Raw genomic sequence first — 571,950 nt, forward strand, 5'->3', positions numbered from 1 at the left:
CCCCCTCCCATCCAGGTTTCTCCAACTAAGGCCCCCCCAGCTCGGCCCCTACCACTGGTGTCCGGAACTGGTATCTTCAACAGCGTTAATGCTGCTGTCTAGGACATTAAGGGCCTCTGCGTTACTATCATTCACAGCAACCCCCATAACGACCGCAGGTCCTGGAAGGTAGTGTCTGTTTCTAGAACAATTCCTACTGTCAGAACACATAGATTAGAAACAAGAAAGATATTCAGACTGTCCGAACAGAGAAATCTAATCTACATCCCAAGTAAAAAGATTACACACAGTGAAACACAGAAAAGTCTCAAACATGCTGTACATGTTATTCAGATCTCTGAATAACAAATCATTTTTAATCAATAATTTTATTTCCTCTTCTAATCTTGATTTTATGTTTTTAACTGAGACATGGCTTGACAAAAACACAGAAAATGCAGTTTTGATTGAATGTAGTCTACCTGACTTTAATTTTATGTCTGAAATAAGACAGGATCAGAGACGTGGAGGTGTATGTGCCATTTGGAAAGACAATATACTCACCCATAAATTGTCATTTGGGATTTTTCCATCATTTGAGTATATGGCCTTTAATATGGTGACAAAACAATCTTCTGTACTGTACATGACCGTTTACAAGCCACCACAGAATCATTTTATTGCTGATTTTACAGAATTGCTCTGTTGTGTGTACAGAATTTGATTGTTTGCTGATCACAGGTGATTTCAACGTCCATGTAGATGTAGCCGATGACAAACAAGCCAAAGAACTCGGTGCTGTCCTCGAAATGTTTGGTCTAACGCAGCATGTAAGCGAGCCCACTCATAACAGAGGCCACACTCTAGACCTTATCATCACAAAGGGTGTCACTATCTCACATGTGAATGTTGTTGACGTTGCTCTCTCTATCATTTCTGTCTTCTTTGACATGAATGTTACATCTAGACCAATAGTTGGGCCGGCAGTTACTCGAAGAAGATGCATAAATTACACAACAATGGTTCAGTTTGCTGAAATTATCAAATTTGAAAATGTCCCATATTGTAATGTTGATGAAATATTGAACGCTTATACATCAAGTGTTTTAAATGTATTGGAAACCATTGCTCCAGTTAAAATTAAATTGGTTAAAAATAAAGAAAAAGCGCCATGGAGAAATGAAGATTCGGTCAGGGCACAGAAAAGGGAGTGTCGGAAAGTCGAGCGAAAATGGCGAAAGTCAAATCTTCAGGTTCATTATGAAATTTACAAAGGTATGCTTTGTGTGTTCAACTTGACTTTACGTCAAACAAGGTAAAGGTATTTGTCGAAAATCATTTCAAACTGCAGTAACAATTCCCGTGTCCTTTTTGCCACAGTTAACAGATTAACAAACCCTCCAATCTCTCTGCCCTTGGAACTGGTTTCTACTTCCAAGTGCAATGAGTTTACAAAATTCTTTAATGACAAAATTCAGACCATTAAAAATGCGATCATTTCAACAACTCAGATGGTACCACTGCAGCCTTTGAAACACCTAGAGCTGGCACATTTTACACTTGTAACTGGCAAAACTGTTGATGATGTTATCTCTGGTCTGAGTTCATGTACATCTTGCCTAGATGAGCTGCCCACTAGATTTCTGAAGTCTGTGCTTAGCACTTTGCTACCACAGATCACTCATCTAGTGAACACCTCACTGCAGACTGGAACATTTCCAGAGGCCCTGAAAACTGCTGTCATTAAGCCTCTTCTAAAAAAGGGTAGTCTTAATGCAGCAGTCTTGAACAACTACAGACCCATATCAAATCTGCTATTCTTAGGGAAAGTCCTGGAGAAAGTGGTTCACCAACAGCTCACTGACTTTCTCGTTTCTAATAAGGTTTTTGACACTTTCCAGTCGGGTTTTAGGCCACATCACAGCACAGAGACAGCTTTGATCAAAGTGACAAATGATATCCGTTTAAACACAGATGCAAGCAAAGTCTCAGTCCTGGTTCTGCTGGACTTGAGTACTGCCTTTGACACAGTGGACCATGGGACTCTACTACAAAGGTTAGAAAATTGGGTGGGAATCACTGCCACTGCATTAAACTGGTTCAAGTCCTATCTTGAAGACAGGACATACTTTGTTGAAATTGGAAACTGTCTCGAACAAAGTGGCACTGACCTGTGGGGTTCCCCAGGGGTCTATCCTGGGACCCCTCTTATTCAATCTGTACATGCTTCCATTGGGTCAGCTGATACGCAGCAATAATGTATCCTACCATAACTATGCAGACGACACTCAGATCTATGTGTCATTGACAGCAGGTGAACTGGGGCCTGTAGATTCACTTTCTCACTGCATCGAACAGATCAGTTTCTGGATGCAAAACAACTTCCTCCAGTTAAACTCAGATAAAACTGAAACAATTGTCTTTGGCCCACAGAAACAACAAGAAAGTGTCATCAGTCACCTCGAGTCTCTCTCTAAAGCCTAAAGATCAGGTTTGAAACCTTGGAGTAATCATGGACTCAGACCGGACTTTAAACAGTCACATCAAATCAATAACATCAGCCGCTTTTTACCATCTAAAAAACATTGCCAAGATCAAAAATATAGTGTCCAAACCAGACTTAGAGAAACTGATCCATGCTTTTATCTCCAGCAGATTGGATTATTGTAACGGTCTACTCACTGGCCTCTCTAAACGAGCTGTCAAACAGTTAAAGAACATCCAAAATACTGCAGCTCGAGTCCTGACAAGAACCAGGAAATATGACCACATTAGTCCAGTGCTCAGATCTCTGCACTGGCTTCCAGTCGCTCAGAGAATAGACTTTAAAACAACTCTGCTTGTGTACAAGTCTCTTCATGGTTTAGCACCAAAGTACATCTCTGACATGTTAGAGCCATATGAACCATCGCGGGCTCTGAGATCCTCTGGGACTGGTCTCCTACTGGTCCCCAGAGTCAGGACTAAACACGGAGAAGCAATGTTTCAGTTTTATGCAGCTAAAATCTGGAATAAACTCCCTAAAATGGTGAGAGAGGCTTCATCTGTGACAATGATCAAATCCAAGCTGATAACTGTTCTTTTCAGCTGGCGTATGACAACTGAGAGTCATCTATTTGCCCTCTTCTCCTTAAATGTAGTTTTAAAATGATATTTATGCTTTTATGATTTTGTGTGTCTTGTGATTTTATCTGTATCTTGTAATTTTTATGAAGCTGTGAAGCACTTTGAATTGCCTTGTGTACAAAATGTGCTCTATAAATAAATTTGCCTTGCCTTGTAATTATTTGTGTTTTTCTGAGTAATTTATTTTGTCTGTTTTTCTGAATAATTTCTTTTTTGCTGAGTAATTTATTTTTTGGTTTGTTTTGAGTAATTCATTTTTTTGGTTTGCTTTTCTGAGTCATTTATTTTTAGATTTGTTTTTTTTTTTTGTTTGTTTGTTTTTTTTGTTTTTTTTTACTATTTCTTGAGTCACCACGTAGCCGGGCTAAATGCCTTTCAAATGCATCATCCTGTATCCATGGAGCATACCATATCTGTCCAACTGATCCTGGAGAAAAACTGCAAAGTCTTCAGGTGCCTGCGTAGAGTCAACAAACTAATGATAATACCATCTATATGACTTAAAGACAGGACAAAGTAAAACTTGATTATACTGAACAATGTCGTGTTACCAAATCGAGCTCTCAATGAATGAATGCGTCTTCAAATGCTCTCTAAACTCAGGAAAAAAATTCAGAAAATCAGAAAAAAATTACTCTGGAAAAACCAACCATAAAAATAAATTACTCTGAAAAACCCAGAAAAAAACAAATAATTATTCCAAAAAAACTGACAAAAAATGAATTATTCATAAAACAGAAATAATTATTCAGAAAAACAGACAAAAATAAATTACTCCGAAAAACAATCCAAAAAATAAATTCATCAAGTGAATGCAATACACTTCCGTATGCAAGTGTTGAAATTAATGTTAATGGATTCCATCACAGACCATAGTGTTATAGTATACTTATGCACAGTTGTTTGTCAGAAATTTCAAACATAATTTTGTGTGTGTGTGTGTGTGTGAATAACAGCAAAACATTTAAATATTTCAATACTTAATTTATTGCTGTCATCTGGCTGGGTTTGGGTTGGCACCCCCAACACCTTCACTTCCCATGGCCTACAGGTATGGTCAGATTAGCTACATCCGGCAGGGGTAAAGTGATGACTGCCATTCATTTTCAGTTTGAGTGGACTTTTGCAGTGGCAAGAAAACGGTCACCCTGCTGCCAGCTAGGCACATCCAAAATAAATTGAAATTTATTTTATGCAAATAGTGAGCGACACAACATGGCAGCTGCCCATCTGAGTGACTAGGCGCTGGTTGTTTGAGCAAACAAATTTATCCAAGATCGTGGAAAACACTCCAAAACAGCTGCATATTGTATAAATCTAATATGTTTCTCATATATTTAAAGGGTGGTGAGAAATAAACACTTCTAAATCTAAAAATGCTGTTTTTATAAGCAGGTAACACCTCTGAAGTGACTTAGAAGACATCTTATGAAGACGTAGTGTGCACGCCCCGGGAACAGCCATCAGGTGACAAAACCAACTGCTCGTAAATGGACTGCATTTATATAGCACTTTTCCATCTGCATCAGACGCTCAAAGCGCTTTACAATTACGCCTCACATTCACCCTGATGTCAGGGTGCTGCCATACAAGGTCCTCGCTACACACCGGGAGCAATAGGGGATTAAAGACCTTGCCCAAGGGCCCTTAGTGATTTTCCAGTCAGGTGGGGATTTTCAGGTCTCTGGTCTCGTCTCCGTTGTTTGTAAGTGACTGTAGCATCAGTATTTCACCCTTTCCCTTCCTAATTCCATTTGATTCAGAAACTTTAGATTTGATAACGACCACCACCCCAAGAAAAGTGCTGCTACAATTCTGTTTAATAAAATTTATCAGAGGAGAAAAAAAAAGTCAAATTTTCTCTTGAGTTTCACCCTGTAATGTGCAGGTCTGTGATTCAGACCCAGGGAACCGTGAGCATGTGGAAAGTCGTGCACACAGCAGTGAAGCAAAAAAAAAAAAAACAAAAAAAAAACACTGCAATTTATAATACTTAATTCCTGTTATAAAGAGCAGATTTAGTCTCCATCTAGACGTACACCAGGAAGTAATGAAATGACATGGATTACTGTTCTCCCTTTTATGTTTTACATGAATTACCTGATGCGCTTGTATCATGAAGACATCAGCCTGGCTCCTGTCTCATGAAGAGCTGGCTCTCACATCATGAACACTTCAGCCGGCATGGTGTGTCCAGCATGTAGCGATCTGCTGGTGGCCGCGTTGCAAATGTTATATGTGTTTTAATTATTACAATGTGGGGAAATCCCGCAGTTACACATGCGTCACAGTGGCATCCAGAGTTGCGGTGCACTGATGCGGCGGTCAGTTGAAGTGATATGTGTTGTCTGTGTTTGGAATGAAAAAGAGCATTTTATCAACTACTTTAACTATTTACTTACATTTCAACTGTTTGTGGCTGGCCTGCGTGTGCGTGTCTTCGGGAGTATAGTAAAACTGACATGCACAGTTCCCCATGGCACACTGCGAGAATTCACAATGTGAAGACAAACAAAACTTATGAAGACAAACAAAATCTCTGAATCAAAATTAACTTCAAATTCTTTCTCCAACACCTACACAAAAAACTTTAAGTATTAAAAAAAGGCAAAATGATCAAAGGCATTTTAAATGTGATTCAGAAAGCATGTGGAACGTGTCAGTTGATAAAATGTCTGCATTGTTTGTTAGTAGGGGAAACCGGGACACAGTGAATCACTGGGCACAGTGAATCAAATCAAATCAAATCAATTTTATTTATATAGCGCCAAATCACAACAAACAGTTGTCCCAAGGCACTTTATATTGTAAGGCAAGGCCATACAATAATTACGGAAAAACCCCAACTGTCAAAACGACCCCCTGTGAGCAAGCACTTGGCAACAGTGGGGAGGAAAAACTCCCTTTTAACAGGAAGAAACCTCCAGCAGAACCAGGCTCAGGGAGGGGCAGTCTTCTGCTGGGACTGGTTGGGGCTGAGGGAGAGAACCAGGAAAAAGACATGCTGTGGAGGGGAGCAGAGATCAATCACTAATGATTAAATGCAGAGTGGTGCATACAGAGCAAAAAGAAAAAGAAACACTCAGTGCATCATGGGAACCCCCCAGCAGTCTAAGTCTATAGCAGCATAACTAAGGGATGGTTCAGGGTCACCTGATCCAGCCCTAACTATAAGCTTTAGCAAAAAGGAAAGTTTTAAGCCTAATCTTAAAAGTAGAGAGGGTGTCTGTCTCCCTGATCTGAATTGGGAGCTGGTTCCACAGGAGAGGAGCCTGAAAGCTGAAGGCTCTGCCTCCCATTCTACTCTTACAAACCCTAGGAACTACAAGGAAGGCTGCAGTCTGAGAGCGAAGCGCTCTATTGGGGTGATATGGTACTATGAGGTCCCTAAGATAAGATGGGACCTGATTATTCAAAACCTTATAAGTAAGAAGAAGAATTTTAAATTCTATTCTAGAATTAACAAGAAGCCAATGAAGAGAGGCCAATATGGGTGAGATATGCTCTCTCCTTCTAGTCCCTGTCAGTACTCTAGCTGCAGCATTTTGAATTAACCGAACGCTTTTCAGGGAACTTTTAGGACAACCTGATAATAATGAATTACAATAGTCCAGCCTAGAGGAAATAAATGCATGAATTAGTTTTTCAGCATCACTCTGAGACAAGACCTTTCTAATTTTAGAGATATTGCACAAATGCAAAAAAGCAGTCCGACATATTTGTTTAATATGCGCATTGAATGACATATCCTGATGAAAATGACTCCAAGATTTCTCACAGTATTACTAGAGGTCAGGGTAATGCCATCCAGAGTAAGGATCTGGTTAGACACCATGTTTCTAAGATTTGTGGGGCCAAGTACAATAACTTCAGTTTTATCTGAGTTTAAAAGCAGGAAATTAGAGGTCATCCATGTCTTTATGTCTGTAAGACAATCCTGCAGTTTAGCTAACTGGTGTGTGTCCTCTGGCTTCATGGATAGATAAAGCTGGGTATCATCTGCATAACAATGAAAATTTAAGCAATGCCGTCTAATAATACTGCCTAAGGGAAACATGTATAAAGTGAATAAAATTGGTCCTAGCACAGAACCTTGTGGAACTCCATAATTAACCTTAGTCTGTGAAGAAGATTCCCCATTTACATGAACAAATTGTAATCTATTAGATAAATATGATTCAAACCACCGCAGCGCAGTGCCTTTAATACCTATGGCATGCTCTAATCTCTGTAATAAAATTTTATGGTCAACAGTATCAAAAGCAGCACTGAGGTCTAACAGAACAAGCACAGAGATGAGTCCACTGTCTAAGGCCATAAGAAGATCATTTGTAACCTTCACTAATGCTGTTTCTGTACTATGATGAATTCTAAAACCTGACTGAAACTCTTCAAATAGACCATTCCTCTGCAGATGATCAGTTAGCTGTTTTACAACTACCCTTTCAAGAATTTTTGAGAGAAAAGGAAGGTTGGAGATTGGCCTATAATTAGCTAAGATAGCTGGGTCAAGTGATGGCTTTTTAAGTAATGGTTTAATTACTGCCACCTTAAAAGCCTGTGGTACATAGCCAACTAATAAAGATAGATTGATCATATTAAGATCAAAGCATTAATTAATGGTAGGGCTTCCTTGAGCAGCCTGGTAGGAATGGGGTCTAATAGACATGTTGATGGTTTGGAGGAAGTAACTAATGAAAATAACTCAGACAGAACAATCGGAGAGAAAGAGTCTAACCAAATACCGGCATCACTGAAAGCAGCCAAACAACGATACGTCTTTGGGATGGTTATGAGTAATTTTTTCTCTAATAAATTTTATTAGCAAAGAAAGTCATGAAGTCATTACTAGTTAAAGTTAAAGGAATACTCGGCTCAATAGAGCACTGACTTTGTCGGCCTGGCTACAGTGCTGAAAAGAAACCTGGGGTTGTTCTTATTTTCTTCAATTAGTGATGAGTAGTAAGATGTCCTAGCTTTACGGAGGGCTTTTTTATAGAGCAACAGACTCTTTTTCCAGGCTAAGTGAAGATCTTCTAAATTAGTGAGACGCCATTTCCTCTCCAACTTACGGGTTATCTGCCTTAAGCTGCGAGTTTGTGAGTTATACCACGGAGTCAGGCACTTCTGATTTAAAGCTCTCTTTTTCAGAGGAGCTACAGCATCCAAAGTTGTCTTCAATGAGGATGTAAAACTATTGACGAGATACTCTATCTCACTTACAGAGTTTAGGTAGCTACTCTGCACTGTGTTGGTATATGGCTTTAGAGAACATAAAGAAGGAATCATATCAGTATCTATCAGAATCATATATCAGAATCATATCATATCAGAATCAGTAGCTATAACTACAAAACTACATATATATTTGCAGCAATTATGCCATATTTGTATGTATAAAGACATCCCCTGTAGAAATTAGTGTTTTGGTTTTGGATACATTAAGGGTAAAACTAAGTGGCAAGTGAAGTCAGTTTTTTCCTATCAAAAGTAAATTTTGTGGATGTCAGTGTCTTTGTATTTATTTCTCACACCAGAGTAAAAGTTGCCCAAAAAAATTGGTATTAGTTAGAAGACTACCCAGTCCAACTGATGAGCATGTGTTATGTCTTCTCCAGACTATCAGCTATTTGATAACATGACTCATGTCTGTCACATGCACCTGGGGCACAGGGAATCGGGGCACAGTGAATCATTCTAAAAAATGATGTACTAAGCCCCAGTATAAAGTAGGTGACAAATATTACTCGTTGAAGCTTATACATTTATTTTTCCATGAATTATTTCTAGAATTTGTGTATATAAGCAACTGTTTTCACGTTTGAACAGAAATGATGACAGTTGTATTTATAATAGTTTCTAAAGGACTTATATCACTATATGAGACACTCACATATTATATAGCTGGTTTGCTGGATAACTGTATATGCATCAGCATATATTTATTAATTTTAAAGAAATCTTTATGTGTTTTTCATTATATTCTAAGTTGATTCACTGTGCCCCGTGAATTAGTGTCCGGGGCACAGTGAATCAAGAATTTTAAAATCAATTTTAGACACCTGTGAATTACACTTGGGGAAACATAAATAACACAGCCTTATAAACAATATCTTGCTGTATTAAATCCACAATAGAATGACCGAAACCTATGCATAATGTGTTTATGCTGCCACAAAACAACATTTCTGATCCCCGGCTTCCCCTATGTCTTTGTTTTTAGCATACAGATGGAGCCAAATGCATGCGTCAGTAAATAAAAATAAAGGCCAATGCTACAATACTCTTGTCCGTATGAGCATAAAAATAAAAAAACAAAAAACAAATGTGACCTTTTGACCTCTTAAAATAGGTCAAAGTTAGCCATCTTTGAACCTGTCCATGGTCTGTGTCCCAAGAATGTTCCCTGTGAATTTGAAGACCCTGGCAGTAATAGGACTGGATTTATGCTGAGCACAGGCAGACGGACGGACAGATGGACAGATGAATACAAGGCCTTCACAATACCCAATGGCAATATTTGATGGCCTCTGGTAAAAATCAGTGCATCCCTATTGGTGTTGGAACCTTTGTAGTTTCTCATCACTGCCGGGCTGAATAAAGCTGGACTTAAACAATATGTGCAGATTTATCCAAATTCCAAACTCTGCCAGTTTGCCACGTCACATGTCATGAATTATTCCCTTGGAATTTTGTAGGAGGCAGAAAAGACTTTTTAGTCCCTTGTCATTCTTTTGCCTACAGTGACGTCACATACCCAGAATTCCGTGTGCAACACAAGCACTCCATATTGAAAATGGTGGCATCAACTAGAGTCGTCATAGAGACGCTTTGCGCTGTGGAATATTCAATCATGATGTTAAAATTTATGTGCTGCTGCTGCAGTGCTGAGGAGATGAGTGCTGCTACATTATTTATGTCGTCACTAGAACTTGAATGTTTGTGATCTGGTTCTGTTTTGGGTTTGCTACCTGCTTCTGCTGAGAACTTGTTGACTTCAGTGTGGACTTGTGTCTCAATAGTACTGGTTTTCTGCTCATCCAGTGCAACTACATACTCTCTGGTGTTGTGTTAGTGGTTTATAGCAGTTGTCCATCCAGACAAGCACTAAATTGTACTTACAGTAGTCTGACACTATGATTAAATCTCAGGATGTCCAGATGAAGGTTTCTTTTTTAAACAGTCCGTCAGGTCTGCTGCTGAGTTTAACACAGAGCCGTAATGCACGGTTTAAATGTGCATGACCTCACCAGTTCACTTTATTGATTTATTTGGAAGATGTTTTTGATTGTGGGCGGAAACTGGAGTACTCGCAGGAAACCCCATGCAGATACGGGGAGAACTTGTGAACTGCACATAGAAAGGCCCAGATAGGAAGCGATCCCAGGACCTTCTTGCTGTGAGGCAGTTATTAACTAATTCACTTTAAATAGGATGCAAGTCTATTTTATGGCGCTTTACACAAGTATGGTCTAACCTTACCAACCCCTAGAGCAAGCTAGAAAAGTATCCGACCTTATTATTTTTTTCAAAAACCATACGGATTTGAATCAAGTGTGATTGCGTCAGACAAGCTTGAACCCTCGTGCGCATGCGTGAGTTTTTCCACGCCTGTCGGTTGCGTCATTCGCCTGTGAGCAGGCTTTGAGTGTGGAGTGGTCCAGCCCCCTCGTCGGATTTTCATTGTCAGGAAATGGCGGAATGATTTGGGCTTTTTTTCCATCACAATTTTTTCAGAAAATGTTAGAGACTGGCAGCTGGAAACCATTAGAAAAATTTATCTGGCTTTCGGTGAAAATGTTACGGGTTTGGTAGAGAATAAGGAGTGTTACTGTCGCTTTAAGGATGCGCCCCAGTGGCTGTGGGGCACGCCGCGCTCTGAAGCCGCCATCGACAGGCTGAACAACTATTTCATTTATAAACGGACCATCGTATGCCATTTCTCTGGTTATCACAAGAGCTGGACATCAACCATTTTCCGGCAGATTTCACTTTTAACAAGAGATTTTGTCATGGAAAGCCGAGTGGAGGCTTCGCGCGTCACGATGGATTCGCTACTGGAGCGAGACAAAACCACCTCCGTTTTGGTCTCACAGGATGGCTTTGAGAAGGTGTTCAGACAGCTGTCGGTGGTTTTTCCATCGAGTGATTATCCGAGAAATTGTGGATGTGCCTGGACATGCCAGAACATGTCCCGTGAGGCTTCATCACGGCGTTGCTTTGCGCCATGCGGCACCGTCGCGACACGCGAAGCCTCCGCTCCTCTTTCCATGACAAAAACTCCTGTAACAGTGGAATGTGCCGTTCATTTCCAAACTGGACACTGTGTTTTATCCGGGATGTCATCTGACTAGCACAGGAATTGTGAAAAGACATGGACATCAGCACTTTTTCGGCACATTGAGACAGACGTGTGGAGGAATTCCGAGCGTCGCGGCGGTGCCGCATGGCGCACAGCAACTCCGTGATGAAGCCTCATGGGACATGTTCTGGCATCTCCAGGCACATCCACAATTTCTCGGATAATCACTCGATGGAACAACCACCGACAGCTGTCTGAACGCCATCTCAAAGCCGTCCTGTGAGACCAAAACGGAGGTGGTTTTGTCTCGCTCCAGTAGCGAATCCATCGTGAGGCGCGAAGCCTCCGCTCAGCTTTCCATGACAAAATCTCTTGTTAAAAGTGAAATCTGCCGGAAAATGGTTGATGTCCAGCTCTTGTGATAACCAGAGAAATGGCACACGATGGTCACGGATCCAGACAGCCACCCGTTTAGAAATGAAATGAAATGGTCGTTCAGCCTGTTGATGGCGGCTTCGGAGCGCGGTGCACCCCACAGCCGCTGGGGGCTGTCCTTAAAGCGACAATAACACTCCTTATTCTCTACCAAGCCCGTAACATTTTCACCGAAAGCCAGATAAATTTTTCTAATGGTTTCCAGCTGCCAGTCTCTAACAGTTTCTGAAAAATTTCTGATGGAAAAAAAGCCCAAATCATTCCGCCATTTCCTGACAATGAAAATCCGACGAGGGGGCTGGACCACTCCTCACTCAAAGCCTGCTCACAGGCGAATGACGCAACCGACAGGCGTTGAAAAACTCACGCATGCGCACGAGTGTTCAAGCTTGTCTGATGCAATCACACGTGATTCAAATCCATATGGTTTTTGAAAAGAATAATAAGGTCGGATACTTTTCTAATAGACCTCGTAGGTGATGTAAACAATGCTAGTCCAGCAGGAGCTTGAACCAGCACAATAATGATGATGATGTGCCACCATGGAGTAACCTGGATGTTGGGGCATCCCTATATCTCAGACTAGTGAAGTAACTTTGTTGAGTTTCTATGTCTAATGTCTTCACATATTTTGAAACACTGGGCATCTCGCACGTGGTATTGCTGTCATGAATATTGACATCATGCCTCTTACATCAGTGGTCTCTGATCACTCACTTATTAGGTTTACAGTTTCGCTGCCGTGTTTAGTGGAACAACAACCTTATATATCACTACGGCGATGGATCAACTCCTCAACTAAGACTGAACTTGAAGCTAGACTGCCTGATGTCTTAGCTTCACATTTGGCAAATACCCAGTCAGTAGACAGTTGTGTGGATAGTTTAAACTCAGTGCTCAAAACTACACTTGACATGATTGTGCCACCTGTGTTAAAACTGTGCTCCCCCAAATCATAGTCACCTTGGTTCAGTGATTACCTGCATGACCTCAAGCATAAGGCTAGAGGTCTAGAATGGAAATGGCGTAGTTCAAAATTAGAAGTATTCCACCTTGCATGGCGTGATGCTATCTTAGACTATAAGCATGCATTATTGGCTACAAAGTGGACCTATTACTCTGATTTGATCAACAAAAACAAGCATAACTCAAAGTTCTTGTTTGACACGTGGCAACACTTATTCATGGACAACCACCTGTAGTTCGGTCTCCTTTTCCAGCACAAGATTTCCTGGATTACTTTGAGAAGAAAATAGAAGACATTAGGTTAAACATATCCCAGCATGCCTTAACCCAGCCACTACACCCTGCTATTGAGGTGGGCACCATTACTGAGGTATTACCTCGATTTACAGAATTTGATAGTATCTCACTAGGCATGCTGACGAAACTCGTAATGTCATCAAAAAGCACAACCTTTTTATTTGACCCTATACCAACAAATCTGTTTAAGGACCTGTGGTCCACTCTTGGACCAACTGTGCTGGAAATTATTAATCTTTCTTTAACTTCTGGATCTGTTCCTAAATGTTTCAAATCTGCAGTGATTAAACCATTACTTAAGAAACCAAATCTTGACCCTAGTGTATTGAAAAACTATCATCTGATATCAAATCTATCATTTTGCTCTAAAATTCTAGAAAAAGTGGTGTCATGGCAGCTTGTGGACTATCTTACTGAGAATAATCTCTTTGAACCACTGCAGTCTGCTTTTAGAAAATATCATTCCACAGAGACAGCTCTCTCTAAAGTGTGAATGATCTTCTGCTTACAATGGATTCGGACAACACTACGGTTTTGGTGCTGTTAGATTTCAGTGCTGCATTTGATACCGTGGATCATCATATTCTGCTTGATAGGCTGGAAAATCATTTTAGGATTGCTGGGAGTGCCCTTGCATGGCTGACGTCATACTTGACCAGTCATTCTCATTGTGTTTTGTACAGTAACACTACCTCTAATCTTAGTGATATGAAACTTGGGGTTCCACAGGGGTCCATCTTAAGCCCCCTGCTTTTCTCCCTTTATATAGCACCCATTGGGCACATATTACAGTGTTTTGGGATTACCTTTCACTGCTATGCTGATGATACTCAGTTATACATGCCGATAACTGCTGGTAATCTTGTTCACCTAAAATCCTTAGAAGACTGACTTGCATCAGTGAGAAGTTGGATGTCTAGAAACGTCCTACTTTTAAACTCTGATAAGACTGAAATGGTGGTTCTTGGTCTCGTGAGACATCTGCATCAATTTGACCAGTGTATCATACATCACACTGACAAAGTGAGGAACCTTGGGGTAATTTTTGATCCTACATTGTCCTTTGACCTCCACTTTAGAAATATTATGAGGACTGCTTTCTTCCACCTGCAAAATATAGCGAAGACTCGTCCCATCCTGTCTATGGCTGCTGCTGAGACCCTGATTTGTGCGTTTATCTCTTCTAGATTGGACTACTGCAATGTTCTATTTTCTGGTTTACCGCAGTCTACCATTAGGGCTTTCCAATTGGTTCACAATGCTGCAGCCAGACTTTTGACACAAAGCAGAAAGTTCGACCACATTACACCCATTTTGGCATCCCTCACTGGCTTCCTGTCCCAGTGAGATCAGATTTAAGGTTCTGATACTAGTCTATAAAATTGTTCGTGGACTGGCACCTTCCTACTTAGCTGACCTAATTAACCTTACGTACCAGCCCAGGCTTTGCATTCTCAGGGTGCAGTACTACTTCGTGTCCCTAGGTTGAATAAGAAGTCTGTAGGTCACAGAGCTTTCTCTTATCGTGCCCCAGTTCTGTGGAATGATCTCCCTGTGTCAATAAAACAGTCAGATTCTGTAGAGACTTTCAAGTCCAGACTTAAGACGCACTTACGTATTTTCCCTTTTGTATGGCTAGTATACTGGCATAGTTTTGTTTTATGCTTTTTACTCTTTTAATTCATTTTATTTGTAAATGGAGCATGCCGCAGCTTCAACTTTACCTACATTCTGGGTCTTTTAGTGAAGCTTAGGGCTAGTGGCCAGTGATCACCTTAGCATTTCTTCTGTTTTTCTTGTTGATTAATGCTGGCAAATTATACAGTATTTCTTGTCTTTCTAATGCCTGATTCTGTTTTTTTCTCTCTGTTTAAGGTGCAGCTCCATCCAGAGATGTGAGTTGTATTTGTGCTGGTGACCCTCATGTAATGTGTACCAGCGCATTTCCTCTATATTCAATTTGTGAATTTTCTGTAATTTATTTCTGTAGCATGGCCCAAGCAGAGGGTCACCCCTTTGAGTCTGGTCTGCTTGAGGTTTCTTCCTCAGAGGGATTTTTTTTCCTTACCACTGTTGCTCTGGGGGTTAGTAAGGTTAGACCTTACTTGTGTGAAGCACCTTGAGGCAACTCTGTTTTGATTTGGCGCTATATAAATGAAAATAAATTGAAATTGAAATTGAATTGACATCATTTTGCCCGTTACTACAAGAATTTTGACTGCATTGTTGCACTTCAAATGCTACAATAACAGCAATAGAATGCCTGTGGTCAACCACATGACATCACTTTTGGGATACCTGAAGTCCCCTAAAATAACAGACAGTCGTGAGACCAGCAGTGTTGTACAGTTTGGAGGCACTGACACTGAGCAAAAGACAGGAAGAGGTGGAAGTGGCACTTTTCTCTGGAAGTGACTGAGATTAGCAATGAGCTTTTCAGAAGGACAGCACAGATACGTTGGTTAGAGGCAAAGTGAGAGGTGTGAGCTTGAGATAGCTTGGGCATTTATACAGTGGAGAGGGAGTCAAGGTATATAGAGAGAAGGATGCTGAGGATGGAGCCACTGGGCAGGAGGGGAAGAGGGAGGGCAAAGAGGAGGTTTATGGATGTGCTGAGGGAGAACATGCAGGTGTCTGGTGGGACAGAGGAAGATACAGAGGACAGGGTGAGATGGAAACGATTGACTGCTGTGCCGACCCCTAACGGGAGCAGCTGAGAAAGAGATGGATTTTTTAAAGGACCCTGTGATCAGAACTGCGCCTTATATATCTCCAAACCCAGCAAACACGACGTATTAGTGCAGCAGTGAAGAGAATATTTAGACAAAATCCTGCAAATGGTGATACAAGCATCAATTTGGCACATATACTCCTTAGACGTTAATCTTTAAAAAAAAAACTGAGTAGACACTTGAATTTGCAATAGGCGGCCAGGTAGGGGTCAATTGAAGAATTACACGGGTCAAAACTAAAAATGCACCAATCAAATTGAAAACAACACTACATTATTTGTCTGATCATAATGATTCCAAAAAGGTATAGTTTGGACTATCTATGACTGAATGTTCAGGAGTTTTGGGGTAAAAACAACAAAAATGGTGACAAAGGTTAGTTTCAGTTTGTACAGGGGTCAAAAGTTAAAGTTCCTTCAGTTTTGGTAAAATAAATAAATATGCAAATTATTAGTTGTGTTAACAGGGTTTTAAAAAGGAATAATTTGGACCATGTATCATGCTTAGTTATCATGTTACAGGGTAACATATGTCACATGTCATAGAATCCAATGGATGTTGACCTTGTTTAACCTTTACTTTGGGGACCAAACATTCAACACAATCAAAACTATTTCATTTATTAATCCTATTAGCTCAACCAATTTGCATCATTTTTTGACAGCACCATTTTTGACATCTGTGTAGCAACACAGTCAAGGTGCAGAGTAATCCATCAAATGTTGAATATTTTGCCACCATCAACGCGATATTTTAGGTCTGAAATCTCACACGATTAACCAATCAGATTTGCGGAACAAATGTAATTGGATTAGAATAACCTTTCTATGACCATTTGATGACCAAAAAGGCTTCACCTGCATTATAATAAGTCCCTTTGGCTCCTCCCTTGTATTTCACTCGGGGTCATTGCAGCAGATCTTGGACGGAGAGTATATTATGAGAAATCATAATGTAGTCAGGTGGGCAGGGGTGGTGGCCAAGTGGTTAGTTTGGCTTCAGCGCAGAAGGTCCCCGGTTCAAACCCCACATTTCCCCATGTAATATGGAGTTGCATCAGGAAGGCCAACCGGCATAAGACTTGTGCCAAATCAACATGCAGGTCCACCTTGGATCTGCTGCGACATCTCCGAGTGGAAAAACAAGGGAGCAGCCAAAGGAACTTACTATAATGTAATCAGGTACAAGCCTTTATGGTCATATAAAGGTTATTTTTTGGTTATGAGAAGGTTGCACAATGGCCACAATACAATGCCACTTGATGACATTGCTAAAATGTAGCTGGGAGTCTACACAATGACATCATGACAACGTCACCATAAAAAGTAATTTTGACAAAAAAAAAGTGATGTCACCACAATGTCATAGTAATGTTTGCTGGGCAAGTAGGAGAAAGGTAAGAATTTCTGTGACCTGTTATGTCACATGTATCCCAAACCACTTCAGCAGTTCGTTTGAGGCATTGGTTTGGTGACTGTTAATATTTGTTTTAGGTGCTGCCCACTTGTCACCCAAAATGCATTTTAAAATGAAGAATAAATGGCACCCAAGAATGATCAGAATAAAATGTGTACTCAGAGCTTTCTTTTTCTACAAGATGATCAGGGCAGGGGACCCTGCGTGCCTGGATGGAACTTACCCTGCGGCTATGTTCTCGATGCCTGGGAGACTTGGCGTGTTGCATGCTTTGCGCCTTTCTCTGTGGAGGACGTTGAGGATTTATTCATATTTGGATTCATAGTAGGAGGGCTGGTACTTATTGGCTTATGTGCTGCCCTGACCTACCGGAAGACTGGCAAGACGGCTACTGCCAAAACCACGACCCTTTGCTTGTCCGTCATGATTAATGAGTTTGGCAAGGCAATGCATTCTCAGACTGCGTTAACTCTTGAACTCAGACGCAAATTGGATAACATCTCGGCGCAAATGTCTGCCTTGCAGGAGAAGGTGAAGATTTCAGAGGCCGGGAATTTTTCATAATTGGGCTTTGGTTTGTTCATGTGAAGCTGGAAAAGTGTTTTTCACTGCTCAACCACAAACACGGCAGGCTTATCAGCCTTTCAAGGATAAATGCCCATTGTTTTCCTACACAAGAATTTCTACGGCCTTGGAATGATTGGCTGCCTCCTTATCTCTCTTACTCCAGTACACAAGGACAGACAGACTCACACATGGACAAAGACTGAAGCATGCTCCACTTTCCCTCTACCTCCCTTCCTGCTCCCCATCACACACCCCATCCCGGCCACCGCTCACGCCACCCCTTTCCCCTCCGGGGGGCTGCGCGGTTTAGCTACGGCAGGTCCCCGTTCCCCCCAAGCTATCGGTGGCGCAAATCCAGTTGCAGCGGCTACCAAACACTCACATTGCCTCAATTTGGAAAATGGACTGTTTCAAGTTTAGTGCACATAAACAGTGTCAAATGTATATGTGTTGTCTTAATTCTGATGTGTGCCATTATTACAGTAAACAAGTAATAATTGTGGATTAATTGCTGTTTGTCTGTGGAAATGTGAGTGTGGATGTAATCTCGTTGTTGTTGCACTTGTAATGACAATGATAATAAAGCTCATCCATCCATCCAGCAATTTCCACTCAGCTGTGGACTGGCACCCTGTCAACAAACTGGATTAATGGTGCAATCCTTTGAGACGTTTCTTTTTTAAGCCCGAGGACCTAATTTACTAGGATACTATATAGTACATGCTAAATTGCCTGGGAAGCCCAAACATTTGTGCAAAGGGGTTGAGGCAGTGTTGCGAGTGGTTCAACAAGACTAATTCACCTATTTAAAGTTCATGTTGGACTTGTTGATGTCAAAGCACCAGGATGAACACCAAAATTTAAGTCCCTTTTCTGTTTGTAAATTAGTAAAATATCAAATGACAAGGATCTATTTTAGCCATCATATATAACAATTGTTTTTTTTTCCACTTTGTTGAATGATACATTCCATCCTTCACCTGATGAAATATTTGAATCATTGAACTTGAATTTCTACCATTGAACTCATAAACATTCATTATTTGTTTTATATGACGGTTATATAAACATTCATTATTATTATCATGTGTTGAGTGTACAAACCTCGTGTTCTCTCCCACAATTTTGTCCACAGGTGGACAAACCACAAATTGCATTTTCATGAAGGCAAAAGCACTAAAAGGACAATATTTTGTGCATTTGAAAAAAGTGTGCAGTTAGTAGATCAGTGTTTTTTTGTGAGTGCTTTACATACACACACACACGCTTTTACACAAGGAAACCTTCAGTAAATCAGACCCCTTTATGGGGTACATTGGGTCTTGGCTTTGGTTTGCACTCTGAGTACTTTGATAGTCACACCTGGAGCTGAATAGACACAATATTCACTGGAGTTCACTCGTTGGCACATGAGGCAGCATTTTACAATTTGGCATCCTGTGAGGTATGAATGTGCTGATATAATTTGTTATGGTGGTGCGTTACCATGGAAAACTCCCCTGGGTGGTCTGAATCTCTGTGTAAATGTAATGAGTGAACAAAACACACACTAAGTACAATTAACACAACAAATTTATTGTCATTTAGTGGGGAAAAAACACACAAAACTCTGAAAACATAGAGAAATGTACAGCTTTAAATTACACAGGCTCTTATAAACAAAATAAAGTCTCTGTCTGTATGTACATCAGCAGTAACGACAGGTGACTCGTCAGCATATCTCCAACAAAATAAAACCTTTTTTTTTTTTTTATCTGAGTACAAAAAGCCAGCGTTTCTCCTGAGACCCTGCCGGTGAGCTGTCCATCGTTTAACAGTTTGGGATGGTGGATTGACCCCAGTGCTACGACTTTTACTACATGGTCCTGCTGGCTGACACTGTTGACTGAGTGATGACAGAACACACACAGAAATTCAACCCCGTACCCGACAGTGTCCGACTGTCGCGTCGTTCAATGAGTTACTGACGTGTCTGTAACTCGCTGCCTCGTAACACTGTCCTGCTCTGAACTGTACATACAGAATCCAAAATATGTTCGGAAATTAATGCAAATGAGTCTGTTTTGTACAAACAGATTTTATAAAAATGATTTCACTTTGTGAAATAAAAATACAGATATAAAATGTTCATGTGACACAGTTACTGGCACCCTGTGATTAATTTACTGTAAATCTTCATCTTCCGAGACAGTTTTCTATTGGCAAGTCAGGGGGCAAACTGTGGCTGAAATGTCACATCTCCTTTTAAAGAAAATGTTTCCCTCTTCCAAAGCTCGTACGATGTACGATTCCTCCAATCAAACCAAAGAATCCTGTAACTCCTTCATTGTTGCCATGTGTGTCTTGGTGGCTTCCCTTACTAATCTCCTTCAGGCATAGTCACGTTCTCTTTGAGAAGGTCTACTGCAGACAGTTTATATTTTGTAACTACTGAAATAAATGAATTCCAAGACATATTCAGTGACTTGGAAGAGTTCACGTACCTTTCATCTGGAAAGTGTTTACCGCACTTCACTGTTTCCACATTTTGTTACGTTACAGCCTTATTCCAAAATGGATGAAATGATTTTTTTTCCCCTCAAAATTCTACACACAATACCCCATAATGACAATGTGAAAAAAGTTCCTTTTGAGATTTTTTACAAATTTATATAAAAAAAAAAAAAAGAAATCACGTGTACGTAAGTATTCACAGCCTTTGCCATGAAGCTCAAAATTCAATCAATCAATCAATCAATCAATTTTTTTATATAGCGCCAAATCACAACAAACAGTTGCCCCAAGGCGCTTTATATTGTAAGGCAAGGCCATACAATAATTATGTAAAACCCCAACGGTCAAAACGACCCCTGTGAGCAAGCACTTGGCTACAGTGGGAAGGAAAAACTCCCTTTTAACAGGAAGAAACCTCCAGCAGAACCAGGCTCAGGGAGGGGCAGTCTTCTGCTGGGACTGGTTGGGGCTGAGGGAGAGAACCAAGAAAAAGACATGCTGTGGAGGGGAGCAGAGATCAATCACTAATGATTAAATGCAGAGTGGTGCATACAGAGCAAAAAGAGAAAGAAACAGTGCATCATGGGAACCCCCCAGCAGTCTACGTCTATAGCAGCATAACTAAGGGATGGTTCAGGGTCACCTGATCCAGCCCTAACTATAAGCTTTAGCAAAAGGAAAGTTTTAAGCCTAATCTTAAAAGTAGAGAGGGTGTCTGTCTCCCTGATCTGAATTGGGAGCTGGTTCCACAGGAGAGGAGCCTGAAAGCTGAAGGCTCTGCCTCCCATTCTACTCTTACAAACCCTAATGCCTCCTGTTTCTACTGATCATCCTTGAGATGTTTCTGCAGCTTCATTGGGGTCCACCTGGGGTAAATTAAGTTGATTGGACATGATTTAGAAAGGCACATACTTGTCGATACATAAGGTCCCATAGTTGTCAGTGCCTGTCAGAGCACAAACAAAGCATGAAGTCAAAGGAATTGTCTGTAGACCTCTGAGACAGGATTGAGCACAGTAGCCTCATCATCCATAGCTGGAAGAAGTTTGGATCCACCAGGACTCTTTCTAGAGCTGGCCGCCTGTCTAAACTGAGCAATCGGGGAGAAGGGCCTTAGTCAGGGAGGTGACCAAGAACCTGATGGTCACTCTGTCAGAGCTCCGGCATTTCTCTGTAGACGGACAACCTCTCAGAAGGACAACCATCTCTGCAACAATCCACCAATCAGGCCTGTATGGTGGAGTGGCCAGACAGAAGCCACTCCTTAGTAAAAGGCACATGGCAGCCCACCTGGAGTTTGCCAAAAGGCACCTGAAGGACTCTTAGACCATGATAAACAAAATTTGCTTGTCAGATGAGACAAAGATTGAACTCTTTGGCATCATGTTTGTTTGTATGTCACGTAAAGAAAACTGGCTGTGGAAGTGACAATTTAGAGTGCCATATTTTCAAGAGTTCAACTTTTTCTGAATGTGTAACTCACTTTTTAACACAATGTTTCCCAAGGAGTGACTTTAATAACAGACAGGAACTCAGTAACACATGTGCACACCACAGCATGTGACATAAGGACTTTTAAACTCCAAAATAAGCATACGGACAAATAAACATGTTGGACAACATACTGGATGTTATTTGACACAGATGAATATGAATTTCTGGCCCACAGCGTTGGAAACAACACAATAAAAACATGAGTACACTTGATTATTATTTTTTTTTTTTCATCAGCTCTTTAATTTGGGACTTTTGTGCATTGTTGCAAATGGTGTGCATTGTGTACTTTCGTTATTGGAGTTTATTTTGCTTTTTGTATTGATTCCTGGGAAACCTTGGTATAAACAGTTATTATTATTATTACTATTATTATTATTACTGATATTAATAATAATGAGCCAATTATTTTTTGGTATCTAAGTTGTACCAGTGTATAAGTCGGAAAAAAACTACAATAAAAAATTGTGTTACTCGTACTCCAGAAAATATGTAAATTCATTACAGAGTGCTGTTAACTGTGTCGTGTTCATTTTTTGTTTGTATTTTTAAATGCAATAATACAAAAGCAGTTGTAGTTGCTGTTCAGTAACTTTGGTAATTTTTTATAATATGTTCTGATGACACAAAACTGATTCATTTGTATTTTTCCCCTGAACATATTTTAAATTCTGTATTGAAAATGTAAGCTCAGAACATTACCACACAGAGGCCAGATCGAAGCCTCACAGCTGAAGCCCTGTTGGTGTTTAAAAATAGCGCTAAAAATGGAATGTGTCCATTGACTGATTGACGGGAAGTCACACTGAATATTTCCACCCTGGTTCATGGTTTGTAATGAAGTGTCCTCTTAAGTTTCAAATTGGGAAAGTAATCTGGCCTGATACTATTTTTTTAATCACTCAGCAGAGATGACCAGATGATTTTCTTACAGCAATAGCCCGTAAACATCATGTGACTTTTTCAAGCACAGGAGGCGGGGCTTCCGACACCCCACGTGGACAACTGATCCCCCAAACCCACTGAGGCCCACAGAAGATCTGTATCTCTACAGCACAGCAAATTAAAAAATAATATAAAAATAAATCATACAGTTTCACATTCAGTCGTGAACAGTCTCCAGTGCAGCACCAGAAATGTTTCAAAGAAAGTGTGTACAAAGAAAACCTCATCTCCTTGAATACAATTCTCATTAAAAAAAAAAAAATATTTTGTGCAGTGCTGCAGGATTCAGGAGAGAAAACTAAAGTCAGAATACACAGATAGAAGGTGCTCAACACAACAATCAAACACTCCAAGAAGCAAACACAGAGGTATTAAAAAAACACAAAGGAAAAAATACAGGGGAAGGCTGAGGACAACCCACCACGAGCTGCAGACAAGTCCAGCACAGACTGATGTGGGACCTGGAGGAAGAGGAGGTTCTGTCATCAGCTCCACCACATTCCTGCTCACAGTACGGAGCATTTAGAAATGTCATGGAAGCTCTGTCCCATAATACTGTATTTCTAATTGTACATCATTTTTGTATTGTTACTTTCTTTACATTCATATTCCTGATGGAAATTTCAAGGGCTCCATTACTGAACCATGAATGCAGAGTCAGATTGAAAATTAGGCCTGGAATCTATGTGGACACACTGGTGTGTGTGTGTGTGTGTGTGTGTGTGTGTGTGTGTGTGTGTGTGTGTGTGTGTGTGTGTGTGTGTGTGTGTGGTATTTAAATGTGTGGTATTTAAATCAAACATCATTAAATGTGAACCCGACACTGTTAGCACAGAATCTCCAACTCACATTACTATTAAGAACCTGATACTGGACAATAACTCGCTGCAGTTCCATATTTGAACATTAACGTTGTTTTGTAGCTCGCTATTATAGCTTAGCGTCAGCGTTCAAAGCTAACAGTAAGAACAACAGACTGAGCTTTGAGAGTAATTACATCCAAATCGAGTGAACAGTACCACCTAAAGAACAAGTTTTTTTTAAATGACATATTAAAACTTTAACAATTAAGCTTCTGAGTGCTCTCGTCTCCTTTGACAACTGCATCATTTACAAGAATTTTTTAATATACACTCAACAAAAATATAAACGCAACACTTTTGGTTTTGTTCCCATTTTGTATGAGATGAACTCAAAGATCTAAAACTTTTTCCACATACACAATATCACCATTTCCCTCAAATATTGTTCACAAACCAGTCTAAATCTGTGATAGTGAGCACTTCTCCTTTGCTGAGATAATCCATCCCACCTCACAGGTGTGCCATATCAAGATGCTGATTAGACACCATGATTAGTGCACAGGTGTGCCTTAGGCTGCCCACAATAAAAGGCCACTCTGAAAGGTGCAGTTTTGTTTTATTGGGGGGGGATACCAGTCAGTATCTGGTGTGACCACCATTTGCCTTATGCAGTGCAACACATCTCCTTCGCATAGACTTGATCAGGTTGTCAATTGTGGCCTGTGGAATGTTGGTCCACTCCTCTTCAATGGCTGTGCGAAGTTGCTGGATATTGGCAGGAACTGGTACACGCTGTCGTATACACCGGTCCAGAGCATCCCAAACATGCTCAATGGGTGACATGTCCGGTGAGTATGCCGGCCATGCAAGAACTGGGACATTTTCAGCTTCCAAGAATTGTGTACAGATCCTTGCAACATGGGGCCATGGTTTATCCTGCTGCAACATGAGGTGATGTTCTTGGATGTGGCACAACAATGGGCCTCAGGATCTCGTCACAGTATCTCTGTGCATTCAAAATGCCATCAATAAAATGCACCTGTGTTCTTCGTCCGTAACAGACGCCTGCCCATACCATAACCCCACCGCCACCATGGGTCACTCGATCCACAACATTGACATCAGAAAACCGCTCACCCACACGACGCCACACACGCTGTCTGCCATCTGCCCTGAACAGTGTGAACCGGGATTCATCCGTGAAGAGAACACCTCTCCAACGTGTCAAACGCCAGCAAATGTGAGCATTTGCCCACTCAAGTCGGTTACGATGACGAACTGGAGTCAGGTCGAGACCCCGATGAGGACGACGAGCATGCAGATGAGCTTCCCTGAGACGGTTTCTGACAGTTTGTGCAGAAATTCTTTGGTTATGCAAACCGACTGTTTCAGCAGCTGTCCGAGTGGCTGGTCTCAGACGATCTTGGAGGTGAACATGCTGGATGTGGAGGTCCTGGGCTGGTGTGGTTACACGTGGTCTGCGGTTGTGAGGCTGGTTGGATGTACTGCCAAATTCTCTGAAACGCCTTTGGAGACGGCTTATGGTAGAGAAATGAACATTCAACGCACGAGCAACAGCTCTGGTTGACATTCCTGCTGTCAGCATGCCAACTGCACGCTCCCTCAAATCTTGCGACATCTGTGGCATTGTGCTGTGTGATAAAACTGCACCTTTCAGAGTGGCCTTTTATTGTGGACAGTCTAAGGCACACCTGTGCACTAATCATGGTGTCTAATCAGCATCTTGATATGGCACACCTGTGAGGTGGGATGGATTATCTCAGCAAAGGAGAAGTGTTCACTATCACAGATTTAGACTGGTTTGTGAACAATATTTGAGGGAAATGGTGATATTGTGTATGTGGAATGAAAATAAATTGAAACTAGTTTGGATGCACTTTGGAAGAAGAAGAAGAAGATCATATTTAACGTGGGTAACCAACTAAAGCATGAAGCTTGGAAACAACTCCTCCCCGGCATTGCTGTTGAGAGTGCCAGTTGGAATCTGGAAGCAAACCCAGATCGCTGGCGTCCCAGTCCAACGTGCAAACCATTATGCCACCACCTCACTTTCCCATTCAATTGAATAGTTTGTTAGATTGTCCATCTTGTGTGAGTACAACTATTAGGATGAACAGTGCTGACAGAAATGTATTAACATCATCACCAACATATGCTGTTAGTAATCAATAAACGTGTTAATAACTGCGATTTAATTTAAAGTCTGGAAAAAAAAACTTGGTTTGAGTTCATTTCAGGCTCTAGTAAATGTATTTGTCTGATGTGGCACAGTTGTCAAAGATGAACAGAGCACAAACAATGTGTTTACATGTCTCAAATAATCAAATTGTCCTTTAAAATGGATCTTAAAATGACCGGCAGACTGGGTTTGTCATGGTGTAATATCTAGCCTTTGACAGCAGGGGGCAGCAGTGATCCACTCTTGACATTGCTGCTTTAATCAGATTAAATTTATTGTGTAATGGATAAAAATAATAGTTCTTCTAAATTTCATCTCACAGGCCAGGATGAAACTTTGGGTCAAAGTCAATATCACAAAAAAAGTAGTTGTTTTAATCTGAGCACTGATTTTAAAAGTTTTGAATTCACTGGATTATGAAGTTCATTTAATTGTGAAGAGTCCAACATGTCAGGTTCCACTCGCTCGTAAAAAACAAACAAAACAAAACACTTTTTATGATTAAATCATTTGTTGCACAATAGCAACAATTTTCCTTTTAAAGTTTTACATTTTTAGATTTATGTGTACGTGACATCAAAATGAACTTATATGGTCATAAATTTTTAATAGACCAAAACTATCTGGAAACTTGGATGATTTTCCGTCCATTACATTTGCAGCTGTTACTCATCAGTCATTGTTGGACTGAAAATCAAAACAGAGCCATTGGGCAGGGCCATGACAGTTTGGTAGATTATAAAAGCAAACAGCAAGATTTTGAGCTCACAAACAGCAAAAGACCAACAACACCAAAAAACAATATTTGCATCAGCTGAAAGAACAAGTTCTTTGATGAGAAACAAAATTGGGCCAGACCAAGAACAACCTGCAAGAGGCAGGAGTGTGTGCACGTATGTATACGTGTGTGTAAAGAGCCAAAGTAATCATTCAAGTGAAGACTTTAGCACAGCAAAGACAGAAGGGTAAACCATCATCAATACCACTAGCAATAGGTTATACAAAAGTCCTCAAAAAAGAAGCAAAACTTCAGAGTTCTGGAGCAACTAGTGATGTCTGATGAAACTTGTACCAGAATGATGGGAAGATAAAAGAGAAGAAGAGATGATCCTCACATGTTGGAATGTTTATGAATGATATGACACGAGAGGCAGGATGGATTCTAAAGTGTTTAGGGATGTTATATCTGCTAACAATCTTAAAAAAAAACCCAATTCATCCATGTTGACCTGTGTTCAAATCCCACTCATGCTACCTATCTGTATCCTTGGACAATGCGCTTAATCTGCATTGTCTCAGTCCAGTCAGCTGTAAACGGGTGCCTGCCTTGCCTTGCCTGGGTAAGTAACCTACACTGGACTGGTGTCCTCTCAAAGTATAGTCATAGACATACCTCATGCTATGGATAAGCACAGGCACCAACGCCCCTCAAGGCCTACATATATAGGACTTGGTTTAATGACCTGAAACGTACTGTAGACGAAAACCAAGACTTTTTTCCATGGTTTACAGACATGGAATGTTCTCCAATGACCAAGTCAAACATATGACCCAAATCCAACCAAAGAACAAGCAAGAAGTGAAGATTGCTGGAGTGACAGCCCAGCACTGCCTTTCTGGCAATGACGGCCTGCCAATGATGGTTGTAGTGATGGCCCAACAGTGATGGCCCGGCAATGACGGCTTGGCAGTGACAGGTCAGACCACAATGGCCCAGTAGTGACGGCTATAGTGACAGTCAGACAAGAATGCCCCATCAGGAATGGCCTGACAGTGATGGCTGTAGTGATGGCCTGGCAATGATGGCCCAACAGTGATGGCTCGGCAATGACGGCCCAGACCACTATGACCCAGCTGTTATGGCTATAGTGACAGCCAGACAACAATGACCCGTCAGTGATGGCCTTGCAATGACAGCCCAACAGTGATGGCCAAGCAGTGATGGTCTGGCAGTAACAGCCCAGACAACAATGGCCTAGCAGTGATAGGCCAGACCACAATGACCCAGTCGTTATGGCTTTGGTGACAGCCAGAGAACAAGGCCCCCGTCAGTGATGGCCTGGCAGTGATGGTCTTGCAATGATGGCCCAACAGTGATGGCCCGGCAGTGACAGCTACAGTGACACCCCAGATAACAATGGCCTAGCAGTGACGGCCCGGCAGGAACCAAACTAGCATCTGCTGATGTTTGTGGGTGACTCTAATGGCATTCAAAACAGCCAAGGTTTTATTTGAATTTATACATTTGCTGTTGTCTAAGCACAAATCATTCGTCATGTTTTACCAGATTTTAATGCACGTATCCTCAAATAACAGCTGACTCTGCGCTTTCAGGTCACATTCACTGGTAAAATATAAGTTTTGTTCATTTCCAGAAAAAAATTCATAAATGTGACTGGCAATGAAATCATTGTATTGAAGAACTTCAGTGGAACTGGTGTCTTTGTAGCTTTTTGAATTTTCTTGTTCAGTCAGTCCTATGCTTCTCCCTGGTTCGTTACCTCACCTCCTCTGTCCTCTGTCCCTCATACTTTTTTTTCAATCTCACCCCTCCGTCAGTCTGTCAGGACCACCAGCTCCCCCTCACTTCTCTCTCCTCTGTCACTTTCCTCCCCTTCACTGTATGGGAGCCGTTCCCTCTCGCGTTCCCTCTCTCTCTCTCTGGGATGGGACGTTGGTGTGGCGTGGCCCTCGGATCGCCGTGGTGGCGGTGTCACCTGCGGTAGGTAATGCTCCAGTAATGCAGAGTGAAATGGCATGCTGGGAACCGACACTGATCCTCCACCGCCTGGATATTGCCCATCGCTGTGCGCGTAGTGAATCTGGGTTTCGGATTGGCTGCAAAAACAGGAAGTGAGATCATGAATCACCTTCGTAATGTTATGTCTGTTGACAGATGCGATTGCTGATGTCAGCCTTTGACTAAACAAGAACAGGAAAATACAGGTTTACTGATCCATTAGTATTTTTGATTCTTATTTACAACATGCATCACTTTATCTTGATTTCTGACCATAAATAAATAAATAAATAAAACTTAAGCTTTGTATAAAATACAAAACACATGCTGAAATTAAACCTTGTGCACTCTGATCAAACATGACTTCTGTCTGTGACTTTTTTACACCAATCAATCACACATATGTTTCAGAATAGTATCACCTTTAGATCTTCTCTCTCTAGCCCTGCTGGTTGTGGAGATATAGCAGAAAATATGTTTTGTGCACCAAGTTTTTCTTGATCTTGACCTTTGGCCGATCCTCTCCAAAAGTTAGTCATCTCAAAATATCTGAAATATCCCACCCAGCTCTTTTTTAATTATCATGTTCACAGACACACACACACACGCAGGGACACAGGACCAGTTCTATCCCCCTGCTTTGCAACTTGAGTGAACTAACAGTATTCCGCTAACAGACACAAATATAAGCTCATCTGCGAGGCGAGGAAATACTTTAAGCTGTGACTCCGCCCTCTTAACAGCTGACTGAATGACAAACAGCTGCATCACTTCTGTTGGTATCTCGAGACTGAAAAGAGCTTTTGGAGCTGCTGACAGTATTTCACATTTGGAGGCATTGAGCCACTGCTCTCGAGTCCACAAAACTCAGACAAAATATTGTTAAATCCCATTTCATTTCCTCACTATCATGTTTTATAAAGCTCAGGAATGGATGGATGACATGTGTTGGCACATTGGATTTACTAACACTTGTGGATAGTAGAGAAGCTTAAATCTTCGACTGGACTGGGTTGCTTGACGTGAGGACATTTCGCTTCAAATCGCAGAAGCTTCCTCAGCTAAAATTCTTGCTCTGGTAGTCTGACTTCCATCTTGACTCTTGTAGAGAAGAAGAAAACAGAATCCAACAAAAGCTGGAGTTTTTAACCTAACCAGACCCCTCCTACCGAGAGGCCGACTGCTACAGGCTAGTGACTTAACAATAGCTCTAATTAGCACCTATGGTGCTCTAGTTAGCACCCTCCAAATGACAGGGCAGCTGTCCCTCCTAATGATGGGACGGAAGTCTCTCCTGATGGCATGAATGACTCATTATCATGAACAAAAGACTGAGACTGCTTTGACCTGAGTACCCCATTGTAAACAGGGGACAAAGCTTGTCTGAGACCCCCTCCCCGGGTAAGGCTGGGTTTCAACTGTTTTACAAAAGAATGCTTCCTTGACACCTCTCTCAAACCATTTCTTCTCTCTGGCTAAGATTTTAACTTCCTTGTCCTCAAATGTGTGGTTAAGTTAAAGTTAAAGTTTAGTTAAGTTGTTTAGTTTAGTTAAGTTTAGTTAAGTTAAAGTTAAGTTAAAATCTTAGCCAGAGAGAAGAAATGGTTTGAGAGAGGTGTCAAGGAAGCATTCTTTGTAAAACAGTTGAAACCCAGCCTTAACTGGGGAGGGGGTCTCAGACACGCTTTGTCCCCTATGTACAATGGGGTACTCAGGTCAAAGCAGTTTCAGTCTTTTGTTCATGGTAATGAGTCATTCACATCATCAGGAGAGTTGTCAAGGGAGCCACCAGGAGAGACTTCCGTCCCATCATTAGGAGGGACAGCTGTCCTGTCATTAGGAGTGTGCTAACTGGAACACAATAGGTGCTAATTAGAGCTATTGTTTAGTCACTAGCCTGTAGCAGTCGGTCTCTCGGTAGGAGGGGTCTGGTTAGGTTAAAAACTCCAGCTTTTGTTGGCTTCTGTTTTATTCTTCTCTATAAGAGTCAAGACGGAAGTCAGACTACCAGAGCAAGAATTTTAGCTGAGGAAGCTTCTGTGATTTGAAGCGAAATGTCCTCACATCAAGCAACCCAGTCCAGTCAAAGATTCAAGCTTCTCTACTATGGAAACCACCTGGACAACTGAGAGCCTACACAGAAACACTTGTGGATCCAGATCAAGGATCATTTTGGGGCTAAAACCAGCATGTCTGTCAGTGTGCAGTCTGACAGCCAGTGATTGGTCAACTGGCACTGTATTCCTCCCATGCTCATGTTAGTTTGTCACACTGGTTCTTTCTCAAATGGAGGCAAAACATCAGCAAATTGATAAATAGATCACAATTGCGAGGATGGGAGCGCAATCATTTTGCCAGGTCCTCGAAAAACACAATTCAATATGAAAGACATCAGAGGGCTTTAATTTTTGGAAGTGGCTCCTGCCACAGTACTGTGTCAGTAGGAGCTCCACATTCCACATTGCTCTATCCGCAACCCAGTCTCACGGCATGTTGTGATTCAGCAGCACAAAATATACTTTAATCTATTGGTTCATCATATTGTCATGAAAAGTGCAAAATTCTCATCATGGGAGCACAACTTTATTCTAATTCATTCCGTGATGGGGGCATGTAATTAAAAGTGCAGCGGGGGGTCGGGTGGTTATGATTAGGGTTAGAGCAAGGAGTAGGGTTAGGTTATGGTTAAGGTTAGGGTTGGGGTAGGAGTAGGGTTAGTAATAGTGAGTTAAAAAACATGTCCTGAAAATTGGAATCATTTCGTGACGGGGGGCATGAGGACGAGAAAAAAAATGTGAGACTGGGCTGCTATCCGGACTGTGCCTTATCAAGGTTTGGGTTAGCTTTATTCAGTGCTGCCCTGTAGGAATGTTGTCTTTCAGGGGTGGGAGCGATTTCCAGGGTGAGGGGGAAGATATCCTTGGATATCTTCATCAATTTTTTAGGGGAGACCGTTCGGTCTGCAACACCGGACAACTTTTTGCATTCAGTCAGTTAAGAAATCAGGGGTCTTGTCTCTTCACCAGTAAGACACAGCTGCTTGTACCTCTGCATGATAAGTGTAATGTGTCCTTTCAGATGATCTTTCAGCTTGAGAAAAAGGAATAAGTGGGTGTGAGATCTGGACTGTAGAGCAGGTGTACTAAGCTCTCGTAAAATTTGAGCCACTGCAATGCATCCTCTGTTTTTGTCAACTCATGCGGACGAGCATTGCCAAGCTGAAGAATTGTATCTTTTCCAGGTTGAACCCGCTTCAATTCTGGGCGTGCCTGAAACTGCAGGCACAAATAATTGACAGTGACAACATGCAGATGAGTTTTACTTGTATCATGCTCGCGAGGTTCAAGATAGTCAATAAGCAAAGGATTTTTTCTCATACACGTTTCACTTCAATATCTTGCTTGTTATTGAAGTAGTCACATCGGAGGCAGAACCTTTCAGCCGGCTTTTGTATAATATGTATGTCGCGGATATGAACGAGCGAAGCTCTTCAGCATGTCACCATGTCATTTCTGGTTTTTGGCTTTTTACGGCTTTTTATGACAATCTTGTCCAGTTTGTGGCTTCTTCTCCACTGGGCAGTTTTTTTTTTTTTTTTTGTGCAATTTCCAGATTGTTTTATGCCATTTCTAATTTTTGCCTTTGTGTTTTGTGCCATTTACAGTTTGTGCCTTTGTTTACCATAAGAGTGAGCTTCGCGCCGCTCTGCGACGCTTTGCTCGTATTATATGTGAATAATGCAGTATGCACTTCATGACAAAGTATGCTACAGGTCGCATTCCACGTGTTTAAGCATGCTTGCCTCTTCAGTTACAACTGCATGTATTTCTGTAAGAATGACCATTTATCATATAAGCTTAGAAACAGCCACTTGTGAGATGACTTTGGTTCTAAGGGCATAAACATGTTAAATGTATGTACACATGCATTTCTGTTGGATTACATATTGTTTTGTGATTTCAATGTAGTAGTCATGTGTCCCCATAGTGGTTTTTGGTATTACCTGTGTACGTAAGTCGCCCGCTGCTCTTGCCGACGGTTCTTCATCATGGCCTTGTACTCGCCTACCCTGAGCCTCCGTCCCTCTACGATGCAGGTGCGTTTGGGCCGGGGTTTGTATTTGTAGTCGGGGTAGCGCTCCAGGTGCTGCCTGCTCAGCCTTGCCTGCTCTTCGTAATAAGGCTGTTTCTCCTGGTTAGACATCGCCTTCCACCTGAAACCTGCAAACAGAACAACACAGGTGACAAAGAGTTCATTTTCCGAAATCTACAAACACATGAAAGTCAGATTTTGTAAAAAAAAAAATTGTTTATTTATGTTGGTTAGACCATGTGTGACTGATGCCCATAAAGATGCAGATTATCTTTAAAAGTCAAAACAAAACAAAAACAAAGGTACAAAATTCAACAATCCATCATCTACAGTACTATGGAAGATATTTCTCTGTAAAACAAGGCTGATGTATTGAAGTACTGTTCTGAAACACAATTTAGTATTTTAATAATTTATACATTCAGGTCAACAAATATTTTGACATGGACAAGGTTACCCTTGCTGCAGCTACAGACTGACGTTGGTCGCAAAACAGCATTTTTTGGCAATCTTCCACATTTTGAGGCACTGATAGTTGCACATACTAGTGTAAGCTTCATATAGAGCTGCAACAATTAATCAACAGCTATTTTAATAATTAATTAATTGTGTTGAGTCAGTTAGTTAAAAAAGAATTTCTGTAATTTAAATTTTAAAGTGAATATTTGGTAAGGCTTTACTTGACGGTATTGTCATAATAGTGACATGACACTGTCATAACTGTTACATGACACAGTCATGAACGTGTCAAAAATATTATGTTAATGTCATAAACATCTACAACTGCTGTGTGCTCAGTGTCATTCGGTTTTTGTCATGACAACTTGACATTAATCAAAGTTGCATGGCCAGAAAATGTCTTTTTCATGACAACTTGATATGAAATTTTTTGGAATGTCCTTATTATGACAACTTTTCATTAACAAAAGATGCATCTATTTCTGTGTTTATGGCAAGTTGACATAATGATTATTCAGTCGCACTTTATAATAACTAGAACTTATTTAGCCTTAATTAAGCAAAAATAAATATGAAGTGAATTAGTAACAAATCATTAAATAAGGATGACTCATACTTGTCATAATTGACTAATACATTTAATTCATGCTTTACTTCTAATGAATAGGTCCATGCTTTATGTGTTTACTCATTGTTTTTTCATACTTAAGAAACCATGAACAAATTATTTGTAAGTGCATGTATGCATGCACTATTACACCATGAATTAGACATGTATGAATGATTAGGAAGTGTCTGAATAAATGATTTACTAATTGTGCAATGATGAATAATTTATGCAGTTGCTAATAGCTAGTTACGTCTTTTTTAATGAACTTTTCTAAAGCGAAAACTATTTATGGTTTTTTACACATTTGTTAATGTATGTATCCTTCTTATGGACCTGGTGCCCTGTGTCCTTAATAAAGTCTTGAATGAATAAAATAATGAATTAATTTTCTCAATAGCAACTTCGTGAGTCACTTGATGAGTTTTAAGAACTTTCTTTTTGTTATCTCACCAATTCCGCATGATTGCTCCCTGTCCTGCTTTTGTTACGTCATCAAAAGAGGACGGTATACCTAACCACATGCAACAGCTGCATGTGATAAAAAATGTCTGTTAAAGTTTAAAATATGCCAAAATCTGTCCGAAATTGTGTGCAGACCCATGCCAGGAACAATGCATCCAGTGCCAGTGAGGAGATTGAAACAGCGGAAAATACAGCGAGCAGTGAAACAATCAGTAAGTTTTGTTTAGTCGAGAATTGCTAACAAGCTAATTAGCATTGGGAACTGCAACCCCGGCATCACTCGCGAGGTTCAAACCCAGAGGAAAGCACACAACCCCAATGTCACTCGCGAGGCTCAGCCCGCGGCACATTTACATACAAAAGTATTTTTCACACAGTTATGGAAAAATATATGTACATCTATGATTTGCTGTGATTTTTTTATCCTGTCTGTTATACCTTTAGATTCAAAACTACTTTTATCTTTAAGTATTTCTGCACTGTTTAAATAAATAAAATAAATAATAAAAATGGATGAGATTTACATTGTGCTTTATAATGTCTCAATGTTTTCTCAAAGCGCTTATATTTTTGCTTCTAATGGTATTCAGTGTGATTTTCTAGTTTTCTTGTATTTTAATAAATGGACTTCTGCCTCAGGTGTTTCAATGGCCCCAAACTGTGATGTTGTTTGAAAAAAGAAGAGCATATGAAATAAAAATGCTGGAGATAAAGGTAGAATGGCAAAATCAATGAGCTGACTGAGGAACGAGACTTTCTGAAGGAGCATCAGATAAATCTGTTTCACTATATTAAAATATAAAGTATGTGTTGTCCCTGTGTGTATTTCTCTATTTGCTCTAACATTACAATTATACAACAAAGTGAATCTGTTCTACTGTTTTTATCTACTATTTTTATCTTTTACATTTGTTTTTACAGTTCTTAAAAAGGACACCTGCTCTAAAAAAGATCCAAAGACTGTTGGGTAGTAGAGAAGCTTGAATCTTTGACTGGACTGGGTTGCTTCATGCGAGGACATTTCGCTTCAAATCGCAGAAGCTTCCTCAGCTAAAATTCTTGCTCTGGTGGGCTGACTTCTGTCTTGACTCTTGTAGAGAAGAATAATCAAGAAGTCACAAAAGCTGGAGTTTTAAACCTAACCAGACCCCTCCTACTGAGAGGCAGACTGCTATAGGCTAGTGACTAAACAATAGCTCTAATTAGCACCTATTGTGCACTAGTTAGCACCCTCCTAATGACAGGGCAGCTGTCCCTCCTAATGATGGGACAGACCCTCTCCTGATGGCTCCCCTGACGACTCTGCTGATGACGTGAATGACTCATTACCATGAACAAAAGACTGAAACTGCTTTGACCTGAGTACCCCATTGTAAACAGGGGATAAAGCGTGTCTCAGACCCCCTCCCCAGTTAAGGCTGGGTTTCAAACGTTTCACAAAGAATGCCTCCTTGACCGCTCTCTCAAACCATTTCATCTCTCTGGCTAATATTTTAACTTCCTTGTCCTCAAACGTGTGGTTAGTGTTTTTAACGTAGAGATGAACTGCAGACTGAGGTCCACTGGTGCCCTCTCTGCGGTGCTGGTATAGCCTTTTGTGTAAAGGTTGCTTAGTCTTACCTATATAGTGTTCGTTACAGTTTTCCTGACATCTGATAGAATACACTACATTGCTCTGTTTGTAACTAGGGATCCTGTCCTTAGGGTGAACTAATTTCTGTCTCAAGGTGTTAACCGGTTTAAAGTAAACTGGGATTTTGTGCTGTCTGAAGATCCTCTGTACTTTTTCCCCTACTCCTGCTAAATAAGGGAGCAACACTCCTCTTCTTCTTGTCTCCGTCTCCTGTCTATCTGGTCTCTTTGTTCTCTGGGACTTCTGCACTTTGTCCAGGGACCATCGTGGGTACTCACATACTGTGAGGGCTTTCCGGACAAGTTGTTATTCTTTAGCCCTTCCCTCTGCAGTTGTGGGCACCTGTAGGGCTCTGTGTTGAAGCGTCCTGATCACCCCGAGCTTGTGTTCAAGGGGGTGGTTTGAGCCAAAGAGCAGATATTGGTCAGTGTGAGTTGGTTTTCTGTAAACCCCTGTCTGGAGCTGCCTGTTCTCTCCAATCGTAACATCACAGTCCAAGAAGGCTAAATGGTTGTTTCTGGCATCCTCACGTGTGAACTTGATATTGGCGTCCACCGAGTTGATGTGTTCTGTAAAGTCCTCAACTTCCTGTTGCTTGATTTTAACCCATGTGTCATCAACATATCTGAACCAGTGACTGGGAGAGATGCCCGTGAAAGATGTCAAGGCTGTCTTCTCACAACGAAGTCACATCAAATGACACGACTGTTTCATCTGCCTCCAGCTGCAGGGCCTTGATCTTGTTCACAAAATCTTGTGTGTTCTCCACATGGTGGTCTGAGTTACCCACTAGAGGAGCCAAAATCCACTTGAGGTGATTGGCCAAATTGTACGTGATGGAATCTGTGCTACATACAATAGGCCTGAGTGGCACGTCCTGTTTGTGGATTTTGGGCAGTCCATAGATGCATGGAGTGGCATCCCCAGGGTACAGTCTGTAGTATGTCTGCCTGTCGATGAGTCCCTCTTTCTCCAGGTTTTGGAGGTAGCTAATGATTTTCTTCTTATAGCCGCTCGTGGGGTCTCTCTTCAGACGTTCGTATGTATTTGAGTCACTGAGCAAGTTGTTGATCTTGGCCTCGTAGTCCGATGTGTTCAGGACCACCGTGCATCTGCCTTTATCCGCTGGCAGGATAAGGATGCTTTGGTCCTTTTGCAGTGCTGACAAAGCTTTCCGTTCTTCTCCTGTGATGTTGGACGGACTCTTAGTCGGAGGTCCCCAGCTTCTTACTCTGACAAACTGTTATGTTTAATGGCTGACTCTACTGCAGTGACGTAATCTACTGTCGGTATATGTTTAGGGGTCACTGAGAAATTTAGTCCTTTAGCGAGCACATCCTTTTTCTGTCTGTGTAAGAACCCTGTTGGAGAGATTCTTTACCCAATTTTCCCTGTTGTCACTAATTTGTCAGTTGTATCTTTAAAAATACTCCCACTGAAAGTACGCCTTTTCTGCACTAAAAGGTTGTGAAACTTCCTGATTTGCCGCTCCTTACTTTTAAATGCTCAGCCATTTGAATTTTAACTATGAACTTTGTGATCTTATTATGGGCCTCTTCCTCCACTAAAGTTTCTAACATTTTGTGCAGACTATCAAGATTATTTTGGAGGTCTAATATTTTAAAATGAAGCCTTCTAATTCTAAGACCCAAAATCCTCCTAAGGTAACTGTGCTGGATCTTTTCTGCTGTGTGACCTGCTTCTAGTGCCTTTTGCTTCATGTATTTGGGAATAACATTGTTTTGTTTGCATCTCAGGTTAAATGTTAAGTGGTTTCTAAAGTTAGCTATCTTTTTAGGAGGGTGCTAACTAAAGCACAATAGGTGCTAATTAGAGCTATTGTTTAGTCACTAGCCTATAGCAGTCTGCCTCTCGGTAGGAGGGGTCTGGTTAGGTTTAAAACTCCAGCTTTTGTGACTTCTTGATCATTCTTCTCTACAAGAGTCAAGACAGAAGTCAGACCACCAGAGCAAGAATTTTAGCTGAGGAAGCTTCTGCGATTTGAAGCGAAACGCTCTCGCGTCAAGCAACCCAGTCCAGTCGAAGATTCAAGCTTCTCTACTATGAAACCACCTGGACAACTGAGAGCCTACACAGAAACAAAGACTGTTGGGGTTCGGTGTCTTTTATGTCACGTCACTTTTCGTGTCTGTCTCCAGTGTGTCCTGTGTGAATGCATGTTGGTTGGCCCTGTGTGTATGTTTGCACACCTGCCGTTCTGCTGCCTGAGTTTGTCATCTGTAATGGGTGTGTGGGTGTGGATGTGCGAGTGTGTATCTGTGTCCCATGGCCTGTGTGGGTGTGCACTTTGCATGGGCACAATTTGGTGGGGGATAGGTGGACATGTCCCCCCCCCCACTTTTTCAAACGGGGGGGACAGAATATGGTATTTCCCCCCACCTTCTGCCATATATGTGTGTACTTGAAACATGCTATGTCACTCTTATGTGCAAAACTATGTCAGAATAGTATCTTTGTTTCTGCAAGTTTGTATTTTTAGCAGCATTGACTTGTTTACAACACCTGTTTCTTGTTTGTCACATTTGGAATTTTCTGGGACTGCATTTGCCCAGATTTGAAACCAAAAATAGCTGCCTCTAGGGACTAGTGTCTACACATAAGTATCAATGGACCATATGATAATTTACTAAATTCTGAAAGTTAGAAAAGGAAATCAGAAAAGCTATCTGGGACCTCAGAAAGCCCATCTGCAATTATTGCTTGATCTCCAAAATCAGTCTATGCAAGTGAAATTATGTTCAGTATGAGCGTTGTCATTAGTGCCACTTCGAAAATTAAATTCATGATAAGTAACTTATCCTAAACTTATGAACTGTTGTTTTTTCAAACTTATGCAAAAACAAATCTTGAGAAAAAAAAAATACAGCATGCGATTGTTAATAGTTATTAAGAGTCTGTTCTTTCATATTTATGAATACATTTACCACATTGCAGTTGTTTTTTTTAATGAAAACCTCAACTATCATTCTTTTTGTGTTCTACACATGTAGTGATACCTTATTACACAGGATGTTAATAAAATCAATGCTGGCTATTCTCAGAATAAAGTTACTTATATCCACAGTTTTCAAATTGCATAAGTCAAATGGTGTGCACTTTATTGGTTTTCCTCAAACATTAAAATTACTGTTCTGGATGCTCAGAATGCATCTGAGCTTATCTAGAAACCGTTGGCTTCTGGGGGCCTAAAGCGGCCCCCAGACCCCCAGCCTATGGGCTTCTGCCCTGCGGGCCTCGCACTTTGTCCCCCCAATTTGTAGTTCAAAATTACACCCTTGGCGCTCTGCGTCTGGTGTGTGTGGGCACACCCTCCCCTTGGTCTGTGTGTGTGTTGCGTGTTCCCCCCTTTTGTGGTTGAATCCAGTGTGTGTTAGTGTGCGTGCGTGTGTGTGTGTGTGCGTGCGTGTGTGTGTGTGTGTGTGTGTGTATGTATGGGTGTTCTTCCATTGTCTGTGTCACCTATCCTGTCTGTGAGTCCCTGTCTTGTTCTCTGGCCTCTCTGCCGTGCACGGTTGTCATGATCACATCTGTCAGCCATGCGCAGCATCTGACACTTCTGCCATGTCCTAGTGTCCCAGCCCTCGTGATCATGACTAGATTTTCCCCATTTTGCTTTGTGTCTATTTATTTGTGCCATGCCAAGTGGTTAATGCGCTTGGTTTCAGTTCAGAAGCCTCCGGGTTCAAATCCCACCCCTGCCACATTTCTCCATGTAATGTGGAGTTGCGTCAGGAAGGGCATCTGGCGTAAAACTTGTGCCAATTCAACATGCAGATCCAACTTGGATTTGCTGTGGCGACCCCGAGTGCAAACAAGGGAGCAGCCGAAGGGACTTACTTACTGATGATTGTATTTCTGTTTGGGTATCTGTTTTTGCAATTGTGATGTTTTCTGTTATATTAGTAGTTCTGGTTTGTCTTGTTTGGTTTTTATACATGGGTTTATTTCCACTTTTGTGAGTTTTATGTTGGTTTTGTTCCTTCCTCTGTTGTATTATCTTATCGTTACTTTATTTCCTATTTACCCTTAGATGCCGCTTTTAGTTTTCAGTCACCTTGTGTTCATTCGGTTCTCATCTGTATGTTTTTCCTTCCCCTAATGTGTTGCATCTGTTTATTCATTAGTTTGTTTTTAATTCAAGCCACTCCCATTTGTCTTTCCTTTGTTGGTCGATTACATTTGCCTTTGCCTCCTGTCATGTCTGTCATCACCTGATAATTACGTTTCATAAGTGTTACTCCCCGCTGTTGTTTTTGACAATTGCTTTTTTGTTACCTCACTGTTTGTTTGTTTCACCCAGTCATTTGTGGTATGTTTGGTATGTTGTGACGTGGGATTGCATACTCACCTCTGTCATTTTACTGGAATACTAAACACCTTGGAAAGAACATGCACGCACACGCAAGACGTTTGTGGCTGGAACGGCCGTGTGCACACCTACGTTCCAGCCACAAACGGCTCTTTGTACTATTGCTTCTGTATGACAATGTTGCTTTTCGTCTACACATGGAGGAGTCATGTTCAGCTCGTTGGATCCATTCACATATCGTCAATGTTTTAATTTACAGTTTATTAATTTAGAATTTCTTAATTTAATTTAAAATGAGGGATGAGTGAGTACACCACTATCTGTATCCGTATCTGTTCTGTTTGTCATGACAAAAACAACTTCTGGTCATGTCAGTTTGATTAATGTCAAGTTGTCATAATCAAGACAACCCAAAAATGTCTAATTGTGATTACAAAAACTGAATGACACTTAAGCCTCTGGGGTTCAAAGGCATTTTTTGGACACTTCACTCGCCTGGCATAAATGTTTTATTATTGCTGTTAACAAGCTCTCCCTGCATCCCACAGTCAAGTTTTATGTCTCTTTTTTTTCAGGACAACCTGTGCTTTCAGAATATATATGTTTTTGTTGTGTTTTATAAGTGTAATAAAAGTTTACAATCAAAAATAGGCAAGGAAAAAAAGCGAAAAATAATTTTCCACACACATTTATTCAAAACACACAGCAAACTATAATAAACAACTGTTTAGACACTTTATAAAGGTAATTTGAGGTCTTGTGTGAAAAGCTGTACAACAAAAAGGTTCAAGCAATAAACACAAATGCACATTTTGAACAATATATATAAAATGGTCTATGTGTTTTGTTGTCCATTGATATGGTAAACAGTGCTTTACGCAGAGAAAGCAACAGAGTTATCCAGTAAGATTCAGATGCAAACTAGTGGAGCAATCCTGATAGTTACACACTCTTTGTTTGAGCACATAAGACTGTCATCAGAGGCTCTCCGTCTGCTCCTGCTTTCACTGATCGATGTGCGTAATGGCGCAGGGTGCACTGAGTATGTACTAATAGTATGTACTCATTGGAGCACCCAGGGGGCTACTCAAATGGGCCAACTAGTAACATATCACTCCTGAAAATAATCTTTGGCTTTTCACGTGAGGTAAATCTGCCCTATGATTGGATTTTGGAAAACCATGTGACGGTGAACCAATTCCGATTGGACACTCACATTGCGCACATCATCACACAGCTTCTATGAGGAGTACAAAGATGGCCAATGGCGGTTTGAAAGTCCGCGGAGTTAACTTTTCAGTAAAAAAAAAAAGTAAGTTTCTACCTCATATCATTCAAAAGTTATTTATAATTTAGTAAAGCTTGGTCTTAGCCATCTTATACGATGGCGTAGGCCCCAGAGGGTTAATGACAGCAGTTGTAAATGTTTATGACACATTCATGACTGTCATGTAACCGCTATAACAGTGTCATGTCACTATTATGACAATACCTTCAAGTAAAGTGTTACCAAATATTTTCTGGTTTATGTTACTAGGTCTTGTGTTTAACTTTTTTTTACTGCTCTCTGGCAGTAAACTGAGTATCTTTAAGCTGCGTATAAAAGAAGACACTTGAAGGCATCGTCCTGGGCTCCCTGTAAACAATGATAGACATTTTTCACTATTTAATGGCCCTAACAAGTAATAAAGGAAATAACTGATTGATTAATCAAACATGAAAATACTTATTTCTTTCAGCCCAAGCTTTGTGAGGTTGAAGAAGCATAGTGACAAAATATCACTGAAATATGACTGAAATATCACCCCCCACCAAAACACACAAAAAACCCCAAATAACCTGAAAACAGAAAGACAGTGACACACATACTTAGCAAAAATAGGCCACCAGATATTACTACAAACTATTGATAGAATCTATAGTTTCATATTAAAGTTTTGCAAGGTATTTGCTAGTCATGATTAAGACAACCCTTGCACACTTCTGCTTCATCAGCAAACAATTCTACTTTGTCCCAACATGACTTTATAGTAATGATGACATATAACAGCATTCTGTAGACGCCCAAAAAAGGTGCTGCAACACTGAAGATCACCTGTTCATGTTGTTCTGAACCATTTCTCCTCATTGATAGTCAATGTGGAAGAGTGGTCAGACGTTTGACTGATGTGTGAGAGAGCCTTGGTTCACTCCTGTGTGGGGACATATATAGTTTTTTCATAACTTTCAACATGTATGAGGACTATTTGAGTAACACCCAAATCTACTAAATATTTCCTGTAAAATATTGGTTCCACAATGTTGTAGCAACATTGCTGGGAGTCTACAAAATTATGGTGTGGTAATACGACTTTCTAACATTACTAAAAAGTGTGACTGTGACAGTGTAGAATTGTTTCCTTGAAGCACTGCTTTATAAAAAGGAAAAAAAAATGCAACATTGTGGAAACCTCTATAAACTCTACGAAATTACATGAAAATACTAGTGTGTTATCATAATGTTTTATCATTATCTTCTAATTATTTCTTGCAGATACACAGGAAGTCTTGCAAAGGATTTATTAGCAGGACAGGAAGTCGACTCAGAGTAAAAACACTCAGCCAGCTTAAAACCATGAGGGTGGAAATTTTCGTGGTACTAAAATACTATCAGGAAGTGACAACGTGCAACAGGATGCTTGTGGTCCAGAATTACAGCTCATTTTGATGGGGTTCTTTTTTTTATGTGATACTTTGCACTGAGTAGGTTGTGGCTGGGTTGAGGGGGTAGAGCGATATCTGGAAATTCTAGTTTCTCTTCCTACCAATCTGTTAATTTGTGAACTGTCCACAAAAGAACTTTCAATCAACACTGAATGTTTCAAAAGAGAGGGAAAGGTCACTCCTACTTACTCATGCAAATAAACCTACTTGTAGGAAGGTGTTCCTGATCTGGCCAACTGATGGAAAAAGGGGGTTTACTTAGACAATTTTTGTGTGGTCTTTCTCTTAAAGAATGCATCACAGAGTTGTTCTGGCCACACAGATTGGTTTTTGAAGTGCCCCTGAAAAGTATTCACAGCACTTCACTTTTTCCACATTTGGTTATGTTGCAGCCTTCTTCCAAAATGGATGAAATTAATTTTTCCCCAAAAAAATTCTACACACAATAATAATGGCAAAATGACAAAGGTTTTGTGTGTGTGTGTGTGTGTTTTTAACTTTTGCAAATTTATTAAAGATAAAAAAAAAACAAGAAATCACGTGTACATGAGTATTCACATTATTCCACACTATTCCTCTACTTTTCATGTCCAGGTTTGTGATGGGCAGCAGCAGGACTGGTACATCATCTCCTGTGGAAATGATCTCACCAGAGACCCAAAGCCCACCCATAGATTATTTCACCCGTCCCATGTGCCAGCCTGTCAATGACATGACATTTTCACCGCCTATGCGTGAGTGAGTGTGCGATAAATAAACACACTTGAATCCTAAATCCTTTCTCCAGCATCCTTCTTAACAGCAAGCGAGAAACATACTGTGTCGTCATCGTTTATTTTATTCAAGGCTCCAGAACATAAAGGGATGCTGTTTAGTTTAGGACTGCTATTAAGGGCTTGCATGTTTATATGTACTTCAACGGGGGCGAGTTAGCGCAGTATCTGAAATTTCAATTCAATTTATTTTCATTTATATAGCGCCAAATCACAACAGAGTTTCCTCAAGGCGCTTCACATAAGTAAGGTCTAACCTTACTAACCCCCAGAGCAGCAGTGGTAAGGAAAAACTCCCCCTGAGAGAGAAACCTGAAGCAGACCAGAATCAAAATGGGTGACCCTCTGCTTGGGCCATGCTACAGACATAAATTACAGAACAATTCACAAAAGGAATACACAGGAAATGCTGTTGGTGCACAGGACAAGAGGGTCTCCAGCACAAATACTACACCCATCTCTCTCTGTACACGGATTGTAGTGGTGGGCCAGTCTGAACCAAAAAGTCCAGCACCCAATTTTGTCTCAGTCCAGCCCTGGGTGGAGGAAATAACACGTGCTTTTGAAATGATTGTGTGTGGTTGAGGGGGTTAGACGTGAAGACATCCTGAAACCCTCACTCACCCAGGATCTTGCTGATGGAGGAGTTGTGCATTTCTGGGTTGGCCTGCAGGATCCTCCTACGCTCATCTTTGGCCCACACCATGAAGGCGTTCATGGGTCTCTTGATGTGGCTGGATGAGGGAGCAGACCGGGTCTCCGTGTAGCCACCTGGGGCAGGAACGGAGATGGCACCTACAGGAGAGAGAGCACGACAGAGAGAGCTGTAGTCAGAGGACACCTGCTGGACATGAATCACAATAGCCCACTTCTGTGTTTTTGCTTTCCACAGACGTTTATGTTCATATAAAACATCCTCTTTGATTTTCACTGCAATATTGTTCTTGCTCAAAGGTGTGTGCAGTGTGCTTCCAAAGCAGCAAGTTCCTGCTTCTGTGCCCATTTCACACGTAATGTGGAGTTGCATCAGGAAGGCAATCCTGTTTAAAAACCTGAGCCAAATCAGCTTTTAGCAGACTCGTCGCCACATCTGCCAAAAGAACTTACTAGTAGAAACAAAACCAAGCTTAGGGTGCTTCGGATCATTGTCCTGCTGAAAGTTGAACAGGCCTGAAGCTGTATAACTGGGGATACAAAATGCACATGCACTATGCACAATTTCTCCACTCACAGCCAATCAATCAATCAATCAATCAATCAATCAATCAATCAATCAATCAATCAATCAATCAATCAACCAATCAATCAATCAATCAATCAATCAATCAATCAATCAACCAATCAATCAATCAATCAATCAATCAATCAATCAATCAATTTATTTATATAGCACCAAATCACAACAAACAGTTGCCCCAAGGCGCTTTATATTGTAAGGCAAGGCCATACAATAATTACGTAAAAACCCCAACGGTCAAAACAACCCCCTGTGAGCAAGCACTTGGCGACAGTGGGAAGGAAAAACTCCCTTTTAACAGGAAGAAACCTCCAGCAGAACCAGGCTCAGGGAGGGGCAGTCTTCTGCTGGGACTGGTTGGGGCTGAGTGAGAGAACCAGGAAAAAGACATGCTGTGGAGGGGAGCAGAGATCAATCACTAATGATTAAATGCAGAGTGGTGCATACAGAGCAAAAAGAGAAAGAAAGAAAGACACACTCATTGCATCATGGGAACCCCCCAGCAGTCTAAGTCTATAGCAGCATAACTAAGGGATGGTTCAGGGTCACCTGATCCAGCCCTAACTATAAGCTTTAGCAAAAAGGAAAGTTTTAAGCCTAATCTTAAAAGTAGAGAGGGTGTCTGTCTCCCTGATCCGAATTGCGAGCTGGTTCCACAGGAGAGGAGCCTGAAAGCTGAAGGCTCTTCCTCCCATTCTACTCTTACAAACCCTAAGAACTACAAGTAAGCCTGCAGTCTGAGAGCGAAGCGCTCTATTGGGTGATATGGTACTATGAGGTCCCTAAGATAAGATGGGACCTGATTATTCAAACCTTATAAGTAAGAAGAAGAATTTAAATTCTATTCTAGAATTAACAGGAAGCCAATGAAGAGAGGCCAATATGGGTGAGATATGCTCTCTCCTTCTAGTCCCCGTTAGTACTCTAGCTAGCAGCATTTTGAATTAACTGAAGGCTTTTCAGGGAACTTTTTAGGACAACCTGATAATAATGAATTACAATAGTCCAGCCTAGAGGAAATAAATGCATGAATTAGTTTTTCAGCATCACTCTGAGACAAGACCTTTCTAATTTTAGAGATATTGCGTAAATGCAAAAAGCAGTCCTACATATTTGCTTAATATGCACTTTGAATGACATATCCTGATCAAAAATGACTCCAGGATTTCTCACAGTATTACTAGAGGTCAGGGTAATGCCATCCAGAGTAAGGATCTGGTTAGACACCATGTTTCTAAGATTTGTGGGGCCAAGTACAATAACTTCAGTTTTATCTGAGTTTAAAAGCAGGAAATTAGAGGTCATCCATGTCTTTATGTCTGTAAGACAATCCTGCAGTTTAGCTAATTGGTGTGTGTCCTCTGGCTTCATGGATAGATAAAGCTGGGTATCATCTGCGTAACAATGAAAATTTAAGCAATGCCGTCTAATAATACTGCCTAAGGGAAGCATGTATAAAGTGAATAAAATTGGTCCTAGCACAGAACCTTGTGGAACTCCATAATTAACCTTAGTCTGTGAAGAAGATTCCCCATTTACATGAACAAATTGTAATCTATTAGATATACTCAACAAAAATATAAACGCAACACTTTTGGATTTGTTCCCATTTTGTATGAGATGAACTCAAAGATCTAAAACTTTTTCCACATACACAATATCACCATTTCCCTCAAATATTGTTCACAAACCAGTCTAAATCTGTGATAGTGAGCACTTCTCCTTTGCTGAAATAATCCATCCCACCTCACAGGTGTGCCATATCAAGATGCTGATTAGAAACCATGATTAGTGCACAGGTGTGCCTTAGACTGTCCACAATAAAAGGCCACTCTGAAAGGTGCAGTTTTATCACACAGCACAATTCCACAGATGTCGCAAGATTTGAGGGAGCGTGCAATTGGCATGCTGACAGCAGGAAAGAGCTGTTGCTCGTGTATTGAATGTTCATTTCTCTACCATAAGCCGTCTCCAAAGGCGTTTCAGAGAATTTGGCAGTACATCCAACCAGCCTCACAACCGCAGACCACGTGTAACCACACCAGCCCAGGACCTCCACATCCAGCATGTTCACCTCCAAGATCGTCTGAGACCAGCCACTCGGACAGCTGCTGAAACAATCGGTTTGCATAACCAAAGAATTTCTGCACAAACTGTCAGAAACCTTCTCAGGGAAGCTCATCTGCATGCTCGTCATCCTCATCGGGGTCTCGACCTGACTCCAGTTCGTCGTCGTAACCGACTTGAGTGGACAAATGCTCACATTCGCTGGCATTTGGCACGTTGGAGAGATGTTCTCTTCACGGATGAATCCCGGTTCACACTGTCCAGGTCAGATGGCAGACAGCGTGTGTGGCGTCGTGTGGGTGAGCGGTTTTCTGATGTCAATGTTGTGGATCAAGTGGCCCATGGTGGCGGTGGGGTTATGGTATGGGCAGGCATCGGTTATGGACGAAGAACACAGGTGCATTTTATTGATGGCATTTTGAATGCACAGAGATACCGTGACGAGATCCTGAGGCCCATTGTTGTGCCATACATTCAAGAACATCACCTCATGTTGCAGCAAGATAATGCACGGCCCCATGTTGCAAGGATCTGTACACAATTCTTGGAAGCTGAAAATGTCCCAGTTCTTGCATGGCCGGCATACTCACTGGACATGTCACCCATTGAGCATGTTTGGGATGCTCTGGACCGGCGTATACGACAGCGTGTACCAGTTCCTGCCAATATCCAGCAACTTCGCACAGCCATTGAAGAGGAGTGGACCAACATTCCACAGGCCACAATTGACAACCTGATCAACTCTATGCAAAGGAGATGTGTTGCACTGCATGAGGCAAATGGTGGTCACACCAGATACTGACTGGTATCTCCCCCCAAAAAAACAAAACTGCACCTTTCAGAGTGGCCTTTTATTGTGGGCAGTCTAAGGCACACCTGTGCACTAATCATGGTGTCTAATCAGCATCTTGATATGGCACACCTGTGAGGTGGGATGGATTATCTCAGCAAAGGAGAAGTGCTCACTATCACAGATTTAGTCTGGTTTGTGAACAATATTTGAGGGAAATGGTGATATTGTGTATGTGGAAAAAGTTTTAGATCTTTGAGTTCATCTCATACAAAATGGGAGCAAAACCAAAAGTGTTGCGTTTATATTTTTGTTGAGATATGATTGAAACCACCGCAGCGCAGTGCCTTTAATAGTGCCTTTTAATTACTGCCACCTTACAAGCCTGTGGTACATAGCCAACTAATAAAGATAGATTGATCATTTTAAGATTGAAGCATTAATTAATGGTAGGGCTTCCTTGAGCAGCCTGGTAGGAATGGGGTCTAATAGACATGTTGATGGTTTGGAGGAAGTAACTAATGAAAATAACTCAGACAGAACAATCGGAGAGAAAGAGTCTAACCAAATACCGGCATCACTGAAAGCAGCCAAAGATAACGATACGTCTTTGGGATGGTTATGAGTAATTTTTTCTCTAATAGTTAAAATTTTATTAGCAAAGAAAGTCATGAAGTCATTACTAGTTAAAGTTAAAGGAATACTCGGCTCAATAGAGCTCTGACTCTTTGTTAGCCTGGCTACAGTGCTGAAAAGAAACCTGGGGTTGTTCTTATTTTCTTCAATTAGTGATGAGTAGTAAGATGTCCTAGCTTTACGGAGGGCTTTTTTATAGAGCAACAGACTCTTTTTCCAGGCTAAGTGAAGATCTTCTAAATTAGTGAGATGCCATTTCCTCTCCAACTTAAGGGTTATCTGCTTTAAGCTGCGAGTTTGTGAGTTATACCACGGAGTCAGGCACTTCTGATTTAAAGCTCTCTTTTTCAGAGGAGCTACAGCATCCAAAGTTGTCTTCAATGAGGATGTAAAACTATTGACGAGATACTCTATCTCACTTACAGAGTTTAGGTAGCTACTCTGCACTGTGTTGGTATATGGCATTAGAGAAAATAAAGAAGGAATCATATCCTTAAACCTAGTTACAGTGCTTTCTGAAAGACTTCTAGTGTAATGAAACTTATTCCCCATTGCTGGGTAGTCCATCAGAGTAAATATAAATGTTATTAAGAAATGATCAGACAGAAGGGAGTTTTCAGGGAATACTGTTAAGTCTTCAATTTCCATACCATAAGTCAGAAGAAGATCTAAGATATGATTAAAGTGGTGGGTGGACTCATTTACATTTTGAGCAAAACCAACTGAGTCTAATAATAGATTAAATGCAGTGTTGAGGCTGTCATTCTCAGCATCTGTGTGGATGTTAAAATTGCCCACTGTAATTATCTTATCTGAGCTAAGCACTAAGTCAGACAAAAGGTCTGAAAATTCACAGAGAAACTCACAGTAATGACCAGGTGGACGATAGATAATAACAAATAAAACTTGTTTTTGGGACTTCCAATTTGGATGGACAAAACTAAGAGTCAAGTTTTCAAATGAATTAAAGCTCTGTCTGGGTTTTTGATTAATTAATAATCTGGAATGGAAGATTGCTGCTAATCCTCTGCCTCGGCCCGTGCTACTGCTTTCTGGCAGTTAGTGTGACTCGGGGGTGTTGACTCATTTAAACTAACATATTCATCCTGCTGTAACCAGGTTTCTGTAAGGCAGAATAAATCAATATATTGATCAATTAGTATATCATTTACTAACAGGGACTTAGAAGAGAGAGACCTAATGTTTAATAGGCCACATTTAAATGTTTTAGTCTGTGGTGCAGTTGAAGGTGCTATATTATTTTTTCTTTTTGAATTTTTATGCTTAAATAGATTTTTACTGGTTATTGGTGGTCTGGGAGCAGACACCGTCTCTACGAGGATGGTGTAATGAGCGGATGGCAGGGGGAGAGAAGCTGCAGAGAGGTGTGTAAGACTACAACTCTGCTTCCTGGTCCCAACCCTGGATAGTCACGGTTTGGAGGATTTAAGAAAATTGGCCAGATTTCTAGAAATGAGAGCTGCTCCATCCAAAGTGGGATGGATGCTGTCTCTCCTAACAAGACCAGGTTTTCCCCAGAAGCTTTGCCAATTATCTATGAAGCCCACGTCATTTTTTGGACACCACTCAGACAGCCAGCAATTCAAGGAGAACATGCGGCTAAACATGTCACTCCCGGTCCGATTGGGGAGGGGCCCAGAGAAAACTACAGAGTCCGACATTGTTTTTGCAAAGTTACACACCGATTCATTGTTAATTTTAGTGACCTCCGATTGGCGTAACCGGGTGTCATTAGTGCCGACGTGAATTACAATCTTACCAAATTTACGCTTAGCCTTAGCCAGCAGTTTCAAATTTCCTTCAATGTCGCCTGCTCTGGCCCCCGGAAGACAATTGACTATGTTGCTGGTGTCGCTAACTTCACATTTCTCAAAACAGAGTCGCCAATAACCAGAGTTTGTTCCTCGGCGGGTGTGTCGCAGAGTGGGGAAAAACGGTTAGAAATGTGAACGGGTTGGCAGTGTACACGGGGCTTCTGTTTAGGGCTACGCTTCCTCCTCACAGTCACCCAGTCGGCCTGCTTTCCCGGCTGCTCAGGATCTGCTGGAAGGGAACTAACGGTGGCTAAGCTACCTTGGTCCACACCGACTACAGGGGCCTGGCTAGCTGTAGAATTTTCCACGGTGCGGAGCCGAGTCTCCAATTCGCCCAGCCTGGCCTCCAAAGCTACGAATAAGCTACACTTATTACAAGTACCATTACTGCTAAAGGAGGCCGAGGAATAACTAAAGATTTCACACCCAGAGCAGAAAAGTGCAGGTGAGACAGGAGAAGTCGCCATGCTAAATCGGCTAAGAGCTAGTAGCTGCGCTAAGCTAGCGGATTCCTAAAAACACACAAAGTGAATAATGTGTAAATAATTTAGAGGTGATTCAGCAGAGGGAGTGCTTTAGTTAAGGCACGTGAAGATTACACTGTGAAACAAATCGTTATCTAGTTAACTAGATCAATCTAACTGCGCAGATTTAACAGATACAGCAAAACACCGCTGTGCTCCGGAACAGGAAGTGATACAATACTTCAGTGAGAGCCAACCACCAGTAGAGGCAAGCAAGAATTTGTGTTCCTCAAACTTTATCATCCATCCATGCAATTCATTAACCAGTACATGCCCATGGTGCTGCTTGTCTTACTGTGTTGTTGTGAAACTTGGTCGCTAACCCTTGACCTAAGACAATGGCTGCATATCATTGGTACTAGATCTCTTCAGAGGATCCTTGGTACCGCTAGAATGACTCTGTATCAAATTTGTGAGCTTCAGCTTCGACATTTGGTGCATTTCTCTGTGCATGGTCCAGCACAAAGATGCCTGAGTATTGTGGACCCCAGCAGCTGGAGAAGGAGAAGGCAACAGCTGGTCCAGTCTGACTATGGTGAGCTCTGACTGTGGTGCACTCTATCTATGGTGCACTCTGACTATGGTGCACTCTGTCTATGGTGCGCTCTATCTATGATGCTCTCTGTCTATGGTGTACCCTATTTATGGTGCGCTCTGACTATGGTGCTCTCTGTCTATGGCGCGTTTTATCTATGGTGCTCTCTGTCTATGGTGCACTCTGACTATGGTGCTCTCTGTCTATTGTGCATTCTATCTATGGTGCTCTCTGTCTATGGTGCATTCTATCTATGGTGCTCTCTGTCTATGGTGCACTCTGACTGTTGTGCTCTCTGTCTATGGTGCGTTCAATCTATGGTGCTCTCTGTCTTTGGTGCACTCTGACTATGGTGTGTTCTATCTATGGTGCTCTCTGTCTATGGCGCATTCTATCTATGGTGCTCTCTGTCTATGGTGCACTCTGACTATGGTGCACTCTGACTATGGTGCTCTCTGTCTATGGTGCGCTCTATCTATGGTGTGCTCTGACTATGCAGCGCTCTGTCTATGGTGCGCTCTATCTATGGTGTGCTCTGACTATGCAGCGCTCTGTCTATGGTGCGCTCTATCTATGGTGTGCTCTGAATATGGTGCTCTTTGTCTATGGTGCGTTCTATCTATGGTGCTCTCTGTCTATGGTGCACTCTGACTATGGTGCTCTCTGTCTATGGTGCACTCTATCCATGGTGCGCTCTATCTATGGTGCTCTCTGTCTATGGTGCTCTCTGACTATGGTGCACTCTGTCTATGGTGGTCTCTGTCTATGGTGCTCTCTGTCTATGGTGCGCTCTATCTATGGTGCTCTTTGTCTATGGTGCTCTTTGTCTATGGTGCTCTCTGACTATGGTGCTATCTGACTATGGTGCACTCTGTCTATGGTGCTCTCTATCTATGGTGCGCTCTATCTATGGTGATCTCTGTCTATGGTGCATTCTATCTATGGTGCTCTTTGTCTATGGTGCATTCTATCTATGGTGCTCTCTGACTATGGTGCATTCTATCTATGGTGCTCTTTGTCTATGGTGCACTCTGTCTATGGTGGTCTCTGTCTATGGTGCATTCTATCTATGGTGCTCTTTGCCTATGGTGCATTCTATCTATGGTGCTCTCTGACTATGGTGCATTGTATCTATGGTGCTCTCTGTCTATGGTGCGTTCTATCTATGGTGCTCTCTGTCTATGGTGCATTCTATCTATGGTGCTCTTTGTCTATGGGCATTCTATCTATGGTGCTCTCTGACTATGGTGCGCTCTATCTATGGTGCCCTCTGTCTATGGTGCGCTCTATCTATGGTGCTCTCTGTCTATGGTGCACTCTGACTATGGTGCTCTGTCTATGGTGCACTCTATCCATGGTGCGCTCTATCTATGGTGCTCTCTGTCTATGGTGCTCTTTGACTATGGTGCACTCTGTCTATGGTGGTCTCTGTCTATGGTGCTGTCTGTCTATGGTGCGCTCTATCTATGGTGCTCTTTGTCTATGGTGCTCTCTCACTATGGTGCACTCTGTCTATGGTGGTCTCTGTCTATGGTGCTCTCTGTCTATGGTGCGCTCTATCTATGGTGCTCTTTGTCTATGGTGCTCTCTGTCTATGGTGCTCTCTGACTATGGTGCACTCTGTCTATGGTGCTCTCTATCTATGGTGCTCTCAGTCTATGGTGCGTTCTATCTATGGTGCTCTTTGTCTATGGTGCGTTCTATCTATGGTGCTCTCTGTCTATGGTGCTCTTTGACTATGGTGCACTCTGTCTATGGTGGTCTCTGTCTATGGTGCTCTCTGTCTGTGGTGCGCTCTATCTATGGTGCGCTCTGACTATGGTGCATTCTATCTATGGTGCTCTCTGTCTATGGTGCTCTTTGACTATGGTGCACTCTGTCTATGGTGGTCTCTGTCTATGGTGCTCTCTGTCTGTGGTGCGCTCTATCTATGGTGCGCTCTGACTATGGTGCATTCTATCTATGGTGCTCTCTGTCTATGGTGCGTTCTATCTATGGTGCTCTTTGTCTATGGTGCACTCTGACTATGGTGCTCTCTGTCTATGATGCGCTCTATCTATGGTGTGCTCTGACTATGCAGCGCTCTGTCTATGGTGCGCTCTATCTATGGTGTGCTCTGACTATGCAGCGCTCTGTCTATGGTGCGCTCTATCTATGGTGTGCTCTGAATATGGTGCTCTTTGTCTATGGTTCGTTCTATCTATGGTGCTCTCTGTCTATGGTGCACTCTGACTATGGTGCTCTCTGTCTATGGTGCACTCTATCCATGGTGCGCTCTATCTATGGTGCTCTCTGTCTATGGTGCTCTCTGTCTATGGTGCTCTCTGTCTATGGTGCGCTCTATCTATGGTGCTCTTTGTCTATGGTGCTCTCTGTCTATGGTGCTCTCTGACTATGGTGCACTCTGTCTATGGTGCGCTCTATCTATGGTGCGCTCTGACTATGGTGCGTTCTATCTATGGTGCTCTCTGTCTATGGTGCATTCTATCTATGGTGCTCTTTGCCTATGGTGCATTCTATCTATGGTGCTCTCTGACTATGGTGCATTGTATCTATGGTGCTCTCTGTCTATGGTGTGCTCTATCTATGGTGCTGTCTGTCTATGGTGCATTCTATCTATGGTGCTCTTTGTCTATGGTGCATTCTATCTATGGTGCTCTCTGACTATGGTGCACTCTGACTATGGTGCGTTCTATCTATGGTGCTCTCTGTCTATGGTGCATTCTATCTATGGTGCTCTTTGTCTATGGGCATTCTATCTATGGTGTCTCTGACTATGGTGCGCTCTATCTATGGTGTCCTCTGTCTATGGTGCGCTCTATCTATGGTGCTCTCTGTCTATGGTGCACTCTGACTATGGTGCTCTCTGTCTATGGTGCACTCTATCCATGGTGCGCTCTATCTATGGTGCTCTCTGTCTATGGTGCTCTCTGACTATGGTGCACTCTGTCTATGGTGGTCTCTGTCTATGGTGCTGTCTGTCTATGGTGCGCTCTATCTATGGTGCTCTTTGTCTATGGTGCTCTCTCACTATGGTGCACTCTGTCTATGGTGGTCTCTGTCTATGGTGCACTCTGTCTATGGTGCTCTCTATCTATGGTGCTCTCTGTCTATGGTGCATTCTATCTATGGTGCTCTTTGTCTATGGTGCGTTCTATCTATGGTGCTCTCTGTCTATGGTGCTCTTTGACTATGGTGCACTCTGTCTATGGTGGTCTCTGTCTATGGTGCTCTCTGTCTGTGGTGCGCTCTATCTATGGTGCGCTCTGACTATGGTGCATTCTATCTATGGTGCACTCTGTCTATGGTGCGTTCTATCTATGGTGCTCTTTGTCTATGGTGCACTCTGTCTATGGTGGTCTCTATGGTGCTCTCTGTCTATGGTGCATTCTATCTATGGTGCTCTTTGTCTATGGTGCATTCTATCTATGGTGCTCTCTGACTATGGTGCATTCTGTCTATGGTGCTCTCTGTCTATGGTGCGCTCTATCTATGGTGCTGTCTGTCTATGGTGCATTCTATCTATGGTGCTCTTTGTCTATGGTGCATTCTATCTATGGTGCTCTCTGACTATGGTGCGCTCTGACTATGGTGCATTCTATCTATGGTGCTCTCTGTCTATGGTGCATTCTATCTATGGTGCTCTTTGTCTATGGTGCATTCTATCTATGGCGCTCTTTGTCTATGGGCATTCTATCTATGGTGCTCTTTGTCTATGGGCATTCTATCTATGGTGCTCTCTGTCTATGGTGCATTCTATCTATGGTGCTCTTTGTCTATGGTGCATTCTATCTATGGCGCTCTTTGTCTATGGGCATTCTATCTATGGTGCTCTTTGTCTATGGGCATTCTATCTATGGTGCTCTCTGACTATGGTGCGCTCTATCTATGGTGCTCTCTGACTATGGTGCGTTCTATCTATGGTGCTCTCTGTCTCTGGTGCATTCTATCTATGGTGCTCTTTGTCTATGGTGCATTCTATCTATGGTGCTCTCTGACTATGGTGCGCTCTATCTATGGTGCTCTCTGACTATGGTGCGCTCTATCTATGGTGCTCTCTGTCTATGGTGCATTCTATCTATGGTGCTCTTTGTCTATGGTGCATTCTATCTATGGTGCTCTCTGACTATAGTGTGCTCAGCCTGTGATGCTTGTTGTGGCTGTGGGCTCCCTGTGTGGCTGTGGTTTTGGGTAGTTTGGCGCTGATGCAGTGCCTCACATTCATTCATTTTATCACAAATTTGAATGTATCACTCTGCTCAGAGGTCATACCTTCTCTCTCTCTCTCTCTCTCTCTCTCTCTTTCTCTCTTACACACACACACACACACACACACATACACGCAGTCTCGTACATGGTGTCATATTTACTCTGTGCACAACATTCTCAGCATACAACTGCTGTAATCTTTACTGCCTCCTCCAGGGGGCGTGCGTTGTTGCTTTTGTTGTGGCTTCTCTTTGCATTTTTGCTGCTGTTGTGGACATGATCTTTGTTGCTGTTTTGTAACTTACACTGTTATTGTCTCACTGTATGCATTTTACCTCTGACTGGTACGAGGCAGCTGTGACTTATACTATAGTGATGTACACGGACAAGGGGGTTTAAAGAAACTAAACCCCAAATATATGCAACTGTAAAATGGAGAGAAAAAAAACAATGTTTACACAATTTCATTCAGCATTTTTTAACATTTCCATCACTTTCTCAGGGAATAGTGAATGGACCTTAAGCTTTTTGAAAAGAAAGAAAGAAAAGAAGAACAAACCATGATACATGTAAGTTTTTAATGTCTGTAAATGTAGTATTTTGTGGATGTGGAAAATGATACTGATGGGTTATGAGTTTCAGTCAGGCGGCTACGTTCATGGGTTTAGAGGTCATGGGCTTGGGTTAATATGGTGTGCATGCACAGCTGCATGTGCGTGCACATGCATGTGTGTGTGTATTCGCAGCAGTTGAGTTCATTAATTTATATGTTAGTCATACAAATTAACTTTTGCCACAGCTTCAGCAAGAATCGTGACTTTGCTTTTGGAATTTTTTCAAACTCAGTTGCTGCTGCTGTTTACGAACATTGACTTTTTTTGGGGGGGAGTGTTCTTCACATTCAATGATTCACCTTCTCCATTCATTCCCTCCCACACAGGTCTTGTGCCATCAGCCTTTGTTCCAATTCTTATTGTTGACTAAACAGTGGCTGCATTGTGATGCATCGATGAGTGTGGAGGTGGTCGTGGAAACAAACTTTGTGTCAAATGTCAAATTGATATTCTGAGGCTTTTGAAAGTGCACAAAACATTAATGGGGCGTAGGTGGGGGGCATTTTATCATCAGTACTGTTTAATGTGACACATCCCAGCAAGGATGATGGAGCTGTTATTTGCTTGAAGTGAATCCGTTTAATTTGACACCAACCCTCAGAGTCACTGCTGAGATGGTCCTCAGTGGACGGCAGGTTATGTCTGTCCTCAGCCCGCTCAGCATCACAAATCCTCTCATTGTGAAGATAGTCCTTGGACTCCTGCAAACATACAAAAGACAAAGTCTCTCACACACAAAAAGTGACAGTAAAATGAGTAGGGATGTCCCGATCCAATCACATGATCAGAAATTGGGCCCGATCACATGGTTTCAGACTTGACTGAAATCGGACGTTGCATCCCGATCAGGAATCCGATATAGATTTTATCCTCATTATTTTGATCAGCGCTATTTCAAGCTCATTATTGCAGATTAATGGGCCTTTCATGATGAGCATGAAAGACTAGATGAGTCTGGCCCCTTAGCCACCTCTACAGAAAAGTCTCACCAGACTGAGGCTTTACAACACTGAGTGGATGAGCTCAATAGGTGTGTACAGCACACAGCGTGTCATCAGGGGCAAGACAGGCAAGACACACAGACTGGACTTTGAGATCATGTGCACTACCCAGAAGCCCCTGCTTTCAGGGTAGACATCCAAGAGACTTGACCTGATAGGTTTCACCATTCCCAAAGAGCTGAACAAAGTGGAGCACTACATGACAGGTGAGCAAACCAGAGACTGTCTCATTAACAACTATGTGTTCACCAGCCTAGTCAAGTCACTGCCAGGTGATCTCACTTCAACTTAAATAACAATGTTGCGCCCATCCAGTGCACACCAAGGAATGTCCCGGTGGCACTCAAGGTGGCTGTGAAAGTGAAAACGATGGACAATAAACCACAGTCACTCAGTCCACAGGCTGGATTAGCAATCTGGTTATTGTGAAAAAGCCGGACAAATTGTAAGTAAGTAAGTAAGTAAACTTTATTTATATAGCGCTTTTTGCAGACAGGGGTCACAAAGCGCTTTACAAGGTAAAACAATAAAAATATACAGTAAAAATACACACTCAGTACTAAAAAATTATTGGCCATGAAAAGCCTGTTTAAAAAGTAGAGTCTTTAGTTGCTTTTTGAACATCTCAACAGAGTCCAGGGATCGCAGGGACAGAGGGAGTTCGTTCCAGAGACGAGGCGCTACGGCTTCAAAAGATCGGTCTCCTCAAGTTTTAAAGCAGGTTTGAGGAACCATCAACAGGTTCTGACCTGAAGATCTGAGGCTGCGAGCTGAGGTGTAGGGCTGAATCAAGTCAGCAATGTAATCAGTAGCCTGACTATGTAGTGCTCTGAAAGTCAAGACCAAGATTTTAAAATTAATTCTGGAGGCAACAGGGAGCCAGTGGAGGGATTCCAAGATAGGCGTGATGTGGGCTCTCCTGTTGGTGCGGGTCAGAAGCCTCGCAGCAGAGTTCTGGACATACTGCAACCGATTTACCTCCTTCTTACCCAGGCAAGTGAACAGGCTGTTGCAATAGTCCAACCGCGTGGAGACAAAGGCATGGATGAAATTGAGGCTTTGCATCCACACTAAGCCCCTTAACCGAGCCCTGAAAAGGTCCCATTGCCTCATGCCCACTTTAGATGACGTGCTGTTCAAGCTGCCAAAGGCAAGTGTCTTTATTCTGGTGGATGTGCATCACACATTCATGCAGTGTCACCTGAATGAGCAGAGCAGCCTGATGACAAAGTTCTGGATGCTGTGGGGTGGAAAACAACGGCTGAAGCTCCCTTTTGGCATGTCAGTTGCACCAGAGCTGTACCAGAGGAAACAACATGAGCTGCTGGCTGGTTTGAAAGGGATTGAGCCCGTAGCTGATGACATCCTCGTAGTCGGCTGTATGGACATGAAGGAGAAGGCTGTATGTGACCATGACGCAAACATCATTGCTCTGATGGACAGATGGTTCAACGGCCACATACTGTCGACGGAGAGCCTTAAAGCTGACCCCGAGAAGGTCAGGCAGTCCTGGACATGCCAAACCCCACAGATGCAACAGGCGTTCATCGGTGTGTCAGCTTTGTTAAGTATTTATTGAGATTCATGTCCCGCTTGCCAGAGGTGTGTGAACCACTATGAAGGTTGCTGGACAAGCAGGTGCGATGGCACTAGTTGACCAAACATGATACTGCTGTGAAGGGAATCAAGATGCTGGTCACGGCGGTGCCAGTACTACGTTATTATGAGGTCAGCCAGCCAGTCACCATACAGACCAACTCCAGTCAGGACTTTCTGCTCTTGACAGATCACTATTCTGAGTTCGGGGAGATTGAATTATTCCCAGACCTGTCAGTAGAAGTGACCATCCAAAAGGTGCAAGGTGCAGTTGCCACGGTACGGCAGCATCCCTGACTGGGTCATTTCAGACTGTGGAGGCCTGTTTGACTGTGGAGAGTTTTGGGCGTTTGCAAGGGAGTGGGGCTTCGACCATGTCATGTCCTCCCTGTTGATACCCAAAAGGGAATGGCAAAGCAGAGTCTTCAGTGAAGATTGTGAAGTTCCTATGCAGAAAAGCAGACCGTGCCGATGAGAACCCCTGGAAAGCTTTCTACACTGGAGGAACATGCCCACTGAAGGCATGTGCCGCAGCCCAGCACAACGGCTGATGTCATGGAGGCTGAGAACTCTGCTTCCTGTGGCTGACCAGCTGCTGGAGCCCCAGGTCATCACCAGGGTTACAGACAAGCTGAGAGCAAAGCATCAGGCAGAAAAGCTGACTTATGACAGATCCACGAGGGATCTGCCAGAGTTGAACATCGGCCAGTACATCAGGATGAAACCACTTCCATGTGACAGAACGGGCTGATGGAGGAGAGATGTATGCTACCAGCAGGTGGGTCTGTCGTGCAATCGAGCCAACATGGAGGGAACCACATATCAGCACAACAGGGTTGATCTCCGTCCAGCAGAGGTTGCTCTCACAGCTGTTAGCCCACACAGAATGGCCACCTGAGTAACCTGTGAGCAGGGGTGCAACTGAAGGAGACCATGTGAGCAGGGATAGAGTGGAGGAAGTCATCAGCAGCCCTGCGACGGCTCCGAGGTTGTCAGTCCCGAGGTTACCGTTGTCTTCCCAATGGGTGGTGAACACACCATGTCATGCCACTTCTCCCGGAGCAGGAGAACAGACTTGACCTTTAGGTCATACACTGAGCTGAGACTGACACACATTCAGGACAGTGGACTTTATGTAACAAAGAACAAAAAAAGCGTGATGTCCACGATGAATGTTCTTATTCAGTTGTTTTGTGGATTCTCTGATATCACTATTTTGTTGTTAATTGTTTTGCAAAGATTCTGGTCAACATTGATCAGTAGTGGGCACAGTTCAGCTAATGTGATAACCAATAATTATCAAACTAATGTTTTTGCTAGCAGATTAGTTTTTCAGATAAGTTTTAAAACCATCATCAGACCAATTATTTTCCGATAAATTTAGTTCCGATAACTTTCAACCCGATAACATTTTTTTTCTGATAAACTGCCACAAGTTTAATGGTCAAAAACATTTGTAAACCCTAAAATCAAACATTTAATCCCTGTCATGTGGAGATCAGTGTTTTTTGGCATCATTATGCGCAACACATGATTGGACAGTCAACGCAGGGAGCATTTGTGGGAAGTGTAGTTCAGCTTCACTTTGGATGTTACAGTGTTATCACCTGCTCGACACAAAAACAAAACGGACTAATTTTAACATTATTTTATTTTATTTCTTTGTGGCACAGGATAATTTAATCGCCAAGACTCGATGGAAGAGAGGAGCTCTCATGGCACAGCTGTGTACAGGGACTTTACTTCACTGTTTAGACACCGTTTGGATACGGATTATTTCTTCAGATGAATCCCACTGAAAGTAACAGGGAAGAATTTATATTTACTATGTGTCTTTTACTCTGCCAATTAATGCATTAATGGATGTATTTTGGTTGTTTAAGCCGCGGGGTTCAAAGTGTGTGAAAAAAGCAGCAGCTTTTAGTTCATAAATGACAGTGTATCTAATACCGAGATAAACTGTGACTTCTAATACTGTGTTTTATTGCTTTTGAAAGATGGTGACAGTGTTTGGGGTTTTATTTTTTTATTCCTTTATTTTTCATGTGTTGTTTGTGTTTGTGATCCTTGCATTTACCCAGCAGCCCCTGCGGCGCTTAAAGTGAAACTGTTTTATCAGAAGCCGACAGTGTAATCTAATGTGTCCGCATCAAAATCAATACTAATAGTTATTAGTTATCGGTTATCTGTAATAAAGATTAGCATCATAAAAGATAACTTTTCATTTATCTCGCATGTATTAATGGTTATTGAAGTGAACTTTTTGGTTAGCTATGCCCACCACTGGCACTGACTTACTGTCTCTTCTTGATACACGTTTTCCATTGCCTATTTTGAGATGGAGATATGAGCACGTATGTTCTAATGTTCTAATATTATCCATTTTATTGTTTGGTATCATACTCTGCTAAAGGAAGGGGGATATTGTAGGGTAACGTTATGTAGCCAACAGCTCCCCCTGGGGCACGCATGTTTATGTGTAACTCGTGTCAGTTCTGTTATGTGTGCACAGTTGTTATCTATGCACCTACACTTGGCACATCATCCACAATGTATTACATTTATTTGAACTCAAATGTTACTCCAAAATAAATCCATCAGCAGACATTTGATGAGGCAGGATGGTGGCGGTCAGGACGCGCCAGAAAAAAATATTAAGGGGGCGATGAGTTTATCACAGGGGGCGGGGTCGTTCCCCCCCCCCCCCCCAAAAAAAAGTGCACACCGGAGGGCATGTGCTTCTGCGCGTGCGTAATGAATTGGGTACGCTCCTGGAAAGCTCATGTATTTAGGCTACACCGTTGTAAGAGACTGACTAAGAGTAAAGAGTGATGACAGTATTTTTTTTATTATTTGAACGTATAGACCCTCGGTCAAGTGATCTCCTGCATACCACAAAACCAAACCAACAACTGATCTGAGAAACGACACGAGACAGTAGATTAACCCCACATACAGCCCTCCATCACAAGTGCAAACACAGCGCAATTGGGCATGTGCGCCACTCCATGGCACAGAGCCCAACTACGCATACAGTCACAAAGTTCTGAAAAACTGGAGCAATCTGAATTCGGTTGGATGAATATGGGGTGTGTGTGGAGACAATTCACCTCGTTTACAACGTGACAGAACTTAACGATGCGCTGTTACGCACAATAGCGCGCAACAACACGGAACACTATTCTTGACCGTGCGTAATGGTTCCTGATAATTCTCCAGCAACACATGCCATTAATCGTAACATGTAACAGGTTGCAGCAGTTCCTGAGGACACCTGATGCCTCTGCCCCAAATCATCACATTCGTGATCAGCGGCCAAGAATGTGTACTTTGTGGCATTCGTGACTTGTCGTCGTTATGTGTAAACGCAGCATTAACACCCTCCCCAAGTGAGTCGTGCTGCATGATCTGCCTTTTGCTTGGTGGACTTGATGAATCCCAGGAACTCCAGCTCTGTCACTGCTCGAATATATCGAGCATGCCTTAATTCGTCCACCTTGTCATAATCGCTGGACTCAGGATCCTTGCCCTCTGCCGCGCTGACAAGCACAACCCTCAACCTATCAAAACGCTTGAACACAGACACATGCCATATCCGTTTGTTTTAAAATTAATTACTTTAGTTAATTAATTTGGTTTATTTGTTAAATACGTGATATTATTGAATAACTAATTATTTTGCTATATTTTCCAGTATTTCTTTTTCTTTCTTTTTATTTTATTTTTTGATAACTCTCACATCCGAGGGGGCGGGGCTGATGACGTGAGGGGGCGTCGCACCGGGTCTGGTGGCGGTGTTACTGTGTAAAAAATGTCAGGTGTCTCATTCAGTCCCAAGGCCTCTTCAGAGAAAGAAACCAGAACGGAAGGCACAAACCAAAACCAGACTAAAATGAGGCTGAATTATAATAACATGTTCCATTGTTATTTTAAGGCACATAAAAGAGGTTTCTACAAGTATTCGTGTTGCAAAAATCCTTCAGTGAATATTTTTAACTCTCCTGCTTCCTTAAAAATGGAGAAGTCCAATCATTCCTTTTGCCCACCTACTAATTTGACATGCTTCTTTGCAAATAATGTTGGCCCTTTTAGGAGGATTGTGAAACAGTACAATAATGATAAAATCACAGTGTGTTGAATGAAACATCTCCAGAGATAACCAGCAAAAAACTCTTTGTGTGTGTGTACATGAACTGGATTATTAGTCCATGTCAACGCAAAGCCAAGTCACACTTTCAAGACAAAAGAACATGGATTGAGTTGAATAAATCATTCCCTTTTACTGATTTTTTTTTTTTTTTTGGTTAAATCGACAAAACCGAACAAAACCAAGCTTAGGGTGCTTCGGATCATTGTCCTGCTGAAGTTGAACAGGCCTGAAGCTGTATAACTGGGGATACAAAATGCACATGCACTATGGCACAATTTCTCCACTCACAGCCAAAGACGGCTATAACTTCTTGTGGGTTGTCTGGGTGTCTTGGTGGCGTTTCCTCACTTTTCTCCTTCTTGCACAGTGACTCAGTTTTTGAAAACTGTCTACTCCATGCAAATTTACCATAGAGTGCCATACTGTTTGTATTTCTTTATAATTGATGTAAATAAAGTCCAAGACATATCATTGACTTGGCAATATTCATGTAGCCATTTCCTGACTTGTCTGAAGATGAACTGGCAATAAAACTGATTATTTACAGGTATTATACCAAAGCGTTCCATTACTTATGCAACCTATTATCTTGGCTTTTATATTTTATTAATTTATATCAAGTTTAAAGAGATTTGCTTTGAGTTTGAGTTTAAGGAATATGATTTAAGAATTTCTTTTTGTATTTCTTTGTATTTGAAATGGCATAAACAAATTAAAATGTGTGAAATACTAAGGTGGCAAATACTTTCGGAGGGCACTGTATATACAGTGCATCCGGAAAGTATTTCACAGCGCTTCACTTTTTCCATATTTTCTGTCACAACCTTATTCCCAAATGGAGTAACTTAATTATTTTCCCTCAAATTCTACTCACAACTCCCCATAATGACAACAGAAAAAGATATATTTTTTTATAATTTTTGCAAATTTATTAAAAATTAAAATCACATGTACATAAGTATTCATATCCTTTGCTCAATACTTTGTTGATGTACCTTTGGCAGCAATTACAGCGTCAAGTCTTCTTGAATATGATGCCACAAGTTTGATGTATCGATGCTGCATGGTATTATACATCTCGGAACAGTTAAGTCAGGCTTGGTTTGCATTTCCACCGCAGGCAGAACCCTTAGTTTTGCAGGTGGAACACTTAAATATTGATGCGCATGGCATCAAGCGTGCACATGGTGTCGCGTACTGTCTCCGCTCCACACGGAGGCAAAATTGAGTAATTTTTACGTTATTTTATTTAATTTTTTCTTTGCGGATCATGGATAATTTCATCGCATGCAGAAAGAATCGACTGATGCCTGTGGTAACTGAGATGTTAATGATTGAGGCGCTGTGATTCTTTCAACTTGCAGCGCAAAGAGAGAGGCACGGTGGGGGAGAGGCTCCGCTGACAGCAGAGACTTGAGCCAGCATTCATGACCACAGACACCCAACCAATGGATTATACCTGCAGCACACTGTGCCAGTCCCAAATAGGCCCAGCCACACCAGTCGCTGCAAATCATCGATCTGATGGACGACCTCCGCTGAAGAAACCATGATCTGACGAAGCAACTGTGGCAAAAAGCGGCGATGTCACAGAGGGACTTTTCTTCAGCGGCGACAAGGAATTAAACTACTTTCAGCCTTTTTCGAAAATCAGGCATTATGTGGATATGTTTTCGTTAGACTATGGTGATGAATCCCACTGAAACGAACAGGTAAGCCGTTATATTTACTCTGTGTGTGATGATTTAATATTTGAAACAGTGTGCTTGCATGAGGACCGCAGCTTTCAGCCACTCAATAGACAGTTTTAATGGATGTATTTCGACTTATGAGTAACTTACAAGAAAAGTGTCAACAATCACATAACTTACCTGCAACTTATGTCCCACATGAGCAGGACATATGAGTCATATGCTGGCATGCACTGAAAATTTTCAGCATGCTCAAAATTTTTCAAGGTGCTCAGAATATTAAGACATATGTCTTACATATATGTTACAGTGCGTGCGTGAACATGCTCTTAACTTACACAAAACTTACTGATAACATATTAGACGTACGGTCGGCATATGCTGGCTAAATCGCCAAGGTGTGACAGGGCCTTAAGTTTTATGTGTCCTTACAGGTTGCTGTTAATTTTATGGTGACAGTTGGACTTCAGCGCTCACCACTTTCCCGGTGCTGTCTCGGTCTCGCTCCCTGTCCCTCTCTCGGTCTTGCCCTCCGGTACTGTGGCTCCTCAGAAGCTGCTGTGCATCATGGATGGCCTGGGTTACCACATCGCCATCTCCAAGGAAACCTGCAGAGAGGTGAAGAACAAATTAGTTCAATGTGAAGCAGACATTAAAGACAAGATGATTAAGAAGAAAAGAACATGAGAGAAAGGAAGGGTAGTACTTATCTAAAGGCGATACACTGCATCCGGCAAGGCATTCACAGCGCTTCATTTTTTTTCCACATTTTGTTAGGTTACAGCCTTATTGCAAAATGGAGTAAATTAATTTTTTCCCTCAAAACTGAACACACAACACCCCATAATGACAACATAAAAATATATATTATTTTTAATATTTGCAAATTTATTATGAATAAAAATAAAAACAAGAACTCACATATAAATAAGTATTCACATCCTTTGCTCAGTACTTTGTTGATGCACCTTTGGCAGCAATTACAGCCTCAAGTCTTCTTGAATATGATGCCACAAGCTGGTGCACCTATCTTTGGGAAACCTGGACAATTTTTATAGTTTCCAGTTCACATAACCTGCATGTCTTTAGATGTGGGAGGAAGCCAGAGTACCCGGAGGGAATCCACGCAAACACAGGGAGACCATGCAAACTCCACACACAAAGGCCACAGGTGGGAATTGATCCCATGATCTTCATGCTGTGAGGCAACAGTGCTCACCACAAAGCCACCGTGCTGTGTACTTACCTCTTAACTGCTTCCTGCTAAATTGTGTTAGAAACACACAAGGAAAGCAGGAAATGTTGTGTGGGCTGCTGAAGAGGAGGTACTGCTGGCCCATCACCAGAGGGCGCCCTGCCTGAAGTGCGGGCTTCGGGCACGAGGGGGCGCTGCCACCTCCCAGGAGCAGCCAGGAGTGACAGCTGTCACACATCAAGCATCAATCACCACATCCCATAAAAGCCGGGCAGAAACTCCACCTCCCTGCCGAGAAATCGTCTACCTGTCAGGTAAACTGCTCAGCCTGCAAAAACATTACAGTAGTAACGTCTTTACTTCTGTGTGTAATCCCTAACTTTGCAGACGAACCTTTTGTACGCTAAGGAGTAGTCGTTGTGTTTGGGGAGTTGGCGTACTCTGCTTCTCGGTTGTGGACTGATAGTGTGACATCAGGATCTGCATTTATTTTGGGAGTATTGTGATTAAGAGGTGGAGGTGTTTCCCACCCTTGTTTGCTAGGTGTTCACGCACCCACCATTACCTGTCCGTTCTTCCTGCCAGCAGTACCAGATCTGACAGTCGGAGGCAGTGGCCACCGGGGGACTCAGCGCTTTGTGGCTCCGGTGTGCTCCAGATCCGCTGGCAGTGGAAAGCGTGTGGGATCCGGCTCTTCTCTGGACAGGCGTCTTCTATCCTCGAGCCTGCCCACATGTCACCTTGTATTATTGACTGCTATTCTAAATTGTGTTTGTCTGTTTTTCTGTTGTGCACATTCACAACATTAAATTGTTGTATTTTGGCTTATTCCATTGTCCGTTCATTTACGCCCCCTGTTGTGGGTCCGTGTCCCTACACTTTCCCAACAGGATTTCTCGGCAGCGTCATGGATCCCGAGGGGCGTCAACCATCGAGTGAACCACCAATGGAAACGCAGGGTGCACAGACGCCGGCAGGAGGCGTATTAGGTGAGCTGCAGTAAATCTTAACTGCCTTCACTGCTCGGTTGGACTTGGTGACCGAGCAGAATGTTATACTCAATCGGAGGATGGAGGCTCTCACCGCCCAGGTGGAAGCGTGCACACAGGGCGCTGCTGCAGCACCTCCTCCTGCTGTTCAAGTGCCAAATACAGACATTCCAGTGGTGATTCAACGAACCCCCCCCCCCTTCTCCTGAAGCATACATAAGCCCTCCGGAAGCGTACGGAGGTTGTGTCGAGACGTGCGCTGACTTCTTGATGCAGTGTTCACTCGTCTTTGCACAGCGTCCCGTCATGTACGCGTCAGATGCCAGCCGGGTGGCTTACGTTATAAATTTGCTTAGAGGAGAGGCACGCGCCTGGGCTACGGCGCTCTGGGAGCAAAATTCACGGCTCCTAACCACATATACTGGGTTTGTGAGGGAGTTTAAACAGGTGTTTGATCATCCCAATAGAGGCGAGACCGCTTCGACCGTGCTGCTGTCAATGAGACAGGGACGTCAGAGTGCAGCCGAGTATGCAGTCGACTTCCGCATCACAGCTGCGAGGTCCGGCTGGAATACTTTTGCACTCCACGCCGCCTTCATAAACGGACTGTCTCCGGTCCTGAAGGAGCATCTGCTGGCTAAGGATGAGCCATGGGATTTTGACGGGCTTATCAACCTGGTCATACGGTTAGACAACCGATTAGAGGAACACCGTCGGGAGCGGGTGAGGGCGTGGCCGGGCACGAGCCATCCCTCTTCCTTCCGGGTCCGAAAGGGTGCCGCCGCCCCCATGCTCCACAGCCGGACAGCTCCCCCTGCTGACAAGCTATGGACACGAGCAGGGCTAAAGAAAAATCAAATGACAGACAACGGAGGCTGGCTCGCAGAGAATGTTTTTTCTGTGGCTCGAGTGAGCACATACAAAAGAACTGCCCCAAGCGGTTAAACTACAATGCCCGCACCTAGAGACTGGGCTAAGGGTGGGCCATAACATTCACGCGGGGAGATCCCGTAGATCCGCACGCATCCCAGTGACGATCCTGAGTGGGGATCTTACCCTTCACGCCCCAGCACTGGTGGACACAGGGTCAGAAGGGAATCTGCTGGATAGCAGATGGGCTAGGGAGGTGGGGCTGCCTCTAGTGGCTCTACCTTCACCATTGAAGGTACGGGCACTAGATGGCACCCTTCTCCTGTTAATCACACACCAGACACAACCCGTGACTCTGGTTGTGTCTGGGAATCACAGGGAGGAGATTGTGTTCTATGTAACACCTTCTACCTCCCGAGTGATTTTGGGATTTCCATGGATGGTTAAGCACAATCCCCGGATAGATTGGCTGTCTGGGGTAGTGACGCAGTGGAGCGAAACCTGCCACCGGGAATGCTTAGGATCCTCGGTTCCACCTGGTGTTACAGCTAACGAGGAGGTTAAAGTTCCCCCCAATCTGTCGGCGGTGCCTGAGGAGTACCATGATCTTGCTGACGTCTTCAGCAAAGATCTGCAACTCAGTCTTCCCCCACACCGTCCGTACGATTGTGCTATTGATTTGATCCCGGGCGCTGAGTACCCTTCCAGCAGGTTGTACAATCTCTCACGTCCTGAGCGCGAATCAATGGAGACCTACATCCGTGACTCTTTAGCTGCTGGGTTGATCCGGAACTCCACCTCCCCGATGGGTGCAGGTTTCTTTTTTGTGGGCAAGAAGGACGGCGGACGCCGTCCATGCATTGACTACAGAGGGCTGAACGAAATCATGGTTCGCAATTGATACCGCTGCCTCTGTTAGATTCAGTGTTCATGCCCTTGCATGCAGCCCAAATTTTCACCAAGTTGGATCTTAGGAATGCGTATCACCTGGTTCGGATCCGGAAGGGAGACGAGTGGAAGACGGCGTTTTAACACCTGTTAGGTCACTTTGAGTACCTGGTCATGCCGTTTGGTCTCACCAATGCGCCCGCGACGTTCCAGTCCTTGGTTAATGACGTCTTGGGGGACTTCCTGCATCGTTCATCTTCATATACCTTGACGATATCCTCATCTTCTCCCCAGATCCTGAGACTCATGTGTGACATGTACGTCAGGTCCTTCAGCGGTTGTTGGAGAACCGGTTGTTTGTGAAGGGCGAGAAGTGCGAGTTCCACCGTACTTCTTTGTCCTTCCTGGGGTTCATAATCTCCTCCAACTCCATCGCCCCTGATCCAGCCAAGGTTGCGGCGGTGAGAGATTGGCCCAAACCGACGAGCCGTAGGAAACTGCAGCAGTTCGTCAGCTTCGCAAATTTCTACCAGAGGTTCATCAAGGGTTACAGCCAGGTAGTTAGCCCCCTGATGGCCCTTACCGCCACTAAAGTCCCCGTCACCTGGTCGGATCGGTGCAATGCCGCGTTTAGGGATTGGAATGCCGGTTCTCGACTGCACCAGTTCTGGTGCAGCCCGATCCCAATCGCCAGATTATCGTTGAAGTGGATGCTCTGACTCAGGGATAGGAGCCGTGCTGTCCCAGAGCAGGGAGTCCGATAAGGTCCTCCACCTTGTGCCTATTTTCCCATAGGTTGACCCCGGCAGAGCAGAACTATGACGTCGGCAATCGGGAACTCCTAGCGGTGAAAGAGGCTCTTGAGGAGTGGAGACACCTGTTGGAGGGAGCTGCGGTACCATTTACGGTTTTCACGGACCATCAGAACCTGGAGTACATCTGGACCGCCAAGCGTCTGAACCCCAGGCAAGCCCGCTGGTCACTGTTCTTCGGGCGTTTTGACTTCCAGATCACCTACCACCCCGGGACCAAGAACCAGCAATCTGACGCCCTGTTCTGGGTCCACAAGAGGAAGTCAAAACCGAGCTGTCAGATCCACCGGATCCCATCATCCCCGAGTCCACTATCATGGCCACCCTCACCTGGGATGTGGAGAAGACCGTCCGGGAGGCCCTGGCACAGAACCTGGACCCGGGGACTGGCCCAAAGAACAGATTTTACATCTAACCAGAAGCCAGAGCTGCAGTCCTGGATTTCTGTCACGGTTCCAAGCTCTCCTGTCATCCAGGGGTGCGAAGAACCGTGGCAGTGGTCCGGCAGCGCTTCTGGTGGGCATCCATGGATGCCGACATCCGGGAATATGTCCAGGCCTGTACCACCTGTGCCAGGGGCAAGGCAGACCATCAAAAACACAAGGACTCCTCCCCTTGCCTGTGCTTCATCGCCCCTGGTCCCACATTGGCCTGGACTTCGTCACGGGCCTCCCACCATCCCAGGGCATGACCACCATCCTCACGATAGTGGACCGGTTCTCCAAGGCGGCCCACTTCGTGGCCCTCCTGAAGCTCCTGACAACCCAGGAGACTGCAGACCTCCTGGTCCACCATGTCGTACGTCTGCATGGGATTCCATCTGACATTGTCTCAGACCGTGGTCCCCAGTTCTCCTCGCAAGTCTGGAGGAGTTTCTGTAGGGAACTGGGGGCCACCGTAAGCCTCTTGTCCGGGTACCATCCCCAGACAAAAGGACAGGCAGAGCAGGCAAACCAGGATTTGGAGCAGGCCCTCCACTGCGTGACCTCCCCGCACCTGACGGCCTGGAGCAACCATCTGGCCTGGATCGAGTACGCTCACAACAGCCAAGTTTCATCTGCCACCAGCCTCTCCCCGTTTGAAGTATGCTTGGGGTACCAGCCCCCATTGTTTCCGCTTGTGGAGGGAGAGGTCGGGGTGCCCTCGGTCCAGGCCCATCTGAGGAGGTGCCGTCGGGTGTGGCGCACTGCCCGCTCTGCCCTACTTAAAGCCCGGACGAGGGCCAAGGCCCATGCAGACCGCCGGCGTTCCCCGGCCCCTGCATACCAGCCCAGGCAGGAGGTTGACTGTCAACAAAGGACATCCCATTACAAGTGGAATCCCAGAAACTGAAAGACCTTACATTGGCCCATTCTCAATCCTCAAGGTCCTCAGCCCGGCGCAGTGAAGCTGAAGATGCCAGCTTCACTGCGGATTCACCCAGTCTTCCATGTCTCCCGCCATCAACGCCGTACCACACTTCTTCCCTCTACCACACCCGGACGGTTGCCGCCTCCTGTCCGGATCATCGATGGGAGCCTGCTTGGACTCTCACACTTAGAATCATGGAAGGGTCTGAATTTGTGCTCCCCTCCACAGCTGTCTTTTTCCTGGTTCTCTCCCTCAGCCCCTCCCTGAGCCTGTCTGCTGGAGGTTTCTTCCTGTTAAAAGGGAGTTTTTCCTTCCCCACTGTAGCCAAGTGCTTGCTCACAGGGGGGTCGTTTTGACCGTTGGGGTTTTACATAATTATTGTATGGCCTTGCTTACAATATAAAGTGCCTTGGGGCAACTGTTGTTGTGATTTGGCGCTATATAAAAAAATTTTGATTGATTGATTGATTGATTGAAATTTTCATCTTAGGTGCAGTCCACTTGAGAGACATAATCTAAAAAAAAAAAACCCGACGTCACAAGTGGTGATTTTTAAAAATAATTTATTTGTATGTACTGCTGCAAATAAGTATTTGATCCCCTACCAACCAGCAAGAATTCTGGCTCACACAAACCTGTTCATTTTTCTTTAAGAAGCCCTCTTATTCTGCACTCTTTACCTGTATTAATTGCACCTGTTTGAACTTGTTACCTGTGTGTTACCTAAGATGAAAATTTCAGACCCCTCCATGATTTCTAAGTGGGAGAACTTGCAAAATTGCAGGGTGTTCAAATACTTATTTTCCTCACTGTAAATAGCTTAACACTATTAGGAAACAGCAAAACTTAATATTTTTAGCATACAGCTCTTTTACAAGACTGGACAAGAGCTCACTGTGACTGCTGTCATTTATTTATAGCCTACAATCACCTTGTTGTTGTGCTGATTCCAGTGCAGTGTTACTTTTTCTTTTTTTTTTGTTACAAAAAACAACCACTCTTCAATTAGTCCTGCTGCTAAGGAGCTGGCCTGTTATTATGTAGCTCTGGGTTCAAATCCCACTCATGCTGCCTGTCTGAGTCCTTGGACAAGACACCTAATCTGCATTGACCCAGTCTACCCAACTTTAAATGGGTGTCACTCTTGGCTGGGGGAAGCAACCTGCATCTGACTGGCACCCCATCTGATTGGCGTCATGGAGTCTCATTGGCTTCACGCTACGAAATCTGAAGATAACCACGGGGCCGATGGACCCTGAGGCCATTCAGTGCCTGTTACTTCATATCAAATAGTTCAAACACAACATTCAGTAACAACAGTTGTTACTTACATATCACACAAAAAAGCAAAGGTATTCATAATGTATTCATGAACAACATAAAAGCAACACTTTAATTTTCACCCCCATTTTTCATGATTTGAAGTAAAACTTTACAGACTTATTCTATGCACACAAAAAGTTTATTTCCTGTTGTGAAAGTGACGTGACACGGACCCACAACAGGGGGCGTTAATGAACGGACAATGGATAAGCCAAAAAGTAACAATTTAATGTTTGTGAATCGCACAACAACGTACAGACAATAACAATATGGTGGACTGTCAATCATACACCAGGTGACGTGTGGGCAGGCTCGACGATAGAAGACGCCTGGAGAGAGAAGAGCTGGATCCCCACACAGCTTCCACCACCAACGGAGCTGAAGAACACCGGAGCCGCCAAGCCCTGCGCCCCAGCAGGCCGCTGTCTTCAGCAGTCAGACCCGGTACTGCTGGCAGAGAACAGAGACAGTCCAGATGAGTGTGAGTTCGCACACTCAGTAATCCCACAGTCTGTATTAAGTAAAGGAGGGAAAACCTCCACCTCCAATCACACACTCGTGCAGCTCCTGTCTAACCACTTATCTGGTTTGGGGTGTGAGGCGAAGCCGTCGCAGTCCACACCAAACGCCAATACCACAGATAAGGACACCGTCACAGGAAAACGGCTGCAAATGAGATCAGACTATTAGTCACAGTTAAGCTTAGCAGAGAAATTACCTGAATGGTAGTTGATTTCTCGGCGAGGAGGTGGAGTTGCAGTCCGGTCTTTGTAGTGGTGGTGATGGGTGACAGCTTGTGTTGATTGATGACAGCTGTCACCTCCAGCAAAGCCGACGCCCTCTCATGCTTGAAGCCCGCACTTCAAGCAGGGCGCCATCTTGTGGCGGTGGGCCAGCAGTACCTCCTCTTCAGCGGCCCACACAACATTTCCATTACATTTTGTTCACAGTTTTTTTCAAAAATCTGTGTTTGTGAGCACTTCATCATTGCCAAGATATTTCACCCACCTGGCTAATGTGGAACACTAAAATGCTTATTAAACAACACAGACTGCACAGATGTGCTTTAGACTGGTCACAATAAAATCTGGATGGCACATAGGGGCCCAGGCCCAGCGCCAGAAAAAAAAATATTAAGGGGGTGATGAGTTTTACACAGGGGGTGAGGCCCTGCCCCCCCCCCCCCCCCAAAAAAAAGCGCGCACCGGAGGGGATGTGCCTCTGCGCGTGCGTAATGAATGGGTGTGCTCCTGGAAAGCTCGTGTATTAGGCTACACCATTGTAAGAGACTGACTGAGTAAGAGTAAAGAGTGATGACATATTTTTTTAATTATTATTGAAAGTATAGACCCTCGGTCAAGTGATCTCCTGCATACCACAAAACCAAACCTACAACTGATCTGAGAAGAAACGACACGAGACAGTAGATAACCCCACATACAGCCCTCCATCACAAGCACAAACACAGCGCAATTGGGCATGACAGTCACACAACAGGTCAAAGATAAACCTTTCATGTACATATATGTACAACAATACATAACTTTAATATCTGTCATTGCGGGTGACGGGCCGTGAATGGAGGGACTAAGAAAATGCATGCCGCATGACGAAAGCATGTTATTTGCATTATTATCACTTTTTACTGAGATACACAACACGCAACTCGTACATAAAAAGTTGGCTCACTTAACTTTTGGTCGTGTCGGCTAGCTGGCGCGCGCTCCTCTCCAATTTAGCCAGTGCGTCCTCATCAAGCTGGCTGCTTTAGCTGCTGTTCATTGTCGTACTATCCATGAGAAAATCATCCAGAATATATATATTGGGACCAAAACACACTTCTCGCATTTTCATCTTTTCCTCTGCGGACAGTTTTTTTTTTTCCCCCCTCTGCGGACAGTTCTTGGGCTGCGCGCTGTGATGTCATTTGTTTACACATAGCGGGCGGGTATAGCCTGGTACCGTCGACATAAATCTACGATACCGGCCCAGCAACACCCCGGTAAAGTGATAATAATATTGAATAACTATTATTTTGCTATATTTTCCAGTATTTCTTTTTATTTCTTTTTTCTTTTTATTTTTTTGATAACTCTCACATCCGAGGGGGCGTCGCCCCCAAACGCCCCCTCATGGTGCTGGGTCCGTAGGGGCCACAGTGTTTCAAAATTATTTTCAAGAAATGTTAATAATGTTTTAGTCATTTTGGGAAAAGATTAACATTGGTTCAGCTCAGTTAGGTTGCTAATGCTTGCAGCTTGAATGACGTTATGGCATTCAAAGTAAAGCTCTGCACTGTAAAACAGCTACTTCGACATTAGTTTTAATGATGGCTCCAGGATATTATGGGTTATCAGCAATAGCTTTACCCATTACATTTACTGCCTGCAGCAGAAATACAGAAAACAGCAAAAGTACCTGCAGCAAACTTGCTCCCTTTTGTTTTCCAGCTTCAAACGGAACTTTCTAAAAAATTTCAAGGTGTGGTGCCCCAAAGCATTGTACCTGCAGGCTGTCAGGCTTATGCAGTGGTATGGGAAACCTTGGAACCTTGCTGCTATTATTGCAGAAAATGGGCATCACTCGATTTTTGAAGTTTTTGGAACTGAACTGACGATACCCCACAGCAGTGTAAAAGTCAGCGTGACTCACTTATGGCAGATCGTGGTGAGCTATGGGACAGCTCTCTTGGGACATCTCTGGATCTGTAGGTCCCCTGCCTTGCCGTGATCCCATCTCCAGGTTCTGCGACTGGGTGTTTTTCCCACTCCAGGCCCTTTTGGCTTAGAGGTCAGGTTCAAGGGCTGACTCGGTTTCCTGAACACAATTAGAGCAGATGAGCATGGGTGGAGCCAGTCACACACACATTGAAGTGTAACCACAAAGGCCAAGGGTGTGTATGTATTCCAGTATGCAGCTGACATGTTGAAGCACATCTGTCACACCTTTGGAACATTTCTGTTCTTTTGTCTTCACATCCACCTCATCATCTTACTGCTTTTGCTTTGTTAACTTATGCGGTCTATCTCAGCTTGAAAACCAGCAGGGCAATCACGTGCATGCTCCCTACACCCACACACACGCGCGCACACAAGCACCCGTAAATGCTTGAACAGTGGGTGTAGTGAATTTGAAAAGCCTTTTAATCTCATAAATACTAGTTACACACAATATCTTTTTGCATCTTTTCAAATGCATGTGGACACGCAAATAAATCTGCTACTATTATATAACATGTATAATTTCTATAATGATGAATCATGTATTTCATCAACTTCAGTGAGGTATTTTTTTTTAAAGTAGCATTTAAACAGACTTCTGTAGAATTTGTACAAAGGTGGAGACATGCGCCCCTTAGAAATGAATGGATGCTGGGGGCACGTTGTACCTGTCGGAAGGAACCGCTGCTCCTCTTGACAGGGGTGGGCTGAGGGTTTGGCAGCAACTGCATGGGATAGTCTACAGCTGTGGAAAAAAAAAAAAAATGCAGTTTAAAAAATATTTTCACTGCTGTAGTTATATACCACAGTCACACAAACATTTTGTGGTGAATTTCAGCGTACCTTTACCGCATTCACCCCAGAAGCCTGTATAGTCATCAGTAATCTCTGGGTACTTTTAAATAAGTGATGTTTGACATCTCAATTTGTGCCAACGTATTACACGCATAGTAAGAAAAACTAGCTCATAAGCCAACTATCTTAAACTGAAAACACAATGGCACACCAATCGAACTTACTTAGCTATTTTGCATGTAGATCAAAGCAGGTTTGGGAACATGCACAGGCGCCACAAAGGGTTGGGCAAGACAAACTTAAAATTATGCAAAACTATTTCATAGCACTGTTCGCAACAATATAAGCGATGATAGACAGGCAAACAATACACATTTGCATGTGAAACAGGAAATGACACACTCACTGGTCCACATAAAGAATTTGTATCAGTTGGAGATGCATGCTTCCATTGTTAAAGTCCAAAATAAGAGGAACCAAAAGAAGAAGAAAAAAAAATACAATGTGCCCTGAAATGACCTGACCTCCAATGTGCACATAAAGGTGTGCACACCCATAAAGCCCCAGAATAGAGGGGAAAAACTAAAAAATAAAGGTCTCAAAATGCTATTGAGTGCAGGCGACATAAAATGCATTCTTGTTCTGGTCTGGTTTGGTTTGTCACGCAACACATTCCCACAGTTTAATTACTTTGTGCACATGACATGAATCATTAAATAAGATTGACAGCACATACAGCCAAGACATTCATTCTTACATCTGCATGCACTTCCACCTTGATCTTTGGTTGAAAACTGGGTGATATCGATCTGACTTTCAAGTCCAGACTTAAGGACGCACTTATTTTCCCTTTCATATGGCTAGCATACAAGCATAGTATAGTTCTACGCTTTTTACTCTTTTAATTCATTTTATTAGGAAACAGAGCGTGCCGTGGCCTCAACTTTACCTAAATTCTGGGTCTTTTAGTGAAGCTTAGTGCTAGTGACCGGCGATCACCTTAGTATTTCCTGTTTTTCTTGTTGTTTAATGCTGGCAAATTATACTGTACAGTGGGGCCAAAAAGTATTTAGTCAGTCCCCTGATTGTAGCTGGTATTTGGCCCATTCCTCCATGCAGATCTCCTCTAGAGCAGTGATGTTTTGGGGCTGTCACTGTTCAACATGGACTTTCAACTCCCTCAACAAATTTCTATGGGGTTGAGGTCTGCAGACTGGCTTGGCCACTCCAGGACCTTGAAATGCTTTTTACGGAGCCACTCCTTTGTTCCCTGAGCGGTGTGTTTGGGATCATTGTCATGCTGGAAGACCCAGCCACGTTGCATCTTCAGTACTCTCACTGATGGAAGGAGGTTTTGGCTTAAATCTCACAATACATGGCCCCATTCATTCTTCCCTTAACGCGGATCAGTCGTCCTTTCCCCTTCGCAGAAAAACAGACCAAAAGCATGATGTTTCCACCCCCATGCTTCCACAGTAGGTATGGTGTTCTTGGAATGCAACTCAGCATTCTTCTTCCTCCAAACATGACAAGTTGAGTTTTTACTAAAAGTTCCATTTTGGTTTCATCTGACCACATGATATTCTCCCAATCCTCTTCTGGATCATCCATATGCTCTCTGGCAAACTTAGACGGGCCTGGACATGTACTGGCTTAAGCAGGGGGACACGCCTGGCACTGCAGGATTTGAGTCCTTCTCTGCGTAGTGTGTAGCCTTTGTTACTTTGGTCCAGCTCTCTGCAGGTCATTCATTAGGTCCCTCCGTGTAGTTCTGGGATTTTGTTCACTGTTCTAATGATCATTTTGACCCCCAGGATGACATCTTGCGTGGAGCCCCTGATCGAGGGAGATTATCAATGGTCTTGTATGTCTTCCATTTTCTTACAATTGCTCCCACAGTTGATTTATTCACACCAACCTGCTTGACTATTGTAGATTCACTCTTCCAAGCCTGGTGCCATCTGCAATTTTCTTCCTGGTGTCCTTCGACAGCTCTTTGGTCTTGGCCATGGTTGAGTTGGAGTCTGACTGTTTGAGGCTGTGGACAGGTGTCTTTTATACAGATAACGAGTTCAAACAGGTGTCATTAATACATGTAACAGGTGGAGGACAAATGAGCGTCTTAAAGAAGGAGTTACAAGTCTGTGAGATCCAGAAATCTTGTTGTGGGTGACCAAATACTTATTTTCCACCATAATTTACAAATAAATTCTTTAAAAATCCTACAATGTGATTTCCTGGATTTTTTTTTTTCTCATTTTGTCTCTCATAGTTGAAGTGTAACTATGATGAAAATTACAGACCTCTCTCATCTTTCTAAGTAGGAGAACTTACACAAACTAAATACTTTTTGGCCCCACTGTATTCTTGTCTTTCTGATGTCTGATTCTGTTTTTTCTCTCTGTTTAAGGTGCAGCTCTATCCAGAGATGGGTGTGGTATTTGTACTGGCGACCCACCTGTCCTGTGCACCAACAGCTTTTCCTGTCTATTCATTTGTGAATTGTTCTGTAATTTATGCCTGTAGCATGGCTCAAGCCGAGGGTCACCCCTTTGAGGTCTGGTCTGCTTGAGGCTTCTTCCTCAGAGGGAGTTTTTCGTTACCACTGCTGCTCTGGGGGTTAGTAAGATTAGACCTTACTTGTGTGAAGCACCTTGAGGCAACTCTTTTGTGATTTGGCGCTATATAAATGAAAATAAATTGAAATCGAAAATTGACCGTCTTCTAAACCATCGAAAATGCAGCTACATTATTAACGTGTCACAAAAAGCACATTTCTTTCATCACATGGGTGATTTGTTTGGTTGCAGCTTTAAACAGAGGTGATACAGATGTTTGTGGTGAAATTTCTGCAAATTCATTTTTCACTGGTCGGAGAAATCTGGTTTTCAAAAGATGTCTTTTCAATGCATATAATGTTTCACATAAAATACCACAAATACAGAACTGTGTCAGCTGCATGCTGTCAAAAAGAAACCTCCAGAACTCTGCAATGTGAAAAGATTCAAGGATTATTTTCAAATAAGAATTTGCATTTATTGTTATGATGCTCATGATCGGACACTTGGTTTTTCTGGAATTTGTGTTTTTGCTCAGTGCTTAGTGGCTGTAGGATCATAGTTAGGAACACTGTAACAAAGACATCTGTAACCTGTGGCGGTTGTCAATAGGGGGCGCTGGGATGCTGTCCTCTCTGAAAATTGACAGAGCAACATCTCAAAAACAATCTCTCTAAACATTGCAAAAATTGCCATTGTATTACATTAAAAAAGTGAGAATAAGCATGTACTTTTACCATAAAATAATAGTCTGTCAGCACCTATCATTTAATAAAAGGGGTTTCACAATGTATGGATAAATAACTACAATGTTTTGAATACATCATTTATTGACGGAGGGGCACCGGTGTCGCAGACCGAACGGTCCGCCCCTAAAAATCGGTCCGCCTTTTTCAGTCTCTTCACCCAAAGCAATCAAATGGATTAATGGGATTATTAACCATCAGATGTTAAAGGTAAAGCCTCTTAAATCATTCTAAAGCCAGTTTTAAGCAGAAGCGAGGCGAAATTCCATGACGCTTTGAAATGTCCGACGCGCAGTGAATGCATCAGCTAGCAGCTTGTGTAGCAGTGGCGCTTTGATCGCTTCCGCTGCTTTTTATGATGAAATAATGCTGAATTTATGTGGAAATGATTGTTGTACAAAAGCTTCAGATATCTTTCACAAGGTGTTAATCCGTGAACCGCGTCATCAGGAGGGACCGATTTTTAAGGGGACCTTTCGGTCAGCGACACCGGTCTAAAAGGAGTCAATGCCAAGCCTTGAACTTTTTTCCACCATGTGACCTGATGCTTCTCTCTGATTGACCGTCTCAATTTTCCCTGTGGGCCACACAGAACTGTACCTTGGACACTCCCATTTCTTTATTGACAGCGAATTGTACCGATTTAGTGTTCTTTTCCTCATGTGACTGGACAATTAGCGTTGTCTGTCATTTATGCCTCTATGCCAAGCTACAAAAGAAAACCCTTGATTTGGTTGATGTTAATGGCTGTATCCAGCAGTTCCAACATCCAACTGATCAGGTTATTATTATTACTGATTTTCTTATTATTATTATTATGATTCACTTTCTACCTTTATTGTGAATCCTCTTTATTTTTTTGTTATTTTTGTAAATATTTTGTCATCTGCAGAAATTCTCTCCATTCGATGGTTGAGCTAAGCAGTGAGGAGAGCAGCAGCTCCCATCCAGCAAAGAGATGTCGGGTACTGAGTCCAGAGAACCATCAGAGGATGACAGAAGAGGTGAGATTGTATTCAAGAAAGAAATCAGTACAGTCAGGTCGACAGTCCTCCATTTTTTGTTGTGAGAATAGGTCGGTGTGAGCAGTCTGCCCTCTTGTGGTGCATGCTTGTGAATTAATGTTTTTTGTTTTTCTTTGTTTTTGTTTTGTTTGTACTTTTTTACTGTAAGTATATACAAGAAATGGATTGCATAGTTTTACCTTTAGGTTTAAAGCATCATTTTAATTATGGATGAGATGTCAGGATCTGCCCCAGCCTGGGGTTCATGTCTGGGTTTTCCCCTTATTTGGTCTAGGCTTCCACTGAGGGTTTTACAGTTTTACTTTTCATATTATTATATGTTGTCATGTAAGTCTTGGTTTGTTCTGTTTGTTTCTGTACTTTGTGTAATTCTTTTGTTACCGGTTTTATTCTGTGTATCATTTATTTATGGTTTAGTCATTCAATGCATTACCTAGTCCCTGATTTTGATTTGTTCATCATTTATTTCCTATTCTGTCAATAGTTTGGGCTTGGTTGTTGGTTGTTGGTCATGTTTAGTGTATTCACTTCCTGTGTCACGTCCTCTCTGTTTAGTTATTATCACTGGTTTTCCACTCCTCGACTCACCACCTTAGTTTTAGTTTGGCCCTCTCTGTTTTGTTCGTATTTATTATGGTTAGTCAAGCTCGTCACATTTTGCACCGTTGGTTTTTCTGTCATTTAATTATCTTGCCCCAGTTCACTTACTTTTGCCTTACTGCACTCTCTTGCACTTACCTTTGTCTTCCCTGGTCACGCCCCCTTCCAGCACTCTCTGCACACCTGTTCCTCATTTCACACTCTGATTATTCCACTAGTATTTAAGCCCTCACAGTCTCACAGTCCCGCACCAGATTGTTGCATTATGCACTTTCCACCCTCACGCCTTTGTCCTGTTTAGCCTTGTAGTATTTCTGACCTTGCCTGTATAATCGACCTCCGCCTCGTCTAATCCCTGAACGCTGCTCGTTTTTGACTTTGCCTCTGCCTCAGCCCTGTGAACACCTGTCGCTGTGTATTTGGAACTGTACTTGTTTTTTAGACTCTGCCTCAGCTTGCTACCTGCCTGTACCTCCAGTACGTTGACTGATTTCCTGTGTACCAAACCTATAGCCTGCTTACCAGATAAAGCTATTTTTCTTAATCCAACACCTGTGTCTGTGATTCTGCATTTGCCTCCTACAACCTTCAGGGTCAAGCCACCACAAACCATGACATGAGATTAGATTTGTGCTTAGAATCTAGATTTTTTTTATTCTTCTTTTATTCTGTTTTTTATTCTGCGAGACCATATTAGAACACACAAGGGAACGATTCTCCTACGCAAACCATCTAATCAGTGTCACTTTGCTGCAGGGAGACAGGTTCAAACAGTACCACACCATGTTTCCTGAAGATGCCCTTAGCAGCACCTTGAAGGCCAACCCAATGCTCAGCTGAAGCAAGCTGAAGACAGAGTTCAGTCTTATCTACAGCAAGGAGGTGTTCAAGGCCTGCTGTGGTGCTGTGGACCTTTTCCATTTGTTCATGGAAAATAATCTTGGAGAGGTCTTTTCAGATCCTCATCACCACACCCATGAAAACTGCAGAAGCTGAGAGGTCCTTCTTCACCTTGAAAAGAATCAAACTTTTCTCAAAAACACCCATGAACCAGGACAGGCTGAATGCACGGCCACGCTGTCAATGGAAAAGAAACTGGTGATGGAGATGACGGACTTTAATCAGAGGGTCACGGAGAAATTTGCAGTCCAGAAAGAAAGGAGGACAAAATTTCTGTTCAATTAGTGTCTCTGAATGGGGTTGGGCAGCAATAAAATAGGTTGTATTGTGAATTTAATTTGTTTTTGTGTCAATCCCATATGCAGGGGTGCCAAAAGGGAAGAATAAGAAGGATTCTCCGGGCTCATGATTGACAGGGACCCAGAGAGGCCCCTAATACAATTATAATACTGACAAAATAATATGGGGGGTTAGCCCAGTAAGATTTCTTTTCATGTGGCCCAAAATCCCTGCTGGTGCCCCTGCCCATATGAAGTGCTTGTTTATTTTGTTTTCTTCAAAGGTGCACCCCCCCCTTAAAATTAAAAATTAATTAAACTTTTTAGCACCAGCCACCACTACCTGTAACGTGTTGCATTGATGTCAGTTATACTATAGAGGTTTTGAAGAAAACAAACTGTCTTATGAATTTTGTATGTGGCTTTGCCAAAAACAAGTAACACTTCTTATTTTTTTATATATTATTTTATTTTATATATTTTATTTTATGAAAAGATTTACCGGTAAGATTCAAGGAAACTCTCCCAATTGAGTCACTTTAAAGACATTATCATGTTGTATTTAAATTGTTGCTGTAAATAACTTTATTATATTTATTTATATCCTGTACCGTGTATTTATTTATTTTAGTCCTTTTGTAAACTTTATGAGTATATACGCCATATTTGATGGTGGTGTGAGTGTCTCTCAACAGCCCAGAATGATGTTTCAAAGTGTAACTTAAATGCTGCTAGTTTTAACAAAAAATGTTATTGTCATTAATTTAGACTTCAAAAAGGGAGGATTTTAATGTTGAATAGACATTTACAAAATGGTTATGGGTGAAAATATGTTGAAAACTGGTTTGAAAGTTATGTTTGCATTTTCAACAGGGTTTCATTACCAGCTTTTAATGATAAATGTGGATGTGCCTTGCTAGTTAGGCTTCAATAAATTATAATTTGCTATAATGGTACAGGTTGAAAAATACAAGTGGTGTCGCAGACCAAATGGTCCGCCCCTAAAACAGGATGTGCCAAATTTTGAGCCCACAGTGAAACAGGAAATGTTGAACACTTCCTGGCACGGGTGGAGCTAAGAGCGGAGGCCAGGGTTGCACCACACTCTCACAAGTGCCACTAGCTTAGCTTATGGCAAGCTAAAAGTGGAAGCTCTCGTTCTGGACCCGTGGCTGACGTGCTTGATGAATTCCTGCGCAAAAAGTAGTTCCCAAATAATGTGATATATTCCTGTGAGAATGAGTATATCTCACGTAAATCAATTCTAAAATTTACCAGAAATAAAATTATAAAAATAACTGAAGTTTTAAGAGTGGCCGTAATAAATATTTAAGAAACTTAAAGTTTATGAGCACCTTCACCTGTTATTGCTCAAGCACGTTGTAAACACTGACATGATGGAGTTTGATGCAGAAGAGTTCAGAAAGATATGATTGGAATTTTTTGATTACCATTTACAGTTGGCGATGAAAGACTTGGGTGTTAACTTTGTGTTAAAGTCAGAACAAGAAGCTACACTGAAAGAGATTTATCTGGGACAAAGTAAAGCGCTTTGAGCGTCTGATGCAGATGGAAAAGCGCTATATAAATGCAGTCCATTTACAAAGAGACACATTCTGTATGTTGTTGCTCCAACGAGAGCGGCACGCTGAGCAGGGTGGTGAAAGTAGTCCAGCGAGCTCAATCTGTGGGTGCGAGCTATCCCACAATGCCAAAATAGCAGAGATGTGGGTCCAATGAGAGTGGCACTCTGAGCAGGGTGGGGTTGCACTGGACTCCCCTGAAATCTGATTGGACATACACTCAACAAAAATATAAATGCAACCTTTTGGTTTTGCTCCCATTTTGTATGAGATGAACTCAAAGATCTAAAACTTTTCCACATACACAATATCACCATTTCCCTCAAATATTGTTCACAAACCAGTCTAAATCTGTGATAGTGAGCACTTCTCCCTTTGCTGAGATAATCCATCCCACCTCACAGGTGTGCCATATCAAGATGCTGATTAGACACCATGATTAGTGCACAGGTGTGCCTTAGACCTGCCCACAATAAAAGGCCACTCTGAAAGGTGCAGTTTTATCACACAGCACAATGCCACAGATGTCGCAAGATTTGAGGGAGCGTGCAGTTGGCATGCCGACAGCAGAATGTCAACCAGAGCTGTTGCTCGTGTATTTAATGTTCATTTCTCTACCATAAGCCATCTCCAAAGGCGTTTCAGAGAATTTGGCAGTACATCCAACCAGCCTCACAACCGCAGACCACGTGTAACCACACCAGCCCAGGACCTCCACATCCAGCATGTTCACCTCCAAGATCGTCTGAGACCAGCCACTCGGACAGCTGCTGAAACAATCGGTTTGCATAACCAAAGGATTTCTGCACAAACTGTCAGAAACCGTCTCAGGGAAGCTCATCTGCATGCTCGTCGTCCTCATCGGGGTCTCGACCTGACTCCAGTTCGTCGTCGTAACCGACTTGAGTGGGCAAATGCTCACATTCGCTGGTGTTTGGCATGTTGGCGAGGTGTTCTCTTCCCGGATGAATCCCGGTTCACACTGTTCAGGGCAGATGGCAGACAGCGTGTGTGGCGTCGTGTGGGTGAGCGGTTTTCTGATGTCAATGTTGTGGATCGAGTGGCCCATGGTGGTGGTGGGGTTATGGTATGGCAGGCGTCTGTTATGGACGAAGAACACAGGTGCACTTTATTGATGGCATTTTGAATGCACAGAGATACCGTGACGAGATCCTGAGGCCCATTGTTGTGCCATACATCCAAGAACATCACCTCATGTTGCAGTAGGATAATGCACGGCCCCATGTTGCAAGGATCTGTACACAATTCTTGGAAGCTGAAAATGTCCCAGTTCTTGCATGGCCGGCATACTCACCGGACATGTCACCCATTGAGCATGTTTGGGATGCTCTGGACCGGCGTATATAACAGCATGTACCAGTTCCTGCCAATATCCAGCAACATTCCACAGGCCACAATTGACAACCTGATCAACTCTATGCGAAGGAGATGTGTTGCACTGCATGAGGCAAATGGTGGTCACACCAGATACTGACTGGTATCCCCCCCCCCCCCCCAATAAAACAAAACTGCACCTTTCAGAGTGGCCTTTTATTGTGGACAGTCTAAGGCACACCTGTGCACTTGCGTTTATATTTTTGTTGAGTGTAGATGACTGACATGTCACAGCACCGCACGTTTGGTTGAAAAGAGCTGCATTTTGAAATTGTGACATATATTGACTGCTAGGTCTCTCCTGTACAGTAGTTTGCGCTGTGTACCACCACAGAAGCTCTAATCCACCATAGTAGAAGAAGAAAAATGTTTGACTAAGAGTTTAAACAGAAAACATCGCCTGAATTACTCCAAATGACACCAAAGTTATATTGGTGAGTAAATGGCCGTATTTTATGCCAGAATTTAGGTCCAGGTTGTTAAAAGCATTTCTCCTTTAATTCAGGTTGCCTTATATATACACGTGTTTCAGTGATTTACAGCAAGCAGGAAGCTGTTGATTCATGAGATATAACGTGAAGACGCTCAGGGTGAAAGAAATACAGGTAATTTACTCCTCTGTTCTGTATAAAACCTGTGTAACCTCTTCATATTATTCTCTGAAGGACTTATTTTTAAATAACCTCTTAATTTTGCAGTCTGAGTGACACACCAGTGACACAACTTTAGATAAATAAATCTAAAGTTATCTTCCTTAAACTCAAACTGAAAGTAAATCTCTACAACTTGATATAAATTAATTACAAATATAAAATCCTGCTTCCCGATGAAGTGGTGTAGAGGAGATTTTCTTAAAAAGATGACCTGATAGTTCAGCTACAATTTGCCAGAAGGTACATCTGAGATGAAAGCCTAGACTTGAAGTTTTGGTGAAAGAAAACGTATTTCTTCATAATTGATGTAAATAAAGTCAAAGACATATTCACTGACTTGGAAATGTTCATGTTTCCATCCCCTGAGTTGTCTGAAGAAAACTGGCAATAAAACTGATTATTATTTACAGGTTTTTATCAAGTTTTAGAGATTTGCTTTCAGGTTGAGTTTGAGGAAGATAATTTTCAAAATTTTTATTCTTTATGTTTTTTTGTATTTCTTGTATTTAAATGTATAAACAAAGTCAAATGTGTGAATACCAAGTGTTCCAATACTTTTAGAGGGCACTGTATCCTAACCTTATGATGTGTGCAAATGAGTGCAGTATTATTACTGTTTTGTTTAAGAATGTTAATTTTCACTGTTGCTGCACTTTGTGTGAAATCATAGTCATATTGTATATCATATTGATATGACAATATTGAGATATGATAATTTGGCCATATTGTACAGCCCTACTGTCAACTAACTGAATGTTTGAATATTAATTTAGATCTACATTTTAAAAAATGCATAAGCAGCAGGGGGTTAAGAGGGCTGTAACTGGGGGGGGTCTTTCAGAAGCTGAAAGGTTTTAGCCATGCTAATGCTGCCCTGAAGCATTTACTCTAAATAAATAAATAAAACTAAAAAAAGTCAGAAGGACCTAAATGATACGGTGAGATGCTGAAGAGCTTCACTCGTTCATATCTGTGACATATGCATATTAGCAGGATGCAAGATGCAAGCTGGGACAGCGTACACTAAGAGGCACAACCAAGTGCCGGGAATTGTGTACAGGAACATCTGTGCCTGCCGCATATAGATTAGAAGTCCCCAAGTCACGATGGGAGATGCCACTAAAGGTATTTGAGAATGACAGGTTAAGGTCCTGTGGGTCTTCAAATTCTAGACAGACAAGAGGTTTTCAGTCAATCAACCAGATAGTGGTGACTGGACAAGAGAAAGAAAACTGCAGTTGTGATTGATGTGGCATCCCAGTTGACAGCAACATCAGAAAGAAGGAGCACGAGAAAATCTACAAGTACCAAGGACTGGAGGAGCAACTGTGGAAGGTAAAGCCCAGAGTGGTCCAAGTGGTATTAGGAGCACTAAGAACTGTAACCCCCAAATTTGAAGAGTGGCTCCAGCAGATTCCAGGCACAGAGGTCTCGGTCCAGAAGATCACCATGCTAGGAACAGCTAAGATATTGCGCCGAACCCTCAACTCCCAGGCCTCTGGCAGGGGACCCAAGCTCGAGAAACACAACATACTACTCCCCCCGGAGGGGTGACAGAGATTTTATGTTTTTTTACATCTTAAGCTGTGTTTACACATAACGACGGCAAGTCACGAATGCCACGAAGTAAACATTCTTTGCCGCTGATCACGAATGTGATGATTTGAGGCAGAGGCGTCAGGTGTCCTCAGGAACTGCTGCAACCTGTTACGATTAATGCAAATGTTGCTGGAGAATTATCAGGAACCATTACGCACGGTCAAGAATAATGTTCCGTGTTGTTGCGCGCTGTAACATCGCATCGTTAAGTTCTGTCACATTGTGAATGAGGCGAATTGTCTCCATACACACACCCATATTCATCCAACCGTCAGTTGCTGAACAATTTGGATTGCTCCAGTTTGCTCCTCAAAATCCACAACAGAAGTACTTGGTGACTGCATGCTTAGTTGGGCTCTGTGCCATGGAGTGGTGCAGAAAGGAGGAGGAGACTGAGAGAGCCAGATGTGTGGCTTCACGTGGCTCTCGTCTCATGCGTTTTCCCAAACATCAGGCACGGCAGCAGCAGGTGGAATGCCTGCAAGAACTCGCTGAGGAGCATTGGAACGAAACTTTTAGCTGACTTGGCATCACTGTCCTTCTTCAGCATACTGCAGCAATGAAACTGAATGTGGTGGCAGAAGGGCTTAATTGTGCACATGTCAGAGAAGAATGCTGTCACGCTCTATTAAGGATCATCACTAATCAAGACGGAATCAACATGCTCAGTTGCGACCTCCATGACATGAAGCGAAATGAGGGTGGTGCATGACATTCGTGGAAGATTTTGTGACAGTCAAAAACATGCTCCACGAAAATCACAAATATCACGCACCAACATGCACTATTAAGAAACCTATTTAGATGCATTAAGTCACATTAAAATGTCAGGAATGTGCCAAGAATGATGCAAATATGACATTCATAACATGTCTTGCTTATGTGTAAACACACCATTAAACAGTTGAAGAAGAAATAGCTTCATATTTCTGATCACAGCTGAGTGCTTCCACACAACTTGTTTTTTAATCTGTCAACACACTAAAATACACACTTGCTGAAATAAAGCAAAGAAAGGCTAACCTTAAATTCCACCTACAATGCTTTAAAGGTTGGCCTTCTGTCTTTTAGATTTGAAAAGAGAGAAAAGATAAGGTCACCCACAAGCAGCTTTTAAAACTTGTCAAAGACAGATTGCACAAAAGCTTTTCTAAAGCGTTGTGCCCTCCAGCTTGCCATACTTTCACATGAACTCTTAACAATGCCTTTCCATTCCCAGTGTCGTAGATCTTCATTTAAAGTGGACGAATATAGTTAGGTTTCTCTTCAAAAAGACTCAAAAGGGAAGAGGTTCTCTCAACATGGCAGCGTGACAACTTTTCGCAAACTCAAAACTAAGACATCACCACCAATCCTGAAGAGTTTACAATCATACAGCTGTACAATTTTTAAATCAAATTTAAAAAAATAAATATACTACATACTATTATTTTGTGATGATTTGTTCTTAAACTCCGTTTTTGCATCAGCATAATCTGGACAATAAGTAAATGATCATTACTGCATGTAATGCACTTTAATATAAAGTTTGATTAAAAAAAAAAAGAAGAAGAATTAAGAATAACCTACATCATGATTTTATCTTTGATTATATAATCAATTCCAAGAGTGTTTCCTAGTCAGAGAAATCTTGAATATAACAGAATATAATAACAGAAGATGACACTGGTAAATAAAATGAAAGAAATTTAAGTTAACAAATAAAGGTATTTTTTGCACTTTTGCTTCAGTAACTTAAACAATGCAATGATAGTGAGCAGTCCTCTTTGTTGGAAGCATATTTTCTGTACTTCTCTGCACAATAAATGGGTTAAAAATTCTTGTTGTCAGACATGAATCATTCTTATATTTTAAATATTCTGCTATATTTTTATTAAAAAAAAAAACAAAACAATAACAAACTGCAGAACAGTCTACAGACTCCGGTGTGGATTATGCTTCAATAATGTAGTTTGCGTATCTGCTAAATATTTATAGTTGATGAACTGATCACTGCTAAATTTCATGGAAAATAACACAAATTTAAAATGGCCATTGCTGTTGCTTTTCATGGTTCAAATGAGACATTTTCTCAGAGTGCTCAATATTGTTCTAATACGTGGAATAACCACACAAATAATTTACAAAGATATTTCAATTTTAGCTTGTTATTTGTGAACTCTGACATGCAATTATGCCGCAATATACAATAACAAGATTTCTTAATGTTAATGACTTTTGAAGTTTTTACAAAGTAAAATATAACAATGCTAAAATACCCTCAGCTGTATGAGCATTATGTTCTTTATAATTTGCAGTTTAATTATTAATATCCCTTGTCTTACATACAATTTGTACATGTTCAGTAACAATGCAGAAAACCTCTCTCTCTCTCTCATATACATATATATATATATATGTGTGTGTGTGTGTTAAAATAGGTGTGTTATCAGGTTACAAAAAACAGCATTTCAGTTTTGGATGTGTTTATTTGTCGCTAGCTTTTACATAATAAATGAACATGAGCTATTGAAAAGAGCAGAAGTTAGCTTTGAGTTAGTGGAAGTTAGCGTGCACGCCAACTTCCAAATGTCTTGGAAATCACTTCAGAGGTGTTTTTAGGTTCCAAAAACAGCATTTTCAGTTTTAGAAGTGTGTATTTCTCACTATATTTTACATAATATATGACAAATAAGTTATATTTACACACATTAGTAAAGGAGTTTTGAGCTAGCTACCAGCCTGTGACGTCACGGTGCAGCTCTACTCTGATTGGCTGTCACCCCTGCCACTCAAAAGCAAAACTCACAGATTGGACTAGAATGTGACATTTTAACCTCGTAAAATACCTCTTAAAATAGGTCAATGTTAGCCATGTTTGAACTTGTCCAAGATCTATGTCCCAAGAATGTTCCCTGTGAATTTCAATACCCTGCAGTAAATAGGACTGGACTTATGCTGAGCACAGACAAGCCAGGCAGATGGACCAGACGGATGGACGGACAGACGGACACAACACCTTTGCAATACCTGATGGCCACATTTCATGGCCTCGGGTAAAAAAAAAATCTGCCCAAAATGGATAGTTGTCTCATGCAGGCAGGTAGGTCTCATTAGGGGAGGTGATGGTCTAGTGGTTAAGGTGTTGGGCTTGAGTCCAGAAGATCATGGGTTCAAATCCCCCCCTGACTGGAAAAATCACTAAGGGCTCTTGGGCAAGGTCTTTAATTCCCCTGTGTAGTGAGCGCCTTGTATGGCAGCACCCTGACATCGGGGTCAATGTGAGGCATAATTGTAAAGTGCTTGAGTGTCTGATGCAGATGGAAAAGCGCTATATAAATGCAGTCCATTTACCATGTAACAATTTTATAAAGTACAGCCCTACTGGAGTAAAACAGATGGATACAGTTTGCAATCAGTTGTAATACAAGACATGACTGTACAAATATGTTCTTTTTATTGTGAACTTATTAATACCATAGTACATTTGTTAGGACCCCTTCACACATAACACGATTGAAGCCGACTAGCGCACAAAGGAGGAACTGTATGCCATTTGTGAAAAATCAGAGCTGCCCGCCAACGCCTCATACACCTGTCGCTACAGTTATTCACGCACATCAGTGGCTGAAAAGATAGAGAGTGCCCTGTGACAGCCCATTCGATCCCGCTCGCGCCAGGGTGTCGGCCAAATTCAAGGTGACACACACAAACATCCAACACCACTCACTTGACACTTAGAAATATGTGGCCATTCACGCTTGTCAGCACAAAAACAGTCAGCAGATGACCACTTTTGAGCTGGATGTGAAATCTGTCTAAGTGCCCCCACGAGTGTGGCGTTGCAAAAAGCAAAAAAATCCAAAAGGTACCTGTCAGCTGATCACAGCACACCGACAGCTGGAAATGACAGGTCAGTGCACACAATGTTTCACATTATAAACACAGAGACTGCCAGGACAGGTATACTGTATAAATAATTATGACAATGCCTACATACGCAATTACATAACAAATAACTAAAATGAATGACATCATAACACAGAAACAGACTGACACGCTGGTCTGGGCGCTGAACGGACGGGGGTGTGTGGCTGGCTGCAAACAACAGTTGTTGTTGAGATCTCTGCTCCTGGGATGTCCAGCTGGGGAATGTGGACCATGTTTTAAAGGACATGACTTACAACTTTCCTCCGTGAGGTGCGTGTCTTTGCCCGCTGTCATCACGTGGAAATACATAAAACATCTTTCCCTTTGCGCTAGGCTACAGTGGCCGCACACAGCGCACTTTGGCAGGCTGCGGGCCAGCCAGACACGCGTGTCCATACATTGTCTAATTTCTCTTTTTTAAAACATATGTTTATCTCCTTGTTGATTTTAAGTATTTCACTCTCCTGCAATGAGACAGCGATTGTAGCGCAGTGGTAAAATTTACTGTCAGTAAATTGCAGGTTCGAATTCCGCTGGGAGGCATGTATATTTAAATTTTTTCCACAGCAGCTGTGCGACGTGGTTACACACGCTCCAGCTTTTCGCACTGTGTTTTCATTTACGCTCGTGCACGAAACCATTGCAGCAGGATTGTTCGCGCTTGCCCGACTGTGTGACCCTCCCGACGTCGGCTCATTGTTTTTGTGCTCTTTCGGGCTGTTTTGCTGTGATTCGCACTGATTCCTGCTTATTCGTGCTATGTGTGAAGGGACCCTAACAGTGGCTCAGTTAGCGAGCTAGCATCTGAGTTAGCATGTAGCTTGAAAACAAACTTGTGAGTCTTTGTGAGGAAATGCATTTTGATCATGTTTGTTCATTATATAATGTTATATGTTAGCTATTTACATATAAGTACTCCTGTGACAATTCAGTAACTGATGCAGGACCTAATATCATCAAAGGTACTTGTACCGTCCATTGTACAAGCGCCTTGGGGCAACTGTTTGTTGTGATTTGGCGCTATATAAAAAAATTGATTGATTGATTGATTGATTGATTGATTGTGTTGAACAGTGGAAAATCCATTTTGGCAATCTAGTACATGGGCGCAATTTGGTGGGGGATAGGGGGGGGCATGTCCCCCTCCACCTTTTCAACCAGGGGGGACAGAATATGGTATGTCCCCCCCATCTTCTGACATATGTGTGTACTTGAAACATGCTATGCCAGTCTTATGTGCAAACCATGTCAGTCTTATGTGCAAAACCATGTCAGAATAGTATCTTTGTTTCTGCAAGTTTGAATTTTAGCAGCATTGACTTGTTTATGACACCTGTTTCTTGTTTGTCACATTCTGAATTTTCTGGGACTGCATTTGCCCAGATTTGAAACCAAAAATAGTTGCCTCTAGGGACTAGTGTCTACACATAAGTATCAATGGACCATATGCTAATTTACTAAATTCTGAAAGTTAGAAAAGGAAATCAGGAAAAGCTATCTGGGACCTCAGAAAGCCCATCTGCAATTATTGCTTGATCTCCAAATCAGTCTATGCAAGGGAATTATGTTCAGTAAGAGTGTTGTCATTAGTGCCACTTCAAAAATTAAATTCATGATAAGTATCCATCCATCCATCCATCCATCCATCCATCCATCCATCCATCCTCCATCCATCCATCCATCCATCCATCCATCCATCCATCCATCCATCCATCCATCCATCCATCCATTTTCTTCCGCTTTATCTGGAGTTGGGTCCGTGGGGGCAGCAGCTCAAGCAAAGCCGCCCAGATCTCCCAATCCACACACACCTCCCCCAGCTCCTCCGGGGAACCCCAAGGTGTTCCCAAGCCAGCCGAGAGATGTAGTCCCTCCAGCGTGTCCTGGGTCTTCCCCGGGGCCTCCTCCCAATGGGACGTGCCCGGAACACCTATCCAGCAAGGCGTCCAGGGGGCATCCGGAAAAGATGCCCGAGCCACCTCAACTGACTCCTTTCGACAGGGGCTCGACTCCAAGCTCCTCCCGAGTGACCGAGCTCCTCACCCTATCTCTAAGGCAGCGTCCAGCCACCCTGCGGAGGAAACTCATCTCGGCCGCTTGTACTCGCGATCTCATTCTTTCGGTCATGAGCCAAATCTCATGACCATAGGTGAGGATCGGAACGTAGATCGATCGGTAAATCGAGAGCCTGTTCTTTCATATTTATGAATACATTTTACCACATTGCAGTTGTTTTTTAATGAAACTCAACCTATCATTATTTTTTGAGTTCTACACATGTGGTGATACCTTATTTACACCAGGATGTTAATAAAATCAATGCTGGCTATTTTCAGAATAAAGTACTTACAGTATATCCACAGTTTCAAATTGCATAATCAAATGGTGTCCACTTTATGGTCTTCTCAAAACATTAAAATTACTGTTCTGGATGCTCAGAATGCATCTGAGCTTATCTAGACACCAATGGCTTCTGGCTGCCTAAAGCGGCCCCCAGACCCCCGGCCTATGGGCTTCGGCCCTATGGGCCTCGCACTTTGCCCCCCCCCGTCGTGTAGTGTGACCACGACATAAAAGTTCTACCTGGAGAACGTTCAAACACAAGATAAACCCTGTATTGAGAATGGATTTTATGTGACAGCAGGAGAAACCTTTTTCCAAAACTGAACCATTTCTACTGGTTTGAGGACTGACCTGGCTTGCATGGGATTGGCTGCAGTGGCAAGGTCATCTGGGGGTCAGAGGTGACCGAGAGGGGCTGGGTGCTTGGGTGGAAAGCTGGAATCATCACAAATGGCATGTTCACCTGCTGGGACAGGAAAGGACAAATCCTGCTTACATAACAGAATGGGTGTTATTACTGTAAAATCCAGACTTCCACCATTAAGAACATTGAGAAAAAAAAACAACAAAAAAAAAACAGCTCATCACACTTTAAGTTATAGTACACTACCAGCCAAAGGTTTGGACCCACTTTCTCATTCTGTATTTCAATTAGCTTGCTTTTATAAGTTTTTGAAGTAATCAAAGACTCAATGGTGGACTACCTAAAATAAGAACATCTGCTTTGAGATGCACTTATATTATATTATATTTATATTACTTATATTACTTATATTTTGTGCCAGGCTTCCACAACTTCCATTTCCTGCTTTGTCAAGCTAAAAGTGGACGCTTATTTGGCCAAACTTCTAGCCAGTTTCTGGGTATTCTGTGTTAGTATGCGCCCGCGGCCGACGTGCTTGATGAATTCTCCTGCGCGAAAAGTAGTTCCCAGATAATTGTGATTATATTCCTGTGAGATAATGAGTATATCTCATCTAAATCAATTCTAAAATTTACCAGTGATAAATTAGAAAGAGAACTGAAGTTTTAAGAGTGGCCGTAATAGATATTTAAGAAACTTAAAGTTTATGAGCAACTTCACCTGTTATTGCTCAAGCACATTGTACACTGACACAGTGGAGTTTGATGTGGAAGAGTTCAGAAAGATATGATTGGAATGGTTTGATTACCATTTACAGTTGACGATAAGGACTTGGGTGTTAACTTCGTGTTAAAGTCAGAAGAAGAAGCTGCACTGAAAGAAATCAATCTGGGAAGAGACACATCTGTATGTTGTTGCTCAAACGAGAGCTGAGCAGGTGGTGAAAGTAGCTCAACCTGTGGGCGAGTTATCCCACAATGCCAAAATAGCAGAGATGTTTGTCCAATGAGAGCGGTACTCTGAGCAGGGTGCGGCTCACCTTAAAGTGCATATCTTTGGTAAAATGAAATGGCAAATGAGCTAAGGATCAGCTGATATCTCAGCTTTGAGATATCAGCAGTAAACATTGAGAATTTTAGTATGATTTCAACTGCTGCCTGAAAAACTCAGAGTTGGAATGTCACTTGAATCTTGACTGATGTGATGTAGCATTGGTTCCCCTTGTGATTTTAGCAAGTGTTCAAAGTGGACAGAAAGAAAGGAATAATTTACATTTGGAATTAGATATGTGTGCACTTGGGTTACATTGGAATGGCAAACAGGCGTGCTGTGGGATGTGCATTCTGTGATTCATGCGGAGACGGATGGACACTTTACCTGACAATCCGATGTTTACATCCATTATTGAAGAGCTAGCAAAACTAGCCTGTTTAGCTTCTCGGTAGTGTGGAAAAAACAGCTAAGACCTGGCGAAAACCTTTTTCCAAAGCAATGGAAATTTTGAATCATGTGGGATTTAAGGTGTTGAAAATGCTTTTTTATGCAGGACTATGCTAGTTTAACTACAGAGGGGACATTTTTGTGATGTATTGCTGAGAGCGATTGACTGTGTGGAGCCTGGGAATTACACTGTTTACAGCCAGCACCTAGAAGCTAACAGAACTAGCCTGTTGTTAGCTCCTTTCACTGTGGAACAAGCTCAGTGGGTGACCAGAAGACATCAAATGAATTCTGCCACAGACACCGGACATGTGAAGGATTACATTTGGCAAGAAAAAAAAAGAAAATTCTGCCTCAAGAAATGCAGTTGTATTGGGAAAATTTAATTCATTAGTGGCATTACGTTAGCAGTTTTATGGTCACCGCCCCCTCATTTAATAATTCTAAGTGTACTACTTTTGATAATTGAATTGGTAACATTAACTTCATTGGCTGTAATTGATTTTGTAGGACATATAACAAATGCAACTGAAACAAGCAATATACTGTTTTGTTTTTTTCGTTTTTTTCAATTTACAGAAAGCATTCAATACTATAGATCATACTTAATTTTTGTATAAATTATTGAAGTGTGGTATCAGGGGACTGGCACATGATTGGATAGCAGGTTATTTGCACAACTGGTATCAGTGTATTCATACTGATGGGATAAATTCTGAATTTTTGAAGAGCACTTGTGTGTGCCCCAGGGCTCAATCCTTGGGCCTTTGTTGTTTCTTTTACTGTATATATTAATGACATGTGTTTGGTTTCTAAGTTTGTGAGTTGCATTAATACATTTTTTTGTAGTGTTTAGTAGGTAGTGTAGGCATTGATGCATGTTTTATAGTGGAGATCATTTGGGACAGATCTTTTTTGTTTAACAAATATGGTGTGATTTCATGACGAATGAGGCATATGTCAGAGCCATCAAAGCTGGATCCCGGTGTCGCCGAGTTACGGTCCCCACTACACAATCGGTCCACACCTGCCTTCCCGCACATGCGTCATTTCAGACCACAGCACAGTCATTTCTGAGGCATCAGTAGCAGTGCACCAATTATACACTTTGTTTCTGCTTAAAACTGCCGCTCCAGTCATCCTCTATCTCAGCGACAGATATCTGAAGCTTTTTTTACACAATCATGTTCTCATAAATTTATCAATTATTTTAGAATAAAAGACGTGGAAGCGACAGAGCGTGACAGCAAGCTGCGAGGCCAACGTCCTTTCAGTGCGTCAGTAGCAACTCACCGAATCCCACCTTGTTTCTGTTTAAAATGGCCTCGTTCTCTGCTTCATTCAAACTGAATGTAAGAGGGTGTTACTTTTCATCTGATAGGTTAATTAATCACCGTAGATTCCTTTGATCACTCTTGGGTTTTGAGAGCCTCATCATCAGACATGCTGCTGTGTGTCCCAAATGACGCTATGCGCAATGGAAGGGCAGGATGGATCACATTTTTAGGAGGGATTGTTCTGCCTTCAACATCAGGCTTCTAGAATCCTGAATCTGGATCAAAACGGTTATGAATCCACCTTGCGTTTTTCAGATGCATCCTGCCCTGTTTTATTTTTATCAGCTATATCATTGCCCGTACAAGTTAAAGACTTGTAAGAAATGATTTAGAATCTGGTACAGAGTAGAGAAGCTTGAATCTTCGATTGGACTGGGTTGCTGATGCGAGGACGTTTTGCTTCAAATCGCAGAAGCTTCCTCAGGTAAAATTCTTGCTCTGGAAGTCTGACTTCTGTCTGACTCTTGTAGAGACGAATAAAACAAAGCCAATAAAAGCTGGAGTTTTAAAACCTAACCAGACCCCTCCTACTGAGAGGCAGACTGCTATAGGCTAGTGACTAAATAATAGCTCTAATTAGCAACTATTGTGCTCTAGTTAGCACCTAATGACATGACAGCTGTCCCTCTAATAAGGGATGGATGCCTTTCTGATGGCTCCCTTGATGACGTGAATGACTCATTACCATGAACAAAGACTGAAACTCCTTTGACCTGAGTACCCCATTGTAAACAGGGGATAAAGCGGGTCTCAGACCCCCTCCCCGGTTAAGGCTGGGTTTCAAGTGTTTTACAAAGAATGCCATCCTTAGCCCCCTCTCTCAACCATTTCTTCTCTCTGGCTAATATTTTAACTTCCTTGTCCCCCAAACGTGTGGTTAGTGTCTTTAAGGTGGAGATGAACTGCAGACTGAGGGTCCACTGGCGCCCTCTCTGCAGTGCTGGTATAACTTTTGTGTAAAGGTTGCTTCGTTTTCACCTATGCCAAAGCAACCCTTCCAGTCGAAGATTCAAGCTTCTCTACTAGGGAACCACCTGGACAACTGGAGAGCCTACACATAAATCTGGTACAGAAATTAAAAACAAATATGTTGGCTGAACAAAGACATGGCACCTACAATAATTAGTGGAGCCTTGAAAATTAAGGTCAACTATTGAACTCAACAGCAGTAGAATTTTACAGGTAATCAGCAATTTAAATTGTAAGTCCTGAAACACAATGACTGCATTGTGTGTTGATTTTCATTGAGGCATCCACATTAACAGAACACACTTTGCACACACCTGCACGAGGGAAGTCTCCCAGATGCATCCCTGATACAGTGGGGTAAAAAAGTATTTAGTCAGCCCCTGATTGTACAAGTTCTCCTACTTAGAAAGATGAGAGACATCTGTAATTTTCATCATGGGTACACTTCAACTGTGAGAGACAAAATGAGGAAAAAAAAAAATCCAGGAGATCACAATGTAAGATTTTTAAAGAATTTATTTGTAAATTATGGTGGAAAATAAGTATTTGGTCACCCACAACAAGCAAGATTGCTGACTCTCACAGACCTGTAACTTCTTCTTTAAGAAACTCTTCTGGCCTCCACCTGTTACCTGTATTAATGGCACCTGTTGGAACTCGTTATCTGTATAAAAGACACCTGTGCACAGCCTCAAACAGTCAGACTCCAAACTCAACCATGGCCAAGACCAAAGAGCTGTTGAAGGACACCAGGAAGAAAATTGTAGATGTGCACCAGGATGGGAAGAGTGAATCTACAATAGCCAAACGGGTTGGTGTGAATAAATCAACTGTGGTAACAATTGTTAGAAAATGGAAGACATACAAGACCATTGATAATCTCCCTCGATCAGGGGCTCCACTCAAGATGTCATCCTGTGGGGTCAAAATGATCATGAGAATGGTGAACAAAAATCCCAGAACTACATGGAGGGACAAAATAAATGAACTGCAGAGAGCTGGGACCAAAGTAACAAAGGCTACACACTACGCAGTGAGGGACTCAAATCCTGCAGTGCCAGGCGTGTCCCCCTGCTTCAGCCAGTACATGTCTAGGCCTGTCTGAAGTTTGCCAGAGAGCATATGGATGATCCAGAAAAGGACTGGGAGAATATCATGTGGTCATATGAAACCAAAATGGAACTTTTTAGTAAAAGCTCAACTCGTCGTGTTTGGAGGAAGAAGAATGCTGAGTTGCATCCCAAGAACACCATACCTACTGTAAAGCATGGGGGGGAAACATCATGCTTTGGGTCTGTTTTTTTCTGCAAAGGGGACAGGATGACTGATCCGTGTTAAGGGAAGAATGAACGTGGCCATGTATTGTGAGATTTTAAGCCAAAACCTCCTTCCATCAGTGAGAGCATTGAAGATGCAACGTGGCTGGGTCTTCCAGCATGACAATGATCCCAACACACCGTTCAGGCAACAAAGGAGTGGCTCCGTAAAAAGCATTTCAAGGTCCAGGAGTGGCCAAGCCAGTCTCCAGACCTCAACCCCATAGAAAATTTGTTGAGGGAGTTGAAAGTCCGTGTTGCCCAGCGACAGCCCCAAAACATCACTGCTCGAGAGGAGATCTGCATGGAGGAATGGGCCAAAATACCAGCTACAGTGTGTGCAAACCTGGTGAAGACTTAGAGGAAATGTTTTACCTCTGTCATTGTCAACAAAGATTATGTTACAAAGTACTGAGTTGAACTTTTGTTATGACCAAATACTTATTTTCCACAATAATTTACACATAAATTCTTTAAAACCATCAATGTGATTTCCTGGATTTTTTTTTCCTCATTTTGTCTCTCACACTTGAACTGTACCTATGTTGAAAATTACAGACCTCTCTCATCTTTCTAAGTAGGGGAACTTGCACAATCTAGAGACTGACTAAATACTTTTCTACCCCACTGTATGTGTCTTGCATCACACCCCTCTAGAGAATAGAACTAGTGCCCATTTTCCACATGTGAGTGATACACAGCTAAAACAGAACAGAAAAATGATGGTCGACAGTTGTTTTGAGATCATAAATAATTCCTAAACCTTTTACTGGAGTTTCTATGACTGCGAAAGAAGTCACAGACATGAAAAAAATATAAATAGTTTTTTAAGTGATTGCAAAAAGGTGACTGCTATCTGGTTACAAAAAGTCACTTTCTGCTCTTCACTTTCCAAACATTCCTCAGCTACACTTACTTGGAGCTCTGTGACCCAAGAATCTGGATTATAAAAGTAATCACAAAGGAAAAGGCTGATGGTTGAGGTCGGTAGGTGTTTTATATTTTTAAGTGTTATGGCCAGTGGTGCAGCAGTTTTTTCCAGAGTGGAAAGTTCCCGGTTCAAGGCCACCCCTGCCCAATTCGCCATGCACGTGGAGTTATGTCAAGAGGGCTCTGGCATAGAATCTGTGCCAAATCAACATACAGATCCACCTCAGATCGGCAGTGGCAAACCCAAGTCAACAGGGAGAAGGCCAAAGGGACTTATGTATTTTTAAGTTTGTATATTATAACACATTGAACAGAAAAGTGCTGATGGTTGATGGCTGGAATCAGCGACATGAACAGTAAGACAAGAAAAAACAAACAAACCCTTGCAAGCACACACTCACAAACAATCAAAGTGATGAACAGTTACATTTAAATCCCAGCTAGAGACAGCTCATGTGGGCAGGCAGATGGAATGTCCTGTGTCTTCAAGAGGATGCGAGTTTCCCTCCACTGTCAACAGAGCTTCTCGAAAGGCTCCACAAAGGTGTTTTGCAGGCAGGAAGCACTACTTTTTGAAAATGGTTCCCAGAGTGGAAAAATCTGAAAACGCTGCATTTGTATTTTAATGTGTACAAGCAATATGCAACTTTTGTGAAACGATGATGCCATAGCCCACCTGAGCATATTGGCATCTACCGCTCATAATGGATGATATGTTGATGTTAACAGGGTAATATTAAATACTTTTTTATGTGTGGGTTAGCAGAATGGGATTTATTTTATTCGCTAGCAGGATACCAAAGAGACAAAGAATGGGGGGTGGTGAATGGTGGTGTGAATAAAGGGGCCATTGTCACATAAATGAAATAACTGCAAAAAAGACTTGACTTGTTGGTGGCGGGACAAGTGGCAGCACACTCTAGCTCAGACTCAGAAAGGCCCCGGAGGAGACTGCTCGTCTGCTGGGCTCCAGTCCGCAATAGGGCTGAAATGATTACTCGAATAACTTGAATAATGTGATTACAAAAATGTTCGAAGCAAATTCTTTACCTTAAGGTTTCATTTAATTCTTGTCACTAAAGTAAATGCTGTTAGTATAAACACCATGGCCTGTATGTGGTGCTGTAATGCTCCCCCCAAAAATGGAGAAGACGACGTGGGGCATGCGCATAACTGGTGTAAGGAGCTAATCAACTTTCCAGAATGGCAAACTGAGTAAAATAAAGCCTTTTCAGTCCGCGTTGATTACCTGAAAAAGATTTATTGCGTTTTAACCCTCTGGGGTCCGAGGGCATTTTTGGACAGTTCACTCGCCTGGCATAAATGTTTTATTATTGCTATTATCAGCTCTCCCTGCATCCCACAATCAAGTTTTATGTCTCTTTTTTTTCCAGGACAACCTGTGCTTTCAGAATATGTATGTTTTGTTGTGTTTTACGAGGTCTATTAGAAAAGTATCCGACCTTATTATTTTTTTCAAAAACCATATGGATTTGAATCAAGTGTGATTGCGTCAGACAAGCTTGAACCCTCGTGCACATGCGTGAGTTTTTCCACGCCTGTCGGTTGCGTCATTCGCCTGTGAGCAGGCTTTGAGTGAGGAGTGGTCCAGCCCCCGGCGGATTTTCATTGTCAGGAAATGGCGGAATGATTTGGGCTTTTTTTCCATCAGAATTTTTTCAGAAACTGTTAGAGACTGGCAGCTGGAAACCATTATAAAAATTTATCTGGCTTTCGGTGAAAATGTTACGGGCTTGGTAGACAATAAGGAGTTTTACTGTCGCTTTAAGGACGGCCCCCAGCGGCTGTCGGGTGCGCCACACTCCGAAGCCGCTATCGACAGGCTGAGCGACCATTTTATTTCTAAACGGATGGCTGTATGGATCCGTGACCATCATGTGCCATTTCTCTGGTTATCACAAGAGCTGGACATCAACCATTTTCCGGCAGATTTCACTTTTAACAAGAGATTTGTCATGGAAAGCCAAGCGGAGGCTTTGCGCGTCACGATGGATTCGCTACTGGAGCGAGACAAAACCACCTCCGTTTTGGTCTCACAGGACGGCTTTGAGATGGCGTTCAGACAGCTGTCGGTGGTTTTTCCATCGAGTGATTATCCGAGAAATTGTGGATGTGCCTGGACATGCCAGAACATGTCCCGTGAGGTTTCATCACGGCTGATCACAGTGCGTAATGGCACAGGGCGCACTGAGTATGTACTAATGTATGTACTCATTGGAGCACCCAGGGGGCTATTCAAACGGGCCAACCTCGTAACACATCACTCCTGAAAACGATCTTTGGCTTTTCACGTCACGTAAATCTGCCCTACGATTGGCTTTTGGAAAACCATGTGACGGTGAACCAATTCCGATTGGACACTCACATTCCGCACATCATCACACAGCTTCTATGAGGAGTACAAAGATGGCCGATGGCTGGCTCGAAAGTTAACTTTTCAGCAAAAAAACAAAAAAAAAGTAAGTTTCTATCTCATATCATTCAAAGGTTATTTATAATTTAGTAAAGCTTGGTCTTAGCCATCGTACGACGGCGTCGGCCCCAGAGGGTTAAAGAGAAGCTACGTTCGTGTTTTAAAAAAAAAAAACACACTGTGCTGTGTTTTGGTCCCTGGCTGCTCTCCATCTTACAGATGAAGTGAATGGACACACATTTTAATTGAATCAAGTTAACTATTCAAAACAAAATAAAAAAACCTTTATTCGAATTTGATCAGAGTTGTCATCAACAGGGTGAACAGCAGATTTATCAATGGGGCTTTTGCGGAAAGGCTGCATTCTACAGCTTACTTTTGTGTGTGTGTGTGTTCACATTTATATGCAGCCTGTCCTCTGACTGAGGAATTCGCCACCCGCCTGCACTTACAGTCCAGGAAAGCTCTGAAAATTATAATGACATGAAAATATAATTACCCGATAAAACAAAGAGGGAACAGCCTAAATAATTTGAAAATCTTTATGATGGCACAGCACCATTGTGCCACCGCTTAGGGCCCCGTGACACTTGGTACGAATGAGCACGAGCCAAGTTACAATTCATGCCACATCTGGGAATAAGAATTGCGGAGGACAGCCTTCTGAATACCCAGACTGCACTCTGACCTGCCCCAACTGATTCGTCCACACATGTGGCGGGTGCATGTGTGGTGGCTGCGTGTGCGCTGGACACATGTATAAACCCAGGATCTATCTGAATCCCAGACATGTAAGAGGCTGTGGTGAGGAACTGACCTGAATCTGCTGCTGGAGCATGTTGATCTTGTGCTGCTGCTGGATCAGCTGCTGCTGCTGCTTGGCAATCTGAGACACAAGACATGTTGTAAGTACACAACAGGCACAAATACGTCAGCACAGAGGAGTGACCACAATCAGAGAATTCTCAGAGAAACTGAATCATGAAAGAGTTTAAGGTCATTGTAACTGGATTTTCTTAAAAAGAAGCCATGACAGTTTACCAGAAGGCAAAAGTGATTTGAGTGTACTTTTGATCTGTTTTAAGATGTTGGAATACTTTTAATGTCTGTAAATGTAGTATTTTGTGGATGTGGAAAATGATACTGATGGGTTATGAGTTTCAGTCAGGCGGCTACGTTCATGGGTTTAGAGGTCATGGGCTTGGGTTAATATGGTGTGCATGCACAGCTGCATGTGCGTGCACATGCATGTGTGTGTATTCGCAGCAGTTGAGTTCATTAATTTATATGTTAGTCATACAAATTAACTTTTGCCACAGCTTCAGCAAGAATCGTGACTTTGCTTTTGGAATTTTTTCAAACTCAGTTGCTGCTGCTGCTGTTTACGAACATTGACTTTTTTTGGGGGGGAGTGTTCTTCACATTCAATGATTCACCTTCTCCATTCATTCCCTCCCACACAGGTCTTGTGCCATCAGCCTTTGTTCCAATTCTTATTGTTGACTAAACAGTGGCTGCATTGTGATGCATCGATGAGTGTGGAGGTGGTCGTGGAACAAACTTTGTGTCAAATGTCAAATTGATATTCTGAGGCTTTTGAAAGTGCACAAAACATTAATGGGGCGTAGGGGGGGCATTTTATCATCAGTACTGTTTAATGTGACACATCCCAGCAAGGATGATGGAGCTGTTATTTGCTTGAAGTGAATCCGTTTAATTTGACACCAACCCTCAGAGTCACTGCTGAGATGGTCCTCAGTGGACGGCAGGTTATGTCTGTCCTCAGCCCGCTCAGCATCACAAATCCTCTCATTGTGAAGATAGTCCTTGGACTCCTGCAAACATACAAAAGACAAAGTCTCTCACACAAAAAGTGACAGTAAAATGAGTAGGGATGTCCCGATCCAATCACATGATCAGAAATTGGGCCCGATCACATGGTTTCAGACTTGACTGAAATCGGACGTTGCATCCCGATCAGGAATCCGATATAGATTTTATCCTCATTATTTTGATCAGCGCTATTTCAAGCTCATTATTGCAGATTAATGGGCCTTTCATGATGAGCATGAAAGACTAGATGAGTCTGGCCCCTTAGCCACCTCTACAGAAAAGTCTCACCAGACTGAGGCTTTACAACACTGAGTGGATGAGCTCAATAGGTGTGTACAGCACACAGCGTGTCATCAGGGGCAAGACAGGCAAGACACACAGACTGGACTTTGAGATCATGTGCACTACCAGAAGCCCCTGCTTTCAGGGTAGACATCCAAGAGACTTGACCTGATAGGTTTCACCATGCCCAAAGAGCTGAACAAAGTGGAGCACTACATGACAGGTGAGCAAACCAGAGACTGTCTCATTAACAACTATGTGTTCACCAGCCTAGTCAAGTCACTGCCAGGTGATCTCACTTCAACTTAAATAACAATGTTGCGCCCATCCAGTGCACACCAAGGAATGTCCCGGTGGCACTCAAGGTGGCTGTGAAAGTGAAAACGATGGACAATAACCACAGTCACTCAGTCCACAGGCTGGATTAGCAATCTGGTTATTGTGAAAAAGCCGGACAAATTGTAAGTAAGTAAGTAAGTAAACTTTATTTATATAGCGCTTTTTGCAGACAGGGGTCACAAAGCGCTATACAAGGTAAAACAATAAAAATATACAGTAAAATACACACTCAGTACTAAAAAATTATTGGCCATGAAAAGCCTGTTTAAAAAGTAGAGTCTTTAGTTGCTTTTTGAACATCTCAACAGAGTCCAGGGATCGCAGGGACAGAGGGAGTTCGTTCCAGAGACGAGGCCGCTACGGCTTCAAAAGATCGGTCTCCTCAAGTTTTAAAGCAGGTTTGAGGAACCATCAACAGGTTCTGACCTGAAGATCTGAGGCTGCGAGCTGAGGTGTAGGGCTGAATCAAGTCAGCAATGTAATCAGTAGCCTGACTATGTAGTGCTCTGAAAGTCAAGACCAAGATTTTAAAATTAATTCTGGAGGCAACAGGGAGCCAGTGGAGGGATTCCAAGATAGGCGTGATGTGGGCTCTCCTGTTGGTGCGGGTCAGAAGCCTCGCAGCAGAGTTCTGGACATACTGCAACCGATTTACCTCCTTCTTACCCAGGCAAGTGAACAGGCTGTTGCAATAGTCCAACCGCGTGGAGACAAAGGCATGGATGAAATTGAGGCTTTGCATCCACACTAAGCCCCTTAACCGAGCCCTGAAAAGGTCCCATTGCCTCATGCCCACTTTAGATGACGTGCTGTTCAAGCTGCCAAAGGCAAGTGTCTTTATTCTGGTGGATGTGCATCACACATTCATGCAGTGTCACCTGAATGAGCAGAGCAGCCTGATGACAAAGTTCTGGATGCTGTGGGGTGGAAAACAACGGCTGAAGCTCCCTTTTGGCATGTCAGTTGCACCAGAGCTGTACCAGAGGAAACAACATGAGCTGCTGGCTGGTTTGAAAGGGATTGAGCCCGTAGCTGATGACATCCTCGTAGTCGGCTGTATGGACATGAAGGAGAAGGCTGTATGTGACCATGACGCAACATCATTGCTCTGATGGACAGATGGTTCACGGCCACATACTGTCGACGGAGAGCCTTAAAGCTGACCCCGAGAAGGTCAGGCAGTCCTGGACATGCCAAACCCCACAGATGCAACAGGCGTTCATCGGTGTGTCAGCTTTGTTAAGTATTTATTGAGATTCATGTCCCGCTTGCCAGAGGTGTGTGAACCACTATGAAGGTTGCTGGACAAGCAGGTGCGATGGCACTAGTTGACCAAACATGATACTGCTGTGAAGGGAATCAAGATGCTGGTCACGGCGGTGCCAGTACTACGTTATTATGAGGTCAGCCAGCCAGTCACCATACAGACCAACTCCAGTCAGGACTTTCTGCTCTTGACAGATCACTATTCTGAGTTCGGGGAGATTGAATTATTCCCAGACCTGTCAGTAGAAGTGACCATCCAAAAGGTGCAAGGTGCAGTTGCCACGGTACGGCAGCATCCCTGACTGGGTCATTTCAGACTGTGGAGGCCTGTTTGACTGTGGAGAGTTTTGGGCGTTTGCAAGGGAGTGGGGCTTCGACCATGTCATGTCCTCCCTGTTGATACCCAAAAGGGAATGGCAAAGCAGAGTCTTCAGTGAAGATTGTGAAGTTCCTATGCAGAAAAGCAGACCGTGCCGATGAGAACCCCTGGAAAGCGTTTCTACACTGGAGGAACATGCCCACTGAAGGCATGTGCCGCAGCCCAGCACAACGGCTGATGTCATGGAGGCTGAGAACTCTGCTTCCTGTGGCTGACCAGCTGCTGGAGCCCCAGTCATCACCAGGGTTACAGACAAGCTGAGAGCAAGCATCAGGCAGAAAAGCTGACTTATGACAGATCCACGAGGGATCTGCCAGAGTTGAACATCGGCCAGTACATCAGGATGAAACCACTTCCATGTGACAGAACGGGCTGATGGAGGAGAGAGTGTATGCTACCAGCAGGTGGGTCTGTCGTGCAATCGAGCCAACATGGAGGGAACCACATATCAGCACAACAGGGGTTGATCTCCGTCCAGCAGAGGTTGCTCTCACAGCTGTTAGCCCACACAGAATGGCCACCTGAGTAACCTGTGAGCAGGGGTGCAACTGAAGGAAGACAATGTGAGCAGGGATAGAGTGGAGGGAAGTCATCAGCAGCCCTGCGACGGCCTCCGAGGTTGTCAGTCCCGAGGTTACCGTTGTCTTCCCAATGGGTGGTGAACCACACCCATGTCATGCCACTTCTCCCGGAGCAGGAGAACAGACTGACCTTTAGGTCATACACTGAGCTGAGACTGACACACATCAGGACAGTGGACTTTATGTAACAAAGAACAAAAAAAGCGTGATGTCCACGATGAATGTTCTTATTCAGTTGTTTTGTGGATTCTCTGATATCACTATTTTGTTGTTAATTGTTTTGCAAGATTCTGGTCAACATTGATCAGTAGTGGGCACAGTTCAGCTAATGTGATAACCAATAATTATCAAACTAATGTTTTTGCTAGCAGATTAGTTTTTCAGATAAGTTTTAAAACATCATCAGACCAATTATTTTCCGATAATTTAGTTCCGATAACTTTCAACCCGATAACATTTTTTTTCTGATAAACTGCCACAAGTTTAATGGTCAAAAACATTTGTAAACCCTAAAATCAAACATTTTAATCCCTGTCATGTGGAGATCAGTGTTTTTTGGCATCATTATGCGCAACACATGATTGGACAGTCAACGCAGGGAGCATTTGTGGGAAGTGTAGTTCAGCTTCACTTTGGATGTTACAGTGTTATCACCTGCTCGACACAAAAACAAAACGGACTAATTTTAACATTATTTTATTTTATTTCTTTGTGGCACAGGATAATTTAATCGCCAAGACTCGATGGAAGAGAGGAGCTCTCATGGCACAGCTGTGTACAGGGACTTACTTCACTGTTTAGACACCGTTTGGATACGGATTATTTCTTCAGATGAATCCCACTGAAAGTAACAGGGAAGAATTTATATTTACTATGTGTCTTTTACTCTGCCAATTAATGCATTAATGGATGTATTTTGGTTGTTTAAGCCGCGGGGTTCAAAGTGTGTGAAAAAAGCAGCAGCTTTTAGTTCATAAATGACAGTGTATCTAATACCGAGATAAACTGTGACTTCTAATACTGTGTTTTATTGCTTTTGAAAGATGGTGACAGTGTTTGGGGTTTTATTTTTTTATTCCTTTATTTTTCATGTGTTGTTTGTGTTTGTGATCCTTGCATTTACCCAGCAGCCCCTGCGGCGCTTAAAGTGAAACTGTTTTATCAGAAGCCGACAGTGTAATCTAATGTGTCCGCATCAAAATCAATACTAATAGTTATTAGTTATCGGTTATCTGTAATAAAGATTAGCATCATAAAAGATAACTTTTCATTTATCTCGCATGTATTAATGGTTATTGAAGTGAACTTTTTGGTTAGCTATGCCCACCACTGGCACTGACTTACTGTCTCTTCTTGATACACGTTTTCCATTGCACTATTTTGAGATGGAGATATGAGCACGTATGTTCTAATGTTCTAATATTATCCATTTTATTGTTTGGTATCATACTCTGCTAAAGGAAGGGGGATATTGTAGGGTAACGTTATGTAGCCAACAGCTCCCCCTGGGGGCACGCATGTTTATGTGTAACTCGTGTCAGTTCTGTTATGTGTGCACAGTTGTTATCTATGCACCTACACTTGGCACATCATCCACAATGTATTACATTTATTTGAACTCAAATGTTACTCCAAAATAAATCCATCAGCAGACATTTGATGAGGCAGGATGGTGGCGGTCAGGCCCGGCGCCAGAAAAAAAATATTAAGGGGGCGATGAGTTTATCACAGGGGGGGGGGTCGTTCCCCCCCCCCCCCCCAAAAAAAAGTGCACACCGGAGGGCATGTGCTTCTGCGCGTGCGTAATGAATTGGGTACGCTCCTGGAAAGCTCATGTATTTAGGCTACACCGTTGTAAGAGACTGACTAAGAGTAAAGAGTGATGACAGTATTTTTTTATTATTTGAACGTATAGACCCTCGGTCAAGTGATCTCCTGCATACCACAAACCAACCAACAACTGATCTGAGAAACGACACGAGACAGTAGATTAACCCCACATACAGCCCTCCATCACAAGTGCAAACACAGCGCAATTGGGCATGTGCGCCACTCCATGGCACAGAGCCCAACTACGCATACAGTCACAAAGTTCTGAAAAACTGGAGCAATCTGAATTCGGTTGGATGAATATGGGTGTGTGTGTGGAGACAATTCACCTCGTTTACAACGTGACAGAACTTAACGATGCGCTGTTACGCACAATAGCGCGCAACAACACGGAACACTATTCTTGACCGTGCGTAATGGTTCCTGATAATTCTCCAGCAACACATGCCATTAATCGTAACATGTAACAGGTTGCAGCAGTTCCTGAGGACACCTGATGCCTCTGCCCCAAATCATCACATTCGTGATCAGCGGCCAAGAATGTGTACTTTGTGGCATTCGTGACTTGTCGTCGTTATGTGTAAACGCAGCATTAACACCCTCCCCAAGTGAGTCGTGCTGCATGATCTGCCTTTTGCTTGGTGGACTTGATGAATCCAGGAACTCCAGCTCTGTCACTGCTCGAATATATCGAGCATGCCTTAATTCGTCCACCTTGTCATAATCGCTGGACTCAGGATCCTGCCCTCTGCCGCGCTGAACAAGCACAACCCTCAACCTATCAAAACGCTTGACACAGACACATGCCATATCCGTTTGTTTTAAAATTAATTACTTAGTTAATTAATTTGGTTTATTTGTTAAATACGTGATATTATTGAATAACTAATATTTTGCTATATTTTCCAGTATTTCTTTTCTTTCTTTTTTATTTTTATTTTTTGATAACTCTCACATCCGAGGGGGCGGGGCTGATGACGTGAGGGGGCGTCGCACCGGGTCTGGTGGCGGTGTTACTGTGTAAAAAATGTCAGGTGTCTCATTCAGTCCCAAGGCCTCTTCAGAGAAAGAAACCAGAACGGAAGGCACAAACCAAAACCAGACTAAAATGAGGCTGAATTATAAATAACATGTTCCATTGTTATTTTAAGGCACATAAAAGAGGTTTTCTACAAGTATTCGTTGTTGCAAAAATCCTTCAGTGAATATTTTTAACTCTCCTGCTTCCTTAAAAATGGAGAAGTCCAATCATTCCTTTTGCCCACCTACTAATTTGACATGCTTCTTTGCAAATAATGTTGGCCCTTTTAGGAGGATTGTGAAACAGTACAAATAATGATAAAATCACAGTGTGTTGAATGAAACATCTCCAGAGATAACCAGCAAAAACTCTTTGTGTGTGTGTACATGAACTGGATTATTAAGTCCATGTCAACGCAAAGCCAAGTCACACTTTCAAGACAAAAGAACATGGATTGAGTTGAATAAATCATTTCCCTTTTAACTGATTTTTTTTTTTTTTTTTGGTTAAATCGACAAAACCGAAACAAAACCAAGCTTAGGGTGCTTCGGATCATTGTCCTGCTGAAAGTTGAACAGGCCTGAAGCTGTATAACTGGGGATACAAAATGCACATGCACTATGCACAATTTCTCCACTCACAGCCAAAGACGGCTATAACTTCTTGTGGGTTGTCTGGGTGTCTTGGTGGCGTTCCTCACTTTTCTCCTTCTTGCACAGTGACTCAGTTTTTGAAAACTGTCTACTCCATGCAAATTTACCATAGAGTGCCATACTGTTTGTATTTCTTTATAATTGATGTAAATAAAGTCCAAGACATATTCATTGACTTGGCAATATTCATGTAGCCATTTCCTGACTTGTCTGAAGATGAACTGGCAATAAAACTGATTATTTACAGGTATTATACCAAAGCGTTCCATTACTTATGCAACCTATTATCTTGGCTTTTATATTTTTAATTAATTTATATCAAGTTAAAGAGATTTGCTTTGAGTTTGAGTTTAAGGAATATGATTTAAGAATTTCTTTTTGTATTTCTTTGTATTTGAAATGGCATAAACAAATTAAAATGTGTGAAATACTAAGGTGGCAAATACTTTCGGAGGGCACTGTATATACAGTGCATCCGGAAAGTATTCACAGCGCTTCACTTTTTCCATATTTTCTGTCACAACCTTATTCCAAAATGGAGTAAATTATTTTTCCCTCAAAATTCTACTCACAACTCCCCATAATGACAACAGAAAAAGATATATTTTTTTATAATTTTTGCAAATTTATTAAAAATTAAAATCACATGTACATAAGTATTCATATCCTTTGCTCAATACTTTGTTGATGTACCTTTGGCAGCAATTACAGCGTCAAGTCTTCTTGAATATGATGCCACAAGTTTGATGTATCGATGCTGCATGGTATTATACATCTCGGAACAGTAAGTCAGGCTTGGTTTGCATTTCCACCGCAGGCAGACCCTTAGTTTTGCAGGTGGAACACTTAAATATTGATGCGCATGGCATCAAGCGTGCACATGGTGTCGCGTACTGTCTCCGCTCCACACGGAGGCAAAATTGAGTAATTTTTACGTTATTTTATTTAATTTTTTCTTTGCGGATCATGGGATAATTTCATCGCATGCAGAAAGAATCGACTGATGCCTGTGGTAACTGAGATGTTAATGATTGAGGCGCTGTGATTCTTTCAACTTGCAGCGCAAAGAGAGAGGCACGGTGGGGGGAGAGGCTCCGCTGACAGCAGAGACTTGAGCCAGCATTCATGACCACAGACACCCAACCATGGATTATACCTGCAGCACACTGTGCCAGTCCCAAATAGGCCCAGCCACACCAGTCGCTGCAAATCATCGATCTGATGGACGACCTCCGCTGCAGAAACCATGATCTGACGAAGCAACTGTGGCAAAAAGCGGCGATGTCACAGAGGACTTTTCTTCAGCGCGACAAGGAATTAAACTACTTTCAGCCTTTTTCGAAAATCAGGCATTAGGTGGATATGTTTTCGTTAGACTATGGTGAGGAATCCCACTGAAACGAACAGGTAAGCCGTTATATTTACTCTGTGTGTGATGATTTAATATTTGAAACAGTGTGCTTGCATGAGGACCGCAGCTTTCAGCCACTCAATAGACAGTTTTAATGGATGTATTCGACTTATGAGTAACTTACAGAAAAGTGTCAACAATCACATAACTTACCTGCAACTATGTCCCACATGAGCAGGACATATGAGTCATATGCTGGCATGCACTGAAAATTTTCAGCATGCTCAAAATTTTTCAAGGTGCTCAGAATATTAAGACATATGTCTTACATATATGTTACAGTGCGTGCGTGAACATGCTCTTAACTACACAAAACTTACTGATAACATATTAGACGTACGGTCGGCATATGCTGGCTAAATCGCCAAGGTGTGACAGGGCCTTAAGTTTTATGTGTCCTTACAGGTTGCTGTTAATTTTATGGTGACAGTTGGACTTCAGGCGCTCACCACTTCCCGGTGCTGTCTCGGTCTCGCTCCCTGTCCCTCTCTCGGTCTTGCCCTCCGGTACTGTGGCTCCTCAGAAGCTGCTGTGCATCATGGATGGCCTGGGTTACCACATCGCCATCTCCAAGGAAACCTGCAGAGAGGTGAAGAACAAATTAGTTCAATGTGAAGCAGACATTAAAGACAAGATGATTAAGAAGAAAGAACATGAGAGAAAGGAAGGTAGTACTTATCTAAAGGCGATACACTGCATCCGGCAAGCATTCACAGCGCTTCATTTTTTTTTCCACATTTTGTTAGGTTACAGCCTTATTGCAAAATGGAGTAAATTTAATTTTTTCCCTCAAAACTGAACACACAACACCCCATAATGACAACATAAAAATATATATTATTTTTAATATTTGCAAATTTATTATGAATAAAAATAAAAACAAGAACTCACATATAAATAAGTATTCACATCCTTTGCTCAGTACTTTGTTGATGCACCTTTGGCAGCAATTACAGCCTCAAGTCTTCTTGAATATGATGCCACAAGCTGGTGCACCTATCTTGGGAAACCTGGACAATTTTTATAGTTTCCAGTTCACATAACCTGCATGTCTTTAGATGTGGGAGGAAGCCAGAGTACCCGGAGGGAATCCACGCAAACACAGGGAGACCATGCAAACTCCACACACAAAGGCCACAGGTGGGAATTGATCCCATGATCTTCATGCTGTGAGGCAACAGTGCTCACCACAAAGCCACGTGCTGTGTACTTACCTCTTAACTGCTTCCTGCTAAATTGTGTTAGAAACACACAAGGAAAGCAGGAAATGTTGTGTGGGCTGCTGAAGAGGAGGTACTGCTGGCCCATCACCAGAGGGCGCCCTGCCTGAAGTGCGGGCTTCGGGCACGAGGGGGCGCTGCCACCTCCCAGGAGCAGCCAGGAGTGACAGCTGTCACACATCAAGCATCAATCACCACATCCCATAAAAGCCGGGCAGAAACTCCACCTCCCTGCCGAGAAATCGTCTACCTGTCAGGTAAACTGCTCAGCCTGCAAAAACATTACAGTAGTAACGTCTTTACTTCTGTGTGTAATCCCTAACTTTGCAGACGAACCTTTTGTACGCTAAGGAGTAGTCGTTGTGTTGGGGAGTTGGCGTACTCTGCTTCTCGGTTGTGGACTGATAGTGTGACATCAGGATCTGCATTTATTTTGGGAGTATTGTGATTAAGAGGTGGAGGTGTTTCCCACCCTGTTTGCTAGGTGTTCACGCACCCACCATTACCTGTCGTTTCTTCCTGCCAGCAGTACCAGATCTGACAGTCGGAGGCAGTGGCCACCGGGGGACTCAGCGCTTTGTGGCTCCGGTGTGCTCCAGATCCGCTGGCAGTGGAAAGCGTGTGGGATCCGGCTCTTCTCTGGACAGGCGTCTTCTATCCTCGAGCCTGCCCACATGTCACCCTTGTATTATTGACTGCTATTCTAAATTGTGTTTGTCTGTTTTTCTGTTGTGCACATTCACAACATTAAATTGTTGTATTTTGGCTTATTCCATTGTCCGTTCATTTACGCCCCCTGTTGTGGGTCCGTGTCCCTACACTTTCCCAACAGATTTCTCGGCAGCGTCATGGATCCCGAGGGGCGTCAACCATCGAGTGAACCACCAATGGAAACGCAGGGTGCACAGACGCCGGCAGGAGGCGTATTAGGTGAGCTGCAGTAAATCTTAACTGCCTTCACTGCTCGGTTGGACTTGGTGACCGAGGCAGAATGTTATACTCAATCGGAGGATGGAGGCTCTCACCGCCCAGGTGGAAGCGTGCACACAGGGCGCTGCTGCAGCACCTCCTCCTGCTGTTCAAGTGCCAAAAACAGACATTCCAGTGGTGATTCAAACGAACCCCCCCCCCCTTCTCCTGAAGCATACATAAGCCCTCCGAAGCGTACGGAGGTTGTGTCGAGACGTGCGCTGACTTCTTGATGCAGTGTTCACTCGTCTTTGCACAGCGTCCCGTCATGTACGCGTCAGATGCCAGCCGGGTGGCTTACGTTATAAATTTGCTTAGAGGAGAGGCACGCGCCTGGGCTACGGCGCTCTGGGAGCAAAATTCACGGCTCCTAACCACATATACTGGGTTTGTGAGGGAGTTTAAACAGGTGTTTGATCATCCCAATAGAGGCGAGACCGCTTCGACCGTGCTGCTGTCAATGAGACAGGGACGTCAGAGTGCAGCCGAGTATGCAGTCGACTTCCGCATCACAGCTGCGAGGTCCGGCTGGAATACTTTTGCACTCCACGCCGCCTTCATAAACGGACTGTCTCCGGTCCTGAAGGAGCATCTGCTGGCTAAGGATGAGCCATGGGATTTTGACGGGCTTATCAACCTGGTCATACGGTTAGACAACCGATTAGAGGAACACCGTCGGGAGCGGGGTGAAGGGCGTGGCCGGGCACGAGCCATCCCTCTTCCTTCCGGGTCCGAAAGGGTGCCGCCGCCCCCATGCTCCACAGCCGGACAGCTCCCCCTGCTGACAAAGCTATGGACACGAGCAGGGCTAAAGAAAAATCAAATGACAGACAACGGAGGCTGGCTCGCAGAGAATGTTTTTTCTGTGGCTCGAGTGAGCACATACAAAAGAACTGCCCCAAGCGGTTAAACTACAATGCCCGCACCTAGAGACTGGGCTAAGGGTGGGCCATAACATTCACGCGGGGAGATCCCGTAGATCCGCACGCATCCCAGTGACGATCCTGAGTGGGGATCTTACCCTTCACGCCCCAGCACTGGTGGACACAGGGTCAGAAGGGAATCTGCTGGATAGCAGATGGGCTAGGGAGGTGGGGCTGCCTCTAGTGGCTCTACCTTCACCATTGAAGGTACGGGCACTAGATGGCACCCTTCTCCTGTTAATCACACACCAGACACAACCCGTGACTCTGGTTGTGTCTGGGAATCACAGGAGGAGATTGTGTTCTATGTAACCACCTTCTACCTCCCGAGTGATTTTGGGATTTCCATGGATGGTTAAGCACAATCCCCGGATAGATTGGCTGTCTGGGGTAGTGACGCAGTGGAGCGAAACCTGCCACCGGGAATGCTTAGGATCCTCGGTTCCACCTGGTGTTACAGCTAACGAGGAGGTTAAAGTTCCCCCCAATCTGTCGGCGGTGCCTGAGGAGTACCATGATCTTGCTGACGTCTTCAGCAAAGATCTGCAACTCAGTCTTCCCCCACACCGTCCGTACGATTGTGCTATTGATTTGATCCCGGGCGCTGAGTACCCTTCCAGCAGGTTGTACAATCTCTCACGTCCTGAGCGCGAATCAATGGAGACCTACATCCGTGACTCTTTAGCTGCTGGGTTGATCCGGAACTCCACCTCCCCGATGGGTGCAGGTTTCTTTTTTGTGGGCAAGAAGGACGGCGGACGCCGTCCATGCATTGACTACAGAGGGCTGAACGAAATCATGGTTCGCAATTGATACCCGCTGCCTCTGTTAGATTCAGTGTTCATGCCCTTGCATGCAGCCCAAATTTTCACCAAGTTGGATCTTAGGAATGCGTATCACCTGGTTCGGATCCGGAAGGGAGACGAGTGGAAGACGGCGTTTAACACCCTGTTAGGTCACTTTGAGTACCTGGTCATGCCGTTTGGTCTCACCAATGCGCCCGCGACGTTCCAGTCCTTGGTTAATGACGTCTTGGGGGACTTCCTGCATCGGTTCATCTTCATATACCTTGACGATATCCTCATCTTCTCCCCAGATCCTGAGACTCATGTGTGACATGTACGTCAGGTCCTTCAGCGGTTGTTGGAGAACCGGTTGTTTGTGAAGGGCGAGAAGTGCGAGTTCCACCGTACTTCTTTGTCCTTCCTGGGGTTCATAATCTCCTCCAACTCCATCGCCCCTGATCCAGCCAAGGTTGCGGCGGTGAGAGATTGGCCCAAACCGACGAGCCGTAGGAAACTGCAGCAGTTCGTCAGCTTCGCAAATTTCTACCAGAGGTTCATCAAGGGTTACAGCCAGGTAGTTAGCCCCCTGATGGCCCTTACCGCCACTAAAGTCCCCGTCACCTGGTCGGATCGGTGCAATGCCGCGTTTAGGGATTGGAATGCCGGTTCTCGACTGCACCAGTTCTGGTGCAGCCCGATCCCAATCGCCAGATTATCGTTGAAGTGGATGCCTCTGACTCAGGGATAGGAGCCGTGCTGTCCCAGAGCAGGGAGTCCGATAAGGTCCTCCACCCTTGTGCCTATTTTTCCCATAGGTTGACCCCGGCAGAGCAGAACTATGACGTCGGCAATCGGGAACTCCTAGCGGTGAAAGAGGCTCTTGAGGAGTGGAGACACCTGTTGGAGGGAGCTGCGGTACCATTTACGGTTTTCACGGACCATCAGAACCTGGAGTACATCTGGACCGCCAAGCGTCTGAACCCCAGGCAAGCCCGCTGGTCACTGTTCTTCGGGCGTTTTGACTTCCAGATCACCTACCACCCCGGGACCAAGAACCAGCAATCTGACGCCCTGTTCTGGGTCCACAAAGAGGAAGTCAAAACCGAGCTGTCAGATCCACCGGATCCCATCATCCCCGAGTCCACTATCATGGCCACCCTCACCTGGGATGTGGAGAAGACCGTCCGGGAGGCCCTGGCACAGAACCTGGACCCGGGGACTGGCCCAAAGAACAGATTTTACATCTAACCAGAAGCCAGAGCTGCAGTCCTGGATTTCTGTCACGGTTCCAAGCTCTCCTGTCATCCAGGGGTGCGAAGAACCGTGGCAGTGGTCCGGCAGCGCTTCTGGTGGGCATCCATGGATGCCGACATCCGGGAATATGTCCAGGCCTGTACCACCTGTGCCAGGGGCAAGGCAGACCATCAAAAAACACAAGGACTCCTCCATCCGTTGCCTGTGCTTCATCGCCCCTGGTCCCACATTGGCCTGGACTTCGTCACGGGCCTCCCACCATCCCAGGGCATGACCACCATCCTCACGATAGTGGACCGGTTCTCCAAGGCGGCCCACTTCGTGGCCCTCCTGAAGCTCCTGACAACCCAGGAGACTGCAGACCTCCTGGTCCACCATGTCGTACGTCTGCATGGGATTCCATCTGACATTGTCTCAGACCGTGGTCCCCAGTTCTCCTCGCAAGTCTGGAGGAGTTTCTGTAGGGAACTGGGGGCCACCGTAAGCCTCTTGTCCGGGTACCATCCCCAGACAAAAGGACAGGCAGAGCAGGCAAACCAGGATTTGGAGCAGGCCCTCCACTGCGTGACCTCCCCGCACCTGACGGCCTGGAGCAACCATCTGGCCTGGATCGAGTACGCTCACAACAGCCAAGTTTCATCTGCCACCAGCCTCTCCCCGTTTGAAGTATGCTTGGGGTACCAGCCCCCATTGTTTCCGCTTGTGGAGGGAGAGGTCGGGGTGCCCTCGGTCCAGGCCCATCTGAGGAGGTGCCGTCGGGTGTGGCGCACTGCCCGCTCTGCCCTACTTAAAGCCCGGACGAGGGCCAAGGCCCATGCAGACCGCCGGCGTTCCCCGGCCCCTGCATACCAGCCCAGGCAGGAGGTTTGACTGTCAACAAAGGACATCCCATTACAAGTGGAATCCCAGAAACTGAAAGACCATTACATTGGCCCATTCTCAATCCTCAAGGTCCTCAGCCCGGCCGCAGTGAAGCTGAAGATGCCAGCTTCACTGCGGATTCACCCAGTCTTCCATGTCTCCCGCATCAAGCCGTACCACACTTCTTCCCTCTACACACCCGGACCGGTGCCGCCTCCTGTCCGGATCATCGATGGGGAGCCTGCTTGGACTCTCACACTTAGAAATCATGGAAGGGTCTGAAATTTGTGCTCCCCTCCACAGCATGTCTTTTTCCTGGTTCTCTCCCTCAGCCCCTCCCTGAGCCTGGTTCTGCTGGAGGTTTCTTCCTGTTAAAAGGGAGTTTTTCCTTCCCACTGTAGCCAAGTGCTTGCTCACAGGGGGTCGTTTTGACCGTTGGGGTTTTACATAATTATTGTATGGCCTTGCCTTACAATATAAAGTGCCTTGGGGCAACTGTTTGTTGTGATTTGGCGCTATATAAAAAAATTTTGATTGATTGATTGATTGATTGAAATTTTCATCTTAGGTGCATGTCCACTGTGAGAGACATAATCTAAAAAAAAAAAACCCGGACGTCACAATGTGTGATTTTTTAAAAATAATTTATTTGTATGTTACTGCTGCAAATAAGTATTTGATCCCCTACCAACCAGCAAGAATTCTGGCTCACACAAACCTGTTCATTTTTCTTTAAGAAGCCCTCTTATTCTGCACTCTTTACCTGTATTAATTGCACCTGTTTGAACTTGTACCTGTGTGTTACCTAAGATGAAAATTTCAGACCCCTCCATGATTTCTAAGTGGGAGAACTTGCAAAATTGCAGGGTGTTCAAATACTTATTTTCCTCACTGTAATAGCTTAACACTATTAGGAAACAGCAAAACTTAATATTTTTAGCATACAGCTCTTTTACAAGACTGGACAAGAGCTCACTGTGACTGCTGTCATTTATTTATAGCCTACAATCACCTTGTTGTTGTGCTGATTCCAGTGCAGTGTTACTTTTTCTTTTTTTTTGTTACAAAAAACAACCACTCTTCAATTAGTCCTGCTGCTAAGGAGCTGGCCTGTTATTATGTAGCTCTGGGTTCAAATCCCACTCATGCTGCCTGTCTGAGTCCTTGGACAAGACACCTAATCTGCATTGACCCAGTCTACCCAACTTTAAATGGGTGTCACTCTTGGCTGGGGGAAGCAACCTGCATCTGACTGGCACCCCATCTGATTGGCGTCATGGAGTCTCATTGGCTTCACGCTACGAAATCTGAAGATAACCACGGGGCCGATGGACCCTGAGGCCATTCAGTGCCTGTTACTTCATATCAAATAGTTCAAACACAACATTTCAGTAACAACAGTTGTTTACTTACATATCACCACAAAAAAGCAAAGGTATTCATAATGTATTCATGAACAACATAAAGCAACCACTTTAATTTTCACCCCCCATTTTTTCATGATTGAAGTAAAACTTTACAGACTTATTCTATGCACACAAAAAGTTTATTTCCTGTTGTGAAAGTGACGTGACACGGACCCACAACAGGGGTGGCGTAATGAACGGACAATGGATAAGCCAAAAGTAACAATTTAATGTTGTGAATCGCACAACAACGTACAGACAATAACAATATGGTGGACTGTCAATCATACACCAGGTGACGTGTGGGCAGGCTCGACGATAGAAGACGCCTGGAGAGGAAGAGCTGGATCCCCACACAGCTTCCACCACCAACGGAGCTGAAGAACACCGGAGCCGCCAAGCCCTGCGCCCCAGCAGGCCGCTGTCTTCAGCAGTCAGACCCGGTACTGCTGGCAGAGAACAGAGACAGTCCAGAGTGAGTGTGAGTTCGCACAACTCATAATCCCACAGTCTGTATTAGTAAAGGAGGGAAAACCTCCACCTCCAATCACACACTCGTGCAGCTCCTGTCTAACCACTTATCTGGTTGGGGTGTGAGGCGAAAGCCGTCGCAGTCCACACCAAACGCCAATACCACAGATAAGGACACCGTCACAGGAAAACGGCTGCAATGAGATCAGACTATTAGTCACAGTTAAGCTTAGCAGAGAAATTACCTGAATGGTAGTTGATTTCTCGGCGAGGAGGTGGAGTTGCAGTCCGGTCTTTGTAGTGGTGGTGATGGGTGACAGCTTGTGTTGATTGATGACAGCTGTCACCTCCAGCAAAGCCGACGCCCTCTCATGCTTGAAGCCCGCACTTCAAGCAGGGCGCCATCTTGTGGCGGTGGGCCAGCAGTACCTCCTCTTCAGCGGCCCACACAACATTTCCATTACATTTTGTTCACAGTTTTTTTCAAAAATCTGTGTTTGTGAGCACTTCATCATTGCCAAGATATTTCACCCACCTGGCTAATGTGGAACACTAAAATGCTTATTAAACAACACAGACTGCACAGATGTGCTTTAGACTGGTCACAATAAAATCTGGATGGCACATAGGGGCCCAGGCCCAGCGCCAGAAAAAAAATATTAAGGGGGTGATGAGTTTATCACAGGGGGTGAGGTCCTGCCCCCCCCCCCCCCCCAAAAAAAAGCGCGCACCGGAGGGGATGTGCCTCTGCGCGTGCGTAATGAATTGGGTGTGCTCCTGGAAAGCTCGTGTATTTAGGCTACACCATTGTAAGAGACTGACTGAGTAAGAGTAAAGAGTGATGACAGTATTTTTTTAATTATTATTTGAAAGTATAGACCCTCGGTCAAGTGATCTCCTGCATACCACAAAACCAAACCTACAACTGATCTGAGAAACGACACGAGACAGTAGATTAACCCCACATACAGCCCTCCATCACAAGCACAAACACAGCGCAATTGGGCATGACAGTCACACAACAGGTCAAAGATAAACCTTTCATGTACATATATTTACAACAATACATAACTTTAATATCTGTCATTGCGGGTGACTGGCCGTGAATGGAGGGACTAAGAAAATGCATGCCGCATGACGAAAGCATGTTATTTGCATTATTATCACTTTTTACTGAGATACACAACACGCAACGCGTACATAAAAAGTTGGCTCACTTAACTTTTGTCGTGTCGGCTAGCTGGCGCGCGCTCCTCTCCAATTTAGCCAGTGCGTCCTCATCAAGCTGGCTGCTTTAGCTGCTGTTCATTGTCGTACTATCCATGAGAAAATCATCCAGAATATATATATTGGGACCAAAACACACTTCTCGCATTTTCATCTTTTCCTCTGCGGACAGTTTTTTTTTTTCCCCCCTCTGCGGACAGTTCTTGGGCTGCGCGCTGTGACGTCATTTGTTTACACATAGCGGGCGGGTATAGCCTGGTACCGTCGACATAAATCTACGATACCGGCCCAGCAACACCCCGGTAAAGTGATAATAATATTGAATAACTATTATTTTGCTATATTTTCCAGTATTTCTTTTTATTTCTTTTTTCTTTTTATTTTTTTGATAACTCTCACATCCGAGGGGGCGTCGCCCCCAAACGCCCCCTCATGGTGCTGGGTCCGTAGGGGCCACAGTGTTTCAAAATTATTTTTCAAGAAATATGTTAATAATGTTTTAGTCATTTTGGGAAAAGATTAACATTGGTTCAGCTCAGTTAGGTTGCTAATGCTTGCAGCTTGAATGACGTTATGGCATTCAAAGTAAAGCTCTGCACTGTAAAACAGCTACTTCGACATTAGTTTTAATGATGGCTCCAGGATATTATGGGTTATCAGCAATAGCTTTACCCATTACATTTACTGCCTGCAGCAGAAATACAGAAAACAGCAAAAGTACCTGCAGCAACTTGCTCCCTTTTGTTTTCCAGCTTCAAACGGAACTTTCTAAAAAATTTCAGGTGTGGTGCCCCAAAGCATTGTACCTGCAGGCTGTCAGGCTTATGCAGTGGTAGGGGAAACCTTGGAACCTTGCTGCTATTATTGCAGAAAAATGGGCATCACTCGATTTTTGAAGGTTTTGGAACTGAACTGACGATACCCCACAGCAGTGTAAAAGTCAGCGTGACTCACTTATGGCAGATCGTGGTGAGCTATGGGACAGCTCTCTTGGGACATCTCTGGATCTGTAGGTCCCCTGCCTTGCCAGTGATCCCATCTCCAGGTTCTGCGGACTGGGTGTTTTTCCCAACTCCAGGCCCTTTGGCTTAGAGGTCAGGTTCAAGGGCTGACTGGTTTCCTGAACACAATTAGAGCAGATGAGCATGGGTGGAGCCAGTCACACACACATTGAAGTGTAACCACAAAGGCCAAGGGTGTGTATGTATTCCAGTTATGCAGCTGACATGTTGAAGCACATCTGTCACACCTTTGGAACATTTCTGTTCTTTTGTCTTCACATCCACCTCATCATCTTACTGCTTTTGCTTTGTTAACTTATGCGGTCTATCTCAGCTTGAAAACCAGCAGGGCAATCACGTGCATGCTCCCTAACACCCACACACACGCGCGCACACAAGCACCCGTAAATGCTTTGAACAGTGGGTGTAGTGAATTTGAAAAGCCTTTTAATCTCATAAATACTAGTTACACACAATATCTTTTTGCATCTTTTCAAATGCATGTGGACACGCAAATAAATCTGCTACTATTATATAACATGTATAATTTCTATAATGATGAATCATGTATTTCATCAACTTCAGTGAGGTATTTTTTTTTTAAAGTAGCATTTAAACAGACTTCTGTAGAATTTGTACAAAGGTGGAGACATGCGCCCCTTAGAAATGAATGGATGCTGGGGCACGTTGTACCTGTCGGAAGGAACCGCTGCTCCTCTTGACAGGGTGGGCTGAGGGTTGGCAGCAACTGCATGGGATAGTCTACAGCTGTGGAAAAAAAAAAAAAATGCAGTTTAAAAAATATTTTCACTGCTGTAGTTATATACCACAGTCACACAAACATTTTGTGGTGAATTTCAGCGTACCTTTACCGCATTCACCCCAGAAGCCTGTATAGTCATCAGTAATCTCTGGGTACTTTTAATAAGTGATGTTTGACATCTCAATTTGTGCCAACGTATTACACGCATAGTAAGAAAAACTAGCTCATAAGCCAACTATCTTAAACTGAAAACACAATGGCACACCAATCGAACTTACTTAGCTATTTTGCATGTAGATCAAAGCAGGTTTGGGAACATGCACAGGCGCCACAAAGGGTTGGGCAAGACAAACTTAAAATTATGCAAAAACTATTTCATAGCACTGTTCGCAACAATATAAGCGATGATAGACAGGCAAACAATACACATTTGCATGTGAAACAGGAAATGACACACTCACTGGTCCACATAAAGAATTTGTATCAGTTGGAGATGCATGCTTCCATTGTTAAGTCCAAAATAAGAGGAACCAAAAGAAGAAGAAAAAAAAATACAATGTGCCCTGAAATGACCTGACCTCCAATGTGCACATAAAGGTGTGCACACCCATAAAGCCCCAGAATAGTGGGGAAAAACTAAAAAATAAAGGTCTCAAAATGCTATTGAGTGCAGGCGACATAAAATGCATTCTTGTTCTGGTCTGGTTTGGTTTGTCACGCAACACATTCCCACAGTTTAATTACTTTGTGCACATGACATGAATCATTAAATAAGATTGACAGCACATACAGCCAAGACATTCATTCTTACATCTGCATGCACTTCCACCTTGATCTTTGGTTGAAAACTGGGTGATATCGATCTGACTTTCAAGTCCAGACTTAAGACGCACTTATTTTCCCTTTCATATGGCTAGCATACAAGCATAGTATAGTTCTACGCTTTTTACTCTTTTAATTCATTTTATTAGGAAACAGAGCGTGCCGTGGCCTCAACTTTACCTAAATTCTGGGTCTTTAGTGAAGCTTAGTGCTAGTGACCGGCGATCACCTTAGTATTTCCTGTTTTTCTTGTTGTTTAATGCTGGCAAATTATACTGTACAGTGGGGCCAAAAAGTATTTAGTCAGTCCCCTGATTGTAGCTGGTATTTTGGCCCATTCCTCCATGCAGATCTCCTCTAGAGCAGTGATGTTTTGGGGCTGTCACTGTTCAACATGGACTTTCAACTCCCTCAACAAATTTTCTATGGGGTTGAGGTCTGCAGACTGGCTTGGCCACTCCAGGACCTTGAAATGCTTTTTACGGAGCCACTCCTTTGTTCCCTGAGCGGTGTGTTTGGGATCATTGTCATGCTGGAAGACCCAGCCACGTTGCATCTTCAGTACTCTCACTGATGGAAGGAGGTTTTGGCTTAAAATCTCACAATACATGGCCCCATTCATTCTTCCCTTAACGCGGATCAGTCGTCCTTTCCCCTTCGCAGAAAAACAGACCAAAAGCATGATGTTTCCACCCCCATGCTTCACAGTAGGTATGGTGTTCTTGGAATGCAACTCAGCATTCTTCTTCCTCCAAACATGACAAGTTGAGTTTTTACTAAAAGTTCCATTTTGGTTTCATCTGACCACATGATATTCTCCCAATCCTCTTCTGGATCATCCATATGCTCTCTGGCAAACTTCAGACGGGCCTGGACATGTACTGGCTTAAGCAGGGGGACACGCCTGGCACTGCAGGATTTGAGTCCTTCTCTGCGTAGTGTGTAGCCTTTGTTACTTTGGTCCCAGCTCTCTGCAGGTCATTCATTAGGTCCCTCCGTGTAGTTCTGGGATTTTTGTTCACTGTTCTAATGATCATTTTGACCCCCAGGATGACATCTTGCGTGGAGCCCCTGATCGAGGGAGATTATCAATGGTCTTGTATGTCTTCCATTTTCTTACAATTGCTCCCACAGTTGATTTATTCACACCAACCTGCTTGACTATTGTAGATTCACTCTTCCAAGCCTGGTGCACATCTGCAATTTTCTTCCTGGTGTCCTTCGACAGCTCTTTGGTCTTGGCCATGGTTGAGTTTGGAGTCTGACTGTTTGAGGCTGTGGACAGGTGTCTTTTATACAGATAACGAGTTCAAACAGGTGTCATTAATACATGTAACAGGTGGAGGACAAATGAGCGTCTTAAAGAAGGAGTTACAAGTCTGTGAGATCCAGAAATCTTGTTTGTGGGTGACCAAATACTTATTTTCCACCATAATTTACAAATAAATTCTTTAAAAATCCTACAATGTGATTTCCTGGATTTTTTTTTTCTCATTTTGTCTCTCATAGTTGAAGTGTAACTATGATGAAAATTACAGACCTCTCTCATCTTTCTAAGTAGGAGAACTTACACAAACTAAATACTTTTTTGGCCCCACTGTATTTCTTGTCTTTCTGATGTCTGATTCTGTTTTTTCTCTCTGTTTAAGGTGCAGCTCTATCCAGAGATGGGTGTGGTATTTGTACTGGCGACCCACCTGTCCTGTGCACCAACAGCTTTTCCTGTATATTCATTTTGTGAATTGTTCTGTAATTTATGCCTGTAGCATGGCTCAAGCCGAGGGTCACCCCTTTGAGTCTGGTCTGCTTGAGGCTTCTTCCTCAGAGGGAGTTTTTCGTTACCACTGCTGCTCTGGGGGTTAGTAAGATTAGACCTTACTTGTGTGAAGCACCTTGAGGCAACTCTTTTGTGATTTGGCGCTATATAAATGAAAATAAATTGAAATCGAAAATTGACCGTCTTCTAAACCATCGAAAATGCAGCTACATTATTAACGTGTCACAAAAAGCACATTTCTTTCATCACATGGGTGATTTGTTGGTTGCAGCTTTAAACAGAGGTGATACAGATGTTTGTGGTGAAATTTCTGCAAATTCATTTTTCACTGGTCGGAGAAATCTGGTTTTCAAAAGATGTCTTTTCAATGCATATAATGTTTCACATAAAATACCACAAATACAGAACTGTGTCAGCTGCATGCTGTCAAAAAGAAACCTCCAGAACTCTGCAATGTGAAAAGATTCAAGGATTATTTTCAAATAAGAATTTGCATTTATTGTTATGATGCTCATGATCGGACACTTGGTTTTTCTGGAATTTGTGTTTTTGCTCAGTGCTTAGTGGCTGTAGGATCATAGTTAGGAACACTGTAACAAAGACATCTGTAACCTGTGGCGGTTGTCAATAGGGGGCGCTGGGATGCTGTCCTCTCTGAAAATTGACAGAGCAACATCTCAAAAACAATCTCTCTAAACATTGCAAAAATTGCCATTGTATTACATTAAAAAGTGAGAATAAGCATGTACTTTTACCATAAAATAATAGTCTGTCAGCACCTATCATTTAATAAAAGGGGTTTCACAATGTATGGATAAATAACTACAATGTTTTGAATACATCATTTATTGACGGAGGGGCACCGGTGTCGCAGACCGAACGGTCCGCCCCTAAAAATCGGTCCGCCTTTTTCAGTCTCTTCACACCAAAGCAATCAAATGATTATGGGATTATTAACCATCAGATGTTAAAGGTAAAGCCTCTTAAATCATTCTAAAGCCAGTTTTAAGCAGAAGCGAGGCGAAATTCCATGACGCTTTGAAATGTCCGACGCGCAGTGAATGCATCAGCTAGCAGCTTGTGTAGCAGTGGCGCTTTGATCGCTTCCGCTGCTTTTTATGATGAAATAATGCTGAATTTATGTGGAAATGATTGTTGTACAAAAGCTTCAGATATCTTTCACAAGGTGTTAATCCGTGAACCGCGTCATCAGGAGGGACCGATTTTAAGGGGACCTTTCGGTCAGCGACACCGGTCTAAAAGGAGTCAATGCCAAGCCTTGAACTTTTTTCCACCATGTGACCTGATGCTTCTCTCTGATTGACCGTCTCAATTTTCCCTGTGGGCCACACAGAACTGTACCTTGGACACTCCCATTTCTTTATTGACAGCGAATTGTACCGATTTAGTGTTTCTTTTCCTCATGTGACTGGACAATTAGCGTTGTCTGTCATTTATGCCTCTATGCCAAGCTACAAAAGAAAACCCTTGATTTGGTTGATGTTAATGGCTGTATCCAGCAGTTCCAACATCCAACTGATCAGGTTATTATTATTACTGATTTTCTTATTATTATTATTATGATTCACTTTCTACCTTTATTGTGAATCCTCTTTATTTTTTTGTTATTTTTGTAAATATTTTGTCATCTGCAGAAATTCTCTCCATTCGATGGTTGAGCTAAGCAGTGAGGAGAGCAGCAGCTCCCATCCAGCAAAGAGATGTCGGGTACTGAGTCCAGAGAACCATCAGAGGATGACAGAAGAGGTGAGATTGTATTCAAGAAAGAAATCAGTACAGTCAGGTCGACAGTCTCCATTTTTGTTGTGAGAATAGGTCGGTGTGAGCAGTCTGCCCTCTTGTGGTGCATGCTTGTGAATTAATGTTTTTTGTTTTTCTTTGTTTTTGTTTTGTTTGTACTTTTTTACTGTAAGTATATACAAGAAATGGATTGCATAGTTTTACCTTTAGGTTTAAAGCATCATTTTAATTATGGATGAGATGTCAGGATCTGCCCCAGCCTGGGGTTCATGTCTGGGTTTTCCCCTTATTTGGTCTAGGCTTCCACTGAGGGTTTTACAGTTTTACTTTTCATATTATTATATGTTGTCATGTAAGTCTTGGTTTGTTCTGTTTGTTTCTGTACTTTGTGTAATTCTTTTGTTACCGGTTTTATTCTGTGTATCATTTATTTATGGTTTAGTCATTCAATGCATTACCTAGTCCCTGATTTTGATTTGTTCATCATTTATTTCCTATTCTGTCAATAGTTTGGTCGTTGGTTGTTTGGTCATGTTTAGTGTATTCACTTTCCTGTGTCACGTCCTCTCTGTTTAGTTATTATCACTGGTTTTCCACTCCTCGACTCACCACCTTAGTTTTAGTTTGGCCCTCTCTGTTTTGTTCGTATTTATTATGGTTAGTCAAGCTCGTCACATTTTGCACCGTTGGTTTTTCTGTCATTTAATTATCTTGCCCCAGTTCACTTTACTTTTGCCTTACTGCACTCTCTTGCACTTACCTTTGTCTTCCCTGGTCACGCCCCCTTCCAGCACTCTCTGCACACCTGTTCCTCATTTCACACTCTGATTATTCCACTAGTATTTAAGCCCTCACAGTCTCACAGTCCCGCACCAGATTGTTGCATTATGCACTTTCCACCCTCACGCCTTTGTCCTGTTTAGCCTTGTAGTATTTCTGACCTTGCCTGTATAATCGACCTCCGCCTCGTCTAATCCCTGAACGCTGCTCGTTTTTGACTTTGCCTCTGCCTCAGCCCTGTGAACACCTGTCGCTGTGTATTTGGAACTGTACTTGTTTTTTAGACTCTGCCTCAGCTTGCTACCTGCCTGTACCTCCAGTACGTTGACTGATTTCCTGTGTACCAAACCTATAGCCTGCTTACCAGATAAAGCTATTTTTCTTAATCCAACACCTGTGTCTGTGATTCTGCATTTGCCTCCTACAACCTTCAGGGTCAAGCCACCACAAACCATGACATGAGATTAGATTTGTGCTTAGAATCTAGATTTTTTTTATTCTTCTTTTATTCTGTTTTTTATTCTGCGAGACCATATTAGAACACACAAGGGAACGATTCTCCTACGCAAACCATCTAATCAGTGTCACTTTGCTGCAGGGAGACAGGTTCAAACAGTACCACACCATGTTTCCTGAAGATGCCCTTAGCAGCACCTTGAAGGCCAACCCAATGCTCAGCTGAAGCAAGCTGAAGACAGAGTTCAGTCTTATCTACAGCAAGGAGGTGTTCAAGGCCTGCTGTGGTGCTGTGGACCTTTTCCATTTGTTCATGGAAAATAATCTTGGAGAGGTCTTTTCAGATCCTCATCACCACACCCATGAAAACTGCAGAAGCTGAGAGGTCCTTCTTCACCTTGAAAAGAATCAAAACTTTTCTCAAAAACACCATGAACCAGGACAGGCTGAATGCACTGGCCACGCTGTCAATGGAAAAGAAACTGGTGATGGAGATGACGGACTTTAATCAGAGGGTCACGGAGAAATTTGCAGTCCAGAAAGAAAGGAGGACAAAATTTCTGTTCAATTAGTGTCTCTGAATGGGGTTGGGCAGCAATAAAATAGGTTGTATTGTGAATTTAATTTGTTTTTGTGTCAATCCCATATGCAGGGGTGCCAAAAAGGGAAGAATAAGAAGGATTCTCCGGGCTCATGATTGACAGGGACCCAGAGAGGCCCCTAATACAATTATAATACTGACAAAATAATATGGGGGGTTAGCCCAGTAAGATTTCTTTTCATGTGGCCCAAAATCCCTGCTGGTGCCCCTGCCCATATGAAGTGCTTGTTTATTTTGTTTTCTTCAAAGGTGCACCCCCCCCCTTAAAATTAAAAATTAATTAAACTTTTTAGCACCAGCCACCACTACCTGTAACGTGTTGCATTGATGTCAGTTATACTATAGAGGTTTTGAAGAAAACAAACTGTCTTATGAATTTTGTATGTGGCTTTGCCAAAAACAAGTAACACTTCTTATTTTTTTATATATTATTTTATTTTATATATTTTATTTTATGAAAAGATTTACCGGTAAGATTCAAGGAAACTCTCCCAATTGAGTCACTTTAAAGACATTATTCATGTTGTATTTAAATTGTTGCTTAAATAACTTTATTATATTTATTTTATATCCTGTACCGTGTTATTTATTTATTTTTAGTCCTTTTGTAAACTTTATGAGTATATACGCCATATTTGATGGTGGTGTGAGTGTCTCTCAACAGCCAGAATGATGTTTCAAAGTGTAACTTAAATGCTGCTAGTTTTAACAAAAAATGTTATTGTCATTAATTTAGACTTCAAAAAGGGAGGATTTTAATGTTGAATAGACATTTACAAAATGGTTATGGTGAAAATATGTTGAAAACTGGTTTGAAAGTTTATGTTTGCATTTTCAACAGGGGTTTCATTACCAGCTTTTAAATGATAAATGTGGATGTGCCTTGCTAGTTAGGCTTCAAAATTATAATTTGCTATAATGTACAGGTTGAAAAATACAAGTGGTGTCGCAGACCAAATGGTCCGCCCCTAAAAACAGGATGTGCCAAATTTTGAGCCCACAGTGAAACAGGAAATGTTGAACACTTCCTGGCACGGGTGGAGCTAAGAGCGGAGGCCAGGGTTGCACCACACTCTCACAAGTGCCACTAGCTTAGCTTATGGCAAGCTAAAAGTGGAAGCTCTCGTTCTGGACCCGTGGCTGACGTGCTTGATGAATTCCTGCGCAAAAAGTAGTTCCCAAATAATTGTGATATATTCCTGTGAGAAATGAGTATATCTCACGTAAATCAATTCTAAAATTTACCAGAAATAAAATTATAAAAATAACTGAAGTTTTAAGAGTGGCCGTAATAAATATTTAAGAAACTTAAAGTTTATGAGCACCTTCACCTGTTATTGCTCAAGCACGTTGTAAACACTGACATGATGGAGTTTGATGCAGAAGAGTTCAGAAAGATATGATTGGAATTTTTTGATTACCATTTACAGTTGGCGATGAAAGACTTGGGTGTTAACTTTGTGTTAAAGTCAGAACAAGAAGCTACACTGAAAGAGATTTATCTGGGACAAAGTAAAGCGCTTTGAGCGTCTGATGCAGATGGAAAAGCGCTATATAAATGCAGTCCATTTACAAAGAGACACATTCTGTATGTTGTTGCTCCAACGAGAGCGGCACGCTGAGCAGGGTGGTGAAAGTAGTCCAGCGAGCTCAATCTGTGGGTGCGAGCTATCCCACAATGCCAAAATAGCAGAGATGTGGGTCCAATGAGAGCGGCACTCTGAGCAGGGTGGGGTTGCACTGGACTCCCCTGAAATCTGATTGGACATACACTCAACAAAAATATAAATGCAACACTTTTGGTTTTGCTCCCATTTTGTATGAGATGAACTCAAAGATCTAAAACTTTTTCCACATACACAATATCACCATTTCCCTCAAATATTGTTCACAAACCAGTCTAAATCTGTGATAGTGAGCACTTCTCCTTTGCTGAGATAATCCATCCCACCTCACAGGTGTGCCATATCAAGATGCTGATTAGACACCATGATTAGTGCACAGGTGTGCCTTAGACTGCCCACAATAAAAGGCCACTCTGAAAGGTGCAGTTTTATCACACAGCACAATGCCACAGATGTCGCAAGATTTGAGGGAGCGTGCAGTTGGCATGCCGACAGCAGGAATGTCAACCAGAGCTGTTGCTCGTGTATTTAATGTTCATTTCTCTACCATAAGCCATCTCCAAAGGCGTTTCAGAGAATTTGGCAGTACATCCAACCAGCCTCACAACCGCAGACCACGTGTAACCACACCAGCCCAGGACCTCCACATCCAGCATGTTCACCTCCAAGATCGTCTGAGACCAGCCACTCGGACAGCTGCTGAAACAATCGGTTTGCATAACCAAAGGATTTCTGCACAAACTGTCAGAAACCGTCTCAGGGAAGCTCATCTGCATGCTCGTCGTCCTCATCGGGGTCTCGACCTGACTCCAGTTCGTCGTCGTAACCGACTTGAGTGGGCAAATGCTCACATTCGCTGGTGTTTGGCATGTTGGCGAGGTGTTCTCTTCACGGATGAATCCCGGTTCACACTGTTCAGGGCAGATGGCAGACAGCGTGTGTGGCGTCGTGTGGGTGAGCGGTTTTCTGATGTCAATGTTGTGGATCGAGTGGCCCATGGTGGTGGTGGGGTTATGGTATGGGCAGGCGTCTGTTATGGACGAAGAACACAGGTGCACTTTATTGATGGCATTTTGAATGCACAGAGATACCGTGACGAGATCCTGAGGCCCATTGTTGTGCCATACATCCAAGAACATCACCTCATGTTGCAGTAGGATAATGCACGGCCCCATGTTGCAAGGATCTGTACACAATTCTTGGAAGCTGAAAATGTCCCAGTTCTTGCATGGCCGGCATACTCACCGGACATGTCACCCATTGAGCATGTTTGGGATGCTCTGGACCGGCGTATATAACAGCATGTACCAGTTCCTGCCAATATCCAGCAACATTCCACAGGCCACAATTGACAACCTGATCAACTCTATGCGAAGGAGATGTGTTGCACTGCATGAGGCAAATGGTGGTCACACCAGATACTGACTGGTATCCCCCCCCCCCCCCAATAAAACAAAACTGCACCTTTCAGAGTGGCCTTTTATTGTGGACAGTCTAAGGCACACCTGTGCACTTGCGTTTATATTTTTGTTGAGTGTAGATGACTGACATGTCACAGCACCGCACGTTTGGTTGAAAAGAGCTGCATTTTGAAATTGTGACATATATTGACTGCTAGGTCTCTCCTGTACAGTAGTTTGCGCTGTGTACCACCACAAGAAGCTCTAATCCACCATAGTAGAAGAAGAAAAATGTTTGACTAAGAGTTTAAACAGAAAACATCGCCTGAATTACTCCAAATGACACCAAAGTTATATTGGTGAGTAAATGGCCGTATTTTATGCCAGAATTTAGGTCCAGGTTGTTAAAAGCATTTCTCCTTTAATTCAGGTTGCCTTATATATACACGTGTTTCAGTGATTTACAGCAAGCAGGAAGCTGTTGATTCATGAGATATAACGTGAAGACGCTCAGGGTGAAAGAAATACAGGTAATTTACTCCTCTGTTCTGTATAAAACCTGTGTAACCTCTTCATATTATTCTCTGAAGGACTTATTTTTAAATAACCTCTTAATTTTGCAGTCTGAGTGACACACCAGTGACACAACTTTAGATAAATAAATCTAAAGTTATCTTCCTTAAACTCAAACTGAAAGTAAATCTCTACAACTTGATATAAATTAATTACAAATATAAAATCCTGCTTCCCGATGAAGTGGTGTAGAGGAGATTTTCTTAAAAAGATGACCTGATAGTTCAGCTACAATTTGCCAGAAGGTACATCTGAGATGAAAGCCTAGACTTGAAGTTTTGGTGAAAGAAAACGTATTTCTTCATAATTGATGTAAATAAAGTCAAAGACATATTCACTGACTTGGAAATGTTCATGTTTCCATCCCCTGAGTTGTCTGAAGAAAACTGGCAATAAAACTGATTATTATTTACAGGTTTTATCAAGTTTTAGAGATTTGCTTTCAGGTTGAGTTTGAGGAAGATAATTTTCAAAATTTTTATTCTTTATGTTTTTTGTATTTCTTGTATTTAAAATGGTATAAACAAAGTCAAATGTGTGAAATACCAAGTGTTCCAATACTTTTAGAGGGCACTGTATCCTAACCTTATGATGTGTGCAAAATGAGTGCAGTATTATTACTGTTTTGTTTAAGAATGTTTAATTTTCACTGTTGCTGCACTTTGTGTGAAATCATAGTCATATTGTATATCATATTGATATGACAATATTGAGATATGATAATTTGGCCATATTGTACAGCCCTACTGTCAACTAACTGAAATGTTTGAATATTAATTTAGATCTACATTTTAAAAAATGCATAAAGCAGCAGGGGGTTAAGAGGGCTGTAACTGGGGGGGGTCTTTCAGAAGCTGAAAGGTTTTAGCCATGCTAATGCTGCCCTGAAGCATTTACTCTAAATAAATAAATAAAAACTAAAAAAAGTCAGAAGGACCTAAATGATACGGTGAGATGCTGAAGAGCTTCACTCGTTCATATCTGTGACATATGCATATTAGCAGGATGCAAGATGCAAGCTGGGACAGCGTACACTAAGAGGCACAACCAAGTGCCGGGAATTGTGTACAGGAACATCTGTGCCTGCCGCATATAGATTAGAAGTCCCCAAGTCACGATGGGAGATGCCACTAAAGGTATTTGAGAATGACAGGGTTAAGGTCCTGTGGGTCTTCAAATTCTAGACAGACAAGAGGTTTTCAGTCAATCAACCAGATAGTGGTGACTGACAAGAGAAAGAAAACTGCAGTTGTGATTGATGTGGCAATCCCAGTTGACAGCAACATCAGAAAGAAGGAGCACGAGAAAATCTACAAGTACCAAGGACTGGAGGAGCAACTGTGGAAGGTAAAGCCCAGAGTGGTCCAAGTGGTATTAGGAGCACTAAGAACTGTAACCCCCAAATTTGAAGAGTGGCTCCAGCAGATTCCAGGCACAGAGGTCTCGGTCCAGAAGATCACCATGCTAGGAACAGCTAAGATATTGCGCCGAACCCTCAAACTCCCAGGCCTCTGGCAGGGGACCCAAGCTCGAGAAACACACATACTACTCCCCCCGGAGGGGTGACAGAGATTTTATGTTTTTTTACATCTTAAGCTGTGTTTACACATAACGACGGCAAGTCACGAATGCCACGAAGTAAACATTCTTTGCCGCTGATCACGAATGTGATGATTTGAGGCAGAGGCGTCAGGTGTCCTCAGGAACTGCTGCAACCTGTTACGATTAATGCAAATGTTGCTGGAGAATTATCAGGAACCATTACGCACGGTCAAGAATAATGTTCCGTGTTGTTGCGCGCTGTAACATCGCATCGTTAAGTTCTGTCACATTGTGAATGAGGCGAATTGTCTCCATACACACACCCATATTCATCCAACCGTCAGTTGCTGAACAATTTGGATTGCTCCAGTTTGCTCCTCAAAATCCACAACAGAAGTACTTGGTGACTGCATGCTTAGTTGGGCTCTGTGCCATGGAGTGGTGCAGAAAGGAGGAGGAGACTGAGAGAGCCAGATGTGTGGCTTCACGTGGCTCTCGTCTCATGCGTTTTCCCAAACATCAGGCACGGCAGCAGCAGGTGGAATGCCTGCAAGAACTCGCTGAGGAGCATTGGAACGAAACTTTTAGCTGACTTGGCATCACTGTCCTTCTTCAGCATACTGCAGCAATGAAACTGAATGTGGTGCAGAAGGGCTTAATTGTGCACATGTCAGAGAAGAATGCTGTCACGCTCTATTAAGGATCATCACTAATCAAGACGGATCAACATGCTCAGTTGCGACCTCCATGACATGAAGCGAAATGAGGGTGGTGCATGACATTCGTGGAAGATTTTGTGACAGTCAAAAACATGCTCCACGAAAATCACAAATATCACGCACCAACATGCACTATTAAGAAACCTATTTAGATGCATTAAGTCACATTAAAAATGTCAGGAATGTGCCAAGAATGATGCAAATATGACATTCATAACATGTCTTGCTTATGTGTAAACACACCATTAAACAGTTGAAGAAGAAATAGCTTCATATTTCTGATCACAGCTGAGTGCTTCCACACAACTTGTTTTTTAATCTGTCAACACACTAAAATACACACTTGCTGAAATAAAGCAAAAGAAAGGCTAACCTTAAATTCCACCTACAATGCTTTAAAGGTTGGCCTTCTGTCTTTTAGATTTGAAAAGAGAGAAAAAGATAAGGTCACCCACAAGCAGCTTTTAAAACTTGTCAAAGACAGATTGCACAAAAGCTTTTCTAAAGCGTTGTGCCCTCCAGCTTGCCATACTTTTCACATGAACTCTTAACAATGCCTTTCCATTCCCAGTGTCGTAGATCTTCATTTAAAGTGGACGAATATAGTTAGGTTTCTCTTCAAAAAGACTCAAAAGGGAAGAGGTTCTCTCAAACATGGCAGCGTGACAACTTTTCGCAAACTCAAAACTAAGACATCACCACCAATCCTGAAGAGTTTACAATCATACAGCTGTACAATTTTTAAATCAAATTTAAAAAATAAATATACTACAATACTAATTATTTTGTGATGATTTGTTCTTAAACTCCGTTTTTGCATCAGCATAATCTGACAATAAGTAAATGATCATTACTGCATGTAATGCACTTTAATATAAAGTTTGATTTAAAAAAAAAAAGAAGAAGAATTAAGAATAACCTACATCATGATTTTATCTTTGATTATATAATCAATTCCAAGAGTGTTCCTAGTCAGAGAAATCTTGAATATAACAGAATATAATAACAGAAGATGACACTGGTAAATAAAATGAAAGAAATTTAAGTTAACAAATAAAGGTATTTTTTGCACTTTTGCTTCAGTAACTTAAACAATGCAATGATAGTGAGCAGTCCTCTTTGTTGGAAGCATATTTTCTGTACTTCTCTGCACAATAAATGGGTTAAAAATTCTTGTTGTCAGACATGAATCAATTCTTATATTTTAAATATTCTGCTATATTTTTATTAAAAAAAAAACAAAACAATAACAAACTGCAGAACAGTCTACAGACTCCGGTGTGGATTATGCTTCAATAATGTAGTTTGCGTATCTGCTAAATATTTATAGTTGATGAACTGATCACTGCTAAATTTCATGGAAAATAACACAAATTTAAAATGGCCATTGCTGTTGCTTTTCATGGTTCAAATGAGACATTTTCTCAGAGTGCTCAATATTGTTCTAATACGTGGAATAACCACACAAATAATTTACAAAGATATTTCAATTTTAGCTTGTTATTTGTGAACTCTGACATGCAATTATGCCGCAATATACAATAACAAGATTTCTTAATGTTAATGACTTTTGAAGTTTTTACAAAGTAAAATATAACAATGCTAAAATACCCTCAGCTGTATGAGCATTATGTTCTTTATAATTTGCAGTTTAATTATTAATATCCCTTGTCTTACATACAATTTGTACATGTTCAGTAACAATGCAGAAAACCTCTCTCTCTCTCTCATATACATATATATATATATATATGTGTGTGTGTGTGTTAAAATAGGTGTGTTATCAGGTTACAAAAAACAGCATTTTCAGTTTTGGATGTGTTTATTTGTCGCTAGCTTTTACATAATAAATGAACATGAGCTATTGAAAAGAGCAGAAGTTAGCTTTGAGTTAGTGGAAGTTAGCGTGCACGCCAACTTCCAAATGTCTTGGAAATCACTTCAGAGGTGTTTTTAGGTTCCAAAAACAGCATTTTCAGTTTTAGAAGTGTGTATTTCTCACTATATTTTACATAATATATGACAAATAAGTTATATTTACACACATTAGTAAAGGAGTTTTGAGCTAGCTACCAGCCTGTGACGTCACGGTGCAGCTCTACTCTGATTGGCTGTCACCCCTGCCACTCAAAAGCAAAACTCAACAGATTGGACTAGAATGTGACATTTTAACCTCTTAAAATACCTCTTAAAATAGGTCAATGTTAGCCATGTTTGAACTTGTCCAAGATCTATGTCCCAAGAATGTTCCCTGTGAATTTCAATACCCTGGCAGTAATAGGACTGGACTTATGCTGAGCACAGACAGCCAGGCAGATGGACAGACGGATGGACGGACAGACGGACACAACACCTTTGCAATACCTGATGGCCACATTTCATGGCCTCGGGTAAAAAAAAAATCTGCCCAAAATGGATAGTTGTCTCATGCAGGCAGGTAGGTCTCATTAGGGGAGGTGATGGTCTAGTGGTTAAGGTGTTGGGCTTGAGTCCAGAAGATCATGGGTTCAAATCCCCCCCTGACTGGAAAATCACTAAGGGCTCTTGGGCAAGGTCTTTAATCCCCTGTGTAGTGAGCGCCTTGTATGGCAGCACCCTGACATCGGGGTCAATGTGAGGCATAATTGTAAAGTGCTTTGAGTGTCTGATGCAGATGGAAAAGCGCTATATAAATGCAGTCCATTTACCATGTAACAATTTTATAAAGTACAGCCCTACTGGAGTAAAACAGATGGATACAGTTTGCAATCAGTTGTAATACAAGACATGACTGTACAAATATGTTCTTTTTATTGTGAACTTATTAATACCATAGTACATTTGTTAGGACCCCTTCACACATAACACGATTGAAGCCGACTAGCGCACAAAGGAGGAACTGTATGCCATTTGTGAAAAATCAGAGCTGCCGCCAACGCCTCATACACCTGTCGCTACAGTTATTCACGCACATCAGTGGCTGAAAGATAGAGAGTGCCCTGTGAGAGCCCATTCGATCCCGCTCGCGCCAGGTGTCGGCCAAATTCAAGGTGACACACACAAACATCCAACACCACTCACTTGACACTTAGAAAATATGTGGCCATTCACGCTGTCAGCACAAAAACAGTCAGCAGATGACCACTTTTGAGCTGGATGTGAAATCTGTCTAAGTGCCCCCACGAGTGTGGCGTTGCAAAAAGCAAAAAAATCCAAAAGGTACCTGTCAGCTGATCACAGCACACCGACAGCTGGAAATGACAGGTCAGTGCACACAATGTTTCACATTATAAACACAGAGACTGCCAGGACAGGTATACTGTATAAATAATTATGACAATGCCTACATACGCAATTACATAACAAATAACTAAAATGAATGACATCATAACACAGAAACAGACTGACACGCTGGTCTGGGCGCTGAACGGACGGGGGTGTGTGGCTGGCTGCAAACAACAGTTGTTGTTGAGATCTCTGCTCCTGGATGTCCCAGCTGGGGAATGTGGACCATGTTTTAAAGGACATGAACTTACAACTTTCCTCCGTGAGGTGCGTGTCTTTGCCCGCTGTCATCACGTGGAAATACATAAAACATCTTTCCCCTTTGCGCTAGGCTACAGTGGCCGCACACAGCGCACTTTGGCAGGCTGCGGGCCAGCCAGACACGCGTGTCCATACATTGTCTAATTTCTCTTTTTTAAAACATATGTTTATCTCCTTGTTGATTTTAAGTATTTCACTCTCCTGCAATGAGACAGCGATTGTAGCGCAGTGGTAAAATTTACTGTCAGTAAATTGCAGGTTCGAATTCCGCGGGAGGCATGTATATTTAAATTTTTTTCCACAGCAGCTGTGCGACGTGGTTACACACGCTCCAGCTTTTCGCACTGTGTTTCATTTACGCTCGTGCACGAAACCATTGCAGCAGGATTGTTCGCGCTTGCCCGACTGTGTGACCCTCCCGACGTCGGCTCATTGTTTTTGTGCTCTTTCGGGCTGTTTTGCTGTGATTCGCACTGATTCCTGCTTATTCGTGCTATGTGTGAAGGGACCCTAACAGTGGCTCAGTTAGCGAGCTAGCATCTGGAGTTAGCATGTAGCTTGAAAACAAACTTGTGAGTCTTTGTGAGGAAATGCATTTTGATCATGTTTGTTCATTATATAATGTTATATGTTAGCTATTTACATATAAGTACTCCTGTGACAATTCAGTAACTGATGCAGGACCTAATATCATCAAAGGTACTTGTACCGTCCATTGTACAAGCGCCTTGGGGCAACTGTTTGTTGTGATTTGGCGCTATATAAAAAAATTGATTGATTGATTGATTGATTGATTGATTGTGTTGAACAGTGGAAAATCCATTTTGGCAATCTAGTACATGGGCGCAATTTGGTGGGGGATAGGGGGGGCATGTCCCCCCTCCACCTTTTCAACCAGGGGGGACAGAATATGGTATGTCCCCCCCATCTTCTGACATATGTGTGTACTTGAAACATGCTATGCCAGTCTTATGTGCAAACCATGTCAGTCTTATGTGCAAAACCATGTCAGAATAGTATCTTTGTTTCTGCAAGTTTGAATTTTAGCAGCATTGACTTGTTTATGACACCTGTTTCTTGTTTGTCACATTCTGAATTTTCTGGGACTGCATTTGCCCAGATTTGAAACCAAAAATAGTTGCCTCTAGGGACTAGTGTCTACACATAAGTATCAATGGACCATATGCTAATTTACTAAATTCTGAAAGTTAGAAAAGGAAATCAGAAAAGCTATCTGGGACCTCAGAAAGCCCATCTGCAATTATTGCTTGATCTCCAAAATCAGTCTATGCAAGGGAAATTATGTTCAGTAAGAGTGTTGTCATTAGTGCCACTTCAAAAATTAAATTCATGATAAGTATCCATCCATCCATCCATCCATCCATCCATCCATCCATCCATCCATCCATCCATCCATCCATCCATCCATCCATCCATCCATCCATCCATCCATCCATCCATCCATCCATCCATTTTCTTCCGCTTTATCTGGAGTTGGGTCGTGGGGGCAGCAGCTCAAGCAAAGCCGCCCAGATCTCCCAATCCACACACACCTCCCCCAGCTCCTCCGGGGGAACCCCAAGGTGTTCCCAAGCCAGCCGAGAGATGTAGTCCCTCCAGCGTGTCCTGGGTCTTCCCCGGGGCCTCCTCCCAATGGGACGTGCCCGGAACACCTATCCAGCAAGGCGTCCAGGGGGCATCCGGAAAAGATGCCCGAGCCACCTCAACTGACTCCTTTCGACAGGGGCTCGACTCCAAGCTCCTCCCGAGTGACCGAGCTCCTCACCCTATCTCTAAGGCAGCGTCCAGCCACCCTGCGGAGGAAACTCATCTCGGCCGCTTGTACTCGCGATCTCATTCTTTCGGTCATGAGCCAAATCTCATGACCATAGGTGAGGATCGGAACGTAGATCGATCGGTAAATCGAGAGCCTGTTCTTTCATATTTATGAATACATTTTACCACATTGCAGTTGTTTTTTAATGAAAACTCAACCTATCATTATTTTTTGAGTTCTACACATGTGGTGATACCTTATTTACACCAGGATGTTAATAAAATCAATGCTGGCTATTTTCAGAATAAAGTACTTACAGTATATCCACAGTTTCAAATTGCATAAATCAAATGGTGTCCACTTTATGGTCTTCTCAAAACATTAAAATTACTGTTCTGGATGCTCAGAATGCATCTGAGCTTATCTAGACACCAATGGCTTCTGGCTGCCTAAAGCGGCCCCCAGACCCCCGGCCTATGGGCTTCGGCCCTATGGGCCTCGCACTTTGCCCCCCCCCGTCGTGTAGTGTGACCACGACATAAAAGTTCTACCTGGAGAACGTTCAAACACAAGATAAACCCTGTATTGAGAATGGATTTTTATGTGACAGCAGGAGAAACCTTTTTCCAAAACTGAACCATTTCTACTGGTTTGAGGACTGACCTGGCTTGCATGGGATTGGCTGCAGTGGCAAGGTCATCTGGGGGTCAGAGGTGACCGAGAGGGGCTGGGTGCTTGGGTGGAAAGCTGGAATCATCACAAATGGCATGTTCACCTGCTGGGACAGGAAAGGACAAATCCTGCTTACATAACAGAATGGGTGTTATTACTGTAAAATCCAGACTTCCACCATTAAGAACATTGAGAAAAAAAAACAACAAAAAAAAAACAGCTCATCACACTTTAAGTTATAGTACACTACCAGCCAAAGGTTTGGACCCACTTTCTCATTCAGTTGAATGAGAAAGTGGGTCCAAAATTTTGACTGACACTGTATTTCAATTAGCTTGCTTTTATAAGTTTTTGAAGTAATCAAAGACTCAATGGTGGACTACCTAAAATAAGAACATCTGCTTTGAGATGCACTTATATTATATTATATTTATATTACTTATATTACTTATATTTTGTGCCAGGCTTCCACAACTTCCATTTCCTGCTTTGTCAAGCTAAAAGTGGACGCTTATTTTGGCCAAACTTCTAGCCAGTTTCTGGGTATTCTGTGTTAGTATGCGCCCGCGGCCGACGTGCTTGATGAATTCCTGCGCGAAAAGTAGTTCCCAGATAATTGTGATTATATTCCTGTGAGATAATGAGTATATCTCATCTAAATCAATTCTAAAATTTACCAGTGATAAAATTAGAAAGAGAACTGAAGTTTTAAGAGTGGCCGTAATAGATATTTAAGAAACTTAAAGTTTATGAGCAACTTCACCTGTTATTGCTCAAGCACATTGTACACTGACACAGTGGAGTTTGATGTGGAAGAGTTCAGAAAGATATGATTGGAATGGTTTGATTACCATTTACAGTTGACGATAAAGGACTTGGGTGTTAACTTCGTGTTAAAGTCAGAAGAAGAAGCTGCACTGAAAGAAATCAATCTGGGAAGAGACACATTCTGTATGTTGTTGCTCAAACGAGAGCTGAGCAGGTGGTGAAAGTAGCTCAACCTGTGGGCGAGTTATCCCACAATGCCAAAATAGCAGAGATGTTTGTCCAATGAGAGCGGTACTCTGAGCAGGGTGCGGCTCACCTTAAAGTGCATATCTTTGGTAAAAATGAAATGGCAAATGAGCTAAGGATCAGCTGATATCTCAGCTTTGAGATATCAGCAGTAAACATTGAGAATTTAGTATGATTTCAACTGCTGCCTGAAAAACTCAGAGTTGGAATGTCACTGGAATCTTGACTGATGTGATGTAGCATTGGGTTCCCCTTGTGATTTTAGCAAGTGTTCAAAGTGGACAGAAAGAAAGGAATAATTTACATTTGGAATTAGATATGTGTGCACTTGGGTTACATTGGAATGGCAAACAGGCGTGCTGTGGGATGTGCATTCTGTGATTCATGCGGAGACGGATGGACACTTTACCTGAACAATCCGATGTTTACATCCATTATTGAAGAGCTAGCAAAACTAGCCTGTTTAGCTTCTCGGTAGTGTGGAAAAACAGCTAAGACCTGGAGAAACCTTTTTCCAAAGCAATGGAAATTTTGAATCATGTGGGATTTAAGGTGTTGAAAATGCTTTTTTATGCAGGACTATGCTAGTTTTAACTACAGAGGGGACATTTTGTGATTTATGCTGAGAGCGATTGACTGTGGAGCCTGGGAATTACACTGTTTACAGCCAGCACCTAGAAGCTAACAGAACTAGCCTGTTTAGCTCCTTTCACTGTGGAACAAGCTCAGTGGGTGACCAGAAGACATCAAATGAATGTCTGCCACAGACACCGGACATGTGAAGGATTACATTTGGCAAGAAAAAAAGAAAAATTCTGCTCAAGAAATGCAGTTGTATTGGGAAATTTAATCTCATTAGTGGCATTACGTTAGCAGTTTTATGGTCACCGCCCCCTCATTTAATAATTCTAATTGTACTACTTTTGAATAATTGAATTGTACTACTTCATTGGCTGTAATTGATTTTGTAGGACATATAACAAATGCAACTGAAAACAAGCAATATACTGTTTTGTTTTTTTCGTTTTTTTCAATTTACAGAAAGCATTCAATACTATAGATCATACTTAATTTTTGTATAAATTATTGAAGTGTGGTATCAGGGGACTGGCACATGATTGGATAGCAGGTTATTTGCACAACTGGTATCAGTGTATTCATACTGATGGGATAAATTCTGAATTTTTGAAGAGCACTTGTGGTGTGCCCCAGGGCTCAATCCTTGGGCCTTTGTTGTTTCTTTTACTGTATATATTAATGACATGTGTTTGGTTTCTAAGTTTGTGAGTTGCATTAATACATTTTTTTGTAGTGTTTAGTAGGTAGTGTAGGCATTGATGCATGTTTTATAGTGGAGATCATTTGGGACAGATCTTTTTTGTTTAACAAATATGGTGTGATTTCATGACGAATGAGGCATATGTCAGAGCCATCAAAGCTGGATCCCGGTGTCGCCGAGTTAACGGTCCCCACTAAAAATCGGTCCACCCTGCCTTCACCGCACATGCGTCATTTCAGACCACAGCACAGTCATTTCTGAGCATCAGTAGCAGTGCACCAATTATCACTTTGTTTCTGCTTAAAACTGCACTCCAGTCATCCTCTATCTCAGCGACAGATATCTGAAGCTTTTTTACAACAATCATTTCCTCATAAATTTATCATTATTTTAGAATAAAAGACGGGGGAAGCGATCAGAGCGTGACAGCAGCTGCGCCAACGTCCTTTCAGTGCGTCAGTAGCAACTCACCGATTACCACCTTGTTTCTGTTTAAAATGGCCTCGTTTCTGCTTCAAACTGATGTAAGAGGTGTTACTTTTTCATCTGATAGTTAATAATCACATTAATTCCTTTGATCACTTTGGGTTTGAGAGTCATTCTCAGACATGCTGCTGTGGTCCCAAATGACGCATGCGCAATGAAGGCAGGATGGATCAATTTTTAGGAGGGATTGTTCTGCCTTCAACATCAGCTTCTAGAATCCTGAATCTGGATCAAAACTGTTATGAATCCACCTTGCGTTTTTCAGATGCAGCCTGCCCTGTTTTATTTTTATCAGCTATATCATTGCCCGTACAAGTTAAAGACTTGTAAGAAATGATTTAGAATCTGGTACAGAGTAGAGAAGCTTGAATCTTCGATTGGACTGGGTTGCTTGATGCGAGGACGTTTTGCTTCAAATCGCAGAAGCTTCCTCAGGTAAAATTCTTGCTCTGGAAGTCTGACTTCTGTCTGACTCTTGTAGAGACGAATAAAACAGAAGCCAATAAAAGCTGGAGTTTTAAACCTAACCAGACCCCTCCTACTGAGAGGCAGACTGCTATAGGCTAGTGACTAAATAATAGCTCTAATTAGCAACTATTGTGCTCTAGTTAGCACACCTAATGACATGACAGCTGTCCCTCTAATAATGGGATGGATGCCTTTCTGATGGCTCCCTTGATGACGTGAATGACTCATTACCATGAACAAAAGACTGAAACTCCTTTGACCTGAGTACCCCATTGTAAACAGGGGATAAAGCGTGTCTCAGACCCCCTCCCCGGTTAAGGCTGGGTTTCAAGTGTTTTACAAAGAATGCCTCCTTGACCCCTCTCTCAAACCATTTCTTCTCTCTGGCTAATATTTTAACTTCCTTGTCCCCAAACGTGTGGTTAGTGTCTTTAAGGTGGAGATGAACTGCAGACTGAGGTCCACTGGCGCCCTCTCTGCAGTGCTGGTATAACCTTTTGTGTAAAGGTTGCTTCGTTTCACCTATGCCAAAGCAACCCAGTCCAGTCGAAGATTCAAGCTTCTCTACTATGGAAACCACCTGGACAACTGAGAGCCTACACATAAATCTGGTACAGAATTAAAAACAAATAATGTTGGCTGAACAAAGACATGCACCTACAATAATTATGGAGCCTTGAAAATTAAGGTCAACTATTGAACTCAACAGCAGTAGAATTTTACAGGTAATCAGCAATTTAAATTGTAAGTCCTGAAACACAATGACTGCATTGTGTGTTGATTTTCATTGAGGCATCCACATTAACAGAACACACTTTGCACACCACCTGCACGAGGGAAGTCTCCCAGATGCATCCCTGATACAGTGGGGTAAAAAAGTATTTAGTCAGCCCCTGATTGTACAAGTTCTCCTACTTAGAAAGATGAGAGACATCTGTAATTTTCATCATGGGTACACTTCAACTGTGAGAGACAAAATGAGGAAAAAAAAAAATCCAGGAGATCACAATGTAAGATTTTTAAAGAATTTATTTGTAAATTATGGTGGAAAATAAGTATTTGGTCACCCACAAACAAGCAAGATTGCTGACTCTCACAGACCTGTAACTTCTTCTTTAAGAAACTCTTCTGGCCTCCACCTGTTACCTGTATTAATGGCACCTGTTGGAACTCGTTATCTGTATAAAAGACACCTGTGCACAGCCTCAAACAGTCAGACTCCAAACTCAACCATGGCCAAGACCAAAGAGCTGTTGAAGGACACCAGGAAGAAAATTGTAGATGTGCACCAGGATGGGAAGAGTGAATCTACAATAGCCAAACGGGTTGGTGTGAATAAATCAACTGTGGTAACAATTGTTAGAAAATGGAAGACATACAAGACCATTGATAATCTCCCTCGATCAGGGGCTCCACTCAAGATGTCATCCTGTGGGGTCAAAATGATCATGAGAATGGTGAACAAAAATCCCAGAACTACATGGAGGGACAAAATAAATGAACTGCAGAGAGCTGGGACCAAAGTAACAAAGGCTACACACTACGCAGTGAGGGACTCAAATCCTGCAGTGCCAGGCGTGTCCCCCTGCTTCAGCCAGTACATGTCTAGGCCTGTCTGAAGTTTGCCAGAGAGCAGCATATGGATGATCCAGAAAAGGACTGGGAGAATATCATGTGGTCATATGAAACCAAAATGGAACTTTTTAGTAAAAGCTCAACTCGTCGTGTTTGGAGGAAGAAGAATGCTGAGTTGCATCCCAAGAACACCATACCTACTGTAAAGCATGGGGGTGGAAACATCATGCTTTGGGTCTGTTTTTTTCTGCAAAGGGGACAGGATGACTGATCCGTGTTAAGGGAAGAATGAACGTGGCCATGTATTGTGAGATTTTAAGCCAAAACCTCCTTCCATCAGTGAGAGCATTGAAGATGCAACGTGGCTGGGTCTTCCAGCATGACAATGATCCCAAACACACCGTTCAGGCAACAAAGGAGTGGCTCCGTAAAAAGCATTTCAAGGTCCAGGAGTGGCCAAGCCAGTCTCCAGACCTCAACCCCATAGAAAATTTGTTGAGGGAGTTGAAAGTCCGTGTTGCCCAGCGACAGCCCCAAAACATCACTGCTCGAGAGGAGATCTGCATGGAGGAATGGGCCAAAATACCAGCTACAGTGTGTGCAAACCTGGTGAAGACTTAGAGGAAATGTTTTACCTCTGTCATTGTCAACAAAGATTATGTTACAAAGTACTGAGTTGAACTTTTGTTATTGACCAAATACTTATTTTCCACAATAATTTACACATAAATTCTTTAAAAATCCATCAATGTGATTTCCTGGATTTTTTTTTCCTCATTTTGTCTCTCACACTTGAACTGTACCTATGTTGAAAATTACAGACCTCTCTCATCTTTCTAAGTAGGGGAACTTGCACAATCAGAGACTGACTAAATACTTTTCTACCCCACTGTATGTGTCTTGCATCACACCCCTCTAGAGAATAGAACTAGTGCCCATTTTCCACATGTGAGTGATACACAGCTAAAACAGACAGAAAAATGATTGGTCGACAGTTGTTTTGAGATCATAAATAATTCTAACCTTTTACTGGAGTTTCTATGACTGCGAAAGAAGTCACAGACATGAAAAAAATATAAATAGTTTTTTAAGTGATTGCAAAAAGGTGACTGCTATCTGGTTACAAAAAGTCACTTTCTGCTCTTCACTTTTCCAAACATTCCTCAGCTACACTTACTTGGAGCTCTGTGACCCACAGAATCTGGATTATAAAAGTAATCACAAAGGAAAAGCTGATGGTGAGTCGGTAGGTGTTTATATTTTTAAGTTTATGGCCAGTGGTGCAGCAGTTGTTTCCAGAGTGGAAAGTTCCCGGTTCAAGGCCACCCCTGCCCATTCGCCATGCAACGTGGAGTTATGTCAAGAAGGGCATCTGGCATAGAATCTGTGCCAAATCAACATACAGATCCACCTCAGATCTGCAGTGGCAAACCCAAGTCAAACAAGGGAGAAGCCAAAGGGACTTAATGTATTTTTAAGTTTGTATATTATAACACATTGAACAGAAAAGTGCTGATGGTTGATGGCTGGATCAGCGACATGAACCAGTAAGACAAGAAAAACAAACAAACCCTTGCAAGCACACACTCACAAACAATCAAAGTGATGAACAGTTACATTTAAATCCCAGCTAGAGACAGCTCATGTGGGCAGGCAGATGGAATGTCCTGTGTCTTCAAGAGGATGCGAGTTTCCCTCCACTGTCAACAGAGCTTCTCGAAAGGCTCCACAAAGGTGTTTTTGCAGGCAGGAAGCACTACTTTTTGAAAATGGTTCCCAGAGTGGAAAAATCTGAAAACGCTGCATTTGTATTTTAATGTGTACAAGCAATATGCAACTTTTGTGAAACGATGATGCCATAGCCCACCTGAGCATATTGGCATCTACCGCTCATAATGGATGATATGTTGATGTTAACAGGGTAATATTAAATACTTTTTTATGTGTGGGTTAGCAGAATGGGATTTATTTTATTCGCTAGCAGGATACCAAAGAGACAAAGAATGGGGGGTGGTGAATGGTGGTGTGAATAAAGGGGCCATTGTCACATAAATGAAATAACTGCAAAAAAGACTTGACTTGTTGGTGGCGGGACAAGTGGCAGCACACTCTAGCTCAGACTCAGAAAGGCCCCCGGAGGAGACTGCTCGTCTGCTGGGCTCCAGTCCGCAATAGGGCTGAAATGATTACTCGAATAACTTGAATAATGTGATTACAAAAATGTTCGAAGCAAATTCTTTACCTTAAGGTTTCATTTAATTCTTGTCACTAAAGTAAATGCTGTTAGTATAAACACCATGGCCTGTATGTGGTGCTGTAATGCTCCCCCCCAAAAATGGAGAAGACGACGTGGGGCATGCGCATAACTGGTGTAAGGAGCTAATCAACTTTCCAGAATGGCAAACTGAGTAAAATAAAGCCTTTTCAGTCCGCGTTGATTACCTGAAAAAGATTTATTGCGTTTTTAACCCTCTGGGGTCCGAGGGCATTTTTTGGACAGTTCACTCGCCTGGCATAAATGTTTTATTATTGCTATTATCAGCTCTCCCTGCATCCCACAATCAAGTTTTATGTCTCTTTTTTTTTCCAGGACAACCTGTGCTTTCAGAATATGTATGTTTTTGTTGTGTTTTACGAGGTCTATTAGAAAAGTATCCGACCTTATTATTTTTTTCAAAAACCATATGGATTTGAATCAAGTGTGATTGCGTCAGACAAGCTTGAACCCTCGTGCACATGCGTGAGTTTTTCCACGCCTGTCGGTTGCGTCATTCGCCTGTGAGCAGGCTTTGAGTGAGGAGTGGTCCAGCCCCCTCGGCGGATTTTCATTGTCAGGAAATGGCGGAATGATTTGGGCTTTTTTTCCATCAGAATTTTTTCAGAAACTGTTAGAGACTGGCAGCTGGAAACCATTATAAAAATTTATCTGGCTTTCGGTGAAAATGTTACGGGCTTGGTAGAGAATAAAGAGTGTTACTGTTGCTTTAAGGACGGCCCCCAGCGGCTGTGGGGCGCGCCACACTCCGAAGCCGCCATCGACAGGCTGAATGACCATTTCATTTCTAAACGGATGGCTGTCTGGATCCGTGACCATCATGTGCCATTTCTCTGGTTATCACAAGAGCTGGACATCAATGATTTTCTGGCAGATTTCACTTTTAACAAGAGATTTTGTCATGGAAAGCCAAGCGGAGGCTTTGCGCGTCACGATGGATTCGCTACTGGAGCGAGACAAAACCACCTCCGTTTTGGTCTCACAGGACGGCTTTGAGATGGCGTTCAGACAGCTGTCGGTGGTTTTTCCATCGAGTGATTATCCGAGAAATTGTGGATGTGCCTGGACATGCCAGAACATGTCCCGTGAGGTTTCATCACGGCTGATCACAGTGCGTAATGGCACAGGGCGCACTGAGTATGTACTAATAGTATGTACTCATTGGAGCACCCAGGGGGCTATTCAAACGGGCCAACCTCGTAACACATCACTCCTGAAAACGATCTTTGGCTTTTCACGTCACGTAAATCTGCCCTACGATTGGCTTTTGGAAAACCATGTGACGGTGAACCAATTCCGATTGGACACTCACATTCCGCACATCATCACACAGCTTCTATGAGGAGTACAAAGATGGCCGATGGCTGGCTCGAAAGTTAACTTTTCAGCAAAAAAACAAAAAAAAAAGTAAGTTTCTATCTCATATCATTCAAAGGTTATTTATAATTTAGTAAAGCTTGGTCTTAGCCATCGTATACGACGGCGTCGGCCCCAGAGGGTTAAAGAGAAGCAGTACGTTCGTGTTTTAAAAAAAAAAAACACACTGTGCTGTGTTTTGGTCCCCTGGCTGCTCTCCATCTTACAGATGAAGTGAATGGACACACATTTTAATTGAATCAAGTTAACTATTCAAAACAAAATAAAAAAATGCCTTTATTCGAATTTGATCAGAGTTGTCATCAACAGGGTGAACAGCAGATTTATCAATGGGGCTTTTGCGGAAAGGCTGCATTCTACAGCTTACTTTTGTGTGTGTGTGTGTGTTCACATTTATATGCAGCCTGTCCTCTGACTGAGGAATTCGCCACCCGCCTGCACTTACAGTCCAGGAAAGCTCTGAAAATTATAATGACATGAAAATATAATTACCCGATAAAACAAAGAGGGAACAGCCTAAATAATTTGAAAATCTTTATGATGGCACAGCACCATTGTGCCACCGCTTAGGGCCCCGTGACACTTGGTACGAATGAGCACGAGCCAAGTTACAATTCATGCCACATCTGGGAATAAGAATTGCGGAGGACAGCCTTCTGAATACCCAGACTGCACTCTGACCTGCCCCAACTGATTCGTCCACACATGTGGCGGGTGCATGTGTGGTGGCTGCGTGTGCGCTGGACACATGTATAAACCCAGGATCTATCTGAATCCCAGACATGTAAGAGGCTGTGGTGAGGAACTGACCTGAATCTGCTGCTGGAGCATGTTGATCTTGTGCTGCTGCTGGATCAGCTGCTGCTGCTGCTTGGCAATCTGAGACACAAGACATGTTGTAAGTACACAACAGGCACAAATACGTCAGCACAGAGGAGGTGACCACAATCAGAGAATTCTCAGAGAAACTGAATCATGAAAGAGTTTAAGGTCATTGTAACTGGATTTTCTTAAAAAGAAGCCATGACAGTTTACCAGAAGGCAAAAGTGATTTGAGTGTACTTTTGATCTGTTTTAAGATGTTGGAATACTTTTTCTGTTTAATTCCACTGCAGAGCTGCGACTGGTGATGCAACAAGCAAAGGTTGTACTAAGCAGTTTCTCCAATCACAGTCACATAAGTACAGTAGTTTGGGTGTCTTAGTGGCTTCCCTCTCTACTCTCCATCTTGCACCTTCAATCAGTTTTTGAGAACTACCAGCTCCATGAAACGCTCTCTGTACGCGTGATCCGTTGGTGCCATTAAAATTTCTTGGTCTGTCCTGTTCTCTTGTCCTGTTCACACCAGATAGCTGTACTGGTAAGTCCAAAAGTGTTGTTAAAAAAGTACAAAACGTTGTGATTCTTAATGTACATACAGTTGTGCTCATAGGTTTACATACCCTGGCAGAATTTGAGATTTTTTGGCAATTTGTCAGAGAATATGAATGCAGTTTTTTCATTCATGGTTAGAGGTTGTATGAAGCAACTCTGTTTACTCTTTTTAAATCATAATGACAACAGAAACTGCCCAAATGACCCTGATCAGAAGTTTACTTACCCCAGTTCGTAATATCATATATTGTCCCCTTTAACATCTGTGACAGCTTGAAGTCTTTTGTGGTAGTTGTGGATGAGGCTCTACATTTTCTCTGATAGTAAAGCTGCCCATTCTTCTTGGCAAAAAGCCTCCGCTTCCTGTAAATTCCTGGGCTGTGTTGCATGAATTGCACGTTTGAGATCTCGCCAGAGTGGCTCAATGATAGTGAGCTCAGGAGACTGAAATGGCCACTCCAGAACCTTCACTTTATTCTTCTGTGGTGAATGACAAGTAGACTTGGCATTGTGGTGTGTTTCGTTGTCATGTTGAAACGTCCAAGTACGTCCCATGCGCAGCTTCCAGGCTGATGAGTGCAACTTTTCCTCCAGTAATTTCTTTTAACATGCTGCATTCATCCTGCCATCAATTTTGACCAAGGTTCCTGTGCCGTTGTAGCTTACACATCCCAAAAACATCAGCAATCTATCTCCATCCTTCACAGAAGGCATGGTGTACCTTTCGTTCTTAGGCCTTGTTGACTCCTCTCCAAATGTAATGTTTGTGGTTGTGGCCAAAAGGTTCAATTTTGGTCTCATCACTCCAAATTACTTTGTTCTCTGTGCTGTTTGGCATATTGTAAGTGGGATACTTTGTGGCATTTGCATAGTAATGGTTTTTTTGTGGTGACTCAACCATGCAGGCCATTCAAGTGCTTCCTTATTGTGCATATTCAAACAACCACACCACTATTTTCAGAGAGTCCTCTATTTCAGCTGAAGTTATTTGTGGGTTTTTCTTTGCATCTCAAACAATTTTCCTGACAGTTGTTACTGAAATTTTTGTTGGTCTATCTGACCGTAGTTTGTCTCCATCTGAATCCCTCATTTTCCACTTCTTAATTACAGTTTGAACACTGCTGATTGGCATTCTCAGTCCCTTGGATATCTTTTTATTTCCCTTATCTGTTTTATACAGTTCACTTTCCTTTTCCCACAGATTCTTTGACAGTTATTTTCCTTTCCCTAAAGCCCCTTTCACACTGGGCTTGCGTAGAGTTGCATTGTGCTGCATATCTAGTATGCAGGAATGGCTGTGTAAGTTGTGTGCAGGGAGAGAGAAGAAAAAAAACATGTGCGCAGGGGGAAGAAGCTTGGCTCCATGATGCTATGTTTAAAGACTGTCTGGACATGCAGATGGATTTAATACATTGAAAAAAGTCAGAATACATTATTTCCAAGAGTTAATGGACTTTGTTTAACGTGATAAATTGTGAAAAAAACTTAAGAAGGTGAACGCACCATGGAAATGCAGCCAGCGATCTCGCGCAATCCATCCATGAGGAGTGGATGGTGGACATGTCCTCTCACTAGTCATCCACCCGTGAGCAAGAGTTAATGGACTTTATTTAACATGCCTCAATCGTGAGAAAACTTGAGATGAAGGCGGAGCTGCAGCTGGCGGACGCACACAGTCTGTCTGTGAGGAGTAAGTGGATGTGGACATGTCCTCTCGCTGATGATCAGTCCATGAGCAGGAGTTAATGGACTTTATTTAATGTGCAACAATCTTGAGAGAACATGGAGGTGAAAGAAAGCTGCAGAGCTGCAGCTGGCAATGGCGCGTGTGATACATCCATGAGGAGTGGACGTGCACATGTCCTCTTGCTGGCGATTGGTTCATGAGGAGTTATACTGGACATGGACATGTCCTCTTGCTGGCGATCAGTCTGTGAGCAGGAGTTAATGGACTTTATTTAATGTGCCACAATCGTGAGAGAACTTGAGGAGATGACGGAGGAGCTGCAGCCGGCGGTCGAGCGCTCGATCCATCCGTGAGGAGTAGATGGTGGACATGGACATGTCCTCTCGCTGGCGATATGTCCATGAAGAGTTAGTGAATGTGGAAGCTTGCCAGCCCACTTCTTGTTCTTCTGTGGTTTTGACGCTTCACTGCCATCAAAGTCCAGCGGGATGACTAATATATCAATGCAGGTATGTACTACTGATAAAAAAAAAGAAAAAAAAAGGATTTTTCACCATGGTGTAGGATTGTGTACAACTGCGGAGGCTTGGTGTACAGTAGCACAGTGCTGTGTACATTTACATACAGTAGCGCAGTCTTGTGATTTACATACAGTAGCAGAAACCAGAAACGTCAGTGCAGCACTAGATGAAAGATGCAATGGTCTGTCAGGAGCCCAGAAACTCACTGACCTTTTATACACACACACACACACACTGATTACAAGCAAACAGATCACGGGTTAGGATGGTTACCTTTTGTAGAACATTCAAACCTGTTTGTGTCAACTGGTGTGCATGTGATCAGGCCAAAATCACAGGGTCATTTGTGTAGTTTTTGTTGCCATTACGATTTAGAAAAAAATAAACACAGTTGTTTGACAATAAATGGCTTCACACAACCATTAACCATGAGTGAAAGAAAAGGTTTTGTGTAATCATTCATATTCTCTGAAAAATGGTCAAAAAATCTAAAATTCTGCTGGGGTATGTCAACTTACGAGCACAACTGTAATTTTCTGATTCAGGCACTGTGCTGCACCTGAATAAAAGTAAGTCCCTTTAGCTGCTCCCTTGATTTTCCACTCAGGGTTACCACAGTAGAACCAAGGTGGGCCTACATGTTGATTTGGCACAAGTTTTATGCTGGATGACCTTCTTGACACAACGCCACATTACATGTAGAAATGTGGCAGGGGTGGGGTTTGAATTGGGAACCTTCCACACTGAAACCAAGCCCACTGGGCCACATTAGGCCCAGCCTCTTTTTGTATGGATATGCTTTATCAAGTTGTCTGGACTTAAAATTTGAAGAAAGTGGGTGCACCATCATCCTGAGTGACATGGGCAAAGACAAAAAGAAGTAATTGGAATTTGATACTGGGTTTCTTTTCATCTTCATGAAGTTTATTCCAGCCTTCACCTCAAATTGACTTTAAAGTTCATCAATGCTAATCATGATTCAGAGTCTCAATAAAATGTACTTTGTGCTCTGTGCAGAAAAGCACAAAGGCCCTTTCCAGACACGGCAAAGAAAGACTGATGGATTTTAACCAAAACTACAAATTAAACAAATAAAGGAACTGAATTAAACTTTAACAATTTGTTGTTGATTATTTTAATATTTTCTCAATCTCATTAACACATTTATTCATGAGATTTTATAAAAAAATATCTTTAAAAACATCACCACCATTCATTTCACAGGATGAACCCTGAAGAAAAAAAAGATTTTTGTTTGTTTGTTTTTAAGTCACTTTGTGGCTCCTTCAAATTCTGACTGACACCTACTTTTTTTCATCTTGGGAGTCGGGTGGCCTATAGTCAAAAATTAACAAATCATGGCCTGCTATTTGTCCTTCATCAATGTAATTTTTTTCTAAGTGGTGAAATTAGTGGGTGATTCTCTAGAAAATTACTTAGTTTGTGATGTAGGTGAACCACCAATCTGGCATGACCTCAAGTGATGTAAGTTGACTCAGTTCAAGGATATCACGACATCTGTAAGGCGGCCGTGACCTGGATATATAATTGCTGTTGCAAGAAATACAATTGAATCTGACAATGGTAAACTTAATAACTGTTGCTGTAAATAATATTGATACTCACTGGACATATGCCAAAATATTTAAAAAGAAATCACATGAAATAAAGAGAGATTCAATGCGGAAAATAGCACTCGCACCAACACCCTGGACCAAAGAAAACTAACAATGCTCATCATCTCCTGACTTGTCCAAAACAAACTGGCTGTAAAATTGATAATTTGCAGAAAAAAATAATACTAATACAACTCCAAATCAGAAAATGTTGGGGTGAAGTGTAAAATGCTAATCAAACAAACAAAAAATGGAGTGACCCTTACATTTACTTTAACTTCTTTTCCATTGCAGAGTATGTGTCATGCCGCGAGGCAACACAGTTCAGGAAGTGGGTGGATACAAAATGCAGACTCTCAGACAAGGTGGAGGAGTAAAAAGGGACTTTAACTTTGAAGCAGGCAGAGGTTCGATACACAGGTAGACAGGCAGTGATGCAGCGGTACAGTCAGGTGCAAGGCAAATAGCGTGGTCAAAAACAAGCAGGGTTCAGTAACACGGAGAGACAATGAAACAAGAGATGAGGCAAAAGCGAGATCAGAAAAAACAAAGCGAGGTCAATACACGGCAAGGCAAAAAAATAAGACTATGGCAAAAGGCTGGAATGAGGATACAAAGATCACAATGAACTGACAAAACTGACCAAACATGAGGCTTAAATATTTGGCAGATAAACAAGGACAAATGTCCTTGTTTAAAAAAGTAATTATATTTACTAGTTACTTCTCCCAAAATGTAACAGAGTTACAGCATTATCAAAGTAATTACACTCAACAAAAATATAAACGCAACACTTTTGGTTTTGCTCCCATTTTGTATGAGATGAACTCAAAGATCTAAAACTTTTTCCACATACACAATATCACCATTTCCCTCAAATATTGTTCACAAACCAGTCTAAATCTGTGATAGTGAGCACTGCTCCTTTGCTGAGATAATCCATCCCACCTCACAGGTGTGCCATATCAAGATGCTGATTAGACACCATGATTAGTGCACAGGTGTGCCTTAGACTGTCCACAATAAAAGGCCACTCTGAAAGGTGCAGTTTTGTTTTATTGGCGGGGGATACCAGTCAGTGTCTGGTGTGACCACCATTTGCCTCATGCAGTGCAACACATCTCCTTCGCATAGACTTGATCAGGTTGTCAATTGTGGCCTGTGGAATGTTGGTCCACTCCTGTTCAATGGCTGTGCGAAGTTGCTGGATATTGGCAGGAACTGGTACACGCTGTCGTATACGCCGGTGTAGAGCATCCCAAACATGCTCAATGGGTGACATGTCTGGTGAGTATGCCGGCCATGCAAGAACTGGGACATTTTCAGCTTCCAAGAATTGTGTACAGATCCTTGCAACATGGGGCCGTGCATTATCCTGCTGCAACATGAGGTGATGTTCTTGGATGTATGGCACAACAATGGGCCTCAGGATCTCGTCACGGTATCTCTGTGCATTCAAAATGCCATCAATAAAATGCACCTGTGTTCTTCATCCATAACAGACACCTGCCCATACCATAACCCCACCGCCACCATGGGCCACTCGATCCACAACATTGACATCAGAAAACAGCTCACCCACACGATGCCACGCACGCTGTCTGCCATCTGCCCTGGACAATGTGAACCAGGATACATCCGTGAAGAGAACACCTCTCCAACGTGCCAAACACCAGCGAATGTGAGCATTTGCCCACTCAAGTCGGTTATGACGACGAACTGGAGTCAGGTCGAGACCCCAATGAGGACGACGAGCATGCAGATGAGCTTCCCTGAGACGGTTTCTGACAGTTTGTGCAGAAATTCTTTGGTTATGCAAACCTATTGTTTCAGCAGCTGTCCGAGTGGCTGGTCTCAGACGATCTTGGAGGTGAACATGCTGGATGTGGAGGTCCTGGGCTGGTGTGGTTACATGTGGTCTGCGGTTGTGAGGCTGGTTGGATGTACTGCCAAATTCTCTGAAACGCCTTTGGAGATGGCTTATGGTAGAGAAATGAACATTCAATACATGAGCAACAGCTCTGGTTGACATTCCTGCTGTCAGCATGCCAATTGCACGCTCCCTCAAATCTTGCGACATCTGTGGCATTGTGCTGTGTGATAAAACTGCACCTTTCAGAGTGGCCTTTTATTGTGGGCAGTCTAAGGCACACCTGTGCACTAATCATGGTATCTAATCAGCATCTTGATATGGCACACCTGTGAGGTGGGATGGATTATTTCAGCAAAGGAGAAGTGCTCACTATCATAGATTTAGACTGGTTTGTGAACAATATTTGAGAGAAATGGTGATATTGTGTATGTGGAAAAAGTTTTAGATCTTTGAGTTCATCTCATACAAAATGGGAGCAAAACCTAAAGTGTTGCGTTTATATTTTTGTTGAGTGTATTTCTGAGGGAAAGTAACTGTTGGATTACTTATGTAATATGTCAATGAATTTGGACCCCCCCCATGAACTTTAATTTCACATACAGTCGTATGTTCAATTATTTAAGCAAAAACTTAATATTAAATATGATTAGTGAATTAAATGGACACTAAATAGAATGAATTATTAACAGAAAACAATGTACACACACACACACCCACACATATTCTTCTCTCTCTCTTTCTCTGTCTCTGTCTCTCACACACATTCTCTCTCTCTCTCTCTCACACACACTGGGCCTCATGTATCAACGTTGCGTACGGCGATATTTGAGCGTATATGGGGTGTACGCCAAAACGGCTGCGCTACTTTGCATTTATCAATGTGGTCGTTGTCGTACGCTGCGCTGAAAATATACACCAGGTCGAGAGGTGGTGTAAATTATACGCCAAAATGAACCAGCACTGGAATCCACATAAAAATGAAACTGATCGACCTGATAAACCGTGCCATTATACAAATCAATGCATATGTTACATAAATAACACTACATAATAATCAATACAAATCCCGCTTTTGCGGGATTGTTGGTCTCGAGCACGATCCGTGGCCACAGCGCTGACTGCAAAGAAAGCGCTGCTCGCCTTTTTCTCCAGAGTTCGAGCCTTGAGCCAGAGCAGCGCTGAGCTTAACTTTATGTGGTGTGATCGTTTTAGACAATGGAATTGATAATTACAACTGTAGTGTTCTCATTCCCTTCGCCCGTGCTGCAATCAGGTTGTCGTCTCCTTTTGTTTATCACAATAAAATAAATAAATGAAATACATTTTAAAAATAAAGGAATCTGAAAAATTAGGTGTGTCTTATTAATTGAGCGAGCAAATATCAAGATATGTCAAGAATTTTTGACATGTGAAAAGAGAATACAGTGGTCCCTCGCTATAATGTGGTTCACCTTTCGCGGCCTCGTCGTTTCGTGGAGTTTTTAGTCCAATTTTGCATGCCTTTTTTTTTACAGTGTTCTGTGTTCTGCGTGTCTGTTTATAAGAATCTTCTCGCCCAGAAGAAAAAAGAGCACCAACAACTACTCATAACTGTGTTTGTCACTCGGAAACAGACACCTGCAGCCAGGTGTGAGTGGAAAAAGGCGCGGCGTCAGGATGAAGAGGCGCGATCTGTGAAATACTGGTCTGTCACTATTAATAATTTCTTATGTGTCCAACCTCGTACGTTGATCGTTAAAATTAAATTTGTTCGTTCTAAAAGCCATCATAATTATTTATAGGAAAACGTTCTATTTTTATTTCTCAAACAAATGTTTGGGCCTGAAAACAGTTTGATCTTATTTTTCTACTAAGGTTTGAACTTTGAGAGTGTTTACACACGAGAGAAAAGTGAGAAAATGTTCATGCCTGATTGAGAAAGTGTATAAAGTGGTTTTACAGGGGTTTTACAGCTTTAAAATGTCTATAATAATTATAAAAAATAACGCTGACTACGTCGCGGACTTTGCGTATTACGAGCTATTTTTAGAACGTAACTCCCACGATAAACGAGGGACCACTGTAACACTTTTTTGATTATACAACAAAACAATTAATATGACGGCTGCTTTTGACGCTCTATTGGCACGCGTCGTGATTGGTGGAGTTCTTTTTCTTTGCCGTCTTCCTGGCTTCCATGTCGTAAAATGAGGGTGTGTCTGAAGCGTAGTCTGAATATTTATGGGCGTGTTTATTATAATTACGATTGTTTTCACCCGCCGCATTTATCAAGGTCACGTCAGGCGTACGCCGGAAATGGGCAGGTGCGCACTGCTTGATACATGTCACGGCATGTCACGACATGGTGTACTTCAAATTTACACCGTAAATTTATGCCACAAGTGCGCAACGTTGATACATGAGGCCCATTCTCTGTCTCTCACACACACATATTCTGTCTCTCTTTTCATACAATCACTCAACCCCCCAGATCCCCACTCATCTTAGAACTCCCCCAACTCATTCAGTCACACACACACACACACACACACACACACACACACACACACACACACACACACACACACACACACACACACACACACACACACACCACCTCTCGCCCTCTGTTTTTTGCAAGATGGTGTGAACAGTGTCGTATGTACATAATGTTCTTTTTTCAATTGTGGAATTTTTCCATATTTTGAAAGAGTCTAAATTTGGTGATATTTTCTGTTCTGTTAAGGTCGGTGTCATTGTGAACCCCAGAATCTGTTTGGCAGAAGATAATGTCAGTGCAGTACAGTTTGGCGTACTATGTGTGTAATTGGTGTCAAATGGTGAAATGTTCTTTGCTGAAGAACTTGAGTGTTTTTATTGTATTTGATACTGTTCCTTTCCAAAGTATAAATGAGGCCTAATATAGCTGTAAATGGTTAACTTTATCTGTGAAACTGCTGATTTTGAGAAGGACATTAATTAAATGATTATTGTGGAATTGTAGTAATTTTCCGACTGTTCATTTGAATGCCTGTACTGGACTAAACAGGGAAATCTACTGGATCTACAGCAGAGAGAAAACTGACCCACCTTTCGTCAAAAAAGTGACAGCTGCCAATCAAAATCGGCCACGTCACTAAGCCCCGCCCCCTCTATGACGTCATAGCCAATCAGAATTAATGACGTCACTATGTCCCGCCCCTAAGCCCCTCCCCTAGTCCCGCCTCCAAGCCCCGCCCCTTATGACGTAACAGCCAATCATAATCGATGACGTCATTATGCCCCGCCCCTAAGCCCCGCCCCTAGTCCCACCTCCTAGCCCCCGCCCCTTATGACGTCACATCCAATCAGAGTCGATGACGTCAGTATGTCCCGCCCCTAAGCCCCCGCCCCCGGCTCCTCCCCTAGTTCCGCCCCTGGCTCCTCCCCTAGCCCCACCCCCAAGCTCCTCCCCTAACCCCGGCCAAGCACCGCCTCCAAGCCATACCTCCCCTCCCACCCAGGGTCTAATATTTTAATGTCACTTTATTTCATGAATTAAAGAACGATTAAAAATACCTAGATCTTTTTAATGTATTAAAGAATTAACTAATTCTGAAATAATTAAACATAAATCAGTGTCTATTATTTAATGCCCCTTTAATATTTTTAATTCTTAAATTATTACGTTTCCTTTTCTGTTTTTTAATTCGTAAATTAAAGAAGGGGGTACAAATAGCCGTCTCTCGGCTGTAAGTCTTTGCAGCAAGACGGTCAAATACCCACGCATAGAGCCGCTCGCGGAAACATGACCCCACGGCTGTAAAACCTGTTGCAGAGCTGTGTCTGTGTGTGTGCGTGTGTGTGTGTGTGTGTGTGTGTGTGTGTGTGTGTGTGTGTGTGTGTGTGTGTGTGTGTGTGTGTGTGTGTGTGGCGGGACACCCGCTGAGCGGAGATGCTGCCCCGAGGTGATGAACCCGAAGAACAATAAACAATGCTCCTTATCACTCACGCCAGATGATGTTTTCTTTTAAGATATTAGCCGATCGATCATGGGGCGCGGGACACCCGCTGAGCGGAGATGCTGCCCCGAGCCCGAACAATAAACAATGCTCCTTATCACTTACGTCCCTGGGAACGAGTCAGCGAGCATTTCCACTACGACCGGTGAAGAGTGAAGATGCCTGGACCCCCAGCTATGGGTATAAAATAGAATAAATTTGCGGAAAAAATCCTGGAAAACCATGTTGTTTAATTAAGTTTTCTTGTCTTCGAGCAGAGTGCGAAAACCGCATCAGCTTTCAGGGTAAGTGATTTAAGTAATCTGTTTTGATAGAAATGAGTGTTTTTAAATGATGCACGCCGTCTGAAACTGTTTTTTTTATTTTTTTTTAGACAAAACCACGCAGACGGTCCAGAGCGCGTTCGGACCCGTCCTCGGTAATATATTTGAAATAGTACAGAATATCCGCTTGCGAGGGTGATGCTTTGTATTCATTTATTTATGTTAATTCTAGAAATCAAGTCAGAGCCCCCTGAAGAAGTTCGAAGGCTGGAAGCCCCGACTTCACCACGCAGATGTAAGTACAGCGATCGAGATTAAATCACGATTAAAACTCTGGAATAACCCGATTTTTTCTGTCACAGCCCATGGAGAAGCGGGTCAGTGGGAGAGACCCGTAAAACGATCCGCGGATGTACACGGTAAGGAGTCGGAGTTTATGTATTTATTTATTTTAAATATTTAATAACTAACGATTTTCTCTTTTTTCAGCACGCGGTGGAGGGAGACCGTCTATTTTCCACAGAGACGCAAGGCTCGAAGATATTCTGAGCTGGGATTAACCTCATCTCGCAACTTTCTTGAAAATGTGTAGTCTGTTTTTATTTTTTTATTTTTTCTCTTATTCCGATGGAACGGGAGAATTCATTTTGAAGAGGTATATTAACTGAATTTCTTGAGGTAGATTCTTCCTGCTACAGATTTTAAAAGATGGAAGGAGAGAATTCACATCGGGAAAATAACTTCGGACGTGTATTGGATTTAAACGCTTCAATAATCGACTCAGCAGGGAGCGCTCCTGGAGCAGATGGTCCATTACCCGAGGCGTTAAATTCGCCGCCTCAAAATAACATCGAGTCCGGAGAGAGACTTTTAAGCCGTGTTCGTTTAACACCGTTAAATGAGGCTCTTAACAATTTAGCGGCTGAACGAGAATCGGAAGAAATTAACCCCTACATCATTTCTGCGATTAACGCTATAAATTCGACGGTCCAGTCTGATACTGAAGAGCCCCCTGACCCCCCGCACACCTCACCTCCAGACGAGTCCGGTCCCGCGGCGTTGAACCAGGTACGTCTGACTCCGTTAAATAACGCCGTAAACCTCCTCGCGTGTGAAGTTAATCCTCACGTCCAATCCGCGGTGGATGAATTAAATCAAACGCCTAACGACGCTCGCGCTTTTTCACCTTTAAGAAGTCCCTCCCCGCGCAATGCGCACGGAGAAGAGATTTTAAACAGAGCTCGTTTAACCCCGATAAACGCGGCGATCTCTGTTTTGATGGAAGACGGAGATGATGCACGACCGGGACCCAGCCGGCACTCTCCCATGACAGGTGGTGGGGCTGCTAACGTCATCAGGAGACCTGCTTTTAACAATATCGAAATCAGGCTGCCTCTCAATTTCCAGCGCGCCGACGAAATTCCCGACTACGCGGAATTTTACCGTAACGTCGTTGGGGCTCTTCATAACTCGGTCGAAAAGGCTTTAACACACGCCAGGGCCGGGGACTTTATCCAAATGGAGATTCGTGGGGACTCAGTCTACAACGAGGCCGCTTTGATCAGCTCATATAACGACGCTGGCGATGTGACGGGCTTCCAAAATCTGTTAGAACGATTGATACAATCAAATTCCAACGTTTTAGCCGACGAGTCTCTGGAATTAGTGGTTCAAGTCATCCGCAACCAGAACGGCGCAGGGAAGCGCAGAATAGATGACCTCCTCCATCACGAGGTTCTGAGGAAAAAATCCAAATGCCTTAATATCGTGTATAATCCTGACAACAGTTTATGTTTCGCGATAAACCTCGTTCAGTTATTGAATCCTCATCTGAGTACGCACGAGGCGGAGCAGCGCGGACTGGCGTTACAAAATAGCGTCGGATTAACGGCTGCTACGCCGGTATCTTTAGAGCAGGTGGGAAAATTTGAAAACGCTCTGGGTTGTAAAATTGTGGTGTTTTTCAGAGCCGAAGGGGAGAGAAAGCTGACAAAATTCCAGACAGGAATACCGGCGCAGCAGAAAACTCTTTTCGTTTTTCTGTTTAATAATCATTTTTACGGAATCATCGATTTAAAGAGATTTTTGGGAGTGAAATATGTATGTAAGTTTTGCTTTGAGGGGTACAATAACCACGCCTCCCATAATTGTCCGTCATATTGTAAAATTTGTGAATCCACGCAGTGTTATGAGAAAAATAACCCTGTATTCTGCAGCGAATGTAACAAGGAGTGTCGCTCTCCCACCTGTTACAGCCTGCATAAACAGCCGAAGTATCGTCCTTCCGCCGGTAAGTTCGTTAATGTGTGTGATAACAGAAAAAAATGCTCTCGATGTAAACGTGAGTATTACATAGCGTTTTCTAAAAACAGCGCTCCGCACGTGTGTAAGCAGAAGAGGTGTCATATATGCGGCGAGGCTCTCCAGGAGCCGAGCGAGGGTCACCTCTGCTATATGACCCCGCTCAAAGCTGAAGAGACGCATTCAGAGAAATATGTTTTTTATGATTTTGAAACGTATGTCGATAATAACGGGGAACACGTACCGTTTTACGTCAGCGCTGTAACAAAGACGGGTGATTTTTGGAGCGCATGGGGGACAGACTGCGTAGCCCGCTTCTTTAAACATTTTAGAACGAGAAAATTCAAAGAATACGTGTTCATCGCTCACAACTCAAAAGGTTTTGACGGCTATTTGCTTCTAAAGTATTTAGTCCAGCAGGGCGTAACCCCCGCTGTGATTATGACCGGGAGTAAACTATTACTCATGACAGACGCCGCCTTTAAACAGAAATATATAGATTCGTTATCTTTCCTTACAATGCGCTTATCTCAGATGCCTAAAGCCCTGGGGATCCGGCTGAAAGACGAAATCATCCGCAAAGGTTACTTTCCGCACCTGTTCAGTTCAGAAAAAAATCTGAACTATGTCGGTCCGTACCCTGACTCAGCGGCTTACGGGGTCGCAAATATGTCAGAGGGAGAAAGAGAGGAATTTAACGCGTGGTACGTGCGGAAAAAAAAACGCAATTTTCGATTTTAAAGCCGAGGCCGTTATGTATTGTGATAACGACACAAAAATCTTGGCTGCAGCCTGCTCCAAATTTATGTCTGAATTCATCGCTGAAACACTCGTGGATCCTTTTACCTGCGTTACAATCGCCTCGGCGTGTATGAAAGTCTTCCAAACTAACTTTCTTGCTCCAAAAACGCTGGCGATCCCCTCCGCCGACAATTATAGAACGAGGCATAAAAAATATTCGGACGTGGCCGTGCAATGGTTAGAATGGGTTGCTGAGACGCAAAACATTATCATCGATCATGCTCTAAACAGGGGCGAGAAAAAAATAGGAGGTTATTATGTTGATGGGTATGCTCAGATTGACGGCCGGATAAAAGTGTGGGAGTTTCTCGGATGTTTTTACCACGGGTGTGCAAGGTGTTTTACACAGCATGAAATAAACCCTCTCACAAACACCTCATTTGGAGAGCTCCACGCAGCGTGTCAGAAAAAAATAGCCTTTCTGCGGGCTATGCCGGGCGTCACCCTCAACGTAATTTGGGAGCATCAATGGCTTGAAATGAGGCTGAGGGATGAGAGCGTTCGGTGTTTCCTCGCCCGCAGGGGGTTACCGCCGCCCCTCGAACCTCGCGACGCTTTATACGGCGGTCGGACTTGCGCGGCCCGTCTGAGGTACACGGCTGAGCAAGATGAGACGGTCTATTACGTCGACGTGACCTCGCTGTATCCTTACGTTAACGTAAATTTCACATATCCCACGGGGCATCCGGAAATTATAGAGAGAAATTTCAGAGACCCCAGGACTTATTTCGGGCTCATCAAAGCCATCGTGTACCCGCCCCAGGGGCTAAAATTCCCCGTCCTCCCACACAGAACTCCTCACGGTAAACTGGTGTTTACTCTGTGTCGCACCTGCGCTGATGAAAATAATCAAGCTGCAGCGTGCACACACAGTCAGCAGCAGAGAGCTCTGTCTGGGACTTGGACGACCCCGGAATTCCACAAAGCTCTGGATACAGGCTATGCTGTAGCTAAGATTTTTGAAGTCTGGCATTTTGAGGAAAAAAGTGATAAAATCTTTGAGGGGTACATAAACACCTTCTTAAAACACAAGCAGGAAGCCTCTGGTTTCCCTCCCGAATTTGATAAAGACTCCGAGAGCAGAGAAAAATACATCACGGACTACTGGCTGAATCAGAAGATTCGTTTAGACCCAGAAAAAATCAGTCACAATCCGGCAAAACGTCAGATGGCTAAGATCTGCCTCAACTCCTTCTGGGGGAAATTCGCCCAGAGGGCAAATCTGACGCAGACCGCGCTCGTTAAAAATGCTGACGATCTGTTCAGGTATCTGTTTTCTGAAGAGTACGAGGTCACATATCTAACATTCCTCAGCAGTCAGGCGGCTATGGTTCAATGGAGGTACGGCCCGCGGCACGTCAGCCGACCGGGTAAAACCGTCAATATTTTCATCGCGGCGTTTACAACGGCGTACGCGCGTTTGACCTTGTACGGTTTTATGGAGGCTGTGGCAAATCCTGACAGGATTCTGTATTATGATACCGATAGCCTGATTTACGTTTGTAGGCGGGGTGAAACCCCGCTGCCTACCGGTAATTATCTGGGGCAGCTCACCGACGAGTTGAACGGCGACGTCATCACAGAGTTTGCAGCGGCGGGACCTAAAAGTTACGCATATAAAACCGCACGAGGTAAAACGGTCATGCGTGTGAAGGGGATCACTCAAACCCACGAAAGCTGTCAGAAAATAAACTTTGACAGCGTCAAAGATCTGGTCGAGGGTTATATAAAAGATCCCGCCCTCGCTGCATCTATCATAACGCCGCAGCAGGGAATTAAACGTCATAAAAGCAGTTTCAGTTTGACAAACGTGTCATTTCAAAAATCCTTCAGGGTGGTGTATGACAAGCGGCGTCTTTTAAAGGACGGGGAAACCGAACCGTTCGGATTTTGAAACATGTCTCACTCTGGAAATACGGTGGAGATTGACCCCAGACTTCAGCTCCCATTCTCCTGTCTCATCGTTGGACCGAGTGGTTCGGGAAAGACTGTGTTTGTGAAAACATTGCTGGAAAATTGTAGCCACGCTATGAGACATGTGCCTGACAACATTGTATGGCTGTATACGTCTGAACAACCTCTGTATTCTGAACTGAAGAATAAAAATATTAAATTTGTAAGAGGACTCCCTGACTCATTTCTGGACGACAGCCTTTTCCCTGAAGGTCAGAGCCATCTGGTTATTTTGGACGATCTCATCTTTCAAGCAACGGATCATCCTGAAGTTGTAAGAATTTTCACCCAGTACAGACATCACCGGAATATGAGCGTCATCATGATCACACAGAACGTGTTTCATAAAGGGAAATACAGTCGAACCATCAGTTTGAATTGTAATTATATGGTGCTGTTTAAAAATCCCAGAGACAAGTTACAGATGAACATTCTGGCTCAGCAAATGTTTCCCGGCAGAAAACAATTTTTTTTGGAGGCACTTGATGATGCTACGAGCGTACCTTACGGGTATTTATTACTGGATTGCACGCAGGAGTGTCCAGATCAGTTCAGACTGAGATCGGGATTACTCCCGCACGAGTGGCCCACAGTTTATTTACAGAAAGATAAACGGATATGAGCTCTCTTTTAAAAAGGAACGCCCCCGCTCTTAAAGCGCTAATCAGAGCCGGGGCGAGGGAGCGTCACCACAGCCTGAAGACCTGCAGGGCGGAGCTTCTGAAAACTTTATCCGAGATCGCTTTGAATATATTAAAGGGGAATATCGCCTTGAGCGACTCTCAATTCCGGGCCTTGAAAAAACGAAAAAGAGTTTTACGTCTTCTGGCCGACAGAAAAACCAGTTATAAAAAGAAGCGGGGAGCGCTGATTCAGACGGGCGGCTTTCTCCTGCCTCTGCTCGCCGCGGCCCTGCCCGTTATAACGAGTCTAATAGTACCCAGAGGATAATGGCGTTCAAAGCGGCGCAAAAGATGTTTTTACTCACTCCACAGCAGATGCTTCAACTCAGTCATTCCGTTCCGCCGAGCGGAAATAACATCAGACAAACGGCGGAAAATGATTTAGACTCGCGAATGCGAGGTATACTGGAAGAACGTACTCACTCTCCTTATGAAAAAATTAAAAAGTATGAGGCTCTGCTGCAGCGCTATTTAACCCTGATCAAGCAGGGGGAACTCGAATCACGCGTTTCACCCCCGCAAGAGACTCGCGTCGCTAAGCAACCTGAGGAGGAGGGGGTGGAGGAGGAGGAGGAGGAGGATGAGACTGTCACAGAGGTCCTGAAGAATATCCCCTCCAGAGAGCGTAGAAACGCTGAATATATTATGAGGAAATTATCGAAGGGTGATACGCGCTGGAGTCCGTCGGGGGAATTTATTTACAAGGGGAAAGTCGTGAGGGGGTCTCACGCCATAGATCTTATGAAACATCTCGGATCCTCGTTCAAGAAATCGAGCCCTCCTACAGGCTGGGTGAAGTTCCTCAATATTTTACAGGAGCGGAACATCCCGGTGGCGTGCGTATCAAACCCGCAAGCCCGCGAGCAGCTTCAGAAGCTTAAAAAAGGCCGGAGCAGCTCGCCGGATGAATCCCTTCTTTTAACCGATTCGCCGGCCAGGAAGAAACTTAAGAAAAAAAAAGACTTCCAACGCTGGGAAGGTTTCTCACCATAAAAGGAGGGTATCGAATTAAAAACTGACTGGATATTATGATCAAGATTCTTTAAAATACATCGCAGTCAGTCACGTTTTTGTATATTGTTACTAATAAAACACAGACTGAAACTCATCTCCGGCCTTCATCACTTTTATTCGGTATACGGTTTAAAAAACAACTTTCAACACTTCTCTACTTAATAACAACGATGCAAAAACATTAAAGGTATGATCGGGGGTGCATTTTCTACACATTCGGAACATTTTTCACAAAAAACACATAAAAAAAATCAAAGGTCAAAGGTCAAAGCTTCTTTCTACGTTTAAAAACGGGGGTTTACATCATGCAAACGCGATAAAACTTTAAAGGTATGATCGGAAGGCCGCTCTCACACATCCACCCCGTTTTCAGGCGAAAAAAAACATAAAAAAAATTTAGGATCAAAGATTAACACTTCTTTCTGTACTTAATAACAATGTTTTAAAGCGTGCAAACGCGATAAAACTTTAAAGGTATGTTCGGAAGGCCGCTCTCACACATCCACCCCGTTTTCAGGCGAAAAAAAACACATAAAAAAAATCAAAGGTCAAAGGTCAAAGCTTCTTTCTACGTTTAAAAACGGGGGTTTACATTATGCAAACGCGTTAAAACTTTAAAGGTATGTTCGGAAGGCCGCTCTCACACATCCACCCCGTTTTCAGGCGAAAAAAAACACATAAAAAAAATCAAAGGTCAAAGGTCAAAGCTTCTTTCTACGTTTAAAAACGGGGGTTTACATTATGCAAACGCGTTAAAACTTTAAAGGTATGTTCGGAAGGCCGCTCTCACACATCCACCCCGTTTTCAGGCGAAAAAAAAACACATACAAAAAATCAAAGGTCAAAGGTCAAGCTTCTTTCTACGTTTAAAAACGGAGGCTTACATTATGCAAACGCGTTAAAACTTAAAGGTATGATCGGAAGGCCGCTCTCACACATCCACCCCGTTTTCAGGCAAAAAAAAACACATACAAAAAATCAAAGGTCAAAGGTCAAAGCTTCTTTCTACGTTTAAAAACGGAGGTTTACATTATGCAAACGCGTTAAAACTTTAAAGGTATGATCGGAAGGCCGCTCTCACACATCCACCCCGTTTTCAGGCGAAAAAAAACACATACAAAAAATCAAAGGTCAAAGGTCAAAGCTCTTTCTACGTTTAAAAACGGGGGTTTACATTATGCAAACGCGTTAAAACTTTAAAGGTATGATCGGAAGGCCGCTCTCACACATCCACCCCGTTTTCAGGCGAAAAAAACACATACAAAAATCAAAGGTCAAAGGTCAAGGCTTCTTTCTACATTTAAAAAACGGGGGTTTAAATTTTCCAAACGCAATAAAACTTTAAAGGTATGATCGGGAGAGCGTTCTAAGACGGGGGTTACATTTTCACACGGAAAAACATAAAAAAATAGGAACGCCGGTTAACACAAGCCGTGACAATATTTAAACTCATGCAGAGGCCCTGCTAGCTGGTTACAGGAGGTATTGCAGCTTTTCTTAAGACAATAACGATATCTTTTCACAAAATCAGAAACCAAATCATCGTTCGCGATAGTATTTTCGGAGTATAAAGACACCACGTCCCGGTACGACTTCCCACTGGCTCTGTTATACAGATAATACACGCAGTGTTGTCCGCATACGTCGGATAACTCGTGCTGAAGCTGCTTGTTGTGATACAGAATGTTTTTAACATCTGGGAGATTCTCCAGATATTGCAGGATGCTTTTAGGGTAGTAATCAAAGTCAGGGCTGAGGCCGAACGAGTCAAAAAATGTGGCTCGACCATTTTTTTCAACGGTGAGCGCTAACCAGTGTTCTCCCGGTAAATGTCTAGGGTGGGTGTTTACAATGAAATATACGGGAGGGCCCGGCTTGATCCGGAATAACTCGTCAGACGCAAAAACACCGGCAAACAGGTCTCCTATTAAGCCCCTCATAACTGCGTCCAATTCCAGGGTGTTCATCAGTAAAAATCCACAAGGACCTGTCGCTTGGAATTAATCTCCAGGAGAGAATCATAACACGCGTACACTATCAGCGTGGTGGTATGCGGAGTCGCGACTCTGAATCTCATTTCAAGTCGCAGGGTGCCTGTGGAGACGGGGCTCAGAGCGCCGCTGTCCTCCTCCGGGTTTAAATTGAAGACGTACAGCGCGTAGCCGCGCGCAAAATCCTCCCGGTCTATACAGAGAGGCTGGTCTTTGAGGTGTCGTCCGGTCGCGGTGTAGAGATTGTAAAACTCCCTGACAGAGAGTTCGTTGTTAAATTCAGGCTGGAAAGCTTTAGCCGGCAGCTGTCTCCCGTTTTGACTGAGTGCGAGGTACTCCAGGTCATAGTGTGCAAATTCAAACGGGGACAGATCTCTTCTCCCACTGAATGCATTGTGATTCACCATACCCAGAACCACATATTTGGGCATGGTTCCTAAAAACAGGTTCTCCTGGTTGCATATCCTGGAATGGCTGGGGATCACGTAAGTCTTAACGTTGATTCGTGATAACGGGTACACGGCGTTCCCTTTCATGAGAGCCGCGGAGTGACCCAATCTCACTGCAGGGGATACGGTGACTTTCTTAACGAATAGGGATGCGCCCAGAATTTTCAGCTTGAAAGTGGAGGCCGCCAGCCCCATCAGGCAGAAAGCATCGCTGGCTCGAATTAATTTAACTCTTAGATCAATGTTATTCAGAAGAAGCCTCTCGCAGAAAAATATGTCCGCGTGCAGCGGACCCTGAACTTGAAATTCACGCGATTCGGCGCTAAAGCGCGCTCTGCTCACGAGGCCTTTATTCGGGCCCGCGTCATCCACAGCGGTCGAATTGTGCTGACCCGGGGTGTCCTTGTAAAACAAACCGCCCGTGAACTGCGATTTCAATGAAGCGGGGGAAAAGTTCAGCAGCGTCTCAATCATTGCCCTGTACGGGTGCGTCGCGCTGGACTGGGAAATCAGCCGGTCACCCAGAGTCACGTCGACTTGTGAGAAAATCGTATTGAGAGGATAATTTATGACGCCCACGCGGGCGTCATTAGCCAGGTCAGTCCCGTCGGCGTTTGTAATTTTCATTCGCAGATAAAGCAGCGTATTATTGAGGTCTAAATACCTCTCACCGTCTCCGGGGATAAAAAACTCGATAGGGCCCATGTCCGTCAGGGCTGATAACGGGCTGACTTCAACGTATTGGCTTTGCTCGATGGACAGCTGGGTCCCGGGGACGGCGAATAAATCCAATTCGCTCATGGTGCATTCGGGGGAATTATTTCGCAAAAGAGACATTGTTTAAGAGAAAATATCCCCGGACAACCTCCTCTTCTTATGCTTCCTTCGAACTGTTCTGCTTTTTCCGGGGGTCTTTCGCTTTTTAACTGTTTTGACCCGTTTCCCCGGGGGGCGTTTCCGGGGCCTTCTTGAGAGCACCATGATCCCGGACCCCCGCTGCTGCTCGGGCTCCTGACTCCGTCCGGCCCTCTCAACAACGCGGCTCACTACGTCGGAAGCGATGCTTCGGGCTGCGTTTTTCAGGTGAGGTTTGGCGATCGTGTATCCTTGTTTAATCAGCGGCGACACAAATTTGAACAGTTTCGAAAATATGTTCCCGAGCCCGCGCCCGTACATAACAGGAGCGCCGTGGAAGCCGTGAAGGCCGTTCCCGACTTGATTTTCATAGTAAGGCACAAATCTATAAATGTCGGCTTTGTGCGCTGCCCCAGCCATTTTTTTTTTATCCCGCCGGTTTAAAATGTAATGTCACAACCACTTTACCGTATCTGAAATCCACCGTTTGATCTTGATCGCTTTTGATTTCGATGCGTATTGTCTCAATATGTCTTTTGGAGACCGGGATGTAATAAGCGGGGTTGAATTTCTTTGTAATTATTTCCCCGAAACGACCTCCAATTTCGAACGCTCGGAGGAGAGGAGCAAAAGCGTCACCCACCGCCTGAGGCTGTACAACGTCTGTATAACAGAACAGGTGATACATCCCTGCTTTTATATCGGGGTAGCGGGACAGCTCGTGACCCCGGGTCCGCATCTCAGCCATTGATTAGGGTGCATCCCCAGCATGTACGCCGTCGGGGCTTCAAAATATACCTGGCTGGTACCGTCTCCTTCCCACAGAAACTTTTTCTGGATATCGTCATATTTTAAAGTCAGATTCGGATCTATAGTCTTCAAACGAGGGTTTATCAGCCCTGCAATAACCTCAAAGTTATCATAATATCCCGTGTCAAAATATCGCGAGTGAACGGCGAGTTTGTTCTTGCCCGTAATTTTCATCACCTGGAACGTACAGGAAGGCTTTTCCGGGATATTTAACCAGGTGTGCGGATAACAAATTTCCGTCAGCGCCACATCCCAGTCACCCTCTAGATCCAGGTGTCGAGCCAAGTCCACCTGGTAGCATGAAATTGTGTTGTCCGGGAATACTTTTAGGCTGGCGTTTGAAGGCAGAGTCATATAAAATCCGTGTTTCAGATCCCGATCCATTTCTCATATGTCGGTTGAAGATGGAAGTTCTCATATTTATACGGCCATCAGCTGGTCCACGGGAACCCAGGAGTTAAATTTCTCGGGCCAATTTTTCCATCTGACAAATACAAATTTCTTTCCCTTGGTAAAACGTTCACGAATAATTTCTTGAACCTGATACGGTCTGTCTTTTGCTATTTTAACCTTCTGCAATTCCGGTTCATAGAATGAGCCTTCAATGATCTCACCGTCATAATCTTTCAATTTATAAACGGGCGGCGTACGTTGTATACATTCTGACACCGTGAACATTTCATCCGTAAAACTTTGTTCATATTTTTTATCAAAAACTCCCCTGAGCTTGGAGACCCTGACTATATCTCCGACCTTATATTTACACTTCACAGGGCTCCTGCGTAGGGTGGATGCCCCATACAAATTTTGAAACACTTGATCGACATTTCGATCATTAACCTCATTCGGCCTCATCTTAATGCTTTTATGATAACTCTCGTTATAAGCCGTGAGTAAAGACGGTAGGACGTCGATGTATCTTCTCGTGTTTTTAGCAGTAAAATATCTCCACATTCTCGTCTTTAGCGTGCGATTAAACCTCTCGACAACCGAGGCTTTCAGATCACTTGCGGTGGCAAAATGTAGAATCCGGTGTTTTTTCATTAAATCCTTGAACGATTTGTTAAAAAACTCTTTCCCGGCATCAGTCTGCATCTTCAGAGGCACCCCGCTCTGCTTTAAGAGTGAGGCAAAGGCCTGTGAGACTTCGCGCCCTTGCTTTGACTTCAGAGGTCTGGCATACGCTTTTTTTGAGAAGATATCGATAACGGTCAGCAGGTACTTGTACCCGTCGTTAAAATCTGATAACCCCTGCATGTCGCATAAATCCGCCTGAAATTGGTTAAGCGGGTTTGTGACAAATACTCTATTTCTTGGAAAATGCGTCCTGGCAGGTTTGTGTAATGTGTATGCATCTTCCCCCGACAGGAAATCTCTGATATGCTTCATACGAATTTTAGAGCTGTGTTGATCATGCAGAGCCCTGCGTAAACGCTCCGGCCCTCCAAAACTCCCCGGATTTACCGGACTATAATATACATCCTTCATTAAACCCTCATCACCCATCTTTTAAGACGGATCTCTTCAGAATGATGAACCGGATAGTCCTTTTGCATTTTTATATGTTTTAGCGACCATAAATATTAGTCTTTTGTTTTAAATTGAACTCTGATTCAGCACCGCGGAGAGCGCTCACAGAGCAGCCTCGAGCTTTTAATAAGACCGTGTTAAAACCCCTCATTAATTCATACGAGCACCTTTTTTCCACCAAACCTCGTTTGTATGACTCTGTCTTGCAATATGAAGCGCCTTGAGGCAACTGTTTTGTTGTGGTTTTGGCACTATATAAATTTGATTTGTAAAACATTTCACCCTTTTTCAACAATATTATAGGAAAGAACACAGGCCGTATAAGGTTTAGAATATATGCTTTATTACATTCATTAAAGTCACGCACAGAGAAAAAAGCAATTGTTCATGTTTATTAAACACAACATGTGTGAAGGAAAAAAGTATACGTTTTAAATAGGAGCTCTTGGAAACGTTAAATTGAACTCTGATTCAGCACCGCGGAGAGCGCTCACAGAGCAGCCTCGAGCTTTTAATGAGACCGTGTTAAAACCCCTCATTAATTCATACGAGCACCTTTTTTCCACCAAAACCTCGTTTGTATGACTCTGTCTTGCAATATGAAAAACATTTCACCCTTTTTCAACAATATTATAGGAAAGAACACAGGCCGTATAAGGTTTAGAATATGTGCTTTATTACATTCATTAAAGTCACACACAGAGAAAAAAGCAATTGTTCATGTTTATTAAACACAGCATACGTGAAGGAAAAAAGCATACGTTCACGTACAAAACTGGAAAACTCTCAGTAATACATCTCCCCCGCATTTACGGTTTATTTCAGTATTCAGCTGTAAAAGTGTAGGAACAATCTCCCCTCTGGACACCCCCATCTGTTTCACCCGGCACGCTATCACATCCACAAACAGAGTGTATAATGTAAGCAGATGCATCGTATTACACCGTGTAAAATCGTCAGTGGTCAAAACAGAGATTTTCAGTAATACGTTGTACAGAGATTTTTCAGATGAATGGAGAGCCGCGCTGTAGATATGATCTGTCCAGACTCCGGGCCCGGGGCGACGTCTGATAACGTCGAAAACCCTCTCCATAGCGCATAAAGGCGGGGCGTCTGGGATCTCCAGCCTGCGAATGACTACCCGCTCCAGCTTATACGAGAGTCCACGTATAATATAAACTTCCCGCAAACTTTGAAAGAGAATCATCACACAATTACCCATGACTGTAAAACAATATAATGATATTTAAAAAAAAAAAAAAAAAAAAAAAAAAAAAAAAAAAAACAACAGGTTTTTCTTCAGTCGTCTGGGTTATAGACGGCTACCATCCCCTCCAGGTCGAGATCTGCGTCTTCACCGAAACATGTGTACAGTTCGTTGATCTTTGCTTCAAAAGTATCAGTGTATTTCAGCTCAGTGAGGATGTTTTCTACCACCCCCTGAACCCTCGCAGCCGATGGGTTGAGGAAGCGCTGGGCTAGGAGCTTTACCACAGCCGGGATGAAGGTCGGTCTCCAGAGTCTCACCATTAATCTCTCAAAATGTCCGGTAAAGAAATATTCATTTAACGGGTCCAGGCACTCGTGCTGGCGCTGGCTGGGGTGATCGATCTCACACCCGTAACAGAGTTTTTGTCTGTAACTTTTGATCACAGCCAAAAGTAAGTGTGCCACGCCGACTTTCACCGTTTTCAGGAATTCCTCTGACAGGAACCCGTCAGGCCAGTCAGATGCGAAAGATGTGGCGTATTTCTCAGCCGGCTCGAGGTCTTGTACCTCCCGCGGACTCGCGGCCTCCGTGACAGCGGGAAGAGACCCCACGCCTCCCGGGCTGGAAAGCGCGTGAGAAGGATGGATCTCGCCCCAGACCGCCTCGAGCTGAACTCCCCACGGGCTCTCGTACCCACCGCGGGTCCGTGAAGCCTGGCTCAGGGAGGGCCGGTCTCTTCCACAGTCGAGCGCGCAGTCACAAGCGATGTCGTCGGCCGCTGCAATGGGAGAGGTTGAGGAGCTCATGCTGGTTCGTCGTCCGATGCTTGAATGAGATGTGGTCCCCTGGTTTTTATAGAAATCCCCGTGCATGCGGGGAGGAGCTACGTCAGAGTTTTTTTATTTTTTTTATTTTTTTTTATTTTATTTTTTATTTTATTTTTTTATTTATTTTTTTTAAGTAAAAAGAGGGGCCAAGTTTTTTCGGACTTCGATAACGTCCCTCCAGGCCAGGCACCTTGTAAAGAGGCCCGTAATCCTGTCGTTGCAGGTGTTGAACATCTCATGCCAGCTCTCAGCCGCAGCTGTGACGCTTCTGACGTGGCCGCTGGCACTAACCCGCTCCAACTTAATTTCACCCTCAGAGACAGTGTCAGGAGGTCCACGCTGGAATATCACCCTATAGCGAGGCCCCTGGGCGCTGAGCCAGGTGAGTTGGAAGCGTGTTTTCTTCTTTTCCGGCGTCCGATCTCCTGGAGGTTCAGGGTTGACCGTGTCGCGAATCATCGAGCCCGCCGCCGCGGAGAAGACACCCCAATCGGCGGAAGTAAGCGCCACCCGTGGGGTTCCTCGAGTGGCAGTCTCACCCTCGGTCAGAGTGAAGAAACTTACTTGGGCATAATACGGGTCGAACGTGTAAGTTAAACGTTCGTGCCCCTCCAGGCTGTACGTCAGATCTTCCTCCGGTATCGGCTGGCTCAGACGGCTGACGTACATTCTCGCTTTTTTTGGGGCAAGCGAGCCTTCTGTTGTCATGGTGATGTTAACCGGGGTCTCGCAGATGTAGCGGAGGATCGGAGTTCGTCTCGCCATGGTGAATGCTGTATGTCACTCTATCGTCGAAAGGGGATTTTTAAACCCTTCTTCGTCCGCGGGGCGTAATTCCTTACCTTTTGCTCTAAAAACACCGTTTGGCGTAAGTGATAAGGAGCATTGTTTATTGTTCGGGCTCGGGGCAGCATCTCCGCTCAGCGGGTGTCCCGCGCCCCATGATCGATCGGCTAATATCTTAAAAGAAAACATCATCTGGCGTGAGTGATAAGGAGCATTGTTTATTGTTCTTCGGGTTCATCACCTCGGGGCAGCATCTCCGCTCAGCGGGTGTCCCGCCACACACACACACACACACACACACACACACACACACGCACACACACACACACACACACACACACACACACGCACACACACAGACACAGCTCTGCAACAGGTTTTACAGCCGTGGGGTCATGTTTCCGCGAGCGGCTCTATGCGTGGGTATTTGACCGTCTTGCTGCAAAGACTTACAGCCGAGAGAGACGGGTATTTGTTCCCCTTCTTTAATTTACGAATTAAAAAACAGAAAAGGAAACGTAATAATTTAAGAATTAAAGATATTAAAGGGTCATTAAATAATAGACAGTGATTTATGTTTAATTATTTCAGAATTAGTTAATTCTTTAATACATTAAAAAGATCTAGGTATTTTTAATCGTTCTTTAATTCATGAAATAAAATGACATTAAAATATTAGACCCTGGGTGGGAGGGGAGGTATGGCTTGGAGGCGGTGCTTGGCCGGGGTTAGGGGAGGAGCTTGGGGGTGGGGCTAGGGGAGGAGCCAGGGGCGGAACTAGGGGAGGAGCTGGGGGCGGGGCTTAGGGGCGGGGCATACTGACGTCATCGACTCTGATTGGATGTGACGTCATAAGGGGCGGGGGCTCGGAGGCGGGATCAGGGGCGGGGCTTAGGGGCGGGGCATAATGACGTCATCGATTATGATTGGCTGTGACGTCATAAGGGGCGGGGCTTGGAGGCGGGACTAGGGGAGGGGCTTAGGGGCGGGACATAGTGACGTCATCGATTCTGATTGGCTATGACGTCATAGAGGGGGCGGGGCTTAGTGACGTGGCCGATTTTGATTGGCAGCTGTCACTTTTTTGACGAAAGGTGGGTCAGTTTTCTCTCTTACAGCAGCTGCCACCAAGATTTTTTTTACACCAGCCGCCACTGATGTGGTTGTCCCGTCCCTCTCTCCCTTCTCACCAAAGAAAAGAAAAAAAACACTTTGCAGCCAAGCTGCTGCTGAGAGAGACGAAAACAACTTCAATGATCTTAATTATAGGAACGTGCTGCATTGTATCGTCAGAAACAACAACAGTGTTGTAACAATGGAAACGATCATTAGTTAGATTACCCTTTACTGAAAAAAATAACGCTGTTTGTAATGCCGTTATTCCCGTCAGTGCTGAAAACTGTCTGCAGGGTCCTTTTCATCTTTGTGAAGTACATGTCTTTGTATGTGGGAGGAAGCCGGAGCACCTGGAGGAAACCCACGCAAATACGGGGAGAATATGCAAACTCCACACAGAAAGGCCAAAGGTGGGAATTGATCCCATGACCTTCTTGCTCTGAGGCAACCGTGCTAACCACTAAGCCACCTAGCTTTCACTTACGTGGCGAGGTGGGGAGGCGAGTCCTGAGCATCAAGCGCTTGGCCCCACGGGGCGTGACCCACTCCGGGGACAGTGGCAGGTGTGGAGTTTGACTGGGGTGGTCCACCTGTCAAACGGTTATGCAGGTGTCCTAAGACAAGCTCACACTGAAAAAAGTGAAACACGGTGCACTTCATTCAAAGTACTTATTTACATTGGTCTAATGGGAAATTGTGGTTTCCAGTTTAAATCTGCTGGAATCACTTTAGAAAATCATAAATATACATTGTGAGAAACTAAAAAAATTAGCTGTAACAAATGACATCAATTTTTTTAAGTTGATCCAAAGTAGCATTTTTTTCAGTGCAGGGAGGAGATAAACCTCCCGTGAAGCAGAAGGGAAAAAGCTTGATCTTGATTTTCAGTATGAATATAGACCAGAAACGTTACCACAGGGATAACCAGCTTGTGGTGGCCAAATTTTCATAGTGACATCGCTTGTTGATCCTTCAATGATGGTTCTTCCTATCATTGTGAAGCAGAATTCACCAATTGTTGGATTGTTCAGCCACTAATAGGGAACGTGAGCTGGGTTTAGACCATCGTGAGACAGGTTAAGGCCCCCTGACACGAGCATGTCTTTGATTCACGCAGTAGCACGCTCGTCATCGTGATGATCCCACCCGCTGTGTTCCCAGCTGGACGCCATTCTTTGTTTTACCGGCTGCCACGTGCTCTGCGCTGGACACCATGTATATAAAATAATTATTTTGTGTTGGATTAATCATTTTCTCTGCAAATTGGCCAATGAAAATGGCTGTAATCGCTTCCTGAATCACAGGGGACCGCTCCAGCTTCAGCCGTTCACGCGCACCTAACAAGCTGCAGAAAGCATTTGGAGCCGTCTATAAAGGTAATTATTTGTCATGTTTACATTGTCATGGCTTGATAAAACAGTTGTGTGTTCTTTCCTTCTTGTGTGCAGTTGTTAAAGTATGTTTATAACAGATTTAACTTCTTGTTATAATCGTTCAGATGAGCTGCGCTCTGATGTGATCCGCTGACGCAACCACTCGCTGTTCACTTCTTCTTTACTCCACTCGACGAGCTGCACATTGTGTCAGCGATTAGATCGCGCCACATAGCATGATATTTATGCGTGAAAGATTTTTTGAACATTTCAAAATTCTCTGTGCGCAATAGCATGCACCGGCACCCTTCTGACATCCTGTCTGCACCCATTAAAGGCAAGTTTACTCTCCAGAATGACATAGGTCATGCTAGTGCGTGAGTCAAAGACATGCTTGTGTCAGGGGGCCTTTAGTTTTGCCCTACTGACAACATGCTGTTTCAATAGTAATCCTGCTCAGTACAAGAAGAACTGCAGGGGGCGTTAGGTGTGAAAACCCTAACTGCAAAGTTTATAACTTCATCAAATATCTGATATTATTTAAGCGAGTTATTGCAAATAAAACCAGTGACTTGTTTTTACAAGATGGTACTACTTTTACAAGTTTTTGTTGTATAGGTTAAGCCAAAAACAAGTCAAATTTATAAGGAACATATCAGTGAGAATACCATTGTCAGGGCAGCACGGTGGCTTAGTGGTTAGCACTGTTGCCTCACAGCAAGAAGGTAATGGGATTGATTCCCACCTGTGGCCTTTCTGTGTGGAGTTTGCGTGGGTTCCCTTCGTGTGCTCCGGCTTCCTGCCACATCCAAAAGACATGCAGGTTAAGTGATTTGGGAACTTTAAATTTGTACGTAGGTGTGTGTGTGTGTGTGTGTGTGTGTGTGTCTCACATATTGTCTGTCAATATGTGGCCCTGCGACACACCAGGATAGGCTTCAGCACCCCCGTGATCCTTAATTGGAGTACGTGGGTATAGAAAATGGATGGAAAAACATTGTTATTCTCCTTTTAATGAAAACCTTTTAAAGCAGATTTAGATGCACATTTTTTGTAAACTCTGATGTTCAGATGTTGACCGCACTTTCATGAGAATGTTTTATTGTTGTTTGATTAAATCTGTTTTTCCTTTTCTTTTATCTGTTGGTCCGGGTTACTGGCCGTGAAGAACCAGAATAGACTAAAGTGCATTGCAAAAGTGTGGCGTAAAATAGCCGGTACTGCCTTGAAGGACCTTCTGAATCAACACAAGGTCAGATGTATGAAACAGGTAAGTGAATTCTGGCTGATTCCAGTCCTCTCTTGTATGGTGAGTTCTTGTTGCTTGCATTTCAGATATGTCTTATCAGGAGGCAGGACAATAAGACACAACAACTTATGTCCTTGCTGCCACTGTCTTTTTAAAAGTGAATGTGGAATGTATTTGTTGATCATCCATTTTCATTGTGTTGTCAATTGTTCTTGTGATTGCTGCCTGTACTGTTGACTATGAAATAAACTGCTCCTCCTGGATAATAAACAAATTGATAATAAAACATTTGAATAAACTCTTTCCTAACCAAGGACCCTCTCTCCCTAAATTTTTGCCCACATTTCAGGAAAAAGGTGATTAAAGTTTGGCGGTGGGCCTCAGATTTCTTCCTCTTATCTCACATTCTAATCCAGTTACATTTTTTCCACAAATCTGACTGGTTAATCATGTGAGATTTCAGACCATAAAATACTGCATAAACGGTGGCAAAATATTAAAACTGTTTCACATTTAACGTGTTACTGCATGTGCTGTTCACACGCTTTGCTACGCAGATGTCAATAATGGTGCTATCAGCTGAGAGTGACAGGTTGCCAACTGCCATTAAACAACAAGAAGAAGAAGAAAACTGGAAATGGATTAATTTAACATATCATACGAAAGTAGTGATGTGGATTCTTCTCACAGAATTTCCAGTTTGGCATGAAGACGCTGTTGTTACGGTAAGCTTTGACAAGCCAACCACACCCTTTGTATGCGTAACATTTTTACCGAACTATATCATTATGCGGATTAAGATGTAGCCATATCCATACAAATGTTGGAATTGGATTAGAATGGAAATCACCCCCTTGTGTCTGATGATTTGCGGACGTTACTTTATTACAGATGCTGGATTATGGTAAAATTCAATTTGCGACCGTAAAATCCAGCAATGACGTCCACAAATCATCAAACACAACATTGTTATTCCCTAATTATCTGTTGGTGGAGGTAACAATGTCTTGCCATTACTACCTGAAAGGACCTATGTGCTTCAGAGCTCACAGTTTAGACCAGGAGTCACCAACCCGGGTCCTGGGGATCACCTGCCCTGCAGGTTTTCAGATGCTACCTGCCAAACCCGCTGCTAATTTGCTATGGCAGGTGTGCACAGCCAATTAAGAGTGAGAAAACACCAGACTTGACTCACACAAAACAAGCAGTGTAGAAGATCTCCAGGAGCAGGTTTGGTGGCTCCTGGATTACAACATAGACAACAACAAATACACAGATGACACTTCTAGTTTGTACTTTCGTTCTTGTATTCGGAGTGTGGAATGTTACAGTACAAACATACTCATAGTTAACTGCCTGACAATGTGCACAAAGTGTATCAATTTTAAGCCTGTGTGTGCACTTTCATAAGTTTGGTACTTGAGCATCAACCAGAGTAACTGTGGAGGCGCTGTAACCACGAGAGCAGCAGAAAGGAACAAAAGACATTGTGGCTTTGAATGGACTTACAGGGATTTACACAAGAATATAAATTGACTTTTTATTAATGTAGACTTTCTTTTATTGGAAAAAAAGACATTGTAGCTTTGAATGGATTTACAGGAATTTACACAAGAATATAAGTGACTTTTTATTCATGTTGACTTTCTTAAATTGAAAAAAAAGGCATTGTGGCTTTGAATGGATTTACATAAGAATATGTGACTTTTTTATTAATGAAGACTTTCTTTCATTGGGAAAAAAGACATTGTGGCTTTGAGTGGATTTACAGGGATTTACACAAGAATTTAAGTTGACATTTTATTAATGTAGAATTTCTTTAATTGGAAAAAAAGACTGTGGGTTTGAGTGGATTTACACAAGACTATAAGTTGACTTTTTTTATTAATGAAGACTTTCTTTCATTGGAAAAAAAAAACATTGTGGCTTTGAATGGATTTACAGGGATTTACACAAGAATTTAAGTTGACATTTTATTAATGTAGACTTTCTTTCATTGGAAAAAAGACGGTGGCTTTGAGTGGATTTACACAAGAATATAAGTGACTTTTTATTCATGTTGACTTTCTTAAATTGAAAAAAAAAAAAGGCATTGTGGCTTTGGATGGATTTACATAAGAATATAAATGACTTTTTTATTAATGAAGACTTTTATTGGAAAAAAAGACACTGTGGCGTTGAGTGGATTTACAGAGATTTACACAAGAATTTGATATTTTATTAATGTAGACTTTCTTTCACTGGAAAAAAGACTGTGGCTTTGAGTGGATTTACACAAGAATATAAGTGACTTTTTATTCATGTTGACTTTCTTATATTGAAAAAAGGCATTGTGGCTTTGAATGTATTATGGAATATTATATATTATGGAATATAAGTGACTTTTTTATTAATGAAGACTTTCATTGGAAAAAAGACGTGGCTTTGAGTGGATTTACAGGGATTTACACAAGAATTTAAGTTGACATTTTATTAATGTAGTCTTTCTTTCATTGGAAAAAAGACGGTGGCTTTGAGTGGATTTACACAAGAATATGTGACTTTTTATTTATGTTGACTTTCTTAAATTGAAAAAAAAGGCATTGTGGCTTTTAATGGATTTACATAAGAATATAAGTGACTTTTTTATTAATGAAGACTTTCTTTCATTGGAAAAAAAGGCATTGTGACTTTGAATGGATTTACAGGGATTTACACAAGAATTTAAGTTGACATTTTATTAATGTAGACTTTCTTTCATTGGAAAAAAGACTGGCTTTGAGTGGATTTACACAAGAATATAAGTGACTTTTTATTCATGTTGACTTTCTTAAATTGAAAAAAAAAGGCATTGTGGCTTTGAATGGATTTACCTAAGAATATAAGTGACTTTTTTTTATTAATGAAGACTTTCACTGGAAAAGACATTGTGGCTTTGAGTGGATTTACAGGGATTTACACAAGAATTTAAGTTGACATTTTATTAATGTAGACTTTCTTTCATTGGAAAAAAGACATTGTGGCTTTGAATGGATTTACACAAGAATATAAGTGACTTTTTTTTTTTTACAATAAAGTATGTTATTGATATTTGACCAAGATTTTCAAAATGTTCTCCAAGCTTTAGCTGTGGTTTTTGAAATGCTTTAACAGTCTTTTCAGTCTTCATGAATTTCATGTAGTTTAATTGTCCTGAGTTAATGCATAATTTGATTTACAATTAAAAGGGAAATTATTCCAGGTTCTACTTCCATGTCATATTCTGTTATTTCAACATTATCATTGACAGTTTAAATGAAAGGTTGAATCTATGATCATTTAAACATGTACTTCTTTTGAGATTTTTTTATTCCAGGAAATGCTGAAAATGTATGATTAGATACAAAATTAATTTGGTGTCTGGGGCCCCGCAGACCCTGGCTACTAGGGGACAGCGCTTCCCCCCAGACCCCCTGTAAATTTTTCTCGGATTTCTCAAATTACATTTCACAGCCCTGTGATTACTGCCACTTAAAAAAAATAAGATTTTGAGTCACTGTGACTTTTTATCCTCACAATTCTGACTTTTTTCTTGTTGTTCTGACTTTATTTCTCTTTTTACATTTGCCAAGGATGTAATAAAATCATCAGCATTTATTTATTTGTCTTGTCTGTCTTTTAGCAGGATTACGTCAAAACTACTGCACAGATTTTTATTAAATTTTCACCACAGAGAAATATTATACCAAGGAAGACTCCATTAAATCTTGGAGGTGATCCAGAACCGGATCCAGATTCTGAATCAAATTTTACATTATACAGGCTTTGGAGGATTACTGTTAACAGGATTACGTCAAAACTAATACACCGATTTTGATGAAATTTTCAACACATATACATATTAGGCCACAGAAGACTCCATTATATTTTGGAGGTGATCCGGATTTAGATCCAGATTCTGGATAAAGATTTCCCTTCATATAGGCTTTGAAGGATTACTTCATGATTACTTCATCCCTGATGACTTCAGGGATTCTGACCAAATTTGCACCACAGATAGATATTAGGGCATCCACCAATCCAGATCTGGATTGGTGGATGTCAAAAATATCTGATTGCTCTTGTTTCAAATTACTACAATAACTACAATAAAGACCAAGACACTTGCGATGCAAATATTTTACTTTTAAAGTACAATTGTATTTGTGCCCTTAGTGTGGTCAATAAAGGTCAACATAGAAAGTAAAAGTGGGGAATCAAAGACAAACATAGATATCTGGAGGTTATAAAGATCCGCCAGAGCTTGATGAGCTTCATGTAATTATGGCCGATATACATAGAAGGTCTGCATGTTTGAGTAATGACAGGGTTCCTTCTGAAAGCTACCTGTTCCTGTTGCTGTCGAGCCAGCTCCATCTGCTGCTGCTGCTTCTCCAGCAGCAGCGCTGCCATGTTCCTCTGTTCAGAATGTGCTCCCAGGAGCTGCTCCCTCAGACCGCTCAGCTGGTTGATCATCATCAACAACTGCAGCTCCTTCTCTGCCAGAGATGCTGGGGTACCTGACGGGAGGCAGGAAACTACACTCAGCATATCATCATGACTTCAAATGTAACTCATGGCAAATGTTTTACGAGATCACAGCTGGAACTTAGAATAGGGCAGCGCAGTTAGGGAATACCCCCTTGTGTCTGATGATTTGTGGAAGTTCATGCTGTTAAATTTGCGACCGGATAACATTCTAATCCAATTCCATCATTTTCACGGTTTATTTTTGTGTAGGTAATTTGGTCGGCGAGGCTTACCATCGAGGCAGCGTCGCTCCAACAGCGGTCAAGGTGCGGAGTAATCCATCAAACGTGAAAATCCATCAAATCCATAAAATGCGAAACAGTAATTCTGTATCAGAATCCACATAGATACTTTCGTATGGTAGCTTAAATTCACCAATTTCGGTGGTGGCGACGTCGTCAGTACGTGACTTTCTCTTGCTTTCAGCTAACAGCGCTAACAGCTAGCAGTGCACGCGGCCTGTGTTCTGTCGAATTGTGTGTCTCGTCGCATAAATCGGCAGTTCCACATCCCAATAATACTGCGCATGCCTGCGCATTTGCGCAGAGGACAGGAATGATAATTGACAGGAATGAGATCTCATCAGAACATCGGTCAGGGCGCGGAGTAATACATCCAAATGTGAAACGGTTGAATATTTTGCCACCGTTACACCAATATTATACGGTGTGAAATCTCACACGATTAACCAATCAGATTTGCGGAAAAAATGTAATTGGATTAGAATCACGCTTGATTGCGGGATTTGACAACTTCTGGGGGACAGCATGCAATTTGGTCAATACAAACACAGCATCACTTCACACTGTTTTATTTTTATTTGCAGCTGCAATCACCAAAGCAATTGCAAATCGCCAGTGGAGAAAGGAAGATGAGGCAAATGGGAGAGATTATCATATCTGAACCTTTTAGCACCCGCCCTCAAACGAGACTGCACTCCCAAATTGACAATTCTTGTACATATTTATTAGTTCTACAATAAATAGTGAACAGATAAATTTGAAATGTGTGTGTGTGTGTGTGTTTCGTAGACAAGAAGCACTTTCATGTCCTTTAGTGATATTATTTTATTTATTTAGGTTTTTTTGACAATTCCATTTTTACCCGAGGACTGAAATTGGCCATCGGGAATTGCGAAGACTTTGTATCTGTCAGTCTATCTGTGTTCACCTTAAGTCCAGTCCTGTTACTGCCAGAGTCTTCAAATTCACAAGGAGAATTCTTGGGACACAGACCTTGGACAAGTTCAAAGATGGCTAACCTTGACCTATTCTAAGGGGTCAAAAGGTCACACTCTTTCATTGATTACGTGCTCATATGGCTGAAGGTATTTTAGCATTGCGTTATATTTCATTCTTAAATTAACAATGAACCCATCTTAGGAACTTTTTTACCATCAGTCCATTATGATTTTTTTTCTTCTAATTTTTCAATATTGGTATAAGCTTTACCATGACTGTTAAACCATTGAACCATACACTGACTTCTAAACTTCAACAATGAAAATAAATAAATAAATAAATCATGTTTAGGTTAAATAACTGAATTTTGTATGGATGATATGCTAATTATCACTCATAGGCAATATGTCAACCTACTTGCTGTCTGTAATTTCCACCACACAGCCCTCTGTGGCGGAAATAATGTACACTCACTGGTCACTTTATTAAGTAATAGCCAGTGGTGGGCACAGATAACCAAAAAATTAACTTCGATAACAGATAATCAGATAACTGAAAAGTTATCTTCGATAAAGATAAAACAATAAAGCACCCAAAAATGTATCGGAAGTTACAGATAACCGATAACAGATAAATTCCAATATTATCTCTGGCACATTTACAACTACTAGTAAAACAAATTTAATAGCTTCTAATAATACTAAAAATAACAACAGACCCAAACAATAAGACCACACTTTTTTCTTTCAACAGTCTGCCCCTGCTGGAAGCTCTTGTTTACTACAGCGCTCCGAACACAAAGACACCCCAAGACCCAAACAATAAGACCACACTTTTTTCTTTCAACAGTCTGCTGGAAGCTCTTGTTTATTACAGCCCTCCCAACACAGAGGCACCCTGAGAGCAGCCATAAAGCCAGCTCTCTATCAGTGACAAACCTCTGGTCATGCAGAGGCCTTGAAAAATAAAGTCATATTGAGTTATGGTGTTGATTTATAAATCAACACCATAACTCAAATCAATAACTCCATTAATGTCAATTCTGTCATTTGTACAAAGTTAAAATATAACATATATCTTTTAATGTTGAATAATGCACTAATTCTGACATTTTGTAACAAAGAGACAGATCGCAAAGGATTCTGGGTAAACGTGCCTCTGCTAAACACTGATTGGTTCAGTCATTCATTATGTAAACCAACACGTTAATGTGACATCTGTCGTGTGTTGGTGTTTAAATGTGCTTTTGTAAAATATTCCATTTTTTTATTTGTAAAAACAGGCATTTTTACGGAGCCCTGGAAGTGTCATCGCAAACTTTTTTGCATGTGGAGAGAATATGCGCATGTTTGCGCACATTCTCTCTTTACAACATTCATTTGATGTTGTAAAACGTGCTTTACGGCATGCCTTACAATGTGCCTTACTATTGTAATTCATTATTATCAGGTTGTCCTAAAAGTTCCCTGAAAAGCCTTCAGTTAATTCAAAATGCTGCAGCTAGAGTGCTAACAGGGACTAGAAGGAGAGAGCATATCTCACCCATATTGGCCTCTCTTCATTGGCTTCCTGTTAATTCTAGAATAGAATTTAAAATTCTTCTTCTTACTTATAAGGTTTTGAATAATCAGGTCCCATCTTATCTTAGGGACCTCATAGTACCATATCACCCCAATAGAGCGTTACGCTCTCAGACTGCAGGCTTACTTGTAGTTCCTAGGGTTTGTAAGAGTAGAATGGGAGGCAGAGCCTTCAGCTTTCAGGCTCCTCTCCTGTGGAACCAGCTCCCAATTCAGATCAGGGAGACAGACACCCTCTCTACTTTTAAGATTAGGCTTAAAATTTTCCTTTTTGCTAAAGCTTATAGTTAGGGCTGGATCAGGTGACCCTGAACCATCCCTTAGTTATGCTGCTATAGACTTAGACTGCCGGGGGGGGGGGGGGTTCCCATGATGCACTGAGTATTTCTTTCTCTTTTTGCTCTGTATGCACCACTCTGCATTTAATCATTAGTGATTGATCTCTGCTCCCCTCCACAGCATGTATTTTTCCTGGTTCTCTCCCTCAGCCCCAACCAGTCCCAACAGAAGACTGCCCCTCCCTGAGCCTGGTTCTGCTGGAGGTTTCTTCCTGTTAAAAGGGAGTTTTTCCTTCCCACTGTTGCCAAGTGCTTGCTCACAGGGGGTCGTTTTGACTGTTGGGGTTTTTCTGTAATTATTGTATGGCCTTGCCTTACAATATAAGGTGCCTTGGGGCAACTGTTTGTTGTGATTTGGTGCTATATAAATAAAATTGATTTGATTTGATTTGATTTACAGTGTGCGAGATGATTTTTCATGCAGGAATTTTTTGAACCAAGTTTCAGGTTAATCGTGCGTCCTGCATCGTGTAGTGTTCATGGAGTATCAAGCTTTGGTCAACATCTGACGACCACCTCTTGATCGCCGATCGTATGGTCGAATGAGAATCAAACCTGTTTGATATATTATTGTGGTCGGCCGTCGTGAGGTTATCCTGCTGCTGAAAGCTACAAGCAGCATCCAACCGTTCGCACTGTGCCTGTGCAAACACTGCAGAGCTGTCTTGTAATAATGTTATTATTATTATTATTATTTTATTTTGCAGTTGTTTTGTTTTTAAACTTAATTTGTAAAAAAAAAAAAAAAAAAGCCATTTTCAAAGCAAAAAAGTTGATTTGATAATCATCTGACATAACCGGGGTCAAAATAATTAGAACACTGCCATCTACTGGTTCCCAGACACTGCCATGAACACTACTGGCCAGTAGATGCTAGATGGCAGTAGAGGCTTTCAAAACAAATACTACATAATCCCTGTCTGCTGACATTTAAAATGCGTGGAATTTAACAAACGCAATTAAAAAAATCAACATCTATAAACACAGAGAATATATTCAAGAGAGTTTTAGGCACTAGAGTTTAATGTTGTTGTCCGTGGAGCAGAGTGTCTGAAATGCATTTGTCCTGTCGTGACGTACTGAGATTACATCATCCTACCCAAAATGCACTGCGGGGCAGAGCATGTGCTCACAAAACCTTAAAAATTAGCACATTATATATACATTATATAAAATATAACATAAAATACAACATTATATATACAACATACAACATATATCTGATATTTTTACTTTATGAAACTTCAGACATGACAGTAATTTTAAATAACTTGTCCAAAATTAGTTTGGTTAAAATTTGAACCATCAGTTAAAAATGTATGCCTCTGGATGACTTAGGTCATATTGCGGGCATATTGGTATGGTGTTACAGGAAATGTTTTGTTTTTTTTCTTTTTCCTTTTGGGGCTGTTTTTTCTTTGTTTGCAGAGCATTGACATGCTTTTTATACAAGCAGTTCTCTTCTGTTTGCAAAGGTTATAACTATGCATCTGTTACAAAACTTTTAACAGGTGGGTGCTGAACTAATTTTAAAAATACTTGTCGCTGTTCAGCTTTGTTTATTTTGTTTATCGGTTTAAAAGTTATCGGATAAAAATTAATCGGAAGATAATTGGTCTGATAATGGATTTTAAAGTTATCTAAAAAGATAATCCGATACTGAAAACATTATCTTCGATAATTATCTGTTATTGGATTATCGGAGGTGTGCCCACCACTGGTAATAGCTAATCAGCAAATCGCATGGCAGCAACTCAATGCATTTAGGCATCTAGACGTGGTGAAGATGACTTGCTAAAGTTCAAACCGAGCATCAGAATGGGGAAGAAAGGGGATTTAAGTGACTTTGAACGTGACACGGTTGTTGGTGTCAAACTGGCTTGTCTGAATATTTCAGAAACTGCTGATCTACTGGCATTTTACAGAGAATTGGTTTACAGAGAATGGTCTGAAAAGAGAAGATATCCAGTGAGTGGCAGTTGTGTGGACAAAAATGCCACATCCCAAAGTTTAGGTGTACAGCACATTTGAGATTTACAGGAGGGGCTTAATGGTCAGTGGTGTGCTGTCATCGATATGACGGAGATGTTTACTCAGGCATCATACAAGATATTGATAGTTACAAGTAAAACAATGAGCCGCATAGGTTAACAATCAATTGTATTAGCCACCGATTTAGAATAACTGCAAAAATGTATCAATGGGTTAAACAAGTTATGAAAATAGTAATACTAAAAATGTATTATTACAGAGTGACATGCTTTAAAAAAACTACACCAAATAAACAGCCACATATTTAGATGTGATGGAGATGACATTTTTTGATTATGGGTGAGAAAAATTGTCAAAAAAAAAAATCAAATCTTGTATTGGCAGCGCAACTTTTCTTTGACATTAATACTAGCTAAATTAAAATAAATCTTTGAGATTGTGAGAAGCCTGCTTTGGGGTTTTTTTTTTCTTTTTTTTTTCTACAAGTTCACAAAGACAAAAGTGCTGTACTTGAAGAAAACCCTATGCACATACAGTACACACAACCAGTCAGATGTTTGGACACACATTCCCATTCAACTGAAAGGGAACATGTGTCCAAACTTTTTTCCAAACCCCAATTCTCAAAACTGATTGAAGCTGTATCTTAGTTGGCTGAAGCCCCATTTGCATGGTGAGGTGGCAAAATCTTTTTTATGGACTGTGTGCTCCCGTGTCAGCAAAAATGTCTGCAATTTTGGCCTTCTCTAAAAGAATCATTAGAAATAATGAAAGGTTATATTAAACCATGCAAAAAGACATGTCAGTAAATATTCTGTCAGATCATGTGGAAAAGGGCAGCACGGCAGCTCAGTGGTTAGCACTGTTGCCTCACACCAACAAGGTCATGGGTGTGCATCCAACCTGGTCCTTTCTGTGTGGAGTTCACATGTTGTCCCTGCATAGGTGTCAACCTGACTCCAGAAAGAGCAAAGAGGGTGTAGATTTCTTTATGACAACCAACTCCACCAGGTGAATTCATTGATGAACTCATTCATCAGCAGTGATGCCGGTGGTCAGATTAGAGTAACGCGTTACTCTAATCTGACCACTTTTTTTAGTAACGAGTAATCTAACGCGTTAATCTTTCCAAATCAGTAATCAGATTAAAGTTACTTCTCCATGTCACTGTGCGTTACTATTATTTTTCATTGTGGGTCGATAGCAGCATTAAACTTGGTCCGTGGGCAGGAGGTCGGGGTTCGACTGAACTGCCCACTTTAAGCGAGCTGTGAGCTTTTCATCCACGGTTTTTTGCAGCTGCTCGACTCGTCCTCACCTCTTAAAGCGCGGTGATCAGCACACCTGCACTGAGCTTTACAAAGACATTTTTATACTTTTTTCCTCCTTTATTTAGAATTCTGAGCTGAGCCGCTCTGTATCGTCTCGTTAAAAACAGCTGATCCTCGTCAATAACTAACACTATTTTCCACTCAAATGCACCTAAACTCTCTTTCTGAGGACCACATGATGTGAAAACGCAATAAAACTTTCTTACCTGAAAATCTGGTCATGTTTTCTGCATAAATAAATGTTATCCATTCTTTGTGCTCAAACGCCAAAGCAGGGGCGAATCCAGATGGAATGGGGGCGTGGGGCAAGGATGTGCCCCCCTCCCCCACAACACCCCTAGATTAAAGGTCCAGTTTTGAAGCCGTTTTTTACTACAACTACTAATATTGCTTAAAATAATAATAATTTCGACAAGTAAAATGTTTAGACAGAATTTAAATGTTAGAAAAATGTTAGAATTTAATAGTTACATTTATAAACAATGTAGGTTTGAAATTGCAAGTTTTACTGTTACAGTGCTGTCAACAGTTAAATATGAGGTCAAGAAAGAGGTCTTTATTTTACTTTTTATAAAACAAGTATTTATTTTCATTGAAGTCAAGAAAGGGTGACTATAAAGTGAGTTTTGGCAAAACAGGTATCATTGTCATGTTGACGTGGGTTGTTGTCGGCAGCTGGGGAAAGTAACTAAAAAAGTAACTAGTAATCTAACTTAGTTACTTTTACAGTTGAGTAATCAGTAAAGTAACTAAGTTACTTTTTCAAGGAGTAATCAGTAATCAGTAATTGGATTACTTTTTCAAAGTAACTGTGGCAACACTGTTCATCAGTGAAATCACCTGGTGGAGTTGGTGGTTACAAAGAAACCTGCAACCTTGTTGCCCTTGCTGGAGTCAGGTTAACACCCAAGTCCCTGTCTTTGCATAGGTTCCCTCCTGATACTCCAACTTCCAAAGACTTCCACATGATTGCCTCAAAAGAACAAGTGGAGTTGACATACATTACTAATTCAATTAGATTTTAAACTTAACATTTGTTCTGTAATCAGATGATGTTAACTAGCAATTTGGTATTATCACAACTTCAGTAATCCTTTGTTACAGTGCATTCGCAAATTATTCACAACACTTCACTTTTTCCACTTTTTGTTATGTTACAGCCTTATTCCAAAAGGGATGAAATTAATTTTTTTCCTAAAGATTCTACACACAATACCCCATAATGACAATATGAAAAAAGGTTTTGAGAATTGTGCACACTCACAGAAATATTTAACCCTAACTTTTAAGATTTATGTAATTTTATTACATGACAAATTCCCATTTACTTTTTTTTTTACATAATTTTAATACAAACCTACCAAATAAACCTTACATGATGCATATTAATTACTGTAATAAATCCTATTCATTTGAAATGCACAATCCTCAGCTTTATGTATTTAGTATTAATAAAATATAATTACTCTAAATCAATAATGACAGTATTTATTTAAAATACATAAAGTATATTGTTTGAATTGCATAGTAATTATGTTACCTATGCCATTTATCTTGTATAGGTAACATAATTATTATGCAATTATTATAATCATTATTATTGATTTAGAGTAATTATATTTTATTAATACTAAATACATAAAGCTGAGGATTATGCATTTCAAATAAATAGGATTTATTACAGTAATGAATATGCATCATGTAAGGTTTATTTGGTAGGTTTGTATTAAAATTATCTAAAAAAGTAAATGGGAATTTGTCATGTAATAAAATTACATAAATCTTAAAGGTTAGGGTTAAATGTTTCTGTGAGTGTAGATTTATTAAGAACTAAGAAATCACATGTACATAAGTATCCACAGCCTTTGCCATGAAGCTCAAAATTCAGCTCAGGTGCATCCTGTTTCCACTGATCACCTTTGAAATGTTTCTACAGCTTAATTGGAGTCCACCTGGGGTAAATTCAGTTGATTGTACATGATTTGGAAAGACACACACCTGTCTGCATATAAGGTCCCACAGATGCCAGTAGGAAATATCTGTAGACTTCTGAGACAGGATTGTCCAGAGGCACAAATCTGGGGAAGCATACAGAAACATTTGTGCTGTTTTGAAGGTCCCAATGTGCAATGCGGCCTCCATAAATAAATGGAAGAAGTTCAGATCCACCAGGACTCTTCCGAGAGCTGGCCACCCATCTAAACTGAGTGATCGGGGAGAAGGGCCTTAGTCAGGGAGGTGACCAAGAACCTGATGGTCATTCTGTCAGAGTTTCAGTATTCCTCTGTGATTAGAGGAGAATCTTCTAGAAGGACAACCATCTCTGCAGCAATTCACCAATCAGTCCTGTAGAGTGGCCAGATGGAAGCCACTCTTTAGTAAAAGGCACATGACAGCCTGCCTGGAGTTTGACAAAGGTACCTGAAGGACTCTCAGACAATGAGAAACAAAATTCTCTGGTCTGATGAGACAAGGAGTGCAGTCTATGGTATGAAAGCCATGGCGTCATGTTTGGAGGAAACCAGGCAACATCCCTACAGTGAAGCATGGTGGTGGCAGCATCATGCTCTGGGGATGTTTTTCAGCAGCAGGAACTGGGAGACTAGTCAGGATTGAGGAACAGGTGAATTCAGCAATGTACACAGGATGAAATTGATTCCATGACTTTCTCGATGTGAGGCAACAGTGCTAGCAAGTAAGCCACTGTGCTGCCCGTAATGATAAATAATGTCTACTTAATCTGTTGTTTAGAAAATTTGATGATGGTAGGGTGGTCCTTATTTTGTAAAGTTTTGAAATGTAATACTCTGACCCCCTGAATAGGTTCCAATTGATGAGAAAGCATGTTGCATAAAATTTTGTTTGTATAAATTCATTTTTAGAGGTACCTCAAAAGCATTGAAAGTTGCTGTTTTGATGCTCTATAACAAACATTCACCTGTGGAGGCCACCTATAATTTCTAAGTGAGCACCAGGAGGATTCATCAGGACGTTTGATATGTTGTTTAGGATGGGTTGGGGCACCATTAAGCTTTAGTTTGTACAGCGTCATATAGCAGAACATGAAGAAGCAACATGCGACACCATGAGTAGTTGGGTTCAGAACTACTTGTGGATTTGTTTTCGGCACCAGGTGTTGGCACTTGCTGTGAAGACACACAAGTGCCTTGATTCCTGTTTCAGAAATGCTTCTTTTCCTGCACTTCCTCTCAGTAGCCATGATCAGCACATGTTTTTGGGCTTCAACATCTGGATAGGTACATGGGTGGTTAAATATTCATGAGGTGTTTTACATTGACCATTTGTGGTTGAGGATATAAGGCAGACCAGCGTGTGCACAGTTCATTGTAGTGTGTAATTTCTGAAGACAATTTTGGTTGCTGTGCTCATGAATGGTTTACAAATCTACATGAACACTTTTAGTATGAATCCAAGGCAATGTCTTATAAAAAAGGACCAGATTTGTGGTTTGCCCACATGAGTGGAAGTTAAATGTTGAACAAGAGAAAACTTATATAGCGCTTTTCCATCTGCAAAAGATGCTCAAAGCGCTTTACAGTAATGCCTCACATTCACCCCCAATGTCAGGGTGCTGCCATATAAGGTACTCTCTACACACTGAGAGCAACTTGGGGATTAAGGACTTTGCCCAAGGCCCCAAGTGATTTTCCGGTCAGGCTGGGGTTTGAACCGAGGATCCTCTGGTCTCAAGCCCAGCACTTAACCACTAGACCATCACCTCCCCAAGTGTGTCTTTCTTCAATAAAAAAAACAGTGACGAACACTACAAAACTCACAACCGAAACCCATTGAACAGTACAACAGAAGCGTGTCAAAACAGCAGTAAAAATGATGTGTTTGATAGTGTCCGAAAACTGACCTTTCAGTTGTCCTGCTCCCACTGTGCTTTTATCTAGAAGTTTGTCCTTCCAGTCAGAATTCAGCAACTTCTCAATCGTCGGCATTACTGTTAACAGGAAACAGCATAAAGAAATTAACGATATTACACTCAAAGGTGAAAAACTATACATATTATGTCAAATAAAATTCGCCTTTTCAGCCTCTCTTGTACTTTCCTAATGGCAGTGATGGAAAAAGGCCGATGTGCAGAGGTTGTTTTGTACATCAGAGAGACGTTTGGAGTGTTTTAGTGGATCAATACTTGGACAGGCAACAATCCAAGGTCAGGTAGTAGATAAGGAGTACAAAAAATGAAGGTGAGTCGTGTAGGCTGCTGAAAGACTGGAGTGCAACGAAAGTCTCAGGAGCGCCTCTGAGAGCAGCCTTTTAGTCCGCGTGTGAGGAACTGAACTAAATCAGACAAAAAAGTCCCTCCAGTCTATTCAAAAACCAAAACAACGGTGTTGTCTCGCTACACAAGCCCTCACTGTTCTGCATTGATTTTCAGCATGTTGTATTGTTTAATGCTGAATAGTTGCAGAATGTAGTGCACTTAAACACAACAGATATGGACACATCACAGTGTTGTCAGTGAGAAAAGTGCATAGGCGTGAATGAGAAAAACAAAGGCTGAGGCTACCATAGTGAGAAATAAAACAGAGGTGTAGAGAGTGTAATGATACAAGTGTTTCGTACAGAGCATCCAGAACATATTCACTGTGCTTCACTTTTCTACATTTTGATATGTTACAGCCTAATTCCAAAATGGAATAAATTAATTTTTTTTAACTCGAAATTTGACTCAACACGCCATAATGACAACATGAAAAAAGCTTTTCTGAATTTTTTGCAAATTTATTAAAAATAATAATAGAAAAAAATAAGAAATCACATGGAAAACCCCAATTCCAGTGAAGTTGGGACGTTGTGTAAAATGTAAATAAAAAGCGAATACAATGATTTGCAAATCCTCTTCAACCTATATTCAATTGAATACACCACAAAGACAAGATATTTAATGTTCAAACTGATAAACTTTATTGTTTTTGTGCAAATATTTGCTCATTTTGAAATGGATGCCTGCAACACATTTCAAAAAAGCTGGGACAGTGGTATGTTTACCACTGTGTTACATCAGCTTTCCTTCTAACAACACTCAATAAGCATTTGGGAACTGAGGACACTAATTGTGAGTGTCATGATTGGGTATAAAAGAAGCATCCCCAAAAGTCTCAGCCATTCACAAGGAAAGATGGGGTGAAAATCACCACTTTGTGAATGACTGCATGAAAAAATAGTCCAACAGTTTAACAACAATTAAGGGATTCCATCATCTACAGTCCATAATATAATCAGAAGATTCAGAGAATCTGGAGAACTTTCTACATGTAAGTGGCAAGGCCGAAAACCAACATTGAATACCCATGACATTCGATCCCTCAGGCGGCACTGCATTAAAAAACAAGATCATTGTGTAAAGGATCTTACCGCATGGGCTCAGGAACACTTCAGAAAACCACTCAGTTAACACAGTTCATCGCGACATCTACAAGTGCAAGTTAAAACTCTACCATGCAAAGCGAAAGCCATACATCAACAACATCCAGAAACTCCGCCGCCTTCACTGGGCCCGAGCTCATTTGAAATGGACAAATGCAAAGTGGAAACATGTGCTGTGGTCTGATGAGTCCACATTTCAAATTGTTTTTGGAAATAATGGACGTCGTGTCCTCCGGATAAAAGAGGGAAAAGACCATACAGATTGTTCCCAGTGCAAAGTTCAAAAGCCAGCATCTGTGATGTATGGGGGTGTGTTAGTGCCCATGGCATGGCATGCTGCCATCCAAGCAACGTCTTTTTCAGGGATGTCCCTGCTTATTTCAGCAAGACAATGCCAAGCCACATTCTGCACGTGTTACAACAGTGTGGCTTCATAGTAAACGAATGCAGGTACTAGACTGGCCTGCCTGCAGTGCAGACCTGTCACCCATTGAAAATGTGTGGCACATTATGAAGCGCAAAATACAACAATGGAGACCCCGGACTGTTGAACAACTGAAGTCGTACATCCTGCAAGAATGGGAAAGAATTCCACCTACAAAGCTTCAACAATTAGTGTCCTCAGTTCCCAAATGCTTATTGAGTGTTGTTAGAAGGAAAGGTGATGTAACACAGTCGTAAACATACCACTGTCCCAGCTTTTGTTGCAGGCATCCATTTCAAAATGAGTAAATATTTGCACAAAAACAAAAAATAATTTATTAGTTTGAACATTAAATATCTTGTCTTTGTGGTGTATTCAATTGAATATAGGTTGAAAAGGATTTGCAAATCACTGTATTCTCTTTTTATTTACATTTTACACAACGTCCCAACTTCATTGGAATTGGGGTTGTGTATGAAAAATGTCAAAACATTTTGTGAGTACAACTTTTTTTGTACATGTAAACACTGTAACATTTGTACATACAAATTCATTTAGAAGTTTTTTTTATGCAGCAATGAAAAATAGAAGAGTTTCGACAGGCATGGTTGTGCTGTACCTTCCTTGAAGTTGGATTGTCTGTTAGATCGGTCATGCATTCTGGATTCCTTCACACCCACAGGGCTTTTCCTGTGAGGCACCTCCTTCCCTGGAGAGCTTTCCTACAGAATACAAGAGAAAACAAAAGGATAGTGATAATACAGTTTTACTTTGACATAATCTGTCACACGTTCTATACTTCACACATAGGTCTAGCCTCAATCTTACGATATCATTACCAAAGGTGAGCAGGAGAGCGGGGGAGTTAGTTGCCGAGTCTCGAGAAGCTGATGTCCTGACCAGTCATGCAAGGGAGATAGTTTAGCAGACTCAGCATTGATGGTGACTCTTCCCACTCCACCAAACTCCTCCTCTTCCACTTTAACACCAGCACTTGCCATGCTGATGTCACCACTGGAGAGGAGAAACAGCGCAGGAGAGCCGGGCTCAACCATTCTGTTAACACAAAGACACATATCATCAATTAGTGTGTGGCTTGGCTCAGGCACCATGTTATAACACAGCTACATGGGGTGTGCAGTCAGCGCATTCTGAGTACCTGTCAAGAGCCAGGATAAATTAAGAGTAGAAAGTGGTAGGGTTTTAACCTTAAAGTTTGTAAAATCTCCGCCACATATAGTGTGCAGCCCCCAACCCCAGATAAATGAGGAGGGTTGAGTCAGGAAGGGCATTCAGTGTAAAACAAACCAAAAATAAAGATGCACACTACAAATCAAATTTCCATACTGGATCAGTCAAGGCCAGGGTTAGCAACCACCACCACTGGTGCCGTTGTCCAACAGGGTGTTGGTGGAAATTGGGCTACTGCTGGGTGACGAAGAGGAGAAGAACAAGTCCAGAGACAGCGGGAGAAGAGGACAACTAGAAGTGTGGAATTGAAGGTCAGAACTTTGAATGTTGACAGTATGACTGGTAAAGGGAGAGAGCTGGCTGATGTGATGGCGAGGAGAAAGGTAGACATAGTGTGTGCAAGAGACCAAGTGGAAGGGAAGCAAGAGCAGGAGCATAGGTAGTGGGTTCAAGCTGTTGTATCATGGTGACAATAGGAAGAGAAATGGTGTTGGGGTCATTTTCAAGGAAGAGTATGTTAATAGTGTGTTGGAGGTTCATGGAGTGTCTGACAGGGTGATGAGTGTGAAGTTGTAAATTGAAGGGGTGATGATGAATATCATCAGTGCATATGTCCCACAGGTAGGTTGCGAAACAAAGCATAAAAAATGGTGATAGGAGCAGACTTCAATGGGCATGTTAGCAAAGGGAACAGAGGTGATGAGGAAGTCATGGGTAGATATGGTATCAAGGACAGGAATGTATATGGAAGGACAGGTGGTCGCTGATTTGCAGTATTTTAAATTGAAGTGCTGCTATAAGTTGCTCTTTGTTTTTACTAATTAATTCATATATTTATTTGCACATTTGGGAGGCCCTCAGACTTATACTCCAGTGCAACTTTTATGTAAAAAAAAAAGGGCATGTAATAGTCAAACAAACAAAAAAAAAATCACAGTTTGGTAAATTTTCAGTACAGTGGAAACAAGCAACATGACATTAACAATATTTAGTGTACGTTCTTCAGGCTTGTGTGTGACTGAATTGTCTTTTCAAATTGTTACGAAATGTTTGTTCTTGAATTCTTGTGAAATATATATTTAAAAAATAAATGCAATTTAATACTCCAGTGCGACTTATAGTCCAGAAAATACAGCAATTGCACATAGGTATTTTCACAGAAAATGCATCCAAAAAACTGCCAAAATGGGAAATGGTTTCCTTCCTAACTGGCTGGCTTATAAAGTGTAGACCTGGCAAATGGCTATCTTATGAAGTGCAGCCAGCCTGAAAATCAAAGAAAAGAAGCAACGCCCTGGGCCAGAACCACAAGAAATGTTGCTTTGGCTTGAAATTTTTACCCCAGTGGAGCATGATCAAACACGGTTAAAGCCGTAGTCACTAGGAATACCCCATTTAAACATGTTTGAAAGGGTTAAGAGTATGAATACCCCACAGATTGTGTCTAACTGTAATTAGGATGGATTAAATGCAGAGGACAAATTTTGTTGTATGTATATACAATGACAAATAAAGGAAATTCTTAATTTTTATTAAGTTGCCGTGTACTGTTAACAATGTCAAGAATTGGAATGAAATTTTCGAACAGTTAAAAAATTGGATCTTGATTTCAAACCTGGTGCCGATGATGGCCATAACTACTGTATATACCAAGTGTGTCCAAGATGGGCAAAGATGGATCAAGACGTTACTATGATGCTTCAAAATGTACCCCAATTTATTATTTGGGATTAAACAGGAAGGAACGGTGCTCTGTGGAATAGCCCTGATATGTATTAAAACCTGTTGTCAAATAGCACTCCAGACCCTGCCCTCCAGTGTTGTGGTCTGACAGGAGAAATGATAGACATGCTATTAAATCACTGATTAGAGTGCACACTTCTGCTAGTTGGATGTAGCTCTCTGAAAAAAGAGACCTGTTAGTATGGATGCATTACTAAAAGTAAGTCCTTTTGGCTGCTCCCTTGTTTTCACAAGCAGATCACAAGCCACAGCAGATCCAATTTCTACACACAATACCCCATAATGACAACGTGAAAATGTTTTGGATTTTTTTACATGTTTGCAAATTATTAAAAAAAAAACAAACAAACAAAAGAAGAAATCCCACGTACATAAATATTCACAGCCTTTGCCATGAAGCTCAAAATCGAGCTCAGGCGCATCCCGTTTTCACTGATGATCCTTGAAATGTTTCTGCAGCTTAATTGGAGTCCACCTGGTTTAAATTCAGTTGATTGGACATGATTTGGAAAGAGTTACACCTGTCTGCATATAAGGTCCCACAGCTGACAGTGCATGTCAGCGCACAAACCAAGCTTGAAGTCAAAGGAATTGTCTGTAGACCTCTGAGACAAGGTTTTCTGGAGGCATAAATCTGGGCAAGGTACAGCCACATTTCTGCTGCTTTGAAGGTCCCAATGGACACAGTGGCTTTAATCATCCATAAATATAAGACATTCAGATCCACCAGGACTCTTCCTAGACCTGGCCGCCGTCAAAACTGAGCAATCAGGAGAGAAGGGCCTTAGTCAGGGAGGTGACCAAGAACCCCAGGAATCCGAAGCCACTCCTTTGTAAAAGACACATGGCAGCCCACCTGGACTTTGTCAAAAGACACCTGAAGTACTCTCAGATCATGAGAAACAAGATTCTCTGGTCTGATGAGACAATGATCGAACCTTTGGTGTGAATGCCAGGTGTCATATTTGGAGAAAAGCAGACACCATCCCTACAGTGAAGCATGGTGGTGGCAGCATCATGCTGTGGGGATGTTTCTCAGTGGCAGGAACTGGGAGTCTAGTCAGAATTGTGGGAAAGATGAATTCAGCAATGTACAGAGACATCCTGGATGAAAACCTGCTCTAGAGTGGTCTTGATCTCAGACTGGGGTGACAGTTCATCTTTTAGCAGGACAATGACCCTAAGCACACAGCCAAGATATCAAAGGAGTGGCTTCAGGACAACTCTATGAATGTCCTTGCATGTTCCAGCCACAGCCCAGACCTGAATCTGATTGAACAAGAGGAATGGGTAAAATTGCCCAAAATTAGGTGTGCCAGCCTTGTGGCATCATATTCTAGAAGACTCGAGGCTGTAAAAAAAAAAAAAAAAAAAAAAAAAAAATGAATGTACTCCAGTTTGGAAGAAGGCAAAATGCAGAAAAAGTGAAGTCCTGTGAATACTTTCCAGATACAATGTATTTAGTCACAGTCTTGAGTAAAATGTAATTTAGTTTCAGTCATAATTTAGTCATCTGAATTGTTTTAGTGTAATCAAACGTTTGGGCACCCCTGGTAATTTTCATGATTTTCCTTTATAAATCATTGGTTGTCTGAATCAGAAATTTCAGTTAAATATATCATATAGCAGATGAACACACTGATATTTTAGAGGTGAAATGAAGTTTATAGGATTTACAGAAAGTGCAATAATTATTTAAACAAAATTGGGCAGGTGCATATATTTGGGTACACTTGTCATTTTATTGATTTGAATACACGTAGCACTACTTATTGGAACACAAAATTGATTTGGTAAGTTCATTGACCCTTGACTTCCTTTCACAGGTGAATCCAATTGATCTAAGCTATCTCAGAGATTTCAGCTGTCAGTTTCCACTGTGAGGAACGTAGTGAAGAAATGGAAGACTGCAGGCACAGTATGAGTTAAGGCCCGAAGTGATAGGCCAAGAAATATCTCAGATAAGTTGGTGAAGGATGGTGAGAACAGTCATAGTCAACCCACAGACCTGGTCCAAAGACCTACAACATGATCTTGCTGCAGATAGTGTCTCTGTACATCAGCCAACTATACAGCGCACTTTGCACAGGAAGATGCTGTAATGCAGAGGAAGCCTTTTCTGCGTACATGCCACAAACAGAGTCGCTTGAGGTATGCTAAAGCACATTTGGACAAGCCAGCTTCATTTTGGAATAAGGTGTTATGGACTGATGAAACTAAAATTGAGTTATTTGGACATAACAAGGGGCAGTATGCATGGCTGAAAAAGAACACAGCATTTCCAAGAAAAACACTTGCTACCTACAGGAAAATTTGGAGGTGGTTCCATCATGCTGTGTGGCTGTGTGGCCAGTGCAGGTACTGGGAATCTTGTTAAAGTTGAGGGTCACATGGATTCCAGTTAATATAAGCAGATTCTTGAGACGGGTCCGTGCGTCGGGACGCAGCCGGCGCGGCGGCACAGGAAAAACACCTCCGTGTTCATAACCATTTGTAAAATCCAGGCGGCTTTTGATGGCTTTCAGTGGAGTGAGTATATGAGAAATTGTTTAACAGCTGGACATGTTCTAACTTGTCCTTAAGGCTTCCAAGGCGGAAGGCGGAGTGTTGCAGCGGCTGTGAGCCGAGGCTGCAATCCGTCCGCACGTCTTTCATTAAAAAAATCTCCTTTAACAGTGGAATATCCAGATAAAATGCTGAAACCGACTTCTTCTGAAACTTCTCTGTTCTCTCACGACGTCCTGGATCAATAGAGCCTGAAATGTGGAGGTTTTCAGCTTGAAACAGGCTGACGACGGCGCCTGAGAGCGCTGCGTGATGTCTCGCACCGTGGGAAGTCCTTAAAGCGACAGTATCACCTCAAAATCTCTCATCAGCCGTTAAAATTTTCACCGAAAACCAGCTTAATTTTTCGAACCGTGTCCACTTCGATGTGTCTCACAGGTTTAGAAAAAATTTTGATCAAACAAAGCGCCAGTCTCTCAGCAACTTCTCAGACAAAGGAATTCCGACGAGGGGCTGGACGACTGAATGAAATCCATATAGTTTTTGAAAAAAATAAAAAGGACCTATACTTTATTGACAGACCACGTATGTACACACACACAGCCAAAAGGATCATTTCCTTCTCTACTGCAGCAGCGACAGCAATGGGAAGAAATATGACTCCTTCATCCTCATTGGTTGGCTGGCTCGTGAATTTTCCATCAATTAGAAGTCACTAACCCCACTAACCCCCCCCATTTTATAAATGTGGAGCAAGCGCTTCAGTCATTTTTTGAACTGGAGGAAGAAGGAGCACGCAGCGCGTTGTCAGAGTCTGAAACAGACAGTGAGGATTCTGGTGCTGAAAGAGATGATCCTTCTTTTGTTCTGGAGGACCAACCAAAGAAGGTGGATCCACCAATGTGCGCATGGAGATCTGAACACAGAGTCGGAGTGTGCGCTTCTGTTTCCAGATCCAGATCTCTGCTCAGACGCGCAGCAGAGACACGCCCCAGCGCTGACTGCTGGAACACGTGGAGGACGCAGACACCGCTCCAGTAGTAAGCAGATTTCAGCTTCGGAGAACAACAGGAGTCCAGGTTGATACACTTTCCACCCAAAGTCCACCTTTTTCTTTTGTTTTTTGCAACTGACACAATTAGAACAATTTGCACCAGCACCAATAAAATTGCTGCAAAAACAAGGCATTAGGGAAAAAATACAACTGGACAGACTTTGAAATGGAAGATCTGTACAAATTTTTCATGTCATTGGTGTCACTGCCAAGTTTCCAGGACTACTGGAAACAAAATAATATTTTGTTTGTGCCCTTTCCAGTGAAAGTAATGTCCAGAGGCAGATTTAGATTGTTAGATTGTTATTCTGGAACATCCACCTAAGTGATCCAGATGAGGATGTAGAAAATGATAGAAAAAAGGGAACACCAGGTCATGATAAACTGTTTGGAGTCAGGCCTCTTTATGATGACATCCTCAGTGCCTGCCAGGCTGGCAGTGGATGAAAGGATGGTGGCGATGAAGGCAAAAACTGAAATGACTCAATATTTGAAGGACAAGCCAGCAAAATGGGGCATTAAACTTTTTGTGTTAGCTGTTTCAAATAATGGCTACACACTCAAGTTCACCATTTACACTGGCAAGACTGTGACCACAAGTGAGCACAGACTGTCATGCGATGTGGTCATGAACCTGATCCAGCCATCCTCGCTTGGTACAGGGTACCACATTTACTATACATAGACAATTTCTACACGAGTCCCAAACTGTTCATGGACCCGGCTAACATGACGCATGGGGCATGTGGCACATACAGGGAGAACAGACAAGGATGCCCCAGAGGGAGGGCAAATGCTCTCACAAAAAAATATGAAAGAGGATCTATAAGATGCATAAGAGAGGGGCCTGTGGTGTTTATAAAGTGGATGTACACATGGGGGTATCTGTGTGCTCCACCATCTATCATGTGTTTTCAAGTGAGACAGTGTGGAGTAGGGTGAAGGATGGGAAGGGATTGATGCTGGATGGTAAAAGACATTCCCTGTCCAGCCCAGTCTCACATTTTTTTTCATGCTACCGTCACAAAATTAAATTTTAAATGTTAAATGTTAAATTCTCGTGACATTGGCTTATAAGAAAAACATGGGTGGAGTCAACCTATCTGACCAGCTCTTCCAGTACTACTCCACCTATCGGAAAACTGTGCGCTGGTACAAGACAGTGTTTGCTGCACTTCCTTGACATTGCAACCACAAATGCAGTCATCTTGCTTTGTGAGATCAGCAGCGTCAAACAAGTGCAGCCCATGACACACAAGGACTTTATGGTGGAGCTGGTGTGGCAACTGTGTGGCACAGACAAAACAGGTGTCCCACAGAACAAGCACCAGAACTACGTTCCTGTGCCAATTGTGACAGGCACAGATCCTCGCCAAAAAGCCACAAAAGGCAGATTGAGGCGCCAAAGGTGCCTTCAAGTTGAAAACAACAGGAGTGACACACCATGGAAATGTCAAGTCTGTGGTGTGCCCCCCTGTGCTGTTTTGGACAGGAATTGTTTTTTTTTTTTGTTTTGTTTTTTTTGAGTGGCACAAATAATTTGTGTTGCATCTTATTTTGACATCTGATTGTTTTGTAAATTGTTTAGCATTAGCATTTCCTGCACTATATGTTTTTGAAATGTACAATTTATGTTTACATTCTAAATCTTATTGTGATATCTGACTGTTTTGTAAATAATTGTACAAAAAAAAAGACCTGAAGCATTTCCTGCTACATTTGTACACGTTTTTGAAATGTACAATTTATTAAAATTAAATTAAATTTTTTAAGTTATGAAAATGGTTCGTTAAACAAGTTTGTGGTTTTCACAATCAAAAAAACTAATATTTTCCACTTGGATTTTATGTTTTTGTATGATTTTAGGTTCACTGTGTTAAAACAGCAGGTCAGACTGAATGAGAAATTGTAAAGTCACAAAGGTGAGGTTGTGCTGAAAAAATGACACCAAACAAGGTCATGTAAACTCTTTTTAAAGGTAAATTATAAAGGTAAAACCACAAGTAGTCAAAAACAGCCACTTATACCCTGGACTCCAGAGGGTTAAGTGAGCTGTCCATGCTCGGAGACCAACAAACCTGAGAAGTTTTGTAAAGAAGAATGGTCCAAAATACCTTTAACCAGAATCCAGACTCTCATTGGAAGCTATAGGAAGCATTTAGAGGCTGTTATTTCTGCAAAAGGAGGATCTACTAAATACTGATGTATTTTTTCTGTTGGGGTGCCCAAATTGATGCACCTGTCTAATTTTGTTTAAAGAATTATTGCACACTTTCTGTAAATCCTATAAACTTCATTTCACTTCTCAAATATCAGCATGTTTGTCTGCTATATGATATATTTAACTGAAATTTCTGATCCAGACAACCAATGATTTATAAAGGGGAGATCATAGAAATTATCAGGGGTGCCCAAACTTTTGCATACAGCTGTACAACTGCATCATCCCTGTGGCCAGTAATGCCAGTATAGTCAGAGCACTGCAGCTGCACATTTCTCCAAAAACAGCATCAGTGCAGCTGCAAGAGGAGATTTGACAGTGTGCACATTCTACGTCTTCACTATGCATGCAACACCAACGGCTCTAAAATGGAATTTGGACTCTATTTAAGTTGCACTTTTTCACCTGTCACAGACATTACAAGCGCTTTACAAACATGCTTTACATGTTTTTACATATTTGCATGTTCAGCAGGAGAAAAGTTGAAAGGTTTATTGTCAAATTTTATGTAAACGTATGTCCACAATTGTACATGGTCACAAACCTAATCACCTTTTAGATCCACAGATGTGTTTGTTTTGAGGTCTGTGGTATGAAAACTATAACCACCGCTTTTCTTTACAGCAGTTGTGTTCCCATCATACAAAGTCACGGTACGACTCACGGTGAGCAAGCGCGGTACACACGAATAGCACAAGCCTCCTGTGTGTTCACGCGCGTGTGTGTTTGCGTGCACGTGCATGCATGTGTGTGTTTGCGTGCGTGCTCCTGCGTGTGTGTGATTTCCCAGCTTTGCAGCAGGAGGAAAGAAAAACAGCAGAAAGGAGAACAAAACAAACAGAACACACAAGGGCAAAAAGTGCACATATATATAAAGAGGAAGAGGAAAAAAAGCCATTGTTGGTGCCGGGAAACAAAGGAAGCCCGGACAATGGGGGAGAGGCTGACAAAAGCCACCGACTGCAGGAAACGGCCCGGATAACAATGCCAGCGGAATGTGCCGACCAACTCGGAAACACAGCAAAAAAAAAAAAAAAGAGAGCATTACCATTCTGTGGAAAGCATAATGATCCTCCGTTAAAAACTTCACTCAACTCTCACAGCATGCATAGTTTCCATACAAAGCCACCTGTCTGCCAAGGTCAAATGTTTCAAAGGTCACTAATGAAAGTACACGTTGAAGATGCACTAAATCCCAAAATGAAAACCTGCAAAACATGAATGCATCACATCTACGTACACAAAGAAATTGATGCGTTCATGCTGGCACATGTAAGACTGGTGGTCATGGAGTTATTGCAAGGAGGGGGAGCTAAATTTTTACATATGCATTTGCTACATTGCTTTTTATGGTACACCAAAGCCCCTTTCACACCAGGCTTGCGTAGAGATGCATTGTGCTGCATCTCTACTGTAGTATGCTGTGCAAGTTGCACACAAAGGGGAGAAGCTTGGCTCCATGATGCGGATTTTACAGACTGCCTGGACACGTGTCTGATGTTTAATATACTTGATGCATGTCGCTTTTAATAATTCCACTGCAAAGGTGATTTGTTTTATTTGAAAAGAAGTTGTAGTTTTGTACAAATTGTGATGTGTAACATAAGAAGAGGAAGCAAAAGGCTTGCGTGTTGGAGGGGGAGCTCAAACATATTCTGATCTACAAAAGGAGGGCCCTGCAGAAAACCTCGGGAACCACTGAGTTTGACCAACAAGCCAAGTTGTCGGTAGGTGTAAGGATCCTCTCTGTTTGGTGTGTGTGTGTGTGTGTGTGTGTGTGTGTGTGTATGTGTGAGAACCTGTCGGCATCCACCCTCTGAACCTGTTCTTTCTTGTCCCTCGTGTGAAAGGTTTCTTTGAGTCTTCTGTCTACGGGTTTGGCTCCATTGTCTCCCCACATTTCACTGGTGGTGCTATTACCAGCTTCAGGCCTGCCAGCACAGCCAAGTCTATTTTGTGTCGTAATTATTGACATTAACACAACAAGATGTCCAATAGGGGGACGTGGAAAGAAATAGTGTATTTTATATGTTGTGACTGTGTTCTTTTTTGTTTTTTCATTAATTTTGAAGAAGGTGAGAATAATTTAAAAATATAAAATATAAAAATATAAATATAAAATTGCATCAAAATATATAAAGTTGCATCAAACAGGTAAAACACAGTAAATATCTTCCTCACCTTCACATTAAAAAAATGAATTCCATATTTTATGAAAAATATGGCTTTTTTTTGTTAATGCTGTATGTAACCTTTTAATAGCTAAACAGGAAGAAAGCTCATTAATCCAAAGGTTCACAGATGGGCAACAACACGTTTCCAATACGTATCAAAAAAGCATTTCGCAAATAATAGACTGCAGTTAGCCAATTTGATTTCAAGTGTTCTAAGGCATAGTGTTTCTAGGGATACAGACCAAGGATACCAAGATCTCAGGATGCAAAGGTATTCCTTTTGTCGATAGAAATGATCTCAATTGTGCATTTGCAGAATTCCTGAATATATTTGCACATTGGAACACAATTAAATAGACTTAATTTCTTTATTCTTCCTTTTATTCAAGTGTCTAGAATATTAAACTTAAAAGCCAATTATACTCGTTCAATTTCCATCTACTGCAAATAGAAAGTGTTTGTACCTGATCAGCAGTTCTGCTTTTTCCTCAATCCTGTTCTGTAATGTTTGCCTCAAAATCTTCTACCCAGCCCATTTTTTTGTTTGAAGATTCGATCATTGAAGGTTTAGCGATTTTTCGTTTAGCGTAGGGGTCAGCTGTGACCAGATCTTTAATACAACTTTCATCTATCATGTATCCACTATGAAGGTGCCACTATGTGCCTCTCTGTACCCCGCATGTGCCCCGTAGCAGCCTCTAGTGAGCCACGACCGACTTGTCATTACAGCCTCGAATGGCTCGCCTCAGCCACACTAAGCCACGTAGTGCCATGACAGCGCCATGATAATGCCATGTTGGTGCATGTTTAGGCATGAGTTTGGTCCAGACCTCCAGCCCTCCCACACCTGGTCCCTTTAAAGTGTGGGTTTTCAATTCACAGATTCACAGCAGCATTTAAAGATGTCCCTTCTTTTTTTTTTTTTTTAAATGCAGTCCAAAAATAGACACTCCATCACAGTTCCGCAGTTGTATGCTGTGCGCCAGGCTGCAGTCCACCTGTAATGCACCAGACCAGCTAGACCCGAACCACGGGTTCCTGCAGAGCCGCCTCTGTGCTCCTCGCTGGCTCCGCGGCTCTCTGGCTTTTTTTTTTTTTTTTTTGCAGCTTTAATCACACAAAACTTTATGTTTGTCTGTTTATTTCTGCAAAATCGCTCTTTTGTGCACGCGCTGCTGTTGTCCTTTCATGGACAGCCGCCTCTCTGCTCTTCTGGCTTCCGTTCCATCCGTGGCTTGCTGGCTTTATTTTTTCCCTGGCTTTAAGCACAATCATTTTTACAACGTGAATCCACTTTAACTTTGTGTTCGTCCGTTTATTTCTGCAAAAGTGCTCTTTTGCACACGCTCTGCTGTTGTCCTTTCATGGACAGCTGCCTCTCTGCTCTTTCTAGTGGCTTCCTTTCCATCCGTGGCTTGCTGGCTTTATTTTTTCCCTGGCTTTAAACACAATCATTTTTACAACGTGATTCCACTTTTGACTTTGCGTTCGTCCGTTTATTTCTGCAAAAGCACTCTTTTGTGCGCAGTGCCGTTCTGCATACAGAATGAGGTGGCCGTTTTATTATATACACCTGTGGATCATTTTATATATATATATATATATATATATATATATTTATTTCTTTAGGGGGTGGTGGCCAAGTGGTTAATGTACTTGGTTTCAGTGCAGAAGGTTCCGGGTTCAAATCCCACCCCTGCCACATTTCTCCATGTAATGTGGAGTTGCGTCAGGAAGGGCATCCGGCGTAAAACCTGTGCCAATTCAACATGCAGATCCACCTTGGGTTTGCTGTGGCGACCCCGAGTACAAAACAAGGGAGCAGCCGAAGAGACTTACTATATATATATATATATATATATATATATATATATATATATATATATATATATATATATATATATATATATATATATTTCTTTATTTCTTCCACAGCTTACAAGTCACCATGATACAACTTTTAACTTTGTGTTATGTCTTCAAAATCGGTCTTTTGCGCGCTCTCCAACTGTGTTGCCGCACAGCTCCTGCTCTTAGCTGCTCCACTGGAGTTATAAATCTTCCATGGCTTTAAACACACATCCACTTTCACGCAGTCACCCAAATTTTAACCAAATTTTAAGTGTTCGGCCAATATTGACTGAAATATCACTCTTTTGTGAGCTGGCATTCTGCCTAAATACTTGTTTGAAGCGTGATGATGAGTCACTGCCTCAGTGCGCACACACAGTGGAGCTCATGTGATCCATTAATTCCAGAAGTGATTAGAGGTATTTTTGGCATCCAAGGTTTGACAGAAAATGATTAATCCACTACAAAATAATTATTTTATATAGAGTCCAGCGCACAGAGCAGTGTGCGCAAAGGAGGAGAGCCGCTCCAAAAATAGCCTCTCAGGTCCTTCCTCAGTGCACACACACAGTGGAGCTCATGTGATCCATTAACAAGATATTAAATCAACATACTTTTACATACAACAGGCATCAACATACAGACATACTTTTACAGCAAAGAACTGTTTTATCAAGCTATAAAAAACATTAAAAATAATTACCTTAAGCTGTTCAAAATACATCCCACATGGAGCAGGAAAGACAGGAAAAAAGTGTCCAGATGAAACAGTCCTCTGTGATGCCAGAAGTGATTAGAAGTGTTTTCAACATCCAAGGCAGAAAATGATTAATCCACTATAAAATATAGTTTTTGTTGTACAGCCTTTCACACAAGACCTCAAATTACCTTTATAAAGTCTCAGAACAGTTGTTTATTATAGTTTGCTGTGTGTTTTGAATAGATGTGTGGAAAATTATTTTTTGCTTTATTTTTTCCTTGCCTATTTTTGATTGTAAACCTTTATTACACTTATAAAAGACAACAAAAACATCTATATTCTGAAAGCACAGGTTGTCCTCAAAAAAAAAAAAAAAAGAGACATAAAACTTGATTGTGGGATGCAGGGAGAGCTGTTAACAGCAATAATAAAACATTTATGCCAGGCGAGTGAACTGTCCAAAAAATGCCCTCGGACCCCAGAGAGTTAAACAAAAGGGTTAGTTGTTTCCTGTTTAAGAGAGTCAGAGGACAGGTATTTGTCCAAAGGCAGTCCTCTAGCACTTTGTTCTTCTATTTGGGCCCGTCTGTGATGTTGTTGTTAATGTTTTTTTGTTGTTGTTCTTGTTTGTTTTTTTTCTCTTTCTAGATTATCGTTGAATATAAAAAAGTCTAATTTTATGTTATTTGCTGGCAATACAAAATGTAATCATGGTCTAATTAAAATTTGCATCGATAATGAAATAATATCAAGGGTCTCATCTACATGTTTTTTGGGTGTGTGGATAGATGAGAAACTGTCTTGGAAAGAACATATTGATCATGTTTGTAAAAAAAAAAACAAGTCAATATGAATTATAAGTAAAGACACAGTAAGACATTTGTAGTACATCACAAATGTCTTTTAACATTATATTATAGTTTAGTTTATCCATATTTAAGTTATTGTAATATTGTATGGGGAAGTACCTTTGCAACGTATATAAACAAAATATTTCTTTTACAGAAAAAATCTGTTCGAATAACTACTCGTTTGTAACCTTGTGCTCCAAGTGCACCTCTGTTTTTTAAATTGCAGCTCTTAAATATCTTCCATATAAATATTTTCCATTTTTTTTCATTTTTCCATTTTTCATTTGTTTTCAGAGCTCTCTCTATGTTATTAAGTGGCCTTCCTTCATCAAATATTATTTTGTGCATAACCATCAAATTCATATTTATCCGACCAGGCAGGTTGCACATTTGCATTTATCTTTGCATAGAGCGACTTGTTATCAGCATCACATCAGATATCATGGTAAATCTCGGAATGATACGGTACATCTTGTGAATCCATCCACCACTTTACATAGATATAAAAGTGGACTAAAAGCAAAGATCCTGCAGGAGTATTTACAGTGACTTGTTTATAATCTGGATAAAACTGTGTAATTCTGTTGTCTACTGTTGCTGTGTTTGTTTTGTTCAGGAGTGGGTTTTCGATCAGCCTTTTTGGCTTCCACCACTCCCTTGCACATTACTCATATCGGCTTTCTCTCTCTCTCTCTCTCTCTCTCTCTCTCTCTTTGTTTTATGTTTAAACATTATTTTTGTATGAGTTTTATTTTTGTGCTAAATAAACAAATCAAATCAATCAAAACAAACAAAACACAGCACATGGTTCACCTCTAACTAATACAAAAAAAAAAATAAAAAAAAAAAACTGGCGCAATTTGCCCGAAATGTCACTTTTTTTTTTTCATTAGTAAAGCTTTTTGCATGGAAGTGTTATGGCGGTGCAGATCTTTTGGTTTTGGTATATGCTTCTTGATCCAGCACACCTTTTATGTGTTTTGGATGTGCGTGTCTTCTCTGCATCACCTCAAACTAATGAAAAAACTTCCATTTGCTTACTTTTATATTAAAATTGTCGTATTTCAGGTGGACAGCACCGCGGCCTCACAGCCAGAAGGTTAAATTCTGACCTGATCTTTTCTTCGCACCCGCCAGGTGCTTCAGCTTCCTTCCACTTCCAAAGACATGCAGGTTATATGAATCTGAAGCTTGTCTGTCTATATGTCAGCCCTGTGACTGACTGGAGGCCTGTCCAGGGTATACCCAGGGTATACTCTCGCATGATTGCGATCCTTAACTGAAATAGGTTATTTTAGTAAATGGATGCATTTTATGGACGTTTCAGCTGCAGCTTGTCTTTGTAACCAATGGACATTTAAAGGGAACTCCAGGATTTTTCAATCTGGCTTATTTTTTATTTACTTATTTATTTATTTTTGGGCAGGTAGCATGGAGAGGACTCCTACAGAGGTACATTTATCTTGGTAAATGTAAAGAAATGTTTTAAATGATGGTTTGCACCAATCAGGCATAACATTGCAACCACCTGCTTAGCACAGTGTAGGTCTTCATTTTTCTAGAAAAACAGCCCTGACCACTCAAGACATGGACTCCACTCTGTGTGCTATGGTATCTGGCACCAAGACATGAGCAGAAGATTATTCTGTTGGCTTGGACCGCATGGACCAGCCGTCACTCACCACATGCATTACTAGGCTTTGACCGCCCATATGGCCCTGTAACTATTTTACCTTCCTTGGATCAATTTTAGTAGGTATTGATCACTACAGATCGGGGCCATCCAACAACAGCTGCAGTTTTGGAGATACTCTGGCCCAGTCATCCAACCAACACAATCTGGCCTTTGTCAAAGTCACTCAAAACTTTATGTGTCCCCATTTTTCCTGCTTCATACACATCAGTTTCGAGGACAAAATGTATATATCCCACATACTGATAGGTGCCACCATAATGACTATTAATGTTATTCATTTCACCTGTTAGTGGTCACAATATTATGGCTGATCAGTGTATGCAAATATTGACTTACCTTAGCCTTCTTCCCATTTGGTGACAGTACTCTCCACTAGGTCTTCTGCTAAGTTCTTTTGCTTACTTCAGAAATAAGCCTCTCATCGACATTGGACTTGAAAGGACTTGTTGGAGAGTATAAGATACAGTGCCCTCCAAAAGTATCGGAACATTTGGTATTTCACATGTTTTAATTTGTTTATGCCATTTCAAATATAAAAAAATACAACAAAAAAACCCTAAAAAAAATGTAATTTCTAAAATTATCTTCCTTAAACTCTAATTGAAATCACTGGGCAGCATGGTGGCTTAGTGGTTAGCATTGTTGCCTCACAGCAAGAAGGTCCCCTGTGGATTGATTCCCACCTGTGGCCTTTCTGTATGGAGTTTGCATGTTCTCCCCATGTTTGTGTTGGTTTCCTCTTGGTTCTCTGGTTTCCTCCTACATTTAAAGACATGCAGGTTAGGTGAATTGGAAACTTTATAACTGTCCAGGTCTCCTTTGCAAAAGAGATCTCAATCTCAATGCGACTAACCTGGATGAATAAAGATTAAATTAAAAGGTAATTCCGTGTGGAGTAGATAGTTTTCCAAAACTGAGTGTGCAAGAAGAAGAGTGAGGAAAGCCACAGGTCTTCCTTTTAACATGCAAAATTTCTCCAGTCAGCCACAGAAGCCTATAACTTCTTCTGGACCGTCTGGGTGTCTTTGTTGTGGGTGCGTCTGTCAGTTGTGTTTGCACATATGTTGGATTTTGCCCGTGTTCCATTTTGTGGGTATGCTCCCTTTTACTGTCTCCCATGTGGGTCCCTGGAGTGTTTGGTTCCGGTCTGCATCTTATGTCTGTATATTTTGTATGTCCTACTCATTCATCAGTCGTGTGGGCTGCCTTTGTGTGTCTGCACCAGTGATTCTTGTCTGGTATGTGTGGGTAAGTGCGACCCTGGGTCTTGTCTGAGTATGGTGTATGTCTCCCTAGTTTGGCTCTGAGTCCTTTGTGTCACTCAGTCGTGTCTATGCTGTGTGTGTGTGTGTGGGGGGGGTTTGCTATCCATGGTGTTTGCTCCCCTACGTGTGTGTCAATCTGTGTGATCTCCCTCTGCCTGTGTGTCCTTGCATCCCCTAGTGTCAAGTTCATCATGTCTTTGTTTTTGCTCCTGTCGTGTCCTTTTGTCTTCCCTGTCCACAGTGCACCTTGTCCTCATTATTCATGCTTATCAGTGGCTTTATGTTTTTCTTAGATTGGTCATGTTTGTCTCTCGTTTTCACTCCCTTCCATTTTGAATTCCGTGTTTACTGTCTGCTTATATTCTTTGATTTAGGTTTCGGGTTTTGCTCAGTTAATTTTAATCCATGGGTGAGTTGGTTACAATTTATAGTGTTGTCTTTTAGTTCCACATTTGTTTTTGCATTTGTTATGTACTTTATGTTTTGATTTTATGCTTCTTGTTTAGGTTTTATTTCCACATTCTGTCTGATGTTTTTGTCTCCTCATGTTTCTGTGGTTTAGTTCCTTTTTGTTCATCACATCTGTTATTTATTAGTTCAGTTTGTTATAAGCCACACCTTGTTTGCTGTTTGGGTGCCAGTCGATTGCATCAATTATGCATTAATTATGATAGTAAGTCGTCTCTTCCATGTTCTCCGTTAGAAAGTATTTTATTGTGTCATTATATGCCACTGTCTTCCTGCTTTTAGTTAGTCTATTTGCTTCTGGAACCTCCCTGTTGTTGACCACCCTGTCTCCTGGTTCATACCCTTTTTGTCTCTTCACCCCATCACGGGTATGTTGGATTATGTGTCACTCTTGATTATTAAAGCACTGTCATTTTTGCATCTACACGTCTGTGTGCTGGCTGCCTGCTTTTAGGGTTAAATTTGACTCTGCTCCTGCACTAATCGTAACAGAATCGACTGGCTACAATGAACCCTGCAGGAAGCCTCCTCAACATGGTGGCACCTAAAACTTTTTGTGAGAAACTCAGACTCTTTAACACTTATCACTGCAGTTATACTTCCAAGAAAAGAGATACATTTTTTAATCAGGCATGGGACGTAGCTGAAGCTGTGGGTTGTGGACTGGTTCCTGGAGGACACTGTATGTCAGTGCCTGTAAACATACATGTTTACCTCTGCAGGCAAGCATACTCTCCGTGTTACCAGACACTGCAAATGACATTTTCACTTACTGAGTGGCAATAAGAAGAGGGTTATGGTGACCACTCATAGCTTGCCCCATAGGTTTAGATTGTACAGCTGTTCAGGCTGGTTAAACTAGACTGGTTATCATCATGTTTTCCCAAAGTGAAAAGGTGAATTCCAAAATGTCTATAATAGAGCCCATTAATGAAACGTGCTTGTCCAATAGTTTGGGCAAACAGGCTGGACAAGCTATTGGACAAGGAAACAGGCTGATGTCACATGAAAACAACCCCAATGGAAAAACATCTGAAAGTGTTTTCGACACTTTGCAAATTCAAAAACCTTCAAAAAATATGGCCTATTGGCAAATTACTGCATGTTGCTTTAAGAAAAGAACAAGGTTCTATTCACATGAATTTTCTAGACTGGGTTACACCAAACGCAGTGTCACAGGTGAGCTGGAGGCTATCCCAGCGGTCATTAGGTGAGAGGTAGGGCACACCCTGGACAGGATGCCAATCTACTGCAGGTCCATGAATACACAGACAAACATATTCACACCTATGGTCAATTTAGAGTCACCAATTCATCTAACCTGCGTGACGTCTGAAGTGGGAGGAAGCCAGAACACCGGATGGAAGCCCACACCAACACGGGAAGAACATGCAAACTCCACAAAGACCATGAGGGAAGTGATCTTAGAACCTTCTTGCTGTGAAGCAACAATGCTAAGGCCCCCTTCACACATAACACAAAGGATGAAGAAACCAGATGAAATTCCGTGAACCAAAAACAAAATGGGGAACCACAAAACATTCCACCTGCTGTCGGGAGGGACACACGGTCAGACAGGCATGCCTGACACACCAGCGACAAAACTGTCACTGGTGCGACACTGCACAAACACAGTAAGAGCAGCTGGAACGTGTTGCACCACATAAAAAACACCACAATTGATTGAATCCCTCTGATCGAGCGGACAATAGACGTACAGTCATGACATGACATGAATGAAGCAGTGCACTCTTATTATGTACACATTTGCTGGCCTAGCGTGTCCAGCTGGCCCCGCATGCGTGTCGGGCCAGACGTGCATATTCTGTGAGCAGCGTGCTGCAGGACAGACACTGCATCATGTGGAACATAACTCACATGGGTGATGTGACATTCAGATCGCCTGCTACATGTTCACATGATATGACGGCCCATTACACCTGGGACAGCCTGTCAATGTGCACGCTGTGCGCTCACACACTGCAGCCCATCGCAAAAGTGATATATGTTTTATGTATTTCCATGTGAGGACAGCAAGCACACACACATGCATCATGGTGGACAGGTGCAAGGTCATGTCCTTCAAAGCACAGTACGTGTTCTGCAGCTGTGACATCCAGGACCAGAGATCTGAACAGCTGCTGCTGCTGGCAGCCACGCCCCCTGTCTGTACAGCACACAGACCAAAGTGTTGCTCTCTGTTTCTTTGTTATGTGCTCATTGTTTTTTAGTTATTTGTTATGTAATTGTGTGTGTAGTTACTGTAGTACTTATTTATATACCTGTCCTGGCTGTGGTCTCTGTGTTTTTAATGTGACACGTCATGTGCTTTGAGCCATCATTTGCAGCTGTCAGTGAGTCTCTGGCCAGCGATCAGCTGAGAGGCGGCTTGCTGTGCTGTGTGTGCTCAGACATGGCTGGCCAGTCCCCATCTACACATACAGCATTCAGCATTTCATGCAAGTGTGTCCCGCTCCACCCCCACAACACATGTGGGATGCGGGGAAGCACACTGGCACAAATGAGACACACGGCATGTGTTGCGGGGGGAGTGGAGGGGGCACAACACACACGCAACACACACCACATGTATTGAGGGGGGAGCCAACACTCTGGCATGCCACATGTGTGTTGCTTGGCAACACCACAGTCGTGGTGGCACATAGAAAAATTTCAGCCAGCTTGAGAGTGGTCGCCTGCTCGCTATTTTTGTGCTGACTGTGCGAATGGCACCACATTTCCCAAGTGCAAATGTCCGTGTGTGGTACCTGGGATTTGGCCGACACCTGCCGAGAGAGGGATCAAATGGGCACTCACAGGGCACACTCTGTCTTTCGGCTGCTGGTGTACGTGAATGGTTGTGGAGACAGGTGTATGAGGCATTAGAGGCGGCTCCGATTTTTCACGAATGGCATGCAATTCCTCCTTTGTGTGCTAGTCGGCTTCAATCGTGCTACGTGTGAAGGGGCCCTAACCACTAATCCACCGTACCACCCTTATTCAACTTCATTACTTTAAGTTTGGGTTCTCAACATTTTCATTGTTTTTTGTCACATGTGAAAATGTACACTCAACAAAAATATAAACGCAACACTTTTGGTTTTGCTCCCATTTTGTATGAGATGAACTCAAAGATCTAAAACTTTTTCCACATACACAATATCACCATTTCCCTCAAATATTGTTCACAAACCAGTCTAAATCTGTGATAGTGAGCATTTCTCCTTTGCTGAGATAATCCATCCCACCTCACAGGTGTGCCATATCAAGATGCTGATTAGACACCATGATTAGTGCACAGGTGTGCCTTAGACTGTCCACAATAAAAGGCCACTCTGAAAGGTGCAGTTTTGTTTTATGTGGGGGGGGGGGGGGGGATACCAGTCAGTATCTGGTGTGACCACCATTTGCCTCATGCAGTGCAACACATCTCCTTCGCATAGAGTTGATCAGGTTGTCAATTGTGGCCTGTGGAATGTTGGTCCACTCCTCTTCAATGGCTGTGCGAACTTGCTGGATATTGGCAGGAACTGGTACACGCTGTCGTATACGCCGGTCCAGAGCATCCCAAACACGCTCAATGGGTGACATGTCTGGTGAGTATGCCGGCCATGCAAGAACTGGGACATTTTCAGCTTCCAGGAATTGTGTACAGATCCGTGCAACATGGGGCCGTGCATTATCCTGCTGCAACATGAGGTGATGTTCTTGGATGTGGCACAACAATGGGCCTCAGGATCTCGTCACGGTGATCTCTGTGCATTCAGAATGCCATCAATAAAATGCACCTGTGTTCTTCGTCCATGTCAGACGCCTGCCCATACCATAACCCCACCTCCACCATGGGCCACTCGATCCACAACACTGACATCAGAAAACCGCTCACCCACACGACGCCACACACGCTGTCTGCCATCTGCCCTGAAAAGTGTGAACCGGGATTCATCCGTGAAGAGAACACCTCTCCAACGTGCCAAACGCCAGCGAATGTGAGCATTTGCCCACTCAAGTCGGTTACGACGACGAACTGGAGTCAGGTCGAGACCCCGATGAGGAGGTCGAGCATACAGATGAGCTTCCCTGAGAAGGTTTCTGACAGTTTGTGCAGAAATTCCTTGGTTATGCAAACCGATTGTTTCAGCAGCTGTCTGAGTGGCTGGTCTCAGACGATCTTGGAGGTGAACATGCTGGATGTGGAGGTCCTGGGCTGGTGTGGTTACACGTGGTCTGCGGTTGTGAGGCTGGTTGGATGTACTGCCAAATTCTCTGAAACGCCTTTGGAGACGGCTTTGGTAGAGAAATGAACATTCAATACACGAGCAACAGCTCTGGTTGACATTCCTGCTGTCAGCATGCCAATTGCACGCTCCCTCAAATCTTGCGACATCTGTGGCATTGTGCTGTGTGATAAAACTGCACCTTTCAGAGTGGCCTTTTATTGTGGGCAGTCTAAGGCACACCTGTGCACTAATCATGGTGTCTAATCAGCATCTTGATATGGCACACCTGTGAGGTGGGATGGATTATCTCAGCAAAGGAGAAGTGCTCACTATCACAGATTTAGACTGGTTTGTGAACAATATTTGAGGGAAATGGTGATATTGTGTATGTGGAAAAAGTTTTAGATCTTTGAGTTCATCTCATACAAAATGGGAGCAAAACCAAAAGTGTTGCGTTTATATTTTTGTTGAGTGTATATGGACATGAAATGTTTTGCAACAATTTTCCCAACAAAAAGTGCTGGCAATGTTTAGTCTTGTATATTTAAAAAATTTTTTTAACCATAATTAGCGTCATTATTCTGCTGGTTAGACAGAGTGCCATCTTTCGCAATATAACATTTCACAATAAAGCTCCTTACTGTGCAGCCCTTATTGTGTTTGATTTTATTGTGAAAAAATCCATGAAAAAATGTTGAAAATGCTGTTTGCTTTTTCACATGTTGCAGGGAAATAGAACGTGGCTGATTTCTTTTTGTTTTTTTTTCTTCTAATGCACTCACCAATGCATTTTTCATTACGAGGTACACAGCGGTACATTGAGGATCAGAAAGGTACCTGTGACAGGGTGACTGACCGCCCCAACCTGGGAAACAAGGACTGACTCTCTGCACCTGTCGCGGTGCTGCCTCATGTGTAAAAACACGTGTTCAATCAACCATCCATGAGAGAGAAGCACCGAGGTGTGCTCGGAAACACCATCAACACACCTCAAAGATGTGCACCAGGAGCAACACACATGCCGACACAAACAATGACGCATCCTTCTGACAGAAAAAGAAGGGCCTGGTCTGGGATGGTGAACAGACCAAAGAGTCCAGCATGTCAGGGTGAGTGTTGAAATGAACAAAGGCTTCAGTCTGGAAGAGAGGAAAAACCAGAGAGACAAAGAAATAATGAGATGAAAAGAGAAAATTAACGTGATGTGTCTTGTGTGCAGTATGTTGTTCCTGTCGGTTATACACATGGAGGGCGGCATCTCAACTTTCTGTGAGCAGGATGAAGTCATGATGATCTTTTTATTACTTTGATCATGGTTAGGGGCAGTTTCTTGTGGCAGTCATAACAGGATGACATGCATTTCTGGAAAGTGAAGATTCCTGCACAGCAAAATGGTCCAGACTAATTCTACGTTTGTCTCCGACGGTGCCATCTTCACTTCCATCACTGACATAAACTAGTTCTTACAAGAGGGTTTGAATGTAAATAAATAAATATATGAATAAATGGGCGAACCCTTTTCACCCTGTGTGTTGGCGAAGTGGTGATAGCAGGGTATTGTTTCCACTGGGGCGTGCATGAGTGGCTGTGGACAAGATGAGTCAGAAATACCAAGACGGATTTCCTGCAAACTTGGTGTGAGTACTACTTGGATTGATATCCTTAGGTGATTAGATTTTAAAGTAGTCTGATCAGAGGTTAAGGAAAACATGGTTGAAAAACACCTTTTTGTATATCTCAACCACCAAGAAGCCTAGATGGATGATCAAAAATACATATTGATCAGCAAAATATTTGTGATTGATTGGGAGGAATGACTTCATAATGAAGTCACACATATTAAAATAAAATATGTATATTTACTTGTACATTTATATTGATGTGTGTAGAGTGCACAGGGTGTGCATCAGCCCTCTTATGGCTTTGATTTAAAGCGCTTTTTATTCTATTAAACTTTGAATACTGAGAAAAGGTGTAGCTCTCGTTTTATCAGATGTGCAACTTTGCTATGTTAAATAAAATTTGTTATTTTAAATTAATTTTGGGTGTTGATCTGCAGCAACATCTGAAACGCCTCCATTCTGCCAAATGTACAATAGGGCAGTGATGTGAATCTTCCACGTGTTTCCAGAAATCTAGGTATTTTACACCCGTGGCAAACATTTCTGGATTATTCTTATTTTCCTGGTCAGTATTTGTATTTGTAAAATCGATTGGAAACATCTCCCATGAGGTGCCATAGTGGATATGAAGTCTCACTTTGTCACATCGTCATCCCAAACATCCAAGACCAAACATGTCAAACATCCATGACTGACTAATAAATATAATGTGGAGTCCCGTTTATAGGGAGCCCCGGCTGCTGCTCGTACAGGGAACAGCCAATGAGAGACGTCCTTACAGATCTAAGGGCCCTGTCCCACTGGTGTTTAGGAAGATTTGCGTATGGATTGCACACAAAATTGGCCCATATTCGCCAAACATCCGCAATATCCGTGTAACATGCCTGTATGAGTCGGCCGTCATCCGAACACGCCCGTGATCATCCACAGAGGGACGCATGTCCGCAGCCAGGATTTTCAAGCTGTTCAAAAATCTGAATGCGGATGACATCCGCCTTACATACTCCATACATACTCAATTCATACACAATACATACTCACTCTATGTGCTGTATATCTGCCATTAACCGCTGATATCCGCAACTGACAGGGATTTGTGGCTTGGCGGCGGACCGGGACAGTGTGTAAAACAGATATATATCGTGCCCATCACGTCCACATCACAAACTAAAATAAGTTGTAGCGAATGCATACAAATTGGCCATGAATAAAGCGTTTTTATTACATCTGCTTTGCAGCTGATTTGCGGACAATGTGTGAATGCATAACAAACACGTCATGTAAACCCAAAGTACTATATGTGGCAGAAAGCGACATACCTGCCAGTCAGTGTTGGTCCGGCTGTGTAAATCCACAAAGACGTAATAGCTGCTGCAATCCAGGACTTTTATTTAACACCAACTGTTATGTGTCGGACGCAGCCCGGAGAACCGACCAGCGTTTGAATGACCCAGTATAAAATAAGCAGAGCACGGTACAAAGGATAACAGAGTTTAATAAACATAACAGTGATGTGATAAATATAACAAAAGAGTGCGCGGTCTGGCGTGGTGGATTACGGTGTGCTCCCAGCAGCACTAACGGTCCGGAGCCAGAACCAGTTCGGACCCAAGGACCCCGCTGACACCCCCCAGGTGGCCGCGACAAACCGAGTCTGTGAATGAAGAAATCATCATGTGAGTCCACACTCCACACACAGAGAGACCGCTCAAAGGTGTACAAACAGCAAACACTTCCTGGCTTAATTACTAATCAGCTTCCCACCCTGCAGGCATGGAACACCCTGTTCACAAACTCACTGCAGTGGAAGCTGATTAAAATGACTAACATAACAGCTCAATATAATAAGGTGTGAGGGACACCACATTTACTGACTGTACAAATGTTAGTCACCAAACGTAACGTACCTCAGGAAGTGTGCTGATGAGCATGAGACCTCACCCTCTCCTCTTTCACAGACCATGCATCAAACCTGGACGTTCTCTGCATCCACTGATGATGAGATGGCTCTCGAGACGACGATCTCACCCGTCTGGTCACAAGGTCGAGTCTCTGGCAAATACACACTGTGTACTCCAGACTTAAATGCCACCATGTTCCAATCCGTGTAGATGCACCACAGCTGTGAGTCCTGACGAGCCGCACCTGATCAGCCTCAGGTGATCAGGGTGAGGTCCTGGTAACTCAGCCACACAGCCACTCAGTCCCAAATGCGCACCACCTGGAAGGAAAACCAAAAGACAGAAACAGAAGACAAACAAAAGCCAGCCAGGCACGCCAGCCACAACACCAACAAAAGGAAGAGTTGCTGTGTAGCCACAACTCACGCTGACCTGTTTTCTGTGACACTCTCAAAAAAAGAAAAAACACCTTCTCACACCCCGAGCGGCTTCCCCCCTCCCGCTCCCCAAACTCATGAACAGTTAACCCTCGCATGACAACACTGTGATCAACTTGTCCAAGTCCAGCAAATGCTCCAGAGGCTGTATTGTTGGTGTGAATAGTGATGCTGATGGCCCGAGTGCGCTTCTTTTATGACCGCAATGCAGATGCTGTGCACGCACAATATGTGCGCGATGCATTCATAATACACTCATAATACTGCCGTGAAAATCTCAATGTCTCGGATCAGTTTCCTCACTACATGCATTATATAACCGTGATTGTTCATCATATATTCGCTATATATTATTAATATATCCATAATTCATACTGGGACATTTGTCATTTTTGGCCATTTTTGTTGCAGATGACAATGAACGCCCACAATTTGTATACTCAATTCATGCGCAATTAATCCTCTCCCCAGTGGGACAGGGCCCTTACTGTGATTGCAGCAAGATTTTTAAAGTAACTGCATCATGCAGAAACTACAAATCGATGCAAACGTTCTGCAGCAGGGAGACAACTTAATGTGCGACAGTTCCATCAGGAATAAATTCAAGTGGGCTTGGTTCAAGGAGAAGAATCAAAATGGCAGGTTTTTAAAAAAATATATCGTTTATATGGGAAAAACTAACTGTAATTTGGTAATATTTATTGACCTTAAACCAGTAAATGTGAATTAAACTGCATTGCTACAGCGACTGTTCATGTGAGGCAGATGAGCCATTTATAACAATGCATCACATTTACACACGCACAAACACACACACATTCCTGTACAAGCACCAAAATGAGGTCCTGGAAAATGCCCACTGGGAGTGAGGACCAACCTTTCTGCTATACTTAGAAATAAACTGATACTGCATTTAAACTCTAGATGTTTCTCTAAGTCAAGTTATCACCTCATATTTTGAAGAATCACTTTGAGAGGGGCATATTAAGAGCCTCTGGAAGCCTTTTCATAATCTTCTGAGGACCGGCCTAAATGTCCTCACTTTACAAAATGGTCCCCACTAAACACGTCCTCTACTAGCGATAATCCTCACAAAGATACATACACAGACACACAAACATACACAGATACACACAGAGACATACACAAAAACAGACAAACACATACATACATACATACATACACACACACACACACACAAACATACACTTACAAAAATACACAGATACAGACATACACAAAAACAGGCAGACACATACACACTTACACATACAGGCACATACACAGATAGCAGTACAAACACACACACACCCCAGTGTTAGCGTGCTGCCACACAAGACGCTCAACAGTGCACCTGGAGCTATTTGGGAATTAATGACTTTCCTCAAGGGTGCCTTAGTGACTATCCTGTGTGATTAGGAGTTGAACCCCTCTGGAACTGTAATTGAATCCAGTTGTTTTTTTTTTTCTTTGATTGTTTGTTTCATACTACATAAATAACAGTATTCTCCATTTGTTGATATCCAAGTTAGTTGTAAGACTGACCATTAGAATAAAGTAAAGTGTCATCTATCAAAGGACTTAATCCAGCAGTGGGTACCAGGCTAATCCTCTCCGTCTGTTATTTCCAGGTGCAGTATTTACTTTAGTGGAACGGAATGAGGGTGGGATAAAGTCACTGAGGTGGGAAGGGCCGTGTCCGTAGTGATGAGGGGTTTGAGTGTGGGGCAGAGAGAGGCTTGGCTGGCAGCAATGACACACAAGAGCTTTGTCCCACGCTGGAAGTTATTCCTGGTTCCTGGTCCACGTTCCACACAGGCTAGACTGTAGAGCTGCCACAGGTGGCTTTCACACTCCTCTGCACACACTACAGTGCATGTGTCACCCAGGACAAAAGTATGCACAGAATTTTAGCGACCCGCAGAGCTACTGACAGCCAAGAATGTGTCAAGGTGTGCGTGCGTCTTTTGTAATAACACAGGAGCTGGGATTTTGTCAAACAATGCCTTTGTCTTAGAGGAAACAAAGCAAGCTGGTTAAAGTTCGGAGCTTCTGTCTGCATTTGTCTCATCTGGTTAAGCGCACTGTTGTGTTATCTGAGATGGACTGTGCCCATGTGGAACATGACCTTGTGAATGTTACTCGTGTATGTGGGTGGGTGTGTAGTGTGATTTGAATAGCATGGCCTTCTTACAAGATGATATGCCAGAGGCTGGTTTTCTAACAGACCTACAGCAATGTTCAGCTTTTACACAAACTTACACCACACCACTGTGTGCATGTCTATATGTGTTTTTGTGTATGTTTGTGTGTATATGTCTGTTTTTGTGTATGTCTGTGTGTATTTGTGTATGTTTGTGTGTGTGTGTCTGTCTGTGTGTATTTGTGTATGTTTGTGTGTGTGTTTCTGTCTGTATGTGTCTGTGTGTATCTGTATGTTTGTGTATGTGTGCGTGTCTGTATGTGTTTGTGTGTATATGTCTGTTTTTGTGTAAGTGCTGTGTGTATCTGTGTATGTTTGTGTGTGTATCTGTGTGTAAGTGTGTATGTGTCTTTCTGTTTTTGTGTGAGGTTGTGTAGTGCTCTCGTCTGATTTTCATTGCAAGGAAAATGGCGGAACGACTGGAGCAGCGCCACATCAAATTTTGCCAGAAACTGGGCGACAGCCAGGTGGAAACCATTCAGAAGATTCAGACAGCTTTCGGTGGCTTTTCAGTCGTGTGACTATCCGAGAAATTGCAGAAGAGGTGGGCATCATTTTTCGGAGTCCAGCATGTCCTGTGAGACTTCAGCACGAAGGTGCTTTTGCTTAGCCATCAGCAGCTTCAGCACGAATTTCACCACCACCCTTTTCATTGCCAAATCTTCTGTCACAGTGGAATGTGCCGAAAAAGTGCTGATGTCCATCTCTTCCACAATTTCTCGGATAGTCACACGACGGTCCCGCATCACCACAGTGTTCACTTTGGAAATGATCTGGTCATTTCAGCATGCTGATGGCCGACCGAAGCGTGGCTCGCTCTCCACCGTTGTGCGGCCGTCTTTAAACCGGTTGTACCGCTCCTTAATCTGTGTGATGCCCATAGGATCATCACCGAAAGCCGTCTGAATCTTCCGAATGGTTTCCACCTGGCTGTCGCCCAGTTTCTGGCAAAATTTGATGCGGCGCTGCTCCAGTCGTTCTGCCATTTTCCTTGCAAAGAAAAAATGACGAGAGACTACACCCATCCTCACACAAAGGCTGCTTACCAGCAAATGACGCAATCAGCAGACGTGAAAAAACTCACGCATGCGCACGAAGGTTCAAGGTTTGCTCATGCAAGCACAAGTGATTCAAATCCATCAGGTTTTTGCAAAAAAAAAGCTCTGATACTTTTCTAACAGACCTCGTATATATATATATATATATATATATATATATATATATATATATATATATATATATATATATATATATATATAGGTTTTTTTCCACACAATTCTCCTTTATTGACTGAGCTTGTGTGTGGCAGGGAAAAATATCAACTTGACATAAGTGAAGAGTTAATGGTCGTGTCCTCAGACACTAAACACTAAACACACTAAACACTGAACTCCCTTGTTCCTCTGTTTGTGGCTTTGACAACATGTGCAGTTTTCTGGCATATTCCACCTGTTCCTTGACAAGACTAATTGAGTGTTTATGAGTGCTGCCCAGTAAGTTGCCCGGAATTAAAATGGCAACCACTCCTCCTTGCCGGGACACGGCTCAGTATCAGTGGGGATTTAGTTCTTATTAACCTCTTTGGTGTCTCTATTTGTGCGTGTGTCTGTGTCTATTTGTGTATGTTTGTGTGTGTGTGTGTGTGTGTGTGTTCCTGTCATGCCTTTGTCAGTGTCACACTCCTACACTGACCAGGTTTTACTTCCTTCCACTGACTGACAGAGGAATGCACTGCAAGTTGTGCACGTTCCTCTGCAGGATATCAGTACATCTTTGTGTCACAATGTGGGTCCTTGGAACGCTCTCTGTCTAACCATGATGAACAATACCATGCAGGCAGCATGGTGGAGTAGTGGTTAGCACTGCTGCCTCTCAGGAAAAAGGTCATGGGTTCAATTCCCACCTGTGGCCTTTCTGTGTGGAGTTTGTATGTTTTCCCACTGTTTGTGTGGGTTTTCTCAGAGTGCTCCGGTTTCCTCCACTTTTAAATTGTAGGTGACACGATATGCAATGTTTGTTGTTTTTTTTTTTTTTGAGTATTTAAGGCTAAAATTAAACAACAGTTTGAAATCCGGTTGTTAAGTGTGATGTAACGCATCATGTGATTTTCAACGTCCGGGTCCAAACTAAAAAGGCACGCTGTCATTAACATTGAGAACTGCATTGAGACGCTCTGATCAGGCTGCACTTAAACCGTTGCACAAGGACAACAGCATTAACATCGCAACATAAAACTCTTTGTATATTGTGCCTAAAACTCTCCTGGATATATTAACTTGGTTTTTAGACATTGTTATAGCGTTTGTTTTATGTAAAAATGCCAGAAGCTCAGTTCGTTTCTCCGTTATTTTCTATGGGAGTTGCTGTGAGCTGCGATTGCTTCCTATTCATGTTGTTCGGGGGAAAGTGAAGTTTGCACTTTAACGTCCTGTTTATTGTCCTTTACAACACTGTTTGTCCTCTTTGTTCCAGAGTAATATATATAAGATGTCTGAAATTCAGTTTGCGTTTATTAAATTTCACGCAAGTTAAACCTAGCCTAACCTAACCTATTTGGAATATTTGTTTTAGCAAGTTTTCAGACAAAAATATGTTTCCAAACAAAAATATGGACCGAGCGAGGGCTAGTATTTAAAAAACTTGTATGTTGAGGTTCCACTACAATTGCCGACATTGTTTTGTTTGGACCCAGAAACAGATTTATCACGTGATGCGTTATGTCAGAGCTTAACAACAGGATTAATGCTTTCCTGGAGTGTGGTTACTGAAGAGATAAATATTCGGATTTTGAACTGTGCACCACTAAAAACCGGGAATGTCCGGGCAAGTCACAACATTGGAGAAGAAGGAGGAATTGATCACAGCGAGAAAACAATTTACTTACCAACCCCATTTGTTTGGTTAGAGATCGGACGTATTTCTGTGTTTAATTGCTTCATTTCTAGAGTTATGCTGGCTGGATGAGTTTGCTGCAAGTTTTGTATGAAAAAAACTGTTGCAGGTAGGGTCCGCTGGTTTCAGTTTCCTAAGGATCACATTTGTCAGAATGAGTGAACTGTGGACCGGCTGCACTTTTTTCCATACTCTTTGAACACTGCAACTTAAACAAAGAGGCAGAAAATTTATGGATTTTTATAAGCTACTGACAGCCCCGTTTCCACTGAGTGGTTTGGGTCGGTGCTGCACGGTATTATACGTGTCAGAACGGTTAAGTCTGATTCAGCAGAATCCTTTTGATTGGATTCAAAAGGAGACACGAGTGCACGTGCAGTGTCGTGCATCGTCTCCACTCCACACGGAGGCAAAACTGAGTATTTTCACATTATTTCATTTTATTTTATTGTTTTGTGGATCATGGGATAACTTCATCGCTTGCAGACTGAGACGTTATGAGCAGACAAGATGCTGCGAGTCTTTCAACTTGCGGTGCAAAGCGGCCTGGCAGAGGAAGAGGAGGCTCCGTTCACAGCAGAAACTCAGCTGCAGATGCAATTAATGGATTACACCTGTGCCTGTAAGCTGGTGCAAACTGTCGGTGTGACAAAGGGACTTTTTTCAGCCAGGACAAGGAATTAAATTATTTTCAAATGTCGTTTTCCAAAATCAGGCTTTATGTGGATCCATTTTCATCAGTCTGTGAAGATGATCTCCCTGAAACAGATAGTATATTATATTTACTTCTTGTGTGAATGGTTTTAATATTTAATAATACCATGTTTATCACCCTGCTAATGTACAGTGCACTAACTGTATTCTTGAAGGAAACAAGTTAACTGATATTTTCAGTCCCTCATGTCATTTTTCAGATTTGAAATGTATGTACCTCTTTCTAAGGGAAAAAAAAAAAAACATAAATAAGAAATGCACTGTTCCTCATCACTTTATTTCTGATGTCAAAGATAGTAAAACAAACTTTAAATTTTTTATCAGTTGATTACGACCACAGAGCTGGGGGGTGGGGGGATTAAAAAAAACAGTTTATCATCTCCACCCGCATTCAGAAATCGCTTGCGTTACATATTTATTTTTTTAGAATCACCATTCTGTGTTCTGAACTCTGCCAATATCGTCACTGTTGTCAGACTGAAGGTTGTCCTCCAGGGTTTAGTCTCTCTCACTGTCATCAAAATACGAGGGCTGTCAATAAAGTAACGGTCCTTTTTATTTTTTTCAAAAACTATATGGATTTCATTCATATGTTTTTACGTCAGACATGCTTGAACCCTCGTGCGCATGCGTGAGTTTTTCCACACCTGTCGGTGACGTCATTCGTCTGTGAGCACTCCTTGTGGGAGGAGTCGTCCAGCCCCTCATCGGAATTCCTTTGTCTGAGAAGTTGCTGAGAGACTGGCGCGTTGTTTGATCAAAATTTTTTTTCATCGAAGTGGACACGGTTCGAAAAATTAAGCTGGTTTTCAGTGAAAATTTTAACGGCTGATGAGAGATTTTGAGGTGATTCTGTCGCTTTAAGGACTTCCCACGGTGCGAGACGTCGCTCAGCGCTCTCAGCCGCCGTCATCAGCCTGTTCAAGCTGAAAACCTCCACATTTCAGGCTCTATTGATCCAGGACGTCGTGAGAGAACAGAGAAGTTTCAGAAGAAGTCGGTTTCAGCATTTTATCCGGATATTCCACTGTTAAAGGAGATTTTTTTAATGAAAGACGTGCGGACGGGTCCGCGCGTCGGGACGCAGCCGACGCGGTGCGGCGGCACAGGAAAAACACCTCCGTGTTGATAACCATTTGTAAAATCCAGGTGGCTTTTGATGGCTTTCAGTGGAGTGAGTATATGAGAAATTGTTTAACAGCAGGACATGTTCCAACTTGTCCTTAAGGCTTCCAACGGAGGTGTTTTTCCTGTGGCGGAGCGTCGCACGTCTTTCATTCACAGGTTTAGAAAAAATTTTGATCAAACAACGCGCCAGTCTCTCAGCAACTTCTCAGACAAAGGAATTCCGACGAGGGGCTGGACGACTCCTCCCACAAGGAGTGCTCACAGGCGAATGACGTCACCGACAGGCGTGGAAAAACTCACGCATGTGCACGAGGGTTCAAGCATGTCTGACGTAAAAACATATGAATGAAATCCATATAGTTTTGAAAAAAATAAAAAGGACCGTTACTTTATTGACAGCCCTCGTAAGCCTCAAATCCATAAGGCTGTGTCGCCCACAACTTCTTCAGAAACACCTTCAGACTGGACTTTAAAAAAAAAGAAGGTACACACTAGAAAAAAAATCATCTGAAAACAGCTCGACCTCCATCGGTTTTGCAACTGAGTTGGGCTTGAATCAGCAGGTCCCGTTCTCACGATAACATAGCAACATATGGCCACAGCTGAGGGCTGAAATAGAGAGCAGGCTTCAGACAGCTGTTGTTTATCCTTCACCCATGCACTTATCAACTTTTATTGTTCAGGATTTTTTAAAATATCAACATTTCATCATTTTTAGTGATTATTTATGCACATTTTTTGGTGTCAACTACACTTTAAAGACATGCAGGTTAGTTGGATAGGAAACTTTATAATTGTCCAGCAAGAAAGGTCTCGATCTCAATAAGACTAATCTGGTTAAATAAAGGTTAAATTAAATACAGATAAGAGGAAGATCTACCTAACAATTTCAACTTAGACAACACAGTGATGAGTGATAACCAACATTTAAGTACCACCTTCTTCTAACCACCTTCTTTTGATATGTGGTTCATAGCCACACACACACACACACACACACACACACACACACACACACACACACAACACACACACACACACACACACACACACACACACACACACACACACACACACACACACACACACATACACATTCACAGTCGTTTCATCAAATAGTGGATGGAACAATTTTATATATGTAAGTTGGAAATCAGGCATAAATAAAGTGTTGACAAGATATTCTGGTTTGGTAGAGCTCAGTTATTCAGAGAATAAACCTTGTTGCATTGTGATAAAATGTATCCTTTCACTGTGGGTATAGCAGCAGATCAGTTTCTGGGCTTCTACATTTTCATCATTATCACATATGAAACTCAACAGCCAAGAGCAATATGAAAGCCAACAGCCAACAGCCATATGAAACTGCAAGAGACCTTTTGTAAAACTAGTATCTAACTACTATACTATTATCTGTATAACAGAGCAACATGTTAACATATGCATGGAGGACATAAAGCATAAGGGGGATTGTTTATCTTCCCACACTAATTACTTTTTCCCAGGAATCAAAACATCATAAAAGTCCTTTTAAACAGACATTTGTTTTCACACAGGATTAACATAACCCGAGGCAAAAGTCTGCGTATCGTTTTACAGAAGGTAAACTGAAGAACTGGTGTGGATGAAGCAAAATACTGAGCATTTCTCATGACAATTACTTCACCTCCCACCTCCCAGTACAAAACCCTGTCCCGGTAAAATACATTATGCAATAAAGGATTTCTCATCACAATGTTTTTATGGAGGCGGATGATAAGGAAATATTTGGACATTTTTGCTTGCTGACCATGATTCATGTTCATCAATAAGGTGTGAAACCAGACTTGTTTTTTACCCAAGTGTTGAATGAACTGAAGATTGTATTATCCAAGTAGTAATAATAATATTAGCAGCAACTCTTGGTGGTCAAGCCAGATCTGCACCAGTGGGGTGGCACTGGCCACATCCCAGAGCACTCACATTAGTTAAACAAACTAGGCTTTGGGGACATCACACACTTGGGTACAGTCCAGAGTGCATAATGTGAGTACATGCTTAGATTCCTCATGGACAGGCCAACAGTCAATCACAGGTTAGTCCTCAGCTAAGGCCCAAACACATTTTCACCTGGGTGGACTGGGACAATATAGAGAGTCGGACAGGTAGCAGGACTAGGAATCAAATGCAGGCCTACTGATTCCATTCAGCAATCTGCTCTACTATATGTCATAATGCAGTGGTTCCCAAACATTTTCTGAATACTACCCCCCCTGTTGGGAAAGTGTAGTGACACGGACCCACAACAGGGGGCGTAAATGAACAGACAATGAAAGAGTCGAATATGAACACTTTACTGTTGTGAATGAGCACAACCACAATACAGAGGAATGTGAAATTTTGCAAACAGTCAATCACAAGGGTGACGTGTGGGCAGGCTCGAGGATAGAAGACGTCTGTCCTGAGAAGAACCAGAACCACACGATTTCCTCCGCCACCGAACCCGGAGAATACTGGAGCCGCCAAGTCCCGAGTCCCCAGGTGGCCACCGTCTCCGAATGTCGGATCTGGTACTGCTGGCAAGAAGCAGAAACAACAAGATGTGGGTGTGAGCACACCCAGTAACAGCAATGGTGGAGATTCCACCTCCACCTCTCATCCACACTCGTGCAGCTCCTGTCACACAGCACTTATCTGGTGGGGTGTAAAGCGAAGCTGTCGCCGGTCACGCCAATCTCCAGATAGTGCACTCCACTGGAAAAAACAGCTGCAAAAACTGAGTTTACTAGACACAGTTATTTATACGGCTGAGATCGTTACCTTCACAGGTCGATGATATCTCGGCAACGAGGTGGAGATGACGTCCGGGTTTTATGGAGTAGCATGATGAAGTGTTGATGGGTGACAGCTGTCATGAGATGATGAGTGACAGCTGTCACCCCCAGCTGTGTCCGTGGCGGCAGCGCCCTCTCGTGCCTGAAGCCCGCACTCCAGGCAGGGCGCCATCTGGTGGTGGTGGGCTAGCAGTACCTCCTCTTCAGGCAGCCCACACAACACCCCCGCCCCAACACACACACACACACACACACACACACACACACACACACACACACACACACACACACACGATGATATAACTATAAAATATTTGTTATTTCACATGTAAATATTACATGTATTGTATTTAAATAAATACCATATTAGAAATAATACATATATGTTGCAGACATGAGTGAGTGAAGCTCCTCAGCATCTCACCATGTCATTTAGGTCCTTCACACTTTTTTGCGCAAATGCTTCAGGTGAGCATTAGCATGGCTAAAACATTTCAGCTTCTGGGGGCCTCCAGCCCCCCAGATCCCCGCCTTTCTAAGCATTTTTCTTTTTTGGCTTTCAGCTTCTGGGGGGGCTCCACCCCCTAGACCCCACCTAATTACAGCCCTCTTAACCCCCTGCTACTTTAAACATTGTTTTAATGTAGATGTAAATTAATATTCAAACTTTTCAGCTGGTTGACAGTAGGGCTGCACAATATGGCCAAATTATCGTATTTCAATACTGTCATATCAGTATGATATACAATATGACTATGATTTCACACAAAGTGCAGCAACAGTGAAAATTAAACAGTCTTAAGATGCAGAAACCGGAAGAAAAGCCGCAAACCAAACACGAAATGGAGAACCACAAAACATTCCACCTGCAATCGGGAGGGGCGCACGGTCGGACAGACGTGCACGATACCGCGGCGATGGTTTCTTGCATGCTCATGCATGTGCACAAACACAGTGTGAACAGCTGGAACATGTTGCACCACATTGCACTGCTGCTGTGGAGAAAAAAATGACAACCACACACCATAAAAAACACCGCAATGTCCAGTATTTAATCCCTCTTATTGAGCGGACAATACAAGTATGATCCCTCTGTGCCTCTGTGACCCATGGTCATAAACGTACAGTCATGAAATGACATGAATGAAGCAGTGCACTCTTATTATTATGTCTTATTATGTCCAGCCAGGTATATAACTACAGTAACTACATACACAATTACATAACAAATAACTAAAATAATGAATTACAGAGCAAAGAAAAGGAGAGTGACACTTTGTTCTGAGAGCTGAACAGACAGATGGGTATGTCCGCACGAGCCGCTTCTGTTGAGATCTCTGGACCTGGATGTCACAGCTGGGGAATATGTACCGTGTTTTGAAGGACATGACCTTACAACGGTCCACTGTGAGGCACGTGTCTGTGCCTGCTGTCCTCACGTGGAAATACATAAAAACATATATCGCCTTTGTGCCAGCCTGCAGTAGCCAGGTTCCTTGACAAGCTTTCAGCTTTGCTCTCTGAGTGACATCACTCAGAGAGCAAAATTAAGAGGTGATTTAAAAATAAGTCCTTTAGAGGGCAAAATGAAGACGTTACATAGGTTTTATACAGAACAGAGTAGGAGTAAATTTTTACCTGTATTTCTTTCAGCCTGAGCAGCTTCACATTATATCTCATGAATCAACAGCTGCCTGCTCGTTTAAAATCACCGGAGAAACATGTATGCATAAGGCAACCTGAATTAAAAGAAACATGCTGCTTTTGACAACCTGGACTTCATTTCTGTCATACCACTATCACCAAAGTAAATTTGGTGTCATTTGGAGTACATAATGCAGATGTTCAATTTCAAATCTGAGTCAAACATTTTTCTTCTTCTACTAAGGTGGATTAGAACTTTTTGTGGTTCACAGCACCAACTACTGTACGGGAGGGACCTAGCAGTCAATATGTGTCACTGATTTTGTCTTTTGTCTACCAGACATGTGGTGCCATGACATCTCAATCATCTGTATCCAATTAGATTTCAGGGGAGTCCAGTGCAACCTTGGCCTCTGCTCTAACTCTGGCCCATGCCAGGAAGTGTTCAACATTTAGCATTTCCTGTTTCACTGTGGACTCAAAATTTGGCACTTCCTGTTTCAGTCTCAACTTACCACCGAATTCTCACAAGATCCCATGAGATCTCGGCTTGTGGGATCCAGGAAGTGTTCAATGTTTGACTTTTCCTGTTTCACTGAGGACTCAAAATTTGGCACTTCCTGTTTCGGTCTCAACTTGCCAACAAATTCCTGTGAGATCCCACGAGATCTCGGCTCGTGGGATCCAGGAAGTGTTTGACATTTGACATTTCCTGTTTCACTGTGGACTCAAAATTTGGCACTTCCTGTTTGGGACTCCATGTACCATGAGTGAGCTTCATACTGCTGCACGTCGCTTCGCTCATGTAAAAAATAAAAATATTATATTTTTTATTAAAATAAATACATATTTTCCATGGGTGCAGGAGGAGTTTGTAGCAACCATGGAGAAGGACTTTTGGTCAACACCAAGGTGCTTCTGGAAGACCATGAGCCAGCTCAAGAGAGGAAAACGGGGAACTATCCAAGCTGTGTACAGTAAGGATGGGACTCTGTTTACTTCAAATGAGGAGGTAAACCAGCACTGGAAGGAACACTTTGAGGAACTCCTGCATCAGACCGGAGCACCTTCTGTAGTAAAGGCATAGCTGGAAGCTGAAGGGGTATCATCAGTTTGTGAGGGTGTCTCTTCTGAAGGCCATTCAATCTCTGTACTCACAAAGTGAGAGCTGTGTTCAGATTAAGTGAGTAAGTCGCAGTAAGTCAGACTCATGTCCAGTGGTTTCTGGCCTCCACCAGGGCTGCGCCTTGTCACCAATCTTGTTTGTGATATTCGTGTACAAGATATCGAGACATAGTTGGGGAAAGGAGGGTCTTCCGTTTGGTGGGCTGAGGGTCTTATCACTGTTTTTTGCAGATGATGTGGTCCTGTTGGCTTCATCAGCCTGTGACCTCCAGCATTCATTGGGTCAGTTCACAGCTGAGTGTGAAGCGGCTGGGATGAGGATCAGCACCTCTAAATCGGAGGACATGGATCTCACCAGGAAACTCATGGATTGCCTACTCCAGGTAGGGAATGCGGTCTTTCCCCAAGTGAAGGAGTTTAAGTACCTTGGAGTCTTGTTCACAAGTGAGCGGACAATGGGGCGTGAGATTGTCTGGAGAATCGGTGCAGCAGAGGCAGTGTTGCATTCGCTTTACCGCACTGTTGCGACGAAACTGGAGCTGAACCAAAAGACGAAGCTCTCAATCTACCTTTCAATCCTTGTTTCTACTGAGAACACCTTGTTATCACCCAGTCAGAGGTGGTCAATGTGGCTAAGGAAAGAGAAGTTTGGGGTCCACTGCTGGAGCTGTTAACCCCATGACCCTGTCTCAGATAAGAGGTTGAAGATGTATGTAAATATTTTCACTGTCTATTTTCCTTAATGTATCATAAAAAGCAATACAGCTGGAACAGATACAAAAATGCCACAGTTAACAAAGTGTAACTGCTGTTGTAATGTAGGTAATTACTGAACTTTTTAGAGAATCAATCAATCAATCAATCAATTTTTTTATATAGCGCCAAATCACAACAAACAGTTGCCCCAAGGCGCTTTATATTGTAAGGCAAGGCCATACAATAATTATGTAAAACCCCAACGGTCAAAACGACCCCCTGTGAGCAAGCACTTGGCTACAGTGGGAAGGAAAAACTCCCTTTTAACAGGAAGAAACCTCCAGCAGAACCAGGCTCAGGGAGGGGCAGTCTTCTGCTGGGACTGGTTGGGGCTGAGGGAGAGAACCAGGAAAAAGACATGCTGTGGAGGGGAGCAGAGATCGATCACTAATGATTAAATGCAGAGTGGTGCATACAGAGCAAAAAGAGAAAGAAACAGTGCATCATGGTAACCCCCCAGCAGTCTACGTCTATAGCAGCATAACTAAGGGATGGTTCAGGGTCACCTGATCCAGCCCTAACTATAAGCTTTAGCAAAAAGGAAAGTTTTAAGCCTAATCTTAAAAGTAGAGAGGGTGTCTGTCTCCCTGATCTGAATTGGGAGCTGGTTCCACAGGAGAGGAGCCTGAAAGCTGAAGGCTCTGCCTCCCATTCTACTCTTACAAACCCTAGGAACTACAAATAAGCCTGCAGTCTGAGAGCGAAGCGCTCTATTGGGGTGATATGGTACTACGAGGTCCCTAAGATAAGATGGGACCTGATTATTCAAAACCTTATAAGTAAGAAGAAGAATTTTAAATTCTATTCTAGAATTAACAGGAAGCCAATGAAGAGAGGCCAATATGGGTGAGATATGCTCTCTCCTTCTAGTCCCCGTCAGTACTCTAGCTGCAGCATTTTGAATTAACTGAAGGCTTTTTAGGGAACTTTTAGGACAACCTGATAATAATGAATTACAATAGTCCAGCCTAGAGGAAATAAATGCATGAATTAGTTTTCAGCATCACTCTGAGACAAGACCTTTCTGATTTTAGAGATATTGCGTAAATGCAAAAAAGCAGTCCTACATATTTGTTTAATATGCGCTTTGAATGACATATCCTGATCAAAAATGACTCCAAGATTTCTCACAGTATTACTAGAGGTCAGGGTAATGCCATCCACAGTAAGGATCTGGTTAGACACCATGTTTCTAAGATTTTGTGGGGCCAAGTACAATAACTTCAGTTTTATCTGAGTTTAAAAGCAGGAAATTAGAGGTCATCCATGTCTTTATGTCTGTAAGACAATCCTGCAGTTTAGCTAATTGGTGTGTGTCCTCTGGCTTCATGGATAGATAAAGCTGGGTATCATCTGCATAACAATGAAAATTTAAGCAATACCGTCTAATAATACTGCCTAAGGGAAGCATGTATAAAGTGAATAAAATTGGTCCTAGCACAGAACCTTGTGGAACTCCATAATTAACTTTAGTCTGTGAAGAAGATTCCCCATTTACATGAACAAATTGTAATCTATTAGACAAATATGATTCAAACCACCGCAGCGCAGTGCCTTTAATACCTATGGCATGCTCTAATCTCTGTAATAAAATTTTATGGTCAACAGTATCAAAAGCAGCACTGAGGTCTAACAGAACAAGCACAGAGATGAGTCCACTGTCCGAGGCCATAAGAAGATCATTTGTAACCTTCACTAATGCTGTTTCTGTACTATGATGAATTCTAAAACCTGACTGAAACTCTTCAAATAGACCATTCCTCTGCAGATGATCAGTTAGCTGTTTTACAACTACCCTTTCAAGAATTTTTGAGAGAAAAGGAAGGTTGGAGATTGGCCTATAATTAGCTAAGATAGCTGGGTCAAGTGATGGCTTTTTAAGTAATGGTTTAATTACTGCCACCTTAAAAGCCTGTGGTACATAGCCAACTAACAAAGATAGATTGATCATATTTAAGATCGAAGCATTAAATAATGGTAGGGCTTCCTTGAGCAGCCTGGTAGGAATGGGGTCTAATAAACATGTTGATGGTTTGGATGAAGTAACTAATGAAAATAACTCAGACAGAACAATCGGAGAGAAAGAGTCTAACCAAATACAGGCATCACTGAAAGCAGCCAAAGATAACGATACGTCTTTGGGATGGTTATGAGTAATTTTTTCTCTAATAGTTAAAATTTTGTTAGCAAAGAAAGTCATGAAGTCATTACTAGTTAAAGTTAATGGAATACTCAGCTCAATAGAGCTCTGACTCTTTGTCAGCCTGGCTACAGTGCTGAAAAGAAACCTGGGGTTGTTCTTATTTTCTTCAATTAGTGATGAGTAGAAAGATGTCCTAGCTTTACGGAGGGCTTTTTTATAGAGCAACAGACTCTTTTTCCAGGCTAAGTGAAGATCTTCTAAATTAGTGAGACGCCATTTCCTCTCCAACTTACGGGTTATCTGCTTTAAGCTACGAGTTTGTGAGTTATACCACGGAGTCAGGCACTTCTGATTTAAAGCTCTCTTTTTTAGAGGAGCTACAGCATCCAAAGTTGTCTTCAATGAGGATGTAAAACTATTGACGAGATACTCTATCTCACTTACAGAGTTTAGGTAGCTACTCTGCACTGTGTTGGTATATGGCATTAGAGAACATAAAGAAGGAATCATATCCTTAAACCTAGTTACAGCGCTTTCTGAAAAACTTCTAGTGTAATGAAACTTATTCCCCACTGCTGGGTAGTCCATCAGAGTAAATGTAAATGTTATTAAGAAATGATCAGACAGAAGGGAGTTTTCAGGGAATACTGTTAAGTCTTCTTTTTCCATACCATAAGTCAGAACAAGATCTAAGATATGATTAAAGTGGTGGGTGGACTCATTTACTTTTTGAGCAAAGCCAATAGAGTCTAATAATAGATTAAATGCAGTGTTGAGGCTGTCATTCTCAGCATCTGTGTGGATGTTAAAATCGCCCACTATAATTATCTTATCTGAGCTAAGCACTAAGTCAGACAAAAGGTCTGAAAATTCACAGAGAAACTCACAGTAACGACCAGGTGGACGATAGATAATAACAAATAAAACTGGTTTTTGGGACTTCCAATTTGGATGGACAAGACTAAGAGTCAAGCTTTCAAATGAATTAAAGCTCTGTCTGGGTTTTTGATTAATTAATAAGCTGGAATGGAAGATTGCTGCTAATCCTCCGCCCCGGCCCGTGCTACGAGCATTCTGACAGTTAGTGTGACTCGGGGGTGTTGACTCATTTAAACTAACATATTCATCCTGCTGTAACCAGGTTTCTGTTAGGCAGAATAAATCAATATGTTGATCAATTATTATATCATTTACCAACAGGGACTTAGAAGAGAGAGACCTAATGTTTAATAGACCACATTTAACTGTTTTAGTCTGTGGTGCAGTTGAAGGTGCTATATTATTTTTTCTTTTTGAATTTTTATGCTTAAATAGATTTTTGCTGGTTATTGGTAGTCTGGGAGCAGGCACCATCTCTACGGGGATGGGGTAATGAGGGGATGGCAGGGGGAGAGAAGCTGCAGAGAGGTGTGTAAGACTACAACTCTGCTTCCTGGTCCCAACCCTGGATAGTCACGGTTTGTAGGATTTAAGAAAATTGGCCAGATTTCTAGAAATGAGAGCTGCTCCATCCAAAGTGGGATGGATGCCGTCTCTCCTAACAAGACCAGGTTTTCCCCAGAAGCTTTGCCAATTATCTATGAAGCCCACCTCATTTTTTGGACACCACTCAGACAGCCAGCAATTCAAGGAGAACATGCGGCTAAACATGTCACTCCCGGTCTGATTGGGGAGGGGCCCAGAGAAAACTACAGAGTCCGACATTGTTTTTGCAAAGTTACACACCGATTTAATGTTAATTTTAGTGACCTCCGATTGGCGTAACCGGGTGTCATTACTGCCGACGTGAATTACAATCTTACCAAATTTACGCTTAGCCTTAGCCAGCAGTTTCAAATTTCCTTCAATGTCGCCTGCTCTGGCCCCTGGAAGACAATTGACTATGGTTGCTGGTGTCGCTAACTTCACATTTCGCAAAACAGAGTCGCCAATAACCAGAGTTTGATCCTCGGCGGGTGTGTCGTCGAGTGGGGAAAAACGGTTAGAGATGTGAACGGGTTGGCGGTGTACACAGGGCTTCTCTTTAGGGCTACGCTTCCTCCTCACAGTCACCCAGTCAGCCTGCTTTCCCGGCTGCTCGGGATCTGCCAGGGGGTAACTAACGGCGGCTAAGCTACCTTGGTCCGCACCGACTACAGGGGCCTGGCTAGCTGTAGAATTTTCCACGGTGCGGAGCCGAGTCTCCAATTCGCCCAGCCTGGCCTCCAAAGCTACGAATAAGCTACACTTACTACAAGTACCGTTACTGCTAAAGGAGGCCGAGGAATAACTAAACATTTCACACCCAGAGCAGAAAAGTGTGGGAGAGACAGGAGAAGCCGCCATGCTAAATCGGCTAAGAGCTAGTAGCTACGCTAAGCTAGCGGATTCCTAAAAACACGCAAAGTGAATAATGTGTAAATAATTTAGAGGTGATTCAGCAGAAGGAGTGCTTTAGTTAAGGCACGTGAAGATTACACTGGGAAACAAATCGTTATCTAGATAACTAGATCAATCTCACTGCGCAGATTAAACAGCTAACAGATACAGAAAAACACCGCTGTGCTCCGGAACAGGAAGTGATACAATACCGCAGTGAGAGCCAACCATCAGTAGAGGCAAGCAAGGAGTGATACCAACAATGAGCATAAATGTCACACAACACTGAAACTACTGTTATGGGAGTGAAAAAGAGGGTTTTGTGGTGCTTTCACAGGTGCCCATTGTGGACGTAAAGGCTCTGGAGTTACACTTCGTCACTGCAAGCTAAACCCTGCTGTCCTTGCAGAATGATGGAGGGAACGGGTTTTCTGCACTCAGATTAAAATCAGTTCCCTTCCTTTGAGCACCAACCAGTGAAACCTTACACTTCCCACGACACAACAAACACTTCACACAAAACCTTCAGTTACACAACAAGTTGCAACATGTAAAAGTTAGCAATTCTGTCCGGGGGGGCTGGCAAAGCAAACCTTCTCTGTTGTTCTCGCTTTCTTCCTTTTGTTTCCTCATTCATTCTCTCAGTGCTTTTCTTTTTCTCATCCCCTCCCTCCCTGCAGGAAGCAAACAGTTTGTTTGCTTTATATCATCCTTGTCATCTTCCAGCTCGCCTGAGGGAGAATAAGAGGGAGTGCACAAAAAGGTGCACGTGCCAGGAGCTCGGCTTCAGCAGGATAACGTGTGAGGCATCTTAAGAGCTTTAGCCCGTGATCATCAAAGAAAGACACAGAGAACTTGATAGCTGCCATAGGGCAGAATGCCACGACACATCTCGCACCCATCAGAACAGCTCTCACGTGCATAGGTTTCTGCGAAAGCCGGTCCCACCACAGCAAGATGTGTGACCTGACCACAGCGGTGCGCCGGCTCCGCTCTGACAGTTACGTTTGAAAGCAACCGCACGATCGTGTTAAGACAAGTGTGAACCGATGTGTCAACAATGTTTTGGGAAACGTTTCCCAGTTAGCGGAGTTTGCTGAGGGATAAAAAAAATCGAGCGTTGATGTGGCAGCTGTTGTCGATTTGTGCGAAGCCGCTGCTCAAAACAAAATATTTTCAGGGTTGGGAAAGTAAAACATTTCTTTTTTCTTTCCTTGTCTGTACTTACCTGTTACTAAGCGAACATGAGGAGATCCAACATCGCCACTGTACAGGAAGCGAGCTGCTGACACATGTCATGTTGACTGGCTGTCCTCGTCCCTAACGTCTGTCTTTTCTACCCACTGCTATGCTGGAACCCCCCCCATACACCCACCTCTCGTACAAAGAGTCTCTTCAAATCCAACCATCCTCTCTTCATTTGCATAATTAGGTTTTTTTTTTTTTTTGAACAGGTAATTCAAACTCACCAACAGGTGTGATAGCAGACTGATAAGACTATTAGCTTTGGATGCTTTCTGACCAAGTCTGTTTTATGTTCAATTATTTCCTGAGTGAAAATGAGGAAAGTGAGGGCAGAATAATGACAGCACTGTGAAGCAAAGATTAGCAACACACGCACACAACAAGTCAAACGGAATCACAGCCCGCCGTTAGTGCCGGTCAAGAAAGTGTCAAAAAGTGTTGGTCATCAAGGTAGACATGATTATGTAGTACTTTTGCAAGATTTTGAAGCTATTTTGATCATGATATCTTTTTAAAAGTTTTTTTTTTTAAATACTCCTTGAGCATCATGACAGGATAACTCATACTAATCATTCCTGTAGGGGTCCACTGATGAGCGACCTGTTGCAGCACTCGAACCGCGAATACTATTAGTACGCCATGGCACAACACCAGAAAATGTGGTTAGAAATTAAGTTTTGTGAATGAACAAAAAAGTTATGAAGTAAAAGAATAATTCTAAAAATATAAAATTGCATGTAAAGGTGTAATTAGCTCACAGTGAGCAGGGAAAAAAAACTCCATCAGACTATTGTTAAGTACCTCACATGCTTAACCTGTTTTGCCCAACTGGCAACAATTGTTGCCGAAGTGTATCAATCTCATTTTCTACTCACAATAAAAAAATCTCAAAGGTACTAATGCAACTTTTTCTACAACTCCTAAAAAAAATCTGGGCATAAACGGAATACAGCTGTAGGGCTTTTCATGTTTCACAAAACTGACAAAACTTTGTTTCGATAAAATCCACGGCTTATAATTTATTTATGTTTGTAAAGTTGCAAAATTACTGCTCATTTCTAGCATGGGTGCCTCACAGCAAGAAGGTTGTGGGGTCGTGTCCCGCCCTTTCTGTGTGGAGTTTTCATGTTGTTCCTGTGTCTGCGTAGGTTTCTTCCGGGCACTCTGGTTTCCTCCCACAATCAAAAACATGCTTATTTAGGGTGTGCTCCTTTCTCTGCCCCTGACCAAGACACAGTCTCTACATCTGGAGGTGGTCCCCGGACGCCACAGAGGACACATTTCATTGTATGTATGTATGTATATATGTACAATGACAATAAAGGCTCATACAGAATATATTCTTGTCTTTCTTATGCCATCTATAGGACAAAGCACACATGCACATGCATGAGGTTTTGAGATCACTTGTGACCTGACCCACACTTGTTTGATGTACGTTACACGGCGTGCATGCTATCATCTGTAAAATGTCTTGTAAATCACTTCAGAAAGGTTATCTGGTAACAAAAACAGCATTTTTAGATTTAGAGTGTTTCTTTCTCACCAACTTTAACAAAATATCTGAGAAAATATTAGAATTATACAGAAATATTTTTTTCATTATGTTTACCACCATCTTGGGTTATTTTGTTCCTGCAAGCAGCAAGCTGATGTCAGCCTGCCTTACTTTTCTCTGATTGGCTGTCACCATGTGCTTTCCAGCATCCCCCGTGCAGATCTGGAGAAGCCCCCACATGATCAATAATGTCGCTACCAAATGTAGGACATGGCATCTGATCACTTGAAATTCTCCCCTTCAGGGTGAGAAATTCAAACAAAATTTTCCAGACAGTGAAAAGATTGATCACATTGGCAGTGTCATAATGTGAATCCCTTATTTAAATGCTAAGGATAGTGGTGCCAAAGAAAACTTTTTTTGTGACTTAAATCTTTTAAAAAACCAAGGCCGTCCAGCTTTAAAATTTTGATTATTTTTCAGGTAATAGTTGTGTGTCACTACTCATTGGCATCTAAATCCAAACTTGAATACATTTGAATATAAATTAAATCCCAGTCATTCTGCTAAAAATGTGTTTACAGAACTGTCTACATTTCAATTTAACCTGAATATCAACATTACTTAACAGTTTTTAACAACCCTTCATGGACAAAATTCTGAAGTAAATACAAAATAATTACAACATATCAGAAATGTTATGGACAGTATCATTCATGTTAAAATTAGCCATTTTTGAACAGAAATCCAGTGGTGCAGATTAATTTTTCACTCAGAATTGTTTTTTTTTTTTAATTACTCACTTATTACATGCTTCACTGTCAGTTTATTTTTCTACATCAGTGAAGATTTCCAGATGGCATTTTCATGCAATGGTAATGTTGCAATTTAAGTGTTTAGCAAAACTGTAATGTACTATAGTGTGTATATATATATATATATATATATACACACACACACCGATTCTTCATTGTTATTGTAACTTGTACAACAAAAGATAAGGTGCAAGCCTTTCAGTGTAAATATAAACTTGTGTAAACCACGCACAGACTTGAAAGGTCTGGAGAAAGAAAGAAAAATAAACATAAAATTTAACTGAAAGAAACAGGTATGTCCAGAGTGCACATTAAAAAATAAAAATTCTAAGAACATAGTAGCAAAAAAAGATTGCATATAAAAAAAAGAGAAAAGTATGTACAAAACTGTGGAATATTTCAAAGGCAATGGATATTGCACATAAACAAATATTGCACTCACTGCACACACTCAAGTGTGGCAGTTGAATCATACACACTTGGAATTGTGTGCGCCACCAGTGGGATCATCAGTTGATCACCACCCATCGCTGGGAACATCAGCCCATTATGATCAATATTCACCAGACCTTTGAAATAGCATTGCAATGAGTGGAGAGAACATAACCAGCACTGCTGTCATCTTCATGAACAACCTCTCCAAATACTCCCCACAACTTGCTTTTCTTTGAGATGTGTTATTTTAAACGGAGTGGCTATACGCCCAACCATTGGGTCAGTAAAGTAAATTCGTGAGCATATACACCCAACCACAACCGACCAATGAGCACGCTTGTAAGCTCACTTCCGGTTTCAACGCGGGAGGGAAAAAAGGCGGATATTTTCTCGCCGGCTGCAGGAGGGTTTGCACCCCGCGGAGGTGCTGTGATCTACAGCAGTTCTGTTTGGCTCATCACACCCAGGGAACAGTGTCAAACTAACACCATCTTACAGCCAACAAGCAGCATTTTTTTCAAAAACTGTTTAATCGTTGTTAACAGGCTTCCATTCAAAATGCTTATGAAGTTTGTCTGTTTTCATCCATTGCTGTTTCTGCAGTAATTAAAGACGGTGCCATTAAATGTGTCAAACATACACTGCAATAGAGCCTTAAAAAGTGGTGTAAAAACCATAGTTTAGATGCACAAAATGTGTCAAATACACGATCACGGTTGGGCGAATAAGATAAGACGTTATATTTATCTGCCCAACGGTTGTGCGTGTAACATTCAATGTATGACTTATCTGCCCAACGGTTGGGCGAATAATTTAAGACATTATATTTATCTGCCCAACGGTTGGGCGAATAATTTAAGACATTATATTTATCTGCCCAAGGGTTGGGCGTATAGCCTTTGCCTATTTTAAAGTAAGATAAGACACGCCTAATTTGTCTGATTTCTTTATTTTAAAATTTCTTTATTTATTTTATTGTGACAAACGAATGGAGACGACAAAACCTGATTGCAGTACGGGCGAATTAAGGGGATGACAACACTACAGTTGTAATGATCATGTTCATTGTCTAAAACGATCACACCACATAAAGTTAAGCTCAGCGCTGCTCTGGCTCCAGGCTCGACGTCTGGAGAAAAAGGCGAGCAGCGCTTTCTTTGCAGTCAGCGCTGTGGCCACGGATCGTGCTCCATAACAATCCCGCAAAAGCCGAATCTGTATTGATTATTATGTAGTATAATCAGGAAAGTGTTATTTATGTAACATATGCATTGATTTGTATAATGGCACTGTTTATCATGTTGATCATATTCATTTTTATGTGGATTCCAGCGCTGGTTCATTTTGGTGTAAAATTTACACCACCTCTCGACCTGGTGTATATTTTCAGCGCAAAATGCCAAGTAGCGCAGCCGTTTTGGCATACACCCCATATACGCTCAAATATCGCCGTACACAATGTTGATACATGAGGCCCAATCACACTATCTAGGTTTGGTTGCCAAACAATAGTGAAGCTCAGAGTTCTAACATGTGCACTAGTAACGCAACTTATTTGCTGTGCAAAAATGCATTAATATCATTTTTAAATTCACACCAGAATGTCTACATATGTCCACTCTTTTCAGTATTCAATTAACACTTCAAGAGTGTATTTTTAAACTGTCAGTGCTAAATTGACACTGGCACAGTTAATTTAACACTGACAATGTTCACCTTGATGCTGGAAAAATGTTCATTTATCATTGAGAAGAGTGGACATATATTGACACATCCTAGTGTTAATTTAACACTGCAGACTTTACTGTGTGTTTGAGCAAGTGATATTAAAGAACTTTCCACATTCACTAAATGGACCACTCATAAAATCTACAAGTGGTCCAAACCTGTCCATACAATTAAATATTTCATCACTTTGAAGCGGTTCTAATTAGAAAATCTGACATAAATTACACAGCATAATTACATTGCTGTTATCTTGTTTAATGCTACAATTTGTAATGTATTGTAATTTGAGATTCATTCATATATCCATGCTAAGAAAAACGTGGCACTTGGCTGTTGCTCCTTTACCGTACGTAAAATAAGCCATGTCCATGTCTTCCCAAGTAACTGCTAGTTTGACACAGTCATTTGAGCAGTACCCAGTAATTCTTCAGAGACACTATGTGCCTTAACCAGCATCCAGTCACTATGTTAGCTCATATTAGTACCATGAGACTGCAAGAACTAGGATCCTGAACATTTAGTCTTCTTTGGCAGGACCAGCAGGTTCTCAACTTCTTCAATTTACTCTTGTAAATTCATGTACTTAGGTCAGTGGTTATTTTATCCATGACAATATTATCAACACATTTCCTGCTTATTTATTTTTGCTTCAGCAAATTTTAATGTTCAACAACTAAAAAGAAAGCTAAACTTCACTAAAACTGGCTTTTTAAATTGCAAATACCAAGATAGGTCTCATAAATCAATCACTAAAAAAATATTTTATATATATATATATAAATCTGCCTACATCATGCTATTCAAAAACAAAAAAGTGATCTTTCATGAACACAAGTGAGGGAAGCCACCAAGACACCAAGAATGAGTTACTATGATTGGAAAGACTGTGTTTCAGACAAATTTTACCTGTTGCTTCACCCATCACAGGTTATGGCTGAACTTTAAAGAGGGAAGCCATCATATTGTTTTATATTTGAATTTAATTTAGACAATATTGTACACGTTTTCACTTTCATATTACAGATAAGTATTTTATATTTGAAAATAAAGGAGATGAAAATCTCCAACTTTGAATGGTGTGAAACAATGAATACATGAAGAGTCCATTTTCAAAACCATTTTCAAAATTTTGTTTTGAGAAAAACATGATTTATTTTATTTTATTTATTTTTTTTTTTTTGTCATTTTGAGGAAATAAATTATTAAAATTAAAATAAATTATGGTAAAGAAATGCACTTTTTTAACACAAACATTTAAAATCTTGTTGAAATTTGTTGTGACTTTAATGGCTGAAAATCGCTTCTTTGGTCAAAATGCTACATGTGAGTCCACATTTTCAAAACGGTAGGGATATAGACATCGTACATATCTAATTTTGGAACCAAACTGAAATTCATGTCCAAAAATCAACAGGTTGTATTTCATGTTGCAATAAAAATAAATGGCACATTTAACACTGTCAATGGTGATAAGCATTTTTTTTTTCAAAAAGGCATTCAACTCATTTTGGAAATAGAAATTATATATAAAATCTTTGTAAATAAGTAAATACATTTGTACATCTTGTACTTTACATTTAAGAATAAAATAGCACACTTTATTGATCACTTGATGTCTGATTTTGATGTTTAAAGCTATACTGCCTCTGGGTATTTTACGATTTAAGTCATGAAAAGAATTGTCTTTGGCCTTATTATAGTTTTATTCCTTAGCATTTAAATAAGGGATTCATACTATGATATTGCGAATATGAGCAAAATTCACTCTGTCTGGCACCAATTTAGAATTTCTCCCCCTGAAGAGGAGAAATTCAAGTGATCAGATGGCATGATCTATATTTGGTAGCAATGCCATACATCACATGGGGGCTTCCCCATGTGATGCTGGGAAGGACATGGCAACTGGCAATTGGAGTAAAGAAAGGCAGCCTGCCGTCAGTTGGCTACTCACTCAAACAAAATGAACCCAGATGGTAGGAATGCTCTGAACAGCTTATTTCTGTATATAAATCTAGTATGTTTCTCATATATTTTGTAAACATTTGTGAGAAATAAACACTTCTAAATCTAAAAATGCTGAAGTTATTTACAAAACATCTTATGGATGTTAGCGTGCACACCCTGGGAACATGCATCAAGCAAGTGGGTAAGGTCACAGGTAATCTCTAAACCTCAAGCATGCACACAGGCACTTTCTCCTGCAGTTCACCCGCACGATGGCATTAGAAGAAAAATAAAACATTTGCTATATAATTCCGCCCAGATAAATATGTTCCCTTCATTAAAATAAGATGTAATTTTGTCACAATTTACAAAAACAAAACTAACATTACAATGGTGGGCAGTGATGTCGGTAACGCGTTACTTAGTAACGCATTACTTAGTAACGCGTTACTCTAATCTGACCACTTTTTTTAGTAACGAGTAATCTAACGCGTTAATCTTTCCAAATCAGTAATCAGATTAAAGTTACTTCTCCATGTCACTGTGCGTTACTATTATTTTTCATTGTGGGTTGACAGCAGCATTAAACTTGGTCCGTGGGCAGGAGGTCGGGGTTTGACTGGACTGCCCACTTTCAGCGAGCTGTGAGCTTTTCATCCACGGTTTTTTGCAGCTGCTCGACTCGTCCTCACTTCTTAAAGCGCGGTGATCAGCACACCTGCACTGAGCTTTACAAAGACACTTTAATACTTTTTTCCTTCCTTTATTTAGAATTCTGAGCTGAGCCGCTCCGTATCGTCTCGTTAAAAGCAGCTGATACTCCGCGACGCGTCAACAACTAACACTATTTTCCACTATTTGCCCCCCTCCCCCACAACACCCCTAGATTAAAGGTCCAGTTTTGAAGCCGTTTTTTACTACAACTACTAATATTGCTTATAATAATAATAATTTCGACAAGTAAAATGTTTAGAGAGAATTTAAATGTTAGAAAAAAGTTTGAATTTAATAGTTACATTTATAAACAATGTAGGTTTGAAATTGCAAGTTTTACTGTTACAGTGCTGTCAACAGTTAAATATGAGGTCAAGAAAGAGGTCTTTATTTTACTTTTTATAAAACAAGTATTTATTTTCATTGAAGTCAAGAAAGGGTGACTATAAAGTGAGTTTTGGCAAAACAGGTATCACTGCCATGTTGACGTGGGTTGTTGTCGGCAGCTGGGGAAAGTAACTAAAAAAGTAACTAGTAATCTAACTTAGTTACTTTTACAATTGAGTAATCAGTAAAGTAACTAAGTTACTTTTCAAGGAGTAATCAGTAATCAGTAATTGGATTACTTTTTCAAAGTAACTGTGGCAACACTGATGGTGGGATTTCATAAGAGACAAAATTTTGAAGGTTTGTGCTTTAAAGAAAAGTTTTAAAAGGCATTTCAGTGAAATTTCTCTGCTTTCCAACAGGAAATGTAAACTGAACACTTGAGATTATGGTGATAGATGAAAGAATTGTATGTTTTGGATCTTTTACTGAAGGCGTCTACATGGAAACACGCAATTGTCGACCAAAGCTTGGTGACGTTGTTGTCAGGGCCTCATTACAAAATGAGCTCTGAGGGCCACAGACACAAAAGACCCTCTCTCTTTTCCTTCCCCTCTCTTCCTCTGTTCTCTTGGCCTTTTGATGTCAAGGGTACTGAACCATGGTGCACAGTCCAAAGAATAAGCTCATCAAGAATATGAGCTCGCGTTCCTCATTTTTTCGGTCTTGCGGTGAGTGTGTGTTGGATGTGTGTGCGCTGCATGAGCACAGACAACTACAAGTCCTGATAAGGTGCTGTTGTTCTGCGCGCGGTTCATCGCACAAAGAGCAGCATTGGGAAAACCAGCACTGCGATCGAGTGATAGACAATTCACAAAGAGCACATTTTTCACTCTTGGAGTTCAGGGGCTGCCCCACAGAGGCCCCACCCACTCCACACAGAGCTCCCACACATTGCTGTCCTCGAGTAATAACAATTACATTTTACAATTCACAAGAATGACTGATGTGTTTCTGAAAAGATTCCTAAAGGACAGATTCTGAAGGAGAGGTATCATTTTGTCTTAGGAATGGACTCCAAGGACAATTTGGCACTGTGTTCCCATGATGCTCCACAACTACAGAAGGATACAAAATGTCTAGAGGAGGGGTTTCATACAGTTACAATAACTGAGATCTTGTATCCACTGTAACATATGTCAATATTTTTTTGAAAATAATCTCACGAGGCAATAGACGTTTAGCAAATTATTTACTTTCAGTTATATAGGACCTGATTACTGTGAGCTTATACTGTCATATTGAAAATAAAAAGGATACCACTGGTCATCTCCCTAAGGAGGTCTTCCAACCACATCAACCCGTTTTGTTCTGAACAAGTCCTTTTATCATCTGTTAAATATGTTCCTTGTCAACTGATGTCCGATGAGTCTGTTGGAAAGTTTTGTGCATGTTCATATCTTTGAGCAGACATTATATGGAGCACTTTCTCATTTACCTTTTTGTCCTGTACTTGTTTGCTACTTCTACAACACCCATGCGTTCATATCCTGTGGTTGACCAATGCTTCAGACTGGGCTTCTGATTGGTCTAAGCTCTGGAACAGGGTATGAATTCAGTACAAGGAGAGAGGACAGTTCCTGACACAACATGCAGCGAGGCTGTTCATTTAGGCGAGGTCAGACTGAATTGAAGAAAAAGAATGCAGCTGTGTGCGTTTTTATCTGGACTTCAGAGCACACCCAGTGGATTCTCTTGGACAGAAGGCACCACAAGGAAAGAAAGTTGTTTACTGTCCTTACCACTGCAGCTGCACTGAACACTGGCACAGTGAGAAGACACTGTCAGCGCATAAACATAGTGAGGAAGTAAGACTTCATGATCCCCAAGCGAACCGGATTCTAACCACATTTGCTTTCAGACCTCGGCAAATCCCGCTCAAATCCAGCTCCCCAGGAAAACAGTTCTGCAGAATGCAGCTCTCTGCCAGTAGAAATGTGACGTCACTGTTGTGAAAGTGTAGTGACACGGACCCACAACAGGGGGCATAAATGAATGGACAATGAATGAGCTGAAAATAGAACACTTTACTGTTGTGAATGTGCACAATGAAATACAGACGATTACAGAATTTGTATGTAGTCAATCTACAAAGGTGACATGTGGGCGGGCTTGAGGATAGAAGACGTCCGTCCAGAGAGGAGCCGGAACCCACATGATTTCCACCGCCACTGAACCCAGAGAATACAGGAGCCGCCAAGTCCCGAGTCCCCAGGTGGTCACCGTCTCCGGCTGTCGGATCTGGTACTGCTGGCAGGAAGCAGAAACAATCAAGAGTGGGTGTGTGCACACCCAGTAACACAGTCAGATCCGTTAGATTTCTCCTTTTAAAGTGGGAAAGAACACCTCCACCTTTATTGACAGTTCAACTCCGGTTGTCTCTGTAGTGCGGTGTGACAAGCGAACGCCCTTCACTTCGTCACCACTCCGTACTCCGACAGAACAACAACAGTGAGCAGACTCCTGAAACAGTATCACAGAATAGAGAAAATAATGTGCGCACGGCACGATCACGGCTAAGGTATATCTCGGCAGCGAGGAGGAGATGTCATCCGGCTTTATGGAGTGGTTGATAGATGACAGCTGTCCTGAAGAGGCAGCAGCACCCTCTCGTGCCTGAAGCCCACACTTCAGGCAGGGCGCCCTCTGGTGGAGGCCAGCAGTACCTCCTCTTCAGCGGCCCACACAATCAATTCAATTTCAATTTTTTTTTTTATATAGAGCCAAATCACAACAAACAGTTGCCCCGAGGCGCTTTATATTGTAAGGCAAGGCCATACAATAATTATGTAAAACCCCAACGGTCAAAACGACCCCCTGTGAGCAAGCACTTGGCTACAGTGGGAAGGAAAAACTCCCTTTTAACAGGAAGAAACCTCCAGCAGAACCAGGCTCAGGGAGGGGCAGTCTTCTGCTGGGACTGGTTGGGGCTGAGGGAGAGAACCAGGAAAAAGACATGCTGTGGAGGGGAGCAGAGATCGATCACTAATGATTAAATGCAGAGTGGTGCATACAGAGCAAAAAGAGAAAGAAACAGTGCATCATGGGAACCCCCCAGCAGTCTACGTCTATAGCAGCATAACTAAGGGATGGTTCAGGGTCACCTGATCCAGCCCTAACTATAAGCTTTAGCAAAAAGGAAAGTTTTAAGCCTAATCTTAAAAGTAGAGAGGGTGTCTGTCTCCCTGATCTGAATTGGGAGCTGGTTCCACAGGAGAGGAGCCTGAAAGCTGAAGGCTCTGCCTCCCATTCTACTCTTACAAACCCTAGGAACTACAAGTAAGCCTGCAGTCTGAGAGCGAAGCGCTCTAATGGGGGTGATATGGTACTACGAGGTCCCTAAGATAAGATGGGACCTGATTATTCAAAACCTTATAAGTAAGAAGAAGAATTTTAAATTCTATTCTAGAATTAACAGGAAGCCAATGAAGAGAGGCCAATATGGGTGAGATATGCTCTCTCCTTCTAGTCCCCGTCAGTACTCTAGCTGCAGCATTTTGAATTAACTGAAGGCTTTTTAGGGAACTTTTAGGACAACCTGATAATAATGAATTACAATAGTCCAGCCTAGAGGAAATAAATGCATGAATTAGTTTTTCAGCATCACTCTGAGACAAGACCTTTCTGATTTTAGAGATATTGCGTAAATGCAAAAAAGCAGTCCTACATATTTGTTTAATATGCACTTTGAATGACATATCCTGATCAAAAATGACTCCAAGATTTTTCACAGTATTACTAGAGGTCAGGGTAATGCCATCCAGAGTAAGGATCAGGTTAGACACCATGTTTCTAAGATTTGTGGGGCCAAGTACAATAACTTCAGTTTTATCTGAGTTTAAAAGCAGGAAATTAGAGGTCATCCATGTCTTTATGTCTGTAAGACAATCCTGCAGTTTAGCTAATTGGTGTGTGTCCTCTGGCTTCATGGATAGATAAAGCTGGGTATCATCTGCGTAACAATGAAAATTTAAGCAATACCGTCTAATAATACTGCCTAAGGGAAGCATGTATAAAGTGAATAAAACTGGTCCTAGCACAGAACCTTGTGGAACTCCATAATTAACTTTAGTCTGTGAAGACGATTCCCCATTTACATGAACAAATTGTAATCTATTAGACAAATATGATTCAAACCACCGCAGCGCAGTGCCTTTAATACCTATGGCATGCTCTAATCTCTGTAATAAAATTTTATGGTCAACAGTATCAAAAGCAGCACTGAGGTCTAACAGAACAAGCACAGAGATGAGTCCACTGTCCGAGGCCATAAGAAGATAATTTGTAACCTTCACTAATGCTGTTTCTGTACTATGATGAATTCTAAAACCTGACTGAAACTCTTCAAATAGACCATTCCTCTGCAGATGATCAGTTAGCTGTTTTACAACTACCCTTTCAAGAATTTTGAGAGAAAAGGAAGTTGGAGATTGGGCTATAATTAGCTAAGATAGCTGGGTCAAGTGATGGCTTTTTAAGTAATGGTTTAATTACTGCCACCTTAAAAGCCTGTGGTACTAGCCAACTAACAAAGATAGATTGATCATATTTAAGATCGAAGCATGAAATAATGGTAGGGCTTCCTTGAACAGCCTGGTAGGAATGGGGTCTAATAACATGTTGATGGTTTGGATGAAGTAACTAATGAAAATAACTCAGACAGAACAATCGGAGAGAAAGAGTCTAACCAAATACCCCGGCATCACTGAAAGCAGCCAAAGATAACGATACGTCTTTGGGATGGTTATGAGTAATTTTTTCTCTAATAGTTAAAATTTTGTTAGTAAAGAAAGTCATGAAGTCATTACTAGTTAAAGTTAATGGAATACTCAGCTCAATAGAGCTCTGACTCTTTGTCAGCCTGGCTACAGTGCTGAAAAGAAACCTGGGGTTGTTCTTATTTCTTCAATTAGTGATGAGTAGAAAGATGTCCTAGCTTTACGGAGGGCTTTTTTATAGAGCAACAGACTCTTTTTCCAGGCTAAGTGAAGATCTTCTAAATTAGTGAGACGCCATTTCCTCTCCAACTTACGGGTTATCTGCTTTAAGCTACGAGTTTGTGAGTTATACCACGGAGTCAGGCACTTCTGATTTAAAGCTCTCTTTTTTAGAGGAGCTACAGCATCCAAAGTTGTCTTCAATGAGTCTTGTCGGGGTGTCGAGAGTAGAAGTCGGCAGGAGGGTCGGGTCCAGGATGAAGCTCCTTTTCACCCAGGAGTGTTCCTCAGGTCCATACCCCTCCCAGTCCACCAAATACTGGAAGCCCCGGCCCTTCCGACGGACGTCCAGGAGCCGGCGGACCGTCCAAGCCAGCTCCCCGTCGATGATCCGGGCAGGAGGCGGCGCCGCTCCGGGAGCACAGAGGGGTGAGGTGTGGTGTGGCTTGATTCTGGAAACATGAAAAACCGGGTGGGCCCGCAGTGAAGCTCCAGCTCCCAGCCAGACTGAGGACTTTGAGGATCTTGAATGGACCGATGTATCTGTCCTGTAGTTTGGGTGAGTCCACTTGGAGGGGGATGTCCTTCGTAGAAAGCCACACCTCCTGCCCGGGCTGGTATGCAGGGGCTGGGGAGCGCCGGCGGTCTGCATGGGCCTTAGCCCTCGTCCGGGCTTTCAGCAAGGCAGAACAGGTGGCGCGCCATACCCGACGGCATCTGCGCAGATGGGCCTGGACCGAGGGCACACCGACCTCTCCCTCTACCACGGGAAACAATGGGGGCTGGTACCCCAGACACACCTCAAACGGGGAGAGGCCAGTGGCAGAGGACACCTGGCTGTTATGCGCATACTCAATCCAGGCCAGATGGGTAACCCAGGCTGTCGGGTGCGCGGATGTTACACAACAAAGGGCTTGTTCTAGTTCCTGGTTAGCCCGCTCTGCCTGTCCATTCGTCTGTGGGTGATACCCGGACGAGAGGCTCACAGTGGCCACCAGTTCTCTGCAGAAACTCCTCCAGACTTGAGAGGAGAACTGGGGACCATGATCCGAGACAATGGTATCCCATGCAGACGGACGACGTGGTGGACCAGGAGGTCTGCGGTCTCCTGGGCGGTTGGGAGCTTCGGGAGGGCCATGAAGTGGGCCGCCTTGGAGAATCGGTCCACTATCGGGAGGCCCGTGACAAAATCCAGGCCGATGTGGGACCAGGGGCGACGAGGCACCGGAAGCGGTTGAAGAAGGCCTTGACTCTTGGTATGGTCCGCCTTGCCCCTGGCACAGGTGGTACAGGCCTGGATATATTCCCGGACGTCGGCTTCCATAGACGCCCACCAGAAGCGCTGCCGGACCACTGCCATGGTCCTTCACACCCCTGGATGACAGGAGAGCTTGGAATCGTGACAGAAGTCCAGGACAGCAGCTCTGGCCTCTGGTGGGATGTACAATCAGTTCTTTGGACCAGTTCCTGGGTCCGGGCTCCGTGCCAGGGCCTCCCGGATGGTCTTCTCCACGTCCCAGGTGAGGGTGGCCATGATAGTGGACTCAGGTATGATGGGCTCCGGTGAATCCGACAGCCCTGTTTTGACTTCGTCTTCGTATACCCGGGACAAGGTATCCGATCTCTGGTTCTTGGTCCTGGGGCGATAGGTGATCCGGAAGTCAAAACGCCCGAAGAACAATGACCAGCGGGCTTGCCTGGGGTTCAGCTGCTTGGCGGTCCTGATATACTCCAGGTTCTGATGGTCTGTGAAAACTACGAACGGCTTCGAAGCTCCCTCCAACAGGTGTCTCCACTCCTCAAGAGCCTCTTTCACTGCAAGTAGTTCCCGATTGCCCATGTCATAGTTCTGTCCAGCTGCGGTCAACCTGCGAGAAAAGTAGGCACAAGGGTGAAGAACCTTGTCGGACTCCCCACTCTGGGATAACACGGCTCCTATCCCTGAGTCAGAGGCGTCCACTTCAACCACAAACTGGCGGCAAGGATCGGGCTGCACCAGAACTGGTGCAGTTGAAATGTCGGTTTTCGACTGCACCAGTTCTAAACGTGGCTTCGCACCGATCTGACCAGGTGAAGGGGTCTTTAGGGGAGGTCAGGGTTGTCAGGGGGCTAACTACCTGACTGTAGCCCTTAATGAACCTCCTGTAGAAATTTGCAAAGCTGAGGAACTGTTGCAGCTTCCTACGGTTTGTGGGTTGGGGCCAATCTCTCACCGCCGCAACCTTGGCCGGATCAGGGATGACGGAGTTGGAGGAGATGATGAACCCCAGGAAGGACAAAGAAGTGCGGTGGAACTCACACTTCTTGCCCTTCACAAACAGCCGGTTCTCCAACAACCGCTGCAGGACCTGACGTACATGCTGGCCATGAGTCTCAGGATCCGGGGAAAAGATGAGTATATCGTCCAGATATACGAAGAAGAATCGGTGCAGGAAGTCCCGCAAGACATCATTAACCAAAGCTTGAAACGTCGCGGAAGCATTCGTGAGGCCGAACGGCATGACCAGGTACTCAAAGTGACCTAGCCGGGTGTTAAATGCCGTCTTCCACTCGTCTCCTTTCCGGATCTGAACCAGGTGATACGCATTCCTAAGATCTAATTTGGTGAAAATTTGGGTTCCATGCAGGGGCGTGAACACTGAATCCACCAGGGGCAAAGGGTATTGATTGCGACCTGTGATCTCGTTCAGCCCTCTGTAGTCAATGCATGGACGGAGTCCGCCGTCTTTCTTGCCCACAAAAAAGAAACCTGCACCCATCGGGGAGGTGGAGTTCCGGATCAGCCTGGCAGCTAATGAGTCCCGGATGTAGGTCTCCATTGATTCGCGCTCAGGACGTGAGAGGTTGTACAGCCTGCTGGACGGGTACTCAATGCCCAGGATCAAATCAATGGCACAATCGTACAGACGGTGCGGGGGAAGGGTGAGTGCCAGATCTTTGCTGAAGACGTCAGCAAGATCATGGTACTCAACCGGCACCGCCGTCAGATTGGGAGGGACTTTAACCTCCTCACTAGCAATTAAACCAGGGGGAACCGAGGATCCTAAACACTCCCGGTGGCAGGTTTCGCTCCACTGAGCCACAACCCCAGACGGCTAATCAATCCGGGGATTGTGTTTTACCATCCACGGGAAGCCCAAAATCATGCGGGAGGTAGAAAGAGTAACAAAAAACTCAATCTCCTCCCGATGATTCCCAGACACCACCAGAATTACTGGTTGAGTCTTGTGTGTGATTAAAGGGAGAAGGGTGCCATCTAGTGCCCGCACCTTCAATGGTGAAGGAAGCACCACCAGAGGGAGCCCTACCTCCCTTGCCCATCTGCTGTCCAGCAGATTCCCTTTTGACCCTGTGTCCACCAGTGCTGGGGCTTGAAAGGTTAAATCCCCGCTCAGGATCGTAACTGGGAGATGTGTAGAAATACGTGAATGTCTTGGCCCACCCTTAACCCAGTTTCTAAGGGTGGGTGTTCATGTTTAACCGCTTGGGGCAGTCTCTCTGCTGATGCTCACTTGAGCCGCAGATAAAGCACTCCCCACGGGCCAGTCTCCTCTGTCTGTTAGATGATCTTAATTTGGCCCTGCTCGTGTCCATAGCATCGTCAGCAGGGGGAGCTGTTGCCACACGGAGCGCCGAGGCTGTGGAGCGTGGGGAGGGCGGAAACTTTTTGGACCCGGAAGGGAGAGGGGCGGCGCATGCCCGGCCATGTCCTTCGTCTCGCTCCCGACGGCGTTCTTCTAATCGATTGTCTAATCGTATGACTAGATCGATAAGTCCATCCAAATCCTGCGGTTCCTCCTTGGCCACCAGGTGCTCCTTCAGGACCGACGACAGTCCGTTTATGAAGGCGGCACGGAGCGCAGTCGTATTCCAGCTGGACCTCGCAGCCGCGATGCGGAAGTTGACTGCATATTCAGCTGCACTCCGACGCCCCTGTCTCATAGACAGCAGCATGGTTGACGCGGTCTCGCCTCTGTTAGGGTGATCAAAAACCGTTCTTAACTCCCTCACAAACCCAGTATAAGTGGTAAGGAGCCGTGAATTCTGCTCCCAAAGCGCCATAGCCCAAGCGCGTGCCTCACCTCGAAGCAAATTAATCACATAAGCCACCCTACTGGAGTCTGACGCGTACATCACGGGATGCTGTGCAAAGACGAGTGAACACTGCATTAAAAAGTCAGTGCACGTCTCCACACAACCTCCGTACAGCTCTGGGGGACTTATGTATACTTCAGGGGATGGTGGGGGGGGGTCGTTGAATGACCATTGGAACGTCTATATTCGGCACCGGGTCAACAGGAGGAGGAGCTGCAGCAGCGCCCTGAGTGTGCGCTTCCACCTGCACGGTGAGAGCCTCCATCCTGCGGTTGAGGATGATATTCTGCTCAGTCATCAGATCCAACCGAGCAGTAAAGGCGGTGAGGATTTGCTGCAACTCACTAATCATGCCTCCTGCAGACGCCTGTGCAACCTGCTCTTCCATTGGTTGTCCAACAGATGGTTGAAGCCCCTCGGGATCCATGACGTTGGCCGAGATATCCTGTTGTGAAAGTGTAGTGACATGGACCCACAACAGGGGGCGTAAATGAATGGACAATGAATGAGCCAAAAATCGAACACTTTACTGTTCTGAATGTGCACAACGAAATACAGACGATTACAGAATTTGTATGTAGTCAGTCTACAAAGGTGACGTGTGGGCAGGCTCGAGGATAAAAGACGTCCGTCCAGAGAGGAGCCGGAACCCACACGATTTCCACCGCCACCGAACCCGGAGAATACTGGAGCTGCCAAGTCCCGAGTCCCCAGGTGGTCACCGTCTCCGGCTGTCAGATCTGGTACTGCTGGCAGGAAGCAGAAACAATCAAGAGTGGGTGTGTGCACATCCAGTAACACAGTCAGATCCGTTAGATTTCTCCTTTTAAAATGGGAAAGAACACCTCCACCTTTATTGACAGTTCAACTCCGGTTGTCTCTGTAGTGCGGTGTGACAAGTGAACGCTCTTCACTTTGTCACCACTCCGTACTCCGACAGAACAACAGTGAGCAGACTCCTGAAACAATATCACAGAATAGATAAAATAATGTGCAGGTATTACCTTCTTCGCTTGAAGATATCTCGGCAGCGAGGTGGAGATGTCACCCGGCTTTATGGAGTGGTTGATAGATGACAGCTGTTGGAGATGATGATTGACAGCTGTCCTGAAGAGGCAGCAGCACCCTCTCGTGCCTGAAGCCCGCACTTCAGGCAGGGCGCCCTCTGGTGGAGGCCAGCAGTACCTCCTCTTCAGCGGCCCACACAACAGTCATCTGTCCATCAGAGCCCCAAATCCATGGAGACCAATGGGTTAAGCAATAATTGCCACTGGACAAATTATTTAAATTTGTTACTAAACAGTTTACTCAGTCTGTCATAGTGTGACAATACCTTAATGCACACCATAATTTTCACAGAACATTGGTTATCTTTGCTATGCACAATTTGTTATTGCTTTTTGGCACTTGTTTTCCAACTGATAACTAGAAGATAGACATAAGATAAGATAATAAGATAGAAAACATAATGACATAATAGAAAGCATAATGCAAAATGTAGACCAAATGGGATTTGCAATATTAAATTCAAATGTCAATAAAATCCACAATTTGGATCAGATCTGGATTAAACTTTGTCAAGCGATAGTGAGTAATAGTGTGCACCTCACTTTCCAATATGAGAGTGATTGGGGCACATTTGATTACGATATAATGTAAACCATCCATTAAAAGGGGTTTTCAATGTTAATTTTAAATATAAGGACCCCTTCACACATAACATGAAAGACGCAGAAACCGGAAGAAATCTGCGAACCAAAAACAAAATGGGGACCCACGAAACATTCCACCTGCTGTTGGGAGGGAAGCACAGTCGGACAGCCGTGCACGATACACGATGCACACACTGTCTTTCAGCCGCCGGTGTGCGTGAATAATTGTAGCGACAGGTGTACGAGGCATCGGCGGGAGCTCCGATTTTTCACAAATGGCATGCAATTCCTCCTTTGTGCACTAGTCGGCTTCAATTGTGTTATGTGTGAAGGGGCTCTCACTTGAGTCTCATGATTGCCACAAATTGCTCTCTGAAAATTAATGATGACAACATACACACAATGCAATGCAACTTAATACACCTTAACTGAAGTGACATGAAATGTACAATGGCATTGCTCTATGGCTCTCGATTACCCGTGCTTAGAACAGGTACTCCACTAGTTCAATAATAAAATCCTCTGTATTTGAGTCATCAAACATGCACAGATAACTGATTTGTTTCAGCCCACATGCAAATATTTATAAATCAGGATTTAAATTAAATTTGTTGCAAGCTAGTCTTTAACATAATGAAATATGCAAACAATGTTAAATAAGGAAAGCTTTCTGTAGTGTTTTAGGCAAATCATCTAACAGTAGAGTTTATATTTACCATCTGTTGGGCAAAGTACTACTGGGATTATTTTATTGTATTTATTTTTTTTTCCACCAAACATTTATCAAAAAGGGTTACATTTCTTTACATAGATATATATGACTTTCATCTTCATGTTTACTTTGCACATTTTGTACAGTTTTGCTCATAACATTGATCCACACACTTTACAAATATACTGACAGTCAGGTTCATAATTAGACAGTAAGATTTTTAGTCATTTTCCCCTCTGTACAGCACCAGAAACAAGATCAACTGAAACACTCAAAATGTGCTTGTAGTGTAGACTTTCAGCTTTAATTTAAACAGAAATGATTTGCAAAAAAACATTTAGGAATTACACCTATTTTAAAATAATCCCTCCATTTTCAGAGCCTGTAAGTAATTGACACATTAAATACAGTATGGCAATTAGCAGTTTTCTTTATATGAACCTGAACATTTCCAAAAGTATTTCCATGATACGCAGGCTTTCTCTTGGCCAACCCTTTGGGTACTCAATGCTGTGACACATGCATGCTGGATCATGACTAGCAACACACAACATAGAGCCAAAATGCCATGGCTGATTTTCCTTCACAATGCAAGTGATATTCATCATACTCAATTTAAGTAACCACTCATATGACAAAAAAAAAAAAAAAAAAAAAAAAAAATCCAGCAGTACCCAAGGATCCTCCAAAGACACCAAAGACATCCAGTCATCACCTTGGGGTCACTGGTTAGCATCCAAGTCTCGCAGCCATTCAGTAAGACAATGAGCACCAGTACCCTGAAGATTTTCCAGACACCTCTGTCCAGCGATTTCAGGACTCCATAAGCTCTTCTTAGGTATTCCATGATCTCAATGGCTGAGGAACCAGAGACATGAATTTTACTGCTGAGAAAAATTAATCTCTGCAAGACTCTTCACCACATACAGACATGCTCCTGGTGACCCAGCTCAGGAAGTCAATGAAAACCTGGATCTTTAGCCTGTGTCACACTCTAACTGATAGAAAAAAAAATGGATTAGTTATGTATTAAATTATTTTAATCTGGTGGAAAAATTGCATAATCTATCAGTGTCCTGTGGATTTGGGGTGCTGATAGGCATTTGATGTCATATTTCCACTGGCAACACAGAGAGATGCATTCAACAGAACAATATTCCCAGTTCAAGACAAATGCACGTTGGGGGAAGCCAGATTTGAGTGGGTCTGAAAGCAAATATTGATAGAATCCAGCTTGCTCTGGGATCCTGATGTCATATTTCCTCAATATGTTTGTGTGCTGACAGTGTCTTCTCATCGTGCCAGTGTTCAGTGCAACTGCAAAGGTGAGGACATCAAACAACAATGTGGCATCATCTCACCAAGAGAATCTGCTGGGCACTCTGAGGTCCAGATAAAAAGATTAAAAATCACTCAGCCATGCTGTCTTTTTCTTCAAGTATGACACGGAACATCTGCACTACATGTTGACGTGTCAAGTCATCTCTCCACTCACACAGAATTCACAACCCACACCAGACCTTTGCCCAGTCAGAAGCCCAGTCTGAAGCATCGAACAACCACAGGATATAAATGCATGTGTATCATAAAAGTAAAAAAAAAAAAACAAAAAATAAAAAAAACAAGTTGAGCACAAAATGGTAACAACATGCAAGGCCCTGGGACAGCTCCCCAGCTGATGTCCACTCAAAGTTTTTAGCATGTCCAAAACCTTTTGATGGACTCAGCGAACATCAGCTGAGAAGGTACTAACTTTGTGGATGGGAAAAGGGGTTTTGTAGGATACAAATGACAGTCAACTGATATCTAACATTTGTACCAGCTCTTCATACATGTCTTGATCCATGACAAATGCAAACCCAGATACTCCAGTTCCTCACTCAGCTTTTCAAGTACTGCAATTAAAGTTTCCACTGAATCCATAAGGCTCACAGCATATCCATAAAATCAAGGCCAGCAAATCATACCTGGTCAACAAACGTACTTGAGGCACTGTTTTCCACAAGCATACATTTTATTCCAGGCTCTATTGTAGATTATCGGCCCTCCATTTCATTGACTAACCAAAGATGGAGGGCTGATAATTGACCAAAGTGTCCTCCTGTCTCACATTATTGCATAAATAGAACAGATATGTGCTGCCACACATACAAATGTCTTTTTACAGTCTTTAAATGTGATTAAAATGTCATATTGAACAAATGCAGCTCATCCGTCCAGTTGTGGCACACTGGCTCTCCAGCTGTCCACTTACTCTCTCGGAGGCTTTCTAAATAAGACGCATAAAGAGGCTGATGACACAACGGTGCTCTTCACAAAGAGAGAAAAAAAGAAGAGAGCAGAACAGGACTGTGGTTTTAGTCATGGCTCTTTTATTCTTCTGCTTTTCACAAGCACAGGTTAAAAAGCAGCCATTTTTCTCTTCATGGCTCCCTCCCTCTCATCCCTCTTTCTCTCTCCTTGCGCTCACTGAAACAGGTCGCCTATTGTGTCGGCTACCGAAAGGCTACTGTGGCATTTATCAGAGAGGAGGAGACGGGGAGGAGGATGGCGGGGGGGGGGGGGGGGAGACAAAACACACTCCCAATAAAGAGATAGGACAAGAGAATGGGAAGAAAGGATGTGTATGAAGGCCACTTTTTTTTCTGTTGCTGCACAAAGCACTCCTTTAGGCCAGCTCAGACAAAAGGGGCCGGCTCTTACAATGTGCTCGCTCCTTTAGCCTGGCACACTTTATATCCTCACTCCATTCATTGCTGCTGGAGAGCACCCACGTGTGTGCTTTATGGAGTTTGTAATGCTGGTGGAGAGTATGTGTGTGTGTATGGGGAGGGTGGGGGGCTGTCTATGTTTGCTGAGGGTCTTATAGACCAAGGGGCCATGGTTCTGAGGTGTTACTATGGAAACGCCTTTGAGCAGTAAGGAGCACAACAGGTGATTCTAGCGAGGGCCTGTTGGTCCCGCGTTGAGTAGCTGCAGGAGGTCTTTGCTCTGAGAACATATAACTGCAGCAACTACAAACACCTCTATGCCACAGATCTTAACCAGCTCCAATAAGCTGCCCGTCATGTCCAAAGCTCCAAGTTTGCTGCTGTAATGACACACTGCCTGGTTTGCACACCAACAAGTATTTCATCTTGGCGTGGCAAAGTGTTCTGACTGAGCTCTTAAAAAAACCCACGGGAGTGAAACAATGTCAAGGGCTTTGATGTTCAATTATTTTGATAATCGAGTAATTGTTTGGTAATTATCAAGTACAATGATTCCAAATTTTGCACTAATTGTGTATGTAATTATGTGATGGTTTGTCTTGTTCACTTTTGAGACAAAAAAATACTTTTGAGAAAAACTGTTTTACACCAACACCATAGTCCAAAACCATAGATGAGCTGAAGGCCACATTTTGATGGCAGATGCAAAACATTACACAAAGAATGAGAGTCTATTTTTGGTGTGTCTGGGCATACTTTGCAATTTAAGTTGCAGGAAATACCGGTGTGAATCTGCACACAGTGCATCATGTTCATGAGCCATGAGTGTGTTTTTAACATAATATCAACAACTCAGAGTGGAACCTGTCCGTCCTGCTAAACTGGACACTGCCAGGTACACATAGCTGTGGTATCTAAGAAGGAAGATGTGACTGAAAAGGTTTCTCAGTAATGATCAGATCAGTACCAGTCAGAAGGCACAGAGAACAACAGCCACCAAAGCTCCCTGAGGTGAAGCAGTGAAGTAGCAAGGTGAAAGTTTTATTTTATTTTTTTAATATATAATTCATGTTGAATGCTTTTTCACATAATGGCTGTTTTTCATTTCTGTTTCAACATGTATTTTACTCATATGTTACCTGTCTCTTGCTGAGAGAGAGAGAGAGAGAGAGAGAGAGAGAGAGAGAGAGAGAGAGAGAGAGAGAGCAAGAGAGAGTAAAATATGATTTTTTTTTTCTCCTTTCTCTTCCATTTTTCCCCACTACATTGGGCATAATACTCTGTCATAGTAAAATAACATAGCAGGTAACTGGTGATGATATGTACAGGCAGAGTGTATGTGCAATGTGAAGGGTATACAGCTCTAGATCTGATGTGCAAAATGATTTCTGGTGAAAATATCAATGTAAAAGCTCTGCACCTGACTGTGCCTCATTTTTAGACCAACCAATTCATATGTAGCAGCTGCACTCTGCGTTGTGTTGTTATTACTCTGCCCATTCGCTCCCCCCCGGGACACGGCTTCACGATCTCCGGCATGGGAGTCGGACTCTCTAACCAGAAGGCTAAAACCCAGGGCTCTGCTCTTGTGACAACAGAATCCTTTTGAGCTGTTGGGAGTGAGGTTTACTAACTAGATCTGCACAGTGACACCTGCTGGCCTCCGTTACACTCACCCCCCTAAACTCACTCCCATCCGGGTCACGACTCCATTGTAGCGGCTGCACTCTGCGTTGTGTGGTTATTACTCCGCCCATTCGCTCCCCTCGGGACGTGAACTCATGATCTCCGGCATGGGAGTCGGACTCTCTAACCAGAAGGCTAAAACCCAGGGGTCTGGCCTTGTGACCAGAGAATCCTTTTGAGCTGTTGGGAGTGAGGTTTACTAACTACATCTGCACAGCGATACCTGCTGGCCTCCATTACACATACAAGCCCTGTAGAGGCACTGAGGCATACTGGTACAGGTGCTTATCCATGGATATTAGGCGTTAGAGAAAAATCAATACTCACAATATTGCAATAATTTTTGCCTCAAGTGGAGGAGTTTAAGTATCTCGGGGTCTTGTTCACGAGTGAGGGACGGATGGAGCGTGAGATCAATAGACGGATCGGTGCAGCTTCTGCAGTGATGCGGTCGCTCTATCGGACTGTCGTGGTGAAGAGAGAGCTGAGTAGGGGGGCAAAGCTCTTGATTTACTGATCGATCTACGTTCCGATCCTCACCTATGGTCATGAGATTTGGCTCATGACCGAAAGAACGAGATCGCGAGTACAAGAGGCCGAGATGAGTTTCCTCCGCAGGGTGGCTGGGCGCTCCCTTAGAGATAGGGTGAGGAGATCAGTCACTCGGGAGGAGCTCGGAGTCGAGCCGCTGCTCCTCCATGTCGAAAGGAGTCAGTTGAGGTGGCTCAGGCATCTTTTCCGGATGCCCCCTGGACGCCTCGCTGGAGAGGTGTTCCGGGCACGCCCCATTGGGAGGAGGCCCCGGGGAAGAACCAGGACACGCTGGAGGGACGACATCTCTCGGCTGGCTTGGGAACGCCTTGGGGTTTCCCTGGAGGAGCTGGGGGAGGTGTGTGTAGATCGGGAGGTCTGGGCGGCTTTGCTTGAGCTGCTGCCCCCGCGACCTGACTCCGGATAAAGCGGAAGAAAATGGATGGATGGAAGGATGGATGGATGGATGGACATGAAAATAATCTGTTAAATTTCAGAAGTGAAATAAATCAAACTGAATTTCTTATAGACAAGGTGGAAAGAATGTTGTGCTTCTTTTATTCAGTAGAGGGCAGATTGTATTTCTTGTAGACCTAATCGGAGTATTACCTGACATCACCTCTGATTCAAGAAGGCACAAGTAAAAATAAGGATGAACACAGTAAGAGATCAGTCTTGAGAAGAGTATTATTCAACTTTTTTCCTGTACGATCCAGTGTTACAAAAAGCAAATTAAAAAGTTAGTAAAAATGTTTGTGCATTTCAAACTGCAGTACTTATGGAATCAGCAACCAAGTATGGTGATAGCATTGTTTTTTTGAGATAAGTGAATCATTCCAGTCTTACCAGATATCGCAGCATAAAGCAAATGAGAGTTTACGACTCCCCCTGAACAGGACACCAGTCATTTATCAGTGGAAAAATACATAGCTTCAAAGTGGAGTGGAGCAGAGAAAGACTTTCATGCAAGAAAACACATCAGATCTACGCTCGAGTTTCCCATGTGCCTTCTGGCAACCTGTAGCTGAAATTTCACATTTTCCTCACAAGACAGTTCATTGTTGTCTCACTGCACCAAAAATGTATCACTGGTGATGCAACAGACAAATGTCACATTCTGTAATTTCTCCAATCACAGCCACAGAAACCTGTACAATCAGTTCCATAAGTATTTGGACAGCGACACAACTTTTGCAGTGCGTTCCATCATGGTTTCTGCCGGCAGAGTCGTCATCTACACCACAAGAAGCTGTTATATCTAATGTAAAAATATTTGGTGTTATTTTGTCCTGTGTGTGTGTGTGTGTGTGTGTGTGTGTGTGTGTGTGTGTGTGTGTGTGTGTGTGTGTGTGTGTGTGTGTGTGTGTGTGTGTGTGTGTGTGTGCAGCAGCCTCATTGTGAACTGCAAACTGCATGCCTGTGTTACAAGTCCAACTTCCAGCAACTTTTGTCTTATTTTGTCTGTGTAATTTAGCGATCTATAGTTATAGAAATTTAGAACATGTATATTTAATACAACATTTTGCACGGGTGGTGGCCAAGTGATTAGTGCACTTGGTCTCAGTGCTAAAGGTTCCAAATTCAAATCCAACCACTGCCACATTTCTCCATGTAACGTGGAGATGCGTCTTGTGCCAAATCAACATGCAGGTCCACCGTGGAAGTCAAGAGTTAAAACCTATTTTTATTCTCTTTCTTATGTGTAGTTTTTATATTATGTTTTATTCTTTTACTTCTGTTTTTAATTAGGTATCTGAATTTTTTATTTTTATTTATTTATTTAAATTTTTTTATGTTGAACTGGTCTGTGTGAGGCACACAGCTTTTGTTGTAATTTTGCGCTTTATAAGTTGATTAAATTGAAATTGAACATTTTATTGAGTCAAAGTAAATAAATATGAAATTGGTTACTGGATCCTTAAACTCTGGACACAATAAACTCTACATGGTGGATCCTTGATCTTTGGACATAAACAGAAATAAAATCTGTTAGTTTTTGTCAAAAGCTTTTCCTTTCAGACATTGGCATGAATGTCTTTCCATATCTGAGCTGAGCTCTTACAGCTTGCTGCACTGCACGTCAGGTTCATAAAGAATGCAGGACGTCTTATTTTGAGAGGAAAAAACATTTTAGTCAATTGTAGTTTATTGTCTGTATTGCAACGTTTGTAAGAGGTGTCATTTTATTTAAAGCGGCAATTCGTTTTGAAGTTATTAATTCCAAGCGGACTCTGTCTCAGCAGAGAGCCGCGCAGCGTTTGGAGCTGTGCCAACGGAACGGAGGACGATTCTCGTTTGTTGAATGCAACAAGACAAGAGTCCCAGTTAGTGACTTTAATACACACAAAAGTGACTCATGATCATTAAAGAAGCGAACTTACCGCTTCTGAAGAGCAGCGAATGAAAGCCCCACGAGCCACTGAATCGAAGCAATGCTTCATTGATACACGCTTCAAACTGGAGTCGCGCTGCATTGAAAATAAGCATAACGGTCCAAAATTATAGCGTAACGGGCCATAACGCAAGGTATATATATATATATATATATATATATATATATATATATATATATATATATATATATATATATATATATATATATAGAGCAAGAAACTGTCTGTGTGTGGGTATGTGGCTCGCATATCTCTCTGATTGTTTGTCAGATTGACCTCAGCTTTTGGATGTGGCTTGCGTAAGGCACAATGATGTGCATCCTTTATTATGAAAATTTTGGGGATTAATTTTCAAACCTTTATTCTGAAAACATTGTAACACTGTACTTCTAAGATGGCGCAGCTTGCTGAGGTTACTGGTAGCAAAGTTAAACAACATCAGATACTTTATGTTGCTCAAACCGGTTCACAATAAAATGTTTAATGCCAGCATCCCAGCAAATACTTTTACTGTGAAAGGCATGCTGTCAGTGTTCAACTTGACACCACTGAGGAGATGTAATCTAAAATCCATTTTTTTATATATATATATAACACCAACAAATTTCCCACTATTTGTACAATGTTTCAGTAAGTACATAAGCTGAATAACATCTTATATTTGATGTGACTTCAAGATTAAATACACTGTGTTCAGGAGGTGGGATACTGATTTGCTGTTTCAAATATCCTAAATGTTACATTTAATTTTGTCTGACTCTCTTTCAATAACCTGTTTAATATGAATCCTTTGATCTTCATATAATTGATAATAAAACTGATTTTTTAAAAACAATATGAAATACTATATTCAAATAATAATATAATATAAGTACACCTCTTTGTACATCCCGCCTTCAAACACAGCCTCATATGACCATCCATGAGAAATCTACTTAAGCTCCCAATTTTCTATAAGAATACAAACTTCCTACGGTCGCTACACTACATGGGCGGTGCCAGGGAGTTCTAGGGGGTGCTAGAGCTGCCCCTGGATTTGTCATAGCACCCCCATATCACCCCAACAAAATAATTACTCATTTATTATTTTAATTTAATTTCATCCCATGTTTTTTAGGCTTTGTCTACATGTCATTTTCAAAATGTGTTCCATTTAAGAAATATCTCCGTTCTCACAGATCCTGTGAAACTGCATGAAAATGCTGTAGTACACATGCCAGGCCTGTATGTAGTGCTGTAACATTTCTACAAAGAATGGAGAAGAAGAAGTGGGGCTAAACAATTTAGCAATGAAAGCTAAAACTTTAGAAACTGGCTCATGGATTAAATAAAGTCTTTTAATCTGACCTGTTGCCGGAATTCATCATCACAGATAAAAACTGCTCACCACATGACACCCTTGTTTTCGAAGATGATGTCTGGAGATGCAGCCCAGTCTTTTTTTTTTTCATCCTCCCATCATGAAATGATTCAAATTTTCATGATTGTTTTTTTTAACTCACTATTACTAACCCTACTCCTACCCCCAACCCTAACCTTAACCATAACATAACCCTACTCCTTCCCCTAACCCTAACCATAACCACCCCGATCCCCCGCTGCACTTTTAATTACTTGCAGCCATCACGGAATTAATTATAATGAATTCATACTCCCCCAATGAAATTTTTGCACTTTTCGTGACAATATGATAAACCAATAGATTAATGTATATTTCAGTCCGTGAGACTGAGTTGGGAGATGCGTTATTTCGTTATGATGGAAGTTACTTGTTTAGGGGTTTTTTAAAGCTTTATTTAAAGCATTTTAAAAGAAGCCCCTCAGCGTCTGTCTGCTCTGGGTAAGTTTCTCAGACTGAGCTGGAGGACGCCAGCACTTTATCCCACCACCAAGAAGTAGAAAAAAATAATAATATGCTAAATTAGAGTGTTAAATTACACTGTTAACATGTTACAGAGGCAGGGCGATGACGCCATCCTTTCAGTTTTCCACAGTAAGACACTTCTGGCATTTTCAGATTTATGTGATTAGATAAATTTCCACTCATAAAAGAAAATAAACATTCATCAACAGAACTAATTGTTTTACACAAAATGAGTGTAATGTGACGTTCAGTGACATCACTTTCAACAATGTCATGATAATAATAATACATTTTATTTATAATGCACCTTTCATTAATAAAAATATCAAACTGCTACAGGAAAAAAAACAAAAAAAAAACAAGGATAAATAAGAGAATAAAAACAAAATATTAAGATTAAAAACAGTCACCAGAATAGAATAAAACCTAAAGAAAATAATAAAATAGAATAATAAAATAGAATAAAAAGACTAAGATGCAACAGATTCAAATTTTTGACACCTGTGAGAGGTCTGTCTAACCAGGTATGTCTTAAGGCTTTTTTAAAAAGCTTCCACACTTTGTGGAGCCCTCTGATGGTCAGGGAGGGAGTTCCAAATATGAGGGGCAGCTAAACAGAAGGCCCTGTCTCTCATGGTGTGACGTTTGGTGTGAGGAGGATGGAGAAGATTCGTATTGTATGAAAGGAGGAAATGGGAGGATGTGTGGGGAGTGAGGAGGTCTTTGAGGTATGTGGGGACATTGCCATGGATGCATTGGTGCATGATGAAAGCAATGCTAAATGGATTCTGTAGGTGATGGGCAACCAGTGAAGGTTATGGAGAATAGGTGTAATGTATTCCTGTTTACATACTCTAATCAGAATTCTAGCTGCACTGTTTTGAATGTATTGGAGCCGTTGAAGGATCCCAAAGAGCAGAGAGTTAGTCAAGCCTAGAGGCATGGATGAGTTTTTCAGAATCAATGATGATGTCGTACTGCACTGAGTGTAGTTTCAAGTTGCTGAAATGGTTCAGTTTTTGCTGCCGAAATATCCATGAATGGAATTGGAAAGAAGTTAAGTCTGTGTTACTTAAAGAACTACCTGAGGAACAGCAGCAGGCACAGACAAACCGGTGACCCGGTATCACTCCTGGCAATTAACCCTCAGAGAACATGACCTCTGGACAGCAATCAAATCATTGATGCTTTTGCTCTTAACCACAATAACATGCACATTGTACTGTTATGAAGTTATGGTAGGTGAAAGATTTTCTCCTCTGCCTGCTGTTAGCATTTTTTCCCTGAGGCTGTAGACTACGTGTGTAGGTCTGTGAATATTTGTATTGAACAGTAGCCTAGGTTTGTGTGTGTGATTTTGGTCATTCTGTATGTCATTAGTGACTGTCACAGATCAGAATGTGGTTATGTGGATGCATGCCCATGAATGAATGAGTGACAGAGGTGTAGCAGAGAGCCGTCGTGACACACAAGCCCATAGCACCCTCATAAAAATGCCAAGCTCCCCCACAGCACCTGCAGGAAAAATTTCTGGAGCCGCCACTGCTGCACTAGTATTTACAAAAGACTTACGGATGAGAATTAATGTCTGAACAATGTTTTACAAATAATGAACAACACATTAAGTAACAGCTTACAAACACTTAACAAATGTGTATAGTTACTATAAAGTGCTACCAACTGGAGTCTTTAACGGAACTGAAATAATGGGAGACACAGACAGAAGCACATTTAAAGAGGCTCATTAACAGATAAGTCACTAACGGGGACAGTGGACAGGTTGCAGTCAAACGACGAGCAGGGACACAATGATCTACTGTTGCTTTAGAGTTCACTGATTTTGAAAAAAAAAAAATGCAAATCCTCACTGCTGCAAAACAAACAAATGCTCTCTAGTTATTTGCAAATGACCGCAGACGCACGTGTGCACACAAACACATACACAAAGTTATTTTTAAAATGTTTAAATGCCAACAGAGCCGTTGTGTTCGAGCGCAGGGGAAAGTCATGTAAATCAACCAGGAAACTCGTTCGTATATTATTTCAACACAGCGGTTGTGGGTGATCTCAAATACACAGAAATAAACAAATCAGCTGAAAAACAGATGACAACGAGCCCATTTTAGCTGTATCTCCAGACACAGCATACAAAAAGATTTGTTTGACAGGCAACAGTGATGCAAACACATGAGGAAAAGATTCTGACTTTTTGGTGTAAAAATGAGTCTCACTTTATGGTTGTGACACGAACCACTGAGCCGAAGCAGCGGTGGCAAGTCCTTCCTGTCCGGGATCCTTTGGTGCTTTGGGATTACTTACATTGTGATTTGGTGATACATGAATAATTAAAACTCAGTTACAACTCCAAAGCAGAAAAATTTGGGACAATATGGAAAATTTAACAAATGGTATTTCATATTTTGTGTGGTCAACTGCGTTTTGTTTTTGTTTGTTTGTTTGTTTGTTTGTTTTTTAAATACACTCATTCCTGCATTTAAGGAAAGTTTGGATGGGACAATTTTTTGTAAACAAAAGGATTAAATGATCACTTTTACAGTCAGTTTTCCTAATACAAGTCAGGGGATGGATAAATGAGCATTTCCAAGTCATATGTTTTGGACTTCATTTACATCAATTATGTAAGAAATACAAACAGTATGGGTACTGTATGGGAAATCTGTGTCAACGAGGCAGTTCTCAAAAACCGAGTGACCATTCAAGAAGGAGACTACTGATGGACAGTGTTGCCCGTAATACGTTAATTAGTAATGCTTTACTCTTATCTGGCCGCTTTTTTTTTCAGTAATGACTAATTCAATGTGTTAATCTTTCCAAGTCAGTAATCAGATTAAAGTTACTTCTCCAAGACACTGTGTGTTACTATTATTTTTGTATTGTGGGTCAACTGCAGAATTAAAACTGGCGTGGGCAGGGGGAGGTCGGTGTTCGACTGAACCATCCACTTTTTTTTATCCAAAAGCACCTAATCTCTCTTTCTGCGGACGACATGACATAAAAACGCTAATAAGACTTTATTACGTGTTAATCTGGTTATGTTTTCTACATAAATACAAGTTAACCAATCCTTCTCAGACAGCAAGCCAGGGGTGAATCCAGACAGAAAGGGGGCGTGGGGGGGAGCACAATGCCCCTAGATTAAAGGCCCGATTTTGAAGACATTTGTTCATACAACTACTCCTACTACTTATAATAATAATAATAATAATAATAATAATAATACTAATAATAATAATAATTTCAACAATTAAAATGTTTAGAAAGAATTTAAATGTTAGAAAAGAATTTAATAGATAAATTTATAAACAATGTAGGATAGAAATGGTAAGTTTTACTGTTACAGTGCTGTCAACATTTAAATATGAGGTCAAGAAAGACTGTCTTTGTTTTATTTTTTTATAAAACAAGTATTTATGTACATTGAAGTCAAAAAAGGGTGAATATAAAGTGAGGACGGGCAAAACGGGTTATCGTTTTCATGTTGAGGTGGCAGGGGGGTTGTTGTCGGCAGCTGCTGAAAGTAACTAATAAAGTAACTAGTAATCTAACTTAGTTACTTTTAAAACTGAGTAATCAGTAAAGTAACTAAGTTACTTTTTCAAGGAGTAATCAGTAATCAGTAATTGGATTACTTTTCAAAGTAACTGTAGCAACACTGGTGATGGAAGCCACCATGTGGATATGTGTGGATTTGTGGATGTGAGTGGAATAAGTGGGAATAGCGCAACATTTGTCTGCAGCATCCTCATTCACAGCTTCATGCTGGAGTGGAGAAGGATCATAAAGCAGGAAAACATATCAAATCTAGGATCAAGTTTCCCATGTACCTTTGGGCAAATGGCTGTTGCAATTTTGCATGTTCTTTGTAACAAAATCCTCCTTTGCACAAAGTCACCAGGAAGCTGTATAACCGGTGATGCAACAGACAAAAGATGCATTATGCGGAGTTTCTCTAACCACAACCACAGAAGCCGATCTTCATACGTAGTTGTTTGGGTGTCAGTGACTTCTGCCACTTAGCCTTTTTTGCATGGTTACTCAGTTTTTGTAACTTTATTCAGTAACTTGGAAATGTTCATGTGTCCATCCCAACTTACGTAAAGACAGCTGTCTGTAAAAGTGATGATTTAATCCTTATATTTAAAAAAGTTGCCCACGTCCTAGCTTTTTTTGGAAAGTGTTTCAGGCCTTATATACAGAAATGGATGGATATAAAATGTATATTTTTTGAGTGATTGACTGATTGATTGCTAGAGGGGCAACACGTTTGATTAGTGGTTAGCACTGTTGCCTCACAGCAAGAAGGTCATGGGATTGATTCCCACCTGTGGCCTTTCTGTGTGGCATTTGCGTGTTCTCCCCGTGTTTGTGTGGGTTCCCTCTGGGTACTCTGGCTTCCTCCCACATCCAAAGACATGGAGGTTCAGTGGATTGAAAACTTTGAAGTGTGCGTGTGGGTGTGAATGTGTTTGTTTTTCAAGATGTGGCCCTTTGTCACACTGGCATCCTGCCCAGGGTGTACCACGCCTTACGCCCTATGACTGCTGGGATAGGCTCCACCCTCTGTCCCCCTCCCTGACCTTTAATTGGAGTAAGAGGTTGAAGATGAGTGAGTGAGTGATTGACAGAGTGATTTGAAATTTATTTCAAACATGTAAAAAAAAATAAATAAATAAATAAATAAAATAAACTTGCACAAACCAGTGGACATAAAAAATAATAATATTCACAGGCAATGAAACACATAAAACAGAAGAAGTCATCAGACATTATCTTCGTTTATATATTCCAAAAAAAGTGAGAAGAATTTATTTACTCACACTTCTTCACCATTTTCCTTATATATATATATATATATATATATATATATATATATATATATATATATATATATACACACATATACACACATATATATATATATATATATATATATATATATATACACACATATACACATATATATATATATATATATATATATATATATATATATATATATATACACGAGGTCTGTTAGAAAAGTATCCGACCTTATTATTTAAAAAAAAAAACATATGGATTTGAATCACGTGTGATTACATCAGCCAAGCTTGAACCCTCGTGGGCATGCGAGAGTTTTTTCATGCCTGTCGGTGACGTCATTCGCCTGTGAGCACGCCTTGTGGAAGGAGTGGTCCTGCCCCATTGTCGGAATTCCTTTCTCTGAGAATTTGCTGAGAGACTGGTGCTGTGCTTGATCAAAATTTTTTCAAAAACTGTGAGGCACATCCGAGTGGACACCATTCGAGAAATTCAGCTGGTTTTCGGTGAAAATTTTAACGGCTGATGAGAGATTTTGGATTGTTTCTATCGCTGTAAGGACTTCCCACGGAGCGGGATGTCGCCCAGCGCTCCGAGGCGACGTCGTCATCCTGTTTCAAGCTGAAAACCTCCAAATTTAAGCCTCTGTTGACCTAGGACATCGTGAGAGAACAGAGAACTTTCAGAAGAGGTCGGGATCAGCAGTTTATCCGGACATTCCACTGTTAAAGGAGATTTTTTTAATGAAAGACGTGCGGACGGATTGGTGCGTCGGCTTGCAGCCGGCGTGGCACGCCCGCCACAGGAAAAACACCTCCGTTGGAAGCCTTAAGGACAAGTTGGAACATGCCCTGCTGTTAAACAATTTCTCAGATACTCACTCAACTGAAAGCCACCAAAAGCCACCTGGATTTTACAAATGGTTATCAACACGGAGGTGTTTTTCCTGTGGCGGGCACGCCGCGCCAGCTGTGAGCCAACGCGCCAATCCGTCCGCACGTCTTTCATTAAAAAAAATCTCCTTTAACAGTGGAATGTCCGGATAAACTGCTGATTCTGACCTCTTCTGAAAGTTCTCTGTTCTCTCACGACATCCTGGGTCAACAGAGGCTTAAATTTGGAGGTTTTCAGCTTGAAACAGGATGACGACGTCGCCTTGGAGCGCTGCGCGAGTCCTTACAGCGATAGAAACAATCCAAAATCTCTCATCAGCCGTTAAAATTTTCACAGAAAACCAGCTGAATTTCTCAAATGGTGTCCACTCGGATGTGCCTCACAGTTTCTGAAAAAATTTTGATCAAGCACAGCGCCAGTCTCTCAGCAACTTCTCAGACAATGAAAATCCGACGAGGGGGCTGGACCACTCCTTCCACAAGGCATGCTCACAGGCAATTGACGTCACCAACAGGCGTGAAAAAACTCACGCATGCGCACGAGGGTTCAAGCTTGGCTGATGTAATCACACATGATTCAAATCCATATAGTTTTTTTAAAAAATAAAACTTGTCGGTTTCTTTTCTAATAGACCTCGTATATATAAGAGTTGATGTTTTAATCTTTGCAAACCCAAAAATATATATTCTGATCTGATATAATTAAATAATCATAATTAAATAATCATCAAGCAAAATTACAAATATATCTTCAACAAAATACAAATTTATTACTTCCATATGGATCGATCTTCATTTTATTAGTCATTTCTTCCATATATAATAACTATAATAATACATATAAAAATTACTATTTTTATGCATTTCCATATTGTTCTGATCTGGGGTTGTAAAATAACTGTCTAGGAAAAATTGTCTAGGAATAGTGTGAAAAGTTATTTGAGCATTTTTTTTTTTTTTTTTTTTTTTTTTTTGCATACTTATAGTATTGTAGTGAGGTCATTACTATACCTACTGCAGTTTGATGTTGCACATCAAACTTTGAACTTTTGTCACCAGCAGCCGCTGGCCTGTACTTGCATTTATTTCACAGATCCAACACAAAAGCAACACATACTTCTCAACAAAAGATTTCCTCTCGGCCCTATATTTATTGAAACACACCTTAGTCCTGTAGGAGCTTGTATTTTTGACATTACTGACAGTCCTGCATGTGCACAGAAAAAAGTCTCCAGAGCTGCATAAAGGTACTTTTTTGCTGTTTGTAAGGATTAAAAATCGATCAAAAGTAGCATGAGAAATGCAAAACAACGTTCAAGGATGTTCTTTCTTGATTTACAGCCATTGATAAATAGACGGCCATCACATGAAAGGAAAAGGCTTTCTGCTACATTATTATGAGCTTATTATGATTGCATTCAGGAATGAGTGAGTGCACACTCAGAGCACAACTGCTCAAGAATAATGCACTCTGCACTCTGCATCTCACACAAAAAAAACATCTTCAGCTTTATGAACAAAAACCTAAACAACTTTGTTGATTTTCACAGAAAACTTGTCAAAGATTTAAAATATTCGTCTCTGGAGAAAAACCGAGAAGATATGTAACCTTGCAAACAAATCGGCACAACTGAAAGTACATGGAGAAACAAGTTTCCTCAAAGAGAGTGTGAATGTTACCTTGAAGGTGTGCGTAGATGCTTGCAGAGAATGTATGGCTGTTGCTCTGTTCTCTCTGTTCTACTTAGTTCTGACCGTTTTTGACAGTAGGTCTTCACTAGGAGAACACTTACACTTCATTGCCCGCCCAACATGAGTAACTTGTACTTCCTCTAAAGATCTTACAGTGATTTTTCTTCTGTTACCAAAGCAGCAGGTGGAAAGACTCTAAAAAAAAAGTCCCACAGAGAATGATGAGACTGAAAGATGAAGTAAATCAAAGGATAGTTCCACGACCAGAAATTTGATCAGACTTGCCACCAAGTCTTTGACACGGTTCAAAAAACAAAAACAAAAACCCAAAACAATTCACATACTGCTAGCAACACAAACAAAACTACAGACTTCATAATGTTTCAGAACAGGAACCTTGATATGAAATAATGTTATCTATGCAAGCACAAATATTTAAACCTGCAATAAATGAATGGAAAAATAATGTTATTAAATGGATAACATTATTTTTTTCTGTTCATTTATTGCAAGTTTAAATATTTGTGCTTGCAATAACCACTGCCTCACAGCGAGAGGGTCCTGTGTTTGAATCCAACCTGGTTCTTTTTTGTGTGGCTTTCCCCATGTTAGTGTGGGTTCCCTGTGGATGTTCCAGCTTCTTCCAACTTCCAAAAACATGTAGGTTCCAAGGCGATTTGGAAATTTTAAAATGACTGCAGGTGAGAGTGTGAATGTCTTTCTCTGTCCACATATGTGCCGGCCCTGGGACAGACTGGCAGCTTGTCCAGGGTGTTTCAAACCTCTTGGCCAATGCCCGGTAGGATCGGTTCTAGCCCACCATGACCCTAAATTGGAATAGGCGAGTTCAGAAAATGAATGATTGAAAGAATAACTTGGTGGTGAGTTGAGTTACTGTTTTTATGTGAACATTATCTGCATCATTGAATTTTTGACTAGTGCAACAAAATCTGAAAGCGCCTGGTGATTAAAGTAAAATGATGTGTGGTCTCCCTATTTCTAACCAGAGGAAGTAAATATTGTGCTATGTACTACATAATTGTTGATCTTAGACATCAACTTCTTCAGTGTTTGATGGACAGGGTAACATGTAAATCATCATCTACTTGTTAAAAGCCAAGTGGCCGCTGTGTACGCATGTGCGTGTGTTTAACTTTGATCACGGAGAAACTGGGGAGAGCTGACATTTGCTGTATGGTATGCTTATGTATACTGGATGAAGGATGAATGCCACAAAAATGGAGGTTGATAAGACTAATATTTTGCAGAAATTAAGGATATTAGGTAAACAACAGTGAAAATTGGATGTTAAAATCCCCATTAATCAGTCCCTGGTAACCAGACAAACTCTGAACAAAGGAAATATCTCAATCTTGCCAGCTGTAAAACATGACATCAACTAAATGTGCCAAATAATAAATACAATTATTCACAAAACCTTCTTATTTTAATTTTCTACACTTTCAGTTTAAATTATAAAAACTTTATTATTATTATTTATTCATTATTTATTACCACCCTTAAAAATGTCAGCTACCTATTTTATAAACACTACTCAAACCTGAAGCTGTGGATCCCCATTGGCAACTTGGTGGTAATGTTAGAACAGTGTAACCAGAATAGCCTATAGCTTGTTTACTAGGCCATATGTTCAATGACAGACTATAGAGTAAAATATAACAACAGACAGTTTTATAATGTGCAAAAGATACATATTGTTGTGTCATACAGCCTTAGCTACAGTATTTCATTTTATTCAAACCAATTCAAGAATGATCATTTTAAAGGGGAAACAGGAAAAAAAACAACAACAAAAAAAACCTTAAAATACCAATCCTGCTCAGAACAAGCCAACATTCTGGTTGAAAGTATGGTTGTAGCTGTTTCTAACAAATTCATAGCTGCTGCAACAATAATTCACTGATTTGCCAAAAATAAATTATTCTGGAATATGTGAAATATCTATTTAAAAAAAATTGTTCATAAATTGTTCAAAAGCAACCCATGCCTAATTCTGATCAGTATTTGAGATTTTTATGTTTTTTTTGTCATGTTTTAAATAAATTAACTATAAATAAATAAATATAAACCACTCTAAATTCCAAATTTAGTCTGTTTAACAAAGGATAATCTGATTTTGCATGGTTTGAATGAATGAATGAATGAATGAATGAAATTATTCGGCACACAGACTCAACAATAACAAAAAAGTCAGAAATAAGACAATTTAACTGTGAACGTGTGCGACCAAAAGGGTGTGTGTATATGTGTGTATATATTTGTGTATATATATATATATATATATATATATATATATATATATATATATATATATATATATATCAAAAATCTATAAACCTAGTTCATCAGATAATAAAAAGCAGTTATATTGTTCTTATAGATCCTTTTAAAGCAGACTAAGGTACCAGATAATTTGATGACATCAGGACAATTATTCCAAATGTTAACAGAAATGCAATGACTTTTTACAGTAATTCAAATCTTTGACTTCTCAAACACTAACATTCCTCTCAAATTGTAACTGGACTCCCTCAAACTATAAACCACCTTTTAAAGGGTTGTATATAGTTTAAAGTGATTAAAAGTATGTTTAAATAGATTCGAAATGGTAATGGACTGTTTGGAATAGATACTTTTAGACTACTAAAGAGATAGTTTAAAGACATTAAACTAATAGAAACTGGCTGTAAGATTTAAACAGACTAGATTTTCACTTTTTTTTTTCACTGGCTGTAAAAAGCAATTGAGTATCTTGAAGTAATTGAGAAAGAAGGTGTGAATATCAATCCTTTGGCTGAAAAATTGTAAAAGGCAGATGACTCAGATTTTTTTTATTTTATTTTATAAAATAACCAATCAATAATCACTAGTTGAGGTTAAAATAAAGAAGAAAGGACAGCTGACATTTCTTCTGAACTGTTGCAAAAGTGCAAAACAGTGCCCATAGTGGCTTTGGTTCTGCTTTCTTACTGAGCAGAAATGTGAACTGTTTCAACACACAAACCATATCAGACTGAAAAACAGAATTTATGGGACCTGTTTTGTGTTTGAACGATTAATTTCTGTACTTACTTGCAGTAAGTGCAGACTCAAAGAATTCTACCCTAACAGGATGAGAGAACAGAGTACATCATCCAAAAGAGGATGCTGTAATACCGATATGATCCTTGTACGTCTCAGGAACACAAAGAACAACTCACATAAACTCACTTGATCCCTTTTTTCAATGTCACAGGACCATTTTCAAAGCGGACGTGACTTTGTTGAAAACTAATTCAAACTGAATAAGCAAAATTCATTTTGACATTAACTGGATCTAGATGCAAATGTCTGTCTGTTCAAAATCAATAGAGCTTTTTGGAATCAACTCCACTTACCATGTTTAGAGGATGAGAACAACCCCAAGAAAACCATCCCAACCGTGAAGCATGGAGGTGGAAACATCATACTCTGGGGGTGCTCTTGTGCAAAGGGGACAGGACAACTGCACCGTATTGAAGGGAGGATGGATGGGGTCATGTATTGCGAGATTTTGGCAAACAGCCTCCTTCCCTAAGAGACTTGAAGATGGGTCATGGCTGGGTCTTCCAGCATGACAATGACCCCCAAACACACAGCCAGGGCAACAAGGAGGGGCTCCGTAAGAAGCATTTCAAGGTCCTGGAGTGGCCTGGCCAGTCTCCAGACCTGAACTCAATAGAAAATCTTTGGAGGGAGCTGAAACTCCAAACCTGAAAGATATAGAGAAGATCTCTATGGAGGAGTGGACCAAAATCCCTGCTGCAGTGTGTGCAAACCTGGTGAAAAACTACAGGAAACGTTTGACCTCTGTAATTGCAAACAAAGGCTACTGTACCAAATATTAACATTGATTTTCACAGGGGTTCAAATACTTATTTGCAGCAGTAACATACAAATAAATTATTAAAAAAAATCATACATTGTGATTTCTGGGTTTTTTTTAGATTATGTATCTCACAGTGGACATGCACCTAAGATGAAAATTTCAGACCCCTCCATGATTTCTAAGTGGGAGAACTTGCAATATATATATATATATATATATATATATATATATATATATATATATATATATATATAGGGGGCATTATGGTTAGGGGAAGGGAGACACCTTAGTAAACTGCTTCACTAAAATGTGACTCATTTCATGACGGGGGCATGAAACAAGAGGGACACTGGGCTGACATATGCAGATATCCAGCCACGCATGCACACACGCAGACACACACACACAAACATACACACTGTAATTGTCCATTGTGAACTTCTGCTTCAAGAGGATTCAGAAAACAATGTCCAGAGGATATAAGAATTTAGGAGCAGAGAGAGGAAAAATTTTTGTCTGCTGTGAAGACGTCCGATATACAGAAATTAAGAGGTGTTTAAATTGTATTTGGTCACATATATTTAGAAATGCAGAACTAATCAGAAACCTGTGAATGGCGAGAGCTTCTAAAGATTTGTGGTCTTGATCTTGATTTGTTCTCACACGTCTACAGAGGTAAGAAGGTTGATGCGTGTACCTGCCCGTGTCCCTGAGTGCGTGTCACTTTGCCCGGGATCTCATGTATAATAGTTGCAAAAAAAACAGGACCTCAAAGAGGTGAACGCTGCTTCCCACGACAATGTTATGATCTGTAGAAAATAACCTGAATACCAGGACTGCCCCGGGTCAAATCGGGGCTCAAGTGAGAATTTTTTTTTTCTTTTTTTTTTTTTATGAGCTCCCCAAATGCCAGTTCACGTAATAAATATCTGATTATTAACAGACTGAACAACATCTAAAGCAATTTAGGGCTGTTACTAATGAGGCAATTAATAAAGAAAAGAAACACACACACACAGAATTCAGAAACCAGCGTATCAAATTCAGAAATTGCATGCAGGTTTAATGGGAAGAATGAAAGAATATAAATACTGATGCGTTAAAAAGTGAAAAATGCTGACAGTCTTTGGATATGTAGTCTATGACAGCAAATGTGAAATGTGATCTGAAATTATTCACTTTTTGTGCATTCATGTTTTGTGTTGAAGAACTGACTACAGAGATTCACAGTTAGCTGCCGTGTATTCATCTTGACAAATTGGAGGAATTTCTTTATTACCGCACGTGAATGCGGCAACAGGGAACCTTTTCAGATAACACGTGCTGTGTGGCCAATTATATTAAAACACACACACACAGATTAAGTGAACAATGTAATTATTATAATCCCAAATTTGATTGTATTTGGATTGGTACATGGTAGATGGCCCAATCTGATTACAGCAAATGGAATCAGGCCTATATTGGAATTTTTTTTTTTTTGAGTCATTGGTATACAAATAATGAATGTTTATGAGTCCAATGGTATGAATATTTCATGAGGTGAAATATTCATACCATTAAAAGAATGAAAAACATTAATTAGTTGTTTTATATAATGACTAAAACAGATCCTTGCCATTTGATATTTTATTAATTTATAAAGAGGAGAAAAGGGACTTAAATTTTAGGGTTCCACTGTTGTTAAAGTCCAACACGAACTTTAAATTGGAGTCCAGAATTTCGACGATGTATTCCGTGATGCTGTGGACTGACTTTGTGTACTTAAAAAAACAAACAAACTAACAAACAAACAAGCAAACAAACAAAAAACAGACTTTGTGTAGTTCCTCAGTCCAGTAAAAAATCACATCAGAAATTTGTCCAGCTTTTCATCCTAACAGCTCTTCATGCCTCCAGATGGCTTACTGCATAGTGGATTTGTTTTGTGTGTGTGTGTGTGTGTGTGTGTGTGTGTGTGTGTGTGTGTGTGTGTGTGTGTGTGTGTGTGTGTGTGTGTGTGTGTGTGTGTGTGTGTCTGTGTGTGTGTGTGGATTAGAATCAGCAGCATCAATGAGCTCCTTCAAACAATCACCTGCCAGCAAAACAAACTCCGCTAAGTTTAGCTAAGCACCGCCCCCGGTAGTGTGAGCATGCACGGTGGTTGGACATGCAATAGCACATTTCATATAGCACCAACATTGCACGCTAAAAAAACAACAATTGCACGGTCAATGAAACACAACAGCAAATGGTATGCGTAATCCATGTCATGTGACATACAAGCCACCAATCAAATGACAAGAATCCACTCAGCTGTTATATAATACAGAATATTTTTCAACACAGGTCACACAGATCAGTGTGCATTCCAGCTTGCTCTGTTTCATACGCATGTCCCACAGAGCTGTAGGCACAGTTCTATCAGTGCTTGCTTCTCGTTCATCACTTGTGCCCCATCTGAAAATCACGTTTACACTCTGCTTCACTTAAACAATGCAGCACATCTCCTTCTGACAGATGTCACATCTGATCTTAACAGTCAATCAGGTAGTGCTGACCAAACTATCTAGATGAGTTTAAAAGAGTCTCACCATCTTGTCTGTTTTTCTTCTGCTAACAGGCACTGCAAGGCCCTAACCAGAAGGGTGTGTGTATATGTATACACAGTGCATCAGAACATATTCACAGTGCTTCACTTTTTCCACATTTTGTTATGTTACAGGCTTATTCCAAAATGGAATAAATTATTTTTTTTCCCCCTCAAAATTCTAGTCAAAACACCCCACAATGACAATCAATCACTTTAACAAGTTAGGAATTGCAACCACCTTTACACACAGTCCTTCTATTTCTAGTGGGCATCAGTCATTCGACAAATTAAATGTAAGGATCAATAGAAATAACAAATAATCTTTTTTTTGCAGCCAGGTTTCTTCAGGCAAATCAAGAGATGATACATGAACATCTCCAAGTTACTGAAGATGTCCTGGATATCACTGATGGCAATCATTAAGCAATACAACCTGAATATATGTCTATCACAAATCTGCAGTCAGCAGGTTTGAAAAAACTGAGTGATCATGCGAGAAAGAGCCTCATGAGGAAAGACACCAAGACACCTGTAACAACACTGAAAGAGATATAGGCTTCATTGACAGTGAGCGAACAAAATGTGCATAGTTTTGTCTGTTGCATCACCAGTTATCCAGTTTCATGGTAGAGTGGAACTGAAAAGGATTTTCATAAAAGAAAACAAATCAAATCAATGCTCAAGTCTCTTGTCTTCTGTCTGGTTACTGTAACTGAAATTTTCTGCTTTTGTTTAAATAAATTGTAGTCCAACATTCAAATAATTACAAAAGAGAAAATGTTATTATCCATATAAAATGAAAAATAATTATAATACTACTACTACTACTACTACTACTACTACTACTACTAATACTACTAATACTAATAATAATAATAATAATATAAATGTCAAGAAAAAGCAAAGACAAGGACAACTACAAGTGTACTCAGAGACCGCAATCCTATTCCAGTGGACTATAAATGGTCATTATTTTCGATAGTAAGCAACAGCAGAGTGCATTCAAAATTCAAAATTTGTCTCCATCAACATTGGAAGTATTTATGTGCAGACCTGAGTGGAAATTTACTGCAAGTGAAAAAGAAATGATAACATGAGTGCAAATATCAGGAGTGCTTGGATTCAAGCCGCACGTGGACTGTATCTACTACAGACCATGCCACCATCCATGAAGTGTGAGTCTTTAAAGTGTTATAATGTCATAATATCAGAGATGGATATCAGAGAATCAGTATAGTAAAGCTAAAGTCCAAAATATATCCATTCATTCATTTTCTGCCACATGTCCATATATCCCCTGACTTGTTGGAATAGTGCAGTGGATAAGAGAATATTTAGAGGGGAATCCTGCAAATGGTGATAAAAGCATCAAATTTGGCACAAATGCTCCTCAGACAATCCTCTTTTGAAAAAATTGATTGGCCACTTGAATTTTCAATCGGTGGTCAGGTAGGGGTCAATTGAAGAATTACACAGAGGTCAAAATTAAAAGATGCTCCAATCATATTGAAAAATATTCCACATTATTTGCCTGATCAAAAAGATTCCAAAAAGGTATAGTTTGGACTATCTGTGACTGAATTCTATGGAGTTATGGGATAAAAACAGCAAGAATGGTGACAAAGGTCAGTTTCATTTTGTACAGGGGTCAAAAGTTAAAGTTGCTCCAATTTTGGTAAAAAGTGATGCAAATTACTAGTTGAGTTAACATGGTTTTAAAAAGGAATAGTTTGGACCATGTATCATCCTTACTTATCACGTTATGGGGTAACATATGTCACATGTCATAGAATCCAATAGACGTAGACCTTGTTTGACCTTTACTTTGGAGACCAAACATTCAACACTGTCAACACTATTCCATTTATTAATCCTATTAGCTCAACCAATAATTTGCATCACTTTTTACCAAAACCGGAGGAACTTTAACTTTTGACCCCTGTACAAAATTACACTGACCACCATTCTTGTTGTTTTATCCCGTAACTCCATAGAATTCAGTCACAGATAGTCCAAACTATACCTTTTTGGAATCTTTATGATCAGGCAAATAATGTGGAATATTTTTCAATATGATTGGAGCATCTTTTAATTTTTACCTCTGTGTAATTCTTCAATTGATCCCTACCTGACCACCGATTGAAAAGTCAAGTGGCCAATTGTTTTGTTCAAAAGAGGATTGTCTAAGGAGTATTTCTGTCAAATTTGATGCTTTTATCACCATTTGCATGATTGTTTCACTTATCTGCTGCACTAAAAGAAAACTTGCTGTAATTGTCCAACCCAGTCTCACGGCAAGTCTTGATTCAGCAGCGCGAAATATACATTAATCTATTGGTTTGTCATATTGTCACAAAAAGTGAATCATTTGAATCATTTTGTGACAGGAGAACGAAAAAAAAATGTGATACTGGGCTGAATAGTCACAATTTACTGTAAATTCTTCAAAATGTTCAAATAATACACATTCACTTTTTATTGACTATATCTGTGATTTCACATTATGTATGAGAGCATTTTGTTTTGTTGTTGTTGCTCAGTAACTCTGGCCTTTTTTCAAACATTTTGATTATATAAAAATGAGCTTGTTTACATTTATTTCTGAAAATGACTTAACGTGTATTTAAAACATAGGGGTGCCAATAATTCTGACCAGTACTCCAACTCCAACAAATATCTGTGCAGTAGTTAACTGCAGTATCCACAACATGTGTCTCGTAAACAGAGTATGTACAGTACACTGTACTACACACACACACACACACACACACACACACACACACACACACACACACACACACACACACACACACACGTCCCAAATGTCAAAGTGTGTTTAAGGTGTCTTAGTGTTCAGTTATAACGCACACAGGCCAACCAGTGAGAACCAAATACATTCTGTGGTCATGCTATAAGACAGACAGCAGAAAGAGAAAGAGACAGAGAGAAAGAGAAAGAAAGGAAGAGATCACCCAGCTCGCATTTCATCCTACATGAACTCATTCACCAAGGAAGACAATGCTCCAAAAGAGAGAAGGCAGGGCAAGGGGGAGGGGGTTGGTAGACATATAGACCGAACCACACCTTGAGATTATGCTTGAGATTTTTGCAAATTTCTTTAAAAAAATAAAAATAACAACGTAAGAAATCACATGTACATAAGTATTCAAAGCCTTTGGCATGAATCTCAAAATTGAACTCAGCTGTATCCTGTTTCCACTGAGCATCCTTAAGATGTTTCTGCAGCTCAATGGGGTAAACTCAGTTGGTTGGACATGATTTGGAAACACACACACACACCTGTCTACGTATAAGGTTCCACAAATAACAGTGAATGTCAGAGCACAAACCAAGCACGAAGTCAAAGGAATTGTCTGTAGACCTCTGAGACAGGATTGTCTCGAGGCACAAATCTGGGGAAGGGTATAGAAACATTTTTGCTGCTTTAAAGGTCCCATTGAGCACTTTGTCAGAGCTCCAGCATTCCTCTGTGGAGAGAGGAGAACCTTCCAGAAGGACAACCATCTCTGCAGCAATCCACCAATCGGGCCTGTATGGTAGAGTGGCCAGACAGAAGCCACTCCTTAGTAAAAGGAACATGGCAGCCCACCTGGAGTTTGCCAAAAGGCACCTGAAGGACTCTCAGACCATGAGAAACAAAATTCTCTGGTCTGATGAGACAAAGATTGAACTCTTTGGCGTGAATGCCAGAGGTCATGTTTGGTGGAAATCTGGCACCATCCCTACAGTGAAGCATGATGGTGGCAGCATCATGCTGTGGGGATGTTTTTCAGCAGCAGGAACTAGGAGACTAGTCAGGATTGAGGGAAAGATGAACGCAGCAATGTACAGAGACATCCTGGATGAAAACCTGCTCCAGAGCGCTTCTGACCTCAGATTGGGGTGATGATTCATCTTTCAGCAGGACAGTGACCCTAAACAAACAGTCAAGATATCAAAGGAGCAGCTTCAGGACAACTCTCTGAATGTCCTTGAGTGGACCAGCCAGAGCCCAGACCTGAATCTGATTGAACATTGAGATCTGAAAATGGCTGTGCACCGACGCTCCCCATCCAACCTGATCGAGCTTGAGAGGTGATGCAAAGAGGAATGGGCATATCTGTCCAAAGACAGGTGCGCCATGTGTGGTATCAAATTCAAGAAGATTTCAATTGCTGCCAAATATGCATCAACAAAGTATTGAGCAAAGGATTTGAATACTTATGTACATATGATTTCTTCATTTTTATTTTTAATAAATTTGCACAAATTAAAAAAAAAACTTTTTCATGTTGTCATTATGGGGTGTTGTGAGTAGCATTTTGATGGAAAAAAAAAAATATTTACTCCATTTTGGAATAAGGCTGCAGCATAACAAAATGTGGGAAAAGTGAAGTGCTGGGAATAATGTCTGGATGCACATTATGTGTTAGTGTTAACTCATTCATCTTTCCTATTCTTATTTTGGAGATTGTACACATCAATTGCACACACACACACACACCTGTATCTAAAGCGTACCATCCACGTGCACGAGCTTTCGCAACATTTGTTAATTGAGGTTGTGCACAATTACCATACGCCAGTGCAGACAGTGGAGCAGACTTTCAAGTGTCTGCTCACCTTTATTGTTCACCACTGTGGGTGGTGCCACAGACAGCACCAGAATGTGCAGCATGGCACAAGCCCAGAAGAAGAAGGCAGGAGTTTCCCACCTTTTGAGCATAGCATCAGCTGAAATCTCTCTGAAGAAGATCATGTGTGTTTAAAGAAAACTGTGCATGAGTTCAGTATCAGCCTGTAAGAGAAAAAAATTCACACCAATGGACATCTGACAAATAACACAGACGACGGCTGCTGACGCTTCAGAGTTGAAAAGTTACAAATGTGATGCAACTCTCCCCTTTTGTAAACATTAAATATGCAAAATTTAAAGTTATTGGTGGTTCAGCAGGCTGTCTTATGAAATATAGTAGAGAAGCTTGAATCGACTGGACTGGTTGCTTGATGCAAGGATGTTTTGCTTCAAATCGCAGAAGCTTCCTCAGCTAAAATTCTTTCTCTGGTAGTCTGACTTCTGTCTTGACTCTTGTAGAGGCATTTTATGTGAAACAGTTGAAACCCAGCCTTAACCGGGGAGGGGGTCTGAGACACGCTTTGTCCCCTGTTTACAATGGGGTACTCAGATCAAAGCAGTTTCAGTCTTTTGTTCATGGTAATGAGTCATTCATGTCATCAGGAGAGTCGTCAAGTGAGCCTTCAGGAGAGGCGCTCGTCCCATCATTAGGAGGGACAGCTGCCCTGTCATTAGGAGGGTGCTAACTAGAGCACAATAGGTGCTAATTAGAGCTATTGTTTAGTCACTTGCCTATAGCAGTCTGCCTCTCGGTAGGAGGGGTCTGGTTAGGTTTAAAACTCCAGCTTTTGTGGCTTCTGTTTATTCTTCTCTACAAGAGTCAAAACAGAAGTCAGACTACCAGAGCAAGAATTTTTTTCTGAGGAAGCTTCTGCGATTTGAAGCGAAACATCCTCGCATCAAGCAACCCAGTCCAGTCAAAGATTCAAGCTTCTCTACTATGGAAACCACCTGGACAACTGAGAGCCTACACAGAAACTTATGAAATATACTACAATCTCATTTTCCTGGTAGGAAGGAAGGAAGAAAGGAAGGAAGGAAGGAAGAGCGGTCACTGCTGTAGAGGGCATGGAGATGAGAGAGAAAAACAAATGAGGAAAGAAAACAGATTGACAAAACGAAAGGTCAAGGACTCCCCGCTGACAGACAGCTTTGTATTCAGCCTCCGAAAAGATGAACAAATGTACACACAAACACAAAAATCTACAACTTCACAGCTCAATATGGCCCCCGCTGTGACACAATGCCACAAGCTTTATCAGGATACACACTTTGTCTTTGATTATGAAGTACACGAGGCAGCTGGTCCAGGAGCCGCAGTCTATGAACACACTGACAGTGTTGTGAACTGATTCTCTCCTTTGACAACCCACACTGTAAGACCAGCCTGTCCACAGAACATGGGACAAAGGGTCCCTGAATATTTTCTTCAACCACTCATCTGCCTTAAACGATGAGGTCAGGTGATGTTTGGGTGCATGTGCCAGTGCTGCGTACAGTAAAACATTTTAATGCCATCTCATTTTGCGCCAGATCACCATTTGGGATCCACATGGAGATTTGCTGCAACCCCAGCTGTACCAGTAGAATGGCACGTGAACAGCCTTGAACCAGTGGTAATCTGTTTGGGAGGCAGTTGCAATAACTGCATGCACCACTGTGCACAAACGTACCGGCAGCACTGATGAAATATTAAAAGTGGAGTTTGATTTAACATTTGCATTGGTTTATATAATGTAATCAGTGCTGTGTGTGTTTGTGTCTGTCTGTGAACAAGATAACTAAAAAAGAAACTGCTGGACAAATTTTCACCAAACTTGGGCAGAAATCCCAAGATGATTCCCTTTAGGTAGACAAAGGTCAAAGTCAACAAAAACTTGGTGTGAAAAACATATATTATAATAGCCAAGTGGTCTCTGTGTGTGCATGTGTGCGTGTGCCTGTATATGGCTTAGATCATGCAAAAACCGGGTAGAGTTGACATTTGCTGTTTCGCATGCTTATTTTTGGGGGGTCAAGGATGAACGCTGCGAAAACAGAAAGCTGATAGGACAAATATATTTGGAGAAATTAGTAATTTTAGCTAACCAATAAACAATGAACATTGTGCTGCAATGCACCATCAGAGTTTGGGGTTTAAAATGTTCTTATTGTGGTTCATGTTAGTTTATCAATGTTGTTAGTGTTATTGATTTATTCTGATTTTGTAGTTCATTTGGTTTAGTCGCGTTAGTTAAGTTATGTTGCCGTTACCATGAGTGAGTTCAGTCTCATGTTGCATGAAACCATAAGTGAAATGTGTATTGAGTTAGATCTCCACCCTGTTTCTGTCTAATATTAGAAGCACCTGCATGCAGTAAAGAAAACAGCTGTGCGTGCGTGCGTGCGTGCGTGCATGCAAGCAAGCAACTTCGATCAGAGACAAGGACAGCAGAGCTGACATTTGCCGTTTGGTGTGCTATTTTGGGTCAAGGATGAATGCCACCAAAACGGAACACTGATAGAACTAATAATTTTGGAGAAACTACGAATATTAGCCAACATGGCTAATTACATTTTGGACTCACATGCCATTCCAGCAGGGAGCAGTAAATCATCTTTATATTAAAAGTGTGAGTGCGTGATTTTATTTAGTATGTAAGTACAATGTACTTACATTGTAAGTATAATATAATTGTAAATACATTAAAAATACATGGACAACACAAGAAAGTGAAAACACTTATTTCCATTGTGGTCCATTTAAAAATCAAATGACAATATAGAAGTAATAATAAAATAAAATAATAATAATAATAATAATAACAATAATAATAATAGTGTGTATATGATAACAACAACCTAAACCATTTATAAATACATTAAGACAGCAAAGTAACATTAAAATTACATAATTAACAGGAAATAAAAGGGTTGCGTTCCTCTTCTAAAAATTGTTGAGGTCTAAAGTTGTAAAAACATTCTGGACTCTCACACCATTCCAACTCATTGCTTAATATATTACCACCCTTGAAAAATATCAGCTACCCAATCTAAATCCCGTGGATCCCCATGGGCAACGTGTTAGTTTTCTGTTTTATCACTGCAATTAACAGAAATCATCTGAAGTTTATATTGATCTGCAAAATATTTGTGTAAGTGGTGTCATGATGAAGTCATAAAAGGAAGTCATGGATGTATATGTGACACGTCTTTTTCAGTGAAATTAGATGTATGTGTTCAGTACCAGAAGGCATCATTAAATGTGCACTCACATTTTTCCTGCAATCTGGCTGCAATTCACCATCTCCACAATGTTCGTGCACATGGGTCAGAATTTCCCTCCAGATATGCACGTTCTGCCATCAGCAGAACCGCCACTCCATAAACACAGAACACGCACCTCCATCATGCAATAGGGGCCTCGTTTCATGTGCTTATGCCATACAATTATGTCCACCACAGTGCCACCACTGAGGCCCCTCAGCCATCATTCATCATACCTGCATCTGACTATATGTACACACGTGTCACATGGAACAGCCAGCTCTGTGTGTATTTTTACACTAGTTGGCTTTTCACCATGCGTCTGTGCCGTGTCGCTCTTAATCTCTTATTCACACTTGTGTTAGATAATTCCACATTCTTGTGTCTCCTATGTTGTTACATAGTGTACATCCAGTTTGGGCTGTTTTGTGTGCGTGCGTGTGCGTACGTGTTTTTCTTTTTAAATTGCCTCATCAGATACAGCCCTATATTGCTTTAGATGTTGCTCTGTTAATAATCATAAATTTATTATGTGAAATGGCAATTGGGGAGTTCATAACAAAATTTCTCACTTGGGCCCTGATTTGACCAGGTCAGGCCTGGTATTCATTTTATTTTCTATAGATCAGAACGTTGTCATGGGAAGCAGCGTACACCTCTTTCAGGTCCTGTTTTTTTGGAACTATTATACATGAGACCCCGGGCAAAGTGACACGCACTTGGGGACACGGGCAGATACACGGATTGACCTTCTTACGTCTGTGGAAGTGTGATAGCAAATCAAGTTCAGGACCACAGCTCTTTCAAAGCTGTCGTCCTTCACAGGTTTCTGATTTGTTCTGCGTTTCTGAATCTATGTGATCAGTTTCTGTAAGAGGAATTCTCCAAGTAAATCATCTTCTCAGACAGTTGTGAAACTTTGTGGCATGCTGAGTGTACTGTGACGTCTGTAAATCAGCTGTTGAACACAGACGGAGGTACTGAAAGCTTTGTGCGTATTTTGAGGAGAACCATGCTGATATGCTCTATGGTCATCTGCATCTGCTAATACACCTGACATCTTCATCCTCATCATCACCTCCACCTCAACCAGCAGCAGCAGCAGGAGGAGTGTGTGTGTGTGTGTGTGTGTGTGGGGGGGGGGGGGGGGGGGGGGGGGTGTCTGACACATCCACAGCAAAACAGAGTTCATGATCCACAACACGGGGAACGCACAACTTGTTGTAAAGTTGCTTTGGTGACATCAAGACAGATTCACACGTCACCTCCCACACTCACGCAACAGAAGTACTTTGCAACATGTGTCACAGCTTATTATTTTACGTGATGGTACACGTGAGTGCGATCAGAGCCACTCACCGGTCCGGTGCGTCCTGGAGGTCCAGCAGGCAGACAAACAAAACTTCCGTCCTCCTCCTCCTCCTCCTCCCCGCGCGCACACGCAGTCTGCTGTTTTTAGGACAGCTACGGACCCCTGTTCCGCTCCTTCAGCGACAGACGGCGGGACAAAGCGGCGCAATGTGCGGCGCGTAATGTTTTGGAGAGAGCGCAGCGCTCCTCCGGCTCCCGGTGACTTTGTGCCACTCCAACGCTTACAGCGCGCTGCGCCCTCGTGCTTCACCTCCCACTTAAAGGGACAGGAACATATTTCCAGAGAGAGAGAGAGAGAGAGAGAGAGAGAGAGAGAGAGAGAGAGAGAGAGAGAGAGAGAGAGAGAGAGAGAGAGAGAGAGAGAGTCGGATTTCACAGCCCTCATCATATCACAGTTACAGTATGACTGCTGAGGACTCAGTCATTTTCCACATCCACTACATCTGCAGTTAAAAACTATACAAAATAATGCACTTTTTAAATAAAAAAGTGCTCAGAGGCCATATACCTGCTGGAATTACTTGATTTAAATATGTAGGACAATTGCACCTTATGTGAAGGTGCCCGAATAACATACATTTCAGTATACACTCCACGAAAAAAAAAAAAAAATCTAGGGAGAAGAGAAACATTTTGACTCAGTTTAATTTGTTGCATGCATTTCATAAAAGTTTCATCATTAAATTACACAAGGTGTGTGCCCAGTTTCACAGGATAGAATATGTCATCTAAACATTTTCTCATTTGAATAGTTGACAAAAAATGATATATAAAAGCACAATAAACATTACACTTCATCAACAGCTACACATTTTATTCATTTTCTATGCCCATCATTGGACGAGAGGAAGGGTACACCCTTGACAAATTCACCAATTCACCTAACCTGCGTGTCTTAGGTGGCACAGTGGCTTAGTGGGTAGCACTGTTGCTGTCTCACAGCAAGAAGGTCGCGGGATTGTTTCCCACCTTCCTACACAAACAGAGAGAGACCATGCAAACTCCACGCAGAAAGGACTCGGTGGGAAGCGACCACAGGACCTTCTTTCTGTGAGGCAACAGTGCTAACCACACTAAAAAAAAGGAACTGCTGTCTCATTGAGAAAAACTGAAGTAACAATTTGCATAGATTTTTTTTAAGTTATTTCAACTTAGCCATTACTGAGTTGATGCCACAAGACGTTGAAGTAACTTTAAAAACAAATTGTTACATCACATTTTCTCGTTGAAACAGCGGTTCTTTTTTAGAGTGCACCCTGCTGCCCACATTTTAAATATCTTACACCAAATTTATAAGCATTCATTCATTTTCTGAACCCTCTTAATTCAATTAAGGGTCACGGGGTGGGGGGGCAACTGACATCTGCTTTAGTGGTCATTGGGTGACAGGTGGGGAACATATCCAGACAACAGACAGCCTTGGGTTGTCACGATATTACAATTTCAAACTCAATACCCATAACCAGGAAAACACTTTATTCTCGATGGTAGAGAAGCTTGAATCTTCGACTGGACTGGGTTGCTTGACGCGAGGATGTTTCGCTTCAAATCGCAGAAGCTTCCTCAGCTAAAATTCTTGCTCTGGTGGGCTGACTTCTGTCTTGACTCTTGTAGAGAAGAATAATCAAGAAGTCACAAAAACTGGAGTTTTAAACCTAACCAGACCCCTCCTACCGAGAGGCAGAGTGCTATAGGCTAGTGACTAAACAATAGCTCTAATTAACACCTACTGTGCTCTAGTTAGCACCCTCCTAATGACAGGGCAGCTGTCCCTCCTAATGATAGGACGGACCATCTCATGATGGCTCCCTTGACGACTCTGCTGATGACGTGAATGACTCATTACCATGAACAAAAGACTGAAACTGCTTTGACCTGAGTACCCCGTTGTAAACAGGGGACAAAGCATGTCTCAGACCCCCTCCCCGGTTAAGAATGCCTCCTTGACCCCTCTCTTAAACCATTTCTTCTCTCTGGCTAATATTTTAACTTCCTTGTCCTCAGACGTGTGGTTAGTGTCTTTAAGGTGGAGATGAACTGCAGACTGAGGTCCACTGGTGCCCTCTCTGCGGTGCTGGTATAGCCTTTTGTGTAAAGGTTGCTTAGTCTCACCTATGTAGTGTTTGTTACAGTTTTCCTGACATCTGATAGAATACACTACATTGCTCTGTTTGTAACTAGGGATCCTGTCCTTAGGGTGAACTAATTTCTGTCTCAAGGTGTTAACTGGTTTAAAGTAAACTGGGATTTTGTTTTATTCTCAATGCCATAAAATTACTAAAAATTTAGGGGTTTTTCCTCAAGATTAGATGCAAACAGTAATATCAGTGATGACACTGTTTTAAGGTGTGTGATGTAGTGCAAAACAAAAATAGAACACAACAACACAACTATAATGTATATTAAAAAAACGTTGTAGTATATTTGATATAGGTATTAAAAAACAAAACAAATGAAAAAGACCACATTTTTAGGTTGTCTGAAGTCTTGGAAAAAAAAAACATCTTATTAACAACTTACTTCTTGTGAAAACAACAAAACTTGAATATGTTATTGTGTGCATCCATATTGTTTTCAGAGTTCATCAAGTCAACATCGGTTTTGGAACTAAGTTGGGTTTTGCGAGCTGTCTTGAAAGCACGAGTATGACATAAATATGAAGTTGTTAGCAGACTTGGGAGTGACAGCTTGGACACCATATGACACTTAAGTGAGACACAGCGCAGTGTCATTTTCTGTAACACCACTCTGTGACTTTTTTCTTTGGCCAGCTTTCATTTTTATTACCGACAGTAATGCTCAAATTCAAATTTATTAATTTATATAGCGCCAATTCATGACAAAATCGTCTCAAGGCGCTTCACAACATAAAAACAGTTAAAAATTTAAAACACAATAAAAACAACCATAAGAAAAAAAACAGCAGTAAAAAAGTACAAGATTAAAAACACATCATAAGACTAATGATAAAACAGGGAAAATAAATGAGTCTTTAAACGTGATTTAAAGGTCTCCACAGTGTCCGACTGCCGAATGTGTGCCGACAGATCGTTCCACAGAGCTGGGGCACGATAGGAGAAAGCTCTGTGACCGGCAGACTTCTTATTCACCCTGGGAACACACAGAAGTCCTGCACCCTGAGAACGCAGGGCCCGAGCTGGTACATAGGGGCTTATCAAGTCAGCCAGATAGGGAGGTGCAAGTCCATGAACAATTTTATAAACTAAAATCAATACTTTAAAATGCTGCATCTAACTCTACTGTGTGGCCAAGTAATGGGCTATAGGTGATACAAGCACTAGTTCTTCATCCTCTTCAAACCAAAAGGAGAGCAGTCAGACCGTGTGTGTGTGTGTGTGTGTGTGTGTGTGTGTGTGTGTGCATGCGTGCTTGGAATTTATTTGTAATTAAATCAGAGTGGAGGAGCTGTGTGTCTGTCTGTCTGTGAAGTTATTAGTTAAGTGGTGTCAGCACTGTTGCAAATGAGTAATGTGAGACAAATTTTTAGTGTTGAAGTTATTTTATGTGTACATCCATCCGCTGTACTCACTTACTTCAATTAAGGGATTGGAGCGTATCCCAGTAGTCGTAGGGTGTGAAGTGTTGTACACCCTGGACTAGATGCCAGTCTATCACAGGGCCACATATATAGACAGGCAAACTCATTCACACTCACGTGCACACGGGTCAGTTTTAAAGTTCCAATTCACCTAACCTGCACGTCTTTGAAAGTGGGAGGAAGCCGAAGCAGCCAGAGAGAACCCATGTGAACACGGGGGAATGTGAAAACGCGAATATGCAAAGTCCACACAGAATGGCCACAGGTGGGAATCGATCCCATGACCTTCTTGCTGTGAGGCACCGTGTCACCCTATTTTACTTTAAGACAAACACATTCACACTCACATCTATGGTCAGTATCAAAGTTTCCAATTCACCTAACCTGCATGACTATGGAAGTGGAAAGAGGTGGGCGCACCCAGAGGGAACCCACACAAACATGGTGAGAACATGCAGTCTCCACACAGGAAGTACCAGGTCAGATATGAACTTCTGACCTTGTCACAGGTCATAACCTAAGCCACTGTACTGCCCATATATACTCTCTCTCTCTCTCTCTCTCTCTCTCTCTCTCTCTCTCGCTCTCTCTCTCTCTGTATATATATATATATATATATATATATATATATATATATATATATATATATATATATATATATATATATATATATAAAACACAATAAATACAACACCTTTGTGTTTGCTCCCATTTATCATGCATTGAATTAAAAGATCTAAAATAGCATTTAGTGTGATGCAAATAGCATTAATAGAAACTGTACTGACAATTTAGTATTTATGAAAAATTGACTCGAACCTCAAATTGGGGTCCATGTGGACCCATAAGTAAAATTATTACAGAGCCCACAGTTTTTAATCAAACTAGATCAAAATAAGCAAATTTGAAGATAAATGACAGTTGCATAAAATTTCTGCTGAATAAGTATAACAACTGAGAACTATATAAAAAATATAACCCTGGCATTCACATGGACATTGGGTAAGTTTATTATTACAAGCAAAGTGGCAAACAAGTGGTGCAAGCTCACTCATGGTAAATGGAGTCCCAAACAGTAAGTACCAAATTTTGAGTCCACAGTGAAACAGGAAATGTCAAATGTTGAACACTTCCTGGATCGACACTTTCTGGATTCAAAATGGAGGAGATCTCGTGGGATCTCGCGGGAATTCAGTGCACAGTCGACACTGAAACAGGAATTGCTAAATGTTGAGTCAACACTGAATTCGGAAACACTAAAGTCAAAGGCAGAGTGCACCTTGACAGCAGATGAGGTCAGTCAGTGACAATTTAGTGTGTAAATTACATAAAGGGTCTTAGCCATGCTAATGCTCCCCACAACCATTTACTGCAAAAAGTCTGAAGGACCAAAATGAGATGGAGAGGACTTTTCAGGCATGTAAAATAAAGAAAAATGCTTACAATGGGGGGTGGGGTGGGGTGTAAGAGGGCTGTAGTTTGGGGCTGGAAGTGGAAGTGCAGGAAGGTGTGCAAAATTACACCGTCATATGCAGGTGATGTAATCTGAATTGAAGTGGACACTTTAAGGTGGTGGAATGGGAAAGCGTAACAAGACAACAGCTAATGGTGGTTTGTAACATTACTATGGAGCTGAAGAAGAAGAGGAAGAAAAAGAAACAGCAGCAACGGAAGGCCAAACAGATATTTAGGAAGTAGGTGAAACAGGTGCTGGATGATTGGACAACTGCTGAAGAACTGAGGGAGACAACGATTAAGATACTTGTCTTGACATCTGGACAGAGGGAACAAAACAAGTAATGATGAGGTGCAGTAAAATATACTGAATGTCAAAGCTCACTGTAATTTTGTGAATTCTGAAGCACCAACTCAGTCCTGTCTGTCTGTCTGTCTATCTGTCTGCCTGTCTATCTATTTATCTATCTATGCAATTCATTTACATTAATTCATCAGAAAAAAGACAATCTACACACTCAAATCTGTGTAAAAATCTAATTTAATAGTGCAAGGTTTTGGTAAAGTGAACTGGTTCTTAATACCAAAATTAAATGGCAGAACTGGAATAAGTTGAGAGGCCACTGCTGCCAAATTTTGAGTGGCTCCACCCCTAACTGATGAAATTTCACTCAGAAAATGTAATGAAACTTGAGAGCCCTGAGCATAAAATTTATTGGCCACCGTACAAAGTAATGGGAAAGAGTCCTGGAAGTTTGGCTGAGAAAAGGTGAACATTTGTGAACAAGAATATGGTTTTACGCTGAGAAAGTGCGCTACAGACGAACTGTTTACATTGAAAGTACTGATGGAGAAGAACAGAAAAGGACCGATGGTGTTGCATTGTTTCTTTCTGGTTTAACCGAAAGCCTATGATCAGGTGCCAAGAAAAGAGTTGTAGACTTGTGTAAGAAAGTATGAAGTGGCAGATAAATATGTAAGGGTGGTGAAGGATATGAATATTGTACTGAAAAAAGATCCAGCTTAACTGAATTATTTCAACTGGTGACACCTAAATGAATTGTTCTTTGAAATTAAGTTAATAAGTTCGATTAACACATGTGTTAATCTAATTTCTTAATTTAATTCAAAGAGCTTAATTCATTCGGGTGGTACCAATTGACACAATTTGATTAAGTTGGTTTAAGTATTTTGTTTTTTCAGTGTGGCAGCCTTTGTTGATTTGGCAAAGCATTTGCTTCAGTTGACTGGGCTGCTCTCTGGGACATCCCATGAATTAGTGAGTTTCCCATGAAGTTGATTGACATTGGTGGTAGCCTATACAGAGGTAGTGTGAGTGCTGTGTAGAGTAGGGGCACAAGCTCAGTGAATGATGGCGTTCATCAGTGGCTTAGGTGCCTTTGCTTGCAAGGAAAAGTTTGCTGACCTTGGCTTCATGGACAATGCTGTGATCTTAGCAGCCTCAATAGATACTCTTATTCCAGCTCTAAAGAAGCTGAATCAGGAATTGAGGTGTCTGGGTTTGCAATTACTTTGAATCAAAACTGAGATCCAGCCTTTCCTGGACTTCCTGGACTCAACCATCAGAAGCATATCTGTATGCGGTAAAGTGTTGTTATCTTTGCAGTGGAATCAAGGCCCAAGTCTTTAGGGTCCTAATGGTTCCTGTCTTCCTACATTGTTTTGAGAATTGTATACTAACCAGTGACTGAAGGCGATGACTGGATGTCTTTGGTAGTTTGTCTCTTCAGTAGAACCTTGGGCACCACTGGAATTTGTGTCAAAGGAATGGTCAGTTAGGGAGATGCATATGAGTAGTTTCACTTTCATTATGAAGGAACATCTGCTAGAACATTTTGGTCATATGGCACCTTTTTCTGGCCAGGATCCAGCATGCATGTGTTTCAGTATGAGACACAGGCACAGGGTGTTAGGATCCATGAAGGACAAACCAGAAACAGTCCAAAAAAACAGGCAGATGGTCAATACACAAGTGACATGCCAGGCAGAAATTCCAAAAATTGCAGGTGAAACTTAGTAAATGCAACTCAACTAAATGCTATAGGGCAGCAATTTTCAGCAACAGGAAAAACACATACAGAGAAAAATGCTAGCGAAAACTTAGAGGTAGCAAGACCTCCTGGCACTAGAATGAAGAAACACAAGTTTAAATAAAGCAGGAAGTAGTGAAGGAAATAGGAGTGCACATGAACAGAAAGAAAGCCAGCAGCAACACACAAACACGGGGAAAATAGTCAAACTCCACACAGAAAGGACCAGATCTGAATCAAACCTTCGACCTTTCAACTGTGAGGCAACAGTGTGAACCACCAAACCACTGTGCCACCCATGTACATAGTGTTTGTGTATATTTCAATATTTTTTGTACATTTTGCAGACAATGAATTATGGCTTTCTGTACCAAGAAAAAAAAATCCCTTTGAGACAATGAACTGCCTTTATGTATTGATAAGCAGGAACAGATTCAAAAGATCTTTTTTAATTTTTAGCTTTGCTGAATCAAACATTTCCACAGTTATTTTAGCAATCACATATCAAAGACAATTCATCTAATGTGATCATTAACAGAATATCATTCATCCATCCATCTATCAATGGTCTGGTAGCCCAGAGGTTCCACTTTTCAGCCACATCCTTGAGCACCTCCTGGGAGACCATGAGGTGTTCCAAGGCCAAACAGAATATATTATCCCTCCGATGTGTTCTGGGTCTCTATGACAACAATTATCCCAAAGCTCAAACCACATCATCCTTGTCCTTACTATGCAAAGATGCAGCAGTTCTACTCTGTGCGACTCATCAGCATTGTCTCAATCCACCCAGTTGTTACTGGGTACCAGACCTGGCTGGGGAAGTAACCTGCAATTAACTAATAACCCATTCAGGGGTATATGTAAGCACCAGCAACAATGGACCTCAGGGTCCATTGTTACCAGAATTACTACGTACTTATTAATTATGTTAAGAAGTCATTGATTTTTCTGATATAGACTTTCCTCTGTTCTTGACATGTCAGTTCATTAGACATCATGTACTGGAAACATGTCACTGTAGTAATCTGCAGATGAACGTTCTCTTCCATCACATTAGAGATATTCAAAAATCCACTACAGTTTAAAATACCCATTGGACCTCAGGTAGATTAAAGACAATTCATGCATTTATCAAGCGAACCATCTGGGGACCAAAATGACTTAAATAACCCTTCAGAGAATCCATAAAATAAATAAATTAAATAAGTAAACAAAAAATTATTTAATAAAAAAAAAAAAAAGCTTTGATGGGCTTAGATGAAACCCACCCAGAAGAAGAAAAATTCCAGTTTCTTGACTGGACAGACTAGAACAGAAACAAACTTGTTTACAGCCTAGTACAAAAAACCTCTTCAGTGACAAGCGCACTGTGCAAGAGTCATCAATCGAGAAGATTTCCCAGGTGGACGTGAAATGGGAACTTGATGACCCCCAAAACTTGAAGAGATCCGAAAGGCCACCACGCAACTGAATCCAGGGAAGTCTCCTGGAATAGATGGCATCCCAGCAGAGGTGTACCAAAATGGAGGTGAGGCAGTCCTCGACAAGCTTCAAATCCTCTTCTCCAGTTGCTGGGAAAAGGAAATGGTTCCGCTTACCCCTACCATAGCGCATGAAAATACTCCCGAGAGTCAGTGCGGATTTAAGGGCCAACAGGGGAACCACCGACATGATCTTCGTCCTGAGACAGATCCAGGAGAAGTGCAGAGAACAGAACATGGCCCTTTATGTAGCCTTCATAGACCTAACCAAGGCTTTTGACATGGTCAGTCGTGAGGGTTTGTGGAAGATTCTTGCATGCCTTGGCTCCCCTCCAAAGCTCCTCACCATTATCCGCCAGCTGCATGAAGGCCAGATGGGACAAGTGAAGTACAACGGGAGTCTGGCAGCTTCCCCATCTCAAATGGTGTCAAACAAGGTTGCATCCTCGCGCCCACTCTGTTCTCCATCTTCTTCAGCATGATGCTTCGTGAGGCCAAAGAAGACTTGACAGATGGCATCTATATCTCAGAACCGACGGAAGTCTGTTTAACTTGTGGCACCTTCTGTCCCACACTAAGATCACAGAACAGCTAATCATGGAGCTGCTCTTCGCAGATGACTGCGCCCTCGTCACCCATACAGAGCAAGCCTTGCAGCACATTGTCAACTGTTTTGCTGAAGCAGCAAGAGCCTTCGGCCTCACCATCAGCCTGAGAAAGACAGAAGTGCTATATCAACCGGTCCCCCATACAGCATATACCCCACCCCAAATCAACATCGAGGGTACCAGCCTGAATGCAGTAGAGCACTTCATGTATCTCAGTAGTGTTATCTCAAACAACGCATCTGTTGCCAAGGACCTAGACAGTCGCCTTGCCAAGGCCAGCAGTTCTTTTGGTAGACTCTCAAAGAAAGTCTGGCAGAATCATGCACTGCGCCTTTCCACAAAAGTGCAGGTCTACAGAGCCATTGTGGTCCCTACCCTCCTGTATGGAGCTGAAACCTGGGTTCTGTATCGTCAGTAGATCAGATTACTGGAACGCTTTCATCAGTGTTGTCTCTGAAACATCTTCGGGATCAAGTGGCAGGACTACATCTCAAATGAGGACATCCTTACCAGAGCCAAATTGCCCAGCATGGAGTCTATTAAACTCAAACAACAGCTTCGTTGGGCAGGTCACGTAGCCAGGATGGATGATACACGCATGCCGAAATTAATTCTCTTTGGCAAGCTCAAGGAAGGGAGACGAAACCAAGGGGCCCCCAAAAAGCGCTATAAGGACCAGCTGAAGAAACAGCTCTCCCTTGCTGGCATTCAGCATCAGTCATGGCAGCATCTAGCTACAGATAGACTCAGCTGGCGTTCCAACATCAAATCCGCCAGCCTGAAGTTTGAGGCAGAAAGAAGTGAGGCCTCACACCAGAAGCGTCAAAGACAGAAAGAGCAGGCAGCAGCACAAGCCCAGCCTACTCAAGTGTTCATTTGCCCCAAGTGTAACAGGTATTGTGCATCCCGCATCGGACTTTTCAGCCACCAGAGGGCTTGTAGAAAATAAACTTAAAAAAAAAAAAAAAGGCCTTCCCACTATCCTCGCAAGCGAGGAAACTGCCAACAACAACAACAAAAACCAGTTTTGGTCTCTATAGATAGTTTCCCTTCCATGACAACTGTATGAAGGCTGAATTTTTTCTAATTTCTTAGTTTAAGATGTTTTAAGCCATAAATTTATGCATAATTAGGGGTGTGGTCCCTTTGAGTGACAGCTCCAACTCTCATAGCAGGCCACTTGATGCAGCTGCTAGCTGTTCTGCAGGCTGTGTCTGTCATTTTGAGCATTTTCTGACAAACACCGAAAATAATATGGCTTTCTGTGTGGTGAAATGTCCTAATGGATCATCTAAGACGTCCCTGCTGCAGTACTTGCATTGAGTGAAATTACTGTGACATTTAATGTTGAGAGCTAACAGTGTCAGAACTTTTAGCAGCTGTTTGTTGCTTCATCTGTTAGATCCTGTTAATGCGCAATTACTGAGAAAATAAGCAGGCCATAACTTTTAACATCCACGTGAAATGAAACCATGAGGACTACCACTGTGTAGTCCCCAAAATTATGATTTCATAAACACGCGAACTGAGGTTAGCTTGTTAGCTTAGCTAGCTCGAAGTCAAAGGTAGGGCAACTGATTCACCTACGGTCCTCCTCTTTATCCATTCGTGGGTCTGTCACAACGTTGATAAAAGCAGGGCTGCATACACGGCATCATGGATGGGCCTTAGGGTGCCTTGTCTGCCCTCAGAGCCAGTTGGGACCACCCAGGATGGACGAGCCTATCAGTCACCTGCCAACCACAAAAAAAAAAAAAAAAAATTGCAGGGTACCATATGGAAACACATTGCATTCAATTGATTTAAAAAAAAAGAGACAACTTATCTCGTAATCACGAGATCTTTTCTCATGAGATCAAGAAAGGTGCCACATTGACCACGGCTTCACTCAGAACCACATACTGCTCATCCATGAAGAAAAGATCTTTATGCAATTCCATTGCTTTCAATCCCTCAGTAAAGACAAACGTGAGAATTCCCGAGTCATAATTAAAATATTATCGGACTAAAAATGTGATCGGACACAAAGTGTGGATTTTTCTCTTCCCAGGGTGCTGGCCGGGCCCATGCCAGTCTGGGTGCCTGTGCCCCTCACTGGAGGAATTTAATTAATGCAGGAACAGCTCAGAGAAAAATCCACACTTTGTGTCTGATCACAGTGCACCCTCATCGTTTACAATTCATCCAATTTTCGGGAATTCTCACCCTTGTCTTTAATGAGGGACTGGAAGCAATGGAATTGCATAAAGATGTTTTCTTCATGGATGTGCAGTGTGTCATTCTGAGTGAAGCAGTAGTCAATGTGGCACCTTCCTGATTTAATAATTATGACCTGAGGCAGAAAGTGCCAATTAAATACAAATTTATACTTCTGGCCTAAAAAATAAAAAAAAATGTGTCCCCCTCAGAGCAATCCAAGGCTCCTCTGCAAATCTGTGTCTGGTGCCGGGACTGCAGGGCTGTCAACATGGTGACACCCAGATATGGGCTTCATATAGACAGTTCCGGGCCTCTATAGACACCTTATAGTATTTATACTCGTATTTATACTGTGACCGGATGGAGATTCGAACACCGGAAGGCTCGAACTGAAGACCAAAACTCTACCAGGTCAGCCAAAGGGGAATTCCCCGCTAGCCAAGCTAGTAGCTAGTAGGAACATCTTTTCAATCCAGACGTCACCTTGCTACATATTTCCCCACCATTTTTGACTTTGTCCTGAAGTCACGGGAGCATTTAAGCATGTTCTGTGGCTACCCACATCCTGCTGACAACGCCAGTTTGTGACCGGAGGATCTATCTTTGTGGCCGGGACGGCGGTGGGATTCGAACACCAGACTGCTCAAACTGAAGACCAAAACTCTACCAGGTCAGCCAAAGGGGAATTCCTCCGATAGTCAATCTAGCAGGAACATCTTTTCAATCCGGACTATACCTCGCTACAATACAGTCCAGGTACACGACTCACAAAAACGTAAAGATCATCAAATGTTCAACATTCAAACTGGAACAAAGAAGCATTTATCAAATCAGCCTATATGTTCATCAGTGAGGGCAACGTGAAACACTGACAAGACACAAGAGGAAAACCAGTGAACTGAAAGAAAGAAAGAAAGAGAGAAAGAAAGAAAGAAAGAAAGAAAGAAAGAAAGAAAGAAAGAAAGAAAGAAAGAAAGGCAAGGAGGTCATGGGAGTACACATGGGGAGGATAGGATAAAAGGAGGCGCGGCTCTGTGGGGACAGAGATGGAGAGATAGATAAAGAAAGGGAGGCAGAGAAAGAGGTAGAGAGAGGTTAGCCGATGTGCCGTTTCAGAACCCTCCTGTTCGTGGCTTTGTGCCACGGCCCAGCAGGAAGTGGGAGCTGGGCAGACAACAATTAACAAAAGAGCTGTGAAGAATACAATTAGCCATCAATGGCCAACCACAGGCCTTTGTGCCTGTCACCATGGCGACGGCACAACACCACTATTCCGAGATTACAAAGCCCTTTTCTACACTTCTCCTTTTTTCTCTCCATCTCTTTTACCCTTTCCCCTTTTTTCCACTTTAGCCTTTTCTTCTGCTTTCAATCTGGAGTCCTTTCTTCCTGGTCAGGTCATGTTTTCAGACGGCGCTCACGCAGAGAGCCACGTATGTGCCGCTGTGTGGCAGAACACTTGCTTTCTTTCTTTAGAAGTTGTCGATTTATGCGATGATGAATTTCTCGGGAGGACTGACAGAGGTTTTTGGAGATGTGGCGTCGCTCCTCAAACCTCCGCGATCACGTTATGGAGATGTTACACAGCTCTACTACCTTTATGTTAAAGCTACAGTTTGGCTTCACCTGTTGCTGTGAATGCAAACTCTGTCCACCAGCAGAAAACATGCACCTGCACCATGTCTGCAAAAGGATATGTTTTTTTCTTTGTGTGTCGTCCTCTGACAGGAGTGAATTGCCCCCTATTACTGTTTGCTTGTTTAGGGCCGTGATGGATGGTCCAAATATTTACGATGACTTAAAGTGTGACAGTATTCTGAATCTGCTTAAAATCTTCCCATTGATCTCTTTAGTTCCTTTAACATTGTAGGCATTCTCACCTTATGAGCCAAAGCCAAGATGGAAATAAGGGGGAGGTGATGGTCTAGTGGTAAGGTGTTGGGCTTGAGTCCAGAAGATCATGGGTTCAAATCCCCACCTGACTGGAAAATCACTAAGGGCCCTTGGGCAAGGCCTTTAATCCCCTATTGCTCCCGGTGTGTAGTGAGCGCCTTGTATGGCAGCACCCTGACATCGGGGTGAATGTGAGGCATTATTGTAAAGCGCTTTGAGTGTCTGATACAGATGGAAAAGCGCTATATAAATGCAAAATGGATGAAAATCTATTATTTCTTTATCAAAGTTATACACACAATACCCCATAATGACAATGTGGAAAAAAAAATGTATGAGCTTTTTGCAAACTAATTAAAAATAAAAACACTAAACAATTACATGAATTTAAGTATTTGAGCTCAGGTGCATCCTGTTTCCACTGGTCATCCTTGAGATGTTTTTATAGCTTAACTGGAGCCCACCTGGGGTAAATTCAGTTGGACATGATTTGTAAGGGCACACACCTGTCTACATATAAGGCCCCATAGCTGACAGTGCATGTCAGAGCACAAACCAAGCATGAAGTCAAAGGAATTGTCTGTAGACCTCCAAAACAGGATTGTCTTGAGGCACAAATCTAGGGAAGGGTACTGAAAAATTTCTGCTGCTTTGAAGGTCCCAATGAGTACAGTGGCCTCCATCATCTGTAAATGAATGAACGTCAGATCCACCAGGACTCTTCCTAGAGCTGGCCGCCCATCTAAACTGTGCAATCGGGGAAGAAGGGCCTTAGTAAGGGAGGTGACCAAGAACCCGATGGACACTCTGTCAGAGCTCCAGCATTTCTCTGTGGAGAGAACAGAACCTTCCAGAAGGATTGTCATCTCTACAGCAATCCACCAATCAAGCCTGTATGGTACACTCTAAAAAAGGAACTACTGTCTCAATGAGAAAAACTGAATTAACAATTTGCATAGATTCTTTAAACTTATTTCAACTCAGTTATTTCAACTTTCGGCTGAGTTAATGTCACAAGACTTCTCTAGTTAAGTTGAAATAAATAATAATAATAATAAAAAAATCTGTGCAAATTGTTACATCATTTTTTCTTGTTGAGACAGCGGTTCGTTTTTTCGAGTATAGAGTGGCCTGACAGAAGCCACTCCTTAGTAAAAGGCACATGGCAGCCTGGAGTTTGTCAAAAGGCACCTGAAGGAGTCTCAGACCATGAAAAACAAAATTCTCTGGTCTGATGAGACAAAGATTGAACTCTGGTGTGAATGCCAGGCGTTATGTTTAAAGGAAGCCAGGAACTGCTCATCACCTAGCCAACACCATCTCGACAGTGAAGCATGGTGGTGGCAGCATCATGCTATGAGGATGTTTTTCAACGGCAAGGACTGGGAGACTAGTCAGGATTGAGGGAAAGACGAATGCAGCAATGTACAGAGACATCCTGGATGAAAATCTGCTCTAGAGCACTCTTGATCTCAAACTGGGGTGATGGTTCATCTTTCAGCAGGACAATGACCCCAAACACAGCCAAAATATCAAAGGAGTGACTTCAGGACAACTCTGTGAATGTCCTTGAGTGGGCCAGCCAGAGCCCAGACCTGAATCCGATTGAATATCTCTGGAGAGATCTAAAAATGACGGTGCACCGATGCTCCCCATCCAACCTGATGGTGCTTGAGGGGTTCTGCAAAGAGAAATGTGCAAAACTGCCCAAAAATAGGTGCACCAAGCTTGTGGAATCATATTCAAGAAGACAAGGCTGGAAATACTGCCAAAGGTGGCATCAATAAAGTATTGAGCAAAGGGTGTGAATACTTATTTCTTTATTTCTTAGTTTTTATTTTTAATATTAAAATTAAAATTAATGTTGTTATTATGGGGTGTTCTGAATTGAATTAATGTTGGAATAAGTCTGCAACATAAAAAAATGTAGAAAAAGTGAAGTATCATTGAGTGAGCTATGTAAAAGGACCTAGGTCTAGAAAATTTGTGTTTCCCCAACAACCTATATTTGAATATTTGACACTTGACTGGATAAACTCGTCAAATCTGAAGTTTTGTCCAACATGTAAATACAGCACTGATCCAGGTCTAGTCCAGCAGCATTTGTTCAAAAATATTCAGTTAATTCAGGAAATGTTGCAGAACATACTATAGAAGAAGAGCCTCTTTGTTGTCATTGTACATACATACATACATACATACATACAGTGGTATGTAAAAGTTTGGGCACCCCTGATGATTTCCATGATTTTCCTTTATAGTAAATCATTAGTTGTTTGGATCAGCAATTTCAGTTAAATATATCATATAGCAGAAAAACACATAGACGTGAAACGAAGTTTATAGGATTTACAGAAAGTGTGCAATACTTCTTTAAACGAAATTAGGCAGGTGCATAAATTTGGGCACCCCAACAGAAAAAATACATCAATATTTAGTACATCCTGCTTTTGCAGAAATAACAGCCTCTAAATGCTAAATGCATTATTAAATGAATAATACGAGGGTAGGCTGAAAAGTTCTAAGGCTCCCCATGAAAGAGTAATGCATTAACTGCATTATAGTGAGCCTTAGAGCTTTTCAGCCTATCCTCGTAGTAATCGAGTGGCTTCAGTATTATGATATGATATTATGATATGATGTCTCTTTACCTAGTCTGAAAGCAGTTATGAAGTTATTTACAACATGTTAGTTAAGAGTTATAATTTTAATTACTTAGTCTTTGAGCCCAATCAAAAACAAACTAAATAAAGTTTTCATCAAGATTTAGCTATATTTGTAAACTATTGTGTTGTTATATTCTGTACGTGCTCCTATAGGATGGCACAACATGCATTCAAAAGCCACATGTGTCATACTGCATGAAATGACAAGAGCACAACAGCTGTTTCAGGTCCAAATTTAGTCCAAAGAATGCACCAGAATGCACCACAGGGGACTTATATTCTCAAAATTTCTTGGGGGGGGGCCATCTCCCCCCAGACCACCCCTTAGTTTTCCACACACCTACGGTGTTCACCTTATCTGAGATTTTTTCTTGGCCTGCCACTTCAGGCCTTAACTAGTACTGTGCCTGTGGACTTTCATTTCGTCACTATGTTCCTCATAGTGGAAACTGACAGCTGAAATCTCTTAGATAGGTTTTTGTATCCTTCCCCTAAACCATGATGTTGAACAATCTTTGTTTTCAGGTCATTTGAGAGTTGGTTAGAGGCTCCCATGTTACCACTCATTAGAAGAGATGCAATGATGAGAAACATTTGCAAATGGCCAACTTAAATACCCTTTCTCATGACTGGATTTACCTGTGTAAGGAGGTCAAGGGTCAATCAAATCAAATCAAATCAATTTTATTTATATAGCACCAAATCACAACAAACAGGTGCCACAAGGCGCTTTATATTGTAAGGCAAAAGCCATACAATAATTACAGAAAAACCCCAACGGTCAAAACGACCCCCTATGAGCAAGCACTTGGTGACAGTGGGAAGGAAAAACTCCCTTTTAACAGGAAGAAACCTCCAGCAGAACCAGGCTCAGGGAGGGGCAGTCTTCTGCTGGGACTGGTTGGGGCTGAGAGGAGAGAATCAGGAAAAAGACATGCTGTGGAGGAGAGCAGAGATCAATCACTAATGATTAAATGCAGAGTGGTGCATACAGAGCAAAAAGAGGTGAATAAAAAGAACCACTCAGTGCATCATGGGAAACCCCCAGCAGTCTAAGTCTATAGCAGCATAACTAAGCCATGGTTCAGGGTCACCTGATCCAGCCCTAAGAAATAAGCTTTAGCAAAAAGGAAAGTCTTAAGCTTAATCTTAAAAGTAGAGACGGTGTCTGTCTCCCTAATCTGAATTGGGAGCTGGTTCCACTGGAGAGGAGCCTGAAAGCTGAAGGCTCTGCCTCCCATTCTACTCTTACAAACCCTAGGAACTACAAGTAAGCCTGCAGTCTGAGAGCGAAGCGCTCTATTGAGGTGATATGGTACTATGAGGTCCCTAAGATAAGTTGGGACCTGATTATTCAAAACCTTATAAGTAAGAAGAAGAGTTTTAAATTCTATTCTGGAATTAACAGGGAGCCAATGAAGAGAGGCCAATATGGGTGAAATATGCTCTCTCCTTCTAGTCCCTGTCAGTACTCTAGCTGCAGCATTTTGAATTAACTGAAGGCTTTTCAGGGAACCTTTAGGACAACCTGATAATAATGAATTACAATAGTCCAGCCTAGAAGAAATAAATGCATGAATTAGCTTTTCAGCATCACTTTGACACAAGACCTTTCTAATTTTAGAGATATTGCGCAAATGCAAAAAAGCAGTCCTACATATTTGCTTAATATGCGCATTGAAGGACATATCCTGATCAAAATGACTCCAAGATTTGTCACAGTATTACTGGAGGTCAGGGTAATGCCATCCAGAGTAAGGATCTGGTTAGACACCATGTTTCTAAGATTTGTGGGGCCAAGTACAATAACTTCAGTTTTATCTGAATTTTAAAGCAGGAAATTAGAGGTGGTCCATGTCTTCATGTCTGAAAGACATTCCTGCAGTTTAACTAATTGGTGTGTGTCCTCTGGGTTCATGGATAGATAAAGCTGGGTATCATCTGCGTAACAATGAAAATTTAAGCAATGCTTTCTAATAATACTGCCTAAGGGAAGCATGTATAAAGTGAATAAAATTGGTCCTAGCACAGAACCTTGTGGAACTCCATAATTAACCTTAGTCCATGAAGAAGAGTCCCCATTTACATGAACAAATTGTAATCTATTAGATGAATATGATTCAAACCACTGTAGCGCAGTGCCTTTAATACCTATGGCATGCTCTAATCTCTGTAATAAAATTTTATGGTCAACAGTATCAAAAGCTGCACTGAGGTCTAACAGGATGAGCACAGAGTCCACTGTCTGAAGCCAAAAGAAGATCATTTGTAACCTTCACTAATGCTGTTTCTGTACTACTGTATGATGAATTCTGAAACCTGACTGAAACTCTTCAAAATAGAACATCCTCTGCAGATGATCAGTTAGCTGTTTTACAACTACCCTTTCAAGAATTTTTGAGAGAAAAGGAAGGTTGGAGATTGGCCTATAATTAGCTAAGATAGCTGGGTCAAGTGATAGCTTTTTAAGTAATGGTTTAATTACTGCCACCTTAAAGCCTGTGGTACATAGCCAACTAATAAAGATAGATTGATCATATTTAAGATCGAAGCATTAATTAATGGTAGGGCTTCCTTGAGCAGCCTGGTAGGAATGGGGTCTAATAGACATGTTGGTGGTTTGGAGGAAGTGACTAATGAAAATAACTCAGACAGAACAATCGGAGAGAAAGAGTCTAACCAAATACCAGCATTACTGAAAGCAGCCGAACATGAAGATATGTCTTTGGGATGGTTATGAATAATTTTTTCTCTAATAGTTAAAATTTTATTTGCAAAGAAAGTCATGAAGTCTTACTAGTTAAAGTTAAAGGAATACTCGGCTCAATAGAGCTCTGACTCTTTGGTCAGCCTGGCTACAGTGCTGAAAAGAAACCTGGGGTTGTTCTTATTTTCTTCAATTAGTGATGAGTAGTAAGTGTTGTGTGGGCCGCTGAAGAGGAGGTACTGCTGGCCCACCACCACAAGATGGCGCCCTGCTTGAAGTGCGGGCTTCAAGCACGATGAGGGCGTCGGAGCGACGGGAGTGACAGCTGTCACTCATCATCCATACCAGCTGTCACTCATCCACTACACATCATCACCACCATAAAGGCCGGACTGCAACTCCACCTCCCCGCTGAGAAAACAGCTACCAATCAGGTAATTTCTCTGCTAAGCTTAACTGTGACTAATAGTCTGATCTCATTTGCAGCCGTTTTCCTGTGACGTGTTCCGTATCTGTTGAATTGGCGTTTGGTGTGGACTGTGACGGCTTCACCTCACACCCCAAACCAGATAAGTGGTTTCACAGGAGCTGTACGAGTGTGTGATTGGAGGTGGAGGTTCTCCCTCCTAACTAAACACTGACTGTGGGATTACTGAGTGTGCCAACTCACACTCATCAGTACTGTCTCTGTTCTCTGCCAGCAGTACCGGGTCTGACTGCTGAAGACAGTGGCCACCTGGGGCGCAGGGATTGGCGGCTCCGGTGTTCTTCAGATCCGTTGGTGGTGGAAGCTGTGTGGGATCCGGCTCTTCTCTCGCCAGACGTCTTCTATCGTCGAGCGCTGCCACATGTCCACCTTGTGTAAAATTGACATTCCACCATATTGTTATTGTCTGTACTTCGTTGTGCGATTCACAACATTAAATTGTTACTTTTTGGCTTATCCATTGTCCGTTCATTAACGCCCCCTGTTGTGGGTCCGTGTCACGACACTGTCACAACAGTAAGATGTTCTAGCTTTACGGAGGGCTTTTTTATAGAGCAACAGACTCTTTTCCAGGCTAAATGAAGATCTTCTAAATTAGTGAGATGCCATTTCCTCTCCAACTTAAGGGTTATCTGCTTTAAGCTGTGAGATTGTGGGTTAAACCATGGAGTCAGGCACTTCTGATTTAAGGCTCTCTTTTTCAGAGGAGCTACAGCATCCAAAGTTGTGCTCAATGACAATGTAAAGCTATTGACGAGATAATCTATCTCACAGAGTTTAGGTAGCTACTCTGCACTGTGTTGGTATATGGCATTGAAGAACATAACAAAGAAGGAATCATATCCTTAAACCTAGTTACAGCGCTTTCCGAAAGACTTCTACTGTAATGAAACTTATTCCCCACTGCTGGGTAGTCCATTAAAGTAAATGTAAATGTTATTAAGAAATGATCAGACAAAAAGGGGTTTTCAGGGAATACTGTTAAGTCTTCAATTTCTAGTGGGGAAAAATGGTTAGAAATGTGAATGGATTGGTGGTGTACATGGGGCTTCTGTTTAGAACTACGCTTCTTCCTCACAGTCACCCAGCCAGCCTGCTTTCCCGGCTACTCGGGATCTGCTTGGGGACAGCTAACGGCGGCGAAGCTACCTTGGTCTGCACCGACTACAGGGGCCTGGCTAGCTGTAGAATTTTCCACGGTGCGGAGCCAAGTCTCCAATTCGCCTAGCCTGGCCTCCAAAGCTACGAACAAGCTACACTTATTACAAGTACCGTTACTGCTAAAGAAGGCAGAGGAATAACGAAACATTTCACACCCAGTGCAGAAAAGTGCGGGAGAGACAGGAGAAGCTGCCACGCTAAACCGGCTAAGAGCTAATAGCTGCACTAAGCTAGCAGATTCCTAAAAACATACAAAGTGAATAATGTGAAAATAATTTAGAGGTGATTCAGCAGAGAGAGTGCTTTAGTTAAGGCACGTGAAGATTACACTGTGAAATAAATTGTTATAAAGTTATCTAGATCAATCTAACTACACAGATTAAACAGCTAACAGATACAGCAAAACACCGCTGTGCTCCGGAACAGGAAGTGATACAATACCGCAGTGAGAGTCAACCACCAGTAGAGGTCAATGAGCTTACCAATCCAATTTTGTGTTCCAATAATTAGTACTAAATGTATTCAAATCAGTAAAATGGCAAGGATGCCCAAATTTATGCAACTGCCCAATTTTGTTTAAATAATTATTGCACACTTTCTGTAAATACTAGAAACTTCATTTCACTTCTCAAATATCAGTGTGTTCATCTGCAATGATATATTTAACTGAAATTTCTAAGCCAGACAACCAATGATTTATAAAGGAAAATCGTGAAAATTATCAGTGGTGCCCAAACTTTTGCATACAACTGTACATACAATAAAATTTGTCCTCTGTATTTAGCCCATCCTGATTACAGTTAGGCACAATCCAATCAGTAGGAGCAGTGGGCAGCCACAGTCCTGAAAAGTTCAGGATAGGTCCAGAAAAATATGTTGAATCCCCTACCAAAAGCCCCTGAAAATCCAGACGGGTTTTGGCTTTTTCTAAATCTAAGATGGCTCATAAAATGGCCACATGCAGGGTTGGTTTGTTTGGTTTGTTTTACATACATATCTTTGCTTCAGAAAAGGACAGGAATTTGATTTAAGTGTTTAAAAATATGTAATAGGGCATGATAAACACTTAACTATGATTTATGTAGTAGCCAAAAACAGTCAGTTGTTGTGTCTCTGCATGCCTTTTATATAACATTTAAAAAAAAATCTTTGTCTTATTAACCTGTTTTTTAACTCCTTTAATTACAGAAATCATTTTGAAAAAAAAAAAAAAATTCAAACCACATTCATTAAAGAAATTGTATTTTTATTTCAAGGTTTGCTGTACGGCTTCATGAACAAGATGAATTCTTAACCCAGAAGGCAGAGGCCTCCACTACAGATATACTGTGACAAATAATTACAAACAAACACTTTAAAACATTCATAAAACTCAAAAAAAATGTAAAGTTACATAAACCCACACAAATGACTACTTTTGGAAGAGTTTTACATTGATATACTTTATGTATAATAAAGTGTTAAAGGGAGGGATGTATACTCAACAAAAATATAAATGCAACACTTTTGGTTTTGCTCCCATTTTGTATGAGATGAACTCAAAGATCTAAAACTTTTTCCACATACACAATATCACCATTTCCCTCAAATATTGTTCACAAACCAGTCTAAATCTGTGATAGTGAGCACTTCTCCTTTGCTGAGATAATCCATCCCACCTCACAGGTGTGCCATATCAAGATGCTGATTAGACACCATGATTAGTGCACAGGTGTGCCTTAGACTGTCCACAATACAAGGCCACTCTGAAAGGGGCAGTTTTGTTTTATTGGGGGGGGGGATACCAGTCAGTATCTGGTGTGACCACCATTTGCCTCATGCAGTGCAACACATCTCCTTCGCATAGAGTTGATTAGGTTGTCAATTGTGGCCTGTGGAATGTTGGTCCACTTCTCTTCAATGGCTGTGCGAAGTTCCGACGACGAACTGGAGTCAGGTCGAGACCCAGATGAGGACGACGAGCATGCAGATGACCTTCCCTGAGACGGTTTCTGACAGTTTGTGCAGAAATTCTTTGGTTATGCACACCGACTGTTTCAGCAGCTGTCCGAGTGGCTGGTCTCAGACGATCTTGGAGGTGAACATGCTGGATGTGGAGGTCCTGGGCTGGTGTGGTTACATGTGGTCTGCAGTTGTGAGGCTGGTTGGATGTACTGCCAAATTCTCTGAAACACCTTTGGAGACGGCTTATGGTAGAGAAATGAACATTCAATACACGAGCAACAGCTCTGGTTGACATTCCTGCTGTCAGCATGCCGATTTCACGCTCCCTCAAATCTTGCGACATCTGTGGCATTGTGCTGTGTGATAAAACTGCACCTTTCAGAGTGGCCTTTTATTGTGGACAGTCTAAGGCACACCTGTGCACTAATCATGGTGTCTAATCAGCATCTTGGTATGGCACACCTGTGAGGTAGGATGGATTATCTCAGCAAAGGAGAAGTGCTCACTATCACAGATTTAGACTGGTTTGTGAACAATATTTGAGGGAAATGGTGATATTGTGTATGTGGAAAAAGTTTTAGATCTTTGAGTTCATCTCATACAAAATGGGAGCAAAAACAAAAGTGTTGCGTTTATATTTTTGTTGAGTGCCTGGTGCATGCTGGGTAAGCTCTTCCAGTGCCTGACCCTGACCCATGATGGTGGTTTACAAACTTGATAGATGGACCATTTGTAAATCTTTACGACCCCTTGTTTTCCTGGTTACTTTGACAGTGTGGAGTTGGGTTTGTCTTTAGTTGAACCAGCGCCACACTTCCCACTCCTGCTTCCATTTTCTGACATGTTATTGTTTTCCTCCATTGTTCAGATGCTTTGTTGGGAATAATTGTTCGTACTGCTGGCTTTTACAGCAGGTGACACAAACAACAAGACAATGCACCAGCTTAAAAAAAATGGAAACTTCTATTATTACATTCATTGAAAGCATATGAAAGTGTCTAAATAGAAAATGCTGTAAAATATAATAAACAAAATGAAAGGCTTTGGAGGGGAGATGTATACACTGTGTGCACGGAATACTGCATATATCCAAGACATATCTTTTAAGTACTATAGCTGTAGTAATATTAGACTTATACCACAAAATGACAAGTGATAAGATAACCGACATGTTTGATTTAGATTCCCTTTATTTTGTTTGTGGGGATATCTGGGAAAATGTCATTCAGAGAATTATGACATCAATTCATGACTTTTGTGACACTATCATACTGTCACCCGTACAGTTTTATTACTGATTGAAATAAAATTCATATTCTGTCTTTAACCATTTTGATTGTGGGATATCCCGCACAATGTTTTTTTATTTATTTATCTCTTTTCCAGTCTATATTTTTGAAAACCTTTACCTTTGACTGATCTGCTCCAATAGTTAATCTGGAGACACTCACCCAAGTGACATTCTAATGCCATTCGGTGAACATATGCTCAGTTATTTTGTGCACAATCAGAAAGGAGCATCTATAATACCATGCTGGCTAGTGCACAGGTTAAAAGTACGACTGTTTGGCTTAGCTTGCAAAGGTCAAGGAAACATCAGAGTAAATGCCTTCCAAGCATCTCATGTACAGAATGTCCATGTACACTCTGGAAATGATCTGATAATCCAGGAGATTTGGGAGGTGTGACTGACAGACATACTCCATGGGGTGAGTTAAAAACTACACCCTGACTGATATATTGGTTGTCCGATAATATCAGCCATCATCATATACCTATAAATGATACGCCAATATGATTGGGTAAAACACTAAAGAATAAATAGCAATACACCCTTTTCACGGACGGGTAATATTTTTCATACCACCCGAGTAATCAGCCAATTTGGACAGTGGAGCGGCACCACGATGAAGAGGTGTGGTCAGAGGAACTGTGAAATACTGGTGAGTCATTATTTAATAATTTCTTGTGTCCAACCTCGTAGGTTGATCGTTAAAATTAAATTTGTTAGTTCTTAAAAGCCACCAGGAAAATGTTCTATTTTTTTTCTACTAAGGTTTGAACTTTGAGTGTTTACACAAGAGAGAAAAGTCAGAACATGTTAATGCCTGTTTGAGAAAAGTGTATAAAGTGTGTAGTGAGGGGTTTTACAGCCTTAAAACATCTATAATAATTGTAAAAAATAATGCTGACTACTTCACGGATTTCGCCTATCGTGGGTTATTTTTAGAACGTAACTCCCGCAATAAACGAGGGACCACTGTATATGGCAGGATGATGTGCGTTGGTTGGCTGTTGCTATATTCATGCTTATAATAATGTTTAGGTTAAACTGTAAAGCATCAAGCCGAAATTACATTTCTTTCCTATGAGGATTTGATAATGAAATGTTATGTATACGAGGTCTGTCCGTAAAGAATCGTACCTTTTTATTTTTTTCAAAAACTATATGGATTTCATTCATATGTTTTTACGTCAGACATGCTTGAACCCTCGTGCACATGCGTGAGTTTTTCCACGCCTGTCGGTGACGTCATTCGCCTGTGAGCAACGCCTTGTGGAAGGAGTGGTCCCGCCCCCATCGTCGGATTTTCATGTCTGGAAATGGCGGAATGAAAAAAGGACTTTTTTTCCATCTGAATTTTTCAGAAGCTGTTAGAGACTGGCACCTGGAAACCATTCGAAAAATTTATCTGGCTTTCAGTGAAAATTTTACGGGCTTCACAGAGATAAGGACTTTAACTACAGGTTTAAGGACCCCTTTAAAGGACGGTCGGTGCGCCGCGCTGCGAGCTGCGACGATGCGGCACAAACCACTGGATCATTTCTAAGCTGATGGCTCTGTGGATACGAGACCGTCGTGTGCTCTTTCTCTGGTTATCACAAGACCTGGACATCAGCCATTTTCCGGCAGACTTCACTTTTAACAAGAGATTTTGTCATGGAAAGCCGCGCGGAGGCTTCGCGCATCACGACCGATTCGCTGATGAAGCGAGACAAAGGAACACCTCCGTTTCGGCGTGTTAGAGGACAAGTTGGGACATGTCCAGCTCTCCACAAGTTCTTTTATACTCACTCGACTGGTAAGCACTGAAAGCCGAGATAGACATGTCCCAAGCGAGGGGCCGTGGTTCTTGATGCTGCCGCCTTGCCAATTTTCCGGTAGATCAGGGCAGCACTTAAGCAAACAGTACCAGCCCTGCTACCATGAGTCCAAAAATGAATAAATCCTTGACGTCCTCAATGGAGAAAGGCGCCAAGCATGCCACACGCCAGGAACTCCAGGAGTCGAGAACATAGCCCGCAGGATACATTCCATCTGGGCAGGTAGGATCCCCTGGTCCTGACCTTCTTGTAGAAAAAATGGTGTCAATAGCATTCAGAGACCAGCTGATCAATTCCATGGTTAATCCAATAGTAGTCCAATAGATCCAGAATGCAATATAATTTGAGGAATTCATAGTCTGGTGAAGTAGGGACTTGAAGTTTAAAGGCAGAGAGATAAGGGAGAGTGGAGGAGATGTGACCACCCTCATCGGAGTCCCAAGCTGGTAGAATGCACACCTATGAACAATTTAAAGTTTCCAATCCACCTAACCTGCATGTCTGTGGATGTTGGAGGAAGCCAGAGTGCCCGGAGGGAACCCAAGCAGACATGGGGAGAAGATGCAAGCCCCACACAGAAAGGCCACAGGCAGAAAGCAATCCTCTGACCTTGTTGCTGTGAGGCAACAGTGCTAACCACTAAGCCACTGTGCTGCCCGTGATGAAGCCAGTTTTACATTAATTTGTTGTGGTTGACTGCAGTCTCTCCCATTGAAAAAGAAGGCTGGACAGCCTCCAGTCCACTGCTCACTGATGACGCTGTGCACAGAAGAACAAGAGACACTTTTCAGTGTGTCACACATTAACTTTGATCAATTTGCGATTATATTCTCAAATATGAACAGACAACAGTAAGTGGACTGCATTTATATAGCGCTTTTCCATCTGCATCAGACGTTCAAAGCACTTTACAATTATGCCTCACATTCACCATACAAGGTACTGCCATACAAGGCGCTCATGACACACTGGGAGCAATAGGGGATTAAAGGCTTTGCCCAAGGGCCCTTAGTGATTTTCCAGTCAGGCGGGGATTTGAACCCATGATCTTCTGGACTCAAGCCCAACACCTTAACCACTAGACCATCACCTCCCCAGTTCTCATGTCTGTTCATATATGAATTCCAGAGGTGGGACGAAGTCACCAGCAAGTCATTCTCAAGTCATGAATCGGCAAGTCTCAAGTCAAGTCCCAAGTCAAGTCTCAAGTCATAATGACAACCAATTGTTTGCAAGCTGACTTGAGACTTGACTTCAGACTTGACTTGAGACTTGCCGATTCATGACTTGAGAATGACTTGACAGTGACTTTGTCCCACCTCTGTTGAATTCAGATGCTCCCGTCACACAAAGCAACTGTAAAATTTCCAAAGTAATTACTGAAGAAATGTAGAATTATGTGCATCAGCCTCACACATCCTGGTACATGTAAAGTTGTGTGCACTCACAGAAGAAAGCACAAATGAATCTGTGATTATTTATGTTTTGACGAAATGAAGACTATAGATCCAAAATGCACAAATTAAATTTTCTCAAATGGGGAAATATGAAATTAACAATGTGAATTCACAGCAAAATGTATTAGAACAGTGACTGCCCACGTTTTTAAGGGGTTCACTTTGGAAGGAAAAATCCTACACATTTTCTCTATTGACATGTTAGAAAATCCTTATATAAAACATTTTAAGCCTTGAAGTAAGCCAATCAACTAAGAAATAAATCATGACCTTAAAATGATTTGATTTGGATAAAAATAAATAAAGGAAAATAACAAAAAAGGCAAAGCTCCATGACTGGGTACAAAATGATGTTTAAGCATGAAGGAACTAGTCATGCCATAATGCATTGTGAATCCCAGAATCTGGAGTGAATGACTGATCCTTTTACAATATCATAGTGTTTATATTGTTAATTATATATATTAATAGTTTTGTGTATATTTGTAGATTATACTGTGTGTGTGTGTGTATAGTAAAAAATATCGACATGGCATAGTGTTTCGTCCTGCATTGGCCTGCATCCTGTCCACGATGTGCCCTGCCTCATGCCCTATTACTGCTGGAATAAGCGAAGTGCACATCTCGGGCCGCGCGTTGCATTATGGGTACGCTAAATTTTTCGGCTATCAATCCACATGCTATGACGGCGGAAAGCAGCGAGGAGTGCTATGATTTGGATCATTTCAACCGCTGGAAAGTTGACAATTTCAAGTGTTTTTGTAAGCTCAGCGGATTGCCTGTTACATCCAGGACTACGTATGGCAGTGGACAGAAATGGAAAGAAGAGCTGGCTGCCCTTGCGTATGCTGCATCGTTACAGAAACTACCGTTAGTGCTGACAAAGGAGGAAGAGTGCGCTGCTGTCGAAAATGACCGGTCCTTGTTGATAGTTGGAGACAAACAAATTTCTGACCCCTTGAAGGCAGCTGACGGATGGTTAGACAAAGTTCAGAGTCTGAAACTGTGGCTATTGCAGAATATTTGCTAAGCAGGGATGAGAAATCGCTACTCCCCAGCTTCTTAATGACTACATGGAAGGTGGGTCTCGCATATAACCTCTTTGGTGTCACGTTTGTTTTGATAAGTTGACAGACATACAATGATATGTGCATGCATCCAGTTTGTTTATAGAACATGTTAATATTACAATATTATGCACCACGTCATTCATGGCGCGACATTACGGTCATAAGCCGATGCACGAAAATGGCATCATCAGCCACATTATAATTCGGCACAGTTTCAGGATATTGACAAAATAACTGTGTGCAAGAAACTTACAATTTTAGTCCATCTTTTATGTCTGTGGGGAAATTGTGTAGAATGAATGGAGGTTTACAACCACATTTCTTCTTTCCATCTTTGTGTGGACTCGGCGGAGCCTTGCAATCGTGTGTTTTCAGCCAACTTTCAAGCCTATAAATTCTGTTTGAGCATTTGAAAACAGCACAATGCACACCTGTCATTATTGTATGCGTCGCTTAAGGCTTAAAGCCTTTGAAACAATCCCTGTAAAAGCCTTAGCTTGTACCTTCCGCTAATGCTACTGTATACGAAATTCAGTGGGAGCAGTGTGAGTTTGATAGTTGGAATTTTTGCCCCCGTTTGACCCACGCATGCGCAGATGCATTGCACACTTCGCTTATAGGCTCCAGCCCCCCATGACCCTTAACTGGAGTAAGTGGGTTGTAGAAAATGGATGGATGGATGTTTCATTTTCAACTTACTTCAGTTTATTTAGTTTATATAGCACCAAATCACAACAAAGCTGCCTCAAGGTACTTCACACAAGTAAGGTCTAATCTTACCAACCTCTAGAGCAAGCACACAGGTGACACTGGTAAGGAAAAGCTCCCTCTGATGATTTGAGGAAGAAACCTCAAGCAGACCAGACTCAAAGGGGCAACACGCTGCTTGGGCCATTCTACCAAAAAGGTTTACAATACAGAACACAACACAACAACAATTGACAACAGTCCATGGAGGCATCCAGTCCATCATTGGGGGGGAGGGGAGTCATCCAGCCACTAGTTGGATCTGTTCCTACAGCAGATTCTGTCTCGCGCCAGCCACAGAAATCATCCAATCCAGCACATGAATCCAGCTGCATCTCGGACAGAGAGAAAAAGAAAACAGAATCAGTCTGCCAGAAAAAAAAAAAAAAAAAACTACACTTAAGGTATAATTCATCAGCATAAAGCAACAGGAAAGCAGAAGAAATACTAAGGTCACTAGCCCTAAGCTTACCCAGACGTTAGATAAAGTTGAGGCCGAGACCCGCTCTGTTTACTAATAAAATCAATTTAAAAGGGTAGGAAGCATAGTACCATACTGTGCCAGTATGCTAGCCATACAAAAGGGAAAATAAGTGTGTCTTAAGTCTGGACTTGAAAGTCTCTACAGAATCTAACTGTTTTACTGAGGCAGGGAGATCATTCTAGTGAACAGGGGCACGATAAGAGAAAGCTTGGTGACCCATAGACTTTTTATTCACCCTAGGGACACAAACTAGCCCTGCACTCTGAGAGCGCGGGCCTGTACATAGTGTTGTGTGGGCCGCTGAAGAGGAGGTACTGCTGGCCCACTACCAAAGGGCACCCTGCCTGAAGTGCGGGCTTCAGGCACGAGAGGGCGCTGCTGCCTCACAAGAACAGCCGGGGTGACAGCTGTCACTCATCAACTATGACAGATGTCACCAATCACCAGGTCATCACCCACACACACTGGTTCATTTTTTGTGGGTGTTTTTTGAGTTGGTTTTTGTGTGGGATTTTCTACACTATTAGTGTTCTGGGGTCGTGACCTTGCAGTCTGTCTGGAGCATTGAAAGGACCCAGTTAACTTTGTTAGTCTGTTTGTCTTTCTTTTTATTTCTTTTGGTTTCACCTCCCAGGGTTTGATGGGACGGTCCTCTGGGGGGTGATGGGGGAGGGGGAGTTGGGTTGTTTTTTTTTTCTTTTTTCTTTTTTTGTTTTTGTTGTGCCCTCTCTTCTCCTCTGGCTCCAGCCGTGTGAGCTGTAGGTTGTCGGCGTTGCTGGAGTGGTGCAGTTTGGTTATGCTGGGCATTTCCCAGGTAACCTCTGCACCCGGGAGGGGAGGGGGGGGTTTGTGTTTTTTTTTTGTTGATTCCCTGTTCCACCTCTGGCTTCAGCGTGCCTTTGAGCTGTATGCCATCGGCGTAGCTGAGGTTTGGGGCAGTGGAATATACCCGCAGCTGGTGGCTGGTTTGGAAGTCGGAGGGGTGGCGCCGTTTTGTGCCGTCTGCCATTACCGCTGTTCCACTCCTCCCGGTTGACTTCTGGGGTATAGTCGTGGTTGACACTGGACGTACTTCCAGTTTCCACTGCGCCGAGGGGGTGGGGTTGGGGTTGTTTTGTTTGTATGGTTTTTTTTCTTTTGTTTTCCCCCCCAGTTTCCGCCCTCAGGGTGTGACTGTGGTGTCCTCTGGGGGGCAAGGGCTGTGGGTCCATCTAGCCATGGACGGCCGGGGCTGGGTCAGTTAGTCATGAGGGGGGGCGTCTCCTGGGGTTTGATGGAACGGTCCTCTGGGAGGCGCTGGGAGTCCCCGTGGGTGACTTTGGATCCCAGAGGGACCTCGGCTGTGGTTATTACTCCTGGAGCTGGCGGGATGTCCTCTGGGGGGTGTTGGTCCCTACATGTCGTCCGGGGGGGTGTTAGCGTTTTTTGTTTGCAAGTTTAAGTTTGGGTTGTGTTTTTCTTTTCTCCTCTTCCCGGGGTTTGATGGGATGGTCCTCTGGGGAGGGGGGGGGTGGTTTGGTTGTTTGTGTTTGTCTTTTTTGTTTTATGACTAATCAGACTTTAAACAAGGTTGGACAAAGGCTGACCGCACAGGTTCAAGAACTCCTGGCCACACCTGTGCAAATTGAATGACAGAAACAAAGGCAAAGATGCAGTCAGAGGAGATGACGTCAACAGTTCGGTTAAATGAAGATTCAGTTGGAAGATGAATGCAGATACTGTTTCCAGCCATGGTCCCTGGAGGGGGGTGTTTTTCCTGGGCCAGGTTTGTGTGGTCGCCGGGAGGCTTCCCGTGAGGGTGGGGTGCTGTTGTATGGCTGGGGGTGCCTGGCTGCCTTTTGTTTCTGTCTTCTGTTCGGTCTTTTGTTTTTCCTTCCAGGTGGCTTGCGTTCAGGACTGAGTGGCTGTGTGGCTGAGCTATCAGGACCTCACCCTGATCACCTGAGGCTGGTCATGTGCAGCTCGTCAGGACTCACAGCTGTGGTGCATCTACATGGATTGGGGCATGGTTGCATTTAAGTCTGGAGTACACAGTGTGTATTTGCCAGAGACTCGACCTTGTGACCAGACGGGTGAGATCGTCGTCTACAGAGCCATCTCATCATCATGGATGCAGAGACCGTACCAGGTTTGACGCCATGGTCTGTGAAAGAGGAGGGGGTGAGGTCTCACGCTTGTCAGCACACTTCCTGAGGTACTTTAGGTTTTGTGACTAACATGAGTACAGTCAGTAGATGTGGTGTCCCTCACACCTTGTTATATTGAGCTGTTATATTAGTCGTTTAGTCAGCTTCCACTGCAGTGGAGAATTGAACTGGGTGTTCCATGCCTGCAGGGTGGGAAGCTGATTAGTGATTAAGCCAGGAAGTGTTTGCTGTTTGTGTACACCTTTGAGTGGTCTCTCTGTGTGTGGAGTGGTGGACTCACATGATGGTGTCTTCTTTCACAGACTCGGTTGGTCGCGGCCACCTGGGGGGTGTCGGCGGGGTCCTTGGGTCCGAATTGTTCTGGCTCCGGACCGTTTGTGCTGCTGGGAGCACACCGCTATTCCACCACGCCAGACCTCGCACTTATTTGTTTGTAATTCTGCACATCACTGTTATGTTATTAAATTCAGTTATCCTTTGTACCGTGCTCTGCTTATTTTATACTGGGTCTTACTTCAAACGCTGGTTGGTCCTCCGCCTGCGTCCGACACATAACAAGAAAGACCTAATTTCATGAATTTCCATTTTATATTTTTTGTTATGTTGGGGTATGTGGAAGTCTTACTGTAATAAAATAATCTGTCCATGTAGACCTTCTTTCAGTGATACCTGCCTAGTGTTATACAACCCCTGGCAAAAATTATGGAATCACCGGCCTCGGAGGATGTTCATTCAGTTGTTTAATTTAGTAGAAAAAAAGCAGATCACAGACATGACACAAAACTAAAGTCATTTCAAGTGTCAACTTTCTGGCTTTAAGAAACACTATAAGAAATCAAGAAAAAAAGATTGTGGCAGTCAGTAACGGTTACTTTTTCAGACCAAGCAGAGGAAAAAAAATATGGAATCACTCAATTCTGAGGAAAAAATTATAGAATCACCCTGTAAATTTTCATCCCCAAAACTAACACCTGCATCATATCAGATCTGCTCGTTAGTCTGCATCTAAAAAGGAGTGAACACACCTTGGAGAGCTGTTGCACCAAGTGGACTGACATGAATCATGGCTCCAACACAAGAGATGTCAATTGAAACAAAGGAGAGGATTATCAAACTCTTAAAAGAGAGTAAATCATCACGCAATGTTGCAAAAGATGTTGGTTGTTCACAGTCAGCTGTGTCTAAACTCTGGACCAAATACAAACAACATGGGAAGGTTGTTAAAGGCAAACATACTGGTAGACCAAGGAAGACATCAAAGCGTCAAGACAGAAAACTTAAAGCAATATGTCTCAAAAATCAAAAAATGTACAACAAAACAAATGAGGAACAAATGGGAGGAAACTGGAGTCAACGTCTGTGACCGAACTGTAAGAAACCGCCTAAAGGAAATGGGATTTACATACAGAAAAGCTAAACGAAAGGCATCATTAACACCTAAACAGAAAAAAACAAGGTTACAATGGGCTAAGGAAAAGCAATTGTGGACTGTGGATGACTGGATGAAAGTCATATTCAGTGATGAATCTCGAATCTGCATTGGGCAAGGTGATGATGCTGGAACTTTTGTTTGGTGCCTTTCCAATGAGATTTATAAAGATGACTGCCTGAAGACAACATGTAAATTTCCATAGTCATTGATGATATGGGGCTGCATGTCAGGTAAAGGCACTGGGGAGATGGCTGTCATTACATCATCAATAAGTTTATGCTGATATTTTGGACAATTGAAAGGATGTTTGGGGATGATGAAATCATTTTTCAAGATGATAATGCATCTTGCCATAGAGCAAAAACTGCAAAAACATTCCTTGCAAAAAGACACATAGGGTCAATGTCAATGAGCAGATCTGATTTGATGCAGGTGTTAATTTGGGGGATGAAAATTTACAGGGTGATTCCATAATTTTTTCCTCAGAATTGAGTGATTCCATATTTTTTTCCTCTGCTTGGTCTAAAAAAGTAACCGTTACTGACTGCCACAATCTTTTTTTCTTAATTTCTTATAGTGTTTCTTAAAGCCAGAAAGTTGCCATTTGAAATGACTTTAGTTTTGAGTCATGTCTGTGATCTGCTTTTTTTTCTACAAAATTATACAACTGAATGAACATCCTCTGAGGCCGGTGATTCCATAATTTTTGCCAGGGGTTGTAGTATATGTACTTACTATAAATGACATAGCATTGGACAGATTTCACTGAACTTCAAGTGTCTTTCCTTAACCTGCAATGAGCTCTAAAATATACTGAAACTTCATGCATGTGTAAATTATTTAAAGAGATTAAAACCTATCAAAACAACATTTGTGGTATAAAACAGTGACTTTATTAATAATTATATGTAAAATGTATGCTTACAAATTATTGCCCCATAATAAATTCCTAAATCACACCATGTGAGTTGCACTCCAACTACTTATGTCAGCAGGAAAACTCCACAGGCACATACAGCAAAGTCATTAAAAAGCACACATCCTGAGCACCAGCTGTACCGCAGTCTATGAAATTCACCAAAATAAAAAATAAAAATAAAATTGATGCTGGATGATTTCTGCATGAAGGCAAAATATATGGTCATTTTTGAATGGTTTATCTATTAAAGAGTACAAACTGAAGGAAATCAATTGTAAAGCCTGAAAGAAGATTCTGTAGGATGTATTTTAGCCATAGCGTCAAGTAAGAGGGGAAAGTGCTTTTTTCATGAAAGACACTGGATTCATCAAGAGGATTTAGTTGTTATGTGGGCCGCTGAAGAGGAGGTACTGCTGGCCCACCACCACCAGAGGGCGCCCTGCTTGGAGTGCGGGCTCCAAGCACGAGAGGGCGCCAGACCCAGAAGAAGTGACAGCTGTCATTCATCCCCTGCACCAGCTGTCACTCGTTCATCATCATCATCACCACCATAAAAGCCGGACTGCAACTCCACCTCCTCGCCGAGAAATCGCAACTACTGAAAAGGTAATTTCTCTGCTGACTGACACTTTGTGTGTAATAACCTGAACTTCTGTTGCAGCCGTTTTCCTGGAGTGTTGCCTTGTCTTGGGAATTGGCGTTTGGTGTGACAGCGACGGCTACGCCTCACACCCCAACTCAGATAAGTGGTTAACCAGGAGCTGCACGAGTGTGTGATTGGAGGTGGAGGTGCTCCCTCCTAACTGTGTATAGACTGTGGATTACTGAGTGTGCAGACTCACACTCATTCATCTTATCTCTGCTTTCTGCCAGCAGTACCAGGGTCGACAGCCGAAGACAGAGGCCACCTGGGGACTCGGGACTTGGCGACTCCGGTGTTCTTCAGACCGTTGGTGGTGGAAGCCGTGTGGGGCGCGGCTTCTCTCTCGTCGGGGGTCTTCTATCTTCGAGCCTGCCCACACGTCACCTGGTGTCAATTGACTGTGCAAATTCTGTGAATTTAGTTGTGTATTATCACAACATTAAATTGTTACTTTTTGGCTTATTCATTGTCCGTTCATTTGCGCCCCCTGTTGTGGGTCCGTGCTACGACACCTTCCCAACATTAGTCTTGCTACAGTAGTGTTCAGAATAATAGTAGTGCTATCAATTCAATCAATCAATTTTTTTTTATATAGCGCCAAATCACAACAAACAGTTGCCCCAAGGCGCTTTATATTGTAAGGCAAGGCCATACAATAATTATGTAAAACCCCAACGGTCAAAACGACCCCCTGTGAGCAAGCACTTGGCTACAGCGGGAAGTGTGACTATAAAGATTAATCCAGGTTTTGAGTATATTTCTTATTGTTACATGGGAAACAAGGTACCAGTAGATTCAGTATTCTCACAAATCCAACAAGACCAAGCATTCATGATATGCACACTCTTAAGGCTATGAAATTGGGCTATTAGTAAAAAAAGTACAAAAGGGGGTGTTCACAATAATAGTAGTGTGGCATTCAGTCAGTGAGTTTGTCAATTTTGTGGAACAAACAGGTGTGAATCAGGTGTCCCCTATGTAAGGATGAAGCCAGTACCAGACACTGTTCTGAAGAACAGCGTAGTTTGATTAAAAAGTTGATTGGAGAGGGAAACGCAGGTGCAAAAAATTATAGGCTGTTCATCTACAATGATCTCCAATGCTTTAAAATGAAAAAAAGAAAAAAAAAACAGAGACGTGTGGAAGAAAATGGAAAACAACCATCAAAATGGATAGAAGAATAACCTGAATGGCAAAGGCTCACCCACTGATCAGCTCCAGGATGCTCAAAGACAGTCTGGAGTTACCTGTAAATGCTGTGACAGTTCAAAGACGCCTGTGTGAAGCTCATTTATTTGCAAGAATCGCCCGCAAAATCCCTCTGTTAAATAAAAGACATGTGCAGAAGAGGTTACAGTTTGCCAAAGAACACATCAACTGGCCTAAAGAGAAACGGAGGAATATTTTGTGGACTGATGAGAGTAAAATTGTTCTTTTTGGGTCCAAGGGCTGCAGACAGTTTGTGAGATGACCCCCAAACTCTGAATTCAAGCCACAGTTCACAGTGAAGACAGTGAAGCATGGTGGTGCAAGCATCATGATATGGGCATGTTTCTCCTACTATGGTGTTGGGCCTATATATCGCATACCAGGTATCATGGATCAGTTTGGATATGTCAAAATACTTGAAGAGGTCATGTTGCCTTATGCTGAAGAGGACATGCCCTTGAAATGGGTGTTTCAACAAAACAATGACCCCAAGCACACTAGTAAACGGGCAAAATCTTGGTTCCAAACCAACAAAATTAATGCCTCACAGATGTGAAGAAATCATGAAAAACTGTGGTTATACAACTAAATACTAGTTTAGTGATTCACAGGATTGCTAAAAACGTAGTTTGAACATAATAGTTTTGAGTTTGTAGCATCAACAGCAGATGCTACTATTATTGTGTACACCCCATTTTCTACTTTTTTTGTACTAATAGCCAAATTTCATAGCCTTAAGAGTGTGCATATCATGAATGCTTGGTCTTGTTGGATTTGTGAGAATCTACTGAATCTACTGGTACCTTGTTTCCCATGTAACAATAAAAAATATACTCAAAACCTGGATTAATCTTTTTAGTCACATAGCACTACTATTATTCTGAATACTACTGTATAACGGACTGATGCAGCAGGTGGCAGCAATGCAACAATAAGTATGCCGGCTACCGTCATATGCCACAAAAGAAGAAGAAGGGTTCATTTGTTTTGTTCCACATGGTCACATTATGAGAAAAAGCATGTTTCGTGTCAAAATAAAGCCATAAAATACATGTTTTTTAAATAAGTTAGCGGTTTTATATGATGAAATAAATGGAACGTGGAAACAATTTTTGATGAAAATCCATATACAAACACTGGTTTTGAAGCCCTGAATTTAAGTTCAGTACGTGCACATTATAAATAATTGTGCCACACTTAAAACTTTCAGTGAGTGTAAACACATTTTAATTGCATGAATAGAGTTATTGGACACGCACCTGAGCACTGAATGTTCGATCACTGACCGGTGTCAGGGGCTCACTGCACCTCTTCTGCACTCTTCTGGAGCCTGACAGATTAGTCCATTTAATATTAAATTTGGTGATATGTTTCTTCGTCTTGCAGTGTTCTTCCAGTGTTTGTTGATGAAATCCAAACATAACGTGCAGAGAGCTTTACCGGGAACCTCAACCTTGCGGACAAATTAACCAAGTCTTGCCTTTGTCCCATCCACATCCACCTCCCAGTCCAAACATGTCCACTTGAGCCTATGTTTTACACCACCATTGATGTCTTTAACATGGTCTTCATCCTCTCTCTCAGTAATTTTGGCCACATTAATTTGTTAGCTCGACAGCTAAAACTTGCCAAAATTCAACCACGTCTGGGTACTTTCAGTGACTTCAGATTTAGAGATTCTGATTGGCTGAAAGTTCGCTGTTGAAGAAAAAGTAACCAATGACATTGCAAGTTTTAGCTTGCAGTTTCGGCAGCGCTTTTATGGTTCACATGCATACAAGGAAAGATTTAACTTGCACCGGTGCTGCACCACCCCTCCACATTTTTATCAATGGATTTACACTGATCTCAGAAACGGCCCAGAAACCCAGAAAAACTGAAATCCGCAGAAAATTCTCATCCCTGGGTCAAACTTTCTGATTCCTGTCAAAAGTCTGGCAGTAGCATTTTGAACCAATCAGAAACCCGTAATGCTGGACCGTGGTAAACCAGAAAATTGACATGCACTCGAGGTGATGTGGCACAGAAGGTTGTGGGACCCAAATGCAAAAACTCACAGACAGTGGAGTTGAAACTGAAAGGCTTTATCGGACAAAACAAGCTGGGATTCAATACACAGTTAGGCGAAGGTGTCGTCAAAAAGGCAGGCTCTGATCTTATACACAGGCAGATAAAGTACATGGGCAGTAGTAAAATGAGGTCACAAAACAGAGCTGGTTTGGTACATGGCAAAACAAGGCAGAGCTATGAAAAAGGCTGGTATGAGGACTGTGAAAATCAATGAACTGGCGAGGCTTGAGTGAAAACAGAAGGCTTAAATCACCAGGGTGGAAATGAGGAAAGTGAGAAGAGGTGTGTCGGAAGAATTGGGAAGGGGTCGTGGCAAACAGAAGAAACAGGAAAGTTCAGGTGGGCGTGACTAAGTGCAAAAATACTGAACAGCAAAAACCAAAAGATCATCCAGATGAAGAAAAAACAGAAAAGACAAAATACAGAGACAAGTGCAGTGAGACAGAGACGAAAGAAAACAGAGAGAGAAAAAAACAACTGAACATCATAACATGCTAATGGAAATAAATGACCCAAAATCTAATAAATGTTAAGGTGGACAGACCAGCCAGAAAATAAAAGACTAAGACAAAACTAAAACGGAACTGACCATGGCTAAAGGATGAAATCTAACAAGAACAAAATGTTAAAACAACCTATAGACTAAATAGAAAACAAACCCAGACTACAGAATAATGGCAAAAATGACTGAACATTAAATAAGTGATAAACTGAAAACAAAACCACAGACAAAAGTAAACTTCACAGAAAAAGCCCAACTAAAGCATAACGCAAGAAATGATATAAACAGAACCAAACTAAGATTGAAGTGACTATGGTAACAATAAATGAAAACAATATGGCAAAACAGCTACTAAGACAAAACTACACAGTAAATGAATGATGAACAGAAAACAAAACCAATGAAAACATGAACATGGCGAGTATACAAATACAAGTGTACAGAACAAGAAAGCAGAGATCAATGAAAAACTCATGACAGGAAGCCCATCAAGGGCAGGATCATGACAAAAATAGAACATTGCAGTAGTCCAATCTAGAAGAGACAAATGCATGGACCGGGGATGGATGGATGGATGTTACAGTGCTTTGTTCATGACTGCAATCTTCATTTACCTCACAGCAGGCAACATCTTATCATCTAATTCATCACACACTCACAAACACATTCTGGTCACTGCCAAGTCACACAGCACATCCTTGGAATAATATGATAGTTCAGTGAGCAGTAAATTACAGCCAGCCATGTTAAATGATGTCAAAACTAAAAAAAAAAAAAAAAATGGGGAAAAAAGTTCTGTAAAGTCCTGTGGAACTGAATTCAAACTTGGCACCGCAAAAACATTTCCATATGCACTAAATGTGCTGTTCTGCAGAGTGAACCACTGAGCTGCTTCATTCAGTGGCCGTTCTCATGTCTTATTAACTGAGTGCACCAGCTGCGATTTGCGCCATTTAAAAAAAATATGTACCTGGCAACAGCCACATCCACCAAACAGAGACATTGCCATTTCAGTTTAGGAAGGTGAGTAGTGTAGTTCTGTTTTTGTTAAAATAAGGTTTATATCGTACAGAGTTGTGGCTTCAACAGGAGCACATATACCATTGTTACACAATTTTATAACTCTTACTGAGTCTAATTTTGGGTGGTTACAACTATTTAGCCAATAATCTACATCCCTATGGATAAAAAATGGGATTTTTATTTCTGTAACCGCACTGCTGAGTTCCATAGCATATTGCTTCTAAACTCTTTCAATAAAACACAATGCTAAAATACCCTCGGTCATATGAGTGTGTAATCAATGAAAGAGTTTGTAGAAGGAATGTGACCCTTTGACTCCTTAGAATAGGTCAAGGTTGCCCATCTTTGAACTTGGTAAAGGTTTGAAGACCCTGGCAGTAACAGAACTGAATTTATGCTGAGCATAGACAGACAGATGGACAGACAGATGGACGCAAAGTCTTCGCAATACCTGATGACCATATTTTGGCCTCAGGTAAAAATCAAATGTGAATGAATGAATGAATGAATGAATTTATTTGGCACACAGTTTGACAATAAAAAACAAAATAACTTTACAAAGATCCCGTGTGGCCGAAAGGGGAGGGCAGAAGCAAAGCTTATAAATACCCAACCCTTATACTAAAAATAAGAATTATATACACACATTTATACAAGTATGCAACCATAAACACAATTTTTCAGAATAGCTAACCAGACACAATCCACAAACCCAGAAGCAATAACAAAACCAATAAGTCTTCAACTATAACAAAAATTTCTATAATCTTGTAATACCTCCTAAAGTCCACAAAGTACCAAGTATTTTAATGTTGTCAGGGACAGTTGTTCAGCTAACCACTTTAACAGAGGACACAGTGACTCTTTGCTGTAGTTCGGATCTTCAATTTCTCCAAAAACAAAATTCCTCTCAAGTTGTAATTGGGGTCCCTCAGTTTAAACAGATCCTGGACATGTTGTGGCAGCAGTTTATTTTTAACTTTATACATAATTTGTATTGTGATGTAATCAACCAAGTCCCAGCATTTTAGAATATGTAAACAAGCAAACAATGGATTTGTTGGCTCGCAATATGATTTCTTACAATAATTCTTTTAGCTTTCTTTTGTAACAAAAATATTGATTCTAGTTTTAGTTTTATGTGTATTTCCCATACCCTCAATGCAGTAGGTCATGTATGGAACGAGCAATGAATGAATGAAATCTCACGATTTATGTAAAATTGCAAGGGCTTTTGACATTTTAGATTTAACAAAAATTAATATGCGTTTTCCAGCACAGTTTTATCATCAATAACAAGCACCAAGAATCCATGTATCAGTTACAGTTTCAATTTCAACTATCATTTAATGATAAATTTCTGCAGGAATTCTGGACTTGTTTCCAAATATGATACGCTTTGTTTACCACAGTGCAGTGATAATTGTTTGAATCAAACCATTGTTTTAAACTTCTGCAGCTGCTTCTCCGTCATGTCCCAAGATCTGTCCCAAGTGATCTATCCTGTGAAATGACACATACAACACTGTAAATGGGACACAGACCTGAGCGCATAACTGTACCTAGTACTACTGTCATTTAATTTGAGTGGGTTTTCATTTTTTTGTTTTGTTTTGTTTTAGTGTCTAGATCATATCTGTGCTAATTCTTATTTTATGTTAGCTATTAGTATTTGTGTTTTTTGTTTGGAAGTTCTGAGAAATATGGTTAAGTTTTTACCTATCATGTGTCCAAGTTCCACACACAGGGAGATCTCCCCCTGTTGGTAAGAGCCAGTAACATTAGAAATGTGAGACTAAACCACACCCATGTTAACACCCACAGGGTTAAAAGTGTTATATGACTCATTTTAGGGGCCTTCACATGATGGACACTGTCTGTGAGGGTCCCAGGCCTGGTTTCTAACATGACCTTTAATAAACTCAAAATGAGGAATACAATGCTTTGGTTTTTGGTAAGGGGCAGAACTTTACATAAAAGAACCAAGTACAAATAACATTAGTGAGGGTGGCACAGTGCCTTAGTGGTTAGCTCTGACAGCAAGAAGGTTCACTTTCAATTCAATTCAATATATTTCATTTACAACCCCTGGCAAAAATTATGGAATCACCGGCCTCGGTGTTAATTTTGTAGAAAAAAAAAGCAGATCACAAGACATGACACAAACACTAAAGTCATTTCAAATGGCAACTTTCTGGCTTTAAGAAACACTATAAGAAATCAAGAAAAAAAGATTGTGGCAGTCAGTAACGGTTACTTTTTTAGACCAAGCAGAGGAAAAAAAATATGGAATCACTCAATTCTAAGGAAAAAATTATGGAATCACCCTGTAAATTTTCATCCCCAAAACTAACACCTGCCATCATATCAGATCTGCTCGTTAGTCTGCATCTAAAAAGGAGTGATCACACCTTGGAGATCTGTTGCACCAAGGTGGACTGACATGAATCATGGCTCCAACACGAGAGATGTCAATTGAAACAAAGGAGAGGATTATCAAACTCTTAAAAGAGAGTAAATCATTCACGCAATGTTGCAAAAGATGTTGGTTGTTCACAGTTAGCTGTGTCTAAAACTCTGGACCAAATACAAACAACATGGGAAGGTTGTTAAAGGCAAACATACTGGTAGACCAAGGAAGACATCAAAGCGTCAAGACAGAAAACTTAAAGCAATAAGTCTCAAAATCGAAAATGCACAACAAAACAAATGAGGAACGAATGGGGAGGAAACTGGAGTCAACGTCTGTGACCGAACTGTAAGAAACTGCCTAAAGGAAATTTACTACAGAAAAGCTAAACAAAAGCCATCATTAACACCTAAACAGAAAAAAAAACAAGGTTACAATGGGCTAAGGAAAAGCAATCGCGGACTGTGGATGACTGGATGAAAGTCATATTCAATGATGAATCTCGAATCTGCATTGGGCAAGGTGATGATGCTGGAACTTTTGTTTGGTGCCGTTCCAATGAGATTTATAAAGATGACTGCCTGAAGAGAACATGTAAATTTCCACAGTCATTGATGATATCGGGCTGCATGTCAGGTAAAGGCACTGGGGAGATGGCTGTCATTACATCATCAATAAATGCACAAGTTTACGTTGATATTTTGGGACAATTGAAAGGATGTTTGGGGATGATTAAATCATTTTTCAAGATGATAATGCATCTTGCCATAGAGCAAAACTGTTGAAAAACATTCCTTGCAAAAAGACACATAGGGTCATGTCAACGAGCAGATCTGATTTGATGCAGGTGTTAGTTTGGAGGATGAAAATTTACAGGGTGATTCCATAATTTATTCCTCAGAATTGAGTGATTCCATATTTTTTTCCTCTGCTTGGTCTAAAAAAGTAACCGTTACTGACTGTCACAATCTTTTTTTCTTGATTTCTTATAGTGTTTCTTAAAGCCAGAAAGTTGCCATTTGAAATGACTTTAGTTTTGTGTCATGTCTGTGATCTGCTTTTTCTCTACAAAATTAAACAACTGAATGAACATCATCCGAGGCCAGTGATTCCATAATTTTTGCCAGGGGTTGTATATAGCACCAATTCACAACAAAGCTGCCTCAAGGCACTTCACACAAGTAAGGTCTAACCTTCCCAACCCCTAGAGCAAGCAAGGAAAAACTCCCTCTGATGTTTTGAGGAAGAAACCTCAAGCAGACCAGACCGCTGTGTGCTGCACCTCAGCTGGAGAACATGCAGTGCCCATGTGTGTCGGGTGCTCATGCCCTCATGAGGACCGGCCAGCATCTAAGCACGCACCACTGTGTGAAGCAGGTCCGCTGATAGAGGTGGACATGTCCCCCTGCAATGTGCAGCTGTTCAAATATCTGTGCTCACAAGTCACAGCTCGGGAGCAACTGTACCGGCTTGTAGGATATGAAGTTGCATAACTACAGTGTGAAGTGTGGACATCAGGTGGGCGTGACTAAGTGCAAAAATACTAAACAGCAAAAACCAAAAGGTAATCCTGATGAAGAAAAAACAGAAATGACAAAATGCAGAGACAAGTGCAATGAGACAGACACGAAAGAAAACAGAGAGGAAAAACCAACTAAACATCATGACATGCTAACAGAAAGAAATGACCCCAAAAACTAGTAAATGATAAAGTGAACAGACCAGCCAGAAAATAAAAGACTAAGACAAAACTAGAACGGAACTGACCGTGGCTAAAGTATAAAAACTAACAAGAACAAAATGGCAAACAAACCTACAGACTACAGAATAACAGATAATGCCTAAAATGACCAAACAGAAAACTAAGTCATAAACTGAAAACAAAACCAGAGACAAAAGTAAACTTCACAGAAAAGGCCAGACTAAAACATAACACAAGAAATGAAATAAACAGAACCACTAAGACTGAAGTAACTAAGGTAACAATTAATGAAAACAATATGGCAAAACAACTACTAAGACAAAACTACACAATACATGAATGATTAACAGAAAACAAAACCAATGAAAACATGAACATGGCAGGAATACAAATACAGATGTACAGAACAAGAAAGCAAAGATCAATGAAAAAGTCATAACAGGAAGCCCATCAAGGGCAGGATCATGACAGAATCCCTCTTATCAAGTGGACAAGACAAATATGATCTGTCTGTTCCTCTGTAGATGACCCATGATCACAGACATACAGTCATGAAATGGTGAAGCAGTCCGCTCTTCTAATATCCACATCTACTGGTCCGCTGCATCCAGCCGGCCGCGCACGTATTCTGCCCCACACGCGTGTCTTGTGGATGCCACGCTGCTGGACTGACATTGTGTCATGTGGAACAGAGCTCACATGGGTGGTGTGACAGTCAGATCGCCCGCACCGTGTTCTGATCTGACGGTCCATTTCACCTGGGAGCAGCCTGTCATTGTCCACGCCATGTGCACGCTCACTTGCTGTAGCCCATCGCCACAATGATGTATGTTTTTATTTATGTCACAGTGGGCAGTTGTTAGTTCATGTCTGTCCAAACGCAGTATGTGTTGTCCAGCTGGACATCCAGATGCACAGATCCCCACAGCCACTTCTGTCAGTGGTCACGCCTCCTGTCAGTTCAGCACAGACACCAATGTGTCAGTGTGTGTTTCAAAGCCACGCTCGTGAGGAACTGAGACAAATTTCACATCCACCTTGACAGTGATTGTCTGCAGACTGTTTTCGTGTTAATAGTACAAGGGTGATTCTTTAACTACGGGTACTATTGGCCTTGTAAATGTAATTTCCACCACACCATTGCCTTACAATATAAAGCGCCTTGGGGCAACTGTTTGTTGTGATTTGGCGCTATATACATGTGCTCTGATGTCACTGTTTATCTCCATAGAAACTACCCAAACAATCTCATACAAACTGTTTAAAGGGACATTACAGTGTTGTGGTGGAAATTACGGCAATAGTGTGGGACAACTACATTTTGTTTAAAAAAATCACAACAGTTGTATGACACTGAATACCCCAATTAAGTTTTGATTATTTTACTGATATTTTATTCAGAGATATTTTAAAACATTAGAAAAAAACGTTTCTTTACCATTTATTTTTATCATTGAAGATCAAAAGTCTGGGTGTGGGACAAGCACAAAACGGCAATATTTGCATATAATGATGCTGAAAAAAGGTGAAAAAGTCATCATAGACTACTAGAACACATTTCTTAACACACTTTCATTGTAAAGATAACTATAAAAGTGTGAAATTTCCCCCTTTTTCTGTTTTTCATACAATATGATCAAAGGACATAATAAGTGCCCGTAGTCTAAGAATCACCCACAAATGGCCACACAAGTTCCAAACGAGCGGTGTTAGATGTTCGTGTGTGTCAGCTGGAATTTGGCCGAGACCTGCCGCGAGAGGGTTCAATGGGTTCACACAGTGCACACTTTGTCTTTCAGCCGCTGGTGTGCGCAAATACTGTAGTTGTTGCAACAGATGTAAGAGGCAGCTATGATTTTAAATGTTTTGCACACGATTCCTGCTTCATGCGCACTTTATTTGCAAATCTACCAAATTTGCACTATGTGTGAAGGGGCCCTAAGAAATTCATCCATTCATTCACTCTCTATTTACTCCAATTAAGGGTCACAGGTTTGGTGTGTGTGTGGGGGGGCTGCAGCTGCAGCCTATCCCAGCAGTCATAGGATGTGAGGCACAGTACAAATTTTGTATTTTGCATCACCACTCTTAGCTTTGTAGTGGAATAGAACGGAAAAGGATTTTCTTTCACCAAAAAAGATTAAATCTAGGCTTGCATCTCAGATGTACTTTCTGGCAATTTGGAGCTAAACTTTCAGGTCTTCTTATTATTAAAATCCCCCTCTATACCACTTCATCATGAAGCTGTATAACTGGTGATACAAAATGCAAAGCTTGCATTGTGCACAATTTCTCCAGTCAGACACAGAAGCCTAAAACCTCTGGGTGTTTTGGTGGCTTTCCTCACTCTTCTCCTTCTTGCACAGTCACTCAGTTTTTGAAAACTGTCTGCTTCATGCAGATTTACCACAGAGTCTTATACTGTTTGTATTTCTTCATAAATTAAGTAAATAAAGTCCAAGACATATTCAGTGGCAGCTTCACCATCAGAGAGCCTCGTCCACAACCACAAAAGACTCCAAGCTGTCATTGATGTTAAATGGGGCAATACACAGTATTAAGAGCAGGGGTATGTAAACTTTGGATCAGAGTAGTTTCTGTTGTCATTATGATTTAAAAAGAATAAACAGTTGTTTGACAACTACTAACCATGAGTGAAAAAAAAAAGTTTTTTTTTGTGTTCTTGAAAAATGGCAAAAAACAAACAAAAAACATCAGGGTATGTAAACCAAGATAACGATTAGAGGACAAACTGGGACACTATCACAGAGAAATCACCAGCAAAAAGTGATTGTCTTTCTCAGACTCCGATGGTATCATCAAAACTCAACCCATGCAGGCAAACATGTCCAGAGAATAATGCAGAAAGGCACAATGAGACACAAATTCCAGTTATACACCAGGAATCTCAACTCATCAAGGTCATCTAAAAAAATCAGTAAACATTGAGATAAAAAAAAAACAGGTCACACTATGAAAGTACAAGGAAGAAAGCACACGAGAACAATGCACATGAGGAAATAAAGACAATCTTGCACACTGAAACAATACAGGTGATAGCAAATACAAGGGGAAACACATGAGGAAGAGCAGAGGCAATCAGCAGAACAAGGAGCAGGTGTGAGAGGGAAAGAGGAACAGAAACTCAGGGCATTTTCACACAATGTTGTTCAGTCTGAACCTTTGGACTTTTCATTTTGGGCCGAACCAAACTAGCAGGTGTGAAATCAGCCTCAGACCACAGTCCAGAACAAAGGACCAAAATTTGGTCCAACCAAAAGGGGTGATCATGATCATGTCAGATGGAGCCACGGTTCATTGTGTTTTCAGTGTTAAAGCATGTTTTGGAAGGCTCCAACACTCGGACCAATTACAGGAAAACAGTAACAAGAAGAAAAAAACTGAATAATTTAATTAACTGTGTTTTGCATAGCATTATACTAAAATAGGACGCTCTGGCTCTGATGGTTGCTTAATTTTTTTTTTTTTTTGAGATGTTATAGCTTAATTTCTCTCTATAACAACACACACATTATTTATGTTTACCTGATTAAACTGGATGACCCTGTGCACTTACAGTGGGTATCACTAGTCAATAAAATGTCAAAAAAGCTGACTATTCTAAATAAACAAAGAATTATGAAAATATTGATATATTTCATTTTATTTTAGGTGCCATGTGATGTGAGAAATTAGGTCATCAACATGGGGAAATTAGCCTGCTGATAAACACTCAGAAACATCAAGCCGTGAGGAACATAAACTTTGATGAGGTTATGTATGGTATGCCCCCTCCAGGCCTTCTATTGGAATGAATGGGAAAAACTATTTTTTTTTACTGTGTGAAATCAATGTTATTGTGGACTTTGACGGTGAAAATGTCAAAATGGTTGAAATCTGTGTTTTACAAGGATGCACTTCAATAACTAGTGTTGCTTATTAGAACCCAAATTCCAATGAAATTGGGACGTTGTGTGAAATGTAAATAAAAACAGAATACAATGATTTGCAAATCTCTTCAACCTATATTCAATTGGATATACCATAAAGACAAGATATTTAATGTTCAAACTGATAAACTTTATTGTTTTTGTGCAAATATTTGCACAAATTGAAATGGATGCCTGCAACACATTTCAGAAAAAGCTGAGACAGGGGCAAAAAAAGACTGGGAAAGTTGATGAATGTTCAAAGAACACCTGTTTGGAACATTCCACAGGTGAACAGGTCAACTGGAAACAGGTGAGTGTCATGATTGGGTGTAAAAGGAGCATCCCCCAAAAGGCTCAGCCATTCACAAGCAAAGATGGGGTGAGGATCACCACTTTGTGAACAACTGCGTGAAAAAATAGTCCAACCGTATAAGAACAATGTTTCTCAAGGTGCAATTGCAAGGAATTTAGGGATTCCATCATCTACAATCCATAATATAATCAGAAGATTTAGAGAATCTGAAGAACCTTCTACATGTAAGCGGCAAGGCCAAAAACCAACATTGAATGCCCGTGACCTTCCATCCCTCTGGTGGCACTGCATTAAAAACCAATATCATTGTGTAAAGGATCTTACCGCGTGGGCTCAGAAACACTTCAGAAAACCACCATCAGTTAACACAGTTCGTCGCTACATCTACAAGTGCAAGTTAAAACTCTACTATACAAAGAGAAAGCCATACATCAACAACATCCAGAAACACCACCACCTTCTCTGGGCCTGAGCTCATTTGAAATGGACAGAAGCAAAGTGTAAAAGTGTGCTGTGGTCTGATGAGTCCACATTTTAAATTGTTTTTGGAAATCATTGACATCATGTCCTCCAGACAAAAGAGGAAAAAGACCATCCAGATTGTTACCAGCGCAAAGTTCAAAAGCAGGCATCTGTGACAGTATGGGGGTGTGTTACTGCCCATGGCATGGGCAACTTACACATCTGTGATGGCACCATCCAGGTTTTGGAGCAACACATGCTGCCATCCAAGCAACGTCTTTTTCAGGGACATCCCTGCTTATTTCAGCAAGACAATGCCAAACCACATTCTGCACGTTACAACAGCATGGCTTCATAGTAAAAGAGTGCGGGTACTAGACTAACCTGCCTGTAGTCCAGACCTATGTGGCGCATTATGAAGTGCAAAATACGACAACGGAGAACCCAGACTGTTGAACAACTGAAGTCGTACATCAAGCAAGAATGGGAAAGAAATCAACCTACAAAGCTTCAACAATTAGTGTCCTCAGTTCCCAAAAACTTATTGAGTGTTGTTAGAAGGAAAGGTGATGTAACACAATGGTAAACATACCACTGTCCCAGTTTTTTGGAAATGTGTTGCAGGCATCCATTTCAAAATGAGCAAATATTTGCACAAAAACAAAAATGTCTATCTGTTTGAACATGAAATATCTTGTCTTTGTGGTGTATTCAATTGAATATAGGTTGAAGAGGATTTGCAAATCATTGCATTCTGTTTTTATTTACATTTTGCACAACATCCCAACTTCATTGGAATTGGGGTTGTAGATAATATTTAATAAATAAATTATATTTAATATAGTTTTAATATGGCTTTAATTTGGTTTTCAAATCAAATTCTTGACTAAAAAAAAATCACTTAGATTGACTGTGTGTACTGTGGAGTAAGTCATGAAGTGGACACAGGTGAACTGACCAGGCAGCGAATAATCCACACCTGAGCATATGTCACTTTTATGGCTCAAAGTAGCTCTGAATCTGTTTGCATTTTCAGACACTGTATGGCTCATTTTATTTTTATCAGGTACATCAGGAGTCACACAAGAGTTGGAACTAATGATTCATAATCTAGCATATACTTTTTAAAAGATAGGGTTATGTGTTGATTGGAGTGAGATATGCCCTTTAAACAGTCCATGTCTTGCTGCAGGTCGGTTAGCTTCTTGTTTCAACTTTGAGGGCAAGTGCTTCTAGTAAAAATGCCATAACAATAATAGTGTAGTTACAATGAAAGAAATCTGTTCATTTTTGTACATTCAACTGGAACTGTCCACCAAACTGCCAAGAAGCTAATGTCAGACCCAAGCCTGTCTACGAAGCAATTAGTGTCAAGTATAAGACACGCAGACTCCGCTGAGCATGTCAGGACATAAGTAAGACACGAAAAGCTCTTTACTGTGAACACCAGGGCTGGACTGGGGCAAAAATTCAGCCCTGGACTTTGTGGTCCAGACTGGCCCACCATTACAAACCACGTACAGATACTGGGCCAACATCACCCCCCCCCCAGTTGAAGTACATATAAACATTCAAGCCCTTAATAACACTACTATCCGGTTGTTAAGCGCTGATGTAACGCATCACATGAAAATCTGTTTTCGGGTCCAAAGACCTCCAAGTTTACAATTAAAGTTACGTCTGTTTGATCCTTTTAAGGATCTACAGTTTAAGTTTAGTTTGTGTTTACATGGTGCGCAAACCTCCATCCCTCCCTTCTCCGCCTCCACCTCCATTAACCGCATTTGTCTGGTTCTATGGTCAGAATACTTACTTTTCTTTTCTTTTACTTTACATATTTTATTATGCACAGGTAAAATATACATGTCTGTTTGTTAATAAAAAATTATTTATTACAATAAACAGGACGTTAAAGTGCAAACTTCACTTTCTCCCCGAACGACATGAACAGGAAGCGATCGCAGCTCGCAGCAAATCCCACTGAAAATAACGAAGAAACAACCTCAGCGTCTGACATTTCTGCCTAAAACAAATGCAGCAACAACGTCTAAAAACCCCGTTAATATATCCAGGAGAGTTTTAGGCACAATATACAAAGAGTGTGCAACGGTGTAAGTGCAGCCTGATCAGATCATCTCAGTGCAGTTCTCAATGTTAATGACAGCGCGCCTTTTTTGTTTGGAGCCGGAAGTTGAAAATCACATGATGTGTTACATCACACTTAACAACCGGATACTGAACAACATCCCTTTATGTTCTGGAGCCTTGAATAAAATAAATGATGGCGACACAGTATGTTGCTCACTTGCTCTTAAGAAGGATGCTGGAGAAAGAATTTAAGATTCAAGAGTGTTTATTTATCAATCACTCACTCACTCACTCATAGGCGGTGAAACTGTCATGTCATTAACAGGCTGGCACATGGGACGGGTGAAATAATCTATGGGTGGACTTTAGGTCTCTGCTGAGACCATTTCCACAGGAGATGATGTACTGGTCCTGCTGCTGCCCATCACAAACCTGGACATGAAAATTAGTGTGGAATACATTTGTGCAAGATCACATGCAAAAAAATGAACTTGGATGCAATAAGAACTCTGGCTTGTTGCCATATGGAAAACAATAGTATAATGATCTTTCAGCTCAACATAATATACAGCCAATAAAGCATGACAAAAGAGGAAATACTTATAATTTGTGTACTACATCATGAGTAATATGTATTGTATGTAGCTGTTTTATTGTAACAGTAGATAATCAGTGTTTTATTGGTTTTAACTGTATAATCTGAAACCGCTGAAAGGACAGTAAACCATAAATTCTGTGTGAAAAAATATGTAAAGCATAAATATTTGTTATGTTGTTAGATCAACGTCCTTCATGAACAAAGTGGGCTCTGTGTCAGGCAAGGGCTGAGGTGGGGCACAAACAGGGTTGGACACAAATGCAAGACTCATACTGCAGGCTTAGGAGTAAAAAGACTTTATCTGAGAAAACGAGCAAAGGTTCGATACACTGGTGGTCAATCAGCCAAGCAAACAAAAGTGGAAGGAGTTGGCAGGGTGATCGTCCAAAAACAAGCAGGTTTCTCTAACATGGCAAGGCAGGATACGGAAGTTGAGACTAGTGCGATGTCAAAAACAAGGCGAGGTCAATACACAGGTAGAGAAAAGAACAATACTCGTTCAACAAACTGGCAGTGAGGTGGCAAACACAAAGGACTAAAATAGAACCAGTGGTAATTAAGGAGCAATACACAGGTGCTGGAGAACAACCTGGAAGGGGGTGTGGCAAACAGAAGGGACAGGACACACGGACACCAAACCCTGAACACCAGATAAGAGAGTGCAGTAAGACAAAAGCAAAGTGAATTGGGCCCAACTTGTTGGGAAAGTGTAGTGATACGGACCCACAACAGGGGGCGTAAATGAACGGACAATGGATGAACCAAAAGATAACAATTTACTGTTATGAATGTGCACAACGGAATACAGACAATCACAGATTTAGAATCCAGTCAATATTTCAAAGGTGACGTGTGGGCAGGCTCGAGGATAGAAGACGTCTGTCCATCCAGAGAAGAGCCGGGTCCCACATGATTTCCACTGCCGACAGATCCGGAGCACACAGCCGCCAAGTCCTGAATCCCCAGGTGGCCACCGTCTCCAGCTGTCAGACCTGGTACTGCTGGCAGGAAGCAGAAACAGTTTATGGTGGGTGAGTGCGCACCCAGCAAAACAGTCAGCAACCAGCTCAGTTCCTTTTTGTGAGAAAATCTCCACCTTCAATACAGGAACAATAAACGTGCAGCACCTGAGTGACTACTTATCCAATTGGGTGTGAGGAGCGAAGAGCGTCGCCTCCTCCACAATCCACCAACCCAGCTTCCAGCTGTGGATAGTCAACAGGTACGCCTGCAGAATATTCAGAGACAAATGTGTGCGTTCGGCACCAAAAACGGCTGAGGGCTTTACCTGACGGGTAGAACGATATCTTGGCAGGGAGGTGTAGTTGCTGCCCGGCTTTTATTGTAGATGGTGAAGTGGTGGTGATGAGTGACAGCTGGTGATGAGGTGGTGATGAGTGACAGCTGGTGATGAGGTGGTGATGAGTGACAGCTGTCACTCCCGGCTGCTCCTGCGAAGCGGCTGCGCCCTCTCGTGCCTGAAGCCCGCACTTCAGGTAGGGCGCCCTCTGGTGGTGGGCCAGCAGTACCTCCTCTTCAGCGGCCCACACAACACAACTCAAAGGTGAACCTAAAACCACTGTGATCTAAACAAACCACTAAAACGCAACTACAAATAAAATAAAGACCTAACATGAAAAACAAAGAATTAACCAGAGAACAAATGTAAGTACTGAAAAGAAATCAACAACAGAAATAAAAGCTCAGATAAACTAGATTGGAACTAACACATGGCCCAAGTAAGATAAACAGATAATTCAACATATGATGAAATCAAAACAAACATGTGATCCAACTAATGAATACACAAAGGGAAAAAGCAAAGGCTGGACACAAACATGACTCATGACTAAAGCATGATGAAAAGAAAATACATGATAAACAGAAAACAATACCAGTAACCTCAATGTATCAAACAGAAAATTAAAGACAGAGGATCGAAGACCGATACATACATGAGTCAGATCATAACAAGAGCCCAGAATGGGCTGAAACATGACAGTCTGGGCACAAAGAAAGGTACATGTTGACACTTTAAACACTTTAACTCTGGAGACCTGATTTGGGGGATGTCACTGTAGGTAGAAATGATCAAAAATTGTGAAAATAGCTGAGCTACATACTCAAATCACATCACATTGCAACATGTGAGTTGTAAACTTGTAGATCATCTGCAGTTATGTGTAGCATCCTTTGATGAAAGTATAAAATAGTGGTTAAGTTGTTATTAGTAAAAGCAACTAATCAATTAATCAGGATATAAATATGGTATTGTTTCCAATACTTTAGACAAGTGGATTTGGTTGTAACACACCACACTATGCAGTTTGCTATGAAGTGAGTTCATTATATAGTATGTTTGATTTTAATATTTATGGAAACATAAATTTCTTAGATCAATCAATCAATCAATCAATCAATTTTTTTTATATAGCGCCAAATCACAACAAACAGTTGCCCCAAGGCGCTTTATATTGTAAGGCAAGGCCATACAATAATTATGTAAAACCCCAACGGTCAAAACGACCCCCTGTGAGCAAGCACTTGGCTACAGTGGGAAGGAAAAACTCCCTTTTAACAGGAAGAAACCTCCAGCAGAACCAGGCTCAGGGAGGGGCAGTCTTCTGCTGGGACTGGTTGGGGCTGAGGGAGAGAACCAGGAAAAAGACATGCTGTGGAGGGGAGCAGAGATCGATCACTAATGATTAAATGCAGAGTGGTGCATACAGAGCAAAAAGAAAAAGAAACAGTGCATCATGGGAACCCCCCAGCAGTCTACGTCTATAGCAGCATAACTAAGGGATGGTTCAGGGTCACCTGATCCAGCCCTAACTATAAGCTTTAGCAAAAAGGAAAGTTTTAAGCCTAATCTTAAAAGTAGAGAGGGTGTCTGTCTCCCTGATCTGAATTGGGAGCTGGTTCCACAGGAGAGGAGCCTGAAAGCTGAAGGCTCTGCCTCCCATTCTACTCTTACAAACCCTAGGAACTACAAGTAAGCCTGCAGTCTGAGAGCGAAGCGCTCTATTGGGGTAATATGGTACTACGAGGTCCCTAAGATAAGATGGGACCTGATTATTCAAAACCTTATAAGTAAGAAGAAGAATTTTAAATTCTATTCTAGAATTAACAGGAAGCCAATGAAGAGAGGCCAATATGGGTGAGATATGCTCTCTCCTTCTAGTCCCCGTCAGTACTCTAGCTGCAGCATTTTGAATTAACTGAAGGCTTTTTAGGGAACTTTTAGGACAACCTGATAATAATGAATTACAATAGTCCAGCCTAGAGGAAATAAATGCATGAATTAGTTTTTCAGCATCACTCTGAGACAAGACCTTTCTGATTTTAGAGATATTGCGTAAATGCAAAAAAGCAGTCCTACATATTTGTTTAATATGCACTTTGAATGACATATCCTGATCAAAAATGACTCCAAGATTTCTCACAGTATTACTAGAGGTCAGGGTAATGCCATCCAGAGTAAGGATCTGGTTAGACACCATGTTTCTAAGATTTGTGGGGCCAAGTACAATAACTTCAGTTTTATCTGAGTTTAAAAGCAGGAAATTAGAGGTCATCCATGTCTTTATGTCTGTAAGACAATCCTGCAGTTTAGCTAATTGGTGTGTGTCCTCTGGCTTCATGGATAGATAAAGCTGGGTATCATCTGCGTAACAATGAAAATTTAAGCAATACCGTCTAATAATACTGCCTAAGGGAAGCATGTATAAAGTGAATAAAATTGGTCCTAGCACAGAACCTTGTGGAACTCCATAATTAACTTTAGTCTGTGAAGAAGATTCCCCATTTACATGAACAAATTGTAATCTATTAGACAAATATGATTCAAACCACCGCAGCGCAGTGCCTTTAATACCTATGGCATGCTCTAATCTCTGTAATAAAATTTTATGGTCAACAGTATCAAAAGCAGCACTGAGATCTAACAGAACAAGCACAGAGATGAGTCCACTGTCCGAGGCCATAAGAAGATCATTTGTAACCTTCACTAATGCTGTTTCTGTACTATGATGAATTCTAAAACCTGACTGAAACTCTTCAAATAGACCATTCCTCTGCAGATGATCAGTTAGCTGTTTTACAACTACCCTTTCAAGAATTTTTGAGAGAAAAGGAAGGTTGGAGATTGGCCTATAATTAGCTAAGATAGCTGGGTCAAGTGATGGCTTTTTAAGTAATGGTTTAATTACTGCCACCTTAAAAGCCTGTGGTACATAGCCAACTAACAAAGATAGATTGATCATATTTAAGATCGAAGCATTAAATAATGGTAGGGCTTCCTTGAGCAGCCTGGTAGGAATGGGGTCTAATAAACATGTTGATGGTTTGGATGAAGTAACTAATGAGAATAACTCAGACAGAACAATCGGAGAGAAAGAGTCTAACCAAATACCGGCATCACTGAAAGCAGCCAAAGATAACGATACGTCTTTGGGATGGTTATGAGTAATTTTTTCTCTAATAGTTAAAATTTTGTTAGCAAAGAAAGTCATGAAGTCATTACTAGTTAAAGTTAATGGAATACTCAGCTCAATAGAGCTCTGACTCTTTGTCAGCCTGGCTACAGTGCTGAAAAGAAACCTGGGGTTGTTCTTATTTTCTTCAATTAGTGATGAGTAGAAAGATGTCCTAGCTTTACGAAGGGCTTTTTTATAGAGCAACAGACTCTTTTTCCAGGCTAAGTGAAGATCTTCTAAATTAGTGAGACGCCATTTCCTCTCCAACTTACGGGTTATCTGCTTTAAGCTACGAGTTTGTGAGTTATACCACGGAGTCAGACACTTCTGATTTAAAGCTCTCTTTTTCAGAGGAGCTACAGCATCCAAAGTTGTCTTCAATGAGGATGTAAAACTATTGACGAGATACTCTATCTCCCTTACAGAGTTTAGGTAGCTACTCTGCACTGTGTTGGTATATGGCATTAGAGAACATAAAGAAGGAATCATATCCTTAAACCTAGTTACAGCGCTTTCTGAAAGACTTCTAGTGTAATGAAACTTATTCCCCACTGCTGGGTAGTCCATCAGAGTAAATGTAAATGTTATTAAGAAATGATCAGACAGAAGGGAGTTATCAGGGAATACTGTTAAGTCTTCTATTTCCATACCATAAGTCAGAACAAGATCTAAGATATGATTAAAGTGGTGGGTGGACTCATTTACTTTTTGAGCAAAGCCAATAGAGTCTAATAATAGATTAAATGCAGCGTTGAGGCTGTCATTCTCAGCATCCGTGTGGATGTTAAAATCGCCCACTATAATTATCTTATCTGAGCTAAGCACTAAGTCAGACAAAAGGTCTGAAAATTCACAGAGAAACTCACAGTAACGACCAGGTGGACGATAGATAATAACAAATAAAACTGGTTTTTGGGACTTCCAATTTGGATGGACAAGACTAAGAGACAAGCTTTCAAATGAATTAAAGCTCTGTCTGGGTTTTGGATTAATTAATAAGCTGGAATGGAAGATTGCTGCTAATCCTCCACCCCGGCCCGTGCTACGAGCATTCTGACAGTTAGTGTGACTCGGGGGTGTTGACTCATTTAAACTAACATATTCATCCTGCTGTAACCAGGTTTCTGTTAGGCAGAATAAATCAATATGTTGATCAATTATTATATCATTTACCAACAGGGACTTAGAAGAGAGAGACCTAATGTTTAATAGACCACATTTAACTGTTTTAGTCTGTGGTGCAGTTGAAGGTGCTATATTATTTTTTCTTTTTGAATTTTTATGCTTAAATAGATTTTTGCTGGTTATTGGTAGTCTGGGAGCAGGCACCGTCTCTACGGGGATGGGGTAATGAGGGGATGGCAGGGGGAGAGAAGCTGCAGAGAGGTGTGTAAGACTACAACTCTGCTTCCTGGTCCCAACCCTGGATAGTCACGGTTTGGAGGATTTAAGAAAATTGGCCAGATTTCTAGAAATGAGAGCTGCTCCATCCAAAGTGGGATGGCTGCCGTCTCTCCTAACAAGACCAGGTTTTCCCCAGAAGCTTTGCCAATTATCTATGAAGCCCACCTCATTTTTTGGACACCACTCAGACAGCCAGCAATTCAAGGAGAACATGCGGCTAAACATGTCACTCCCGGTCTGATTGGGGAGGGGCCCAGAGAAAACTACAGAGTCCGACATTGTTTTTGCAAAGTTACACACCGATTCAATGTTAATTTTAGTGACCTCCGATTGGCGTAACCGGGTGTCATTACTGCCGACGTGAATTACAATCTTACCAAATTTACGCTTAGCCTTAGCCAGCAGTTTCAAATTTCCTTCAATGTCGCCTGCTCTGGCCCCCGGAAGACAATTGACTATGGTTGCTGGTGTCGCTAACTTCACATTTCTCAAAACAGAGTCGCCAATAACCAGAGTTTGATCCTCGGCGGGTGTATCGTCGAGTGGGGAAAAACGGTTAAAGATGTGAACGGGTTGGCGGTGTACACGGGGCTTCTGTTTAGGGCTACGCTTCCTCCTCACAGTCACCCAGTCGGCCTGCTTTCCCGGCTGCTCGGGATCTGCCAGGGGGGAACTAACGGCGGCTAAGCTACCTTGGTCCGCACCGACTACAGGGGCCTTGCTAGCTGTAGAATTTTCCACGGTGCGGAGCCGAGTCTCCAATTCGCCCAGCCTGGCCTCCAAAGCTACGAATAAGCTACACTTATTACAAGTACCATTACTGCTAAAGGAGGCCGAGGAATAACTAAACATTTCACACCCAGAGCAGAAAAGTGCGGGAGAGACAGGAGAAGCCGCCATGCTAAATCGGCTAAGAGCTAGTAGCTACGCTAAGCTAGCGGATTCCTAAAAACACGCAAAGCGAATAATGTGTAAATAATTTAGAGGTGATTCAGCAGAAGGAGTGCTTTAGTTAAGGCACGTAAAGATTACACTGGGAAACAAATCGTAATCTAGATAACTAGATCAATCTAACTGCGCAGATCAAACAGCTAACAGATACAGAAAAACACCGCTGTGCTCCGGAACAAGAAGTGATACAATACCGCAGTGAGAGCCGACCACCAGTAGAGTCAAGTAAAAAAGTAAAAAAAAAAAAATAAAAAGGTAAAAAAGTAAAAAAGTCTTGAAAAAGACTATTAGTTCAAAGTCCAAAGCAGCAGGTAGCAGTCTCTGTGTAAACAGTCCCAACAGAGAGCCAAAATTAACAGATACAGCAAAACACCGCTGTGCTCCGGAACAGGAAGTGATACAATACCGCAGTGAGAGCCAACCATCTGTAGGTGCAACTGGAAAAGGGGTTTTCATTTATATGAAAGGCTAAACATTTCTACAAATGACTGTTTATCCAAACCATGCTGGCACCAAACACACTTGCTATCATCGCCACCACCACCAATCTGCTCCTGGTCCTCAAGTATGCCCCCCATGGCAGTGGCAGCCTCACTGTCACTGTCTGTCAGAATCATCTGACACCACCAGCTGCTGCTGCTGCTGAGAGAGGGACCCGCCACAGGCACCCTTGCCAAGCAGGTGTTGCTGCTGATGCTCTGAAGCATCATCATCTCACTCATCAGCAACCAGAGGAGCCTCTTCATCCACAGACTGCTCCTTCCCAAGTACAGGACCAACAGACTGAAAAACTCCTTTGTCCCTCAGGCCATCAGACTGTACAACTCCTCACGCAGGGGGAGGAGGAGTAACAGGAAGACAGAGGACAGGAAGGAGAGGAACAGTAGTAGCCAGAAAGCCAGTAGCAAGCAGTATTTCTGCTATTTATATTTGTGTATCACACACACACACACACACACACACACACACACACACACACACACACACACACACACACACACACACACACACACACACACACACACACACACACACACACACACACACACACACACACATATCGTCAACCGCTTAGTCCAGTTAACAGTCGTGGGGAGCTGGAGCCAATCCCAGCAGTCATAGAGTGTGAGGTGGGGTACAGTCAGGACAAGACGCCAGTCTGTCACATATATTTGTGTATTTACATTTATATTTGTAAATTGTAAGTGGAACTCTGGGCCTCTGTAGCCTATCATAGGGCCAGAATTGGGACAGGAATTTTTTTGACAGACATGCCACTGGGCCAATGCTGTGTCACAGGCTGCTGCTGAGCTCTGTGGGCCAGGAGAGTTACCAGTAAAAAACAACAAAACAAAAAAATCAGGCAGCCTTTGGCCCATTTATTGATCAGCCCACTGGGAAAAGTCCCAGTACTCTCAATGGCCAGTCCACCTCTGGAGAACACAGCATTGCATTGTGAAACCAAACTTACTGGACCAAACATACACAATCATAAACCTTGGTACGGACCTTGTTCTAGACTTTCAGGTGTGGCTATGCCCTATAAGAAACTTGGCTGAAAACTAGCATAGCAAAATGGAGCAGAAAACACAGTGTAATGGACTAAAACCATTGCAAGGACAGGTGATCTACAGGGTCATGGTTGGGGACACCTGGAGAAATTAACCCTCTGGGGTCCAAGGGCATTTTTTGGACAGTTCACTTGCCTGGTATAAACGTTTCATTATTGCTGTTAACAGCTCTCCCTGCATCCCACAATCAAGTTTTATGTCTCTGTTTTTTTTCAGGACAACCTGTACTTTCAGAATATATATACTATAGTTGTGTTTTATAAGTGTAATAAAGGTTTACAATCAGAAATAAGAAAGGAAAAAGTAAAGCAATAAACACAAATGCACATTTTGAACAATATATACAAAATGGTCTATGTATTTTGTTTGTCTTCATCTCAAAGCAATTTCTGTCTGCTATTACACAAAGGTCACATCACAAACTTCTACTTCTACTGTGTTTTGGAGTGGTCTGTCCTGCTCTGAAAGCAGCTTTCACACTTTGGCCCACTTTGGCTCCTTACACTCTGAGGAGCACCCCCTCTCCCCTTGCTCCATTGATATGGTAAACAGTGCTTTATGCCGGAGCGAGAGAGTTTGCCACAGGCTTATCCAGTAACATTCACTGGTAATGAGGAGTGAAGCATCTCTGAAACTCACACACTCTGTGTTTGAGCATGTGAGATTGCGTAGAGGCACTCCGTCTGCTCATTTTCACTGATCGCTGTGCATAATGGCGCAGGGCGCATTGGAGCCAACAACCAGATGGCTAGTCAAACGGGCCAAGTAGTAATATATCACTGCCAGAAATGATCTTTGGTTTATCACATGAGGTAAATCTGCCCTACGATTGGATTTTGGAAAACCATGTGACGGTGAACCAATTCCAATTGGACACTCGCATTGCGCACATCATCACACAGCTTCTATGAGTACAAAGACGGTGGACAGTGGCTCGAACGTCCGTGGAGTTAACTTTTCAGCAAAAAAAAAAAAAGTAAGTTTCTATCTCATATCATTAAAAGGTACGAGAAAGTCAAAGCTCTGGAGACCGTCAGGGTTTTGAGGGTGCAGCTGTTTCACATGAAGAATCTTCTCAAGACCTGTCGCTTGGCTAAAGAGTTGTTGGAGTGTTAATAATAATAATTTAGTAAAGCTTGGTTTCAGCCGTCGTATATGATGGCGTCGGCCCCAGAGGGTTAAATCACAAAAGGTTTGTGAAGTGACAGGGTGTCCACTTTGGAATGTCAGTACCTCCTGTCTGATTGACTGAGATCAGCATTCATGGACTTTGCACACTTTGTTCCCTGGGACTAGTCTACATTTTATTGTTGTGTATACATGAATACTTGAATTTATTTTGCTTTTTTCATTTGTCTTCATTCTCTACATATTTTCCCATGTTCATGTTGGGTCAACGTGATCCCGGTTGACCAACTTTGGGCTTCAGTGTCTTGTTCAGGAACACTGCAACACTCAGGCACAACCAGGGATCACAGCCACCACTTTGTAAATCACATTCCAGAGAGGACAATCTTGTTAATAATGCATGTAATGTAGTCTTTTGTAGACCCTGAGGGCCCATTGGCAGCAGTGGACATCCCTAGATACTGCACAGTAAAGTACATGTGGTACCACTACACCCTCTGGAACATATCACAGGTTCATCACAGGATGTTTCCCCAGCCAAGGAGCAGAACTGCTGAGTGGATTAGGCCAATGTAGATTGAGTGTCTTGTCCAGACAGAGACATGGAGCCTGAACCACATACTGGACCTGGAATCAAACCCTGGTCTATGCTCTATATTGGCTGTCCAACTCCTATCCCACAGTACCACATGCTCGAAACATTTTGCAGCAGTTGTGGTTGGGGCTGGAATACAAAATTATCTCTTCTAGTCATTTTTTTAATATAAATTTATGAAACTAAAAGAAATGAAAGACATCAGTGGGCTGAATCGTACCCTGCACACGCTACACACCACAACAAATGTAGAAGTAATGAAGAAATGTCTGTAATGGTGCTTTTGACTGTGTGTAACTTCATCATATGACTTCTGTGTGACTTTATTATGAAGTCGCTCATACCAATCAATCACAAATATTTTGCTGATCAATATTTGCTTTGGATCATCCATCGAGGCGTCTTGGATGTTGGGATATACAAACTAGAGCGTCAGTACCACAGAGCTCATCCAGTTTTATTGTTCAAACTATTTCCCCGCACTATGCAGTTGAAGAAAGTAATGACATACTGTCGTTAAAACTCTTTAGTACGTGTTCAAAGAGTCATTTTAGCATTTATAGTATTGTGTAAATACACTTTTGAATGAAACCTGGGGCCTGTACCACGAAGCGGGGTTACTGGCTTATCAGGGTAACTTCGGGAGTAAGTTGATGACGTGTGGAGTAACCTCCCGGTTAACCCGTACTACGAAAGGTGGATAGGTTTTGATCGAGGTATGCTGCCATGGCAATTTATGCTGTGTGCCAAACCTGCTCCGAGCAGGTTATGTTCTCGGTGAGCTTGAGGTTTTCGCTTAACCACTCCCTTTATAAGTACCATCCATCCATCTTCAATTACTCCGAAGACAATGCCGGCCTAACCTGGATGATCCGTTTGATATTGGGGCATAAATTGTGAGGGGCTCTCTTCGCAGGGCGAGGGTTTTTAACCCCTTAACACCCGAATTTATATAGCTGTATATAAAAAAATGTTTTGTGTGTGTTTTTGCCTTTAAGTAGATGGTAAATAATGTTGAGATTATTAATTTCACTTTTGCACAAAAACTAGATAGTAACATTGGGTATTCTGGTAATGACTTTATGTTATAATGTTATAATAATAATGATGGTATGTTGCAAATTTGCAACAACAGGCATACAGGTCAATTTGGTAAGTTGCATATTTGAGTCAGAGATTGTAGCATATATGAGACGATGGGCGTTAAGGGGTTAAAGACCGCCAGAATCCGCTGACATACCCGGACAATATTCTCTACGAAAGATATAGATTCTCAGCCGAGGGAATTCGTTATCTTTGTCAGCTGATCGGGCCAGAAGTCTGTAACATCACCCATCGTACACTGTAAAAAAAGACTGTTGTTTTTACAGGAAAACACTGGCAGCTGTGGTTACCAGGGAATTCCTGTAAAAAATACAGCAGTTAAATGTACAAAAAAAGAGAGCTCTTGTTTGTAGATTTAACAGTTCTTTTAATGTGAGTCAGCCATGGTTCATTCACTGTAAATCCATATACATATTATGTCTGTAATGTTATCTACTGTGCTGCTGTATTTTTACAGGAATTCCCTGGTAACCACAGCTGCTAGCGTTTTCCTGTACAAAAAAGTAATTTTTTACAGTGTAGCAATGCCCCGACGATCGAGCAGATAATGTGCCTTGTGCCTATTTTGCCAGTGGACAATTTATGTATTCCATCGGTGATGCTGAACATCTGAGCAAGAACACTGTATGTCGTATGATTCGCAAGGTAGTACTTGCTCTATCTAAACTGTTGGATGCATTTGTCGTTTTCCCTGGCCATTTATCCGCAATGCAAATCAAAGAAGGGTTTTATGCAATCGCGGGTAATTACTAATATCAAAATAGCTCTAATGCATGTGCATTAATTAGGCAAAGTGGGGCTTATCAAGCTATGAATATAAACCTACCGTTCTGAAGGATGTTTTTATATTTCATCTTCACCTGCTGCCAGGTGCGTTTGGCACTGCTATTGCATCTGAAATATTGACAGGATTAGGAATAGCAATCATACAGTCAAGGTAGCCTATTTAGGAAACATTAAATTAACCTAACATTTATTAGTAGGCCTATGCCCACTTCTGAATCGTGTTGCATCTGGGCGTAATTAATGAAAGAAGGTCATTTTTTTACACATATTAGACATTCCACAGGTTAATCATCTGTAACAGATTTGGGGAACAATTGAATTGTACGTACACATTTACCCGATCAGCAATACATTGCCAACAAGCCTGTCTTGCTTTATTGGCAGACGATGTGTTCGATTTCCCCCTTAACATTAATTTAAATTCCTCGTAGCTCCGCATAAAAATCATGCATTCTTCTTCGGTAAAGTAAGGTGACCGCGCCATCATTGAAAAATGGTGACGTGTGCTGCAACCTGCCCCTTTTATGTGAACGCGCACAAACTCCAATTAGGTTAACACAGATTCAACAAATCAACATCTTATTCAGCGTCGTAGTACCGATTAACACCACTTGAGAAAACCAGGTTTTGTCAACCGCGGTTTAAGAGGTTGACCCTGGGTTACATCTGAGTAAGTTAACCCCGCTTCATAGTACAGGCCCCTGGAGTACCAGGTGAAATGTTTACAACAGTGTGTAAACTGTCTTAGGTGATAGTAATTTACACACTAGTGGAAATATGTGGTTCTCTTCCAAAATCATTTTCACAATGTGCAGATTTTCTTGAACAGTGTGTTATTTTGGTGATTTTTTTATTTTCTTTTGTGTGTGTGTGTGTGTGTGTGTGTGTGTGTGTGTGTGTGTGTGTGTGTGTGTGTGTGTGTGTGTGTGTGTGTGTGTGTGTGTGTGTGTGTGTGTGTGTGTGTGAACATGCCCTATTCTGGATGAATTTCCATTTTTTCATCACCACAAGTCCCATTATTTTCCCCATAATTTCAAAATTCTGACAGGAAGAACTGCGAACAGTGCTTCAATGAATTGCACAAACCTATCAATTAAACTGTGTCACAAACTGAAGGAGAAGAAGCAGTTTGGGTGACTTTAACTGTTTTCACCATAAAGCATTTGTATTTTCACCAAAATTTCAAAATTCTGTGAGAAAGATTCTGAACAGCACTTAGATGAAGCAAATAAACCATTGGAATCAAAATCCATCAAGAACTGAAGGAGAATAAGAATAAGATCAACTTTATTTAACCCGACGGAAATTATTTTACCAGAGTACTGAAACAGTGACAGTAAACAGTGAATAATGTTTTTTTTTTTCTTTTTTAAAAATACATTTGCACAAGATGTTTGACAATATTGTACATAACTGAGTAACTGAATAACTCTGTTCATTATGTATTCATCCTGCAGAGGGGGGAGGAATTATACAGTCTGATTGCTACAAGTAGGAAAGACCTCCTGTGATGTTTTGCGGTGCACCTCAGTGGTCTCAGTCTGTGGCTGAAGGTGCTCTGACAGGACATCAGTGTGGCATGCAGGGGGTGGGAGGTGTTGTCCTGGATGCTGAGTAGTTTCCTCAACATCCTCCTTTCTGACATCTCCACCACAGACTCTAGCTCAACCCCAGGACAGGGCCAGCTCTCTGATGAGCTTGTTGAGTCAACTGCCTTCAGCCTGCCGAATAAGCATTTTCTCTGACTTGTGGACGGACAACAGCTGGACAGGTAACATTGACATTGACATTCTCTGTGATGTTTGTCCAGATGAGCTAAAACAGCTGGGTGGATGAATGACACACTGACCTTCCAGTGTGGTTGTCTGCTCAGGGACCATTGTTGTACTCAGATGGCTCCACACTCACAACAAGCCAAAATGTGGCAGCCACTACCTGCCTTCTGTGATGTTGTTTGAAGGGGGTGTGGCCCAGTGTGCTGTCTGTGAGACACAGTCAGTTTTCTGATGCAGACAACATAAACATAACTGTGTAAGTGAATGTTCTCTTGTTGGTGTCATACTGATGAGAGACAGACTAAGACACACTGAGCCAAGATGGAGACAGAACTGATAAAGCCATCTGACTGGTAAGGCTGGAAAGACTGATGGAGACAGAAGGAAGTAACACAAAAACCCTCGACTGAGTCAGTTTTCATACTGTTTGGAGACGGAACAAGCGCTGGTGTGCAGAAGTGCTTCGGGGGTACCAGTTCACACGTCCTTACAGGAATGGCCATAGTTGACAGGGGAGGTGATGGTCTAGTGGTTAAGATGTTGGGCTTGAGTCCAGAAGATCATGGGTTCAAATCCCCACCTGACTGGATATTCACTATGGGCCCTTGGGCAAGGCCTTTAATCCCCCTCTGCTCCCAGTGTGTAGTGAGCACCTTGTATGGCAGCGCCCTGACATCGGGGTGAATGTCAGGCATAATTGTAAAGCGCTTTGAGTGTCTGATGCAGATGGAAAAGCTCTATATCAGGGGTGGCCAAGTTTGGTCCTCGAGAGCCACCTTCCTGACACTCTTAGTTGTCTCCCTGCTCCAACACACCTGAATCCAATGAAAGGCTCATTAGCCTTTCATTGGCTGTTTTCTTTTCTTTGCTCTCCAGGTGGTATGCAAACTGTTTTTTTTTTCTGTGGAGAAGGTGCTGGTGGAAGAGTCCTTCACCCTCATCAGAACTATTGGCTGCACCTGTGGAGGATGTTCACGTGCAGGCCTAACAACTTGCAGCACCTGTGGATGATGCTCACGTGCAGACTTAAAGACTTTCAGCTGAAGCAGATAATGAGATGGCGTTCTGCATTTAAGCAATGAGTGATTTGAGCAGAATTGCCGGGAACCCGACCTTGTGACGTTTGGTTGTGAGACGCTGAGGACCGCGCCAGGGTTTGACACATCATGCCTGTGAAGGAGGATGGGTGAGGGACACATGCTGTCAGCACACATCAGAGGTGATTATCGTCTGAATAATCATTAATAGTAATTTGGAGTTTTGTTATGCAGTATATTTGAACATTGATGAGAATTGTGCAGTTTGCTTCTCACTGCTGTGGCGTACGGATTGATGATCCTCCACCTGTTGTGAGAAGCTGCTCATTTACATAAGGCTTAAATTCAGACCTGAATGTGTTGCTGATAGTGTGTGCCTCTGAAGGATATTTGTTGTAGCTCTGTTGACTTACCTCACCTTTTCCGTCCTTCACAGAGTCAGTTTGTCGTATTCACCTGGGGGGTGTTCGGCGGTGAATCTGAGTCCAGAAGTGCCGGGCTTTGATCCATTTGGGTGCTGGAGAGCGTGCCGTCCTTCACCTTGCCAAGACAGCTGACTATTTATGTTGTACACGGATTATTGCACATGAGGTGGAATAAATTTGTTTCTTGGAACCGCTTTCTGGTTATTTAGCGCTGGGCCATTGTCAGATGCTGGTTCAGTTCTCTGACCCGCATCAGCACATAACAGTAGTTCCCGGACAGTACTAAATGGACCCAGCGGCAGAAGCGGTTCCATTTGTGGAAAGAGTTCAAGAACACTTGGAGAAGATATGGGAGCAATTGCAGCATCTCGCAAGCCAAATTGAACAGGCAGATGCCCGCGTTGCGGAGCTCGCAGCGCAGGCCGTTCCGCTTCCTGCTGCTCCAGCTGCGGCGCCATCGATGCCGGTGCAGATGACTCCGTCACCCAGAGAGTCGGCTTCCGAACCAATTATTTGTCATCCGGAACCTTATGTGGGAAACGTTGAAGCCTGTGCTCCATTTTTGATGCAATGTTCTCTGGTTTTTGCTTAGCGACCGGCTTCCTTCTCTTCTGATGGTAGCCGTGTCTCATATGTGACAAATTTGCTTCGAGGTGACGCCTTAGCTTGGGTCACTGCGTTGTGGAGCAATAACTCTCCATTGTTAGGATCCTTTAAGGATTTCTCCCGGGAGTTCCGATTGGTTTTTGACCATCTGGTGAAAATAAATACTGTTGCCCAATGGTTGCTGAATCTCAGGCAGGGGAGGTGGAGTGCGGTGGATTATTCCATTGATTTCCGAATTTTTTCTGCTCAGTCCGGTTGGAATGCCGCAGCTTTGAGAGGAGTGTTTGTGGATGGTTTGAACGATTTATTAAAAGACGAGCTAGCAGTCCGTGACGAACCAAAAGATTTAGGTGAGCTAATATCTTTGGTCATTCATCTAGATGATCGGATAAAGGAGCGTGGACGCGAGAGAGGGCAGACATCTGAGCGGGTCTTTCCGTCTCGGGGCTTTCCCCGACACAGATCAGGGCCGCCTCTTCTTTGCCCCACTGAGACTCCTCCGACGGGACCTCTGGCTCCTCTTGCGGATGAGCCCATGCAGCTCGGACGAGCTGAAACAGCCATATTGCCCCTGTCACATAAGCGTCAAGAAAGATAACGATGACGTATCTCCAGGTGTTTTTGGACAGGCATAATATATATATATATATTAAAAAAAAGGGGGGGCAGACCTGTGGTTATTTAGTTATTTGGTCTGTTTTTGTTTTCATGTAGGGGTTATAAAGTGTTTAGGGAATTAGAGGCTGTTCTGGTTGGGTGAACGACTGGCAGTTCGGAGCTCGGCTGGACTCAGGTAATCGTATGTCTTCATTATTTTTGTTTGTGGATTGGGTCGGTTTTTTTTTGTTGTTTTTTATTTCCCTGTTTCCCTAACCCCAACCTCACGTACTCTAAGACCGTTTGTCTTTTGGGTTGTGGGGTGGTGCAGGTTGGTTACGCTGAGCGCTTCTCAGAAAACCTCTGCGCCTAGGGGGGGTTGTCATGGGCGTTTTTTTGGGTTTGGTTGTTACCCGGTTCCACTCCAGCCCCGGTGGGCCTTTGACCGTTCGTCATTGGCGTTACCGGGGTGTAGTGCAGCGGGAACGTACCTCAGTCGGAGTGGTGGGCCGATCTGTGCCGTTCGCCATTTCGGTAGTTCCACCCCTCCCGATAGGCTGGTGGTATGGTCGGTTTAGGGGCACCGGACGTATTTCCGGTTTTCCGCTGCGCTTAGGGGATGGGACTGGGTTAGTTTTTCCTGTTTCCTTCCCCGGCTTGGTAGTTTTGTGCCATTTGCCGAAATTGTACTAACGATAGGCTCTGGGAGTAATCTGGGGTCTTTCGGGGTGCTGGGGAGGGTAACAGGGTTTCCGGTTGTTTTCTTTGCCCCCGGGGTGGTTTAGTGGAGTCCGCCGGGGGTTGGATTTTTGTGTTTTTTATGTTTCCTTCCAGGTTCCACCTCTAGGGTTGATGGGACGGTCCTCTGGGGGGGAATTGATTGTGGGGCCGACTAGCCAAGTGTGGCCTGGTCTGGGGTTCCTGGGTTGTGGGGAGGGTGCCTCGTGGGGTTGATGGTATGGTCCTCTGGGGGGCGCTGTTGCTCCATGTATACCTGGGGACCTCTGTGGGATTCCGGCTTTGGTTATTACTCCTGGAACTGGCGGTAAAGGTCGTCAGGGGGGTGTTGAGCTCTGCACTTTGTCTGGAGGGGTTGTTTGTTATTTTTCTTTGTGAAATTGTGTTTGTATTGTGTTGTCGGGGCTATGTTGGGTTATTGGATTTGGGAGTTTTTCTTTTCTTCCCGGGGTTGGATGGGACGGTCCCCTGGGGAGGGTTTGGGTGTGTTTTGTATTTTTCTTGTATGTTAGGTTGTACTTGGGACTCTTTTGGGGTTTTTGTTGATGCCAGCCGGTCTTCCAGCCACGGTGCCCTGTCCTGCTGTCTGCTGTGGACTTTGGGGGCGTTACACCGTCTGCTTCCTGTCGTGGACCCCGGAGGGAGGTGCTGTTCTCGGGCCTGGTCTGTTCGGTCACCAGGAGGCTTTCCATTGATGGGGGGGGGTACTGTTGTGTGTTGGGGGGTTTGGCTGGACATTTGGGTGCTGTTTTCTTTTCTTTGCTCTCCAGGTGGTATGCAAACTGTTTTTTTTTCTGTGGAGAAGGTGCTGGCAGAAGAGTCCTTCACCCTCATCAGAACTATTGGCTGCACCTGTGGAGGATGTTCATGTGCAGGCCTAACAACTTGCAGCACCTGTGGATGATGCTCACGTGCAGACTTAAAGACTTTCAGCTGAAGTAGATAATGAGATGGTGTTCTGCATTTAAGCCATGAGTGATTTGAGCAGAATTGCCGGGAACCCGACCTTGTGACGTTTGGTTGTGAGACGCTGAGGACCGCGCCAGGGTTTGACACATCATGCCTGTGAAGGAGGACGGGTGAGGGACACATGCTGTCAGCACACATCAGAGGTGATTATCGTCTGAATAATCATTAATAGTAATTTGGCATTTTGTTACGCAGTATATTTGAACATTGATGAGAATTGTGCAGTTTGCTTCTCACTGCTGTGGCGTACGGATTGATGATCCTCCACCTGTTGTGAGAAGCTGCTCATTTACATAAGGCTTAAATTCAGACAAGAATGTGTTGCTGATAGTGTGTGCCTCTGAAGGATATTTGTTGTAGCTCTGTTGACTTACCTCACCTTTTCCGTCCTTCACAGAGTCAGTTTGTCGTATCCACCTGCGGGGTGTTCGGTGGTGAATCTGAGTCCAGAAGTGCCGGGCTTTGATCCATTTGGACGCTGGAGAGCGCGCCGTCCTTCACCTTGCCAAGACAGCTGACTATTTATGTTGTACACGAATTATTGCACTTGAGGGGGAATAAATTTGTTTCTTGGAACCGCTTTCTGGTTATTTAGCACTGGGCCATTGTCAGATGCTGGTTCGGTTCTCTGACCCGCATCAGCACATAACAAAGGGCCTTTAATTCCCTAGTTGCTCCAGGTGTGTAGTGAGTACCTTGTATGGCTATTCATTGATTTAGTTTGAGTCATTTATTTTTCCTTATTTTCATAATCTATTACTTTTAAGTTCAGTTAAATGGACTGCATTTATATTTCCATCTGCATCAGATGCTCAAAGCACTTTACAAATAATGCCTCACATTCACCCCGCTGTGAGGGTGCTGCCGTAAAAGGTACTCACTACACACCGGAAGCAACTAGGGGATGATTTTCCGGTCAGGCTGGGATTTCAACCAGGGATCCTCTGGTCTCAAACCCAGCACTTTAACCACTTTAACAGTTTTCAGCCTCTTAGCATAACTTAGCATCTTATACCTCTTGGGAACATCATATATTTAAAAATAAAGCATTCAACCGAGTTGTCAAATAAATATTTAAATATTACAAGGCATATTAACATGATAAATGGTTGGTATTTCTTGAATCTTACGCTCACCCTTTTCCAGCACATTGGCGCCATAACATGCATACACACATACATCTTCAACCGCTTATCTTGGATCGGATCACGGGGGCAACAGTTCCAGCAGGGGATCCCAAACTTCTCTTTCCCAGATCACATTAGCCACCTCTGACTGGGAGATTTGATTGCCAAGACAATCAAATCTTTTTTTCATCTAAGAAATCATGAGCATACGTTTTGCACGCTTTCTGCTCTTCTGTTCCATCAGTTAAGCGAAATACATGTATGTTGACAGCATTTGTTCATAGAACATGGCAAATGTAGAGGCAACATCATTTTTTGCCACCTTGTGCATCAAATGCACAGAGGCCAGTTCCAACATTGCACTTATGAGATATATCTCACACAGTATCAAGTCTGGTAACACCAGAAAATGAAAATGAAACTTGGACTTCTTCACCATCACCATAAAGGCCGGACTGCAACTCCACCTCCTCACCGAGAAATCAGCTACCTTGGAGGTAATTCTCTGCTAAACTGAATAAACTGACTAATAGTCTGAACTTCTTTGCAGCCATTTTCCTGTGGGTGTTGCCTTATCTGTGGGATTGGCGTTTGGTGTGATCAGCGACGGCTTCGCTTCACACCCCAACCAGATAAGTGGTTAGACAGGAGCTGCACGAGTGTGTGACTGGAGGTGGAGGTGCTCCCTCGCAAAAGAACACAGACTGTGGGATTACTGAGTGTGCGTACTCACATTCACCTGTACTGTTTCTGTTCTCTGCCAGCAGTGCCAGGTCTGACAGCTGGAGACGGTGACCACCTGGGGACCCAGGACTTGGCGGCTCCGGTGTTCTTCAGATCCGTTGGCGGTGAGGGCCGTGTGGGATCCGGCTCGGTTCTGGACGGGTGTCTCCTATCCTCAAGCCTGCCCACACGTCACCCAACGTAATTGACTGTAGTTCCAAACTGGTTGTTGTCTGTATTCCGTTGTGCACAATTTACAACATTAAATTGTTACTGTTTGGCTTATCCATTGCCCGTTCTTTTACGCCCCCTGTTGTGGGCCCGTGTTCCTACACTTTCACAACAGGATTTCTCGGCCAGCGTCATGGATCCCGAGGGGCGTCAACCATCGCTTGAACAGCCAATGGAAGAGCGAGGTGCACAGGCGCCAGCAGGAGGCGTGTTAGGTGAGCTGCAGCACATCTTAACCGCTTTTACTGCTCGGTTGGACTTAGTTACCGAGCAGAGCGTTGTTCTCAATCGAAGGATGGAGGCTCTCACTGCCCATGTGGAAGCGCATGCTCAGGGCGCTGCTGCAGCACCTCCTCCTGCTGACCGAATGCCAGAAACAGACATTCCACTGGTCGTTCAACAAAACCCCCCCACCTTCCCCTGAAGCATACATAAGCCCTCCGGAGCCGTACGGAGGCTGTGTGGAGACGTGCGCGGACTTCTTGATGCAGTGCTCGCTCGTCTTTTCACAGCGTCCCGTCATGTACGCGTCAGACGCTAGCCGGGTGGCTTACGTTATCAATTTGCTTCGAGGAGAGGCACGCGCCTGGGCTACGGCGCTCTGGGAGCAGAATTCACGGCTCCTAATGATTTACACTGAGTTTGTGAGGGAGTTCCGACAGGTGTTCGACCACCCTCATAGAGGCGAGACCGCTTCAAGCGTGCTGCTGTCAATAAGACAAGGGTGTCGGAGCGCAGCGAAGTATGCAGTCGACTTCCGCATCGCGGCAGCGCGAGCCGGCTGGAATGCTGTTGCGCTCCATGCCGCCTTTGTAAACGGACTGTCTCTGGTCCTTAAGGAGCACCTGGTGGCGAAGGACGAGCCGCGGGATTTAGACGGGCTTATCGACCTGGTTATACGGTTAGACAACCAATTAATAGAACACCGACGGGAGTGAGACGAAGGGCGTGGTCAGGCACAAGCCGTCCCTCTTCCTCCCGGGTCCGAAAGGGAGCCGTCTTCCCCACGCTCCACAGCCAGGGCACTCAACGTGACGACAGCTCCCCCTGCTGATGTTGCTATGGAAATGAGCAGGGCCAAAAGGCGATCAGATCAGAGACAAAGGAGGCTGATCCGTGGGGAGTGTTTTCTCTGCAGCTCAACCGAGCACACACAGAGAGAATGCCCAAACGGTCAAAACAGCAGCACTCATCCTTAGAGACTGGGCTAAGGGTGGGTCACAATACCCACGTGGGGAGACCCCGAAAATCTGCACGTATCCCAGTCACGATCCTGAGTGGGGATCTAACCTTTCACGCCCCAGCACTGGTGGACACGGGGTCGGAGGGGAATCTGCTGGATAGCAGATGGGCAAAGGAGGTTGGGCTCCCTCTAGTGGCCATACCGTCACCATTGTCGGTGCAGGCACTAGATGGCACCCTTCTTCCATTAATCACACACCAGACACAGCCAGTGACATTGGTTGCATCTGGAAATCACAGGGAGGAGATTGTGTTTATGTAACACCTTCTACCTCCAGAGTGATTTTGGGTTTTCCATGGGTGTTAAAACACAATCCCCGGATTGATTGGCCGTCTGGGGTTGTGGTTCAGTGGAGCGAAACCTGCCACCAGGAGTGTTTAGGATCCTCGGTTCCACCCGGTGTGACAGCTAAGGAGGAGGTTTTAGTTCCCCCCAATCTGGCGGCAGTGCAAGCCAAGTACCATGACCTTGCTGACGGTCTTCAGCAAAGATTCTGGCACTCACGCTGCCCCCGCACTGTCCATACGATTGTGCCATTGATTTGATACCAGGCGCTGAGTACCCGTCCAGCAGGCTGTACAACCTCTCACGTCCGGAACGCGAATCAATGGAGACCTACATACGGGACTTGTAGCTGCCGGGTTGATCCAGAACTCCACCTCCCCGATGGGTGCTGGTTTATTTTTTGTGGGCAAGAAGGACGGCGGACTCCGTCCATGCATTGATTACAGAGGGCTGAACGAGATCACGGTTCGCAACCGATACCCATTACCTCTGTTGGATTCAGTGTTCACGCCCTTGCATGGAGCCCAAATTTTCACAAAATTGGATCTAGGAATGCTTATCACCTGGTTCGGATCCGGGAGGGAGACGAGTGGGAAGACGGCATTTAACACCCCGTTAGGTCACTTTGAGTACCTGGTCATGCTGTTCGGCCTCACCAATGCGGCCCGCACGTTCAAGCATTGGTTAATGATGTCTTGCGGGACTCCTGCATCGGTTTGTCTTCGGATACTCAGGGATACCGCCGTCACCCGGACAAGCCTGGTCGGGCGCCAGGAGGCGCCCGTTGAGGGGGGGGATGTGTGGGCCGCCAGAAGAGGAGGTACTGCTGGCCCTCCACCAGAGGGCGCCCTGCCTGAAGTGCAGGCTTCAGGCACGAGAGGGCGCTGCCGCCACGGACACAGCCGGGGGTGACAGCTGTCACTCATTATCTCATGACAGCTGTCACCCATCTACACTTCATCGTACTACTGCATAAAACCCGGACGTCATCTCCACCTCATTGCCGAGATATCATCTACCTGTGAAGGTAATATTCTCTGCTGTATCTGAACTTAACACTGACTTTATAGTCTGAACTTCTTTGCAGCTGTTTTCCTGTGGGTGTTGCCTTATCTGTGGGATTGGCGTTTTGGTGTGATCAGCGACGGCTTCGCTTCACACCCTAACCAGATAAGTGGTTAACAGGAGCTGCACGAGTGTTGGATTAGAGGTGGAGGTGACCTTCTGACTGTTTTGTTACTGGGTGTGCACACACCCACATCTCACTGTTTGTGCTCCTCGCCAGCAGTACCAGATCCGACAGTCGGGGACAGTGATCACCTGGGAATTCGGGACTTGGCGGCTCCAGTATTCACCAGGTTTGGTGGCGGCGGAAATCGTGTGGTTCCGGCTCTTCTCAGGACAGACGTCTTCTATCCTCGAGCCTGCCCACACGTCACCTTTGTGTATTGACTGTTATCAGATTCTGAGATTGTCTGTATATTCGTTGTGCACATCACAACATTAAATTGTTACCTTTTGGCTCATCTATTGACCGTTCATTTGCGCCCCTGTTGTGGGTCCGTGTCACTACACTTTCCCAACATGTATTCCGTGTGCACAATTTACAACATTAATTGTTACCTTTTGGCTCATCCATTGCCCGTTCTTTTACGCCCCCTGTTGTGGGTCCGTGTTCCTACACTTTCACAACAGAAAGTACCACAAGATACTTCTTGTTTAAACAACCATCACCTTGGAGTCAATGTACTATTTTAGGATAAACATTTGAAGACACTTCCTCATTCTTCACTATAGTGAAGGACAAGATAAGTGTACTTTACTGTGCCACTTGAAATTGAATTTAATTGAATTTATTTATTTATCCGGCACACAGCTGAGCAACAACAAAGGCAATATCAAAACATAAAAAATTGTTTGTTTGTTGTTTTATTTTTTTCATATTTGCACAGTGGCTATACACAGGGCAAAGCCCTGGTGGTGAAATTGGGAACTACAGTTATAAACACACCACAAACCAGAGTGTTGACTCATGGGACAACAAATTTACACACTCACTATACTCATCAACATAGTCTGATATTAATAAACCTGGTTTCAACTGAAAGTTTGATCACAGGTATGTAAATTTCCACGGACCCGCTGTCTTTTTTACCCAATGGCCACTGTGCTGCTTCCTGTGTTCAGCAAGTTTTGTCAAGACATCAGCGGTATGTGTTCACCCCTCTGAGCCTGATCTGCTTGAGGTTTCTTCCTCAAGAACACCAGTGGGAGTTTTTTCTTACCACTGTCACCTATGCGCTTGCTCAGGGGGGCTGATAAGGTTAGACCTTACCCACGTGAAGCACAATGGGCACTGAAACGCATCCATTAATGTGGATGTCTCAATCTAAATGTGTTTCAGGCAGCAGATTTGCCTGCAAAAATAGACCACACCCTCTCCCCGACACCGTGACACAATACGGATTGACCTGAAGTGCAATTAAATGATCAAAAACAGGCTCACATCAAATGACAGCCTCTTTTTTTTGAGGGGGGGGGGGTGCTTGTACCACCTCATCTCCAAGTTGCTGCCCTGGGTAGGACACCATACCACCCGTATCAACATTTGCCCCTGAAAGCACTCAAATGCAATTGCATGAAGTGCTCTGCACTGTGCATCACTGTGTGCTACTTTGTGTTGGGAAGATTGGTGCCTCAGTGAAGTACAACTTCATGTTACCACACAGAAGGTTAAAGTTTAGGTGACACTATATGTAATGTTTGTTTGAGTATTTAAGACTAAAATTAAGCAACCGTTTGAAATAATCCTTTCCTGGTGCATGGTTGTAAAGAGATAAATGTTTGGATTTTGAATTGCGCGGCCACTAAAACCAGGAACTTCCTGGCGAGTCCCGACAGTGGAGAAGAAGGAGGACATGATATCAGCACGAGAACCATTACCTTAATAGCCCATTAATTTATGGATTCATTTATGGATTATGGCTACTGACAGCCCCGTTTCTACTGAGTGGTTCGGGTCGATGCTGCACGTTGTTTTCGGTGTCAGAACGGTTAATTCATGTGTGAGACGTTATGAGCAGATGAGGGGCTGTGAGTCTTTCAACTTGCAGTGCAAAGCAGCCCGCAGTAGAAGAAGAGGAGGCTCATTAACAGCAAAGACCGATCCATCAATCGCATTTTAACAGATTACAGCCGGCACTGTAACCTGGCACCAAACTCCCGTGTGACAAGGCGACTTTTCATCAACCAGGATATAAGGATTTCAATTTCAATTTTTCAATTTGTTTTCATTTATATAGCGCCAAATCACAGCAGACTTGCTCAAAGCGCTTCACACAAGTAAGGTCTAACCTTACTAACCCCCAGAGCAACAGTGGTAAGGAAAAACTCCCTCTGAGGAAGAAACCTCAAGCAGACCAGACTCAAAGGGGTGACCCTCTGCTTTTGGATGTTGTTTTGTAAAGGTGGATACGTTTTCATCAGACTAAAGATGATCTCACTGAAACAGACAGGTAAGACTATATTATTTACTCCTTGTGTGAATGGTGTTACTATTTAATAATAACGTATTATGCTAACGTACAGTACACTAATGATATTCAAGAAGGAAACAATATTTATTTTAAAAAATAGCTGATATTTTCAGTCCCTCAGATTTGAAATGTACGTACGTACCTGTTTCTAAGAAAAAAAAATTAAAATCCACAATTCCTCAACACTTCTTCTCCTTAGCTTTTTTTTCAGTTGATTACGACCAAAGAACTGGGGAAAAAAAAAAACACTTTATCACCTCCACCTGCATGCCATAATCGCCTCCATTATTTTTTTACTTTTTATAATCACCATTTTGTGTTCTGAATTCTGTCAATATCGTCACTGTTGTCAGACTGAAGGTTTTCCTCCAAGTTTTCGTCTGTCTCTTTCATCTAAATAAGGTTCAAAACCATAAATTCTGTGTCCCCACAGCTTCTTCAAAAAGACCTTCAGACTGGTCACACTAGAAAAAAATTTGTCTGAAAACAGCTCGACCTCCACTGTGTTTACAATGGATTTGGGCTTGAATCAGCAGGTCCCATTCTGGTGATGATGTAGCAACAATATGACCACGGCTGAGGGCTGAAATAGAGTGCAGGCTTCAGACAGCTGCTGTTTATCTTATCTAACCTGTGCACTTATCATCGACTTTTATTATTCGGGATTTTTTAATATATCAACATTTCATAATTTTTAATGATTATTTGTGCACATTTTTTGGTGTCACCTACACTTTAAATGCTGTTGTCTCTGTGACATCAAATCAGAGTTAAAAGAACAAAAAATGATTAAGTCTGGGAAAGGAACAACTGGCAACCTGTCAGTGAGGCAACATGCCTCTTGCACAAAGTAAGTATAGATAGTTGATGGGTGGATGGATGAAAAAGGAATAAAGCATTGTAAAAAAAAAAAAAAACATGTAATAGTTCAGTGGTCAACCTTCTCGCACTATGCAATCCAAAGACTTAATTTAGGTCAAAAGGTAGTCATTTGTCCACACAATCCAGATGGAATCCAGATGGTTTTTGTTTACCCCCTAAGTATGGCGCCAGCTGTACAATCCTGTAGCTTTATTCTCCCTGCTGCCTTTCAGGTCGTGTACCTTTGTTTGCGCTGATGAAGCCGGCCAAACCACGCTGAGCACTGCCAGCCTGCTTTGTTTGTTCTGTTTGTAGACCGGCTTGGCTACGCCACATCACCTTCAGCTGCTGCTAAGTGTAGCTGCTTACCCTCATATCACCATGCTCTGCATCCGTCCTCAGGTTCTTTTTGGACTTGAGATGCCCCAGAGTTTCCATAGCATGGTGCCAGGTTGTTCAGATGATGAAACTTTAATGATTCCATTGAGAAAACTGAGCTGCTGCAAAAACAATTAATCGGATACAGCAGAGAAAATAGAACACAGAGCAGAGCAAAACAAAAGGGTTATACATGCATTTATATAATATCTATCTATCTATCTATCTATCTATCTATCTATCTATCTATCTATCTATCTATCTATCTATCTATCTATCTATCTATCTATCTATCTATCTATCTATCTATCTATCTTCTCATGCTCTTCCTTCTTGTCTTGAAGTCTGACAGGATGTTCATTCTGGCATTCCGCCTTCAGTGGTGCATCCCAATTGAATCTTGGGACTTCCAGCCCATGCTTGGCACAGATGTTCCTGGATACTATCCCACCCACTTGGTTTGTACTGTCAGTGTTTGTGGTCCCAGTTTGTATTTTACACTCTGCTACGTGTGTCTCGGGGGTGTCTGCACAGTCTGCACACTGGATTATCTCAGGTGTGGTACAATCTGGTTTTGTCATTTATACTGTATGAGTTTCAGCCAAGTGGTTAATGTGCTTGGTTTCAGTTCAGAAGGTTCCGGGTTCAAATCCCACCCCTGCCACATTTCTCCATGTAATGTGGAGTTGCGTCAGGAAGGGCATCCGGCGTAAAACCTATGCCAATTCAACATGCAGATCCACCTTGGATTTGCTGTGGCAACCCCAAGTGCAAACAAGGGAGCAGCCGAAGGGACTTACTTTTACTGTATGAGTTTCAGCAACATTCACAAAAATGAAAATTGAGTTACAGTCAGAAAGTATATACCTCCATTATCGCCCATAGTGTCTTTTAATGTAATCTTCAAAACAAACTCCACTCTGTAGTCCACAGTAGTTGACCACTGCTGTCTGAAAATACATTTCTGCATAGTAGATATGGATCATTGTCTGGATATGGACTAAGTGATATACACAACCACAATTCCAATGAAGTTGGGATGTTGTGTGAAATGTAAATAAAAACAGAATACAATGATTTGCAAATCCTCTTCAACCTATATCCAATTGAATGCACTACAAAGACAAGATATTTAATGTTCAAACTGATAGACTTTTTTATTTTGGTGGAAATACTTGCTCATTTTGAAATGGATGCCTGCAACACGTTTCAAAAAAGTTGGGACAGGGCAACAAAAGACTGGGAAAGTTGATGAATGCTCAAAGAACACCTAAATGTAAACAGGTGAGTGTCATGATTGGGTATAAAAGGAGCATCCCCAAAAGGCTCAGACATTCACAAGAAAAGATGTGGTGAGGATCACCACTTTGTGAACAACTGCGTGAAAAAATAGTCCAACAGTTTAAGAACAATGTTTCTCAGTGTTCAGTTGCAAGGAATTTAGGGATTCCATCATCTACAGTCCATAATATAATCAGAAGATTCAGAGAATGTGGAGAACTTTCTACACGTAAGTGGCAAGGCCAAATACCAACATTGAATGCCGGTGACCTTCGATCCCTCAGGCGGCACTGCATTAAAAACCGACATCATTATGTAAAGGATCTTACCGCGTGGGCTCAGGAACACTTTGGAAAACCTTTGTCAGTTAACACAGTTTATTGCTACATCTACAAGTGCAAGTTAAAACTCTAAAAGTGTGCTGTGGTCTGATGAGTCCATGTTTCAAATTGATTTGGAAATCATGGGCATTGTGTCCTTCGGACAAAAGAGGAAAAAGACCATCCAGATTGCTACCAGCGCAAAGTTCAAAAGCCAGTATCTGTGATTGTAATGGGGTGTGTTAGTGCACATGGCATAAACAACTTACACATCTGTGATGGCACCATCAGTGCTAAAAGGTGCATCCAGGTTTTGGAGCAACACATGCTGCCATCCAAGCAACATCTTTTTCAGGGACATCCCTGCTTATCTCAGCAAGACAATGCCAAGCCACATTCTGCACGTGTTACAACAGTGTGGCTTCGTAGTAAAAGAGTGTGGGTACTAGACTGGCCTGCCTGCAGTCCAGACCTGTCACCCATTGAAAATGTGTGGCGCATTATGAAGTGCAAAATACAACAAGGGAGACCCCGGTCTGTTGAACAACTGAAGTCGTACATCAAGGAAGAATGGGAAAGAATTGCACCAACAAAGCTTCAACAGTTAGTTTCCTCAGTTCCCAAAGACTTTGTGAGTGTTAGAAGGAAAGGTGATGTAACACAGTGGTAAACATACCACTGTCCCAGCTTTTTGAAATGTGATGCAGGCATCCATTTCAAAATGAGCAAATATTTGCACAAAAACAAAAAAGTCTATCAGTTTGAACATTAAATATCTTGTCTTTGTGGTGTATTCAATTGAATATAGATTGAAGAGGATTTGCAAATCATTGTATTCTGTTTTATTTACATTTTACACAACGTCCCAACTTCATTGGAACTGGGGTTGTATGAACAGACGATTGGGCAGCGCAGTCTTGTTTTTCTACATCCGGGGACAGCCCCTATCTGTCCTCATCAGAAACACATGACTTTCTGTGGGTTTTGGGGCAAATTACACGCAAACAAAGTAAGAATACAAAGAAAATGTGATGATGCTGTGGAAAATGGAGATGTGTTGTACTTTGTTTATGACCTGGAGCTCAAACCTCTCGAGGCAATGGTGCAGGTGACAGAACACAGCTACTCTGGTTAGCTGTGTAGGCTAACACCGACACAACCTCTCCCATGTGCCTTGTCTTCCCTTCTTCACTGGGAACCCCCCCCCCCCCCCCCCCAAAAAAAACTGCACTTTTCACGACTGCTTCGGTGAATGCAGCACAAAACAAAACAGTACACCATTTCCCCATTAGAATTGATGCTGTTTTTGGGATGAGACCAATCCCCGGGCAGAGTGTGGGAGTGTCAGCACAAGCCTTCAGTTTCAGCGGAAACCATCTTAAACCAGCACGTCTTCAAACGTCACAACTGCTTGGTGATGGTGAGTATGCTTTTAAGTTTAGTGAGCCGAGCTGAATGGTTTGTGCTGAAACTCCTACACTCCACCCGCGGATTCTCTGCTGTGTTTGTGCCGGCTGTCCCCAGATGTGGTCAAATCACAAGTCACAATCACTACGTTTACATGCAGCCAATAACCCTTTCATAACCGGAATATTAGCAATAACCTGGTTGCGCACGGCCATGTAAACACCCGCAAAAACCCGAATATGCTCATATTCCGGTTTTTAAAAACCCGAATATGACCCCTGGGTTCTCCTTTTCTAACCCAATATCAGGTCATATAAACGCGCATCGGAATATCCCCATAGAAAAGAACATTATTTTGTGTTCTGCGCATGTCCTATCCGCAAGGAATCTTGATCTTTTGAGTACGGCAACTACTTGTATGCGGTGCGTGCAACCCTGGACACCACAGAAGCAGAGGTAAACAAGCATGGGGAAATCCAGACGCGGCAGCACAGCACCCCTTTTGGATCAACGAGGAAAACTTCATTAGTATCGTGAAAGACATGAATATAATGTCTTTATTGACGGTAGAAAGTACCGAGATAGCGACATTTACAAGAAGGTGGCTGAAAAGTTACGCAAAGTAGGATTTGCACAAACACCAGACCAAATCAAGCACAGGTGAACGCATCGCAGTTTAGATGGGGATATTCCAAATGATACCAATGACCATGTATACAGGAGTAACTCTGTCTGCTTAAGCATGTAAATGGGTTATTCCTAATGATTCAGAAACCGGAATATTGACCTTATCCCGAATATTAACGGCATGTAAACGTAGCCTATGATACAGTACTTTTGCACCTCAACACTCATCATGAAACTCTTTTGGTTTCTCCACCTGTCAGCTACTTATTATCGATCAATTATTGTTACTTTGAATTGTAATTATTTGTATGTGTATTCTGTTTTAATTGTCTTTCTGTCATAATTAATTTATTTTGGCATGTTGTGTGGTCTTAGTCTGTTTCTATGTTACTGGGACTACGGATGGAAATTAGCATCTTGCTATAATCTGGCATATTTACATGTAACAGTGTTCATTAATATGCATTGTTCCATTTCAAGTAAACATATATATATATATATATACAAATCCCCTGATATCTCATCACACAGGGGTTCAAATGAGACTGCGCTGTCCTGTTACTTGATCCCCTACACTCACTTTTATTCCTGAATTTGGAGCCTGATAGATGAACTTTGATCATAATATTTGAACGAAATTAACCCTCAAGCAACCAAACTGTTTTAGCGACTGATATGACAGAGTGGGGTTATTTATGACCCCATTGACTTTATATTGGAATACTAATATATAAATGGTTGTTTTTGGGTTCTTCATATTTATTAAACTCGATTTGTCCATCATACTTTGCATCCTCACTATGTGCATCAAGAATCAGTCTGAATCAGTTGGCAAAATACCATCTGAAGCTCTAATGTTGAAAATCTCATAGAGTTTGGATTATACTACGGTAGGAAAGTCTTTTCCAATGAAAATTAGAAAAATGGTGCACAAAAATATATGCCCAGGGTCATAAATGACCCCACTCAGTTGCTTGAGAGTTAAAGGATAGCTGGTAGATCAAATCCCTTGATCTGAATCATTTACTTCATGTCATAATGCTTAACGTACACCCTGATTGGTGGTTTATGATCTTGATCATTTCCAACCCCAATCAGAAAATGTTGGGATGGTATGGAAAATGCAAAACACACACACACACACACACACACCAATATATATATATATATATATATATATATATATATATATATATTATATATATATATATATATATATATATATATATAATATTTTGTGTGGTCAACTTCATTTCATTTGTTCATATACATTATTCCTACATTTCAGGCCTGCAAACACATTCAAAAAATTATGGGCTAGTAATAAGGTAAAATAATAGAAAAGCAATAATAAGACTAATTAAAAAAATAATAGTGTGATTTAAAAATATGATAAAAGTAAGTCACTTCAGTTTCCCCCTTTTTATAGACTTCACCACAGCAGATGCCACATGGATATGCATTTTGATTTTGGCACAGGTTTTACACCAATTTTCAAAACTTCTCAATTTGTGAACTAGTCATGAACATTGCGCAACATATTAGAAAACACTGTGTGTCAATGCGTGTCATTGAGCACACGGCATCTGAACGATTATGATGAGACGTTATATCTATAATAAACATAATTTTACAGATGCATTATCTAAACTCATAAGAAGGAAAGAAAATGTAACTGTTTTACCAATCCATTACAATATATTTATTATAAATAATTACCTTTGAGACAAGATTCTAAATGCGTTCTCCACCACAAAACGAGCATGAGACAACCTGTAGGTGAAGATCATTTCTCTGTGATTCTGGGAGTGATGAGAAAATGGCTTCATCAGCCAAGTTCTGAGTGCAAATGCGTCATTGGCTACGAAATGATTATTTTGTATAGTGTGGCATCAAGCAGGACAAAGCATGGCATCCAGTGGGACAAAGTGGGAGTCATTGGCACGATGAATTACACGGCAGTGCGGGGATCAAATTTGTGCATGTCAAGGTGCCTTTATTCCACAATGGATGAAGGTCATTTTTCCCTTAAAATTCTACTCATGACACCCCACAATGACATCATGAAAAAGTGTTTTTTGTTGATTTGGAGCTTCAAAGCAGCAGAAATGTTTCTGTACCTTTCCCCAGATTTGTGCTTCAAGACAATCCTGTCTCATAAGTCTACATCAGTGGTTTCCAGAGACTGTTCATCAGTGAAATCAGTGAAATCATCACAGACAATCAGTGATGTCAATATCAGTGAAATCAGTGAAATCATCACCTGCTGGAGTCAGTTGCTGCAAAGAAAACCTGCACCTTCTTAGCCCTTTCTGGAATGTCTCTGGACACCACTGATCTACATCCAATTCTTTTGACTTCATGCTTGCTTTGTGCTCTGACAAACACTGTCAACTGTGGGACCTTATATGTAGACAGGTGTGTGTCTTTCCAAATCACATCCATTCAACTGAATTTACCCCAGGTGGACTCCAATTAAGCTGTAGAAACATGTCAAGGATTATCAGTGGAAACAGGATGCACCTGAGCACAATTTTAAGTTTCATGGCAAAGGCTGTGAATACTTACGTATGAGTGATTTTATTTTATTATATTTTATTTTTTATAAATTTGCAAAAATCTAAAAAAAAATTACATTGTCATTATGGGGTATTGTGTGTAGAATTTTGAGGAAAAAATGAATTTCATCCATTTTGGAATAAGGCTGTAATATAACAAAATGTGGAAAAAGTGAAGCGCTGTGAATGCTTTCTGGATGCACTGTAAAGTGCTTTGAGTTTCTGATACAGATGAAAAAAGCAATATATAAATGCAGTCCTTTTACCATTTATCTTTTCCAGGAATGCCCATGCATTTTTCATCAAGAAAATGCAAAGCAACATTCTGCACATTTTATGCATGTTTCTGGAAGAAGAAGAAGAAGAAGAAGAAGTTGTTGTTCATACTGGGCTGGCCTGCCTGCAGTTCTGACCTGTTCTCAGTAGAAAATTTGTGAATTTGTGAATTTTAAATTTTTAATTTGAATTTTTAAATGAAAAATGCAGCAACAGTGACCCTATGCTGTTGTATACCTTAAGACAAGATTGCAGGAACAATGGAACAAAACAACACCTAAAATGCTGCTCTGTTTGGTGTCCTCAATGCCAAAAGTCTGTAAGAGAACGTCAACATTTTTGCGGTAAATGTTTCATCACACCAACTTTTTTTGGAATGTGTTGCAGGCCTGAAATTCAGAAATGGATATGTATTCACAATTGAAATGAACATCACAATAAATAAATATCTAGTATTCACACTGGATTGGAGCCCACAGTATTTCATCAAACTGGATCACAATAAGTGAAATTTAAGATAACTGTATAGGTGACAATTACATAAAATTTCAGCTGAATTAGTCGAATCAATCATATTTCAATAAATATACCCCTGGGGGTTGGTGTTATTTGGTAGTCAAATTATTTCATTTGTTGTTTTTACTTTACCCCTATTCTACCATTCTGCAAACTGTTACCTTAATTTTTTTAGTATTTTTAACATTTCACTTAAGTCAGTAATTCTCATGCTACAATTACAGTTTTACAAAAAAGTGTCAATTTCTAGCTTTTAATTTCAATTTATAATTTTTAAATTGTGAGCAATTTTGTGACATCTTATAAGTCATCAACTTACTAAAATATGAATATGTCATAAAATAAAATTCATACTGAAAATACTCCTCAGTTTAAACTAAACAAGTTAACCACTTGAGAGTGTACCCATTTCTACATATCCAATGCCTTTCCCACTGATGGCGCTGCAAATTGGAAAATATAAAAATAAGTGTACATCACAGAAAAGCATAAACGTGCAAAACACTACACTGTGTTGAATATAATAATAACAGAGTTTATACAAGTGTTTAATAGTTTGTTTATGATGAAAATTCACTGTAGGTGTTACTGTGGTAAATCACTAACAACAGAGAATAAAGAGGCCAAACACACACTGTGCCTACTTTTTATGCATTCGCTAATAGTGCCTGTGGCTACAGTGGCAGTTGCTGGAGGGTTGTTGTGCGCACACAGCCCAACCTAATCTATATGCAACATGTCGTAACAACCCCAACCTCAGCTGCAGTCAATTACCCACACTGGCTTCCTGTGCCCCAGTTTGACCATCTTTTCTGAGCCTATGGTACAGATTGGAATCAGGTCAGCGGGCTGCTATCTGCTCTCTGCCATTCGATCAATATCTGTTCAGTCTGAGGGCCGTGGAGTGCACACTCCTCACAAACATGCACACGTGAAACAACTTAAAGCTAGCACCTCCACATTTCAGATCGAACAAATATTTAAACACAGAAATGACTAAGACACATACCCCAGAATAAAAGGTGACACTGTGCACGTCGCCGAATGGTTTCAACCTGAACAACTTCATAAAGTTGTTTGAAGATGTATTTCACTTCAGCACATTGCTGCTTTGATAATTCCATTTTTGTTCATTATGAACACTCTGAATGTCATTGTCCTCCAATAATGGTGAAATATGCAAATGTTTGTAACTTAATAACAGAGGAAGCATATCATGGTGTAATAAAAATACAAGCACTGCATTAAAAAATAACTGATGTAAAAATACAATAAGTCAAATGTACATTTATTAGTATGTATGTTCAATTTATTTAATATTAAGTATCTTCCAATACTGAGTCCTGATCCAGTACTTGTATTTTCCTCTATATTCCACTCACACAGAGCAGAATGCAAACACATTGACATCAATCCATTGTACATTTAATCAAATGTACAATACATTTAATCCATGCTGCTTCTTATTTTTAGTTATTATTATTATTATTATTTTGATAAGTGCAGAATTGTACTAGTAAAACTAGGATACTCAGAGTAATTGTGACTGTTTAGTTGTTAAAAATGCATTCATTATGTCCCCCAAGAATGTAATGAAATCATCGTCATTTATTTATTTGTCTGTCTGTCTGTCTGTCTGTCTGTTAGCAGGATGACATCAAAACTACTGCATGGATTCTCACCAGATTTGCACCACAGATAGATATTAGGCTATGGAAGACTCCACTGAATTTTGGAGATGACCTGAATCCGGTGTCGCAGACCGAAAGGTCCCCCCTAAAAATCGGTCCGCCCCGTCTTCACTGTGCATGCGTCGTCAAGCACATTCACGGATTATCAACTCGTTTCTGCTTCGAACTGCACTCCAGTCATCATCTGTCTCAGCGACAGACATCTGAAGCTTTTGTACAACAATCATTTCCACATAAATTCAGCATTATTTCATCATAAAAGATGGAGGAAGCAATCAGAGTGCCGTGGCTACACGAGCTGCTAGCTGTTACGTTCACTGATTGTCAGTTATTTCAATGTATCACCAAATATTTCCTTGTTTCTGCTTAAAACTGACTTCAGAATGATTTAAGAGGTTTTACCTTGTCATCTGATGGTTTAGTGGAGGACTATTCCGTCTGCAACACCGGATTGGCAGACATCAGAAATCTCTGATTGCTCTTGTTATTATTATTGCTGTTGTTGTTGCTGTGTGTTAAACATCTTTAAAATGTCTTCAAAAATAGACCTTTGCTCTCTCTGGCTCTCTCTCTCTGTCCATCAGAAACAGTTAGTTTCTATTCAAATTAATGTGACATTGGAGCTGTGACAGCTCTGAGCATTACTGGCCTCCTGCTCTGAATTTGTCAGACAGGGAGACTGATGTGCACTGTTGATTTGTGTGAATAAAATAGGCTTGTTGGATATTTATAGTGTATTAAATTGCTTTTTAAAGATGTATAGTGGCTCTGTGGTGAAGTAATCTGCTTGGAGCACTGACAATGCACTTATAAAGCGAAGCAGAGGGAATGCGTGTGTGCACTTATCTGATGACTTGTTGTTAATTAAACCAATACCAGTCATTCAAAAAACGTCAATAGTGATAAAGTCAGTACATCCGTATTGATTTGGTATGATGCCTTATTCATTAGCTTATATGCTGTATGTTGTTGGTGTTTTGGCTGCCCTTGTTTCATACAGGGGTAGTCACAGCAGATCACGTACAGGTTTACAACAGGAATTGGCAGAGGTTTTACTCTGGATGCACTTTTTGGCACTACTCCACTTCTACAGTACCTAGGACCTACCAGGACCTACTCTATAGCTTGTGAGATCTGAGGGGGACAGGTGTAGAGCAGAATGGCTGCTGCACTTATACCAGATGTATGGTGTGAAATTTGAACCAAGTCATCATTCAGTATGGATTTTTTTTTTTAAATAAGCAATGAATTTTAAAATGACTGAAATAGCAAACATGGAGGAGCATCATTTGCATAGTGAGGGACCATGTGGCTTGTTTCTCTGGGCATGATCCAGCACACAGGGGCCTCAGTGTTCAGGACCCCAGTGGCTGGAGAAGGACAAGTGGATGCTCACATTTCATCTGGCTGTGGCAGGTGGCTACTTTTGAGAATTAAGGACAGACCCATTGGCTGGTTGTGTGGTTGCTATGCAGGATCCAGAGGCCATTCTGTGGTGTCGTGCATCTGGTAATGCAAGGGATCACTGTCATAGAGAAGGATTATCCTAAAAAGATGATGTGAAATTTCAGCTACAGTTTGTCATTAGGTAAATGGAATAATCAAGTCAACATTTCAAGTCAAGATTGTACTAAGATTCCAGCAATGCATTCAAGGTTTGACACACATTAGTGGAAATACCCTGGATTTGGTCCTCGTTCGTGGTATTGCTGTCACAAGTACTGGCATCATGCCTCTTGCATCAGTGGTTTCAAATCACTCAGTTATTAAGTTTACAGCCTCTTTGCCTTGCTCACTGAAACAAGAAACTTATCATCATGGTGACACATCAACTCCTCAAGTACAATTACACTTGGAGACAGAATTTCAGAAAATGACCATTCAGTAGATAGTCGTATGGACACCTTAAACTCAGTGTGCATGGCCACATTGGACATGATTACTCCACCTACATTAAAACCATGCCCCCCCCCCCCCCCCCAAAAAAAAACACACTTGCCTCGGTTCAATGATTACTTAGGTGGCCTCAAGCATAGGTCGAGAGGCCACTTCACATGGTGTGATGCTATTCTAGACTATAAGCATGCACTATTGGCTGGAAAATGCACTTATAACTCTGATTTGATTAACACAAACAAGCATAATTCAAAGTTACTGTTTAACAAGGTGGCAACACTTATTCACAGACAACCTTCCATAAATTGCTCTCCATTTACAGTTAAATATTTCTTAGATTAATTTGAGAAGAAAATAGATGATATTTGGTAAAATACGAGAGCTGTCAATAAAGTATAGGTCCTTTTTATTTTTTTCAAAAACTATATGGATTTCATTCATATGTTTTTACGTCAGACATGCTTGAACCCTCGTGCGCATGCGTGAGTTTTTTCACGCCTGTTGGTGACGTCATTCGCCTGTGAGCACTCCTTGTGGGAGGAGTCGTCCAGGCCCTCGTCGGAATTCCTTTGTCTGAGAAGTTGCTGAGAGACTGGCGCTTTGTTTGATCAAAATTTTCTCTAAACCTGTGAGGCACATCGAAGTGGACACGGTTTGAAAAATTAAGCTGGTTTTCAGTGAAAATTTTAACGGCTGATGAGAGATTTTGAGGTGATACTGTCGCTTTAAGGACTTCCCACAGCACCGTCGTCAGCCTGTTTCAAGCTGAAAACCTCCACATTTCAGGCTCTATTGATCCAGGACGTCGTGAGAGAACAGAGAAGTTTCAGAAGAAGTCGGTTTCAGCATTTTATCCGGATATTCCACTGTTAAAGGAGATTTTTTTTAATGAAAGACGTGCGGACGGATTGCAGAGTTGGCTCACAGCCGCCACGATGCTCCGCCACAGGAAAAACACCTCCGTTGGAAGCCTTAAGGACAAGTTGGAACATGCCCAGCTGTTAAACAATTTCTCATATACTCACTCCACTGAAAGCCATCAAAAGCCGCCTGGATTTTACAAATGGTTATCAACACGGAGGTGTTTTTCCTGTGCCGCCGCACCGCGCCGGCTGCATCCCGACGCGCGGACGGGTCTTTCATTAAAAAAATCTCCTTTAACAGTGGAATATCCGGATAAAATGCTGAAACTGACTTCTTCTGAAACTTCTCTGTTCTCTCACGACATCCTGGATCAATAGAGCCTGAAATGTGGAGGTTTTCAGCTTGAAACAGACTGACGACGGCGCCTGGGAGCGCTGCGCGACGTCTCGCACCGTGGGAAGTCCTTAAAGCGACAGTATCACCTCAAAATCTCTCATCAGCCGTTAAAATTTTCACTGAAAACCAGCTTAATTTTTCGAACCGTGTCCACTTCGATGTGTCTCACAGGTTTAGAAAAAATTTTGATCAAACAAAGCGCCAGTCTCTCAGCAACTTCTCAGACAAAGGAATTCTGACGAGGGGCTGGAAGACTCCTCCCACAAGGAGTGCTCACAGGTGAATGAGGTCACCAACAGGCGTGGAAAAACTCACGCATGCGCACGAGGGTTCAAGCATGTCTGACGTAAAAACATATGAATGAAATCCATATAGTTTTTGAAAAAATGAAAAGGACCTATACTTTATTGACAGACCTCGTATATCCCAGCATGCCTTATTGTGGCAACTACACCCTGTTTTTGAAGTGGGTGCCATTACTGATACATCATGTAGATTAAGCCGAATTTGATATTATTTTACTGGGTGTGCTGACAAAACTTGTAACGTCTGCTAAAAACACAACCTGTCTGTTGGACATACTGTGGAAATTATTAATGTGTCACTAACCTCAGGATCTGTTCCTAAATGTTTCACATCTGCAGTGATTAAATCATTACTTGAGAAATCTAATCTTGAACCTAGCCTACTGAAAAATTATAGGCCAATATCAAGCCTATCATTTTGTTCAAAGATTCTTGAAAAAGTGGTTTCACAGCAGTGTGTGGTCCACCTGACTGAGAATAATCTCTTTGAGACACTGCAGTCTGCATTTAGAACACATCATTCCACAGAGACAGCTCTCACTAAAGTGGTGAAATCATCTTCTGCTTGCAATGGATTCAGATACCACTACAGTTCTGTTACTGTTAGATATTAGCGCTGTGTTTGACATGGTGACATGGTCGTATTCTACTTGACAGGCTGGAGAATAATTTTGGGATTACTGGGAATGTCCTTGCATGGTTAACATCTTACCTAACCAGTCACTCTCATTGTGTTCTATCCAACAACATTAACTCTAACCTTGGTAGCATGAGATATGGAGTTCCACAGGGGTCTGTCTTGTTTTTCTCCCTTTATATATCACCTCTCGGGCATATACTGTGGGGTTATGGGATTTCTTTTCACTGCTATGCTGATGACACTCAGCTGCTGGTAATCTCCTACTGCTGGTAACTGCTGGTAATCTCCTACACATAACGTCCAGCAATTTTTTACTTTTAAACTCGGACAAGACCAAAATGATGGTCCTTGGTCCAGCAAGACATCGTCAACAGTTTGACCAGCTAACGCTTAACCTAGGCTTGTGTGTCATCCATCACACTGACAAAGTGAGGAACCTTGGGGTGAGTTTTGATCCCACACTGTTCTTTGACCTACACATTAGAGATATCAAGAGGGGGATATCAAGAGAACCTTCGTGCGCATGCGTGAATTTTTTCACGCCTGTCGATCGCATCATTTTCTGGTAAGCAGCCTTTGTGTGAGGTGTGTGTCGTGCGCTCGGCGTTTTTTCATTCCAAGGAAAAAGACGGAACGACTGAAGCAGCACCGCATCAAATTTTGCCAGAAACTGGGCGACAGCCAGATGGAAACCATTCGGATTATTCAGACGGCTTTCGGTGATGATCCTATGGACATCATACAGATTAAGGAGCGGTACAACCGTTTTAAAGACATCCGCACAACGGTGGAGAGCGAGCCACGCTCCAGTCGGCCGTCAACATGCCGAAATGACCAGATCATTTCCAAAGTGAACGCTGTGGTGATGCGGGACCGTCGTGTGACTGTCCGAGAAATTGCAGAAGAGGTGGACATCAGCACTTTTTCGTAACATTCCACTGTGACAGAAGATTTGGCGGTGAAAATTATGCCAATGGCTTCGGCATGAAGCTGCAAACGGCGGAGCAAAAGTGCCTTTGTGTTGAAGTCTCACAGGACATGTTGTGACATGCCCACCTCTTCCACAATTTCTCAGATAGTCACACGACTGAAAAGTCACCGAAAGTCGTCTGAATCATCCGAATGGTTTCCACCTGGCTGTCGCACAGTTTCTGGCAAAATTTGATGCGGCGCTGCTCCAGTTGTTCCGTCTTTTTCCTTGGAATGAAAAAACGCAGAGCGCACAACACACACCTCACACAAAGGCTGCTTACCAGAAAATTATGTAATCGACAGGCGTGAAAAAGTTCACGCATGCGCACGAAGGTTCAAGTTTAGCTCATGCAAGCACACGTGATTCAAATCCATTAGGTTTTTGAAAAAAATAAAAAGGTCCGATACTTTTCTACCTTTTCTACCTTTCTACCTTTTCTACCTCGTATATATATACAGTGAGGAAAATAAGTATTTCAACACGCTGCGGTTTTGCAAGTTCTCCCACTTAGAAGTCATGGAGGGGTCTGAAATTTTCATCTTAGGTGCATGTCTACTGTGAGAGACATAATCTAAAAAAAAAAAAAATCCGGAAATCACAATGTATGATTTTTTAATAATTTATTTGTATGTTACTACTGCAAATAAGTATTTGAACCCCTACCAACCAGCAAAAATTCTGGCTCACACAGACCTGTTAATTATTCTTTAAGAAGCCCTCTTATTCTGCACTCGTTGCCTGTACTAATTGCACCTGTTTGAACTTGTTACCTGTATAAAAGACACCTGTTCACACACTTAATCAATCACACTCCAACCTGTCCACCATAGCTGAGACCAAAGAGCTGTCTAAAGACACCAGGGACAAAACTGTAGACCTGCACAAGGCTGGGATGGACTACAGGGCAACAGGCAATCAGCTTGGTGAGAAGACAACAACTGTTATGATTATTTATTAGAAAGTGGAAAACACAAGATGAGTGTCAATCTCCCATGGTCTGGGATACCATGCAAGAGCTCACTTTGTGGGGTAAGGATGATTCTGAGAAAGCTCAGAACTAGACAGGAGGACCTGGTCAATGACCTGAAGAGAGCTGGGACCACAGTCGCAAAGATTACATTAGTAACACATGATGCTGTCATGGTTTAAAATCCTGCAGGGCAGCAAGGTCACCCTGCTCAAGCCAGCACATGTCCAGGCCCGTTTGAAGTTCACCAGTGACCATCTGGATGAGCCAGAGGAGGCATGGGAGAAGGTCATGTGGTCAGATGAGACCAGAATAGAGCTTTTTGGAATCAACTCCACTTATTATGTTTAGAGGATGAGAACAACCCCAAGAAAACCATCCCAACCGTGAAGCATGGGGGTGGAAACATCATACTCTGTGGGTGCTCTTCTGTAAAGGGGACAGGACGACTGCACCGTATTGAAGGAAGGATGGATGGGGTCAAGTATTGTGACATTTTGGCAAACAACCTCCTTCCCTCAGTAAGAACATTGAAGATGGGTCATGGCTGGGTCTTCCAGCATGACAATGACCCCAAACACACAGCCAGGGCAAGTAAGGAGGGGCTCTGTAAGAAGCATTTCAAGGTCCTGGGGTGGCCTGGCCAGTCTCCAGACCTCAACTCAATAGAAAATCTTTGGAGGGAGCTGAAACTCCAAACCTGAAAGATTTAGAGAAGATCTGTATGGAGGAGTGGACCAAAATCCCTGCTGCAGTGTGTGCAAACCTGGTGAAAAACTACAGGAAACATTTGACCTCTGTAATTGCAAACAAAGGCTACTGTACCAAATATTAACATTGATTTTCACAGGTGTTCAAATATTTATTTGCAGCAGTAACATACAAACAAATTATTTAAAAAAATCATACATTGTGATTTCCGGATTTGTTTTTTGTTTTTAGATTTTGTCTCTCACAGTGGACATGCACCTAAAATGAAAATTTCAGACACCCCCCCCCCCCCATTATTTCTAAGTGGTACTTGCAAAACCGCAGGGTGTTCAAATACTTATTTTCCTCACTGTGTGTGTATATATATATATATATATATATATATATATATATATATATATATATATATATATATATATATATATATATATATATATATATATATATATATATATATTCTTACCTTCTTACTTAAATTTAATTTTTTTTGTGTGTGTGTGTGTTTTGTTGCTAATTGTAGATGTTGTAAAGTACTTTATATTTGTTTGCACAGTAGTGTTCAGAATAATAGTAGTGGTATGTGACTAAAATGATTAGTCCAGGTTTTGAGTATATTTCTTATTGTTACATGGGAAACAAGGTACCAGTAGATTCAGTCGATTCTCACAAATCCAAAAGACCAAGCATTCATGATATGCACACTCTTAAGGCTATGAAATTGGGCTATTAGTAAAAAAAAAAAAGTAGAAAAGGGGGTGTTCAAAATAATAGTAGCATCTGCTGTTGACGCTACAAACTCAAAACTCTTATGTTCAAACTGCTTTTTGTAGCAATCCTGTGAATCACTAAACTAGTATTTAGTTGTATAACCACAGTTTTTCATGATTTCTTCACATCTGTGAGGCATTAATTGTGTTGGTTTGGAACCAAGATTTTGCTCATTTACTAGTGCGCTTGGGGTCATTGTCTTGTTGAAACACCCATTTCAAGGGCATTTCCTCTTCAGCATAAGGCAACATGACCTCTCCAAGTATTTTGACATATCCAAACTGATCCATGATACCTGGTATGCAATATATAGGCCCAACACCATAGTAGGAGAAACATGCCCACATCATGATGCTTGCACCACCATGCTTCACTGTCTTCACTGTGAACTGTGGCTTGAATTCAGAGTTTGGGGATTGTCTCACAAACTGCCTGCACCCCTTGGACCCTTGGACTTTTTGGGGAGTCTTGCAAATAAATTAGCTTCACACAGGCATCTTCTAACTGTCACAGCACTTACAGGTAACTCCAGACTGTCTTTGATCATCCTGGAGCTGATCAATGGGTGAGCCTTTGCCATTCGGGCTAATCTTCTATCCATTTTGATGGTTATTTTCCATATTCTTCCATGCGTCTCTGGTTTTTTGTCCATTTTAAAGCATTGGAGATCATTGTAGATGAACAGCCTATAATTTTTTGCACCTGCGTATAAGTTTTCCCCTCTCCAATTAACTTTTTAATCAAACTACGCTGTTCTTCTGAACAATGTCTTGGACGTCCCATTTTCCTCAGGCTTTCAAAGAGAAAAGCATGTTCAACACGTGATGGCTTCATCCTTAAATAGGGGACACCTGATTCACACCTGTTTGTTCCACAAAATTGACAAACTCACTGAATGAATGCCACACTATTATTATTGTGAACACCCCCTTTTCTACTTTTTTTTACTAATAGCCCAATTTCATAGCCTTAAGAGTGTGCATATCATGAATGTTTGGTCTTGTTGGATTTCTGAGAATCTACTGAATCTACTGGTACCTTGTTTCCCATGTAACAATAAGAAATATACTCAAAACCTGGATTAATCTTTTTAGTCACATTACTATTATTCTGAACACTACTGTACATGCTATATGAACTAACTTGTTATGATGATGATGAAATTGGTGCTGTTCAGGTGGATCTCAAGGATACTGTTGTGTAATTTACTCTGTATGTGTGTAAACATTAAAAATATATTGCAGTGTATATAATTGATTTGGTGCAGATCTGCATGTGGAAGGAGAAAGGTCACGTTGGCGGAGGTAGACCCTCTCTGAGTGCCCGTTAGTATGAAGAATAAACTGAATAGGCCGGCTTTTGCAAAGAAACAAGGTAAAAAATGGGGAAACATTGTTCATGGCAAGAAAACATTCAGTTTTGGTTGCTGATATAAAATCGATGACTCTTTTTTAAGCCCACTTTTATTCCATCGCAGATCCATCAAGCCAGCATCATCATTCACAGAACAGTGTACAACAAAACAACTACACAATCACGTTTCAACTTTTATTTCAGTATAATTTCTCTCATAACATACTGCTGTGTTTTAAAAGTGTGTTGACACATTAGTCTGTCATACGACTTGAAAACAAAACATTTTAAAGACCACGCTGAAGAAAGATGTCACTGAACACAGAACAGTTTGATGATTTAAGTGCAGTGAGGTCAAACTCCTGCAACAATCACCTGATGGTTATAAAAGCTCAATATGAAGTTCACCTTGGCACAACGTTAAATTTCTGACAGCCTGTTAAGGCTTTTGTACAGGTACTGAGTTTATTCTTTTGGACTACTTTTCTTATTGACATGGTTCAACTGTATCATTTTTGAGACTTATTTAGCATTTTTAGCTGTTTTGTTGTTGTTTTGTTCTTTGGAAATCTGCTAAAGCATGAAAGGATGCAATCTATGGAAATTTCTGGATTCATATAAATGAGGAAAGCTTTTGCAATTTTTTTCAGGAAATGAAATTTTAAATGCATGTATGTATAAAATGCATAAAATGCGCCAATAAAAAAGTATTCAGCTCTGTTTTTACCTTTTTGTTGCATATAAATGAATCAGACTTAATAACATGAAAAAAAATCATTTGTTGTTTCCCAGAAAAATGTTTATTCTGGATTGTAATATGTTTTGTGTCATGATGTGAACACCTGCAGTATTTTGATTTTACATTCAAAAGTGTTGTTGATCATGTCAGGTCAGGGAGCATTCACTTGTGCCGCACATCACCACATCCGTCATACGCCTCGGGTTCTTTTTGGCAATCACCCAAGCAGATAACTGATCCTTCCCCACATCTAAAAAACAAAAACAAAAGAAACGAAAATAAATAAATAAATAAAAAGAAAGTAGTTGAACAATGTACAGTATAGTTGCATCACTTTTGTGATATTCAATCAAAGTTTATTTTTGTATTTGTTTCTTTTATAATACTTTCAGAACACTACTTTCCCAAAGAAAGCTAATTACCACCTTCAAGGGGGAGCGTAAGAAGCTTAAAGCACAATAAGAGTTTAACCTCGCATTTCTCAAGAGTTAAAATTTGTCATCCAAAAGACAAATTATCATCTACAACTTTTTCAAGTTACAGTGATGGTCAGATGTTTTATTTATTTCAGCCTTTGAAACTCTTGAGTGACCAACATCAAATTTATTCTTTGCAAACATAATTTTTGATTGTACCTCTTAAAGAAGACATTCTGATTGGTTCAGAGGGAAAAAAGCACAAATTAATATGACATATCAACGACTTGGCTGTTGAAGTGTAGTGGAACTGTATGGTTTTGATTTATGACTTTTATAGGCTACAACGGTGCCCGACGTTTTCTGAACATTTGAGCCATTACAAGCTCAAGTCATTACATCTGAATGCTGTAATGACATTAAATCTGGAAAAATAAAAGAATTAAAAAAAAAAAAATCAGGCTTCTGTGTGTAAATTTGTTTTTTTTTTGGTTTTTTTTAATGATGTCCTTTAAACTAATCTTTACAACATGACACAAATGAAATCAAAATACAAAGCCAAAATGATGGATTGCGTAAGTAATGGCAGCCTGTAGTATAACACAACTAAATCATCACTTTTATAGCCAGTTTTCTTTTTTAGCCAGCAGGCGGAAGCAGCTCTCCGCCAACACTGTCTATAGTGCGGGTGGGGAGCTGTTGACCCTGACTGGGGATGTTGTTGGGCGGTGGAAGGAATACTTCGAGGATCTCCTCAATCCCGTCGTCACGTCTTCCGAAGAGGAAGCAGAGACTGGGGACTCAGAGGCGGACTTGTCCATCACCCAGGCCGAAGTCATTGAGGTGGTCAGAAAGCTCCTTGGTGGCAAGGCTCCTGGGGTGGACGAAATCCATCCTGAGTACCTTAACTCTCTGGATGTTGTGGGACTGTCCTGGTTGACTCATCTCTGCAACATCATGTGGCAGTCGGGGACAGTACCCCTGGATTGGCAGACCGGGGTGGTGGTCCCTCTGTTTAAGAAGGGGGACCGGAGGGTGTGTTTCAACTACAGGGGGATCACACTCCTCAGCCTCCCCGGTAAGGTCTATTCCAGGGTGCTGGAGAGGAGAATTCGACCGATAGTCGAACCTTGGATTCAGAAGGAGCAGTGTGGTTTTCATCCTGGTCGTGGCACACTGGACCAGCTCTACACCCTCCATCGGGTGCTTGAGGGTTCATGGGAGTTCGCCCAACCAGTCCACATGTGCTTTGTGGATCTGGAGAAGGCATTTGACCATGTCCCTTGAGGCGCCCTGTGGGGGGTGCTCCGGGAGTATGGGGTCCGGGGTCCTTTGCTAAGGGCTATCCGGTCCCAGTACAACCACAGCAGGAGCTTGGGTCGCAATGTGCTTTGCCCTATTTAATATTTCAAGATTTGTTTGATACATTCTTTTGAATATGTTGAATATGAGCTTTCTATCACTGATGATCACACCTAACAACTTGTTCTCTTTGACACATACTATGTTTACCCCCTGTATGTTTAACCGTATTCGTTCATCTTTTTTATGGTTTCAAAATAACATTATTTTAGTTTTAGACCAATTTAATGATAATTTGTTCATATCGAACCAACTCTTCAACTTTATTATTTCAGATCCAAAATCACATAATAATTGTTGCTAATTATCTCCTGAACAAAATAAGTTTGTGTCATCTGCAAAGAGAACTGTTTTAAACATATCCAAGACTTTACATAAATCATTCATATACAATATAAATAATTTTGGTGCCAACAGAGAACCCTAAGGAACCCCACAAACGATGTCCAGATATGAAGAACGGCAGTCCCCAAGTTTAACAAACTGTTTCCGGTTTTGTAAATAGCTTTTAATCCAATTCACAGCCACTCATCTGATCCCATAAAGCTCCATCTTTTGAAATAATATGTTATGACTGACTGTCAAAAGCCTTTTTTAAATCAGTAAATAATCCTATTACTATGTTTCTTTGGTCCACATGTTTATTAATCTCTTCTACTGCTTCGAACAAAGCCAGTGCTGTAGACCTTTTTGCTCTAAACTCATATTGACTATCATTAAGCAAGCTGTGTCATTCAATAAACTTATCCAATCTGTTATTGTAAAGTTTTTCCAATATCTTTGAAAATTGTGACAATAAAGACACAGGCCTATAGTTAGTATAAAGATGCTTGTCACCAGATTTCAATAAAGGTATCACTTTTGCTACTTTTATACCATTTGGGACAACTTCAGTTTCAAATGATTTATTAAATATATATATTAATGGTTTAGCAATTTCTGTAATTATTTGCTTTACTAAGGACATATGTACATTATTATGATCAGTTGACTTTTTGCTTTTACATGTACTGACTACCTTAAAAATTTCCCTCTCATCAACTGGGCCAAGAAACATTGTATATTGATTTCTGTCAATTAATTTATGATTTTCCCATGGGCTGTGTGGAATGTTAGCTGCCAAATCTGGCCCAACATTAGCAAAAAATTATTGAAAGTGGTCAGAACTTGGTTGATATTATATTCATCCTTGTTGTTATAAGTAAAGTATTTGGGGTAGTTCTTTGCCTTTGGTTTATTTGCTGTAATGCTATTCAGTATTTTCCATGTTTCCTTTATGTTATTTTTATTATCGTTTAGTATTTTTGCAAAGTATGATTTTTTTGCAGTTCCGCATAATGGTTGTTAAATTATTTTATAGTCCTTATATTTAATCTCAGTCTCTCTTGATTTGTTTCTAATAAACTCTCTATATAGCATACGAGGTCTCTTAGATAATAAACCGACCCTTTTATTTTTTTTTTTAACTATATGGATTTGAATGACATGCGATTACACCAATCATGCTTGAACCCTCGTGCGCATGCGTGAGTTTTTTCACGGTGACGTCATTTCCCTGTGGGCAGGCCTTGAGTGAGATGTGGTCCCGCCCTCTCGGCTGAATTCCTTTGTTTCACACGCTGCTCGACACGGCGCGCGTTGCTTTATCAAAATTTTTTCTGGACCTGTGAGGAATATCCGAGTGGACACTATTCGAGAAATTAAGCTGGTTTTCTGTGAAAAGTTTAACGGCTGATGAGAGATTATGGGGTGTTTCTGTCGGTGTAAGGACTTCCCACGGAGCGAGATGTCCTGCAGCGCTTCCAGGCGATGTCGTTGGCCTGTTTCGAGCTGAAAACATCCTAATTTAAGGCTTAATTCACCCAGGACATCGTGAGAGAACAGAGAAGATTCAGAAGAGGCCGGCATGAGGAATTTATGCGGACATTCCACTGTTTAAGGACATTTTTTTAATGAAAGACGTACGCGCAAATTCGCCGAGTCGTTTCCGTGACGACTCGGCAAATCTGTGTGCGCCGCGACAGGAAAAACACCTCCGTGTTGAAAACCATTTGTAGAATTCAGGCGGCTTTTAATGGCTTTCAACAAGTGAGTAACTGAGAAATTGTTTAACAGCTTGGGCATGTTCCAACTTGCCCGTTAACATTTCCAACGGAGGTGTTTTTCCTGCCGCGACCCCCCGCGGTCGGGTCCAGCCCGACATGCGACTCTGCCCGCACGTTCTTTCATTACAAAATGACCGTTAACAATGGAATGTCCGAATAAACTCCTCATGCCGACTTCTTCTGAAAGTTCTCTGTTCTCTGACGACTTACTGCGTCAACAGAGCCTGAAATGTGGAAGTTTTCAACTTGAAACGGCGAGACGCTGCCGCCTCGAAGCGCAGATCGCCGTCAGGCGCCGTGGACCGTCCTTAAAGCGACACTACCAGACCAAAATCTCTCATCAGCCGTTAAAATTTTTACCGAAAACCAGCTGAATTTATTGAATGGTGTCCACTCAGTTGTGCCTTACAGTTTTGAAAAAAAGTTTATCAAACAAAGCAGCAGTCTCTGAGCCATTCCTAAACAATGAAAAAAATCGATGAGCGGGTGGACGACTCCTCACTCAAAGACTGCCCACAGGCGAATGACGTAACTGACAGGCGTGAAAAAACTCTTGCATGCCCACGAGGGTTCAAGCATGTCTGATGTAATCACACGTGATTCAAATCCATATGGTTTTTGAAAAAATAATAAGGTCGGATACTTTTCTAATAGACCTCGTATTTTTCTTCTTGCAAGCCTTTTGCAGCCCTTCTGTTATCCATGTACACTCCTTATATTTATTATTTACAGTGTACTGTATAATTGGACAGTTTTTGTTGTATATGTCAAGGAATATATTTTGAAATTCGGCATATGCTAAATTAGCATCATGCTCTGCACGAATAGAATTCCAATCCTGCAGACGTAAATCATTTTTTAAGGCTGTAATATCTTCTTCCATTTGCAGCTGTGTATGATATTTTATTTTCTCATCATATTTCTTATTTAATTTTAGATCAGTTACTATAAAAATTGGTAGGTGGTCACTAATATCATTGATCAATAATCCACTTGATGTTTTGGTTTCAATATAATTAGTAAATATATTATCAATGAGAGTAGCTGACTGAGAAGTTATTCTTGAAGGCCTAGTAATTTTTGGATATAAATTTAAGCTGTACATGGTATTAATGAAGTCCTCTGACACTTTATGTTGATATGGATTTAAATAATCTTTTATACTCCCAAACTTTTTGTCCAAACTTGACTTGGGACTTGTTGATTCATCACTTGAAAATTACTTGATGGTCCCATCCTGTCTATGGCTGATGCTGAGACTTTGATACATGCATTTATCTCTGCTAGATTACATGCTTTATTTTCTGGTTTGCCGCAGTCCAATACTAGGGGTCTTCAGGTGGTTCAAAATGCTGCTGCCAGACTTTTGACACGAAGCAGAAGGTTTGATCATATTATCCCCATTTTGGCATCCCTTCCCTGGCTACCTGTCTCTGCGAGGCCAGATTTTAAGGGTTTTGCTATTGGCCTATAGAGTGGTTCATGCACTGGCACCAGCCTGTCTGACTGATTTAGTTAAACCTTCTGTACCGGCCCAAGCTTTGTGCTCACAGGATGCAGGACTGTTCTGTGTCCCAAGCAGAGGTGTAAAATCCAGCTTCAGAAAGTAAAGGTCTAGCCACATATTTATTCCATCTTCCCAACAAAACAGCTGATTGTAATTACTTCAGCTCTTCAGGTAGGTGGATGAGCTAATTATTGAGATCACCTGTTTTAGGTGCACAGGTAGAAGCAACACATGGGAGGGTTTTTACTTTCTGAAGCTGGATTTGACACCTCGGGTTCCAAGGGTGAGGAAAAGGTCTGCAGGACAGAGAGCCTTTTTGTACCGTGCTCCTGTTTTGTGGAATGCTCTCCCGGGATAAAGCCCAGGTTACTCATAGACGGTTTTGTCGGCGGGTAGTACGTAGACCCAAGTTCGCGGTAGTTCCGGCTGTTTTCGCGGTGGAAAGGGGCGGAGCATTTTGTCGGCGTTTTGAGCGCCGTACTAGCCGCAAATACGCGGATAAAACACCACTAAATCCACCGAATAAAGCGGCATTTTGACGCAGTAGCATCCAGCACACGTCAGGCAACTGGGGTTAATACCCAGTTCTATCCTTTACAATCGCAGGTTAAGACGCGCATGAGAATGGCGGTGTTCTGCTGCCGCCAATAATGCCCTGTGTACCGCTGGATTTATACAGGCAAATCCTGCGTTACTCCAGGAACTTTTGCATATAGGCACCGCCCACAGAGTACAATAGGCTGAAGCAGCTGTCACTGCAGGGGGAGGGAGCTCATCCTCAGACTTTTCTTTTCCTCTCCTTTTTCCCTCCTCAACGTGTTGCTCGTCTTCACCACAGGGCTACACTCTGCTTCTGAACCAGATCTCTTGGTAAGTCCTTGCCGCTGCCAATTTTCTTTTAGGAGGCATACTGGAGCTTCTCTGCAAAAATATCTGGAGCTGGCCCACAAAACGGCAGCGCTAACGGACAGTACGCCGTTCTAAACGCCACCTCCCGGTTAACGGCGTTCCAAACGGCCAATAGGCGGCGGTCAGTATAAAAACGCTAGCGCGCTGCATGCAGGCCTCTCACTCGTGGCCAGCTCCAGATATTTTTGCAACACGTTGAGGAGGGGAAAAGGAGAGGAAAAGAAAAGGCTGAGGATGAGCTCCCTCCCCCTGCAGTGACAGCTGCTTCAGCCTATTATACTCTGGGGGTGGTGCCTATATGCAAAAGTTCCTGGAGTAACGCAGGATTTGCCTGGATAAATCCAGCGGTACACAGGGCATTATCAGCGGCAGCAGAACACCGCTGTTCTCTTAACCTGCGATTGTAAAGGATAGAACTGGGTATTAACCCCCGTTGCCTGATGTGTGCCGGATGCTACGGCGTCAAAACGCCGCTTTATTTGGCGGATTTAGCGGCGTTTTATCCGCGTATTTGCGGCTAGTATGGCGCTCAAAACGCCGGTGAAATGCTCCGCCCCTTTCCACTGCGAAAACAGCCAGAACTACCGCGAACTTCGGTCTACGTACTACCCGCCGACTAAACCGTTTATGTGTAACCTGGGCTTAAGACGGCCAAAAACTCTTCCGTGATGCTTCCGGGAGCTCTTACCGTCTATGTGTAAAAAGGGCTTTAAGACTTTCAGATTCTGTGGAGATTTTTTCAGAAAAGACTAAAGACACATCTTTTACCCAGTCTTATGGCTAGCATCCTTTTTTAATTCTTTTAAGTTCTTTTACTTTTTATTGTGTTTTATTGTGAACTTTTAATTGTGTTTGATGTTTTAATTTTATTTTACATTAATTTTTTTATTATACTGTTTTTGAGCTGTTTTTATCTGATGCATTGAGGTGACGTTGTCACAAATGTGGCTTGATATAAATTGAAATGGACTTCGTCCCACCTCTGCTGTTTGGTATACTTATGTATTTTGGACCAAGGATGAACACTGAAAAGGGAAAGTTGATTGGACTAATATTTTTGGAGAAATTAGCCTTAATAGTGTACAACAGTGAACGATGGATGTTGTGTTGCATTGTACCATGGGACTTCGGGGTTTAGGTGTTTTAAAATGTTGCTATTGTGGTTCATGTTAGTGTTGTTAGTGTTATGGATTTATTATATTCTTGTACTTCAATTGGTATAGGCAGTTTTGCTAAGTGTCATGTTGCCATTACCATGTGTGAAAATTGTACTGCATTTGATGTCTTTCACCACCTTCTTTGTGTGCATAAAAATAGAAGCACCTGACTGTGGCAGATTGTCGAAAAGACATATGGCTCTGTATGCGTGCATGCAATTTCAACCATGAACAAACTGGAGAGGGCTGACATTTGCCATTTGATATGCTTGTGTATTTTGGGTTAAGGATGAATGGCACCAAAACGGAATGTTGATAGGACTAATATTTTTTATAGAAACTAAAGCTATTAACTAACAACACAGAACAATGGACGCTGCTAACTACATTCTGGACTCACACGCCATTCCAGCAGGGGTGGTAAATCATCTTTACATTAAAGAAGTACGTGCTTGTGTGATTTTATTTAGTACATTCAAAGTAAGTGCATAATATAATTGTAAATATGTTAAAAATACATGGATGACACAAAAAAGTGAAAACATTTATTTCCATTGTGGTTCATTGAAAAAAAAAAAAAGACAAAATAGAAGTAATAATAAAATAATAATGATAATACTGATGATGATGATCATGATAATAATAATAGTACTGTGTATATGATAACAAGAACCTAAAACAATTTGTAAATACATTGAGACAGTAAATTAAAATTAAAAAATGATGTAATTAACAGTAAATAAAAGGGTTGAGTTCTTCTAAAAATTTTTGAGGTCTAAGGTTCTAAAAAGATTCTGGACTCACACGCCATTCCAATTCATTATAGACACTTTGCATAATTTATTACCACTATTACTACCCTTGGTAATAAAAACACAACCCAATCTAGAGCCTGTGGCTTTTATATTGTTTTTTTTTCATTTATGTCATCTTGTAGAGATTAGTTTCCACTGTGAGTTTAAAGGGAATCATTTTAGAAATTATATATACATACACACAGGAGCCTGATTTTTTTATTTTTATTTTATTTTATGTCATTTCAAAATAAAGTTCTGCATAGCTCAAGCATTCACATACTTTTTCTTGCCACTGTATATTGCTCAAGGGCTCACAAACTTTCAGGCACCACTATATGTGTTTAACACAACTGAAAACACCCAATAAATCTTTTTAAATGTTCTGAAACAGCAACATGTGAATATACTTCCACTAAATATTTTAATTAAAAAAGTGCAAGTTAAATATAGAACCAGCACCAAGAAAAGATCTCAGCCTGTAAACTGTGAGCTGAAAAAGGTCAAGTTTTATTTCAGAACCACTGAACTTCAGTCGTGCAGCCCATGACTCCACCCTTAAAGCAGCCAGCACAGCAAAAAGCACCCCTGCCGTGACTGACATGAGTGAGAGATAAACACCAACAGTGGAAAAAAAAACCTCATGATTATTCTGCTTAGGTGACACCGTATCACAGCGATAGCACAGATCTGCTTATGTGTGCATTTAAACAGCACAAGGTTTCTCACCAAAATGCAAAATGCAAAAAAAAAACACCCAAACAACACACCAACACCCCGACCGCACAGGGCTGGCTGAATGAGGCTTGTCGAAACAACCGTTTTTGTGAGTATGTCAACATGTTGCAGATGCGCCCACACGATAAGCAAAGTTCGCATTATTTCTGAGAAGCGAGGACACCGCAACGCCCTCTTTTCCGACCCACGATCCACTGAAAACAGCTGCAACCGGAAACGAGTCAAACTGAAGGCGAGCGCCACTTTTCGCAAACACTGCCCTAGAGATACAAAGACCGCAATGACCTGATTGAAGCGATAGCAAAGTGCACAATGTTCCACAGACACTTCTCCAGAGGAGGGAGCGTGCACCAATCAGCATCAGTCCACAGCAGATCGAATGTCAACATGGCGCTTCAGATACTCAGGCCAACCTTCACGTGGCCGAACCCTCCCTTGTACCCCTGTCCTTCCGACTCTCTGCAGGTCTGGACCGTGCAGCTGGCGTCACTTTGCCTCGTACTGATGGAGAGCAAATAAGAAGCAACATAAAAGGTCTGCTCACTGTCCAAGGTATCCATGCACAAACACATGCACAGCCGCGTACAAGATAACAGGGCCTCTGCGGGGGCGAGGGTGGAAGGGGGTGGTGTAGAAGGGGATTCAGAGAGTTGAGGATCGGGGAGGGTAGGGGGGGGAGTACGGCACTGCCCCACACAAAGGCAGTCCTGAAATAGCCCCCTCACACAATGAAACCTGCCACTCTGTCTATGAGATAATGTCTAATTGAAAACACTGCAGCCATTGTGCTCCTGTCACCAGCTCTATTGTCCACAAAGCCCTCCTGCACCACCACCCCCCACCTCTCTTTTTCCATTGACGCGGCACGATTGTTCCTTGCCATTGTGGCAGCCCTACTCTCTCTCTCTCTCTCTCTTTCTCTGTCTCTCTACCCCCACCCCTTGTATTGTTATAATTTCATTACTTATTTGTTTTTTTGTTCTCCTCCTCCTTTCACTCCCCTGCAGAACCTTTTGGTCACCATATTTCAACACTTCATTGGGATCTGATGCCAATATGTGTGTGAGAGGGAGCAGGTGTCACTTTCATGACAAGACAGAAACAAGAAGCAAGATAAAATAGTTCTGTGAGATTAAATAAAGGCCTTACCGGCATCACACAGGAGGACATCGGTTTTATCCATGCACAGTTTTTGATTTAGGTGATATGAAACATGGTGTCTCGATTCGGTGTTCTTTTGAACTGGGTTTTACTCCACACAGACTGAGACTTACCTGACTGTTTGTGCACAAAGGCTACAGCAGAGGCATTGTTGGTGCTGTCGTGAAAAGTCATTCTGACAATCACTCGCAAATACAAAGACAAAAATCCATTACGTTTTTCAAGGTGGGTGTCAGCTACTCATCAAAGGTGACTTGCTGGAACAGTGGCTTAGCACTCTTGCCTTACAGCAATCTCAGCAGTGACATTCAGGTCTCTGGATGCTCGACCTGTGAGGTCAAGAGGCATCTAGAAAAAGCTTATGGATTCTTCAGGTCACTGGGCCGAGATGTGTGGAGATGAAGGTATCTGTGTTCAGGAGGAAGGTTTGATAATTTTATGTTCCAGGTCCCAGTAGGTTAGTTTTGTTGAAAATGCATCTACAAGGGGGAAAAATGTGCCAAAGTCATTGATGCCACTGCACACTTGACTGTCTGTGTTGTCCTGTTGAGAGATAAAAGTGGGTTTAAATATATTCATATTAATATTAGCACAAATTAAGAAGTTGTACAATGCAATAATTCCCAACAATATGTGACTGTATCACTGGGGCAAATGTGAACTATAATCAAAGTGTGTGTGAGAACCTTCCATAAATTAGAAAAGCGGGGAAAATAGGAACATAGGCTTGAAAAATTCACAAATATGTGGCATATGTATAAGTTAGTTTAAAAAAAAATTCAAGTGCTCTTTTTTCCAGAGTATAAGTCACACCTGCCAATAAATTCCCCTTAAAGAGGATAAAACATATATATACTCAACAAAAATATAAACACAACACTTTTGGTTTTGCTCCCATTTTGTATGAGATGAACTCAAAGATCTAAAACTTTTTCCACATACACAATATCACCATTTCCCTCAAATATTGTTCACAAACCAGTCTAAATCTGTGATAGTGAGCACTTCTCCTTTGATGAGATAATACATCCCACCTCACAGGTGTGCCATATCAAGATGCTGATTAGACACCATGATTAGTGCACAGGTGTGCCTTAGACTGCCCACAATAAAAGGCCACTCTGAACGGTGCAGTTTTGTTTTATTGGGGGGGGATACCAGTCAGTATCTGGTGTGACCACCATTTGCCTCATGTAGTGCAACACATCTCCTTCGCATAGAGTTGATCAGGTTGTCAATTGTGGCCTGTGGAATGTTGGTCCACTCCTCTTCAATGGCTGTGCGAAGTTGCTGGATATTGGCAGGAACTGGTACATGCTGTCGTATACGCCGGTCCAGAGCATCCCAAACATGCTCAATGGGTGACATGTCCGGTGAGTATGCCGGCCATGCAAGAACTGGGACATTTTCAGCTTCCAAGAATTGTGTACAGATCCTTGCAACATGGGGCCGTGCATTATCCTGCTGCAACACGAGATGATGTTCTTGGATGTATGGCACAACAATGGGCCTCAGGATCTCGTCACGGTATCTCTGTGCATTCAGAATGCCATCAATAAAATGCACCTGTGTTCTTCGTCCATGTCAGACGCCTGCCCATACCATAACCCCACCTCCACCATGGGCCACTCGATCCACAACATTGACATCAGAAAACCCCTCACCCACATGACGCCACACACGCTGTCTGCCATCTGCCCTGGACAGTGTGAACCGGGATTCATCCGTGAAGAGAACACCTCTCCAACGTGCCAAATGCCAGTGAATGTGAGCATTTGCCCACTCAAGTCGGTTACGACGACGAACTGGAGTCAGGTCGAGACCCCGATGAGGATGACGAGCATGCAGCTGAGCTTCCCTGAGACGGTTTCTGACAGTTTGTGCAGAAATTCTTTGGTTATGCAAACCGATTGTTTCAGCAGCTGTCCGAGTGGCTGGTCTCAGACGATCTTGGAGGTGAACATGTCCAATCGTATCGTACACAGACACACCCACACACACACCTATGGGAAATTTTTTAAAGATTCCAATTCACCTAACCCGCATGTCTTTGGATGTGGGAGGAAACCGGAGCACCCAGAGGAAACCCACTCAAACATGGGGAGAACATGCAAACTCCACACAGAAAGGCCACGGGAATTGAACCCACAACCTTCTCGCTGTGATTTACAGATCAGTTGAGGTAAAATGTAATTTATTTACCAATATATAGGGTGTCTCAAAAAATGTACACAAACGACTCTGACATATGAATACCAGGAAATGGATTTACTGGGAAATAATGGTGTTTTTTCTCATTTCAGGAACCCTAAAGTTTATTCTGCAAGACATTAAAGTCCAGGAAAAATGCTGCAGTTGACCCTTATTCAGAGAACAAAAATTGTTGAGTTCTGTGCAATGCATCCTGAGGGCTGAGTTGCATCTCTTTCCATACAAAATTCAGTCTCAGCACGAACTAACTCCCCAGCAAATGGCAAGGAGACTTGAATTTTCTAGGTGGTTTTCCGGAAAACTGGAGATGGATGATTTGTTTCTTAGGAAACTTCAGACAAGAAGGTTACATTGATCATATGGTGTAAAAGATAAAGGGTTAAAACATCAAAAAGGAAAGACTGAACTAAAAACTGTGCATTGGGGAGATAAATTATATGCTTTGGCCACATGGCCATGCAGAAAATGTCTGATAATATTGATTGATTTTTCTGTGCTGTCAAAATACTTTTGGGTACATTTTTTTTTTGTAGGCTAACACTTATCAACACGACCGCTCACATTTGCCTCATCTTCCCTTTTCCACTGGGAACCAAAAAAAATCTGCACTTTTTGCAACGGCTTTGGTGGGGAGGTGATGGTCTAGCGGTTAAGCGTTGGGCTTGAGACCAAAGGATCCTCGGTTCAAACTCCAGCCTGACCATAAGGGTCCTTGGGCAAGGTCCTTAATCCCAGAGTTCCTCCCGGTGTGTAGTGAGCGCCTTGCATGACAACACCCTGACATCGGTGTGTGAGTGTGTTTGTGTGAATGGGTGAATGTGAGGCATCACTGTAAAGCGCTTTGAGCATCTGATGCAGATGGAAAAGTGCTATATAAATGCAGTCCATTTACCATTTTGGTGATTGCAGCAAAAAACAAAACAGTGTACCATTTTTCCGTTAGAAGTGATGCTCTTTGTGGGATGAGACGAATCCCCACGCGGAGTGTGGGAGTGCCAGCACAAACCATTTGGAGGATGGGGATTTCAGTGGAAACGGAGACAAGAAGAAGAGGAGTGTCTCTCCCTTATTTAGCAGGAGTAGGGGAAAAACTACAGAGGATCTTCAGACAGCACAAAATCCCAATTTACTTTAAACCGGTTAACACCTTGAGACAGAATTTAGTTCACCCTAAGGACAGGATCCCTAGTTACAAACAAAGCAATGTAGTGTATTCTATCAGATGTCAGGAAAACTGTAACGAACACTACATAGGTGAGACTAAGCAACCTTTACACAAAAGGCTATACCAGCACCACAGAGAGGGCGCCAGTAGACCTCAGTCTGCAGTTCATCTCCACCTTAAAGACACTAACCACACGTTTGAGGACAAGGAAGTTAAACTATTAGCCAGAGAGAAGAAACGGTTTGAGAGAGGGGTCAAGGAGGCATTCTTTGTGAAACGTTTGAAACCCAGCCTTAACCGGGGAGGGGGTCTGAGACACGCTTTATCCCCTGTTTACAATGGGGTACTCAGGTCAAAGCAGTTTCAGTCTTTTGTTCATGGTAATGAGTCATTCACATCATCAGCAGAGTCGTCAAGGGAGCCATCAGGAGAGAGACAGCTGCCCTGTCATTAGGAGGGTGCTAACTAGAGCACAATATGTGCTAATTACAGCTATTGTTTAGTCACCAGCCTATAGCAGTCTGCCTCTCGGTAGGATTGGTCTGGTTAGGTTTAAAACTCTAGCTTTTGTGACTTCTTGATTATTCTTCTCTACAAGAGTCAGACCACCAGAGCAAGAATTTTAGCTGAGGAAGCTTCTGCGATTTGAAGTGAAACAGTCGAAGATTCAAGCTTCTCTACTATGGAAACCACCTGGACAACTGAGAGCCTACACAGAAACATTGCGACCAACTGTGGGCATGAGGCCCTGGCACTGGTACGTAAGCTGGAAAAGACTGCTAAAAAGATAGCTAACTTTAGAAACCACTTAAGATTTAACCTGAGATGCAAACAAAACAATGTTATTCCCAAATGCATGAAGCAAAGGGCACTAGAAGCAGGTCACACAGCAGAAAAGATTCAGCACAGTTGCCTTAGGAGGATTTTGGGTCTTAGAATTAGAAGGCTTCATTTTAAAATATTAGACCTCCAAAATAATCTTGATAGTCTGCACAAAATGTTAGAAACTTTAGTGGAGGAAGAGGCCCATAATAAGATCACAAAGTTCATAGTTAAAATTCAAATGGCTGAGCATTTAAAAAGTAAGGAGTGGCAAATCAGGAAGTTTCACAACCTTTTAGTGCAGAAAAGTCGTACTTTCAGTGGGAGTATTTTTAACGATACACCCAGACAAATTAGTGACAACAGGGAAAATTGGGTAAAGAATCTCTCCAACAGGGTTCTTACACAGACAGAAAAGGATGTGCTCGCTAAAGGACTAAATTTCTCAGTGACCCCTAAACATATACCGACAGTAGATTACGTCACTGCAGTAGAGTCAGCCATCAAACATAACAGTTTGGCAGAGTCAGAAGCTGGGGACCTCCGACTAAGAGTCACAGCAGTGCTGAACAGTGCTAAGCCTCCTCCGTCCAACATCACAGGAGAAGAACGGAAAGCTTTGTCAGCACTGCAAAAGGACCAAAGCATCCTTATCCTGCCAGCGGATAAAGGCAGATGCACGGTGGTCCTGAACACATCTGACTACGAGGCCAAGATCAATAACTTGCTCAGTGACTCCAATACATATGAACGTCTGAAGAGAGACCCCATGAGTGGCTATAAGAAGAAAATCATTAGCTACCTCCAAACCTGGAGAAAGAGGGACTCATCGACAGGCAGACATACTACAGACTGTACCCTGGCGACGCCACTCCGCGCATCTATGGACTGCACAAAATCCACAAATCCACAATCTTTTGACCATAAAATACTTTTTGCCTTTACACAGAAAGAGAAAAGAACAGCAGGAGACTGTATTTTGGATAAGTACTCACATTCCTGCACTACAGTGTTTTCCTGACGAGAGGTGGAGGTGGTTTTTCCACCATACGTGTTGCTGGGTGCAGGCACACCCACATCTGACTGTTTCTGTTCCTCGCCAGCAGTACCGGATCCGACAAGCGGAGGCAGTGGCCACCTGGGAGTTCGGGACTTGGCGGCTCCAGTATTCCTGGGGTTCGGTGGCGGAGGAAATCGTGTGGTTCCGGTTCTGCTTTGGACAGACGTCTCCTATCTTCGAGCCTGCCCACATGACACCTTTGTGATTCGGCTTTATTGTCTGTTATTGTAATCGGTTGTGTTTGTTGTGCTTATTTCACAACAGTAAAAGTGTTATTTGACTTCCTCCATTGTCCGTTCATTTGCGCCCCCTGTTGTGGGTCCGTGTTCCTACACTTTCCCAACAGGATATCTCGGCCAACGTCATGGATCCCGAGGGGCGTCAACTGGCTGTTGAACGGCCAATGGAAGAACAGGGCGCACAGGCGTCTGCAGGAGGAATGATCGGTGAGTTGCAGCGAATCCTCACCGCTTTCACGGCTCGGTTGGATCTAATGACCGAGCAGAACGTCCTCCTTATCCGCAGGGTGGAGGCTCTCGCCGCGCAGGTGGAAGCGCGCCCTCAGGGCGCTGCTGCGGCTCTCCCTCCTGTCGACCCTGTGCGTAACAGTGACGTTCCACAGGTCGTTCACGACACCTCCCACCTTCCCTGGAAGCATACATAAGCCCTCCAGAGCCGTACGGAGGTTGTGTGGAGACGTGCGCGGACTTCCTTATGCAGTGTTCGCTCGTCTTCGCACAACGTCCTGTCATGTACGCGACTGATGCCAGCAAGATAGCTTATGTAATAAATCTGCTTCGCGGTGAGGCACGCACTTGGGCTACAGCGCTCTGGGAGCAGAATTCACGGCTCCTTCAGACATATGATGGGTTTGTGAGGGAGTTCAGAACAGTGTTCGATCACCCAAATAGAGGAGAGACCGCTTCAGCCGTGCTGCTGTCAATGAGACAGGGGCGCCGGAGCGCAGCTGCCTATGCAGTCGACTTCCGCATCGCGGCTGCGAGGTCCGGCTGGAATAGCACTGCCCTCCGCCCCGCCTTCGTAAACTGACTTTCGTTGGTCCTAAAGGAGCACCTGGTGGCTAAGGACGAACCGCAGGATATAGATGGGCTTATTGATCTCGTTATACGATTAGACAATCGGTTAGAAGAACGCCGTCGGGAACGAGACGAAGGGCGTGGCCGGGCACACGCCGTCCCTCTCCCTTCTGGCTCCGACCGAGCTCCGCCCTCGCAACGCTCCACGGCCCCTACGCTCCGTGTGGTTACAGCTCCCCCTGCTGATGAAGCTATGGACACGAGCAGGGCCACATTTAGACCCCCGGATAGACAGAGGAGGCTGGTCCGTGGAGTGTGCTTTGTTTGTGGCTCGATAGAGCATCAGGTGAGGGACTGCCCCGAGCGGTTAAACACCAACGCCCGCCCCTAGAAACTGGGCTAGGGCTGGGCCAAGACATTCACGTGGGACACACCCATATTGCCACACGACTCCCAGTTACAATCCTTTATGAGGATTTAACCCTTCAGGCCCCAGCACTGGTGGACACGGGCTCTGAGGGGAATTTGCTAGACAGCAAATGGGCCAGGGAGGCAGGGCTCCCTCTGGTGGCACTTACTTCACCTGTGCAAGTACGGGCACTAGATGGCTCCCTACTCCCTTTAATCACACATAAGACACCTCCAGTAACTCTGGTGGTGTCAGGGAACCACCGGGAGGAGATCGAGTTTTTTGTGACTCCTGCCACCTCCCGCGTGATTCTCGGGTTCCCCTGGATGTTAAAACACAATCCCCGGATCGATTGGCCGTCCGGGGTAGTGGTTCAGTGGAGCGAGACCTGCCATCGGGTATGTTTAGGTTCCTTGGTTCCTCCCGGTTCCCAGGCTAAGGAGGAGGTCAGAGTCCCGCCCAATCTCGGGACGGTGCCGGTGGAGTACCATGACCTTGTGGACGTGTTCAGCAAGGATCTGGCGCACACCCTTCCCCCGCACCGCCCGTACGATTGTGCCATTGATTTGGTTCCAGGCGTTGAGTTTCCGTCCAGCAAGCTGTACAACCTCTCATGACCTGAGCGCAAATCAATGGAGACCTACATCCGGGACTCTTTAGCTGCCGGGTTGATCCGGAATTCCACTTCCCCGATGGGTGCAGGTTTCTTTTTTGTGGGAAAAAAGGATGGCGGACTACGTCCATGCATTGATTACAGGGGGCTGAACGAAATCACGGTTCGTAACCGATACCCATTGCCCTTGTTGGATTCAGTGTTCACGCCCCTGCATGGAGCCCAAATGTTCACTAAGCTAGATCTTAGGAATGCGTATCACCTGGTTCGGATCCGGAAGGGAGACGAGTGGAAGACGGCATTTAACACCCCCTTAGGTCACTTTGAGTACCTGGTCATGCCGTTCGGTCTTACAAACGCCCCCGCGACGTTCCAAGCATTGGTTAATGATGTCTTGCGGGATTTCCTGCACCGATTCGTCTTCGTATATCTGACGACATACTCATCTTTTCTCCGGATCCTGAGACCCATGTCCGGCATGTACGTCAGGTCCTGCAGCGGTTGTTGGAGAACCGGCTGTTTGTGAAGGGCGAGAAGTGCGAGTTCCACCGCACTTCTTTGTCCTTCCTGGGGTTTATCATCTCCCCTAACTCCGTCGCTCCTGATCCGGCCAAGGTCGCGGCGGTGAGAGACTGGCCCCAACCCACCAGCCGTAGGAAGCTGCAACAGTTCCTCGGCTTTGCTAATTTCTATAGGAGGTTCATTAAGGGCTACAGTCAGGTAGTTAGCCCCCTGACAGCCCTGACCTCACCAAAAGTCCCCTTCACCTTGTCGGATCGTTGCGATGCCGCGTTCAAGGAGTTGAAACGGCGCTTCTCGTCTGCACCCGTTCTGGTGCAGCCCGATCCTAGTCGCCAGTTAGTGGTTGAAGTGGACGCCTCGGACTCAGGGATAGGAGCTGTGCTTTCCCAGAGCGGGAAGACCGATAAGGTCCTTCACCCGTGTGCCTATTTTTCCCGCAGGTTGACCCCGGCCGAACGGAACTATGACGTCGGCAATCGAGAACTCCTTGCGGTGAAAGAGGCTCTTGAAGAGTGGAGACATCTGTTGGAGGGAACGTCCGTGCCATTCACAGTTTTCACTGACCACCGGAACCTGGAGTATATCAGGACCGCCAAGCGGCTGAACCCCAGGCAAGCCCGCTGGTCACTGTTCTTCGGACGTTTTGACTTCCGGATCACCTACCGTCCCGGGACCAAAAACCAGAGATCGGATGCCTTGTCCCGGGTACATGAAGATGAAGTCAAGGCGGAGTTGTCGGATCCACCGGAACCCATCATCCCGGAGTCCACTATCGTGGCCACCCTCACCTGGGACATAGAGTGAACCATCCGGGAGGCCCTGGCACGAAGCCCGGACCCCGGAACTGGGCTGAAGAACAGACTCTACGTCCCACCAGAGGCTAGGGCTGCAGTCCTGGACTTCTGTCACGGCTCTAAGCTCTCCTGTCATCCAGGGGTGTGAAGAACCATGGCAGTTGTCCGGCAGTGCTTCTGGTGGGCATCCCTAGAGGCCGACGTCCGGGATTATATCCAGGCCTGCACCACCTGTGCCAGGGGCAAGGCTGATCATCGCAGGGCTTCGGGACTGCTCCAGCCGCTGCCCGTGCCTCATCGCCCATGGTCCCACATCGGCCTGGATTTTGTCACGGGCCTCCCGCTGTCCCAGGGCAACACCACCATCCTCACGATAGTGGACCGATTCTCCAAGGCGGCCCACTTCGTGGCCCTCCCGAAGCTCCCGACGGCCCAGGAGACAGCGGACCTCCTGGTCCACCACGTCGTCCGGCTGCATGGGATTCCCACAGACATTGTCTCCGATCGCGGTCCCCAGTTCTCCTCGCAAGTCTGGAGGAGCTTCTGCCGGGAACTGGGGGCCACGGTGAGTCTCTCATCCGGGTATCATTCCCAGACCAACGGGCAAGCAGAACGGGCCAATCAGGAGGTGGAACAGGCCCTGCGTTGCGTGACGGCCGCGCACCTGGCGGCCTGGAGTACCCATTTGGCCTGGATCGAGTATGCCCATAACCGCCAGGTGTCGTCAGCCACCAGCCTCTCCCCTTTCGAGGTGTGTCTGGGGTACCAGCCTCCTTTGTTTCCGGTGGTTGAGGGAGAGGTCGGTGTGCCCTCGGTCCAGGCCCACCTGCGGAAGTGCCGTCGGGTGTGGCGTGCCGCCCGTTCTGCTTTGCTGAGGGCCCGGATGAGGACGAAGGCCCATGCAGACCGTCGGCGGACCCCGGCCCCTACGTATCGGCCAGGGCAGGAAGTGTGGTTGTCTACTAAGGACATTCCCCTCCAAGTGGTCTCCCCTAAATTGCAGGAACGGTATATCGGTCCGTTTAAGATCCTCAAGGTCATCAGTCCAGCCGCAGTGAGGCTTCAGCTTCCGGCCTCACTGCGGATCCATCCCGTTTTCCATGTGTCCCGGATTAAGCCACATCACACCTCACCCCTCTGTACTCCGGGTCCGGCACCACCTCCTGCCCGGATCATCGATGGTGAGCCGGCTTGGACTGTGCGCCGGCTTTTGGATGTCCGAAGGATGGGCCGGGGCTTCCAGTATTTGGTGGACTGGGAGGGGTACGGCCCCGAAGAACGCTCCTGGGTGAAGGGGAGCTTCATCCTGGACCCGGCCCTCCTGGCTGATTTCTACCGCCGCCACCCGGACAAGCCTGGTCGGGGCGCCAGGAGGCGCCCGTTGAGGGGGGGGTCCTGTTGTGTGGGCCGCTGAAGAGGAGGTACTGCTGGCCCACCACCACCAGAGGGCACCCTGCCTGGAGTGCGGGCTCCAGGCACCAGAGGGCGCTGCCATCTCACAGGAGCAGCCGGGGTGACAGCTGTCACCTACGACAGCTGTTACCAATCATCTGATCCGCAGCGGTATATCTGCCGAGATATCGCTCTACCAAGGAGGTAACGTATCCAGCCAAACAGATTATCTTTTGACCATAAAATACTTTTTGCCTTACACAGAAAGAGAAAAGAACAGCAGGAGACTGTATTTTGGATAAGTACTCACATTCCTGCACTACAGTGTTTTCCTGACGAGAGGTGGAGGGGGTTTTTCCACCATACGTGTTGCTGGGTGCAGGCGCACCCACATCTGACTGTTTCTGTTCCTCGCCAGCAGTACCGGATCCGACAAGCAGAGGCAGTGGCCACCTGGGAGTTCGGGACTTGGCGGCTCCAGTATTCCCGGGGTTCGGTGGCGGAGGAAATCGTGTGGTTCCGGTTCTGCTTTGGACAGACGTCTCCTATCTTTGACCCTGCCTACATGACACCTTTGTGATTTGGCTTTATTGTCTGTTATTGTAATCAGTTGTGTTTGTTGTGCTTATTTCACAACAGTAAAAGTGTTATTTGACTTCCTCCATTGTCCGTTCATTTGCGCCCCCTGTTGTGGGTCCGTGTTCCTACACTTTCCCAACAACATGCAGGGCAGGTGTTAACCCCCAAAACGTGAATCAGCTGCAAATCGTGAATTATCCGCAAACCATTAATTGCAAAACGTGAATACTGAAAAAATATCTCCCAAAATGTGAACTCGGGTCTCACAAAATGTGAACGTGGGTCTCGCAAAACGTGAATATCATTATTAATAAATATATATTTTTTTCATTTTAAGTAGTTTATGAATTTCAGTTTACGGATCAATTATTGCAGGAAATATTGATCACAAACCCTATGACACCAAAAATGATTTTTGTTTTTTTTTGGGTTTTTTGGTGGGGGTGGGGTCACCACAGCTGGTGAGGTGCAGAGGTGATCCGAGCAGCTGTCACTTCTGTTCTCAAGCGCCCGGCCCCGCTGGATGTGTCCCACTCTATGGACAGTGTGATCAGTTGAGGAGTTTGACTGGGACGGTCCACCTGTCAAAGTGCAGTAAACGGCTCAATAATCTTAAGAGAAATATTGTAGAAAAACAAACAACACTAGTTTCCAACCTCAGGAAGGTAGACAACGAGCTACAACCTTATTTTTATCTATATAAGCCGTCCTCTGAGCTGAAAAAATAACAGAGAGTAACGGAAGTATAGGCACCATCTATGAAGTACAAACACAAGACACCAGAAAAATATTCAATAAATTCAGGTGTGGTGTCACCAAATTCACTGCACACATCAGTGGTGTCCTCCTGGTTATACTACAGCACTCAGTTTGGAAAAATGAAAAATTTAATTTTGGTGAATTAGTGAATTTTATTGCTCATTTTATGACTTATTTTAATGATACAAAATCACTAATATTCAGTTTTTCACATTTTTCTGAACTGAGTGCTGCAGTATAATCAGCAGGACCCCACTGATGTGTGCTGTGGATTTTGTATGACTACACCTTTTATGGCCCCTTCACACATAGTGCGAAGTTTGGATGGCGTTTGGACAAAAACAGCGAAAGAGCGCGAAACAGTTCGAAATTAGCACACAAACATCACGCTGATGGGCAGGCATGCACCAATTTGGTGCGAGAGTTTGTGCACGCGCCAGTGTCTTTCAAGCAGGAACAGTGCCAGGTGCAGCACATGGCGCCGCTTATGTGGTATAAATAAAAATCCGCCGGTACCTGTGGAACTACATCATGCCGCTTATGTGGTAAAAATAAAAAAATTAAAAACCAGCCGGTACCTGTGGAACCACATTGCGCCGCTTATGTGGGAATAATAAAAAATAAAAACCAGCCGGTACATGTGGAACCACATCACGCTGCTTATGTGGAATAATTTTTTTTTTTAAAAAGAGAAAAAATACACCACCCAACTGGATGCGAACTCACGCCTTTCAAAAGCTCTGATTTCCAGTCAACAACTTTACCACTGAGCTACAGCGCTGTTCTTTGAAAGCTGCGGGAATCTGCCTCATATCAGGAAGGACGTGGAAATATTACAAAAAAAAAATTTAATCACAGACCATATAAAAACACAGCATTTATTTAACTGAGTGCTGTAGTATAACTAGCAAGAAACCATTGATTTGTGCAGTGAATTTGGTGACACCACACCTAAATTTATTGAATATTTTTCAGGTGACTTGTTTTACACTTTGTAGACAGTCCCTAAGCTTCCGTTTCTCCGCTGCATGCTCATTCAGATTATTGTTATTTTTCCAGTTGAGAGGATGGTTCATATGGATAAAAATAAAGTTGTAGCTCGTTGTCTACCTTCCTGAGGTTAGAAACTCGTGATTGTTTTTTTTACAACATTTCTCTTAAGATTATTGAGCCGTTTACCGGAGGGGGTTTCTGTGAGTTTGACAGGTGGACCGTCCCAGTCAAAATCCTCACCTGATCACAATGTCCCCAGAGCGGGACACATCCAGCAGGGCCGGGCGGTTGAGAAAAGAATCGAGAGCTGCTCATGGATCTCCTCCCCACCAGCTGTGGTGATCCCACCAAAAAAAAAAAAAATCATTTTTGCTGTCATAGGGTTGGTTTGCTATCAAGAGTACCCGCAATAATTGATCCGTAAACTATTATTCACATTTTGCAAGACCCGCATTCACATTTTGTGAGACCCACATTCACGTTTTGGGAAATATTTTTTCAGTGTTCACGTTTTGCAATTAATGGTTTGTGGATAATTCACAATTTGCAGCTGATTCACGTTTTGGGGGGTGAACAGCAGGTGCCCTCCAGGAACAAGGCTGGTGACCCCTGATTTACACAGATTCTGCCTATGCTTTTGGTGTTGTGCATGATTGTAGCACCCTCAACCCTTTTGAATGCCATTTTGCTTGCTGCTTTTACCCTCATGTCTGCTTCTGCTCTTGCATCTTGTGTCATTCCAGGGGATGAGTGCTGTTGTGCAAAAATTTTGGTTTGCAAAAGGCTTTGTGGCCTATGCAACTGATTTTTCAAAAGGTGTTTAATCTGTGCACAAAACAACTTAGTCAAAACTATTCCATTGACCTCTGCAGGCACCCCCCCCACCCACCCACCCCAGGCCCTTTTCAACACCTTATGATGGATTTCATTGAAAAGACCCCTACAGGAGGAGAGAAATACTGCCTTGTGATAGTGGACATGTAAGCAGTGGCCTGGAGCGTGGAGACCCAGAGTGGGATGCTACTGAAACTGGAAGCCACAGTCCAAAGGAACCAGAGCCACGAAGCGAGGATGAGGTGTTGATGGTGAGCAGAGCCAGGTGGCCACCATGGAGATGACGAGGTGCAGGATCACTGTTGAGGAGTAGAAGGTACAGGTGAGTGGTGGAAACTCCCAAGAGAAAAAACAGGCGTAGGAACCCACAAACATTCAAAAAACACTCAGTAAGCTGTATAGGAATGCACTAAGCACAAAGGCTGGAAAGAGTAGGAACGCACAAAACTCTATTTACACAAACAGAGGAGTCAGATACCATGGAGTGAAAACTGAGCTTCTGGCGCAGATGGAACTGTTGAATCGGGGTTTAAATACAGCTGGTGATGTTGAGCATCAGGTGCAGTGATAAGCTCCGTGGCCCTTCTTCTTTGTCTTTCGGCTGTTCCCGTTAGAGGTCGCCACAGCAGATCAATCGTTTCCATCTCACCCTGTCCTCTGTATCTTCCTCTGTCACACCAACCACCTGCATGTCCTCTCTCAGCACATCCATGAACCTCCTCTTTGGTCTCCCTCTTCTCCTCCTGCCTGGTGGCTCCATCCTCAGCATCCTTCTCCCTATATACCCTGGGTCCCTCCTCTGCACATGTCCAAACCATCTCAATCTCGCCTCTCTGACTTTGTCTCCAAACCGTCCCACCTGAGCTGTCCCTCTGATATTTCATTCCTAATCTTGTCCATTCTTGTCACTCCCAACGAGAATCTCAACATCTTCAGCTCTGCCACCTCCAGCTCTGCCTCCTGTCTTTTTGTTAGTGCCACTGTCCTCTAAACCATACAACATAGCTGGTCCTCACTACTGTTTTGTAAACTTTCCCTTCACTCTTGCTGATATTCTTCGGTCACAAATCACTCCTGCCACCTTTCTCCACCCACTCCACCCTGCCTGCACTCTCTTCTTCCACCTCTCTACCACACTCTCCATTACTTTGAACAGTGACCCCAATGATTTGAAACTCAGCTCCTGTCACAACTCTACTCCTTGGTAAATGCACTATTCCACTGGGCTCCCTCTCATTCACACACATGTACTCAGTCTTGCTTCTACTGACTTTCATTCCCCTTCTCTCCAAAGCATATCTCCACTTCTCCAGACTAGACTCAACTTCCTCTCTACTCTCACCTCAGATCACAATGTCATCTGCAAACATCTTAGTCCATGGGGACTCCTGTCTGATCTCATCTGTCAACCTGTCCATCACCACTGCAAACAAGAAAGGACTCAGAGCTGGTCCTTGGTGTAATCCCACCTCCACCTTGAATGAGTCTGTCATTCCGACTGCGCATCTCACCGCTGTCACACTATTCTTGTACATGTCCTGCACTACCCTAACATACTTCTCTGCCACTCCAGACTTCCTCATACAATGCCAAACTCTTCTCTTGGCACCCTATCATAAGCTTTTTCTAAGTCCACAAACACACAATGTAACACTTTCTGTCCTTCTCTGTACTTTTCCAACAGTATTCTCAGAGCAAACATTGCATCTGTAGTGCTCTTTCTCAGCATGAAACAATATTGCTGCTCACAGATCTTCACCTGTTTTCTAAGCCTAGCTTCTACTACTCTTTCCCATAACTTCATGCTGTGGCTGATCAGCTTTATGCCTCTGTAGTTACTGCAGCTCTGCACATCACCCTTGTTCTTGAAAATAGGAACCAGCACACTTCGTCTCCACTCCTCAGGCATCCTCTCACTTTCCAAGATTTTATTAAACAATCTGGTTAGAAACTCTACTGCCATCTCTCCTAGACATTTCCATGCCTCCATTGGAATGTCATTTGGACCAACTGCCTTTCAACTCTTCATCCTCTTCATAGCAGCCCACTCTTCCTTGCTAAACTCTTTTACTTCCTGATTTACTTCCTGATTTATCATCCAGCCTTTTCTCTCGCTCATTTTCTTTATTCATCAACTCTTCAAAATATTCCCTCCACCTTCTCAGCACACACTCCTCACTTGTCAGCACATTACCATGTGCATCTTTTACCACCCTAACCTGCTGCACATCCTTTCCAGCTCTGTCCCTTTGTCTGGCCAATCGGTACAAGTCCTTTTCTCCTTCCTTACTATTCAACTTCTTGTACAGCTCGCAATATGTTCCTTTGCTTTTGCCACTTCTCTTCTTGCCTTACGCCGCATCTCCTTGTACTCCTTTCTACTTTCTTCATCTCTCCGACTATCCCAAAACGTTTTCGCCAACCTCTTTCTCCTTATGCTTTCCTGGACCTCTTCATTCCACCACCAAGTCTCCTTGTCTTCCTTCCCAGTACTGCCCTAGCTGTCTCCCTCACCACATCTGCAGTACTTTTCCAGTTGTCCAAAACTGCTTCCCCTCCAACTAGTGCTTCTCTCACCTGCTCGCTAAATTTCACACAACAGTCTTCCTCCTTCAGCTTCCACCATCCGATCCTTTGTTGAGCTCTCACTCTCTTCTTCTTTACCTCTAAAGTCATCCTACAAACAACCATCCTATGCTGTCTAGTGACACTCTCTCCTGCTACCACCTTACAGTCTGTGATTTCTTTTAGCTTGCATCTCCTATAAAGAATGTAGTCCACCTGTGTGCACCTTCCTCCACTTATATGTTACCCTGTGCTCCTCCCTTTCTTAAAGTAGGTATTCACCACAGCCATTTCCATCCTTTTTGCAAAATCAACTACCATCTGTCCTTCCCCATTCCTATCCTTGATACCATATCTACCCATTACTTCCTCATCACCTCTGTTCCCTTCACCAACATGCCCATTGAAGTCTGCTCCTATCACCACTCTTTCATGCTTGGGCACACTCTCCACCACCTCATCTAACACACTCCAGAAATCTTCTTTCACCTTCATCTCACAACCTACCTGTGGGGCATATGCACTGATGATATCATCATCACCCCTTCAATTTCGAACTTCACACTCATCACCCTGTCAGACACTTGCTTAACCTCCAACACACTTTTAACATACTCTTCCTTTAAAATGACCCCAACACCATTTCTCTTCCTGCCCTCACCATGGTACAACAACTTGTACCCACCGCCGATGCTCCTGCTCTTACTTCTCTTCCACTTGGTCTCTTGCACACAACATGTCTACCTTTCTCCTCTCCATCATATCAGCCAGCTCTCTCCCTTTACCAGTCATACTACCAACATTCAAAGTCCCCACTCTCATTTCCACCCTTCTAGTTTTCTTCTTCTCCCGTGTTCATGGCAACGTTTTCCTCCTCTTCTTTGTCGTCTTCACCCAGCAGTAGCCCAATTTCCACCGGCACCCTGTTGGGCAATAGCACCGGTGGTGGACGTTGTTAACCCGGGCCGCGACCGATCCGGTATGGGAATTCGATTCTGAGTCTGCATAGTTGGGTTGGCTTGTTTTACCCCGGATGCCCTTCCTGACGCAACCCTCCTCATTTATCCGGGCTTGGGACCGGCACTCAGAATGTACTGGCTGCACACCCCATGTGGCTGAGTTGATAAGCTCCGTGGCCCGCCACCTGGAAACAAACAGAGGAAGAAAGGACCAGGCAGGGACCAAGGCAGCACACAACACAAACAATAAGTGAAACAGCATCCAATGCATAAAACTGTTGCAAAACAAATGAAAGGCACTGAACAAATACAACTGTATAAGTATGAATCATGTATTAGAAAGCTGAACTATATCCTGAATAAAAATTAAAATACAGTGTGTCGTAATGCTTCAAGAAGAGAGCATTTTTAATCAAAGTTTCTGAAAGACAAACTGCAGCAGATCACAGGTAGTGAAAGTGTAGCTGTTGAGGTGATGGTCTAGTGGTTAAAGTGTTGGGCTTGAGACAAGAGGCTCCTCGGTTCAAATCCCAGCCTGACCGAAAATCACTAAGGGCCCTTGGGCAAAGTCCTTAATCCTCTAGTTGCTCCCGGTGTGTAGTGGGCGCCTTGCATGGCAGCAGCCTCACCTCTGGGTGGATGTGAGGCATGGATGTGTAAAGCGTTTTGAGCATCTGATGCAGACGGAAAAACGCTATATAAATGCAGTCCATTTACCATTTATTTACCATTTAGCTGCAATCCAGAGGAGTTTTCCTGCTGCTTCGATGAGCAGACACGAGGCATTTGATCCTAACACAAACAACCTGTTTGGAAGCACACACTGCTGCAGTCGTTTGACCATTGTGAGTGAGACAGGTGAGACTGAACGACAACAGAAGGAAAAGTAAATGAATCATTGTTCTTGTAAGTCACCTGAAAGTATGCAAACTGCTTTGGTGTCTGTTACGTCACACAGACAAAGGACAATGCCAGTGAAAGTCATCAGAGGGCTGATGCAAACCTGATACACTCTACGTACACACTGCAATATGAGTATATATATATATATATATATATATGCGTGTGTGTGTGTGTGTGTGTGTCTGTAAGGGTGTTTACTGACTTGCACATATTTGCCCTGCAGGTCAGGATAATGTCTCCTCTCTCTTTTGACCTCTGGTTTCTGGTTGAAGCTGTTGGTGAAGGAGGCACTGCCTGCTGAACACTGCTGCCATTAGTTCCTGTCCGAGGCCAGTGTTTCCAGATCAGCAGGTTTGATACTGCACTCCTTCAGGTTTACTTTCAATTGGTCGGAAGTGTTTTTGTTGTCCTCCAACAGTTCTTTTACCGTTGGACATTCTCCATACTGCCGCAGTAGACGATTGGGGGGCATACAGTGGTGTGTCCAGCCCACCTGAGCTGTGTAGTAGTATGGTCTCAAGGGGCTCAATGCTGGCCCAGTGATGGATCTCGCATATGAGGGACTTTGGTGCCGACACTTGATGATGATCATGATAATAATAATAGTACTGTGTATATGATAACAAGAACCTAAAACAATTTGTAAATACATTGAGACAGTAAATTAAAATTAAAAAATGATGTAATTAACAGTAAATAAAAGGGTTGAGTTCTTCTAAAAATTTTTGAGGTCTAAGGTTCTAAAAAGATTCTGGACTCACACGCCATTCCAATTCATTATAGACACTTTGCATAATTTATTACCACTATTACTACCCTTGGTAATAAAAACACAACCCAATCTAGAGCCTGTGGCTTTTATATTGTTTTTTTTTCATTTATGTCATCTTGTAGAGATTAGTTTCCACTGTGAGTTTAAAGGGAATCATTTTAGAAATTATATAACATACACACAGGAGCCTGATTTTTTTTTTTATTTTATTTTATGTCATTTCAAAATAAAGTTCTGCATAGCTCAAGCATTCACATACTTTTTCTTGCCACTGTATATTGCTCAAGGGCTCACAAACTTTCAGGCACCACTATATGTGTTTAACACAACTGAAAACACCCAATAAATCTTTTTAAATGTTCTGAAACAGCAACATGTGAATATACTTCCACTAAATATTTTAATTAAAAAAGTGCAAGTTAAATATAGAACCAGCACCAAGAAAAGATCTCAGCCTGTAAACTGTGAGCTGAAAAAGGTCAAGTTTTATTTCAGAACCACTGAACTTCAGTCGTGCAGCCCATGACTCCACCCTTAAAGCAGCCAGCACAGCAAAAAGCACCCCTGCCGTGACTGACATGAGTGAGAGATAAACACCAACAGTGGAAAAAAAAACCTCATGATTATTCTGCTTAGGTGACACCGTATCACAGCGATAGCACAGATCTGCTTATGTGTGCATTTAAACAGCACAAGGTTTCTCACCAAAATGCAAAATGCAAAAAAAAACACCCAAACAACACACCAACACCCCGACCGCACAGGGCTGGCTGAATGAGGCTTGTCGAAACAACCGTTTTTGTGAGTATGTCAACATGTTGCAGATGCGCCCACACGATAAGCAAAGTTCGCATTATTTCTGAGAAGCGAGGACACCGCAACGCCCTCTTTTCCGACCCACGATCCACTGAAAACAGCTGCAACCGGAAACGAGTCAAACTGAAGGCGAGCGCCACTTTTCGCAAACACTGCCCTAGAGATACAAAGACCGCAATGACCTGATTGAAGCGATAGCAAAGTGCACAATGTTCCACAGACACTTCTCCAGAGGAGGGAGCGTGCACCAATCAGCATCAGTCCACAGCAGATCGAATGTCAACATGGCGCTTCAGATACTCAGGCCAACCTTCACGTGGCCGAACCCTCCCTTGTACCCCTGTCCTTCCGACTCTCTGCAGGTCTGGACCGTGCAGCTGGCGTCACTTTGCCTCGTACTGATGGAGAGCAAATAAGAAGCAACATAAAAGGTCTGCTCACTGTCCAAGGTATCCATGCACAAACACATGCACAGCCGCGTACAAGATAACAGGGCCTCTGCGGGGGCGAGGGTGGAAGGGGGTGGTGTAGAAGGGGATTCAGAGAGTTGAGGATCGGGGAGGGTAGGGGGGGGAGTACGGCACTGCCCCACACAAAGGCAGTCCTGAAATAGCCCCCTCACACAATGAAACCTGCCACTCTGTCTATGAGATAATGTCTAATTGAAAACACTGCAGCCATTGTGCTCCTGTCACCAGCTCTATTGTCCACAAAGCCCTCCTGCACCACCACCCCCCACCTCTCTTTTTCCATTGACGCGGCACGATTGTTCCTTGCCATTGTGGCAGCCCTACTCTCTCTCTCTCTCTCTTTCTCTGTCTCTCTACCCCCACCCCTTGTATTGTTATAATTTCATTACTTATTTGTTTTTTTGTTCTCCTCCTCCTTTCACTCCCTGCAGAACCTTTTGGTCACCATATTTCAACACTTCATTGGGATCTGATGCCAATATGTGTGAGAGGGAGCAGGTGTCACTTTCATGACAAGACAGAAACAAGAAGCAAGATAAAATAGTTCTGTGAGATTAAATAAAGGCCTTACCGGCATCACACAGGAGGACATCGGTTTTATCCATGCACAGTTTTTGATTTAGGTGATATGAAACATGGTGTCTCGATTCGGTGTTCTTTTGAACTGGGTTTTACTCCACACAGACTGAGACTTACCTGACTGTTTGTGCACAAAGGCTACAGCAGAGGCATTGTTGGTGCTGTCGTGAAAAGTCATTCTGACAATCACTCGCAAATACAAAGACAAAAATCCATTACGTTTTTCAAGGTGGGTGTCAGCTACTCATCAAAGGTGACTTGCTGGAACAGTGGCTTAGCACTCTTGCCTTACAGCAATCTCAGCAGTGACATTCAGGTCTCTGGATGCTCGACCTGTGAGGTCAAGAGGCATCTAGAAAAAGCTTATGGATTCTTCAGGTCACTGGGCCGAGATGTGTGGAGATGAAGGTATCTGTGTTCAGGAGGAAGGTTTGATAATTTTATGTTCCAGGTCCCAGTAGGTTAGTTTTGTTGAAAATGCATCTACAAGGGGGAAAAATGTGCCAAAGTCATTGATGCCACTGCACACTTGACTGTCTGTGTTGTCCTGTTGAGAGATAAAAGTGGGTTTAAATATATTCATATTAATATTAGCACAAATTAAGAAGTTGTACAATGCAATAATTCCCAACAATATGTGACTGTATCACTGGGGCAAATGTGAACTATAATCAAAGTGTGTGTGAGAACCTTCCATAAATTAGAAAAGCGGGGAAAATAGGAACATAGGCTTGAAAAATTCACAAATATGTGGCATATGTAAGTTAGTTTAAAAAAAAATTCAAGTGCTCTTTTTTCCAGAGTATAAGTCACACCTGCCAATAAATTCCCCTTAAAGAGGATAAAACATATATATACTCAACAAAAATATAAACACAACACTTTTGGTTTTGCGCCCATTTTGTATGAGATGAACTCAAAGATCTAAAACTTTTCCACATACACAATATCACCATTTCCCTCAAATATTGTTCACAAACCAGTCTAAATCTGTGATAGTGAGCACTTCTCCTTTGATGAGATAATACATCCCACCTCACAGGTGTGCCATATCAAGATGCTGATTAGACACCATGATTAGTGCACAGGTGTGCCTTAGACTGCCCACAATAAAAGGCCACTCTGAACGGTGCAGTTTTGTTTTATTGGGGGGGGATACCAGTCAGTATCTGGTGTGACCACCATTTGCCTCATGTAGTGCAACACATCTCCTTCGCATAGAGTTGATCAGGTTGTCAATTGTGGCCTGTGGAATGTTGGTCCACTCCTCTTCAATGGCTGTGCGAAGTTGCTGGATATTGGCAGGAACTGGTACATGCTGTCGTATACGCCGGTCCAGAGCATCCCAAACATGCTCAATGGGTGACATGTCCGGTGAGTATGCCGGCCATGCAAGAACTGGGACATTTTCAGCTTCCAAGAATTGTGTACAGATCCTTGCAACATGGGGCCGTGCATTATCCTGCTGCAACACGAGATGATGTTCTTGGATGTATGGCACAACAATGGGCCTCAGGATCTCGTCACGGTATCTCTGTGCATTCAGAATGCCATCAATAAAATGCACCTGTGTTCTTCGTCCATGTCAGACGCCTGCCCATACCATAACCCCACCTCCACCATGGGCCACTCGATCCACAACATTGACATCAGAAAACCCCTCACCCACATGACGCCACACACGCTGTCTGCCATCTGCCCTGGACAGTGTGAACCGGGATTCATCCGTGAAGAGAACACCTCTCCAACGTGCCAAATGCCAGTGAATGTGAGCATTTGCCCACTCAAGTCGGTTACGACGACGAACTGGAGTCAGGTCGAGACCCCGATGAGGATGACGAGCATGCAGCTGAGCTTCCCTGAGACGGTTTCTGACAGTTTGTGCAGAAATTCTTTGGTTATGCAAACCGATTGTTTCAGCAGCTGTCCGAGTGGCTGGTCTCAGACGATCTTGGAGGTGAACATGTCCAATCGTATCGTACACAGACACACCCACACACACCTATGGGAAATTTTTTAAAGATTCCAATTCACCTAACCCGCAGTCTTTGGATGGGGAGGAAACCGGAACCCAGAGGAACCCACTCAAACATGGGGAGAACATGCAAACTCCACACAGAAAGGCCACGGGAATTGAACCCACAACCTTCTCGCTGTGATTTACAGATCAGTTGAGGTAAAATGTAATTTATTTACCAATATATAGGGTGTCTCAAAAAATGTACACAAACGACTCTGACATATGAATACCAGGAAATGGATTTACTGGGAAATAATGGTGTTTTTTCTCATTTCAGGAACCCTAAAGTTTATTCTGCAAGACATTAAAGTCCAGGAAAAATGCTGCAGTTGACCCTTATTCAGAGAACAAAAATTGTTGAGTTCTGTGCAATGCATCCTGAGGGCTGAGTTGCATCTCTTTCCATACAAAATTCAGTCTCAGCACGAACTAACTCCCCAGCAAATGGCAAGGAGACTTGAATTTTCTAGGTGGTTTTCCGGAAAACTGGAGATGGATGATTGTTTCTTAGGAAACTTCAGACAAGAAGGTTACATTGATCATATGGTGTAAAAGATAAAGGGTTAAAACATCAAAAAGGAAAGACTGAACTAAAAACTGTGCATTGGGGAGATAAATTACATGCTTTGGCCACATGGCCATGCAGAAAATGTCTGATAATATTGATTGATTTTTCTGTGCTGTCAAAATACTTTTGGGTACATTTTTTTTTTGTAGGCTAACACTTATCAACACGACCGCTCACATTTGCCTCATCTTCCCTTTTCCACTGGGAACCAAAAAAAATCTGCACTTTTTGCAACGGCTTTGGTGGGGAGGTGATGGTCTAGCGGTTAAGCGTTGGGCTTGAGACCAAAGGATCCTCGGTTCAAACTCCAGCCTGACCATAAGGGTCCTTGGGCAAGGTCCTTAATCCCAGAGTTCCTCCCGGTGTGTAGTGAGCGCCTTGCATGACAACACCCTGACATCGGTGTGTGAGTGTGTTTGTGTGAATGGGTGAATGTGAGGCATCACTGTAAAGCGCTTTGAGCATCTGATGCAGATGGAAAAGTGCTATATAAATGCAGTCCATTTACCATTTTGGTGATTGCAGCAAAAAAAAAACAGTGTACCATTTTTCCGTTAGAAGTGATGCTCTTTGTGGGATGAGACGAATCCCCACGCGGAGTGTGGGAGTGCCAGCACAAACCATTTGGAGGATGGGGATTTCAGTGGAAACGGAGACAAGAAGAAGAGGAGTGTCTCTCCCTTATTTAGCAGGAGTAGGGGAAAAACTACAGAGGATCTTCAGACAGCACAAAATCCCAATTTACTTTAAACCGGTTAACACCTTGAGACAGAATTAGTTCACCCTAAGGACAGGATCCCTAGTTACAAACAAGCAATGTAGTGTATTCTATCAGATGTCAGGAAAACTGTAACGAACACTACATAGGTGAGACTAAGCAACCTTTACACAAAAGGCTATACCAGCACCACAGAGAGGGCGCCAGTGGACCTCAGTCTGCAGTTCATCTCCACCTTAAAGACACTAACCACACGTTTGAGGACAAGGAAGTTAAACTATTAGCCAGAGAGAAGAAATGGTTTGAGAGAGGGGTCAAGGAGGCATTCTTTGTGAAACGTTTGAAACCCAGCCTTAACCGGGGAGGGGGTCTGAGACGCTTTATCCCCTGTTTACAATGGGGTACCTCAGGTCAAAGCAGTTTCAGTCTTTTGTTCATGGCATGAGGCATTCACATCATCAGCAGAGTCGTCAAGGGAGCCATCAGGAGAGAGGACAGCTGGCCCTGTCATTTAGGAGGGTGCTAACTAGAGCACAATATGTGCTAATTACAGCTATTGTTTAGTCACCAGCCTATCGCAGTCTGCCTCTCGGTAGGATTGGTCTGGTTAGGTTTAAACTCTAGCTTTTGTGACTTCTTGATTATTCTTCTCTACAAGAGTCAGACCACCAGAGCAAGAATTTTAGCTGAGGAAGCTTCTGCGATTTGAAGTGAAACAGTCGAAGATTCAAGCTTCTCTACTATGGAAACCACCTGGACAACTGAGAGCCTACACAGAAACATTGCGACCAACTGTGGGCATGAGGCCCTGGCACTGGTACGTAAGCTGGAAAAGGACTGCTAAAAAGATAGCTAACTTTAGAAACCACTTAAGATTTAACCTGAGATGCAAACAAAAACAATGTTATTCCCAAATGCATGAAGCAAAGGGCACTAGAAGCAGGTCACACAGCAGAAAAGATTCAGCACAGTTGCTTAGGAGGATTTTGGGTCTTAGAATTAGAAGGCTTCATTTTAAAATATTAGACCTCCAAAATAATCTTGATAGTCTGACACAAAATGTTAGAAACTTTAGTGGAGGAAGAGGCCCATAATAAGATCACAAAGTTCATAGTTAAAATTCAAATGGCTGAGCATTTAAAAAGTAAGGAGTGGCAAATCAGGAAGTTTCACAACCTTTTAGTGCAGAAAAGTCGTACTTTCAGTGGGAGTATTTTTAACGATACACCCAGACAAATTAGTGACAACAGGGAAAATTGGGTAAAGAATCTCTCCAACAGGGTTCTTACACAGACAGAAAAGGATGTGCTCGCTAAAGGACTAAATTTCTCAGTGACCCCTAAACATATACCGACAGTAGATTACGTCACTGCAGTAGAGTCAGCCATCAAACATAACCAGTTTGGCAGAGTCAGAAGCTGGGGACCTCCGACTAAGAGTCACAGCAGTGCTGAACAGTGCTAAGCCTCCTCCGTCCAACATCACAGGAGAAGAACGGAAGCTTTGTCAGCACTGCAAAGGACCAAAGCATCCTATCCTGCCAGCGGATAAAAGGCAGATGCACGGTGGTCCTGAACACATCTGACTACGAGGCCAAGATCAATAACTGCTCAGTGACTCCAATACATATGAACGTCTGAAGAGAGACCCCATGAGTGGCTATAAGAAGAAAATCATTAGCTACCTCCAAACCTGAGAAAGAGGGACTCATCGACAGGCAGACATACTACAGACTGTACCCTGGCGACGCCACTCCGCTGCATCTATGGACTGCACAAAATCCACAAATCCACAATCTTTTGACCATAAAATACTTTTTGCCTTTACACAGAAAGAGAAAAGAACAGCAGGAGACTGTATTTTGGATAAGTACTCACATTCCTGCACTACAGTGTTTTCCTGACGAGAGGTGGAGGTGGTTTTTCCACCATACGTGTTGCTGGGTGCAGGCACACCACACATCTGACTGTTTCCTGTTCCTCGCCAGCAGTACCGGATCCGACAAGCGGAGGCAGTGGCCACCTGGGAGTTCGGGACTTGGCGGCTCCAGTATTCCTGGGGTTCGGTGGCGGAGGAAATCGTGTGGTTCGGTCTGCTTTGGACAGACGTCTCCTATCTTCGAGCCTGCCCACATGACACCTTTGTGATTCGGCTTATTGTCTGTTATTGTAATCGGTTGTGTTTGTTGTGCTTATTTCACAACAGTAAAAGTGTTATTTGACTTCCTCCATTGTCCGTTCATTTGCGCCCCCTGTTGTGGGTCCGTGTTCCTACACTTTCCCAACAGGATATCTCGGCCAACGTCATGGATCCCGAGGGGCGTCAACTGGCTGTTGAACGGCCAATGGAAGAACAGGGCGCACAGGCGTCTGCAGGAGGAATGATCGGTGAGTTGCAGCGAATCCTCACCGCTTTCACGGCTCGGTTGGATCTAATGACCGAGCAGAACGTCCTCCTTATCCGCAGGGTGGAGGCTCTCGCCGCGCAGGTGGAAGCGCGCCCTCAGGGCGCTGCTGCGGCTCTCCCTCCTGTCGACCCTGTGCGTAACAGTGACGTTCCACAGGTCGTTCACGACACCTCCCACCTTCCCTGGAAGCATACATAAGCCCTCCAGAGCCGTACGGAGGTTGTGTGGAGACGTGCGCGGACTTCCTTATGCAGTGTTCGCTCGTCTTCGCACAACGTCCTGTCATGTACGCGACTGATGCCAGCAAGATAGCTTATGTAATAAATCTGCTTCGCGGTGAGGCACGCACTTGGGCTACAGCGCTCTGGGAGCAGAATTCACGGCTCCTTCAGACATATGATGGGTTTGTGAGGGAGTTCAGAACAGTGTTCGATCACCCAAATAGAGGAGAGACCGCTTCAGCCGTGCTGCTGTCAATGAGACAGGGGCGCCGGAGCGCAGCTGCCTATGCAGTCGACTTCCGCATCGGGCTGCGAGGTCCGGCTGGAATAGCACTGCCCTCCGCCCCGCCTTCGTAAACTGACTTTCGTTGGTCCTAAAGGAGCACCTGGTGGCTAAGGACGAACCGCAGGATATAGATGGGCTTATTGATCTCGTTATACGATTAGACAATCGGTTAGAAGAACGCCGTCGGGAACGAGACGAAGGGCGTGGCCGGGCACACGCCGTCCCTCTCCCTTCTGGCTCCGACCGAGCTCCGCCCTCGCAACGCTCCACGGCCCCTACGCTCCATGTGGTTACAGCTCCCCCTGCTGATGAAGCTATGGACACGAGCAGGGCCACATTTAGACCCCCGGATAGACAGAGGAGGCTGGTCCGTGGAGTGTGCTTTGTTTGTGGCTCGATAGAGCATCAGGTGAGGGACTGCCCCGAGCGGTTAAACACCAACGCCCGCCCCTAGAAACTGGGCTAGGGCTGGGCCAAGACATTCACGTGGGACACACCCATATTGCCACACGACTCCCAGTTACAATCCTTTATGAGGATTTAACCCTTCAGGCCCCAGCACTGGTGGACACGGGCTCTGAGGGGAATTTGCTAGACAGCAAATGGGCCAGGGAGGCAGGGCTCCCTCTGGTGGCACTTACTTCACCTGTGCAAGTACGGGCACTAGATGGCTCCCTACTCCCTTTAATCACACATAAGACACCTCCAGTAACTCTGGTGGTGTCAGGGAACCACCGGGAGGAGATCGAGTTTTTGTGACTCCTGCCACCTCCCGCGTGATTCTCGGGTTCCCCTGGATGTTAAAACACAATCCCCGGATCGATTGGCCGTCCGGGGTAGTGGTTCAGTGGAGCGAGACCTGCCATCGGGTATGTTTAGGTTCCTTGGTTCCTCCCGGTTCCCAGGCTAAGGAGGAGGTCAGAGTCCCGCCCAATCTCGGGACGGTGCCGGTGGAGTACCATGACCTTGTGGACGTGTTCAGCAAGGATCTGGCGCACACCCTTCCCCCGCACCGCCCGTACGATTGTGCCATTGATTTGGTTCCAGGCGTTGAGTTTCCGTCCAGCAAGCTGTACAACCTCTCATGACCTGAGCGCAAATCAATGGAGACCTACATCCGGGACTCTTTAGCTGCCGGGTTGATCCGGAATTCCACTTCCCCGATGGGTGCAGGTTCTTTTTTTTGGGAAAAAAGGATGGCGGGACGTCCATGCATTGATTACAGGGGGCTGAACGAAATCACGGTTCGTAACCGATACCCATTGCCCTTGTTGGATTCAGTGTTCACGCCCCTGCATGGAGCCCAAATGTTCACTAAGCTAGATCTTAGGAATGCGTATCACCTGGTTCGGATCCGGAAGGGAGACGAGTGGAAGACGGCATTTAACACCCCCTTAGGTCACTTTGAGTACCTGGTCATGCCGTTCGGTCTTACAAACGCCCCCGCGACGTTCCAAGCATTGGTTATGATGTCTTGCGGGATTTCCTGCACGATTCGTCTTCGATATCTGACGACATACTCATCTTTTCTCGCGGATCCTGGGACCCATGTCCGGCAATGTACGTCAGGTCCTGCAGCGGTTGTTGGAGAACCGGCTGTTGTGAAGGGCGAGAAGTGCGAGTTCCACCGCACTTCTTTGTCCTTCCTGGGGTTTATCATCTCCCCTAACTCCGTCGCTCCTGATCCGGCCAAGGTCGCGCGTTGAGAGACTGGCCCCACCCACCAGCCGTAGGAAGCTGCAACAGTTCTCTCGGCTTTGCTAATTTCTATAGGAGGTTCATTAAGGGCTACAGTCAGGTAGTTAGCCCCCTGACAGCCCGGGACCTCACCAAAAGTCCCCTTCACCTTGTCGGATCGTTGCGATTGCCGCGTTCAGGAGTTGAAACGGCGCTTCTCGTCTGCACCCGTTCTGGTGCAAGCCCGATCCAGTCGCCAGTTAGTGGTTGAAGTGGACGCCTCGGACTCAGGTATAGAGCTGTGCTGTCCCCAGAGCGGGAAAGACCGATAAGGTCCTTCAACTCTCGTGCCTATTTTTCCCGCAGGTTGGACCCCGGCCGACACGGAACTATGACGTCGGCAATCGAGAACTCCTTTGCGGTTGAAAGAGGCTCTTGAAGAGTGGAGACCATCTGTTGGAGGGAACGTCCGTGCCATTACACAGTTTTCACTGACCACCGGAACTGGAGTATATCAGGACCGCCAAGCGGCTGAAACCCAGGCAAGCCCGCTGGTCACTGTTCTTCGGACGTTTTGACTTCCGGATCACCTACCGATCCCGGGACCAAAAACCAGAGATCGGATGCCTTGTCCCGGGTACATGAAGATGAAGTCAAGGCGGAGTTGTCGATCCACCGGAACCCATCATCCCGGAGTCCACTATCGTGGCCACCCTCACCTGGGACATAGACTGTGAACCATCCGGGAGGCCCTGGCACGAAGCCCGGACCCGGAACTGGGCTGAAGAACAGACTCTACGTCCCACCAGAGGGCTAGGGCTGCAGTCCTGGACTTCTGTCACGGCTCTAAGCTCTCCTGTCATCCAGGGGTGCGAAGAACCATGGCAGTTGTCCGGCAGTGCTTCTGGTGGGCGTCCCTAGAGGGCCGACCGTCCGGGATTATATCCAGGCCTGCACCCACCTGTGCCAGGGCAAGGCTGATCATCGCAGGGCTCGGGGACTGCTCCAGCCGCTGCCCGTGCCTCATCGCCCATGGTCCCACATCGGCCTGGATTTTGTCAGGGCCTCCCGCCGTCCCAGGGCAACACCACCATCCGCACGATAGTGGACCGATTCTCCAAGGCGGCCCACTTCGTGGACCCTTCCCGAAGCTCCCGACGGCCCAGGAGGACAGCGGACCTCCTGGTCCACCCACGTCGTCTCGGCTGCATGGGATTCCCACAGACATTTGTCTCCGATCGCGGTCCCCAGTTCTCCTCGCAAGTCTGGAGGAGCTTCTGCCGGGAACTGGGGGCCACGGTGAGTCTCTCATCCGGGTATCATTCCCAGACCAACGGGCAAGCAGAACGGGCCAATCAGGAGGTGGAACAGGCCCTGCTTTGCGTGCCGGCCGCGCACCTGGCGGCCTGGAGTACCCATTTGGCCTGGATCGAGGTATGCCCATAACCGCCAGGTGTCGTCAGCCACCAGCCTCTCCCCTTTCGAGGTGTGTCTGGGTACCAGCCTCCTTTGTTTCCGGTGGTTGAGGGAGAGGTCGGTGTGCCCTCGTCCAGGCCCACCTGCGGAAGTGCCGTCGGGTGTGGCGTGCCGCCCGTTCTGCTTTGCTGAGGGCCCGGATGAGGACGAAGGCCCATGCAGACCGTCGGCGGACCCCGGCCCCTACGTATCGGCCAGGGCAGGAAGTGTTGGTTGTCTACTAAGGACATTCCCCTCCAAGTGGTCTCCCCTAAATTGCAGGAACGGTATATCGGTCCGTTTAAGATCCTCAAGGTCATCAGTCCAGCCGCAGTGAGGCTTCAGCTTCCGGCCTCACTGCGGATCCATCCCGTTTTCCATGTGTCCCGTATTAAGCCACATCACACCTCACCCCTCTGTACCTCCGGGTCCGGCACCACCTCCTGCCCGGATCATCGATGGTGAGCCGGCTTTGGACTGTGCGCCGGCCTTTTGGATGTCCGAAGGATGGGCCGGGGCTTCCAGTATTTGGTGGACTGGGAGGGGTATGGCCCCGAAAGAACGCTCCTGGGTGAAGGGGAGCTCATCCTGGACCCGGCCCCTCCTGGCTGATTTCTACGCCGCCACCCGGACAAGCTGGTCGGGCGCCAGGAGGCGCCCGTTGAGGGGGGGGTCCTGTTGTGTGGGCCGCCTGAAGAGGAGGTACTGCTGGCCCACCACCACCAGAGGGCACCCTGCCTGGAGTGCGGGCTCCAGGCACCAGAGGGCGCTGCCATCTCACAGGAGCAGCCGGGGTGACAGCTGTCACCTACGACAGCTGTTACCAATCATCTGATCCGGAGCGGTATATCTGCCGAGATATCGCTCTACCAAGGAGGTACGTATCAGCCAAACAGATTATCTTTTGACAATAAAATACTTTTTGCCTTTACACAGAAAGATAAAGGAACAGCAGGAGACTGTATTTTGGATAAGTACTCACATCCTGCACTACAGTGTTTTCTGACGAGAGGTGGAGGGGGTTTTTCCACCATACGTGTTGCTGGGTGCAGGCGCACCCACATCTGATGTTTCTGTTCCTCCGCCAGCAGTACCGGATCCGACAAGCAGAGGCAGTGGACACCTGGGAGTTCGGGACTTGGCGGCTCCAGTATTCCCGGGGTTCGGGTGGCGGAGGAAATCGTGTGGTTCCGGTTCTGCTTTGGACGACGTCCTCTATCTTTGACCCTGCCTACATGACACCTTTGTGATTTGGCTTTATTGTCTGTTATTGTAATCAGTTGTTGTTTGTTGTGCTTATTTCACAACAGTAAAATGTTATTTGACTCCTCCATTGTCCGTTCATTGCGCCCCCTGTTGTGGGTCCGGTTCCTACACTTTCCCAACAACATGCAGGGCAGGGTGTTAACCCCCAAAACGTGAATCAGCTGCAAATCGTGAATTATCCGCAAACCATTAATTGCAAAACGTGAATAATGAAAAAATATCTCCCAAAATGTGAACTCGGGTCTCACAAAATGTGAACGTGGGTCTCGCAAAACGTGAATATCATTATTAATAATATATATTTTTTTCATTTTAAGTAGTTTATGAATTTCAGTTTACGGATCAATTATTGCAGGAAATATTGATCACAAACCCTATGACACCAAAAATGATTTTTGTTTTTTTTTGGGGTTTTTGGTGGGGGTGGGGTCACCACAGCTGGTGAGGTGCAGAGGTGATCCGAGCAGCTGTCACTTCTGTTCTCAAGCGCCCGGCCCCGCTGGATGTGTCCCACTCTATGGACAGTGTGATCAGTTGAGGAGTTTGACTGGGACGGTCCACCTGTCAAAGTGCAGTAAACGGCCTCAATAATCTTAAGAGAAATATTGTAGAAAAACAAACAACACTAGTTTCCAACCTCAGGAAGGTAGACAACGAGCTACAACCTTATTTTTATCTATATAAGCCGTCCTCTGAGCTGAAAAAATAACAGAGAGTAACGGAAGTATAGGCACCATCTATGAAGTACAAACACAAGACACCAGAAAAATATTCAATAAATTCAGGTGTGGTGTCACCAAATTCACTGCACACATCAGTGGTGTCCCTCCGGTTATACTACAGCACTCAGTTTGGAAAAATGAAAAATTTAATTTTGGTGAATTAGTGAATTTTATTGCTCATTTTATGACTTATTTTAATGCATTACAAAATCACTAATATTCAGTTTTTCACATTTTCTGAACTGAGTGCTGCAGTATAATCAGCAGGACCCCACTGATGTGTGCTGTGGATTTTGTATGACTACACCTTTTATGGCCCCTTCACACATAGTGCGAAGTTTGGATGGCGTTTGGACAAAAACAGCGAAAAGAGCGCGAAACAGTTCGAAATTAGCACACAAACATCACGCTGATGGGCAGGCATGCACCAATTTGGTGCGAGAGTTTGTGCACGCCGCCAGTGTCTTTCAAGCAGGAACAGTGCCAGGTGCAGCACATGGCGCCGCTTATGTGGTATAAATAAAATCCGCCGGTACCTGTGGAACTACATCATGCCGCTTATGTGGTAAAATAAAAAAATTAAAACCAGCCCGGGTACCTGTGGAACCACATTGCGCCGCTTATGTGGGAATAATAAAAAATAAAAACCAGCCCGGTACATGTGGAACCACATCACGCGCTTATGTGGATAATTTTTTTTTTTTAAAAAGAGAAAAAATACACCACCCACTGGATGCGAACTCACAGCCTTTCAAAAGCTCTGATTTCCAGTCAACAACTTTACCACTGAGGCTACAGCGCTGTTCTTTTGAAAGCTGCGGAATCTCCTCATATCAGGAAGGACGTGGAAATATTACAAAAAAAATTTAATCACACACCATATAAAACACAGCATTTATTTAACTGAGTGCTGTAGTATAACTAGCAAGAAACCATTGATTTGTGCAGTGAATTTGGTGACACCACACCTAAATTTATTGAATATTTTTCAGGTGACTTGTTTTACACTTGTAGACAGTCCCTAAGCTTCCGTTTCTCCGCTGCATGCTCATTCAGATTATTGTTATTTTTCCAGTTGAGAGGATGGTTCATATGGATAAAAATAAAGTTGTAGCTCGTTGTCTACCTTCCTGAGGTTAGAAACTCGTGATTGTTTTTTTTACAACATTTCTCTTAAGATATTGAGCCGTTTACCGGAGGGGGTTTCTGTTGAGTTTGACAGGTGGACGTCCCAGTCAAAATCCTCACCTGATCACAATGTCCCCAGAGCGGGACACATCCAGCAGGGCCGGGCGGTTGAGAACAGAATCGAGAGCTGCTCATGGATCTCCTCCCCACCAGCTGTGGTGATCCCACCAAAAAAAAAAAAATCATTTTTGCTGTCATAGGGTTGGTTGCTATCAAGAGTACCCGCAATAATTGATCCGTAAACTATTATTCACATTTTGCAAGACCCGCATTCACATTTTGTGAGACCCACATTCACGTTTTGGGAAATATTTTTTCAGTGTTCACGTTTTGCAATTAATGGTTTGTGGATAATTCACAATTTGCAGCTGATTCACGTTTTGGGGGTGAACAGCAGGTGCCCTCCAGGAACAAGGCTGGTGACCCCTGATTTACACAGATTCTGCCTATGCTTTTGGTGTTGTGCATGATTGTAGCACCCTCAACCCTTTTGAATGCCATTTTGCTTGCTGCTTTTACCCTCATGTCTGCTTCTGCTCTTGCATCTTGTGTCATTCCAGGGGATGAGTGCTGTTGTGCAAAAATTTTGGTTTGCAAAAGGCTTTGTGGCCATGCAACTGATTTTTCAAAAGGTGTTAATCTGTGCACAAAACAACTTAGTCAAAACTATTCCATTGACCTCTGCAGGCACCCCCCCCACCCACCCACCCCAGGCCCTTTTCAACACCTTATGATGGATTTCATTGAAAAGACCCCTACAGGAGGAGAGAAATACTGCCTTGTGATAGTGGACATGTAAGCAGTGGCCTGGAGCGTGGAGACCCAGAGTGGGATGCTACTGAAACTGGAAGCCACAGTCCAAAGGAACCAGAGCCACGAAGCGAGGATGAGGTGTTGATGGTGAGCAGAGCCAGGTGGCCACCATGGAGATGACGAGGTGCAGGATCACTGTTGAGGAGTAGAAGGTACAGGTGAGTGGTGGAAACTCCCAAGAGAAAAAACAGGCGTAGGAACCCACAAACATTCAAAAAACACTCAGTAAGCTGTATAGGAATGCACTAAGCACAAAGCTGGAAAGAGTAGGAACGCACAAAACTCTATTTACACAAACAGAGGAGTCAGATACCATGGAGTGAAAACTGAGCTTCTGGCGGCAGATGGAACTGTTGAATCGGGGTTTAAATACAGCTGGTGATGTTGAGCATCAGGTGCAGTGATAAGCTCCGTGGCCCTTCTTCTTTGTCTTTCGGCTGTTCCCGTTAGAGGTCGCCACAGCAGATCAATCGTTTCCATCTCACCCTGTCCTCTGTATCTTCCTCTGTCACACCAACCACCTGCATGTCCTCTCTCAGCACATCCATGAACCTCCTCTTTGGTCTCCCTCTTCTCCTCCTGCCTGGAGGCTCCATCCTCAGCATCCTTCTCCCTATATACCCTGGGTCCCTCCTCTGCACATGTCCAAACCATCTCAATCTCGCCTCTCTGACTTTGTCTCCAAACCGTCCCACCTGAGCTGTCCCTCTGATATGTTCATTCCTAATCTTGTCCATTCTTGTCACTCCCAACGAGAATCTCAACATCTTCAGCTCTGCCACCTCCAGCTCTGCCTCCTGTCTTTTTGTTAGTGCCACTGTCTCTAAACCATACAACATAGCTGGTCTCACTACTGTTTTGTAAACTTTCCCCTTCACTCTTGCTGATATTCTTCGGTCACAAATCACTCCTGCCACCTTTCTCCACCCACTCCACCCTGCCTGCACTCTCTTCTTCACCTCTCTACCACACTCTCCATTACTTTGAACAGTTGACCCCAAATATTTAAACTCATCTACTTTCACAACTTCTACTCCTTGTAACTGCACTATTCCACTGGGCTCCCTCTCATTCACACACATGTACTCAGTCTTGCTTCTACTGACTTTCATTCCCCTTCTCTCCAAAGCATATCTCCACTTCTCCAGACTAGACTCAACTTCCTCTCTACTCTCACCTCAGATCACAATGTCATCTGCAAACATCTTAGTCCATGGGGACTCCTGTCTGATCTCATCTGTCAACCTGTCCATCACCACTGCAAACAAGAAAGGACTCAGAGCTGGTCCTTGGTGTAATCCCACCTCCACCTTGAATGAGTCTGTCATTCCGACTGCGCATCTCACCGCTGTCACACTATTCTTGTACATGTCCTGCACTACCCTAACATACTTCTCTGCCACTCCAGACTTCCTCATACAATGCCACAACTCTTCTCTTGGCACCCTATCATAAGCTTTTTCTAAGTCCACAAACACACAATGTAACACTTTCTGTCCTTCTCTGTACTTTTCCAACAGTATTCTCAGAGCAAACATTGCATCTGTAGTGCTCTTTCTCAGCATGAAACATATTGCTGCTCACAGATCTTCACCTGTTTTCTAAGCCTAGCTTCTACTACTCTTTCCCATAACTTCATGCTGTGGCTGATCAGCTTTATGCCTCTGTAGTTACTGCAGCTCTGCACATCACCCTTGTTCTTGAAAATAGGAACCAGCACACTTCGTCTCCACTCCTCAGGCATCCTCTCACTTTCCAAGATTTTATTAAACAATCTGGTTAGAAACTCTACTGCCATCTCTCCTAGACATTTCCATGCCTCCATTGGAAAGTCATTTGGACCAACTGCCTTTCAACTCTTCATCCTCTTCATAGCAGCCCTCACTTCTTCCTTGCTAAACTCTTTTACTTCCTGATTTACTTCCTGATTTATCATCCAGCCTTTTCTCTCGCTCATTTTCTTTATTCATCAACTCTTCAAAATATTCCCTCCACCTTCTCAGCACACACTCCTCACTTGTCAGCACATTACCATGTGCATCTTTTACCACCCTAACCTGCTGCACATCCTTTCCAGCTCTGTCCCTTTGTCTGGCCAATCGGTACAAGTCCTTTTCTCCTTCCTTACTATTCAACTTCTTGTACAGCTCGCAATATGCCTTTTCCTTTGCTTTTGCCACTTCTCTTCTTGCCTTACGCCGCATCTCCTTGTACTCCTTTCTACTTTCTTCATCTCTCCGACTATCCCAAAACGTTTTCGCCAACCTCTTTCTCCTTATGCTTTCCTGGACCTCTTCATTCCACCACCAAGTCTCCTTGTCTTCCTTCCCAGTACTGCCCTAGCTGTCTCCCTCACCACATCTGCAGTACTTTTCCAGTTGTCCAAAACTGCTTCCCCTCCAACTAGTGCTTCTCTCACCTGCTCGCTAAATTTCACACAACAGTCTTCCTCCTTCAGCTTCCACCATCCGATCCTTTGTTGAGCTCTCACTCTCTTCTTCTTCTTTACCTCTAAAGTCATCCTACAAACAACCATCCTATGCTGTCTAGTGACACTCTCTCCTGCTACCACCTTACAGTCTGTGATTTCTTTTAGCTTGCATCTCCTATAAAGAATGTAGTCCACCTGTGTGCACCTTCCTCCACTCTTATATGTTACCCTGTGCTCCTCCCTTTTCTTAAAGTAGGTATTCACCACAGCCATTTCCATCCTTTTTGCAAAATCAACTACCATCTGTCCTTCCCCATTCCTATCCTTGATACCATATCTACCCATTACTTCCTCATCACCTCTGTTCCCTTCACCAACATGCCCATTGAAGTCTGCTCCTATCACCACTCTTTCATGCTTGGGCACACTCTCCACCACCTCATCTAACACACTCCAGAAATCTTCTTTCACCTTCATCTCACAACCTACCTGTGGGGCATATGCACTGATGATATTCATCATCACCCCTTCAATTTCGAACTTCACACTCATCACCCTGTCAGACACTTGCTTAACCTCCAACACACTTTTAACATACTCTTCCTTTAAAATGACCCCAACACCATTTCTCTTCCTGCCCTCACCATGGTACAACAACTTGTACCCACCGCCGATGCTCCTGCTCTTACTTCTCTTCCACTTGGTCTCTTGCACACACAACATGTCTACCTTTCTCCTCTCCATCATATCAGCCAGCTCTCTCCCTTTACCAGTCATACTACCAACATTCAAAGTCCCCACTCTCATTTCCACCCTTCTAGTTTTCTTCTTCTCCCGCTGTTCATGGCAACGTTTTCCTCCTCTTCTTTGTCGTCTTCACCCAGCAGTAGCCCAATTTCCACCGGCACCCTGTTGGGCAATAGCACCGGTGGTGGACGTTGTTAACCCGGGCCGCGACCGATCCGGTATGGGAATTCGATTCTGAGTCTGCATAGTTGGGTTGGCTTGTTTTACCCCGGATGCCCTTCCTGACGCAACCCTCCTCATTTATCCGGGCTTGGGACCGGCACTCAGAATGTACTGGCTGCACACCCCATGTGGCTGAGTTGATAAGCTCCGTGGCCCGCCACCTGGAAACAAACAGAGGAAGAAAGGACCAGGCAGGGACCAAGGCAGCACACAACACAAACAATAAGTGAAACAGCATCCAATGCATAAAACTGTTGCAAAAACAAATGAAAGGCACTGAACAAATACAACTGTATAAGTATGAATCATGTATTAGAAAGCTGAACTATATCCTGAATAAAAATTAAAATACAGTGTGTCGTAATGCTTCAAGAAGAGAGCATTTTTAATCAAAGTTTCTGAAAGACAAACTGCAGCAGATCACAGGTAGTGAAAGTGTAGCTGTTGAGGTGATGGTCTAGTGGTTAAAGTGTTGGGCTTGAGACAAGAGGCTCCTCGGTTCAAATCCCAGCCTGACCGAAAATCACTAAGGGCCCTTGGGCAAAGTCCTTAATCCTCTAGTTGCTCCCGGTGTGTAGTGGGCGCCTTGCATGGCAGCAGCCTCACCTCTGGGTGGATGTGAGGCATGGATGTGTAAAGCGTTTTGAGCATCTGATGCAGACGGAAAAACGCTATATAAATGCAGTCCATTTACCATTTATTTACCATTTAGCTGCAATCCAGAGGAGTTTTCCTGCTGCTTTGCTTCGATGAGCAGACACGAGGCATTTGATCCTAACACAAACAACCTGTTTGGAAGCACACACTGCTGCAGTCGTTTGACCATTGTGAGTGAGACAGGTGAGACTGAACGACAACAGAAGGAAAAGTAAATGAATCATTGTTCTTGTAACTCACCTGAAAGTATGCAAACTGCTTTGGTGTCTGTTACGTCACACAGACAAAGGACAATGCCAGTGAAAGTCATCAGAGGGCTGATGCAAACCTGATACACTCTACGTACACACTGCAATATGAGTATATATATATATATATATATATATATATGCGTGTGTGTGTGTGTGTGTGTGTGTGTGTCTGTAAGGGTGTTTACTGACTTGCACATATTTGCCCTGCAGCTGGTCAGGATAATGTCTCCTCTCTCTTTTGACCTCTGGTTTCTGGTTGAAGCTGTTGGTGAAGGAGGCACTGCCTGCTGAACACTGCTGCCTCCATTAGTTCCTGTCCGAGGCCAGTGTTTCCAGATCAGCAGGTTTGATACTGCACTCCTTCAGGTTTACTTTCAATTGGTCTTGGAAGTGTTTTTGTTGTCCTCCAACAGTTCTTTTACCGTTGGACAATTCTCCATACAGTACCTGCCGCAGTAGACGATTGGGGGGCATACAGTTGGTGTGTCCAGCCCACCTGAGCTGTGTAGTAGTATGGTCTCAAGGGGCTCAATGCTGGCCCAGTGATGGATCTCCATATGAGGGACTTTGTGCCGACACTTGAGGCCCAATATGCACTGGAGGCAACGGGTATGAAAGTGCTCCAGAGTCCGAATGTGTCGTCTGTATGCTGTCCAAGTTTCACTGGCATACAGCAAGATTGAGTGGCAAACAGTCCTATAGATAGCAACCTTGGTCTTGACAGTCAGGTTCCTATTCAGGAAGACTCTGCTTGCAAGTTTACCGTAGGAAGCAGATGCTAGTCCTATTCACCGTTGAACCTCATCAGTTATGTCACAGTTTGCACACAAAGCTGAGCCGAGGTAGGTGAAGGAGGGCATGTTCTTTAATGTGGTGTTCTTGATCAGGAAGTTTGTTGGGGCTGCTTGGGACTCACTTTGGCTCATGACTTTAGTCTTCCCCGTGTTAATACTGAGCCCAGCCCGTGTGTAGGTGTTGTCCAAAATGTTGAGATTCCTCTGCAGTCCCTCAGCAGTGCAGCTGGCAACAGCAGCATCGGCTGCATACTGCAGTTCAAGGATAACCTCTTATTGACTATGTATTATTTAATCATGTGGGTTCCATGTGACTTCATTATGAAGTCATTCCTAGCAATCAATGACAAATATTTGGCTGATCTATGTATCCAGTGCATCCGGAAAGTATTCACGGTGCTTCACTTTTTCCATATTATGTCACATTAGTATTATTCCAAAATGGATGTTATGGTTGAAACCCAAACAGAATTGTGGACCCAAAATGAGGGAGGCTGAATGGACAAAATGAACAGGATTTATTATACAGACAATGTGCAAATGTGCAACAGAATTTGGAACTGCTGTGGAAGCCTGGAACATGGTGACCCAGACTGGGCTAGAACTGGGGATGATGACTGGAGAGAACCAGCTTGGCTGATGAATGCAGACTCCAGAACTGGTGAGCGAGGATACAGCAGTGATGAGGATGACGGGAGCCAGGTGGCAGGATCACTGAGGAACGAGGAACACACACAGGTGAGTACGAGTACCAGACTGCTCACTAAACAACAGGTGCAGCGTAGGAAAGCGGACTGTAGCACCAAGGCAAAAGACTAAGTAAGAACGCACTAAGCACAGAGGGAAAAAGGACTGTGTAGGAACGCACAAAAAAACATAAACTATATCTCAAAAAAAGCTGCTTGCCTGTTGTCCTGTAGCCCATCCCAGCCTTGTGCAGGTCTACAATTTTGTCCCTGGTGTCTTTAAACAGCTCTTTGGTCTTGGCCATGGTGGATAGGTTGGAGTGTGATTGATTGATTGTGTGTGGACAGGTGTCTTTTATACGATTATGACCGTAGGACCTTTGTGGCCGGGACGGCGGTGGGATCGAACCCGGACAGCTCGCACTAAAGACCTACCCTCTACCAGATCAGCCAAAGGGGAATTCCCCATTAGCCAAACTAGCGGGAACGTCTTTTCAATCAGGACTCGGGATCTTCATCCCGCTACATATCTCCCCACCATTTTTGACTTCGTCCCAAAGTCACAGGTGCATTTAAGCATGTTCTGTGACTACCCACATCCTGTTCGTGACGCCAGATTGTGACCGTAGGACCTTTGTGGCCGGGACGGTGGTGGGATCGAACCAAGCTTGCGGGAACGTCTTTTCAATCAGGACCTGGGACCTTTATCCCGCTACACAGGTAACAAGTTCAACCAAGTGCCATTAATACAGGTAAAGAGTGCAGAATAGGAGGGGTTCTTAAAGAAACACTAACAGGTCTGTGAGAGCCAGAATTCTTGCTGCTTGCTAGGCGATCAAATACTTATTTCATGCAATAAAAAGAAAATTAATTATTTAAAAATCATACAATATGTTTATCTGAATTTTTTCCCCTTTTTTTTTAGATTCTGTCTCTCACAGTTGAAGTGTACCTACAATAAACATTACAGACCTCTACATTCTTTGTGGTTGGGAAAACTTGCAAAATAGACAGTGGATCAAATACTTATTTGTCTCACTGTATATGCATGTGACACATGCAAACCTCTGCTTTGGCCTTCCTCTTCTCTGCTTGCCTGATGGCTCCATCCTACTGCCAATGCAGCCTGCGTTCCTCCGCAGCACATATCCAAGCCATGTTAGTCTCATCTCTCTCACTTTGACTTCACAGCAATGAGAATTAAGATGCATTTTTGGTGATTGCAGATTGTGTTTGATCACTTGAAAGTAAAACACATTGAGGACAGCTTTTGATCTGATCAGTCAAACCACTTCCAGAGGTGATCAGGCAGGAGTTCTAACCACAATCAACAGCAGTGCAAATGGAAATGCATTTGTAATCTACATACAACTACTGTATGTGGAGAGGGCAGTAGTCAGTGCACTTTTTTAAGGTCTCGTAGCTAAGGTTTTACACATCAATATAGTACTTAACAATTATTTTCTGGGTAATATTTACTGGCTTCAGTGCAGAGAATGTAACACTTCCTCCTTTTTATGTTTACATTCTTGGCCAGCGCCGCCGTTCGGCATAAGCAGACTACGCAGCCTGCGTGGGGCACCAACCATGTTGCACTAGTTTGCAGGGCCTCCAATTGACTGAAAAATGTGTTGAAATTATTACATTATTACATTTCAAAATCAATATGAATTATTTATGAATAGGCCCATCGTTTTTGTCTTTAAACATTATGTAGGCCCCTACCCCATTACTTAATTGGGGCAAATTAACAGTTTTTTTGCCTAATATAAAGCCCCCATCCACCCCCGCCCCGGTTCCCTGAAATGGTACAGCCCTGTTTGTGTCTTTTTCTGTTCACTGTGTCTCCTAACCAGGGTTGCCAGATGTGACGATTTCCAGTCCAATAAATGCTCAAAAATGCATGGAGGCACTAAATCCTGCGCAATTTGAACTGATTTTTAAAATGTGTGTGGCAATTCTATACAAAAAACTCGTCCAGTGCCATATTTTTACTCTAAACAAACCAGTTGGATGGGAAAACACCCAATCTGGCAACCCTGCGCCTAACTGAAGTAGCACTGCTAGCCCGCATTCGATTCTGACACGAGACAAGTTGCCACTATGCCACAATTAAACAATGAAGCGACAGCAGGAGTCTGGAGCTGAAAAACGGAGGAAAAAGAAACAAAAAGATGATGCCCATGCATCCCTTGCTGGTAAGTGCGTGTTAAAGGTTAAAATTGTTTTGATTACTTAATGTTCAGTGGTGCTGCTTAAGCTAGGTTGCATTGGCTTTGCTGATTTGATGTAGCTTTACACGCTAAACTAATCTGGATATTACAAGGCAATTTTGTGAGGCACTACAGAACTTCTGTGTGTGTGGGGGGGGGGGGGGGTTTCCTCTTGTATGGGGGTGGGGGGGCCTCCCTAACCAGTTATGCTTAGGGCCTCCAAAACCTTAGCAACGGCCCTGCTCTTGGCCTATCTGTACAAACATGTATAGTCCATGAGAGCTTTGCGTATCCACCTTTAATGCATGTGAACCCTGCTCTGTGAAATCATTGCCTCTCTCCATGTTCATAAACAGCAGCACTTACTAAATTGCTCCAAAGACCTCACTGAGAGGCAAAATATACAGTTGTACTCAAACGTTTACATACCCTGGCAGAATTTTAGATTTTTTTTTTTTTGAGCTATTTTTCAGAGAATATGAATGATAACACGAAAACCTTTTTTCACTCATAGTTAGTGGTTTTGTGAACTAAGTAAGTAAAGTGCCTTTATTGTTATTGTACATACAGATGTACATACAGACGTACAGTGAATTTTATCCTCTGCATTTAACTCATCCTAATTGCAGTTCGACACAATCCAACCACTAGGAGCAGTGGGCAGCCACACTCCGGCCCCCAGGGACCAACTCCAGATGTAGATGCTGCGTTGGTCACATGGGCGGCGCCAAAGGGGCGCTAGAGGGTGCTAAAGCTCCCCCTGGATTTGTCATAGCACCCCCAAGAAAATAATTTCTGATTTATTATTTATTATTATTTATTATAATTTTATCCCATGTTTTAAAGGAATTGTCCACACTGAAACTAAACTTCTGCTATACAATCTTTTTCTTAGTCATTTTCAAAAAGTGTTCCAATCAAGAAATATCTCCATTCTTGCAGATCCAGTGAAACCATGTGAAAATGCTGTAGTACATATGCCAGGCCTGTATGTGGTGCTGTAACGCTTCTACGACAAATGGGGAAGAAGACGAGGAGCTAACAACAAAAGCTATAAACTTTAGAAGCTGGTACACGGAGTAAATAAAGTCTTTTAACCTGATCTGTTGCAATGATTCATCATCACAGATGAAAACCGTTCTCCACATGACACCCTTGTTTTGGAATGGCCTGAAATGCATCCAGATGTAGATGCTGCCTTGGTCAGGGGCAGAGAAAGGAGCAGACCCTAAATAAGCATGTTTTTGACAGCCTAGTCTCACTTTTTTTTCATGCTCCTGTGACGAAATGAGTAAAATTTTCGTGACAGGGTTTTTTTAACTCACTAAGCCTACTCCTACCCCCAACCCTAACCTTAACCGTAACCTAACCCTACTCCTTCCCCCCACCCTAACCATAACCCCCCCGCTTCACTTTTAATTTTGTGCAGCCATCACGGAATGAATTAGAATAAATTTGTGCTGCCATGATGAAAATGAGGCGCTTTTCGTCACAATAGCACGAACCAGTAGATTAATGTATATTTTGTGCTGCTGAACAACTTGCCATGAAACTGGGCTGTTTTTTGACTGTGGGAGGAAACCGGAGTGCCCAGAGGAGACCCACGCAGACACGAGGAGAAAATGCAAACTCCACACAGAAAGGGTGGGAAGCAAACCTGGGACCTTCTTGCTGTGAGGCATCAGTGCTAAGCACTAAGTCACCGTGCCACCTGAGTCCAAAAAAATCCATTTACTGTCAAACAACTGTGTTTACTCTTTTTAAATCATGATGACAACAGAGACTAACCAAATGACCCTGATCAAACATTTACATATCTTGGTGATTTAGGCCTGATAACATGCACACAAGTTGACACAAATGGGTTTGAATGGCTTCAAAAGGTATCCGTCCTAAACTGTGATCTGTTTGCTTATAATCAGTGTGTGTGTGCATAAAAGGTCAGTGAGTTTCTGGGCTCCTGACAGACCCTTGCATCTTTCATCCAGTGCTGCACTGACATTTCTAGTTTCTGAGTCATAGGGAAAGCAAAAGAATTATCAAAGAAAAGGTAACTGAACTGTACAAAACAGGAAAGGGGTGTAAAAAGGTATTAAAGTGAATGAGAATGCTAATCAGCAGTGTCCATGTCATGGTCTGCTTTTTTCTGCTTCTTTCCTTTTTTAACCTTGTGTAGTTTTGTGAGTTTTTCACCCAGTTGGCGCACTCAGAGCCGAATCACACCTGCTGCGCATCACCGCTCATCATCGCAACACACCTACCGTGCATGAGAGGCTGATGAACAGCGGGTTATTTAATCCCCGGCTCCAGGGATTCTTGTGGATTTTCATGAAACCCCAGTGGTTTTCCTGTCCATGCCATGAAGCCAGATTGTCTGCATAAGAGTCCATGGCCTTTACCTTGTCTTTCCTGTCACTCCCTTGCGCTTTGATGATGAAGCTTCCCACAGCTAATAACCTGGACAGCTCTCTAATTCCCGTATTAGAGCGTATTGTCTTTCTTGGTGTTCCAGATGCTATCCTGCGTGTTGCAGGCATCCATTTCAAAATGAGCAAATATTTGCACAAAACAATGAAGTTTATCAGTTTGAACATTAAATATCTTGTCTTCACGGTATATTCAATTGAATATAGGTTGAAGAGGATTTGAAATCAAATCGTATTCTGCTTTTATTTAATGTTACACAATGTCCCAACTTCATTGGAATTGGGGTTGTAAATATCTTTTCGGTCACAATCCTGTTCTGTTCCTTGCTCCTAGTGTGTAAGTCCATCGCTAAGTACCGGTCCGGTCCCGTCCGGACCTCTAACCTCAAGAGAAGAATCCGGCCAGAAATATAGACTTAGTGGGAGTGGGTTCTGTTCAGCAGGCTCTCATCCTTCAAGGTAAATTCTTGAAAAAAATACAGCAATCCATGAATTCCTTTGAAGTCCAGGTTTATTGCACTGACACTCGTTTTACTCAGTTAGCAGCGCAATTCACTCACTCCTACACTCGCATCTCTCAGTTAGCTGAATAACTCCCTGATTCCTCCGCCACACCGGCTTCTGTGTCTCCATCTGCCATGAAAGTAGTTCCCTCGTCGCCGTCAGTTATTCCAGTTCCCGAGCCAAATATCTGAAATTCAGAACCTTTTATTGGTTGTGTAGAGACGTGTGCAGGTTTTTCCTTTTCTTTTTCTTTTTTTTTTTTGTGGAAGGGTCCCATGAATGGTAAGATTCTGCCATATAGCTCAGCATTCTCATTTTTCAACTCCAGCATGAGCACATAGACGGGATGATCATCAACATTACTGAAAAGGGCATTGTTTTATTTTCTATTGATTTTGCAAGCTTAGACAGCACGTCATAAAAAAAACTGTCTTACTGGGTGGGTTGGGGTAGGTCATATGGTATATTGCAGGACTCTTATCTGGTTTTGACATGTTGACATGAAACCCTGAAAATCCAGGTGAAGTCTGGTCTTCTGGCTTGGGTTCTTGGGCCCTGGCTAATGCATGGATTACACCACAGGTTCTTTGCACAAATATGTCAGGAGTAGGGTTGTGATCATGAGGTGGCTTCCTGATAGGGGGTTCTCCATGCTTCACTGTCTTGTAAGGGTCGACTTTTTGCATTTCACATACAAGCCCTTTGAGTGATGGTGCCAAGTTGGCATTGGCAGCTGGTCAATCTCCATGATTTTGAGCAGGATTTCCTTGACCAAATTCCTCAGGCTGCACAAACATGACATTAGTGCAATGTGACTGGCCAGCACCAGTCAATGTCTCACTCTTGAAGTCACCATTGTCTACTATAGCTATGACAGACTTACCCTCAGCTAGTTCAAAGGGGCAATCTGATGAGCGCTATAAAGTTAATTGACCACCCAAAAATCTTGTAACAGAAGTACAGCATTGTAACTGATGCCCAGGCCATCCTTGTGCATTATGTTGACAATTTCTCAACTCTTGGTCATTCCATATCAGGTGACAAAGAGATCTGTCTCAAATGCAGTGCATTTTCCAGTAATGTAGTCTGTGAGGATAGATGCAATCGACCAGACAGATGGGTTGTCTTCAATTCCAGACTTGCTTGGGTGTTTTAGCCATATGATCAGCTTCAGCAGGAGCTCAGTCAGGTCTTCCATTCTTTCCAACTAGTGAATATATGGGTGCCAAGGAATAAGGTTTGCCTTTTGACTTCCTCTCTGAGTCATGCTACAACATTCATCACCAACTGATTACTGGGAACACCCAATTAAGCTATGACAGCCTCAATGTATGTACCTGCAGCTGTTGAATCATACACTAGTTCACTCACATTCTTCTGAATACATTCATGAAATCCAATGCCTTTTTCAAATTTCTTGACAAGAATTTCCTTTAAGTAGCTGGCTGTCATGTCTGTGATTGGAAATAATGCACTTGCAGTCCTGAAGTAGCCCTTGCAGTGCTCAAATTTAATGGTCTCTGAAGATAACCTGCTGAACATGACAAAAGAAGAGAGCCTGTGCCTCACGAAGGTTTACACACTGCAGATGCTTTCATCTGAAAGACCTTCAGCGCTCATTCATGCACCAGCATTGGCCATGGTAGCAGATTTCCAACCCAAAAGTTGTTTCACTGTCTGAGATGGGCGCAATCAGTACAGTAGTGTTCAGAATAATAGTAGTGCTATGTGACTAAAAAGATTAATCCAGGTTTTGAGTATATTTCTTATTGTTACATGGGAAACAAGGTACCAGTAGATTCAGTAGATTCTCACAAATCCAACAAGACCAAGCATTCATGATATGCACACTCTTAAGGCTATGAAATTGGGCTATTAGTAAAAAAAAAAAGTAGAGAAGGGGGTGTTCACAATAATAGTAGTGTGGCATTCAGTCAGTGAGTTTGTCAATTTGTGGAACAAACAGGTGTGAATCAGGTGTCCCCTATTTAAGGATGAAGCCAGCACCTGTTGAACATGCTTTTCTCTTTGAAAGCCTGAGGAAAAATGGGACGTTCAAGACATTGTTCAGAAGAACAGCGTAGTTTGATTAAAAAGTTGATTGGAGAGGAGAAAACTTATACGCAGGTGCAAAACATTATAGGCTGTTCATCTACAATGATCTCCAATGCTTTGAAATGGACAAAAAAACAGAGACGTGTGGAAGAAAACGGAAAACAACCATCAAAATGGATAGAAGAATAACCAGAATGGCAAAGGCTCACCCACCTGTAAGTGCTGTGACAGTTAGAAGACACCTGTGTGAAGTGAATTTATTTCCAAGAATCCTCTGCAAAGTCCCTCTGTTAAATAAAAGACGTGCAGAAGAGGTTACAATTTGCCAAAGAACACATCAACTGGCCTAAAGAGAAATGGAGGAATATTTTGTGGACTGATGAGAGTAAAATTGTTCTTTTTGGGTCCAAGGAGCGCAGACAGTTTGTGAGACGACCCCCAAACTCTGAATTCAAGCCACAGTTCACAGTGAAGACAGTGAAGCATGGTGGTGCAAGCATCTCTGGTTGACAGAAGCAACATCTGTTTGGCATGGTCACTTCCCTTGTATTCCCCTTTTACACACCATGAACATAGTGTCTTATCGTGAAGAACACCTGTCCTGGAACGGAGCTTTTTAGGTGATCGTATATCTGAGGAAGGACCCTCTTGATCTGATGCTTCCTCTGGTTCAAGACACTCTTCAGATTTGTGTTTTTTCAGCTTGTGAGAGGCTTTGCTTACTGGATGAAGTTGTGTAGCAAGAACTGTGCATGTGGAGCCCATGTGGTCCTTTATTCCAATCTATATGTTCATGTCCATGTTGAAATTTGTCAGGAGAACACTGGCGGTTGTGCTTGGGCTGTGCTGCAAATACTCAGGCTGTATCCTATCATCATAACCTTCTTGGATTTTATGTCATCTACTCATCTGTTCTGTGATGGTTGTGCTACGACTGACCAACGTAACCAAAAAAGGTAGCAGGGACTCGCCTCTTCTCCGCAGAAGATTCACAGTGTGGGCCTGTTGGTCCTTTTGCTGTTGTTGTCTGGGGACATACAGCTCAATCGAGGGCCAGTAATCACTCAGACCGCATCGTGGGATATCGGTGCTGGACTCCCCTCGACTACAGTGGCGGCATTGTCCGGGGAGGTGAGTTTTTGCAAGGTTTTTGCCTTCGGCGGGCTAGCTAGCACAATGATGCCGCTAAAGGGGAAACACCAGCCTCCAGACTTTGCTATGTACGCTGTCAGGTGTTGTTAAAAAACAAATCCCAGTTAAGAGAGTTCAAACTGTCAATCACGCAAAGGTCGTCTGGGATCCTAGGCAGAAACCAAGAGGACTTCTCAGTGGTAACTTAAACATCAGAAGTACAGTATCATCTTAAAAACTGAACAGCTGACTCATTTACTAGCAAACTCTAACTTGGACTTTTTGTGCATATCTGAAACATGGTTACAACATTCTACTCCTGTCAATGTATTTACAGTGAGTGGATTCCAATGTTTCAGGCGAGACAGGACTGTGGGAAAAGGGGGTGGGGTATTTATGTATGTGAAAGATTCTATTAAGTGCGAACGCATGTTTTTCAAGCTGACAATTTCCTTGGAATATGTCGCACTAAAAGTTGTCTTGTCTCAGCAAATGTAATTTATTATTATAGGCTTTTATAGACCTCCAGCTGCTAGTGACATAATTTATGAAGAACTCACTGAAATCCTGAAAGAATGTGAACACAACAAAGAAGGCTTTTGACACAGTTATCCATACAGCTCTTATATACAAACTCTCCACCTTCAATGTTTCAGCTAATACACTTGCAAGGATATCATCATACCTGTCCAATAGGAGGCAGTGTGAAAATTAAAGATGCACGTTCCAGCTACTTGAAGTGCACAATGGGTGTACCACAAGGATCTGTGTTAGGCCCACTATTTTTTAGTCTTTACATTAATGACCTTGCACAGTTTTGTCATGACGTAGAGATGCAACTCTACAATGATGACACTGTTTTATATACCCATGCAAAGTCAGCTCAACAAGCAGCTGACAAATTAACCAATGCTTTGGTTGGAGTGACTGAGTGGTTAGACCGCTCCTGTCTCACTTTAAATGTAAGCAAGCTAAAGGTACGTTTTTCTCCAAAATGAAGCTGAGCATCCCAGATGTAAAAGTCTGCATTGGGGTGAACAGATTGAGATTGTCACTGAATTCAAATATCTTGGTGTGTTACCGGATCCAAATTTCAGCTATAAGAAACATATTTTAAAAAAATGACAAAAACTATTAAATATAACCTGGCTCTATTTAGACAAATTAGATCCTGTTTCTCCACAGAGGCTGCAAAGATATTTTTGCATGCTTTAATTTTTTTTCACATATCTCATATTGTATCGCTTGCTGGGTAGGCACTTAGAATCCCTGTACAAACAGGCTCTGAAAATTTTTGACAAAAAGTCACTGACGTATCACCAGCATAACATACTGCTTAAATACAGTCCATTAACTTTTGAAAATTTTAGGATATTTTCAAATCTATGTACTGTTTCCAAAATCTTAAAAGGCTTGGCTCCCGCCTGTTTGAGCAAGTTTGTCTATTATCATGGCTTTGTAAGGTCCATGAGAATAGTTTCCATGCATGACTGCATTCTACCCTCTCACTACTCAGCATTTGGGCAGACAGCCTTTTCTATTAAAGCGATCACACAATGGAACCCTATTCCAGACAACATAAAAACTGTGATTCGTTTGGATAGTTTAAAGCTAATATCAAAAAACATTTAAAACTCTCACAACAATGCACCCACTAATATGTTAGTGCTCATCTTTCTTTTTCTTTTTTAAGATGAGGAGTGTGTGTGAGTGGGTGTAGTGTTGTGTGCGATGCATGCTGCTACACCCTATGATTATGTAGTGTGTGTGTGTGTGTGTGTGTGTGTGTGTGTGTGTGTGTGTGTGTGTGTGTGTGTGTGTGTGTGTGTGTGTGCTTGTGAGGAGCATTTTATGTGCGATATACAGTGTTGCTATATGTTTTTATCTGCAGAGTGATATTTAATGCTTTGTGTGTGTGTTGTATTTATTTGTGATGTTTGGTGTTTTTATATGTATTATATTTATCTGTGTCGAGGGACAGCAGATGCAAAATAGCCTAAGGGCCCTGTCCCACTGGCGTTTAGGAGGATTTGCGCATGAAATGAGGAGACAAAAGCTGAGCGTCCGCAACAAAGGTGTGCGGAAATGACAAATGTCCCGGGGTGGATCAGCGAATACATGAGGAAGAAAAGCGGACATTACAGGGAACAGAAGCGAAGGCGACCGCGGAGGCGCCCCCATGAGGGGCACAGTGGCCGTGATGCACTCGCTCCATCCGTGCCCACTCTGTCTGCATGCGCGACATACCATTTGCGACTGTGATGTGGCCGTGCTGGGCACGTGTCATATCTGTTTTGCACGCTGTCCCGGTCCGCCGCCAAGCCGCGCCAACCCATCGGTTGCGGATATCAGCGGATGACAGGGGATATGCGGTGCGTTGGTTGTGTATGTCCTGCGTATGTCTTCAGTATGTGTTCAGGCAGTGATGCAGATCTCATCCGCAGCCAGAATTTTTGAGCCGCTCAAAAATCCTGGCTGCGGACATGCGTGCCTCTGCGGATGATCACGGACGTGTTCGGATGGCGGCAGACTCATACAGGAATGTTACACAGTTATCGCGGTTGTTTGGCGGATGTGGGCCACTTTTGTGCGCATTCCATCCGCAAATCCTCCAAAACGCCAGTGGGACAGGGCCCTAAGGTGCAATGCATCAAATGGTGACATTCATGTTTTAATTGCACATGGTCCATTTTAAATAAATGAAACTGAAATTGAAACTTCCCTGGTTTAATATTATCTGGACTTGTATTTGTATTACATTGCTCACCACATAGAATGCACACATGCTCACTCTTGCCTTGTAACTCTTTACCATCATTTCCTTTACCTTTCTCCATTATTACAGTCACCTTTAAATTCAGTAATATTCAGTATGTTGGCATGGATATATCTGAAAAAAAAGAATATAAAATTTAACATATGAATTTTGCCCTTTTAGGCTCATTTCCTTGAATTTGGGAGCATTATTGTCTTTGTTTTGTTTTTTGTTTTTTGTTTTTTTCATTTGTGTACCTGTGTTCTGTCACTTTCATTCTGTTCTTTAGATCATGGTTTTTTTTTTATCAGCTGATTTTCATTCTGAATAAATTCTGAAAAGTATTATCAAATATACATTTCATACAAATTATCTTTGCCATTTTACCTCAAACTTCTGCTGATATCCTACTTGAATGTGCAAGTCACTTCTTGATGGCCATCTTGCATTTAAAGGTCAGGATGACCTGGAAACACTAAACTAACCACTTCAGTGAATTTTTCATGCCAGAATTTGAGGGAAATGATTCTTCATTTCTGGCTTATCTGGTGCCAGAGATACTTGTACTTCTGTTTTGCAAGGTAGCGGTGAAGGCCATTTTGTGGCGATTACTAATATCTGTATTTTTTTAGGTTAATATTTCAGAACAAAAAGATAAGTTATATTGATGGAGACCAGAGAAAACTAGCATTTGGAAGCTTTTCAATTGCTTCTTTTAAAACTAAATGGGTCAACGACACATCACATTGAAATATGAATATCTGGTCCAATTCTAAATACTTCTAAATTCTACATTTTATACCTGTTATCCCAGAAATGGCAAAGCCACCTTGATCAATTCACCAATATATCTTTTAGCCACACTGCAAGCAAGAGTATTATGTTTTGGTCTTGAACTAGATGTTGAATTGTTGACATCAGAGGTTGGAATTTGTCACCATCAAGTCACTTTCAAGTCATCAATCAGCATGTCCAAAGTCAAGTCTCAAGTCAGTTTGCAAACAGTTGGTGGTCATTATGCCTTGAAACTTGACTTGGGACTTTGCTGATTGATGACTTGAGAGTGAATTGATGGTGACTTATTCCCACCTCTGGTTGACATGGTGAAAATTTGTTGATATGTCACATATTATGGCCAATAATCTGGCTTTAACCACATACATTTCATACTGAACAGGATCTGTTTCCTTCCTTCCTGGTATCTTGTGCAACACTGAGCAACTGCAATTCTGCTGCTTCTCTGAAAAACATGCATGACCATTCCAGTAAAGTAATCAATGGACACAAGTATGAAACTGTTAGCTGACCAGGAAGTCACGACTTGGAAACCAGATGACACAGTGCAACCTCATCATATCTAACAGCACTGTGTTTTTATTTTGTTTTTCTTCTCATGGCTAGCTTTCACTTTTATTACGAACAGTAATATTGTGTGTGTGTGTGTTAACTGGAGGATGTGAAGACAGCCACTGTTGGTATTAATGCTATTGAAAATGAGTGTCTAATTAGACAGTGATTTTTAGTATTGATTAGTATCTGGGTTTTTTTTTTTTTTTTTTTTGACAACCCAGTGGGAGGGAGACAAATTGTAATTCCAGGTCTAAATGGGGCTGTTGTCTTTCTAAACCATCCTGGCTGCATTGCCTTTCTGCTGACATGCTGATGTCTAATTTTGTCCTTTGTCATCACCCCCAAGAAAACTCAAAGCATCTTCAGCTCTGCCACCTCCAACTTGTGTCTTTTTCAACCCAGTCTCATGGATTGTCGTGATTCATCAGCAGGAAATATACATTAATCTATTGGTTTGTCATATTGTCACAAAAAGTGCAACATTTTTGTCATGGGAGCACAATTGTGAGTGCAAAAGTGCAGTGGGGGTGGGGGCGGTGGTTATGGTTAGGGGAAGGAGGAGGGTTAGGTTATGGTTAAGGTTAGGGTTGGGGGTAGGAGTACAGTTAGCAATAGTGAGTTAACACCCTCACCCCCCGGGTCACAAAAATTTGAATCATTTCATGATGGGAGCACGAAAAAAAAAAACTGTGAGACTGTGCATGTCTTTTTCTTTCACTGTTGCAGATACCATTTGCAATGGAAGATCCATGGTCATGGGGGGAGCATATAAAGACCTATGCTATCAAACTAGTGAAGTTGGTACTAAAAATATGCACCAGCATATAGAAAATGGCACCTAAATTTCAAAATTTCTGGGGTTCATGATTCATGTACTCCATCTTACTCTTACAAATGGCCCAGTCACACGGCATACAATGATTCCTGAAGGAAGGGAAAAAGTAAAATAAGTCACAACTCGTCAAGAAAAGGTGGACAAATGAGCTTTTGACTTGTCCCATCACCGAATAGCCTGCGAATCAAGACCGCAAAAGAAATGAAAAACGGAACCAAAGCTAATGTTGATCTCGACACTTTAAACAAAATGCGCCTGGAGCCACTGCTGAGCAGTGTGTGTCTGCATTCTGCTCTGCATTCCAGGATTTGCTGCTGGGACAGAGCTCTGCAGCGCCTGAGTCCTGGAGAAGCTGCAAAGAGAAGCACGCAAGCTGACCCACTGTGGAGATCTGTGTGCACGTTGGTGGATCCACCTGCTCTGGCTGCTCCAATTAAAAAAAAAAAAAAAACTGAAGCGCTTGCTCAACATTCATGACACCTTTTTACAAAACAAAAACAAACAAAAATACACCCCCACACTAACCACACATGCTAATATAATTGAATATATAATCAGAGCAGTAAACTGATCAGTCTGTGTGAATGCCACGCATTGACTCCCCATGTGTAGTTATTTCCACCAGCTGCAGCTGATCCACAACGTGAATTCTGCCTTCCAGAACACCTCTTACATAATCATTGAATCATGTACCTGTTGCCACATGTACATAAGGACTGGATTGTCATTCCTACACTCATATTGTTATATTTAATAAAAATAATGAGCGCACGCAGGAGGCAATTGCTTCTGCTGCTGCTGCATTCAAGTACCGTTGTAAATTACATGACCTTTTTGTTGTTTAAAATTCATCAGTTGCTTGTGGCAGGAGTGTGGTTTCCATTTTATTTTTGGTAAACTAACACAAAAGATTAATTCTGGCCTATATTAGGTGCAGAGCCCAGTGAAGCTGACCCCCACCCAGATAAAAAAAAACAGGCTGAGTTTGCCCTGTAAATGCAGCAGCAGCAGTGTTCACAAACTGGCTTCTCTGCTGTATGAAAACATTCAGCTGGTTGAACAAAGTCAAAACTAAAAGCTAACATTACAAAAACTAAGCAAACAATAAGAAACCATCAAGAACGACAGCAAAATGAAATACGGATGACTTGAGCTTTTCCGTGGCATTCATTCAAATTTTTCGACAGTTTAAAAATCCTGATGAAGTGTCAGCTGCAGGAACGAAGCTGTCCGAAGGTTAAACAATGCCAACAAAAGTCAACAAAAGTCCAGATTTCTTGTTTCGTTTGGGCTCGTTGGCATTCGTTAAGTGCTGTGTGACCGTGCCTTAACATTCATTCCCCTTCTCTACAATGCATACCTTCACCTCCCCATGCTTGGCTCAGTCTACTCACTGCTCTTACTACAGATCAGAATGTCATCTGCAAACATCATACTCCATGGAGGCTGCTGCCATAGAGACGACTACAACCTGTCTATCACTATTCTCTGACACATCTCTGATCTCTGTATCAAGAGCCATAATGTTGTTTTCTGTTATAATTTAATCCATCAGGAATGATGCACTCTGGCCATTCCCTTTTGAGCACTTTGTCAAGGGTCTGTTTGCTGATGACCCCATTCTGGATTGCATATATGTTCTTGTCTCTGCTCTTCTGGGGCCTGTTAACCCTCAAAATGTGAATCAGCTGCAAATTGTGAATTATCTGCAACCGTTATGTAACCGTAATGCACACGTGAATCCTGAAACAAAAAAAAACTCACAAAACGTGAATGCAGGTCTCACAAAATGTGAATATAATTTCTTATATATATATATATATATATATATATATAGCAGGGGTAGGCAACCTGTTCCAGAAAGAGCCATGAGGGTGCAGGTTTTCTTTGCAGCCACTGACTCCACCAGGTGATTTTACTGATTATCACTTTGAGCAGATGGAATCAGTTAATCAGTGAACTCACCTGGTGGAGTCAGTGGCTGCAAGAAAACCTGCACCCTCATGGCTCTTTCTGGAACAGGTTGCCTACCCCTGATATATAGGGTAGGCTGAAAAGTTCTAAGGCTCCCCATGAAGGAGTAATGCATTAACTGCATTATAGTGAGCCTTAGAACTTTTTCAGCCTACCCTCGTATATATAGCGTGTGTCCGACTCCGGGGATAGTGACGGGGCGGAGTTTGACTGGGGCAGTACAACTGTCAAACAGTAATGGAGGTGTCAAACTCAGGGAGGACAGAAACTCCTGTGAGGACTCTGGTGAAGTTAGAAAGATATTCACAGATTCAAAGCTCATGGTTCAATAATCTTACGAGAAATGTAGAAAAACAAACAACACTAGTTTCTAACCTCAGAAAGGTAGACAACAAGCTACACTTTATTTTTATCCATATGAGCTGACCTCTGAACTTAGATTTGCAGTTGATTCACATTTTGGGGTTTAACAGGCCTCATGTACAAAAGGCTTCATATGCACAAAAACAAAAATGACTGGAAATGTGCAATGCTCCGTGCAAAAATCACGGCTGGCATATGCACTTTTCTACAGTTATTGTTCCTCTGGTGAGGTAGGGGTGATACTGGGAAACTGTTAATAGTGTGAAAACAAGAAGTCAGAGTGATGTGCACATCAGTGACACATGAACAATTAACACACTCACGTGTTTGCAATTATATGGGGGGCTATGATTGAAAGCATGCGCAAAGTGATGCATAACATATGCATATTTAAATCAGAGTGAGGACAGGGAGGAGTTTGGTACTTCTGCATGTGCGCTCAGTTCCATGTTCAGTGGAATGTAGTGGAAACTGGGGCACAGTGGATCCGAAATGTTTTGTGGCAGCACAAACACATTATGCATAGGTTTAGGTCATTCTATTGTGGATTTAATACAGCATGTTATTGTTTAGAAGTCTGTTATTTATTTTTCCCCAAGTGAAATTTACAGGTGTTTAAAATCTATTTAAAATTTTTATTCACTGTGCCCCAGACACTAATTCACAGGCCACAGTGAATCAACTTAGAATATAATGAAAAAACACATGATTATAAAGATTTCTTCAAAATTATTAAATATTTGCTGATGCATATGCAAACTATAATCCAGCAAACCAGCTATGTAATGTGTGAGGTGTTTGTATAGTGACATAAGTCCCTTAGAATTATTATGAATAAAACTGTTATCATTTCTGTTCATACATGTAAACAGTTGTTATATGCACAAATTATAGAAATAATTCATGGAAATAAAAGTATAACCTTCAACAAGTCATATTTGTTATCCACGTGATACTGGGGCTTAGTAAATCACTTTCTAGACTGATTCACGGTGTCCTGGGTGCATGTGACACACATGACTCGTGTTATCAAATAGATGATAGTCTGGAGAAGCTGGAGAAGACATAACACATGCTCATCAGTTGGACAGGGTAGTCTTTTAACTAATAACAATTTTTTGGGCCACCTTTCCTCTGTTGTGAGACTAATACAAAACACTGACATCCACAAAAATTTACTTTGATAGGAAAAAACTGACTTCACTTGTCACTTAGTTTTACAACCCCAGTTCCAATGAAGTTGGGACATTGTGTGAAATGTAAATAAAAACAGAATACAATGATTTTCAAATCTTCTTCAACCTATATTCAATTGAATACACCACAAAGACAAGATATATAATGTTCAAATGGATAAACTTTATTGTTGTTGTCCAAATTTTTGCTCATTTAGAAATGGATGCCTGCAACACATTTCAAAAAAGGTGGGACAGTGGTATGTTTACCACTGTGTTACATCACCTTCCTTCAACAACACTTAATAAGCATTTGGGAACAGAGGACACTAATTGTGAGTGTCATGATTCGGTATAAAAGGAGCATCCCCAAAAGGTTCAGCCATGTGTGAAAACATACTCCAACAGTTTAAGAACAATGTTTCTCAACATTCAGTTGCATGGAATTTAGGGATTCAATCATCTACAGTCCATAATGTAATCAGAAGATTCAGTGAATCTGAAGAACTTTCAACACAGAAGCGGCAAGGCCAAAAACCAGCATTGAATGCCTGTGACCTTTGATCCCTCAGACAGCAATGCATTAAAAACCGACATCATTGTGTAAAGGATCTTACCATGTGGGCTCAGGAACACTTCAGAAAACCATTGTCAGTTAACACAGTTCGTCGCTACATCTACAAGTGCAAGTTAAAACTCTACCATGCAAAGCAAAAGCCATAACTTCAACAACATCCAGAAAACACCGCTTGTCTTCTCTGGGTCTGAACTCATTTGAAAGGGACAGACGCAAAGTGGAAAAGTGTGCTGTGGTCTGATGAGTCCACATTTCAAATTGTTGTTAGAAATCATGGATATCGGTCCTCTGGACAAAAGAGAAAAAAGACCATCCAGATTGAAAGTTCAACAGCCAGCATCTGTGATGGTATGGGGGTGTGATAGTGCCCATGGCATGGGCAACTTAACATCTGTGATGGCACCATCAATGCTGAAAGGTACATCCAGGTTTTGGAGCATCACATACTGCCATCCAAGCAACGTCTTTTTTCAGGGGCGTCCCTTCTTATTTCATCAAGACAATGCCAGCCACATTCTGCACTGTTACAACAGCGTGGCTTCGTAGTAAAGAGTGTGGGTACTAGACTGGCCTGCCTGCAGTCCAGACCTGTTGCCCATTGAAAATGTGTGGCTCATTTTGAAGCGCTAAATACAATACAGCAACCTACAAAGCTTTAACAATTAGTGCCCTTAGTTCCCAAACACTTATTGAGTGTTTGTTAGAAGGAAAGGTGATGTAACACAGTGGTAAACATACCACTGTCCCAGCTTTTTTGAAACATGTGCAGGCCTCCATTTCAAAATGAGCAAATATTTGCAATAAGTAATAGAGTTTATCAGTTTGAACATTAAATATCTTGTCTTTGTGGTATATTCAATTGAATATAGGTTGAAGAGGATTTGCAAATCATTGAATTCGTTTTTATTTACATTTGACACAATGTCCCCAACTTCCATTGGAATTGGGGTTGTAAGTTCCCCCATGAGTATGACTTTGAAAACATACACTGACACGTTGGTGTGTGCGCTGACCTGACAGGATGGTGTCGCCGCTGACAGAAGTAGCTGTGGGGATCTGTGGATCTGGACATCCCAGCTGGACAACATGTACTGTGGTTGGACAGACATAAACTAACAACTGCCCACTGTGACATAAATAAAACATATATTGCTGTGTCGACTATTTATAAGGGGGGGTGTCTTAATGCATAAAAATATGGCATAACTGCTGCAAATATATATGTACTTTTACAGATAGCAGTGTTGTGAAAGTGTAGTGACACGGACCCACAACAGGGGGCATTAATGAACGGACAATGGATAGGCCAAAAGTAACAATTTAATGTTGTGAATTGCACAACGAAATACAGACAATCACAGAATTTGTATGCAATCAATATACAAAGGTGACGTGTGGGCAGGCTCGAGGATAGAAGACGTCTGTCCAGAGAAGAGCCGGATCCCACACGGCTTCCACCGCCAGCGGATCTGAAGAACACCGGCGCCGCCAAGTCCGAGTCCCAGGTGGCCACCGTCTCCAGCTGTCAGACCAGGTACTGCTGGCAGAAACAGAAACAGTTAATGGTGGGTGTGAGAAGACACACCCAGTTAATCGACCCTTGATCAGTTCCTCCGGGAGGGAGAACCTCCACCTCCAGAAACAGAGTCACCCGTGCAACTCCTGTCAGTCACTTCCCTGGAAGAAGTGAGAGGCAAAGATGTCGCGCTCACAATTTCCACCAATCCAGCTTCTGACTGTAGCCACAGGAAAAAGGCTGCACACAGAACAACGTTTAGTCACAGGAATTTACCGCAGAGAAAGTTACCTCGAGTGGTAGATGATTTCTCGGCGAGGAGGTGGAGTTGCAGTCCGGCCTTTATAGTGATGGTGATGAATGACAGCTGGTGCTGATAAGTGACAGCTGTCATTCCCAGCGGCTCCGACGCCCTCTCGTGCTTGGAGCCCGCACTCCAAGCAGGGCGCCATCTGGTGGTGGTGGGCCAGCAGTACCTCCTCTTCAGCGGCCCACACAACGAGTACAGTATATCTCGTATAGCTACTGATTCACTGTGTCCCTTGATTCACAATGCCCGAGTTTCCCCTACAACAGGAACATGCTTGAATCACTGCAAATGCACACTTTAACACAACTGAATGTTTTTGTACTTCCGCTACTTCCTGGGATTTGGCGTATGACATGTTTCAGTAGGAAATCCACGCTGGTCTTTATTCATGAGGCCCCTGGAGCCCAGCTAACAAATTTATACTGTCATAAATTTGCTATCGTGTTAGGATACTGTTTTGAGAATAAGAGCTTAAGATGCTGCAATGTACCTTTGTATAGCTTACAGAGGTTTCCACAAGATTCTATTTTCATGTAATACAACATTCCCAGTAAACAGTTACCCTGCATGGCCATTTAAAAAAAGAATTATACATTGTACATTGTGTAAAATCTTTTTCATATACTACACCATGTTATATTACACTGTGTACACAGTTGATTCACATGAAAAAAGGTGTAAATTCACAAAACATTTGAAGAATTTGAAAAAAAAAAATCTCATTTCATATTTTCAGGAATAAAGCCAAATTATATCTCATACACAGTGGGCTAGAAAGCATACAGTTGTATATAAAAGATTGGCCACCCCTGATGATTTCCATGATTTTCCTTTATAAATCATTGGTTGTTTGGATCAGCAATTTCAGTTAAATATATCATATAGCAGACAAACACAGTGATATTTGAGAAGTGAAGTGAAGTTTATAGGATTTACAGGAAGTGTGCAATAATTCTTTAAATAAAATTAGGCAGGTGCATAAATTTGGGCACCCCAACAGAAAAATACATCAATATTTAGTAGATCCTCCTTTTTCAGAATAACAGGCTCTAAACACTTCCTATAGCTTCCAATGAGAGTCTGGATTCTGGTTGAAGGTATTTTGGACCATTATTCTTTACAAAACATCTCAGGTTTGGTAGTTTCTGAGCAAGGACAGCCCACTTAAAATCACATCACAGATTTTCAATAATATTCAGGTCTCGGGACTGCGATGGCCATTCCAGAACAATGTACTTATTCCTTTGCATGAATGCCTTAGTAGATTTTGAGCAGTGTTTATGTTCGTTGTCTTTTGAAAGATCCAGCCCCGGCGCAACTTTGACTTGTCACTGATTCATGAACATTGTTCTCAAGAAGCTGCTGGTATGGTAGATTCCCAGTACCTGCACTGGCCACACAGCCACACAGCATAATGGAACCACCTCCAAATTTTACTGTAGGTAGCAAGCATTTTTCTTGGAATGCTGTGTTCTTTTTCAGCCATACATACCACCCCTTGTTATGTCCAAATAACTCAATTTTAGTCTAATCAGTCCACAGCACCTTATTCCAAAATTAAACTGGCTTGTCCAAATGTGCTTTAACATACCTCAAGTGACTCTGTTTGTGGCATGTGCAGAAAAGGCTTCCTCTACATTACAGCATCATACAGCATCTCTGTGCAAAGTGTGCTGTGTTGTTGAACGATACACAGAGACACTATCTGCAGGAAGATCATGTTGTAGGTCTTTGGAACAGGTCTGTGGACTATGACTGTTCACACATCTTTCCCTTCAGCTTATCTGAGATTTTTCTTGGTCTGCCACTTCGGCCCTTCACTAGTACTGTGCCTACGATCTTCCATTTCCTCACTATGTTCCTCACAGTGGAAACTGACAACTGAAATCTCTGAGATAGCTTTTTATATCCTTCCCCTAAACCATGATGTTGAACAGTCTTTGGTTTCATGTCATTTGAGAGTTGTTTAGAGGCACCCATGTTGCCACTCATTAGAAGAGATGCAAAGAGGGGAAACATTTGCAAATGGCCACCTTAAATACCATTTCTCATGATTGGATTCACCTGTGTAAGGAGATCAAGGGTCAATGAGCTTACCAAACCAATTTTGTGTTCCAATAATTTGTGCTAAATGTATTCAAATCAATAAAATGACAAAGGTGCCCAAGTTTATGCACCAGCCTAATTTTGTTAATAATTATTGCACACTTTGTGTAAATACTAGAAACTTCATTCCATTTTCAAATATCAGTGTGTTCGCTGGCTATGTGATATATTTAACTGAAATTTCTGATCCAGACAACCAATGATTTATAAAGGAAAATCATGAAAATTATCAGGGGTGCCCAAACTTTTGCATACAACTATGTGTCACATTCAGAATAGTGAAATTGGTCTGAACATTTTGATAAGCAGCACATTGCTATTATACTATATACGTACATGGAACTTAAAATATGAATTTCTGAATGTATAGTAAAATGGCCAAGTCCCTGGACTCCAGAGAGTAAAAGGAATCATTTAGTTCTTTAATATCCTCACATTTTTCAATAAATAATAAATAGTACATATCAAGATTTTCTACCAAAAAAATGAGTTGTCCACTTGGCTTGTGCTACTGTGTGTTCTTGGTCACATGCCTTTGCAACCTTTGCAATCTATGACTTCCTGCAAATTAGTCAACTCTGGCTCTTGTCTGACTAATTCACCTTCACATGTGAGAGAGAAATGTTCTCTATTGAGATCAGCTAAGAGCCCCAGAATCTAAAAGACTCTGGCCGGCTGAATCTTCATTTTATATTTGACTGTCCACTCTTGGAGTATACTGCTTGCTGCTTGTAGTTGTGACCAGTGAAAGATGACTATCCTGATTATTTAATTCCGTATTTACCACATCCTTATTGACTGATCACACTTGTCAGAGTTAATGAGCTGTGGGCGGAGCAGGTGGAGCAGTGAAAAAGAAACATGCAGGGCAGGCATCTTCCAGTAGATTTGGGCAGCCCTGGTATAACTTAATTGCAACATGTCTGACTTTTTGCACAGCAGTTAGAAGATTGTAAATGAGAGTCTATGTTTGAAGTTGTAGCTCATCTTGGTCTTGCTCTGCCCATAAACACTGGGGCGCTAGGTCTTTTTCTCACCATCCAGCTGGAGGATGACTGTTCACACTGCTATTTTTTCACATAAGTTGACAAGCATATTTGCCATGGCTTGAGGTGAACTCTTAGCTTACAGACCTTCAAGTCTATAGGGAATTATGTCATTCTTAATTGTGCAAACATCTTGAAAATCCTTTAACAGCTAAACATCAAAGGCCAAAAAGGGTCTTTAGCTCTGAGTACAGAACCCTATTAGGACCAGGGCCTCATGTACAAAGACTTGCATGGATTTCCTACTAAAACATGGCATATGCCAAAACGCCGTAACTGGCATAAGCACAAAACAATTGAGATGTATCAAAGTGTGCATACACATGGATCCAAGCAGGTTCCTTTTGTACATCCCACTGAACATGGAATTGAGTGCCCATGCAGAAATACCAAACTCCTTCCTATCCACGTCCTATTTAAATATGCAAATGTTTTTAAATAGGCCATGGGACCTGGGGATTCCCCTCTCTGTCCGCAATGATCCCGGTAAGAAAAGGAATTTCAGTGAATGTGAGCTACAGATGAAGTGGAGTAAATGAAGTAAATGAAGTGGTGATATGCAGGGATATATTATTTGGAACCCTGTCATCCAGAATAAGCATGAAGTGGAAGCAGTGTGCACACACTGAGCATGACATCACAGCTATATGCATGCATTTATTGAGAAATACTGAACACAGTGAGATGATCGGGGACTTAAGAAGCTCTAGTTTCAACATCAAGAAACAACTAGGACTGCAAGAGGTCATATACGGGCCCTCATTCCACGCAACCGCCTACCCAGGCCAGTGGGTGCCCTTGTGAGCACATGTGAGCATGTGCATGCAGGGGCAACCACTCATCACATAGTTAAAATTTTAAACAAATCACACAGTGCATCAAGGAGTTATGACATGATTGTTCATCCACTAGGGGGCACTCAGTGTACAAACAGGGGGCCGGGTGTGTTCAGGGGCCAACCATCATACATGTGAAGTTTCAAGTCAATCAGACAAAGCATGAAGGAGTTATCATGACTTGATGTTCCATGGCAAAGGGTCAAAATGGCGGCACCATAGCGGCCACACCCTTCAACATAGAGAAAAGCTTACGATAACTTTTGGTCAGTATCAACTTTGGATGTTGTCAAAGAAATTTGAAGTGCACTGGGCAAAATCCCTAGGAGGAGTTCATTCAAATACAACGTGAGGAAATGATGGCAAAATGACAAGAAAATTAAAAATGGCCGACTTCCTGTTTGGAGTAGACAAATGGTGCATGAGACTTTTTTGTACGTCTATGCAAGTCAGACGTGTACCAATTTTCATCTCCCTAGTACAAAAAAACCCCTATGGGGAGGGGTTTTTGAAAGTTCAAGGGGGCGCTATTGAGGCATTTTGCCCTGCCCACGGGCAACGCCCCTATGAATTGTAAGAGGTTGTCATGCTTGACCTGTGTATCAATTTTCATGATGATATGACAAAATTAAAGCTGTCAAAAGGAAGAACATAATTTCATGGCGAAAGGGTGATATTCGGTACACCACCACACAGAAGCCGTTACTCGTAAGTTCATAGTGATCATGGCTTATGTTCACCAAGTTGTTCAGCATGTTTTAGAAGTGGAAGGAAGTTGATGGTGTTAAGTATGTGACATCAGGACCTGTTTAAGTATAATGTTCCATGGCGAAGGGTCAAAATGGCAGCGCCATACCGGCCACACCCTTTGACATAAAGAAAAGCTTTCGTTAACTTTTGGTCAGTATCGTCTGTGGGTGATGTGGAAGAAATTTGAAGTGCATTGAACAAAATCTCTAGGAGGAGTTCGTTCAAATACAACATGTGGAAATCACGCCAAAATGAGAAGAAAATTCAAAATGGCCAACTTCCTGTTTAGAGTAGATCCATGGTGCAAGAGACTTTTTTGTACGTCTATGCAAGTCACACATGTGTACCAATTTTCATCTCCCTACTCCAAAAAAACCCTATGGGGAGGGGTTTTGAAAGTTTCAAGGGGGCGCTATTGAGGCATTTGCCCCGCCCATGGGCGATGCCCCTATGAATTGTAAGGGTTGTCGTGCTCGACCTGTGTATCATTTCATGATAATGTGACAAAATTAACGGAGGAAAAAGAAACAAAAGATGATGCCCATGCATCCCTTGCTGGTAAGTGCGTGTTAAAGGTTAAAATTGTTTTGATTACTTAATGTTCAGTGGTGCTGCTTAAGCTAGGTTGCATTGGCTTTGCTGATTTGATGTAGCTTTACACGCTAACTAATCTGGATATTACAAGGCAATTTGTGAGGCACTACAGAACTTCTGTGTGTGTGGGGGGGGGGGTTTCCTCTTGTATGGGGGTGGGGGGGCCTCCCTAACCAGTTATGCTTAGGGCCTCCAAAACCTTAGCAACGGCCCTGCTCTTGGCCTATCTGTACAAACATGTATAGTCCATGAGAGCTTTGCGTATCCACCTTTAATGCATGTGAACCCTGCTCTGTGAAATCATTGCCTCTCTCCATGTTCATAAACAGCAGCACTTACTAAATTGCTCCAAAGACCTCACTGAGAGGCAAAATATACAGTTGTACTCAAACGTTTACATACCCTGGCAGAATTTTAGATTTTTTTTTTTTGAGCTATTTTTCAGAGAATATGAATGATAACACGAAAACCTTTTTTCACTCATAGTTAGTGGTTTTGTGAACTAAGTAAGTAAAGTGCCTTTATTGTTATTGTACATACAGATGTACATACAGACGTACAGTGAATTTTATCCTCTGCATTTAACTCATCCTAATTGCAGTTCGACACAATCCAACCACTAGGAGCAGTGGGCAGCCACACTCCGGCCCCCAGGGACCAACTCCAGATGTAGATGCTGCGTTGGTCACATGGGCGGCGCCAAAGGGGCGCTAGAGGGTGCTAAAGCTCCCCCTGGATTTGTCATAGCACCCCCAAGAAAATAATTTCTGATTTATTATTTATTATTATTTATTATAATTTTATCCCATGTTTTAAAGGAATTGTCCACACTGAAACTAAACTTCTGCTATATAATCTTTTTCTTAGTCATTTTCAAAAAGTGTTCCAATCAAGAAATATCTCCATTCTTGCAGATCCAGTGAAACCATGTGAAAATGCTGTAGTACATATGCCAGGCCTGTATGTGGTGCTGTAACGCTTCTACGACAAATGGGGAAGAAGACGAGGAGCTAACAACAAAAGCTATAAACTTTAGAAGCTGGTACACGGAGTAAATAAAGTCTTTTAACCTGATCTGTTGCAATGATTCATCATCACAGATGAAAACCGTTCTCCACATGACACCCTTGTTTTGGAATGGCCTGAAATGCATCCAGATGTAGATGCTGCCTTGGTCAGGGGCAGAGAAAGGAGCAGACCCTAAATAAGCATGTTTTTGACAGCCTAGTCTCACTTTTTTTTCATGCTCCTGTGACGAAATGAGTAAAATTTTCGTGACAGGGTTTTTTTAACTCACTAAGCCTACTCCTACCCCCAACCCTAACCTTAACCGTAACCTAACCCTACTCCTTCCCCCCACCCTAACCATAACCCCCCCGCTTCACTTTTAATTTTGTGCAGCCATCACGGAATGAATTAGAATAAATTTGTGCTGCCATGATGAAAATGAGGCGCTTTTCGTCACAATAGCACGAACCAGTAGATTAATGTATATTTTGTGCTGCTGAACAACTTGCCATGAAACTGGGCTGTTTTTTGACTGTGGGAGGAAACCGGAGTGCCCAGAGGAGACCCACGCAGACACGAGGAGAAAATGCAAACTCCACACAGAAAGGGTGGGAAGCAAACCTGGGACCTTCTTGCTGTGAGGCATCAGTGCTAAGCACTAAGTCACCGTGCCACCTGAGTCCAAAAAAATCCATTTACTGTCAAACAACTGTGTTTACTCTTTTTAAATCATGATGACAACGAGACTAACCAAATGACCCTGATCAAACATTTACATATCTTGGTGATTTAGGCCTGATAACATGCACACAAGTTGACACAAATGGGTTTGAATGGCTTCAAAAGGTATCCGTCCTAAACTGTGATCTGTTTGCTTATAATCAGTGTGTGTGTGCATAAAAGGTCAGTGAGTTTCTGGGCTCCTGACAGACCCTTGCATCTTTCATCCAGTGCTGCACTGACATTTCTAGTTTCTGAGTCATAGGGAAAGCAAAAGAATTATCAAAGAAAAGGTAACTGAACTGTACAAAACAGGAAAGGGGTGTAAAAAGGTATTAAAGTGAATGAGAATGCTAATCAGCAGTGTCCATGTCATGGTCTGCTTTTTTCTGCTTCTTTCCTTTTTTAACCTTGTGTAGTTTTGTGAGTTTTTCACCCAGTTGGCGCACTCAGAGCCGAATCACACCTGCTGCGCATCACCGCTCATCATCGCAACACACCTACCGTGCATGAGAGGCTGATGAACAGCGGGTTATTTAATCCCCCTCCAGGGATTCTTGTGGATTTTCATGAAACCCCAGTGGTTTTCCTGTCCATGCCATGAAGCCAGATTGTCTGCATAAGAGTCCATGGCCTTTACCTTGTCTTTCCTGTCACTCCCTTGCGCTTTGATGATGAAGCTTCCCACAGCTAATAACCTGGACAGCTCTCTAATTCCCGTATAGAGCGTATTGTCTTTCTTGGTGTTCCAGATGCTATCCTGCGTGTTGCAGGCATCCATTTCAAAATGAGCAAATATTTGCACAAAACAATGAAGTTTATCAGTTTGAACATTAAATATCTTGTCTTCACGGTATATTCAATTGAATATAGGTTGAAGAGGATTTGAAATCAAATCGTATTCTGCTTTATTTAATGTTACACAATGTCCCAACTTCATTGGAATTGGGGTTGTAAATATCTTTTCGGTCACAATCCTGTTCTGTTCCTTGCTCCTAGTGTGTAAGTCCATCGCTAAGTACCGGTCCGGTCCCGTCCGGACCTCTAACCTCAAGAGAAGAATCCGGCCAGAAATATAGACTTAGTGGGAGTGGGTTCTGTTCAGCAGGCTCTCATCCTTCAAGGTAAATTCTTGAAAAAAATACAGCAATCCATGAATTCCTTTGAAGTCCAGGTTTATTGCACTGACACTCGTTTTACTCAGTTAGCAGCGCAATTCACTCACTCCTACACTCGCATCTCTCAGTTAGCTGAATAACTCCCTGATTCCTCCGCCACACCGGCTTCTGTGTCTCCATCTGCCATGAAAGTAGTTCCCTCGTCGCCGTCAGTTATTCCAGTTCCCGAGCCAAATATCTGAAATTCAGAACCTTTTATTGGTTGTGTAGAGACGTGTGCAGGTTTTTCCTTTTCTTTTTCTTTTTTTTTTTGTGGAAGGGTCCCATGAATGGTAAGATTCTGCCATATAGCTCAGCATTCTCATTTTTCAACTCCAGCATGAGCACATAGACGGGATGATCATCAACATTACTGAAAAGGGCATTGTTTTATTTTCTATTGATTTTGCAAGCTTAGACAGCACGTCATAAAAAAAACTGTCTTACTGGGTGGGTTGGGGTAGGTCATATGGTATATTGCAGGACTCTTATCTGGTTTTGACATGTTGACATGAAACCTGAAAATCCAGGTGAAGTCTGGTCTTCTGGCTTGGGTTCTTGGGCCCTGGCTAATGCATGGATTACACCACAGGTTCTTTGCACAAATATGTCAGGAGTAGGGTTGTGATCATGAGGTGGCTTCCTGATAGGGGGTTCTCCATGCTTCACTGTCTTGTAAGGGTCGACTTTTTGCATTTCACATACAAGCCTTTGAGTGATGGTGCCAAGTTGGCATTGGCAGCTGGTCATCTCCATGATTTTGAGCAGGATTTCCTTGACCAAATTCCTCAGGCTGCACAAACATGACATTAGTGCAATGTGACTGGCCAGCACCAGTCAATGTCTCACTCTTGAAGTCACCATTGTCTACTATAGCTATGACAGACTTACCCTCAGCTAGTTCAAAGGGGCAATCTGATGAGCGCTATAAAGTTAATTGACCACCCAAAAATCTGTAACAGAAGTAAGCCATTGTAACTGATGCCCAGGCCATCCTTGTGCATTATGTTGACAATTTCTCAACTCTTGGTCATTCCATATCAGGTGACAAAGAGATCTGTCTCAAATGCAGTGCATTTTCCAGTAATGTAGTCTGTGAGGATAGATGCAATCGACCAGACAGATGGGTTGTCTTCAATTCCAGACTTGCTTGGGTGTTTTAGCCATATGATCAGCTTCAGCAGGAGCTCAGTCAGGTCTTCCATTCTTTCCAATAGTGAATTATATGGGTGCCAAGGAATAAGGTTTGCCTTTTTGACTTCCTCTCTGAGTCATGCTACAACATTCATCACCAACTGATTACTGGGAACACCCAATTAAGCTATGACAGCCTCAATGTATGTACCTGCAGCTGTTGAATCATACACTAGTTCACTCACATTCTTCTGAATACATTCATGAAATCCAATGCCTTTTTCAAATTTCTTGACAAGAATTTCCTTTAAGTAGCTGGCTGTCATGTCTGTGATTGGAAATAATGCACTTGCAGTCCTGAAGTAGCCCTTGCAGTGCTCAAATTTAATGGTCTCTGAAGATAACCTGCTGAACATGACAAAAGAAGAGAGCCTGTGCCTCACGAAGGTTTACACACTGCAGATGCTTTCATCTGAAAGACCTTCAGCGCTCATTCATGCACCAGCATTGGCCATGGTAGCAGATTTCCAACCCAAAGTTGTTTCACTGTCTGAGATGGGCGCAATCAGTACAGTAGTGTTCAGAATAATAGTAGTGCTATGTGACTAAAAAGATTAATCCAGGTTTTGAGTATATTTCTTATTGTTACATGGGAAACAAGGTACCAGTAGATTCAGTAGATTCTCACAAATCCAACAAGACCAAGCATTCATGATATGCACACTCTTAAGGCTATGAAATTGGGCTATTAGTAAAAAAAAAAGTAGAGAAGGGGGTGTTCACAATAATAGTAGTGTGGCATTCAGTCAGTGAGTTTGTCAATTTGTGGAACAAACAGGTGTGAATCAGGTGTCCCCTATTTAAGGATGAAGCCAGCACCTGTTGAACATGCTTTTCTCTTTGAAAGCCTGAGGAAAATGGGACGTTCAAGACATTGTTCAGAAGAACAGCGTAGTTTGATTAAAAAGTTGATTGGAGAGGAGAAAACTTATACGCAGGTGCAAAACATTATAGGCTGTTCATCTACAATGATCTCCAATGCTTTGAAATGGACAAAAAAACAGAGACGTGTGGAAGAAAACGGAAAACAACCATCAAAATGGATAGAAGAATAACCAGAATGGCAAAGGCTCACCCACCTGTAAGTGCTGTGACAGTTAGAAGACACCTGTGTGAAGTGAATTTATTTCCAAGAATCCTCTGCAAAGTCCCTCTGTTAAATAAAAGACGTGCAGAAGAGGTTACAATTTGCCAAAGAACACATCAACTGGCCTAAAGAGAATGGAGGAATATTTTGTGGACTGATGAGAGTAAAATTGTTCTTTTTGGGTCCAAGGAGCGCAGACAGTTTGTGAGACGACCCCCAAACTCTGAATTCAAGCCACAGTTCACAGTGAAGACAGTGAAGCATGGTGGTGCAAGCATCTCTGGTTGACAGAAGCAACATCTGTTTGGCATGGTCACTTCCCTTGTATTCCCCTTTTACACACCATGAACATAGTGTCTTATCGTGAAGAACACCTGTCCTGGAACGGAGCTTTTTAGGTGATCGTATATCTGAGGAAGGACCCTCTTGATCTGATGCTTCCTCTGGTTCAAGACACTCTTCAGATTTGTGTTTTTCAGCTTGTGAGAGGCTTTGCTTACTGGATGAAGTTGTGTAGCAAGAACTGTGCATGTGGAGCCCATGTGGTCCTTTATTCCAATCTATATGTTCATGTCCATGTTGAAATTTGTCAGGAGAACACTGGCGGTTGTGCTTGGGCTGTGCTGCAAATACTCAGGCTGTATCCTATCATCATAACCTTCTTGGATTTTATGTCATCTACTCATCTGTTCTGTGATGGTTGTGCTACGACTGACCAACGTAACCAAAAAAGGTAGCAGGGACTCGCCTCTTCTCCGCAGAAGATTCACAGTGTGGGCCTGTTGGTCCTTTTGCTGTTGTTGTCTGGGGACATACAGCTCAATCGAGGGCCAGTAATCACTCAGACCGCATCGTGGGATATCGGTGCTGGACTCCCCTCGACTACAGTGGCGGCATTGTCCGGGGAGGTGAGTTTTTGCAAGGTTTTTGCCTTCGGCGGGCTAGCTAGCACAATGATGCCGCTAAAGGGAAACACCAGCCTCCAGACTTTGCTATGTACGCTGTCAGGTGTTGTTAAAAAACAAATCCCAGTTAAGAGAGTTCAAACTGTCAATCACGCAAAGGTCGTCTGGGATCCTAGGCAGAAACCAAGAGGACTTCTCAGTGGTAACTTAAACATCAGAAGTACAGTATCATCTTAAAAACTGAACAGCTGACTCATTTACTAGCAAACTCTAACTTGGACTTTTTGTGCATATCTGAACATGGTTACAACATTCTACTCCTGTCAATGTATTACAGTGAGTGGATTCCAATGTTTCAGGCGAGACAGGACTGTGGGAAAAGGGGGTGGGGTATTTATGTATGTTGAAAGATTCTATTAAGTGCGAACGCATGTTTTTCAAGCTGACAATTTCCTTGGAATATGTCGCACTAAAGTTGTCTTGTCTCAGCAAATGTAATTATTATTATAGGCTTTTATAGACCTCCAGCTGCTAGTGACATAATTTATGAAGAACTCACTGAAATCCTGAAAGAATGTGAACACAACAAAGAAGGCTTTTGACACAGTTATCCATTACAGCTCTTATATACAAACTCTCCACCTTCAATGTTTCAGCTAATACACTTGCAAGGATATCATCATACCTGTCCAATAGGAGGCAGTGTGAAAATTAAAGATGCACGTTCCAGCTACTTGAAGTGCACAATGGGTGTACCACAAGGATCTGTGTTAGGCCCACTATTTTTTTAGTCTTTACATTAATGACCTTGCACAGTTTTGTCATGACGTAGAGATGCAACTCTACAATGATGACACTGTTTTATATACCCATGCAAAGTCAGCTCAACAAGCAGCTGACAAATTAACCAATGCTTTGGTTGGAGTGACTGAGTGGTTAGACCGCTCCTGTCTCACTTTAAATGTAAGCAAGCTAAAGGTACGTTTTTCTCCAAAATGAAGCTGAGCATCCCAGATGTAAAAGTCTGCATTGGGGTGAACAGATTGAGATTGTCACTGAATTCAAATATCTTGGTGTGTTACCGGATCCAAATTTCAGCTATAAGAAACATATTTTAAAAAATGACAAAAACTATTAAATATAACCTGGCTCTATTTAGACAAATTAGATCCTGTTTCTCCACAGAGGCTGCAAAGATATTTTTGCATGCTTTAATTTTTTTTCACATATCTCATATTGTATCGCTTGCTGGGTAGGCACTTAGAATCCCTGTACAAACAGGCTCTGAAAATTTTTGACAAAAAGTCACTGACGTATCACCAGCAATAACATACTGCTTAAATACAGTCCATTAACTTTTGAAAATTTAGGATATTTTCAAATCTATGTACTGTTTCCAAAATCTTAAAAGGCTTGGCTCCCGCCTGTTTGAGCAAGTTTGTCTATTATCATGGCTTTGTAAGGTCCATGAGAATAGTTTCCATGCATGACTGCATTCTACCCTCTCACTACTCAGCATTTGGGCAGACAGCCTTTTCTATTAAAGCGATCACACAATGGAACCCTATTCCAGACAACATAAAAACTGTGATTCATTTGGATAGTTTAAAGCTAATATCAAAAAAACATTTAAAACTCTCACAACAATGCACCCACTAATATGTTAGTGCTCATCTTTCTTTTTCTTTTTAAGATGAGGAGTGTGTGTGACTGGGTGTAGTGTTGTCACCCTATGATTATGTAGTGTGTGTGTGTGTGTGTGTGTGTGTGTGTGTGTGTGTGTGTGTGTGTGTGTGTGTGGTGTGTGTGTGTGTGTGCTTGTGAGGAGCATTTTATGTGCGATATACAGTGTTGCTATATGTTTTTATCTGCAGAGTGATATTTAATGCTTTGTGTGTGTGTTGTATTTATTTGTGATGTTTGGTGTTTTTATATGTATTATATTTATCTGTGTCGAGGGACAGCAGATGCAAAATAGCCTAAGGGCCCTGTCCCACTGGCGTTTAGGAGGATTTGCGCATGAAATGAGGAGACAAAAGCTGAGCGTCCGCAACAAAGGTGTGCGGAAATGACAAATGTCCCGGGGTGGATCAGCGAATACATGAGGAAGAAAAGCGGACATTACAGGGAACAGAAGCGAAGGCGACCGCGGAGGCGCCCCATGAGGGGCACAGTGGCCGTGATGCACTCGCTCCATCCGTGCCCACTCTGTCTGCATGCGCGACATACCATTGCGACTGTGATGTGGCCGTGCTGGGCACGTGTCATATCTGTTTTGCACGCTGTCCCGGTCCGCCGCCAAGCCGCGCCAACCCATCGGTTGCGGATATCAGCGGATGACAGGGGATATGCGGTGCGTTGGTTGTGTATGTCCTGCGTATGTCTTCAGTATGTGTTCAGGCAGTGATGCAGATCTCATCCGCAGCCAGGATTTTTGAGCGGCTCAAAAATCCTGGCTGCGGACATGCGTGCCTCTGCGGATGATCACGGACGTGTTCGGATGGCGGCAGACTCATACAGGAATGTTACACAGTTATCGCGGTTGTTTGGCGGATGTGGGCCACTTTTGTGCGCATTCCATCCGCAAATCCTCCAAAACGCCAGTGGGACAGGGCCCTAAGGTGCAATGCATCAAATGGTGACATTCATGTTTTAATTGCACATGGTCCATTTTAAATAAATGAAACTGAAATTGAAACTTCCCTGGTTTAATATTATCTGGACTTGTATTTGTATTACATTGCTCACCACATAGAATGCACACATGCTCACTCTTGCCTTGTAACTCTTTACCATCATTTCCTTTACCTTTCTCCATTATTACAGTCACCTTTAAATTCAGTAATATTCAGTATGTTGGCATGGATATATCTGAAAAAAAGAATATAAAATTTAACATATGAATTTTGCCCTTTTAGGCTCATTTCCTTGAATTTGGGAGCATTATTGTCTTTGTTTTGTTTTTGTTTTTGTTTTTTTCATTTGTGTACCTGTGTTCTGTCACTTTCATTCTGTTCTTTAGATCATGGTTTTTTTTTTATCAGCTGATTTTCATTCTGAATAAATTCTGAAAAGTATTATCAATATACATTTCATACAAATTATCTTTGCCATTTTACCTCAAACTTCTGCTGATATCCTACTTGAATGTGCAAGTCACTTCTTGATGGCCATCTTGCATTTAAAGGTCAGGATGACCTGGAAACACTAAACTAACCACTTCAGTGAATTTTTCATGCCAGAATTTGAGGGAAATGATTCTTCATTTCTGGCTTATCTGGTGCCAGAGATACTTGTACTTCTGTTTTGCAAGGTAGCGGTGAAGGCCATTTTGTGGCGATTACTAATATCTGTATTTTTTTAGGTTAATATTTCAGAACAAAAAGATAAGTTATATTGATGGAGACCAGAGGAAAACTAGCATTTGGAAGCTTTTCAATTGCTTCTTTTAAAACTAAATGGGTCAACGACACATCACATTGAAATATGAATATCTGGTCCAATTCTAAATACTTCTAAATTCTACATTTTATACCTGTTATCCCAGAAATGGCAAAGCCACCTTGATCAATTCACCAATATATCTTTTAGCCACACTGCAAGCAAGAGTATTATGTTTGGTCTTGAACTAGATGTTGAATTGTTGACATCAGAGGTTGGAATTGTCACCATCAAGTCACTTTCAAGTCATCAATCAGCATGTCCAAAGTCAAGTCTCAAGTCAGTTTGCAAACAGTTGGTGGTCATTATGCCTTGAAACTTGACTTGGGACTTTGCTGATTGATGACTTGAGAGTGAATTGATGGTGACTTATTCCCACCTCTGGTTGACATGGTGAAAATTGTTGATATGTCACATATTATGGCCAATAATCTGGCTTTAACCACATACATTTCATACTGAACAGGATCTGTTTCCTTCCTTCCTGGTATCTTGTGCAACACTGAGCAACTGCAATTCTGCTGCTTCTCTGAAAACATGCATGACCATTCCAGTAAAGTAATCAATGGACACAAGTATGAAACTGTTAGCTGACCAGGAAGTCACGACTTGGAAACCAGATGACACAGTGCAACCTCATCATATCTAACAGCACTGGTTTTTATTTTGTTTTTCTTCTCATGGCTAGCTTTCACTTTTATTACGAACAGTAATATTGTGTGTGTGTGTGTTAACTGGAGGATGTGAAGACAGCCACTGTTGGTATTAATGCTATTGAAAATGAGTGTCTAATTAGACAGTGATTTTTAGTATTGATTAGTATCTGGGTTTTTTTTTTTTTTTTTTTTTGACAACCCAGTGGGAGGGAGACAAATTGTAATTCCAGGTCTAAATGGGGCTGTTGTCTTTCTAAACCATCCTGGCTGCATTGCCTTTCTGCTGACATGCTGATGTCTAATTTTGTCCTTTGTCATCACCCCCAAGAAAACTCAAAGCATCTTCAGCTCTGCCACCTCCAACTTGTGTCTTTTTCAACCAGTCTCATGGATTGTCGTGATTCATCAGCAGGAAATATACATTAATTCTATTGGTTTGTCATATTGTCACAAAAAGTGCAACATTTTGTCATGGGAGCACAATTGTGAGTGCAAAAGTGCAGGGGGGGTGGGGGCGGTGGTTATGGTTAGGGGAAGGAGGAGGGTTAGGTTATGGTTAAGGTTAGGGTTGGGGGTAGGAGTACAGTTAGCAATAGTGAGTTAACACCCTCACCCCCCGGGTCACAAAAATTTGAATCATTTCATGATGGGAGCACGAAAAAAAAAAACTGTGAGACTGTGCATGTCTTTTTCTTTCACTGTTGCAGATACCATTTGCAATGGAAGATCCATGGTCATGGGGGGAGCATATAAAGACCTATGCTATCAAACTAGTGAAGTTGGTACTAAAAATATGCACCAGCATATAGAAAATGGCACCTAAATTTCAAAATTTCTGGGGTTCATGATTCATGTACTCCATCTTACTCTTACAAATGGCCCAGTCACACGGCATACAATGATTCCTGAAGGAAGGGAAAAAGTAAAATAAGTCACAACTCGTCAAGAAAAGGTGGACAAATGAGCTTTTGACTTGTCCCATCACCGAATAGCCTGCGAATCAAGACCGCAAAAGAAATGAAAAACGGAACCAAAGCTAATGTTGATCTCGACACTTTAAACAAAATGCGCCTGGAGCCACTGCTGAAGCAGTGTGTGTCTGCATTCTGCTCTGCATTCCAGGATTTGCTGCTGGGACAGAGCTCTGCAGCGCCTGAGTCCTGGAGAAGCTGCAAAGAGAAGCACGCAAGCTGACCCACTGTGGAGATCTGTGTGCACGTTGGTGGATCCACCTGCTCTGGCTGCTCCAATTAAAAAAAAAAAAAAACTGAAGCGCTTGCTCAACATTCATGACACCTTTTTACAAAACAAAAACAAACAAAAATACACCCCCACACTAACCACACATGCTAATATAATTGAATATATAATCAGAGCAGTAAACTGATCAGTCTGTGTGAATGCCACGCATTGACTCCCCATGTGTAGTTATTTCCACCAGCTGCAGCTGATCCACAACGTGAATTCTGCCTTCCAGAACACCTCTTACATAATCATTTGAATCATGTACCTGTTGCCACATGTACATAAGGACTGGATTGTCATTCCTACACTCATATTGTTATATTTAATAAAAATAATGAGCGCACGCAGGAGGCAATTGCTTCTGCTGCTGCTGCATTCAAGTACCGTTGTAAATTACATGACCTTTTTGTTGTTTAAAATTCATCAGTTGCTTGTGGCAGGAGTGTGGTTTCCATTTTATTTTTGGTAAACTAACACAAAGATTAATTCTGGCCTATATTAGGTGCAGAGCCCAGTGAAGCTGACCCCCACCCAGATAAAAAAAAACAGGCTGAGTTTGCCCTGTAAATGCAGCAGCAGCAGTGTTCACAAACTGGCTTCTCTGCTGTATGAAAACATTCAGCTGGTTGAACAAAGTCAAAACTAAAAGCTAACATTACAAAAACTAAGCAAACAATAAGAAACCATCAAGAACGACAGCAAAATGAAATACGGATGACTTGAGCTTTTCCGTGGCATTCATTCAAATTTTTCGACAGTTTAAAAATCCTGATGAAGTGTCAGCTGCAGGAACGAAGCTGTCCGAAGGTTAAACAATGCCAACAAAAGTCAACAAAAGTCCAGATTTCTTGTTTCGTTTGGGCTCGTTGGCATTCGTTAAGTGCTGTGTGACCGTGCCTTAACATTCATTCCCCTTCTCTACAATGCATACCTTCACCTCCCCATGCTTGGCTCAGTCTACTCACTGCTCTTACTACAGATCAGAATGTCATCTGCAAACATCATACTCCATGGAGGCTGCTGCCATAGAGACGACTACAACCTGTCTATCACTATTCTCTGACACATCTCTGATCTCTGTATCAAGAGCCATAATGTTGTTTTCTGTTATAATTTAATCCATCAGGAATGATGCACTCTGGCCATTCCCTTTTGAGCACTTTGTCAAGGGTCTGTTTGCTGATGACCCCATTCTGGATTGCATATATGTTCTTGTCTCTGCTCTTCTGGGGCCTGTTAACCCTCAAAATGTGAATCAGCTGCAAATTGTGAATTATCTGCAAACCGTTATGTAACCGTAAATGCACAACGTGAATCCTGAAACAAAAAAAAACTCACAAAACGTGAATGCAGGTCTCACAAAATGTGAATATAATTTCTTATATATATATATATATATATATATATATATAGCAGGGGTAGGCAACCTGTTCCAGAAAGAGCCATGAGGGTGCAGGTTTTCTTTGCAGCCACTGACTCCACCAGGTGATTTTACTGATTATCACTTTGAGCAGATGGAATCAGTTAATCAGTGAACTCACCTGGTGGAGTCAGTGGCTGCAAAGAAAACCTGCACCCTCATGGCTCTTTCTGGAACAGGTTGCCTACCCCTGATATATAGGGTAGGCTGAAAAGTTCTAAGGCTCCCCATGAAGGAGTAATGCATTAACTGCATTATAGTGAGCCTTAGAACTTTTCAGCCTACCCTCGTATATATATAGCGTGTGTCCGACTCCGGGGATAGTGACGGGTGCGGAGTTTGACTGGGGCAGTACAACTGTCAAACAGTAATGGAGGTGTCAAACTCAGGGAGGACAGAAACTCCTGTGGAGACTCTGGTGAAGTTAGAAAGATATTCACAGATTCAAAGCTCATGGTTCAATAATCTTACGAGAAATGTAGAAAAACAAACAACACTAGTTTCTAACCTCAGAAAGGTAGACAACAAGCTACACTTTATTTTTATCCATATGAGCTGACCTCTGAACTTAGATTTGCAGTTGATTCACATTTTGGGGTTTAACAGGCCTCATGTACAAAAGGCTTCATATGCACAAAAACAAAAATGACTGGAAATGTGCAATGCTCCGTGCAAAAATCACGGCTGGCATATGCACTTTTCTACAGTTATTGTTCCTCTGGTGAGGTAGGGGTGATACTGGAAACTGTTAATAGTGTGAAAACAAGAAGTCAGAGTGATGTGCACATCAGTGACACATGAACAATTAACACACTCACGTGTTTGCAATTATATGGGGGGCTATGATTGAAAGCATGCGCAAAGTGATGCATAACATATGCATATTTAAATCAGAGTGAGGACAGGGAGGAGTTTGGTACTTCTGCATGTGCGCTCAGTTCCATGTTCAGTGGAATGTAGTGGAAACTGGGGCACAGTGGATCCGAAATGTTTTGTGGCAGCACAAACACATTATGCATAGGTTTAGGTCATTCTATTGTGGATTTAATACAGCATGTTATTGTTTAGAAGTCTGTTATTTATTTTTCCCCAAGTGAAATTTACAGGTGTTTAAAATCTATTTAAAATTTTTATTCACTGTGCCCAGACACTATTCACAGGCCACAGTGAATCAACTTAGAATATAATGAAAAAACACATGATTATAAAGATTTCTTCAAAATTATTAAATATTTGCTGATGCATATGCAAACTATAATCCAGCAAACCAGCTATGTAATGTGTGAGTGTGTTGTATAGTGACATAAGTCCCTTAGAAATTATTATGAATAAAACTGTTATCATTTCTGTTCATACATGTAAACAGTTGTTTATATGCACAAATTATAGAAATAATTCATGGAAAATAAAAGTATAACCTTCAACAAGTCATATTTGTTATCCACGTGATACTGGGGCTTAGTAAATCACTTTCTAGACTGATTCACTGTGTCCTGGGTGCATGTGACACACATGACTCGTGTTATCAAATAGATGATAGTCTGGAGAAGCTGGAGAAGACATAACACATGCTCATCAGTTGGACAGGGTAGTCTTTTAACTAATAACAATTTTTTGGGCCACCTTTCCTCTGTTGTGAGACATAAATACAAAAACACTGACATCCACAAAATTTACTTTTGATAGGAAAAAACTGACTTCACTTGTCACTTAGTTTTACAACCCCAGTTCCAATGAAGTTGGGACATTGTGTGAAATGTAAATAAAAACAGAATACAATGATTTTCAAATCTTCTTCAACCTATATTCAATTGAATACACCACAAAGACAAGATATATAATGTTCAAATGGATAAACTTTATTGTTGTTGTCCAAATTTTTGCTCATTTAGAAATGGATGCCTGCAACACATTTCAAAAAAGGTGGGACAGTGGTATGTTTACCACTGTGTTACATCACCTTTCCTTCAACAACACTTAATAAGCATTTGGGAACAGAGGACACTAATTGTGAGTGTCATGATTCGGTATAAAAGGAGCATCCCCAAAAGGTTCAGCCATGTGTGAAAACATACTCCAACAGTTTAAGAACAATGTTTCTCAACATTCAGTTGCATGGAATTTAGGGATTCAATCATCTACAGTCCATAATGTAATCAGAAGATTCAGTGAATCTGAAGAACTTTCAACACAGAAGCGGCAAGGCCAAAAACCAGCATTGAATGCCTGTGACCTTTGATCCCTCAGACAGCAATGCATTAAAAACCGACATCATTGTGTAAAGGATCTTACCATGTGGGCTCAGGAACACTTCAGAAAACCATTGTCAGTTAACACAGTTCGTCGCTACATCTACAAGTGCAAGTTAAAACTCTACCATGCAAAGCAAAAGCCATACATCAACAACATCCAGAAACACCGCTGTCTTCTCTGGGTCTGAACTCATTTGAAATGGACAGACGCAAAGTGGAAAAGTGTGCTGTGGTCTGATGAGTCCACATTTCAAATTGTTGTTAGAAATCATGGATATCGTGTCCTCTGGACAAAAGAGAAAAAAGACCATCCAGATTGAAAGTTCAACAGCCAGCATCTGTGATGGTATGGGGGTGTGATAGTGCCCATGGCATGGGCAACTTACACATCTGTGATGGCACCATCAATGCTGAAAGGTACATCCAGGTTTTGGAGCATCACATACTGCCATCCAAGCAACGTCTTTTTCAGGGGCGTCCCTTCTTATTTCATCAAGACAATGCCAAGCCACATTCTGCACATGTTACAACAGCGTGGCTTCGTAGTAAAAGAGTGTGGGTACTAGACTGGCCTGCCTGCAGTCCAGACCTGTTGCCCATTGAAAATGTGTGGCTCATTTTGAAGCGCTAAATACAATACAGCAACCTACAAAGCTTTAACAATTAGTGCCCTTAGTTCCCAAACACTTATTGAGTGTTGTTAGAAGGAAAGGTGATGTAACACAGTGGTAAACATACCACTGTCCCAGCTTTTTTGAAACATGTTGCAGGCCTCCATTTCAAAATGAGCAAATATTTGCAATAAGTAATAGAGTTTATCAGTTTGAACATTAAATATCTTGTCTTTGTGGTATATTCAATTGAATATAGGTTGAAGAGGATTTGCAAATCATTGAATTCTGTTTTTATTTACATTTGACACAATGTCCCAACTTCATTGGAATTGGGGTTGTAAGTTCCCCATGAGTATGACTTTGAAAACATACACTGACACGTTGGTGTGTGCGCTGACCTGACAGGAGGTGTCGCCGCTGACAGAAGTAGCTGTGGGGATCTGTGGATCTGGACATCCCAGCTGGACAACATGTACTGTGGTTGGACAGACATAAACTAACAACTGCCCACTGTGACATAAATAAAACATATATTGCTGTGTCGACTAATTTATAAGGGGGGGTGTCTTAATGCATAAAAATATGGCATAACTGCTGCAAATATATATGTACTTTTACAGATAGCAGTGTTGTGAAAGTGTAGTGACACGGACCCACAACAGGGGGCATTAATGAACGGACAATGGATAGGCCAAAAAGTAACAATTTAATGTTGTGAATTGCACAACGAAATACAGACAATCACAGAATTTGTATGCAATCAATATACAAAGGTGACGTGTGGGCAGGCTCGAGGATAGAAGACGTCTGTCCAGAGAAGAGCCGGATCCCACACGGCTTCCACCGCCAGCGGATCTGAAGAACACCGGCGCCGCCAAGTCCCGAGTCCCAGGTGGCCACCGTCTCCAGCTGTCAGACCAGGTACTGCTGGCAGAAACAGAAACAGTTAATGGTGGGTGTGAGAAGACACACCCAGTAATCGACCCTTGATCAGTTCCTCCGGGAGGGAGAACCTCCACCTCCAGAAACAGAGTCACCCGTGCAACTCCTGTCAGTCACTTCCCTGGAAGAAGTGAGAGGCAAAGATGTCGCGCTCACAATTTCCACCAATCCAGCTTCTGACTGTAGCCACAGGAAAAAGGCTGCACACAGAACAACGTTTAGTCACAGGAATTTACCGCAGAGAAAGTTACCTCGAGTGGTAGATGATTTCTCGGCGAGGAGGTGGAGTTGCAGTCCGGCCTTTATAGTGATGGTGATGAATGACAGCTGGTGCTGATAAGTGACAGCTGTCATTCCCAGCGGCTCCGACGCCCTCTCGTGCTTGGAGCCCGCACTCCAAGCAGGGCGCCATCTGGTGGTGGTGGGCCAGCAGTACCTCCTCTTCAGCGGCCCACACAACGAGTACAGTATATCTCGTATAGCTACTGATTCACTGTGTCCCTTGATTCACAATGCCCGAGTTTCCCCTACAACAGGAACATGCTTGAATCACTGCAAATGCACACTTTAACACAACTGAATGTTTTTGTACTTCCGCTACTTCCTGGGATTTGGCGTATGACATGTTTCAGTAGGAAATCCACGCTGGTCTTTATTCATGAGGCCCCTGGAGCCCAGCTAACAAATTTATACTGTCATAAATTTGCTATCGTGTTAGGATACTGTTTTGAGAATAAGAGCTTAAGATGCTGCAATGTACCTTTGTATAGCTTACAGAGGTTTCCACAAGATTCTATTTTCATGTAATACAACATTCCCAGTAAACAGTTACCCTGCATGGCCATTTAAAAAAAGAATTATACATTGTACATTGTGTAAAATCTTTTTCATATACTACACCATGTTATATTACACTGTGTACACAGTTGATTCACATGAAAAAAGGTGTAAATTCACAAAACATTTGAAGAATTTGAAAAAAAAAAAAATCTCATTTCATATTTTCAGGAATAAAGCCAAATTATATCTCATACACAGTGGGCTAGAAAGCATACAGTTGTATATAAAAGATTGGCCACCCCTGATGATTTCCATGATTTTCCTTTATAAATCATTGGTTGTTTGGATCAGCAATTTCAGTTAAATATATCATATAGCAGACAAACACAGTGATATTTGAGAAGTGAAGTGAAGTTTATAGGATTTACAGGAAGTGTGCAATAATTCTTTAAATAAAATTAGGCAGGTGCATAAATTTGGGCACCCCAACAGAAAAATACATCAATATTTAGTAGATCCTCCTTTTTCAGAAATAACAGGCTCTAAACACTTCCTATAGCTTCCAATGAGAGTCTGGATTCTGGTTGAAGGTATTTTGGACCATTATTCTTTACAAAACATCTCAGGTTTGGTAGTTTCTGAGCAAGGACAGCCCACTTAAAATCACATCACAGATTTTCAATAATATTCAGGTCTCGGGACTGCGATGGCCATTCCAGAACAATGTACTTATTCCTTTGCATGAATGCCTTAGTAGATTTTGAGCAGTGTTTATGTTCGTTGTCTTTTTGAAAGATCCAGCCCCGGCGCAACTTTGACTTGTCACTGATTCATGAACATTGTTCTCAAGAAGCTGCTGGTATGGTAGATTCCCAGTACCTGCACTGGCCACACAGCCACACAGCATAATGGAACCACCTCCAAATTTTACTGTAGGTAGCAAGCATTTTTCTTGGAATGCTGTGTTCTTTTTCAGCCATACATACCACCCCTTGTTATGTCCAAATAACTCAATTTTAGTCTAATCAGTCCACAGCACCTTATTCCAAAATTAAACTGGCTTGTCCAAATGTGCTTTAACATACCTCAAGTGACTCTGTTTGTGGCATGTATGCAGAAAAGGCTTCCTCTACATTACAGCATCATACAGCATCTCTGTGCAAAGTGTGCTGTGTTGTTGAACGATACACAGAGACACTATCTGCAGGAAGATCATGTTGTAGGTCTTTGGAACAGGTCTGTAGGTTGACTATGACTGTTCACACATCTTTCCCTTCAGCTTATCTGAGATTTTTCTTGGTCTGCCACTTCGGCCCTTCACTAGTACTGTGCCTACGATCTTCCATTTCCTCACTATGTTCCTCACAGTGGAAACTGACAACTGAAATCTCTGAGATAGCTTTTTATATCCTTCCCCTAAACCATGATGTTGAACAGTCTTTGGTTTCATGTCATTTGAGAGTTGTTTAGAGGCACCCATGTTGCCACTCATTAGAAGAGATGCAAAGAGGGGAAACATTTGCAAATGGCCACCTTAAATACCATTTCTCATGATTGGATTCACCTGTGTAAGGAGATCAAGGGTCAATGAGCTTACCAAACCAATTTTGTGTTCCAATAATTTGTGCTAAATGTATTCAAATCAATAAAATGACAAAGGTGCCCAAGTTTATGCACCAGCCTAATTTTGTTAATAATTATTGCACACTTTGTGTAAATACTAGAAACTTCATTCCATTTTCAAATATCAGTGTGTTCGCTGGCTATGTGATATATTTAACTGAAATTTCTGATCCAGACAACCAATGATTTATAAAGGAAAATCATGAAAATTATCAGGGGTGCCCAAACTTTTGCATACAACTATGTGTCACATTCAGAATAGTGAAATTGGTCTGAACATTTTGATAAGCAGCACATTGCTATTATACTATATACGTACATGGAACTTAAAATATGAATTTCTGAATGTATAGTAAAATGGCCAAGTCCCTGGACTCCAGAGAGTAAAAGGAATCATTTAGTTCTTTAATATCCTCACATTTTTCAATAAATAATAAATAGTACATATCAAGATTTTCTACCAAAAAAATGAGTTGTCCACTTGGCTTGTGCTACTGTGTGTTCTTGGTCACATGCCTTTGCAACCTTTGCAATCTATGACTTCCTGCAAATTAGTCAACTCTGGCTCTTGTCTGACTAATTCACCTTCACATGTGAGAGAGAAATGTTCTCTATTGAGATCAGCTAAGAGCCCCAGAATCTAAAAGACTCTGGCCGGCTGAATCTTCATTTTATATTTGACTGTCCACTCTTGGAGTATACTGCTTGCTGCTTGTAGTTGTGACCAGTGAAGATGACTATCCTGATTATTTAATTCCGGTATTTACCACATCCTTATTGACTGATCACACTTGTCAGAGTTAATGAGCTGTGGGCGGAGCAGGTGGAGCAGTGAAAAAGAAACATGCAGGGCAGGCATCTTCCAGTAGATTTGGGCAGCCCTGGTATAACTTAATTGCAACATGTCTGACTTTTTGCACAGCAGTTAGAAGATTGTAAATGAGAGCGTCTATGTTTGAAGTTGTAGCTCATCTTGGTCTTGCTCTGCCCATAAACACTGGGGCGCTAGGTCTTTTTCTCACCATCCAGCTGGAGGATGACTGTTCACACTGCTATTTTTCACATAAGTTGACAAGCATATTTGCCATGGCTTGAGGTGAACTCTTAGCTTACAGACCTTCAAGTCTATAGGGAATTATGTCATTCTTAATTGTGCAAACATCTTGAAAATCCTTTAACAGCTAAACATCAAAGGCCAAAAAGGGTCTTTAGCTCTGAGTACAGAACCCTATTAGGACCAGGGCCTCATGTACAAAGACTTGCATGGATTTCCTACTAAAACATGGCATATGCCAAAACGCCGTAACTGGCATAAGCACAAAACAATTGAGATGTATCAAAGTGTGCATACACATGGATCCAAGCAGGTTCCTTTTGTACATCCCACTGAACATGGAATTGAGTGCCCATGCAGAAATACCAAACTCCTTCCTATCCACGTCCTATTTAAATATGCAAATGTTTTTAAATAGGCCATGGGACCTGGGGATTCCCCTCTCTGTCCGCAATGATCCCGGTAAGAAAAGGAATTTCAGTGAATGTGAGCTACAGATGAAGTGGAGTAAATGAAGTAAATGAAGTGGTGATATGCAGGGATATATTATTTGGAACCCTGTCATCCAGAATAAGCATGAAGTGGAAGCAGTGTGCACACACTGAGCATGACATCACAGCTATATGCATGCATTTATTGAGAAATACTGAACACAGTGAGATGATCGGGGACTTAAGAAGCTCTAGTTTCAACATCAAGAAACAACTAGGACTGCAAGAGGTCATATACGGGCCCTCATTCCACGCAACCGCCTACCCAGGCCAGTGGGTGCCCTTGTGAGCACATGTGAGCATGTGCATGCAGGGGCAACCACTCATCACATAGTTAAAATTTTAAACAAATCACACAGTGCATCAAGGAGTTATGACATGTTGATTGTTCATCCACTAGGGGGCACTCAGTGTACAAACAGGGGGGCCGGGTGTGTTCAGGGGCCAACCATCATCATACATGTGAAGTTTCAAGTCAATCAGACAAAGCATGAAGGAGTTATCATGACTTGATGTTCCATGGCAAAGGGTCAAAATGGCGGCACCATAGCGGCCACACCCTTCAACATAGAGAAAAGCTTACGATAACTTTTGGTCAGTATCAACTTTGGATGTTGTCAAAGAAATTTGAAGTGCACTGGGCAAAATCCCTAGGAGGAGTTCATTCAAATACAACGTGAGGAAATGATGGCAAAATGACAAGAAAATTAAAAATGGCCGACTTCCTGTTTGGAGTAGACAAATGGTGCATGAGACTTTTTTGTACGTCTATGCAAGTCAGACGTGTACCAATTTTCATCTCCCTAGTACAAAAAAAACCCCTATGGGGAGGGGTTTTTGAAAGTTCAAGGGGGCGCTATTGAGGCATTTTGCCCTGCCCACGGGCAACGCCCCTATGAATTGTAAGAGGTTGTCATGCTTGACCTGTGTATCAATTTTCATGATGATATGACAAAATTAAAGCTGTCAAAAGGAAGAACATAATTTCATGGCGAAAGGGTGATATTCGGTACACCACCACACAGAAGCCGTTACTCGTAAGTTCATAGTGATCATGGCTTATGTTCACCAAGTTGTTCAGCATGTTTTAGAAGTGGAAGGAAGTTGATGGTGTTAAGTATGTGACATCAGGACCTGTTTAAGTATAATGTTCCATGGCGAAGGGTCAAAATGGCAGCGCCATACCGGCCACACCCTTTGACATAAAGAAAAGCTTTCGTTAACTTTTGGTCAGTATCGTCTGTGGGTGATGTGGAAGAAATTTGAAGTGCATTGAACAAAATCTCTAGGAGGAGTTCGTTCAAATACAACATGTGGAAATCACGCCAAAATGAGAAGAAAATTCAAAATGGCCAACTTCCTGTTTAGAGTAGATCCATGGTGCAAGAGACTTTTTTGTACGTCTATGCAAGTCACACATGTGTACCAATTTTCATCTCCCTACTCCAAAAAAACCCCTATGGGGAGGGGTTTTTGAAAGTTTCAAGGGGGCGCTATTGAGGCATTTTGCCCCGCCCATGGGCGATGCCCCTATGAATTGTAAGAGGTTGTCGTGCTCGACCTGTGTATCAATTTTCATGATAATGTGACAAAATTAAAGCTGTCAAAAGTAAGAACGTAATTTCATGGCGAATGGGCAATATTCAGCACGCCGCCACACGGACGCCGTTACTCGTAACTTCACGGCGTTCATCACCTACATTCACCAATTTGTTCTGCATGTTTTAGAAGTGGAATGAAGTTGATTGGATTAAGCATGTGACATCAGGACCTCTTAAAGTAAAAATAGGACATTTCCCGCCACCACTGGGGGCGCTATGGCGCAGGTGGGGACTTAAGATATGTAGACGTTCAGGGCGGAGCCATCATCATGTTCAGCAAGATTGAAGGATCTATGATGAAGTATGTGGGCGTGACAGCCGTTCGAAGTGAAATGGCGTGCTCCGAAAAGCTCGCCAAAGTTTGACGACCCCTAGCAGCCACGCCTTTTGACTTAATTAGAATCTTTTGATAACTTTTGATCACCATTGTGTTGTGATGATTTTGACCAAATTTGAAGACAATCGAATGAAATCCCTAGGACGGGTTCGTTCAAATGTAAGTAGTGGAAATGGCCAAAAATGGCAAAAATTTGCTCAAAATCGAAATTTAAAATCAAAATGGCCGACGTCCTGTCGATATTTCACCATGACAGTAAGAGACTTTCGTGCATCCTGGCATGGTAAATATGTGTACCGAATTTCGTGAGGCTACGATGTAAAAAGCCCAATGAGGAGGGGTTTTTGAAAATTTCTAGGGGGCGCTATTTCACGATTTTTCTGCAACCATGTGCGACGCCCCCAAAATATCGAATTTCGGATCCGGCCGGACAACTTTGGAAAGTTTGGTGAGTTTTTGAGCATGGGAAGAGGCCGAGATTTCGATTTCAAAAGTGAGAATAATAATAATAATAACTAGGACTGCAAGCAGTCATATACGGGCCCTCGTTCAGCGCGACTGCCTACCCAGGCCAGTGGGTGCCCTTGTGACCACATGTGGGCATGTGCATGCAGGTGTAACCACTCATCACACAGTTAAAATTTTAAACAAATCACACAATGCATCAAGGAGTTATGACATGTTGATTGTTCATCCACTAGGGGGCGCTCAGTGTACAAAAAGAGGGGCTGGTTGTGTTCAGGAGCCAACCGTCATCATACATGTGAACTTTCAAGTCAATCAGGCAAAGCATGAAGGAGTTATCATGACTTGATGTTCTATGGCAAAGGGTCAAAATGGCGGCGCCATAGCGGCCACACCCTTCAACATAGAGAAAAGCTTTCAATAACTTTTGTTCAGTATCATCTTTGGATGCTGTCAAAGAAATTTGAAGTGCATTGGACAAAATTATCGAATTTCGGATCCGGCCGGATGACTTTGGAAAGTTTGATGAGTTTTTGAGCATGGGAAGAGGCCGAAATTTCGATTTCAAGAGTGAGAATAATAATAATAATAATAAATAACAATAATAATAATAAACAGCGCAATTACAATAGGGTCCTCGTAGGACGTTGCCTACTCGGGTGCTAATAAATAATAATAATAATAATAATAATAATAGTAATAATAAACAGCACAATTACAATAGGGTCCTCGTAAGACGTTGCCTACTCGGGCCCTAATAATAATAACAACAACAAAAAAAGCATTCAAAACAATTATGCAAATGAGTAAATACTCCTCATGCACATGCCAGATGAGCACGTATTGTGGAATGACACATGGGGGTCTGGGGGGGGTTATGGTTAAGGAGACAGTTCTGTTATGGTTATGATTAGGAGAAGGGGTTAGGGTTAGAAATCGTAAAATATAAAAACCGCATCATGGAAATGTCACTCATTTCGTGACGGGATCAAGAAAAAAGCATGAGACTGGGCTGCCCAACCACGCTGTTCGCCAGGATGAATGAGTCGTGCGTTTTATCAGGCCACCTTGCCATGATATTAGTTAGATGCATTTGCGCATCACGCATGATTTGAACATTGATCGAATGAAAATGTTTCCTATTCAAAAACAAATTCATCATGTGATGATGCCTTTATAGTAAAAATGTGTGCAGTCAATAGCTCTGACTACATTAGGGAAACCAGCTCTCGCTGCAAAATGCCCTTTAATGTTGGAATGTGATGTACCTGGATGACATGCGGATGATTGCGTTCCAAACAGCTGGCATGGCTTGGCTCAAGGTTGACTGGCACACATTTGACTGATCGGCCAGCTCCCGCTGGAATTCCCCTGTTGCCAGGAAGCCCAACGTGGTCAGTACCTGTGTGGGCACAGACAGCCCCTGGCTCCTCACCGTATTGCACTCTGGGCCGGCCGCAGTTCTGCATGCAACTCCAGTAATGGCCCCCTGACACGAACATGTCTTTGATTCACGCATTAGCACGCAAGTAGCCGTGATGATCCCACCCGCTGTGATCCCAGCTGTACACCATTCTTTGTTCTACTGGCTGCCACGCGCTCTGCGCTGGATGTTGTGTATATAAAATAATTATTTCATGTCAGATTAATAATTTTCTCTGCAAACCCTTGAAAACGGCTGTAATCACTTCCTGAATCACAGAGCACCACTCCAACTCTTGCTGTTTGCGTGTGTGCACATGCGCACCTAACAAGCTGCAGAAAGCATTTTGAGCCTTCTGAAAAGGTAATTATTTGTAATGTTCATATTGTCATGGCTTGGTAAAACAGCTGTTAAAGTATATTAAAACAGATTTAACTTCTTGTTATAATCGCTCAGACGAGCTGTGCAATGATGCAATCCACTGACATCACCACTCGCTCTGTTCACTTCTTTTTTACTTCACTTGATGAGATGCACATAGTGTTGGCATTTCTGTGTAGTTGTCCAGGTGGTTTCCATAGTAGAGAAGCTTGAATCTTCGACTGGACTGGGTTGCTTGACGTGAGGACGTTTCGCTTCAAATCACAGAAGCTTCCTCAGCTAAAATTCTTGCTCTGGTGGTCTTACTTCTGTCTTGCCTCTTGTAGAGAAGAATAATCAAGAAGTCACAAAAGCTGGAGTTTTAAACCTAACCAGACCCCTCCTACTGAGAGGCAGGCTGCTATAGGCTGGTGACTAAACAATAGCTCTAATTAGCACCTATTGTGCTCTAGTTAGCACCCTCCTAATGACAGGGCAGCTGTCCCTCTCCTGATGGCTCCCTTGACGACTCTGCTGATGACGTGAATGACTCATTACCATGAACAAAAGACTGAAACTGCTTTGACCTGAGTACCCCATTGTAAACAGGGGATAAACCCCTCTCTCAAACCATTTCTTCTCTCTGGCTAATATTTTAACTTCCTTGTCCTCAAACGTGTGGTTAGTGTCTTTAAGGTGGAGATGAACTGCAGACTGAGGTCCACTGGCGCCCTCTCTGCAGTGCTGGTATAGCCTTTTGTGTTAAGGTTGCTTAGTCTCACCTATGTAGTGTTCGTTACAATTTTCCTGGCATCTGATAGAATACACTACATTGCTACCCCCTTGAACACAAGCCTGGGGTGATCAGGACGCTTCAACACAGAGCCCTACAGGTGCCCACAACTGCAGAGGGAGGGGCTAAAGAACAACAACTTGTCTGGAAAGCCCTCACAATATGTGGGTACCCACGATGGTCCCTGGACAAAGTGCAGAAGTCCCAGAGAACAAAGAGACCAGATAGACAGGAGATGGAGACAAGAAGAAGAGGAGTGTCTCTCCCTTATTTAGCAGGAGTAGGGGAAAAACTACAGAGGATCTTCAGACAGCACAAAATCCCAGTTTACTTTAAACCGGTTAACACCTTGAGACAGAAATTAGTTCACTCTAAGGACAGGATCCCTAGTTACAAACAGAGCAATGTAGTGTCTGCAGCAGTCTGCCTCTCGGTAGGAGGGGTCTGGTTAGGTTTAAAACTCCAGCTTTTGTGACTTCTTGATTATTCTTCTCTACAAGAGGCAAGACAGAAGTCAGACCACCAGAGCAAGAATTTTAGCTGAGGAAGCTTCTGCGATTTGAAGTGAAACGTCCTCACGTCAAGCAACCCAGTCCAGTCGAAGATTCAAGCTTCTCTACTATAGTGTTGGCGATTACATCGCACCATGTAGCACGACATTTATGTGTGAATGATTTTTTTGAACATTTCAAAATTCTTTGTGCGCAATAGCATGCACCAGCATCCCTCTAGCGTCCTGTTTGCACCTGTTAAAGATGAGTTTACTCTCCAGCAGGACACAGGTCGTGCTAATGCATGAGTCAAAGGCATGCTCGTGTCAGGGAGCCTTAATAGTGTCCTTGGTAATCTAAATTGTCTATGAGCCAATTATCATCATTTGCAAGTAAATCCTCTCGTTCCCTGAATACTCACTCACCTCAGATTGCACCATTTGCAAGGGCCTCTAACAACAGTAACACAGCCATTGTTAATGTAATTTTCATCATCACTTTGTGCATGCTTTTATATCTACCCATTTAATTGCAAACACGTGGGAGTGTTAGGGTTGTGTCTTGGTAGGGTTGTTTTGGGGATTTCGCCCCTGTGTGATCCCCTTCTTGTCCTCTGCACTTCGTGTTCAGTCTGGTGTGACAGTGAGCATCTCTCTCTCTCTCTCTCTCTCTCTCTCTCTCTCTCTCTCTCTCTCTCTCTCTCTCTCTCTCTCTCTCTTCTGTTCATTCCATTCAGTTAATCCCAGCCTGTTTCTCTTGTGCCACACCCCGTCATTTCTTCTGTGTCTCATGTCTCTTCTTGTCTCTGCCTTTGTCTGTTCTTACTTCAGCCTTTGTCTCATTATCTATCTCCTCATTTTTCCCTCTGTCATCTTGTATGTGTGATCTGAATCTCTATCCCTCTCTGGTGATTCGTTATATTGCTGCATTTGTTCATCTCTGTCTTGACCCTCAAGCCCTTCTGATGTTTCGTTATATTCCTGCATGTCTTAGTTGATTGTATACACATGCTTGAATCTGCAGGTGTCTCTGATTGTGTGTGTTAAGGTGCACTGCATACTTTTACAGCTGCACATAAGAAGGAAAGAACATGAATTGTTTTAGCAAGCCATGACAATGTAAACATGACAAATAATTACCTTTTTTGATGGCTCCAAATGCTTTCACCAGCTCATTCAGAATGGCTGCTGCTGGAACAGTCCTCTGTGATTCAAGAAGTTGTTTTCAGCAGACTTGCAGAGAAAATGATTCATCTGCTACAAAATAATAATTTGATATATGCAGCGTCCAGCACAGAGTGTGTGGCAGGCGGTGGAACAAAGGACGGCATCCAGCTGGGAACACAGCATCAGGATCGTCATGACAACATGCATACATCAAGTGTCAGCACACCTTTACTTTGCTGTGTCTTAGTTGCGGGTCCATTGTTTGTTTAATGGTTGTTGGAGTCCTGTCCTCAGGTTTTCGTATGTGTGATTCAAGTTGTGAGTATTCAGTTGTGATTTTTGCAACTTTTTCATCCTTCTGTGTTTTTTTCTCCGCACTTCCTTGAACACCTACCTGGGGTGAGTGCATTGTATTCTCCTTTTTGATAGGAAAATATTTCCTCAGTGTTTCCCTATTAACTTTGTTTTGAACATTCCCTTTTGAGAAAGAGACTTTGTGGTTTGAACACTCCTTTTTGACAAAGAGACTTTGTGTTTGAACACTACCTTATGAGAAGGAAGTCTTGTGTTGGAACACCTGCTATTAGGAAAACGTTTGTGTTGTACTGTCCCTTTTTACATGAAGTCCACTCCTCATTTTGTTTTATTCCTTATTCAGAAGACTCTTCTGTTTATTCACCTGTTTATGAAACTTGACTCCTCAGCAAAAAGGCTACTCCTTGGTTGTACTCCCCCTGATTGAAGCAACCTACTCCTCAGTTGAATTCACCTTTTCTATGAAGACTACTCCTTGGTTGTACTCAGGTTTTTGTCAGGTTCCAGAACTTGTTGATTATGGCATTGTCACTGGAGTCACACTCCACAAAGAACTTATCCCAGGCCTCTTGAAAGTTCTTGTTTGCCAGTCTCTCATGTTTTTCAACAGTTTGGTTGAATTTCTCCATTCTTTCTCTGATGACATTGAGATTCAAATTCATCCTCTTGGCACTCACATAGCTCTGACTGGCACTGAGCTTCTCCTTCCAGGCTTTTGACACAAGGATCATCCATCCCATTCTTGTAATCGAATTTTGAGGTGTTAGAGTTGGAGATCTTCCCTCAAAGATTGAGATTAAGTTATGTCAATACTTGAGTCCACATCATCTTATCTTTCAGCAATGCAAGTAGATTCATGTGTGCTGAGAATACCTGCAGGCAGATTTTTGTATGCTTCTTCCAGTGCTTTGTTACTGGATTGGTGTCACTATAATACCATAGAGGTGACCTGGAGATATAATCACCTGCTATAACGATGCTTTCACCTCAGTGTAGATGTGGACTGCTTCCTTCTGTAGGGAATTACGTGCTACCGGGTAGATAGATGTGTATGAAGATACACTGTTCTTCTCTAATCTTGAAAATTACCATGAATGTTTCATCGCCATTGACAGTGCATGGAATTATGACCTGGCACCATTCTATTTCGTTCTTAATTATGATGAAACTTCTCTTGCTGTTTCCATCTTCCTCTGATGGTCTGGATAAAGCATTGTGATCAGCATAAGAGGGCGTGGTCCTTAGCTTGGTCTCTTGCAGTGAAACAATGTTTTTATGCTTGAAGAGCTTTTCTACTGTTTCACTTCTCTTTTTGTGGCTGTGGATGTTCCATACAGGAGGCGATGATCAAGGTGCTACTCTTTACTCATTGGCTTACACAGATCACCTCTGACACCACATTGTTTTGGACACCTTCTGCGTGACTTGGTGTCATACTTCTCATTATTTTCACAGCGCTGTTGTGATGATTTGGTTCAATCTACCTAATGCTATTTGGACAGTGGTGCATCATTGAATCATGTGCATGGGCACTTCTGCTCTCGATGACAAGGTATGTTTTGTTGCCAGTTTGACAAACAGGATTGCATCTAGCCTAAGGCACAGATGCACAGATATTAGTGATATTGGGTTGTCAGTGAGGAAACTTTTTCTAGCATGGTACATGTGTTGATTGGTGGGCTCAATATTGACTGCTTGTGGCAGGTTAAAATAAAATAAAATGAAATTCAATACATAGGAAAAATAAAAGCAACATAAAACCATAGACAAAAGCATGAAATCATGACCACTGACTCACAGGCCTGCAACAGGCAGTCCAGTACCCATATTCTCTCTTTCTGCAGCCATGCCTTTGTAAATGTGTGCAGAATGTGGTTTTGCATTGTGTTGTCAAAAAATACATGGGTGTCTGTCCATGGAAATTATGTATTGAAGGAACCACATCTTGGTCTAAAACTGGGCTGCCAAAATCCATTCCTGGAAGGTCGGCCACAATAAAAGGCCACTCTGAAATGTTCAGTTTTAGCACACAGCACAATGCCACAGATGTCACAAATTTTGAGGGAGTGTGCAATTGGCATGCTTACTGCAGGAATGTCCATCAGAGCTGTTGCTCGTGACGTGAATGTCCATTTCTCTACCATAAGCCATCTCCAAAGGTGTTTCAGAGAATTTGGCAGTACATCCAACCAGCCTCATAACCGCAGACCACGTGAAACCACATCAGCCCAGGACCTGCACATCCAGCATGTTCACAAAATGCCCACGCCTAATGAGTAAATCCAACCCCTTTGACCCTGGCTTTGTGCTCAATTAATGACCCATCTTGATAGCAAATAGAACTTGGACAAATGCCAAAAGTATTTACATCACTCTGCACCATCATTTTTTTTTTTTTTTACTCACTATCAAAATAGGGCCCTGGAACTGTGTGTATGCACAAAGGCAGAAATGTGTATCTGTGCCTTTCAGTTAAAAGCAGGAATTTTCTCACAATTGATAACACGGAAATGAAAAAAGTGCAGAAGCTCAATTACACTGAATGCAACATTGAGACAGACACTGAGAGGTGGAGAAAATGAAATATGTATAATTTGGTGGTTTCAATTCTGAAGTCTGAAGATAAACCACTGAATGGGAAAAATAACAGTGATCATGAAATGTACAGCTGCAGCTATCTGTGGCACCCACAGCCAACAAATAGGTGACTGTAGGTGCCATACATTGATCAATAAATCAATCAATAAACAATCTATTTATACAACTAAGGACATTATGCGCATAGCTCTGTATGTGTGTATGTGTCCATCCTCACAATGAAGGATGGAAAAAAGGCGCACACGCCTCTTAGATGATCTGTTAGGCCATTTAATCACACAACAAGCCACATTATTACAAATATCTGTAATAAAACTCTCACATAGGAGCCATTCAGTCATGCTAACATTTGCCTTTACCGTGACACTAGTGACATTTAAAAGATGGCGTTTTCAAGGCGTGAATGATTACATCCATCATGTATCGTTGCTTTAAGCCACTCACTTTAAAGCCTCGGTGAAGTCGTTAGCCACAGTTTGAAAATAAGCTTCTATTGAGTCTGTCACACTCCGTCTGTGAGGTTTTAGCAATGTGCTTAGCAACGCCAGCTGGCATAACCATAGACATTATATACGTAGACGCCTTATGGACTGTCACTGCCTATTGAAGCTGACGTATCAGCGCGGACGCCATCTTGGATGGGTCCCTATTGGGCCCCCAGTGCATTTATTTGTACTGCGGATGGTGTATCCCCAACTACAATAATCCGTAACTCACCAAATGTTTACACGATTTCCCCACTGTTTGGTTTGTTAGAAACAGCAGAGATTCAGTTACGATACAGGATGCTGTCACAAATTAAAAATACATACTTCCATGCTGAAAGACTTTGTTTTATGCTCTTCAACAAAGACATATGATATGGCATATAGACAAATGTATACAGTGGTCCCTCATTTATCACGGGAGTTATGTTCTAAAAAGAACCCGCAATAGGTGAAATCCGCGAAGTAGTCAGCATTATTTTTTACAATTATGATAGATGTTTTTTGGCTGTAAAACCCCTCACTACACACTTGATACACTTTTCTCAAACAGGCATTAACATTTTCTCACTTTTCTCTCCTGTGTAAACACTCTCAAAGTTCAAACCTTAGTAGCAAAATATGTCCAGTATTATAGAATGAAACCAAAGATCAAAACCTGTTTTCAGGCCCAAACATTTGTTTGAGAAATAAAAATAAAATGTTTTCCTATAAATAATTATGATGGCTTTTAGAACTAATGAATTTAATTTTAACGATCGACCTACGAGGTTGGACACATAAGAAATTATAAATAGTGACTGACCAGTATTTCACAGTTCCTCTGACCGCACCTCTGCGTCCTGGCACCGCTCCGCTGTCGCGCCTTTTTCCACTGAGTGACACCTCGCTGCAGGTGTCTTTTTCCGAGTGAAGAACACAGTTATGGGTAGTTGTTGCCGCTCTTTTTTCTTCTGGGCGAGAAGATTCTTGTAAACAGACACACGCAGAACACAATGCGCGTGCTCTCCCTTCGCGGTGATGCCGACCGGTGCCGCGACCGGCCTGCTTGATGAGGACGCAGAACACAATGCGCTGTATAAAAAAAGCAGGCAAAATTTGACTAAATAAAAATCCAAAAAACTGTGAGGCCACAAAAGGTGAACCGCGTTATAGTGAGGGACCACTGTAAATTAATTAATTTATAATTTAGTAAAGAAACAAGTTTAGATTGTTCATTTGAATGTATTTCTCTCTCACACACACACACACACACACACAGAGGACATCAGTTTAATTTCCTCTGCTTTGCTCGCCAGGATTTCTTACAAAGATGAACAGACAATCTGACCCGTCTTGTCAAAACTATCAGGCTTGAAGTGCTCAGTACAGAACTTTGACGACTCAGTCACAACAAAACCATCCCGTCTTAGAGCAACTTGCATTTGCTTCCTCAAGTGTGTATCACTGGGAAACCTTTACAAAAAAAAACCCAAAAAAAAAACAGTAAGAGTAGTAGCTGTGCTCCATCCACCTATTTTATTGCATTTGATTTTGCCGTGAAACAAAAGTGCATAACAAGTGGATGGAAATGCGCACAAATACACTCTTCCTTTTCCGACATTAATGAAAATTTGTTAGCTGTGATACTAGTTGGATGGAAACACAGCTAATGAGAGAGAGTACGCGTTCCAGCTGTAATAACGTTACACGTAAGTACCGTTTGTTACAATGACATAATATTACAAATGGTAAAATAACCAAAATTATTGTTTAATGTTATTTGTGAAATGTAATCCCACGTGATTTGGTTTCTAAAGTGTGCCGGCTATTGCAACCGTAAGCAGCACAAAATACTGGCATATTTGCTCACTCTCCAGGTGACTCTGGTGCTAGCCTATTGTGAAGAGACCCATCCAATATGGCGGCAATGGTGGATTACGTTGCAGCAAGTCATGAGACATCTCCGTATATCAGTGACTATGGGCGTAACAACAGTCGAGCTGGGTGGATTGTTTAAGTAGCAGAGAGATTAATTAGATGCAATTTTTTATATTTCAGCCAGTTTTTTTTTTTTAATGCCTGGGCAATGCAAGGCAGTTGACTGTACCAACAAAGCAAGAAAGAAAATTAAAATCCATCATGATATTAAAAATAAAACAGAATGTAAAATTTGGGCAGCATGGCCCTCCTCGGCACAGGCCAGTATTTCATAAAGCATAATGATGACACACCAAGAGGATTATGCATCACACCCATCAGTATCATGCCTTACTTTGGGGGTAACTAATCAGCCTGTACTGGGGAGACCAGCAATTCACTATGCATACATGACATGAATGATATAAAATACAAATTACTTTCAGAAATACCTGGTATGTCTATGGGGTAGGAATAAATTATCAGTATATTGAACATCTAGTCATTAGAATCATTGTTCTAATGCCTTGGGGCAACTGTTTGTTGTGATTTGGCGCTATACAAGAAAAAAGTTGATTGAAGTTGATTGATTGATTGTTCCATTGTCCAGCTTCAAGTTGGTACAGACAAGATGTCAGTCCTGCTGCTGCTAATTTTGTTTTATATCACTCCCGGGTGATATTATCCAAACCCCCTGAATAGTTAAAGGCCACACAAAGGCCACAACAACAGAAATATAACTACATCCAAACAAATAATTACTTCAACAGCAAATACCACTACCAAATATACACTGTATCTCTATGGTAAAACACGTTGCCAGCCACGTATTGCCACACCAGCAACTGACTTGACGCGGAAGCAAACCGGAAGTAACATTGCTGTGCCCCAACCAATTTAAATAAAAATAAAACTTCTTCTTGATATTTATTGATGGATCACAAACAAGCTTTAGAGGTGCATACTGCCACCTACTGTATTGGACTGTGTGGAATCATTGCAGGAATTATTCAAAATCAATATACAGTTGTGCTCAATAGTTTACATACTCTGGCAGAATTTTAGATTTTTTTTTTTTTTTGGGCCATTTTTCAGAGAATATGAATAATACAAAAATGTATCTTCCACTCTTGGTTAGTGGTTGGGTGAAGTCATTCATTGTCAAACGACTGTGTTTACTCTTTATAAATCACAATGACAACAGAAACTACCCAAATGACCATGATCAAAAGTTTACATACCCCAGTTCTTAATACCATGCATTGCCCACTTTAACATCAATGACAGCTTGGAGTCTTTTGGGGTAGTTGTGGAGCAGGCTCTTTATCTTCTCTGATGGTAAAGCTGTCCATTCGCCTTGGCAAAAAGCCAAGAAGAATGGACAGCCAGGTACCATTTGGTTCCTGTAAATTCCTGGGCTGTCTTGCATGAACTGCACGTTTGAGATCTCCCCAGAGTGGCTCAATGGTATTGAGGTCAGGAAACTGAGATGGTCACTCCAGAACCTTCACTTTATTCTGCTGCAGCCAATGACAGGTCGACTTGGCCTTGTGTTTTTGTTGTCATGTTGGAACGTTCCAAGTGCAGCCCATGCATCAGCTTCGGGCTGATGAGTGCGAATGTTCCTCCAGTATTTTCTGATAACATGCTGCATTCATCCTGCCATCAAGTTTGACCAAGTTTCCTGTGCCTTTGTAGCTCACACATCCCCAAAACATCAGTGATCCACCTCTGTCCTTCACAGCAGCAATGGTGTACCATTCATCATAGGCCTTGTTAACTCCTCTCCAAAAGTAACATTTATGGCTGTGGCCAAAAACATTTAATTTTGGTTTCATCACTCCAAATGACTTTGTTCTCTGTGTTGTTTTGTGCATTGCACGCAGGATACTTTGTGGCATTTGCATAGTAATGGCTTTCTTGTGAAGACTCAACCATGCAACCCATTTTTCTTCAAGTGGCTCCTTATTGTGAAACAGCCACAACACTTTTGTCCAGTCTTGTATTTCAGATGAAGTTATTTGTTGGTTTTTCTTTGCATCCCGAACAATTTTCCTTGCAGTTGTTGCTGAGATTCTTGTTGGTCTACCTGACTCTGGTTTGGTTGCTGTTATGGTTAGAGGTCCGGACAGAACTCGACCGTTACAAGGAGATGCACTCAAACACCAGGGAGCAAGAACCAGAACAGGTGGTGAACAAAAGGAGCTTTAATTACAAAAACAAATAACTGAGGTGCTGGAGGAAGCCTGCTGAGCTGAGACCGGGCCCACATGTTGTGGTGGAAGTTCAGGAGTCACAGAGCACACAGGGACAGACTTGGGAGTCTGAGAATGAGCTGGAGTCCTGGAGTATATGGAGCTGAAATCAGGCCAGGTGGGACGCAGAGAGCCAAGGAACTAAGAGGATGGTGGAGAACACAGGTGAGTGACTGCACTCATAACATTGGAAGCCTTAACCAACAAACAGTTCACTGAAGGCTTAAACAGGAATGACCATTGTTCTGGAAATGTTCACAGTCTAGGAAATAAGGTTTGCTGTTCAGGAATTGTTCACAGTTCATGAATTATCTTTAGAGATCAGGTGCTTCAGGTCAGCCTTGTGTGTGACAGTTCCAATTAAGCATGACTTGACTTTAGAAACCACTTGGAAAGTTCTTAGCTGTTCTGCATCAGAGCTCATATAGTTCTTGGTACTAGTTCTTGGAAGCAGTTCTTATTCATGCACATTCATAATCAGGAGCAGCATGGAGTACGGGATCTCACAGACATGCAAGAACTTAACTGAAACATAGCTGAGCACCACGCTCGGCAGCTGAGAGCTGTGGTGCAGATAGTCGTGGAGCCAGGAACATATGTGACATGGAAGCCATGCAGGAGAGTGCCTGGAATCACCAGAGAAAATAATGAGCTCTAATACAGAAATTAGAGTCAGCCAGGTTACTTTGGATTGAGCTGCGGAAAGCCCAGATGTCAGAGCGCAGGGAAACAGCAGGAATAATGACGTGTAGAATATGGCATGGTCAAGGTCACAGATTCCTCATGGAAGGCTCACGGAAGAGCCGAATCTGACCAGACAGGGTCACGGAGTAAGGGAAAACTCCCGCAGGTCAGGATGACAAAGACTCTGGCAAAGACTGAGCTCAGAGCCGGGGTTTAAGTAGCCAGCTCAGGAGCTCATAAACTTCAGGTGAGAGGAGATGATGAGCAGCGATGAGTTGCAGGTGTTCCTTGGCTCTGAAGTGTGCCATTTGGAGGGAAAACAGACAAACTACACACAAGGTTAAAAAGGGCAAAGGACTAGGGCAGACCATGGCAGTTCCAAGAGAATCCCCCATTTTCCACTTCTTAATTAGAGTTTGGACACTGCTGTTTGGCTTTCTCAGTCCCTTGGATACCTTTTTCTATCCCTTTCCTGTTTTATGCAGTTCAGAAACCAGAAATGTCAGTGCAGCACTGGATGAAAGATGCAAGGGTCCGTCAGGAGCCCAGAAACTCACTGACCTTATATACACACACACACACACACACACACTGATTCCAAGCAAACAGATCACAGGTAAGATGGTTACCTTTTGAATCCATTCAAACCTGTTTCTGTCAACTTGTGCACATGTAATTAGGTCAAAATCAGCAGGGTATGTAAACTTTTGATGAGGGTCATTTGGTTAGTTTGTGTTGTCATTCTGATTTAAAAAAGATTTAAACATTGTTTGACAATAAATGGCTTCACACAACACCTAACCATGAGTGAAAAAAAAAAAATATATATATATATATACACTCAACAAAAATATAAACGCAACACTTTTGGTTTTGCTCCCATTTTGTATGAGATGAACTCAAAGATCTAAAACTTTTTCCACATACACAATATCACCATTTCCCTCAAATATTGTTCACAAACCAGTCTAAATCTGTGATAGTGAGCACTTCTCCTTTGCTGAGATAATCCATCCCACCTCACAGGTGTGCCATATCAAGATGCTGATTAGACACCATGATTAGTGCACAGGTGTGCCTTAGACTGCCCACAATAAAAGGCCACTCTGAAATGTGCAATTTTATCACACAGCACAATGCCACAGATGTCGCAAGATTTGAGGGATGGTGCAATTGGCATGCTGACAGCAGGAATGTCAACCAGAGCTGTTGCTCGTGTATTGAATGTTCATTTCTCTACCATAAGCCGTCTCCAAAGGCGTTTCAGAGAATTTGGCAGTACATCCAACCAGCCTCACAACCGCAGACCACGTGTAACCACACCAGCCCAGGACCTCCACATCCAGCATGTTCACCTCCAAGATCATCTGAGACCAGCCACTTGGACAGCTGCTGAAACAATCGGTTTGCATAACCAAAGAATTTCTGCACAAACTGTCAGAAACCGTCTCAGGGAAGCTCATCTGCATGCTCGTCGTCCTCATCGTGTTCTCGATGTTGTGTGGGCCGTCAGAAGAGGAGGTACTGCTGGCTCACCACCAGAGGGTGCCTTGCCTGAAGTGCGGGCTTCAGGCAAGAGAGGGCGCTGCCGTCACGGACACAGCCGGGGGTGACAGCTGTCACTCATTATCTCATGACAGCTGTCACCCATCTACGCTTCATCATACTACTCCATAAAACCCGGACGTCATCTCCACCTCATTGCCGAGATATCATCTACCTGTGAAGGTAATTCTCTGCTAAACTGAAAACACTGACTAATAGTCTGAACTTCTTTGCAGCTGTTTTCCTGTAAGTGTTTCCTTATCTGTGGGATTGGCGTTTGGTGTGATCAGCGACGGCTTCGCTTCACACTCCAACCAGATAAGTGGTTAACAGGAGCTGCACGAGTGTGTGATTAGAGGTGGAGGTGACTTTCCACCTTTTAACTGTTTTTGTTACTGGGTGTGCACACACCCACATCTCACTGTTTGTGCTCCTCACCAGCAGTACCAGATCCGACAGTCGGGGACGGTGATCGCCTGGGAATTCGGGACTTGGCGGCTCCAGTATTCACCAGGTTCGGTGGCGGCGGAAATCGTGTGGTTCCGGCTCTTCTCAGGACAGACGTCTTCTATCCTCGAGCCTGCCCACACGTCACCTTTGTGTATTGACTGCTATCATATTCTGAGATTGTCTGTATAGTCGTTGTGCACATTCACAACATTAAATTGTTACCTTTTGGCTCATCTATTGACCGTTCATTTGCACCCCCTGTTGTGGGTCCGTGTCACTACACTTTCCCCAACACTCGACCTGACTCCAGTTCGTCGTCGTAACCGACTTGAGTGGGCAAATGCTCACATTCGCTGGTGTTTGGCACGTTGGAGAGGTGTTCTCTTCACGGATGAATCCCGGTTCACACTGTTCAGAGCAGATGGCAGACAGCGTGTGTGGTGTCGTGTGGGTGAGCGGTTTTCTGATGTCAATGTTGTGGATCGAGTGGCCCATGGTGGCGGTGGGGTTATGGTATAGCAGGCGTCTGTTATGGACGAAGAACACAGGTGCATTTTATTGATGGCATTTTGAATGCACAGAGATACCTTGACGAGATCCTGAGGCCCATTGTTGTGCCATACATCCAAGAACATCACCTCATGTTGCAGCAGGATAATGCACGGCCCCATGTTGCAAGGATCTGTACACAATTCTTGGAAGCTGAAAATGTCCCAGTTCTTGGACACTGGTTCTCTCCTGTGGAACCAGCTCCCAATTCGGATCAGGGAGACAGACACCCTCTCTACTTTTATGATTAGGCTTAAAACTTTCCTTTTTGCTAAAGCTTATAGTTAGGGCTGGATCAGGTGACCCTGAACCATCCCTTAGTTATGCTGCTATAGACTTAGACTGCTGGGGGGTTCCCATGATGCACTGAGTGTTTCTTTCTCTTTTTGCTCTGTATGCACCACTCTGCATTTAATCATTAATGATTGATCTCTGATCCCCTCCACAGCATGTCTTTTTCCTGGTTCTCTCCCTCAGCCCCAACCAGTCCCAGCAGAAGACTGCCCCTCCCTGAGCCTGGTTCTGCTGGAGGTTTCTTCCTGTTAAAAGGGAGTTTTGCCTTCCCACTGTCGCCAAGTGCTTGCTCACAGGGGGTCGTTTTGACCGTTGGGGTTTTTACGTGGTTGTTGTGTGGCCTTGCCTTACAATATAAAGCGCCTTGGGGCAACTGTTTGTTGTGATTTGGCGTTATATAAATAAAATTGATTAAATTGATTGATTGCATGGCCGGCATACTCACCGGACATGTCACCCATTGAGCATGTTTGGGATGCTCTGGACCGGCGTATACAACAGCGTGTATCAGTTCCTGCCAATATCCAGCAACTTTGCACAGCCATTGAAGAGGAGTGAACCAACATTCCACAGGCCACAATTGACAACCTGATCAACTCTATGCGAAGGACATGTGTTGCACTGCATGAGGCAAATGGTGGTCACACCAGATACTGACTGGTATCCCCCCCCCCCCCCCCCCCAATAAAACAAAACTGCAACTTTCAGAGTGGCCTTTTATTGTGGACAGTCTAAGGCACACCTGTGCACTAATCATGGTGTCTAATCAGCATCTTGGTATGGCACACCTGTGAGGTGGGATGGATTATCTCAGCAAAGGAGAAGTGCTCACTATCACAGATTTAGACTGGTTTGTGAACAATATTTGATGGAAATGGTGATATTGTGTATGTGGAAAAAGTTTTAGATCTTTGAGTTCATCTCATACAAAATGGGAGCAAAACCAAAAGTGTTGCGTTTATATTTTTGTTGAGTGTAGATAGTCCAAACTATACCTTTTTTGGAACCTTTATAATCACACAAGTAACATGATGCAGTTTTCAATTTTGATTGGAGCATTTTTTTTTATTTTGACCCCTGTGTAATTCTTCAATTGACCCCTACCTGGCCACCTATTGAAAATTCAAGTGGCCAGTCGTTTTTTTTTTTTTTAAGTGTAGTGTCTAAGCTCTATTTGTGCTGAATTTGATGCTTGTATCACCATTTGAAGGATTGTTTCAGTTATCTGCTGCACTTAATAAACCAACCGAGCATGAACCAGCTGCTGTCTGTTAGCTTAAACATGTGTATAAGGCAACTGGAATTAAAGGCGAAATGCTGCTTTTAACAACCTGGACCTCATTTCTGTCATAAAATATGAACGTTTATTCACCAATATAAGTTTGGTGTGATTAGAAGCCCATAGTTCAAACAACGTGTTCAGTTCAAATCTGAAGCAAACATTTTTTTTCATCTACTAAGGTGGATTCGAATTTTTTGTGGTACACAGCACCAACTACTGGACAGGAGGAACCTAGCAGTCAATGTGACTCACTAATATCAAAATGCAGCTCTTTTCAACCAGATGTGTGGTGCTGTGACATGTCAATCATCTGTGTCCAATCAGGTTTCAGGGGAGTCTAGTGAAACCCCAGCCTCCGCTCTAGCTCCACCCATGCCAGGAAGTGTTTGACATTTGAACATTTCCTGTTTCACTGGGACTGATAAATTGGCACTTTCTGTTTGATTGTGAGCTTGCCACTGAGTTCCCGCAAGATTCCATGGGATCTCGTCTGTCAATCCAGGAAGTGTTTGACATTTGACATTTCCTGTTTCACTGTGGATTAAGAATTTGGCTGTTTGGGCCACAGTGTACCATGATTGAGCTTCACGCCGCTGTGCGTTACTTTGCTCGTATAATTATATATACTAAATTTGATTTTCCCTCCTATTACTAGCAGCAGCAGCCATCTTGGACTGGATGAAAATTGATTTTAGCACTTTTCAATTAAAAAACTAATCAGTACATTAATATGGTGGTTTCAGATGAAAAATAAACTACAGAAGTGCTCTTCTGCAGTGTTTTGAAAGTGCTCTTTGACTATGCTAAAACTATCAAACTGTCAAACGTGTGCTGTTCTCCAATAATTTTTAGATATTTATTGTAGGCTTTGTTTTATTTTTCACTTTGTTGTTTTATGTTCTGTGTTACATACCCTGACAGAATTTCTGTTTTTCAGATAACTTAAAAGTTATCTTTGATAAAGATAAACCAATAAATCACCCAAAAATGTATCGGAAGTTACAGATAACCGATAACTGATAAATTCCAGTATCATCTCTGGTCCACTTGCAACTACTAACAAGCTGATTTTGAGTTGTAACACCACGATTCCTTTTGGAAGCATCAAAAAGGACGACAGACCCAAACAATGAGTCAGCATCCTGCCTTTGAACATCCTGCCCCCTGCTGGAAGCTCCTGTTTATTGCATGGCTTCCAACACAGATGCAAGCTGAGAGGCGCTATGAAGCTCAACTTTCTACTACACATTGATGCCGTCAGGCGGAGGAGGTCTTGGAAAATAAAGCAATGCTGAGTTATGGTTTGGTGTATAAATAAAATGAATACTGATACAATAACTGTCAATTCTGTCATTTGGACAAATTAAAATATAACATATATCTTTTAATGTTGAGTAATGCACTAATTCTGAAGTTTTGTAACAAACACAGACAGATCACAAAGGATTCTGGGTAAAATGTGCCTCGGCTAACACTGATTGGTTTGACTCATACATTATGTAAACCAACACGTTAATGTGAGGTGTGTTGTGTGTTGGTGTTTACAGATAAATGTGCTTTTGTAAAACATTCAATTTTTTATTTGTAAAAAAAGGCATTTTCAAAAATAAAAGCCAAGTTGTAATTAGATAACCGTCTGATATAACCTGTGTCAAAAATAAATAATAGAACATTGCCATGACCTAGTGCCAGACGTTCAGTACTTAAGCTGGATTTACACTGTGCGAGTTTTGGCCCTTTTTCAGATGATTTTTCATTCATGCGAGAATTTTTTAAATCGCACAGAGTTTCAGGTTAATCGCGCATCCTGCATCGTGTAGTATACATGGAGTAATGAGCTGTGTTTAACGTCTCACGACCACCTCCTGATTGGCGATCATATGGTCAGATGAAAATCACACCTGTTTGATATTCTGGTCGGCCGTCGTGAGGGTATCCCGCTGCTGAAGCGCTACAAGCATCCAAGCTCTCACACTGTGCCTATGCAAACACCGCAGACCTGTCTTGTAATGTTTTTTTGTTTTTGTTTTTAAACTTTGATGTCTCCCATCGAGAGATTTGTAAATTAACTTTGAAAAAAAAAGCTTCTGTTTACGTTGTGCTTCTGGAAACAAGAGTCCAACGTATGGTTTTTGAACATACAATGTGTGTGAGAACATAAATCATGAGCTCTGAACTTTTACACCGTGCGGTTCTGTGGTACAGTTTGAGCTTGAATCGAGTACAGTGATTAAAAGTATCATACAGTGTCTGCCCAGTTTCAGGATGAATACTGCCATGAACACTACTGGCCAGTAGATGGCAGTAGAGGCCGTGAAAACTTGCCAAAACAAAATTCCAGATAATCCCTGTCTGCTACATTTAAGATGCGTGGAATTTAACAAACGCAAACACAATAACGTCTATAAACCCAGAGAATATATTAACGAGAGTTTTAGGCACTAGAGTTTAATGCTGTTGTCTGTGGAGCCTAAACAGAGTGTCTGAAATGCATTTGTCCTGTCCTGAATGTACTGAAATTACCCTATCCTACCCATAATGCACTGCTGGGCACAGCATGTCCACACTAAAACCTTAAAAATTAGTGCATTACTTTAAAACTAAAACATATATCTGATATTTTCACTTTATAAAACTTCGGACGTGGCAGTAATTTTAAGTAAGTTAAGTAAGTTGTCCGAAATTAGTTTGGTTAAAATTTGAACCATAAGTTAAAAATGTATGCCTCTAGATGACTTGGGTGATATTCCAGTGTATCAGTATGGGGTTAAAAGAAATGAGTTTTTTTTTGTGGCCAGTTCTCTTTTGCCTGCAGAGGATAGAGCAGTTTCTTCTCAAAGCAGCTCTCTTCTGTTTGCAAAAGTTAGAACTACATACCTGCTATGAAACATTTAACAGGTAGGTGCTCAACTGATTTTAAATTTTAAAAATGTTGGTAGCTGTTCAGCTGTGTTTACTATGTTAACGGTCTAAAAATTATTGGACAGAAATTTACCAGAGGATATTTAGTCTGATAATGGTTTTTAAAGTTATCTGGAAAGATAATCTGATAATGAAAACATTATCTTCGATAATTATTGGTTATCGGAACTGTGCCCACCACTGTATGTATGGGTATATACGAGGTCTGTTAGAAAAGAATCCGACCTTTTTATTTTTTGCAAAAACTATATGGATTGTGAGAGACAGCCAGGTGGAAACCATTTGAAAAATTCAGATGGTTTTCGGTGAAGATCGGAATTCGCGCGTCGGGATGGAGCCACATGGCGCAGAACAAAAAGCAACGCCGTGATGAAGCCTCACAGGACATGTTGTGGCATGTCCAGCTCGTCCACACTTTCTAGGATAGTCCCACAACTGAAAAGCCACCGAAAGCCGTCTGAATCTTCCGGTGCAAGAGCTGGGCATGTTACAACATGTCCTGGTCATTTCAGCCTGTCGATGGCCGCTCAGAGCGCTGCGTGCCCTCAGCCGCTGTGGGCCGTCTTTAATCTGGTTGTAATGCTCCTTAATCTGTGTGATCCCCATAAGATCTTCACCGAAAGCCATCTGAATTTTTCAAATGGTTTCCACCTGGCTGTCTCTCACAGTTTCTGAAAAAAATTTGATGCAGTAAAGCGGCAGTCGCTCAGCCAATTTCCTGACAATGAAAATCCGCAGAGGAGGCTGGACCACTCCTCCCACAAGGCGTGCTCACAGGTGAATGACGCAACCGACAGGCGTGAAAAAACTTACGCATGCGCACGAAGGTTCAAGCTTGGCTGATGCAAGCACACATGATTCAAATCCATATAGTTTTTGCAAAAAATAAAAAGGTTGGATTCTTTTCTAACAGACCTCGTGTGTATATATATATCCATCCATCCATTTTCTACCGCTTTATCCGGAGTTGGGTCGCGGGGGCAGCAGCTCAAGCAAAGCCGCCCAGACCTCCCAATCCACACACACCTCCCCAGCTCCTCCGGGGGAACTCCAAGGCATTCCCAAGCCAGCAAAGAGACGTAGTCCCTCCAGCGTGTCCTGGGTCTTCCCCAGGGCCTCCTCCCGATGGGACATGCCCGGAACACCTCTCCAGCGAGGCGTCCAGGGGGCATCCGGAAAAGATGCCCGAGCCCCCTCAACTGGCTCCTTTCGACATGGAGGAGCAGCGGCTCGACTCCAAGCTCCTCCCGAGTGACTGAGCTCCTCACCCTATCTCTAAGGGAGCGCCCAGCCACCCTGCGGAGGAAACTCATCTCGGACGCTTGTACTCGCGATCTCGTTCTTTCGGTCATGAGCCAAATCTCATGACCATAGGTGAGGATTGGGACGTAGATCGATCGGTAAATTGAGAGCTTTGCCCCCCCCCCACTTAGCTCTCTCTTCACCATGACGGTCTGATACAGTGACCGCATCACTGCATACGCTGCACCGATGCGTCTATCGATCTCACGCTCCATCCATCACTCACTCGTGAACAAGACCCCAAGATACTTAAACTCCTCCACTTAAGGCAAGGACACTCCACCGACCTGTGTATATATATATATATATATATATATATATATATATATATATATATATATATATATACATTCAACAAAAATATAAACGCAACACTTTTGGTTTTGCTCCCATTTTGTATGAGATGAACTCAAAGATCTAAAACTTTTTCCACATACACAATATCACCATTTCCCTCAAATATTGTTCACAAACCAGTCTAAATCTGTGATAGTGAGCACTTCTCCTTTGCTGAGATAATCCATCCCACCTCACAGGTGTGCCATACCAAGATGCTGATTAGACACCATGATTAGTGCACAGGTGTGCCTTAGACTGTCCACAATAAAAGGCCACTCTGAAAGGTGCAGTTTTGTTTTATTGGGGGGGGGGGGGGGGATACCAGTCAGTATCTGGTGTGACCACCATTTGCCTCATGCAGTGCAACACATCTCCTTCGCATAGAGTTGATCAGGTTGTCAATTGTGGCCTGTGGAATGTTGGTTCACTCCTCTTCAATGGCTGTGCAAAGTTGCTGGATATTGGCAGGAACTGGTACACGCTGTCGTATACGCCGGTCCAGAGCATCCCAAACATGCTCAATGGGTGACATGTCCGGTGAGTATGCCGGCCATGCAATCAATCAATTTAATCAATTTTATTTATATAGCGCCAAATCACAACAAACAGTTGCCCCAAGGCGCTTTATATTGTAAGGCAAGGCCACACAACAACCACGTAAAAACCCCAACGGTCAAAATGACCCCCTGTGAGCAAGCACTTGGCGACAGTGGGAAGGAAAAACTCCCTTTTAACAGGAAGAAACCTCCAGCAGAACCAGGCTCAGGGAGGGGCAGTCTTCTGCTGGGACTGGTTGGGGCTGAGGGAGAGAACCAGGAAAAAGACATGCTGTGGAGGGGAGCAGAGATCAATCATTAATGATTAAATGCAGAGTGGTGCATACAGAGCAAAAAGAGAAAGAAACACTCAGTGCATCATGGGAACCCCCCAGCAGTCTAAGTCTATAGCAGCATAACTAAGGGATGGTTCAGGGTCACCTGATCCAGCCCTTAGTATAAGCTTTAGCAAAAAGGAAAGTTTTAAGCCTAATCTTAAAAGTAGAGAGGGTGTCTGTCTCCCTGATCCGAATTGGGAGCTGGTTCCACAGGAGAGAACCAGTGTCCAAGAACTGGGACATTTTCAGCTTCCAAGAATTGTGTACAGATCCTTGCAACATGGGGCCGTGCATTATCCTGCTGCAACATGAGGTGATGTTCTTGGATGTATGGCACAACAATGGGCCTCAGGATCTCGTCAAGGTATCTCTGTGCATTCAAAATGCCATCAATAAAATGCACCTGTGTTCTTCGTCCATAACAGACGCCTGCTATACCATAACCCCACCGCCACCATGGGCCACTCGATCCACAACATTGACATCAGAAAACCGCTCACCCACACGACACCACACGCTGTCTGCCATCTGCCCTGAACAGTGTGAACCGGGATTCATCCGTGAAGAGAACACCTCTCCAACGTGCCAAACACCAGCGAATGTGAGCATTTGCCCACTCAAGTCGGTTACGACGACGAACTGGAGTCAGGTCGAGTGTTGGGGAAAGTGTAGTGACACGGACCCACAACAGGGGGCGCAAATGAACGGTCAATAGATGAGCCAAAAGGTAACAATTTAATGTTGTGAATGTGCACAACGACTATACAGACAATCTCAGAATATGATAGCAGTCAATACACAAAGGTGACGTGTGGGCAGGCTCGAGGATAGAAGACGTCTGTCCTGAGAAGAGCCAGAACCACACGATTTCCGCCGCCACCGAACCTGGTGAATACTGGAGCCGCCAAGTCCCGAATTCCCAGGTGACCACCGTCCCCGACTGTCGGATCTGGTACTGCTGGTGAGGAGCACAAACAGTGAGATGTGGGTGTGTGCACACCCAGTAACAAAAACAGTTAGAAGGTGGAAAGTCACCTCCACCTCTAATCACACACTCGTGCAGCTCCTGTTAACCACTTATCTGGTTGGAGTGTGAAGCGAAGCCATCGCTGATCACACCAAACGCCAATCCCACAGATAAGGAAACACTTACAGGAAAACAGCTGCAAAGAAGTTCAGACTATTAGTCAGTGTTTTCAGTTTAGCAGAGAATTACCTTCACAGGTAGATGATATCTCGGCAATGAGGTGGAGATGACGTCCGGGTTTTATGGAGTAGTATGATGAAGCGTAGATGGGTGACAGCTGTCATGAGATAATGAGTGACAGCTGTCACCCCCGGCTGTGTCCGTGGCGGCAGCGCCCTCTGGTGCCTGAAGCCCGCACTTCAGGCAAGGCGCCCTCTGGTGGTGGGCCAGCAGTACCTCCTCTTCTGACGGCCCACACAACATCGAGAACATGATGAGGACGACGAGCATGCAGATGAGCTTCCCTGAGACGGTTTCTGACAGTTTATGCAGAAATTCTTTGGTTATGCAAACCGATTGTTTCAGCAGCTGTCCGAGTGGCTGGTCTCAGACGATCTTGGAGGTGAACATGCTGGATGTGGAGGTCCTGGGCTGGTGTGGTTACACGTGGTCTGCGGTTGTGAGGCTGGTTGGATGTACTGCCAAATTCTCTGAAACGCCTTTGGAGACGGCTTATGGTAGAGAAATGAACATTCAATACACGAGCAACAGCTCTGGTTGACATTCCTGCTGTCAGCATGCCAATTGCACGCTCCCTCAAATCTTGCGACATCTGTGGCATTGTGCTGTGTGATAAAATTGCACCTTTCAGAGTGGCCTTTTATTGTGGACAGTCTAAGGCACACCTGTGCACTAATCATGGTGTCTAATCAGCATCTTGATATGGCACACCTGTGAGGTGGGATGGATTATCTCAGCAAAGGAGAAGTGCTCACTATCACAGATTTAGACTGGTTTGTGAACAATATTTGAGGGAAATGGTGATATTGTGTATGTGGAAAAAGTTTTAGATCTTTGAGTTCATCTCATACAAAATGGGAGCAAAACCAAAAGTGTTGCATTTATATTTTTGTTGAGTGTATGACTGAATGTTATGGAGTTTTGGGGTAAAAAACGGCAAGAATGGTGACAAAGGTCAATTTCAGTTTGCACAGGGGTCAAAAGGAAAAGAGTTGCTCAAATTTTGGTAAACAGTGATGCAAATTATTGGCAGAGTTTATTGCATTGGAATAGTTTTGACAGTGCTGAATGCTTGGTCTCAAACGGAAAGGTCAAACAAGGTCAATGTCCATTGGATTCTATGACATGTGACATATGTTATCCTGTAAGATGAACTAAGCACGACACATGATGCAAACTGCTACTTTTTAAAACCCGATTAACTCAACCAATAATGGGCATCTTTTTTTTCCCAAAATTGGAGCAACTTTAACTTTTGACCCCTGTACAAACTGAAACTGACTTTTGTCACCATTCTTGCTGCTTTAACCTCATAACTCCATAACATTCAGTCACAGATTGTCCAAACTATACCTTTTTGGAATCTTTATGATCAAGCAAATAATGTGGTGCAGTTTTCTATATGATTGGAGCATCTTTTAATTTTGACCCCTGTGTAATTCTTCAATTGACCCCTACCTCACCATTGCATCACCATTTGTAGGATTCCACTCTAAATATTCTCTGATTTGCTGCACTATATATACTATGAGATGTAAGATGCTGCTCCTCAGTGTTTCTCAGATGCCCTCAAAAGTATTGGAACACTCTGTATTTCACAAATTTTAAATTGTTTATTCCATTTCAAATACATTTTTTTTCTAAAATTATCTTCCTTAACTCAAACTGAAAGCAAATCTCAACTTAATATAAATAAATTAAAAATAGCAAATACAGCTCCACCTCCTTGTGCGGGAGGTGAAGCAATACCACTAAGACCTGGTGGGCCTCGCCTCCATGCACACCCTTGGCTCCGGAACCACTCTCCTTGATAGGGGTTGGACCTTTTTCTTCTATGGAATTGCCCAGGGCGTGAGGCGGCGGGCGTGTGTGGGGATACTCACGAGTCCCCGCCTGAGCGCTGCTACGTTGGTGTTTACTCCAGTAGATGAGAAGGTTGCCTCCCTGCATCTTCGAGTGGCGGGGGGGGACTCTGGCTGTTGTTTGTGCATATGCACCGAACAGCATTTTGGAGTATTCGGCCTTCTTGGAGTCCCTGAATGGAGCCCTGTATGGGGCTCCGGTGGGGACTCCATTGTTCTGCTGGGGGACTTCAACGCACACGTGGGCAGTGACAAAGACACCTGGAGTGGTGCGATTGTGAGGAACAGCCTCCCTGATCTAAACTCGAATGGTCGTTTGTTATTGGACTTCTGTGCTTGTCACGGACTGTCCATAATGAACACAATGTTTGAATATAAGGATGCTCATAAGTGTACATGGTATTAAAGCACCCTAGGCCGAAGATCAATGATTGATTTTGTGATTGTATCATCTGATCTGAGGCCGTATATTCTGGACACTCGGGTGAAGAGAGGGGCAGAGCTGTCAACTGATCCCCATCTGGTGGTGAGTTGGATCAAAGGGTGGGGGAGGACTTTGAACAGACCTAGTAAGCCCAAATGGATAGTGCAGGTGAACTGGGAATGCCTGGAGGAGGCCACTGTCTGACAGATCTTCAACTCACACCTCCGGCAGAGCTTCTCGAGCAACCCTGTGGAGGTTGGGGGCATTTAACCAAAATGGGCAATGTTCAAAGCTTCCATTGCTGAAGCTGCAGTGGGGAGCTGTGGCCTGAAGGTCTTAGGTGCCTCAAGAGGCAGCAACCCTTGAACATCGTGGTGGACATCGGTGGTCAGGGAAGCCATCCGACTGAAGAAGGAATCCTTCCGGGATATGCTATCTCAGAGGACTCCAGAGGCAGTTGCAAGGTACCGACAGGCCCGAAGCACAGCAGCCTCTGCTGTGGGGGAGGCAAAGCAGTGGGTGTGGGAGGAGTTCGGAGCAACAATGGAAAAGGACTTTCGGTCGGCACCAAGGTGCTTCTGGCGGACCATGAGGCACGTCAGGAGGGGAAAAAGGGGAACCATCCAAGCTGTCTACAGTAAGGATGGGACTCTGTTGACCTCAACTGAGGATGTAATCCAGCACTGGAAGGAACACTTTGAGGAGCTCTTGCATCAGACTGGAGTGCCCTCTATAGTAGGGGCAGAGCTGGAAGCTGATGGAGGATTTTCATCAATTTCCCTGGTGGAAGTCACTGAGGTAGTCAAACAACTCCGCAGTGGCAAGGTCCTGGAGGTTGATGAGATCTGTACAGAAATGCTGAAGGCTCTGGGTGTGGAGGGATTGTCTTGGATGAGACATCTCTTCAACATTGCATTGAGGTCTGGGACAGTGCATAAGGAGTGTTAAACTGGGGTGATCCCCATATTTAAAAGGGGGGACACAGGGAGTGTGTGCCAACTACAGGGGCATCACACAACTCCGTCTCTCTGGTAAAGTCTACTCAAGGGTGCTGGAAAGGATGGTTCGGCCGATAGTCGAACCTCTGATTGAAGAGGAACAATGCGGGTTCCGTCCTGGTTGTGGAATAACCAATCAGCTCTTTATTCTCACAAGGATCCTGGAGGGTGCCTGGGAGTATGCCCACCCCGTCTACATGTGTTTTGTGGACTTTGAGAAGGAATATGATCAAGTACCCCAGGAGATACTGTGGGAGTTGCTGCGGGAGTATGGACTGAGGGGGTCCCTTCTCAGGGCCATCCGATCTCTGCACTTGCAAATTGAGACCTGTGTTCAAGTGCTCGGCAATGAGTCGGACTCGTTTCCGGTGGAGGTTGGCCCCCACCAGGGCTGTGCATTGTAACCAATCCTTTTTGTGATAGTTATGGACAGGATATCGAGGTGTAGCCGGGGGGAGGATGGTTTCCAGTTTGATGGGCTCAGAGTCTCATCACTGCTTTTTGCAGATGATGTGGTCCTGTTGGCTTCATCGGCCGGTTACCTCCAACACTCACTGGATCAGTTTGCAGCCGAGTGTGAAGTGGCTGGGATGAGGATCCGCACCTCTAAATCTGAGGCCATGGTTCTCAGCAGGAAACTGATGGATTGCCTACTCCTGGTAGGGAATGCGGCCTTGCCCCAAGTGAAGGAGTTCAAGTACCTCTGGGTCTTGTTCACGAGTGAGGGGATAATGCAGCATGAGCAGGGGCGGTATTGCATTCGCTCTGCCGTACTGTTGTGACCAAAAGGGAACTGACCCAAAAGGTGAAGCTCTCGATGTACTGGTCAATCTTCATTCCTACTCTCACCTGTGGTCATGAGTGTTGAGTCATGACCGAAAGAACTAGATCGCGGGTGCAAGCGGCCAAAATGGGGTTCCTCAGTAGGGTGGCTGGTGTCTCCCTTAGAGATAGGGTGAGAGGTTCGGTCATCTGTGGGGAGCTTGGAGTAGAGTCGCTGATCCTTCACGTTGAAAGGAGCCAGCTGAGGTGGTTCTTGGCATCTGGTAAGGATGCCTCCTGGGCGCCTCCCAAGGGAGGTGTTCTAGGCACGTCCATCTGGGAGGAGACCCGAGGGAAGACCCAGGACTAGGTGGAGAGATTATATCTCCACACTGCCCTGGGAACGCCTTGGGATCCCCCAGTCAGAGGTGGTCAATGTGGCACGGGAAAGGGAAGTTTGGGGTCCCCTGCTGGAGCTATTGCCCCCGCGACCCAAACCCGGAAAAGTGGTTGAAGATGAGTGATGAGTGAGTATAAAATCCAGCTTCCTGATGGAGTGGTGTAGAGGAGGAAGTTCAGAAAGTTCGGCTACAATTTGACAAAAAGTACATTTGAGATGAAAGCCAAGATTTGATGTTTTGGTGAAAGAAACTTTTGTATTTCTTCGTAATTGATGTAAATAAAGTCCAAGACATATTCAGTGACTTGGAAATGTTCATCTTTCCATCCCCTGACTTGTCTGAAGAAAACTGGCAATAAATCTGATTCTTATTGACAGGTATTATCAAGTTTTAGAGATTTGCTTTCAGTTTGAGTTTGAGAAAGATAATTTTAGATTTTTTTTTTTTTTTTTTTTTGTATTTCTTGTATATAAAATGGCATAAACAAATTAAAATGTGTGAAATTCTAAGTGTTCCAGTACTTTTGGAGGGCACTATAACCTAACCTTATGATGAGTGCAAAATGAGGGTGGTATTATTATTGTTTTGTTTAAGAATGTTTAATTTTCACTGTTGCTGCACTTTGTGTCAAATCATAGTCATATCGTACTAATATGAGGATATTGAGATACGATAATTTGGCTATATTGTAGGCCCCTACTGTCAACTATCTGAAAACTTTGAATATTAATTTACATCTAGATTTAAAAATTGCTTAAAGTGGCAGGGGTTAAGAAGGCTGTAATTAGGGGATCAGCTGAAAGGCAATAAAGAAAACTGCTTAAAAAGGCTGGGAGTCTGGGGGGCAGAGCCTCCTCCCAAAAGTTGAAAGGCAAAAAAAGGAAAATGCTTAAAAAGGCGGGGGGTTTGGGGGGCAGAGCCTCCTCCCAAAAGTTGAAAGGCAAAAAAAAGAAAATGCTAAAAAAGGCGGGGGGTCTGGGGGAGCAAATCCCCCCAGAAGCTGAAAGGTTTTAGCCATGCTAATGCTCCCCTGAAGCATTTTACTGAAAAAAGTCTGATGGACCTAAATCAGATTGTGAGATGGTGAGGAGCTTCCAGGCATGTGATTGAGTCCCAAAATGGTTTGGTCCTCAGAAAACTTAGTGGTGATGTTGGAGATGTACTTAACAGTATAGTAGTGAATGAACAAGGAGTACAAGAGGGGACTAAGTACACAGCCCTGTGGTACACCTGTGTTCAGTATTAGCATGCAGGAGGTCTGGCTGCCGACTCTCACTGCCTGTGGCCTGCCAGTCAGGAAGCTGAAAATCCATCTGCAGATGGACGCCTCCAGCCCTAGATCCTCCAGGTTGGGGATGTCTTCTGAGGGCATGATTGTGTTGAAAGCTGAGCTGTAATCGATGAAGAGCATTCTGACATATGTGTTCCATTTTTCCAGGTGGATGAGGCAGTGTGCATTGCCACAGCAATGGCGTCCTCCCTGGTCCTGATTGATCTGTAGCCAAACTGAAGTGGTTCTAAGGTGTCCAGGAGGGAGGAGCAGATGTAGGGTTTGACCAGTCGCTTGAAACACTTCATGAGGACTGATGTAAGTGTGTCAGGGTGATAGTCACTTAAACAGGTGAATGCAGGTTTTTTGGGGACATTGATGATGGTGGAAGACTTGAAGGTTGTGGGGACCACAGACTATCTCAGGGAGAGCTTGAAGATATCCATGAACACCTATGCCAGCTGGTCAGCACTCACTTTAATAGCACGACCTGGGATGTCATCTGGCCCCGAAGGTTTTTTTTTTTTTCGGGGGGGTTGACCTTCTTGAAGGCTCACTTCACATCAGTAGTTTTGATGACCAACCCAGTAGTGTCCCCGCTGACCCAAGAGCATGGTCGGTCACCTCAAAATGAAATTGTTTATCTCATCCAGGAGAGTTGCGGTGAAATGGACGCTTGCTTTGTTTTTCTTATTGTAGTCTGTGGTGCAGAAATCAAAACTGCTATTGCATTTATTTTGAAATGTTTACTGTAGAAAATTGCTTCACTGTAAGATTGCTTCTTTGTCACTATGAGTTTAACAGCCCACTCTCAAAATGAGTCACATTTTTATGATGCATTTTTTAACCTTACCCCTTCCCCTCACCCTCTCCCCTAACCCTAACCCTAAGTGTCACGAAAATGTGGTTCTTTGGCATCATGAACCAATAGTTGAATGTACTTTTTGTGATGCCATCCCAAATTGTCATGAGACAGGGTTGGAATACAAACACATTATGTACAGCCTCATTACTGATATGCACTGCCTCATTGCTATTGTGCTCAGCCTCACTTGCTTTGATCAGCGTCATTATGTTCAGCCATATTATTAATATGTATGTGTGGTGGACATGAAAAAACGAAGCTGTTCAGCATCTCACCATGTCATTTCCAGTTTGCGGCTTTGTCTACCATCGGTTTGTGGCTTTTTACGACAATGTTGTCTGGTTTTGGCTTTTTCCCACTGGGCAGATTTTTTTGTGCCATTTCCAGTTTGTGGCTTCATCTATTATCAGTTTGTGGCTTTTTACGGCTTTTTATAACAATATTGTCAGTTTGTGGCTTCTTCTCCACTGGGCAGATTTTTTGTGTCATTTCTGGATTGTTTTGTACCAGTTTGTGCCTTCGTGTTTTGTGCCATTTCCATTTTGTGCCACTGCACTTCACTCATAATAAACATTTGTATTTATTACAGTGTCTGTTTTTCTGGTTTGAAATGAGATATGACAATCTACCAGATTTAAAAATGTACATATTTCCATGTTATTTGTCTAAAATTAAATCTCCAAGGTTCCTTATGTTAAACAAGAAATCATCTAATCTGAAACAACAGGTAAGTTATGGTTTTAATTTACAGATGAAGAAAGGTTTCTAAAGAATCTTTTATTTTTTACAATTTTAATATAGGGCTGTTCATGTTATATAGTGAAAAAAATAAAGGTTGTGAGAGACTTTGGGCCACATGTTTTTGATCCACTTGGGGTTTTATAGGAGCAGACCAAATTTGAACTCAGATAAAATTTAGAGGTCCCCCAGAATGACACATTTTCCTCTCCGTCCACTGGCATGGCAATGTCACCCTAACGGGAGAAGACTCTGGTGCCATCATTTTTCTTTTACAGGTACATGTGATGGCTTCTAATCACAAAAAGTGGTGGTTGATTGGTCACCCAGAGGAGAACATTACTGGAATTACTGGATTACTACATTGTTTGTTTGGGGAAAATTGTTGCTTTGTGGGGGACCCCTAAACAATGTCCAATTACAATAAAATTTGGCACAGATCTTTTATTTTATTAGTGGAACAAGAACAACATGTGGCCCAAAAGATTTTGTAACATTTGACATTTTGAACTGGTCTATTATAAGCATTCTAATGTAAGAAGCTTTTTTTTTAACAGTAATCAAATTAATTTTGAGGTTAAAAAAACTAATCATTTGCAAGGATTTTCTTCAGAAAACTGCTGTGTATAAATGAGCAGTTCTGTGACACGTTTCTGCTGCTGATCTGTATATAACAGTGTTTTATACAGATCAGTGGTTTCTGCACTGCAGTCTTCCATGTTTTGGCCTGATGCCTGGTTTCTATTGGACAGTGCGAAGCTACGTCACAGCGCGCAGCAGCAAAAGTTGGTTTGGGTTGAACTTTGACCGCAGCAGCTTGACATCAAGTGGCAATGCATGCTCCCGGCAGAAGCATCACTTTAGCTCGGTTTTTGACGCGGCGCTTCTACTGCGTAAAAAACGCGAAGCATCTCATTAAAAATAATGATTTTTAGACCGATTTGCGACACTACTGCCGCATATGAAGCTTCCGGTGTGAAAGCCCCATTACGGCTTTTTATGACAACGCTGTCCGGTTTGTGGCTTTTTCTCCACTGGGCAGATTTTTGTGCCTTTTCCAGGTTGTTGATTTGTTTTTTTGTGCCATTTCTGGATTGTTTCTGCCTTCGTCTAACATAGCAGCAAGCTTCGCGGCGCTTCGCTTGTAATATTTTCAGCTCACTGCTGCTATATGCTTAGTGTCATTGTTGCTATGCTTAGTGTTGTTGCTGTGCTCAACCTCATTGCTGATATGCTCATCTTTACTTTTACTATGCACAGCCACATTGTTGTTAAGCTTAGCATCAGTATCACTATGCTCAGCCTAATTGCTGCAATGCTCAACCATATTGTTGATATGCTCAGATATTGCTATTATGCTTAGTGTCATTGTTGCTATGCTGCTCTTCATTGTTGCTGTGCTCAACCTCATTGCTGCTATGCACTGCCTCATTGCTGCTATGCTTAGTGTCATTGTTTGCTATGCTCATCTTTACTTTTACCACACACAGCTACATTGTTGCTGTGCCCAGCATCATTGCTACTAAGTAGTGAATTGACTGACCTGAAATTGTGCAGAATTATGTAAATTTACAGATTCCCCCCACCCCACAGCACACATTTGGCCATTTTTGTCTTTGCATTTACCAGACTTTTTAACAGTCATTGTGGACAACAGAATGTAAGTTAAAAATGCCTTTGGTAAACCAGATGTCATTTTTAAGTACTCAGGTGAAATACAGAGGCCAATCAGAGAGGGAATCAAACCATAAGGGTGCCGAGGTGGTTGGAGTCTGACATATTGTTGAAGCCTTGGTCATGCTCTTCACTCCCCCTCTGTAGTCCCTCTGTTCACTGACCCTTCCACTTCTGGAGCAGCTTTGGCTGACGTGTTCATCAGATCGCCACCGCTGCAGCCAAACAAGCTCACAATGAAAAATGGCAGCCCATTTCCTCATTTTCAAAAACAGCGTTTCAAACAAAAAGCCCTTATCGGACCTGTGTATTATTCACTGTGTTAATTGGATGGAAAATAAATGCATTGTGCATCTCGACAGTGCTGTTAAAACAAGATAAGAACCACATGACCAAGTCCAAGCCACTGGCTATTGAGTGAATTGTTTCATAGAAAAAGTGTGAACAAGTTGGAAAGTGATTCTCTCTCTCTCTCTCTCTCTCTCTCTCTCTCTCTCTCTCTCTCTCTCTCTCTCTCTCTCTCTCTCTCTCTCTCTCTTTCTGTTGGGCTGAGGCCAGGTGTGACCAATATGGTAATCCCCAAGCACAGCTGTCTTTTATTGATTGTGTCAGATAACAGTATGACCTATTGAAACTCCAAAGGTCAGATGTCAAACCAGAATCAGAATGGTGTTTACAACTTACATGTTCCAAAATAATATGCAGATCATAAAAATCTGAGTTCACTACTGGTTCCACACTGCATTGAATGATGTTAGATTGATAATCCACTGTGGTGACCTCAAATGAATGACAGCAGGTTGGAGGACACTTATTTTTAAAACATAAAAATAGAACAAATATAGTGCCTTGCTCCGGCTCATCATCCGGCTGATGAATGCGAAATTGAAAGAGTGATGATGAATATCATCAATGCATATGCCCCACAGGTAGGTTGCGAGACAAAGGAGAAAGATTTCCAGAGTGAGATAGATGAGGTGGTGGAGAGTGTGCCCAAGCATGAAAGAGTGGTGATAGGAGCAGACTTCAGTGGCCATGTTGGTGAAGGGAACAGAGGTGATGAGGAAGTCATGGGTAGATATGGTATCAAGGATAGGAATGTGGAAGGGAAGATGGTAGTTGATTTTGCAAAAAGGATGGAAATGGCTGTGGTGAATACCTACTTTTAGAAAAGGGAGGAGCACAGGGTGACACATAAAAGTGGAAGGTGCACCCAAGTGGACTATTCTTTGTAGGAGATGCAAGCTTAAAGAAATTGGAGACTATAAGGTGCTGGCAGGAGAGAGCGTAGCCAGACAGCATAGGATGGTGGTTTGTAGGATGACTTAAGAGGTAAAGAAGAAGAACAGAGTGAGAGCTCAACAAAAGATCAGATGGTGGAAACTGAAGGAGGAAGACTGGAAATTCAGTGAGAAGGTGAGAGAGGCACTGGGTGGAGGGGAAGCAGTTTTGGACAACTGGAACAGCACTGCAGATGTGGTGAGGAAGACAGCTATGAATGTACTGGGTGTGACATCTGGACAGTGGAAGGAAGACAAGGAAGATGTCCAGGAAAGCATAAGGAAAAAGAGGTTGGAGAAAAAAGAATTGGGATAGTCAGAGAGGTGAATAAAGTAGACAGGAGTACAAAGAGATGCAGCATAAGGTGAAAGGAAAAGTGGCAAAAGCTAAGGAAAGGGCATATAGCAAGCTGTACAAGAAGTTGAAATAGAAAGGAGGGAGAAAAGGACTTGTACCGATTGGCCAGACAAAGGGACAGAGCTGGAAAGGAAGTGCAGCAGGTTAGGGTGGTAAAAGATGCAGATGGTAATGTGCTGACGAGTGAGGAGAGTGTGTTGAGAAGGTGGAGGGAATATTTTGAGAGCTGATTAATGAAGAAAAAAAGAGAGAGAAAAGGCTGGATGATAAAGTTGATCAGCCAAAAAACAATAATAATAATAATAAAAATAAAGTTGATCAGCTACAGCATCAAGTTATGGGGAAGAGTAGTAGAAGCTATGCTTAGAAAACAGGTGAAAATCTGTGAGCAGAAATACTTTTCATTCAGAGAAAGAGCACTACAGATGCAATGTTTGCTCTCAGAATACTGATGGAGAAATATAGAGAAGACCAGAAAGAATTACACTGTGTATTTGTGGATTTAGAAAAAACTTAAGACAGGGTGCCAATAGAAGAGTTGTGGTATTGTATGATGAAGTCTGGTGTGGCAGAGAAGTATGTGAGGGTAGTGCAGGACATGTACAATGATAGTGTGACAGCGATGAGATAGGAATGCAGTAGGAATTAAAGACTCATTCTCGGTGGAGGTGGGATTGCACAAGGATCAACTCTGAGTGTTATGGTTAGAGGTTCGGGTGGAACCGAACCATTGCAGGCAATGGACCCAAATGCAGGGAGCTGGACATGGAGAACAATACAAAGGAAAATATATTTATTTATAATAAATAAAGTAAAGGTGCTGCGCTGGGGTGCCTGCAGTGTGGAGAAATGGCCCACTTCCTGGTGGTGAAATGAGGGAGCTGTAGGATCTTGAGCCAGTCTTGAAGGATAATATCAACTAAGGATTCAAGGTTCAGGACCAGGTGGAACACTTGCCTCAGAGACCAGGAACTACGGGGAATAAAGACACACACTCGTAATGCTAGAGCCTCAAAACAGTCACAGTTCATAAAAAGGTTTAACACAGGTTGTTTCAGAGGTCAGGAAATAAAGTTCTCTTCTTAAGAAATGTTCAGGAATTGTTCATAGATCGTAAGTTGTATCCAAAGGTAAGAGGTCCAGTGCTGTGTGTTAGGAAGAGTTCTTGGAACAGTTCTTCATCATAGCACAATCACAAACAGGAATGAGTGAAAACAGGATCTCACTGAGACAAGAAGGAACTTAACTGGCGAGTAGTCGAGACACACTCTGCACTAAGAGCTGAGGAGTTCCAAAGTGATGTGGCAGTGCAGGTAGTCAGACTTCGGATCCAGGACCGCTTGGGAGCCATACCGGAATCGTATGAAACATCAGGAAAAGACAATTCACTCTAGTATGGGAATTAGAGGGGAGGCCTGGTTACCTGAGCTTTTGCTGCGGGACGCTTCAGTGTCTTAAGCGCACAGCTGGGAGATGCAGTCAAGGTCACAGGGTGGCATTCAGATTTGATCCTCTTGGAGACTGCCTAGATCATTGAAGGTGGCTCTGGAAGCTGGCGAGGTAAAACGAGGCAAGCAAGGCAACAGAAAACATGGCACACAAGTATCTGGCAATACATGAACAGAAAGTCAGGGATTAAATAGTCTATCAATAATCAGTCACTCATCTGATCCAGGTGTGAAACATGGAGCTGTATATAAGAACTAGAAAGCGCAGTCCCATTGCTGCACACTAAACGAAAACGTCCCTTCATGGCCAGCGACATGACGCCTCCTAACCGGGCAAAATATTGATGAAGTACACGGATGTTAATGCATTTTCAATGGAGATTCGCGACTGAACACACTCAGAAAAATGCTCGCAAAATATGTGTTAAAATGCCATTTTGACCTGGATATCGAGCCAGTAAAATTAAATTACATTAAATTATGTCAGGAAAGTATTAAACTTACTCTGACACACACATATTCCCAAATACTAGTGTTGAAAGTTACACGGATCTGCACTGTTAAGCTACACTGCTCGGCTGAGCTGCTGCTGTATTCAACGCAGCGCGGCTCCTAAAACCATTACAATACATTTATATATATTATATTTTTACACAATTATCCTTTATTGACCGAGTGTCATTCATGAAGTCAGTGGTGTGTGTGCACATCTCTATGTGTGGGTGTGACTGTGCACAGCGCGGGTCATTATAATCTCATTATTTTAAGGTGCAAATAAATAAAAATCCCGTCTTGTCGAACAATTTTTAATCACTAATGACAAGAATTTTAACTAGACATTGGTCTAGCAGTGGAAAATATCAACTGGACATAAGTGAAATTAATGATCCGTGTCATCGGGCGACACAGGTACGACAGGAGACATACAGCTGTTTATCATCCAGATATCACAGATAAAGTGACAACAATAACCAAATCCACTTACTTATGGAAGGAAATATTGTCTCCCTTGTTCCTCCATTTGTGACTTTGCCAACATGCGCAGCTTTCCAGCATATTCCACCTGTTTCTTGACGAGACTAAGTGAACTTCTATGCATGCAAATCACTAACTTGCCCGGAATTAAAATGGCGATCATGTCAGCACACAGCTCAGCGCAACTGCGCTCTCTAGTTCTTATATACAGCTCCATGGTGTGAAACAAAACTCAGGGTGCCATCTAGTGGAGAAACTAACACATGACACTGGTAAAACAGTTCAAACCACGCTCTGATGGAAATCCTGACACTGAGTCCTTTCTTGTTTGCAATGGTGATGGACAGGCTGACAGATGAAATCAGACAGGAGTCTCCATGAACTATGTTTGCAGATGACACTGTGATCTGTAGTGAGAGTAGAAAGCAGATTGTAGTCTAGCCTGGAAAGGTGGAGATATGCTCTGGACAACAGGGGAATAAAAGTCAGTAGGAGCAAGATTGAGTACATGTGTGTGAATGACAGGGAGCCCAGTGGAATAGTGCAGTTATAAGCAGTAGAAGTGGTGAAAGTAGATGAGTTTAAATACTGTCCAAAGTCATCTGCCCAAATTAATGGGGAGTGTGATAAAGAGGTGAAGAAAACAGTGTAGGCAGGGTGGATAAGGTGGAGAAAGGTGGCAGGAGTGATTTGTGACGGAAGAATATCTGCAAGAGTAAAAGGGAATGTTTACAAGACAGTAGTGAGACCAGCTATGTTGTACGGCTTAGAGATGGTGGTACGAACAAAAAGACAAGAGGCAGAGCTGGAGATGGCAGAGCTGAAGATGTTGTGATTCTCTTTGGGAGTGACAACAAAGGACAGGATTAGGAATGAACATATCAGAGGTACAGCTCAGGTGGGACAGTTTGGAGACAAAATCTTATCTTGTAAATATTTGTTTTCAATCTGAAATTACAGTGCAATTTGCATAACCTTTGTAAAAAGAAGCCTGAAATTGGGAATACTTTGATTTGATATCATAGAATGTCATGTTATGTTACATATTATGTCATTTGTTCAAGGATCCATGCGTGTATGAACAAGCGTGCACTGAACCAACCAGAAACACTGACCTCATAGACCTAATCCAGCTCACAGGCCACATGTTAGAAACTCCAACTCCACAGAAACAAACTGATTGCCTGCTTCCGTAGTCATGTCCATAAAAATCATAGAGGGATATGCTTTCCAAAATTAATACCCATTACTATATTGGATGATGTTGAAACTGAGGATGGCCCAGTGGTTGTTCCAGCAATAGCAAAGATTTCATGTCTGCTACCTACAACACGCATGGAATGTCTCAAACCTAAATCTACTTCTAGGCATCTTATATATGCTACTCTGGAACCACCACTAAACCCAAACAGTTCAACTGTCAACCCCACTGAGGTCCTTAGACTGGGCCTCATTAACATAAGATCACTGTCCTCAAAATCATTGTTGATCAATGATTATTGATCATCACTTAGATATGATTGGGCTATGTGAAACCTGGCTTAAACCTACAGCTGTCCACTTAAATGAGGCCTGCCCACCTGCATATACATTTAGTCACGTCCCTCGTGATGCGAAGCAAGGCGGGGGTGTTGCTCTTATTTATAAATCTAGGTTTATCTTATTAGCTGTTGGGGTTACAAATATCACTCGTTTGAGCATCTGATTCTCTGCTCTGCTCAGGATATTACACATTGCCAAGGTCAGAAGAATAAAATCAGTCATATTACTTTGTCACTGTATATAGGCCTCCTGGCCCATATTCTGAATTCTTAGATGAATTTGGTGCATTCATCTCTAACTTGTCAACTAGTGTAGATAACATTCTGATCATTGGTGACTTTAACATTCATATAAATAAGCCTTCTGATCCCCTCTGCAAATCATTTATGAAATTGTGGATGCATTAGGATTTCGGCAATGCATTTGGGATTCGACTCACATTAGTGGAAATACCCTGGATCTGGTTCTCGCACGTAGTATTGCTGTCACAGATATTGACATCATGCCTCTTACATCAGTGGTGTCTGATCACTCACTTATTAAGTTTATAGTTTCGCTGCCGTGTTTGTGGAACAACAACCTTATATATCATTACAGCAATGCATAAACTCCTCAACTAAGACTGAACTCGAAGCTAGACTGCCTGATGTCTTAGCTTCATATTTGACAAATACCCAGTCAGTAGACAGACGTGTGGATAGTTTAAACTCAGTGCTCAAAACTACACTCGACATGATTGCACCACCTGTGTTAAAACCGCGCACCCGCAAATCACAGTCACCTTGGTTCAATGATTATCTGTGTGACCTCAAGCATAAAGCAAGAGGTCTAGAACGGAAATGGCGTCGTTCAAAATTAGAAGTATTTCACCTTGCGTGGTGTGATGCTATCCTAGACTATAAGCATGCATTATTGGCTACAAAGTGGACTTACTACTCTGATTTGATCAACAAAAACAAGCATAACTCAAAGTTCTTGTTCGACACGGTGGCAACACTTATGCATGGACAACCACCTGTAGTTCGCTCTCCTTTTACAGCACAATATTTCCTGGATTACTTTGGGAAGAAAATAGAAGACATCAGGTTAAACATATCCCGGCATGCCTTAATCCAGCCGCTACACCCTGCTATTGAGGTGGTCGTCACTACTGAGGTATTACCTAGATTTACAGAATTTGATATTATCTCACTAGGCATGCTGACAAAACTCGTAATGTCAACAAAAAGCACAACCTGTTTACTTGATCCTATACCAACAAAACTGTTTAAGGACCTGTAGCCCACTCTTGGGCCGACTGTGCTGGAAATTATTAATCTTTCTTTAACTTCTGGATCTGTTCCTAAATGTTTCAAATCTGCAGTGATTAAACCATTACTTAAGAAACCTAATCTTGACCCTAGTGTATTGAAAAACTATCGGCCGATATCAAATCTATCATTTTTCTCTAAAGTTCTGGAAAAAGTGGTGTCACGGCAGCTCGTAGACTGTCTTACTGAGAATAATCTCTTTGAGCCACTGCAGTCTGCTTTTAGAAAATATCATTCCACAGAGACAGCTTTCACTAAAGTGGTGAATGATCTTCTGCTTACAATGGATTCGGACACCACTACAGTTCTGTTGCTGTTAGATCTCAGTGCTGCATTTGATACAGTGGATCATCATATTCTACTTGATAGGCTGGAAAATCATTTTGGGATTACTGGGAGTGCCCTTGCATGGCTGACGTCATACTTGACCAGTCATTCTCACTGTGTTTTGTACAGTAACACTACCTCTAACCTTAGTGACATGAAATTTGGGGTTCCACAGGGGTCTGTCTTAGGCCCCCTGCTTTTCTCCCTTTATATAGCACCCCTTGGGCACATATTGTGGCGTTTTGGGATTACCTTTCACTGCTATGCAGATGATACTTAGTTATACATGCCAATAACTGCTGGTAATCTCATTCACATAAAATACTTAGAAGATTGCCTTGCAGCAGTGAGAAGTTGGATGTCTAGAAACGTCCTACTTTTAAACTCTGATAGGACTGAAATGATGGTTCTTGGTCCAGTGAGACATCGGCATCAATTTGACCAGTTAACGCTCAGCCTCGGCTTGTGTGTCATACATCACACTGACAAAGTGAGGAACCTCGGGGTAATTTTTGATCCTTTGTTGTCCCTTGGCCTCCACATTAGAAATATTACAAGGACTGCTTTCTTCCACCTGCGAAATATAGCGAAGATTCTTCTCATCCTGTCTATGGCTGATGCTGAGACCCTTGAGGTTTCTAACGCAGAGGGAGTTTTTCCTTACCACTGTTGCTCTGGGGGTTGGTAAGGTTAGAACTTACCTGTGTGAAGTGCTTTGAGGCAACTCTGTTGTGATTTGGGGCTATATAAATGAAAATAAATTGAAATTGAAAAATTGCCCCCTTTAAAAGGGGAAATAAATATGTCAGTAATTGTGGTTGTATGGTAAAGGAACAATCTCCCTGATATAATCAACAAGAACAGAATGTACATAATTCTGAAAAAGGTGAATCGGTGAATAGTTCATACAGGCTGGAACAATCGATCATCTCAATATTCACTGAAGGCTCTAATCCTGAGATATTCATTGAGCAGCTCATGAGCCACATGAGGCTCACCAAACTTTAATTGGTGGCTCACACGGTAGCTTATAACAATATGGTTATGTAAATGGCCTGAAAAGAGGATTAATGAGTGAGTTAATGCACAGATGCAAACTTTCCTCAGGCCGTCGATGTCATGACTGAAAGGAGCACGTCCAGTGCACTGTAAAAGCTGGCTCAACAGCACTACGTTTCCCCTGCTGTCTCCCTCTTGTAACTACAACTACTTATAATACTGTTTAAATTACGATATTTTGAACCTAAGGCATGAAGAAACACAAAAATACTATCCTCAAACTATCACACAGGAAGTAAATATTTTAACCTCAACTATGATCAAATGGAGATGTTTATACAATTTCAGACTATGAAAATATTCCATATGAGACCAGTGATGTTAATCTATTGCTGATTATTCAGTCCATCCCATTAACACAGCCAATACATTTTTTCATATGTGTTGGATGAACATACAGTTTATGCACTGCACTACAAAAAAAAAAGCAAACATCTGCATTATACTTTTCCCTTTGTTTTGATAATTAAGGTGAAGGGAGAAGTATTAATTAAGGATTAGTTACTGGTGTTCCTCAAAGGGGGCACAGTCAAACCTGGCAACGTAGCCAGCTTACGGCAATGTTTACAAGACCATCACACTTGACCGCTAGAGGTGGGCGATACTGGGAATTTTGGTATTGATCTGATACCAAGTAAATACAGGCCCAGTATTGCCGATATCAATACAGATACCGATACTTTTTCATATTTAAGCTTCATAGATCCAAAGGATCCAAAAGACTTAGGATAGAATTATTGTACGTGACAACAAAAATACTTTATTATCACAATCAACATTTTTGTTTAAAAAAATATCACTCACAACTTAAAACAAAATCTCCTGAGGTAGAGGGCTGACAAACCACAATACAAGGGTGTTGTGGGACACAGCGCAGCACTGCTCTTACAGAGAGCAGACTTTGATTAATCTGCGTGTGCAGCAGTCAGTGCGTGTGGGAGAGAAAAAAAGCTTGAGTATCGACCTTTTTACACAAGGATCATTCAATATCAATACCAGCGTTGGTATTATCGATATTAGGATCGATCCGCCTACCTCTATTGGCTGCAGTGCACGCTTGCAGCCAGGTTAGCTAGCTCCGCTAGCCAATGTGAGATGCATGCACAAAATGGATCGATTTCAAATTTAAAAAGGTCAAAAACCAGCACAAAAGCCAGATGGACAGACACACAGAGTTGCAATGAATAGTGAGGAAAATGAATCTGAGGAAGCAGCAAATGAAAATCAACATGAGGACGCAGGAGAGGGGACTAGCAGGTAAACGTCCACCCCAGTCTAACGGCATGTCGTGATTCAGCAGCACGAAAAATACATTAATCTATTGGTTTGTCATATTGTCACAAAAAGTGCAAAATTTTCATCATGGGAGCACAAATTTATTCTAATTAATTTGTGACAGGTGCATGTAATTAAAAGTGCAGTAGGGGGGTTGGGGTGGTTATGGTTAGGGTTGGGGATAGGAGTAGGGTTAGTAATAGTGAGTTAAAAAAAGTCACAAAAATTTGAAACATTTCAAAGATGAAAAAAAAATGTGAGACTGGTAGTAAAAAATGAAAGGTGCAAAGCATTCAGGTGAGCACAGGAAATTTCAAGAAAAGTGGACAGACGAATTCTTATTTGTTCTTCATGGCATGAACCCTCTGTGCTTAATCTGCAAACAAATCTGCACCTGTTTCATACAAAGCAACTTGAAGGACCAATTCAAAATGGTGCTTCCAAAATTCAATGAAAGTTATCTGCCTGGCAGTAAACTAAGAGCAAGAGGAAAATAGCACAGCTCACTGCAGAGCATTTAACAGAGGCATCTTTTGAGACAGAGCAGATTTTGGCGCGTGCCAAAAAAACGTTCTCATACTGTGAAGTAGTAAAAGACTGCTTTTTGGCTTCAGCAGAAATACTGTTCACAGACTTTGACAACAAGGATACGATCCTTAAACAAAGAACAGGATACAGTTGTCTGATTCAGCAATAATGAGGTGGATGGAAGACATCGGAAAGGACCTACGTGGCCAGTTGTCGGCTAACCTGCGCACCGCAGCTTGTTTCAGAATCGCAGTGGACGAAAGCAAAAACGTCACTGATGTTGCTCAGCTGTGCGTTTGGGTGAGGTTCCCAAAAGAAAACTCTTTTCGAGAGGAGTTGTACTTCCTACCACTCTATGACCAACCAAGAGGTGAGGATATTCTAAATGCACTTTTGGTATTTTTTGAGGAAAATCATCTCAGCTGGTCCAAACTTGCAAATGTGTGTGTACTGATGGTACCCTGAGCATGTGCGGCAAACAGAAGGGTCTTGTTGGCCTCATGAAATAAAGAGATGAAATGCCCAATTACATCAGCTTCCACTGCATTATCCATCAGGAGGCACTGGTATCAAAGCTCAGAAACAATAAATTCCAAAATGTGATGGAAAGGCTGTGCATGTGGTCAATTACATTGTTTCAAGAGCAATAAACCACAGACAGTACAGTGATTTAGTGTTGCACAGTGAAGTAAGATGGTTGTCCCGTGGAAATGTCCTGGAACAGTTCCTGAGCCTCCTTTCTGAAATCAGCTTTCTTGGACATCAAGGGGAAACACCAGCCAGAGTTGAAAGACCCACACTGGATCATACAGCTGGACCTCCTTACTGACATCACCTGTCACCTGAACGCTCTCAACCTGCAGCTCCCAGCACAAGACAAGCTTCCGAGTGACATGCTGAAGACAGTCAGAGCATTCCATAACAAAGTAACTGCTCTGTGGATACCTGACAGAGAACTCATCCACTTCCCAAAACTCAGAGCGACAACCACAAGTGACCCATCTGTGCAGCAGCACTTCAGCTACAGTGGATTTGTTGAAGTTCTGGAGGAGCTGAAGGATGAGTTTGAATCCAGATTATCCAGATTCAGTGATGTGACTGAACATGAGATTTTCAGTTTTATTGAAAACCCCTTCCATGCGGATGTGTCCGCTCTCACTCCAACCATCACACAGCTCTGCCCTGGTAATTGTGCCGCTCTGGAGAGTGAAATAGTTGAGCTGTAAACAAATACCATTCTCCAAGTTGAACTCAGAGTCGGTGTTGGCCACTTCTGGTGTTTGGTTTCTGAAGAAGACTTCCCCACTTTGAAACCACTTGCACAGAAAGTGATGTCTTTTTTCATGCGCATATACACAACCATTACCTTTGCACACACACACACACCCCCACACCCACCCAGGACTAAACCAAACCAACTGTTTTAGGTTCCTTAGATGACCGCAAAACACAATCAGGATGTTCCCAAAAATAAAAACTGGCCTCAAGCCAGTTATCCAAGATGGCCACCAAAATAGTTTTTTTTTTTTTTTCACTAAAACACCTTTATACAACATATAAACAACTTAAATATCATAGAGGTTCAATGGGAAGACGACTGCAGGTCACAGCAAACTCATTTGTGCCTAAACTAAATTCATTTATGGATTTAATATTCAAAATGGTATCCAAAATGGCTGCCAATAGACCCTTATCATTAAAATACATAGCCAGAACAAACAATAGACTTAATAATGACAGAAATCATTGGTGTTTATGTATATATATATATATATATACTCAACAAAAATATAAACGCAACACTTTTGGTTTTGCTCCCATTTTGTATGAGATGAACTCAAAGATCTAAAACTTTTTCCACATACACAATATCACCATTTCCCTCAAATATTGTTCACAAACCAGTCTAAATCTGTGATAGTGAGCACTTCTCCTTTGCTGAGATAATCCATCCCACCTCACAGGTGTGCCATATCAAGATGCTGATTAGACACCATGATTAGTGCACAGGTGTGCCTTAGACTGTCCACAATAAAAGGCCACTCTGAAAGGTGCAGTTTTGTTTTATTGGGGGGGATACCAGTCAGTATCTGGTGTGACCACCATTTGCCTCATGCAGTGCAACACATCTCCTTCGCATAGAGTTGATCAGGTTGTCAATTGTGGCCTGTGGAATGTTGGTCCACTCCTCTTCAATGGCTGTGCGAAGTTGCTGGATATTGGCAGGAACTGGTACACGCTATCGTATACACCGGTCCAGAGCATCCCAAACATGCTCAATGGGTGACATGTCCGGTGAGTATGCCGGCCATGCAAGAACTGGGAGTAAAAAGGCCACAGTAAAAGGCCACTCTGAAAGGTGCAGTTTTATCACACAGCACAATGCCACAATGTTGCAAGATTTGAGGGAGCGTGCAATTGGCATGCTGACAGCAGGAATGTCAACCAGAGCTGTTGCTCGTGTATTGAATGTTCATTTCTCTATCATAAGCCGTCTCCAAAGGCGTTTCCGAGAATTTGGCAGTACATCCAACCAGCCTCACAGCCGCAGACCACGTGTAACCACACCAGCCCAGGACCTCCACATCCAGCATCCGTCTGAGACCAGCCACTCGGACAGCTGCTGAAACAATCGGTTTGCATAACCAAAGAATTTCTGCACAAACTGTCAGAAACCGTCTCAGGGAAGCTCATCTGCATGCTCGTCATCCTCATCGGGGTCTCGACCTGACTCCAGTTCGTCGTCGTAACCGACTTGAGTGGGCAAATGCTCACATTTGCTGGCATTTGGCACATTGGAGAGGTGTTCTCTTCACGGATGAATCCCGATTCACACTGTCCAGGGCAGATGGCAGACAGCGTGTGTGGCGTCGTGTGGGTGAGCGGTTTTCTGATGTCAATGTTGTGGATCGAGTGGCCCATGGTGGCGGTGGGGTTATGGTATGGGCAGGCGTCTGTTATGGGCGAAGAACACAGGTGCATTTTATTGATGGCATTTTGAATGCACAGAGATACCGTGACGAGATCCTGAGGCCCGTTGTTGTGCCATACATCCAAGAACATCACCTCATGTTGCAGCAGGATAATGCACGGCCCCATGTTGCAAGGATCTGTACACAATTCTTGGAAGATGAAAATGTCCCAGTTCTTGCATGGCCGGCATACTCACCGGACATGTCACCCATTGATCTTGTTTGGGATGCTCTGGACCGGCGTATACGATAGCGTGTACCAGTTCCTGCCAATATCCAGCAACTTCGCACAGCCATTGAAGAGGAGTGGACCAACATTCCACAGGCCACAACTGACAACCTGATCAACTCTATGCGAAGGAGATGTGTTGCACTGCATGAGGCAAATGGTGGTCACAAAGATACTGACTGGTATCCCCCCCAATAAAACAAAACTGCACCTTTCAGAGTGGCCTTTTATTGTGGACAGTCTAAGGCACACCTGTGCACTAATCATGGTGTCTAATCAGCATCTTGATATGGCACACCTGTGAGGTGGGATGGATTATCTCAGCAAAGGAGAAGTGCTCACTATCACAGATTTAGACTGGTTTGTGAACAATATTTGAGGGAAATGGTGATATTGTGTATGTGGAAAAAGTTTTAGATCTTTGAGTTCATCTCATACAAAATGGGAGCAAAACCAAAAGTGTTGCATTTATATTTTTGTTGAGTATATATATATATATATATATAGTATATATATACATACATATATATATACATACTTCAATATCTCATCTATCAGTGTCCGCTGATTGTATTTATATATCCGGCTGGATGTAATAAGACATAATGAGAGCACACTGCTTCATTCATGTCATTTCATGACTGTACATCTGTGACCATGAGGCATATACAGAGGAGCCGACGGTTCATAATTGTATTGTCCGCTCGATAAGAGGGATTCAATAAAATGCGGTGGTTTTTGCATGTGTGGGTCTTTTTTTCTCCACAGCACAGGTGCAGTGTGGTGCAACACATTTCCAGCTACTTGCACTGTGTTCGTGCACGAGCATGAGCATGCAGGAAACCGTCGCCGGTGTGTTGTGCATACCTGTGCGACTGTGTGTCCCTCATGACAGCAGGTGGAATGTTTTGCAGTTGCCCATTTCGTGTTTGGTTTGTGGATTTTCTTCCGGTTTCTGCATCTTTCATGTTATGTATGAAGGGGCCCTAATGTGGAGGTCAAAGGACAACATAGGATCAAAAATTACCCCAAGGTTCCTCACTTTGTCGGTGTGATGTATCACACACAAGCCTAGGCTAAGCGGTTGCTGGTCAAATTGATGCCGATGTCTCACTGGACCAAGAATCATCATTTCAGTGTTATTAGAGTTTAAAAGTAGGAAATTGCTAGACATCCAGCTTCTCACTGATTCAAGACATGCCATGACATGCAGATTCATAAAGTAAAGGCTAAAGCCCCTCTCACACAGAAGGTATTTGCGTGGCATGCTCCTGATAATGATTGCCGTGCTATACTCGCCGGCACATGCACTAATATGTGCTGCTGGTGTGTGCACATTGTGTGTGTGGAGTTCAGTGCCCTTCAACATAGTGTGTCACCTGCTAATTCCTGGCATCTCTGGTTTTATTTATTTATTTTTATCTGGCATGGCTCGAAACGGGTGGACACAAATGCAAGCTCAGAGTTCAAACAGTTCAATGAATGCAACAGGCAGGGGTTTGGTACACGGGTGGTCCAGCAGTGAGGCAAAGGTAGCAAAAAGGTGAGAGGCTGAGACATGGTTCAATAAATAGGCACAGGTCAAAAACACGGTGTTAGGGCTATCAGAGGCAAGGCATAAACAAGGTCAAAACGAGGCAGAGTCAAAATACAGGCTGGCAAAGATGAAGCAAGGAACTAGGCTGGAAAGTGACAAGTAATCAACAATCTGGCAGTGAGCAGTGAGACTATGAGGGTTTAAATAGGGAGGAGACTAATCAAGCTGATGTGAAGCAGGTGTGTGGAAGGTTCTGGAAAGGGGTGTGGTTTTGTGACTCAAAGAAGAGGGAAGAAAGGCAAGAGAGTGCGAGAGGGCAAAACAAAGTGGTGCAAAGCAAGATAAGTAAATGACAGAAAAACTAACTGCGACAAACATGAAGTGCTCAAGAAAAAAAAATTAACGTGAGGAAAACAAAAGAGGAAAAACTAAGAAATACTGTGACTAGTCTAGAAAGGTGAAAAAGAAGAAACCTATAATATTAAACCAAACTAGGACGGAACTGATACTGACTGAGACATGAATGTGAAAACAATAAATGATGACAAAACAAACTACTGGTATAACAGAGAATAACAAACCCGGTGACTACAGAATAGTGCAATAAATAAAACAAGATAACTGATAAACAGAAAATGCAATAAATAACAAATGGAATGTAATCAGATAAGCAACACTGAAGATAAATAATAACAAAACCCTGTGACTAAAGCATAATATAATAAATGTGATCAACAGAAATAAACTAAGGCTAAAGCAACATAAGGGACCAAGAGTGAAAGCAAGCAATACATAATGCAGCAAAACTATATACGTGGCCAGCAAATGATAGAAGATAAATGAAACAAGACCAATAATAAACTGAGCCAGAATCATAACAGCTGGCCCAAAAGGGCCGGACCACAACAGTTTTTAGATTTTGTCATGGATTTGGAGTTTCTGAAGAACCTTTTACTTTTCAGACTGTCACACAGACAGTGTGTGTGTGTGAGATGTGTGCATGGTGAACATACAGTGAGTGAAGTTGAGTGGCGAGTGATTGAACATGAACAAAGCCTGAGCCACACCCTGGTGAGTGCTGGCAACCATGTGGTATTATTGTGTGACATGTTTGCGGTGGACAGTGACAAGTTGGGTACTCCACACACTTCAAAATGTCACAAACATGCCATATGAGTAGCTGCAGAGCTTGCAGGGCCTGACTCACTAACATCCCAGATAAAGAGTGCGAAACTGTGTGGGCAATACAAACTTTTGTGCATTGGGGTGAAGACAGTTTAGCAGGTGATTTACCAAGACTAAGTGAACATTTGTTAATGGGGTGATAATGTGACATAGACAGCAGTAAGTAAATGAGGATTTTCTATATGTTAAGCATGTAAGACCAAAATGAAATTAAATCAGCCACTTAAGTGTTCACGTTCACATGATGACAAACAAAACCAATCAATCAATCAACAACTTTATTAATCCCACAAGGGGCAATTTCATTTGAGCAGTCAATTTAATATATATATATATATATATATATATATAACAACAATAAAACTAATAAAAACAAATAAAACAGACTTAAGAAGTTAAAATGAATAGCAAGAATAAATAAATAAGAGCATGGCAGACCTATGGAGCATTTAAAAGTCAAATTCCGAAGGTATAAATGACTTTAAAAACCGTTTGGTTCTACACACCGGGGACGCATAACGGTGTCCTAAAGAAAGCAGAGAAAACTCTCCTAAAAGAACATGACGTGACACGGACAAGATGATTTCAGCCTTACGGAGGATCTGTTGATTACAAAAAGAGTGTAAGTCTCTTTGTTTCACAAGCAAAAAGATAAAAATGAAAATCCAATCTCTTCTTTCAGACATTTAATTATTCTTCCAGCTACGGTGGTTAACTAGAAGCACTCAGAGAGTGCAAACCTCCGCCAAGGCCATGGGGTCACTGACGCCATAACATCTACATGCCGTGGAATCACTGAACCTAAAAAAGTCTAATAATGATTGCTAGTAAAAAAGTTTCATCTGCTGTGACTGGATAGCATGTATCCTTAGCACTTGGCATCACAGTTTATTGCAACTTGCACCTTTCCCAGAAGCTACTGTCATCTGTGCACTGATATTGATATTGCATGTGCTTATAGACAAAAACAAATGAGACAAAATTCAATTTATTATTCAACTAAACTGCAAATATATGAATTTTTTAACATTTATGAAACACTTCTGTAAATAAATAACAGTAAATTCTGAAATAGAACTATTTTTTAAGTGTTGCATGTGCTACATAAGGCCATAGGGTCACTGATCCTAAAGAGATTCCCTCCTTGGCACAGTGATCTATTCAACAATTCAGTGTTACAACCAAAACTATTATACATACACTTTTCTTTCCTTTATATTTGACATCCTTGACCATGAAAACATACCACTAGAACTTGGAATCACTTTTGTCTTTATTAGTTCAAAAGTTATTGTATAAAAATGATTTTTCAGTAATGGTGGTTTTCTTCTGGATCTAGCTCCATAACATTTGAAGCTACATCAAATCTGATGACACCTTACTGAATCAGTACAGATTCAGCTACAATTTGGTGTTAGGTGTGCATCTCTAGCTTCATTTGTCACCTCACACTGACACATTTTCTATTTTCCCTATATTTTTGCATATTCTGGATCACCAGATTCGGAATCCGGATCCGATCATCACCAAACTTTGTTGTTTGATAGAACATTTGACTATGTTACACCCTAATTTTTTAAAAGCCTTTCTGCCTTGTTTTTGTGGAGTTAGAAACTAGAATGTCAAAATTCCCCCTATCCCACAATGGTGAAGAATCCTTTAAAAAATTCCTGGATCCGGATTGTGAGCCGGATCACCACTAAAATTGAATCACTTGTTCCTCTTGTCATTTCCAACCACTCCACAAAATGTCATCAAAATCCGTTCAAAACTTTTTGAGTTAAAAAAAAAGACAGACAAACAAACAAACTTGATCGAAAACATAACCTCCTTGGCGGAGGTAATAATTCTGCTGTGTTATACCAATGTAGCGCTCAGACAGACAGCTGTGCACACAGCATGAACAGACAGCTTTGCGTCCTCCCACAAAGACTCCAAGATGTGCATGTGGATTTATTTCTGTGACACACTGGGACATATCAATGACAGTAATCATAAGTTGCACCAAAATGTAGTGTGGTCTGCTTGCTATACATGAAGACATTTATACTTAAAGAAACAAGCACAAAGAAAATGATTAACTCTTTGAACATGCCTGACATTTGTAGTGAATGATTTTGTTTATATTCTGTGTAAGAGGAGGCGGTAGCTTCTTTGCTGCTAGAAACCACAATCTGTCAAGTACAGTAAGTTAATGCCAAGGTTTCAAATGTGCAACATATAAATTTCCTTTACATGTGGAAACCTCACCTATTTGCATTTTCCCTCCTACAATTTTGTGCACTCAGGTAGACAAACCGCCAAAGTGCATATTAATGAAGGTAAGCCCATTAAATGGACAATGTGTATTTTGCACATGTGAAAGATGCAGTCTTTAGTGAGCTGTTAGCAAATCAGTTTGTTTTCTTTTGTTTGTTTGTTTTTTTATGAGTGCTATAGTGTTTGGACAGGTTTTAACACACAAAACGTTTAGATAATCAGGCCCTTAATCTTCTAAGTTGCATTGTTCTTCAGGCACGCTATGAATATCCTGCCAGTCAGTGAGGCAGGAAACACATAGCCAGCGGGTTGTCTGGCTGGTTCTACCAGGCCTGCAGACGCCAGGCAGGTGAGGCAGACCGAGGAACAAAGAAACACTGTACTCTCCATCCAGTCTCCCTTCCGTTCCCCTCAGAACAATCACCACCAACAGGAAGCGGAAGTGAGGTACTGATCTAAGCGTGGCAGTTCCTCTGACCAGGTCAAAAGGGGGGAAAGAAGATAGGAAAGATGAATGTGAAAAGAGAGGAAACAGCCGTGTTTCACAGTGTGTGTGTATGTATAATACATTTATATTGGAATTTCAAGGATAACACAGAAAAGTCAAAAAGAATTATTACATCCACCAAGGACGTAATAAAATCAACCTTTATTTATTCTGTCTGTCTGCCTGTTAGCAGGATGACATCCAAATAACTGCACAAATTTTGATGAAATTTTCAACACAGATACATATTAGGCCATGGAAGAACTCATATTTTGGAGGTGAGAGATCCGAATTTAGATTCTGGATCAAGATTTCACTTTATGTAGGCTTTGAAGGATTACGTCAAAACATCTTCACGGATTCTCACCAAATTTGTAACAGATAGAAATTTGGGCATGGAAGATTCCAATGAATTTTGAAGGTGATCCGGATCCAGATTCTGGCTCAGCATTTGTTAGGAGTGATCCAGATCAATATGCAAGTTGTACAACAGAAAGATATGACATCACGATGTAAAACCAAGATCAGAAAGACACTGCAACAATTTGATCAGTCGGACCATTCTGGATCAGTATGCAATTATTGCATTGTGTTATGGAATCCAGATCCAGGTAAAGTCCTGGTCACAATGTGAATCACATATCTTTTATTCTGAGTCCTCGTTAACCCTTGACGGATGTCAGAAATCTCTGATTGCTCTTGTTTCCATATTGGTCCTTTACATAAAACAAATACAAAATAGACGGCAATGATTGGTATAAATAAGTAAACAAAAGAATAAATTATGAAAAAGAAAACCAAAAAAAAAAAAAAAACACTAACTAGACCAGAAAAAGCAGTTAAAATATAAGACAAATTTGAACAAAATGACTCGACTGGCTTTCTAATACGCAATTGATCAGAAAAGACCATTGTCTTAAAACAGTTAAAATTAAGATAAGTTTGAGCACCAGATGGCAGTTGAGTCCAACTAAAAGCACCAATATATTTAAAAGAATTTTTACCAATATTAGTGGCATATCTTGGAATGAATAATAAGTGACTAGATCTATTTGTTGTTGTGTACGTAACAAAAATAGTTCTGGAAATATTTGGGATAGTTACACTCTACAAAAGGAACTGTTGTCTCAATGAGAAAAATGTACGTAACAATTTGCATAGATTCTTTTAAGTTATTTCAACTTAGCTATTTCAACTGAGTTAACCCCACAAGACTTCTCCAGTTAAGTTGAAGTAACTTTAGTTAAGTTGAAAAAACTTTTAAAAAAATCGATGCAAATTGTTACATCACTTTTTCTTGTTGAGACAGCAGTTCATTTATTTAGAGTATACCATGAACAATTTGATAAATATTGTGTAGATTAAGCTGAGTTACATGTTTCTCTACAGGTAACCAATTAAGTTGAGCAAAGTGCAAGTAATCTAAACAAGTTCTGGCTGGAAGATGGAATACATTTCTGATTAGTTTGTTTTGACATACCTGAAGTTTGTTCTTGATGGTCTGTGTAACCCAGTAAAGAATTGGGTTCCAAAATGGTGATTTATTTCTGTAGTATTGATTTTGTTTCCTCAGTTGTATTTAAGTTGTTGGTGTTACCATTGGTCACGTAGGATGTCAATCACAGTCACCCACTCAGTTACTCCACCAGGTGACCGCTATCACGAACCGGAAGCCGAGAAAAGATGAGTCAAAATAAAGCTCTCCAGAGAGACACCAAAGCGAATGCTAATCGAATGAAATGTCGCGAAGGTTCAGTGTGATAACCGACATCTTGGTTAGTTTTTTTTTTTTTTTTTTTTTTACAAGTGCACTTAAACTTATTATTTAATTTTGACTAAACCGACTAAAGGACTTAAGACTGAGACTTATTTGATCTTCACAAGTGATGAATGAAACTGAACTGCGTTTATAAAGAAAAGAGCTGTAAAGGAACTGGGAAAAAAGAAAGAAATAGCTTTGTGTTATTTATTTCTTATTATTGGGTCATTCCGTGTGAAATCATCAGATTTTCCAAAATCTTCCTGGGTCACCGACTCAGATTCTCATGTTTTGTTTTGTGTTTTTTTTTTTTGTTTTTTTTTTAAAGTGCCCACATATGTCTGATGAACACGTGCAAAATATGTCTGCTTAATTCCAAGTAGGTTTTATATATATACTCAACAAAAATATAAACGCAACACTTTTGGTTTTGCTCCCATTTTGTATGAGATGAACTCAACGATCTAAAACTTTTTCCACATACACAATATCACCATTTCCCTCAAATACTGTGCACAAACCAGTCTAAATCTGTGATAGTGAGCACTTCTCCTTTGCTGAGATAATCCATCCCACCTCACAGGTGTGCCATACCAAGATGCTGATTAGACACCATGATTAGTGCACAGGTGTGCCTCAGACTGCCAACAATAAAAGGCCACTCTGAAAGGTGCAGTTTTGTTTTATTGGGGGGGATACCAGTCAGTATCTGGTGTGACCACCATTTGCCTCATGCAGTGCAACACATCTCCTTCGCATCATCTGTGAAGAGAACACCTCTCCAATGTGCCAAACGGCAGCGAATGTGAGCATTTGCCCACTCAAATTGGTTACGACGACGAACTGGAGTCAGGTCGAGACCCCGATGAGGACGACGAGCATGCAGATGAGCTTCCCTGAGACAGTTTCTGACAGTTTGTGCAGAAATTCTTTGGTTATGCAAACCGATTGTTCCAGCAGCTGTCCGAGTGGCTGGTCTCAGACGATCTTGGAGGTGAACATGCTGGATGTGGAGGTCCTGGGCTGGTGTGGTTACACGTGGTCTGCGGTTGTGAGGCTGGTTGGATGTACTGCCAAATTCTCTGAAACGCCTTTGGAGACGGCTTATGGTAGAGAAATGAACATTCAATACACGAGCAACAGTTCTGGTTGACATTCCTGCTGTCAGCATGCCAATTGCACGCTCCTTCAAATCTTGCGCCATCTGTGGCATTGTGCTGTGTGATTAAAACTGCACCTTTCAGAGTGGCCTTTTATTGTTGGCAGTCTGAGGCACACCTGTGCACTAATCATGGTGTCTAATCAGCATCTTGATATGGCACATCTGTGAGGTGGGATGGATTATCTCAGCAAAGGAGAAGTGCTCACTATCACAGATTTAGACTGGTTTGTGAACAATATTTGAGAGAAATGGTGATATTGTATATGTGGAAAAAGTTTTAGATCTTTGAGTTCATCTCATACAAAATGGGAGCAAAACCAAAAGTGTTGTGTTTATATTTTTGTTGAGTATATATATATATATATATATTATTTATTTTTTTAAATCAGGGTACCCACAATCCTATTTTACACTCGCAAATGCATTTTGAGCTATTTTTCATTTTTAAAAGGCATTATCTCAGCTAGAAATGCAGATATAAAGCTCAAATTCGGAATACAACCTATTTGGGTGACCCAGATACAGTAGTAAATTTCAAAAATGGGATACAGAGCTAATTCTTCATTCTGTAGCATCACAAAAGTGGCAGTTTGTCCATTCTCACAAAAAATTACAAAATTTCAAAGAGCTGTACTAAAGAAGGGATTCAATGCATACTCTTCATATTGTAGAATACACATATCTGGGGTACTAGTTATATGTGTGTAAAACATTGTGGTCATAACTTATAGGGTTTTTGAATTATTGACTCTTGAAAATCGAACATGATCGTAGAATGTCAAAAACAGGCCTCCAGTCTCTTTATGATTTGACCATCTGGGCAAGTGCTCAGCCACTTCATAATGTTTTTTTGTTTGTTTTTTGTGGAGAGCATATTGATATACCAACTTTATGTCAATTTTTTTAATCTAGCACAAATGCCTTCATAGTGAAGGGGAAAAAAAGCAAAGTAGGGCACCATAACATGGTGCAAACCAATTTTGAACCTGTATTTGCATATTCAGAAAGCAATATATCAGCTCTGAATGGAAACATAAAACTCAAATTTGGTATTTACAATATTTAGCACCCCCAAAATAATGGATCACCTTTGAAAGACAGATTACGGCGCTTATTTTTTCTTTCATGGCATCATAAAATTAGCAATTCAGTCATCAACGCAATTGTCAGGACTGGGCGGAGGCGAGACACAGACAGAGGATGGACACAAATGCAGGCTCACCACTGGGCGTATGCGTAAAGGATGGTTTAATTCAGACCAAGGTTCAGTAACAGGAAGGCAGTCCGCGGAGCAAAAGTACCGGGTAGGGACAAGACAGAGGACGTGGTCAAAAACAAGCTGGGTCAGTACACGAGCAAACAGAGTTGTCAGGGCTGAGGCAAATGGCAGGATCCAGTACACAGAGCAGAGTCAAAAAACAAGGCTTGGCAAAACAGGACTGAAACAAGGTGCTGGTGAGTGAAAGAATCAACGAATGAGCAGGGAGGAAGTGAACTGAAGCAGCTTAAATAAGGACAGGTGTTAATCAGATAATGAGGTGCACGTAGAGGAGGAAGGGCCTGGAAGGGGGCGTGGTCAGGTGACAACTAAGAGGCAAAAGAAATGCAGAAAGGCGGTGACAGATGGGCAAGTGAACGACAGATGAATGGGGCGTGGCCAACAGTGATGACAAAGTGCAGGTGCGGGACATGAGAGTGCAGTGATCAGACAGAGACTGTGAAAACAATGAGACGACATGACAACTTAGAGACCTGAGAGGAGTGCAGACAAAGAGAGAATGACAGGCAGGTGTAAGTGAGCGGAGAAGAGAAGAGACTGTGATCACAATGAACCTGGACCTGACAACTAAAGATCATACAAAGAAAAACATGAACACAAATCTAAACTTGATCAGGACTGAAAAGCATACCAGAACGTGATAAACAGAATCATGGGAAATAACACAGTGACAAAACCAAGTGGAACAGACAGACAAAACTATAAGAAAAACAGAAACTAAGTGATAACAAAACCTGGCATACCCATACTACATAACAGAAATGAGAACAGCAAAAACAATAGGCAAACAATAACAAAATGATGAACCATGAAAACAGACTGGTAGAACAAAACTAGAACGGAACTGGAACATGGCTGAAGTATAAAAATAACAAAGAAAGAAAGTGACAAAGCAAAAATAGAACATAGAATAAACACATGATGAAAAAGGCAATTAATAAAACAAGGCTGGGGCAAAAGGAACAGAACTAAATAAAGAGGAAAAATAAGGGCTGAAACCTGGAACTGGGCGGGTCATGACAGCAATTTTGTTACAAAGTTTTAAAGAGCTGTGTTCTGAGAGTAAATTGAGAGATAATTCTGATATATCAGAATTTACTTTTTCTAAGTAAAATATATTTATCAGGATGGGGGTTTCTCTCTCAAAGCAGGTGAACTCTTGCATGGTGCAGTAAAGTGTATACTTAGTCTAGTATTATATTAATAGTGCTTAGTTCAGTAGCTAAAACAACTAAGACAATATGAATTTTTCTTTGGTCATTTCATTAGAGGCATTAATAGGGCAAGGGAATCGTAATATGATGATGATGTAATCAGCTGCTGCACATAAAGAAACTGGAGTCACCTGTTCACCTGCCAGTGTATATATTGTATCACTGAGGAGTGCATGTATTGCTTTGTTTGGAGTAATTAATTACAGGTTGTGCAGTTCTTATGCATAAATATATTTTACTCAGAGAAAATAAATTTTGAAATATCAAAATTATCTCTCAATTTACTCTCGGAATACAGCTCTTCAAAACTGTCCGAGAGCTAGAAAAGTGTTACCAACCTTTACACAGACCCACTACAGACCCAAAGGTCATTCATCACATTCAAAACCTAACCAACGTCTACAGTAATGAGGTCAGAGCTTCTGGCGAGGAGCAGCATGTCATTTGAAGATATTCTGAAGGTAGAGTTGGCAAGGATAGGAGAGTCAGTGGGTAGAGATGTTGAAGCCAGTGTCACTGAACCTCCGACCAATGGAAAACCATTGCCCCTTTCAGATGAACCCCAAACTGTACTACCTACCTCAGTTGCCATTGAAAATGCAAGAGCATTGCCACACCTCAGCCTGTTGAAAGTGTCACTGAGGTTATTCTGACTCAAGATGAAAATATGCAATCTGCTCAATTATCACCAGCTCAACTGCACACACCTGAGGTGCAACAAGTAACTGTGGAGCACATTGTCAAAAGCAGTGAGATCACTTCTCAGTCCAGTTTGTCTTACAAAAGCTGAAATCTTTTTCAGGAAGAGTGCCACATCCATCTTTTTAATTTAACCTTTATTTAACCAGGTTAGTCCCATTGAGTTTGAGACCTCTTCTTGCAGGGAGACCTGGACAATTTTAAAGTTTCCAATTCACCACCTTTAAAATGTGGGAGGAAACCAGAGACTTGGAGGAAACCCACGCAAACACGGGGAGAACATGCAAACTCCACACAGAAATACCACAGGTGGGAATGGAACACATGACCTTCTTGCTGTGCGGCAATAGTGCTAACCACTATGCCACCGTGCTTTTGCAGTTGATTATGATGCTTGAGCCAGCAGTGTGGAGTTTTGCTTAAATGAACCTACCGGTTCAGATACTTAAGTTGCAGGGAAATTGTGGAGCGTCCTTCACCTGCTGCAGCAAATGTACTGAAGCCATTAGGTCCAACAGCTACATCTCATGCTTATGTGAAACTGCTTAAGCTTACGCCATAGTAGAGGATGGTGATGAGCTCTTTACTTGATTTTTGAACACCAACCAGAATGGTGGCGAAAAAGCTTCTGATTGCTTGAGGCTTAATTACTGCATGAGCTCAGTAATTAGCAAGAATGCGATAGTTCCTGGTGATGCTAATAAGCAACTTCTATCTTTGTTGAACTGCTTCTGCTACTACGCACTGAAGAGGGTAAGCAGACAAGCAAAAATAATGAAGCTGCACCTGGGGATAACCAAAGCAAGAGGTTTGTCACATTTACAGACTCCATGTATGCCTGACATGGAAGGCTTTTACCCAAGTTCAGATCCTGGTGATGCCCTTAAGGGCAACGATGTTCTCAGAGAACAGCTTGCAAATCTTAGTGCCCATGTAGCACAGCTCCAGGCCAGATGCAGAGATAAACCTGAAAAAAAAACTGCCTTAAAAGGCAGCAATAGACAACAACAAAAGACCAAAAGTGAACCAGAAATGAAAGAAATTTTAAAACAATCACAGAAAGGGTATCTAGAACCAAGCCATTGTATTGTTTTAGATGTGGGAGAGATGCTCACATTCCCTCCAGCTGCAGCAATGATCTTAATCTCTTCGTAGGTCAGAGAGAATCCATCAACCAGCATAGAGGCTTCAATATCCTGAGCTAGGAAACCCATTAATTACTGTAGTCAAGTCACTTGTTGCGGTCTGAAGCCAAACGGACTGAAAGAATCTAAAATGCAGGATGCTGGAATGAACCAAAAGTCACTTGTTGCGGTCTGAAGCCAAACAGACTGAAAGAATCCAAAATGCGGGATGCTGGAATGAACCAAAATGAATCGGATTTATTGAACAGCAAATGAATGTGCAACAAATTTGGAAATGTGTAAGGAGGCATGGAGAATGGAGACCCAGACTGGGCTGCAGTGGAAACAGGGAGCTGCTAGGATGGAGAATGGCAGCAGACCAGGATGGATGATGGTGTGGAAACTGGAGCCAGAGGTAGGAGTGGTAGTGGAAGTCTGATGCCAAGTGACAGCCCACATAACAGACAGGATGCGGAGTCACTGCGGGGGAGCAGAAGGAACACGTAAGTGGCGGCATGGAAACGTCCAAGCGCACACACACAGGAGTTAGCGTCGCAATGATATCGGGGATTGCTCAAACCCTTTGAGGTGATATCACCTATGGTAGGGTAGGAATGGGACTTGCATTATATTTAAAAGAGGAGGATGTAACCTCGTAAAGAATCGGGTTCCAAAATGTTGATTTACTCAGTCACTCACTCATCTTCAACCACAAATCTGGGATGGGGTCGCAGGGGCAACAGGTCTAGCAGGGGACCGTAGACTTCCCTTTCCCGGGCCACATTTACCACCTCTGACTGGGGGATCCCGAGGTATTCGGAGACCAGTGTGGAGATAAAATCTCTTCACCTAGTCCTGGTTCTTCCCTGGGGTCTCCTCCCAGATGGACGTGCGTGGAACACCTTCCTACGGAGGAGCTCAGTTGCATTCTTACTAGATGCCCAAACCACCTCAGCTGTCTCCTTTCAACGTGAAGGAACAGTGGCTCTACTCCGAGCTCCTCGCGGATGACCAAGCTTCTCACCCTATCTCAGACCTGGGCAAACTGCGGCCCGGGGGCCACATGCGGCCCTTTGCATGTCTCTGTCTGGCCCTCATGAGGTCTGTGATTATTATTACATATATTAAAAATCTCAAGCTTGTGTGTTGCAAATCATTAGAGAGGTTTATTTAGGTATATTTAAATATTTACATATTATTACAATAATAAAAATGACCTATAAAAGCTGTTAAATAGGTAATTTTTTGTAAAAATTTGTAATGGGAGACAGCCGAGTTATCAATGGTGTGACCCTTGGACATAATTCAGGTTCCCTATGTGGCCCCTTGTAAAAATTAATTGCCCACCCCTGCCCTATCTCTAAGTCTCTATGATTGATTTTGATTCCTCAGTGGTATTTAAGTTGTTGGTGTCTGTTACCATTGGTCATGTAGGATGTCAATCACAAGCACTCCACTAACTTAGTTGTTTTACTTGACCCCATCAGTTAACTGGGATGTTAAGCACAGTCACCCACCAGATTGGGTGACAGTTGTCAGATGGGAATATGTGCAATTTCCATTGGCCGGAGGGCAGAGGAAGTCCCTCCTGTTGAGCCTAAAAAAGTATCGCACATGAAGTGGGAAAGAGACAGCTACGTATTACAGACCCGAAGTCGAGAAAACACAAGTGAAATGAAAGTTCTCTAGAGAGAGACTATGAAGCAAACGCTAAATGAAGCACTCAGAGATAATTGCAGGACAGCTATATGGTCGCGGAGGACTGAGTGGATAGAGTTTCAGTGCGATAAACAACATCTTGAGACACTTGCAAGAGAATGATACGATCAAGAAGGACCGAGTGGATAAGAGTTCAGTGCAATAACTGATGTCTTGGTTAGTTTTGTTTAGATCCTGGAAATTAAATGAGAGTTATGGACTCAAAGTCCTCCTTGATGAGGGAGATGGTGAGCCACCCAAGGACCTTATTCCGCATTGACCCAAGGAGTTGGATCAAGATTCCCTTTCCTGGAGGAGGCCATTCATCTTTCCATCTGATTACTGAGTACTCCAGTGCGGTAGGAATGTCACACCACTGTTCCACTTACGTTTATCCTTACAAGTGCACTTAGACTTATTATTATTATTATATTTTGACTAAACTGACTAAAGGACTTAAGACTGAGACTTATTTGATCATCACAAGGAATGAATCAAACTGAAAAGAGCTGGAAAGGAACTGGAAAAAAGAAACAAATAAGTGTCATTTTTGCAGGGCCACTTTGTGTTATTCATTTTATTTCTTATTATTGTGAATAAGTTGTAATATACTATTTTGTTAAACACTCAGTGTGGCTCCAGTAGCTTATTGTGGCATCAGTTTCCTTCCCAATCACATGCAATCCCTCTATATGAACCTAGACATTGGTGTATACATATTAAATGTGGCAACCACTAGCTGGTTACACCTGTGACAAATTGGGATACCGTGAAGTACAAGCATAGTCTACATGACTCTGGACCAATGCTGCTGCAAGCAGTTTCATTATATCCATAGTCAAGTATATTCATATCAATATCCAAGTATTTGGATTTCCTAGCCAGAAATTTACTTCTGAACTGACCTTTTTTATTATCTTACAGGCCATAACCTCCCCAGACACAGTTTGGTCAATTTCAGCACCTCTAGATATTTTACAGATTTTTTTTTTTTTTTTTTTTGGTTTGTATGATGGTTCCATTACATTCAACCTTAAGCTCACTGACTTTGTTGATTTTACTTTTGACTCAAACAATATAGACTCAGTTTTCCTGAAATGAAATGATAATTTGTTATCCACCATCCAGTTATTTACATTTTGGAGTTCATTACTTAACCTTAACTCAATATTATAAGTATCTTTCCCAGTCACCAGTACTGCTAAATCATCACAATATAACAACAGTTTACACTTAACTGCTACCTCTATGTAATTTACATACAACATAAATAGTAGAGACCCCAAGATACTTCCCTGAGGGACTCCGTGCATTACCATAGCAGGTTCAGACATGACATCATTCACATAAAGCATTTGGTTTATACCTGACAGATAAGAGTTGAACCATTTAACAGTATCAGACATAAAACCCAAAGCATGTAATATGTCAATCAGAAATTAGAATGTCATGGTTAGCCATGCCAAGTAAGACCATTCCACAAAAATTGCCATGATCAATTTCACCTTTGATAACATTGGATTGGTACAACAAACATTATTCAGTCGAATGAAACTTTTGAAAGCATAGTAGTACAGTGTACAGTACAGTGGTCCCTCGTTTATCGCGGGAGTTACGTTCTAAAAATAACGCGCAATAGGCGAAATCCGCAAAGTAGTCAGCCTTATTTTTTATAATTATTATAGATGTTTTAAGGCTGTAAAACCCCTTGTGTAAACACTCTCAAAGTTCAAACCTTAGTAGAAAAATAAGTCCAGTATTATAGAATGAAACCAAAGATCAAAACCTGTTTTCAGGCCCAAACATTTGTTTGAGAAATAAAAATAGAACATTTTCCTATAAATAATTATGATGGCTTTTAGAACTAATGAATTTCATTTTAATGATCAACCTACAAGGTTGGACAAATAAGTAATTATTAATAGTGACTGACCAGTATTTCACAGTTCCTCTGACCGCACCTCTGCGTCCTGGCACCGCTCCGCTGTCGCGTCTTTTTCCACTGAGTGAGCCTTTCCAGTGAACTTTAATTTCTTTTTTCTTTTTGCTCACTTCAGAAGCACAACACAACTCTGTACACCGGGTTTAGGAACTGAGGACGCACTCATGATTGGGTATAAAAAGAGCATCTCCAAAAGTCTCAGCCGTTCACAAGCAAAGATGGGGCAAGGATCACCACTTTGTGAATAACTGCATGAAAAAATAGTCCAACAGTTTAAGAACAATGTTTCTCAACGTTCAACTGCAAGGAATTTAGGGATTCCATCATCTACAGTCCATAATATAATCAGAAAATTCAGATAATCTGGGGAACTGTCTACATGTAAGCGGCAAGGCCGAAAACAAACATCGGCCCCTCAGGTGGCACTGCATTAAAAACTGACATCATTGCATAAAGGATCTTACTGCGTGGGCTCAGGAACACTTCAGAAAACCATTGTCAGTTAACACAGTTCATCACTACATCTACAAGTGCAAGTTAAAAGTCTACCATGCAAAGCGAAAGCCGTACATCAACAACATCCAGACATGCTGCTGCCTTTTCTGGGCCCGAGCTCATTTAAAACATACAGACACAAAGTGTAAAAGTGTGCTGTGGTCTGATGAGTCCAGATTTCATATTGTTTTTGGAAATCATGGACGTCATGTCCTCTGGACAAAAGAGGAAAAAGACCATCCAGATTGCTACCAGCGCAAAGTTCAAAACCCAGCTTCTGTGATGGTATGGAGGTGTGTTAGTGCCCATGGCATGGGCAACGTACACATCTGTGATGTCACCATCAATGCTGAAAGGTACATCCAGGTTTTGGAGCAAACATGCTGCCATCCAAGCAACATCTTTTTCAGGGACGTCCCTGCTTATTTCAGCAAGACAATGCCAAGCCACATTCTGCACGTGTGACAACAGCGTGACGTCGTAGTAAAAGAGTGCGGGTACTAGACTGGCCTGCCACTCAGTCCGAAATCTCTCACTTTTTTGATATCTGCAAAGTCCCAGTTTGACCAACGGAGCTTAGTTCTGCAGCTTATCGAGGTGAGAATAATATAAAAATACAACGTGATGTTTACTGCACTGCTGTGAAGGTTTAATAATTGGCTAATGTGAGCTTAGCATTTTAGCACAGTTGATCAGATTGAACACTCTAATTTGTAAATGGTTCAGTCTTTTTTTATTTTTATCAAATAAAGCTACAGCTTTTTTCGGAGACCACAAAAACTCAACTTTAAATAACTTTTTTATTCCGTTTATATATATATATATATATATATATATATATATATATATATATATATATATATATATATATACAATGTCTGTTAGAAAAGTATCGGACCTTTTTATTTTTTTCAAAAACCATATGGATTTGAATCACGTGTGATTGCATCAGACAAGCTTGAACCTTCGTCTGCATGCGTGAGTTTTTCACGCCTGTCGGTTGCGTCATTCGCCTGTGAGCAGGCTTTGTGTGAGCACTGGTCCACCCTCTCGTCTTTTTTTTTATTGCGAATAAATGTCTGAATGATTTGGACCTGCTGCATCAATTTTTTTCCAGAAACTGTGAGAGACCTCCAGGTGGACACCGTTCGGAAAATTAATATGGCTTTCAGGGATGATTTTATGGGGATTATACAGATTAAGGAGTGTTACTGCTGCTTTAAGGACGGCCCACAACTGCTGAGAGCACGATGCGCTCTCAGCGCTGATCGACATGCTCAGACCCCGCTGAAACAACCAGATCATTTCCAACGTGAAAGCTTTGTTGATCCGGGACCTCGTCTGACTTTCACAAAAAGGCAGGAGACGTGGACATCAGCACTTTTTCGGCACATTCCACTGTTACAGGAGATTTTTTCATGGAAAGAAAAGCAGATGGACGCGCCACGGAGCCGTTCATTACGCGGCACAAAACCACCTCGGTGTTGGTCTCACAGGACGGCTTTCAGGTGGATTTCAGATGGATTCCGGTTGCTTTTCAGTCGTGTGATTATCCGATTGTAATTGTGCATGAGCTGGACATGCCCCAACATGTCCTGGAAGGCTTCATCACGGCGTTGCTTTGCGCCATGCGGCTCCACCGCACACTGCGGTGGAGCTGCTCCTCTTTCCATGACAAAAACTCCTGTAACAGTGGAATGTGCCGTTCATTTCTAAACTGGACGCTGTCTTGATCCGGTATGTCGTCTGACTAGCACATGAATTGTGAAAAGACGTGGACATCAGCACATTAAGACAGATGTGCAGAGGAGTTCAGCGCGTTTTGACATGCTGATGAAGTCTGGGGAGAACTGATTTTAATTCTATATGATTAAAATCATTTGCGATAATGTGCACTGCATCCAGATGTCAATTCAGCTGTAGGCTGGTGTTGCTGTGTACAAGTCAGAGCTAGGGTTAGCATCTGTTAGAATGTAAATAGCAGTTAGCAAGACTCCAGTAAACTCCAGAGGAAGGTAAAATGGTTGGCATTTAACAGTCAGATATTCCAGGTCTGGGAAACAGTGACTGGCTGCTGTTGTTACACCAGTTGTTGAGGATGTGTATACATAACCCTCCTCCTGTGTTCTTCCCAGAGTCACTGGTCCTGTCCTGCCACACTGAATAGCATGTTAACTCAATAGCCCAGTCTGGGATGGATGCATGTAGCCAAGTTTCTGTAAAGACTGGGACATGTCAGTCTCAGGTGAAGTTACAACCCCAATTCCAATTAAGTTGGGATGTTGTGTAAAATGAAAATAAAGACAGAATACAATGATTTGCAAATCCTCTTCAACCTATATTCAATTGAATACACCCCAAAGACAAGATATTTAATGTTCAAACTGATAAACTTTATTTTGTGCAAATATTTTCTCATTTTGAAATGGATGCCTGCAACACATTTCAAAAAAGCTGGGACAGCGGTATGTTTACCACTGTGGTACATCACCTTTCCTTCTGACAACACTCAATAAGTGTTTGGGAATTGAGGACACAAATGGGCCTTTCACACCGGATGCGTCAGAAGCGTCAAAGGCATCACAAATCACTCTAAAAAGCATTATTTTCAATGAGACGCATTGCTTTTTAGAGGTGTCAAAAGCCGAGCTAAAGTGACGCTTCCGACAGGAGCGCACATTGCTGCTTGTCGACAGGCTGATGCAGTCAAAGCTCAACCCAGTTCAGCTTTTGCCACTCTGAGCTGTGACGTAACTTCGCACTGTCCAATAGGAACAACGCGTCGGGCCAAAATACGGACTAGCGGCAGAAACCACTGATCTGTGCAAAACAGAAACATGTCACAGGACTGCTCATTTATAGAGCAGTTTTCTGAAGAAAAATCCTTGCAAATGTTTTTTGTTTTACCTCAAAATTTCTGATTACTGTTAAAAAAAATTTAGAACACTTGTAATTAAAATAGCTAAATAAATGGTTCTTTAGAAACCTTTCTTCATCTGTAAATTAAAACCACCTGTTATTTCAGATTACATAATTTCTTGTTTAACATAAGGAACCTTGGACATTTATTTTTAGACAAAATAACATTTTTTTTTAAGTCTGGTAGATTATTCATGACTCATTTCAACCAGAAAACAGACACTGTAAATAAATACAAATGTTTATTATAAATGCAACAGGAGATAATTTAAGAATGACTGCAGTGTGATTGTAAAGTAGGATTTCTGCGACATAAACCTCATGATGATTTTTTTTTTTTTTTGAGTCATTTCAACTTGTAATTACATCAAAATTTGTGATTGCCTTTAATGTTGTGATTAGGACAGAGTCATTTCTAAAATATGAATTTGACTAGTGATTGTGAATGTTTTAAAATTGTGCACAATAAGGGGAGAGCTTCTACCTGTGCAAATGTCTTTTGACTTTGATTTCATGGACATTTTTAATGATCCATTCATTTATTGTTAAAATATAAAATGAAACAGCTTTTGAGAAAAAAAATAGTTGCTGTTTAAAGAGCCTTTTATTTAGAAGCAGGTGATGTTATGCTGGATTCTCGGGACCAGATGAAGGTCTCTTCTGCAGCTTTGACCTCTGGTGTTGTTGTTGACACTTTTCTCCTATTTTGAAGAGCAGAGATGTTTTCTTTCAACTGGAGTTCATGATGTTCAGCCCATCAATGGAAGTTTTTGAAGTGCATCTGTATTTAGGTTGTCTGCACAGCAAATGTTCCTGATTGGGACAAATAAAAAATATATTTCTTAAAATATAAAGAAACACAAAACAGTTTATATATATATATATATATATATATATATATATATATATATATATATATATATATATATATATATATATATATATATATATATATACGAGGTCTGTGATTAAAAAAAAACGTTTCTTTTTATTTTTTTCAAAAAATAAATGGATTTGATTCATATGTTTTTACGTCAGACAAGCTTGAACCCTCGTGCGCCTGCGTGAGTTTTGTCATGCCTGTCGGTGACGTCATTCGCCTGTGGGCAGGCTTTGAGTGAGGTGTGGACTCCCCCTCCCGTCTGAATCAGGGAGACGGCGCGCGTTGCTTTATCAAATTTTTTCAGGACCGGTGAGGGATATCCGTGTGGACACTATTCGAGAAATTCAGCTGGTTTTCGGTGTAAAGTTTAACGGCTGATGAGAGATTGAGGAGTTTCTTTCGCTTTAAGCACAGCCCACAAAGCGGATTGGCGCGGCGCGGTCGGAGGTGGTGTCCGTCTGGCTGTTTCGAGCTGAAAACATCATAATTTAAAGCTCTGTTCACCCAGGACGTCGTCAGAGAACAGAGAAGTTTCAGAAGAAGCTGGCATCAGGAGTTTACCTGGACATTCCACTGTTAAAGGAGATTTTGTAATGAAAGAACGTGCGGACGAATTTGCCGAGTCGGATCCGTGACGACGTGGCAAATCCGTTTGCGCCGCGACATGAAAAACACCTCCGTGTTGAAAACCATTTGTAAAATTCAGGCGGCTTTTGATGGCTTTCAACAAGTGAGTATCTGACAAATTGTTTAACAGCTTGGGCATGTTCCAACTTGTCCGTTAAGGTTTCCAACGGAGGTGTTTTTCCTGTGGCGACCCCCCGCGGTCAGGTCCGGCCCGACATGCGAATCTGCCAGCACGTTCTTTCATTACAAAATCTCCTTTAACAGTGGAATGTCTGGATAAACTCCTGATCGCGAATTCTTCTGAAAGTTCTCTGTTATCTCACAACGTCTTGGGTCCACAGAGCCTGAAATTAGGAAGTTTTCAGCTTGAAACAGTGAGACGACGACGCCTCGGAGCGCAGATCGCCGTCAGGCGCCTTGGGCCGTCCTTACAGCGACAGTAAAACTCCAAAATCTCTCATCAGCCGTTAAATTTTTCACCGAAAACCAGCTGAATTTATCGAATGGTGTCCACTCAGTTGTGCCTTACAGGTTTTGAAAAAAATTTTATCAAACAAAGCAGCAGTCTCTGAGCCATTCCTAAACAATGAAAAAATCAACGAGAGGGTGGGCGACTCCTCACTCAAAGACTGCCCACAGGTGAATGACGTAACCAACAGGCGGGAAAAAACTCTCGCATGCCCACGAGGGTTCAAGCATGTCTGATGTAATCACACGTGATTCAAATCCATATAGTTTTTGAAAAAAATAAAAAGGTCCGTTACTTTTCTCACAGACCTCGTATATATATAGATAGATAGATAGATAGATAGATAGATAGATAGATAGATAGATAGATAGATAGATAGATAGATAGATAGATAGATAGATAGATAGATAGATAGATAGATAGATAGATAGATAGATAGATAGATAGGTATACGAGGTCTGTTAGAAAAGTATCGGACCTTTTTATTTTTTTCAAAAACCATATGGATTTGAATCACGTGTGATTGCATATATAAACTGTTTTGTGTTTATATATATATATATATATATATATATATATATATATATATATATATATATATATATATATATTATTTAAAGTAGAAATTTATTTTTTACATGATATTGAAATTATAACTGAAACAAAATTTCTTGGAGTCATCATTGATGATAAATAAACATATAAATTATGTTAAATTCAAAATGTCAATTGCAATTCTGTATAAAGCCCAAGATTTCCTCCCTCAGTATTCTCTAATCACTTTATATTATTCATTGATAGCTCCATCTATGACATATTATATTGAGGTTTGGGGAAACACTTATAAAAGAAACACTAATTCAATATTTTTATTGCAAAAGAAAGCCATAAGAATTATCAGCATTAAACCTTACCCTGAGCCAACAAACCCACTATTTATTTGTTTAAATATTCTGAAATTCAAGTGCTTAGTTGATGTATAAACCATGAAAGCATGTACAAACCATGTATAAAGCAAGCACATCACTGCCAGCAACCAGGAGAAACTTGGTGGGGCAGCACGAGGTGAGGCGCATGCTGAGGGGTGTCAACCCATGCATATCAACAGGCCCCAACGGCATTTCCGGACATGTGCTGAAAGACTGTGCAGGTTTGCTTGCTGGGATTTTCACCAGAATTATCAACTGGTCCCTGACACAGTCTGCTGTCCCATCAAGCCTGAAGACCTCCACCATAGTCTCTTTTCCCTAGAAAACCCCCATAACCAGCCTCAATAACAACCGGCCTGTTACCCTCACACCGGTGGTGATGAAGTGCTTTGAAAAACTAGTTAGAAATCACATCATGTCATTCATAACTCCACTCAAGACCCATACCAATTCACTTACATGGCCAAAAGATCAACAGAGGATGCCATAACCACTACACTCCACACCACGCTGACCCATCTGGAGCAACACAGTAACTGTGTCCATGTTCTCTTTGTGGATTATAGATCAGCATTCAACACCATATTCCCCTCATGAGGAAACTACTGAACCTCAGTCTCCCTCATTTCACATGTCTTTGGATTAAGGGCTTCATGTCAGATAGCTCACAGAAAGTCAAGATTGGCCCCCACATATCCACATCTCTCACACTCAGCACCGGTTCCCTTCAAGGTTGCATAGTGAGCCTGCTGCTCTTCACCCTCTACACCTCTGACTGCACCCCTAACCACATCAGCAACACCTTGATTAAGTATGCGAATGACACCACAGTGGTAGGTTGTATCACTAGAGGAGATGAGTCTGCCTACCGGGATGAGGTAGAACAGCTGACGAGGTACTGTAGAGGAAATAACCTGCTCCTGAACATATCCAAAACCAAGGAGCTAATCGTAGACTTCAGAAGAAACAAAACAGACATTCAGCCCATTATCATTGGGGGAACCTGTGTGGAAAGGGTCAGGGACTTCTATTTCCTGGGAGTCCACACAGATGAGAAAAAGACCTGGGACTGTAGCACCACACACTTGGTAAAGAAGGCACAGCAAAGACTCCAGTTTCTGAGAATTCTCAGGAAAAATGGGATAAACCAGAGATTCCTTGTGTCTTTTTACCACTCCACCATGGAGAGGGGCAAACAAGAAAGCACTCCAGAGGGTCACCAAAATGGCAGAGAAGATCATTGGGTGCCCTCTACCTACACTGGGTGACCTTCATGGCTCTTACTGTCTCAGAAGAGCCAACACCATCCTAATGGACTCATCCCACCCTGGCTACTCTCTGATTGAGCTACTGCCATCTGGCAAACAGTACAGGGACATTAAAGCAAGTACAAATAGATTGAAAAACAGCTTCTACCCAACTGCTGTTAGAGCTCTGAATGCCACTGGAACCCAACTGCCACATCACATGCCACACTTGAAATGAGTGCAATATTTGTTTGTGTGCAATATCCACTGCCACTGAAATATCCAGTTTTGTACATACTTTTCTCTTTTTATATGCAATCTATTTTTTGGTGCTACGTTCTTATAATTTTTTTTCTTTTTTAACTTACACTCTGGACATACGTCTTTCATTCAGTTACATTTTATGTTTATTTTTCTTTTCTTCTCAAGACCTTTTAAGTCTGTGCATAGTTTACTCAGGTTTATATTTGCACTGAAAGGCTTGCGTCTTACCTTTCATTGTACACATTACAATGACAATAAAGAATCTGTATCTGTAGAGGTAGTGGTGGTGTACAAGACACAATAACAACAAATGGTTAGGTATGATGTCAACAACGCAAGGGCATTCCCAGTTATCCCAAAATGATTCTCCAGCCTATCGAGTGGAATACAATCCCCCCATATCAGATGCAGCACTAAGATCTAACAGCACCAGAGCCGTAGTGGTGTTTGAATCCACTGCCAACAGAAGATCATTTACCACTTTAGTGAGAGCTGTCTCTGCAGAATGATATGTTCTAAATGCAAACTGCAGTGGGTCTGTTATGGTTTGAACCACTTTACACAATGATTGCACCTCAGGATGAACACAGCCAGACACAAAAGGTACGATGCAAAGATATCAGGCATTTAACAAGTCCAAACTTGGCAGTGATAACAAAAGTGACTTGAAAATCCAGTGACAAAAATCTGAAAACACTACATGAGTCTGTTATAAAAGTGATTTGAATAGCTAAAGTGAAAAAATCCAGAGAGTCTGTAATCAAAGTGACTGAAAAAATCCAAAGTGACAAAATCAAAAAGTACAACAAGATTCTTGGTGACCAACAACCGGTGAGAAGACAAAAGACAACTGTCAAAAAACGGACAGTGTGATGTGGAGTAGGATTTTCTTAAAAAGAAGACCTGAAAGTTCAACTACAATTTGACAGAAAGTACATTTCAGATGAAAGCCTAGATTTGATGTTTTGGTGAAAGAAATGTTTGTTTTTCTTCATAATTGATGTAAATAAAGTCCAAGACATAGTGTTCATGTTTCCATCCCCTGACTTGTCTAAAGAAAACTGGCAATAAAATTGATTATTATTTACAGGTTTTATCAAGTTTTAGAGATTTGCTTTCAGTTTGAGTTTGAGGAAGATAATTTTAGAAATTTTATTTTATTTATTTTTTTATTTTTTATTTTTTATTTTTTTGTATTTCTAGTATTTAGCACTTGAAAGGTTTTTGCCATGCTAATGCTCCCTTGAAGCATATTTGAATGTGCACATGTCCAAATGTGTCCTTCCTGATTTTTCATTCGGAACAATTAAATGGTAAATGGACTGCATTTATATAGCGCTTTTCCATCTGCATCAGACGCTCAAAGCACTTTACAGTTATGCCTCACATTCACCCCGATGTCAGGGTGCTGCCATACAAGGCGCTCACTACACACCGGGAGCAATAGGGGATTAAAGGCCTTGCCCAAGGGCCCTTAGTGATTTTCCAGTCAGGCGGGGATTTGAACCCATGATCTTCTGGACTCAAGCCCAACACCTTAACCACTAGATCATCACCTCCCCTCGCCAGCCGAGGCCCCCCGGCGGGTCACTTCGGCTGGCGCCTAGCAGCTGACTTAGAACTGGTGCGGACCAGGGGAATCCGACTGTTTAATTAAAACAAAGCATCACCCACGCAGCCATCCGTCGCACACCATGCCAGGCTCTAGCCTGTTCCTACCCCAACCCAATGCATTTGTACATCACATATGATTTGATGATTGATGGAATGAAATTGTTTCCTATTATCAAAAACAAATTCATCAAGTGACGGCGCCTTTATAACAATATGTATGCAGTCAACAGCTCCAGTTACATGAGGAAACTGGCTCTCGCTGCAAATTGCGCTTTAATGTTGGAATGTGATGTACCTGGATGTCATTCAGATGATTGCATTCCACACAGCTGGCATGGCTCGGCTCAAGGTTGACTGGCACACTCCTGACTGATCGGTTAGGGTTAGGGTTACGGTTAGGAAGCCAGGACGCCCAGCATGGTCAGCACCTGTGTGGGCTCAGACAACCCCTCGTTCCTCACCGTTGTGCGCTCTGGGCCAGCTGCAGTTCTGCGGCTGCGCACAACTCCAGTAACAGTGGCCTTGGTTACTGAAATCATCTTATGAGCCAATTATCATCATATGCAAGTAAATCCTTGCGTTCCCTGAATACACGCTCATGTTAGATTGCACCATTTGCAAGGTCCTCTAACAACACTAATGCAGCCATTGTTAATGCCATTTTCCTCATCATTAATACCCTCATAATACCATTTTGCTCATCACTTTGTGCATGCTTTTATGTCCACCCATGTAATTGCAAACATGTGGGTGTGTTAATTGTTCATAAGTGTGTCTCTGGTGTGCACATTACTCTGATGACTTCTCATTTTCACTCTATTAACAGTTTCCCAGCATCACCTCTACTTGTCAGGAGTGGAACAATAGCTGTAGAAATGCATACATCAACTAGGATTTTTGTGTGATGCACCGCACATTTCCACAGTCATTTCACTTTTGATACATCTGAACGTTAGCATGGAGACTGATGTATGCCACATTTTGTGCATACTCACACTTTGTACATGAGGCCCCAGGACTTTAAGGCCATTTCTTTTTTGTTGTTGTTTTTGTTAATGAGGAGGCCAGTGGAAGTTATATGGTGCTCAGTGGAACATTGCCATGTCATGGAGAAGAGGCTGTGTCTGGAACATACAGTCGTGTTCAGAATAATAGTAGTGCTATGTGACTAAAAAATTAATCCAGGTTTTGAGTATATTTCTTATTGTTACATGGGAAACAAGGCACCAGTAGATTCAGTAGATTCTCACAAATCCAACAAGACCAAGCATTCATAAAATGCACACTCTTAAGGCTATGAAATTGGGCTATTAGTAAAAAAAAAAGTAGAAAAGGGGGTGTTCACAATAATAGTAGCATCTGCTGCTGACGCTACAAACTCAAAACTATTATGTTCAAACTGCTTTTTTAGCAATCCTGTGAATCACTAAACTAGTATTTAGTTGTATAACCACAGTTTTTCACGATTTCTTCACATCTGCGAGGCATTAATTTTGTTGGTTTGGAACCAAGATTTTGCTCATTTACTAGTATGCTTGGGGTCATTGTCTTGTTGAAACACCCATTTCAAGGGCATGTCCTCTTCAGCATAAGGCAACATGACCTCTTCAAGTATTTTGACATATCCAAACTGATCCATGATACCTGGTATGCGATATATATAGGCGCAACACCATAGTAGGAGAAACATGCCCATATCATGATGCTTGCACCACCATGCTTCACTGTCTTCACTGTGAACTGTGGTTTGAATTCAGAGTTTGGGGGTCATCTCACAAACTGTCTGTGGCCCTTGGACCCAAAAAGAACAATTTTACTCTCATCAGTCCACAAAATATTCCTCCATTTCTCTTTAGGTCAGTTGATGTGTTCTTTGGCAAATTGTAACCTCTTCTGCACGTCTTTTATTTAACAGAGTGACTTTGCAGGGGATTCTTGCAAATAAATTAGCTTCACACAGGCGTCTTCTAACTGTCACACCACTTACAGGTAACTCCAGACTGTCTTTGATCATCCTGGAGCTGATCAATGGGTGAGCCTTTGCCATTCTGGTTATTCTTCTATCCATTTTGATGGTTGTTTTCCATTTTCTTCCACGCGTCTCTGGTTTTTTGTCCATTTTAAAGCATTGGAGATCATTGTAGATGAACAGCCTATAATTTTTTGCACCTGCGTAGAAGTTTTCCCCTCTCCAATCAACTTTTTAATCAAACTACGCTGTTCTTCTGAACAATGTCTTGAACATCCCATTTTCCTCAGGCTTTCAAAGAGAAAAGCATGTTCAACAGGTGCTGGCTTCATCCTTAAATAGGGGACACCTGATTCACACCTGTTTGTTCCACAAAATTGATGAACTCACTGACTGAATGCCACACTACTATTATTGTGAACACCCCCTTTTCTGTTTTTTTTTTTTAATAATAGCCCAATTTCATAGCCTTAAGAGTGTGCATATCATGAATGCTTGGTCTTGTTGGATTTGTGAGAATCTACTGAATCTACTGGTACCTTGTTTCCCATGTAACAATAAGAAATATACTCAAAACCTGGATTAATCTTTTTAGTCACATAGCACTACTATTATTCTGAACACTACTGTACACTGAAAAAAGAGCATGTTTGAACCGACTTAAAAAAGTGTTACGATTTGTAAAAACCTGAATGAATTAAGTTGTTTGAACTTAAGTTTGTAAGTTAGAGTTGATTTAACACTTTTACATTTGCTTTTTGTTCTAAGATTTGCTTTTGCTCAAATATTAGTTTAGTTTCTTAATAAGCTGTCATGACAGTATGTTACTTATATAATCATTTTCAAAAGTCTTGTAAATGTGATGTGTCCCTATTTCGGTGAGGCGTCAGAGAAGGAGACTAAAGTGTTTGTTAGGAGGTTGTGCAATTTTGAAATGTGCAAACATTCTTGTGGTATAACCGCGTAATGTGACTTGCTGACAGTTTTTCAGTTAGCAGTTGTTGCCCAAAATTTCTTATCAACGTAAGACCAGAAGACTTTACAGCACGTGTGGCAGGACCATGCCATGAAATAGAGGGATCAAGACCATCCAGATGAAAGACAATGCCCAGGATTAGCAGAGAAACGTTGTAGTAGCACAGGGTATAAATACAAAGCCAGCCCACTGTTTGGGGTTCCTCCTTGCTGTCAGCTTGCTGGAACACCAGATTGCTGGTTGGAAGCTTGCAGCTCCTGGGACCCTCAGAACGTCTGGGTATGTTTTTGTTTATCTCACTCATTCTGTAAAACTTAAATTCTGTCAAAAATTTGTGACATTTAAATCATGTTCAGTAAATCTCTGAGTGGTGGACTAGCCCTCAGAGTAATTGTGTTCAAATTTAAATGACTGGTTAATACCTTCTTTCAAATCAACGGACGCGTGGGATAAGAGAGGCAGGGGGAGATGAGGTCACTGGAGACCCCAGAATTATCCCAAGAAACCCGAGAATATAATTCACAATGATGAGTCAGGACTTCACGATTTGTTATAAATCTCAAGGCGGCATGGTAAGCTGTATCAATTCTGTGAAGACACTGAATCAGCAAGATCCCTGCACCTGAAAAAGCCTGCTTGACTTTTGTGGGAGTGCCATGCTCCATTTGAACGGCACTCACACCATATGTATGCGGACATTTTCACCGCGGGTTCATGCGATATTCAGGTGGCATTCGGTAGACGTGCTGATGTGTCACTGGTATCAATTCAGTGAGATATCAACTGTGAATTTAGCACTCATTTGCATGTTTTGGAGCAAATTCGTGTCTTCAGAGGCTCTCTAACAGTTGCAGCCCAGTGAGATACCACCCTAAGCAGGCCTGTTTAGGCACTGTGATCCTTCAGAAAAAAAACAAAGCAAAACAGCTTTTTCAATTTTCATGTTCTCTGGTGTGTAACAGACTAGATTTCTCTTTACAGACATGCTCTTATCTTACCTGTTGCCTTCACATGCTTTGCTTTTCTGTTGTTGTTTGTGCAGAACAGGTGACCTGAAGACCTCACAAACAAACAGGAAACAAACATGTCCTATCACACTGACTTTATATTTAATGTGTCACTGTATTTTTTAATCTGCATGATACAAAAGATGCACAGTAAGGGAGTACCAAGTTGGTTGGCTGATGAACATGATGACATGATTTTAGAGACAGTACCCATAATACAGTACGTCTGAACAGTTTGACGCAGAAATTTTATGTACATAAAACTGACGTGTAAACATTAAATGTGTCCTGTTGCCTTATTCATTGTCTTACAAATGCCTCTTCAATACACGAGATAAGCCCTGGAAAACTTGTTTTCCACAGCAAATAATGAAATATTTCCTGACATTTCCATTTGCAGTGTATTATTATAACCTGTGGTAATTTCTGTAGGTGCAGCAGACTGGCGTCCTGCCAGCATGCACCCTGCCTCTCGCCCTACGATTGCTGGAATAGGCCCCAGCACCTCCATGACCCTTGATTGGAATAAGCAGATATAGAAAATGAATAAATGAACGAATGAATGAATAGGTCATTTTACAGAAAGCAAATTTCATCTGATTTTTTACTGACACAGGAGCACGAAGTCTGTAAATATGACTCAGATGGTACATTCAGATGGGACTAAATTCACTAAGAAACTCTGGTAATAATAAAATTCGGCCACCTCCCCATGTGACACTAATCCTGTCTGAATAGGGCTTTAGAGGGGTTGGCATGAACAAAAAGACCCAAAATGGGCTCAAAATGCTGCAGTTGCTATGAGGACAAACAGATTTAGAATGAACATGTCCAGTGCATGTACAACCTCACTTCCAATGAAGTTGGGATGTTGTGTGAAATGTAAAAAAAAAAAAAAAAAAAACAGAACACAAAGATTTGCAAATCCTCTTCAACCTATATTCAATTGAATACACCACAAAGACAAGATATTTAATGTTCAAACTGATACACTTTTTTGTTTTTGTGCAAATATTTGCTCATTGTGAAATGGATGCCTGCAACACGTTTCAGAAAAGCTGGGACAGGGGCAACAAAAGACTGGGAAAGTTGATGAATGTTCAAAGAACACCTGTTTGGAACATTCCACAGGTGAACAGGTTAATTGGAAACAGGTGAGTGCCATGATTGGGTATAAAAGGAGCATCCCCAAAAGGCTCAGCAGTTCACAAGCAAAGATGGGACGAGGATCACCAATTCAGCACTTCCCCACTGGAGAACTTTCTACATGTACACGGCAAGGCTGAAAACCAACATTGAATGCCCATGACCTTTGTTTCTTCAGGCGGCACTGCATTAAAAACCAACATCATTGTGTAAAGTATTTTACCACGTGGGCTCAGGAACACTTCAGAAAACCATTGTCAGTTAACACAGTTCATCACTACATCTACAAGTGCAAGTTAAAACTCTACCATGCAAAGTGAAAGCCATACATCAAGAACATCCAGAAACGCTGCCACCTTCTCTGGGCCCGAGCTCATTTGAAATGGACAGACACAAAGTAGAAAAGTGTGCTGTGGTCTGATGAGTCCACATTTCAAATTGTTTTTGGAAATCATGGTCGTCGTGTCCTCTGGACAAAAGAGGAAAAAGACCATCCAGATTGTTACCAGCGCAAAGTTCAAAAGCCAGCATCTGTGATGGTATGGAGGTGTGTTAGTGCCCATGGCATGGACAACTTACACATCTGTGATGGCACCATCAATGCTGAAAGGTACATCCAGGTTTTGGAACAACACATGCTGCCATCCAAGCAATGTCTTTTTCAGGGACGTTCCTGCATATTTCAGTAAGACAGTGCCAAGCCACATTCTGCACATGTTACAACGGCGTGGCTTCATAGTAAAAGAGTGTGAGTACTAGACTGGTCTGCCTGCAGTCCCGACCTGTCACCCATTGAAAATGTGTGGCACATTATGAAGCGTAAAATACAACAACAGAGACCCCGGACTGTTGAACAACTGAAGTTGTACATCAAGCAAGAATGGGAAAGAATTCCACCTCAAAAGCTTCAACAGTTAGTGTCCTCAGTTCCCAAATGCTTCTTGAGTGTTGTTAGAACGAAAGGTGATGTAATACAGTGGTAAACATACCACTGTCCCAGCTTTTTTGAAAGATGTTGCAAGCATCCATTTCAAAATGAGCAAACATTTGCACAAAAAATAAAGTTTATCAGTTTGAACATTAAATGTCTTGTCTTTGTAGCTTATTCAATTGAATATAGGTTGAACAGGATTTTCAGATCATTGTATTCTGTTTTTATTTACATTTTACACAACGTCCCAACTTCATTGGAATTGGGGTTGTAGGACAGTTTGGAGACAAAGTCAGAGAGGTAGGACTGAGATTATTTGGGACAGAGGGTATATAGAGAGAATGATGCTGAAGATGGAGCCACCATGCAGGAGGAGAAAAGGGAGGCCGAAGAGGAGATTTATGGATGTGTTGAGGGAGGACATGCAGGTGGGCGGTGTGAATGAAGAAGCTCTAGAGGAAAGGGTGAAATGGAAACAATTGCTCAGCTGTGATGGCCCGTAACAACCAAAAGAACAAGAAGGACAATATGTGAATTGACATCAGCTCCATTTACTCCCTTTTGACAACTTTGTCGACTGATAAAAAAAAAATCACTTTTAAAAATTCTGTTGTTGGTCACAGTGTCGTCACATTCTGGTGTGTCCAGAGTTTTGAGGATTACAGTCTCAGTTAACAGGTTAACTATCAGCCACATTATTATTTCCAGGCATCTCTAAGAAGGCCTGAGGTTGAAGAACATGCATATAAATATTCATACAAATACTACAGCAGGGGTGTCAAACTACAGGCTCATGGACCAAATCAGACCAGTAAAATTATTTTGAAAGAATTCTCTCATGTAAAAAATAATGTCCATATTTTTCTTCATTTTGAGATTGCATTATGGCTAATCCTTTGTCCCAAAATGCAGTCAGGGGGCTTAACATCACTATGTGCAGGGAGTCAGTCAGTCAGTCAGTCAGCCAACCAGCCAGTCATTTCACTCTTGAGCAAGATTATTTCAGTTGTACTGGCCTAATTGTTACCAAACTTGGTATATGTATTACGCTTAGTGACCCCAAGAAGCCTACTGATATTGGGATAAAAAGATCAAAGGTCAAGGCCACTGGAGTGTACTTTGTAAATCTTTTGCGAGCACACTAACTTTTACTAACTACCCAGTTGTCACCAAGCTTGACGTGTGTTAAGTGGAGGTTTACTGCTAGAGAGTCAGTGTGGATTCCAGAAAGAGCGCAGAACAGACGACATGGTGTTCACTGCCAGGCAGCTGCAAGAGGAGTGTCAGGAACAGAACTCTGACCTATTCTCCACCTACGTTGACCTGACCAAGGCCTTCAATACTGTTAGGAGGGAAGGTCTGTGGAAGATCATGGCCAAGTACCGATGACCAAAGAAATTCAACCCATGGTGAGACAATTCCATGATGGAATGCAGGAAAGAGTCCATGACAACAGTGAGACATGTGAGCCATTTTCAGTCTCCAGTGGTGTCAAACAGGGATGAGAGATGTCAAAAGAGGTGTCAAAAGAGGATGAAGAGTGGAAAGGCCAGATGACATTCCAGTGGAGGCATGGAAATGTCTAGGAGAGATGGCAGTGGAGTTTCTAACCAGATTTTTTAAATAAAATCTTTGAAATTGAAATGATGCCTGAGGAGTGGAGACGAAGTGTTCTGGTTCCTATTTTCAAGAACAAGGGTGATGTACAGAGCTGCAGTAACTACAGAGGCTAAAGTTGATCAGCCACAGCATGAAGTTATGGGAAAGAGTAGTAGAAGCTAGGCTTAGAAAACAGGTGAAGATCTGTGCGCAGCAATATGGTTTCATGCCAAGAAAGAGCACTACAGATGCAACGTTTGCTCTGAGAATACTGTTGGAGAAGTTCAGACAAGGCCAGAAAGAGTTACATTGTGTGTTTGTGGACTTAGAAAAAGCTTATGATAGGGTGCCAAGAGAAGAGCTGTGGTATTGTATGCGGAAGTCTGGAATGGTAAAGAAGTATGTTAGGGTAGTGTAGGACATGTACAAGAATATTGTGACAGTGGTGAGATGCACAGTAGGAATGACAGACTCATTCAAGGTGGAGGTGGGATTACACCAAGGATCAGCTCTGAATCCTTTCTTGTTCACAATGGTGATGGACAGGTTGATGGATGAGATCAGACAGGAGTCCCCATGGACTATGATGTTTGCAGATGACATTGTGATCTGTAGTGAGAGTAGAGAGCAAGTTGAGTCTAGTCTGGAGAGGTGGAGATATGCCCTGAAGAGCAGGAGAATGAAAGTCAGTAGGAGCAATACTGAGTACATGTGTGTGAATGGGGGGGGAGCCCAGTGGAATAGTGCAGTTACAAGGAGTAGAAGTAGAGAAAGTAGATGAGTTGGTGTCAACTGTTCAAAGTAATGGAGAGTGTGGTAGAGAGGTGAAAAACAGAGTGCAGGCAGGGTGGAGTGGGTGGACAAAAGGTGGCAGGAGTGATTTGTGACCGAAGAATATTAGCAAGAGTAAACGGGAAACTTTACTAGACAGTAGTGAGACTAGTGAGACCAGCTATGTTGTACGGTTTAGAGACGGTGGCACTAACAAAAAGACAGGAAGCAGCCTAGAGGTGGCAGAGCTGAAGATGTTGAGATTCTCTTTGGGAGTGACAAGAATGGACAAGATTAGGAATGAACATATCAGAGGGACAGTTCAGGTGGAACAGTTTGGAGACAAAGTCAGAGAGGTGAGATTGAGATGGTTTGGACATGTGCAGAGGAAGGACCCAGGGTATATAAGGAGAGGATGGAGCCACCAGGCAGGAGGAGAAGAGGGAGGCCAAAGAGGAGGTTTATGGATGTGCTGAGGGAGGACATGCATTTGGTTGGTGTGACAGAAGAAGATACAAAGGACAGGGTGAGATGAAAACGATTGATCTGCTGTGGCGACCCCTAATGGGAACAGTCGAAAGAAAAAGAAAAAGAATGGTGTTAAACAGGGCTGTGTACTGGCACCATGACTCTTCAGCATGATGCTTTCTGCGATGCTGACAGATTTCTTCAGAGATGGTGATGTTGGAATTGGTTTCAAGTACTGCACAGATGGCAAGCTGTTCAATCTCAGGAGGCTTCAAGCCAAAACCAAGGTTTTGACAGACATCATCAGGTACTTTCTGTTTGCTGATGACTGTGCCCTCAATGTTGGCTCTGAAGTTGATATGCAAGACAGCTGGAAACAACTTTGGCCTCACCATCAGCTCAAAGAAGACTGAGGTTCTGCATCAGCCAACCCTTGGAAAACCCTAAGTCAAGCCCAACATCCCAGTCAATGGTCAGAAGCTCAATGTGAACAAGTTCACCTACCTTGGCAGCACATTATCCCAGACCGTCACCATTGACAATGAGGTGACTGCCAGAATCGCGAAGGCCAGTGCTACCTACCAGTGCTACCTACTAGTGCTACCTACCAGTGCTACCCCAAGAAGCCTGTTGGTTTTGGTGTCAAGAAGTCAAAGGTCAAGGTCACTGTATTCACACATATTTTGCACAAGTCTTGTGAGCACAATAATTTCTTTCCTAATTACTTGATTGTCATCAAACCTGGGATGTGCATTAGGCATGACGACCTCAAGAAGCCTATTGATTTTAGAGTCAAAAGGTCAAAATCACTGAACTGTACTTTGTCAAAGCCTTCTACAGAATACTGTCACTTATCAATGGTAAGCCTATCAGCGTTTGCCCAGGGTGCTGTAGGTCAGGGCAGAACAAAAATAATAAAGAACAAAAATAATTCTTTCAAATGGCATTGCTTTATCAAAGTGCTGAGTTGCCATAAAACAACACTGAAACATATAAATGTTATAAAATATATGGTGGAAAAAAAGAGGTATTTTGTTGCTGCAAATAATGAGCAATTAGCATAACCAGTTAACCATAAAACCTAAATCAAAAACTCTAGCCTGACTCATTATATGTGCAACATTCTCTGTATAACTTGTCAACTATGTGGTCATTTCACAATGACACATATGACTCATGTCGCTTTTTCTAAAATTGTATTGTAGCATTATTAGTTATTATTATGCTGCAATTATTACTAATGTATAAATAAAAATAAATTAAAAATATTATAATTTGTAATACATTTGGCTCTTTTACAACAACAAACGATGGACCATTAATTATTATACAGAAAACAAATGCATAAACATGCTAAAATGCCAGCAGCATAATGCTAACTTTAACATTGAAAATGCCATAGACATGCTAATGTGTTAGCATCTGCGTTAGCATAAAATACATCTATCAACTGTTTCAGAAGACCATAACAGGTCAGTTTAACATAAAAAAGGTAAATATTCCTCACAGACATATGCTCTTTAGGGTTTTAGAGGGGAAAAATTAAGATAAAGTGAAATAAAACAAATGAAATCAACGAAGCAGCAGCTCGAAGCACTCCTTCATTGGTTCAAGATTCAAAGCAAAGCTTTGTTGATTATATGGAAGAAACAAAACATTTGCGGTAAACAAAGTTATTTAGCAACTAATCTCTGAGTAAATTAATTGACAACTATTTTAATAATCAATTTTAATCGATTAACTTGATTAGTTGTTTCAGCTCTACTGTCAAATAAAGATAACATAGTGGAATGGGGCTGTGCAAGGTGTGCAGATGTACAGTGCCTTTCAGTGCAGGGATGACCAATCTGTACTTTGTGGAAGTGGGGGGAGGCAGGGTAAGTGGGGGTCTCTGGCATTATTTATTAGTCTAGCTGTGGATGGAAAGAAGTTGTGTTTATGTCTTGAGGTTTTAGTCCTGATGGATCTCAGCCGTCTGCCAGAGGGGAGGGGGGCAAAAAGTTTCTGTCCTGGGTGAGAGGGATCGGCCATTATCTTCCTTTCTCGCCTCAGGGATGGCAGATTGCAGTCAGTCACCTTCACTGCTATGTGGGTGATATGCTGCAGTCTTCTCCTGTCCTTAGCAGTGACAGCAGCGAACCACACTGTGATGGAAGAGGCGAATCTGAGTTTGGGAGGAGAGTGTGAGTGCTGATTACATACAAAAACTGTGTGCACACAAAAAGTGCATATGCATTCTTTTCCACAGAGTTAGAAAGTTGTGCATACCCTTTCTTATAAATCACAGTTGTGAAATTGTGCACAGGTGCATCATCCTGATTGCCACTCCCATCTTCAGCCATGAATGGATGCAGACATTCCCTCGAATAATTATTTGGATGTAAAAACTCTCTGTGTCTGGTGCTCTAAAGCTTTACTGGGTTCTTCGCGCAGCTCATGGAGAACAGCCTTTGGATGTCTGAAGCAGCACATGAGCCAACAATTCAGAAAATCAGAACGACGTCAAACTACTCATCCTTGGCTTGAAGTCACATAGGCAAGACCCTCAAACAGCGTCAGAGCAGCCATCCTTAGGAATGTCCATCATGCACGGCTGCAACTAAAAATAATAACTGGGCCAATTCATTTTAGTGCAGAGTGGTTTACACTGCATTCTTAATGGTAAACTGTTCATATTAATATAAATTTAAGCTGTGTGACATTGGCTGATTTGTTTTTCTCACCTTATTTTTCATTTCCCTTTCACCATGGCAGACTCGTGCTCTGAAAAGTGTCCATATGGTGTGAGAAGTAACATCTTCCTTCATAAATTCCACTTGGTATGTGGGGAAAAAGGAAGCCCCTGCTCTGTGTTTTGAAGTGTCCTTGAGCAAGACACCAGCTGGATTCCGGTGCAAAGCCGGGATTAAAAGGGAGGGGTTAAGCAGTAAAAGCACTTTGACAAAACCACAAGAAAAGAGGAATAAGTCGATTTTAATATGGCACCGATGTGATTCATCAGCAAAGAGAAAGTTGGTTTTCTCATGTAATGCAGCTTACAAAGTTTTATGTTGATCTATATGTCTGTAAAAGTGCATGTGACCACCGGCCTCCTGATTGTTATTTTGACTCCCGGCCAGCTGGAGAGTCTGCGGCATCTCCCTGCTCTTTCCTTGAGAACGTCAGCAGCCCATTCCTCTTATCACAGCACAAAGACAAGCATGTGGCACTTGACAGCGATGTCTGCTGAGCTCGGCATGCCACCGCAAGTCTCAGCAGCCCGGCCTTTTAAGATGCAGCCGAGGGGGTCTCTGCAGCGAAAGGGGACACCTCAGCTTTCGTCACCGAGTCTCCTTGCGTCTTTTCTTTCCCCCACTTGCGGACTCTTGTCTGTCCTCGGCTGCTAATTTTTGTCACACTTTCTCCGTGGAGCAGCCAGTCAAGCCTGTGTTGTATGTTATTAATACTATTGTTAACTGCAAACTCAAGGCTGACCTCCCTGACTTAGCTCATCATGTTACATCTATACTGTGCACAACAGAGAAATTGGCAATCGTGCTTTATATAATGCCAACTATAAATATCAGAGGGAATACTTTGGCCAGTTATGGTCAGATTCGGGGTAATTGTTATTAGGTTGATATCAATGCTTTCTAAATGTGCTTTTTTGACATAAAGTCAGACTTTTTTCTTTGTCTCAAAAAAAAAACAAAAAAACAAAAACACAACTCTGAAGCTTAATTTAGAAATAAGCCAAGATCAAATATCCAAAAGTCAAATGAAGTTGTGCACAGATCACCTCTAGTCTCCTGCTGGACATCTTTTGTTAATCCAGTTCAGAAATGATGCAAATACACAGCCAGTGCTGATGAGTTTGACATGCCACAGTGCCCTCTAGTGGGTCGTGTGAGCAAAATCATGTTCCAAGTAAATGTGGGAATGATAAAAGAAGTCTTTATGATATGTATAGATCTTTGTGATGTCATAATACATGAAAAAAGGTAAAATGTTTTGAATCAAATCCAGATCTGTAGTAAACTCTCTGATGCAAGGACCATTCGTCTATAAATGGAATGCATTTATATAGCGCTTTCCACTTGCATCAGACGCTCAAAGTGCTTTACAATAATGCGTCACATTCACCCCCACGTGAGGGTGCTGCCATACAAGGTGGTCACTACACACCAGGAGCAACTAGAGGATTAAGGACCTTGCCCAAGGGCTCTTAGTGATTTTCCAGTCAGGCTGGGATTTGAACTGAAGATCCTCTGGTCTCAAGCCCAGCGCTTAACCACTAGACCATCACCTCCCCAAAATGTATACAAAATGTTTTGCGTTGGTATTAGAAAGGTTTTGCTGCAAAATGCATTTTGAAAACATTGAAGTGTAGAATCTTTTTTTCTGTCTCGTCTGAAGGTGATTCTGAAGAAGTTGTGGGGACACAGCCTTAATGTTTTGAGCCTTATTTAGACCTCAATGAGGGAGAAGAAACCTTGGAGTAAGACCATCAGTCTGACAACAGTGACAATATTGGCAGAGTTCAGACTACAGAATGGTGATTATAAAATAAATAAATAAATAAATAATGCAGGTGATTTCAGCATCCAGGTGGAGATGATCAATTGTTGTTTTCTTTGCCAGCTCTTTGGTTGTAATCAAATGATAAAAAAAAAGTTTGTATTCCGTGAAATTAGAAAAGAAAAAGAAATGATAAGGAAGTGTGGATTTTTTATTTATGTTTTATTTTCTGAGAAACAGGTACATACATTTCAAATGGGAAGAATGACACAAGGGACTGAAACTATCACCTGTTTTTAAAATAAATCTTGTTTCCTTCCTATGCTGTGTTTACACATAGGCAAGACGCATTACGAATGTCATATTTGCGTCATTCATGGCACATTCCTGACATTCTTAATGTGACTTAACGCATCTGAATAGGTTTCTTAATAGTGCGTGTTGGTGCGTGATTATCATGATTTTCGTGAAGCATGTTTTTGGCTGTCAAAAAATCTTCCATGAATGTCACGCACCACCCTCATTTCGTCTCATGTTGTGGAGGTAGCAACTGAGCGTGTTGATCCGTCTTGATTAGTGGTGATCCTTAATAGAGTGTGACAGCATTCTTCTCTGACATGCACACAATTAAACCCTGTTGCACCGCATTCAGTTTCATTGCTGCAGTATGTTGAAGAAGGACAGTGATGCCACGTCAGCTAAATGTCTCGTTCCAGTGATCCTCAGCATGCTCTTGCAGGTGTTCCACCAGCTGCATGTACCTGATGTCTTGGAAAACAAGCGAGACGATAGCCGCATGGAGCCACATGTGTGGCTCTCAGTCTCCTCCTCCTTTCTGTGCCACTCCATGGCACAGAGCCCAACTAAGCATGCAATCACAAAGTTCTTCTGCTGTGGATTTTGAGGAGCAAACTGGAGCGATCTGAATTGTTCAGCAACTGACGGTTGGATGAATATGGGGGTGTGTGTGTGGAGACAATTCTCCTCATTCACAATGTGACAGAATTTAACGATGCGCTGTTATGCGCAATAGCACTGAACAGTGTGGAACATTATTCTTGATCGTGTGTAATGGTTCCTGATAATTCTCCAGCAACATGCGCCATTAATCACAATGCATGGTAACAGGTTGCAGCAGTTCCTGAGGACACCTGACGCCTCTGCCCCGAATCATCACATTCGTGATCAGCACCAAGAATGTATACTTTGTGGCATTTGTGATGTGCCATCATTTTGTGTAAACGCAGCATTAAATACAGTTATTGTACTGTACATTAGTAGGGTAACATGTTATTGTTCAATATTAAAACCATTCACACAAGGAGTAAATAATAGTTTTACCTTTCAGTGAGATCATCATCAGTCTGATGAAAACATATCCACATGAAGCCTGAATTTGGAAAACAACATCTGAAAAGAAAATCTGCCCTGGTTGAAGAAAAGTCCGTTTGTCACACCGCCAGTTTGGTGCCAGGTTACAGTGCTGGCACAGGTGTAATCTGTTAATTGTGTGTGCGCCTGCTGGTTCAAGTCTCTGCTGTACCGATCCGGGACCGGCACAGTCAGCTACAGGTGTAATTTGTTGATTGCATCTGCGGTTGATGGTTCAAGCCTCTGCTGTGAACAAATCCTCATCTTCCTCCAACCGGGCCACTTTGCCCTTCAAGTTGAAAGACTCGCAGCACCTCATCTGCTCATAACATCTCAGTCTGCACGTGATGAAATTATCCCATGATCCACAAAACACTTAAATAAAATAAAATAATGTGAAAATACTCAGTTTTACCTCTGTGTGGAGTGGAGACGATGTACGACACCATGCACGAGCACTCGTCAATATAAGTGTTCCACCTACCAATCAAAAGAATTCTGCTGGTTAGAATTAACCATTCTGACACCAAAAACACTGTGCAGCACTGACCCTCTGCTGCTCTGTAACTCATTGTCACGCAATTACGTGTGTGACAGTTTTAAAGTTCTCTGTAGCTGGTTTATGCTTTATTCTGTACTAATTTGACCCTCAACAAGCATTTCTTTCTACAGTCATCACCTCCAGTTTAAAGGTAAGATGAACAATTTCCTCTTTTTCCACTTGGTGTTGTTACATTACGGAGTTTTCTGATCCATTTGTAATTAGCATGCCTATTAAAATATGAAAGAGTGAAAGCAGAAAAGTGTCAAATCACAGCCTTTTGTGTCTGATTTAACAGGTGCATGTCCAGGCTGCAGGTCCGAGTCTGAGTACGGTGTAAAAAAATAAACGGTCGGCCTTTTAATCACAGAAATGACGCCGGTCCCACTTTTCTCAAATTGTGTCAGTGTTTTTCTTTTTAATTTTTGTAAATTTATTAAAAAACAAAAACCTAAGACACATAAAGTGAAGCAAATAAGTGTTTGGGCCACTGTTGATTTTGCAAGTTTTCCCACCTACAAAGAATGGAGAGTTCTGTATTTTTTATCGTAGGTAAACTTCAACTGTCAGAGACAGAAATAAATTTTCAGAAAATCACATTGTGTGATTTTTTTAAATAATGAATTTGCATTTTATTGCATGAAATAAGGATCTGATACAATAGAAAAACAGACCTTAATATTTGGTACAGAAACCGTTGTTTGCAATTACAGAGGTCAGATGTTTTCTGTAGTTCTTGATCAAGACTGCACACACTGCAGCAGGGATTTTGGTCTACTAATTCAAATAGATCTTCTCCAGATCTTTCAGGTTTTGAGTTTCAGCTGCCCTGACTGCGTGTTTTGTCATTACTAAGGGAAGGAGGTTGTTTGCCAAGGTCTCACGATATATGACCCCATCCATCCACCCTTCCCCTTTGCAGAAAAGCACCCCCAAAATGATGTTTCCACCCCCATGCTTCACGTTTGGGATGGTGTTCTTGGGGTTATTCTCATCCCCCAAACACAGCGAGTGGAGTTGATATCTAAAAGCTCTATTTTGGTCTCATCTGATC

General features: G+C 42.4%; 1 protein-coding gene and 2 long non-coding RNA genes across 3 annotated transcripts; 1 reads left to right on the forward strand and 2 right to left on the reverse strand.

Moving 5' to 3' along the window:
* Positions 1-12,757: 12,757 nt before the first annotated feature.
* LOC117507538 lies at positions 12,758-23,989 on the reverse strand. The gene is made up of 3 exons (XR_004559742.1): positions 22,966-23,989; positions 14,500-14,505; positions 12,758-12,769 (listed from the first exon to the last, which is right to left on the reverse strand). It is a non-coding gene; the product is annotated as an uncharacterized LOC117507538 (long non-coding RNA).
* A 2,222-nt stretch (positions 23,990-26,211) lies between these two features.
* LOC117507537 (transcription factor SOX-13-like) lies at positions 26,212-292,123 on the reverse strand. Its single transcript, XM_034167405.1, is given in 15 exon segments — positions 26,212-28,593; positions 32,499-32,715; positions 44,182-44,352; positions 56,600-56,705; positions 64,920-65,060; positions 121,433-121,594; positions 122,169-122,214; positions 122,216-122,243; positions 140,260-140,371; positions 149,553-149,621; positions 183,349-183,521; positions 193,834-193,920; positions 196,397-196,499; positions 196,617-196,833; positions 291,887-292,123. Coding segments are annotated over 14 exon segments (1,914 nt in total). The 5' UTR covers position 196,833; positions 291,887-292,123; the 3' UTR covers positions 26,212-28,310.
* LOC117507539 lies at positions 286,662-306,914 on the forward strand. The gene is made up of 2 exons (XR_004559743.1): positions 286,662-286,779; positions 306,865-306,914. It is a non-coding gene; the product is annotated as an uncharacterized LOC117507539 (long non-coding RNA).
* Positions 306,915-571,950: the final 265,036 nt, after the last annotated feature.

The sequence above is a fragment of the Thalassophryne amazonica genome, chromosome 3, assembly GCF_902500255.1.
Source record: "Thalassophryne amazonica chromosome 3, fThaAma1.1, whole genome shotgun sequence".
In the NCBI taxonomy this organism is placed as follows: domain Eukaryota; kingdom Metazoa; phylum Chordata; class Actinopteri; order Batrachoidiformes; family Batrachoididae; genus Thalassophryne; species Thalassophryne amazonica.